Raw genomic sequence first — 570,041 nt, 5'->3', positions numbered from 1 at the left:
CTTATGACTGTTGCCTCCCATCAAGGGACGCATCTCCCTTCTGGTGGTCTGCACGTCTGTCTGTCTGCCCCCTCGCCAGGCAGAGGGTCTGCAGGTACGGCAGACCTGCTGATGGGGGATCTGGGTGGGGCCCCGTGGGTCACTGAGCCGCTCAGGCTCCCCTGCAGTTTCCCCTGCGGGTTCCTCTGTGGGGTCCCCTGTGGGGTTCCTTTGTGGGGTCCTCTGTGGGGTTCCTCTGGAGGGTTCCTCAGCAGGGTTCCTCTGCTGGTTTCTCTGCGGGTTCCTCTGTGGGGTTCCTTTGTGGGGTCCTCTGTGGGGTTCCTCTGGAGGGTTCCTCCGCTGGTTTCTCTGCGGGTTCCTCTGCGGGGTTGTTCTGCGGGGTTCCTCTGCAGGGTCCTCTTTGGTGTGCTCTGTGGGGTCCTCTGTGGGGTGTGGAGCCACTCAGACTGTTCTCTGCCCTCTTCCTCTGGTGGCCTCCTCCCTGGGACAGGCGGGCTGGCTCTCATCATAGGGGATGCCAGACACCCGATGGTCTGAACCGCTCTCCTTCCCTTCCAGGTGTCCCTTCCCTGGGAAGGGCGGACAGCTGCCTGACGGGTATGTGGTCTGTGTGCGGCCGGCAGATGCAGAAGCCGGGCCTGGGTCCCTGAGGGGAAGGAGAGCATGTGGCTCTGTAGTCCCCAGTCCTCAGGCCCGGCAGAAAGGTGAGGGCCGGAGCCTGGAGGGCGGTGCTCCACGTGGGGACCCGTGGGCCGTCCAGGCAGGTAGACATGATGGCAGGTGGCTGGGGCCTCCGAGGTGGCACAGGGACATTCTGTGACGGGCTTTCTGAAGGGACGTGCAGGCCTCCTCAGGGCCACTCCAGAGGAATTTTAGATGGTTAGAGGCTCTCGGAAGCCCCAAGTCCCTGACCGTATGTACCATTTACAAAATTAATTCCACAGAGTGAAAGACCTTAGCAGAGAAACCAGAGTTCCAAAGCAGCAGAAACGGGAGAATATTTTCATAATCGCGGGGTAGGGAGCCATTCTCAGGTGGGACAGAGAAGCCAGGGAGCATAGAGGGCACGCAGGGGATCCCGCGGCTTCGGTGGCACCAGAGCGACCGCGGCAGAACGAGGCGGCGTGGACAGGAGCTGGAACACGCCTCTGCCAAAAGCAGGAGAGAGATACTTCCTACACCTTAGAGACAAAACATGCGTGACCAACAGGAAATGGCCAAATAATTACAAGCAGTTTATAAAGCAGAAATGCAAAGGACTCGTGACTGTTTGAAAACAGCCCCCCCTCCCAGGAGGTCAGGAGACCGCCGTGGAAAACTCACATTTCCCTCTGGGCCGGGAGGACAGGACGCATGCGGTCTCCAGCCACAGTGGGGCTGCGTCTCACAAATTCTTTCAGAAGGTGGCACGTAGGACGGAACAGGCGTTTATTTAGCACCCCTGCCTGAATTTAAATTGCACATATTCTACGACCCATCTGTTCGTCTCACCGTGTGCCCCGCAGGACCGTGGGCAGAAGCCCAGGCGCGGGGGACAAACACCATCGGAGCAAACGGGGGAAGCGGTGTTTCAGCTGCACTCTGGGTGACAACGTGTGCTTGTCTGTGGGGCTTTAAGGGCCTCTACACTGACTCAGAAATTAATCGAAAAGAATAATTTCACCCAGATGTTTGCATACATCACGGATGTATAGTTCCAAGTCTTTAAAAAATACACATTATACATTTAATATATGTTAAAATAGTGTTTTTAACATTTAAAAGATTATATACAATCCATTTTCTTATCTAGGCTTCTCATCAAAAGCTTTCTTATATTGGGTGAAGAATTAACAGTAATTCCTAGTATTGCTTTAAGCAACTTAACTGATATTATGAGTTTGGTTGTAAGTGCAGAGATCTTGATATCCCCGGCACCAATTTCCGAGGCCTGGGCAGCCAGTGGGTTTGGGGACAGCCACACACGTTCGTCCGGCCCGCTAACCGACCGTCTTCCTGAGTCGTGTTCCGAAGGGCACAGAAGGGGGGCCTGTGACACACACACTGAGAAGGCACCGAGAGGCGCCCGTGACACGTCCCTGCCCGATGCAGCAGCCCACGGGGACGGTCACAGCACTCACAGCCGCGGCTGCCGTGACCCCAGAGCCAGGGACCGGCCACCCTACGGCCGAGTTCCGTGTGGGACGCGTGTGCGCCTCACGGCAGGGACGGAGAAACGGCCGGCCGTCGGTGAGCCCGGGCAGGGGCCGCGGAGGGCAGCACGGGGCCTGCAGGGGGAGGCTGGGGTCTGCCAGGCTGCGGGGAGAAGCAGGTCTGCCCCGCGTGGCTCCTGGGGCCCGGTCAGTGTTGACGTGGCCTCCCTGACAGGCTGCTGTCCTGCCTCCGGGCGTGGGGGACGCCGCACTGGGGCCCAGACTCCCCGTCCGTGCCGCTGTCCCCGCAGGTCCCTTGGCCATGGCCCCACCGCCCACACGTCCCAGGGGTGTTGCCGGCTGAGCTCTTGCGGAGCCTGCCCTCGCGGCCCCATGTCCAGGCCCGGCCGAGGCCTCAGCGCCCCGCGCCTCCTGGCCTAGAGCCCTTCCTGCGTGGCACCCACGTCCTCCTTAGCGTTCCTCTGTTTCTCCAGAGCCCCACGACCTTGCCTTTGTGGTGATGCCATGAGCCCCCACACCTCACCCTTGCAGCCGTGGGTGCGGCCCGCTGCTCTGTCAGGCCTCCCGTGGCTGCGCTCGACCCTTTCTTCTCCCTACCTGCCAGGCTCAGGCTGGACCCACACCCCTCCTCGGGCCCAGTGCAGGTGTCTTCAGCCTAGATCGTAAGCTTCCTGAGGGTAAGGAAACACACCCTGTGCCTCTGGTCTTCCTAGCGGCTCCTGGCAGAGCTCCAAACCTGACGGGATGCCCCATGCGGCTGCCTCAGTGCAGCGGGTGACGGCGGGGCCCGTGAAGGCCCTGTGTCCTGAAGCTAAGGCTCTGGACGGACGGGTGTGGAGCCAGGCTACGTGGCGGAGAGGAGGCCCCGCGCTCCAGCTGACGCGCCGTGCTTCCTGCCGCCATCGGGCCACACGGCCCAGCTCCTTCTGGTCGGCTGGTCTCTCGCTTCCCACGAGAACAAGTCACTCCCCGCCACCACCGTCCTTGGGCTGGGCAGACACCGTATTCTGTGTGGTTTTCTGTGTGAAACACACCCTCTATGATCTGCCGTAAACATAAGTAATTGGTATAAAGCCAGTTGGAAACACTTCACTGCAAATGCAAACGAGATTAACGACATTGTCCTGGTCACCAGCGACTTCTTAGACATTTCACTTCGGTTGTATTCTATTTTCAGCAAATGGAAAGATTAATTCATAGCCCTGTCTCTACAATAGGCTCTTGGTGTCTTAGGCCTGAGAAGGAAAAGTGGGTCATCCAAAATGTAGCACAATGATCTTGCGAGAGCCCAAGCATGGAAAAACTCAAGGAGCATTTTAATCCAAATGTCTTTTATTCTTGGGTAAAGACGTGGTTTCATAAAAAGACAAGGACGGGCTCTTGAGTCATCACGGGTCTTTTGTTCAACGCATATTCATTGATGTCCGAGCTGTGCCAGGCATATGTGCACGAAATAGGATCCTGGCTCTTGAGAAAATCACGCTGCGGTTGGGAGACAGAGCAGAAACAGAACAAAGACAATAAATATTGTGTTAAGCGGGAACTGCGGAAAAAATGGTGGGAGCAGATCGTGGAAGTGTGGAGTCTGAGGACTGAGGGAGGCCCGGCCCGGGGAGGTCCCGACGGCTGGGGAAGGGCAGGACCGGCTGGCGGGCTTGGGGTGCGTGCCAGGCGGGGTGCAGACCCGGGCTGTGGGAGCCAGGAAGGGCCCGAGCTTCCGGCCGTTTCCGCCGGCTCTCTGCCTTCCCTCCAGGTGGGCGCCACGACCTCGCGTGCCTCTGTGGCTGTGTGTGGTACACGCGTCTTTGCAAGCAGAAGGCGGGCACGTGGCTGCCTTCCCCAAAATAGCCTCTGTGTTCCCAGCTCTGGCTGACACGGCAGCCTATGATTTGGCCTGTGCTCCTGGAACGGCCCACACAAACACGCTTTCCTGTCAGATGTTCGTCGATGAGGAAAGCAGGGCCCTGGGGAGGGTCAGCTGCGAGGCCGCGGCTGGCCTCGGTGAGGGCCAAGGCGTTACCTTGGGCGACGGTGGGGCCCCGGCAGAGCGCTCACGACGCTCCAGTCTTGGCCCCAGTGAGGGGAAGGAGCGTTAACCCACACCCCGAGCGGATGGGTCCCACAGATTTCCGGTACTGCTGTTCCCGGAGCTCCTGGGAATATTGGACGTTCTGAACTCTTGCACAGAGTTATTTCAAGGCGTGTAATTAACTGAGAGTACTACATAACACACCTCAGCTTTGAAGTCTGAGGGCTTTCTCGAACACACAGGATTTTTGGATTACACACCGCAAAGTCAGCGTACTGCTCCTGAGACGATTTGTGTCCCTTTTCCTCCGCAGGGACACACGTGAGTCCTCAAGGTACGTTTACCTCGGGTCCAAACACTCTCGTTTCTACCCAGAGGCCTCCGGCTCATCCTGTTCATGTTCCCACACCCCCTGCCCGAGAAATGGAGAGGTGGCAGGCCACCTGGCAGGGCCGTGAGGACCGACAGTGCCGAAGCGTGGGAGGCGTGGGGCTACGCGTGGCTCCCGGGAAGCGGCAGCCAAGATGCTGAGTAAGCAAGAGCTTCCTTGTGATGAGCGTTTTCCATCCGCTGATGAATTCGGGAAAAAGTGGCTTGTCACTTTTGTGTGGAGCCACAGCGGTCGGCGCTGAGGACGTGAGACGCGATGTCTGCTCCTCTTCCGGCCGCTGGGGGTCCAGAGGTGCGAGGGCCCCGGCCAGTGCGCTGTTCCGAGCCTGGGGTCTCACGGGAGCGCCGGCCTCAACGGCACCTTTCCCGCTGTGATCAGTCCAAGGGGCTCGTCTGCGCCTTCTACCAGCCCCACTGCCGCCCACAAAGATGCGCTCTTTCCTCCGGAGTCGACCCCGAGAAGGCTCACACGTGGCCTCACACCGAGCCATCCAATTCTTGTCCTATTTAAGCCTGATTCTCCGGGAAGGGATCTCTCCCTTGAGCCAGCTCTTAGACAGGCAGCCGTAGGCGGCCAGCACACCAGCCCGACCTCCTCATTAACGCTCTGGGTCCCAGACGACCGACGCGTCCTAGGCACTCAGAGTAGGAAGACCCGTGAGTAAACGTGTGCCATCGAATGTCCCACCCAACCCGTTTCCAACAAATCCACAGAACGAGCCCTGCTGGTTGGATGGCAACAGGGCTCATGTCTGAGCCCTTTACAGGCGAGCTCCCCACACTTTCCAACGCGTCCCTGTCCTGGTGCGGGACAGGTGTCCACTGCCCACCTGCGCACGGGTTCCACCTGGGAACGAAGCTGCCATGGGGCTTCTGCAAATGACCCGAGCTTCTGCGGCCTGTGACGCACGCCGAAGGCACACCTCAGGGACACCTCCATAAACACCGACAGTAAGATGTAATTAAAGGAAAAGCAAACGGACCTATGATTAGGTAAAGACGTCGAAAGTCAGGCGCGAGTTGCATGTGGGGCGACGAGGCCCAGCTCCCCTGGCCACGTGGGTGACCGCGTCTGGCTCTGGCAGCCCCGAGCCTCCCTGGGTGAGCTACTCACCTCTCTGCCTCTTCCTAAGACAAACGAGAGAGAAAATAATGCCTACTTCATAGGGATGTGAGCAAGGTCAGTGCATCCTCTGTGCAGCCTTATCCACTCTGTCTGAGCTCAGTTAGCTCTGAGCCCTGTCTGAGCTCAGTTAGCTCATTTCCCCCAGAAGGTTTGTCAGTGTCAGTGTCAGCATTAGTGTGGGCATCGGCCGTTAGCTGTGCGCGCCTGCCTGCTCCGCTGTGGGCTTCTCCTCAGGGAAAGGGATGACCAGGGCTCTGTGCCTGTCACAGGGACAGCGTGTGAGGTGGGCCAGCCAGGCTGCACCCTTCTTCCCAACCTCAGGGGAGTTATTTTACTCCTCTGTGGTCTGAGAAACTGTGCGTGTCAAGCTTGTGCTCGTTGGGGAAGGGCAGAGCGGGCGCCGTGGCTTACCGTGGCCACCTGTGGGCGGGGCTGCAGATGTAAGCTTTTCAAGGTCTCAGCTCCCGGCCCTGGGACCGGGGCAGTTCTGGGCCACCTCTCGGGAGCAGGGGATAGTATGGGCCTGTAGCACAAAGATGCTGCCTGATTTAAGGGACTCACGCTACTTCTGGACAGTTAGTGGTCCCACAGCTGACGTGGGGCCGTGAGCTTTTGCATCCCCTAGCCTGGGGACGGGGGTGGGGTCCTAAAAAGTGCACCCTCTGCAGAGCCGTGGCCGCCTCACTGGTGACGTGGCCCCCGTGGGTCAGTTGGGACAACGCACACGGAGTGCTCCTAGCCAGCACTACTGGCTTGGGTTTCTGGAATGCTCCCCATGCTGGGTAGAGACTGGAACTTTCCTCACCTCACAAACCTGTTAAGAAACAGGGATGGCGCCAGCCCCAGTCCCCGTGGCCGCGGCCCTCTGACCTGGAGGGGGCTCCAGCTTTTTCTCGGTAAGTTCTGTCCCCACACACTCCTCCTCGTGTGACATTCTCTTCCTTAACAGGCGTGAGGGCTGCACCCGGGAAGCGAGAGCGTCCAGCCTAGTCCTCGAAGTGGGAGGGCCCGTGAGGCTACATGCAGCTGCTCCTCTTGCGGCTGCTGCTCCTCCTGCTGCTCTTCTTCCTGATGCTTCTCCTCCTGATGCTGTTTCTCCTCCTGCTTCTCCTCCTCCTGCTGCCCCTCCTCCTGCTGCTTCTCCTCTGCTGCTCCTCCTCCTGGTGCTGCTCCTCCTGCTGCTGCTTCTCTTCCTGCTTCTCCTCCTGCTGCTGCTTCTCCTCCTCCTGCTGCTCCTCCTCCTCCTCTTGGTGCTTCTCCTCCTGCTGCTGCTTCTCCTCCTCCTACTGCTCCTACAGCTGCTCCTCATGAGGCTGCTTCTCCTCCTCCTCCTGTTGCTCCTCCTCCTGCTGCTTCTCCTCCTGCTTCTCCTCCTCCTCCTGCTGCTCCTGCTGCTGTGCTGCTCCTCCTCCTCTCCCTCCCTTATTCCCCATCCTCTCCCTCCCTCCCCCTCCTCCCTCTCTCCCTCCCTCCCCCTCCACTTCCACCCTCCCCCTCCCCTCTCCCCTCGTCTCTCCCCCCTCCTCCTCCTCCTCCTGCTGCGCTGTCCGGGCACTGAGCCCCAGTGCTGAGGAGAGGCTGGGCCTCGGGGAACAGAGCATCCTCCGTGCTGAGCGAACAAACTCTGTGGACCTGTCTGGCCCAGGGGTCAGGAGGTCGCTGCAGGCGGGAGGGGCCCGGGCAGCAGATTGGGAGCCCCCTGCCCCTCCAGCATCATTTAGACAAACAAGCAGATGGCAGGTGTCAGCGGGGACAAAGAGCCATCTGTGCAGCGAGGCCGCCCCACCATTCTCTCACAGGCAACTTCATGAAAGCCGCGACTCGAGGCAGCGCTGCCCACGGCCAGCAGGCCCTCCTTGGACTTCTAAGGATCGGGCAGCGCGATGCGTGTCCTCCGCCCGGAGGCCACCAGGCCGGGCTCAGGCTGCAGGGCACTGGGTCGCCCGTGTTCACAACAGGACCCTTGTTTGCTCTGAGGGCGTGTCCACACAGGCGGGGCCACCCCAGATTAGGTTGATGGAATTTGTCCTCTGAGTGGCCCCCTCCCTCCTCCTCCCCCTCCCCTGCCGCCCCCCTCCCTCCCTCCCTCTGTCTCCTTCTCTCTCTGGAGCGCCTGGCGTGTCTCTCGGCACATCCCCGCGGGGCAGTGGAAGGCAGCCTGAGCAGGAGAAGCCCAGCTCTGCCCCTCTCGCCCCTGCCTCCGACTGTCCAAGGCTATTTCTGGAGCTCAGGCCTGGGGCGGTAGACATTTCCCGTCCTGGAATGAGGCTGTCTCCCAGCCAGGCAACACCTGAAGAGGCGGCAGAAACGACCGGGCACTAGGTCCTTGACCTTCCATCTGGGGCACGACGCCATCCAGTGAGGCCTCTGGACCCACCACAGATGAGGGAAGGCAGGGGCCCCACCGTGGCTCGGCTCGCAGAGGGAGGTGGGGGAGGGCTCGGCCTTCTGTGGAGACACAGTGGCACCTGGTGTCGCTTCCCAGGCGTCAGGTCCCAGAGCTGCGGCCGCGTGTCATGGGCCTCGACTCAGACACACAACCCCGTCCTGTGTCCTGGGGCCGGGCCCAGGTCCCCACTGCCGGAGCCACCTCGGCCACCTCTCTGCCTCTCGTGAGGAAAGACATCGAACATTTCAACTCCTGCCCATTGATGTTCATGTAAAATATGACGCAAGCCACGCAGAAACAAGAGACTCTTAAAAACCGAGAACAAACTGAGGGTTGATGGGGGTGGGAGGGAGGGGAGGGTGGGCGATGGGTATGGAGGAGGGCACCTTTTGGGATGAGCACTGGGTGTTGTATGGAAACCAATTTGACAATAAATTTCATATATTGAAAAAAAATAAATAAATAAAAGAAAATACAAAGACATGAAAAGTACAAGTCCCCAATTTATTTACTGTATTAAGCAGACAAGAAACGATGCTTCGAGTAGTAAAATGAGAATAAAAGTGAAACAGGAAAATTGAGAACTTAAGTACAGTCTGCCCTTGTTCACGCGGGAGTGCCCGTTCACAGAATTCTCATCACACCCACACCTTTGGCCATCCCACGAGCAGAGCTAACAAAATACTGGGAGTCGAACGCCAGCTTCCGGGTAAAGGCCCACGTATGCACACTTGCACGGTGCCGCGTTCACAGATTTTTGTGCGACAAACGAGCTTGGTCTTTGCTTCGCGCTCTGGGTGGGGTGGGAGCGATGGGGTGGCAGGGACGGTCTCTGCTGTGCTTGAGCACCGGCCAGGGTGGAGACGGCGTGCTCCTGTGTGTTGATGCAACGGAAGCAAAAGCTCAGGGAACCCACGTTTACTTCGTATCTAAACGCAGCAGACGACGCTCCGTTTCTAAGACCCATCTCAGTCCTTCCCCTGTGGCCATTTCCAGTAACTCACGCCGAGTGGGCGTCTGAACAACTGACCGTGCTGGGCTCCAGCCACAGGTGGACTCGGGTGCGCTCGGCTCGCTCCCGGGACGCCCCCCCAGGCCCCAGGTGCACGAAGGAGGGTGCGGATGGCGGTCAGCGCTGCTCCCACTGCACCTGCCTCCTTGGGGACAAGGCCATGCCGCTCCGGGACAGAAGGCAGAGACCGTCGTGTTTCACATGGGGCGCACCGGTCCTCCGGCACTGCCTTCGCCCAGCCTCTGGGACACAGTTTCCTCATCTCTAAAATGGGCTTGACCCCCCGGACCTGATAGGCTGTTTGAAGACGGAGTGGAACGAAGGGCCCACAGCAGCCACAGCTGCTCCACGAGGGGGGAGCGGCCGGCCGGCCTGACAAGCCATCCTGAGCCGCAAGGGGCCCTTTGCGGAGGTGCGCGGACCGCAGTTCGGACGGCACTTCTGCTGCCCTTCCCCATCTGCTCGGACCAGAATGCGGGGACAGAGCAGGGCGCTCCGTGGATGGCCGGTCTGCACACTTCCTCAAGACATCTCCATGGCGCTCAGTGTGTTTTCTGAGTGTCCTTGTCAAGTGTATGAAAGAATTTATTTCAAAACAGGAAACTGAAGTTTGTTTTCTCTTGAGAATAAACCAGATCAAACTCCAAAATATCCCTGATCAGTCCAGAACTCAAAACCCAAGAGGTTTTATCAAGTTCTAAAATAGTCCCAAAGTTCTTTCTCAAGGGCATCATGAGAAGCAGAGGCGGATGAAAGACCCTGACCTTTCACCTCTGAACCCTGGCCAGGAAACACAAAACGAGCAAAAGCCACTTCTGAGGTTGAAGGAACGTTTTGGTTTCTTCCTTCCAGAGGTTTGTCTGGCGGTCTTCCTAGCGCGGCAGAGTCTAACCGCAGGCAGTCCTGGCGAGGCGGTGGGGACTGCCCCCCTCCACCCGGCGTCTCCTGCTTCGGGGCCCTGTGCTCTGTCTCTGGAGGAACAGAAGTAACTAACACGGCCCTGGACGCCGGGACGGCCCGCGGGGCCCAGACATCAGACAGACGGCTCCACACAATCCCTAGGAACACAGTGGGGGATTCCCACAGGGCCACAGCCTGGCCACTTGTGTCCCCGAACCCTCTCCTGTCATGGTGACCCCTCCCGAGAGCTCCCAGGGCTGACCCCTTGCTGCCCGCCCGGCCCTGCCCAAGCCTGGGGCTCTGACGCCCACCAGTGTGGCCAGCGTGGAGCCCCCACGCCGGACCCCGGGAGGGAGGGGCCACGGTGCCCGGCCTCCAGGCTGCCTTTCTGCCCCACCCATCTCCTCTCCGTCCCCACAGCTGTGGCCTGGACTGAGTTCTGGGGTGACCAGAAGAGGCCCCAAAGGGCCACGGTGCCTCAGTGTCCTGGTAGTTGACTCGAGGCCTCGGTGCCTCTGCAGGTTCCGGTCCCGGGTTTTGCATCGCACCCTAACCGCCGCAGATTTCGATGCCAGGTTTTAAAAACCCAAGGTCTTTTCTCGTCTGTGGCCTGCACCATGCCTCTCCCCACCCCCAAGTCAGGTTTCTCCTAGTTCCTGAGGAACCGTAGGGGCGCTGGGGCTCATTCTTCAGGGCAGAGTAGCGGGGCCACCGCCGCGGTGCTCCTGGCTAGGACCGCACCTCAGCCCTGCCTCCGCCTTCCGTGCGCTCCCTGCCTCGTGCCTGAGCGTGGCCGTGGCGGAGCAGGGCCCCGCTGGCCGGCACACTCGTGTGGGTGGACAGGGCGGGCGCCCGTGTCTCTACCGGGAGTGGGTGGGGTCGCCATCACAGTCTGGTGACAGCCAGCACCCCAGTGCCCTCCCAGCCTGCTATTAATCTCAGGTGTTGAGGAAAATATAAGAACACACAGAGGCCTTTGGGATTACAAACCATTTTCTTTAAAACCGGGATGAGGACAGCCATTAAGTGAGTCTCGAGGATAGCCCTCCAGCGGGATTAGCCAGGGCAGCCACTCCTTCCATTCAGCAAATGCTGCTCAAGCGTCTATGACTTGCTGAATAGGGCTAGCTCCTTGGCCAAACATAAATGAACTGCAGACCCTGAGTTTGATGGGCTCACGTTCTGGAGGTGAAAACCGACAAGTAAATAATAATAACAATGACACAATAAGTATTGCGATGGGGCGTGGGCCAGATGTTGTGGGGACACTGAGGACCCATGTCTGGGAGCTGAGACAGGCTTCCTGGAAGAGGTACACTTGAGCTGAGTCGCCCTGGGGAGCCAGGGGCTCCTGGGTGGTGAGAGGCCCTGGCTGGACGCAGAGCTGAGCTCAGCTGGGTGCAGTGAGCACCCAGGCCCATAGGTGCCAGGACCACGGGAGTCCAGGAGGGCAGAGAGGTCACAAGGGGCTGCACGCTGCCTCACAGGTTCTGTTCCAGGCTGAGACGGCCCAGGCGAGGGGTCCTGACACAGGAGGGCAGATGGGATTGTGTCAAGGCTGAGTAAAGGTGACTGTGGTGGTCCAGGCGGGAGTCAGGATGCGGTGGTCTGGAAGGTCACATGGGAGGAAGGAGGGCAGTCTGGGGACATTCATGAAGCGCGTCGTCGTGCAGAATGTCATTCTCTCTTTGTCTTTGAAGTGTATGTGACGCCATCTTGGCAGCGGGATTTGCCTCACTCTGCGGACCTCTTTGGAAACGTTTAGAATGGTGTCCTATCCCCCGCGCACACTCACCAGCTCCCAGTGGTGATGGGGGGAAGCCCTCTGCCGAGAGCGGGTGACCTCACCGCAGACTCTCCTCTCGGCGAGGCAGGGAAGCTGTTGGTTTCCCTTTCCGACACACCCATACCCCGCTACGGGGAAAGTGTCGACCACAGAGGCGACGCAGCAGGGAAGCTTCTGGGGAGAAAGCAGGTGGGCTAGCTAAATGCCGTGAACCATCCCGAAACCAGAAAACCAGTAACCCGACAATCAAATTCTATTTGTGCCTCTCTCCCCTTGTGACACGATTTTCCCATTTGCAAAATCAGAGTCAGAAGAGTAAATGGGATGTTTCAGAGAAACTTCATTCACATTCACAACGGCAAGGTCGTTGTCGGAACCAAAAAATTCTCTAGATAATTCCGTGAGTTATACCAGCCGTCTGTCCTGAAAGGCGGGCTGTCCAGAGCCTGGAGCGTGGGTGCTTGTGTGCAGCAGGGCTAGCCGGAAGGCCACAGCACCAGCTCCCTCTTCCTAAAAGCCATTGAGACAAACGAAACGGAACAATGCGTATAAAATTATTAAAATAGTGTTTAACCCAAGGCAGGTGTTCAACAAAAGCTACTTTATCTGAGGACAGCACAGCATCCGCGTGACAGTTTTGGAGAGACAGTAAGGCGCAGCTCGGTCCCGAAGAGTTTAACACAAGGCTGAGAATGACAGTCTGTCCTCTGCCGGTCGTACAACCCAGACTTGTTACCAGCCCTAGGTCGTGGCCAGAAGGAAGAATTAATGTGTACACAGCAACCCGACTGATCACCAGGAGACATGAATACCCTTTTACATGCCTGGGGCTGCCCTGGGTCTTTGTTCGTGTGTGTGTCCATGAACGCATCTGTGTGTGTGTGGAACGTGGTGTGTATGCATGTGCGTGGCCTATGTCACGATGCACACGATGTGTATAAATGTGTATTTGTGTGGTCGGTGGCGTGTGTGGTGGGGGCACCAGCCTGCTGAAGCGAGCAGTCTGTGGCAGGAATCGGGAGGTGGAGGGAAGTCGTCTTGGGAACGACCTGAGTTATCCTTCCGAGATTCCAAAGCGCATCCCTTTTATGTCAAACACTTGATCTCCAGCAAGGATGGCCGATGGGACAGCATGGCCAAGGGACGTGTGTCCCCCTCGCTCAAGGTTGCCCCCCGACAGGGTCCTCACCTGAGTCCATGGCCAAAGGGCTGTGGGCCCCGAGCACGTCCACGCCGCCCCTCAGGAGCGGCTGGCGAGCCCCGGGGAGCGGGCATGCTGGGCTGGAAAGGCAGCAGAGGGACCTTACCACCGCTCCAGAGGGACACGCAAGTCCCCGATGCATGTGTTACATTTTAATTTAGTATGAGAGTTATTATTCTCTTCAGTTAATACTAATTGCTTATAAGAAACACATTTCCTGAGGTTTTTCTCTGCAAATGATATATGTCTAGTTACACAGTGGCCAGTCTTCAACAAATATGTTTTAAATAACCGACTGGTCTTCTGTGAACAATGCCCTAACAGGCCTTTTAAAACGAAATGAAAAGCACATTTAAGAGCAGCTGTGGAAATGGTACAAGGGTTAGCCTTTGGGGAGGCCGTTTCTCCCGCCCAGACAGTTCCTACAAGGCTGACCCGATGCCATATTGACCCCAAAGCCAGGAGAAGGGCCACCAGCCGCTATAGTGAGAGAGAGGCAGGGCCCAGGCCCACCATCACGGGACGGCTGGCACAGGGGCTCCCGGTGAGGGAGGAAAGCGGGTGCGCAGGCCCGCGGGGTGCCCTCCACTGCCCTCTCCATCCACTCATTTTTCTGTGCACATTTTAATGCTGCTGCACGCCTGGCACCCCTCTGGGCACTGAAGGAAAAGACCAACCGCTCTGCTTCCACAGAGATCTTATCTGAGCGAGGAACACGCAGTCGCATGTGCGAGGTTCGTGCAGTCGTGGTGGCGAAGCGCCACCGAGGGAAACAAAGTGGGCAGGGCCTGAGGGCAACGCGGACGGGGCCCTTGTCCTATGGGATTCTGCACAGGCCTCTCTACGAAAGGAAAGGTATATTTGGTCAAGACTCAAGTAAAGGACAAACCAGGGACCGTCTGATTAAGGAGGGCGTCGGGCAAGAACAGGGCGAGTGTCATGCCCCTAAAACAGGACACACGAGGGGCAGCCCCCAACTGGCCAGGTGAGGAGCTTGACAGGGAGGCAGAGGCCAAGCACACGGAGCCACGTCAGCTTGAGGAATAAAGCGAATTTATTTCATTCTAAGGGTAGAAATCTGTTACAAGGTCTGTGACAATTTTATTGAGGTTGGTTCACCTGTGCGCACCTGTTTGAAGTGCGCAAGTCAATGGTTTTCAGGGTGGCCCCAGAGCCGTGACCCCAGAGCCCCAATCTGATCTCAGAATACTTCCCTTGTCCTTGAAGGAGACCCTGTACTCGTTTCCTCCCCAAATTCTGGCCTGAGAGAGTGAATCGCCGATTTCTGGCCGTATGGCTTTTCATGTTCTGGACACTTCACGTAAATGGGGTCATGGTTGGTGGCCTTTGTGACTGATTTCCACTCAGCACGATGTTCTCAAGTTCACCTGTGCAGAGGCATGAATCGTCAACACTCCGTTCCTCCTTTCTGCCAAATAATATTCACCACGTGGACGTCCCGAATTGCACCTGTCTCTTCTTCACCCGAGGGCCACTTTGGTTGCGTCCACTTTTCAGCCATTGTCAGTTTTGCTGCAATCCTGTGACTGTGCTACATTTGTGCACGTGGTTCCGTGGTGGTGGATGTTTTCGTTCTTCTTGGGTGTACCCCTGCAGGCAAATTTCTGAGTCAGTTGGCCTTTGAGAAGCTGCCAGACTGTTGTGGTAGGGTCTGAAGTAGGCGTCAAATGTGATCTAATGTGCGATCTTTTTACAACTCCCAGCGTGGATTCTGCGTGTAGGAATCTGGACAGGGCATGGTGGGAGATGGTTTGTCTCTGTCCCATCACATCTGTGAACGTCCTCGTAGCTGAGAAGACTTAATGGTTGAGGTACGGAATGATCTGGAGGTTTCCTCATTCATAAGCCTGGGCCTGCCTGGGCTGTGGTCTGGGGAACCTGCTCATGTGATTCCTCACGGCACAGTGGCCTTGGACCAGTTGGACTTCCAACGCAGCGGCTCAGGGCTCTAAGGGCCAGTGTTCCCGATTTGTTTTAAAGTACGCTTGGGTGCTGTGCTGAGTGCACAGGGTAAGTAGGCAGACCAACGGCCAGGCAGCAACCGCGGGGAGCGGGGGGTGGGGGTGGTTTGTGAAAACGGTGAGCAGAGGCAGAGCTAACAGCTGCTTTGAAGGTGGAGCCAACAGGTCCCACATGGATTCCGTGTTTCCCAGGGGACAGAAAGGAATCTGGGTTGAATGTTAGGCTCGGGGCATTTCCCATGAACTGAGATGGATTGAAGGAAGGGACAGGAGTGAAGCAGATGCCACCTTAATGAACTCAAAGAAGAGAAAATTAAATCCACAGTAGACAGAATGAAGAAATCATAAAGATGAGAATAGAAATGAGTAAAATTGGAAAGATTAAAAATAATAGATAAAAAACAAAAAAAATTAAAAGCTATTTGAAAAGACTCTGCTCACTTCGAATAGACGGATGAGGAGCACAGGTCACCAATTTCAGATTCCACAGATAGAAAAAGAATAAGGGAATATTGTCAGCAATTCCGTGTTTGAAAAAACAGATTTCAAAGCAAAAAAAAAAAATAGTATCTGGGATAAAGACGCCAAAAAATTTATTAAGTCAATAAATTCAACAACCCGGTTGAATGGACAAATTCCTTGAAAGACACAAACTACAAAATCTCATTAAGAAGAAGTAGGTAACGCGAGTATCCAGTATGTATTAAGGGAATCAAATCTGTAATTAAAAATATCCCACAAAGAAAGCTCCAGGCCCAGATGGCTTCACTGGTGAATTCTTCTCAACATTTAAGGAGGAAACAAGTACCAATTCTACACAAACTCTTCCAGAAAATTAAGGAGGAGGAAGTACTTCCGGCTTCTTCTCTGACGGCAGCTTCGGCTGATGCCCAAAGTAGACAAGAGCATCAGAGGAAAACAAAACTGCAGGCAGGAGTCCTTCATCCACACAGATGCAGAATTCTTAGACAAATGTATAATCAAATCTACCAATATATAAACATACTAATATATCATGACCAAGGGAGGTTTATCTCAGAATGTAAGACCGATTTAATCAGGGTTGATTGCCACGACGCCCTGAATTTTAAAACTAGGAATGAAAAGCATGATCATCTCAACAGATGCAGGGCAAGCATTTGATAAAATCTATCTTTTCCTGATGAAAACAGCCAGCAAGATGACTAGGGCATCCGTGAAGACCCTGCAGGCACCATCATACCCGCCGTAGAGCTGGAGCGCTCTCCCTGGGGCGGGGGAGGCAAGGAGGCCGCTCCCACCGCGGCCACCGAGGTCGACCCGGGGCTCTGGCCCACGCGGGATGGCGAGCAGAAGGAAAAGGCATCCAAGCTGGATATGTACCAGGGACACAACGGTCGATGTGAAAAACCAGATGAAATCTTTAAAAAGTGGCTGGACCGGCTCAGGGGTCTGTCCAGTTTGCAGGATAAGAGACCGACATGTCAACATCAAGGCTTCTTCCAGGTACTTGCCAGACAGGGTCAGAAATTTAAGTTAAAAGCACAGCACCATTTACAGTAGCATAAAAAGGTTAAACACTTAAGGGTAAACCTGGCGAAAGCTGTGAAAACCCCACACTCCAAACGTGACAGTGTGGCTGAGGGAGGCGAGAGGCAGCGTGTTCGACTCACGCATTTGGCGCTGCCTGTGTCGAAATCTCCAAAGTCTTCCTTGTTTGAGGTGAAGGGCTGCTTCTAAAATTCATTAGGAAATGCAGAGGGCCCAGAGTGATCAAAACAACTTTGCGGAAACAGAAGGAAACCCTAGTATAAAGTGACCGTGTGAGAGTGGCCTCAGGTGTCTGCTTCCCCCGGGGAGTCCACAGGGCTGGTCTGCAGAGGAAGGCCTCAGGGACAGTGTCCCTGGACGGGGCAGGCCCCGGGCCACCGTCCTCAGCACAGGGACGGGCAGGCGTTCCTCACGGGGGACCCAGGGGCTGTGAGCAAGACAGAGGATCCAGAGACTCTCGAGTCCAGGGGCCTGGTTTCCCACAGCTGCGGCAGCACAGGCCACAGACGGGTGTGGGGCTTACCCGGCAGGGATTTACTCTCTCCCAGTTCTGTGGCAGGATCCCCTGTCAGGGTGTCTCTGTGGGCAGTCTAGTCTACACCTTTCTCCAGGCTGCTGATGGCTGCCAGTGGCCGTGGTGTCTTGGCTTGTGGATGCACCTGTCCGTCAGCCTCCACTGTCACCTGGCCCCTCCCTGTGCATCTCTGCCCCCTTCTTTTTAAAAAAAATTTTTTTTAATGTTTATTTATTTTTGAGAGAGACAGAGACAGAGCATGAGTGGGGGAGGGGGAGAGAGAGAGGGAGACAGAATCCAGAGTAGGCTCCGGGCTCCCAGCTGTCAGCACAGAGCCCGACGCGGGGCTCGAACCCACGAACCTGGAGATCATGACCTGAGCCGAAGTCAGACACTCAACGGACTGAGCCACCCAGGCGCCCCTCTGTCCCCTTCTTATAAGGACACAAGTCATGGGATTTAAGGCCCTCCCTACTCTAGTACGAGCTCATCTTGACTATATCTGCAATGTCTCCACTTCTAGGAAAGGTCTCGTGCTTGGGATCCAGAGGGGCCATGACTTTGGGGGACACCGTTCAACCTGGTGCTGAGGATCTGTGCAGCACTGTGGTGGCCCTGCCTTTCCCCAAGGTCCCTGGTCCTTTGCATCATGGTCCCTGTTGAAATGCACCATGATGAAGGCTTGAGCAAGCAAGCTCAGCTGGTGACGGCCAGGGCTTCCAGGCCTAGTGGGGCCCCTGCAGGGGTGGGGGCAGGAGAAGACAGTCACCCGGGCAGGGCAGCCTTGGCCTGTGTCCTTGGAGGATGGCCGGCAGGACCCGGAGCCGGACGTTGTGGGGGGTCCCAGCCACGTGTGGGGCCGTAAACCACAGCACGGGCTTTGCCTGGGTGGGTCAGGCTATGAGATGCGCTCCCCAGAGCCGGTCCCCAGAGCACTGTGTGCAAATGTACCAAGGCTGTGTCTCCCCACGGTGCCCCCAGACCCAGACCTGGGGGTCCCTCCGCTCTCAGGGCTGGAGATCCTGACCAGGCACATTTTTATTTGCAGTGATGATGCGTGAGATGTGTCCTTCGGGGAAAATAAATGCTGCTGTGCTGGCAAAGAGCTTTGGAGCTGTAAAAGAAAATGGATTAGCCAGCAGCCCAGCCTCTGCTGTTCTTCATGCTAATGAGTTTCTGCAAAGCCCTTTATAGAAATGACATCAGAAACAAGGCTTTCCCACTTCCAAATGGGCCTCTGCCCAGACACAAATCACTTCGGTGGAGGGGATGCCTTCAGCCGAGGTGAACCGAGGATCCCTGATGGAGGGTCTCCAAGGCCCGTTAATGAAGGGGGTGGCAGGTGGCCCCGGCGTGGGGCGTTTCGGTAGAACGAAGATCAAGGCTGCCCCTCGGCCTCGTCGGGCTGGCTGTGGCCTCACCAAGTCCTCCCCACACGGGCTCGGCGGCCAGTCGGTTCACAAGGCCCAAGCCCGACAGGGAGGCCGCTCGTGCCCTGAGCGTGTGACGAAAGTCTCTCCCACGCACTGCAGAGGGTTGGGGACCAAATGAAGGAGTCGCACGAGCTGTAAATCTCAGAGGGGCCAGAACCACTCCCTACGCCCGGCAGGAAGTCGTCCCAGCCGTGTGTGCCGTCCGTGTGTCCAGCATGGGAAGTGGCCGCCCCTCAGGGAAGTCGCTCACGTGCGGAGCCGCGCCATCCGCCTGGCGCGCCAGGAGCCGGGGGCGAGGGAATGCTCGCAGACCGCACCAGAGGCCGGGGCCTGGGGTCAGGGGCGGGTGGCCAGGCCCTTGCCCTGCGCTGTGGTGTGGGCGGGTGTGAGAACTCCGTGTTAGTGCCGTGATCTCCACGAGCCCTTCCTGTGCTGAGAAGCAGGCACAGAACCCCCTGCAACCCACCCTAACCCTCAGGGGGCCGCGGGCACCCGGAGGTCTCACCTGTGGTGTCCGAGCTCACTCCGGTGCCCTGGCGCCCTCCCGAGGCAGCACGACCAGTTGTGTGTCCGTCGCTCCTCACGGTTCTTCCTGGCTGTCCGGAGTGCAATGGGACCTTGGGCACCTGAGGGCCGGCTGGGCTCGCCTGGCGCAGGTGGGGCCCTCCTGCTTCTCTGTCGGCCAGTTTCCGGTCTGCTTAACAGGGTGTCGCTGCCGAAGGGTCACGAGAAACGCTTTCTCGTGCCGTAAATTCCAGCCAGGGCTGGGCCGGGGGAAGGAGCCACTGCTGAGGGCTCAGGACCAGATCACAGACACCCGGGCCTTGCCTGCACTCGAGCACCTGGCTCATCACAGTCCCAGACCTGTGGCTTGTTGTTCCTGAGCCCAGGGGGCCTGTTCCTCAACATCTGCCGACCTCCCCGCACTTGCTTGCGAAGTGGGGTAATTCAAACTCACCAAGAGCATGACTGACATCCTGCGGGAAGCGTGGGGCACACAGTAGGCGCTCAGCGCACAGGAGCCTCCCGAGCCCCCTCTGTCCAGGTGTTCCCAGCGGAGCTGCTCCCAGGACAGGCACCGTCCGACCCCAGGCAGGCCCAGGGCCCCGGGCTGCCTGGCTGAGGCCCCACGGGGCTGCGAGGCCTCAAGGGGTTAACAGCCCATGACTTGGAAAAACACAGGCGCACAAAGGCCGGGCAAGGGGCGGGAGGGAGGCCGACAAGCACATTAGCAGCTGCCGGAGAAGGGGGGCTCTTCCCATCAGTTAGAGGTGATGACACCCACATAATAGCTTCAATGGAAACGCAGCTGAGTGGACCGTGGGGCTGGGCCGGGGCCTCCGCCGCCCAGGACCCTCACCACCTACCTCCTTCACCGGCACTTGGAGCCCCGTGCAGGCTGCCCCCTGGGGGCTGGGAGGGTGTCTCAGAGGCTTCTTGAGGGTGGAGACGTGGCCCGGGTGCCCTGCTGGGTCCTCACCGAACGCTGCCCATCTTCAGTGCTGCGGGGCAGGCTGGGTCCCCGTGTCGCGGTCAGGACTCTTGGCCTGGTGCTCCCCTTGCCGTCAGCCTGGGTCTTGGTGCACCTGCCCTTGTGCTGAAGCCCAGACAGCTCCAGTGGCATCCAGAAAAAAGACCGGGACTCTTGGATGAGGGGTGACGACTTTGCATGGCCCCTGCTGGGTGGTCCGGGCTCATGTGGGCTCCATCCGGGCACATTCTGATGTTCATGAGCTATATCCCCAGGACCCGGAAAACAAGGCAGACACAAGTAGCTCAGCTGTAAACACACTCACACACAGGCTCACACATGCTTACACATGCACACGTGCACATTCATGCTTGCACACGGGTGCACGCACTCACGCATACTCTCACATACGCACATATGCACACTCACACACATGCTCACACATGCACATGTGCACACACACATACTCTCACACATGCACATGTGCACACACTCATGTACATACTCACACACGTGCACACACATACACACTCTCACACACACGTGTGCACACACATACGCTCACACACATATGCACACATTCACACACATGCTCACACGTACAAGTGCACACACTGATGCACATACTCTCACATATACACATGTGCACACACTCACACACATGCTCACATGCACATGTGCACACACTCACACACATGCACATGTGCGCACACACATACTCTCACAATGCACATATGCACACACTCATGTACATACTCTCACATATGTGCACACACATATATACTCTCACACATGCACATGTACACACACTCATGTACATACTCACACATGTGCACAACATAATACTCTCACACATGCACATGTGCACACACTCACACAAATGCTCACACACACGCACACACGTACATACTCTCACACATGCACATGTGCACACACTCATACACATGCTCACACGCACATGTGCACACACGTACATACTCTCATACATGCACATATGCACACACATGCCCTCACACACATGCATACACACATACTCTCACACACGCACAAGTGCACACACTCACTACACATATATGCTCACACATGCACGTGTGCACACAATACATACTCTCACACATGCGTGTACACACTCATGTGCATGTGCACACACACGTGCACACACATACATACACGCGCACCCGTGCACAAACACACACATGTGCACACATGCACATACATGCTCTCACAGACACACACGTGCACACATATTCATGCATATGCCCCACTCCGAGGACTGGAGGCAGACTAAGTCTAGACCGTCTGATACGTAAATCACATCCATGAATGTTTATTACGTGGATGAACGAATGCATGGACAGCTCTTGGACCTCTCACTTCCCGGAAGTGAACACCTGGAACAGATTTCAGGGCTTGAAGCCTCTGCACCTGTCTCCTCCGATGCCTTATTTTTGTAGGAAGCTGAGCTACAGGGGTGGAACAGGGTCTGCGGCGGGGCCTGGAGCCGGCACCACCCTCGTGGGGGCTGGGAGGCTGCTTCCGGCCGGCTCCCCGTCTGAGGCAGTTCCGTAGACCATCTGGATGGGATTGTGCTGTCTAAACCCAATTACGCCTTTTGGGTGAGCGATTCTTGTGCGGTCAAGTCTTTGCAAACTCATTCCGCCTTTCCCACGGAGTCGTGTCTGTTCCGCAGGATTTCATGGGCTCGGCCCACACGACCCCATCAGCCGGCCAGGCCGAGGTCTGCGACCCGCTCCCTCCCTCAGACCTTCTTCAGGAGCTGGCACGGGGCCCAGCGGATGGGCGAGAGTCAGGCTGGCCAGGAGCAGTGGGAAGGGCGCCGGGCTCTGGAGGCTGGCTGTCCCCATCCCACCCCCCAGCCCCGAAGGCCAGCATCCACACAGCCCCCTCCTCACTGTGGTCTGCTGAAGTGGGCAGAACCTCATGTGCCCAGAGGGACGAAGGCCAGGCGCGTATTCATCAGCCCGTGGGTCCATTCAGACGCCGGGGAGGAGGAGCCTGAGGCGGGTGCAGAGGACAGAGCAGACACGGCAGCTGGCCTTCTTCCCTTCACGGACGCCAGGACGGGTTTCACAGTGTTTCCCACTCCCCAGGAACAGGAGAAACCAGAGATCCTTCTGCTTGCACCAGGTAGCATTTTAGATCTCCAGAGCCAGAGGGGGCCTCACACTGGGGCTGAGGGGTGCCTCAGGGGCGCCTGCACCTGGGTCTTTCCTCTCGCCCTCCTCGTGTGCCCCCTGCCCTGCCCCTCCTCCAAGTGCAAACTCTGGGTCCCTTTCCCCAAGGACTTGACTCCAAGCAAACCCTGGGCTTGGTGTTCTCAAACGAGCGTGCGGTTGGGAACCCCATGCTTCCAGGCACCTGCTGGACCCCGCACTTGTGAACCCACGCGTGGCCCTCCTGCGTGTCTGCTGACCCCAGGCAGGAGCAGCCCCACACGGACGGGACCCGTCTGAGGTCAAGGAGGTCTGCACACAGTGGCATCACTAGGGAACGTGGCCCTTCGTGGAAGGTGGTGCTGGGGCCCGCAGAGCTTTGCTCCAGGAGGGCTGAGGCGTGGGGAGACCTTGCTCAGGAACTCGCCGCCTGGCCTTTCAGTCGTTGTGCCCACTGCCCCCCCAGACACACCCCTAGGGGTGCACCGAGGCCAACTGAGACTCCCTGTGGGGAGAGGGGCCACGGGGACGGCCCGGGGCAGGGCCCGTGGGGTTTAGTTTCGGTGTGAGCTCTGGGGGCCCCCCAGGGCCCAGCCGCCCCTCGGATTGTTTGCTCAGCTGCCGCAGCCATTAGCCAGCAGGCCGGGGAGGCTTCGGATCACAGGCCCACCTGTAAGCTGAGGACAGACAATAAAACATCATGTGGGCACCTAGTTCCTGCGCACCGGACCCTTTCCGTGGGCCCTTCACAGGGCCTCACAGTGGCTCCCTAGCTCCCCGGGACTGTCCAGCAGGGCCGGAAGAGCCGTCTGCAGTGAAGCGGGTCCGGCACCACTGTGCGGTCCCGTCGCCCTCCGGGGAGGGTCGCAAGCAGAAGGAAGATCACTCAGGTCCCTTGGCCCCCAGCCCACAGCCTGCTGTCATCAGCTTGGCAGATTTATGAGGGTGGCTGTGACCGGCTAGGAGGGGCAGCGAAGGTGGGAGGCCTCCCGGCCTGGGGGTAACCCCCTGCAGGAGGGGACGGGACTGACCGCACATCCAGGAGGGAGAGGGCCAGCCTGGGGGCCGCTCCGGTCTGTCCTCCCTGGCAGACCCCATGTTTCTTCTGGGCCTGCGTCCTGGGACGTGGCTTCGTCCTCCCCGTGGCTGCTTGCTGAGCCTCTCTGCCATCCCGCCTCCCAGGAGGGCTGTGCTCATCCTAGACCACCTGGCCACGCAGCCACGTGCCCCAGAACGGGACTGGCATTGGCCTTCTGTCGGCTGCCTCTGGGCTCTCTTCCCTCAGAGTCCCAGAGCCCAGCACCTCTCTTCTGTCCGCCAGCGACCCACACGCAGATGTCGCCGTGCACAGCTGGGAGCCGTGGTTCAGAGACACGCATGGGCACGCCATCCCAGCGTGGCTCTGAAGCCGGGTGGGCAGAGCATTTTTGACGTCTGCCGACATATCTCTGGGTCTTATATTCCGGCAGCATTCCGCACGTATGTGACTTGCAAACGAGATTTGGTATTGATCACCGAGGGTGGTCGGTCGGCCGAGGTCTGGATGTGCCAAGCAGCGGGCGCTGTCCGCCATTGCCAACCAGGCTGGCCCTGCGAGGCCTGGCTCCAGGGGTAGCCTCTCCCGGCCTCATGGCCCTGTCCTTTCTGCATGACACCGATGAGCGGAGTCACTGGGGAGAGGACGGGGAGGTGAAGGGAATACAGAGAAAATAGAAACTTAGGAAGTAGCCCAAGACAGTAACGGGAAGCCCGACAGCCAGGTCCCCCGGGCGGGCCGGTCGGGCTGGGCGTGAGGACACACACGCTGCCCAGTCCTGGGCTGGCGTGGGTGGGGCGGGCCAGAGGGCGGCGTGCAGCCTGCGCCCTGACTCTGGGCCGAGGAGGGGCCGCCCAGTCCCGCTCCGAGCCTGGGGGCGCTGAAAGTGTGCTGGCGATGGGCCCAAGAGCAGGTTGGGAACATTTAAACCAGTTTTGGCCATTTACAAATTTATCTTATTTTAGAATAATTTCATCTGTTTCTGTATCGTACAAGTAAATGAATTGGCTTGACAAAAGTGAAGTGACTCATAGCGGTTTAAAATGGAGAGTAGGCGCTCCCCACGTGGGGGGGGGCCGTTGTTGCCAAGCACCCCCTGGGGGGCACCCACCTGCTCCAGGAACCTCCTGGGGAGATTTTGGGCTCGAGGGCGTGGGAGGGCGGAATTGCAGCAGCCAGGGATCTGGAACGGCAGAGAGGCAGAGGGGGAAGGACTAACTGGACCCACACTGGCAGCAAAATCTCCTCAGCGCCTTGGAAACCCAGCTCTGAGAGAGTCGATGTGCAGCACGGAGCTGAGACCCTCGTGGTGCCGACTCCGGGTCTGCGGGGCTGGGAAAAGCGCAGCCGTCCCCCGAGTGCGCCTGCAGCCACGGCCGGGTCGCCAGAGGCTGACACAGCCCCGGGGCACCCCCTTGTTCCGCGGAGGGCTCAGTCCGGTAACCCCGCTCTGGCTCTGCTGCAAATGGAAAAGGTCAAGATGGAAAGGACGTAGGTCACGTGCACCACGGCGAGAGGCGGTGCCCACCTCCCTGGGGGCTTAGCCAGAGGCCTTCCACGAAGGGCTCTGAGGTCAGCACGCCCCTTTAGCTCCGGGGGGGAAGCAGTCTGGTCTGCCCCTGCTCTTCTGTCAACAGCGCAGCCGTAAGCGCAAAGGTGTGGGTCTGTGGTCCCTGTCGTGAGGCATTCAGACGTGCAAGCTGTGTTTCATGCATCCACGCTGCACATCGTGACCTACATCCGGCATCCTGGGGACGAGGAATTCAGGGGCGAGGTCTTTGCTGTAAAGACAGTTCACAGGTGACCCAGGGCAGCACCTTAGAGATGGGCAGGGCAGCAAGAAGGGAGCACTGAGCACACAGTGTGGGGCCACGAGGGACCAGGGCAGGACAGAGGGGAAATCCTGACATCACCCTCTGTCTTCAGCTGGGGATGAGGGAAAGGGTAGTCAGGCAGGGCTGTGGGGGTGGGGCAGGTGGAGCCAAGGACTACTGACCCCAGAGCTGGGTCCCGAGCCCACTGACCTGAGCTTTGCCCTGAAAGGGATCAGGAACCAGGGGAAATTTTTACCTAGGAGAGCCACATGATCCATTTTGACTTTTGAGGGACACTCCTGGGAGCGGAGAAGGCCCCCAGGGTTGGCTGTTGAGACTAGGGGTCTTGGCCCGGGCCCTGGGCTCCAGGGGGACGCAGAGTATGAAGGTTGTGTCCTTTGGCCTCCAGGCCTGGACCTCCAGCTGGGGGTCCCTCTCCACATTGGGGACACGGATGGAATCTGGACTCATGCGTCAAGGGGCTGCATCAGGGCTCTGGCACAGGCAGATGTTGGTGTGGATTTGGAAGGTAAGGGTTTGTGCTGGAGGCTGTTCGGGGACCCGGCCGTCAGGACCTGCAGACCGGTGTCACTGGGGAGAGGCTTGGGGAGGGCGGGTGCTGGTAGACTTGGGGTCTGGGACGAATCCTCTCGGGCCAGAGCAGCAGTGTGGTCAGGGCAAGGCCAAGTGGGCGGAGAGGAAGCCCCTCGGTCATCTTGGGGACCTTGGCAGTGAGGGACACAGGAGCAGACGGGACACAAGTGCGCCAGGCCAGGCTGTGTCTCGTTTGCAGAAAGAGTTCGTGAAAGGACACCTTCATACCTGGCCGCCTCTCACTGGGCCCCCCGATGGTGGGAACTACGACCGCAGCTGGAAAGAGGGTCCTCGTGCAGGATGGACTTGGCCAGTCTTGTGATACGAGGAGGGCCCTCCGGTCTCTCAGGAACAGGGCTCAGTAAGTAGTTAGCGAGGGAGTTCAGGTCTTCCCTTAGAATAAAGCCCCGTGACCCAAGACCACCCAGTTGATACACAGCCATGCTTAGGGACCGGAAGGCACTCCTCAGAGCCAGCAGCACTCCTGGCCAAATGAGTCTCTGGCTTCCTGCTAAGAAAAGAGGAAGATGTCGGGCAGGTCGGGCTCTGGGTGGCGACGCTGCTGCTGTGACAGTCATGGTACCTCTGACTTTGTCTGGTGGGCGTGTGCTGAGCCATCACGCTTTCTGCCGGCCCCGGGGAGGATGACCAGGTCAGAGCTGTCGCCCTCGCCCAGGGCTGCGCTCCGGCCTCTGTGGCACTGGGGACACAGTCACCGCTGCCCCGAGTGTCACCCGGAGGACAAGATGCCGGAGGGAGAAATCCGGTGGCGTGGAGGAGAGGCACGGCAGGGACGGCAGGAGAGGACAGGAAAAGGCAGCGGGCCAGCCGAGGGCGGGGCAGCCGCCTCCTCAAGACCCTGCACTTCCCGGACAAACAGCCCGCCCGCCATCGGCGTCTCTGCGAGCCGAGGCGCACCACCCCGGCCGGGTCTGTCTCTGTTAAGAGTGTCACACACGCCACCGGGGGGGTAGAAGGAAGGTCCGAGTCACCTGGCGGGTGGGTCATTCCCGTGTGCTCCGTACGGGATCGCCGAAGCCTCAGAGAGGAAGAGGGTAGAAATGAGGAGCTGCTCTCAGGTTTTACAAAACGTTTTCTGATTTGCTTCACGTGCTCTGAGGACGACGCCGGGGCTGAGGACTGTTCTCTTGTGTATCTTGCCCTTCGAAGATTGAAGGGGTGCTGTCTGAGGACATCTTCAATCCACGTGAATTTAATTCGTGTTTTCACACCATCGTTGAAAAATGAACGGCAGGGGTCTGGACAAATCTTGATTACTCAGATGGGGTTATCCAACCCCCACCGCTAACTTTTCTTCTGCTGTCTGACCTCACACACAGTTGCCCATTAACAGCTGCATCAGGGCAAAACGAGAAAGGAGAGAAGCTGATGTTTCAATGGGCCATTCTGACGGCTCATTTTCGGGACGCATGTTTGAGGCCAGGTTTGCGACGGCCACGGGTTTCTGCCCTCCTGGCTGCCCTGAGAGATGGTCCTGTGCTCCCTGTGTGGGAGCAGAGCTAGGTCCCGGAAAGCCCTCAGCCAGGACGTTTTGTTCTTGCCTCGTTTCCTGGGAAGATGCACGGGGCACCTTGAGGTCCCCTCCTCCCATAGAAAGGCGCAAGAAAAGACTGCTGTTGTTGGACGTGGTTGGTTTGGAGATAACTGAAGTGTGTTTTAGAGAAAGAGGCCTCATGTTGATCTTGAATGCAGCCAACTCTGATTATTTGGGTGAAATAATCTCCATAGCAAAATTTTAACCCTTCGTGACCTGAACATTCGTTTTCTTCCAGCGTCGCTGGGTGGGTCTGCTCCGGGGATGAAAACTCATTTGAATACAGTCCAGGGCGAGTATGGTTAGGGTTATAAACCTGTGGCCGAGGCCAAGCACAGCGCGTGCTCCCGAGCCAACAGAAACCGTGTTTGATGACCCGGCTCCTTGGGCTAGCCTCCCCACCTGTCAGCGCGGACGGTGGCTACGCCATGATTTGGGATGAGCCCTTCCCCCGTTCCCCTCCCTGCCCTGAACCACGCACAGGGGTGTCTGCCCCTGTGTTCCTGACCGCTTTGGAGAGGACGTGTGTGTGTGTGTGTGTGTGTGTGTGTGTGAGGCTGGGGGTGAGGGATCAGGAGGGGACCCAGGTACGGTGTTCCCAGGGCACTCTGCTCAGTCTTGGGTCGTGTGGTGTTAAGCCGCCGGCCCTGCCCTGTGACCCACACCACACTTGCTCTCCCCTGGCCCGGTGACTGGCTTGTGCACAGAGGGGACGGTGGCTCTTGAGTTCGGGCGCCTGTATGAGTGAGCAGACGTGCCAGATGTCCCCCTCCACACGAGGATCAGGGCACATCCCGGGGGCCGGGGACCCTGCGCTGGGACTTGTCAGGAGCCGTGTGCCGAAGGGGTGACCGCAGCTCTCGAGTGGTGACAGGCCCGGTGTTACTAGTTTTGCCACGAAGTGGAGAAGACAGACAAGGCGGTCTTTGTGACAGTGTCCTGAGGCCTGAGGGAGAAAGGCGCATTTTCATGCTATTTCTTGTCGAGCTTTATGAACCCTGTCAACACAGCTCCTGGCGGCCATTCGGGATGTGGCCCTTCAACCGCGGCCCGTGAATTACTCCAGGCTTCAGCACCGCTGGTAAGACGGGCTCGGTAGGGGTAGTGGACAAAGCAACACAGAGAGGGTATGTTGAGCGGGAGAATGGATGATTTCGTTAATTAATCAATTAATCTAATGGCCAGGAGACTGGATTTCCATATAGACCGGCTCTTCTCTGAACAGCAGTGGGACTCGCGGGGTTCAAGGAGAACGTCCAGGATTTAGAGTCGCCTTCTTGCGATGATCTGCTCGGAAAGACCAAGGGGCAGTGGGGAGAAAGTGCAGGCTGTTTGGGTACTTGGGAGGAACTGCTCCGAGGGACACAGACAGGAGGGGACCTGCTGGGCCCCGCTCAGGGGACAGCAGAAACAGGAAAGGAAAGAAGGGAAAGTTGGGAGAAAAACACCCAGCGGGATGGGGGGCAAAAGAGGAAAAAGAGCTACTTTTGTTTCCGGTCCTTGGGGGTTAGAAGTTCCTGGGGTCCAAGCCAATTCTCCTTGTTAAAGTGAAATCAGGTTTGTGAAACCGACAAGCACAAAGGGAACATGTTTAGTCACAGTCTTGGTTAAGAACCACGCATTCAGGGGCGCCTGGGCGGGCGGCTCAGTGGGTTCGCGAGATCAAGCCCTGCATCAGTCAGTCCCTGCACGGGACTCTCCCCCTCCCTCTCCCCGCCCCTCCCCTGCTTGCACTGTCTCTGTCTCTCTCAAAATAAATAAATAAAAGAACTTCAAAACCACTCATTCAGAGGTCTGGCTTCTGGCGCGTTAGGCGGGCGGAGGGGAGGGAAGGGCAAGGCAGGACGCTACCGAAGTGAGTGAGTTTCTGAGGCGGTGTCAGAGTTGGGGAGGCTGGAGAGGGCACAGGACACTTGGCAAACCAGAACGTTCCGGCTCGAAGCGTCAGTAATGCAGAGGCTGAGAAACCCTGCCCTAAATCAGTGTACATGTGCCACCCCGCGTGGACGACGTCCCTCAGCGTGCAGAGTCGCGGGCCGAGCCAGGGCACCCGAACGCCGTCCCGCCCGCCCGGACCAGCGTGCCCTCCTGGGTCGGGTCACGGGGTGCCACCGGCAGCCCCGCCTGCACTTCCCGCACCGTGCTCGGGGTCAGAGTTTAAACAGAAGTCAGTATCTTTCGTGAAACGCGTTCCCTGAGCAGCAGGCACTCTCGCGCCGAGGGAAAACCCAGCCGGGTCTGCTTCTCCTCACGTTCTGATGCTGGGATCTGTAGATATTTTAGGGAGTTTCCGAGGGTAATTTTGACTCCATGTGATTATCATCCGTGATTATCTGGTACCTCAACCCCTCATCATGCTGATTACAGAGGAGCCAGTCGACAGCGTTTATTAAGCACCCAGGGCATACCTGGATGCCTCCCTGAGCCGCACCCCTCCAGCAGCACGACACATCGGGGACGTGGAGTGGGAAGGGCTTCCGGACGCAGCCGGGCAGGGACAGGCACCCAGCAGCCACGGGGTGGGGGCACAGGCGGGGAGCGGTGCCAGGAGAGGCCCAGCCCCCCCGCCCCTCCTCAGGGCCGCTCCCTGCTCAACCACGTCTGCGTGCCAGGCGGGCCCGGGCTGCTCTGTGCCCTGGCTGTCCTCCCTCACGTGTCCTGCTTCGGGACCGAAGGAAAGGAGCTCCCAGCGTGAGTTCCACATCCCTGGGCACGTCCGCTCATCTGACGGGAGGAGGGCCCACCCTGTCGTGTCTGCTGCGGGACGACAGGCCTCCGGACTCCCAGCTGAGACCCAGGGGCAGGTGGGGACCTCACCGCCCAGCTGACCGAGGACCCACGTCTTCTCCTTCACACACCTTGAGGGGCTTCGGCACTCGCCTGGCCACTCCCGGGCCGCGGCGGCAGCCTGGCCGGTGGCCCGAGCACCCGGGGGGGCCCTTCTCCCCACAAGGCAGCTGACTGCCTGGCAGAGCGGTCGGGGTCTCCGCTGGTCACAAGCACAGACCACCGGCGGGGACGGGGCTATGCTCGCCTCCCCAGGCAGAGCAGCCACGAGAATTACGTGGACGGCGCTCTCTCTGCTCCCCCGTGTATTTACTTATTTACAGAGCCGTTCACTCGGGTCGGCACGGACCGTGTACGATCATCTTAGATGTCGGGTTGCAAGGCCGCCTGTGTGAGGCCCCCCGTCGCCCCAGCTCTCCGTGCCCGTGGTCATGCAGCAGGCCCCTCCGCCCCTCTGGTACCCAGGGGCTCGTCCTCCTCGTTCTCAGCCCCCCTCTTGTCGAGGGCAGGCCTGCCTGCTCACCCGTGGCCCGCAACACCTGGCGGCGGCTGGAGCAGGCTTGGGCCGCTGCGGGGGGTGGCGGTGAGGGGCGGAAGGCAGGCCTGCTTCGGGGACACCACGGTGGGCGTTGTGCCCACAGGCAGACAGGGACGGGCTGCAGTCATCATGATCTTGGGGCAGGTGGGGAAGCATCGGGGGCTGAACTCGCTAAGGGCCCCAACTCACAAAACGGGCTTCTGCACACGCTGAGCCGGCTCAGGGAAGCAGCGTTCAAACCTCCAGAACCAGCCACACGGAACTCCGTGAGGCCACTGGCGGGCCTGGGTACCTGTCAGAGGGCCACACCCCACGGATGCCGCCGACACCTGCCCAGGCAGCTTGGCGACCGAGCTCGAGGGCAAGAGAAAGGTGGGGGTCTCGGGGGGCCGGCGAGAGCCCGGTTTCTGGAGGCACGCGGTGTGTGTGTGGCAATGCCAGGTGGGGCTGGGAGGTGGTGCTGGCCCAGCCATCCTGCCGGAGTCCTGGACCCCAGGACATTCTTTTTTTTTTTTTTTTTTTTTTAAGCTTATTTTTTTATTTTTAAGAGAGAGAGAGAACAGCAGGGGAGGGGCAGAGAGAGAGGGAGAGAGAGTATCCCAAGTAGACTCCAGGCTCTGAGCCGTCAGCACAGAGCCCGACGAGGGGCTCGAACCCACGAACTGTGAGATCAACCTGAGCCGAAGTCGGACGCTCAACCGACTGAGCCCCCCAGGCGCCCCACTTTCTTTTTGACCACCTATCGTATGATTCTCTTTGTTTGAAGTGTCCAGAATAGCTAAGTCTGTAGAGAAAAAGCAGGTTGGTATTTGCACTGGGTCCGGAGTGTGAGTTGTGTTTCCGGAGGAGACGTTCCAAGGTTGATGATGCTGCCGGTTGCACGACTCTGTGGGGCCACGGATGCCAGCGGGCTGTATGCTTCAAGAGGGAGGTCGCGTGGTCTGCAGACTAAATCTCAATGAAGCCATTGGAGCTGAGACCTTTGCTCTTCGAGGGTGGACCCACAGCCAACCTATGAAAGCTGCACAAACATCCCACAAACTGCACAAACAGTTATGTCTGAGAAGCACCGAGAGGCTTCAGACTCAGGAAACAAAATCGAGTGACACAGGAGTTGACGGAAACGGAGAGGATGTACGTAACGTGTACTTAGCTTTTCTCTTTCTTTAAATACCACTTGACCTTTTTTATTTATTTTCTGAATCAAGAGTAGTGCTGTGAGATAAAGGTTTACATTTTCATGAGTATTTCCTTTTTTTTTAATTTTTAAATTTCATTTAAAGCCCCCTGGACATTCTGACTTGAGAGTGAGAATCCGTGAGCAAGCTCACTGCACAGCTGCTTCCGTTCCCAGGCACGCACAGACCCACAGCGCCAGAACCTCTAGGCAGGCCCAGGACACCGCTGTTTTAACCAGATGGGTCTGGCAACCTGGCAAGTTTGGGAAACACTGGCTTAGTAAGGAGCATCTGGGTCCAGTGAAACAAGGGGGCGGGTCAGTCCTGCCGCCCGAGGGCACGCACCAAGTCCCCGCTGACTGGACTGGAATCACGAGGTCAGACAAAATGCGTTTCTGTGTCCCAACGTGGAGTCTGGCCAAGCTAACTGCGATCCTAAGCCTTTCCAGATGCACGAGCCATCACTGCTGTGCAATCGAGAGGCTCGGTCTGGAACCACCAGTACCGCGTATGAATCACAGGCGTCACGGAATCCGGAACTTCCCTCCTCAAGTGGGATGGGAGGGCAGGAAGGTTCTGGGAACCCACCAGGGACTTTCTGCCCTCGGGATTCCAAGAACACGCAACGCGCGTCACCTATTCCTGGACAACCGAGCGTCTGCACCCCGACTTCCTTGGTGATTGCGAGGGCGCCTCTCCAGCAAATACGGAGCTGCTCACAGGGGAAAACAAGCGCGAGGGGAAGCCAACACACTGAGAGAATTCTCAGAAAGCCGGATCAGACCCAGGATGTGTGCACAGTCCCTGGAAACGGCCCGCCTTTTGATGACTGGCCACCTCTAGCAGCGTGCGGGCCGGAAACGAGCAGCAATTAAGTCGCACAGAGCAGAGACCCTGCTCGTGTAGGACAAGAGCTCTCTGCTCGGACGGGAGACAGACTGCATTCTAAGAACCCGCGTCTTCGCGGGCTGATTTTGCATTTGTTTTATGAAGAAATAGGCCATTTAAAACTGCCTTAAGCGGCGTCACTTATGAAGCAGTCCTAAGTACTGGGTCCCGGGTTAATCCCTCTGTGTACCACCCCCGCCGTCCTCCCGTGACCCGTGACCCCTGCGGCGGTGTCTCTCGTGCAGGGAAGGAAACACCCACGGGTGGGGGGTCGGCTCGGCCATCCTGACGCCGGAGCCCGACACTGCCGCCTCCAGAGCACTGTGTCCTGCGGCCGCTCAGCCCGGGGTCCCCCATGACCTGCTCGTCCTCCTTGCCGGGCTGTCCAGCCTGGGCCGAGCTGACCAACCGGGCCCACGAGGGACTCCCGGAGACGCCGTTTCCTCCCCGTGCAGTTTGCAGCCGGGTCAGAGGATGGGCATCGTGGACTCGGCTTCGGGGAGGGAGGGGAGGCCTGCGGGGGCTCTCAGGGTGGCTCCCGCTCTCCTCGGGTCCAGGTGGGCGAAGGAGCAGAGGGCCTTCGCGGCCCTCGGGGACCCGCTGCCCACGGTCCCCCCTGCAGGACTCCCGAGGCTCCCACAACCCAGGCTAGCGGGGGCCCTACCTCCGCTGCTCCTGAAGCTTCGGCCACAGCTCGTCCCTCATCTTAAGGGGGCCGGCGTGTCGTGCCGCTCGACCGGGCTGACGCGGTCCGTCGGCACCGGTGGCTTCAGCGTCCTCAGCGTGGCGGGAGGCCCTGACGTGCGTGCGGGATGTGCACTCGGTGCCCCGGGCTCGCCCGACCACACGCATGAAGTCATTTCACACTGTGCGTCTGAAGCGTCTTCACCCCTTCGCACGGGCTGAGTGTGGAGGCCGGCGCGTTAGGCTCCAGAGAGCCTGCCTCTGACCACTGCGCCACCCTGCCCTCCACGTGCACGTCCGGTTTGCAAAACCTTCCGAAATCCCAGGAGCGTGCGGTCCCTTCTGTCTCTCCCGTGTGAGCACAGGCTCCTCGGACCTTGGGACCCGGGCCCTTCATGGGAGTCCTGACGGAGCTCGGACCCTGAACGGCGGTTCCTCAAAAGCAGAGGATATTTCTAGATTTTGTCCCGAGTCTTCACCAGCTTCAGAATTCAGCTGAGCTCGGACACTTTGCGTGACGCGACGTTTTCGCATTACAGGACAACGTTGGCAGCAAGCACTCGGGGAAGCCGTGGAAATCACACCTGCCTTCGGACGGGCCTTGCGGACGGCCTGAGATCCGGAGCAGGAACAACACGGGGTCGTACCTCTCGAGCTGGCGGTCTTTTCCCTTTGAGAAGAAGGTGAATAGAGGTGTGGGGCACCTTCGCCTCACCCCACCTGACCGCACCTCAGTCGACCTCAGACCACCTCACCCCTCCCTCGCCTCACCTCGCCCCACCTCACCCCACCTCGCCCCTCCCTCACCCCAACTCACCCCACCTCGCCCCTCCCTCGCCTCACCTCACCCCACCTCGCCCCTCCCCCGCCCCTCCCTCGCCTCACCTCACCCCACCTCGCCCCTCCCTCGCCCCACCTCACCCCCTCACCCCTCCTCACCCCAACTCATCCCACCTCACCTCTCCCTCACTCCACCTCACCCCACCTCACCCCTCCCTCGCCCCACCTCACCCCACCTCACTTCTCCCTCGCCCCAACTCACCCCACCTCACCCCTCCCTTGCCCCACCTCACCCCGCCTCGCCCCTCCCTCACCCCAACTCACCCCGCCTCACCTCTCCCTCGCCCCACCTCACCCCACCTCGCCCCTCCCTCACCCCAACTCACCCTGCCTCACCTCTCCCTCGCCCCACCTCACCCCACCTCGCCCCTCCCTCACCCCAACTCACCTCACCGGATGGCACCTCAGTCCATTTAACTCTACCTCACCCCTCCCTCACCCCACTTCAGTCTGCTCTCACCTCAACTTGCCCTACCTCACCCCTCCCTCACCTCACCTCACCCCACCTCACCCCTCCCTCACCCCACCTCACCTCACCGGATGGCACCTCAGTCCATTTCACTCTATCTCACCCCTCCCTCACCCCACTTCAGTCTGCCCTCACCTCAACTCGCCCTACCTCACCCCTCCCTCACCTCACTTGACCCCACCTCCTTCCGCCTCACACCACCTCACCCCTTCCTCACCCCACTCTCCTTGCCCCACTTTACCTTACTTACCCTTTCCTTACCTCACCCCACCTCACCTCAACCCATCCCAAGCCCAGGAGAGAGGTCTCAGGAGAACCAACCTCGCCGACACCCTGATCTCAGACCTCCAGCCCCCGGGCCCGTGGGGGAAGCCACTTCTGCTGCCTAGTCGCCCATCTGTGGTATTTGCTATGGCAGCCCTGGCCGACTAATACAAGGGGCGCTGTGTGTCTTTGGGGAGAGGGAGGGCCTGGGGACACAGAGAACAGGGCCTTCTTGTTTAGATGTTTCGCCCCTTTGAAAAACAAAAAGGGTTTCCATTAACTTGTTTCTTACCTTCGACCCTCCTATCATCCAGGAAGACAGAGCAAGGAGAGGGAAGTGTGGACAGAGTTGTGTCTGTATCTGCCTTCACCCCATTTGGAGTGAGTCCAAGCCTCAGTCTCCTCAGCTGTAAAGCATTGACGACAGAGGGAGTTGATGAGAGATGTGTTCACAGCACCCGGAATGCCTTCCTCTCCTCTCAGCACTAACGCAAGCGCACCATGTTTTAATTGTTTATTTTATTTATTTTTTCATTTTATTATCATTTGTTTATTTGAGAGAGAGAGAGAGAGAGAGAGGCCGGGGAGAAGGGCAGAGAGAGACTCTTAAGCCGGCCCCACCCAAGCACGGAGCCCAGCTCGGGGCTCGATCCCACAACCCTGGTATCATGGCCTGAGCCAAATCAAGAGTCAGATGCTCGACGACTGAGCCCCCCAGGCGCCCCACAAGTGCACGATCCACAATCATAACGGAGAGGAACATTCCGACAGAAAGTGAAATAGGGCACAGACAGACCCGGTGGGCTCTCATTAGCTTAGTTCCGCCCAAAGCCAGAGTCCTCAAGGGTGTCCTGGGCCTCCACAGATCTCCCTTCTACTCTGTTCACTGCCGGAGGCGGAGACAAAAATCGCGCACCAGCGGCACACTCTTAGGCCTCCAGGTTCGCCAGGATGAGATTGAAGCCGCGCTGCGTCGGCCTCCCGTGAGCGGGGACGGCGAGCCATCTCACGCTCGCTCGCTCCAAATGTCCACGACCAGCCAGGGCCACGAGGACAGCCGGAGCCGACCGTGCCCGCCTATCAGGCACGTGTAGGAACCGAAACTCTGGGCACCGGGCCAGCAAAGCCAGGAGTGTGGACCTGGGACCGCTTTCTCTTTGTGCCATCCTCAGATTCGGGCTCCAGGGAGCACGGCATGACAGACCAGATACACTCGGCCAGACATTGACAGGCACGTGGCCAGCCTCGGCCACTCATGCCCATTGTGGTTTCTGCGTCACCGCGAGTTCCTGAGCCTGTTTGGTGCTGGAGTCCGTTGCTGCTGGCCGAGCGTCGCACGAATTCCTTGTATAGCTCTCGCTTCCCAGCTGTGCTCAGGGCTCCTTTCCACTAAACTCCCGGGAGGGGAAGGGTTTCCACCGAGGCAGGGGTACCAGGGGCCACAGGCCCAGCAGCCCCAACACCAAGGACAAGCAAGTCCAAAGGAAACACTCACGGCCCAGGAAGGGGAGACAGACGGAACACGGGATCCCCGGAGCGCCACCGGCCCTCCCCCTTGGCACTGGACGCCACATTTCAGTGGCGTTGACGCTGGTCTCCAGACGTGGCTGGAAGTAGGACCACAGCCTGCTGTGCCACCAGTTTTTTACTTGAATCCACCTGCAGAGAGGTTCCTGGGACCTTCCTCAGCTCTTCCCCAAGGCCTGGCCACAGGCCGCTGCCCCAGCTCGGAGGCTCTGGACGAGTAAGGGCCCCATGTAGCCTCAGGGTCCCCTCCTTCCCAGTATGGCCTGTGGCTGGCCTGGAGGCGGCTTCCTCACCCTGAAATGAGGGCAGCGAAAGGATTCTCACTGTTTCTCAGGAAATAATGGCTGCTGTTTCTTGAGCGTCTTGTACACCAGGTAGAGTGCCAGGAACTTCACAATTAATGTTCACACTGCCGTGTGGACACCAGCACCTGCGTTTTCCCTGAGAAGACACAGGTGCTGGAGTTGCTCTCAGAGGACCAGGCTTCCGTCTCGGGAGCCCACGCTCCTGTCCCTCCACTGCAAGTCTGCGCAGACCGGATTCTCTGCTCTGCAGCGTTCTTGGCAACGCGGAGGGTGGCCAACCTTGTCTGAAACGTGGTTCTCGGCACAAAGGAGGCTGACGAGGACAGGTCCACACGAGCTCACGACTGGGACGCTGCCAGGACCGGTCACTGTGAGGACCCTTCGCCTCTGTGGTTTTGCAGAGAGAGAGGCAGCACCTTCTCATGGAGGGTCACCCCCCCCGGTTTCTGCACTCACACCCAGCCAGGGCCCGACAAGTCTGGCCTGTGCCAGGCACGGGCGGTCATGCCGCCGGAGACGTTCTTTAGCATCGGGACTTCGGAGCGTGGGCAGATGTGGTTGGGGGGAAAGGTTAGCAGTGTAGGAATGAAAACAGGAGAGAACGGTTTCCACCTGCCATCCCAGCACCAAGGACAGACCGGGAGCGTCTGCGCAGATAGGGCGTCCTCGTCCGCTCAGGCCACTCTGACAAAATGCCCTAGACGGAGTGGCTCAGAAACCACGGGGATTTATGGCTCATTTATGGTTATAGAGGCTGGAGGTCTGAGATCTGAGGCTGGCTTCCTGGTACATAGACACTGTCCTCTCGTCATGTCCTCACACAGCAGAAGGGAGGAGGAGGAGGTGCTCAGGGGTCCCTTTGTAAAGGTCCTGATTCCATCAGGAGACTCCCCCCTCATGACCCAATTACCCCCAAGGACCCATCTCCAAATACCACCCCCTTAGGGGTCAGGCTGCAATGTATGAGTTCTGGGGGACCCACACCCCCCCGTCTAGGGCAGCATGGTTCTCTGAGGGTGGTCGAGGGGCTTCACCCATTACCATTCCCCCACCGAGATACCGCCTCGCACGCAGTGAATTATACAGAACTGAACCAAGCCTTTCGTAGAGTTCAAGTAAGTTTTCTTCTTTGGTAGAAACTCTAAGATTTTTAGTTGTACCAAGTGGAGTCTAAAATTCACACACGATGAAGAGGGTTTTGGTTTAAATCCCAGTTCCGCTTATTAAAACAAACGTGGATTTGAGTAAGTAATTAAACTTTTTCAAGCCCCACTTTTGTCTGAAGAAGAAAAGGAAACAATACGGCGCATCCCTGAGGTCGCGGCGAGGACCACGTGAGAGAAGGCGGGGCGGGGGCGGGGAGGAAGGGGCACCAACGTCGCAGACCCCCGCATGGCGGTGCTGGCTGCCGTCACCGGGTTCAGTTATACTCTAATCACATTTTTCCGTGCCATTCAACACTGCCCTCTGCCACACTTCCCTTTCCCTCCGCTCTGCAGGTGGAACGGAGCTGCTTCTGGACGGTGACCCATCGAGAGCAGGGCCGGCTACTCTGGCCGTGGCCGACCCCGAGGGCCACCTGTTGGCAAATACGGTTTTCCTGGAACATAGCCACACTCACTCCTCTACTTACTGTCCACGGTCGCTCCCACGTGGCAGGAGCAGAGCTGAGCCACGTGGCCCACAGAGCCTGAAAGGGTGGCCAACCCCAGGTGGAGAGCAGCCCCCCACTTCGCAGATCTCGTCGAAGGGCAGGTGTGGTTCGTACACGCGCGGCAGGGCCTGGGATCCCGGTGGCACGCTGCCCCGTGGCCGAGGACCCCAGTGTCTCTGCTAATAGGACCGCTGTTTCCCACATCTCATGTCGGTCCTACCGAATCTAAAGGCATCTCCATCTGTCCTACGTGTCACTGATGGTGAGCGAGCAGGGTCTAAGCTGGCTCCTCAGTTGAGGAAGGAACCCGGCCCGTAAGCAGCCTCCTCACGAAGGGCCTCACGCCGCTGGGCTGCACACCTGTGATGGACCGTCTGCAGGGGTGGTGAGCCCTTTCCTCCCGGCACCTGCCGCCTCGCTCTTGTCCCAGCACTGACACTGTGCCCTCGCGGTGCCCTGCCCCGGCCCCGTTCTCTGGAACCCTGTCCAAAGAGAGACCGATCTCTGTTTGAACTTAACCTATATGTTCACAGGAGCCTTGTCCGGTAAAGACCAGAAGCACGTCTGCGAGATGTGTGGCCACCACCCACCCGATCTCACTAAATCATAGTTTTCTGAGGAAACCATCTACCTGCAGGGTGACGGGGTGGGCCGTTTTCATTTGGGGGAAGATGTCCAACTCGAGCTGTCACATTCTGAGTAGGGATATGTGTGACGGGCAGCTAGCTAAGATCACTTTGCGGAGCCGGTCTGCAGCCACACGGTGGAGAAACGACCTCCACCGGGAAACCGAGGTCAGAATCACCAGTGACAAGCCACGTGGATGCTATGAGCCCGGGACGTGTGGGCAGGGACGACACGTTTCTGTGTCTTCTCCTTCCGACGGTGAGAAAGCATCAGACGGGCATATCAGGGGCAGGGGGACAAAATAAGTGATTTTCACTCTTCCAGAGGGTCAAGCTGGAGAAAGGCAAGGGAAGCAAAGAGGCTGTCACATCCCCGACTGCAGGAGGCCACACTCAGGGTGAATGCGGGTCTGCAGGGCAGGGCGGGATATGTCGTAAGTTCCTGACCCTGCGGGTTGCCGGGTAAGATGCAAACCCCATAAGGAGGCTGTGTGTGGGCTGCAGGGAAAACTGTGTCAGCACCAAGACCCTTCTGTAAGACTGAGCGAGTTCAAAATAAAAAGTAGGGGAGAAAAGGCATGTCTGACATCATTTGAAACAGTTTGCATGTCAGTTGGAAAGTGAAAGACGTACACGCAATCCCAGCGAAAAGGGAGCAATTGGAAGCAAAGTCTTGGTGCCTTTTAAATGTGAACCTGGTTCGTGAAAGACCAAATCCACAAAACACGAACTGACGTGTTTCTTCCTGGCCCAACTCTGAGTTCGTGTGAATGGCCTGCGGGGCTTTTCTGGACCTGAAGTTGCCTGAGCCTCCCTGGGCCTCCTCCCCGACCCTGAGCCTGGGTCCCCAGGGTGCTTCACGGGGGCAGAGCATCTGGCGTAGAGAATATGCCCTAAGTCTTTGAGAAAACTCACTGAAGAATTAAGATCTGGCTTAATTGGGGTGATCTGCACCCACGTTTCCAGAAATGTCCACTTCTGTGTAAACAATACCCAGTTGGATGTGGACAGGAGCCCCCAGCCCCAGCATAGAGCTGAAGAACCCGAGACCCCAGACCCCTCACGCTGAGTGGTGAGCTGGGTGTCCCGGGGTTCAGCACGAGCCCGGCCCCCGAGCCCGCCGTTACCACACGGCCCACACGCAAACCGCCCTCGGGTCCCGCATCCGGGCCAGTGGTCACCCACGGACGGCTGCCCTTCACAGCCGGCTCCTGGAGCCGTGACCGTCCAGGAGCCATTTGACGTTTGGTCCCTCTCCTGTGCCTGGCGTCTTCAGGGGGTGTGATCCCGACGGCCACTCCCCCACGGAGGGCCCCCTCTCCTGCTTTCTCTCCCCTCAGACTTTGGGGCTCCCTTTCTGTTACCCCCCACCCCCTGGGGTCCCGGCTCAAGACCCCCTCTCCTCCTTTTGGGTGTCTTTACCCTCATCAGCGCTGTGAGCCACATCCACCTCCCGGGGCTGCACCTGTTGGAAACTCAGGAACATTCCAGGGTGTCGGCCCAACCTGTCTGGAGCTCCGCGTCTGGCTCCCCGCCTCAGGGTCAGCACAGCCGTCCACCCGGTTGCCCACAACAGACCCTCAGGCCCCCGCTGGCACCTCTTTTCCCTCGCCCCTCATGTCTCTGCAGGACGCCAGCTGCCTGCCCCCTCCTTGATTGCCCCTCACGTGCCCTCTGCCCGACATCCTCCGCCACAAGCTAAGCCAAGGCCGCCCTCACCCCCGACAACCCCCAGGCCAGAGAGATTAGAAGTGCAGGATGCCTCCCTTTGTGCCTGAGACAAAGCCCAAGACCTTCCCCTCCTTGGCCACCTCACGGCTGCAGACCCCATATCACAGCGCTTGCCACGCTGTGGGCTCCCCTGGGGACAGCCGCCCCCTGGGGCAGGGACCCTGTCTTGTGTGTCCTCGTGCCTCTGGGGCATCTGACCCTAACTTTTACGTCCTCTGCAAGAGCTTCGAGACAGACGTGCGGAGTTTTTCTTCCACACGTTGCACAGGCACTGGCTGAGCTGCACATCTCCCCCTTTGGGGCCGTGACTCACAGGAAGGACACGCGCATGCCTGCCGCCCCAGGGACGGGGCCTTGGCGGCGTGAGCCCCTGGAGGGCCCCGGGGGGCCTGAGGCTCGTCCATCCAGAGCCCTGCTCGACCAGTTCCCGGAACACCTGACAGGCCGTGGCTGCTCCTCTAGGGGAGAGGCGCTGGCTTCCAGTGCATGTGGGGACAGCTTGGGTTCATTTGTCACCCCTCCCCCTGACAGTGACAAAGTGGCAGGAAGCCGCTTCTTGGTGGCTATTGAGGAGGGGACCAGCTGTTTCATGCAACCACGAAAGTGCCAAACCCCGGGTCATGTTTTTGGAATGGAATGTTTTAATTGAGATATTTAGCTAAGATAAACAAGCCTTTTCATAGTGTCTCATTTGCTGGAAAATTAGGATGTTGAAAAACTTTGGCAGATGGGGTAACAAGCGGACTCACCAAACCGACTGGGCTAAGAAGGGCATGGTGTGGGTGTGAAGAAGCAGCCTGCCGAGGCCCCCTTGGGACCTGGGGGAAGGCGTGGTGGCATCCTCGACTCTCACCCTCGGCTCCCTTGGCAGGTCCAAGGTCAAAGAGATTTGACCCTGGAGAGCTGAAAGGCGACATCAAGCTGGTGGGAGAGAAGGTGCTAGAGCTGCCTGAGATTCCAATGTCCTGGGGCAGGAGGGAGGGCCAGAGGGCGACAGCAGGGAACTCAAGAGCCCTGAGCAGCACCCCAGCTATGTCCCTCACCTTGCACGCACGCACGGTGCCCACATCTCAATGTTTGGTTTACGCTCTACTCGAAAGGAAAACTGTTCCGTGGAGGTGTTTGTAAATCCCCAGGAGTTCAGGAAGGGGAGGGACGTGCCTTACATGCGCTAAGGGGGTCAAGGTGCTTCAAAGAGAGAAAGAGGACTGTTGCAATCTCTACTTACACATAATTTTTTTAAAATACTGTTTTCCTTTTCAAAGGGGCCAGTTTGAGAACCCCTGAGTGCAGAGGTTCTTGGGGATCTGATAAGTGTATGTGGCTCCATCACTCCCGAGTTCTTTGTGCATGGGGCCACCATGGCCCCAGAGTTATCTTCGCCTTTTTTCAATTTCAAGGAATTTCTATGATAGTCATGTATTATTTAATGAAAATCAATGGTGCTTATTCAGGAAGCGTAAGGAAAACTGGCAAACATTTCTAAAAAGTGTAGCGATTCTGCAAATGAGCCAAAGGATGATCACAGGTGGCATTTGTTCACCAAAATCTCTGTACAAGAAACACAGCAGAGGCCCGTTTTCCCTCGAAAGCGATAAAAGAAAAGGAAAATACAGTAAGATTTGTTGTCAGCTTCGCTTTTCCTTTCTCATTCTCACACCGTCAGCACGTTGTTTGCAAAGAAGAGTAGTGTCTCCAGACCCCGTGTGTCACTTGCGGGGCCAAATATCCACAGAGAAGCAGGTCTGCTGGGCTTTTAAAAGCTTTAAGTGAAAAAAAGCCCTAACTTCGGATCATAACAGTAATTTGAGGGCATATTACATGAAAACGATTCCAGATTTTAATATACATCCAGCCCCTGAATTCAACACAGCACAATTCACTTAAAATTTATTGACGGCGCATGAGTTTCTGTCACATTAATTGAAAGCCATGGAAACTCTATGTCGCTTGCTAAACGAGGAACTCGTAGGAACACTCTTAAGGGTCATGTTTAAGTGAACTTAATGATACAATAGGTAATAAGTGTACAGAAATTACCTACTACTTAAGAGCACTGAGAATATATAGATTTTGTACTAAGTCCCAGGAGACAAGATACTGGAATGACGACTCCGCACGTGGAAACAAGGGATCAGCCAGCGGGGCCAGGAGCCTTCCTCAGTGAGGTGCTCCCGCAGAGGCCGCCCGGAACCCCGATGCCTCCCTGGTGGGGTAAAGGCGGAGCCCGCCTGACACACTGGGGTTGCTGGGGGCAGGCCAGGGTGTCCCTGTGCCGTCCTGTCCCCCCAGAGCAGGGTACCGCGTGGCCAACGAGCCTCTGGATGTCCCACAGCCGCCCTCTAGCCACACCGGCCACAGGGCTGGTGTGTGAGCAGGGCTGCGGCCGGGCCCCACTCGGTGTGCGTGTGTGTGCGTGTGTGCATGTGTGATTCACCCCCCGGGGAGCCAGAACTCTGCTGGGGTTTGTTTTCTGCCTTAGCCTTTGTCACTTTCGGGCTTGAGACCCTAGCGGGGCAGGGCCTTGGGGTCTCCCGTTTCCCCAGGGCGGCCTCACTCTCCCGTCAGTCTCTGGGTCGGGGCCCAGGCGAGCTCTCTAGGATGACAGAGGCTCTCTCTCCAGCCGCCTCCTCCCCCTACGTCCCCACCGGAACCACTGCCGATGTCTGTGGCCACCCCTGCCCATCACCCAAGTCCAAAGTGGCATCCCACGGTTGGACACGTGCACCAGCAGCCCGGTCGGCCACGGCCTGAGCCACGGAAACACCTCTTTCACAGGCTGCCAGCCACGAGCACCACGGGCAGGGGACAGGGTCACCTCCAGACTCGGCGTCTCCCCTCCTCCCTTCCCACCACCCAGAGAGGGGTGCGAACCTCCGCATGCAGTGCTGTCTGTGGGATCCAGGGCCCAGCACTAGGAGGGCACCATAGCTCTCTGGAACCTTCTGGAAGCCGGTCATCTCACCGGGGTGATGGGATCTTATCTCCACACCCCTAGCATTCTCTGTCGAGGAACCCACGTGTGCAGTCAGCAACACAGCTGGGCAAGCTTTGGGAACATCTCTCCCTGATCGGCTCGAAAGCCCAGCGAGTGCTTCTCTCCGATCACTGGGAAGGTGGTTGCCGGACGATTGGAGCGCACGCGTTGTCCTCCATCGTCCAGGGCTCGGGTCATGCCCCGCAATGGTCAAGTGCGTGCCATCGGTGCTCCCGACCCAAGTGCCCACGCTTTCCAGCGTGAAGTGCCTCTCAGGGCCTGGGAGGCTTTGAGCTTTGTGCCTCTGACCCCAGACCAGGGACGCTGGTGCAGAGCCGGCGGCATGGGCGACCACCAGGTGGGACCCAACAGCCACATCAGGCGGTGGACTGTCCTCTCTGCACGCTGCCAGGCTCCAGAGAGGACAGGGAGCCCCAGCGGGCCTGAAGAGCCAAGTGGAAGCAAGACCTTGGTAAGGGTTAGAGTTGCCTGAGATTAATACACTCACTCGTTCGATTACACGTTTAGGGGGTGACCATCCACTTAGACCAGTAAGTGCTGCTCCAGTCACATGGCCGCCACACGGCACAGCGCCAGACCATCTGGAAGGCCAGGAGCCATGCACGCGGGCCACACTGGCTCTTGGAAGGCAGATGTCCCCGATACCTGAGAAGAGGGGCTCCTTTCCACAGGTGCAGATCCAGGAGGAGGGACAACAGGGAAGAAGCGGGGGTTGGGCAGACCTGGAGGGCAGCCACTTCCAGAACATGGCAGCCAGAGCACAGGGCCAGACCCGAAAGGACAGGGCGTGAACTCTGCCTCCTCCCTCCCTCCCCTCCCTCCCCCTCCGTCCTCCTCCCTCTTCCTCCCTCCTCCTCCCTCCTCCTCCCTCCTCCCTCCTCACTCTTCCTTCCTCCTCCCTCCTCTTTCATCCCCCTCCTTCTCCCTCCTCCTCCCCCTCCTACCTCCTCCCCCTCTCTCTTCCCTTTCTCCTCCTCCTCCCTCCCCATCCTCCTCCTTCCTCCCTTCTTCCTCCCTCCCCCCTCTTCCTCCCTCCCCATCACCCTCCCTCACTCCCTTCTCCCTCCCCCTCCTTTCCTCCCTCCCCCTCCCTCCCTCCCTCCTCCTTCTTCCTCCTCCTCCCTCCTTCTCCCTCTCCTCCTCCCTCTCTCCCTCCCTCCCTCCTCTCCTCCCTCCTCCTACCTCCTCCCCTTCTTTCTTCCCTTTCTCCTCCTCCTTCCTCCCCCCCTTCCTCCCTCCCTCCTCCTCCTCCCTCCCTTTCTTTTTTTCCTGGGTACTTGTTCTGAGTTAGGAAGGCAAGGGGAGAGAAAAACTCACAACCTAACAGTCAGGGGCCCTGGAAACAGCTTGGCGAGGAGCTGCAGCCCCTCCTGGGCCCGGCCATACCCCTGTCCTACCTTATTTCTCCGAGTGGAAGTTAGTGCTTGTGGGGCCCTACCTGACTTACTGCAGGAGAAGGCCAGATCCCAAAATATTCTGGGTCCTTGCTGGCCACGTGGTCACGCCTGGGAGACAGGCTGTCCCTTCCCTCCGGCTTCTTCCTCCCTGACACTTGCACTCTCTGGGAGAGGTGGGTGGAGGCCTCAGCGATGGTGTCCCCTCGCCCACCTGGGTCCCCACGTTTCTGGTCCTGAGCCTGCTTCCTTCTGCACACAAGCAGCAGCTGTCAGCCTGATGGGCTTCTTCTGCTTTCCCCAAATACTTGCTCTCTTTCAAGCTCCGGACGCCATGAGCAATCCCCTTGGGTCTGGGTGGCCAGGCACACCTGGACGGAGAGCCACAGACCTGGGCCATTGGTCAACGTCCAGCCTGGGGGAGACTGTCCTCCTCCCTTGCCCGGTGGGGCCTCAGGTGGCCTCCAGTGTCCTCGAGGCCTTCCTCCAGATGTCCCAGTGACAGGGCGACCACCACCCTCACAGATGACAGTCACCGGCTTTCCACTCAATGCACGGGGCCCCGTGCACACGCCTGTCCCACATGCCCCGGTAAATGCGGGTTCACAGGCCGACGGCAGAGGGCCCTCCCTGGAGCTACCTCAGCACAACCCAGGGCCCAGAGGCCCCGCTCTGCAGCAGGGAGTAAAGCACTGGGCGGGGCAGGGAACAGCACACAGGCCCCTGGCAGACTAGAACGCGGGCCTTTCTGAGGTGTCTCCGAGTGCAGCTCCCGGGGAGAATGTGACATTACTAATGTGAGAACCAAAGAATGTTCCGAAGCGGGAATGACGATGGATGCGGGACAGCAAAGTGCTGGCAGGGGACGCTCAGGCCCACAGGGCCTCTCGGGGACCTCGGGGCTGCGGGGAGACAGGCCTTGGTGTTGTTCGGGGAAAAGCCTGCAGTCTAAGGGCCCTGTCTCGGGGGTAGCCGCAGACCCCCCCTCCCCTCCATCCCGCTCCGCCCCACCCCTGCCGCCTGGTCTTCCAAGCCCTGACTCTGCGGCCGCCCCAGCCGGGCCCGATTCCGCCGGAAGAGGGTCTACGCGGGGCTGGCTGCCGGCCTCCTCCCCGCCAGCTGCACAGAGGCGAGCGCCATCAGGCCAACTCATGTAAATATTTACCCGCTGTCCGGGCCGCCGGGCTGTTGCCACATCACAGAACAAGCAAGAAAACAAGGTGGCAAGTTCCAGAAAATTAAGCATCAAGAGGTGGCCTGGAGTGCAGGCATCTGAGGGAGGAGGCCTGCCTTGGGCCTCTGCCTCCTGGCCGCAGGGGGGTGACGGATGGGGCGGGGGCTGCCCTGGCAGGGATGGGCCCCGCGAGGGGGTGGAGGGGCCCAGCAGGTGCCGAGCAGATTGAGCCCCAGCTGCAGCCCCGGCGGCCTGGAGGCCTCACTGCTACCCGGTTTGTTTCCTGGCCAGCGTCCCCTTTAGAGAAGGAGTCATGGGAGGTCAGCTGCCCCCCCCACTGCGGTGCACAGGTCCCGGGGCACCATCCCCTGAGGGGAAAGGGAGCAGGCCCTGGAAGGGCAGCTCTGGTGGGAGAGGATACGGGAGAGGACACGGGCGCTTGGCTGGGAGGTCGTCCTCGTGGGGTCCAGGAGCTGCCCGTCCTTCAGGACCTGTAACGAGAGCCTGGTGGTGGTGGTGTGTGTGCACACGGGTGTGTGAGTGTGCACCTGTGTGTCTGCACACGTGTGTATGTGGGCAGGTGGGTGTACGAGTGTATGGGCAAGCATTGCGACAGTGTGTGCTCGCGTGTGCACGTGTGTGTGTGCACGTGAACATGCACGTGTGCCCAGCAGAACACCACGACCTGGGACCTTGGAGAGAGGACGGCGTGTGATGGGCCCTGAGCGGGCGGGAGAGCGGAGGGCAGCTGTCTGGCAGGAAGCGGCCGTTCCGAGCAGTCGAGCAGTCGCCAGGGTCGGGGAGGGCCTGGGCGGGGCTGGAGGAGCTGGGTCTCCCGCCCGCCCTGGAAACTGGGCTCAGCCCCTGGAGCCATCGAAGCCCCACCTCTGACAGCCTCCCTCATTTCGCAAGGGCACCCCAGGCCTTGTTTCCCCTAAGCTTAAAATAGTTCCTTTGAAAACATCACCCAATTCCCAGTCCTCGGGGCTGCTGACGATAGTGTCCTGAGAGGGCCTGATTCTCAGAAGAGCTGGGCGCTCCCTCTCCCTGACCTCAGCGTCTAGAAGCTTCCAGAGCCGGCAGAGCAGAGGAGGTCCCGCCAGGCGAGCGTGTCCGTGTGCCTGGCTGTCCGGTCTGCGTTGCGGGCTCCTCGGAGCCGGATGAGTCGACCTTGAGGACCTGACCCCGCGTGGCCCCCTCCTCTGTGGCCACCCCACCACCACCGCCCGCCCAGGCCTCTCCCTCCTGCAGGCAAGGAGAGCAGGGGGACTGCAGGGGGAGGCCTGACCTTCCTGTCGCTGTGACTGCTCTGCTCACCTCACCCCTGTTCTGTAAACGCACAGTGGCGTGTAACAACCAGCTGAAAAAGAAACGTGACAAAACCGTATTGATCTCAGTTTCTACGAGATCAGCTTTCTGTCTCAATCAGGCCTCCACAAAAGGTGCAGATTGAGGCAAACCTCTAGTGCAAAATATAAGTTTTGTGAAACTCAGTCTTTTTCATTCATTAAGCCCCATTAACAGCCTTACAGCATTTTTGTCCGAGTAATGAACTGTAATTGGCCTGGAATGTAAACAGATGTGTTTTCTTTTTAGAAAAATTCTTTCCTGTGAAAGACAGGGGTCGGCCCTGCTGGTTCCTGCGATGCTGGATGTGAGTGTCCTCGGTTACCTGGGAAATGCATCTCATCTAAGCTGTCTTTTCAGTGACGGATCTGTTTCGGAGGCCGAGGTCCTTCCCGGCTACACCTGCAGCATCGGCAGGACGCCGTGTGAGGGTCCTTGGGAGCCGGGGAATCTGACCCCTCCTGAAACATTCGTCCGGGCAGGTACGCTCTGCACACGGGCCTGGCCACCATGGGGCCGTATCTGCAGATGGCACTCGTTTCGCAACACGGCACAAGGACACGTCCGGTCACCCGGGGCCATCCGGGTTCCACCACGTCCCTCTGGGCACCACCGCCCCTGACGTGCGGCCGAGGGCTGTGCGCGCCCTCTGGGCCTCAGTTTCCCCAAGCGTCAAGAGAGAAAAGGCACTTACCTGTTGGGCAGGCTCGCAGTGAGTGTCACTGCTAACATCTGGGGCCCAGCGTGCCATGTGGCCGAGACGAAGTCCCGGAGGAAAAGATCAAGATGCTGGGATCGTGGCCCGGAAAGTGCTCTACAGACCTAGCGCTTTGTGTAAGCTCCAGGTAGCGTCCCGCATTAGCTTACGGTTACGAATGTCTACAGCACATATCACACGCATGTGCCGTGCACTCACACACACGCGGGGCACCGCCTCCGTCTCGGCTGCCTCCTCCCACACTCGAGTGTCTGCACACTCGGACACCCTCACCTGAACAGGCAGGTGTTTGGAGCCGGGCAGCGCGGCAGTGGAGTTGGGCTCTGCAGGGCGGACCCCGCGTCCGGGCGCTCAGGCAGGGAGGCTATCTGGGCAGGCACTGTTGTCCTGAGACTTTCACCCAGGCACGCTTCCTCCAGCTGCTGGAAGCTTCCAGACTAAGGAAGCAGGAACCTGGCCCCTCACTGTGATGCAGAGCCCCCCCCCTCAAGTAAACAGCCCCAGCACACCGCGTAGCCCATCCCATCCTTCAGCCCGACACCCCTGGCGGGAGATGATGTGAAGCCGGAGCGGGCATCGCCATCCAGGGTGGGTGGGATGCCGGCTACACTTGCCCCGCAGCTCCGCATGCCCGCACCCCCACAGCCCTGCACCCCCTCCCCACCACTGCCCGCTCCGTGGGTCTGGGATGCCAGCCTGACAGGATGAAGGACAGAGGAGTAAAAACAAAGCCCCAATATCTCACTATTTCTGAAGACGTGGATTAGAGAGTGAAGCACATCCACGCGGGGCCTGCCGTCACGAGCCCGTCTGGGCCTTGCAACCCGGCCCCGTGAGGTGCCATGGCGCCCTGGCTCAGAGAAGCGGCAGATCCAGGGACAGGCAGCTCCTGAGGGACGGGGACGACACGGTCGGGCCCGAGGGTGCCCCTCTGCGCAGCAGCTGCCCCTGGACAGGTTCAGAGGGACAAGCGCTGGGCCTTGCGCCTTGGCTTTGCAGCACGCCGGCTGACGTGCTGACGGGAGGACCGCCCCCCTTGGCGTGTGCTCGTGCAGTCTCGAGGAGCCTGCATGTGAGTACGTGGTAGAGATTGTTCGCCATTCCGAAGAGGAGAAAGCTAGGGCTCTCCACACCTCAGCAGCTTTGTGCCAGGTCCCGGGACCCGTCCTCACCCGCCAGGTTCCGCCGCCGCCTCTGTCTGGCCTCTCTCCGCATCCCTGCCCGGCTCTAGGCCCTGCCTCATCCTCCCGGGACCCCTCGGACCTTGGAGCCAAGGGCTGCCCAGAGTCTGCATTCAGGTCAGCCAGCCACCAAAGGAGAGCAAAGCGCAGAGGCTGCCAACCCCTTAAAGAGCAGAGTTCCGCGTCTGGAATCAGGACACCTCAGTCCATCTTACCACGTGTAAGCCAGGTGCCTCGAGTACCCGTTTCTTTGCAAGGTGGGAAGAAAAACACCGGCCAGGATTAGGCACGTGAGGCGTTCGAGGCTCCAAACCTCTGAAGCAAAGAGGCAGTGTTACCAGGAAGCTTCTTACCAAATCTAGAATTTTACGTTTAGACGAAACAACATGAACTATAAATTAAAACTGTCAATATTCAGCTGCTTTGCTCTATAAACTCCTTCAGGGCTCAGCTGAAAGCCATCAGCACTGCTGACTTTTGAGACACTGCCTTCCACACGGTTGCTCTGCAGCGAGTGAGCCGCACAGAGGGAGGCCGGTGCCAGCGGCACCACTGTGAGCGCCGGGCTGGGGTCTGTCTACGCTAGTCACGATCCCCACTGGGCTTGCTGCTGCAGAGATGGCCTTGTGTGTTCCTAGCTGACTGGCCAACCAGATTGGCGTGCCATCTATCGGTTTAGAAAGGTTTAGACACCAATAAGGCGGGATCTAGTGTGGATGATTACACATGTTTGCACACAGCAGTTGCTGGGAAAGTATTGGCATAGGGACCAGACCCGCAGCTTCCAGACAAGTACCTGCAATACTTCCCTGTGCTCAACCAACTTCATTCCTCCGCCAACCATGACCAATGCACAGAGCCTTTGCCTCCACTCTTCGAGAAGGTGGTGGGAGAGGAGGGGACCTGAGCAGAGTAGAGGGGAGGCAGGTGGGAGGGGCAGTGTCTGCAGCAGACGACAGGCTGTGTTCTCTTTCTTCTGACCATTTGTGTGACCTTCCGGGACCATCCACAGATCTGTTCCAATTGTCTTTCAAGTCACATCCTAGTTGACATCTGCAGTAGACAGCTCCTCAGGACTCTGTGGTTCCCTGCTCATCCTCCAACCAAGCAGACTGGCCTTCCTTGTCTCTCCCACTAGAATGTATGATCTGAGGGTAAGGAAGTTCTCCACTGGGTCTTAAGCAGCAAGCACCACTCATAATAAGTGCTCCATAGGTATGTGTTGGATGGAGAGGTGGTTGTATAGATGGATAAATGGACATGTGATGGGTAGCTGGTTGTATAGGTGGGTCAATGGACATAGGACTGGATAGATGGCCATACGGATAGGGAGATGGACAGATGATGGAGAGATGGCTGTGTGGTTGGGCAGCTGGACATACAATGGGTCAACGTGTGTATTGATGGGTAGGTGGATGTATGGTGGGTAGATGGATATATGGATGGGTAGATAGACATAGGGATGGATAGATGGATGGATGGGTGGGTAGATGGACATACAATGGGTCAACGTGTGTATTGATGGGTAGGTGGGTGTATGGATGGGTAGATGGATATATGGATGGGTAGATGGACATAGGGATGCATAGATGGATGTAAGAATGGGTAGGTGGACAGGTAATGGATAGATGGGTGGATAGGTGGACATAGGGATGCATAGATGGGGAGAAAGACAAGGTGTAGTAGTTTGTGGTGCTTGTTCGGGGACAGCACGGTCATGAGATCCGTACTGAAAACCACTGCAGGCGAGTTTGCTATCTTCTCAAGCAGTTGTGAAGTGAGGTACCCCAATGCCTATGGAGTCTGTCAGTGCCCCAGTCCTGCAGCACCCAGATGACGTATTATAGAATATGCAGAACCAGTCTCAGATTCTGGACCATTTGTACTCTTCGGACTCACTAGAGACACGTAATTATTTTTGTGTATCTTCCCCCAAAACCTGTGCAACATTCTTCTCTTGTTGAAGACTGAGCTCCAGAGAGACCAGAATGTCGTTCCCATGTCGAAGTAGTCTGCAGCGGACTCAAGGAAAGCTGCGTACTCAGCAGGCGTGTGCAGGGACCGCCGGCCCTCCACCCCCACAGCATTCGCGGGCAGAGGGACGGCGCTCGATGCGGCCGCTGCCCTCGCTACCTGCCACGCTTTCGGGCCCACCTCCCGAAATACACAGTTTCTGAGACTCGCTGCTGGGGGCAGCAGTGCGCCGGAGGCCCCAACCTCCCCACAGGACACTTGGCTGCACTCAGCAGGAGGGGCTGGAGCCTGTGGGACTCTGCTCTCCGGGGCAGAGATGGCCCCACGCCATCCCAGGGCCTCGGGGACTGGCGAGGGCGGCGTGCCCTCAGGGCAAGCTCCGATTTTCATTTTCGGTGTTATCCTCCAAATGTGGTTTTACTATCACAAAAATGCACGAACAGGATGGAAAGATTGGACGTCGTGGCCCTTCAGCAGTCTGGACCTCTCTCGTCTCTCGGTGCGTCTTCCCTCCAGACTTGTCCCCCACGTGCCAACGGCCTGGGCACCGTCAGCCGCCGGAACCTGGGCGCCAGCTCCTCCTCTCCCTCACCTGCCACCGCGCCTCCAGTGTTGCACAGAGGTCACCCAGCATCTGCGGGAAGTCGGCGCTGGGCGCCGGGCTCAGGGGTCCCGCCCCGTGCACATGGCAGTCTAGTAGGAAGCTAAATATAAAACAGATAACCACACACCCAAAGGCATAATTGCACATTGCCTTACGCGCCATGAAGGCCAAGTATAGGTTTCGTCACGGGGGACCCAATTTAGGTTTGGGGCAGGGCAAGGCCTTCGTGAAGAGAGATATTCACGAAGACCTGAAGTGTTAGCAAGCGTTTGGTGGGGAACCGAGGGCTGAATGTCCCGGGTGAGGGACGGTTGTACAAGGAACTTGAAGCAGGAATAGTTCTGAGAATTGTGCCTCAGGCCTAATGGGGGTCAGACGAGGTCTGCTGCAAGCCCGGTGGCCAAGAGGGTGGGGGCCCTGACCTCTTGGTTGGCCCCGGGGCGCGGCCTTGGTGAGGGAGCTGGGGACTGGCACCCAAGAGTCGGCCAGCACTGACAAGGGAGTGTCTTCGCCTGGGGAGGGGAGGGCAAGGTCAGAGGGCCTGACCCCCCTGCCCACTGAAAGGCTCCCTGTGGGCCCTGCCAGTCTCTCCTGCCCTTGGGGACCCTGGGCTTGGTGGCCTCAGTGCACCCCTGTCAGTACCTGGGGCCCCTGAGTCTGTCATCCCCACGACATCACTCAGCTCCGCCGGCAGCCTCACAGCCCTGCTGCCTCGGTCACATGTCTCTGCGTCACTGCCGGTCTCAGCTTCTGCCTTGTCACCTTGCACGGCATCTCACTGCAGTTGACCTAGACCCAGACATGCCTCTCCTCACCATAAATACCCTTCAGCAGCCCCCGCGGTCCTCAGGTATAAAGTGAAGGCTGTGAGGTCCTTCGTGTCTGGCTCTTTCCACGAGAAGTGGCTGTCAGCCCCCGGGACTCTCTCCAGTTCCCTGCGTGCCAGAGGAGCCCTTACCCTCACCCTCCGGCTCGCCCCTGATCCTGGCGGCTGGGTCTTTCGGGGGCCACCCTCCCTTGCCCTGGGCCCGGTGGCTGCAAACATGGCAAGGATCCAGGCACTTGCCGCGTCCTGCGAGCTCACTGCCTCTCCCGCTGCCTGTGGGTTTCCTGAGGAAGTGACCTACGCCTTCTCTCGGTCACCTGTACCCCACGCCACCTGTGCGATGGCAGGGATCGCAGAAAAGAAAAAAGAAAAGAAGAAGATGGCTGAGCGGCAGGCATGTAAGCTCTCGGCTCCTCTCGTCCCTGAAACGCAGCCAGATCAGCCTCAAGCCATCCCGCACGCTAGAAAACTGATCCGCGGACCAAGGACACAGCAATCTGCACAGCTTCAGCCCCGGAACTCGGCAGGTGCGCGGCGCGGAGAGGTGAGCTGGGGGAGAGAAGCCGCGGAGGGCGCGGAGCCACATTTGCAGAGGGAGGACGGAGACGGGGCTGGGGGGAGAGGACAGGAAGAGCCCTCCCCCCCAAAAGCAGTGGGAGAGAGAGGGAAAGCGTGGAAGCACCCGCGAGGGTCTGAACGAAAAAGGAGAAAGGAGAAGGGAGAGGGTTTCAACACCATTAGGGAAAAAAATCGACGGCAAAGTGACCCTTCCTCTCCGATTCTCTAGGCGCAGTGAGAGGCCTCCTCGTGAGTCACAACGTCGTGGACCCCGCGATGCCAGTGTGTATGGGGTACAGACCCGAGAGCTAAGTAGAGGCAACGGAGGAAAACGAGGCACCGGGTCTCTGAGGGAATTTCCTAAAAACCCCAAAGCAGTGGCCACATCGGTCTCTCAGACGTCCCAGATGCATCCAACTCTGCTGCAGGACAATGACGGAGCAGACCTCAACCGGAATCTGCCAGGGCGCTGGCTTCGCTAGAAGCCTCGGCCGGCCCTCCAACAGCACTCGCCACGGAGAGACGCCTTTGCCTTTCGGTTCGCCGTGATCTAACCAACCTTTGTTCCGTGGACGGAGTCTGTCTAACTAACGCTCCCTGCACGTGTGCTGTCGTGGTCTGCAGCACTCTGCATCGCCTCCACGATCTCCCTCGGGAGCCTGCGGCCAAGGACTCGCATCACGACGGTGTCGTCGATGAGAAGCCTGAAGCCAGGCAGGAGCGCACCGCCTTGCCCGTGGCCACAGAGTTGGGGGGTAGTAGAGCTACAATTCAAACTCAGGCTCATCCATAGTCACCGACGGAAGAGACTTCCTCGTATTGCACAGCCACCGAAGGAAGGGAATCCCTGTCCTCCCCAGCCACTCTGGGTGGAGAAACCCTCGGCCTCCAAAGTCACTGAGGGAGAAGAAATCCTCATCCTACACAGAGATGACGGGGGGGGGGGGGGGGGGGAGAATCCCACATCCTCCCCAGTCACTGAGGGGGGAGAATCCCACGTCCTCCCCAGTCACTGAGCGAGCAGAATCCCTGCCCTCCACAGTCACTCTGGGTGGAGAAACCCTCGGCCTCCACAGTCACCGAGGGAGGACAACCCTTACTTCATGGCCCGAGGTGGCTGACGCATGTGACTATGTAGATTCCTGTTACCATTTGCGGCCCAGGCAGTTCACGCTCTAGGACGTGTCACCGAGTCCTGTGCGTGCTCCTGGGATGTGCCGGTCCTGCCCCCGCGGACACGGGTGATGTCGCTGCCGGGGATGACAGTGGCTGCTGCTGGCTCAGCCCTTTTGTGGGCGGGTCTTCTCACGTCCTGGCTTATTGGTGGCCGTTTCGGTAGCAAGGCGCTGCTGTCACAGGCTGTGCTGTCACAGGCTGAGTCAGTTCTGTCCTTCGTGTTCCAGTTTTGGGTTACGAGAGCTGCCGCTGCGGCGCTCACATTCACGACCAAGCAAACAGGGTCCACTGTCACCTCAAGGTGTTGCCTCTTCTCCTCCCCGTTGGCAGGATCGATGTGTTGTTTGTCTCTCTGCCAGGAGCAAATTAGGAATGTTCTTTGGGGAGACGCGGTGGAAAGGAGCAGCTTCCTCCATCAGGGAAGCCTCCGGTGCAGCCAGAGGGCCTCACCCGTTGCCCTGTGACCTCTCCTGCCCACTGACAATGGCTTCCCGGTGTGCCTGTGCGTCCTTGAGAACAGGTCCCACGTCACTCTGGAGTGGGTGGGGAAGGCCACACCCTCAGAGGGGATGTGCAGTCCCCGGCCGTTGGATGGCTGTCCTGGTTGGCAGGGGTGCGTCCCAGAATGGACGGGACACTCCTTATTCCTTCTCTCAGACGCTCCTGTGGACAAAGTGACCCCTGGGCACAGCTCAGAGAGTGTGGGGGTCTCAGCTCAGTGCAGAAGCCCCTCCGGGCAGAGGCCCTCGCCACCCGGCCTCCCAGCCCTCTTCTCTGGGGCAGTTTCCACTGCGCTGTGAAGGAGCGATGGTGTGAATCATTGGTCAAAAGCTGCCGGTGCCTGCGGGCCGGGGCCGGGGCTTCTCACTCAGTGCTGCGTGCCCAGAGCCCGGCTCAGAGGACTCGCTGAGGGAAAGAATCCTGTTCAGTTTCCCGCCTCCCTCCTCCTTCTTCTGCGGCTCATTCCTCCTCCTCCTCTCTCCCCCTCCCCCTCCCTTGCCCTCCCCTCCCCCCACTTTTATTCCCTCTTCCTCCCTCCTCTGCCTGACCCAGGTCATTCAGCTCAGGGGAAGGCTGCCAAGTACCCTGCCGACAAGGAGGTGCCCACAGAGCAGAGGAAGCAGAGGGTGTGAGGCCCACAGCAGGTGTCCAATCCTTGGGGCGGGGGCTGGGGGGTCAGAAGAGACCCCGGGAAAGGGCAGCTGGAGCCATGTGCACAGGGAGAGGGGGGCTCCTCCTCGGGGCCTCGTGTGCCCGCTTAGCTTCTGTGAGCGCAGGGGCGAGGACCCAGCTGAATTCCTAGTCAGGGGAAGCTGAATCCCTGAAGAGAAAAGGTGGGACACTGGGGCAGGCAGCGCGGGGCTCAGAGCTGGGCCTGCGGACATCCGAGAGGGCACGGCTGCCGTCGACGCCCACACCCACCTCTGTGATCACACACGGTCGGCTTCCCAAGACAAAAGCGGCGCATTCGCGTGGATAAACAGTTAGAAAATGCCGACATGCAGAATCAGGGGAAGAAAAGTCTGTTAACACTGCCAGCACCTGGGTGTCTATTCTCCCAGTGGTTTTCCGGGCTGTGTGTGTGTTTGAACCAATGCGGGATTGTACCTTCTATCCTACGGTGTGGCCTAATGTTCTCCCTTGGTGGCATGTCATGAACGACTTTATAGCTACAGCTTTTGGGGAAGAAATTGTAGAAGGGAGCCAAATTGCCGCTTCTATTCCATAAAAGTCTACACAGGGGAGGACAGACAGGTTACGGTCACTCTCTGCTCCTCCCAGGCATCAAGAGACAAGTCTCACGGTGTGTGTGTTGGTAGGTGTGCCTCATTTATTACTCAGCAGTATTTACTGAGTAATTATTAGGTGTCAACCACAGTTTTAGGAACTAAGAATACATGTCTGAATGAGCACGACAAAGTTCTTGTTCTCATGAAGATGATGTCCTGTTAGCTAGGAATCCAGCCATTTCTGGACATAGAAATGACAAGGAAGAGAAATATATTTGGTGCCCAAACATGTTTGCTTTCAGATAACGTTAGACATATTGGTGACAGAACGGGCCCGTGTACAAGCAGCCGAACGTTCGTGCCCGACGATGTCGTGCTCCCATGTATCAGCTCTTCGGAGCATTCGTTCAAAATGTCCCTAAATCCCTGATTTTCGCCTGAAAGAAAGTGACCCATTAACCCCGTTTAAAACACGTTTTTCTTATGGTCTGAATCCGATGCATTCACACAAATTTAATTTTAAAAACTTCGATTCTGTACCTAATACAAGTTCAGAGATCCAAGTGATAACTAAGGTTGCCTGGAGGCCAGTTTTAACTGAAACCGGCCTCTGGGAGTGGGTTGGGATCCGGGCGGAGCTTCAGGAAGCTGAAGGTTCCCACCCCAGCCTGCATGGCCCATTCTGACTCCCAGGATTCCAGAAGCTTCTCTCACTTCATTAGAAACATACCAGATGTGGGAACAAACTGAACTGCACCTAGCCCCCATTCCGTCACCGGCTTCTCTTTCTCGGCGACCCTCTCTTCCCAGGAACGCTAATCCTCTCTACCCCAGGCTCAGTATCTTCCGGGACTTTCTCACGCAGGTCTCCCGGACTCGGCCCATGAAACCCTCAACATTCCACCAAGCTAAAAATGTGCACGGCCAAATCCTCCCCCAAGTGGGGCGTCTGACAAGCTCTTGGCTGCCCCTTGCGGTGGACACGTGCGGTGGTCTGATAATGCCGGGGGCGGGGTGTGTGTGTCGGGGTCCCGTACCTCCAGATAACGCCACACCTGTGAGTTTCCCTCAAGGGTTCCCAGGAAGGCGACACCAAGAACTCAAATCCCTTACACCCCTTGTACCACGCTCTTTAGATGAGCAAGCCGGCAGGCCCGAGAGAGAGACGTTTGGAGACAAATCCTCTAAGAAATGACTTGTCTGGCGTGTCCGTGGCATTGAGAGCAGGACACCTGCTGACCTGAAGCCATACGGAGAACAGAGTAACGCACATTATGCTCAGAGTAGACCTGAACGTCGCGGGCTGGCTCTCCTGTGTTTTATGCACCCCAGCCTCATTTCTAGAAATCCACCACTCAGTGGTCTCGACCCGTCCCAGACCCGTCTCCCGTCACGCTAGAGCTGCGGGCGCCCCAGTTGTGTGTCCACCACGGACCACGTTCTGCTTCTCCTGGTGTCTCCCTGACCCCTCCGTGCCTGCGTGGCCCGCCAGCCCCTTGTCCCCAGGCAGGTCTGAGCTGCTCTGGCCACTCGGCTGTGCCGTGCAAATCGGTATTTGCCTGTGGCCGTCTGCACGGCACACACCCGTTAGGAGATTAAAAGGCCGAGGGCAAACACAAGACCTGCTCCTGGCTGCAGCTTAATTAGCAGTAATCAGTGCGAGGGACGCGGGTGATCCTGGCCTTCTACCCTTCATGGAACAGGGCCTGTGGGCGGTGGGGATGGGGTCCGGCATCTGCTGGTATACAGAAACCGTTTGAGAGATTTCTAGGGTAACCGGGGTGCACGATTACAAACAACGTCTCTTTGGGGCATAAACTCTTGCTGCTTAGTCACAAGCCAGAGTGAAGACGCTTCTTGAAGCACAAGACAGAGCGGCCTCGGCGTCTGCCCAGTCAGTCCCCGGGGGGCTGACCCTTTGTCACGTGAACGTTCTCCCAGGCAGCCCTCCAGGGTTTCGCCCGGAGGTTCCCCTTCCTGTGGGGCCATTGTTCCACAGAAATGCCACCCTGGAGGATCCCAGGCGGCCAGGGACCCTGACTCGGGGACCGAGGTGCATTGACTTGCTTGTGACCATCTGCTTGTCGCACTTGTAAAATTTTTATCGCTAAAATTACAGCAGGCGTGCACGAGACCGGTGGTTTTCTTGCGGATCCCTGGTCCTGGCGGTGCACTGACGCTTCCTGCCGGCGTCCCCACCTCCGACCGTGCCCCTCCGGGGGCCACGCAGCGGCGTTGAGGAGGCCGTCCTGCCGGGGCAGACGGCGCCTCCTTCCCCGCCGTCTCTAAGACGTGGCGCTGGGCTTCCTCGCTGCACGGGCTCCTCGCACCTTGTGAAAACAGCACGGGCTGAAAAGGACACAACAGCCTTGCTGGGAGCCACCCAGTCGGAAGCATTTTTCTGCACAATGCTAGTTCTGCGTGTGCTACAGCCCGTCCTCTGCCCGAGGGAGAGCGGGTTGCAGGCGTTTGCTTGCCGAGAAACGTTTTTTTGCCAGGCTCTGGAGGAATTTCAGCCTCGCCTCCTGCGGGAAATCCTTCCGGGCGACCTTGCTTTGGTGGCTGTTCCCAGTTCACGAGGCTGTTCCTGCCCAGGGTCCTTGGCCTCAGCGCTACCGACAGGGGGACCAGGGGGCGCTCCTTCTGCGGGGCCGCCGTCCTCAGGGCTGTCGCTCCCCTGTTTGCACCCGTGTGCCACGCTGTTTTGATTACCGCAGCTTTATAGTAAGTTCTGAAACCAGGAAGTGTGAGTCCTCCGGCTGCCCTTTTCCAGGATCGTTTTAGTTCTTTGGGGTTCCTGGAGACTCTATACGGATTTGGGGGTGAATTTTTCTATTTACACAAAAAATTACCACTGAGATTTTGGTAGAGATTGCATTAAATCTGCAGGTTGCTTTGCGTAGTATTGACATCACGACAATGTTAATTTTTCAGATCCGTGAACACAGGTGGCTTTCCGTCCATGTAGATTATAGCTTCTCTTTCTTTGGGAGACGTTTGCGGTTTTCAGTGTCTAAGTCTTTGGCCTCCTTGGTTAAGTTTATGCCTAGGTAGTTTATTCCTTTGTGGTGATATTGTAAATGGATGTTTTGATTTATTTCCTTTTCAAATTGTTCGTTATTAGTATGGAAACACAAATGAGTTTTGCGTGTTGATTTCATATACCGCTGAATACATTACTAGTTCTGACTTTTCTGCGGGACCCACATTCAATAATTCTTAAACAAACATCATACTGCAGTGGTCTTACTGGAAGTAACAGGCGGCAACGTGTATTGAACACTTACGGGCCAAGCCCTTTTACACCATTTCTAGCCTGATACTACGTATACAAGCTTTCTCCCTTTTTAGATCGACATTATCTAAGTGTGCAAATAACCTTGCAAAAAGACCGTTTCCGCCATCTTATAAAGGAGAAGCGTGAGGTTCACAGGTTAAAGAGTGAGTAGGAACCAGATGGAGGGTGTTCACCGGATTCCTCCACAGGCAGAGCCAAGCTCTCTGCATTAATGAGTAAATGGATCCTGACACAAATTCATTCATGTGTTTCTTTTGTTGTTGTTGTTTTGTTTTTGCCGTTATTCCTTTTGATTTGTACAGAATACCCTCCACATCTTTAACCACCATCTGGAGCTTTAGTTAAAAGACATTTAAAAAGTCCTTTCAAAATATTTTCTATGTAACCCCAAAGGACACCCCACTGGGTCAATTGATGCTTCATCTGGTTTTAATGCTGTAACATAAATAAAAGTTAATATGCTGTAGCACACCACAGAAGACCGAGGCAAAGAAAAGTGACTCACAGGCTGTGTGAGCCCGCAGGGAGCGCGGAGCGGTGCTCTGCCCAACAGACTCTGTATCTGGGCCGAGGCCTGGTGGTCCCGTGGGGGCCGAGAGGAGGCCCTGGCCACCGGTGGAGGACCGTCAGAGCAAGGATGGGAGCCAGACGGGGAGGCTCTTGAGGGAACAATTCCCTCCTCAGGAAGCGTTAGCTCGTCCTCCCGAGCAGGGCCTGGGGCGCCCAGCCCAGGGGCCCCTCGCTCCTGCCCCTCACCTGCGAGTCTGCCCGTGCCAAGCCCACGCTCCAGTCTCGCCAGCTGCTGGACCTTCTGCCGAGGAGCAGGTGACAGCAGCTTTCTTGTCCTCGTTTCCAGCCCGGCGTTTGAAGGACACAGGCTGTTGTCTTGGAGGGATTGTAGCTCCACGTCCCGGGGCGTATGTTTTCCCACTGGCCCCTGGCGGGTTCCCGCCCCTCCGTGCAGCTGCGTTTGGCCTTGGCCAACCCCATGGAGCCTTCCTTCTCTCAGGGGAGCGGTAAGGGTAGTCAGGGGGCGGGATTCCTCTTGGAGCCTGATGCCCAATGGGCAACCCCGGCTCGGCCCCTGCCTGGGAGCCCAACAGAGCGAAAGGGTATGGGCAGAGGCTTTACCGGGTTCTCCGGTTGGGGACTCTGACTACTGTCACTGACAAAGCACCCACGTTGCTGAGGACAGAACCATTCTGTCCATTTTAATAGCCCCACAGGACACGGGGACCCAGCCTGGAAGCAGAAGAGAGGGAAAACTGGGGGCTGAGGTCCCCGAGGGTGGAGGCCAGCTCAGAGCAGCCCCCAGGGCCCGGGGCATCCGGAGGGGCAAGGTCACGGCCCAGATACCCACAGCCTCGCCCTTCCCACATGGCCGTCCTCGGGTTAGAAGGACCGATGTCTGCTCCGTTCACCTCAAGAAGAGGCCTTGATGAGGGTGGGGAGCCTGGGCCTCAGGATGCGAGCCTGGGGCCTGAGCAGGAACCACCCCTGGGCCCTGCCCGTGTCGGAGCCTCTCACTGCCGGCCCTCAGTGTCGGGAGAGGCAGGCAAATCTGGGACCACGACTGGGAGTGGGCAGAGGCCGTGGAGGACACAGAACTCTACAGTTTATATGAGCCCCAGTTCCACTGCTACTCCCAGCAGCTCACCCTGCGCCAGCAGGGGCCACCAGGCGAGTCCCGTTTCCACAGCGAAGCCATCAGTAGGTAAGCAGAGGGAAAAGAGGTCACTTCCCCCGCGCCGAGAGCGCCGGGCTTGGCCCAGAAAACACGCCTGACCTCTGCAAAGCAGGAAGTGCATGCAGGCAGCTCCGGAGGCCCAGCGCCGGGTCCCTGACATTTCGGTTCCTCCCGTCCAGGGCTCAGCGGACACAGGAGAGAGCTGCCTATGCAGGTGGAGTTTCTCCTGGTACAGGTTTCCGAGAGGGACGGTTGGAAGGGCAGGTCAGCCTTCCAGGGCCCGTGGGACTCCCGCGCACCGAGCACTTCAGGTTGAAGCCCGTGCCGGGTCCGCCCCACACGTCCCAGGTGGCGGTGACTCGTGCCAGGCCCTCTGCTCTTTAGCTTTTTAGAGGGGATTGTGGGACAGAGGGGACGGTCAGCAGGGAGAGGTCCTCACGGGCTCATGTCCCCAGGCATCGTCACACTTGCACCCGGGGCCGTGCGCTCCCCACACACACGTGGGTCTGCCTCCCGTCTCCAGGGGGCCGTGAGGTTTGCCCCAAATAGTATCTGCAACGTAACACCCAGGTCTCGAAATCACTAGTTGCGTGAACTTAAAGGCAGAAAGTAAAAACTGTCGAGAAGTGAGCCAGCCTAGGGAGGAAGGAGATGAGTAGGCTAGAAACGAGGGAGGGTCCCTGGTGCCTTCCTCTTCAGCGCTGGCGGAGGCGGCTGGTGGTCCAGGAGGAGCCTGGAGGAGCCCCGCGGCCGCCCGGGGAAAACACAGCCAGCAGAATAAGGGCCCCCCGGGACGCCCACGCCCGGGACCTGTGAATGTGTCACCTCAGGCGCCAAGAGACCCCGCAGTGCCTTCGAGGGGAGGATGTCGTGTTGGGACGTGATTCGGGTGTCCCCGACGTCACCACGGGGCCCACGTGTGGCAGAGGGATCGGGAGTGAGAACCGAGTGCAGGTGGTAGGAGGCGGCAGGCCAGCGTCTCAGGCTCCGAACACGGAGGCCGGAAGAGGGCGGAGCAGAGATGGGTTCTCCCCAGGAGCCTCCAGGGGAACCAGCCCTCGGACACCTGGACCGTGGCTCCTCAAGGCCCCGTCTGGACTCCTGAGGCCTCCGTGTGAGGAGGTACATTCGGGCTGTTGTCAGCGGCCAGGCTTACGGTAATTTGGTAGAGGGGCCGACACGTGAGGGGAGCAAATGCTGACGCTCGTCGTACTTGGAGACACGTTCTCGAAACGGGAGGCTGAGGGGAGGTGCGGGGGCTCTCCCGGTCGGGGCTCCACTTCTGTCCGTGGCCCCGTGGCACGGCCTGGGGGCCTCGTGGGCCCGGCGGTTCTGTGACAGCAGGAGCTGAAGTTTACTAAAGGCGCCAAGTGCCTTTGACGGTATTTGAGGATCTTTGTTATTATTATTCCCATTTTATAGAGAATAAAACCGAGGCTCAGGAAGGCCGACTGACCTTTCAAAGTTCACACTGCAAATAGCAAAACAGATTTGAGCCCAGGCATTTTGTAGCTACACGGTGATGCCTCCTGTTTCTGGAAAAAGTGGGCTTAGCCCAGCGTGACTTGAGGGTCCACGGGAGCACGTGGTGGTGGGTGGGGTGGCTCAGCGGGCAATCACCTCTGTCCAGGGCCTGAGAGAGGCCCACACGGGCTCCAGAGACCCATGTCGCCGAGGGGGGGATGCACCCTGGGGCCGCGTGCGTGAGGGCCAACGCCATCCCACTGAACTGGCCGGAGACGTAACCCCCACCGCACCACACAGACCGTGCCGTTGCATTGCTTTAGCCGGGCGTGCCCATCTCGCAGCTGCCCACACCGCTGCACGCTCCGTGGCGCTGCAGAAACTGGCCTCCTGGGAGCCCCGTCCTCCGTGAACCACTCTCCACAGCTCCTTCCGGCCTCCAGTCCTCTGCCCCATCTGAAGGCTCATCTGCCTGCAGGTGCCCCTCTTGGCTGTCTGCCCTTCACCCTCCCTGTCTCTCTCTGTCTCTCTGTCTCTGTCTGCCTTTGCCTGAGTCTGTCTCTGGCTCTCTCTCCTCCTGGACCCACCCTCACTGATGCTTCGCCCAACTCCGTTCCGACGGCAGCCAGGCCTCTCTTCTGGAGGCGGGTGCGCCCGTCCGGCTACATGCCTGGCGTCCTCTCTTTGGCATCCCTCAGGTGCCCCCCAGCCTTTTCCTTCTGTGCGTCCCGGTCTGCCTGTCACCCCAAATGCTCCCCCAGCCCCAGAGGATCCCAGCTAGGAACCTCTTGGATCTGGGCACCAGCTCAGCCTGGGGTATTGATGCCTCTCCCTGGGTCACCCACCCCACCACCTGGCCCCAGGATCCCCGCTCACGTGGCCCGGAGCCCCCAGACTCTTTGGGGGAGACTGCTCCCCCAGCTGGGTGCTCAGGGCCCGACGTGTGTCTGGCTCTCCCCCCAACCCCACGTCACTCCCCTTCTGGTGCCAGTGAGGCTGGGAGCCCACGGTGAGTCCAGCCCCCTCCCCACCACTGCTCAGCCCAGCCCTTGGCACACTCCCTCCAGGGCCTCTGACTCACAGGCCTTCTCACCCCGGAGCCTCCGCCCCACAGCCTCCCAGGGCACCTTCCTGGCCGCCCAGCCACGTCCCCACCAGCATGCGTCCTGGGTGGACACCCACCCCGCCGCCTCTGGGGGCTCTCCTTTTGCTCAGGGAGCCGTCACGGACAGCGCTTCATGGCTGTGTCCCGCCTCCCGGAGACACTGTGACAGGGCTCGCTGCCCACGGCTCCCAGGCTCCAGCACCTGTTCCCGCGGGGAAGCCCTCGTAGACAGAGAAGAGCCAGCAGCTTGTCTGTGCGGCGGGATCGAGGGAGCTGGGGAGGGAATCAGGGGCCCCGGGGTCCACGGTGCAGGACGTGCTGCCGGGGCTGAGCGGGGCGCCGGGGTGGAATCTGAGCCCGGGAACCGAGGGGCCGCCCTGGCCGAGAGGGGACACTGAGGGCTCACGAGGAGCACGCCGTGCCGGGAGGCGCCCACCGCCGGCCACCGGTTCCCCGTCTTGTCGGTAGGCACACCGGCCCTGCGGCGGAAGGACGGGCAGGGCCTCCACCGTGCGCCCGCTTGGAGCTAAATTGGCCTCTGTACGCAGCAGCTACGGGCCGAGCCAGCTGAGCCGGGCAGGTGACCCGGACAAAAGGCCTGGCTCACGGACAGAGTGCAGAGCCCCACGTGACCGGGCGGCAGGGCCTTCGGAGCCTCGGCAACAAAAGCTAACTCAGAGGCTAAACCAAGGGCCTCCATTCGGAGGTCGGGCGGCCTTTAGAAATGGGCTTCCTGGACCACGTCCCTCTGCACGGCCTCTGTATCAAAGATGCCTTTGTCACCACCTCTCTGCTGCGCGGCCCTCCTGCCAAATCCGCCCGCTGCCATGGAGACGCAGCGCCCGCCGGCTCCTTCCGCAGGAGTCCTCTGGCCTGGGCCGCAGGGAAATAATGAGACGGTCCGCGTCAATGCTACCTTGGAAGACTCGGACAAACAGCTAAATGTCGCCGGGGCAATTAGCGTCCTCGGCAACCGCGTCCTACGGTTTCCCGCTGCGTCTCTGAGCGGTGGGGCGCCGGCGTGTGTCAGTCGGGACGGGGGTTCTCCCGTCCCCTCCTGCTTCCGATGTCACAGGCTGAGCAAAACTGCACTCTCGGGGGCAGCCCCTCGATACCGAGCAGGTCCTGGGGCCGCGGGGGGGGCGGGGAGCAGGGGGCAGCTGACGGGCCAGCCCCTGGCCTTCCCACATCTGGAAGAGGGGCCAGGACTCCTGGATGGACTGGACAAGAAAGGGTGTGATCGGGGTGAGAACAAGCCCAAACCTTCTAGGCCTGCCTCACTTGTGGTGTCGGGTCCAGGAGACACGGGGACCCCATGCTGTTTGGAAGGGTCTGTGTCACGACCCGTGGGGTGGCCGTCCTGAGAATCTGTTTTTCCTGACTTGGGCGCTTGGTTTCAGTGAACGTGCGGTGGTGGCCGTCTGTCAGCCGTTACGTGTGGGCCATGCCGTGTCGTGCTGTGTGGTGTTACGGCCACGCTTCTGTCTGCAGGAGGCCACGTTATTTGGCTGACTGCAGAGAATCGCCGTGGACGTTTCTTTGTCCGTCCCGGGAGCCCGGCATGAAGAGCACGTGCAAGTCCCCCATTGCACACACGTGTGAACAGACACGCCCATCTGGTGTCTGGGTGACAGAAGCCTTGAGGAGCTTTTCGTGGAGGGGCGACAGGACCTGAACCCCGCCCAGGAGGCGGCACTGGCTGTGTCCTCAAGGTGGAGCCCGCAGGATGCTGGACGGTGGAGGGCGGGGTGGCCGGTCTCCGGCAGGAGCAGGGGGGCACCTGGGCAGTGCCCACGCGGACGCAGCGGGCGTGAGGCGCAGGGACGCGGTCTCGGCATGCAGCCGGTCTGCTGGCTGAGAGGCCGGTGGGCGAGGACAGGCCATCCGTGGCAACACCTGGCCTGGCTGTATCTGCTTCCTGCTGCGCATTCTTCAAAGGAGGCGTGAAGGAGGCGCCGAGCCGGCAGGTGGGAACGTGGCTGGCGCCCAGGGCCACCACGTGAGCCGGACAGCCGGGCCACAGGCTCCGGGCAAGCCTGCTTCCCACGGAGGTTTGGTGGGCCTGGGCCCCGCACCCTCCTGCTGCTTCGGAAGACAATGCGCCCTGAGCCGCAGGCATCAAGGGCAGTGGAGTGCGCCCAAGGCCCCGCGGCGGAGTCCCGGCCTGAGTCCAGGGCTTGGCCCTCTCCGTGGGGAAAGGGGACACCGGGGATGCGGCCGCTGGTGTGGTTTCCCACAGGTGTGGCTTTTGGAAACAAACGGGACGGGAGGGCTCAGTGTCCACAGCTGTGGTGCCAGGACCATGCGGCTGCCTGAGGTCCGGGGCGGCTTTCTGGGGCAAGATCACCTGAGGTCCCCGGTCTGTGTGGGCCGGCAACCCTGATGGTGGAGTTGAGTTAGGGCCCCGTTCGGACGGGGATGTGGGTCACGGGCCATCTGTGGCCCGCCAGCAAGAGCAGCGGCTCTCAGACTGACCCCCGCCCTGGTTCCCGGGACACCCTGCCACAGGACGACACCCGAGTGGGGTCAGTTACTCTGCACTGTGGTGGGTGGGCCACGGCCACGGCCACGGCCACTGGGGAGGGAAGACCGCAGGACTGTAATGGAAGCAGTGACACAGAGTTTGAAGACTCAAGTTTCAGATCTGCCAGGTGGGGGCTTCTGAGCCCCAGGTCCTCTGTCCCACCAGACACCCACGGAGGCAGGTCTAGAAAAAAGGTGGAAAGGAAGGCCAGGGCCAGAAGTGATGAGTCCCCATTCCAGTGGACACATGGCCCCCGCCCCCAGCTTCCTGGCCCAGCGAGGGGACAAACTGAGGTTCAGCCCAGGGCTCAGTGGACACAGCGGGGACCACAGGGAAGGGGTCTCTGCGCCCAGAAGGCTGAGCTTTGGTGGCTCCCTAGCGAGAACACACAGATGGTCTGCACCACAGGCCAGCTGTCCACCTGGACTGCGCACCCACGGGGCCACTGCGAAATCTCAGTTTTGTGGTGTCTGTCTTTGACGCTCTACCATGGTTTCCTGTTTCAGGGGACACAGGTGGGGAGACATTTGTTTTGGGGACTCCTTTGGGGTCAGATCAGCTCAGCAGTTACTGCCAAGAAAGCTGTCTGTCCTCAGGCGTGAGCTTGGAGACCAGTCCCAGTAAACAAGCAGAGATTCTCCCAGATGTCCGCCTCCAGACTGTCGGTCGGGCCTCGGGTGGGTGTGGAGGGGCCGCCGGGCCGCCGCCGTCTACCCAGAGACGTCCTGAGGTGCCGGGTGTGCCTGGTGCCCGCGATCCTGCTGCACGTGCATCCCCAGCCAGCTCGGCCCTCGTGGTGTCCGGGCACAGGCCTGGAAAGTACTCCCCGTCTCCCGCCCTACCATCCAGACAAGGCCCCAGGGGGTGTTCCTGGTTGCGTTCTATCACCTAATCCAACAGTGGAGGCTCCTAGGGGCCCTGGGAGAATGTGGCCCACCACACCGGCCCAGCCCCTCATCTGTGACAGAGGCTGAAGAGCCCCCAGGAGGCGGCTTTGTAGCAGCCTTGAGCCTCCAGACCCCTGGGGCCCAGACAGGAGTTCCCCATGGCCTCTGCCAGCACCCCCACGAGCTGCCCCCCCCCACTCCGAGTCCGGCCTTCCACCTTATCCCCCTAGATACCAGGTCCCCTGAACACAGACACAGAGGGACCCTTGCCCGGAGCCCCTCCCCTGAGCCCCGGCCTCCAATGGCCCCCGTCCCCCCACACGGCGTCCGTTGGTCACAGATCACCCTACGCACCGTGGCTCAGGGAGGCCACTGTCACCATGGCCTAGGTGTGGCCTCCAGCAGACCATCAGCCCTCCAAGGACGGAGCCCTCAGCCACTGCTTCCCTGTGCCCCTGAGACCTGAAGCCCCGCTCCAAGGTGTGTGGACACGTGACCTCACGTAATCCCTGCGAGGACCTCGGAGCTCCTCAGTAGAGACACAGGGTCTCCACCAGATCCACAGCCCTGTCTGAGATGGCTCCGAGGCGCCACCTCAGTTTGCGGGGGCCCTGCCCTGCGCCCCCTCACGTGGCCCCATGCCTGCTCTCTGCTCCCGGGAGGACACAGGCTGTCACTGGATACGTCCCGATTAGCTGATTTCACAGAGGCCGGAACCAAGTCTCAAAGGAAGTGACTTATGTCCTTCCTCCCTGACGCTCCTTCTCAGGCACTAGACGGAGTGCTCAGAGCCCCGTGCCCCATTCCACCCCGGTGTCTGAGGCCTGGAGGGACCCCGACCCCTACAGGGGGATTGGGGTTCCCTTTCCTCACAGGGGGTTCGCTTTCCACAAGGGGCGTGTCGCCTTTTTGAGCCCTGCTGCTGTCCCAGGAATACAAACGCCTCGCTGTGGGGCTGGCTGGGCGTCCAGGAGGCGCCTGGACGTGGGCCTAGCGGCTCGGGCTCCGGCACAGGGAACGAGCCCCACGTGCCGCACGCTAGGGACCCCCCAGCAGCAAGAGGCCGTGGGGCAGCTTCCCAGGCACACCCTGGCCGAGCCCAGCTCAGCTGCTACACACTTGCCCCGCCCCGGCGTCCAGCTGCAGGACTTTGATCTAAATCCCCCTGGACTCAGCCACCACTTGCGACAGCTTCCTGCGGGTTTCGTGTTCCCAGGCGGTCAGTCGCTGTGTCCCCCGCTGCCTCCAGGGGCCAGGGGCCTTTGAGTGACGAGGACACATGGGCATTTGCTGGCCTTCCTGGACGCACCGGCGTCTGACCTCAGGGATCCTGATTTACCTCCCTCCTCCGGGCTGATGGCTTCCACAGAGGTGGCCACAATTCACCAGCTGTCGCTCCTGCCCACCCTCCCCACCACCCCCCGCCCCTGCCCCCGCCAGCCACTCACTTCAAATGCCCACGTGTCCCCTGCGTCTCCTGGGACGGAGCAAGGTTCCACTACTCTGACTTCGAGACGCACGCCGGTGGCTCAGCCTCTGAGCGGCCCGGGGCTGCCCTCGTCCTGCAGGAGGCCCCCAGGCCTGGGAAGTGGGAGCAGCGCTGGTGCCCAGAGAAGAGGGAAGAAGCCACCCACTGGGGGCGCCCCTCCCCGTAGACCGTGAGGCGCAGGAGCCTCTGAAGCCCCAGGACGGAGCCCAGGGAACAGCGCCCGGAGGTCTCCGTCGTTCTGGGTCCCGCAGGAAACCCAGAGCCTTCAGCCCCCTTTGCCCTAATCCCAAAGGAGGCGCTGCCTTTGGCTCATCTGCCGGCCAGCGGGGCACCAGGAGGGCCGTGAGCGCAGACGTTTCCAGCCCAGCGCTGGTGTGTGAGCACACGGGGGTGCACGGCTAAACCCATCGCACAGAGAGGCCTGTCCTAGGGCAGTAGTGTGCCCTCACAGCTGCAACAGTTTCAACCAAGAAATCCAAACTTTCATCTGAAGTGGCCCAAAGTTTTAATGCTGGCCAGTAATTCAAATTTACAATATATGTGTCTCATGCTAAGCTGCAGGTGTACAAGCAAGATCACCTGTGATCTCCTGGTCCAGCCAGGGTCCACGAGATCGCGTGTAATCTGCTGGTCCAGCCAGGGTCCACGAGATCGTGTATGATCTCCTGGTCCAGCCAGGGTCCACGAGATCGCGTGTGATCTGCTGGTCCAGACAGGGTCCACGAGATCGTGTATGATCTCCTGGTCCAGTCAGGGTCCACGAGATCGCATGTGATCTGCTGGTCCAGCCAGGGTCCACGAGATCACGTGTGATCTGCTGGTCCAGCCAGGGTCCACAAGATCACCTGTGATCTCCTGGTCCAACCAGGGTCCACGAGATCGCGTGTAATCTGCTGGTCCAGCCAGGGTCCACGAGATCGCGTGTGATCTTCTGGTCCAACCAGGGTCCACATGTGCTCTTTAGGGACAGGCTCTGGGAAGGAGCACCCTGGACCCATTGGGGAGCAGCCACAAGGCGCGTGTGCACACGTTCCATGTGCAGAACCGAGCACGAAGACACGAATCTCAGGTTGTCCTGGTGGTTCTGTTAGGTCCAGTCCCCAGGGCTGTGGGACATTCCATAACCTGCCCCATAGTCTACCTCTCTACTCATGGATTTTGTGGGTTTCTGTCTTCTTCCCACTACAAACAACGCTGCAAAGAAAGTCTTCACCCACACACTGTGCAGAGAGGTAAAGGGAAGTCTCGGAAGGGACGAGGGGGCTCATCGGGGTGGGAGGCTGCACCCAGACCCAGCCTCGTGAGGACACGTGGCCCCTGGTCCCAGCAGAGGTAGAGCCTCTCCGGGGCCCCAAGTGTCCCCGCGTGCCGGGCAAGACCCTTCTGAGAACACGCCATCCAGGTCGAGACCCCTAGGAAGACCGGTCAGCAGCCTGGGCCTCCTGGGCAAGCGTCCAGGGCTGGTCCAGCAAGGGCCCCGCCCCACACGCCTGGCACGGGAGCAGTGAGTGTGGGGCCCATGCGGACTTCCTCTCCTCACTGACCCTTGCTCTGGTGTCCCAGCCTGTGTGTCAGCTAGACATCCCACATTATGTTCTGGAACTTGTTCCATGGCTGTACGTGGGGGCACTCGGACGGAGGGACTGGCTGTCGCCACTGGCTTGTGCAGAGGGCTCAGGAAGACCTGGGTGTGGCTGGAGGCCACGTGGAGGCGTTCGGAAGAAACGAGGCGGCAGGGAGAGTGAGGACAGACCAGAACAGCCCCCAGCTCGGCATCTCGGGGCCTCAGAAGGGGGTCTGGGGAGGCTGGATGCGGACCTGTGGGCCCTGAGGAACACCCACCTGGGAGGGGAGCCTCCCACAAGGCCCAGGCATCCAGGCCAGGATGAGGGGGAGCCTGTGTGTGGCAAGGCTGTCGGTCATGCCTCTGTGAGTCAAGGTAGCCAGAAGCCTTGTGACATGTGAGGGTGCGACAGGGCCAGGCCAGGGCTGGGGGTGACCTGGGCCCAAGCTTCCTCTGCTCACTGACTAAGGACTCCGGGGCAGCCCTAAGAGAGAGGCCGCACGACTCCTTTCAGTTTTTCCTGAAGATGCAACAGAGTTCAATGGAAACACAACTTCAGCGAGAATCTCCACTGCTTCTTTGCAAATTCAAATTTCTATTAATTCACCAAAGTGTCTGCTATTCCTCTTGTAATAAGTAGAAATTAGGGGGCACACCACAACGTGCAAGCCTCGGAAACACCTGGAGCCCAGGCCGCACGGCTCAGCGTGACCCCACTGGACCGAGCCTCACGCTGTTGGCAAGTTGGGGACCCTCGGTCACGGTCGGGGCTCAGGCGTGGGCGCAGGACATCGGGAGACTGCCCCTTCCCGCCCTGGCCACCTCATGTGCCCTCCCCAGTGCCCCCTGTTTCTCCCTCCCCCCCCGAGTCATCCAAGTGTGGACACAGACCAGAAGCCAGGGGCCTCCCGGAGGGCCCCGCAGTCGCAGGGTCTGCTCTGCCGTCAGCCGCTTCCCCCAAGAGCATTTTCGTGTCGGCTTCTTTTAGGTCAAGAGTAACTGCTTATGTCTGTGTCTGTGGCACTGAGTGCACACAACCGCCAGTGTGGGCGTCTTCAGACAGAACCCACGTTCTTCCAGGCCACGGCCTCGAATCTAGATGCCTGGGCCATCAGAGCCTCCACACGGGAGACTGATGGAAGGACTGTGCTCTCCGAGGATGTCCACACACTCGCGGGGACACCAAAGGAAACACTTCACGATCGCTGGTGGCCAGGACAGCAGCAGGTGGATGGGAGGGGCCGCACCCACACACCCCTGAGGCTGTCCCGGGACACTTTCTTGTCCTCACTGACCCCCCACCGGCACGTCCACGCCGTCATCCCCAACTGGTACATGTTCATCACTGCACATATGTTGCTTAAATCAAAGCATGCTAAGAATTGATCGTACATTATCACCACAAAAGTTCATCTTTCCACAAACAGAAAGCAACTATAAACATAAACCGGCTCCTAATTATGAGCAAGATCCAGCAGCCTACAGGACCTGCTGAAGCCACATAAGAGATTAAGATGACCCTATATCGTTAACGGTGACTTTCTTCCTCGCCAGCACGGAGAATGAGAAAAAGGAAACACATCCTCATGACGTGATTCAAACACGATCTACGCCAGGGCCACGAATCGGTGAGAGACACTTTGGGAACCAAAGCATTTCAGACTCCACCAGGGACCAGCATCCGATGCTCAGAAACATGCTGGAGGGACATGGGCACAGCCGTGAGGCAGGCAAGTCTGAAGGGACACGATTCAGTAATTTCAGGCCAGATTCCCACGTCCCTTTCTGACACTCCTAGATGTGGGTGCACCCCAAGAAGACTGGGACCTTGATGGGAGAACAGCAGGACACAGGTGACAAGCAGAAAGACCAATTGCAGATTCTCTACGAGCACAACGCGGTCCCAGCAGAGCACATGCACTACAGTCACACAGGACACGCCCGCCCTACACAATCACACAGGACACACCCTCTCTGCACAGTCACGGTGGATCTTGGGCGCAGCCTTCCCCAGTAGCCCTGGGAGTGAAGTAGGCATCCTGGCACCAGCTCCTTGTGTGTGGAATCAATGGCATGAACCTGTTAGGTGGGTGTGGCTCAGAGACATTTGGGTGCCCACATAGGGAGGACTCACATCTAGGTGGCTCTGGGCACTGGCGGTCCCCAGCAGTGTGCAGACACTGGGCCACTTGGCACGGGCATGCACTCACCAGTCCTAAGTCGGGCTTGTCCTGTGGGCCCGCCCATGGGTGGTGCCCCAGCGCCTGTGGCCTTTGTCTGGCCACCTGGTTGTGGCCTCCCACACAACCTGCCCTCCCACACAACCCACATCCAGGTACTGGTTGTCCTGGTCCACTGGAGGACCTGGACACCTGGGCCACCCCCCCAAGGCGTTGGCTCTACTCAGCCTGAGGGAGGGGCCGCCCTGCCATGCGGGCCAGGCTGGCTCACCTCTGTCACCCTCCTGGACCCCGTCCCTGAGACCAGCATGCAGGCAGCAGACTCATTTGCTCCCTGGGTTTTCCCCAGGGGGCATGAGTGTTTCGTGTCTGTCTCTTCTCCAAAGTGCATCCTCTCATTGTCTCACGCTTACGACCACCTATGAGTTTCCAGAAGACAAAGACACCATAGATTCATGTCTTTTCCTTCTTAAAATATCTTTTTCTTTGAAGGTAGAAAGCCAAGGCCCGGGTAGGGAGCCAGCCCTTGGCTGCTGGCGTCCACGTGAGCAGCTGGGCTGACCTCCGTGCGGGCGGCCACCGTCCAGTTGCCTCTCAGCCATAAAGGCGGTGACGTGGCAACGACAGCGGTGGAAGGGCCGCGGTGGCTTGTCGGCGACTCAGTCCGTGGGAGCTGGACAGGCAGCTCAGCAGCGCCACCCTGCGGGGGCAGGACGCCAGGCGCCACTGCCTGGATGCCCACGTGCAAACCAGGTCACGCCAGTCTCCCCGCGTGGGGACACTGAGGGCTGAATGAGATGAAGGGTCAGCTGCCTGGTAGAAAGCCTGGGACCTGGGACCTGGCCCTGAGTGGTGGGTGTCAGGGCAGGGAAGGTGACTTGGCCAACGACCCCACGGCCGAGAACTGAGCCCCGGAGACGCAGCTGAAGCCATGAGGCCCCGGGCTCCGTGCAGCAGGGGGAGGCCACCTGCAGGAACGCTGGGGACCCCGAGGGTGGCATCGACCTCACCGCCCTGGAACGAGATGGTACCTGCCCCCGGGCCCCAGGTGTATTGATTTAGTGTCTTATCCATTGTCCAGTCATCATACTCCAGGTGCTACACCATCATCATATTTGATGAAGAAAAAAATCAAACCTGAGAAAAGAAATGATGACCCAGTCAAGGAGTCTGGTAAAGCCTAACAACAGTGAGGGCAGGTCTGTGAGCGGCCACCCCCTCCCCAGGTGCTATTTTACCGTCATCAGCACAGAAAGTGCAGAGGAGCCCTCGGGTGGCAGCAGAGGCCTCTGCACCTGACAGGGCGGGGCTCACCCCGAGACACCCAGCGCCCCAGCAGCGCAGCGGCGTGGCCTTGGGCCCCCGAAGGAACCTGGCTCCTTCCTGGGAGCAGGCGTGCCGTGGGTGGGCAGGGGACGGGGGACACTGCCCTCGAGGTCAGTAGTTTGCCCCGGGAGCTCCTCTCTTGCCCTCCCTTCCTTGAATAATCTCCCCAGTTCTGTCACTCAGACAGACAGCGGCTTCCAGAAGGAGGTCAGGAACCCGAAGAGCCAGGAGGGGACGCAGGGGGTTGGTGACAGGGCTAGGGGAAGGGCTGGCTGAAGCAAGAGGCCTTGGCCTTGGGCAGGAGAGCGCAAGGAGCCCTCCTCTCCCAGAGAGGGCTGCAGACCACGATGGTGGCCCCTCTTCCCTGGCACAGCAGGCGGGGTGGCATCGCGGGCTCCAGACGCCCTCCCTGAGAGCTGGGCCAGCGCCGCACCCAGACCCGGCGCCAGGCTCCTGAGCAAGTTCCTGAGGAGACGCAGGCGGGTTGAGTGCTGCCACCTGTCACCTCCAGAGGCACAGACCTGCCCCCCAACCCCACCTGCTCCCCAGAGCCCCCTAGCACACAGCTCCCGGCAGAGTAAATGTGATGTGCTCCTTCCGAGGGCGCCGATCCCAGCCCCCGCCTGCTGCAGGCAGACCCCTGCTCTGCCCCTGAGCTCACGCCCTGGGATGTGCTGGCCGACCAGCCAGCAGGGGCACCACACGGTGGGGAGGTGGGGAGACTGCACAAGGCCAGCCACCTGGACGCCCGTCCCCGTGTCCTCCAGAGTCCAGCCTGCTCCTTGGACCCCACGTGTGCCTTTGCCCCAACCGCCCCCAGGCCGGGGGTGAACGCAAGTGTTTCCTGTTGGGAATCTCCAGGCTGGGGCCAGGCTCAGCCCAGCAGCTGGGGTCGTGGCCTCCGCGGCCCCTCCACACGTTTGTGCCAGTGGCACACGGACAGCCGTGTGCCCCCACCGAATCCAGGATCCAGGACGTCGCCGGTTGCCGCAGGTCCGTCTGTGGCCCCGTGCTTCCTCGGGCGGCCTTCTCACGTGGACGGGGCCCCGACACGCTCGGTCTTTGCACGAGGCCTCAGACTTTGCAAAGAGAGGCAGCTGCTCCGGGCAGCCGTCTGGGACTCGCTCGCGGCCCTCCTACCGGTGCTCACCGTAGACCTGCCACACTCCCCTCCAGGTCAAGTACAAATCAGACCGCGTGTCCCCGTGAGAACCGGGGAGAGGTAGGCTTCCCTCTGACAGAGCCCAGAGCCGCACTGTCCTGCCCCAACAGCAGAGGGAGGCCGCTCCAGGCCAAGCGCCGGTGCCCACGCTGGCCAGTGGGAGGAAGGGTCACCAAAGGGCAGCTCAGCACAGGGTGCAGGCCACTCACCAGCCTGCTCACGTCCGGCCGTCGGGTCAGCGAGCGGCGGGGGCGGCCCCACACTGAGGGTCATGGGGGCTCCGGCAGGTGCGGCGTGGATGTGGGTCTGGGGCCCGAGCTGTCCAACAATGATGCGCCATCGTTGCCCCCCAGGGGGCAGGGCCTCTGCCGCGACAGACAGGGAGTGGCAGCTTCAGCACGGACGGGGGCAGGGTGCTCGGTGAAGCAGGACGAGTCGGAAGTTCGGAGATAAAGCACAGAAATCGTAGTCCTCTGGAATCTCAAGATTTGTCCTCAGACTTGGACACAGGACGAAAGCGTCAAGAACAAGAGAAAACCGGGGGGCGCCTGGGTGGCCCAGTCGGTTAAGCCTCAGACTCGGTTTCAGCTCAGGTCGTGATCTTGTGGCCGAGTCCGAGCCCCAAGTCGGGCTCTGAGCTGACAGTGCAGAGCCTGCTTGGGATTCTCGCTCTCTCTGCCCCTCCTGTGCCCTCTTTCTCTCTCAAAATAAGCAAATAAACTTGAAAGAAGAACAACAGGAGAACAGCAGTCCTGTGGCGGCATCAGTAGAGGCCGTTCCGGGGTCCACAGCCCCACCCCCGTCGCGCCCAGCCCCCGGAGAAGGTGGCTTCGCCGTGTCCCCCCAGGACAGGGGTTCACACCAGTGTGTCAGGGCCACGGGCGGGTGTGCGGCGGCCGACGCCAGCCACAGCAGCAGAAAGTGGGCTGTCGGGGACCCTGGCACAGCCCCGTCCGATGTGCAGGCAGCAGGTTTCCACCTGTTTGCAGACAGCCCGACAGAAATGTCCCGAAACACCGCTGGAGTCGGGGGTGGGGGGAGGGTCCAGCTCCCGGTGAGACCCTTCTTCCCGCAGACACACGGTCACTGCCCCACCAAACAGCCGCTCACAGATCAGCCCTGGCCTGCCGTCCAGGCTGCGAAGCCAGCCTCGCCCTAACTTTGCCGGCTGAGGTTCGAGCGCAGTGGCTCCTTGGGGGCCGTGTAACGACACACACACAACAACCAGCCTGCACAGCAAGGTGGCTGGTGGCCCAGGGTGGCCACGGTCATGCCCCTGCTGTGCTCGCCTTCCCCTGTGGAAAGTGGGCGACTTGGGGCCGTCAGCCTCTCCCAAAGGGCACCCCTGAGGGTCCTTTCCAGATGCCCTCCCCAAAGGTGGGGGCCGTGCTGGGATGGCTGTGCCTGAGGGTCCCCTGCGTCCTGGACACAGACGCCCGCTCGACCCCTGCCTGCCTTCCTGGGGGCCTCAGCGCCCAGCACGTGGACACCACCAGCCCCACACAGCCTCCTTCGGGGCGCGTGGCACAAACCGGGGGCTGAAGGAGGAGAGATGGGGACACAAGCTCAGGAAGGCCTGTCGAGGCAGGATGGGTGCGCTATGCACGAGTGAGGGCGGCTGGCCCACCTCCGCGGCTCGAGGACCCCCGTCTGGGAGCGTGTCCTATGCCAGGGGTCCCCAGCAACGTGGCCAGGGCGTCTCGTTTTGTTAGCAGGATGACGGATTCGTGGAGAGAATCTCCCGGGTGTTGAGAATAAAGCATCTGTTGACGTGTCGGGAGCGCAGACAAGTGTCTCACTGACACTGAGCCCGTCCCACGGGCCCAACGAACGCCTCTTCTCCAGTCTCAGCAAAGACAGAGCAAAGTCACGGGCTCCAGGCGGCGTTGACGCCAGGGTGCACACAGCCCTCCCTCCCCAGCAAGCGCCTCCAGTGACCAGGTTCTGAGGCTCGCGGGTTCCCCGCGTCCCTTCCGCTCGCTGCCTCTTGATTGTCCAGAGACTTCCACGCAGCCTCACGCCTGCTCAGGCCTCCCAAAGTCAGCAGCTGCCTGTCGGCACCACTGACCCTCTCCCCTACGGCTTACGGCCCCGTGGGCATGCACAGCAAGAGGAAAGGAACGCGTGTGCGGGTGGGAGGTCAGAGGTTGCGGAATGAACGGCCGGGCCAGGGGGACGTGGGCCCGAAGGCCCCAGAGGGCAGGAGACCTCAGCGGGAGGCCGGACTGGATGGTGAGCTGGACCCAGAGAGCGGGAGTCAGGCCCGAACCTCCTTCTCCTCCACAACGTTCCCCTCCCAACAGGCAAGTAAAGTGTCTCCCGGAGACCAGCTTCCTTTCAAACAACCTGAGAAGCCACGGATTTTCAAAAACAGGCTTTTAGCCGTGACTAAACTTTTTCCGAAGCGAGTGGTGACTTTGGCTTTATTTCAGGAGCTGCGACACTTCTCTACATTTTTCACGCTTGTGTTCTGGTGCAACAGAGTTCAAACCTTCAACTGTGTGCAAGTGAGAAATCGTAGTGACGATAAACGCAATATTCCACGACCTGAACGGTAGCGGGACAGATTTCCAGGCGAAGAGATTATTCGTCCCCACAGACATCCTCAGTATTGGTACCAATGGCTCCTACACGCTCCTGTGCTGGGTCCTCTGGGGGGTGATTGATATGGGTCCCAAGGGGTCACAGACCAGCAGGAAGGCGAAAGTGAGCAGAGACCACAGGTCCGGCTACACGAAAGACTCGGGGACAGAGCCTTCGTGCACGGGGATCGGTGCAGAAGACGGACAGGTGGGTCTGCTCTCGGCTGCACGGCGGCCCCCTCTCTGGGAGGCTGCTGTCCCTGGTGAGGCTCCCTGGCCAAGCCCGAGGACAGACAGGCAGGTGCAGGGTGTGACCCGCGTTCCCCTGCTGGGTCTGCCGGCCATGACCCCGCCCACCCTGTCTGTGAGCTCTCAGCCCCGGGCCCCAGACACTGCCCCCAGCATGTTCTCTGCCCTCTGCCTCTCTGTCTCTTCTTGCCGCTCACGGCCAAGTGTCCCATCTGGGAATCTGGCTCCTTTCCATCCTCCAAAAGGCAAACCTCGCTGCTCCAGTCCAGCCGCTGACTCTGCATGCAGGCCGCATCCACAAGCGGGGTCCCCCGGCCCCACCCTGAGTCCCATGGGGGAGAGGACCGCCTCGTGCGCCCTGCTAAATTTAACTCCTGTGTGTCGCGTCACCTGGACCCCGCCCGTGGAGTCCCTGCGGTGGGGGTGGGGGAGGTGATCTTCTCCCCCTTGATCCCACCACCCCGGGCCGACAGCCTCCTTGGGGGTCACTGACCTGTGAGCCCAAGTGAAGCGATGGACCAGCTCGAGGAGCCATCACCCAAGAGTCTCTTCCGCCCCTCAAGTTTCACACGGGGCAGGAAATCCACTTCTGGGCTCACTCACGTGGCTCCAGTGGCCTTAGGTCCTCACCACGAGGGCCTGTCTAAGGCCACCCCGGTGTCCTTGTGACGTGGCAGCTGGGGACCTGATGACAGAACATCCTGATGGCTCACGCTGAGCAGAAACACCACTACACGCGGAGGAAAGACCCCACCAGGGCCCTTGAGGGCCAGCCCTCTGCACGCCCAGCCCCAGCCCCCGTCTCCCCTTGTGTCTGAGGACCAGGAACACCCTGTGTGGACTTTGAGCCCTGAGATGAGACTCCTCCCTGGGCCCTGCGTGTCCGGAAGGGCCTTATTTTCCAGGTCTGGGGGATTCCTCCTAAGCCCCGGCCTCCAGCCGGCCAGGCTCCTTCCACACCCCTTTGTCCCTGGGTTTCCCTGCCCAGTCCTGAAAAAGTTGGCGAGAGAGGAGGGGAGGTGGACGTGGCCTGAGAAGACGTGGTGTCTTCCAAGTTGGGAGGTCTCACAGCCGTCGGGGAGAGACGGCCTTTGAGTTCTGGTGCCTCGCCTCGACTCTGAGTCTTGGGCAGTCTCCCCATTCTTAGGCTGGCTCACCAGCCTGCCCTGCCTGCAGGCCCCCGGCGGCCCGGGCTGTGCCCCTGGCCCCGTGCCTGCAGCGACCTCCATCGGGCAAGTGAGTGGGTGTCTGACCGCCGTGCAGCCGGCTCTGCTCAAGCTCGTGCGTCCGTGTAGGGAGAAGCAGTTACGTTTCTCCTCCTACGACAGGCTTGTGTCCAGGGCTTGGGCTTTGGTGGAGCCTCTGGCCTCCGCGCTCTGTGGGCAGTGAGCCAAGGCCTCTCCAGAGAGCGGCAGGGCCCGGGACACAGACACCACCACAGCCCTGCGGGCCCGCACCCTGCCTGGCCTCCCCCTCCCCCAGGTCCTGCCGCCTGTGGGGCCTTCTGCCCCGGCTATGTTGGTGCTGATGCTCGGGGCACACGTTCCCAGTGCCTGCCCTCTTTCAGAGGGAGGGAGGCTGGCCCAGAAGGGCACCCCCGTCTCACTGACCCGCTTGTATGTTGAGGTGTCTGTGTTTCTGCACCTTGAAGCGGGCCAGTTTCTTCCACCCTGAGGGTTTAGCTTTCTGTGCTAGATTAGCTTATTGTTTTATAATTCCCAAAATAAAGTCCACAAAATGCCTTTCAGAAACAATCAGGCAAGATGAGCTGGGGCAGAGAGCCCTAGGGGAGCCGCGGACCCCGCCCCCTCTCCACTGCCACAACCGTCAGTGGGGTCGGGGCCCAGGCTGTGTCCCACCCTCCCCTTGGGGCCCCTCAGACACGCACCGAGCCCAGCGCACACGGAGGCCACACGGGAGGCCGTGGACAGGCCGAGGCATCATAGAAAGAGCACTGGTGCAAGGCAGCAAATGGGCCCCGGGGAGAACGGACGGAGGGCAGCTGGAGTCTGGGCAGGACGGGCATCCAGAGGACCGGGCTCCACGTGTGCCCTGGTGGCACAAGGCAACGCCCGCAGAGTCACCAGCCTTTGGTCACACGGCTGCTCCGTCAGCTTCCTGCTCGGCCCGATGCCTCACCCTGGCTAGGAATCCTACACGTGCGCACATGCTTGCACGTGCACATGCTCACGCACACTCGGGCACGTGTGCGCACACGTTTATGGGCACCCACACAGGCACACACGAGGTAGCCATCCTGGAGATGGCGGCTGAGCACGAATCTCAGACAGTTTGCAGAACTGAGGTCAGAAACGGGGCCTCCCGGAGGAAAACGCTGCTGCTGCAGAAACCACGGAGTGCGTATTTGGGGTGCAGGTGGGTGGAGGGGTGAGTGTGGAAGCAGAATGTGGCTCCGAGATGCGACAGACTCCACCGTGCACTAGGGACACCAAGGAGACGAGGGGATCGCGTGGGTGGGCTCCTCTAGGAAGGCCCAGGAACCCTGAGACAGGAGCCTGGGGTGCCCCGAGTCCATGCTCGAGTCCTGGGATGGCACCATCGGCCGGCCAGTGGCGAGGCGGTGCCCGAGCCCTGGCTGGACCATCCAAGGTGGGAGCCCAGGTGCCGCTGGGAAAATGGTCACGGATGCCGCCACCGAAGACCGCCCGTCTGTGCCCACGGGCCTCCTGCTCCTACAGCGACCTCGTCACTGCCCGTCTGGCCTCCCCTTCACCGGTCAACATAGCAGGTAAACCTTGAAGTTTCCCCACCTTCACCACCTCTAGGAGGAAAAATACCTGGTATTTAAAACTGAATGGACAAAGAAACGTTTTTTACTCAAGCTTATTTTTAAAAATGAATCTCAGACGAGCATGGGCGAGAGCAGCTGTGGATGACGTGCTCCGTCCCGCTTCCGCGTGGCCTTCCTCCAGAGGCGGGTCGTGGCCCCTTTGTCCCCCGTCAGTCACCAGGACGCCCTCTGCTCCCTTCTCGGGCACCGCCTGGCTTCCCTCTGGGGAAGGGGCTCGGGCACAACCATGCGGGTGGGGAGTGGCAGGAAGGCTCTTCAGGACCATGGGAAGGCACCGTTTTTGACTGACAATTTAGAATTACCGAGCCTTCCAGATAAAGCTTACTTCAAAAAAAAAAAACAAAAAAAAAAACACAAAAAAACAGCGCAAGTTAAATGTAACTGCATTTCTTGTCATGGTTAATTATTTCTCCCTGTTTCCTGCTTACCAATTGACTATTTGCCATCAAACCCTAAATTAGTTCTGATTATTTGGATGAGTGATAACAGAATTTCCATTGTTCCTAATACCAAACCAATCGTGGCCTTTTCAGAACCTCATTTGGAGTGGGCACTCGGTAAAGTTTTGCCAAATTGATTTAAATTGAATTCCCTTTAATTGCACTCAGCTAATAGTGTTTTAGGACACACACAAGACGCATGCAATTAAAGTGCTCTGAGACATCCCTCCATTTAGCAGATGTTCTCAGACGCTCCCGGAAAGTCTCCTGAGCGGGACACAGCCTCGCCCTAGCCCACCGTCGGGCAGCCTTCATCCCGACCCTCCATTTCTGAGGCCAGTCCCCTTCTTCTGTGTTTGGTGACGCTCCTCACAGAATCCAGCACAGAGCTTTGTCCCACAGGCTAGTGACTCCACCAGCCCCGGGTGATGAGCTCAGAATGGCCTAAAGATTCACGTCCGGACCCTGCATCTTGAATTCTCCCTCGAGGTCACAGAGGTTAGTCAATGATTGGGCTTGAAGATTGATTGTGTGTCCCTCCCTCCAAGTGACCGACTCACGTGACATTTGAGCCACCTTCAGTGCTGGATGGAGATGCGGCCTGGACTCGCCAGACCCCGAGGTCGTCTGGGTTCAGGGTGTCTGGGCCACCTCATGAGGCTACAAGGAGGCCCCAAGCCAGCTCCTCCCCTTTCTGCCTCTCGCCAGCCTGACTTGCCCAGCCTGGCCTTTGTACTCGATTTTCATAGAAATGTCTTTTTTGAGATTGGGCACAGCTGTTTTCCCTTCTCTCCCAGACCTCCCTAAATAGCTCTGTGGATCCAAGGGGCTTTGCAGCTTGGAGGGTGCCCGAGGGTTACCACGAACACAGGATCATCAGACATTGCCAAATAGTCCGCTCGATCCGGCATTAACCTCCAACTGTGCACCAGCATGGAGTAGGCTCTGAAGGGGAGGAGGGCTGCAGGGAGGCAGGGCAGTGGTGGGAGAGCTCAGGAAGGGGTGCAGGGAGGTGGAGCAGGGGCAGCAGTGGTGGGGGAGCTCAAGCAGGGGTGCAGGGAGGCAGGGCAGGGGCAGCAGTGGTGGGGGAGCTCGGGCAGGGTTGCAAGGAGGCAGGACAGGGGCAGCAGTGGTGGGGGGTGCTCAGGCAGGGGTGCAGGGAGGCGGGGCAGGGGCAGCAGTGATGGGGGAGCTCAGGCAGGGTTGCAAGGAGGCAGGACAGGGGCAGCAGTGGGGGGGGGCTCAGGAGGGGTGCAAGGAGGCAGCAGGGACAGCAGTGGAGGGGGAGCTCAGGCAGGGGTGCAGGGAGGCAGGGCAGGGGCAGCAGTGGTGGAGGGTGCTCAGGCAGGGGTGCAGGGAGGCAGGGCAGGGGCAGCAGTGGAGGGGGAGCTCAAGCAGGGGTGCAGGGAGGCAGGAAGAGATTGACCACGTGTAGGTGAGGTTTGCACTAAAACCCACTAATGGCTGCGAGATGATCTCCCCGCAAGGAGTCAGTGCTCCCAGACGCCTTGGATTTACAAAGGCGTATTTCTCCCTCTAGGTCTGACTTGAGAGACTGCCTTTGCTGTTGGTTGACCTGCTTGTCGGGATGTAGGTGTGCACAGCGTCTTCTTTCTGTAGGAAATAGCCAAGCCAGGGGTGAAACCGGGAACAGAGGGAACATTCTCGAAAGTCTTTTATGCGCAGGTGTTTTCACACTCTGCTCTAGTGTCCAGAGCATCCAGCTGCAGAGGGACCAGCACGGCCAGGTGTCGTAATGGCCAAAGATCATGGTCAGCGGACAGCAAATCCGGGATTTGCGGGATTTACGGACCCATGTATTAAAATTTTTTAAATAATTTTTTTGAGATGAAATTCATAAGCATACATCCACAATGCTGTGTAAACCACCACCTCTGTCTGATTCCAGAACATTCCCATCATCTTGGAGGAAACCCCATGACTTTTCTCCCGGTCAACTCCCCCAGCCCCAGAAACCATTAATCTATCTTTCTGAGGAGTTGCCTGGACATTTCTTGTAAATGGAATCACACCCCATGTGGTTTTTTGTGGCTGGCTTCCCTCCCTGAGCATCGTGTTTTCACGGTAGGACTCTGTCGTCATGTGTGACAGTGCTCTGCCCCCCCACGTGGACGAGTAGTGCTGCCTCGTGTGGACGAGCCACATTTCACTCATCCGCCCATCGTGGCGAGCCCTTGGGTTGTGTCTCCAACATCTCCGGCTGCCATCACAAATGTTTCAAACAACACACGTTCATTTCTCACAGTGTGGAGGCCGTCTGTGGTGGAGGTCCTGGCAGAATTGGTTGTTGGTGGCTCTCTTACTGTCCGGCAGGCAGAGGCCTTCTCTTCCTGGGCACGTGGAGAGAGAAGGAGACCTCTCTCCCCTCTTACAGGCACTGATGTCCTCACGAGGTCTTGCCGTCAGGGCCTCAGGTTCGCCCCATCACATCCCAAAGACCCTGCCTCCAAACAGTCACGCTGGGAGCGGAGGCTTCAGCGTCTGAATCCAGGGGGACGTAAATATCCAGTTCACAACATTCCACCGCTGCCCCCCAGATTCACGGCCTTTTTCCAAACATGTTCACTCCAGCCCAGCAGTCCAAAGCCTGAGCTCCTTCTAGCATCCAACTCCAAAGTCTTGTCTGAACACCATCCACGTCAGCCGTGGGTAACGCTGGGGGCAGGTTCATCCTGAGGCCAACTCCTCTCCAGCAGTGACCCTGTGAAGCCAGCATGTTACATGTGTCCAAATTACAGTGGCAGGACACACGTGGGGTACACGCTGCCATTCCAGAAGGGGGAAAGGGCCGCTGGGTCCCAAGCAAGTGCAAACCTGGGAAGGAAAACTCTGTTAGATCCGAAAGCCTGTGAGTGAGACTCTGTGGCTCCAGTGCTGCCCCCGCGGCTCGTCTGAGGGGTTGAGCCCCCAGGGCTGCAAGCGGCCACTGCCTAACCGGATGGAGACAACGCCCCACCCACTGAAACGGGGAGGGAGCCCTGTGATCTGGAATGCACCCTGGGAGGCTCTCTCCCCCATCTTAAAGAAGAGTGTGTGCTCACAGCCGAATGGTCTCACCCAGAGGCTCCAAGAAGTCCTTTGAGTCACCCCATCTCTGTCCGTCACTTCACGTTGCCAGTTCCTGCTGGTGAAGCTGATTCAGTCCATCTGGCATTTCCTTGACCTTGAGGCTACAGGGGTAATGGCCAGTCACTACACAGTACTCGAAGGGTTACAGGAACGGGTCCACACACAAGGTGACTCTCTGGTGACTGAAGATGGGCGGGCCTCAGTGCACCGGGCAGCCTGCAAGGAGAGGTTCGATGAGTAACTTGCACTAGGCATTCTATTTATTCAGCAGTTCTATGGAATATGTGCAATGTAGAGACACACATATAAATGTATATGCACACGTGTCTATCCACATATATCCACACATACACATGCAACACATACACACATGTATACTAGTGCATATACACACATGCATGCACGCATACACATACATATATATGCACATGTGTCTATCCACATATATCCACACATATATACAACATATACACATGTATACATGTGTACATTTGTGCATATACATGCAAGCATACATGTATACATGTGTGTATACACACACATGTATACACCTGTGTCCATACATACACACGTGTATGCACATGCATGCACACATGTGTGCGCGCATGTGTCTATCCCCATATATCCACACATACACATAAAACACATACACCAGTGTATACTCGTGCATATACATACACGTATACATGCGCACATACACATGCAACATACACACACATATACTAGTGCATATACACACATACGTGCACACATACACATACATATATGTATATGCACGTGTCTATCCACACATACACATGCGGCACATACACGTATGTGTACATTTGTGCATATGCATACAAGCACACATGTACACATATGTGTATATGCACACATGTATACACACGTGTCCACACATATGCACATGTATGCACACGTGCACACATGCATGTGCACACATGTGTCTATCCCCATATATCCACATATACACATACACACATGTATACACATGTATACTTGTGTGTACACATATACATATGCATGCACACATACATATATGAATGTGCATGCATTTACACACATATATGCATACGTGGATGTACACATGTGTGCACACCCACATGTCCATCCACATGTATACACGTGTGCACATACAACACCTACACACATGCATACACACATGCATACACATACATGCATACACATACACGTGCATGTACAAGCACATACATGCATACACATACACGTGCATGTACAAGCACATACATGCACACTGATATACACACACATACACTCACACACATGCATATGCATGTGCAAGCACACATATGTACACACACCCACATAACATGCATGCATGCATGCACACAGACATATACGTGGAGAAACAGGAAGACGTTTATGTATGTACTCTATCATGTCACTGCTAACTGCTGGGTGCCACCTCTCGGCCCTTCTGCCAGGTCTCTGGATGGGAGGGCCGAGATCCCACTGGAGCTCAGGCCTGATGGCTGTCTGTGGGTTTTCTCAGAAATTGTGGCAGGTCCTGAAGGAAGTGAGTAGTAAAAGAGCTGATGCAGAACCCAGAACTAAGCTAAACTCACACAAATGACTCACTGCTTAAACAACCCACTTTACTGAGTGTAACTCACATACAAAGAGATTCAGAAGTTTCACTGAAGCATTGGAAGAGTTTCAGGACATGCAACCACACAGCAAAGGAATCAGCTCCACAACCAATACACAGAACATTTCTGTCACCCCGTCTCCTTCCGCCCTCTCCAGTTAATTCCCTCCCTGACAGAGGGCACCTGCTTCTCCAGTAAATGTGACACAAATGGAGTCAAACAGGAAGGGGTCCTTTGTGTCTAGAATAATGTTTTCAGGATGTGTTAATAGTGTTGCATGTATCAGTTCATTCCTTCATTTCTTTCTTGTGTTTTTAAAAATTTTTTAATGTTTATTTTTGAGAGAGAGAAACACAGAGTGTGAGTGGAGGGAAGAGCAGAGAGAGAGACAGAGAATCCGAAGCAGGTTCCAGGCTCCGAGCTGTCAGCACAGAGCCCGACACGGGGCTCGAACTCACAAATCTTGAGATTATGACCTGAGCCAAAGTCAGACGCTTAACTGAGTGAGCCATCCAGGGGCCCTCATTTCTTTCCTGTTTTGTTCTGTGTTTTGCTGAGTAGTACTCCCTTCACTGAATATACCGCATGTGATGATCCATTCACTGTGAACATTTGAGTACAAGACACGTGTGAACATACGTTTTCACTTGCTTCCTGTAGATATGTGGGAGTGAGATTGCTGGATTGGGCATTAACTGCATGCCTAACGTTACAAAAAACTGCTAGTGTTTTCCAAAGTGTCTGCGTCTTGGTATAGATGCACCTTTTGCATTTTCATCAGCAATATATGAAAATTCTATTGTCATATCTCTTTTTAAATTGCCTTTTCCTAGTGAACATGGAATCTCATGGCTCGAATTTGAATTTTCCTAACCACTAATGATGTTAAGCATGTTTTCATATGCTTATGTCTATTGATCTACTTAGGTGAAGTTTCTATTAAAATCTTTCACTCATTTTTATAAAATCAGTAAAAAGGCTGTTTACCTTATTAGTAAGTAGTAAGAGCTCTTTACGTGTTATGGATAAAATTCTTATTCTTTGAGATACGTATCTTTCAAATATTTTCTACCAACTTACAGCTTCTTTTTCTCTTATTTTCTTGACGTTGTCTTTCAGAGAGCAGTAGTTTTGAATTTTGATGAACCCGAATTTATCCATCTTTTCTTTTACGGATCATGCTTTTGCTGGTGTATATGAGAAATCTGGGTCTAAGCCTGGGTCACAACGATTGTTTTCTGTTTTCTTCTAGAAGTTTTGTACATTTAGTTCCTGCGTTTAAGTTCTTCACATATTTTGAATTGACTTTTCTACACGGTGTGAGGTAAAGGTCTCAGTTTGTGTGCATGTGGCCACCCAGTTACCCCAGATCCGTTTGTCCCAAACACTATCCTTCCTCATTGGATTGGGTTGGCATCTTTGTCTAAATTCAATGAACCATAGACGTAAGGGTCATTTGTGGACTTTTTATTCTGCTCCGTTGGCTTATGCCGGTAAGTACCATGCCAGCACCATGCCGTCTTTTTTCAATAGCTTTACAGAACATTTTGAAACCAGGTAGTGTAAACCCTTTTTCAACAATCATTCTACTATCCTAGGCTTCCGTATAAATTTTGGCGTCTTGTTTTGGGTCTTATTTTTCTATGCAATCTGAAAAGGTTTGACTGTTGTCTGATGTGCCTGTGTCGCTCACCCTTAACATAACTATCACTACGGTTAGGTTTAAATCTGCCGTGTGTTCCAACTGTTTTTTGCCCTTTTTTCTTTCTGCCTCTTCTTTAGCTGAGACTTTATTAAAAATAATCATTCCTTTTTTATCCACTGTTTTCTTATTAGGTATACATCTTCGTTTTACTTGTTGGTGGTGGCTCTAAGGCTTATGACACGAATCTTTAATGTATCCCAGTCTGCTTTCCAAAGAGAACAAAACTCTTCATGTGAGGAGTTAGAAACTCACAAGAGCGTTCTTCCCTCTCACACCTCCTGCCCTTCGTGCTACTGTTTCCTTAGGCTATATCTCCATAAATTCTGTAAATGCCGCAATACAGTTATCATTGCTTTAAGCAGTCAATTATCTTTTAAATCTTATCTATAACTTATTTTCGTTGACTCTGTTAAAGGTAGAACCACCGCAATCATATTAATACCAATGACCTTTTTAAAAAGAGTAACACTGAGAGGGATACCTTTCCTATCTGCCCACATGTCTGCTATTTCTGGAATCCTTTGCAAAGACCCAAAACCCCAGCTGGCATCATGCTCCTTCTGACCAAAGCACTTCCATTAACACTCAGGGGGGCACGGGTCTGTGGAGTTTTCTCAGCTTTCATTTGTCTGAAAAAAATTCTTTATTTCACTTATTCTTCTGGAAGGCTTTCTGCTTTTTGTTTTCGGATAAAGATTTAGAGTTAAACGGCCTCTGCCTGCCCTGCCCTCATTCTTCAAGACGTGCCCGTGCTGCTCCCCAGCCGCCATTCCCAGCGATCCGATGGGGATGTGCTTTGCTGTGGTCTTCTTCTCTCGGAGTCTACCTGGAGTGTGTTGAATGATTTGGATCTGTAAGTTTTTGTTTGCATTGTATTTGGGAAATTTACGGCATTATTTCTTCAAATTCTCTGTCTCCCTTCGTCTTTACACACACCCCTCCTATTGGCTTCTCTGACCACAGGGTGCAATTTAGGTCCTTCCTACTTTTTCATTCCTTAAAGTTGAGTTAATATTGAACTAATTTTAAATTTAATTAAAAGTGTAAATTTAAAGTGTAAAGTAAATTACATTGTACACCTGAAACTAATATAATTTTATATGCTAATCCCACCTCAAAAATGTATATTGAGAAATTTAAGTTTTACTTTCAAACTGAAAAAGAGTTTTAAAAATTGTGTAGCATTTTAAGTAGCAAGATAGTATGTTTGCACTAGGGTTGATGGTCCTAAATTGATGTGTAGGACGTTTGTGACTATCCTTTGAGAAAAGTGGAGGGTCAGGACAGTTGAGCAAATTCTAGACCAAACCGGTTAGATCACCAGACAGTAAAGTACAGTAAAACCTTGGCTTGCAAACATCACTCGTTCTGAAAACATGCTTGTGACCCAAAGCACTTTTGCCTATCAAAGTGAATTTCCCCATAAGAAATAACAGAAACTCAGATGATTTGTTCCACAACCCAAAAATATTTGGATAAGAGTGATTATACTGTAATATAGAAGAATAATACAAGAATAAAAGAATAATACAAAAGAATAAGAAAATACAAAATATAAAGAAAAGCAAATTAACCTGCACTTCCCTTTGAAAACCTGTGTGGCTGGTGCGAGGGAGACAAGAGAGAGGAGGGTTACTGTGTGGGACGACTCTCACTATCACTCACGGAATCACTGCCGTCTGTTGGCTCAACGGAATCTTTTTTCTTTTCCCACAACTTTAACAAGGAACCTACCGGGTGACGTTTGCTTTTGCCTCCTTTTGAGGATTTCGCAGAAATGTGACATTGCATCGTCGTTAAACAGATCCATCACTGTCACTGCTACAGCCGTATTCGTCTGGTGCTTTTCTATAATATTTTGCACCGTTTCCCACATTTTACACATCTCCCTAACTTCATTTGAAGTGAGGGATTCCCTTGCCCTTTTCTCCTCCTCCTCTGCGGACGAGACGCAGACGTAGACGTCTTGTAAACTCTTGCAATTTCGGCCGCTCGCGTACCTCGTTCGTACTTCTCGGTGATTTCCGTCTCAACTTCCACAGTAAGCATCTCCTTCCTACCGCCTTTCTTTTCCACGTTTTTCTGCACGGGGGCCGCTGTATACACTCTCACGGATGTTGACTCAGTACAGTATGAATAAACTCTTGTCATCTACGGTATTTAATGTAAGCGGCAATAAGGCAGCAGAGGAAAGGGTCTGTGTCTGCGGGAAGCCTGACGCAGAATGAGGCAAAGTGCTCCTGAGCTCACTCTTGTCCGGAAAAGCAAAGGACTCTTCACAGGTGCCTCGAAGTGACAAAAAACACACTAGTGCCAGTTGCGGGCACCTTCCCACGTTCCGAAAATCACCGATTTCTGCCAGACCCGGTGGCCTGAGACCGAGCATCCGAGTGTGGGGGACGATCACCCACCATCCCGCAGCGAGAGAAGAGACAGAAGCACCATCGGCTCAGCTGTGATCATGTGATGTTTGGCGTCAGGTACGACTCATATTGCAAGACATCGCTCGTTTATCAGGTTAGATTCATCAGGAACGTTTGCTTGTCTTGTGGAACGCTCGCGGAAGTGTCACTCGCAAGCTGAGGTTTTACTGCACCTGGACCTCTAGCTGCTTTCTTCTCCCAGTTTAATGTCTTAATGCATTCAGAGCACAGCAGTTCCTGACCTCTGACACCTATTTTGGGGACCCTCAGTAGTCCAGCCAGGACACCGAGGTCCCATGGATCAGCACTTGGGAGGCACTTTCTAGAGACTGCAGTTGTGAGGTTATAACAGAAACACTCCCCAACACAGCTCAGGACCCCTGCTAGCTGAGCGTTTGTCTCCCACATGGTAGCAACCAGGAAGCCCAGACTTCCTGCCTTGAGTGTCCCTCCTCTGTGCTGTCCCCACAGTGTCCCCCGCTGCTCCGTCCCCGCAGCGTCCCTCCCTGTGCTGTCGGCGAGCCAAGGCCATTCCAGAGAAAGCTTTGCCGTGTGCACCCCAGTCGTAACTCACCTTCCCCCCGCCCCGTCCCAGCCCCTGCTCTGCCCTCTAGAGGCCCAGGGCGCCGACCTTTATGAGGCCCTTCTTGTCATCACACACTGTGATTTGCAGACTCACCGGCTTTCTTTTCCTGGTGCGATCGCCTTACAGGAGGCTGGCTGGCAAGGTCACACCCGATGGCCTCCACCCAGTGCCTGCATCTTCTGTGGTCTCAGCCCTGCCTCCCCCACTCTTTTTTCCCCTTTGGCTTTCTCTTGGGAAAACAAATCAGGTAGACGGGTCTGGAGAAGACATCCCCAGCTGGTTGACTGTCCCCCAGAGCCACCTCACGCCCTGTGGCCACCACCCTGAAAGCTGCCATGAGTGGAGTTAACCACGGCCAAACTCCACACAACAGTGAGTGGACCCCACGGGGAGGGCAGCGCTGGGGGGAGTGACCGCAAGCCAGCCTGGCCCAGACTTCTTCTGTGCGCCACTCAGGACCACTGTGCATGACCTTCCATGTGACCTCACACGACCGTCAAACGCAGTCTGGCTGCCTCAGCATCCGAAGACTTCCAGGGCCTCGGCAAAGGGATCGCACTGGTGTCTTAGAAGCCGCTGACAGACGTCTGTGTACGTCTTTATTATGGGGAAGAACAAAGGGATTCCCATTTCCTGGAAACTACACAAGAGAGAAAACATACAGGGCTCTCTGTGCAGCTGAGCATGAATAATTTAAAGATGTGTCATGAAGGCGATCTCACCCTTGCTCCAGAGGACCGCCATCCCGGGGATGGGCCGTTCGGCCACCTTCTCCGAGATGCCAGGATAAGCCCAGCGCCGTTAGTTAGTCTCATGTGTGAGAAGCAAGGCCACAAGAGAACCCTCGAACGGGTCTCGCTCATGACTCTTGTGTTCCTTCTACCCACACTGGCTATGGGAGACCCTGGAGGGAGACATAAATGCCAGCAGCCCAAGAATCAGCAAGTGCCCCCAGCAGCTCACATCCTGGGGAGACCGGGAGGGCAGAGCGCAGCGTGGTGGGGCATCCCCGCTCCCAGGCTCACGGCGGCCACGACCAAGGACCCCAGATTCCTTCCTCTGTGCTGGGAGCGCTACGGGGACAGCGGGCATCCAGGGGAGGTTCCCTCCTCAGACCCCCAGGTCGTCCCCCAGGGAGGGGGGGTGGGGGCGCCCCGCAGAGACACGTGCGCAGCCCAGGAGGGCATCCGTAGCGGTGATGCAGACAGGCCACTGCGGGTCCCGCCGAATCTGGGACACCCGCCGGACCACGACAGGTGCCGTAGCCACTGGGGCTCGGAGCAAAGAGCCACACCCGCCGGGACGGCCCAGAGCGGCTTGTGGGGCACGAGCAGGGGAGCCACCCAACACCCACGGGAGGGTCCCAGCCCACGGGATGGGGAGAATCAGGAGGCTCCCAGGCAGGGCTCCACCGGGTTAGCAGGTCAGTCACCCAGAGAGCAAGTGAAGTTGAGGGCAGCGAAGCCTGCACCTTCCCGATTTCCAGGGTGGGGAAGGTGGGGAGGGTCACCGTGCGGGGGACGACGATGCCATGCCCTCCGCCAGACCCTCCGGGCCCCCCGGCATTCCCCCCATTGTGTGCGTGCCCGTCCCCCCTGCTCCGTTCTTTCATCCCCATGTACCGGGCCCGACATCCTCCTTACGTTGTTTCTGTAATGTTTCTGTCCCCCATGAGGCTGTCCGCTTCCCACGGGGCCGGCTGACCGGCCCACTGCCCGAGTCCCTGGAGCTGCACCTACCATGAGAAAGCACTCGGTAACCTGTGGGGACTGAAAGGAAGGTGACCCCTTCCCTGGGGAGGCCAAAGCACAGCCACAGTCAGTGTGGCCAGAGCACTGAACGCGGACCAGGCTGCCTCCCACGTGCTAAAGACCCCTGCCCAGCACCCCCCAGCCGCTTTGCCTGCCTGCACCAGCCACCCGAACCTCAGACACACCTACCTGCTCTTGTACACACGTCTGCAGGGGCAGGGCTCCCGCGACGCCCCACCCATCAGCACCCACGTCGCGTCCTCCGAGAGGACATCTAGGCCACCGACTCCAACAGTGGCTGCCACCCACTAGTAAGTCGTGCAATGAATTGAGCAGTTGGGACCAGTGGACATTTGGTTTTATCCTGTGTTTTCATGAAATAAAACAGGAGAGAACACGCCAGAACGTGCCCCCCTGTTCGGGGCCAGTGTCGTTCCGTGAAGCCCTGGGTCCGTGTCATGCTTGTGTCCGTGGCCCCAGGCCTGCTTGCCGATCCCCGCCCACCCCTTCTGCCCCACAGTGCACACTTCTTGGGGCTCGCCTTTCTTTCCTCGTGCCCCCCCCCCCCAAGCTCCGAGAGCAGCCCGCTTCCACACGGGCTCCCGGGACCCGGGGCCCCGCCTGCAGGGTGGGTGCACCCAGCAGCACAGCCACCACGCACCCCTGTGCAGGGAGAGGCACCCGCACTGGGCGCTGCAGCAAGCCTGAGAGAGACGTCTCTCTGTGTCACCCATGAGGCCGGGTGGACATCCACACCCCCAGGGCACAGACTAGAAACACCAGCAAGCACCTGCCACAGCCACGCCCGGGGAACCGCCCACGAGGGAACTGTCCATGGGGAGCCGCCCACGGGGGAGCCGCCCACAGGGAACTGTCCACGGGGGCGGGTCCGGCCTGTCTCCCTATCTCCCCAAGAGCCTCACTTCTGCCAGGTTCCCGCTTGTTTGCCACATTTCCCTATTTTCTGCACCTGCACTTGGGACATGATGTTCTCTGGTTCTGGGAGGCTCTTCCACACCCTACAGATGTGACAAACATCCCCAGATCCCCTACAGTGGTCGGGACACAGTGCCATGAGATCGAAAAGCCAGATAGAATTGACCCCATGACCCTGCTGTCCCCTACTCTCTGGGCACCCACCCAGAGCCCTCAGCCTCCCAGATGCCTGCATCGGTGTCTCCCCGGAGGGCAGTGTTTGTGAGACAGAGCTGGGCGCTTCCTAGCTGCCCCCCCCCCACTCTGGGGCCCAGCGCTTGACAAGAGCGGGATAATGAGAATTCACTCACCGGAAGGCTGGAGGCCTACGTCTCCACAGCACACACATCGTCAGAGGAGCCGTCAGGAGATGGGGTCGGGGAGGCCAGGGGAGGCCAGAGCAGGTGCTCCCCGAGACCCCGGACCCACTTAAGACCCGGGGCTGGTGATGGGGCCAGAGCAGGGAAGGGGCTTCCTTGGCAAAGCCTTCGGTTCTGGAGGTGACGGTGACATAGTAGAGGGAGGAAGGCCCACTCTTGCTGGCCCCGAAGAACACTCGGAAAACGGCCCCGGGGCCGTGGCCGGCAAGGGAAGAGGCTGTACCTTCCTCATTACAGCCTCATTTCCTGCTTTCTTGAGGTGAGCCTGCTCCCCAGACGCCCCGGGGAGGAGCCGGGACCCAGAGCAGAAGCTCCCAGGGGAGAGCGCTTGGGGCCCAGAAGAGGGGCTGCTGGGGGCCAGCCAGGCCCGGGGTGCACGGCGCCCCCCTCACAAATGGGGTCGGACCCCACGGACTCCGTTGGACCAGGCACACGTCCTGCCTTCGTGGAGAGACACACGTGCATCAGGCCTCACAGGGCCACCCCCAGCGCTCACCCACTCAGTCCCAGAACTGCTGAAGATGGCCCCACCGCCCTCCTCCCTTTGCAGAGGAGACTGCGCTCAGAGAAGGCAGGGCACTTGCCCACCACGCCAGAAGCGGGGAGCTGAGGCCAGCCCAGAGCACATCTCTGCTGTCCGCTCCGGCCTCGAGCGCCGAGAGCACGTGGCTGGGGCGGCTGGCTCGGCCACCACCTCCCCATACCAGAGACCCGGCCGGGGTGGGGCTGTGTCAGCCAGGACGCTTGCCCGGACCGTGGACGAGCAAGTGACCAGATAAAAATAAATGTGTCTGATGCCCCCTGGATGTCACCCGCGTGCCCCTGAGTAACCCTGCACCCCGGATGGGACCCAGAGAAGATACGGGAAGGAAGGGTGCTGGAAGAGACCCCCGTGTGTGACGCCCAAAGGCCCTCTCAGGGTCGGCCCGGTGCGGTTTGGGAAGGTTTTTACTTCCATGTGACCGGGGGGTGCGGGGGGGCTGCCCTGCCTCCTTCGGCTGCTCCTCAGCAGCTCGTCCCTCCTCTGGAGGCCCCTTTTCCACCGCTCGCTGCCCCTCGGAGCCTGGGGATGGGGTTGGCGCTCAGGAAAGTGCCCGGCTCCATGTACCGCGAATGTGCACCCGGAGACCCTGGAGGAGAGGCCTCGGCTCCCGGCGCCCCCAGAAGGAAGCAGGGTCTGTGCTGCACGGAGCTCGGCCCCCTCGGTGGGCTGGCAGCCCCCCTCCCCGCCCCCAGCGGAGCCCACAGCCCAGAGCCCCTGCCAGGAAGAGTGGGGTCCGCACCGGCGTGTTGTGAGCGGGGCACGAGTGAGGACAGTTGCAGATGAGGAAACAAATCTGTGCCCAGAGCCACGGCACCTGCCCCGGGCCCCAGGCCTCCAAACCCGGCACGGCCTCACCGCCTGGCACCTCTCCTGTTCCCTCATGCCGGAGGCCCAGCTCCCTTCCTTGTCTCTGCTTCCTGCCCTCTGGGCACCGGCCTCGCTGGTCAGTGCCCGTTTGCCGTGCAGGTGGACACCTCCAGCTTCCTAGGCTCAGAACGCCCCATTTACTCGCGTTTTTCGGCTGTGGATTGTCTGCCCACGACCCTCCTGCACCCGTCCCCAAGTGTGCTACACAGCCCAGCTGCTGGAGACACGTCCCTGGACTTCCAGGGTGTTCCTGCAGGGTGTTCCTGCGATGCGGCCACCCTCAGCCTGCCCAGGCCCTGCGCCCGGTTCCGCCCCAGTCCCGCCCACTTTCCTCGCCACTAGGTAGTCGTCACACATCCACGGGCCGCGAGGTCAGGGAAGGGGCAGAATGAGCAGGGCCAGGACCCAGGCTTGGGGTCGAGGGGCGGCCCGAGAAACACGCTACACTCTCCGTAGATGCTTCCCAAAGTCACGATCAAGTCCACGGGGACACGATGCACAGTGTTGACAGCTCCTGCCAGACACTTCTTAACACTTCCTCCGCTCCGCCACTAACTCGTTAGACCAGTGCTCACACGGAAAGCAGGCCTGCAAACCAGAGTCAGGGTCAGCCGGTGCGGGCCGGCCTCCAGCCTGTGCCAGAGCCCCCCAGTCGCAGGTCTGCTCAGTCCCAGCTTCCTGGAGCCTGGGCCTGGCCGGTCACTGGCCGGCGGGAAGTCTCGCATCCTGCCCTCCCTCCCCGCCCTGGAAACTCATCTCCTCGGGGGGCCAGTCCGTGGAGATGCCAGCGGGGCCTCCCAGCCCGGCGGGGAGGCGGTGCAGAGGGTGGGACCCAGAGGCCGGGGGCTCTCGGCATCCAAGCCGCGGTGCACCTCCTCCCTTCCCGCTCGCACGGGGTCAGACAGCCCTGCTGGGCCCAGACCACGGCCTGCGTCTCAGCCTCGCGGACGCCGCGGAGCATTACTGTCAGCACCCAAACACCCACCTCGGCCAAGGAAGGCGGGCTGGGAAGCTCGATGGATGGCGTCCCCAGCTTGGAGCTGCCACAGTGACGCTGGAGCACCCTCCGCCCTCACGCTGTGCTGCCCTCAGGAGAACAACTGCATCTGGGTGATCCCTCCTGCGTGGTTCCGGCCGTGCCACCTCGTCGCCCCTGTTGGCTGTGGGCAGGGGTGCGTACAGCTAGCAGTGGGTACGTTTTCGCTCAGACCCACTGTGTTTCAGACACGAAGAAAAACCTGGGGCGCCTGGGGGGCTCAGTCAGTTAAGCCTCTGACTCTTGACTTCAGTTCGGGTCGTGATCTCGCAATTTGTGAGTTGGAGCCCCGCGTCGGGCTCTGTGCCGACAGCTCGCAGCCTGGAGCCTGCTTCGGATTCTGTGTCTCCCTCTCTCTCTGCCTCTCCCCTGCTTGCGCTCTGTCTCTCTCTCAAAAATAAATAAACATTTAAAAATTAAAAAAAAAAACAAGAAAAAACTGTCTTTACAGTATGGCTTTTGGTGTTCACACACTTCAGAAATTCATTGCCATGGTTTTTATGTTTTCAGGGGTTGTTGGTTCACACATAATGTATCAGAATTTACTTAACACTTTACTCCGTGCTGTTCTCATGTGTGGCACGAGAGCAGGACCTCCCTCCCAGTTGGCATTCGCGATGATGATGACCGTGACCGTCTCTGGAGGCCACTCCTGGGAGCCGGGGCGCCCGGACAACGGACTTCTTCCTAGAAGGAAAGGAGATTCCCGCACACCCCGCGACCGCCGTGTGTCTGCGCATCACAAAGACGCCGTGTGGCTATAGGCGGCTCTGTGCCGTGTGAATGGGATTTACCAGGACTGTGGACCCAGCAACAGCTATGGAAGTGCTTCCCGAGTCTGACCCTGTCAGGATTACCGGGCTTTTTGCTGGGGGGCGGAGCCTGACTCCCAGCCAGGTACGGGAGGAAGTCAACCCTTCCCCCCAGCCCTGGTCATGTCCTTCCCCTCAGCACAGAGAGCTCACCCTTGTCTTTATTCTTGAATGTCTGCACGGGTTTCTCAGCTGTCCTGAAGCAAGGTCTCTGCTGACCGGGGAAGAGGTCACACGCTCCGAGCAGAAGCACGCGCCTTAGGGCATCGTGGGCTCAGTGGGTTCTTGGCTTTCCGGCTTTTCTCCAGGCTGATGAGAACCGTGGTCTCCATGAGCTCAGCTGCCGTAACAGAATAGCACTGCTGGCAGAATAGAGCCAGCACGGGCTGGCTGCTTAAACAACAGGCATTCGTGGGGGCGCCTGGGGGGCTCAGTCAGTTAAACGTTTGACTCTTGACTTCGGCCCAGGTCATGATCTCACAGACGTGGCATCCAGCCACACGGTGGGACCCTCACTGTGCCCGGAGCCTGCTTGCGGTTCTCTCTCCCCCTCTTCCGGTCCCCTCCCCTGCATGCACCCCCCACCACCCCGTCCCCCTCCCACTCTTGCATTGTCTCTCTCAAAAACAAACAAACAAACAAACAAACAAACTTAAAAGAAGCCAGGCACCTGTTTCTCACAGTTTGGAAGCTGGAAGTGCAAGGTCAGGGGCTGGCATGGTGGGTTCTGGGGAGAACCTGCTTCTGGCTTGCAGACCCTGCTTTCTTGCTGGTCCTCCAGGGCAGAGGGACAGATGCAAGCTCTCCGGAAAATCTAACAGGGACCTGGGTCCCATCAGGGGCCGAGCCTCATGGCCTCATCTGAACTGCCGCAGACTGAAGGCCAGTGCCCCCACCTTCTCATGTGGAGGCCCTAACCCCGAGGTGATTGAGGCGGGGCACGGGGAAGCCATTAGGCCGTGAGGAGAAGCCCTCAGGAACGAGTCTGGTGTCCCTGCAAAGGTGCCCCAGAGAGACAACCTCCGCCCCTCCACCGTGTGAAGCCCCAGCGGGAAGATGACCAAGTATGACAGCGGAAGGGGGTCTCGGCAGGCCCCGGCCCGGCCGCCACCTCCATCTGGGACTTCCAGTCCCCGGAACTGAGAAGAGAAGTCACCAGTGTGTTCTGTACCGTGTTATCGCAGAAGGACTGGGACATACACCTGATCACCTCCCCAGAGCTCCAGACACTGTCCCGCCAGGGCCAAGAGCTGCTGCCCATGAATTCTGGGGGATGGGGAGGGGGGTCCAATTCAGTCTGTAGCAGCCGTGAACAGAGACTTCCTTTTGACGTCTTCTCTGCTCACACCAGGCTCTTCTGGCCGTTGCTGTGGCCCTGATGGGGCGCATGTCCCACGGACAGCCACGGTCATCAGTGTAAAGTTCCCCAAGACCAGTGGGTCTGCATTGCTACAGAGCTGGGCACTTGCTTCCTCCTGTCTTGCTGGCTTTTGCAGGTTCACACGGGAAATGCAGGGTCTGGGGGCAGGGACCCTGGTTTTGGTCACGGTAGAAGATCGGGACTTGAGGAGCTAAGCTCAGGCTGCTGGAACGGGACCAGGTTGTTGCTGCTGGACGTGGACCCCAGCAACGGGCGAGGAGTGACCCTGGATTCCGTGGCTCCCCCCCCGCCCCCTCCCTGCCTGGAGCCCCGCACACCAGGCTTGATTCCAGCAAGCACGTGCGCCCGTGCTCTGTGAATCCCAGACCTGCAGCAGAGGGGAGAGAGGCCGCCGTCACGAGGGGCCTGGGACAAGGCGGCCCTGGAGTGATGGTCAGTGACGGTCTAACTATGACAGAGAAGCCAGGTGACAGCGGAATCTACACTCGATGCCAACTGGAGTAAAAAGAACGTTGCAGGGAAGCTCACACTTCACAAGGGAGGGAATTGGCATAAAGTATCTTGCACTGGAACAGTGTTTTATGAAGAAAGGTGGTGCAGTTGGGGTCAAAGTAAAATATCAGAATAAACACATGATCTGAGAAGAAGGAACGTATCTGATTTGGTTTACACCGGAGATGCCTTGCATGAGTCCTCACTCAAGACAAGCCACGTGGGCCCGGATCTCAGACGTGAGCCTCTCCTCTGGCGTCCCCTAAAGCCACCAGGCTCCCGAGAGTGTGCCTAGAATAGCATGTTGTCCCAGAAGGGAAGAGGCCTCCAGGGGACTGGGGTGGAGAGCAGGCGTCCAGCTGGAGAGGGCTGCCTCCAGCAGGTGGCCAACGTGACACTACAGGGAAAACAGCCGGGCCACATGGAGCCATGCAGAGTCACCCACCCCCAATGGCACCAGAAGGAGCAAGGGGTCATGACGAGGGGTTTCGGGGACGTTCTCCTGGGATGTTGTGGACCCGGCAGCACAAATGTGGCTCAGAATGTTGCAAACCTGTCAGGTCAAATGGGTGGTGAGAGGACTAAGGAGGAAACAGGACTCTGGGTGGGGTCGGCCCAGGCGATAGGCACGCACAGCCCTGGGGGCGTCGGGGGCGTGGTTGTCCCCACAGGAGCCCAGGGCCGTCCTGTCTCGGCTTGATCTCTCACCTCTACCCTGAATTCCCATCAGACCCGAGACTGACCAGAAGCCCGCAAAGGTCCTCGGTTACAGGGGACGCCACCAGCCGCCGCTGGTCGGCAAGACCCCAGCCGGATGGAGCCCAGATACAGAGCATCACGACCTCAGTCTCCCCGCCTGGGGAGACTTTTGCAATCATAGGGGGTTGATATTTTAATTGTTAAAAGCATTTGAAGTAGTAAACTTGTGATTTTAAGAAAATACTTGGGGTTAGCTAATAGATTTTAATCGTGTTTAAATGTTTAAGGCAGAACTTTTGGTGATGTCTGGAGACATTTCCTATTGTTACAACCCGGAGTGTTACTGGCATCTAAGGGTGGAGGCTGGGGATGCTGCTGAACATCCCATGACAGACAAATGGCCCCCGATGGACAGACACCCCCCCCCCGCAGACTGTCACCCACCCAAAACTATAGTACTGTGTTTGAAAACCTCCAGTTTAAGGAATCAGCTTTACTAAACCAAGCAGATTACAAATATGGTTTAATTAGGAATATTGTGTGAGATTTCTAAGTTTTCCTTATAAGGTGTTTGAAGTACCCAAGAAAATCAGATATGTCAAACTTGTGATGGTCTGGAATGTAGCATCTGGAGAAATGTACTCAGTCAACTGCGATAGAACACTTATTTGAACTTTATCTTCAAAATGTAGAGCTAAGTGTTACCCAGAGAAAAAGAGCACTTTTAATCCTAATGTGAAATTACTATATTTATAAATAAAATGTGTAAGTCACACTTACAAGTTTAAGAAAATTGTTTTAAAAGTCACACTCTTGGGGCGCCTGACCGGCTCAGTGAGGACAGCACGGGACTCTTGATCTCAGGGTTGCGAGTTCAAGACCCACGTTGGGCCTGGAGATTACTTCAATAAATAAAACCTTTAAAAAAAATGGACACAAAAATGAATTAATTAAAAAATAGAAGTCACACCGTTGATGAGTTAAGTGTCTGCTAAATAAACAAGATGCCCTGTGAGAGAACCAAGGAGGCAGCTTCAGGTCACCAAAGCCCTCACAGAGCCTGTGACAGCTATCACCACTGAGCATACAGCAGGTGACCGATGGAGGTCACCCCTTGACTCTCAGTCCCTGTAGGGTGCCTGAGGGGGCAGCAGCCCCTACAAGGGCTGGGACAGTGACAGGCCCAGAGGCGCCAGGAAGATATCCTGGGACCACCCACCCCACTGAAGATGGGGACTCCAGCCTAGACGTGGCTTGAACCCCAAACCAGGTGTCACTGTCCTGATTTCAGGGTTAAGGGCAGTAAGGCCACTGACCTCATCTAAAGTCACCCAGCCAGTGGGAAGCAGCCAGCTCACAGAAGCACATCTGGCATCATTCCTGAATTCCTTCCTGGTACCAGTCTATGTAGGGTGGGGAATCAAAGGTCAACCGCTCTGGCTCTCTTGGACACAATCTCCTTGAATGTGACAGTCCCCTGTGACACCTGTAATGTCCTTCCTGCTAAGATATTCTCTTCTCTGTTGATTTTAACCACAGCAGCCGGGAGGGGAGGTCCAGATGGCCAAGCGCTGAAGGCAGCCTGTGGCCGACAACCGCGAGAGCGTGAGGCCCTTGTCTGCCATCTCTCAAGCATCTGAATCCTGCCAAGAGCCCGAGGAGCTGCCAGAGGAGAGCCCAGCCCTCGACGGCAGCCCCGCAGATGGCCCAGCTGAGCCGGGACCAGATTCCTGACCCACAGACCCTATAAGACAATGACACGGCTTTTTCAGCCTACGTTTGTGACTTGGTGAGGCAGCCATCGATAGCTAGCCCAGCACGTAGAGCAATCACGCCCTTCCTGAATTCCAAAAGCGTTTTGTCCATCACTGGGCCAAACAACTGACACTTCACAAAGACAGTATTTTGAAAGATACTCATGGGAACATCTAACTTTATAAATGTTTAATACAATCTCAGGACTTCAGCCATTTTGGCTAAACAATGACTTCCTAAGCACCTGTGATATGCCCGGGATTGAGTCTACCACTGGGGGATATGGCTAAGACGCACCGCTTTCCCTCTAGGGGTGTGTGCTCTAGAGAAGTGTGCGTACGCGTGTGCATGTATGTGCGTGGGCATCTGTGTGTTTGTGTGCATGAGCGTATGTGGTGAGTGGGTATGGTACGATTGCGTGTGTGTGAATGAGTGCCGTTGTGTGGACGTGTGAGTGGCCGTGTGTGAGAGGTGATACATGCACGTGAAAGTACGTGGGCGTGTGGGGGAGGAGGAAGCCAGGACAGGGCGGGATTGGCTCTGAGGGGTGTGTGTTAAGTGGCTCGCTGTCGCCAGGTCAGGCATGGTTCTGTCAGGCTGCAGGGAGAGTTTTGTGGAGACCACGGGCAGGCAATGGGAGAGGCGATTAGTGGGAAATAGTGTGTGTCTGGAGGGCAGTCACAGCAAAGCTCTGAGTGACCTGTTGTCTCCTTGCCAGACAACAGCAGCTATAAGGATCAGGGAACGGGGTCCAGATTTGGGGGAGGTGGTGGGGTATCAGTTCCCAGATAAGGATCGCAAAATCCGGGATGGACTCAGTCTTCGCTTCAAATCTCAGATTCTTGGTTGGACAAATAGGACTCAAAGGGTCCTCCTGCTGACTGAGACAATATGGCAGATATAAGAAATGCCCAATTCAGACGTCACAGGGCAACACGAGGTTGACCCCAAACACCTCACTGGGAAATTGACAGCAAGATGCAGTCCTGCTTCCCCCTTCCATGAGGATGTTTCCAAACAGGAGGCCTGGCCTCTAGAGGACCCAGTGGTGGTACTTACCAGAGGGTTAAAAATGCAGAACCGGAAGCTAAGAGCACAGGCATTGAAATCAGAAAGACCTGGGTTTGCATCCCAGCCCTGCTATAGGATGGCTTTTCTTTCACTTTCTCATACATAAAATTAAAAATCTACCTCAAAGGAATCGATGGTTTGGTGAGACATACGCATAACTACCCTTATGCAGAGCCAGACTCACAGTTAGCTCGGCGGCAGCTGTCACTAGCATGGTCCCTGTAGCCCCTTCCCAGAGCCCTGGTACCACCCCAGGCATCTCCACATCAGGCCGGTCAAGGCTTTGTTCCTCTTTGGGCCGGTGTGAGCCAGAGAGGAGTAGAGCTCATGAGAGCTCTAAGAGGAAAGACGGGTGCTTCAGGGAGTTCATGAGAGCTGCATGAGACAGGAGGTCAGGGAGAAAGACTGTGGGTGCTGTGGCCAGACCAAGCTGCCCTTCATCCCAGCTCCATCACCTCACAGCTGTGCAACCAGCCAGCAAGGTGCCTAACTTACCTGGGACTCAGTCCTCAAACGGTGAGATTGTGACAATAGCACTTTGAGAAAGATCACATAGGACAGTGTGGCATCAATCCCACTCCCCACCTACTACTGATACACTTGTGGGTAAGTCACATGGCCTATCTGAACTCAAGTGCCAGCATCTAAAATGGAAACAACATACAAAATCTTTGCCATGGAGTTGTGGGAGGATTGAATAACATTGTGCATGTGATGTTCTTAACACAGAACCTGACCTATAAAGTAGTTTTTTTAAGTTTATTTATTTATCCTGAGAGAGAGGGAGAGCTCACACAAGTGGGGGAGGGGCAGAGACAGAAAGGAAGAGAGAGAATCCAAAGCAGGCTCTGCACTGTCAGTGCAGAGCCCAATGTGGGGCTTGAACTCATGAACTGTGAAATCATGACCTGAGCTGAAATCAAGAGTCAGACGCTCAACTGACTGAGGCACCCAGGCGCTCCCCAAAGAACTTAATTTACATCCTCAAAACTCTTAGCCTTTATGATGATAATAATGTGATGATGGTGGTGGTGATGGTGATGATGGTGGTGATGATGGTAGTGATGATGAAGATGATGATGACAATGATTCATGGTCATGATCATGGTTATGGTGATGGTGATGGTGATGGTGATGATGGGGGTGATGGTGATGATGATGATGGTGGTGATGATGATGGTGTTGATGGTGATGATGGTGAGAATGGTGGCGATGATGATGGTGATGATGGTGGTGATGGTGGTGATGGTGGTGATGATGGTGATGATGGTGGTGATGATGACGGTGATGGTGATGATGGTGGTGATGGTGATGGTGATGATGGTGACGGTGATGATGATGATGGTGATGATGACACCTAAACCCTTCTTTTTTGTTGTTATTTTTTCAACTTAAACTCTTTTCGTTGGTCTCCCTTGCCAACTCCTTTCTTAAATCCTTCCTCTGTTATGCCCAGTACCAAGAGCTGGTGATACTCTGGAACCCTCACATCTTATGGGCAATCCTCTAGTGCCCCTGTGTGCCTGCCCCCCAAGTAAAGTCAGGTGTGTTTGTTTGTCCCAAACCACTCTATGCCTGTTGTAACTATGTAAGTTTCTTATTATGTGTGACGCACAGGAGGTACTAAATATTTTTTAATTAGCAATTTTCACAAAACATTGCTATATGACCATAAAAAGAAAAAAGAAATGTTCCTATGAGAGCTAATATGGATGCATTTAGAATACCTTTTAAAAGTGTGTAGGGGCGGGGCGCCTGGGTGGCTCAGTCGGCTGAGCCTCCAACTTCGGCTCAGGTCATGATTTCACAGTCTGTAAGTTCGAGCCCCACATCGGGCTCTGTGCTGACAGCTCGGAGCCTGGAGCGTGCTTCAGATTCTGTGTCTCCCTCTCTCTCTGACCCTCCCCCATTCATGCTCTGTCTCTCTCTCTGTCTCAAAAAACATTAAAAAATTAAAAAAAAAAAAAAAGTGTGTAGGGACACCTGGGTGGCTTAGTCAGTTGAGCGTCCGACTTCAGCTCAGGTCACGATTTCACAGCTCTTGGGTTTGAGCCCCGCATCGAATTCTGTGCTGACAGCTCAGAGCCTGGAGCCTGCTTCATATTCTGTGTCTCCCTCTCTTTCTGCCCCTCTCCCACTCACACTCTGTTTCTCTCTCTCTCAAAAATAAATAAACATTTAAAAAAATTTTAATTTTTTAATAAAAGCGAGTGTGTAAAAAACTGTCAGGTCAGGTGTAGAGGGGCATCCATAAGCAGTGGGATTCTGGCCCCAGGCTGTTCCACAAGCATCCTGTGTCCTCAGTCCGCTTTAATAACACAGAAGCTGGAGCCCTAGCCGAGGCGTGGCTGAAGTGGTCTGTGCGTGGAAAACCATGTGAGGCTCCAATAACAACAGAAGAAGTACTGCCCTGTCTTAAAGCTTTGCAAATAAGCTTTTATGTTTTCAGAGAAACGGCTAGACGATGTGTGTGGAGTTTCCTTAAAACTTAAACTGACCCGTTAAGCCAGAGACCACCTGGAGACCCCCTCATCGTGTTGGAGAAGTGGCTTTCCCCCCCTTCCCTCCTCACACCCCCGCCCCTGCAGAGAAGCGGCTCCCCACCTTCCCCGTGTTGACTGATGAGAATGGAATCCCAGCCGCTGCGGGTGACCGGGCCTCACTAGAGGCCACCCCGGGGTCTCTCTGGGGCTTCAGCCAGTGACGCGGACCCAAGGGCAAGAGCAATCTCCTGACCCCAACACCTTGCTGGGTGAATGCCCGCGTCCTGGGAGCGCTCTTAGGCCGCGTGTCCAGGGCACTTCCTCTTTGCTGAGTCTCTGGAAAGTGCTCTCTTCCTCCTTCCCAGGCAGCCTTTGCTGGGAACGGGCACTGCAGGAGAGGGGCGGCCGCCTGACCGATGACCCTTGGTAACAGATTAAACAACTGTGTAAAAACTAGCCGTAAAACAAACTTCCTGGGCTCGGGCTGAACCTCCCCTCCTTCGCCTCTCCCTCCCTCCCCCCGCCGCACCCCCACCACATGGCTGCCCACGATGGGCCCGCTCAGCCGGCCCGGCCGCCGCTTCCCTGCCACGGCCACTGGGCCGAGAGCACTTTCCGGCAGCAGTGTGTGGAGGCCCGTGGGGGCCCTGGGGTTCCATCACCTCCCCAGACCCGCGTGTCTGACCTCGCGGGCCGGACCCCCGCCCCTCCCTTGCAGGGCTCGTCTGAGAGATGCTGGGGCGTGTCCCGGCAGCGCTGGCATGCGACTGCGGGGCCGGGTGCCAGCTGTCACTGCCAGCCACCGTGCAGGGTTGTGCTTCGGGGTCCCTTTCGGCAGCTCCCACGGAGGCTTTTGGGTGCCCAGCTGGGAAGCCCGTGGTGCTGCTTCCTGCCCTATGCTCAAGGGCTGCCAGGGACCCTGCTAAGTACTTCACGCGGATTCCCCAGCTGGACTCCCAATCTGGGCCTCACAGGGAAACGTGTGCCTTGTTTTGCCGTGGTCCGAGCGAGGCCAGGAAATGTAAACGTGGGATCTGCCCAGCTTCAGTCACATCTGTCACCATGAAACAGGGATTTACAAAAGTCCCGTCTTTTGGATTTATTTGTGCTTTTATTGGCTCGTTTTCATTTGAGGTATAACTGACATATAACAGGTTAATGTCAGGGGTACAGCGTATGAGTCAACACTAGTACCTACTGAGAAACGGCCACCGCACCCGGTCTGGTTGGCATGAACGCCCACCTTTAAGCCGTGATGAATTCCCCTCTGGTCTTAGCTTCCCAGACTCACAGGCCCGGGTCTGCAGACTTGCAGTCCGACGGCACATCGGCATCCGTCAGCAACGAGCGGGCCTCCCGGCCTTCCAGGTGTTCCCCCTTCCCTTTGGTTTCGAGGGAGCATTCCCAGGAGAGGGAGTCTTTCACGGTTCCGTACACTCGACCCTGCAGGGGGAAGTCCTGGCTGGAGGACCCAGGATCCAGGAAATCAGATGCTCTCCTCCGAGAGCTCTGCCCCGACCTCGCGGTGGGAGCCTCTTCCCGGGGTCTGGAGGAAGTGCAGGCCGTTGGGGCCAACTTGTCCCTTCAGTTTCCCACCTGACAGTTCCCCTACTTGAAACTCGCACGACCACGGAGATCGCGCCCCACGTCGTGCTCTGTCTGTAGAGCACGTGTGCAAGTGCAGGCCGAGAGTGCCTTTCTTTGCACACTCATGCCCTGAACGCACGTTCACTAAATGCCCAAATGCATGTGACACACGGTGCTCCCATGATGAGAGCAGGTCCTCCCACACCAGGAGCCCCTGTGTTAATGAGTACACCTCCCGCGTGTGAGGCACGGAGCTGGGCCTTTGGGGATGAGGAAGAGAAGGTCCTGCCCGGCACCTGCTTGGGACACAAAGACCACGTGACCTGCAACCAGCCAGCCGCCACTTACCACAAGTCTGGTTCACAACGTTCACTGCTGGACACACCTGAGCACAGGTGCACACTCCCAAACACCACACGGAGGCCGGCTGGCTCAAAGTCACGAGTACGTGGCGGCAAACCCTCGCACGTGGCATTCACCGTCAGGGGTCATGAGGAACGCTCAGGTGATTGGTGGAGGTCTTCTGTGTCCGTCCGCACAGGTGGCCTCCCGTGGGCCAGAACGAGGGTTTTTGATGAAAGTTCTGGTAACAAAAGCTGGAAACAGAGTAACTGATAGGAAACGAGTAAAGAAGTTTCCTTCAATCCATGCTGGGCTAAGTTCTTACCGGAAGGATCCACTTCCAGGTCTGCCCACATGTTGTGACATTCTTCTTTGACCTCATGTCAAAGAGGTTCCTTTTCTGCATCTTATGCACCAAGAAAGATACAAATGATGTTTCGAAGTATTTTGCTGGCACTTAATCTCATCTTCATAACTGGGGAATTCCAACGGCAAGAACAAGAATGTTGGCCTGGTATTCAGTGTTTAATTCCCAAAGCCAAACTTACAATGAAAAAATCCCAAGGTCATTCTCCTCCTAACCCTGAAATGATGCAATTCAGTTCAAAACAGCCAACACTGGGCTTGCCTGCCTTCCAGAAGCCGTTGCTACAGGAGGAAGAGGGTGAGAACGGAGGTCTCGAGACGACAAGCCTAGAGTTTAGCAGGAGGAGAGAAAGGGGGTGCACCCCCACAGACACACCCCCACACTGGCAGGCTGTGATGGCCGAGGAAGCAGCCACGTGGGGTCGTGTGGAGAAACAGCAGCCACGGTTCTGTGTCCACGGACCTTTGCGCCCTTTGTGCCCTTCCAAAGGCAGAGCCAGTTGGCCAACAGGTGTTGAGGAAAACGTCTAGTGCTGTTACCAACATACCACTTGGGACTCCAGATTACACCTAGGTACACAATCCCTGAACACGTCCGTACATCGTACACCGGAAATACGTATTCTACACCTGTGATGCGCCAAGCATTACACAGAAGAAACGAAAATAGCCTGTGTCCCTTGGAGGTTTTTTCCTAAGGTGGAGGGGTGCTCCAGCCACGGAGGACGCTACTTATAGATCACAGCACCCCACACGCACGCGTGCACATGTGCACATACATGCACACACATGCACTTGACTGTGCAGGCACACGCACACACACCTGCACACACTTGCACCTGCGCATCCACCTACACGTGCACACATGCCTACGTGTGCACACACACGTCTGCACACACATGCACACGCACATACACCTGCACGTGCACACACATGCCTGCACACCCACACACACCTGCACTGACCTCTCGCTCTCCAGGCTTCACCCACACACCCGCTGGCATCCAGAACCTTCTCCAGCCCTCAACATTTCTCCAGCTGTCGAGGCCACTTTCTCTCCAGGTCTCAGAGTGAGCGTGATCTCTGAGATGCCAACGTGTTGCTAGACCCCCTTCTGCCTCCGACGGCTCCTGGTACAGTGCGTCATCACCATGACTCACAGCTGTAACTGCGTCTGCCTCCCTGTCCCTCCCTCTGGGCCACCTGTAAAGGACATGTCTGCGTCCACTGAGCCCACGGCTCATTTCTCAGTGCTTGTTCCGGTGGAATGTCCAGGAAACACAGGCATGAGTGTCTGGGCCATCACTCTGACACCTGCTGGTGGGGTGACAGGAGCTAGCGATCATCAAGGGTCAGACTCTGACCACAGAATCTTCCAGAACCCTCCCAACAGCCTGGTCAAGTAGACGCCGCCCCATGGGACCAGCGGGTTTAGTCACACAGAGGGCACACCGCAGTGGGTTTCCCGCAGAAGCCCACGGCATTTGCACCGTGACAGTCATGCCCTCCTGCCAAACAGCCGGGCCTCCTGCCCTCCTGCCTCGCACGCTGGAGGGGATGCAAGAGACGCGTGCGGAACCACCTCACACACGGCAGATTGCGAGCAGTTATCACCGGGCACCGGACGTCTATTCTGCAAAAATGTGTTCAGGCTCGCAGCTCCGCACTGCCTCGTATCAACCTGAGTCTGAGCCCCACATGGCAATGTGACCTCAGGATTTTACCTGTGGGAGTGCGTGGCAGGGTGCGCTCAGGCCTGCCAGCCACTGACACCTGTCTCTCCTGCCCTGACCCACAAGCCAGGACCACCTGCTGGCTCAGGAAGGAGAGGTTTGCATGTCATCCACATCTCAGGAGTGCACACACACATACGCATGCACACATGTGCACTCACGCATGAGCACACATGCACAAGTACGCACACGTGTACATGCACATACGCATGCATACATACACAGTGCACACACGAGCGCACATGCGCACATGCACACACGCACACATGTACTCACACACATACACACGTGCACGCGCATGCACACTGAACACACGTGTGCGCACACATGCACATGCATGCACATGTGTGTGCACATGCACATGTACACAGTGGGTGCACACGCATGCACACGAGCACACATGCGTACATGTCACGTGTGTACACATACGTGCCTTGCGCGCACACGTATATGCACACACGTCTGCGCACGTTCACAGGCGCTCACGTGCACACACACATATATATGCACACACGCGCACACATACACGCGCACACATGCACACGTGTACACATGCACACGTGCACGCGCACATATGCACATGCGCACCTGCACACATATGCACACGTTTACACACATGCACACGCATGTGCACGTGCACACTCACACACATGGGCATGGATGCACACATGCACACACATACTGTGCATGCACACACGCACATATGCAGACACATGTGTACACGTATGCGCACACGTGTACACGTGTGCACACATGCTCACTCACACAGATGCGCACACCTACAGCCCCCCTCCATCCCCTCTTGCTCGGTATCGGCTGTTGATCTTTCCCTTTTTATCTTGTTTCAAAGACTGATCTTGACCACAGCTTTCTAGATCTGGAGCCTCAAGGACACGACCCGGCTTGTTGAGACAAGCAGCGTGTGTTACGTGGGGCAGGGTGGCGATGACCCCGTGTGACCAGCCCGTGAAGCGCGAGCTATCTCAGGGGGAGCGGACACCGTTCATGTCATTCACTGCCATCTGTCGAGGGAGATGGGCTTTAACTCCAAGGTTTTATGCCTTTTCGTTTCATGTTTTTTGAAAATTTTTCTTTCCTGTTCATTCTGAAAAGTAGTCGAGAGGAGGTGGCTGTCATGAGTTAAGCACTGGTCCCTATTATAATTTCAAGAAGGCTACACCCTGAGCTTCTAAAAGGGATAATGGACAAGGGGGAAGTTGCCAATTCCTGGACTTCCTGCATCTTGTAAAGTCTTGTTATGACTCACAGGCCCAACAATGTCAGGCAAACCCATTATCTTTCAGCTTTTGCTTTTTATCTGCGGTCCCCGCTTTGTAGGGGGCACGCGGCTTTATCTTGACTTCACAGGGGCTGACCTTGCTGACTCCTGGGGAACAGACCGTGGCCGCGCTCCAAACTCGGCATAAATGCTCACATGCGCGGCGGGAGGAGAATACGGCAGTGCGGGGATTTCAGGACGGGCGCGACTTTGTCGGCCTCCGCGCCCAGCGCTAGGCTGCGGAAAGCTCATGACCACGTCTCACAGCGCTGCCACGTGGCTGGAGCCGTGGCTGCGAGGCTGTGTTCACGAGACCAGGCTGTCTGCAGCAGGCATCGGGGAGACAAGAGTTAGCTGGAGTTAACATCTGACCACAGAAGGAAAGAATGGAGGGGCCAGGAAGGAAGGGAGAGCTCTGGGTCCAAAATACACGTTGTCTATACCATCCGCAGCCACAGGTGCAGCCACAGGTGGACATGAGCTCAGACCAAAGCTTTTTGGTTAATTTCACCGAAAGGCAGTCTATTCCTGCTTAGATATTTGCTCAGAAGAGTTGCAGCCTGGTCCCTGCTCCTACCCGCCTGAGCTGTGCATCTTTAGACGTGCCCTCTGGCCTCTCTGAGCCAGTTCACTCAACGCACAAGCAGACACACACCACCCGCTCGCCAGCAAGGCAGAAGCCCGCTGCTCAGCCAGGAGACCCTTTGCCACGTGTGTCTGGAACATCGATCAGGACCAGACGCTGCGTGCCCTTGATGGTGGCAGCAATGTGCCTCAGGCCTACAAAGGACTATCCCGCAGTGTTGCCTCCAGAACATGGATGCATTTCCTTGTTCCGCTGAGCCCACTGGTAATTAATAAGTTAATAATATATAGAAAACAGGATTTTGAAAATTGACAGCACCCAGAAAGTCCCAATAAAATGTAGCAGCCTCTCCCCTGTCTTGTGATGTAAGAGTTCCTGGTAAAGTGCAGCAGTCATCTGAAAGTCTGCCGGCCCGCGGTCACACCAAGGGAAACACTCTCCCATTAAGAGCAGGTTTTCTCAAGGCCCAGGAGGGCGGGAAAGCCTCAGGGTCCCCTGCCTGTCCTAAACCGGGAGGGTAACATGCCACCAGATCAGAGGCATCACACGTAGGAACACGGTCCTGGGCTTGTCACATGTTGTTCTGGAGCGACTCAGGATAAGACTCCTGAGACGTGGTCTCGCCCCTGCTGACGGTGAGCCCCGCCGCGGACAGCACCTTCCGTGACTGTCCTCACGGCTGAGCCCGTGGTCACACACAGGTCACTGCCTTCCCACTGCGGGCGCGAGCCAGCCCCTTACAAACATCACCTGTGTGTGGCTGTTTTTCCTGACAGTAAAATGGCCATATTGCTCTTTTCCTGGGTAAATAATCTCAAACAATTTTTTATGTAAAAATTCTAACAGAGTTTTAAGGCACAAAAAAGAAGGAAAATCACCAGAAGCCCATAATCCTATGGCAAGTACAATTACTACACTGACGATCATCACTTATGCATCTGTACACACACACACACACACACACACACACACACGTTTATGGAAACAGGATAGTATCACATGTGGAGGCTTTATCATGGCCACAGTCCTTTCTCAGAAAGCCTGTGTTTGACTTCCGGTGGCTCTCCCCGAACCTCACCTGCACCCCAGATCGTCAGCACAGGCTTTTGCTTGTTCCCGTGAGTCACAAACAATTCCATGCATACGTGCACATGCACACGTGTGTGTAGGCAATGGCACGTAGAGGGTGCATCATTGTCTAGAAGAGAGAACCACACTGTGGAATCTTGCTGTGTCTTCATGTTCCCAAGTCAACGGGCATTTCTGCAGTGGGCTCACAGCCCCAGAAACCACACCCTTCAACCGGCAAGCCTGCCTTCCACGTCACCGAGGCAGACGCACCCCGAAGAGAGATGTGTTCTCCGCTCGTCAGTCTGCCGCACCCTTTCATACTCGCCGCTGAGACCCTCTGAGGTCTGTGCGGGCCCCTGGCAGTGGTTCCAACCAATATATGTGGGCTGACATCTCACGTTGCTTTAATTAGTGCGTTCTGAGTCTTAGCGGTATCATCTGGATCCGCCTTTGCCATCAATCGCGGTTCTGTCCTGCATCCTTTGCTTCTGTTGGGTGGTTTGTCTTTAGCTAGCCAGTTTGTTAAATCTCTTCATAGGTTATGGATATCAACCTTTCTCTCACAACTTCAAATATATTTATCAGTTGACTTCAGTTATGGCTCCTTTTTACTGGGAGATATTTTGTCTCCTAACAACTCTGTTTTCCAGCCCCTGGCTTGCTGTCTGCACCAAAACCCCCCCATCCCTGGGTGTGCAGACCCTCTCGTGTGCTCTCCTAGGATGTTGGCCGTGTGCTCACGCTCACCACCACCGCAGGGCGTCTATTAGGCAAACCATTCTCTCGCTGCCATGTTGAAGTTTGTCATGGACAAAATTTCCACCCATCTGGGCTCTTTCCGCGACCTTCGCTTTGTCTCACTGATCGCTGGACGGGACCATGCAGTGCGATGCCAGCTTTCAGCGGCTGCACGACGTTCAGACGTACACACGCAGGGGATGAGACATCTTAAAGCGATGAGAGCACGGCACCAGGCTCAGGGAGGGGTCCCGGGTAAGAGGGACGAGGCAGAACCACCCGGGGGTGGTTACGTTCTGGCTCAGGGCAGCGAGGCCATCAGGTTCACTGTTGTCATCACGATGGCCGACCGCAAGGTACGTTCCTTTGTGTCAAACATGTTATTTTTTAATAATCAGAAAAAATAATGTTTGATAATGCACAAAATCCTAGAATCTTTCTTAAATTTAAACCAGGTAGAAATTTCTTAGAAACAGATCAATTATATTTGTGAATAAGTTCCAGAGATCTGTTGTCCAACAAAGTGCCTATGGTAACAACATGGTATTGTGCATTTCTTCACAGGGTGGATCTCACGTCAAGAGTTTTTACCACAAAAAAATAAATAAATAAAAATGAGCAACGGAAGTGACACAAAAGTCCCTGGGAGGTGTCAGGGACATTTGCTCCCCTGGCCGGGGGTGGTGTCACGGGAGCCATAATCCACTCATCATTCCGCAGAGAAATATATACAGCTCTTGGTAAAACATTCTACCTCAGGGCACCTGGGTGGTCAATCAGTTGAGTGTCTGACTCTTGATTTCAGCTGAGGTCATGGTCCCAGGGTTGTGGGTTGGAGCCCCACATTGGACTCCAAGCTGGGTATGCAGCCTGCTGGGGATTTTCTCTGTCCCTCTCTCTCTCTCTGCCCCTTCCCTGCTCTTGTGCATGTGTTCTCTCTCTGTCTCTCTCTCGCTCTCTCTCAATAAATAAATAAAATAATCCAGTGAAGAAATGGGCAGAAGACATGAATAGACACTTCTCCAAAGAAGACATCCAGATGGCCAACCGACACATGAAAAAATGCTCAACACCACTCATCATCGGGAGAATGCAAATCAAAACCACCATGAGATACCACCTTACCTCTGTCAGAACGGCAAACATTAACAACTCAGGCACCAACAAATGTTGGCGAGGATGCAAAGAAAGAGGATCTCTTGCACTGCTGGTGGGAATGCAAGCTGGTGCAGCCATTCTGGAAAACAGTATGGAGGTTCCTCAAAAAACTAAAAATAGAACTACCCTATGACCCAGCAATGGCACTACTAGGCATTTATCCACGGGGTACAGGTGTGCTGTTTCGAAGGGACACATGCACCCCCATGTTTATAGCAGCACTATCAACAACACCCAAAGTATGGAAAGAGCCTAAATGTCCATCGATGGATGAATGGATAAAGAAGATGTGGTCTATATATACAATTACTCGGCGATGAGAAAGAATGAAATCTTGCCATTTGCAACTACGTGGATGGAACTGGAGGGTATTATGCTAAGTGAAACTAGTCAGTCAGAGAAAGACAAAAATCATATGACTTCACTCATATGAGGACTTTCAGATACAAAACAGATGAACATAAGGGAAGGGGAGGGAAGGAAAGATAAGATAAAGAGAGAAGGAGGCAAACCATAAGAGACTCTTAAATACAGAGAACATACTGAGGGCTGCTGGAGGGGAGGTGGGTGGGGGAGGGATTCGATGGGTGAGGGGCATTAAGGAGGGCACCTGTTGGGATGAACACTGAGTGCCGTATGTAAGTGACGAGTCACTGGGCTTTGATCCTGAAGCCGATACCGCACTGTATGTCAGCTAACTTGGATTTAAATTTAAAAAATAAAATAGGGGTGCCTGGGTGGTTCAGTCTGTTGGGCGTCCGACTTCAGCTCGGGTCACAATCCAGCGATCTGTGAGTTCGAGCCCTGCGTCGGGCTCTGGGCTGATGGCTCGGAGCCTGGAGCCTGTTTCCGATTCTGTGTCTCCCTCTCTCTCTGCCCCTCCCCCGTTCATGCTCTGTCTCTCTCTGTCTCAAAAATAAATAAACGTTAAAAAAAAATTAAAAAAAATAAAATAAAATAAAAGGCAAAAAACAGAAGACATTCTAGTCCTCCTGTGGAAACGAAGGGAAAAGTGCAGCTGTCGTGGAAAGGTGTCCACATCCCCAGGGTGAACCGTGTTCCGAGGAGTTCGAGTCAAGGTGTTTGGGAAATGTGGGAGCGGCCGAGGGCAGATGCGCTTCCACAAACTGGTGTGGCTGAAACGTGGTGTTGGGTGAGCGTGCTGAATGTCCTCCTTGTCGGTCAGCCACCCCGGAGGCCCAAGTGGCTCCGGGCACCCCGCCGGGGACACAGAACCTTCTCTCAGGCACCCAAGGCCTGGTGGGTCTCAGAAGACTGCCCCGTCGGGGCCACAGAGTCGCACACGGTTTTCCTTTGCTGCCACTAGAGCACGTGACTGGTATACCTCCCTGCAGCCTCAAGGGTGCAGTTGGGGAGCGGACGACCCCCTGCTCTTCCGGGGGCTTCTCCCTGGCTGGTTTGTCAGATGCCCGACAGAAGCCTCCGTGGAACGGGAGCCGTATGGCTTAGGAGCCACCACGTCGGCAAGATGGTTCTGAATTCCGCAGAGAAGCTTTTCACAAGTCTAACTTCATGCCCACAAGACCCTCGACAGGCAGGTGCACCGAGCTCACACAGACTAACAAATGCTTATAACGGGCAAGTACGTGTGGAGTTTAACTGCCCACATTTTCGGAGAAGAAAACCAAGTTTTAGTGAAACACAGTCAGCTGATCTCTGCACTCGTGCCTCCAAGCCCCATCCGGGGCTTGCCGCCCCTGCCCCCCTCCCCCTGCTCCGGGTACGAAAGGCCCCACCCCTCTCCTCACGGCCCCTTCGAGGAGGAGACAAGGTCACCCTGGGACTGGCTTTGCTGGACACTCTGTCAAGGCAGTCACCGTCCTCACAGCCAGGCGAGCCCTTCCTCCCAGGGACCAGCCGGGGACTCAGCCCAGAATCCAGACACCAGGCCCCCTCCTGACACCAGCTTTATCCCCACTGCGTCCGGCAGACCCGAAGGCCCCCTCAGCCCAGGGGCGGGGTCCGTTCGGCTTAACTTAGCCTCCCAGAGCCCCCAGGTGCCACCCAGCCCACCCCCGCGTGGGGCTCACCGCCCTCCAAACAGACGCCTGCCCCACATCTCCCTTCCACGCGGCCTCCAAATGCACCAGAGCACACGGGCATCGTTGAGGACGAAATAGGAAAAGTCTCCTTTGGTTTGATGGTGTGTGTGCACGTGCCCTGTGTGTGCATGTGTGATGTATATGTGCATTGCAGGGTGTGCGTGTGTGTGCCCAGGTGTGAGTGTGTGTGTGCACGTGGTATGAGCGTGTGTGTGTGTGATATATGTGGTACACATGTGTGTATGTGTGACCTGTGGTGTGTGCCATGTGTGTGAGCACACGTGTGTGCGTACATGTGTGTATATGCGTGATCATGTGTGTGCGTTGTGTGCATGTGTGGGCACATGTGAGCTTGTGTGTGCATGTGTGAGTACGTGTGCGCATATGTGTGATCATGTGTGTACGTGTGCACGCATGTGTGCGAGCATGTGTGTGCGTGTGTGAGCACATGTGAGCGTGTGTGCATGTGTGAGCACGTGTGCACGTGTGTGAACACATCTGTGCATGTGTGTGATCATATGTGTACGTGTGTGCATGTGTGCGAGCGTGTGTGCGTACATGTGTGTGCGCGTGTGTGCATGTGTGAGCACATGCGAGCGTGTGTGAGAGCGTGTGTGCGCACGTGTGCACGTGTGTGCGCATGTGCGCGCATGTGTGATCATGTGTGTACGTGTGCACGCATGTGTGCGAGTGTGTGTGCATGTGTGTGAGCACATGTGAGCACGTGTGCACAGTGTGAACACGTCTGTGCATGTGTGTGATCATATGTGTGCATGTGTGCACATGTGTGCAAGCGTGTGTGCGCGTGCATGTGCATGTGTGAGCACATGTGAGCGTGTGTGTGAGCATGTGTGTGTGAGCACGTGTGTGCGTGTGTGTGTACACGTGGGTCTGTTTCTCTTAAGAACTGATCCATGACCACCTCCCCAGGTTCACCTGTCCTCTCCGAGTGGGAGAAGGGGACTTTCCAGGGGAAGCAAACACACTCAGTTCACACAGCTGGCAAGCCACAGGGTCCTTGCTCTGGCCATCACATCTGCTCACCTTGCAAGATGGTCCTTGGCCCCACATGAACAGCACTTTCCTGAGGACATGGTGACACTCTTGTCAAAGCCTGAACTTGCTCCTCGGACCAAGGGCTTAAGGGCTCACAGCCACCGGCCTCATTCTGCGGCAGAAACCTGGTCGTGGGGTCCCCAGCAGCAGCGTGGTGGGAAAACGTTCTGCTCTGCAGGTGCCCGGCCAGGGGCGCTGGTGAGTCCAGCAGCTGGGCAGACCCCGAGGACAAGGGCGAGGGCTCCTTCCCGGGCCCATTTCCCGGCGCCCGAGTGAGGCGGCCTGGGGGGATGGCAGCGCCTCCTGCGGCCCGGGGCCTGGGGACAGCAGCTCACGTGTCGCTGCCTTGCTGGCTCGAGGTTCTGGGAGTTGGAAAGAGCCTGTCCTGCAGGCGGCCGCTCCAAGGAGCCCCCGGAGCCCGCCTCAGACCGCGAGTGTGCACGCTGTGGTGTCCGGGCCCACCCCGGACCGCTGACCCACCAACTCCAGCCGGCCGGGGGACCGCATTTGGGATCCCCCTCGCCAGGTGACTTCCCACGGGCCAGCGCTCCCGGGTGCAGATGGGAGGGCGTGGGGGGGGGGGTGGGGGGGCAGGGGCGGGTCACAGCCTGGATCACGGGAGGGTCTGTGTACCACCTGGCGTCTGCAGTGCTGGGGAGGCTGTCCCGGGGCAAACGAGGCTGCCAGTGTCCACTGAGGCACGTGGCCTGCAGCCACCCGCTGCTCAGGGGCTATGGGTCCAAGCTGTGGGTCTCAGGAGGCCTGTTCTTACTGTAATTTCTGGAAGGCAAGGCACAGTCATTGCTGAGGCAGTCTTCGCTTCCTCTAGGTGGTGCCAAGCCTTCCTTCCTCTCACACAGTGCAAGTGGGGGCCGCTCACCCTCTCCACACAACGCGGGCCCGTCCGTGAGCCCCGGGCCTCCCTTGCTCACTGCTCACCTGGCACTTCGTGGTGGGGAGGCTGAGGGCTCCGGCGTCCGAAGAAGCGTTGGGCCGGTTCCCACCCGGGCCCCCAGAGCCTCTCCATTGCCTTCCACCTTCTGCCGACCCTGCAGGGCAGGGTGGTGTCTGAGTCCACACGGAGGTGGCCCTGTTCCTTCCGGTGAGGCCCAGGGCTCTGCATTTGTAGGGGCCTCAGAGACTCATGTCAGAGCAGGGCTTGTGGGAGCCACTGGGGCCTCGCTGTGACGGGACCCCAATAGACCGGGCCCCACATCGGGTCCTGGCAGATTCCCAAGAACGTCAGGTCCCGGTTGTGGGCAAGGACACTGTCTCCTTGGGTGCAGTTTCCACCAAGAAAGGCGTCTCATAACACAGGCCACGGCCGGAGCATCCCCTGCCTTCCTCCCGGCCATGGGTGGGGACCGGTGCGGTGGTGGATGCCCAGCACTCAGGGTCATCGCTGTCAGGTTGGGGCAGGATGACAGTACTCTTGGTACAGGGGGTGGGCAAACCCATTTCTTAGGCACAAAACTTTCCATGAAGTAGTTGACCTAGATTCTTCCAACGGTTCAAGCTCAGGCAAGTTCTTCTGTCTGGAAACCTCACTTTGCCTGTCAGATACTTACGAGCAGCACACAGCCTTGTGGGGTGTCTTCTCTGCTGAGAAGAAGGACTTTCGGCCCTGGGGTCCGAGCCTGTGACACATGCTTTCAGGGCTTCCACTCCTCGCGGCCTCCCAGGCTGCCAAGGTGCAGGCGAGGTGCGTTTTCTGCAGCAAATTTCCCTCTTTGTCACAGAGACAAGCACCAATCCAGGGTCCAAGCCGCCCACCTGCGCCTGTCCTGGCCGACACTTAGATGACCCTGCACGTCCCCTGGCTTCACATCTGTCTCTCCAACTGGACCCTTTGCTCAGGGGAGAAAGGGGCTGCTCATCAACCAGGACGTGTCTAACACCTTGGAAAGTTGCCGGCACTCGGAAAGGGCTGGAAGGCAGGCCTGAATCCACAGCCGAGGGAGAATCAAGCAGCGGCTGGTGGTGGCCCCAGGACTGTCACGCCAGCGTCTTCCCAGGCTGGCCTTCCTTCCAGTGGCTCTGAGCTGGGCTGGACGGGGTGTGCTGGGAGCACATCCTCTCCCCACACACGGATCCCATCGGCCGTGCAGCACAACGACCCGGAGGGCAGCCCGCACACACGCAGCTCCAGGAGAAGTCCTCCCAAGGTCTCAGTGCCTCGAGCCGCAGGGTCCTCACTGGAGGAGCCGCGACCCAGGCCGAGTCCGGGGCTCTGCTCCCCACAGACTCAGGGCACCGCACATCTTTGGGGTTTTCAAATTGCTCAGCCTGTGCAGGAAAGAAAGAAATGTCCTTTCACTAGAAGAAAAGAGCCCATCAGAATGGTTTCAGGATGTGCTTGGGGACGGAGGAACCTGAGCCACGGGGACGCTGCTGTGTGTGAGGGCAGGACACCTGGGAGGCTCTGACCTCACATATGAAGGGGCTCTCACCCGGTTCCAACCTGCCTCATGTTGCCCTGAATGCGTGAGCTCCAGGCAATGTGGGTGCAGACCACCTCCTGACAACAGTGACCGACAAAGACATGCTTCCTGCAGCCCGAGGCATGTAGACAGACGTCCACACCAGAGCTGCCCAGGATGAGCACGGACCTCCACACCGCGGGCTGCCCAGGAGGACACAGACGTCCATACCACGGGCTGCCCCGGGGGGACACGGACATCCATACCACAGGCTGCCCGGAGGGACACAGACCTCCACACCGCGGGCTGCCCTGGGGGGACACAGACCTCCACACCGCGGGCTGCCCCGGGGGGACACGGACGTCCACACCGCGGGCTGCCCCGGGGGGACATGGATGTCCACACCGCGGGCTGCCCCGGGGGGACGCGGACATCCACACCGCGGGCTGCCCGGAGCAGGGTGTGGAGACCTTCGGTTGTGACACACGCTTTTCCACTGGCAACTTTTCAAGGCCTTTTTTTTGTTTCCTCAGCACAGGAACCGTCCTGCAAAGGGCCTGAGTCATACGTTGATTACATCAAAGACTGTTTGTCTTGGTCTGCAGCCTGTTTGGGTTCAAACCAAGATAAATTGCAAACTGGCTCAAGCTGCTAACAAACACGCACGTTTTCAGCCGTGCCTGGTGAGGAGAGCACCGTGTGCTCAGGGTGTGCGGCCCGGCACCCCGTCCTGTCCTTATGCAGCAAGTCGCTGGTGGAACACAGCAAAGGGCACGTGTGCGGGCCGCCCGGCGCCCCTGCTACCTGCTGGCACCCAGCGTGCTCTGGGCAGTGGCAAAATTGCCCTCTCGCCCCCAGAAGCGGGGGTGGGGGCGACACAGAGGGAGGCCCCGCCCTCTGCCCCAGCTTCCCACAGCGGAAGCCGGGACCCGTGGGGCGGGATTCCCACCAGGGTCTCCCGGGGCTGAAGCCACACTGCTCCCTGCGGGTTCCCCTCCCTGGGTCATGGAACCGGGGCTCCCACCACCGTCCCCCGTCTCCATGGGGACGGCCCTCAGCTCCCAGGGGCCGCGACTCACGGCTCCTTGCCGGGCCGTCCATAGCATGGGCATTTGTGGGAAGATTACGGCGCGTCCTGCAGCCACGGGCCGGGGAAGACGTTGCTGCCAGAGGGCCTGGCTGCCCGGGCACCTCCCTGCTGCAGGTCAGCAGCTGGGGCCCTAAGCACACCCGCCCTTCAGGCCGCACACGCACGGGGTGCCAGGAAGGGGCTGGGACCGCCGGGCACCAGAGCTCTGTCCTCATGCCCCTCGAGGAGCACTTTTGTGACCTTCTGGGATGCAGGAACCCCCTCTCCCAGAGCCAGACTGGAAGGAGGAAGAATGAGCTGGATGTGGCTGGGACACGCTTGTCCTACCAGCGCCACTGTGACGTCTGCCGTGATGTGAGATGCTTTGTGGGTCTGCCTGGTTGCTCTTCACTCAGCAACTGCTCCCGGGTCACCCGGAGCTGCATGGGAGCTCTCCTTGCCCTGGAGGAGGTCACACGGCCCTGGCATTCACTGGGGACTCGAGGAGTGTGCCGTGACAGGAGCTGAGGAGCCCAGAGCCATCGAGGCATGGCCAGCGTGCTCCCAGCTCCGGAGCCCAAGTGCTCTGTGTCCTGACCCAGGGGCCGCTGCACCCAGACTGCACAGTGACAGTGCAGAACTATGTCTTCCCGCTGCAGAGGGAGGTCAGGGGTCCTCCTGTCCACCCTCCCCCTCCCCCACACCGGCCCCCAAACTCGAGACCCGCGAGTACTCCCGAATCGCTGGCTCACTTCCGAATACCTCCTGTGCCATGCACTCCGCGCCTGGGGTCTGGGGGCGGGGACAGAGCAGGGCACGGGACCTCAGGGACTCCTCCTTCTCGAGGAGCCTGGCTCTGGTCGAGCAGACAGGCGAGAAGCAAACAAGGTCGCTCAGATCACAGGAAGTGGTTGTTGGGGGAAATAAATACAGGACACACCAGACTTGTCACGGACAGCGGGGCCTGCTGAGGCCAATGAGGTGACGCGAGGGCCAGGACCCAGTGAGCATAGAGCCGCTGTGCGGACCGCGCCGTGCAGAGCAGCCGCTCAGGGCGGCTCCCGCCAAGACCCGGGATGGGACGAGCTCCGGTGTCCCGGCCGCAGACAAGGCTGAGGGCCGTCGCCTCGGCTGGAAGGGAACGGGGCTGCCCTTGGGACTTTGCGGGCCCGGGAGGAGCCCGATTTTACCCTAAACACGGTGAAACCAAGCCGCCCATGTTGCCCGGGAGACAGAGAAACCCCTGAGCCGGGCCAGTGAAGCAAGCGGCTGGCACGGCCCGTCCGGCCCCCTCGCCTCATCACCGTCACCTGCACACACACTGGAGGACCCTCCACGGCCCTCCCTGCGCATCCACGTTGGCACACGGTGAGCGCAGAGCCCCTGGAAGCCCGGCGCCGGGCAGACCCGGGCCCCAGGCTGGGTGGCGTGCCAGTGCCCAGGCAGCACCAGGGAGAGCGACCGGCTGGTCGGCCCGGAGCTGGAGGCCAGGCTCTGGCTGTGCCACGTGAACTGCCCCGGGCCCAGGGAGTGCTGCACCTGCGGAGCCTCGTGGGACAACACACGGTGGCCGGAGGAAGGGGGGCCGGGTGTCCATCAGGTGCCTGAGAAAGGGCAGGGCCACCAAGTCCCCAGGGCCTGTGGGCACATTAAGTGGGGCTCTAGGAAGCTGTCTGGATGGGAGAACAGAAACGTGGCCTTCCCGGAGATGAGCCAAGCGTTTGCACGGTCCCGGAGATGAAACCCGCGTGCTCCAGTGACTTCGAGCCCAACTCTCCCGCACAGCCGCCTCCCGTCCGGGCCCGTCTGGACGGCTCCCAGCGCAGAGCAGGCTCGGTGCCTGAGGCCGGCCGGTGACCCGGCCCGGGGCGGAGCGGGCGTCCCCGGCCCGCCTCCCTGCGGCGGCCTCCCCGGGCATTCCCCGCGGTGTCGGAGAGTATTTTCTCAGCGATAACTAAGAAAGAAAGCAGGTCACCGGGCACTTCCCCCCATTGTTTCCCCTTTTTATCGCCGGCTGAACAACCACAGCTGCCCCCCGGGGCCAAGCCCGGCGGTCTGAACACAGGAAGCCCGGGCTCCCAGAAGCCGGCCTCTCGGCGAGGGCACTGAACACGGCCAGAACCTGTGAACACCTGACCTGACGGATGTCGGATCCTCCCGTTCCGGAAAGGGCAGGCCCGGGCGCGAGGCTGGGGAGGAGGGCACAGGTGCTGCCCCAAGTGCTGCCGGAGAGCCGTCCGGGGGCCCCCCGAGGCCGGGGCCCCACCGGCGACTCACGCCTTCCTGAGCTTGTTGCCTCAGCGGGAAATCCAGCCAAGTGTCCCGTGCGCCCTCCCTCACGGGCCAACAGAGAGGGCCAGACAAACCGTAAAGTGCTGTGTCAGCTACCGCGGTGTCAGTGGGCGCTCCTCTGGCCCCGCGCTCCGCCCCCGGCAGGGCGGTGTCCTGAGAGCGGCTCACCCGGCAGGCCTAGGGGTGCGAGGCCGGGAGGACTGGCAGGAGCGCACGTGGCCGTGGCCAGCCCCGGCGTGGCAGGAGACACCCCTTCTCCCGCCAGCGAGGGGCTCCTCCTCGGTTTTGGAGGACATTTTCAAGGTCACCTGGGTCATCCTTCCGTCACATTCTGGACTGTTCCCAGCAGGCCCCATGGTCCTGGTGGGCCGCGCTCCCTGAGGAACGTTCCGGTTCTGGAGACTGCTGAGAGCCACACAGTTCCCGGATTTCACCTGCAGGTCTTGGCCACACCCCTTCAGAGGATGCGCGTCACATACAAGTCCTCTCCGCCACGGCAGCCCCTAAACGATGTGAGGAGCAGGAGTGCGTTTGTCGAGCGGCACCCGGCAAACAAACGGTGAGTATCTGCTTTTGTGAGACACTGCGGGTTCAGAACGAGCAAAGCACCATCGCTTTTTTGCTAGGGCTCTCAGAGAGGAAGAGGCTTTAAATAGATGATGGATTGTCACAGCGGTAACAAGAATGACGACAACAGACAGATGGAGAGACAGAGATGGATGGGTAGATGCAGATAAGTAAGAGATGATATAGACAAATAAATGGCACACAGACAGACAGACAGACACGGACAGATGACAGACGTTTGTTTTCGAGACGACTTGGGACACATCACGGTGGGCTCGAGCAAGGTGCCCTATGAAGCCTGAGCGGGGAGCTCGGTCCGGGAGTTCAAGAAAACCTGATGAGGAGGCAGAGCCTGCGGCGGGCGCCTTAGCGTGCTCTCACAAAACAAAACGCTTTTATTCCTCCGAGTAACGTGGATTAAATTCTCCTCGATGTCCTGGTCTTTTTCCTTTTCACATTCATCTATCTGTTTCATCTGCCACATGCAAGCGCTGGGTGCAGGTGCGGGGCCTAAGAGACGCCCAGAGGCCGCCCGCGGTGCCGTGGGTCTGGCGGGGTACACGGGGCACAGCAGCTCAGCGATGAGGGTCACTCAGGGCTGTGCATTCACGGAAGGTGCGCCCAGAGCTGGGGGCCGAGAAGGTTCTTGCAGGAAGTGTTTTCGGGCCATGGATAGATGACGAGGATTAGTTAGCAGGACCAGGGACCCCGGGTGTGGCTGGAGTGTAGATGTAGGGGGCCCTCAGGCATGGGGACATTGCAGAGGCAGCAGGACCACCGTATTTACCCTGAGGACTGTGATGTGACCCAAGGAGGCCTTCCGAGCGGAGGGGTGACATGATGGCATTGGGGGCATGGCCAGGAGGGTGGGAGCCAGCCCTCAAAGTAACCCAGGTGGGGAGAGAGGCCTGGCCAGGTGGGGGTGCAGGTAGGGAGGCGAGCCGGGAAGCAAGATGCAGGGGTGAGGCCCCAGTTCCTGACAGGCAACAGGGCCCAGGACGCTCAGAGAAGGCACAGTCCTGGAGGACAGGTCTGTTCCTGACACCTGACACGTCGCATGTGACGATCCTTGGACTCCATCGACCTGACAGCTGTGGGGACCTGGCCGGGGAATCGGACGCAAAGCTGTAAACATGTGCCTGTCACGGAAGGGGCTCTAGGACCGCAGGACCCCTGTCGGCAGGTTTGCTCGCGCGGGATGGACTGCGCAGGGGAAGGGGAAGTGGAGGAAAGAGGCCACCCAAACCTCAGTGTCAGGCCTTGTCTGTTGTTGCCACGTTCACACACCCTCTGCTCCAGGAGCAGATCACAGGTTGCCGACCTGAAAGTGACTTTCCTTAGGCCCCCTCCCGGCAGCATGCCAGGGCAACTCTGCCAGTGTAGACACCACACAAGGTCAGAAAGTGGACAGCATGCAAGCCCATTTCGGTGGCATCAATGAGGGTGGGTCCCTGGGAGTGGGTTCCCCGGGGGGCGGGCTCCCAAGGATGGGCCCCAGGGGTGGGTCCCTGGCCCTGGGAGACCCACCAAGGACAACAGGGTTCCCAGTGTGTGCGGTCCCTGGGCCTAGTGCCTTCTGCACTGGCTCCCAGCTCTACTAAGATTCTGTAAGTAATTCCCTACAGAAGGAATCTCCAAATATCCAATGTGGCTTCTGCTGTCCTGAGGGCCACACAGAGAACTGTGTGAGAACAGCATTAATGGGGGGGGGGGGGCGGTGAGAAAGGGGCCAGGAGGGTGGCAACAAGAAGCTGTGGGTGGTATAACCAGCGCGGTTTTGGCAGCCGGCACAGAAGCACACCGCAGACTGGCGTGGAGAAGAGACCCGGGGAAGCAGAGGCCGCTGCTCGGACATACCATTGTGTTTTCTGTGGAGAAGAAAGAGGTGGGACACCTCTGTTTGGCCCTGGGCACAGGTAGCAGGCGGGGCACAGGGGCGGGCAGAGGTGGGACCGCTGGGGGAGGGTCTGCTGGGGGCGGGGGCGGGCTGGGTGTGCACAGGAGGAAGGGGCCGGGAAGGTGCCCAGCAACACGGGTGTGGGGGTCACGGGACGGAGTGGGGCCGCGGCAAGGGGCCTGGGGTTGAGGTCACCGCACTGACTACTCCGGGCACCACGCACATTGCTGGCAGGGGGCGCCGCTGGCCGGCCGTGGGGTCTTTCATCTCTCCCTTCTCGTCCACGTGGAGCCCCTGCAGGTGACCGAGTGACCCTGGTGCCCCTGCGGGTGACAGAGTGACCCCAGGCTCCAGGAAGGAACGGAGTTCAGAGCTGGACAGGCATCTGGGCTGGGGTGGCCCAGCATAGGAGGTGTGGCCACACCCCGGGTCCTGCTGGAGGAGCTGTGGCCCCAGATCCCTGATGCTCAGGGTGAAGTTGCTTCATGGGCCCCCAAGCTCCAGCTCACGCTGGGAGGCTCCCAGAGCCCGGCCTGCTCAGTCAGGGCCCCACAGCCTGGGGGGCCCCGGCGGATGTTCAGGCTAAACGGCCCTGCTCTTGGAGGGCCCACCCACCGCAGACTCCCTTCCCTCCACGGGCTCCTCGGGGAGGAGGTATCCAACAGGTAGGCTGAGAGCCTCTGACGGGTCCAGACCCCTGTTCGGGCAGCGCTGCCCCCACCTCAGAGTGAAGGACCGCGGGATCAGCGCAGCCCTGCGTCAGCACAGCCTGCTGAGCGGTGTTGAAAGTGGCCCGCGGCCCACAGCGACATCTGGCTGTGCCGCGCAGGGGAGAGGGCGGACAGGCGGGAGATGGTGGAGGTGGGGCCCGCGGCCCTGTGGCTGATGCCGCCCCACGTTTCCCTGGGGGCCTTTCCTGCTGAGTCACCTGCAGAAGATAAGGCCGGAGAGTTCCGCAGGAAATCGAGGCGTCTCGGGGCATGTGTCTGGACCTGCGGGGTCATCACGTGAGACAGGGTATTTGGGAGGGAAAGTAGGGGCCCCCACCCCCTACCGCAGAGGAGGGCACCCACGGCCCATCCCTCCCTCCTCCTCCTCTGGGCCTGGGCCGTGCCAAGTTCGGTCCACCTTGGTTCTCACTCACTGAGAGGCCTCTGGAGGTGAGAGTGTGCCTGTGCGGCCCTTGCCTGAAAGCCCATTGGAGCTTTTCACAAATGATATGAAAAGACCCCCAGACCCTGCAGGTCCCGCCTCAGCTGCTCTCAGTCAACCCACACGGTTTCCACTCCTGGTCCCAGTTTAACTTCTGGGATCCAGTGGGGTGCCCCGGTTCCCTCACCCCTGGGATCCTGTGGGATCCTGTGGGACACCCCTGGTTCCCCCTGGGATCGCGTGGGATGCCCCATTCTCTTCCCATGTAAGCTGACTATTGTAAACTCACCAACAGCTATCACACCCCTGGATGGTTAGCTCATGTGTCTGCCTGGCTGGGCCACAGCACCAGCATTTGGCCAAATACCTGTCCAGATGTCACTGTGAGCATATTTTCAGGTGAGATCAACACTTAAATCAGCCAACTTTGAGTAAAGCAGATGATCCGCCACAGCGGGGGCCACATCCCAGCAGGGGGAGACACCGGGACACTGGGAGAAACTGAAGTCCGTGGAGGAAGGAGGAATCCCCCTCCAGAAGGCCTTACTCTTCCTGGCCCACCCTGTAAATCTCAGACTTGCCAGAATCCACAATTTTATGAGCCAGTCCCTTAAAATAGATGTCCTTCTCTCTCTGTCTGTTTCTGAACATGCAATTAATGTTCATTCAGCCAATCATTGTAAATTTTTTATCTACGATTGTATCTCAGGACCTGTAACATTGCCCCACACACAGCCAGTGATCAAAAACGTATTTTCATCAATAGATGAATATTTTGGATAGATGAATAGAGAACAGTGAGTTAATGAGTACCTCTTTGCCAACTCTACCCTGGGTATGCGAGACACTTTGATGTACAAGAACAACATAGTGTGGTCTCCAGGAAACTGACAGTGCCCTCCTTATGTGTGGACCACAGCTGAGCACAATGCTCTAGTGGTTGCCTGAGTGCAGAGTAAAATGGGTCTATCACCTTCTTTCTTCAGGACCCTATGCATTTGTTAATATGGCCTAAATATTCCCCAGGTTGGAGGCTGTTGTAGACTGAACCTACTGCTCCTCTAGGTTTCATTTCCAGCCGCACCCAGGGAAGGGAGTGGTAGAGGGAGCAGGGTGCACTGGGGAAGGACATGGGGAAGGAACGATGGCAGGGCTGAGCAGGCCTCTTAAGTCCCTGACCACGTTCTCCCCACAGCACTATGTATCTGATTCTCTGGCAAGCATTTTGGCCTCTTCGTCCATCATGGCACAATTTTCACGCTGTGAGGGTCTGGAGGGAAGCGACCGTCTGGAGTGACTGTGCTGCTCCTTCTGAAGATAGTGCTAGAAGCCTGGGGAGACCCAGCAGGAGGGGGACCGTGGGGTTGTCTGAGGAGAGCTGGCCCCACAAGTCCGCGTAAATCAGAGTCAAGTTAATCCTGTGACACGCGGGAAGGGGCCAGGGGAGCATGGACTCCGAGAGCAGAGCATAAAACAGCCACAGCCGGGGCACCGGGGACTGCGTTGGGAAAGAGACGGCCAGCCCCTGCAGGGCCACTCACCACTCGATGGCTCGTCCCTGAACGCAGCGCCTCACGTATTCTAGGCAGGGTGTTCTCCCGTCCATACGCGTGTGACTTCAAAGTACAGCAGCATGAAGGTGTGTTAGCAGCTGATCATTTAAATAACAAGAAATCATACACTGAAAAGAAACCCTGTATCTTTTTCTACCCAAATATAATTTCATGATATGACAAAAAAGTAGAACTAGAAGCTTCTATTGCCATGAGACATCATGAAACCACTTCCCACAAACCCACAAGGGCAGCGCCGGCTCAGGCTGCCGGAGGCGACCCACGGCGAGCAGGGAGGCCACCCGCCAAGGGGCATCCCTCCCGCCCACACCCTCCCGCAGGGCGACTGGAGGGTCCATGTCAGGCCAGAGGGCCCCTCCGCGCCCAGCTCCTGCCACAGCACAAGGACACGCTGGCCAGCACAGGGCCGTGTTCGAGGAGGGGCAGGAGACAAGGAAAGGAGGGACTCTCCAGCTCCAGCATCCCCCACACTCTTCTGTTCTGCCCCCTGCCCCCACCCCCTCAATCTTGGCCTTCGTGCTGGGCCACAGGCAGGGACCTGCCCTCTTTTCCTTTGGTTCTAAGACATTAGCACCTTATGTGATGAAGCCAGTTCCCCTGTGTGAGGCCCCCTGTGCTCCCTCCCAGCTCCTCTGCTCTCTCCCGACCCCTCTGTGCTCCCTCCCAGCTCCTCTGTGCTCCCTACCGGCCCCTCTCCGCTCCCACCTGGCCCCCTCTGTGCTCCCACCTGGCCCCCTCTCTGCTCCCTCCCAGCTCCTCTGTGCTCCACCTGGCCCCCTCTGTGCTCCCTCCCGGCCCCTTTGTGATCCCACCTGGCCCCCTCTCTGCTCCCTGTCAGCTCCCCTATGCTCCCTCCTGGCCCCCTCTCGGCTCCCTCTCAGCTCCCCTATGCTCCCACCTGGCCCCTTCTGTGCTCCCACCTGGCCCCCTCTGTGCTCCCTCCCAGCCCTTTGTGCTCTCACCTGGCCCCCTCTGTTCTCCCTCCGGCCCCCTCTCTGCTCCCTCCCGGCCCCCTCTCTGCTCCCTCCTGGCCCCTCTCTGCTCCCTACCGGCCCCTCTGTGTTCCCACCTGGCCCCCCCTCTGCTCCCTCCCAGCTCCCCTGTGCTCCCACCTGGCCCCCTCTGTGCTCCCTCCCAGCTCCCCTGTGCTCCCACCTGGCCCCCTCTCTGCTCCCTCCCAGCTCCCCTGTGCTCCCACCTGGCCCCCTCTCTGCTCCCTCCCGGCCCCCTCTCTGCTCCCTCCTGGCCCCTCTCTGCTCCCTCTCTCTGCTCCCTCCTGGCCCCTCTCTGCTCCCTACCGGCCCCTCTGTGTTCCCACCTGACCCCCTCTGTGCTCCCTCCCAGCTCCACTGTGCTCCCACCTGGCCTCCTCTGTGCTCCCACCGCCCCCTGGAAGCCAGTGATTGGCAGGTCCAGCTGCAGCGGCTGCCGCGGGCCCCTCCAGGCTCCCCTGACAGATGTTTTAATCTACTGTTTGAAGAATGACTTCTGCGCAGCTCTGGGGCTCACACATCTGTTTCTGTTTAGAATGCAGAGGCGTTTCAAACAGCCAGGCTCTGCCACCCCGGGAACTGTTTAACCGGCGGCCACGTTGCTTACATTATCCATTACAGCCAGGGAAGGATTTACGGCAGGCGGGCTGGACATACTTTTAAGCTCTGTAAAATAGATCACTCATTTCAAAAAAGAGAACAGTTTAGCTTCCTAAACACATCCTTTTTTTGAAAGGAGATATTTACTTTATTAACCCATAAAAACATCAGGGAGCATAAAGCTTCCAGAACCGTTCATGTTTCAGCCGCTAGAGCTCCCGTAAGGAGGCAGCTTCTGGCCTCGCCCCTTGGCTGTTACCCCTGATCTCACCGCTCACGGTTCCCGCGCTCCGGGCAGCACAGCCACTCGGCAGGGCCCTGCGAGAGGACAGGTCCCGCAGGAGAGACGCCAGGGGCGGAGTGACCTGGCGTGCAATAGTCGTTTATTAAAATAATTTAAGAATCACTTTCTGGGGCGCCTGAGTGGCTCAGTCGGTTGAGCGTCCGACTTCGGCTCAGGTCACGATCTCCTGGTCTGTGAGCTCGAGCCCCGTGTCGGGTTCTGTGCCGACCGCTCGGAGCCTGGAGGCTGCTTCGGATTCTGTGTCTCCCCATCTCTCTGCCCCTCCCATGCTCATGCTCTGTCTCTGTCTCAAAAATAAATAAACATTAAAAAAAATGACTTTCCACGTAAACTTGAATGCAGGAAAATCAAGAGGTATCTGTAGGTTATAAATATCAGAGGTCACTTTTGAGAGCATCAGGGCCTGTAAACCAGGTGTTTAACCAAGTTGGAGAGAAAGGAAAAGAATTTATTGAGTGAATGCTGTGTGCTTGTTGCTTCCCCATCACCATAAAGGGACTAATGGCCCCTGATGATGGGTGGGGGTCACATTCCACACGCGTCTCTGTATAGAACCCTCCCAAACACTCTGTGGTGGGACCACCCCACGCCGCAGAGGCAAACCCGCAGGAAGTGGCCCACCTACGGTCACTGAGCTCACCCGCGGGGCCGAGACCCACCGCCCCAACCGCTGCGCGGCGGCCTGGGCCAAGGACTCGAGACGAGCGGTCCCCTAAGAACACGGCACCGGCTCTGAAAAGCTGTAGGGTTCCAGCCAGGTCTGCCTGGCACCAAATCTCAAGCTTTATTTCCAGGAAATATACCAGGAAGCAGGCTTAAAGCATGTGATAGGTGCTGGCGCGTCTGGGCAATGTCATTTGGGGATTTTTTTTTCCCAGTTCTGAGAAGAAATGCTTCTTTTATTTTCCATAAATCTCCATTTTTCTACTAGCAAATACGAAAAGAGGAAGAAGCAGAGACACCATCTCTCTGTTCTTTACGGCCACCTCTTGTAGGGCTGAGGGGCAAGGACGCCCCGTCACACCCTGGCTGGCTGCCGCAAGGGCCCGAGGGGGGACTGGAGCATCATGTGCAGAAGGAAGCCCGTGGCTGGTGCTCAGGTGGCCTCGTACTCAGAGATGGAGGGACCGCGTGCTGGAATCGTACGGTCCCCTCCTCACCACCTCTGCCCCTGCTGCCCAGCCAGAGGAGACGAATGCACGTGCAGAAACCCTTCCTGGCCAGCACCCTGCCGCCGGGGTTCTCACGGCCCCAGCCAGCTGCTGAGTGCACAGCACACCATCTTCAGTTCCACACCACGTGGAAACCGTCACCTCCACGAGACTCCAGACACCACGCCAAGCAAAGAGGAAGCCTGCGTTTTCCATGCAGGGCCGTGGACGTCCTACTCTCCAAACCCATCAGCGGCACGGGCCACTCCCGATATTTTCGTGCAAACGCAGCCTGCGCAGCCCATGTCCTGAAAACAAGAGTGCCCACTCCCCAAAAGGCACAGGTAAATTTGTATACACTCTTTTTTTTTTTTTTAATGTTTATTTCTTTCTGAGAGAGCATGAGCGGGGAAGGGGCAGAGAGAGAGGCAGGCACAGAATCCGAAGCAGGCTCCAGGCTCCGAGCTGTCAGCACACAGCCCGACGCGGGGCTCAAACCCACAAACCTCGAGATCGCTACCTGAGCTGAAGTCGGACGCTTAACCAGCTGAGCCACCCGGGCGCCCCCACTCTTTTAGATGAAAAAAGTGTTTTACAAAAAGTAACTGCGAATATTGGCTTTTTCACTTTGAACTATTGTGCAGGCAACAAGCCGCCTTTCTCAAGGAGATTCGTCAACGGAGATGACATGAAAACATCAGCTTGGAATGATCTGCCCTGGGAAGGGACACGGGCCTCACTTCCCAGGAGGGGGACAGACAACCAGAGAAGTCAGCTCAGAGAGGACACCCCTCCTGCCTTGAGAAGCACCAACAGGCAGCACAGAAAGGCCACGGGGATCTCTCCAGGAGGCCAGCCTCGCACAGGGCTGCCCCGCCGAGAACAAGCATATGACCCCGGCACCCAGTATTGGGCCCATTTTGGGTGCGATTCCGTGTGCCAGAGCAGAGCTCTTCGACAGAAAGTGAGCTTCTGAGAACACAGGGAAGCCGGTGGCCAAGGACTAGAAACGGGAAGGGAGACCCCACAGATACCCGGGGTGCCGGCACGTCAGGAACCCGGGATGACGCGTACCTGCGTGGAATAAACGTGGCCACCTGTGCCACCGAGGGTCAAGTCCGGCCCAACCTAAGCCCTAGGTGCCTGCTCCCCTCACAGACAAGCTTGAGGCCCCATGGCCAGCACGAAGGCAGCTGTGTCCCGCCACAGGGTGGACGCTTCCCACTGGACCCTGACAGAGAAGCACAGAAACGGAGGGAGGGCAGGCCCCTGGGAACAGCTAAGGACGTTTGAAAAGGCAATTTTATGTCTGTCGAAGCCGACAAAAGACAGGAGCTTGTGTTTTCCGTCTTGTTTCATTTCATTTTTAGAGGAACTCGTTTTTACTGCACTTTTCAAAAGGGGATAACAAATAGAAAATAAAATTTTGAAAACTTTGGTTTTCATCGCAGGTAGTTGGGGAAGTGCTGATTGAAGCAGCAGAGAAACTCGGTAAGAGAAAAGAAAAATGAACACGTTAGGTCTGTTCTCTCGGTCTCCCAAATACAGGAGAGCCTCGCAGGGCACAGTGTTATTTGTCTGCAGCACCAAGAATCCAGCTCCACGTTCTTTTGGATTCTCCGCCTGGAACTCGGGAATTGGTTCAGTGTTGGCTACAGTGGCCCAGGCAGCAAGGAACGGGATACAGTATAAACAATTCGGTAAATTGGAAGTTCTCGGTCAACACACGGCTGAAGCGTGATACCAACTCTCTGGCCGCTAGATGACAGTTCTAGGTGGCTAAGTATGAAGTTTGATTTTACAAAATGTTTGGTAAGATCTCATTGAAATTTTTAAAAATTAAATTTAGATGTGGCTTTAGTTAAATTTGAATCAAAATTTTGATATTAATTAAATATGATTAATTTGCATTTTTCTATTCTTACAATAGAATCCTGAATATTTAAAAGAAATACATATTTTAAGACAAATTTTTTTAATTTATTGTTTCTTTATATTTAATTTATTTTGTGATGTAAATTAGACCTTTAAGGGCAATAGAACATAAATAACAGGAAAATCGTGATTTTTTAACAACATAGCTTTTGCAGACTATGTAAAACTTTATGAATTCTGTACTCCTCTAGTTTCATTTAATGTAAACGTTAACAACCCACCAAGAGGATACCCAAACAGGCACAATAATAATTGAATTAAGCTGTCTCTGTTATTTTTACAATTTTTAGCAAATAAACATAATTTTATACATTTTTTAAATTTTCCTTGCAAATCTCTAGTTTTCAATGTAGAAAGACAGACATATTTTATTTACCAGCTTGTTAACTCAGTTTATAAGTTTCCAGGATTTCAGCCTTGTGGCCCGGGCGCCCCCCCCCCCCCGTACTTGCTCTGAGCCCACACTGAGGGGGCCTTGACATTAGAGTAAATCCACTCGAGACTTTATTCTTCTTTCCTGGTATCATTCAGCTTTAGAGTCCAAGGCCAGAAGAGCCTTTCCAACCGGCCCAACGCGGGTCCCTTGTCCCTTCCCAAGGGGCAAACGGGGCTCCTCAGTCAGCGGAAACTCTTTCTGAAATTGGGGCGTGCAGGCAGGCGCTCTCGGCCGCTCCAGGGCTGCGGCCTCGGCCTCACACTCACACACCTCCCTCCCGTCAACCTGCGAGCTTTGGAGAAAAGCGTGAGGCTTGGTAGGCTGAGGCTCAGGGGAGTGGGGTTCTCCCCAACCTAAGAAAAGGTTCCAAGAGACCCCAGGGAGGCGGCGGAGAGCCCGGAGGCAGGTGGCAGGCACTGAACGCAACAGAGGCTTTCTCGCCCGTGTCCCGGAGTCCGGCAGGCCTTCCGCTCCTGAGGGGACACGCGCTCTGCCCCCACCGGCCCAGCTCTGCGCACACGAGAGCACAGACACTTGTTCGTCAGACTCCCTAGTGTTAACTGCATGATTTAATTAGGTGAGCCTCATCCTGATCCAATCCGTGCATGAAAATAGAGTCATCGTGTCCACGAAACCTAAGCCGAGTGCTTTGAAAAGAGTGCAGGGAAAAGTCACAGAAAAAGACCTAGGTGTGGATGAGACAGCTGTGAATAAATGGAGAAGGAGAAGTCACAAAAATCCGGTCAGATTCTGCTCTCGGAGCCCTCCGCCCGCGTCCCCGTCAGTCGGTTCTTGCTCGGCCTAATTCCCCGCCTCTCCTGATCGTTTTCGAGTGGATCCATCTCACCGTCAGGGCTGGATTAAGTGGAGGGTTGGCCGAGAAAGTGGCTCCATGGTTGGGAAGATAGACGGTCAGATGCAGTGACGGGCTAGTAAATGTTCACAGTCTGCTGTCTGGAAAGAAGACAGGGCCCTGATTTAGACCGGTGCCCAGTTTCCCAGGTGGAAAAGATGCCTCACAGACCGCTTAAGGCCACGCTCGGCGTGGAGCTGGGAGACACGCGCACAGGGTGGCCAGGGAGGCGTGGGCCAGCGGCAGAGCGCGCGGGTCAGATGGTGGCCGGCGAGGCGTGGGCCAGCCCTTCACCCTCCGGGCCTCACCGAGCCCCGCCGGACGGGACCGAAGGGCACCGAGGATGCAGAGGTGCGGTCATGAACGATGTCCCCCGCACACACTTCTGTCCCAGCCGGAATGTCAAAGTTGGCGTGTTCGGTGAGCAAGGTCAGAGAGGGGCCGGCTGGCGCCGACGGTTCTGACCGGGCTGCTCCTGTGTCCACGTGTGCTGATTCCCTCCTGCCCCTCTGCTGTTCACTGAGACGTTTTACCCCCGTCGGTTCACGTTTCTCCAGAACCTACTGTACAAGGGCTCTGTCTGACCTTCCTTGGAAACTGAACCCAAACAGCATGAAAACTCGGTCACCCAGAATCTAAGAAGCTGGAGGAGGCCTGAGGAAGACCGTTTTAGAAGCTGGACTAGAGAGTGGGAGGAATTTGGTCTTTGTGTTTTCTCTTGGCTTATTGGATATACTCTTTATTCCCAGAGATAAATAATAATAAAATGAAACATGTTCCTCTGAAATGTCTACACTCTTTTGTGGAAAAAAGCCACGCTGTGTTTGCTTTCCTATTATTCTCAACGACAGCATTTGGAAGGGAAATGGCGCTGAGGGGCCAGAGCTGGCCAGGGCGGGGTGCAGAGCAGAAAAGAGGGGTAAGAACCATCCCTCCCGATTCTTCTTTCTGTGACGAATCCAGAAAGTCACCGACAGAGGACACGCGGGAGGTGCTTCAGGACCCCGGGCGTCCCCGGGTGCTCGGGGTGGGTCCCGCCGCCGTGTTAGCGGAACAGGATGCTCCCCCCGCCCCCACACGAGCGAGGCTGGGCTGTTCCACCTCCAGCCACACAAGGAGGCCCAGGCTCCCCGGGTCTGCACATCTGTGGCCTCGGAGATTAGCAGTGCGGCGCGTCAGCCTCCCAGCTTATCGTGGTCGCCAAACCCAACTGCATGTTGTATATAAAAATCTTGATCTTGCGATCTTGGCCTTCAGATTTCACTCCACTGTAATCAATAACTTGTCACGTATAAATGAGACAAACGCTACCTAATGGCCCCGTGTTTATCGAGTCAATATATGGCGTGGAGGGAATTCCTTGGCATTGTTTGTACGCGGTATAAATATTTAAGATCTCACCAGTAACAGGAGTTTCTGTGTATATTATACAGAGTTCTCTTCTATCCGGTTTGAAGAAGGAGTATGAAGGAGCGGATGCAAATTGTCCAAACAAACATTTGTTTCTTCCTCCAGCTGGGCAGGTTGCCATCACTCCTCCGGGGGAACCGCGGTGGTCCCAGCTTGTACACTCAGGCGGGGCACCGCTGGGCTGGGGTTGGGAGAGGTACGGGGCGGGGGCTGACGTGTCGTGCGGCGTGCTGTGCCGTGCCGTTGTGAGTGTAGCGAGGTCTCGGATGGCGTCATCTTACAGGTGTGGTATGATGCGCCGTGAGATGTCGTGCAGTATGTGGTGTGTTGTGAAGTGGGGTACGTTGTTTGAGGTTTGGTGAGGTGCTGTGTGGTGTGGTGTTGTGTTGAGGTGTGGTGAAGTGTAGTATGTTGTTTTAGGTGTGGTGAGGTATTACGTGGTGATGCGTGGTAAGGTGTTGTGCGGTATTGTGTGTTGAGATGTGGTGAAGTGTAGTAAATTGTTTGAGGTGCGGTGAGGTGTGGCGAGGTGGGTGGTGTTGTGAGGTGTCATGCGGTAAGGTGTGGCGAGGTACACTATGTTGTTTGAGGTGTGGTCGGATGTTGTGTGTTGAGCTGTGGTATTGTGAGGTGTGGTAAGATGTTGCATGGTGTTGTGAGGTGTGGTGTTGAGATGTGGTGGAGTATGTTGCGTGAGGTGTGGTGAGGTGGGTGAGGTGCTATGTGGTGAGGTGTTGTGTGGTGAGGCGTAGTGATGTATGGTGAGGTGTGGTGAAATGCTGTGAGATGCGGTAAGGTGTGTGTGTTGAGGTGTGGTGAGGTGTGGTAAGGTGTTGCGTGGTGTTGTGAGATATCGTGTTGAGGTGTGAAGCGGAGTGTGTTGTGTGAGGTGTGGTGAGGTACTGTGTGTTGAGGTGCTGTGCGGTGTGGTGAGACGTGTGAGGCGTGGTGAGGCGCTGTGTGGTGTCGTGAGGTGTCGTGTTGAGCTGTGGTGAGGTGGAGTGGAGCATGTTGTATGAGATGCGGTGAGGTGTGGTAAGGTGTGGTGTGTTGTTGTGTGTTGGGTTGCTGCCTGCTGCCCCTGCGGTTGGCCAACTGGAGGAATGTATCAGGTCCGGCTGGCACCTTGGAAACATCAAACCTTGCAGGGAGGGGAAGCGCTGACGTGTGGGAAGAGGCCGGTGACAAAGCGTCCGGTCCTCAGGCCCCTGAGAACCCTGAGCTGCCGCTGTGAAGAGTGAGTTCTGTCTACAGAGCGACCAGTCCTAATGTCAGTCCTCCGGGCTTCCTCATCTTTATGTCCCAGTAATCCAGAGGATGCCAAATTCTTACCTGAGCCAACTCACAGTCACGGACTTTTCTAGAACAGAAAGCGGCCAGGATGCCGGTGGGCCGAGGGTCTCGCGTCGGAACTCAGCACAACAGGCATCTTCGGGAAGCCGTTTCTCCACCTTGGGTCCTCGCTCTGTACAGGATCCCTCCTTCACGCGTTCGCTAGCGTGTGCTTGCGGGAAACATGACACACAGGGAAGGAGACGGTGTCCAAAGCGGAGGCCCCGCTGCGGCATCCGGCAGGTCCTCTCCCGGGACGCCGCGGATCGCCGGGACCACGTGGGAAGTCTGCAGAAAGGTAGTATCGTTGCCCATTTCTGCCTGGCGGACCTCTACCGGCGACGCGGAAGTGGACAGGAGATGTCGCAAGCCCAGCTCGGATGCGGCAGCAGCGGCACACTCACTTAAGGGGGAGCGGAGAGGGTCAGCCGGCTTTTCCCGCCAGCTACCGGGAAATAAGATGCCTGGTTAGGAATCACGTCGGGGGCAGGATTGCGGGGCCGCTCGGGGCCTCTCGCGGAGTGGCTGGGGTGGTGGGGGGGACAGTGGCCTCGGGGGGCAGGTGAGTTCCTGAGACCTCATCCGGCCAGTGATGCCAACTCTTGGTGAACGTCATCATCTAAACGGTTTCAGTCTTGTCGTCTCTCTCTTGTTCTCTAAGGAAAAAGGAGAAAGAGACAAGTTACCAAATGCAGGACCTTGAGGGTCCCCTGCAGGGGGACCGGCCACAGCTGGGCAGGATCCCCACCTCCCTTCACAGGAAGTATTTCCTGAACCCCACGGCTCGGCTCTAGACCAGAACGGAGTGTCTCCTCCTCGGTCCCGCCCGCCGTGAGCACAGCGGTCTCTCACCGCTGCACGCAGCCCATCCTTCCAAGGTGCTCCATACAACGTATGAAACAGTAAGATCCCACACACTCTCCCGCGCGTGCTCCCTGGTGACCAGCAGACAACAGCCCCGGCGCTTCGTCCGTCTCATCCCAGTACGTTGTCCTGTTCTGGGCCCGGCGTGGCTCTGCAGGATTTGGTTCACACACTGCCTTTCATCGTCTGTTTCTCAAGCTCGAAAAGGCAAGACCGTCTCAAAAGTCGCTCTCTGACCCCCAACCAGCTCGGATTCTACCAGAAGAGTAAATCTGTGTTACCTTCTCGAATGGTTTAGGAGCAGAGCTAGCAAATTGGATGACAGGCTTCTAATACTATCAGGAAGCCCTGCACCTGTGAAACAACCCGTTTCCAAGTGTGGGGAGAACATGGGTGAGGAGGGGACAGGGGGTGAGGGCACCGAGGAGGAAAGGAGAAACGCGTGGGGTGAGGCAGAGGGCTTTGCACGCGGTGGGAGACAGGGCTCACACGTGGTAGGCTCACAACCACGCAGGCCTGGGAGGGACTTGGCCTCTCTGTGCCTCGGTTTCCTCATTGCCTCAAATTGTTCCAAGCCACTTTAAGCCCCTTGGGAAGGTATCTGCAACGCCGTGCGCACCGTCCCCACACAGGGCACGCACCGTCCACAGACCAAGCAGCCCTGAGTGAAGTAGGCCGTGTGTGTGTGTGTGTGTGTGTGTGTGTGTAAGAGAAACAGAGGAAAGAGGGCAGGAACATCACTGAGTGGACTTTCAATGCACAGCAACAAGCATTTAAACAAGCACGGCCCTCGGGCGCCGTGTGCAGAAGGAGTCACATGAACGTCCTTCCCTTGCGAGGTGCCGCCTCATCTGCTAAAAGGGAAACGTGAGAGTGAGGCGAAGCCTTCCCAATACGAGAAAAGAGATTTTCTGATCCACCAGGGAATGCCGAGCCGGCCCCCGAGCGGCACCCCACGTGTCCGGCCATGCCGCCGACCAAGCTCCAGGACCGCGGGGCCAGACGAGTGGACAGACGCCTGCCCGGGAGGGGCTCCTTCCAGAAGTGCCAGCGAAGCAGGCTGCTGGCTCTGGGGGCAAGCCCACCCCCTGCCGCCCCCTTTCAATGAACCGAAATCGGCTTCCAAAGAAAGGCCCGGTCCCGAGCCGGTGGCTCCGGCCGGGGTTCAAAAGCAGCCGGAGGCTCCCCTCCGTCCTTCCCGTGGACCCGCTCGGAGCAGCGGGAGCACCGGATGGGCGAGCCGCACGCAAGGTGCCTGTTCACGCCCAGACCAAGGCCCCCGGGGTGGCGGGCTCCACGCGCGGGAGCCCTGACGGGGCCGAGGGTGCACGCCGTGGCAGGGGCGGGCAACGTCCAGGGAGCAGCAACTTCGTTTTGGAAGAGTCGGGTCTGCACCTCAGGGACGGAGGGCCAACAAGGACCCAGAGCTCACGGCACAGGGTCTCAGAGGGGACCAGCACACATGCCAGCGTGGCCACCAGGCTCCCGTGCGTTTGGTGCCCAATGCTGAGGAGAGGAACACCGGCAACCACGTGGAAACGACCGCAGAGGGGTCCAGTGGCCGGCACGTGGCCTCCGGGTATTATCGGTGAAGCGAGGGCCACGCACCTGCCCTGCGTCGGGCTCTGTGGCGCCGGTTCGAAGCCACACTAGGGCGTCTCAACCCACACGCGCGTGACTCGGCGGCCTGACGGAGCCCTCCTCGCGAGCGCTGCCTGGGAACGTGTTTTCTTTTCTGAGGACACTGCCTTTGTCGGAGGGAAGCTGGCCATTTCCCTTCCCACCGGGCCCGCAGAGTCCGCCAGCCCCCTCGACACCTTCAGAGGGGGCATCTTCAGACCTTCGGGGTCCACCCGGCCAGAATGCCCCCACCGCCGAGCCGAGGGGAATAGCGACACCGAGCGAGGGCACCAGGGTGACCACGAGGTGCCACACGAAGGGCTGGAACGAGGCCCTCCGTGGCCCGTCGGCAGGTGCTTCTGACCGGCTCGCCTCCGTGCCTGCAGACCTCCCACGCAGCTTGTTCAGAGGGGCCATGCGCGTGTAGTCCTCCCTGGTTCAGACTCGTCTCTCGAAATCCAGCCTCGTTGTCTCCGTTTGTCTGAAACGATGTCTTTCCCTACCCTTGGGCAGCGTTTAGTTGGACGGAAAACAGTCGTGTATCCCCAGCCGTTGGGCCCCAACGGCCACTGCTCGGCCCCGACCCTCTCACCAGCGGCGTGGCGGTCGGGACGACACAGGGATGGAGGGCCCCGAAGGAGAACCTGCAGGACAAGAGGCAGACGGGACACACCCCGAAGCTCTGCCTCACAGCCGGCCCATCGTCGTGGGGGGATGTCCCTGCCGGCGAAGCCAGAGGCGCAAAGTGGTTTGCTCCCTCCGTGGGGCCGGCCCGGAGCACACAGCCAGGTGGGCCCCCCAGGCGGAGGTCTGCGGGGGCCGATCCCGTCTGTGCACTGGCCGTGGCCGTGTCCCCAGGCTGTGCCGCAGCCCCCGGTGCCCGTGACAGAGACCGTGGTTCGGCAGAGCCTGACAGTTACCGCCTGGATGTCCACAGCACTTCCATCCGTGGCTGTCTCCCGTTCTGACGGCATAGGGAGAGGACCCCATGCACTCGCACGCAGAGAGCTCACCAGGCCAGAGCCAAGTTGGGGTGCATGCTGAGACCCCTGGCAACCCAAAGAAGGAGGCCATGAGGGACTCAGGCCACGAGGGACCCAGGGAGGGAGACCACGAGGGACCCAGGGAGGAAGAATACAAGGGACCCAGGGGAGGAGGCCACAAGGGACTCAGGGAGGGAGGCCAGAGGGACCCAGGGAGGGAGACCACGAGGGACCCAGGGAAGGAGGCCACAAGGGACCCAGGGAGGGAAGCCAAAGGGACCCAGGGAGGGAGGCTACGAGGGACCCAGGGAGGGAGGCCACGAGGGACCCAGGGAGGGAGGCCACGAGGCACCCAAGGAAGGAGGCCACAGGGGACCCAGGGAGGGAGGCCATGAGGCACCCAGGGAGGGAGGCCACGAGGCACCAAGGGAGGGAGGCCACAAGGGACCCAGGGAGGGAGGCCACGAGGCACCCAGGCCACGAGGTACCCAGGGAGGGAGGCCACAAGGCACCCAGGCCACGAGGTACCCAAGGAGGGAGGCCACGAGGCACCCAGGGAGGAGGCCACAAGGCACCCAGGGAGGGAGGCCACGAGGCACCCAGGGAGGGAGGCCACGAGGCACCCAGGCCACAAGGCACCCAGGGAGGGAGGCCACGAGGCACCCAGGGAGGGAGGCCACGAGGCACCAAGGGAGGGAGGCCACGAGGGACCCAGGCCACGAGGTACCCAGGGAGGGAGGCCACAAGGCACCCAGGGAGGGAGGCCACGAGGCACCAAGGGAGGGAGGCCACGAGGGACCCAGGCCACGAGGTACCCAGGGAGGGAGGCCACTAGGCACCCAGGGAGGGAGGCCAGAGGGACCCAGGCCACAAGGCACCCAGGGAAGGAGGCCACGAGGCACCCAGGCCACGAGGTACCCAGGGAGGGAGGCCACGAGGCACCCAGGGAGGAGGCCACAAGGCACCCAGGGAGGGAGGCCACGAGGCACCCAGGGAGGGAGGCCACGAGGCACCCAGGCCTCCTGGGCGCTGCTGACTGCTGCCTGGTCTCAAGGGACTTGTGTTCTGTTGATGTCGCCAGACTTCTCAAGCTGATACCACAGGATGGGAGACCCCAGGGTGCATTGTGCTGAGACTCGCGTGGGGATGAGAGCTGAACAATTGGTCTGTCCGTGTCTTTCTCTCGCGACCTAGGCCCCACGTGTCATCTGTGCACAGGGAGGCGTCCACAGCTCGGATGAGGGTGGGGACCGGGGGAGCCAGAACTGCCTGGGGCTCCGACCCCACGACTCTGAGAGATCAGGATTCCTGTGGTTAGAGACACCTTCCTGCCCATTGGTACACAGTCAGCACTTAACAGATGACCACTGCTCCAAAGAGCCCCTCAAGAGAACCCTGCTTTGGGGCAGGTCCCCTGCCTGGCAGGCAGAGGCTGTCACCCAGCTCACCCAGCCAGGGGACAGGTCCCAGCAGGCAGGGGACAGGGCCCAGCGGCCAGGGGACAGGGCCCAGCAGGCAAGGGACAGGACCCAGCGGCCAGGGGACAGGGCCCAGCAGGCAGGGGACAGGGCCCAGCGGCCAGGGGACAGGGCCCAGCAGGCAGGGGACAGGGCTCAGCAGGCAGGGGACAGGGCCCAGCGGCCAGGGGACAGGGCCCATCAGGCAAGGGACAGGGCCCAGTGGCCAGGGGACAGGGCCCAGCAGGCAGGGGACAGGGCCCAGCGGCCAGGGTACAGGTCCCATCAGGCAAGGGACAGGGCCCAGTGGCCAGGGGACAGGGCCCAGTGGCCAGGGGACAGGGCCCAGCAGGCAGGGGACAGGGCCCAGCGGCCAGGGGACAGGGCCCAGCGGCCAGGGGACAGAGCCCAGCAGGCAGGGGACAGGCCCAGAGCCCAGGGGACAGAGCCCAGTGGCCAGGGCCCAGCAGGCAGGGGACAGGGCCCAGTGGCCAGGGGACAGGGCCCAACAGGCAAGGGACAGGACCCAGCGGCCAGGGGACAGGGCCCAGCAGGCAGGGGACAGGGCCCAGTGGCCAGGGGACAGAGCCCAGCAGGCAGGGGACAGGGCCCAGCGGCCAGGGGACAGAGCCCAGTGGCCAAGGGACAGGGCCCAGCAGGCAAGGGACAGGGCCCAGCGACCAGGGGACAGGGTCCAGCAGCCAGGGAACAGGGCCCAGTGGCCAGGGGACAGAGCCCAGTGGACAGGGACAGGGCCTAGCAGGCAAGGGACAGGGCCTAGTGGCCAGGGGACAGGACCCAGCGGCAAGGGGACAGGGCCCAGCAGGCAGGGGACAGGGCCCAGCAGGCAGGGGACAGGGCCCAGCGGCCAGGGGACAGGGCCCAGCAGGCAGGGGACAGGGCTCAGCAGGCAGGGGACAGGGCCCAGCGGCCAGGGGACAGGGCCCATCAGGCAAGGGACAGGGCCCAGTGGCCAGGGGACAGGGCCCAGCGGCCAAGGGACAGGGCCCAGCAGTCCATGCAAAGGCAGGAGGGCGGCCAGCCTGAAGGAGGCTCGGGAATGGGTGGGAGGCCCCAGTCAGCCCAGCCTGCTTACAGCACGTCCGCGTCCCTGTGCAGGGCGCCCACCCCTCGTGTCAGGGCCACCCGGTGCAGGTGGCAGGACACACACGACACTTGGCAGAAGGGCCGAGGCCGGGGCTGGGTCCTCCCACCTCCCGGCTGCGGTGAGCCCGTGTCACCGGTGCGGGACCCATGCTCAGGACCGGCTCCCGTGGCTTCTGTAGGCTGTTCCCACTTCTGGACCACATGTGTGGGCCGGCACAGCCTTCCTCGGCACAGTCCCACCATGCACATGCTCACACACACACACACACACGCCAGACACAGTCACACACACGCACGCACACTCGGCGACACGCATTCACACACGCACACAGACTTTACGTCACACGTGCACACTTACTAATGAGCGTTCAGACATGCACAGCGTTCAGACACATAGATTCACATGCACATGATTGTGACATGTGTTCACACACGCACGGTATTGTGACATGTGTTCACACACGCACACAAGCACACGGACACGCACACGTGTGCACGTGCATGCACGCTCACACCCACGATGACATGCATTTGCTCACACGCATTCACGGGGGCGTGCTCACACACACATTCACACGCACACACGTGCGCACTCACTGACACGTGTTTGCTCGATCACGCACACTCTCAGACACACAGTCCACAAACGAGCAGTGGATTTCGCCTCCTCTCTGAGGAGCTGGAACGCGACACACACACACACAGCCGAAGGGACGGCCATGACACCGGGTCACGCAGAGAAGGGGTTTGCAGAGCTGTTTCTGTGCGTGTGTGTTTCCATCTTTGCTAAAAATAAGTGAAGTTAAACATAAACAGACAAAATTGTTTCTTCGGGCCAAAGTGTCTGGGTTTTAAGCCGCTCTTCCCATAACATTGTATTCTTTGTGTCAAGTATTTAAGGCACGGAAGTGAGACAGATGGAGAGGAGTGTCCGTGTGCCCACGTAGACACATCTGCCCGACACGGGGCAGTCCCGTGGTGGCGTGTGGAGTGACACTAGATTGGCATTTATCCCCGGGGACATGAAGTGCCTGAGGGAAGCATCAACAGTATATCGCTGGTTACACGACGCAGCCCGTCTAAACCAGAAGGGCCCCCGAGCCACGCGGAGAAGGCAAAACACCACTGGCCGTCCGGGTGCCCTTTCCGTAAACGAGGAGCCACCGCCTGGCCACTCCTCCACCTCCCCACCTCGGGAGCAAGTAGGCGAGCCCCGCAGTTGGCACCCAGTGGAGTCCCCACTCAGATTACCCTTGTCCCGTGCGGCTGGCACGCGGTGGTTACGCAGTGAAGAGACGCGCACCGCCGGCCGACGCGCTGCCCCCGTTTGAGCGGCGGGCTGCCAACTGGGGTGTTTGGTTTACGGCAACGCCGGGCTCAGGAGCTCTGTGAACCCACGGGCGGCAACCACGGGACGCTCTGCTAGGTGTGACCCGGTGGCCGCCCCTAGCCACACCTGCTGACCGGCCCCGGGTGGATGGACGGCCCGTCTGGCCGCTCACACGCAGCGCACGACCCGCCCACGCCCGCAAACGGGACGCCGGGGATTCGGGACACTCGGGAACCGCCTGCCACCTTCCTCGGGCTCCGCGACTCCGAGCCGCCCGGGACGGTGCCGGGCAGCGCGCGTTCTCCCCGCAGGCGCCCCGCGGGGCGCCCTGCACCGCTGTCGCCTGCACGCCACTCAAACGCACGCGACCCGTGTCCACGCTGGTCTGATCGCCGGGAGCCCGGGCAGACCCACCTTCAAGGACACACGTCCCAAGCCAAGCTCTGCAGGATCCCACGGCTCCTTCTTAGATGCCGGCGAAGCCAGACTGTGTCCCTGGAATCGTTCCTTCACCCAGATACTCAATCTATAGTTTACAATACCCCAATTATTGTGGATTATTATATAATTATGCGTATCTTGATATACAACATTAATTTTTAAGATGCAGTTTTAGGTCCCCCTCCCCGGCAACCAAAGTTAGAGTCCGGCCTGAGGAAAACCAGGCTCACAGACCGGCGCTCCGCGTCAGTGGAGAGAGATCGTCTTTAACTTTGTCTCTGGGGTCGCCCTTCACGGAATCCAGAGGAAGCTGCTGCTAAAGGGTTGGGTTTGGGAAAACCAGCCTTCCTCTCTCTGGGGTGGGGCAGCACAGCACGTGACCCTGGGAGGTCCGCGTCCGGGTGCCCCGGACAGGGCTGCGGCCGCGGGGGCATGAGCCACGCTCCCCTCCTGCCTGGGGCGGCAGCCGGCACGCTCTCGCTGAGGGCGTTCAGCCCCGAAGTCTCGTCCGAGGCGTGGTCAAGGTCACAGGGACGGCCGTCCGGTGCCCCGGCCCGGCCTCCGCAGCCTGGCACGAGGGGAGCTTCTGGACCATCCCACCCCGAAGGAGCGCCTGCCTCCCCCGGGATCTCCCATCCGTGGCTCCTGCGCTCCAGGCCACCGTAGCAGGAGCGAGCGGGGCAGACGCACTAGCTTCCCGACGCCGGCTCTTGATGTGGCCCCGCTGCTTTTGGTGACAATCCATCGTTGGCCGTCACGTGGCCTCACCGCCTGCCCTGGAGGGGTGTGGCCAACGTGGTGACAGCCAGATGGCATCTGTCAGCACAGACGATCACCGTGACCGTCACCGGCCCCGCCGGGCCCTGTGCTCACACGCGCACCTGGCTACACCCGCCACGTTTGTCCACGCAGGCCTCGCCCGGGCCGCACAGCTCGCTCCACACGGCCACCGTTTCTCTCTGCCCGTGGAGGGGCCGGGTCACTCCACCTCGGAGTTCCAGAACCGAGTCGGGAACTCAGTCTGCTGGGATTCGAGCGTGAGACGTGAAGAAAACGACACCGTGCGGGTCGAGGATGCAGGGACAAGCGCCACGGCCACGGGGGTTCCAGGCCCTTCGTGGCCAGAAGGGAGTGGGCCGTGGCTGGACCTGGGGCCACGGGACCGGGGGGCAGGCGGGGACCACGGGCTCTCCCCTGCAGCCCAGCCTGTGCGAGACGTGCGGTGGGGGCAGGGAACCCGGGAACCAGGGACAGGGCATCCGGAGCCCAAGTCTGGGTGCGCACGGCCAGCGGGTCCACCCTGCGGCAGCCACCCCCCACTGGCCCAAGAGGTGCGGCCCGTGCTCTGGGGACACTGTGGGCTCGGGACAGGAAGCCTGTGACCCCTGGGCCTGCACGGGGAGGTGGGAAGAACTCATCGGCCACAGGGGCGCCGGGGAAGGCGGCACCTCTAGACTGTCCCCTTAGACCAGGGGGCACGCACGATAAACGCACACAGCAGGCGGACAGGTGAACCGAAGTCGCGTCCCGGGAGCGTGTGCACCTGTGCTCAGGGCAGTGAGGAGCGGGCTCCGGGCCTCCGGAAGCACGCGTCGCCCGCCTTCTCCCACTGCCCTGGGCCTAGGGACGGAGGGGAAGCAGGGGCCCCACCTTAGGTCCAGACACCGCTTGCCACAGGCAGGCCCCGTCTCCAGCCCTGGACAGAGAGAGACAAATGGTTCGTGCCCCGGGCCGCCAGACCTAGACCAGGCTTGGCGGGCACTCTGCACACAGATGTCACCCGGGGGAGCTGCTGGCCGCCTGGGGACACATTTACCGCCTTACCTCTGCTGTCTCACCTGTAACATGACGGCCCCAGTGCCTGCCTGCCGGGTGCTGGGAGGCACGAGTGAGGAGCCTGCGAGCAGCGTGAGGGCAGCTCCACCCTCACGGGGGCCGGTGGGTTGGGGGTGAACGTGCGCCCCGCTCTCAGGGTCTTCCAGAAAGACACAGCAAGGGTGTGTGTGCTGTGTGTGCGTGTGCGCGTGCACACGTGTGTGCGTCTTTAGGGAGAGAGGCGGAGAGGTCTAGGCGAGCCGCCGCTGGGAGAATCCCCAGCCCCGGGCGCCTCAGACTTCCCGCCCTGTGGCCTTCGGCTGATTCGACGAGGCCCACCGCGTGCAGAGGATGATCTGTGTGACCCCTTCTGCTGGTTTACGTGGTAGTCTCATCCTAAAATCCCCTTCTAAGCGACATCCACAGTAACGTTTAACCACATATCTCGGTGCTGCGGCCCCACCAAGTGGGCACATAAAGTCGGCCACCCCGGCCAGCCTCCACAGCGGCCACACGGCATACGTGCCTGACGGTGAGGTCGGCCCCTGGCGGGCGCTTCCTTCCCGGGAAATGTGGACGCGTGGCGCTCGTCAGACCCCATGCTCCTCGTGCCAGCCGTTAAAAGACACTCCCTGAGTGACCATCACGGTTAGACTCGTGTGTCCGCCTGGCCGGGTCATGGCGCCCAGTTGTCTGGCCAACACCGGCCCAGGTGTCGCTGCAAAGGTGTCCACGGATGTGGTGTCTGAGCACAGCCGACGTCCTCGGTGGCTGGGGGTCCCATCCAACAGCTGCAGGCTTTAGGAGTAAAACCTGAGGTTTCCTGGGAACAAGGAATCCTGTCACGAATGTGTCCCACGGAGACCCTCCGGAGCCTCCGGCCAGCTGTGGAATCTGCACACCCGCCAGCCTTCAGGCTCTTCTGTTCCTCACAGGACCCCCTGCACCACGTGGCCCGTCGGTCTGTTTCTCTGACTGATGTGGGGCTTCCAAAAGGCCACTCGGCCCAAGACCCTGAGGGAGGGGACGGGGCGAAGCCACAGCTGATCCCGTTCTTGCCTGCAAGACCCCCAGAGCGGGTTCCAGAGCCCGATTCCCCGCACTGACAGACACACCCTGGACGGCCAGGCACGCTGACCTCCTGTCACCGCTTAGCACCGAACAACTACCCGCTTCCAAAGGCAGTGATTCCAGTTTTGTTACGATGTGTTGTGCTATTTTCCCAGGAGAGACCAAGGAAACCACTTCTAGAGACGACGCCCTGACAGTGACGTGTGCCACGGACAGAAGAGACCGGACGGCCCTGCGGGCCGCCAGCCTGGACTCCACGCGGGCCACGCGGGCCTTGTGGGCCACGCCAGGTCCTAAATTAACAGGTATTTCTAGCCTCACCTCCCATCCCTTTGGTAAGGAGAGAGAACAGACACGTCTATTCTAAAAGCAGTGTTGTTGGGGGGCGGGGGGGGCACCTGGGGGCTCAGAAGTTACAGCAGGGGCACCGGCAGGGCTCAGTCAGTTGAGCACCCGACTTCGGCTCAGGACGTGATCTCATGGTTCGTGGGTTCGAGCCCCGTGTCGGGCTCTGTGCTGACAGCTCGGAGCCTGGAGCCGGCTTCGGATTCTGTGTCTCCCTCTCTCTCTGCCCCTGCCCCACTTGTGCTCTGTCTCTCTGTGTCTCTCAAAAATAAGTAAACATAAATAAGCAAATAAATACATAAATACATAAATAAAAGCAGTGTCAGTGAATGATTCGGTTTTTGTTCAGGGCATTTGTTCACTTGCTTTTAGCTCACCAGAGCAGGTGTGGGGCTGACCTGATTTTGTAATTAGGAGGGCCCAGAACGGCACGTGGGGTCACCCCAGCACGGATCACACTGACAAACGGTCCTGGGGCTGCAGGGAACGTGCACTTGGACGGGTTTAAGCGAGGACTCCCCCGACGCCCCTCCAGTTATCTGCTTACAGACCCTGATTTCCATGGGAACAGAGGGGGTCCCCAGGGAAGCGGCCTGCCGTCCATAGTTAGTGTACAGACACGCGATCCGGGAGAATGATGAGAACAGAATTCAAAATGGGATGAAGGAACCTGGAGGCAGAAAGGACGCTGCCTGCGGGGTCAGACGGGGGCGTCAGGAGGTCTGGGGCATCATATGACTGTCCCAAGCCTATCCCTGTGAGACAGGCACACCCCAGAGCAGCACGTGTGCGCACGCAGGAGCACACACGTGTGTGTATGTGTATCCATGCAGACTCTCGTGTGCACATGCACACAGGTTCCTACATGTGCACACGTACACATGTGCCTGGACATGTGTGTGCACCATATACACACATACATGTGAACACACGCAGACTTGTGTGCGTGCATGTACGTGTGCATGCACAAACATGTACACACGTCCACGAGCACACACGTGCATGCATGTCCACAGGTACGCACATGACTGTGCGTGCACCGCAGAGGGGGCCGTGGTCTCAAGTCGCAGGCTCCTCTGGCAGCTGGAAAGGCAAGGAAGCAGATCTCCCCTCGGGCTTCCGGAAGGAATGAGCCCTGGAAACACCCTGACGCTGACCCTCTGAGACCGAGTGTGGACTTCCAACCTCCAGAAGCATAAGAATAAATCTGTGCTCTTCTATCCCAGTGGTTATTTTTTGCAGCATCAATGAGATACTGATACAGACACCGCTGTGATTTATTTCACTGAACTGTAAGGACAAAAAGATTAAAAAAAAAAAAAAACTATAAGGACTTCCATAGGCCACATTTAACCTTAGACCCTAACTCTATTTTCTCTGTAAGATTTTATGATTTTCAACTACAGATTTTCCTGTGATGAAGGTTTACAGAAACGTAGCTCGTAGTCTCAGGAAAGTGTTAGTTCACCGAGCATCTTTCAGTCTCTAGTATTTCATCAAATCTCTATTTTCACAGGGACTCAGGTTTTCACCACAAAAAGGAGACAGTATTGGTCAAAGCTTTAGCAGCATTGCTAGGCCAAACTCCAGGTGAGACACGGGCAAAACAGAGTCCCAAAGTCGGGTCCCAAAGCCCCTGGAGGAGTTTTGCACACACCTCCCAGTCTCAGTCCATGGCACGCCCCCCTTTGCACATGGGGAGAGCACTTAGGCGTGCCACACGCTGTCCTCTTCTGACATTTCCTCCTCTACGCTGCGCCCCGGCCAGGGGTGGAGCTGGGGCGTCCCCGAGCCCAGGTGATCTGCACACTCTGGCCAGCCTGTACACAGTCTCCCGTGGGCACACGTCCTGGAGGATAGGCCCAGGGGCCAGGCTTTCTGCTACTGGGCAGCTCTGTGTTTGCTCGTTTGCAAGGGTTGCGAGGCCAGCCATGACCGAAATACTGATGCACGCTCATTCAAGGTGAGCAGGGCCAGGCGGGGAAGTCGGTGAGTCCAGAAAAGGGCATTTTAAGTTCGAGACATCTTGTGTTATCTGAGCAGCAATACCCAGCACTCTTTTTTTTTTAATGTTTATTTATTTTTGGGACAGAGAGAGACAGAGCATGAACGGGGGAGGGGCAGAGAGAAGGGGAGACATAGAATCTGAAGCAGGCTCCAGGCTCAGAGCTATCAGCACAGAGCCCGACACGGGGCTCGAACTCACAGAGTGTGAGATCATGACCCGAGCCGAAGTCAGACGCCTAATCGACTGAGCCACCCAGGCGCCCCAATACCCAGCACTCTTGAAGACACCCACACCTGGAGAGGGAGACCTGGGGCAGAAATATGAAGTCGGGAACCACCGGCTTGTACTTCTCAGTTAGCAGTACAGGACTGAACGGGACAGCCCAGGACGAATGTGTAGCTATAAGGGGAGGCGATCAAGGACGGAATTGGGGAAACGCCAACATTAAGACCCATGCGGAGAAAGAGCATTTAGAACAATCACGGAGAGGATGTCACGGAAACTCTCCGAGAAAGGAGAGTTTCAAAAGAGAGAAAATGGACCAAAACCAATGGCAGCTGAGACTCTGTTGGATTTGGCCACTACGGCTCCTCGTGGCCCTGGTGGTGGCAGCCACGGGGGTGAGAGCCAGACAGAGAGAGGGGAGGTGGGAGAACAGGACACATCGACACGACTGCTCAACACAGAGGAGGCTTCAAGCACCGTGTTGTGCCCTGAAGAGAGCACAATACTGCACGTCAGCCGTACCCAGTGAAAATAGGTACAAATAAACAAATAACTGTGTCTTTAGAATGATAAACTAAGACAGAGAGAGACTCCCGCCTCTCTCTACAGCGGGAAGAAAAGCCAGCGGCCGGGCCGCGGGGAAGGGGTCGTGTACAAAGAGGGAAATCTTTCGGAGATGGAAACAGGGAGGATGTTTGTGGATCTCGGGCCACGGCTGACGGGCCTCCCACATCAGAAAACGTCGGCCTAGCGTGGTAGTTGCGTCGAACTTGTGTCTTCTTCAGAAACCCCCCCTTGTGGATTTTCCTGAGCTTGGAAGTCGAGGACCCTCAGCCTAACGTCCTGGCCTAGAGCAAGAGGGAGCGGAGGGCTCCCCCTGGAAGGGCTCCTGCCACACAGATAGAGAGCCCGGATCTTGCCACCTGAGCATGCATCTAAACGCCAATCTACAGAGGAAGCAGAGAAGACAAGGAAACGCCACAAAGATGCAGCAGCGACGTCCAGAATGGAGAAAAATAACCAGGAAAAATAACCAAGTTTCTTCAACAGAAATGTTGTTTCTGAAAGGGGTAGGAAGCATCCCAGACGAAGGGACACGTCGCCCACATGCTCCGTGTGGGGTGAGTTCAGAGTCATCCAGCACGAGGACCCTTGCCGAACACCGGGGGAAAGCAGGCCTTGGACAAAATCAGGAAATTATTCTTAAGTGTGGTCGCTGAGGTAACGGTACGTGGTGGCGTCAGAGGCACGGAACAGGCGGATGAAATTATACGTAGGGACCAGTCGTAAAACCTGCCCATCAAATCCTTGTGGGGACACAGCTGAGCACGAGGACCAGGACGCGGCCAATTCCTGGCTCTGCTGACAGAGTTCACCACGCTTCTGTCTTTGCTTTGGGACACGTTTGAAAAGCTTTCGCGTAAAGGGTTCGGAAAGAAACGGGCTTATTGTTGCCGCTTCCACTGACCTCCGTGCATTTTTGCCACCCGGTGTCCACGTGTTCTGAGCTCCCTGTCCATGCACACGACACCCCGGGGTCCCCTGGCGGCCAGACACCAGGAAGGAAGGACGTCGGCCCGGCAGACATCGGCCCCTCCGCACAGCCTCCCCCCCCCCGCCCCCCAACGCGCGGCGACAGAACCTCAAGGCTGCCAACGTGGGGGCACCGCCGACACCCAGATCGAGGACAGGACCGTTTCTCGGCCGGGCGCCCGCCAGCCCGACGGCCCCCCGGACGTGCCGGCCCACAGAACCCGGCAAGTGAGAGGGCTCGAGGGAACGGAGGGCGGGGACCAGAGGAGGAGGGTCAAGATGGAAACCGCGGCTCCGTGACAAATATATTTTAATGAGTTCAGCTGTGCCTTTTTGTGCCCGGGATCAATAGGCAGCGTGTGAATGGCCATTGACGAGCAGAGGTCACAGCTGTTGAATGCGGTGCGCAAGCCGGCCTGCGGGTTTGGGGTGCGGCTCGCGGCTGCTCACTGATTTGTTACACTTGGTGGAGCGGCATCGCAGCCCCGTCGGGGGCGCGGGACAGGCCGTCCTGCCGGCAGCGGCCGCCTGTCCTCAGAGCAGCCGAGGGGCTCCCGGCACCGACCCACCGGAGCGTCGGGAGCTCCGCTCTCGCGGCCGGGGCGGCCCAGGAGGGGCAGTTGCAGGAGAAGGGAGCCTCCCGCATCCAGGGAGGAACCGTCTGTAGAATCCAAGGATTCTCTGTGACCTCGGTGTGCACGCTCTCCGATAAAACACACACCCTTTATTATTTTTCTTTTCACCTGAAGCTGGCATGTGCACTCGGTGGGTCTCGGGGCCGGCGTCCCTGAGACGGTCCCCATGTCCCCGTGGAGCCCCTGACCCGGCACCATGGCCACGACCACGAGGACGGGGCGCGGGCGGACGAAGGAACGACAGACCACACTGGCCTCTCCTGACACGCGCCCAGGGGACGGCACGCAGGGGCCCGAGGGGGACGTGGGCCCAGGACCCCGGGAGCAGCGGCTTCTCCTGCCTGGGACTTGGGCACCCCCGCCACCGCTCACCGTGTCTGTGCATCCGTGCGTGGCCGCAGGGAGCTGTCCCGCCCTCCTGGGCCTGTCCCGGGGTCCTGGGGTTCCGAGAAAGTCACTGCTCACGCTGCTCCCGAAGGAGTGCGGGGACGCGGCCCGGACGAGGCGGGAGACGCTGTCCCGAGAGAAGAGGAAACATGACGCGCATGCCCTCGGGACCGGCCTTCAGATTACGTCACCACACGGTGTCGGGGCCACGCCAGCCACCACACTGACCTCCGGAGGGACTGGGGCTGCTTTTGACAAGCCTGGGGCCCGGCGGGGGACACCGCAAATCAGGATGGCCTTGTCGGCCCGGCCGGACCCTCCCTCAGCCTGTGACGCCTCAGAAGGAAAGAGGGCAAAGCCACCTGGAAGGGACGGGAGCCGTGTTGTTCGTCCGGCCAGAAGAATGCACAGAAGGACTGTTCGTTGGCTCGTGTCATCTGGCCAGAAAAGGAGAAGAACGTGCTACAAATCGTGTGAGGCAAACCCATGTGGCATCCGTGCTCGTTAAGAAGGCCTGGCGGGCAGCTGCGCGGCCCCCAAGCCTGCCCGAGCCCCGTCCTCTTTCCCGTACGGGCTCACGGCGCCCGGCTCAGATCGGATTCCACACGGACCACTCACCTCCTGCTTTATTTCCCTCTGAGTTTATCCGTTGTTTTCACCCAGATTATACTTGTTGGGCCCATACTACGTGCCGCGCACACACAGGGGCGAGGGGGTGATCCCTGCAGCTGCGCAGGAGGGAGCAGACGGCGTCGTGTAGGCCCAGCGGCTGGGCGGAGACGCGTCGCACCGCGTTGACTGCTCAGAGCAATTATTCCACCCAAGTCTGTACCCGGTCTTGGACGGTGGAGCCGGGAAGGTGTGAGGGACGACAGAGTGAGTTGCTCCTTGCACAGGCCTTAAAAGTTACCATGGGGCTCTCTGAACGTCCCTGAGGCATCATAAACACCTGCCATCTTCTGTGGCCACAAATTCCTAAATCTACGTTAGTACCAAATCGTGCACCGTTCCCACGCCATCGTGTTTGGGCCGTTTCTTGGTGTTCGTGTTGCTCTCTTCTGGCGATACAGCTTCCTGGCTCTTCACTCATTCATTTCCACGTGTGTCCACTACCTACAGATAGTATGCAAGCCATCTGCGAACACACACCTGAGAACGACCCGTGGGTCCTACCGTGTCCACCACGGGCACCCCCCGGGAACTGGGGGTAAATACAGAAAGTCGGGCCTCACTCCAGACACACTGCAGCCGTCTCTATTTAGTAAGATCCCCACCCAAGCTTGAGAAGTGCTGGGCCAGGGGAGAGATCGCACACGCTAGTGCAAAGACGATTGGTGTCTGTGCCCCCACAGAACACCGGGGGAACAAGCGAGCCCCGGTTACGATGGCCTCTCACACGGTCACTATCTTAACTGAGCTCTACTAAAGCCTCAGAAGGACATTGTGACTGTGGAGGTCTGCTGTCCGCATTGATGGAAGACAAAAACCGAGGCTTCAGAAGTAAGCAGAGTGGTTTGCTCCAGTCCACTCAGCGAGTAAGTGGGATGATGCGGACCCAAACCCGGGTTTTTGTCTGAACCTGACGTGTCGTGAACCGCCATCTGGTGATCACATCACAGCTGTGGTTGCCGTGGTTTACAGGAGGCTCCGTCCACGTGGCTAGGTGACCCCCCCCCCCTTAATACCTGCACCTGTCTGACTCGTTGGGACCTCTGGGGACCTACCCCTAAGGCACCACCTTCAGTGTCAGGCCTGACCAATGCGACCTCTCTCCGCTCATGTCCTCCCAGACCCTTCCAGCCCCCAGGAACCATTGGGGCGGGGGTTGTGCTAGGGTCACAGCAATGGGTGCGACTTCACGTCCCAGCAAAGGTGAGGCTTGGGAGGGCCGAAGAGACAGAGAAAGGGAGGAGGTGTTTCAAACAGGCTTTCGTCCTCTGCAGAAAATGCGACATCGCCTGCATCGTATGTGACCTTGCAAAGCCAGTCTGGGCGCTCTGGCTCCCCTCTGCACTGAGTTACCCCAGGGGAAGTGGTTCAGCTCTCTGCCTACTTGGTGAAGAAAAGAATGGTCAGCATAGTGACAGTGGGGCCCTAAGTAGACAGAACTGTTTCTCAGGGAGAAGGTCCTATGGGAGACGAGAGAGAGAGAGAGAGAGAGAGAGAGAGAGAGAGAGAGAAAGACGCAGCTTGCCCCCAGAGTGGTGTCCCAACGCCAGGCGTCCCCTCCTGGATGGGCAGGAGCGACTCTGCAGCTCCAGGGCCCCGCCAGGCCAGCGGCCAGAGAAGGGTGTTCGCTCAAGAGAAACAGGAGCCTGCCACACCCCGAGGGGACCCGACACCGACTGCCCCCCGGGAAGTCCGCTGCCCTAGGGAGTGAGCCTCTGTCTGTCGGCACAGCTGGTCTCTCGAGGGCTCACATCTGCCACGATGTCTTAGTGCCGCTGAACAAAGGAAGAGCCATACAGAGAGAGTCCTAAGTGATAGTAAATGTGCCAGGGGACTGCCCCCCCCCCCCCGTTCAGCTATTTAGCTGCGGGAAACCCACCAGTAGGTGGGGGTCTGTGGGACACGACCAAGTTTATTGGGTCCCTTACCGCACCCTAAGGGTGTGGGCTTTTGCATATATGTGCAAATGTTTTCTATAAAATTCATTTTTATGTGCAAGTTCAAATTTCTTTACACTGTGTCTCCAATAAGGTCCCAAATTCATAACTGCACAATGTGATATAGCTCGTTGCCTCTTGCTAACTGGTACCATAAAACATGTGATTCCGTGCACATGTGTCTTCTCCTGCTGGCTCCTCAGCAGCCAAACACAGAGGCCATTTTAATCCTGCTTGATATCACCCTCAGAGAACAAAATGGTCACTCCTCCTGGTGGAAAACACCAGCCCAAAGGGAAAGCCAAACCACCACATATTTGCCTTGCACGACGGCCACAGCTGCAGCTGAATGGCGGTCACTGCGAGCGGTCTCGTGCGGGGAAGGTGAGCGTGATGCGGGTGCGACCCGAGTCGGAATTCCTCCCGTCGACCAGACGTCTCTTCAAAGAGTACGCTTCCCTCCATATTTTCAGCAATTAGACTTTTCTTTTAGAGTATTTATTTACTTTGAAAGGGGGGGAGGCTGGTGGGCGGAGAGAATCCCAAGCAGGCTCCCAGCTGTCGGCACAGATCCCGATGCGGGTCCGTCCTGTGAACTGAGAGCTGAAATCAAGAGCCAGACGCCCAACCGACTGAGCCACCCAGGTGCTCCAAGTAATTCGAATTTTTAAGAATTCACATGCACTGAGTAAAATGAGAGGCATCTGAGAAAGTATGTACTGGCTTCTCGGAGGAAAAGAATCAGGATACTTGGGTGTCCCCACGATCCAGTCACACAACTCGAACCTCTCACTAGCAAAGTCAAGACAATATTAATGGCAAAAAGCATTACTATGGTGTTGCGATCATTCCTCTGGAATTAAACCTTTTACTAAATGCCAGCTCTCCATCCAGAAATTGAAACCACATACAACGGGCTCAAGGACATAATTTCTATTTTCATAGCTGTTGATCATCTGCTACAGGTGAGACAACTCACTGGGCTAAAAGCTAGACGTCGTCCACATCAGTCTTCTTGACTTGGAAAAAACATTCTCAGAAGTCAGAAACTAGGTAGTCGTTACTGTTCATTTATAGTTATTGAAATAATCACTTTATTGTGTATAAATTACATACAGAGGCCAATCACAGGCTCCACATGTCTTGAGAGAAAATAACCTAGTTGGGCAGCTCTCCATCCCACGGACAAACTGCCCAAATACACACAACCCAAACCAAAATGGCACCCTGGTTGAGATGCTCCCATTTTCCAGAAAGGAGATGGGAAGATCCCAGATGTCTCATGTTCCTGGTTTGCCCAAGGACTGAGGCGTGGAAGCTTCAAAATGGCCCTTGGCATTTGCACATGGACCCGTGCGCCCTTTCTGTTCCCCAGGGGCACAAACACAGCTGTGGGTGCGGTGCCCTCTGGTGGGAGGGATGTGCAATTGCAGGGTGGCGGTTGAAGCCACCCCTGCTGCTCTGGAAAGACTTAGCCTCCTGGTCAAGCTACCTGACGTTGGGCAGGCCAAGCCCCAGGATGCGGGTATAGTTAGAACTGGTGGTGATTAAATACCAGCACAGTGTAAGATTCCTCCACCCTTCCCTGGCAATTCCCCATTAGCGTCTCAAAATCTCATGAGGAAGGGTCAGAAAGTAGCAGACGCAGATAAATTAAAAAGGTAGAATGGGGTGCCTGGGGGGCTCAGTCAGTTAAGCGTCCGACTTCAGCTCAGGTCATGATCTCACGGTTCGCGGGTTCGAGCCCCACATCGGGCTCTGTGCCGACAGCTCAGAGCCTGGAGCTGCTTCGGATTCTATGTCTCCCTCTCTCTCTGCCCCTCCCCCATTCATGCTCTGTCTCTCTCTCAAAAATAAACATTAAAAAAAAATTTTAATAAATAAATAAATAAAAGATCCTTCAGCAAAATGAAATATCCCAAAATGACTCACGGGCCGACTCCAGGCTTGAGCATAACACCGTCACTCCAGCAAGGAGGCCGTGAGCTACATCGGGCCTCCCAGGCTGAGACAGCATCACCTGCACCAGACCGAAGAAAGAACAGGTGTCCTGGCTCAGAGAGGGGACTGCCCCCAGGGGTCACAGGCAGGCAGAATATCCCACAAGGGGGCTGGGCTGGCCAGTGCTCCCAGGCCACGGTGCCCATTTATCATTTCCTGCACGTGGGTGACGGGGGGCTCTTGACCCAGCGTGAGGAGGTAGGGTCTCATTCCATGGCAGGCTTCTCACGCAGCCACGTTCACCATAATCAGGAAACATTCCCGAGCCGAGGTCTGCGGTCAGTGGACTGCTTCCACTGAGGCAGGTCAGTCCCACCCGTGCCACGTGGGTAGCAGTGAGGATGGGCACGTCCCAAAGGGGAGTCCTCGTGTGGTTAGGGAGGAGAGGACAGGAAGGCATGCCGGGCGGGCAGCCAGGGGCCCTGTGCGTGGACTGGTGTTATTTTGTCCAAAAAGAAAAATAAGGGACCACCCGGGTGGCTCAGTCGGTTAAGTGTCCGACTTCGGCTCGGGTCATGATCTCACAGTTTGTGAGTTCGAACCCCGTGTCAGTCCCTGTGTTGACGGCTCAGACCCAGGAGCCTGCTTCAGATTCTGTGTCTCCCTCTCTTTCTGCCCGTCTCCCTCTCGTGCTCTCTCTCTCAAGAATAAATAAACATTAAAAAAAAATTAAAGAATAAGGTAAAATACCCAGGCAAGATTAGTGGCAGGTATATTTTTAAGGAGTCTGTTATATTTTCTGCAGCTTCAAAATCATGCCCAACCACAGATCCTCAGAGCCTGGAACCCTAAAATGAGTTCCAGAGTGCCCCTAGTGTTTGAGTCATGAGAAAACAACATTCCAGAAGGAGGCAGGGCAGTGGCTGCCTCGCCGACCGTGTCGCACTTCACGCTGAGGCCATCACGTGCTGGCGGTAAACGTCAGAGGTCTGAGAGGACCAGGTGGCAGGTGTGTGGCGGGAGAAGCACATCGCGATGAAAACACCAGACTGGGATGATGAAACGGGCTGCCTGCCTTTCCTCGGAAGCAGGAACCACCCAGGAAACCTCGTGCCTGGTCGACACGGGGGCCACGCCAGGCGAATGAAACAGAATCGGATCGAGCCCCGGTTAAGACAGAATAAATTGCCTAAAAGAAGTCAGGCATCCGCACAGACAAGAGAAAGAAATGATATACAAAAACTAGAAAGAAGCGAGGAAGGCTGTTTGCAGATGACGGGACGAGATTGGTCTGAAACCCTGTCCTAGCGGAAAATGCAGGCAAGGGGCTCCACGCGAAGGGGCACAGGCGGGCCTGCCAGGCCCGCGAGGGGCCCCGGGGTCTTCCGGAGCCAGTGATGGGAGCCCCGTGGGCGGGCGCCCAGCAGGTGCCGGCGAGCAGGGAGGCCAGAGGGGTCCGGGCGGCAGGAGGAGGGGCGCTGGGCCCTCGTAGACGGCTCGAGCAGGAGCGCAGAGTGAGCTGACAGGGATTTCACAGATCCCGAGGACAGAAAGGCGTCCGCACTGGATCCGATTCTTAAGCTCCTTTGTGAGACAGTGAGACGCGGGGTGTGAACTCTACACAGAGGGGACACCCGCTGGGTGGAACCGGGCCGGGGAGGTGCAGGCACGATGGGGTAACCGTGGAGGTCGGGTGGGGGGCGCACGGGCCTCCGACCCCGCTTCCTTCTCTGGGGCTGCTGTGGGTCGACCCCCGGCCCAGTCCTGCAGGGAGCCCGCTCGGCGTGCCAGCCACCTCGAGGCCCTGAATGGGCTGCAAGGCCCGGTACTCGATCTCAGGGCACCAAGTCAGCTTCCTGGCCCCCCGGCCCTCCCCCGCTCATCCCGTTCTTGCCACGTGACCCCAGCCTGGTTCTTATCCGCCCCGTCCCTGCCCACACCTGTCACGGCCGTGTCTGCAGATGTCTGGCTACCACACCTGTCTCCCTTTTCATTTCAGTGAATTGAGACACTGAGTGCCCCCCCAGGGACTCCCCCCAGGCCTCCAGTGACCTTTCCAGAAAAAAGTGGCCCCTTCAGTGGGAAGCCTTAACTGCTTCCCTGCCCGGATTCCAGGAGGTTCCCTGCTCAGGTTTCAGGAGCTGCCTGCCTTGCCTCCCCACCGACCCCCCCCCCCCCGGGGCCATTCTGTCAGCCCAGGCATTTAATTAACTAATTACAACCTGCTCACATGAGTCCCCAGAACATGGTGTTCAGAGTGCAATTTTTTCCTTCCAATGCATTTATTATGAGCCCAGAATACATCTGATAGGCTCTCCCCGAGGGGATGCAGTGATAATTGGTCCCCCCATCTGCCGAGTGGCTCTGAACCGTCGGTCGCGCACGCTGCGTCTGGGGCGCACAAGAGGGAGGGCAGGGGGGCGTCTGGGACGTGGCTGGCACTCAGTCGCGTGAGCGGCCACAGGGGACCCACCCAGGCTGTGACTGCGGGGTGGGGCAGACAAGCTCCCGTGACCTGGCTACGCTGTCTCTCCCGCCCAAGAGCAAGCCTGCAGGCCGCTGAGGGGTGGAGAGTCGGGCCCCAGCCCGAGACTGGTTCCTAATCGTCTCGCAGCAAACAAAAACTGCCTTGGGTTGTGGGTCCCAGATCCGCTGGCCCGGAAAGCCCCCGGGTTTTGCCGGGGTCCCAGGGCAGCGCCCCTCCTCCTGGGTGGGGTGGAAAGCTGGGGGGAGCCGCACTGCCCCCCCTGCGTCTCTGGGTCCTGGGCTTCGAGATGACCCAGCAAGTGTGCGGGGGGGGGGGGGAAGGCGGGGGGTTCTCAGCACAGCGACGCCAAGGAGGGGCTCCAGGGCCCGGCCTGGAGGGGCCAGGAGCCAGGGAGACACGAGTCAGCATCCCCTTGCTGTTGTGACGAACGACTGTCCCGCAGCCCCTCCCATCCGGCCTCACTGGGCTGACCTCAGGTGCCAGCAGCTCCGGGCCCCTCGGGAAACTCAGGACAGGACCTCTCTCAGTTCATCTTCCGGCTTCTGGAGGCTGCCCGGGGCCCTTGGCTTGGGCCCTTCCCCACCTCCAAAGCCAGCGAAGCCCTTCCCACGCCCCACCCCTCGGACCACCCTTTCTGCCCCCACATCCACCTGTGAGGACCCTGGCGATGGCATCGGACCCACCCGGCTGTGCCAGGATATTCTCCCTGTTTTAAGGCCAGCTGCTTGGCAACACGAATTCCATCTGCCTCAATTCTCCTCTGTTATGTAAACTAACGTATCTGCAGGATTGGGGATCAAAACATGAACGTCTCTGGGGAGCACGTCTTCCCCCACCACACACCCTAAGAAAATTTTAAGGTGGAAGCTTTTAAAATTGCAAAGGAAAAACTCTACCAGCGCCTGGCAAGAACGATGGAATTTCTCTCTCCGGCTGGTCCGAGAAATCTGTGCCTCTCCCGTCGTAGGACATGATCCACATAGGTCTATTGTGCTGGCAAATAGAATTTGCCGATGAAGCCACCTGGACTGGAGTCCATGCTTTGGAAGATTTTTAACTAAAAAAAACTAGTTTCTTTAATAAATGCAGACTATTCCGTTTATTTCTTCTTGAGTGTGTTTTAATAGTTTGTGGCTTTCAAAAAAAATTTTAAGTTTATTTATTGAGAGAGAGAGTGTGCACACACGAGTGGGGGAGGGGCAGAGAGAGAGGAGAGAGAGAGAATCCCAAGCAGGCTTCACGCTGTCAGAGCAGACCCCCAACTCAGGGCTCGATCCCACAACCCTGGGATCATGACCTGAAGTGAAACCAACAGTCTGATGCTTAACCAACTGAGCCACCCAGGCGCCCCTCAAAATTCTGTTTTGAATTCATTCCTTTCCTCTATTGTTTGCCTGTTTCCGACTTTCACATAGTTCAAAATATATCCTAAGTTCCTCGCATGTCTTCTTTGCCTTATGGCTTATTTAAGCGTGTCACACAATTTTCAAGTAGTTGGAGGGTCTCTGAATATCTTTTTGCTATCAATTTCCACATCAATTTTATTGTGGTCAGAAAACATGTTTTGTATGATTTCAGTTCCTTTATCACAGCTTTTTGTAGCCCAGGAGGGTTTATTGGGTGGATTTTGTGTCCAGCCAAGAATACACGTGTGTCCCTGTCATGGAGGCTGCGGGGGGTGCTGTGCTGGTCTCGGCCCTCGCCCTGGTGGGTCTTCCACCCGCGGGTGCCGCCGATTACCGATAAAGGGGTATTGAAGTCTGCGACTACAGTCATTGATTCCTTATTGCTTTTTTCAGATATATCAGTTTGTATTTCGTGTATTTTGAAGTTCTTCTATTAAGTGGGTGCTCACTTAGGATTGTAAATTGGTAAATTGACCATTTATCATTACGTCGTCTCCCTCTTCCTCGCTCTGAAGTCTCCTTGTCTGATATCGATGTAGTGCCTGCAACGTTTCTTTATGGTCATTCGCGTGGTACAGGAGGCTCCTGTAAACAGCACAGCTGGCTTTTTTTTCTTTTTTTTTTTTTCTTTTTTTTTTTTTTAACGTTTATTTCTTTTTGAGACAGAGAGAGACAGAGCATGAACGGGGGAGGGTCACAGAGAGAGGGAGACACAGAATCTGAAACAGGCTCCAGTCTCTGAGCTGTCAGCACAGAGCCCGATGCGGGGCTCGAACCCACGGACCATGAGATCATGACCTGAGCCGAAGTCAGACGCTTAACCGACGGAGCCACCCAGGCACCCCCTGGCTTTTTTTTTCAAAATCCAATCTGATAATCTCTCTTTTTTAATGTTTATTTTTGACACAGAGAGAGAGAGAGAGACAGAGCGTGAGTGGGGGAGGGGCAGAGAGAGAGGGAGACACAGAATCCCAAGCAGCTCCAGGCGCTGAGCTGTCAGCACAGAGCCGGACACGGGGCTCAAACCTGCGAACCATGAGATCATGACCTGAGCCAAAGTCAACGCTCACCCAATTGAGCCACCCAGGAGCCCCAGATAATCTCTCTTTTTTAATATGTTTAAGCCATTTGTATTTAATTCAGTTACTAATATGTTTGGATACAAGTTTACTATTTTATTGTTTTGTTTGTCCCCTATATTTTTCATTGTTTTCTTTCTCCCTTTCTGTCTTTCTTAGAATTCTTAGAATATTTTTTACTCTTCCATGTTAACCTCTCTGTTGGGTCTGGTCTATGTCACTCTGTACAGCTGTGTGACTATGTAGTCGCTGGAGTTAATAAATCAATTTAGAAGTTTAACTTTTCACTGTCTACTTAGAGTTGAAGTTCTTCTGCAGAACAAAGAGGCTGGGCTCAGGGGGTCCATGCTCAAGGGGCCACAATCTGGGAGGCCTCATGCATGGATCATGCTCTTCGATTACTGTCTTGAAATCGTTCACGACTGTGGACGGGGGCCTCACGTTTTCATCTTGCTCTGGGTCCCGCAGTTAGTGTAACCAGTACTGAGTGTGATGAGAGGTCCAGACATTTTGGTTCTCTTCTTACAGATCTGCATAAAACATGTAATACATAGTTTTTGAGTTGGGGGGTGATGGGTTTTTTTAAGTCTTTTTTTTTTAAGTTTATTTATTTATTTATTTTGAGAGAGAGGGAGTGGGGAGGGGCAGAGAGAAAAAGGGAGAGAGAGAATCCCAAGCAGGCTCCATGCTGTCACTGCAGAGGGCAACTAGGGGCTTGAACCGTGAGATCATGACCTGAGCCAAAGTCAAGAGTCAGACCTCAACCGACTGAGCCATCTTGGTGCCCCAGTACGTAGTTTTTAATATAACACACTGTCTATTGTTAATCTAGGGGCAAAAAGAAACATCACGTCTGGGACTGGTTTGCTGTAAAAACATGCTGCTCTGTATATTTGTTTCTGACCCTTGGGGTCCTGCCCTCGATCTGACCTCAGAAGCCGAGGTTTGTATAGCTCCCTGTCCCCTTAAGTGGACGACACACAGCCTTGCCTTTGAGGAGCACACAGGCTAATAAGAAAAACAGTCTAAAGAGGAAACAAGTGCAGGCCATGGAGGAAAACTGACGTGCACAAATCCCAGTATTTACGGGGTGCTGTCCTGGGACTTAGGAGACCCTGGAAATGTCTAGATTTTGCATAGTCAGGTTTGGTGTCACCAGCGAGATCAAGGTCAGGACCTGTGACCCACCCTGTGGCCTCCTGGCATTTCCACCAAATGTGTTTAAACTCCAGGGATCTTGCAAGAAAACCCACAGCACATAAAAGAAAATGTTGACGTTTTTATGTGTATTTACTTTGTATCTTATCCCACGTAAAATTCTACATTTTTCTATATAATGTAGATATATTAGAACATTGCTTATGGATGTGATTTATAAATACATACGCATAGGTTAGCCATGCTCAGAGCACTAACTCTGGGCGCAATCGAAGGCAGGGGCAGACAGTGCCTCTGAGCAAGTCCCAGAGACACGAGATTGGGGTGGGCTAGAGTCTCTCAGCACATCCTTAACAAACATGAAAGATTCATGGCCAGGAGCGTCTGGGGGCTCAGTCAGTGGAGCACCCGACTCTTGATTTCAGCTCAGGTCATGATCTCAGGGTCATGGGATCAAGCCCCCTGTTGGGCTCCGTGCTGACAGCCTGCTTGGGATTCCCTCTCTCTCTCTCTCTCTCTCTTTCTCTCTCATTCTCTCCCTCTGCCCCTCCCCTGCTGGCGCTCTCTCTCTCTCTCAAAATAAATAAATAAAACTTTTTAAAAAGATGCATAGTTAATAAATAGGTATATTTCTTTTAAAAAAGATCCCACAAGACCATACCCATATAGAGCACAGACGCCCATAGGCACACAAGGAGGCAGAGATCACAGCTTTGCTGGGATGAAGGAAGGCACTTCTATACTGGAGGGGGAAGCACTGTCCTGGCTGGAGTCGACTGGCCCTCTGAGCTGGGGTGGCCGAGGGATCCCTGGGACTTCATGGCCTTGATGGAAGCAGCTGGTAGGTTCCCTGAGTTGTTTGAGGGAGGGGCAGAGTGGGGGGGTGGAGGGAGGGGGTTATACCTGTTCTAACAGGCCTTTCCAGTAGTGCTGTGGGCCCCTGGAGAGGCTCAGCCCAGCGGGGGGGGGGGGGGGGGGGGGATGCGGGGAGGGGGGAGACCCCTAGCAGTGCTGAAACCAGCGGAGCCCAGCAGCCCAGCAAGCATACCAGTGTGTGCTCAGACACCAGCAGAGCAGGTATATCAAAAAACCAATATCATGAAAAGATGAAGAAAAGTTCGGCTTAGACAAACTTACCAAGAATTTTGTCATCAGAAGACCTAGGAGGACTTTTTTTAACTTTTTTCATAGCTAAAGGTATGTCTTGTTCCAAAACACAGTTTGCACTTGAATTACATGTGGGAGAGAACCATGGGGGCTGTGAATGGGGGCCTAAGTGCTCACCCCCGCCCCGCAGGCGAGGCCGAGGTCACTGCCCTGCGCCCCTTGTGCGGGCCCCTTCGAGACAGCCTCCCCTCCTGTCCCATTGGATGCTCTCCCTGCGAGGGCCTTCCTCGAGGTCGTTGCCCCCACCAGGCATCTTGGCCGGTTCTGGCAGGGAGGCTTCAGCCAGCGGCCAGGGGGCCCCACCGCCTGCTGCCTGCCCCCCACCCCCACCCCGTGCTCCTGTGTAAACAGCCCCACCAACGGGGTTTAACCCTTGGTCCTAGTCTCCCCAATCCCCAGGCAGATTCCACCAGCTCCAGGGTGCACCCGGGATCTGCCTGGGCCACAGGGTCAATCAATCCATCGATCAAGCACGCCCACCTTTGTTAGCAGAGCCTTGTCCCCCCTTTCGCCCCCCTGCACTGCACCCCACCCCCACCCCCCTTCCCGAGCCCCCCAGGGCCTGGAAGGCGGGACTAACTGGGCCACTCCCAGGGGCACCTGGTCCCCGAAGGCAGCCTCCCTGCCCCCACCGACTGCAGCAGGCTGGCCCGGCATTGCCTCCCTTCCTGTCTCCTCTCTTTGAGGGCCACCCGCCCCCACCTCAGGCTCCCCTCCCCTTGTACTCACAGCACTTACAGGGGCTGAGGTTGCCCTTTACCGTTTGGGAGGCCCGAGGGAGCAGAGCCCCTTGCCACCTGTCCCCAGACTTATTCCAACAGTGTCTGGTGCACAGTGAATGCTGAATTCATAAAGAGGACAGAGGGAGGCAGGTAAGGGCAGTTGCAAATTTGGGCCAATGACCCTAATCTGGCCTGTAGATGTGTTTTATTTGGTCTCCATTTCTCTTAAAAAACAAAAAAAAAAAACAAAAAAAAAAAACACGTTTATGTTAAAATCAGGAGATTTCACACTGAAACCCAGATTTCCAGATCCTTGAGGAAAGGCTGCTGGCGGCCTGGCCTGCTCCCCCAGCCTGGCGGTAGCTCCCTGCACCCCTCTGGGTGGCCCTCTCCTGCCCACGCAAGTCTCTGCCCACGTCTGATGTGGGATGGAATGTGCGGAGGCCACGGGAGGCCCGACAGAACCGGTAGAGGCCCCCCCCCATCTTTTCTAAGAGCGAAGGCCCTGAGGAAACGCCGGGCACCTGTCTGCCCGGCTCAGGCCGCTCTCTGCCCTCGCTGGACCTCAGCCCTGCTTCCAGAGCCTCATGGCCGGGCACGCACCTTCACCTGCACTGTTCAGACAGGGTGGAGACTGAGCCTGGGACTCAGCCTGGACCTGAAACTTTCTCCAGCTACGTATTTTCCACCTGGGCCCCAGCGCAGGGCCCCCATCGGGGGCCACCCCCCCACACACACACGTCCCGCAAGCAGGTGGACGATTCACCTGACTGTGTGTGTTAACTGAACCTTGGAGGCTGAGCTGGGTGGCTCCTGGGACCGGGTGGGTACAGCCTGGGAAGTGCCAGGATCCAGGGCCACGCTCCAGGGGCCCCGCAGCGGCCCCCAGGCACACATGCTGAGCCCTCAGCCCACATGGCCTCCAGTGCCCCCCACCACCCCCCGCTGCCCCCACTGACCAGCCCCTCCTGTCCGGCGCAGACCCCGATGTGCTCCCTCGAGATGCTTCCTCTCAGGGCAAGTCTTTCCTGCGATTTGAAGTCGCATGTGAGGGGACTGGTCTGCAGACAGGGGGCCTTGCTGAGCAGCGCCAGGTGAGCAGTCTTCTCCCAAGGGGAACCTGTTTGAATTCAGACCGGAGCAACAGCTCTCACCTCAGTTCCTGGTGAGACACGGTTGAGGGTCCTTCTTGGGGGGCACCTGTCACTTGGGGGTTACGGGCTGGCCCTTACGCATGCTGATGCCTACTGGAAGGAGCAGTAGATTTTTTACCAAAGGGGGCACCCGGTGGCTACAAGACCTCAGATCCGATGGGCAGAGTGCCCGCACCCCAGCTGGGAGAGACGGCCCCTCTCCCTGTCAGCAGGCGCCGGTCCTGGAGCTCGGCCTGGGCACACGGCTTCCACAGAACTCATGGACAGAAACCGGGGAAACGCCGCATCGTCTGCCCCCTCTGCTGCTCTCCCTGTGTGTTACCGGCCATCATCCACCTGCTGACGGGCTCCACGAAAAATGGTTTGAGGATTCCAAGGTGTCATTGAGGGTGACACTCTTCATACTTGTCATTCAGGCTGCATTAGGCAAAGATAAATACAGGAAAAAGACAACTCAGAAGACGGCAACTTCTCAAAGAAGGTGCGTTCAAACAGGATCCAGGAGACACCTCTGCCACACACAGCGGCTGCAGGGGCCGTGGCCGGAGGGAGGCAGGAGGCAGTGGGAGCAGCGGGGAGCAGGGCCTGAACTCAACACCGCAGCACCGCCACCTTCTCGTAGTTATTTGGGGATTTGCAAAACACCTTTCTTCCAAAAAGCTTAAAACATTTTAAGCCTGTTAACTCTGTGGTCATAATGGACAAACCAAGAGGTAACTTTTGTCTCCTTCCGGGTGAAAACGGAAGCTCTGTGGTGAGGGAAGAGCACGCGGCCACGGCTCAAACCACGGCTCGGACCGTGGCTCGGACCACAGCTCGAACCACCCACTTCCCACTGAGGTGAGGACAGAAATTCCAGTAAATGGGATCTTTCCCGTTGATGCTCCCTCTCCTGGGTGCCGCAGCGGACCTGCCCTCACCATTTAATTCTTGCAGCAGAAACAGGGCCGAACAGAGGCGGCCACGTCTTCTCAAACAGGTGCAGGTTCAAGGAAAAGCCTGCATCTTCAACTAAGAACATGCGTGCCAGCCCAGCTCACCCAGTGAATAAACAATACATGATGTCTGGGCACTGAGAGGCCAGCGTAAAATTAGTTCGTTGATTCTCCGTGGAAAACTGGCTGTGATTTACAGCGTGTCCAAACCTCTCACTGACGCTTTTGTACAAAACACTTGCCCCACACCCTCAGACATTCTTCAGTTGCTAGGATCTTACTGGGGTGCCTGGGGGGCTCAGTCGGTTAAGCATCTGACTTCGGCTCAGGTCATGATCTCGCGATCGGTGAGTTCGAGCCCCACATCGGGCTCTGCTGACAGCTCGGAGCCTGGAGCCTGCTTCGGATTCTGTGTCTCCCTGTCTCTCTGCCCCATTCCTGCTCACACTCTCGAAAATAAGTAAACGTTAAAAAAAAGAAAAAGCTATAGGATCTTACCATTTGATTATGTCCCCGAAGGCAATGTGCCCTTTCATGTGACTCATGTTCCTTACGAAGAGTCACACAAACGGCTCACTTGAGGTAACAACTTCCAGCAGCAGGTGCAGAAAAGGCTCTACAGCCCGTGGAAGATCTGCTTGGCTGCGCGTGCGTGAACGTACTTCCAACCCGCCACACAGCGGCCAGCGGCTCCCACAGTTCCAGGTCTTGCAGAACTCACAAGAGCTTTATTTGATCTGAGTAGTTTCTGCTAATGCACAATTCAGATTCCTCCAAGGAGGAAACTCAGCGTTTAAAGTCCCTCCCTTGGAGAAACAAAGTCTAAAAACGCCCACACGTTTGTAGCGCATAGTGTGCCAGCCTCTGAGGAAGAGGGCGAGGGACACGTGTGTGCACACACACTCGCATTCTCCAGCTCGGTGGGGGGAGGGGTGCTCTGCGGCTGGCACAGCCAGGTTCTGGAAACCACCCCACATTCCTGACAGGCCCGGAGCTGCCCGTGGAGCCTGCCAGGACACGGAGCCCCTAACGACCATTTTCAAGACCTAAATCCCCAAATAAAGCTCATGTTGGAGAACAGGACTCCGTGTTTAATTCACGCATGATGCCGACAAAGTCAAAGTCACGGCCTTGCTCTGTTCTGCAGGTGCAGTCTGTAATTCTGTCCCGGATAATCGCCTTACAAACACACGTCCCTGGGGACAAGTCTGTCTGAGGGAAATCACTTAATTGGAGAGATGCACGCTCTTCCCAATTAGCGACAAAAATTAAAATTCACGCCCAATCCTCATGTTTAGCCATAATTGTGGTCAGTGACATCATCACCAGACGGTCAGCAGACGGTATCTGTGCGCCTTCGTCCGCCCGTGTCCCGCACCACCGCACGCCCAGGCTGGCTCCGGGGAAGGGCCTGAGCAGGCTCGGCTCACGGGGAGGAGACAGAGGCCCAGGACCGAAGCCTGGGGAGCACCGGTGGGGATGAGCCACGGGGCCCGGATTCAGAATGTGGTGTCCAAACCCCAGAGCTGGGACGCCCAGAATGGAGGCCGAGCTCTGTAATCAGGGAGTGGCCTCTAGGCCGGCAGGCAGAGCACCAGCCTCCCCAGTGCCTCAGGGCGCACCTGTGCAGGGGTGAGGTTGGCGGGCAGGAGAAGGCAGGGGAGGCAGGCCGGTAGGGTGCAGGGTCCACTGTCAGTGGTGAGGGGAGATGCGGGCGGCACGCGGGACAGGAAGCTCACCCGTGACAATGGCACCCGGGGCAGGAGGCGTGCCCCTCAAACCTAGGCTTGGAGGTGAAGGAAGGCTGTGGGGACCGCCGTGGCCTCCTGCGTCCACAGGGACCATCGCCTGCAGAGGGCTCCACAGACGGTGCGGGCAGGACGCGGGGCGAGGCGGCTGCTTCGGAGAGAGTGCTGGACGCAGCCACCCCTGGTCCCTCAGACCCGTCCCACCTGGAATGCCGCCTCTCCGACGGCAAGCCGGCCGCCCTCAGCGGCCTCGGGAGCAGCCCCGGAGGCCCCACTGCACAGAGAAGGGGGTCGAGGCCCCGCGGGCAGAGTGATCTGCCCCAGGTCGCGTGGGCTTGGGAAACCAGCTCCAGTCCCCGCAGTGGGCTTCCCTTCCTTCCCACCACCCGGCTAAGCAGACAGCGGGGTGGCTGTGGACGCGGGAGGCCAGCGGGGACACCAGACGGCATCTAGGCTTCGAGGGTCTTTGTGCTCAACCCCCCTCGCTCCCACGGGGATGCCAGAGCCGGGTGCCCACCCGGGCTGAGCCCGAGTTTTCACTTATTTCCCTCTTGACAAACCCCATTGTCCAGCTAAATCAGCTGGCAAAGCCCTGGGAGAACGCCCCCAAGGCCGTCAAAGGGCCCGGGTCCAGAGGCACAAAGCCCACCCTCAGCCCCCAGCCGCATGCCAGGGGCAGCCCAAGACAATGCTACCCACCGTCCCCAGACCCCAACCGCAGGCCTCTGCTGCTAGATTAAGACGCTAATCCACACTTCATCTCCGGTCCTTTGAGGCCGTTTTTAAAGGTAATTCAGCGCTACCATCTGGGGACTTGAGACAAAACCTTGGGCAAGAGTGACCTTTGATTGCCTTGGAGGCGCTAACGAAGGCTTCCACAGGTGAAGCCTTTCTGTTCCCTCCCTGACGATGCTGATTGATAACACGGAGCTAATCTCTCGCCTTTGTTCCCAGGGGGCAAAGGTTCGAGCTCGCCTTTCAGTCCAGGCCTTTCAACTATCCAGCGAGTAAATCATAACAGGACCGGAGGCCCCGGGATTAATTCCCTGCGGGAAATGCTCTCCTGGGTCCCTAATGAGCACGGCCTCTCCGGGACAGAAGGGGCTTCTCCCTTCCCTTGGAAACGGGAGAGATCCCGCACCTCGTGGCCAATGTGCCATGAACGAGAAGGGCAAAATCAGAGGGTTTAACCACGTGCAGTGTTCACGCAGCTGATGTAGACGGGCGTCAGCGACAGGAAGAGGGAGATGGCCCGGCGTGCCTGACCGGCCGCTCCGCTCCTGACAAACCCCCGCTCGGGTGCCGCGTTTTCCCAGGAGCCCCTGACTCGGCGACACCTTGTGTCCGGGGGTGTCTCCGCACCTGTTCCAGCCGTGTGTCTTCACAGGGCTTCACGCCCTAGACCAGCACCCCCAAGAGAGACACAGCGAGGGCCACGGCAACGGTCTCTTTTCACATATGTCTTCAGAATCTGGAGTGCGTTTTATGCATACAGCACGTCTCGGTTCAGAAGAGCCTTGCGTGGCGGTGGCCACCGAATCGGCGAGCCTGGTGCTCTCCGGCACTGTGGCTGGGCTCCTGACCGCAGCGCAGCGCTCACAGGACCCATGTGTGCGAGACGGGCACTCACACCGCAAAGAGCAATCTTTCAGAGCTTACAGGCATTTGAAGAGTGACCTCAGATACGTAATGTGCAAGTCACAGGAATGAATGTGTAGCGGTAGAATGTTGTCGGTGGATGAGGATATTAGAAGGAAAGGGGGTGATTTTCAGAATCCCTGTAACCCGCCACGTGGCTGCCTTCACAGAATGGCATGTATTTAGGTTCAGCCCGCCATTCCAATGGGGGGACGTTCCCAGACACCAGCCGGGTGGGGGTGTCCGTCTAGTCAACTCAGTTCTGACACCATGTCCCTGGAGATAGACTCAGACCCCACAGGTCAGGGGCTCGGTCCCGGAAGGCCGTCCCCCACTTCGGATGCCAGTCTCCGGTCCAGACTGTCACCTGTGCTCCTGACCCCACCGGCTGTAGATCAGAAGTGCCCAAGACCTTCTTGGGTTCAATTCATTTGCTCGAGCGGCTCACAGAACTCAGAGGAGCTGCGGTTTATTATGAAAGAACGGGACTCAGGAACGGCCAGATGGGAGAGGCGGGCGCAGGGCAGGTGTGGGGACGGGGTGGCGACCTTCCACGCCCTCTCCACGTGCATCACTCCCCCCAAATCCCCACGTGTCCACCGACCCAGAAGCCCTCCAAACCATCCACGGGGGTGGCGGTGGTGGCTCCTTTACACCTGCGTGATTGACGAAACCCTCGGCCACTGGTGGTTGAACCCAACCTCCGGCCCCCCCCCCATGGAGGTCAGGGGGTGGGAGGGAAAATTTCAACCTGTAATCCTGTGATTATTTCCCTGGCCAGCTGCCCCCACCCTTAGGGCTTTCCAAAGGTCACCTCGTTAACACAACAAAGGACACCTTGGTCACTCTCTTGGCGGAGACCAAATACATACTCATTTTAAACCACAACCTGGCACTATGGAATCGCTTCTCGAGAACAAATGCGATGAGCTGAGAAGACTAACGATCCACCAAGGAGAGACGCAAGTGGACAGGGACAGGTCAGGAAATCCCTCCTTCCAGAAATTTCCACCTTTGAGAGACAACAGAGGGAATGAGATCTCATGGGGACGGGAGGCAGCGATGGGCTCCAGACCTGCTGCCGAGGCCCTTGGGGGCGGAAGACCTTTGCCCCGGGTTGGCTTAGCCACAAAAAACCTCTCTGGGTCCCGGGGCACGGGTGACAAACGTCCTTAGTTCAGCAATTGAGGACACACGCGCACGGAGTGGCTGTGAGGCCACGGAACTGAAACAGCTATGGTGCACAATGCCTGGGCCCGGCCGAATCTTCGGGAAGGGGCAGCCACGGCCCCAGAACCACGGCCGCCAGGGCTCGGTCAGGAAAGGAGAAATTCCATTTCCAGTAACCTTTCCCTCAAAGTTCCCCGGGAAGTGGAGAAACCTAACCTCAGGAAGACAGCTGGGGCGGGGGGGGGGAGTGGGGGGCAGCCAACACGGGTTCCCTCAGGTGAGTTCATCATAGGGCAGGTCTGACAGAGACCATAATGTTGGGGTCTCCTGGGGGGCTCACTCTGTTAAGGCCCCACTCTCGGTTTAGGCTCAGGTCATGGTCTCACCATCTGTGAGTTCCAGCCCCGAGTCTGGCTCTGCCCTGACAGCATGGAACCTGCTTGGGATTCTCCCTCTCTCTGTCTCTCTCTCTCTTTCTCTCTCAAAAATAAACAAACAAACAAACAAACAAACAAACAAAACAAACAAACGTTAAAAAAAGATATAGGCACACCTGGGTGGCTCAGTAGGTTAAGCATCCGACTTCGGCTCAGGTCATGCATGATCTCATGGTTCGTGAGTTCGAGCCCCGCGTTGGGCTCTGTGCTGATGGCTCAGAGCCTGGAGCCTGCTTCGGATTCTGTGTCTCCCTCTCTCTCTGCTCCTCCCCTGCTCACACTCTGTGTCTCTCACTGAGCCCCCAGGGCTCACATATATGTGAGTATGTATGTCAAAATTATGTGTGTCTATATTCAGATTATATGTGTATTATATATTTAGATTACATATGTATATCAGGGTGCCTGGGTGGCTCAGTCGGTTGAGTGTTTGATTCGGCCTAGGTCATGATCTCACGGTTCATGGGTTTGGGCCCCGTGTTGGTCTCTGTGCTGATAGCTCGGAGCCTGGAGCCTGCTGCCGATTCTGTGTCTCCCTCTCTCTCTGCCCCTCCCCCGCTCATGCTTTGTCTCTTTTTCTCTCTCTCTCTAAAATAAAAGTAAACATCTTTTTAAAGACAGAAATGAAGAAAAAGCATCCATTTTTAAAACACAGCATTATTGAATGAAAACAGATGGAATTTTTAAAAAGCAGGTGGCTATGAAGAAGCAGTTAGAAATCTCAGAACTAAAACTGTAGCCACTGACATTTTTAAAAACTCAACAGAGGGAATAAGCATCAGCCGGGACACAAGAGAGCTTCCGTGGCTCAAAAGACAGGGCTCTGGGCTCCGGGCTCCGGGACAGCTTTCGTCCCAGCCTCAAACCATTAGAGGCACGGCTCACAGGCCAAGAGGAACAAGTGAGAGCTCCAATGCGCATCTTAATGGTGACAAAGTGTCCTCTGAAAAACAGAGAGCTGAGGACTTTCACGAATTAGAAAGGCAACTTCAGGCCGGTGGGACATTCGTGTCCAGAAGGAAGCAAGGCTGCAGAACTGCCCCGCGGAGGGGAGATCGCCGCGGCCGGAGGGCGGGAAGTCGGGCTTAGAGCCTTGGCTCACGCCCCACCTGCCACGGGGGTTCCGGGGACACAGGAGTGACGTCCCCACGGTGGCAAGGGGAGCGACGTGAGCCATGGTGTGTGCTCGCCCAGTGTCATTTAAGAGTGAGAGAAAACAAAGATTTCCACAAATAGCTAAGGGTGTTTTCTACTTCCAAACCTCCCAAAAAGGATTGTTAAATGAGTATTTTGGCGAGAAGAAAAGCAAAAGCTAATAGATGTAGTTGATATTAGGACAATGGTGAGCACGGACACGGTGTGTCTGTAACTTTAATTAAATATTAAATGTAAATAAAATGGATAAGTAGGGGCGCCTGGGTGGCTCAGTCGGCTAAGCGGTGACTTTGACCCAGGTCATGATCTCACGGTTCGTGAGTTTGAGCCCCATGTCGGGCCCTGTGCTGACAGCTCAGAGCCTGGAGCCTGCTTTGGATTCTGTGTCTCCCTCTCTCTCTGCTCCTCCCCCGTTCATGCTCTGTCTGTCTCACTCTGTCTCTCTCTCTCAAAAATACATAAACATTAAAAAAAAATTTTAAATCAATAAGTAATATCATGTTGAAATGTAGGTAGTTAAAAACATTAAAATATTTTTCCTGTTTGGAAGGATAGTAATACCAAGCAGACTCTGAATTGTTAAAAATAAAATTATAGTAAGATACGCATGTTAAGATGTTAGGGTAGATTTTAAAAGAAGAGAAATTAAAAACAAAAAAGAGGGGAGACGTGTGGGGTCTTTGGGGAGGTGACATTCAGACACTGAGAGCACGAAGACATCTGCACAAATGGAACGTATGCGGGTCACGTGGAACTCATGGACGAGAGGACTGGTTTTGCAAATACAGCAATTCTCCCCCTTACGGGCCTATGAGTTAAATGATGTTCCAATCAGAATTCCTGAAAGATTATTCTGGAATTTGACCACCTGACCCTAAATGTCGTTAGAGCAAAACTTAGGAATAGCAGAGAATAGCTGAAACGCAGAGGGGATGGGACGACGGTGGTGTCGTGACGGGCGGGGACACGGACAGAACAGAGGGTCCAGAAACAGGCACACAGATTTCCAGAATGTTGACCTGTGGCAGAGGCCTGCAAATGAGTGAAGAAAGAAAGCACTACTAAAAAGTCACGTTGAGGGGCGCCTGGGTGGCTCAGTCGGTTGAGCGTCCGATTTCGGCCCCGGTCGTGATCTTGCGGTCTGTGAGTTCGAGCCCCTGCATCAGGCTCTGCGCTGTCACCTCGGAGCCCTCTTTGGATTCTCCATCCTCCTTTGTCTCTGCCCCTCCCCCACTTGTGCTCTTTCAAAAATAAATAAACATTAAAAAAATAAAAAGTAACGTTGATATGACATCAAAAGCACAGACAATAAAAGGAAAAACAAAAAAATCACATCAAAGTAATCACTTCTGTGCACCAAAGGACACTACCAAGAAAGCAAAGGGCCTACACGATGGGAGAAAATATTTACAAATCACATATCTGATGAGGGATTAATATCCAGAATATATAAAGAACTCTTACAACTCAACAAAAAACAAGCAAATTTTTAAACGGGTAGAGGACTTGAATAGGCGTTTCTCCGAAGAAGACACACACAATAAACACATGAGAAATGCTCACCACCATTAGTCATCAGGGAAACGCAAATCAAAACCACAATGAGATACTGCTCCGCACCTGTCAGAATGGCACCCTTGTGCATCGTGGGCGGGAACACACAACGGTGCAGCTGCTACGGAAAACAGCCTATTGTTCCTCAAAAAGTTAAACACAGAATTCCTGCGTGGACACTGTTCAATACATGCCCAGAATAACTGAAGGCAAGAACTCGCAGAGATGATTGTCCAAGCGTGTTCCCATCAGCATTATTCACATCAACAGGTGAACAAAACATGGCCACTATGTACTGGGAATACTCTCCAGCCGCAAAAGGGAATGAAAACTGTCCACGTAGGTGGACATGGAAAGCGTGACGCTCACCAAAATAAACAAAGGACAGGTGCTGCGTGCCTGCCATGTATACAAGGCACCAGGACAGCAAAGTCACAGGGACAAAAGGTAGATGAGAGGTGGGGGGTCAGTGATCACCAGGGACACAGTTTTGGGTAAAGACAGCGGTGACGGTCACACAATGTCGTCAATGTATTTAAGGTCTCTGCAAGGCATGCTTACGCAAATACTTCCATGACAGATGTACTGTGTCTGTTTTACATTGAAAAATAACCTGCAAAGTTGTTTATGATAAAATAATATTCCTCCCTCAAACTTTACTCATACATAAAGTTCCTGGTGGACTAAAGCCATCAAAGTAAGAAGCAAAACATTAAGGTTTTGGAAGTAAATATAGGAAAATATCTTTATGACCACCGGAGGGGAACTTATTTTAAAATACATACAAACATGACCCCTCCCAAAAAAGGTGAATAAATCTGACTCCCTTAAAATGAACAGTTTCTGTGCCCGTGTTGGTGTCTTAGTTTTGACCAACGTAAGAGGGCGACACAAGATGAAGACGGGGAAGCCGGTGAGGGGTCAACAGCTCGTTAAAGATAATCATTTCTGTGAATCAGAATAGGAAAAGATACTTAACACACACACACCCAGCGAATATTAATTTGCAAAATTTGAAAGCGTTCCTACAAAGCGGTTTAAAAACTGAGCTCGATAGGAAAAAGGGCTACGGCGAGCAGGCAGGCACAGAAACATAGACGCTTATGTGTCACACGTCTCAGCCTCACTATTGACCAGGAAGCGCAAGTGTAAAAAGGAAACAGGTATCATTCCACATCCTTTAGGAACGTGAACTGTACAGCATGAAACACGGTGGTGTGTTCGACAGGGGTGCCGATCCGGCGTGTCAGCCTCACGCTGAATGTGGGCGCGCCCTGGGACCCAGAGCTCCCACAAGAGCACCTGCCTGAATGATCCAGAAGATCAACGGAAGCGCCTGAACAGCCTGCACAGATCGACAGCTCAGTGAACTGTGGATCATAGACGCCACGTGGATGCCACGTGGAAACTGAGATGAGTAGATTAGAGCACACACACCAACTAAATAAACCCAGAGGTGATTTTTCAAAACAGTCAAGGACCAGTAAGTAACAGGCTCTGAGCAAACAGGCCGGCGCCCACCGTGAGCCCCCATACCTGTGCGGACGGGTAACCGCCAGCCCCGGGGAGGCTCACAATCGTCTGCTGGAACTTTTTTGTTTTCGAACTTTTCACGACATTTCCCATCGGCCGCCTCTTTCTCCGCCACTCGGGAGCAGAGCTTGCACAACCGGCCCCCACGTGGCCGCTAAATGCCCAGACCCCTGGCCCTGTCGCAGGCTGGGTGAGGTCCATTGCAGCCTTGAAGGAAGGTCCTCAGCTGGCCCTGGGCGCTTGGGCCACGGGATGAAAGCCCCAGGTGGTTGTTGTGAGCTGCCTGACCACCCTGCTTCGTCCCACAACCTGCAGGCCCCTCTCTCTGGCCGTGGCCACAGACACCTTGCACCTCCAGCTCCCAGGTCCCCCTGGCTCCGCTCCTGCCCCCACTGCACCTCACCTGCTGGTGGTTACAGGTCCAGATTCCCAGGCCACACGCTCCATTGGCCCGAGTCATTTCTGGGCCCCGCCACGGAGACCACCAGGCTGATGGCTGCTCAGGCACCACCCAGGTCCCACGCTGTGATTGGTTGCAGGGGCTGGTATCTGGTACAGGAGGGCAAGGTTTGCAGGCCAGGAGAGGATACACACAGGCAAAGGAGGAGGCGGGACCCATGGGGCAGCTGGGTGTCTGGATGGGGACAGACGGGCAGATAGAATGCCAGCTAGAGAGTCTGGGCTCAGACCACGGACTGCGATAGTCATTGCTGTGTTTTGAGGACAAGAATGACATAAAGGGCCATATACCATTTTTGTCCCATTTCATAGGTAAGGAACCTGCAGCTTGGGGACCAGGGAGCTTGTCTGGGGACACAGCTCATCCCTGGGGCCAGAGGACTCACCCCCCGAGATCCCTGGTTCCACTGCCCCGCCTGACGGCACGAAGTCAAGGGCAGCTCTCTGCTGCCAGTGTTGGGGTGCCCTCAGGGGGGCCCAGAGGATAGATGGGCGCCCCATCCACATTCCCGCCAGGCACCTGATGGTTTTCTTCTACACGGGGATGGCTGCTCCCACGCAGGGCCTTCCTCTGGGGCCGATTGCTCTCCGAAGCATAAATGCCCACCGCGGGACATGACACCGGCTGGTGCAGCCCCTGCCTCTTCCCTGTTCCTGCCTCTGAGCCACATCCTTCACGGGCCCCTTGGGAGGGTGCCTGTGATGGTGTGTCGGTGGTGACGGGTGCAGTGACGGGCACTGGCCTCAGGGGCCTGTGCAACGTTCACTCAAATGCACCTGCCAGCTCCAGCTGCCCGGGGCGGTGGGGGCAGGAGCAGACAGGTGGCCTCGGCCGCACTCATCTGAGAAAACTTGCGGCGGGGGGAGACATAAGCAGCGGGACATCAGGGAGGAGGGACCCGGGTGCCCCAGGACGACGTCCGGGAGCATTGGACGGCAGGGCCAGCTGACAGGGGAGGCGCATGCTCCGGTCCTCAGAGATGGGGTGGAGCGTGAACAAAGGTGGTAACCTAGAGACGACTGGAGTGACCATTCTGTTGATGGAAAGGTTGGCCTCAGAGCACATCTTCGACCTCCTGCCTCCTGGCGTGTGTTTCTGGGGACACGTCTCAATCCCATGTGCCCGGGCCCTGGGGTCGGTTGGGCCAAGGGGTCGGGGGCTCGTGTCTCATGGGCCTCCTTCTGGCTGGGCAGCCAGCTTCTGGAAGCTGGTGTCTTGAGTGGGGACAGTGACCCTGGTCTGCGGCAGGGTTGCTGGGATGCTGTCAGAAAGGGGAGAGCCCCTTCCCGGCCTCTGAGAATACAGCCACACACGATCTGTCTGGGGCATGAGCGGACAGGCTGAGGGCCCATGGGAGTCCCCGAAGTGCTGAAATCCATCCTGAGGGTTCCCAAATCAGCGCCCGGGTCCCCTCCCTTCGGGCTAGGGTGATGGCCTTTCCATGGGAGGCCGGTCCACTCGGTCCCGGGAAAGCTGCAGACAGACACAGGAGCAGCCTCAGCTCCTTGCAGATGGACAGCCGGACCCCGTGCTCTTTGTGGAAATGAACGTGCCCGTCCCAGGACAACCTCCCGCCCCCGGCCACCCCAGCTCCGCTCCCCACTGCCCAGTGTGCCTTCCGTCCACGCGGTTCGCCTGCCATGCCCGCTGCCCAGAGAGACCCTCCACGGGCCGGCCTCCGCCTTTCCGTCTGGCAGAGACGCCCGTGACCAGAACAGGCTCAGGACGGGCCGGTGGGGGCTCAGGAAGCGCTGACCTCCCTCCACTCCCCTGCCCCGACCCACTCCGGGGGCCCTGCCCGCTGGCGCACCCCGCAGGGCCCGAGCAGCCGGCGGCGGCGTGGACGGAGCAGCCGGTGTAGATGAACCGCGTCCTGCGGTCACAGCAGCCCAGGCCAAGCCCGGAGCCGCCACCAGCTGGAGGACAAAGCAGGCTGCTGGCAGGAGCTTCCCCTTGGAGGGAAAAGCGGATTAAGGGCTCCGTCCGGGCTGCCAAAGCCCGAGCCTGAGACCGAGCGGGAGCCGTGGGGGCAGGGCGGGCGCCTGGCTGCGGGACGCGGGGACAGATTGTGTTTTGGCAGCTGAGGGAACGGCTGGCAGGGAGGGAGGTGTGCGCGTGGCAGCACAGACTAATGATGTGTGATGGTTGCAGGCGCTTGGCTGGGACACCAGGTGAGAGAGGGGACGCGCGGGCACGTGCTCCCTGCCGCCCGGCCGAGGGCGCCGTGTGCGGGGGCCAAGGACAGAAGCGTTCCCGAAGTCGCAGGAGCGGGTCCCTTGCGTCCTGGCTTCGGGCACAGTTCACCGTCAGGCAGGCCCGCCCGCCCCCCCCCCCCCCCCGTGGGGCTTTTGCTGGGCCGACGGGGAGCCGGTCTGTGGATCAGACGCCCTGCGGCGGCCAGGCCACAGGGAGGGGCGGGTGCCCACCGTCCCAGCGTGGGGGCCTCCCGTCCCCCCGCATGAGGAGCGGGGCTCCACACACGGCCCTCTGGCACCTCCCGCAGGAGCCTGGCTGCGTCCCTGTGTTGGGCACATATCTGTCAAGAAGATTAGTTTCAATTTGCCATGAATGTTTTCAAACTCCTTCCTTATACATGAAAGTGTCACCACCTCATCTCAGCCTCTGCCAAGTTGAATGGCAAGTGTGTAAGAGTGAGTTTTCTGTTTTCTGGGAAGATAAATAAATAACACTCACTTTACATAATCCCTTGGCCCACGCCAGCGAGCTGGTTCCTTGCAGGGAGATCCCCTGGTGCACACGGGTCCTCCTGGCTGCGGTGTGTGCGTTCTAGTCTGAATCGTCCTTCAAGAAATCCAGGCCGAAGCAAAGACCTAACGTTATGACTGAAATTTTATATTACATTCACAGAAGCTGGGCTCACAGGACAGGCTTGGACCAACGCTTCGTCACTTTATAAAAAGTAAATCCCATCAAAACCTGTCCTTCCAGAGGGCAGAGAATAAAGGGACAAGAGCCCGCAAGTCCTACCCACCAAGCACACGGGCTGCGTGCGTCGCAGGGCGCCTAGGGTCTCACGTGTGTGCCGCACGCCTTCCCGACGGAATGGGAGACTTTCGAGAGCCGGGGACACCGCCACGCTTCCCAGATTCGCTCTGGGACACAGCTGAGCGTGGCCATGCTTCTCCGGTGCGCTCAGGCCCGGCCCTGACTCTACAGCTGCTTCTTTAGCAAGCAACCTTTAAACCATCGAAGAAGCTCTCTCCTTCGCCGCCCTGCTCCTGTGCCCAGCCATCCTCACCCCTGGAACATGCTGGAACCGGGCTTGAGCGGTTCTTGCCTGGTTTACTCACTCCCCAAACTTCCTCTGGATGCACGGCCTCCAAACTGGATCTGCTGGCTTGCGGCCACCGTGGCCTCCCCATCCACTCACGGTACCCTGCTTTCTGGCCTCCCGCTGCACGGCACTCGGCCCCATGTACACGTGAAGCCCTTTTAAGATGCATCCAGGAGTGACAGCCGTGGAGAATCAGCCTTCAGACAAGCCCTGGAAGACCAGAAAACAGGGTTTGATTCCACATTGTTGCTGGACTGACGAGTTTTGTTACTATTGTTAGTGATGGCTTGTGCTTTTTGGGACGTGGCCGCGTCAAAGCTTTAAAACTCCTGCATCATAAGAAATCACTGACGGGGCGCCTGGGTGGCTCTGTGGGTTGAGCGTCCGACTTCGGCTCAGGTCATGATCTCATGGTCCGTGAGCTCGAGCCCCGCGTTGGCTTCTGTGCTGACAGCTGAGAGCCCGGAGCCTGCTTCGGATTCTGTCTCCCTCACTCTCTGCCCCTCCCCTGCTCACACGGTCTCTCTCTTTCTCTCTCTCTCAAAAATAAATAAATAAATCAACATTAACAAAATTCTAGAATATTGTTTAAATTTCCTTTGGAAGACAACAGAGAGAGCCATACCCTATGCTGAAATATGCTTCTAGGGGCACCTGCGTGGCTCAGTCCAACTTCGGCTCAGGTCATGATCTCGCGGTCGGTGAGTTCAAGTCCTGCGTCAGGCTCTGTGCCGACGGCTCAGAGCCCGGAGCCTGCTTCCGATTCTGTGTCTCCCTCGTTCTCTGCCCCTCCCCTGCTCACGCTCTGTCTCTGTCTTTTGAAAATAAGTAAACATTAAACAACAACAAAAAAAAAAACTAAAAAAAAAAAAAAACCACGGATTAGTTTAAACAACCACGAATCTGGAGTGTGAGCAGACCCCATGCTGGAAGACCCTGCGTTATGCAGTCACCCTGTGGAACCCCTCACCCACCCGGAGTCACCACTGACCAGGGAGGCAATCCCTATGGCAGGCGGCTCAGGGGAAAGAAAGCAAGCCCCAAGTTAATAGCTCTCGATTCCACAGTTCTTGATCGCCTCCCCCAGCTTCAAGGTGATATACTTATTTCCAGCTTCACTGCAGAGGAGACAAATAAATAACCCACGTGTCTGTGTTGTAGACCATTTAAAGACACCTCCGTGACACACATACCATCAAACACTGGATACTGGGTGTGATGCTAGAGATTTATGAGTCCAGACACAGCGCTCGGTCTCCCCGTGTCCTTACTCAATTCCCAGGAGGTCGACATCATTTAAAAGCCTGAAGATTGCTTCCTTTTAATGGCACATGCCCACTCTACGTTGGAGGCAGAAATGTCTTTCCACTCTTGATTCCCAGTCAGCACAAAGCCATAATGTGATCCTGCAGAATTGAGAGGTTGACAAACAAGGTCAGGACACAAAGGTGTTTCAGAGACTGCGGCATCCCCTTGGCCCCCCGCCCCTCCCTCCACGGTTACCAAGGAGACCAGGGCTCAGGCCCGTCCATCTTACCAGCAGGCATCTGTGGACTCAAATTTCCTTGTTCTCTTGCTTATTTTTTAGTTGATTCTTAAAAAGGGCTTAAAAAGTGTGCATCATGTCAACTTAAAATTACCGACTTGATTTTTACGTCGCCTACTTACCAACATACCAACCTCTGCCTACCCGCCCATACGTGCCTGCTTTGTTCAAGAAAGAATTTAAGATGCCATACTGAACATCACTTTATTCATCTAAATAAATATGTATATGTTATATGCATAGATTCTGTTTCAAACTCAGAGGAAAAATGTAAACTTTCAATACTGGCACAATTGCACTAGCTCTGAGTTTTTTCTGCTACAGCATTTTCTTAAATTAACCCGACGCCGATGAACTCCAGGTGTGCAAGAAAACGGCATGTCTTTATGGAGAACGGGGTTTGGATGATACGTGCCACAGGCTGCAGCCGTACATAATTACATGTCAATATAAGATTCAAACACTTGGTTTCAAAAGCTGCTTATGGGAACTTTATCTTGCAATAGATCCAAGGTATTTTAAAAATGGGATCATCTTCACTGAAGCTGAAAAAGTATTTAATAAAATTCGGCAGTAAAAGCTTTAATAAAATAGAATTAGATGTTTTCTTAACATGTTAAGATACATCTATCTAAACCCAAAAGACAATAGCAAGTGAAAACCAAATAATAAGAAAATTTAGTAAGATATCAGAGTATAGAATTAATATCAAGAAACCAACAACTTTATAAGATACAATGGAAAAAATACCCCTATTTAATAAGCCAACGAAGATAAAGTATCAGGAATAAATTTAACAAAGTTAAGATCTACATGAGGAACATTTTATTTGAACAAGTGGAGAGGAAGACTCGATATCACAGAATGTCACTCTTCCCCCACTAATTTTGTAAATCAGCATATTAATAAACACGCAATTAATGAAAAAATAAAGATGGAACAAGGTTTTTCTGGATCTTTGTGGGTTTTTTTTTTTTTTTTGGTTTTGGTTTGTTTTTTTGCAGAGAGAAGAGTGGACAATCTTATCCTAATGTTTAGATAGAAAAAAAAAACCAACAAGAATAAGCGGGAAAATCCTAAAAGAAAGGGTTAAGAAAAATACATAGCCCTACTAGCTCTTAAATCATATAATAGTCTTAATAATTAAAACATTGCTGTGCTGGCTCACAACAGACATACAGAACAACATAAAACCATAGAAAGTATAGGTAAATGCAAAACTACGTGAGAAATTAGCATAAAGCACACATGACATTTCAGATTAGTGTTGAAAAACATGACTGGTGAATGGCATTAGGGATGACTGAGTCGCTATCCAGCAAAAAAATAAAAGATAAAAGCCACCCCCATATCTCATATTACACATCAAATTCCAAAAACATCAAATACTTAAATGTTAAAAAATAAAATTGTAAAATAATTGAAATTGTGGCAAATATCTGTATCACTTTGCAGTCGAGGGAAGACTCTGCTAATTTAAGCCAAAAAGCCAAATGCAGTAAAAGAAGGATTTATAAATTCAACCACATAAAAACAAAACTTCTGCATGAAAAACTTGCCATTGGAAGTCCAGATGGACAAAAATATATACATGTCATCTCCTATCACAATCTATATCCTTAATATATAAAGAGCTCCTAGAAACCAATATGAAAGACAAAGATTAGCAACCTAACAGGTAAATGGGAAATTACTTTAACAGTCCAGTGAAAACACAGGAAGATGCTCAACCTTATGAATAATAGAAAACCTACTCAGTTACTTAGACTGTGGAAGTAGAGGTGCTTTCATACATTAAGAGGGTAAATTTTATAAACCATATAGACAATAGTTTGGAAACAGCTATAAAATTTCAAAGAAGTCCTATATCCTTTGAGTTATTTTTCTAGTAGGAACTGATTCTAACGATATGTGCAAAATGACATATATCCAAGGCTTTTAGTCCAGCATTATTTAACAAAAGATTTGCAACAACTTAAGTATACACCAACAGGAAACATCCACACAATGGAATACCATGCAGCTTTTAAAAATGGAGACATGGGGCGCCTGGGTGGCGCAGTCGGTTAAGCGTCCGACTTCAGCCAGGTCACGATCTCGCGGTCCATGAGTTCGAGCCCCGCGTCGGGCTCTGGGCTGATGGCTCGGAGCCTGGAGCCTGTTTCCGATTCTGCGTCTCCCTCTCTCTCTGCCCCTCCCCTATTCATGCTCTGTCTCTCTCTGTCCCAAAAATAAATAAAAACGTTGAAAAAAAATTTTTTTTAATGGAGACGTTCTCCATGTACTAATATGGCAGATGCTCCAACATATACTGTTAAGCAAAAAAGCAAAGTGTAGAACAGTAAGTATGCTACTGCTTGTATAAAAAAGCACAGGGAGAGTGGAAGTGAGCATACATATTCATCCCTGTTTGTACCTGCATTAGGAAACTAGGTGTACATAATAATCACAACTCATATCCTCAACATATAAAGAGCTGCAATCCAAGAAATCAATAAGAAAGATTTTTTTAAGTTTTTGTTTATGTTGAGACAGAGAGAGCAGGGGAGGGGCAGAGAGAGAGGGAGAAAGAGATTCCCAAGCAAGCTCTGAGCAGTCAGTGCAGAGCCCAACGCAGGGCTCAATCTAACAAACTGAGACCATGACCTGGGGTGAAATCAAGACGGACACTTAACCGACTGAGCGACCCAGGCGCCCCAATAAGAAAGAATTTTTTACACAGGAGAATGTAGAGAAACTGGGCAGAGGGGGACAGAGATGAAAAGCAATTACACTGAATACGTTTTCATGTTTTTTATTTCTAAACCATGTGAATTATTACCCATTCAAAAATTTAAATTTAACAAATAGATTTTAGGGGGTAAACTTATCTTTCTTATTTAAAGAACACTTTTATGTTTGAGCTTCACATAATGTATATTACTATTTCCCAACTGGACAGACTGCCACTGACCTCATGGACCAATTATTTTAGCATGATAGACAACAAAAAATTTAACTTAAATAGTATATGGTTTGTGTTCACTCACAAGTTCAGTCAACACTAGTATCTTTTCTTACAATATGATTTTCTGTTTTCTCTTTTTGTCTCTACGAAATATGGACTCTGCAAAACCCCTTGATCAGCTAGCTCCCTGGAACTGTGTTTGGTCACATCCTGCAGAACTAGAACAACTCTGCCACCAGTCCCCACGGCACCACAGGCCAGCTTCTGCGTGGGACAGGTGGAGTCAGGCATTTCCGGTTACTGGAATCACAGCCACGTGGTTCGCTGGGATGTATAGTCAGAGAGGAGACCCCTGGGCGTGTCGAAACCCGGCGTCTGAGGAAATCGACCCTCCAGCCCCGGGAAGGGTTGGGACTCTGCAGACTTCGGTGGGGGGCACCGTCTCTCTCCTGCCACTGTTCCTCTCTGTCCTGTGTCCCAGCGGTGCTGTTTCACCCCAGACATCTGCAGTCTGCCAGTCCTTTCCCGGAACTAGTCAGTGGCCAGCCAGGGAAAAGACGGGAACCATCGATCAGATGCAGGGGAGTCTGGAAATTTGTGATGTTCCCGTGGAGGCTGAGGCTCCAAGTCCCGCGTTGCTGACAAGGCCACAGCCCAGTGGCCTGCCCACGCACAGCCTGTGTCCCCCTGGCATTCGAGTTCCTCTACCCTCTTGTTGACCTGCAGGCCTCGGCTCAGTTCAGGGGCCCTGCTGACCACCCGGCCTGCCCACCTTGTCTCTTGGCCCGGGCTCAGCCCCTGGCCCGCTCGGTCGCTCTGTGACTTGGGTAGGTGCCGATCCCCGTGAAGAGCGGCCGCCGCCTCGCTGGGTGATCTCGAGGTTGATGATGACCGTGGATATAAAGGCAGGTGGGGTCTAGAGGGGTCAGTGTCCCCACAGTCACACCCTTTGGGCTCTGTTTCTGTCTCACCCACCTCTACCCTGGGCAGGCCCCGCGGACCCCTGTCCTTTCTTGTGAGGTGTGCTCGGCCGGGCCCTGGGCTGACGGCCACCGGCCCTGTCTCTGCTCCTGCGCCCGCTGGCTCTGCCACGTGGGGTTCTGGAGGCCACAGCAAAGGAGTCCCGCGGCCGAGCCACCGCGTGTTCTGGAAGAGGTGATGGGGGCGGGGGGGATCTGGGCGACGTAGCAGAAACCATGAGATCGGGCAGGAGCGCCCCAGGACTAGCTGAGCCGCTGGAGGACAGCATTTCTCCGAGGTGCTGGGCTCGCGGTCTGGGGCTCTCAGCCGCGGGGTGTCTCGGGATTGCTCATTAGGCACAGGCAGAAGGCAGGGGGAATGCCATCGGGATTCGTGCCAAGCAGAACCTGGCACACGGGGGCCCTCGGCAGCAAGATGTGTGTGCAGAACCACAGGCGGGGGAGGGACGCAGGGGCGCGGCTGGACGTTCCGACGCCATCTGGACGCGTCCCCACCATTTGTCTGCCGGCTGGATGTCGCACCTCCTGGGTCCCTGTGGGGCATCTGCAGCCATCACACCTTCTTGTTGTGTGTTCCTGATCTGCGCAAACACAAGGCAAATGGGCCCCCTGCTGACTCATCAGGTGCCTGACCATTCCCAGGCCACACTCGGCGGGCGTTACAAGGTACTCAGGGCTGACCCGCTACCCGCCTCCCCGGGAGAGAACAGGAGCCTGGAGCTGCCCGCTCCTCCCTCCTCCCAGAGGTGTGAACGCAGGGCTGGGCCGGACCTGGTGTGCCTCCCTAACCGTACCCCTCCCCTCACCCCAGCTGCCAGCCCCACTCAGACCCCTTCTCCGCCTCGGAAGCCACTCTCTGGTTCTGTAATTTAACGGTCTCACGGATCGATCCTCAAATCCCTGCTTCCTGCTGCGCTCAGCCACATCCCCCCCACTGTTGTCCTCCGCCGTGCCCGCCCGTGCCCGCTCAGGGCAGGCTGACACTTTCCCGAGGCCCCGACCCGCCCTCCTCAGCGCCCGGCCTCCGGGCCGAGCCCCACGGGGCCACGCGTGCTCCCTCCGCTCACCCTCCACCACCGCCGGGTCCTCCAGGCTGCTCACACGGCCACCCAGGCGCCAAAGTCACGAGGCTTCCCGGGCCTCACCCCCGGTCACATCTCCGGGGCATCGCTCTCTTCCCCCCACTCCCTCCCGCCCCAGCTAGGTCCTTCTCCTGCTTTCGGTCCGCTTTTCTGGTCTCGCCAGCGTCCTGCCCTCCTCTCCCTCCTCACACCACAGACCCCACGTCCAAGCAGATGAGGCTACGACCCCGAGACCCACTCACAGTTGGCTCCACGAACAGAGAGAAGAGGAAGCCAAGAGGGCCCTGGTGGCCCCGATCTCCGCCCGCGCCTCCCTGCTGCCCGGACAGACTGAGGACGACGAGCTGAGCCTCCGGGCGCCCACGGCACGGCACCGCTCTCCGTCCCCGGCCCTCCGCCACCGCGACCTCTCTCCTGCTGCCCTCGGCCCCCCTCTGCGCTAGGCCGGGGGTCACATCTCAAATGCCGGAGAGTCTTTGAGCCTCCCGGCAGCACGTCTCCCCCACAGTGACTGACTCGGTCTATTTTTATGTAACTTGCATCCAAGCCACAGAATCTGAATAATCGGCTGCCAAAGGGAAGGGAAAGAAAGAACCCGGAATCCAATCCAACCCAGTCCCCAGAAAGAACCGAGAAGCAGGAACCCAGGCCCTCGAGGCACTGAAACCAAGGGGAGGCTGAGATTTCTCAGCCACCTTAGGTCTCCCAAGGTGGGTAGTGAGGGCGGGAGGACAGCTCCGGGCCTGGGGCTGGCGGGCTGGAGCAGAGTCGGCCTTCTGCCTGCAGGGCCTCACCTCTCAGACCCTCCCCTCCTCACCTCTGAGACCCTCCTCGTCTCTCAGACCCTCCCCTCCTCACCTCTGACCCTCCTCACCTCTCAGACCCTCCCCTCCTCACCCCTCAGACCTTCCTCCCTCTCAGACACTCCCCTCCTCACCTCTGACCCTCCTCACCTCTCAGACCCTCCCCTCCTCACTTCTCAGACCCTCCTCCCTCTCAGACCCTCCCCTCCTGACCTCTCAGACCCTGCTCTCACCTCTCAGACCCTCCCCTCCTCACCCCCTCGGGGTTGCCGTGGGGATCTGTTTCTGGACGATGTGCATCAGGATGACCATCTGCAAAGGTCCCACGGAGGGATCCAGAGGCCGTCTGCAGGGAGCCACAGGAGGGGCACACGGCCACCCGCTGGGATGTGCTGTGGGGGGGGGGCGGGGGGGGGTGGAACGTGGCCCAGGGCGGCCTCCCTGACAGGAGAGGCCGCCTGGAAAGGGCCAGCTACCGTTCTCCTTTCCCTCACACGCTCTCTGAGCCTTAGTTGCCTCGCTCTGAACTGGAGTTAATAACAACATCTGGCTCGGGGCTCCGCACAGACGTGAGCCGTTAATGATGGCCACGCACTGTGTGTGGAAGCGAACGGCTCGCTCGGCTGGGCGGTATTTAACATCTATGGTGATGGGCTGTGCCTGTGGGCTTCACAAACTGAGTTTATGACTGGATTTTGAAGCTAACGTTAAATGCTGTTCCTTTAAGGCAACTAAATGATGTGTCAGAAGAGCTTCCTGCCTTCGCACAGGGACTTGCGCGGATGAACTTAAGATCTGATCTTAGATCCTCCCTAAATCCTCCCGAAGTCATTCGTGTTGCCCCTTCCCACGACCCCAGGGCACCCGGTGGGAGGAGGCTGGTCCGGGTCTTCCAGAAAGCAGCCCGCAGCCCACAGCCGCTCAGACGGCCGGAGCCCCGGCAGCCGCGTGGGCAGCTTGCGGTAACAGCCAGGTGGGAACTGGTGTCTACACTGACAATAACCAGTTGTCAGAAGACACTCCCCACGGCACACCCACACCCGCACGCCCTCCCCCGCGGGAAATCCAGCCCGCCCTCAGACAAAGAGCTCCCCCTGCCCCAGACGGCGCCCGCAGTCCCTCTGGACCACCGCCCTGCTCTCCCACGCGGGAAGGGCCGCGCTCCCGTCCTCGCCCCTCGTAAGTGGACGAGTCAGTCAGTGAACCCATGGTGAGCCCCGCACTGACCAGGCGTGGGTCCTGCGGGCCCTGTCCTCCATTCCGGCCCGGTGGCTGGCATGACGCCTTCCCCCGTGTGTGAGCAGCACTGGGGACAGAGGCACATGTCCCCCATGTGTGAGCAGTGACGGGGGGACACGTCCCCACGTGTGTGAGCAGTGATAGAGGGATGTGCCCCCCCATGTGTGAGCAGTGACAGAGGGACACATCCGATGTGTGAGCAGTGACGGGGGGACACGTCCCCCTGGGTGTGAGCAGTGACAGAGGCACACGTCCCCCCGTGTGTGAGCAGTGACAGAGGGACACATCCGATGTGTGAGCAGTGACGGGGGGACACGTCCCCCTGGATGTGAGCAGTGAAAGAGGCACACGTCCCCCGTGTGTGAGCAGTGACAGAGGGACACGTTCCCCCATGTGTGAGCAGTGACGGGGGACACACCCCCCCCCGTGTGTGAGCAGTGACAGAGGCACACATCCCCTGTGTGTGAGCAGTGACAGAGGGACACATCCGATGTGTGAGCAGTGATGGGGGGACACGTCCCCCCGTGTGTGAGCAGTGACAGAGGCACACGTCCCCTATGTGTGAGCAGTGACAGGGGGATACATCCCCCCGCGTGTGAGCAGTGACAGAGGGATGTGTCCCCCTGTGTGTGAGCAGTGACAGAGGACACTTTCCCCCATGTGTGAGCAGTGACGGGGGACACGTCCCCCCGTGTGTGAGCAGTGACAGAGGCACACGTCCCCTATGTGTGAGCAGTGACAGGGGATACATCCCCCCGCGTGTGAGCAGTGACAGAGGGATGTGTCCCCGTGTGTGAGCAGTGACAGAGGACACTTTCCCCCATGTGTGAGCAGTGACGGGGGACACGTCCCCCTGGGTGTGAGCAGTGACAGGCACACGTCCCCCTGCGTGTGAGCAGTGACAGAGGGACAGACACATCCGATGTGTGAGCAGTGATGGGGGGACGTGTCCCCCCGTGTGTGAGCAGTGACAGAGGGACACATTCCCCCGTGTGTGAGCAGTGACGGGGACACGTCCCCCCGTGTGTGAGCAGTGACAGAGGCACACGTCCCCCATATGTGAGCAGTGACAGAGGCACACGTCCCCCCGTGTGTGAGCAGTGACAGAGGCACACGTCCGATGTGTGAGCAGTGTTGGGGGGACGTGTCCCCCCGTGTGTGAGCAGTGACAGAGGCACACGTCCCCCATGTGTGAGCAGTGACAGAGGCACACGTCCCCCTGTGTGTGAGCAGTGATGGGGGGACACGTCCCCCCGTGTGTGAGCAGTGACAGAGGCACACATCCCCCCGCCACCCCCATGTGTGAGCAGTCCTGGGGGCGGGGGGCACGTGTCACCTGACCCAAGGTCACAGAGGCTCACCTCCAGGGTGGCCATCATCAGCTACAGCAAGGAGGTGTCAGTGCGAAGTTCCTTTGCTAAACGGCGCCACCACGCGTGTCCTGGAGAAAATGCACACGCCCTGTGTCACTATGGCCTCCTCACGCAGCTCTGGGAAACCCCAAGTCTGTTCCCAGGAGCGGCTTCCCAATCAAATCTCTAAAACGCAAAACAAATGTCACCAAGACATGACCAACCATGTTTGCGCAGACAGCCCCCTCTGGATAGGATCTTGGGCACCAGGGCCCCTGCCCTGAGCCTGGAGCGGGGAGCACACTGTGAGCAGTTGGGGGAGGGAGCCGCCTGCTCTGAGCTGGTGGGGAGGGGGAGGGCATGCCCCTGCCCTGAAGCAGTGGCGGGCCGGTTGGGGCAGGGGTGGGGTGGGGGGCTGCCTGTCCTGAACTGTGCAGGCATCCCATGAGCAGTGGTGGGGAGACACCCCTGCCGTGATACGGGGGGGATGGGGTGCCTCTGCCCTGAGCCAGGGGGGCTGTCTTGAACGGTGGGGACATCCCCATGCGGGGGGGGGGGGGGGAGACGATGAGCCGAGGTGGGGGCACCCCGTGAGGGGGGGCGGAGGGAGGGGAGAGGACGCTCCTGCCGTGAGCCAAGGTGGGGAAGGAGAGGATGCCCCTGCGGTTAGCACGTGGTGGCGGGTGGGGGGCGGGCCCTGCCGTCAGCCCAGGGGACAGACAGGCCTCTCTGTGCACAGGCCACGAGCCACTCCAAGTCACAGCCCAAAGGGTATTCCTCGGGTCGACCCCAAGTCACTGCTCACCTCTAACCTGAGGCAGAGGACCCGTTGACCTGACACAGCAGCTGGGGAAGGTGAGCCATGCTGAGGGTATTGGGTACGTGCCGTGGGTCAAGTCCCCCGCTGCAGGGCAGAAGTCCACGTGAGGACGGGGACTCTGGCTGGCAAGCTGGCTGCGTGGCAGCATCCTTCAGCAAGTCAAAGCAAGAGGGCGTCTGGCCCTTGCTGGTGAGCTCTATGTGACTTCGGCTGGGATGGGACCAGCACAGAGACAGGTGACATCCGTGGCTGAGTCTGCAGGAAGGCAGTGGCGCCTCGGTGTAGCTGAGTGTGCACCGGGGGGTCAGCAGGGCCTCCCGGAGGCAGGAAGACAGCCCCGGCCACTGCGCCCATCACCTGCCCCCAAAGTCCCCACACTACTCTGTACAGGAGGCACGCACTGGGTCTCAGGGCTCCCAGGACCTTGTGGAGGACATCCTCACGGAGGCTGGCTTTTTGCTGCATATTCCCAAGGGGAGACACTTGTCCCACCGCTGAGCTCAGACCATGCAAGCTGAGTGTCGGGGCTGGCTGCGCCACTCTTGAGGCCCGGCACAAAATGAAACTCCAGGTGCTCCGCCGGAAAGCTGTTCTTTCCTCCACGGTTTCCGTTAGGGGCTGGGTCGCGTCCCCAAAGTGCGTATGTTGAAGTCTGAACTCCCAGACCTCGGAACGTGCCTGTATGTGGAAGTAGGGCTTTTAACAAGGTGATTAGGTTAAGACGAGGTCTTCATGTTGAAGACGAGATCGACACCTACAGCCAGTGGCTCTCGGTAAGCAGATGGCCCTCCACAGTGTGTGGGCACCCGGGCCACCAGCTAAAGGCCTGAACAGCTGCAACAGAGCTTCCGCACAGGGGAAAGCCTTCTCCCCGTGGCTGGAACACGAGGTCTTGCCCCAGTGTCCAGCCTGCCCTGCAGACTCCAGCCTTGCCAGCCTCCAAACCCAGTGAGCCCATCTCCAATTTCTCACCAGAGGCCAGACATGGGTTCTGTTGGTCCCGTTTCTCTGGAGAACCCTGCCTGATGCTCCCCGTGCCAAGGCCTGGGGCTCAATCACGTCCACACGCTCCCTCTCACCACAGAAGGTGCCCTGCTTGTGGGTTCTGGGGATGAAGACACGGAGGTCTTGGTGAGGGTGGTGGCGGCCCCCGGCCTCCTGCAGCGGCAGGAATGAAGAAGGCCTATTCTAGCTTCCTCGTTTGTGTCTCTACAAACACTCGGTTTTTTTCCTTTCTCTCTCTTCGTATTTGAAGCAAATGCTGGTTCAGACTGCAAGCGTGGCTCCCCAGAGCCGTCAGCGCCCTCCCCTGCCCAGCCCGTCACAGGAAACGTGCCTGCCTTGATCCGCTTACGCAGGCTGTGCCTTTCCAGGAGCCCTTCCGTTTCTTCAAGGTCGTCCAATTTGTTCACAGCAGTCTCCTACGACCCCCTGCAGTTCAGTGGTGGCAGCTGTAATGTCTCCTCTTCCATTCAGGATTTATTTGGGTCCTCCCTCCTTCCTTGGTAAGTCTAGCTAAAGCTTTGTCAATTTGGTTTAGATTTTCAAAAAAAAAAAAAAAAACCCACTTTTGTTTCTATGTCATCTCAGTCTCCATTTATCTGATTTATCCTTCATTCTGCTAAGTTTAGATTTAGTCTGTTCTTGTTCTTATCTGGTTCCTTGGGATGTAAAGTGAGGTTGTTTCTGGGAGATCTTGTTTCATAATGTAGGCATTTATCACTATAAACTTCCCTTCGGAACTGCTTTTGCAAGTTGGGGTATGATGTGTTTCTGTGTTAGTTTGTCTCAAGATTTTGAGACAACTTTTTGATTCCCTTTTTGAGGCCTTTATCGACGGTTCAGGAGTATATCAATTTCCACAGATTTTTTTAGTTTTCCAGTTTCCCTCCTGTTGTTGATCTTTAGTTCCACAACATTACGATTGGAAAAGGTACTTGATGTGATCTCACTCTTCTTAAATGTGTTGACACTTGCTCTGATGCCCGTATGTGCTCTGCTGGAGAGAGCCACATGGACACTCGACAAGGATGTGCGTTCTGCTGTTGTTGGACGAAATGTTCCCCGTTAGGTCGATTTGGTCTGTTACTCAGTTTCCTTATTGATTTTGTCTGGATGATGTACCCACTGTTGAAGTGGCACTAAAGTCTCCTGACACCATTGTATTGCTTTTCTTCCTTTCGTTCTCTAAATATTTGCTTTATGTATTTAGACGTTCCAGTGTTGGGTGCGTATGTATTCACAGTGATCAAACCCTCTTGATGAATCGCCCCCTTTATCCCTATGTGATAACCTTCTCTGACCCCTGTGACAGATTTTATCTGAAAGCCTATCTTGTCGGATGAGTCCAGCCACCCCGGCCCTGCTCTGGTTCCACGTGCAGGAAAACCTCACTCCATTCCCTCACTTTCAGCCTGTGCGTATCCTTAAAGCTAACGCGAGTCTCTTGTAGGCAACATATTGTTGGATCTTGGTGTCTGCTTTTTTTTTTATCCAGTCGGCCATTCTGTGTCTTTGGTTAGAAAATTTAACCCACTTCCGTTAAAAGTAACTAATGGTAGGTAAGGACTCGCTATTGCCATTTTGTTCATTGTTTTCTGATGGTTCTGCACTACTTTCACTCCTTTCTTCCTTTCTGTCTTCCTTTGTGACTTGTTGGGCTTTTTTGTGGTAGCCTATTTTGATTCCTTTTTCTGTAACGTTTGTGTGTCTACTAGAGAGGATTTCTTTGTGGTAACCCTAAGACTTACCTAAAGTGGCTGATAGTTACAACAGTCTTTCAAGCTGATAATAACCTCATTCATTCATACACAAGCTCTACGCTTTCATCCCCATCGGATGCTACTGATGTCACATTTGACATCTTGTAAATCGTGTGTCCATTAACAAATTATTGTAGCTAGTTATTTTTATTATTTTGCCTTTTAACTTCTATACCAAAGCTACGTGATTTATGCCCCAACGTTACCTATTACAGGAATCTGAATTCACTACGTATTTACCACTACCACTGAGTTTTAGAAGTTGTGGCTTTACCAGTTTCCAGTCGAAGAACTCCCTTCAGTATTTCTTGTAAGGTAGGGCCAGTGATAATGGACCCCTTCAGCTTTCGTCTGTCTGGGTAGATCCTTATTTATTCTTCATTTCCAAGCAGAGCATTCTTGGTTCGCGGTTTTTACTTTCAGCACTTTAGGACAAGGACCTACTTCAGAATCTGCGGTTGGGTCTGCTGATGGCGGCCTGTTACCAGGTGTGCAGACCAGTGTGGTTCCCACGCAGTCCCTGGGCCAGCAGGACTGGCCCCAGATAGCAGCTAAGACGGGCTGGCGCCAAGCGGCAGGGCTAATCCGGGCCCAAGGCCAGGACTGAGGTCTGCGGGATCGCCTCTAGGGGCACACACAGGTATGCTTCCTGTTGGGTCCCTGGGCAGGTGGGTCCACTCCCAGACCACAGCTGAGAGGGGCTTCAGGCTCCACAGTCCGATGGAGCTCAGTGGGCCTGCCTCCGGGGACACAGAGGAGCAGTGACACACCCACCTTGTGCCCACTCTGAGTCTCGCCGAACCCCCGCACATCATGGGTCCACTGGCATATTTTGTTCACGCGGCATCACGAACACTGTTACATGGACAAGGCAGCAAGGGATGCCAGACAGGTACCTCCTCTGTTCACACAGAGCCCACGGTCCGCCAGACTTCACTTACAAAATTCAAGTTCAAAGATAAAGAAGTGTCAGAAGATGACACCACAGAGCAGCAAGCCCAGTCAGTCCTCTTGAGCACAGGGTCCCTCCCATGTGACCATGCGGTCTCACTGCCATGAGGCCAGCCCCGTGTGTCCTTTGTCACACAGCCTTATCAGAGGCCACCCACGAAGGAACTAAGGACACAGCTCCCCAGAGGTCCCGTCTCCCCACCAGGGGTGGCCTGAAACCTCCTCTCCGATCCCCCAGACAGCCTTCCACACACAAGCCTCTTAGCGAGATCAGCAACACTCTCTTAGGGCTCTGGATTCTCGCTCTCTCCATTTTGTCCCACACGGACTCTTTGGCCCCTCAGCTTTGCCATGCAGAGTATGTGCCCAGGGGTTTTCAGCTGGAACTGTTTTCCAAAATAGTTCCTTTCCCTCAATGCCAGAAGCAGATATCCAAAGAAAACTTCCTTAACTAACAGAATATATCTACAAGAAATCACTAAGGGACACATGGCTCAGTGATGGAACATTAGAAGGAACAAGGAGTTGTTCCTTACTTTCCATGGTGCCAACTCCTGTTCTCACTCGCAGAAATGCCCGTGCACAAGGAAGTGACCTGGGAGATACGTTCCCACCTGTGGTGGCAACGTGGAGAGCCTGGGACATCATGCAAAGGAACCAAGATATTTTGCACAGAAGGTGTTTATTTAGAGGAAGAACGTGACCTGACTGGTGGCTGGGGAACATAGTTCTCTGGCCCAGAGAATGGGCTGGAGAAGTGAGAGAAGCCAGGGTCTCGAGCAAGCCGTCAGACGGTAAGGACAGGCATGGGCAGTACCAGAGGTGGTGGGATGGAGGGGAAACTGTGAGGTGAATGCAGGCACATGCTCCTGAAGTTTCTAGCACTGATGTCTGGGATCCTGCTGGTGTCTTTGGTCAAGATGGAGCACACTCAGGAAGGACTCAGGGAGGAGGAGGCTACATGAAGGAACACGGTCGTGGGTGCTGGTGCTAAGTGGTCCAGGAGGCAGAAGATTGCCTTAAGGTCAGGGCTTGAGATAGTTGGGAGTCATCGGTATAAAAGTGGGAAAAATAACTTGCAATTTAGAGCAAAATCCTATCACACCTTTTTGTGCCTCCTGAGTGCTGGGCCATTCATCTGGGTAGAGAACTCTTGGGTTTAGAAAAGCAATCTGGTTGGACATCTTGTTTGAGAAAAGTAAGACTCCCCCTTGTAACAGCTTAATGGGAGGTAAGAGCAGAGAAGAATTAATTTCTTGGTGATATGAAGTGAGAGAGACTGAATCCCCTTGGACAGCTCTAGACAGAGGAGGTGAGAACCCAAACAAGTGGGAGAAAATGGGGATGTAAGGAGCACTAGGGAAATAGGGGGTCGGGGTCCCCAGGACAGACACGGTCAATGAGGAACCCCAATGACGGGCTGTTTTGGGGGAGACTGAGGACTGATACTCAAGTGGAAGCGGCTTCCTTTTCTGTATGACTGCGGGGACTTCCGCAGAAGGTGGCCCCACAGCCAGCCCTGTGCTGGGGTGCTTGGTGGGCACAGGGGGGGCAGACCTGGGGTGGCCACGAGCACACGTGACCCCTCCTTGACCCAGTGTCAGCGTCTTCTTTCTTTCACACTTTTTTTTTTTCAACGTTTATTTATTTTTGGGACAGAGAGAGACAGAGCATGAACAGGGGAGGGGCAGAGAGAGAGGGAGACACAGAATCGGAAACAGGCTCCAGGCTCCGAGCCATCAGCCCAGAGCCTGACGCGGGGCTCGAACTCACGGACCGCGAGATCGTGACCTGGCTGAAGTCGGACGCTTAACCGACTGCGCCACCCAGGCGCCCCTCTTTCACACTTTTTATTTCCAGTCCGCGTGAATCTGCTGAAAGCCTCAGTTTTCCCACACCAACCCAAGTGCCACCTCGTGGAGCACCCCAAGTCTGCCCCGGGGGGAATGCACGCTTCATCCACGCACAGCATCTATTTCAACAAACGCTCACTCCACTTGCTCTCGCTCTGACATCACTTCCGCCACTGACTCACCCGGAGAGGAACGTGCTCGTTTACAGCCTTTGGTGCCGCTAGCCCCTCACAACAGGGACAGAATCTGTGTTCATGCAAACTTGAGCCATCTGGTTTTGTGAACAACATTTCTAACTGCAAACCCACAAATCGGCATTGTTGGTATTAGTGTTGTGAACTCGAACTTGGTTAACGGGAAGGATGACTCTGCCTTGGGTGTGCTGACAACAACCAAATTTCTGTGGCTGCACAACAAAGGCCATACACTTGGCAAAACCCAAAGAGCGGGACGAACCTGATGTGCAGGGGCTCATTCTGCTGCTAAGAAACTGACCTCTTCCTGCTGCTTTCCAGAAAACATCCAGGAACGTGTCCTCCGAGTGGTCTGCCCAGGTCCTCACACCTGAGCAGTGGACAGGCACACGGCCAGGGTCGAGGTACCAGTCTGGGAGGAAGAGAGGTCGTGTGGGCGTCCAGGACACTTCCGGTTGGAGAGGGGGGTGCCCCCACACGTGTGGGCAGAGCACAAGGCTGGGGAAGCTCACAGGGGCCGTGGGAGCAGGCGCCCGGACGGATCACACACAGAGCCGCTGTAGTGGGTGCACAAGGTAGGGTCTGGTGGCCTCCAACCCCAAGTTCCAGAGAGCCCCCGGCCGCAGGAACATCCTCCCACAGTGCCTGAGGCTGGCCACTCCTGAGGCTGCTGCCAGGAACCCTCACAGATCGTCACCTCTGCCTCTTCCTGCTCCCACACAGGTAAGTGCGTCAACCCCAGCAGGCACAGTGAAAAGTACAAAGTTCCACCAAAAAAAAAAAACTGTTGAATTTTTCCAGATTGTATCGGCAGAGTACTGGGGAGTACACGCGGGGATCAGTAACGCCTAGGTGCTGGGTGATAAAGAGACAATACTGACCCAGGCACAAGGCCCTGAGTTCTAGACTTCACGACGGCCGCACCAAACACACGCACTTGGCCTAGCTTCCCTGACGCACTTCAGAGGAAGAGGCCCCAAAGCTCAGGGAGGCAGGAATATTTGAGTTTTGTTGGTTGTTAATGAGGGGACTACATTGCCAAGAGCATCTACAAGCAGCATCCAGACACTGAGAAAACGCACTGGCAAGGGGACCCTGGCATCCCGGGCAGGTCCGCAGCGCTGTCCCCTTCAGGCGAGGACGACAGAAGAACTGCCACAATCTGCATTACTCAGTTTTATCGGGAAGGACCTAGAGCGCCAGGTCCTGGAAGGACTGAAAAATAAGAGTGTGCATGGGCGCGGTTCTGGCCACGGCGGTTCCGGCCATGGCCGCGGGGTCCCAGCACTAAGCTGGCGATCAGACCCGCAGAGACCCGTGGTGGCAGCCAGCTCACCACGGGGCTCCACGGGCAGGAACATGTGGGCAGTCCTGACGTCACCCTCGGTCTGGTGGACGGAGATGCCACTAAGGTCATGCAACAGAGAACCCCCCCCACACACACACACCCAGCAAATTCCCAGGACTGAGCCAGTTCGCAGGCCCAGAACCTCTTTCTCAGAGGGATGGCTGGGTCCCCTGGCCCTCAAGGTCTAGTGGAAAAGGGAAGCTTACAGCATGGCCTCTTACCTCCAAGATGGTGAAACCAAAAGCCATATTGCTTCGATGGGAATTTCTGAGGTGAGTCCCCATGTGACCTGTGCCCGTCTGGCCTACGAGAAGGCAGCCAGATGTCGGTGAGCGGGCACGGGTTGAGCGGCCAGCTCGGCTGCAGACGCTGCCCCGGATGTGGCTTCTTCAGATCAATACGGCCCGGCCTCTGGCCTGCAGCCTGCCGTGGCCCCTCCCTGTCCGCCTGCTACCAAACCTACCGGCAGCAGGCCAGACAGCGCACCTCCACAGGCTTGTGTATGGGCTAGGCCACCTCCCCGGTTCTTCGGCACATGCCGGAGCCCAAGGCCGTCCCGCAGGCCAGTCCACCCGTGGATAATGTGTGCACCCAGGAAATGAGAGATACCCCAGATGTCTGGATGAAAGACGTGAAGGCCAAAGGGTGGGGCACAAACCCACAAGAACGCAGGGGGTCGCAGTCCGGAAGGTTCCAGGGACCCAGGGATCAGGGAATGTTCCAGTATATCCTGCAAGGGGAAGAGCTGTTTCTGTGTCTTACGCCCACTGCCACTGGAATGAAGCAAGTTAGCAGGGAGCCTCTTTTGGGTTCTGGGAGTAACACTTGGCCTTGCTGTCCTGACATTAAATGAACCCATAAAACCGCCAGCTTCGCAGGAGGTCCAGAATAAGAAAATGTTCCACAACAGGTTGATGTGAAAGCTGCTGTCCCCCTCAGACCGTGGTGCCGACAGGATCCCGCAGCAGGACGGACCACGGTGATCATTCTGCAGTTCTTCTGGAGCCCAAGACAAAGACTGCACTTGGCCATGGAGCCGGTCAGAGCGTATCTGACCCTTTGTATCATTAGGCCGGGCAGCTGCTGGGGCACTTCACCACTAGACAGAAGTCACACACACACACACACACACACACACACACGGGCTCGAGCGTGTCCCGAGGGCACAGGCTGCACACGCAAATGGTTCAGATCCCAAAGCACCTACCCTGCTACACCGGCCCTTCGTCGGGTACCCACGGTCTCCCGGAGTTTCCACTGATCAGACGCCCGATGTGAGAAGGTCCTACTTGATTTCTGTACAAGACCACTGACACCAACTAAAGACGAAAGTTGTAGCATCACAGCCTCAAGGGTGACCCTAAGGGAGGATCGCCAGGTGTCCCGTGGCAAAGCGCGGCCTTAGGCGTTATCTGCAGAACAACTACCACGGTTCTGTCCCAGAATGCTAGGGGCGCGTGCCTGGGAGGGGGCCCTACCAGGGCAGGCACCACACGCAGTTGTCCACGTTCCCCGGACACAGCGGAGCCAGGAGGACGGAGCTACAGGAAAACAGGCAACGAGAAAGCGCTTGGCTAGACGGTCAGTGACGGAGCAAGACTGGAAAATCGGTGGCAAGTGGTGTCTAAGCTCTGGACAGGGACCGCGGAAGAGGGAAGTGCTTAGGCCTCCTGAGAAGAGCCGCGGGCAGAGGCCGTACCCCACACGGGTGCCCGCCGCCGGCACCCGGGGACGCAGTGGCCTGCCCCTGGACGTGACTGCTCTCGGTCAGCGGGCTCACAAAGCCTCCCTCACTGCCGTCGTTCTGACAGCACTGCTTCCGAGAAGCCCAGCAGGGAGGCCCGTGGACCACACCCGCCGCGCACTCCGAAGCGGCCGGCTGGAGGACGTGGCGGGGGACAGACGCATCTACGCTGGCTGGCAGCCGTGCCTCGTGGGGCTGCTGTCCCCCCAGATGGGCCTCATGCCCCGAACTGCCACTCAGCTTACAGCGCGTCTCACTGCCAGCACACAGGTGTCGGAAGCACGAGCGATGGGAACGGTTCCTCTCCTTACAGTCCCGGAGCCACTAGCCTGTCTCGTAATTCTGGACTGTGCTGCTGGAAGGTTCCTGAGAAGCTTCCACAGAGGGACACGGGTGCCCCGCTGGCCTGCAGGCTGAGAGGCCGCCCGTCTCCCCGGATGCCTCGTGTCAATAAACAAAAAGGCCAAGAGGGGTTGACCGTGACGGTGTGGGCGACTGCTCCTCACTCGCTTAGGGACGGGCGTGCTGCCAGACAGGGGAGCAGGGACGAGCGTGTCTGGAATCGAGGGGTCATCTGGGGAACCTCCGAGTATTCCCACATCCAGGGATCAGAGCCGGTGGGAAACTAGTTGGCAAAACCAGAAAGACTTGAGAGAAACCCTTCGGGAAAGCAGCCTGGGCCACCGTACCAGGTAAGTGGCTAAGGGCAGAGGAACACGGAATGTGCTGGAGAAAAGGGGATTTTTAATACCAACTTCTGCAGATCACCAGGTGCACAGGCCCCACCTATTCCTTCGCAGGTTTGGTAAGTATATGGGTTCTCTTGTCTGCCCTTTTCCGGTCCAGCTCCAACATCAGCAGGGTTAAGAGTGGTTACTCCTACAAATGGTCACTTAGAATCTGGCCAAGGGAGGTTGTGACCACCTGCCAAAGAACACGTCCCAGGAGCAGAAACGGGGACTTGTGGGATTCGGGGTCTACACTTGCAAACAGCAAGGATGCTTCACAGGGGCAGAAGCTCGGTGCTCTGCCTTCACCCAGGAGTTTAGTTTATTATTTTTTTTTTTTAATTTTTTTTTTCAACGTTTATTTATTTTTGGGACAGAGAGACAGAGCATGAACGGGGGAGGGGCAGAGAGAGAGGGAGACACAGAATCGGAAACAGGCTCCAGGCTCTGAGCCATCAGCCCAGAGCCTGACGCGGGGCTCAAACTCACGGACTGCAAGATCGTGACCTGGCTGAAGACGGACGCTTAACCGACTGCGCCACCCAGGCGCCCCCACCCAGGAGTTTAGTTTAAAAAAGGTGTGGCGGGTACGGAGTTGGCAAAGGGATGGACGGAATGTGCCAGAATGTCTGTCATCCCACAGCACCATCCCTCGACGCTGTTCTCCGACAGCAAAGAAGCCAGAAACGCACGTGCTGGATGTCCTTCCTTGGAGGGCTGTGGGTTAGAACCTGCCGGCCAGGTTTGCAAAGCAGAGAGGAGGCCACAGTTCGCTGTACGTGGCCTAGCGCACATGCAGACCTGGGGTCCGGACAGCCTCACGGGGGCCCTGACGGCTGCTGGCTTTGCGGCTGCCACCTGAGACAGACGGTCAGACAGCTGCAGCGGCACAGGGAGCCCTGGAGAAGCGCAGACCTTGGCTCTCTGGGCTGGACTGAGGTGGCTGCACCCGTCCCTCACCCCTCCGGCTCTCCCTGCTCCTGCACGGGACTCTCCTTACCCTGACACGTGCCCGGGCTCCTGCTCTCCCAGCCACGTGCTGCCCGGCGCCCACGTCTGCCTGGCGTACCTCCCGGGAGCTGTTCCTCCTGACCCTTCCCATGGGACCTGGATCGTCCAACCTCACTCCCAGCTCCGGGGATGAGGCCAGACTGGCCCAAGCTCGCTCTCTGTGTCCCGGTGGTTGCTCAGGACTGGACACCTACACAGCTTGGCCAGTGAGTACAGACGGTGGCAGGGTCCCGGCCACAGTGACAGTTCTCAAGAGTTCTCTGGGTGACATGGGGTGAAAAGCACCCCCCACCCCTGGACACTGTGTCATGGCGGGGGGGGGGAGGGGCACCAAACTGCCATGGCCACTTGGTTTCGGGATGGGACCCAGCCTGAGTTTCACACTGACTCAGGAACAGCAAATCAGAAAACCGCAGAGAAACGGAACTGGATCCCTGATCAAACAGACCCTGGAAACCACCCTACCTTTGGATTTTCAATTTCCATGCAGGTAAATAAAGCCTGTGTGGACCGGGTTTCTGGATGTAGCCCAAAGCATCTTGACCTGTAAGTGCTTTCACGGAACCCCTTTACTTGCGGATTTCCCGGCTAAATGTATTAACATCTGTTTCTTCTCACTGAAAGTCCAAATTTTCAACAGAGCTGTACGCGTAAGAACGATCGCTTCATTCCACTTGTTCCTCTCTTGGCTGGTGTAAACCACCAGGTTCTCCGTGTACTGCAAGATCGACTTTAAGAACCTGTTTTAATAAAAAGAAATGAACTCCTTTATTCTAACATAGAATGCCCCAGTGATTTAAATGCACTCTCCTCCTTTTGGGATCCAAACTATTGGACTTAATTTCTGTCTGCAAACTCGAGAGAGAGAAGTACACGCAGAACGGGAACGGGAGCACAGGAGTCAGAGGGAGATGCCGAGACGCCTCCCGATTGGAGAGGGGGCTGCACTCCCGCGACTTTTACACACCCGGGGGCTTTTCAAACTTACTCTCCGCTCCGGTGAAATGGTTTTAGGAGACAGAACAGAGTTCCAGAAAGGGTGTTAAAGTCCACATGGATTAAATGCCACGTGATAAACACACACGCACGTAACGGGGAACAGGCGAGCCCCGGGGCCCCGCGTGCGGGCTGCTCTCAGTCCTGGGCTCCTGCGCACCAGGCGCCTGCCCTCGCGACGAGCCCTATAGCTGCACCGCCTCGTGGGACACCTTCCGCTGTGGCAGCACTGCTGACATGCGTTCACCAAACTGTCCACATCCCTCCTCCTGACTGAGAGGAATCAGTCACGCTTGTATTTTCCAAGTTCTCTCCAGTCTGCCAAGTAGTCTAAGATGTTCTCCAGAGTCTAACTCCAAGTATTTTCAAACTTAGAAGTTAAAAGAATAATGCAATAAAAATCCACAGATGCTTCGTCTAGGGAGTGGTTCTCAGTTGGGGAGGACACTGTATCTGGGGATGTCTACACCACTTATGGCTACCCCGGGGCGCCGCTCCCGCCCTGCGTATCCACACAGCCACCGCAGAGGACCCCCCAGCCCAGAGCATCAGCAGTGCTAAAGCCACCAGTGATTAACATTCTGCAAGTTCGCTGCCCTTGTTCGCACTTGGGTTCCATGATTCTTTAAGAAAACGTCAGTCATGTTTTCGTGATTTTTTTTTTTTAATTTTTAAGTTTAGTTATTTATTCTGAAAGAGACAGAGAGGCAGAACAAGCAGAGGAGAGGCAGACAGAGAGGAGAACAGAAGGTCCGAAGCAGGCTCCACGCTGGCAGCAGAGCGCCCAACGTGGGGCTCGAACTCACGAACCGTGAGATCATGACCTGGGCCGCGGTCGCACGCTCAACCGAGCCACCCAGGCACCCCTCATATCCGTCGTAAACACGAGGTACGTGTTACCTCCAAACTAGCAGCAATACCCGTCCCTGGGTGGTGTCGCTACACAGAGTGAGGAATTCTGAAAGCACTCACAAGTGCGTCACATAAATTTTCTGAAGTGAGCCTACGCGGTGTTAGTTTGAAAGGTTCACAAACTTGCCCCAAAGTCCACAGAGAAAAACAGCGAAGAGCCAACCAAGACTGGGGGGTTTCAAAAAAAATGTATCAAGGAAAATAACCAATAGAAGTGAAAACTGCTGACAATTACCAAGACATAGTTTCATTTCTCATAGGCAGGACATACTTACTTTAGATACTGTTGATATTCGCAAGTATTTTTTCCATGAACCACATGAATGTTGACCAATTCCAGCGCAATCAGCAGTAAAATCAGGTAAAGCACAGGAGACAGAAGCTTAATACTAAAAACAGACAACAAACAGTTAAAATTTGACAAACGAAAGTATTTTTCACTTTCATGAATGCAAACCCTTTTTCAATACTTTTTTCTTTTCAAGGGAACTGAAATGCAAACTTCTCAAGAGGAGGCTGCCTCTGTGGCGGTTTCCCCGTGTGCCCCCCCCACCCCTTTGCTGCCGCCACCTGCCCGCCCCGCCCCCCCTCAGGAGCAGCCTCTCAGGAGGCTGGTCCCCAGCAGGACGGTGCCCAGCTGCCCAGGAGCAGGACTTGCTGGCAGGCTCCACACCCCTTGCTTCCACCGGCCCCGGGTCTCTGTGCCACCGGCCAGCATCTTACTTCTAGTCTGATGTTTGGCAAAGGACTCTCACAAGAATAAATACGCCTATGGCTGTAACGTGAAGACGTGTGCAACGTCTCCAGGACTCAAAGATACTACAATCAAAGTAAGATACTATCTCGCCCGTGAGACTGGAAGAGCATTTTTCTCAAATACACCATTTGGGGAAGGATGTACACATAACAGCCACCTTACGGACTGCTGCTAAGAGTGTAACTGCGTGTTACCTTTCAGAAGCAGCCAGGGAACACCTGTTAAAAGTGTTCGAGACACAGATGCCACTCAACCCAAAGCTCTAGTAATCTGTCCAAAATTGTAATTTCCTAAGGATGGAACACGTCCTGAAATACACACAGGTGAAGACACCAGAAGGCAGACGCACCCAGGTTGACCTGCTGTTAATATTTAAAATCCGAATATTCTTTCGGGTTGGTAACACCCATATTCTCATATGCCCAAATTGCAATAGTGTTTAAAATCACATGTGCCGGAACTTTCTGAAAAAGCATCAGAGAACCCCGAGAGAACTCCTGCCCAACAGGGACCCGGGACGGCGAGCCACACACCTACTCAGCATGTGCAGATACGTCTGTCTCTGCCGGGAGCGCAGCCTCCGTTCCACCCACTGCCGCTGTCTGAGCTCCGCGGAGGCAGCGACTTGGCTGGACACGCGGGCACAGTGTGCGGTGATGTTTCGGAGGACAGTGAGCACTTCCAGAACGGTTCTGGGACAGAACAGAGTTGGCACGGGGGTGCTGCAGAGTTCACGGATCACCTGGGGCCACCTGGGGATCAGAGCGCGAGTTCTCATGGGGCACGTGCGCCGCCCGGGCTCCCTGGAAGGTCAGCTTCCGGAGAGCGTGGCCAGTCGTGCACTGTGCCTAGGCCAACATGACACACGGCAGACGACACACATGCTGGACCGGGGGGGACGGGGCACAGGGCCGGCTCGTCAGGCACAGCACTCGCGCACAAGCCCGTCGAGGCTCATCTCCCCGCTCCCCTGGCGGCACGACCACCGTGGGATCTGACGCCGCCACAAGCTCGCCCAGTTGGAGACACACACAACGGCGGAGTCTGGGACCACGATTCAACAACTCCCAGACGCTTACTTCTCAGCAGGAAGGCTGTCCAAGCCCCTAGCGACACGGTGATCCTCAGGCAGGTGGTGACACAGCTCAGACATGATTTCTGTAAGTAAAGAGTTGCAGGCATCGGTCTCAGAATGACCTTCTAATCTGAAAGACAGAATATTTAAAGATACAGGACGACGATTAAATGCCAATCGGTGCCCGTGCGCGATGATTATTTCAGTGGTTCACTGAGCAAAGCACTTCATCTGCAACTTAGTTTCCCCAGACATCAAAGAAAACAGGCTCCGTCGAGGCAGTGGTACGAGCACAGTACGACTGCTCACAAAAGGGACAGGTCACCCGTGCGTCCTCCAGGAGAACCTGGGACCTGCTACATCCTGACTCCAAGCGACCTCTCCACCCCCGGCTCTCTCCTCAGCTTCAGACCCCGCTTCTCACCACCAAGTCTCGCTAGTGGACACCACCCTCCTCCCTCACCGCCCGGCCCGGCCCCCTCCCCCCACCCCCGTGCAGAGACCGAGGCTCCCTCTGACCCGCCCCGCACTCGGTCGTTCCCCCTCCCCCCACATCACCCCCCCCCCCCCCAGCACTCGGTCATCGTCCCTTCCACCCACCCCCGCACTCGGTGATCCCCCGAGCACACACACCCCACCTCCCCACCCCCTCCCCGCACTCGGCCAGCACACCTCTCCAGGCTGGCGTTCGCCGGGGCCCCAGGATGGAACTCACCTGGCAGCCTCCTCGGCTTCTGTGGGCAAAGACAGGAGGGGCCAAGCCCCGAGGCTCTTCTCACAGCTCAGCACCTGCAAGGAAAATACCCTATTGCCCTTAAAGCTTTTATAGAACGGCCTGAAAAACACGTTTGCAAACTGCTACGCAGCAACCAACAGCGTTCCGGAAGATGCATGTTGGTAAAATTGTTACAGATCTTACATTTTAAAACTAGATGGCAGGGCTTGGCTATTCAATAGAATCAGATAAGGGAAGGCCGGTGAAGTCAACAGGGGATTGGAAGGTAGTTAACGCCTGGACTAGCTGTAAAACTTATCCCCAACTCTTTTGGCGCCTCTCGTTTGAGACCCGAGGTCGACCACTCTCCTCCATCGCCGAGTCAGGACTCGCTGTAGTGAGTGGTCTTCACCCAGACGACACAGCAGAAGTTAGGCTGTGTGACTCTGGACGACAGGTCACAGAGGGCTGGGCCTCTCCTGGGGAAGCCAGCAATCGGGAAGCCCTGCACCAACTTCTCATCCCCTCACACGGAGCACCGAGCCAGCGGAGCCCAGACTTCTGATGCATGAAAGTGGGAGCATGTTAAACAGTGCTGTTGACGCCACTGAATGTGGGTAATTTATGCGGCAATAATAAGCAAGCAATGACCCTACAAGGGACAGGATACAAGACTGCCTAATGAAAAACGGATAAACAACGGACAGCAGGAATAAGAGGCTGCAGGCAAGGGTGATCATCTGAAACGCCCACTGTGGGGCACGGAGGGGCCACGGAAGCAGCAGCCAAGGAGCAAGGGGGCCTCGTGGGGCTGGAGATTCAGCCGAGGAGGTCCACGGACAAAGCCTGCCTTCCTGAGGCCTCTCCTCCTTCCGGGACCTCCCTCCGTCCTGTCTGCGTGTGGAGTCCTGCGGGCAGCTTCCGGTGGCCTCCCTGCCAGCGACTCTTGTTGTTGGGAAGCTCAGAGCCACGACGGGCAGGCTAAGTGGGCGGTGCGGCTATGTCGGCCGGATGTCTCGCTGCCAAACTAGAACCCACCAGACCCAGCTATTCGGGCTGAATTCTCTCACATGGCCCCAGCATGGTAGAACACCCCTCGCGTCGACTGCGGACAACCCCTCGGAAGTGACACTATTTTTCTTGGGACGTCATAAATCGGTGGACAGAGTTCCCTCCAGCTGCCACTGCAAATCTCTCTCTAAACCCCTTACGTGCGGATTTTATAGCTTCCGTTGAGAGGCCAATCTCACCGATGAATTTCTAAGTTAGCGACTGTCACGATCATGATGTTCTCGGAGGCGACCCCGTTCTTGCCCCTCGTGCCACACTCCTATCCACCTACGTGTGCCTGAGGTAAAGTGCCGAAGCCAGTTTCCACACTGGAACTTCCTGGCGGAACCGCTCCCAGGTTTGTGCTTTGCTTGCTTTAATTTAGGAGCGGACAAAAGCTGGTCTTATGTGGTTAAAGGAACATGGCCATTCTTCGCCACCGACGGACAAAGAGCGTCAGTGGTCCTGAGTCAATGGCAATAATAATGACAAGAGCCCACCAGGGCCCCACGATGGTCCAACCACCACGCATCAGGTACTAAAAACACCTGAAGAAACAAACGCTCCAATGACTTAAACTGCCGGAAGCGGAACAGGAGGTTCAGAGGACGGAGCCACCTGGGGCCCACAGAAGCTCCGCTGCAGGGGCCCGCGCGTGCGCCCCTCCCGGAGGCCTGCGCGCGACTCACCTGTTTTCTCAGCTGAGACACCGGGTGGAGGTGAGCACGGTAGCTTTCGGCGAGACCGACCAGTGACCTTATCGCCGCCTTTTCCTGGTTCAGAGAAAACAGACCGCGGTTAGGATGACGTCTGGTCAGGCCTGTACTTTCCTTCTACCGAATGCTAATCACACGGGAGTCCCAATTTCCCATTACCTTCCTTCACAGAATCCCACTCAGCTGTAACAGAGCAAGGCTCTTCATTAAAACAGGTTGGAGGCAGCAAACCATAACCAACACGATTTTTTTAAATGAAGCCAATTAACAATGATAAATAACAAAGGCCATGTCTGCTCTTTGTTCACGATCAAGGATGCTAGAAATAAGTGAGAAAGAAGAAAACGATTCCAAACAAACAACTGGGAACGTAAGAACTTCTCGTAAGAAACCAGAATGGGAATCTAGACATTAAAAATCAGTACAACCGAAAGTTATATCACTATGAATACTTAATTACTAAACACATAAACATTGAAGAAAATAGTAAAATGACATTATTTACAGCTGACGTAACCGTGTAACCCGAAACTCCAAGCTGGCTGGCTAAAAACCATCAGAAACAAAAAAGTCAGTGAGTCGCCTGCTGACTAATTTAACACACCAATAATCAATGAACAGCTTCCCCGCACAGAAGCTCTAACTACCCAGAATTCTCAACGGCACAAAGCAAGTCGCCAAGTAGCCAGACGTAAGTTACGTGAAGAAATACGCTGACCCTGTCATTCGCTCGAAGACCCAAGTCCTACACGCAGCTGGAGTTCTGGGCCACGTGCACAAGACCCACGGACAGCCACGATTCCCACGTGGAAAGATCAGTGATGAGCCACAGAGGACCTGGGGCCCGGCAGTCGCCAGAGCACACGGCTTCTCCTCAGAGGGGACGCGGCAGCGGGAGGGCGGTGGACGCGAGGAGGGGGCGTGTGGAGGATCGCTCTGGCAGCCGTGCAGACAAGAGAACAGAGGGGCCATCGCGAGGAGGGCAGGTGGAGGGTAGGCGGGGGGCGGGGGAGCAGCTCGGCCCAGCAGGTGCACACGGTGCAGGGAGAAACGCGTCGGGACATACGCTCGGGTGGAGGACGGAATACGGCGTGCGGTCAAAGACAGGACTCTGGCCTTGGGATGGCACTGCCACTCGGGGGAGGCTCGGGGAGGGGAGGCTGAGGACGTGGTGACACCGCGTTGGGGAATAATGTTCACTATTATAAAAAAAACATCAAATATCCCTACATTAACCCATCATCTCATTCCTGTTTGTTGCCTGGTTAGTCTTAGGCTTTGTGTTTATTGTGTAATTACACAAGTTTGGCTGCGATACTAAGTAGAGAGGAGGCAGGGAAACTCTACAAGGTAAGACAGATGGGAAGTAACCCTACAGATGCTCAGCTCCATCACGAAGGTCAGTACAGATACACCCCGAGCACCCAAGACCAAGGCCACTGCACACAGCACAGAGATGCTGTCTCCTAAATGCTGCTGGGCCCTTGGAAGTGACTTGTCAAAGAAAAAGGGCCAAGAAAACAAAAAACAAAAACAAGTAAATCTAGATTCTCTCACTCCCAGATGAAGTAAGTTCCAGCTGGATCAAAAGACCTACATGGGGGGGGGGGGGCTGTAAAGTTACTAGGGAAATGTGTACATATGTTTGTAATTTTGGAAAGCAAAGGATTTTTTAAGAATAATTCCAAATGCATAAGCCAAAATGAAAAAAACCTCAAAACTGAAGTAGGCAGCAACAGGCACACTGGAGAAGGCGCACACGGCTAATAAACCAGTGGGGAGAAGCACAAAATGGAAAAAAACATGAACAGTTCACAAAAGAACTACACACTTCCAACAGCCACAAGAAAAGAGAGCCAAGTCACCCCCAAAATACAAGAAGATAAAAACAAAGTCTCGCCGGTACCTTCTGCTTCAGAACTTCCCTTTCATAAAGTCACTTACACAAGTGTCCAAATGAACAGTCTCCTTCAGACATTATAATTAGGAGCGTTCCCCACGAGGGAAAATTAGAATTCAGCCGTCAGTGAAGGACGACTTACGTAAATAAGGGCATACTGATACAAATGGAATGTCAAGTCGCAGATAAAAATAAGGTAACACACTGTTCGTGAAAATGCTAGCTACGGAACAGAATGTGTCTGCACAGCGAGCCACGCTGCTGTGCTTGTGGAAAGACACAGACAGCACGTGCTAACAGTGGTCCCCTCAGGAGAAGGCCTGCCTCAGTGCCTTCTCACGTCAGTCTTTCCATCTTGGTGGAACTTTTCAGACAATTTTTACAGTAACTGTTACATGTATGATTTGAAAAAGGATTAAAATAAGAATAACCCAAATTGTTTTAAAATAAGAATTATAGTTTATTGATAGATGCAAATATTCTGCCCCATCGATTTGAGTCGTTTGTAAAATTTTCTGATTTAGTTAATCCCATTTACACCTGTCTGGTTTGTAGTATCTATGAAGCATACATTTTTTTTTAACGTGCATCCAAGTTAGCATACAGTGCAATAATGATTTCGGGAGTAAATCCCAGCGATTCATCCCCTATGTGTAACACCCCGTGCTCATCCCAAGTGCCCTCCTTAATGCCCATCCCCCCCACCCACTCCCAGCAATCCTTTGTTCCCTATATTTAAGAGTCTCTTCTGTTTTGTCCCCCTTCCTGTTTTTATATTATTTTTGTTTCCCTTTCCTCGTGTTCGTCTGTTCTGTGTCTTAAAGCCCTCATGAGTGAAGTTGTATGATATTTGTCTTTCTCTGACTAATTTTGCTTAGCATAATACCCTCCAGTTCCATCCATGTAGTTGCAAATGGCTAGACTTCATTCTTTTTGATGGCTGAGTAATTTTCCATTGTACATACACACTCCACATTTATCCGTTGAAAATACGTTTTTAAGAACTAGGTTAAATTATTTTAGATTACACGATGCTCACCTACTTGTTGCGGCAAACGCATGCGCAACTGTAATCAGGTCACAAGTGTCGGTTCTGCTGGAGGCATACTGTACCTCAGATGCGTTTCCACAAAAGATGATTAAGGCCGAATGACACGTGAGAACAAACTACTCTTTCACAGCCGAGTAACCGCGAATCGCCCGGTTTTCTCCCTGTACGTTACCTTAAGCACTGACAACGGGCCTTCGTCGACGAATCGGAGTAACAGCACGGTGGAAAATGCAAGCAATTGGTTCGCCGCCTCTTTTGGAAATTCCGGGAAGCTGATCTCCCCGTGGCTCAGATGGTCTCTTACACGAGGACCCTCCTGATGGTTCAGGAAATCCCAAAGAAACTCCTTCGGGAAAATGAACAGAAGAGACTTTGTCGGCTTTCTCAACCAAGGGAAGGAAAGCGCCGAGGCCCCGGACGGACCATCCTGATGGTCACGGAGCAGCAGCGCTGGCTTGCAGAGACGAGAAAACCGAGCTTCCAGACCGGAGTCCTCGCTAGTGGCGCCCAGGTACGTGCGGGCCTCCGGCTGGGGGCCCCCGGGCCTCTAACTCTGCCCGCGGCCCGGCTGCCTGGCCACAGCGACACGAGGCCAGCTCCAGCGCCGTAGGGCCCCCCCCCCACCCCCGCGTCTCACTCCTGTCAGCTCTGAGCCAAGGGGCTGAGGCGTCCACACCTGGAAGCGAATTTGCCTTCCACAGAGCAAGCACCGCTGTCCCCCCGTGAACACAGCCCCCACTTCCCCCCCGCCTGGGGCCGCTCCCTCCCAGCGCCCTCTCTCCCATCATGGCCTCCTCCTCCATGAAGCCTGATTAAGACAGCAGCTTCTTTCTCAATAGCACCGGCGGGGGCGGGGGGGAGGGGGACACAGAAAGACAAAAAACTGCCAGTGGACGGAAGAGTCACAAAGATTGAGGATGGAAACAAATGGCGGATAAACTAGCTCAATCATTCTAATGTCCTGACGGCAGAAATGACGCCCCAAGAGCACACAGTCTCACTAATGTCCCACAGGGACTAGAATCCAGGCTGCAAAACTCTCAGTTAAAGGAACAAATACAGGGGCGCCCAGTGGCTCAGTCGGTTAAGCATCCGACTTCAGCTCAGATCAGGATCTCACAGTTCATGGGTTCGAGCCCCACGCTAGGCTTTGCGCTGGCAGCAGAGTGGGTCCTCTGTCTCCCACTCTCTCTGCCTCTCCCTTGCTTGCACTCTCTCTTTCTCAAACATAAACATTTTTTAAGTTAAAAAAAGGAATAAAAAATTTTACTTACAGTCCAAAGTAGCTACTATAGTATCTTCATAAAGTAAAAAAAAAAAAAAAAAAAAAATTGGTAACAGGAAATGGCTCTACATAATTCTCTGTCCTCTTCCAACATGCACACTCGCACACTCACTAGTCACACCTGACTTCTGCCGCTGTTCACAAGGCAAACCTGGCTCCCCCAGCAGCCCACACCACACAACAGACCCAAATATACTTTGGAAAGCGGGTCTTAGATAACCAGCCAGAAGCCAGGCCCCGGAGCTGCAGTCACAGCCTAGCAAGTGTCTGTGACACGTGTCAAGTTGATACAGCACGGGAGTGGCTCAGAAGCACTTTGGGGAGCACGTCACAGGTCAAAATTAACTTCACTTTGGAGAAGTGCTAATCACACCCATTAATATAAGAATATTGGATCAGAAAAGGCCTAGAATTTTACCATTGCAGGCTCTCCAAGGAAAAGAGGAAGTTGATTGAGTTTACCATCACTCAAGTGCTTTGCCAATATCTAAAAGACCAAAAATAAATATATGGATTAATTAGTACACACACACACACACACACACACACACACACACACACACACAGTACCTTCAGCATCCAAGGAGATAGATGTATCTTTGGTATGACATGCTATGTAAGCACAAAGCAAGTTAAATGTAACAAGGACAGTCTTAAAAACATGGCAGCCACCCGTTAAAGAAAGCTTTTCTTAACCAGTATAATGACTTTAGGAATAAATATGAATGTATATATATCTTAACTGTGTGAGTACATGCGTGTTTACGTGTATTTATATGCATATGTGTGATAACATATGTATGTGATGCATGTATTTATACATGTGTGTACATCTATGTGTATTTATACGTGTATTTGTATGTATGGGTACGTGTGTATGTGTTTTGTACGTACATGTGTTGATATGTATTTACACGTATATGTGTATGTCTACATGTGTGTTTATGTATTTGTGTATATATGAGCACATATATTTGCATTTATCTGTGTATGTTTATACAGATCTATGTACACACGTATATGCACGTGTGTACCTGTGTTTATAAATGTGTCTGTGTGTATGTGCATACTTCTATGTGTGTGTGTGTTTATGTATGTTTATGTGTGTGTTCACGTTGCATTCATATGCATAAGTGTGCGTACATGTGGATGTGTACAGAAGCATCCATCAGAGTTACTTCAAAGGCCACTTCTTAATTCACCACTTTGGAACCCAGCCACCCAACCCACTCCTACACACCTAATCCTCCACAGATAGGACTACACTATCTATTCCAATCTTCACAGTATCAAATGCATCATATATTTAAACCACAGCAAATTATTTACCTAATGGAATAAAGTTTGCAGGTAAACTGGCACAGAGTTTAATCCCACCCACCCATTCACTAAGGGATCTAAGAGTTCTCTTAAAGGCGAAGTAATCTGAACACTCAAATCTCTCCACACTCTCCCTTTGTTTCCTCCTGTAGGCTAACTCTGAATCATACTTCAAGCTAGATAAGAATCATTAGCTACCCACACAAAACCCTCTACACTATAAAGTGATAAAAGGTATTTTCAACGGTAATTTTTACTATTCCAGATTTTCACATTCAGAATCACACATCCAAGTCACAGAATAAATGCCTAAGTGTATATTGTACACACACAGAGGTAGTTCACTTATATTTCATTTGCAAAATAAGCAAGTGTCAATCTTAAATCTGAAGTGTCACCTCCAGCAGCACCTGGGTGGCTCAGTCGGTTGAGCGACTGACTTGGCTCAGGTCATGATCTCGTGGTTTGTGCTTTCAAGCTCCGCGTCGGGCTCCGTGCTTACAACAGCTCGGAGTCTGAAGCCTGCTTTGCATTCTGGGTCTCCCTCTCTATCTCTCTCTCTGCCCCTCCCCTGCTCACGTTCTCTCTTTCAAAAATAAACATCATAAATAAATAAATAAATCAATAAATGAATAAATAAATAAATAAGTAAATAAATAAAACCTCCAAATAATTACAGAATATAATATTAATATCTCTTGACATTTTCCAATATGTGTCTTTCTATAACTCGAGAAACAAGGTTAATGATACTGGATCTCAAAATCAGTCTGGAAGCCTATACTTAACTCTAAATAAGGGTGATGTGGCTTTTTTTTGGCATATATGACTACCAACATTTTCCTGTGTAACAGACAATAATGTTTTGTTTGTTTCAAGATATCCTGTAAGTTTACTTACTTCATCGAAGGTGGTATAAAGAGCTGTTGACTTGAGAAAAGGAAAGAAAAGAAATAATTAAAGCAAAATGTGAGTACAGTGACGTTATTCAAAGCAGGAAAAAAATTCTAGTACATGGCCACAAACACGAAAACTTCTTCCAAAAATTATCTGGCAACGCTTTGGGTAGAATGTCCTATACAACGTAACAGCACGAAAGGCTGTCCTGTACGATGTAACAGCTTGAGAGGCACGGGGCCACGTGAAGACACCACTCCCACAGCACTCTGGGTCAGAAACCTCCCGTCGCCTCACAAAGCACGACTCACACACACGATCTCGGCCGGTGGCTCGTCTTCGCGGGCAGGAGAGCACAACTCAACGTGCCCTCCAACGAGCAGCCGTGTTTTGCGTGCTTCCTGGTGTAACCACTACTGTTTACACGCACAGGCTCCGGAGCCGCTGCCCCAACACATAAGCCCAGCTTCCACCCTCCCCGGAAGGGAAGCCCAGGGCACCTCCACACGTGGGCTTCTCTGCAAATCGGGACATGAGCAACTCCTGTCTCAAAAGGCTGCTGGGGGGGCGCCTGGGTGGCGCAGTCAGTTAAGCGTCCGACTTCAGCCAGGTCACGATCTTGCGGTCCGTGAGTTCAAGCCCCGCGTCGGGCTCTGGGCTGATGGCTCAGAGCCTGGAGCCTGTTTCCGATTCTGTGTCTCCCTCTCTCTCTGCCCCTCCCCCGTTCATGCTCTGTCTCTCTCTGTCCCAAAAATAAATAAATTTAAAAAAAAAAAAAAAGGCTGCTGGGGAATTCAGGAAGATTTTACACATGCTGTGATGCAGTCGGTATCTTGTGGGAGCCAGCTCTCAAGAAAAGTGTCTCATCTCTTAACGCTTATTAATGTATTTCCAATCTAACATTATGAAATTACCTCCGACGTTTATGATATAGAGGATTACGAAGTCTGTATCCCTCACTCCCAAACCTATACCACTGACCCTAAAATTTCTCTAAGCGCTCCTCTAAACATCCGACTGCCTACTCAAGACCCCCCCGACCACTTCCTCATAAAAGCTGAACTGCTCATTTATCCCCATAAACTGCACACATTAACTTCTACCTTGTTTTATAGAATTGGTACAAATGGCTTACCTGTCACCCCTAAACACGTAAGCTTTTTAGAAGACACAAAGTCTCACTCATTTTCTTCCTATCTGCCACCACTCTCAGAGACCTTATGCTGTAAGTATTCAGTAAATAACAGCGTGTGCACAGCACTTTATGGCTTTATAGAGTATTTTCGCGTGTGCATTGCCTTATAAACAAACTGATGCTATGTTTATTCTGAACAAGAGCCTGGGCGACAATTTAAGAAATTCTTTGATCAATTACTTCCTCTGTAGAAACAGTCTTCTTTTTATTTGTGTGGTCAAATAACAATAACCGGACGTGTTTAAACCACATAGCGGTGAGCACGCTGCCATGAAGAAAGCCCAGCGGTGCTCGAGTGAAAGCTCTGACAAACAGGGGTTCTAGCTCTTTCTTCCAGAAGACAGATGCCCCACAACAGTGCCCGGCACTGCCCTGGGCAGAGCCAACATGAAAGGCACCGGGCGTGGGCACCAGGGGTACAAATGTGAACCTTCCGCTCCTGAGGAACCTGCACCAGAAACTGTACACAAATGCACAGAAGGCGAAGCAGAACAGCCTCGAGATAAAACAGAAACAGGACGCAGAGGAGCGAAGCTGGAGAGTCTGTGTGGATGAGGCTCTGGGGGTCACTGATGCGGCCTGAAGTGGTCAGGCAGGGGACGGTGGGCACAGCCCTAGGAGAGACACACATGTTCCAGAACCGGGGAGAGGCCTCAATTAAGCCGGAGGAACTGGGACAGGAGACAAGCCACGGGAACGCTGGGCCGCACGGAGGCCCCAGCACGCCACACGGGAGGACGACACTCGCTGCAGGCACCGGGGTGCCGCTAACAAGTTTTATGCAGATGAGACCATAAAAGACAGAAGAATACTCATCAGTGTGCAAAACAACTTGCGGTAGGGTGAGAGAAGGATCAGAGTCATAAAGAGCACTGGGAGGGGAGCCAGACGAGGCCTCAGCACTGGAAAGGAGGGACCCAGGAGGAATCAGGGGCAGGACAGACGGGCAGAGCCGGGAACTGAGTGGCCGGGGTGGTGCGGAAGGCCACTGCGAAGTGACCAAGCGAAGGAGGACAACAGGGAATACCAGAGAACAAATCTGTGGGAGAGAAAACAAGTTTTTCAGAAGTACGGTAGTTTGAGACGCTGGGGAAAACCCCTACGAAAGCGTTCGGCAAACACGTGTACACCTGACCCGGGAAGTAGGGGAGAGCGCTTCCTTGGGGAGCACTGCGGCCCATGCTAGAAACTTCCATCCTGGCACTGCTCTGACTACATCCACAATGCTGTGTATGCTGGCTTTCACTTTCATCAGATCCAAAGTATTCTCTAATCGTTCTTCCCGCAGAGGTAAGGCAGCTGAAGACGTGGCAGTAAGATCTCCCAGGGGGCAAATGCGGGAGCACTACGCTGAGAACAGAATTTTGACAGATGTTTCTAGAAAGGGGCAAAATGGAGGAAGCTGAGCTGGTCAAAGAAAGAACGAGGCCAGGTCCAGCGGCCCCTGCCGCTGGCCCCCAATACAGGCCCCTCCTTTCCTCTACCCTCCGCATCCTCTGACGGTCAACGGGGCATGTGGCCACCCAGAAACCTCTTCAAGCCACCACCCAGAGGAAGCGGTGTCCTTGAACGGCCACGCTGTAGGCCACGGACCACCTCATGGGGTTACAATGGTACATCAATAATAACGGCTATGGGGACAAGATAAGTGGTTTCTACTTCTCTGACACGAGTTTAACATACTTGGTAATACTACTATCAAAAACTATCACAGGTAATTGTAAGCCCTCTAAAATCGTTTTAACAGGAAGCCACAAAAAATGGCACTCAAGCCTTCCAAAGAGAATTCTTAGCTAAAAAATTCGTTTCATGGTGAACAAAAAGAAGAGATTCAAAACGTCAGCGGGTCCAGAAAACGGGCAATACAGCAGCAACCACCCCCATGGATCACTGAAGCACGGGTACCTCAGCCGTCAGAAGTCTCCGTGGACACTTGTTAACGACGGCAAACACTCTCCTGAGTCCCGTCTCCAGCTGCGGCAGTAACAACACGGCACAGTCAGCAAACCTGCGGACGGAAGCAACCAAGCAAATCCCGGAGCTTTAAAAGCAAACACGAGCGCCAACCCAAGTGACGCCGCTTTATTCCAGAGGTCACCCTCGTGTGCTCAAAGCCTGGAGGGCAGAGGACACGCTAACGCGAGCAATAAAACCGAAACGCAGTCTCATTTGCCTGGTGATTTTAAACTCATTTCCGCTGTTTTTGTGTATCAGAGGAAACACGTTTAGAAGCTTCAGGAGAATGACATGTCATCACGGGTCGGCCTGATTCTTCCCATCACTGGTAAGAAACACTCAAGTACCAGGATTTCAGGGGTTCTCGGGGTACAAGTACCAGGATTTTGGGGGGTTCTCGGGGTACAAATGAACACACAATGACAGAACCGGAGGGAAGCAGAGGTCATGCCTCCGGAGCGCTTCTGCCCCGCCTTCAGGAAACAGCCTGGCTTCTCCCCTCCCTTGTCTCCAGCAGGGGACACACAAGAGGCCCTCCCAGAGTGAGAACTCCGTTGACTCTGAACAAGAACCGTCTTTGTCGACTGTTCCAAAAGGACAACACGAGGCGTTTAACACCCAATTACAGCTACCATTTCGCTCACTGTGAGAGGATATCTTGTGCTCGACCCTCCTGGAGGAAGCCCACCTCTCTTCCATTCCAGCAGCAGAAAACATGGACAGTAAAGGGTTTTAAGAGGGACCAGCCTCCTGACTATCAAGAACCTCTGAGTCCGCACCCTCAGTTAGTTACCTGTGTGCCTTGAACCTGATTAATGCCTCTTCCCAGTACGGCAACATGATTTTTAATATAAAAGTGGATTTCTTCATCACTTCTTCTAACACTGGAAGTACCTCAGAAGTCATATCTGCAAAATAACAAACATGTATTTTTACATGTTTATTTAGAGAGACCTGGAAAGAGAACATGCACACAGGAGGGGCAGAAGGAGAGACGGAGGGAGAGAGGGAAAGAGGCAGAGAGGGGGAGTGGGGGAGTGGGGCAGTGGGGGAGAGGGGGAGAGGGGGAGGGGGGAGAGGGGGAGAGGGGGAGAGGGAACCCCCAGCAGGCTCCACACTGTCAGCACAGAGCCCAACAGGAGGCCCAATCCCAAGACCATGAGATCCCGACTTAAGCCAAGATAGAGCCAGTCGTTTGACCGACTGAGCCACCCAGGCCCTAAGAGAAAAGTATTTTTAATTACCGTCACACTCATCAACTGAAGAGACACAGAACCAGACCACGGAGGGATGCCCATGACCGACCTGTCCAGGCTGATGAAGCAGGCCTGGGGCAGCGGCACACGCCGTCCAAGAGTGAGACCGGCAGACTGGAGCCCGGGCTGTGGGTGGCCGCAGACACCCTGGGGCAAGGGCACAGGGACAAGGGTCCCCTTGGCGTTTTAGGCTACGACAACTTTTGAGCAGAAGAGTTCAGGGTGGACCAGCTGACCACGCTTGACCGAGAAAAGTGAAATACATTTTCGGAAGACAGAAGAACAGGAGTGGACTATGCATGACGAGGACACGTAGGCTTGTCCTTGGGAACAAATGTGCCCTCTGGTGGGGATGCTGATGGGGGGAGAGGGTGTCTGCACCTCCCCATCTATTTTGTTCTAAACTCAAAACTGTTCCACAACTAAAGTCTCAAGAAGTATACGCGATCGGCAGTCAGCAGAGGACCCAGCAGTCCGCGGCACCAAAGGCGCGGACCGGACCCCCGGACCCAGGACTGCAGAGATCTGGGCTGCGCCCCATGACGCGCGTCAGAGACCCCGCTGCCACACCCCTACAGCCCCAGGGAGCAGGAAGGAACGGGCTTGGAGCAAACACGTTTAACTGCGCTTTCCCGGTTTTGTGTCCCCCGACCCCATTAATTTGGTAAACGGCTCTGCCATAGAAAAAAGAAGACGGAGGAGGCCACCTATGCTGTTGGCCTTTTTGGCATAATGAGCACGCGCACACAGGCACAAGAGCTAAAAGGAGAAGGGAATGCACGTTTCAAAACGGTCCTGAGGGGCGCCTGGGTGGCGCAGTCGGTTAAGCGTCCGACTTCAGCCAGGTCACGATCTCGCGGTCCATGGGTTCGAGCCCCGCGTCGGGCTCTGGGCTGATGGCTCAGAGCCTGGAGCCTGTTTCCGATTCTGTGTCTCCCTCTCTCTCTGCCCCTCCCCCGTTCATGCTCTGTCTCTCTCTGTCCCAAAAATAAATAAACGTTGAAAAAAAAAATTAAAAAAAAAAAAAAAAAAAACGGTCCTGAGCCACCTGTGCATCAACACGCCTGGAGGATAAACTCATAATTGACTCACGCAGCCACGACTCTCACAGCCTCCCCACCACAACCCATGGAAAGAGGGAAGGTTTCTTGTTTGTTTTTGAATTAGACATCCATTTCATGGTTCCATTGGCACATTTCTTTTTTTTTTTTTTTTAGTGTTTATTTATTCATTTACTTATTTTGAGAGAGACAGAGAACGAGCAGGGGAGGGGCAGAGAGAGAAGGGAGAGAATCCCAAGCAGGTTCCGCACCATCAGCGCACAGCTAATGCAGGGCTCCGTCCCTAACTGTGATTCATGACCTGAGCTGAAATCAAGAGTCGGATCCCGACTGAGTCCCCAGGTACCCAGGGAAGGTTTTACGTAGCAAATTTAAGAGGTTCTTCATGCAACTTTTGAAGGCATCTCGCCTCTGGAGAATAACAGTCCGCCTACAGGGTTCAAGTCCCTATGCTACTTAATGACTTTATACGTATCTGTACGAAGACACATCCAGGACAAATGGGGAGCGTAGTACTTGCCTGGGAAAACGGCCAAATCCTCAAGGTCTGGAAGAGCTCTGAAAGGTCGGTGCACCAAGGCGAATTTAGTTTGTCGCAAGTAACTCTTTAGCAGCTGACCCAAGCCCGCTGTCAACAGCGTCATCATCGAACAGTATCTAGTGCGCAACACCGCAGCATGTTAGAAAATGAACCGTCATCCACATAAAGAGCTTTACTGTCAAAGAACAAGCTTAAAATTAAGAAAGCAAATCATCATTAAATCGCAGGGAGGTCCCCCTTGCGGCAGGGATTAAGCTAATGCAATGGCGGGAGGCGGGGTGGGGGGGAGCCACCCTCCAGGAGGCCGAGCACCCCACCGCTTCCGTCAGGCCCACCCTCAGAACTGCCCTTGGGGTGGATGGCAGCGGAGTCCCAACCCCGTCACCACCCCAGGTGTTCATCCGCCCCGTTTTATCTTCAAATTCCCGCTTCAAAACTCTCATCTTTTCCAAAATACACTCACGGGAAATTCAAGACAAACAAAACTCTTAGTGCACTAAAGGAGCGAGAAAATGACCTCATCAGCAACGTACTTCAGAGGGACTTCGTGAGGGGACGCAAACCCATGCCACAGGATGTTACGCAGATTGAGCCCGCGTGGAGATCCAAGGAAGACTTTCAGTACGTCCATCTGACCAGGTTAGGAACAGCAGATTACCGAATGGTTGCATAACTACTGGACAAACCAATATAACATACAGTGGGAAGAGGTTTGCTTTCTTCTTGAGAACAGACCCAGGGCTTTGGCTAAACAGGAGCAGCAGTAACAGTAGTAACACGCAAACAACATTTACTGGGCATGTAAGACATCAGACACATTTTGTGCGTATTTATTGCTCATTCACACTCCCAACAACCTCTGGGAAGGCACGACTATTATTCCCACTCTGCAAATGAGAAGTACAGCATAGAGAGGTGAAACCAAGGCCTCGGGGAACCCAGAACTATAAAGGGGGATGGGATCTGTCCCAGGCTCCGCAGCTTTCCTACTGGACATCAAGCCTGCCTCCTATCTAGACCAAATAAAACCACCCGGTGAACAGAAACCTCACAGAAAGCAGCGTGTGTTCGCGCGGTAAACTCCAGGAAGCAGACCCCGTGAGGGGGCCAGACCACTGAGGCTCCCATCCCAGGCCTCCCGACCTCACTGTCTGACCTGAAGCCTCACCTGCCTCTGTCCCTCCACGCATATGGTCAAGATGCCCCTGACGGGGTTCCTGCTCATCAGAATGCAAGAGCCACACACGTCTGTGGGCTGCCTCTGGGCTTGGAACGCCATGCTTGGGAACAGAGTCAGAAAAAAGGGAAGATATGCAGACACTCAACTCAAAAGCGGGCCACGCGAGAAAGAAGAGTGAGCATCCAGAAGACTCGGGAAAGGACTGAAAGCCTCCTGGCGGAGGAGGAAACAGACCCACCGTCACGTTCTCTCAAAGGCAGGGTGAGCCGGAGAGTTATAAAGAGGGGTTCGCCCGGAAACTGGCTCTTCCGTGCAACTCCAGACACCGCCTGCTCACATCGGTCCTTACTCCTTTAATATTCGTATCTAATATTGGTAATCACGATGATATTCATTTCACTACATTCGTTTTTAACTTAATACTAACTTTAATGAATCGTTCACACCACCTGGGCCATCAGAAACACAGAAGCCAACGAGCCGGTGGACCTGCAAGGCGCTGGGCGTGGCTGCAGGCAGGAAAGGCCACCGGCACCCAGGCAGACAAGGACACAGCCCCAGACCACGGGATCTGTTTCAGAACTCAGTGTAACAACGAGAATTTTGTACTTTTCTTTACCTCACATTCTCCACTAAAGAAAACGATCTTTCAGCGACAAGGAACCACTGTAAAGTGGGAGAGCTTTACTGAAAACAGATTTCTTACCCCCAAAATAACGTATTAGAGCTTGTAACATGTTACAGGATCATTTTAAACACCTTCCAGGCTTGGCGGGCTCCACTTTCTGCGGGACGCTACCCTGGCTCTCCCCTTCACCCTGACCCTGCCTCATCAGTTGCCTAAAGGTTACTCATTAGTCTTAAACAACTTGGGTCATGTGGCCTGCAGAAGATTTTGAAATAGTAAATAGCTCTGCATGTTTTTCAGTTGGCACCTAATTTTTTTTCACCCTAAAGTCTGAGCAGTTGCAAAGGGTATAAGTTCCCACACATTAAAAACACTGAGATTTTAGGATAAAAGTATATCACTCTTCAAATGGTTAAAATTGTATTCTAGAATAAGTTACTGTAATTCTTAATATAAAATTAATGAAAGCGATAGAGTTCAAACTGTCCACCTGGTGGCCCTACGGCTCATGACACCAGAGGCACCACACTGCAGGTTGTCAGCCCGAGGACAATACCGCCCAGCTCAGCAACTACGGCTCATCAACCAGAGGCTATTCTACCGCACTGAGACTCAGGCTGAGAGAGAGGTGGAAAAGTGGCAATTTTGAAAGGGGCGGTGGGAAAGGAACGTATGATTTAATTATTGACATAATTTTTTCCTAATTCAGCATCAACTTTTAAGGCACAGAAGTATAGCTAACACAAACTGTTTTGTGTTGTGCCTACTCTCCCAGTTTTAGAAGAACAAACTTACCACAGACTGCCCAAAGACCTGAGCAAGCTCCTCAGATGCAAGCAGGTCTCTTAAAAGAAAAGGACATTCCTTCCCATTCAGTAAAAATACCTAAAAATCAAACAAGAATTGTATTACAGTCCCATTATGAGACAAAAAATGTGAAGAAAAATCTCACCCATAAAGTCACTGATTGTGCAAATGAGGGGAGAAAAGCACTAAAGACATCAATGTTTGATTCCATAATCATTCAAAAAGAAAAATATTAAAAATCTGTGTCATGGGGCGCCTGGGGCTCAGTCGGTTAGGCATCCGACTTCAGCTCAGGTCATGGTCTCAAGGTTTGTGAGTTCGAGCCCCGCATGGGGCCCTGTGTTGACAGCCTGGAGCCTAGAGCCTGCTTTGGATTCTGTGTCTCCCTCTGTCTGCCCCTCCCCCAGTCATGTTCGTTCTCTCTCTCTCTCTCTCTCTCTCTCTCTCTCAAAATAAATAAATAAACAAACATCTGTGTTAAATGATTACATTTAATAGAAAACCAGTAATTAAAGTCAAGAAATCTAAATACAGCTGTAAAAGTTTTATGTTCATTCAGATACTTTACTAAACCAACAAAGAAAGAGTTCTCACACTTACATCACCCAAAGCCCGTTCTAGACATGCTGTCAGTTTCATTAAGCTAAGAGAAATAGCGGGAGATTGAAGGCTTTCCAAAGCATCAAGTATTTCAGGAAATAACTGTTGAGAGTAGGACATACATTAGAATTAGTGCTCAACAAGAAATATTACTCAAAGTAACAATAGTATTAATGAAATTCAAACTTCTAAAAGTTTCAACTGGTATATTTTTATGACTTCTTTGGTATAGGTAAACATTTTCTACATAAATATACAGGTGAACCCTGAACACAGGGTTTGAACTCCACAGGTCCACTTAGATGTGGATTTTTTTTTTCCATAAATATAGTACAGTATTGTAAGTGTGTTTTTTTCTTCATGATTTTCTTAGTAACTTTTCTCTAACTTACTTTGTTGTAAGAATACAGTATATAAATCATAAAACATACAAAACATTTGGTAATCGACTGCTTATGCTAACAGTAAGGCTTCTGGTCAAGAATAGGCTGTTAGTGGTTAAGTTTTGAGGGAGTCAAAAGTTACATGCAGATTGGGGCGCCTGGGTGGCGCAGTCGGTTAAGCATCCGACTTCAGCCAGGTCACGATTTCGCGGTCTGTGGGTTCGAGCCCCGCGTCAGGCTCTGGGCGGATGGCTCGGAGCCTGGAGCCTGTTTCTGATTCTGTGTCTCCCTCTCTCTCTGCCCCTCCCCCGTTCATGCTCTGTCTCTCTCTGTCCCAAAAATAAATAAAAACGTTAAAAAAAAAAAAAATTAAAAAAAAAAAAAAAGTTACATGCAGATTTTCAACTGGACAGGGGGTGACCACCCCTACGCCCGTGCTGTTCAAGACTCAACTACAATAATATCTAAAAGATCAAAAAAATGTTTAATACGTTAGAAGGTTTTCAAAAGCTTTTTCTTCACTTAAATGTTTATCGAAAGCAATAAATCTGTCATAAAAAGTCAAATATCTTGACCTAAACCTTATTTCCTATTTTGATTAGCTCTTAAAAAAAACAAAAACAAAACCTGTCCCTTAAGAGCCAAGAAAAGGGGAGAAGCAGTGACCCATCTACTCCACATCAGAAAACTCTAAGTATTTTAGAACTAGACCTTGTAGAGCTACTGCTCTGTTGTGGACGTTTAATGTGCCAGCTGGAATGGCTGGTTTGAACCAACCAAGAAACCAACCCAAACTGTGTGGCCCCAAACTACCCCTCCCCCCTTTGATTCAGCCTCAACAAACCAAGCATCCCCACCCCATTTCCTTGTCCCAGTCTCAACAACACCTGTCTGTCCACAAGGTCTTTTGTTCTGGAGCGGTCCATTCTCGTCTGTCCCAGGACCAGCACCCATGTGCCTAACTACCTCCCCAGCCCCCAATACGGATAATGCATCCAAAAACTTTCTTTGTTCACAGGATGTGCTTCTCAGCTCAGGCCAAGTTTTCCCTTTTCACAGGTGGAGGCTAGAGGATGAGGGGACCCCTTTAAAGTTAGCAGGTAATGAGGGCCTCTAAGTAGACTCTGTGAAGTCTTCTATTTCTAAAGACTGTTTGTAAGCCAAACCTCTGGAAAAGCTGTCCACTGCAGCCACGGTGTATAACAGATTTCAAACTGCTCCTTGGTCAGAGATAACAAATGTGAGTGGACGGCCTCACACACAGGGCCCAGCAGCCTCACACTTCCTGGGTAATCCAGACTCTGGGCTTCAAGGAGAAGAAAACAAGTGTTAGTATCACAGCTTCACGTTCTGTGATGAAAATGCCTAAATCATCGGGGCGCCTGGGTGGCTCCGTTGGTTAAGTGTCCGACTCCTGATTTCAGCTCAGGCCACGCTCTCACAATACAGGCGTTCGAGCCCCACCTCGGGCTGAACGCTCATGGCGTGGAACCTACTTGGGATTCTCTCTCCCCCCTCTCTCTGCCCCTACTCTTTTCTCTCTCAAAATAAATAAATAACCTTAAAAAATTAAAAAAGAAAATGCCTAAATCATCAAAGAAAAAACGTTTTTATTATGAAGTTTCCACAAAATCAACAACCAGTTTATAATTAAACTTACAATAAAGATACTCAGTTGTTGCTGGAAATAAGTTACATAGCACTTATCTGATAATAAAAGAAAAATACACTGTCAGTAGGGTTTAGGGAAATTTTACAGGCAAGACACATTCAATGGAACAGTACGGACAGATGCCTGGGGCACAGAGAACATACAGACCTGATTGTGTATAAATCACGCAGTCTGTGATTGTCTTCCAGCATACTTCACCCCTCTGAGTTACAATGCTATTGATATCACAAGTTTCTCTGACTTCAAACCCAAATTTGCAGATCATATCATAGACTGAGGGAGAAAGACAAGTGGCAATAGGATCTTCTAATAGCATCTGAAATACAAAGAAGACATTATTTAACAAGTAAAAATGGAATAATATCAATTATATATTCAAGTCACGAGGAAATCCTATTCTATATCCAGGTATAGCTACTGTTAACATACTTTCTGGCTATGGTGAGAGCTGTATCATTAAACATGATTAAATATTTTTTTAATGTTTATTCTTTCAGAGAGAGAGAGAGAGAGAGAGAGAGCGAGCACACGCACGTGAGCAAGGGAGGGGCAGAAAGAGAGGGAGACAGAGAATCCGAAGCAGGCTCCAGGCTCGGAGCTGTCAGCGCAGAGCCCGACGCGTGGTTCGAAGTCACAGACCATGCCATCATGACCTGAGCCTGAGCCGAAGCCAAAGCTGAAGCCGGACACTTAACCAACTGAGCCACCCAAGCACCCCAAAATGTGATTAAATACTAATTAAAGATAGTTTACATACATGTTTTCAAATAAATGTTGAAGGTTTGAAATTATTAATAATATTTAAGACATGAGTTTACAAAGCTCAGCACATCTGCCTTCCTATACTATCTCACAGCTATCAAAATGAGCAATTTTTTTCAATGGGGAATGGAAAGGCAGAAAATCAAGCATAATGAACTAAATCACAAGTAAAAAGCTTGCCTCTGACTCTTTATATGGTGTAAAAAGCAGCAAACCATACTGGTTTTCCATGAGGGATCAAATAAAACCAAAATCCTCAGCATTATCCCCACATTACACTAACATCATTCTATAAACCTGCAAAGGAGTCACACTCTGAGGCTAAAATTATCCTGGGGTCTTTATTTGATGCATCAAGTTAAGGGGTGTCTGTCCTAACATCAGGGATTAAGCCCTGGCATGCCCTACACTGGACGCCGGCCCCTATCCAGTGTCGCCCGTTCACCCCTCCTGCTCCCCAGTTTCACCTCCCACTCTCAGCCCCACCTGTCAACCCATCTTCCACAGGCCCTAGCAATTCGGGTATCGCCCAAGAAACGTGCACCAAATAACCAGTGATGCCATGACCCTACACACCACACTCTACTCAGTCAATGAGGGATGACAGGCGCCGCAAGACAGGACCAAGAGGGGACCTGCTCCCACAGCCTGGGTCTTCCTGTCCACTTTCTGTTCCTTTGAGCTTCTCCGAGGCAGTGGCAGCGCCTCCTGCTCCAGCAGCTGGGTCCGGTCTGAGGTTCTCCCGTCGCTGCGGGCCCAGCTGCATCACCGTTCCCCCAGCAGACCACCACCACCTGTCCAGTATCTGCTCGTCAAAGGTCCGCTTCCCAGAATTGCCAGACCCTCCAAGTAGCTGAGAGGCACCCCCTCTTCCTTAGAGATCCAAGCTTCACTAGGTGGGACCTTCCTCCCAGCTCCCAAGTTTTAAAATTCCAACACTTCCCTTAGTTCTCAGAGTGCAACAGGTAGTGACTGCTTCCCGTGGTTACCACCTCCACAATTCTTTTAGAGATCTCTCTTTATTCTTTTTATAACAATTCTATACCTTGTTAACTCTTTATTAAATACTCTTAGTTCAAAAACTAGTGTGGTTTGTCACCTAAATGATACGGAAATAAAACCCTAAAGAATTACTTTCGTATGAAAAAGGACTCCTTGCATTTTTAAAAAGCATTTGAAATATAAAGGAATGAGCTATAAAGTTCTGGAGTGACAAGTAGCAGACAAATATTTTTGCACAAGAGCCCATCTACTCCACCGCTGCAGGCCCTGGATGGCAACAGAAGTCTTAAGAAATATCTTCTCTTCTGGCTGTAGTCACCCGATCAACGTACCTGCCCCAGACTGTCGTATCCTACAGCACCAAGGTCAGGTCTTCTACGAGTCGTACCCCCAGGACACAGCATGGCCCCTGAGCACCGCAAACGTACACAAACAGTTAACTGAACGAGGGCTCATCCTACGTGGAGTCTACCTGGGCTTTCATCTTCAAGTTCCTACAACCTTCAGCTTTTGGGAATAACAATATCCTACCCCCTACCAAGACACAATTATAGAAGTTGGCTTTTATGTTAACTTTCAAGCACATACTCTCTTGTACAGTTAAGGACCTCACGTTAATTAAGAAACAAAAATCCCACTTCAAATCAAGAAATATTACATGCTGCCATATTTTGTCACTTGTGACAATTAAATACATTTTCCTGTATATTACAGTTACAAACAAGCCTGTCCTCCCATTAGAAGCCAGAAACCCTGCATGTGTGCGTGTGCATGCACCCATACCATTACTCTTGGAAACATCAGTGTCTTGTCCAGAGCAAGTATGGGGTAGCGCAAATGGCCTATGCTCAGGGGCTAGAAAGACTTAAATTTGGATTCTTCCTTACTCGTTGTCCCTCTTGCCTTGAAAACGTTAGTATTCTGGGCCTCCGTTGTAACTGTAAATGGTGCAGGGTATTATCATCTTCTGCGCTGCAGTAATTAGAGATAATACTCGAAAAGCGTCTAGCACATTGTACTCAAAAAGTAGCTATCGCTAAAAGTGATGATAGATGTTTTATATTTCACTGCAGGAGGGCAGAAAACAAAACCCTGTGGAGCAACCCCATACAATCCGTGCTACAGCCATTGTGACCTTTGTGATTTATTTAATGTCACCAAACGGCCTAAAAACGTGGAATTTCAATTTCAAGTATCCACTGCAAGGGTAATTACTACACAGCGCTTCCCATATTACTTCGTGCACTACACAAACCTCCTTTAGGGCATGGAGACCAGTCTGAACACACACAAGTTATGGGCGTGTGCTGCCTGCACGACCCTGGCTCCGGGCATCCATAAAAACGTGGCTGTTGCTGACTCGGAGCCTGTGAGTCCCCGCGCGCGAGCAGAATACAACATTATTTCTTACACTATCTACTCGCGAATTTCAGCCTGGGACCTGCAAGGTGCGGGGAACTGCGCCCCTGAAACAACTGGGGGTCAAGGCGGCGCTCAGAAGAACGAGGGCAAGGGGTGCGTCTTCGGGGTCAGAGTCGGGTGCCCGTCTTCTGTCTGGTCGCGGACGAGGGCCGGGCAAGGCCGACCTGCTTCCGCGGCGGCGCGCGCGCAGACCCGCCGGAACCCCGGGGACGCCGGCCGAGGGCGCGCCCCGCCACGGCCCACTCAGCCAGATGGGTACCGCCGACGCTGGACCTCCTCCTGCCCGCACCGCGGCGGGCACCGGGCACGCCCACAGCGCGCTCGGGGGCGCACCTGCACCGCACCTCCCCCCGCCCCGCTCCTCCTCCAGGACTTCCGGCTCCTGTCGGCCGGCGCCGCCAGATGACGCTCGCCTCTCCACGCCCCTCCCTCCCGGCCGCACTTCCGGCTGGCGCGAAGCAGGCGCGCGACTTGAGCTCTCGCGGGACGCGGCCTAGGCGCTTGGGAAGGGCGGAGGCGGGTCGCTGGGCGTGGTGGCGAGCGGGCGGCATGGAGAAGGGCGGTCACGGCGGGAAGTCGGCGGCCGTCCCGGCCCCTCACTTGCAGCCGCCGCAGCCTCGGAAGGAGAGGAGGCCCAGCATGTTCGAGAAGGAGGCAGTGAGTGCGGGGACGGCGGGGCTGCGCCGACCCCCGCTGGGGCTCTGAGTGCGGTGGCCGGCGGCGCGGGTGTCGGGAGCGGCCGTCTCCCTCCACGCTCCGCTGGACGCCTGATGGCGGGGTGGTTAGTGCCACGCTCAGACCAGGGCCGTTGTCCGGCCGGGCACGTGTGTGTGCGCGCTGCCTGGAAGGAAGGAAACGTGGCGCGTGTGCCAAGCACACGACTACATGTTTTGAGTTTTAAGAAAAAGCAGCAGGCTCAGTATTTGAGGGACATACGGGAGGAAAAAAAGTTAAATTGAAAATATTCTGCCCATTAATTTCTAGTCTGGAATTAATGGAAGATGCCATTCGAGTGTATTGGTGGAATAACACCGGGATTTCTGGAAGACCGTAGTCCGAGTACCATCACTGTAATCGAGACTCCCATCTTGTATTGAGACCCAAAGTGAAAAGAACATTTACAGTACAAAACTGTAATGACCGAGCCGAGACTGGAACCTATGTCCTGGGACTGCTGGTCTACTTGTGTAACGGTTTCTTCTACTTCGTCGGAGCCGAAATGGACAGGAGGCAGGAGAGACGTGATTGCAAAGATTCTTCCTTAGTGAAGGGATAAGATGATAGAAGGAAAACCGAATCAGAAGACCCATATTATATATAAGGAAGAAATGGTAGAGGTGTGAGTTTTCAGCACGTTAGAATCTGTCATTTTCAAACCACACACGCATGCTGTATCCCCAAGGGGATCGTTGCAGTTGGAAGTCACTGTGAAGGATACAGTGTAGTTGTACCCCTTGAGTATATTGTGGGGGGAAAGATGGCAGTTACTCTAGAGAAGCATTCTCTTAATAGAAAAGAACAAAATGCAGATTTTGTTTTGGGGAGGTGTAGGGAGCTAATAATACCTCTTTTTTTCCAACTGACACGTAACACAGGCTGCAAATAAAACAGATTTCTGATGAAGGACTTCTACTTGCAGCCAACATGGAATTACTCCTACCAGAAACTACTGATAATAGCACAAGATGTATGAAACAGTGGTTTTACCATTGATGGGATGTAAAACAAGACAGGATCCTGATCTCTGGGGGGGGGGGGGAGAAACAGGAACAGTGAACCCCAAGATTACCCCTGACTGCTTGATGAGGGATTGCAGCCCACACCTGTGGAGAGGTCTTGCTTAGCTGAGAAGGATTTGGGAGCCAGGGTAGATAAAGCTGGTATGAGTGCAGAGCAGAGTATTGAAGAGGAATGAGCTGTACAAACAGCCCCAAGGATCTGCAAAGGATTTTCCTCAAGTCTTCAGCTTAGTGCATCAGTGCATCTGGTAAGGAAGCCACCTGTGGCCAGAGAAAGCCACCAAAGGGAGCAGAAAAAAAATCCTTGCACTCCCACAAAATCATTTGTTTTCCCCCCAGTAAGCGTGGAAAACCATAGGGCATTGGTTAGAGTGCCGAGAAGTGTATTGTCTCAGTACTGGGGGAAGAAATAGCACTAGACTCCGAGATTTTTCTAGGCTGGTCTATCAGAGCTCAAAAGCAAACCTCCAGAGAATTAAACTGTTTCTGTTACTACATGCTAGAAAAAAGCTCAGAGAACTCAAAGGAATGCAGAAGTACACACCAAAAATGAGGGTGAAATTTACAGGATCTTGTGTCCAATAAAATATTTGCAGACTCTCAAAGAAACAGGAAAATACAACCTAAAGTGAGAGGAAACAGTAAGAACACTCAGAAATGACAAACGGCAAAGACAGAATTAATATAAAAGATCTCTAAAGTAGTTACTGTGAAAAAATTACTGTATTAGTTTTTGTCAAATTGAAACAGTTATATAATATTCATATTATAAAACAGTTAATGCATTCTGTATGTACAAAAATGTACAGAAAAAATTGAGTATGTGAAATCCAAATGAAACCCTACAGTTGAAAAATAACAATGTCAGAGATGTAGAATACACTGAATGGAAATAGATTGGACACTGCAGAAGAGAGGATTGGTGAACCTAAAGACAGCAATAGAAAGAAGGCCTGAAGAAAATATATTAGGAGACAGAATGAGATGTGGGGAAATTTCTGATACAAAATATATATATATATATAATCAGAAATTGACAAACTTAATGAAAACTATAAACCCACAAATCCAAGAAACTCAGTGAACTTCAAGCACAAGAAACATAGAAGAAAATTATGCTGAGACATGTAGTAGTCAAACTGCTTAAAATCAATGATTTTAAGCAATGGAGAAAATCAGAAAACTCTAAGTACTGAAGAATGATGAAATGAAAATAGGTTTTTCACCAGAAACAATGCAAGCCAGAACACTGAAGCATCTTTCATTACTTTAAAGTGTCTTTAAAGTTGAAAGAACCATCAACCTTGAATTCTATACCCAGTGAAAATATTTTTCAAAAACAGAGGCAAAATAATGGTTTTTTCAGGTATATGAAAATGAAAAATTCACCAACAGACCTATGCGATCTGATATGTGAAAGGAAATCCTTCAGGCAAAAGGAATATGATAAGAGATGTAAATATCTAGATGAAAGAATAGAAAACACTGAGAGTGGTAAATATGTAGGTAAATATATTTTTTTCAGTATTACTGTGGGGAGCCTGGGTGGCTCAGTTGGCCAAGAGTCAGACTTTGGCTCAGGCTGTGATCTCACAGTTCGTGAATCTGAGCCCCATGTCAGACTCTGCTGTCAGCGCAGAGCCCACTTCAGATCCTCTGTCCTCCTCTCTGCCGCTCCCCTGCTTGCATGTGCTCATGCACTCTCCCTCTCTCCAAAAATAAGCAGTTTTTTTTAAAAAAGATTACTGGCTGATTAAATCCAGAATAACATATTTTGGGGCTTGTGCCCCCAAAACTTTTTTTATAGAAGTAAAATACATGACAATTCTAGCACAAAGACCAGAGAGTTGGCAGGAGGGGGCATATTCCATTGTAGGACTCTTGCTGTATGTGAAGTGGCATAATATGACTTGAAAGTAGACTGATAGGGGTGCCTGGGTGGCTCAGTCGGTTGGGCGTCTGACTTCGGCTCAGGTCATGATCTCACGGTCCGTGAGTTTGAGCCCTGCGTCGGGCTCTGTGCTGACAGCTCAGAGCCTGGAGCCTGCTTCAGATTCTGTGTCTCCCTCTCTCTCTGACCCTCCCCCGTTCATGCTCTGTCTCTCTCTGTCTCAAAAATAAATAAACATTAAAAAAAATTTAAAAAAAAAGAAAGTAGACTGATAAAGATACATACTATCAAGCCTAAAACTACCACTGGGAAACAATAAAGTTACTAGGCCAACAGATAACAGGTGAATCATGAAAGATACTTAAAGGAAAGCCTAAAAAATAAAAAGAACAGGGGCACCTGGCTAGCTCAGTTGGTAGAGTATGTGACTCTTGATCTTGAGGTTGTAAGTTTGAGCCCCATGTTGGGTGTAGAGATTACTTAAAATCTTTACAAAAATAAAAGCAAAGCAAGGATTAAACATAACCATGATAATTACATTAAGTGTAAATGTTATAAATACCCCAATTAAAATTCAGATTACTTATGAAAGCAAGATGAAACTATATATTGTCTACATGAAACACTAAAGAAAGGATGGGAAAAGATATACCATGTGAAGACTAATAGAATACTGGAGTACATATATTAGTATCAAACAAAATACATATCTAACAATATTATAAGAGATAAAGGGAATCATTTCATAATGTTGAAAAGTCAATTCATCAGAAAGGCCTAACAGTCTTAAGGTTTTTTTGCACCTAAAGTCAAAGCTTTGAAATACAGGAAACAAGAATTTCATGTATCCTTACAGAAATTGACATCCATAATTACGGATGGAAATTTCAATATAAGTATCTCTATCAATAATTGATGGAACAAATAGACAAAAACTAATAAAGATATAAAAGAATATAAAGGAACAATAATAACTTGTATTAGTGCACTTTAATCACATACTCCATGCAACCTCAGCTGAGTAAATGTTTTTTAGAAGTGCACATGAGGGGCACCTGGTTAGCTCAGTGAGCTCAGCAACCGACTTCAGCTCAGGTCATGACCTCATGGTTCCTGAATTTGAACCCCACATGGGGCTCCACACCGGGAGTGTGGAGTCTGCTTGGGGTTCTTCCTCTCTCCTCTCTCTGCCCCTTTTCCACTCAAACTTTCTCTCAAAATAAAGAGTGTGCATGAAACATCACTAAGAATATCTCCTGGGACAGGAAACAATTCCCAATAACTTTAAAAGGATTCAGGTAACACAAAGTATTTTGACCAAGATAACAAAGTATCTTTGACCATAATGGAATAAATCAGAAATCGTTAACAGAAAGGTATATTGAAAAATGTAAATTGTCTGAAAATTAAATGACACACTTCTGAATAACCCAGGGTAAAAGAAAACGAAAGAAAATATTTTCAACTGAATGAAAATACAACATTTCAAAAACTGTAGGGTGTACCTATAGCAGTACTTGGGGAAATTTGTAGCCCTAAATACCTATATTAGAAAAATTTCAAGTCTAAACTCAAAGTAAACAAAAGTAAGGAGGTAATAAAAAGTGAAAGTTGGGGGCGCCTGGGTGGCGCAGTCGGTTAAGCGTCCGACTTCAGCCAGGTCACCATCTTGCGGTCCGGGAGTTCAAGCCCCGCGTCAGGCTCTGGGCTGATGGCTCAGAGCCTGGAGCCTGTTTCCAATTCTGTGTCTCCCTCTCTTTCTGCCCCTCCCCCGTTCATGCTCTGTCTCTCTCTGTCCCAAAAATAAATAAACGTTGAAAAAAAAAATTTTTTTTTAAAGTGAAAGTTGATGAAATAGCAAACTGAAAACAAGAAGATTAGTGAAACCAAAAATATTTTGGAAAGATCAATAAACTTGATAAACCTCCAGCCTAAAAGTTGACAAACAACAGCCTATAGGACAAATCTAGCTTGCTACCTAATTTTGTACAGCCTATGAGCTAAGAATGGCTTGTATATTTTTAAAAGGTAATTTTAAAAGGATAGATGGAGATGGGGGATGCAGAGGAGGAAAGGGGACAGTTGGAAGAAGAGAAACAGTGGCAACTACCACAGCTGGCCCACAATGCATAAATATTTACTAGCTGGCGAGAGAGAGAAAGTTTGCCAACCCTTGCTGAAGCCAGACTAATCAGGAAAAGAAAATAAAAAGACCAATTCTCAATACCAGGAATGAAAAAGAAGAATCACTACAGACCCGATAAACATTTTAAAAAGATCATAAATACCAAAAACATCTATGATCCTAATTTCAACAACTTGGATAAAATGCACAAATTCCTTGGAAGACACAAATATGAGTTGAACTGTGTTCCCCTAGGATTCATATGTTAAAGCCCTAATCCCCAGTACCTCAGGATGTGAGGGTATATGGAGATGGGGCCTTTAAAGAGCTAACTAAGTTAAATTGAGACTGTTAGGGTATGCCCTAATCCAGTCTCACTTGTGTCCTTTTGAGAAAAGGAGATTAGGGCACAGATACATAGGGCAAAGCGTGCACAGCAGAATAACTGTGTGGGGAGGCAGCAAGACAGCAGCCATCTGCAAGAGAGAGGCCATAGGAGAAACCAATCCTGCTGGCAATTTGATCTTGCATTTCCAGCCTCCAGAATTGTGCGCCAATAAATTTCTGTTGTTTAAGCTACCTGGTCTGTGGTATTTTGTTATGGCAGGTCTAGCAAACTGATATATAGACAAACTACTGTAGCTCACTCTAGAAATAATAGATACCCTGAATAGTCCCTATATCTATTAAAGAAAGTGACTATGTTGTTTAAAACCTTTCCATAAAGAAAACTCCAGGCCCACATGGCTTTTATGGTGAGTTTTTGCCAAATATTCTAGTGTTCTGGAAAAATGAAGAGAAGGGAATTCTTCCCAATTCATCCTATGAGGCCAGCATTTACCTTGCTGTCAAAACCAGAATAATAACAAGAAAACAAACCAATATTCCTCATGAACATAGATGCAAAAATTCTTAACAAAACCCTGGCAAATTAAATACAACAACATAGAAGAAAGACAAAATATATATATTGTACCTAATACAGGAGCCCCTAAGTACATAAAGCAAATACTAACAGACATAAAGGGAGAAATAGCAATACAATAGCGTTAGGAGACTTTAGCACCCCACTTACATCAATGGGTAGATTATTCAGACAAAAAGTAAGAAAACATCAGCCTTAAATGATGTATTAGACCAGATGGACTTAACAGATATGTACAGAACATTCCATCCAGAAGCAGAATACACATTCTTCTCAAGTACATGTGGAACATTCTCCAGGACCTATCACATGTTAGGCCACAAAATAAATCTTCATAAATTTAAGGAGACTAAAATATGAAGCATTGTTACCGACCACAATGGTATGGAACTAGAAGTCAATTATAAGAAGAAAACAAAAACTCACAATACATGAGGATTAAAAATATTCTAGGGAACAACGAATGTGTCAATGTAAAAATCAAAAGAGAAGTTTAAAAATTCCATGTGACAAATGAAAATGGAAATACAACATACTAAAATTTATAGACTGCAACAAACACATTTCCAAGAGGGAGTTTCATAACAAATGCCTATATCAAAAAACAAAGATCTCAAATAAGCAATCCAGCTGTATACTTCAAGGACTGGAAAAAGACCCAAAGTTAGTAGAAATGAGGAAATATTTGAGCAGAAGTAAATGGAGACTAAAAGGACAACAGAAAAGATCAGTGAAATTAAGAAGTTGTTCTTTGAAAAGATAAAATTGAGAAACCTTTATCTAGATTCACCAAGAAATAAAGGGAGAGGGCTCAAAATCAGAATGAAAGAGGAGACATTTCAACTGTTACCACAGAAATACAAAGGATCATAAGAGATTACTACCAGTATTACTACCAGATGCCAACAACTTGACAACCCAGGAAAAAATGGATAAATTCCTAAAATTTAAAAATCCAAACAGAGCAATTACTAGTAAGGAGATTGAATCAGTAAACCAAACAAACAAAAGTCCAGGGCCAGTCCCAACAAACAAACAAAAGTCCAGGGCCAGATGGCTTCACTAATGAATTCTAAACATTCAAAGAAGAATGAATAGCAATATCCTCAAATGCTTCAAAAGAATAAAAGAGGAGGAACACATCCAAACTAATTTCATGAGACCACATTACCCTGATACCAAAACTACACAAGGATACCACAGAAGACTACAGGCCAATAAACATGATGAATGTTAGATGCAAAAATCCTCAACAAAATACTAGCAAACTAAATTTTACAATATATTAAAAGGATCATACACCATGATCAAGTGGGATTTGTTCCAGAGATGCAAAGGTGGTTCAAAACCCCCAACAGTACAAGTTAGTGCATTAGCAAAATGAAGGATAAAAATCTTAACATCTCAATAGATAACAGTAAAAGCAGTGAGTAAAACTCAATCTCCACTTATCATAAAAACACTCAACAAAGTGGTTATGGAGGGAACATACCTCATCATAACAAAGGTCATATCTGACAAGCTCACAGTGAACATGATGCTCAATGGTGAAAACCTAAAAGCTTTTCCTCTAAGTCCAAGAATAAAATAAGGACACCCACTCTCACCACTTTTCTTCAACATTGTATTGGAAATCCTAGCCCGAGAAATTAGGAGAAAGAAGGAAAAGGCAACCAAATTAGGAAAGGAAAAAGTAAAACTGTCACTATTTGTGTATGACATGATATTATAAACCCTAAGGACTCCTTCAAACAACTGTTAGAACTAATAAACAAATTTAGTAAAATTGCAGGATACAAAATCAATGTACAAAAAATTGATTGCATTTCTATACACAAACTATCAGAAAGAAATTAAGAACACAATCCCATTTACAACTGCATAAAAGACAATAAAATATCTAGGGCTAGATTTAACCAAGGAGGTGAAAGTCCTCTACAGTGAAAACTATAGGACACTGATGAAAGGAATTGAAGAAGACACAAATAAATGGAAAGATATTCAATGTTCATGAATTGAAAGAATTAATATTAAATTGTACATACTACAGAAAGCAATCTACAGATTCAGTGCAATCCCTAATAAAATTCCAATGGCATTTTTCATAGAATAAGTAATCCCAAATTTTATATGGAATCACAAAAAACCTTAAATATCCAAAGCAATATGGAGAAAGAAGAACAAAGCTGGAAGCATCTCACTTTCTGATTTCAAACTGTGTTATGAAGCTATAACAAAACAGTATGGCACTGGCGTAAACAGACACATAAGCCAATAGAACGGAATAGAGTCCAGAAATAAACACACACATTTATGGTGAATTAATTTATAACAAAGGAGGGGCACCTGGGTGGCTCAGTCAGTTAAGTGTCTGACTTCGGCTCAGGCCATGATCTCACAGTTTGTGAGTTCGAGCCCCGCATCAAGCTCTGTGCTGACAGCTAAGAGGCCTGCTTCAGATTCTGTGTCTCCCTCTCTCTCTGCCCCTCCCCCATTCACACTCTGTCTCTCAAAAATAAATAAACATTAAAAAAATAATAATTATAACAAAGGAGCCAAGAATATATAATGGGGAAAGGACAGTCTTTTCAATAGTTGGTGTTGGGAAAACTGGACCACTATCCTACATGTACACAAAAATAAACTCAAAATAGATTAAGACCTGAAACCATAAAACTACAAAAAGAAAACATAGGCAGTAAACTCCTTGACATCAGTCTTGGTGATGATTTTTTGATCTAACTCCAAAAGCAAAGGCAACAAAGCAAAAATAAAAAGGTGGGGCTACAGCAAACTAAAAAGTTTATGCACAGCAAAGGAAATCAAGAAAATGAAAAAGCAACCTACTGAATGGGAGAGATTATTTGCAAATCATATATCTGATAAGGTTTAGTGTCCAAAATATATAAAGAACTCATTAAACTGAACAGCAAATAAATCTAGCAATTGAATTAAAAAATGGCCAGAAGATCTGCATAGGTATTGTCCAAAGAAGACATATAGATGGCCAATAAGTACATGAAACAATGCTCAAAATCCCTAGTTATCAGGAAAATGCACATCAAAAGCACAGTGAGATGTTACCTCACCCCTTAGATTGACTATTGTCAAAAAGACAAGAGATAACAAGTGTTGGCAAGGATGTGGAGAAAAGGGTTCCAACAAGTGTTGGCAAGGATGTGGAGAAAAGAAGAGGGTTCTCTTGCACTGTTGGTAAGAATGTAAATTGGTACTGCCACTATGCAAAACAGTGTTGAGTTTCCTCAAAAAATTAAAAGTAGAACTACCATACAATTCAGCAATTCCATTTCTGGGTATTTGTCCAAAGAAAATGAAAACACTAATTTTAAAAGATATATGCATTCCTATATTTATTGCAGCATTATTTACAATAGTCAACATATAAAAACAACCTAAATATATATATCAGCCATAAAAAAAGAATGAGACCTTGCCATTTGCAATAATACGTGTGGACCTTGAGAGCATTAGGCTAAGTGAAATAAGTCGGACAAATACTGAATGATCTCACTATATGTGAAATCTAAAAATAAAAATGGGTGAAGAGCGTCAAAGGTACAAATATCCTATAAAAGATGATGATGATGATGATGATGATGATGATGATGATAATGATGATGGTATATTAAGTTTAAGCGAGGTTTTTTCCAGGAATTCAAGGTTGGTTAAATATTCAAAAATCATATAACCATATTAACAAACTATTAATGATGAAAAATAGGCCGGCAAATGGTAACCTTTCTACTCAAATTAAATCAGCTGACCCAAGTAGTCACGGCACAGCTGGACAATGACATATGTCTAAGATGATGGCCTGTCTCTACGAAATATATGCGGTGGTGAGACAGGTGATGTGTACTTGTTATAATCAGATGTGAAGAGAAGAGCTGGAAGACTACACTAAACTAAAAAAGAAAAGGTTCTTTCTCTCGCCAACTGCCCAGTCAGATAAACCCCCTCAAAGGGGCGCAGAAAGGGAAGTGTTGCTCCAGTGCCAGTTTCAGCCACATATAGAAGCATCAGTGGTAGAGAATAAATACTCTCTCACAATACTCGTAGGATTGTGATTTTTAATATATACATTTTTTTTCTAATTTTTTTTCAACGTTTATTTATTTTTGGGACAGAGAGAGACAGAGCATGAACGGGGGAGGGGCAGAGAGAGAGGGAGACACAGAATCGGAAACAGGCTCCAGGCTCTGAGCCATCAGCCCAGAGCCCGACGCGGGGCTCGAACTCCCGGACCGCGAGATTATGACCTGGCTGAAGTCGGTCGCTTAACTGACTGCGCCACCCAGGCGCCCCTAATATATACATTTTAAACTATTGGCCTCTGCGGTAAGATATGAAAAGGAGGAGGGAGGATAGAAATATGTAGACCTGTATTATATATTTAGAAAAATCTAGAAGTAATAAACATTAAAATAAATAAAAGGTTAATAGCTGGGTGCAGCAGTAATTCTACATTAAAACAATTCCTAAAACCATAAAATGTGTTTTTAAGTCACCTTAAAGGCTCATCAAAAGAACACCAAAATAATAAATGCTTCAGAATAAATTGAAAGATTTGTGTTAACATAAAAAAATTCCGGGAAGTAAAAATTCTTTTTTAAAAAAAGTTTATTTTGAGAGACAGGAAGAGAGAGAGCAAGATCAGGGGAGGGGCAGAAAGAGAGGGAGAAAGAGAGAACCCCAGGCAGGTTCCATGCTGTCAGCACAGGGCCCCACGTTGGGCTTAATCTCACGAACTGTGAGATCATGACTTGAGCAGAAACCAAGTCAGGAGCTTAACCGACTGAGCCCCTCGGGTGCCCAGGAAATACAGATTCTTACAGAAATGTCAAAGCAAACCATGTGCCTGGTTAGAAAAGTGATTATAAATCTATGGAGTTGTTTAGTTAACATTATTTGTTAAAAACATTGTAAAGTGTAAAGTTATTACCTTCATCCAGGCCCTGATCTCCCTGTAATCCACTCACCACACCACCAGAATGACCTTTTAAAACTGTGATTTAGAACATATCACTTGCTCGCTTAAATTTTTCCAGCGGCTTCTCACTGTTCTGAGAATAAAATCCAAAGCCCTTACCACATTCTATTCAGTGCTGCACAACTTACTCCTTGGTTGCCTTCCTAGCTTCGTTGTGTCACCACTCTGCCTCGTTCAGAACACTTGAGATACACCGAGCACAAACCTGCTCTTAGAGCACACTAAGTTTTTGCCTTGAAGCCTCTGTCCTGTCTATTTCCTGTTCTCTTGGGGCTGAGGGGCCTTCTCTGATCATTCAGTCTAAATAGACTTTCACAGGAGTTTCTGCCAAGTCATGTGATTTTATAGCAATTGCCACTATTTAAGTTAGCTTGTTTTCCTAAATACTTTTTTTTATTATTTTTTATTTATTATTATTATTTTTTTAATGTTTATTTATTTTTGAGACAGAGACAGAGCATTAATGGGGGATCAGAGGATCAGAGAGAGAGGGAGACACAGAATCCAAAGCAGCTCCAGGCTCTGAGCTGTCAGCACAGAGCCTGACGCGGGGCTTGAACTCACAGACCATGAGATCTTGACCTGAGCTGAAGTCGGAAGCTCAACCGACTGAGCCACCCAGGCGCCCCTCCTAAATACTTCTTAGTTGTCAATCAGCCCTCCTCTCCACTAGACGGATAACTCCATAAATGCAGATGCCTTGACTATGAATTAACACAAGCAGAACAATTAATTCCTAGCTATTTCAATAAGGCTCACCCCTGTAACTTCAGAGCCTCGGACATTTCTCTGGACCATATTAGGCACCAAATAAATATTTCTTTAAGGAGTGTTGAATGTCACAGAATGAATGTTGGAAAAGCATAGAATAACGTATGTACCAAATCAATACATTCTTTTCAGCTTAAGATTTATGTAATGTTATGTTATGTAAATATGCAAATGATTTATGTAAATAATAGTATCAATTAGTCAAAGACGACTAAATAAAATTAAAATAATTAAAATTATAAGGAGACAGGGCGCCTGGGTGGCGCAGTCGGTTAAGCGTCCGACTTCAGCCAGGTTACGATCTCACGGTCCGTGAGTTCGAGCCCCGCCTCAGGCTCTGGGCTGATGGTTCGGAGCCTGGAGCCTGTTTCCGATTCTGTGTCTCCCTCTCTCTCTGGCCCTCCCCCGTTCATGCTCTGTCTCTCTCTGTCCCAAAAATAAATAAAAAACGTTGAAAAAAAAAATTTAAAAAAAAAAAAAAAAATAAAATAAAATTATAAGGAGACAATAAAGGATAATATTTTCATAACTTCGGGGTAGAAAACTTGAGTTTTCTTTACATGACTGTCTCCTAGCCACCCAGTTGCCCTCTCTGCAGCCTGTCTTCTTTCCAGGTCTTTGTATCTTCCATGGATATTTTAAATATATGTATGCAAATTTGTGTTCGTATGTGTTTGTGTTTATAGATAAATAGAGGGATGACAGCTAGCTAGCTAGATTCTTTTTTCTCTCTCCCTTTTACCAAATCGATAGCCAGGAGCGAATTAGTAAATGTACGATTTAACAACCTCTTAATCACGGAAGTCAGAATGGATTTCCAAAGTCTGTGTCAGCTTTGTCCCATTGCACTAGGGTTCTTAAATCTAAAATTTCATTTTACAATTTAAGAAATAATCTTTCTCTCTTCTTCTCCCCCCCTCTTTTCAGTATGCGCAAATTTTGAGAGAAAGACTGAGAGAATCATTTCATGATGTTCAGTATGTAGAGCCTCCATTTGATGATTCAATTGCTGATTTAGGTAAAGAATGGAAGAGTGCCCTGGCAAAATTAAAGTTTGCTAATTCATATAGAATGGAGCCATTGAAAAAATTCCAAGCTCATTCCGTGGAAACTAAAGTCCAGCAGATATTAAAGGTAGGTTGATGAGTACATATGATAGCAATATCTAAGCTTCGGAGGTTTGATAAACTGTGTTAAGCTTTATGACCGTTTATTTACCCTCACTGACTTTTTGTAGCATTTATCTCTGAAAATATGAAAGTACTTTTATTCATACTCAAGAATCTTCACATCGATGCTATGAGCTAGATTTAAAGGAAATATTCTTTTGTTATTTCATTCAACTCCTAATTATCCATAAATTATTTATCCCTTACATTCCACGTTTGCCCGTATTTGGAGGAATGAGTTAAATAAAACACACTGTGTATGTGTGGAAAGTTGGTTCCTGTGTACTAACACGTCTAAGGACAGGCAGCCGCCAATGATGCATAGGTTTTCTTCTTTAAACTTGCTGGAATCTAAAGTTCTTTTAAGACAGTTGTTTGAAACTCAGGCACTTGTTCCCAGACTAGTCCAAAATAGCTGCTTCAATGTAACGAACTGAATACTGTATTACTAACATGAAGACCAATGTTATTTATACTAGTATTGGTATCTGAAGGCTGCATGGTTCAGATGAAGATAATTCCTTCATCGCTTTTCATAACAAAGGACAAAATTATTTTTTTTTTACTTACAGAAAGTTTGAGGGACCAGTTTTTCTGAATCCCGTTTTGATCTGTGATATCTAGTTCTGGGCACCAGGCCCCCAGGCATCTTCTGATGGCCGGATTCCCCCGTGGGATTCCACCAAGCCTGATTCTACCCCAGATCCATTACTTGTTTCATTACTTCCCTCCAGTTTACAAGGTACATTCCTTCAGTAACAACTGATGTGAGCTAGCTGTTGGGAAGAAAGCATCTAATTTATTTTGTATAAATATTTAGTACTCCTTTAATCATAGCAAAATTAATTCTTTAAGTGAATTAACTTTTATTGATACAGAAGAATATTTAGGAGGCCTACTCTAACCTCCCTCCACTACTATAGTCAGGTACATTTCTAACCTAAACTAATAACTGTCGGATGATATTTGGCAATGATATTATGGCTCATGGCTTCGGGAAATAGAGAAATTCAACTCAATTTGATACATTAAAATAAGTATTGATTACCTTCTTCTCCTGTCTAATTAACAGCAAGTATTTGTGACATGAAAGTATACGTTATCACGTGTCCCTTGGTTGGCCTTACTACATAGACTAAGTTCAGACTTACTGATTTCAAATTGTATTTACATAGGATAATTTGCAGAATTGCACTGAGCATCATGGGGCCTAAAACAGCTGATTGGATATGTAGGTGGACGACTAGGGGTCATAAAGAGGCCAGGGATTTTCCCTTGGGTTCATGGAAAATTCAACATAGTTCTACATGCAGAAATAATAGTGTTTCCTGATGGAGCTTGCGGGCATCTTCCTATAGCAAGCACTCATTACAGTCATTACTTGTTAAATAACAGCATCTGGGGAGGCGAAGCCCGAGGTCTGTTGGGCAGATTCAGAAGAGAGAATGGACGTTGCGAAGCGTTTGAAGGATGGAGCCACAGCCAAATGCCTGAGGGAAATGAATGCTTCTACACCCAGTTTTAGGTCCAGCAGCATTCTAGAAGGGACTCAAAACTCTTTGTTTTTACTTGCCTATACGATTAGCTGGTAGGAGCTCATCTGTTATGGCGGGACCCAGAACTGTGGTTAATTCATTGGTCTGAATCAGTCGGTCAAAGTCAGTCAAAGACGCCTGCAGTCTGCTCACTAGGTGGTCCAGTCTGCTTCCGGTTTGTAGGAACGCCTCATGCTTCATGGCGCACATCTGTCTCCCCAGCTGTGATGAATCCACAGCAGACATGGCCAGAAGCTTTCCATCTCCTCAGTGCTCGCCGGGAGTCCACAGAGAAGCCATGGGGAAAGGGTTGGAGAGGCGGCTTCGATTCAGGAAGACTGCGAAGGACAGGATCACAGAGAACAGGCCGTGGGGGATGGAGATCACAGCCAATGGGCCACGGAGGATGGGATCACAGGGTACAGGCTCTGGTCCAGGACACCCACGCCTTAGGAAAACTAAAGTCTGGATTTTCACAAACATGTAAATTATAGAAAGATTTCCTTTGTCTACCCTAAGAATTCCCAGAAGCATTCTTTTAAAATTCCCCTGTGTCTCCCTGCTGTCTGATGGGGTGATCCAGTGAAGGAAAACTTACAGCCCGAGGGTTGGTGATGGAGAGCAATTGAATGTAATTAAAAACCAAAATAAATTTTATTCAACATTGTTATTGAAATAAACTGGTAAGCACAACATTCATTTCATATCATTTGGTTAGGAATGCATGTATTTTTTTAAAGGTATATGTATTTTTTAGATACATGTTTTCTTGAATTTTTATGTAGAAGATACTTGGCTTGAAGATTAAAATATTTCTTCTATTTTTTTGAAGGAAAGTCTTAAAGATGTCAAATATGATGATAAAGTCTTCTCTCATTTGTCACTTGAATTAGCAGACCGCATATTGTCAGCAGTGAAAGAATTTGGGTACCACCGTTACAAGTTCATTATAAAAGTATTATTTATTCAAAAGACCGGTCAGGCCATAAATGTAAGTACTATAGTGATCCAGCATCTATCAGTTAGAGCTCTAAGGTCTCCTCTGTGGTGATGCCTGTCTCCAAGGCACTTTAAGACTCCGAGGTGCCTCTCTAAGAAGGATAATTGTGTTAACTATCTCTTCCTTCACTGCATATTATTTGAAAAGTACTAACCCAGCAATGGCAATTTTCTACTGATAATTTACAAAATTGTATGGCTATCCTGTTCCTTGATCATACCCAATTTGACCATTTAATGTCATTTGATAATTAGCCAGTAAGTTTATTTTGAGCACTAATGGGTGTGAGGTACTGAGAAAAAGACAGAGAATGAGACATGGTCCATGATTATGATTCTCAGGGAGTTTTCACTGCACTCAAGGAAAGAAAGCAATGCAGATGGGAGTTTAAGAATGGAATAGTGTACGAGGTGCCTGGGGGGCTCAGTCGGTTGAGCATCCGACTTCGGCTCAGGTCATGATCTCTTGGTTCGTGGGTTCAAGCTCCAGGTCGGGCTCTGTGCCGACGCCTCAGAGCCCGGAGCCCGCTTTGGATTCTGTGTCTCCTTCTCTCTCTGCCCCTCCCCCGCTTGTGCTCTGTCTCTCTCTGTCTCTCAAAAATAAATAAATGTAAAAAAATTGTTAAAAAAATTTAAAAAAGGAAATGAAAGAGTGTGGACGGGGGAGCATATAGGTGCCAGAGTCCAGTTGGCCTAGGTATGAACCCTGGCGGTGACAATCACAGCCCGTGGCCTGGGCTCTTCATCTATGAAATGGGGGTGATACACCTGCTGGCTGGAGCTGCTCTGAGGATTACACGAGACGGGCCATGTTACCGTCCTCAACCCGGTCTCCAGTGCAGAGCCCTCGGTAATCAGCAAGGCCGTTGTGCTCAGTTACGAATGCAAACGCACACCTCTAGGCCACGTGAGAGTGAATGTGTGGCAGCTGGGCACCTGACGTGCACCGCGGGCGGGGGAAGTGTATCCGGAAGCAGGGCAGGGGGGTTTTGGCCACACAAGAGTCAGCAAGACAGACGTGGTCCTGGCTCCCGGCCAGAAGAGAACAACACCACACACTCCTAGAGGGTGATAGGTGCTCCCGAGAGAAAATTAAGGTAGGACACTTTGATAGAATGGCAGAGCGGCCGCTGGGGTTGTCTGGAGACGGGGAAGTCCCCCTAAAATCTGAATGACAAGAGAAAACCGGCTGTGCCAGAGACCCGGAAGAAGAACTTGCAAGCGGAGAAAACGTGAGTGTGAAGACGCTAAGGCAGGGGGACCTCCGTGTGCTTGGTTAATAACCTGTGTGCTCGCGGTACGTTTCGGTGGTGGGGTCCAGCGTGACGTGTATCAGCACCACACAACACACCGCCCCGGGTTTAGCCTAACACGGCAGCTGTTTGTTTGCTCGTCATTCTGCGGAGCAGCCCCGCCGCCGTACCGGGTTTTCCTGCTGGTCTCCCCGACGCCCTGGCAGCTCCCTGGCGACTCTGCTGGTCTCCCGACACCCTGCCCCCGGTCCCTTTGCTGGGCCGTGGGTACAAGCTCATCCTCGCGTCTGCCGGCCGGCGCTGGCTATTGGTTGGGGCACCTGGGATCTCCGGCACGGGAGCCACCGCCGTCCAGTGGACTGAGCGGGTTTCCTTACGTGGACGTCGCCTCACAGGGCTCTGAGAAGGCTGGAGCAGAAGACCTCTGGAGACTGGGCTGCCAAGTCACCCATCACATTCTTTTGCTCAGGGCAGGTCCCAAGGCGCACTCGTACTCAAGGGGTGGGGAAATAGACTCACCCTCTGGGAGAAGACACAAAAGGTTTGTGGCCGTTTAGAGCCGCCATGGAAAAGCAGGCTGTAGTCAAATTGTGTGTGGCTTTGTAAGCGAAGCAAAGGATTTAGAATTTTCTCCAGCAGCCAGCTGGTATAAGCAGCGCCATTTCTTTATTTCAAAACAAGGTTCTGACAGACTTTCACTGGAAGATATTGTAAGGATGGAAAGGAACGTTCTGTATCACGGGCTATGACACAGCAGAGAAGTAGTGTATGCAGAAGGCTTAGACCCGGTTTTCAGGGGCTCCCGCTCTTGCCCCGGACACTCAGACGCTCGCTGCTGAGGTCGAGTCTCTGTGTCAGATAGGACTGGCTCCAGGAAGAAGAGGGGGCCCAGGAAGCATCACTATGAAGTCTTCAGGAAAGGGGAGATTGGACACACTACTTTTTAAATATCACTTTCTAAGATACTTACGCATCTTAAAAAAATATATCAAACTTGTATAGACTTAAAAAACGTTTCTTAACGTGTTCAGTCTAAGGTTGATCTTTTGCAATCGGTCTGTCCCAGGTTGCCAGCAGATGGATCTGGGATGTGGCATGGGACAGCTGGGTTGCTGCGAAACATGAAACGGAAACGTACGTGGCCTTGGCCCTGGTGTTTGCTCTTTATTGTGAGTAGGGAGTGTTTACTCCTCAACTTTGCAGAGACACAGGACATCTGTAGATCTGTGAACCTCACAGTAGACGTTGATTCCCTGCACTTTGGCCTCCGGTTGAAGCTTCATTGTATCATTTTAACAGCAAACAAGTAAAAGCTGGATTGTTTTTACCTTTATAATTTACTAGTTATCATATTTATTAACGCTCTGTTACCCCCAAAGTACGAAAGTATGAGTGAGTGACACATAGAGATAGATAGATATGAATATATAAGTGCTTAGAGTGGATTCTAAGATAGGGAAATTATCATTCTTGTTAGATTTAAGACAATCAGAATTTGCTAGAGGAAATTATGACACAACTTAGTAAAGCGTCAATTAAATGTTAAAATCGATTTTGGAAAACTTCTAAAGGCAGATGTACTTTTGAATGGTATTTTAATATGTTGTATGCCTTCTTTTGAAAGGAATTACCAAGTTTGAAAGAAAGACACTTTCTATAATGTAATTATACACTTTCTAATAATGTAGTTAGCACATCCCTAGCCAATCAAAATGCTTAAAATGTGTGGGTGTTCTATTTGTTAGTCTGTTAATTAAGCGCTTTTTAGATGCGGGAAGTGAAACACGTAACCCAATTGTTTATTTTAAAAAGAGAGAGAGAGGCACCAGGTGGCTCAGTTGGTTGAGCGCTTGACTCTCAATTTTGGCTCAGGTCATGATCTCACAGTCAGGAGACTGAGCCCCATGTCGGGCTCCGCACTGAGCGTGGAGCCTGCTTGGGATTCTCCCTCTCTCCCCCTCTGCCCCTCCTCTGGTTCTCTCTCTCTCTCTAAAAGATGAAAATTTTCTTTTCCAGGCACTGGACCAGGGATCCAGTTTCTTCTGTGTTTCTCCTCTCCCCCTAGACTTTTCTGTACATTTGTTTAACTGGGTATAATTTAATCATGTTCTTATCTGTGACCAGATGGGTCAAATTCACTCCTCGGGACAGGGGCTGTATCCCCCTTTGCTGAAGCACCCAGCTACATGAAAAGAGTGGATACAACTATAAATCAGGGCTCGTCCGGCAGGAAGCAGGGGTGGGCTTGGAGCAGGCAACCGAAAATGTCTGTGATCATACGAGTTTACGAGTGATAATCAGAACATGAAAAACGGTGTCAAACTTAACGGATGGTGAAAATACCCAGTAGTTAGTTTGAATAATCCAAAGGCTGGAAGATAGAAAGGTAGAGGAGAGTTTTCTTTTCACTTATGATGACCCGGGACTAAGAGTTCCATGCTACGCAGCATAAACGTGATAGTTGTCACCCAAAGAATCTTCAGGACAGGAGTTCTGAGTTGTGAACCTTGGACACAGAAGAAGTTAGTAATGAGAAGCCTATGTAACCGCTCGTGTTGTGCAACGTACCTTCCTGATGAACTTGCAGGATAAATTCATTGTAAAATATGCCGCCTCATCACACTGTTTGTAAAACGACGATTACACCTTCCTCCTAAGGTCAGTGTGTGGATTAAGTGAGGTAATAAATAACCAAGAGCCTACGCCCAGCGCTTGACAGCTCTGGAGACCATTACCTGCTTTCGCCATCTGGTTGGACATCTCAGAATCACCCGCAGCTTTTCTCGTTCTCTTCCCTTCTCCCGACCCCCGTACGTATTCAGTCGTTAAATTCCACCGACTCTAATTTTTTGAAGTGACTCAGACTCAGCGCCGTGGCTCGTCCGGGCCCCCAGTTCTCCCGCATCTATCCCAGCGCCCCTTTCTTCCACGCACTCATTTGTCAGAGGCTCTGTTCCACCGCACCCCGCGTCCACCGTGTCCCGGCACCGTGTGAGGTGCGGGGTGTGGAGCAGGGCCCTCACCAGACCCCAGGGCACGGGCGGCCTGTGAGAAACGAGTGTGCCTCCGGGAAGGCAGCAGGCGTCCCCCAGGGCGGACCCGGGAGCACACGCTTCGCCTCACGCACAAGACTGGTGATGTCGCCATCTGGATGTCACCCCCTGGGCCGGGTCCCCTCAGTCTCCTGAGGTTTAATGGAGTCCGGGTGCCTGTAAACCTCTCTGACCCCGGAGTGCTCCTCACTGCTGCCCCCACTTGACCTCCCCTGTCATCAGGCTGCCTTACACGCCCTCCTGTCTCTCGCCCTCCTGTCTTTTCCGTTAGAGCCTCCCTCCCACCACAAAGACCCCTTCCCATCTCTCCTCCCCCAAGCCGGATGGAGGCCTCTACCCCACTGGCAGCCACCTCTGCGTGAGCCGGCAGAAGGGGGCAGTCACCCTGGGGCCGCTGGACCGTCCCGCCACATAGTCAGGACCGTAACTTCTGAACCAGTTTCCCACTGTCCTTAGCGAGCCCTAAGGATGCGTCGCACGAGATGTGACGCGGATGTTTGCTTCAGCCACGAGAGAGATCTGCACCTCACTGATCTGACTTCCTGCCTCTCCAAGCTTCTCATGGCGGGCTAGCGACCTCCCTTTGCGCCTTCACAGAACATCATCCTCTCCTCCAGATGTATTTTGAGCTCCTTTTGCTTAACAAGGCCTGGCTTGTCCCCACGGAAGAGGCCCTGTGCTGTGGAAGGGAGGTATGTGCAGAGCAACCTCCAAGACTGAAGGAGCCATCAGACCCAAAGGAAAAGGCCATGCCCGGCTTGACAAGAAATGGTTTGTGGTTCCGTACAGATGGAAACCTGTCTCTGGGGGGCAGGGGACAAGGAGATCTCCACGACCCTACCTTCCTTGAGACCTGCTTTTCTAGCCCTGGGGGCTGTGTGGAAGTGGGGGACCAGCCAGGGGAGATGGTTGAGAATCTGTGTGTCTCCTAGTCCCCCCCACCCCCAACCCCACCCCAGGCCCGAGCAGGCAGGGGGGCCCGAGAGTGTGTCCAAGAGTGTGCCAAAGGGTGTGGTTGAACAGGGGGAAGAGCCTGGTCGGGCAGGGAGGGGGGCTGCGTTCCAGAAGGCCGCAGGTGGCAAAGCGGTCCTCATGGCTGGTGGGGCTCGTCCAAGATGACGTCAGTCTGACTCACACTCCCCACCCCAGTCCCTCAACGAAAGCTGCCGGGAGGTACCGAGAGCGGCCCCTCTGACCTTGAACCATTCCAGCTCCTGGCAAAGTGTGCCTTGTGGGTTCACAACTCTTCACGTGTGTGCACCGCTACTGCCCACGGCCCCTGGCTTGCTCCTTCTTGTTAGCTACTTGGAGACGTGAGCCAAGGGACCCCAATCCCCATCTCCACTCGACTCCTGCTGCCCGTTCTTTGTGACTTCGATATCACGCGGATAACTGTCCACTAAGGCAGTCCTCACTGGGCATGTTCTAGTATGCACAAATTTTAATCGCCACAGTTCAGTTAAACAGCACCGGTCCCCCAATAACGGGGGTCAGATTTCAGTTACCACGCTATGTTGCTATGTTAACTGCGTGACTGCATCGGCTACAAACTTCACAGCCAGTTGTCAGGTCACAGGTCGCTGTGTTAATGACTGACCTGCATCATCAACCTCCCTGCAAAGCCTGTCGGTGACTCGTCACCGCACTTCAGTTATCCAGCGGCTCAGGTCACAACACAGCAAAGCAGGTTCTCGCATTGCCTCCTTGTCTCCCGGTGACAGACCCACATGATGTTTTGCAACAATGAGCTGTCAAAGGAAAACTGTTTTACGTTAAAATTTCATTTTATACAATCTACCAAAAAAGTTGAAAGTGTTAAAGAAATAAGAAATGAGGATGTTGAAAACAAAATTGGATGTGATTAGGAAATTTGAAATTGACAAGAGCAAAGTGAGCTACGATGAGATCTAAGCCCGCACGAGGTCCCTTAGGAACCACAGGGAGAAAGCCCGGTGAGTGAAGAAACATGGTAACGTTGGAACCACATCCTTTAGTTTAAATTGCTCGAGGAACAGAAAGACTTTCTTTTACTCTGGATGGAGGACCAATAACAACAATGATAATGATAATGATAGTAATAAATCCTAATCAGTTTGGCCAGCATTCAGGTCAAGTGTTGATGGTAGTTGCCATGTTGAAAGAAAACTGTGACTACACAGAGAGACTGGTAGACAAGCTCTTACCGCAGTAAAGTCCGGTTTCATCATCTTGGAAGTGCACAAGACTTGATTAGCGCTGAGCTCTCTGGTTAAGCTTCGGGCCCAGGCCAGGGCACTGCTGGGAAGCCTGCACCCAGATTCCACGGGTCAGGTAGAGCAGGTGGTCCAGACAAAGGATGCAAATATCTCCAGAAGGTGACATTGGTAAATGACTTCACATTAAAGACACTTAGAGATACTATACAACACTGAAAATGCAAAACAGAACGTTGGGAGGAGCAGGGAAACTTATCAAGGCCCAGAAAAGGGAAGTGATATTATGAGAAGGCAAGCACCATTCAAACCAGTCTTGGTAAAGTCTTTACACAGAAATTAATGACTAATTCCCAGTGTTTCTCATTTTAAAATACAGGGTACTAAATAAATATTAGTTTTACAATTAATAAAATTCTCTATACGTTTACAGGTGGCAGTAAGGGAGTTTTAAATGTTTCACCAAAAGTTTTTTTAAGTCATCAGACAATTGTGATTTTTCTCTTTGATTATTACAATCACTTTGCACGGTTTCAGTTTCTGTGCTCATTTTTATGGTCCTGTGCTCTCATGAAAACTAGGATGTCTGTTTTCTGGCTTCTTAATTCCTTGACCCACTCACCGAGTGGCCTTTTCCTGTCGCCCACCTTGGTCACCTACTCCTTGGTTCATCCTGTAGACTTTGCCATCATCAATGATGTGGGAAACAAAGGCAGAAAGAAATGTAGACAAAATTAAATTTCCTCTTAACCTGCAGCCCATTGACAAATTCTTGAGGCAGGTGGAGTAAAACCTCCCTCCAGGAACAACCTAAGTCTTAATGCTTTGCTAGAGGGAAAAACAACCTTAGCCGGACGACAGCTAGGCCTCTGGTATCTCAGGAGTCCTCTTTAGCATATGAAAGTCCTTCTGGAGGCCTCCCTTTGATTTACCTCCCCCAACTCCAAGGTGTGTAACCAGTCACTCCTCAGGACCCCCGCGCAGCTCTTTCGGCCCACAAGTCCTGTCCCTGTGCTTTAATAAAATCACCCTGTTGCACCAAAAAACATCCCAAGAGTTCTTTCTTGGTCATTGGCTCCGAACCCCCGCCGTCCCTCCAAACCTCACCAATCAATATCAGTCTGACCTCTGAAACCTCACGTTCTAGCTGGCTATTCTCGCAGTCATTTCCTGTCCTTAGAGCTCAGCACCTATAGACCCTTCCTGAAATCTGTACACCGTTTACTAGCCCATCGTTACAATCACTCGCTCACAAACACAAGTTCCTTTGCCCCTCTTACTCATCTGGTAAAACCCTTGTGAACGAAAAGCTTTGGACTAGCCTGAATTCAAGCAGCCACATTTGCCAGAGAACATGGAAAAACCAGTCCGACTGGTTTCACTCCTGAGTTCTCCACCACAAAATTCCGGGGGGCGAATCACTTGGCCTCCTAGGAACTTGGCCTCCTTGCTCTCCGCACCTTTCCCCCTACTTCCTATATTCCTCTCCTCTCCTCACTCTCAGGTGACGGCTTCACCTCGTATTTCATTCGGGAAAGGAAAAGTATCAGAGGTTCTTTACCACCCAGTCTCAGAAACCATGTGCGTCTGCAGCCACATTCCGTTTTCTAAGTCGTCACAAGGTATGCATTGAGCGTCGTGCTGCCAGGGACTTACCCGCACCTGTACTGGCTTCTGGCCTTCCCAGAGCTGCCTCCCAGCCTCCCTCCTTCCCTTGCTCTCTGGCCCCGTGACTCCTCCTCTGCTCCTCCTCCTCAGTGTGCGCTCAGGTCCCACCTTGAAGACAACACCCCAGCTCCCCAGCTGCCTACTTTCTGCAGTACTTGTTACGGCCCAACTTCTCATACTAGTCACCTGCTCCCTCCTCAAGGGGCTTCCCACTAGTTTCTGAAGCTGCCGCTCCTTTGAGACACCTCAAAATAATTAAGTGTGCTAACTCCCCCCAGATTGCTAAACGCACTGGACATTTTTCTCTCATCTTATTTAACCTCTCATTTGACATAGTTGACCAGTCCTTCTTTTCGAAACACGCTATCCTCTCAATTTATAATACCTGTCACTTAGTTTCCTGCTCCTTTTTTTTAAAAAATTTTTTTTTTTTTACATTTATTTTTGAGAAACAGAGTGAGACAAAGCGTGAACGGGGGAGGGGCAGAGAGAGTAGGAGACACAGAATCTGAAGCAGGCTTCAGGCTCTGAGCAAGCGGTCAGCACAGAGCCTGATGCGGGCCTCGAACCCACGAACTGTGAGATCATGACCTGAGCCGAAGTCGGACGCTCAACCGACTGAGCCACCCAGGCACCCCTCCTGCTCCTTTTTTTTTTGTTAATGTTTATTTATTTATTTTGAGAGAGAGAGAGAGAGAGAGAGAGAGAGAGAGAGTGTGTGTGTGTGTGTGTGGAGCAAGTCGGGGAGGGGCAGAGAGAGGGAGAGAGTCCCAGGGCTGGGTTGCACGACCGGAGATCGTGACCTGAGCCGAAATCAAGAGTCAAGGGCTTAACCCACTGAGCCACCCAGGCGCCCCTCTGCTCCTTTTCTGCCTTTTTTCAGCCTAGTACATATTAAGATAGTATTTGGTGAGCAAATGAATAATTCTTTATATTTCTATCACCTAACGTAATTCTTAGTTCATAGTTGCTTTCTGTAAAATATTTGTGAAATAATTGAGTGGACATTATTGTTTTAATCCTACAAATGAGGAAACGGAGGGTCGGAGAGATTCAAAATTTACCCATTATTGATGGCCGTGTGGCCATTAAGTGACACAGTTGGTATTGAAACCAAAACCCTCACTTGTACCCCAATGTCTATAGTGGCACTCTCAACAATAGCCAAATTGTGGAAAGAGCCTAAATGTCCATCAACTGACGAATGCATAAAGAAATTGTGGTTTATATACACAATGGAATACTACGTGGCAATGAGAAAGAATGAAATATGGCCCTTTGTAGCAACATGGATGCAACTGTAGAGTGTTATGCTAAGTGAAATAAGCCATACAGAGAAAGACAGATACCATATGTTTTCACTCTTATGTGGAGCCTGAGAAACTTAACAGAAACCCATGGGGGAGGGGAAGGAAAAAAAAAAAGGGAGGTTAGAGTGGGAGAGAGCCAAAGCCTAAGAGACTCTTAAAAACTGAGAACTGGGGCGCCTGGGTGGCTCAGTCGGTTGAGTGTCCGACTTCAGCTCAGGTCATGATCTCACGGTGCGTGAGTTCGAGCCCTGCGTCGGGCTCTGTGCTGACAGCTCAGAGCCTGGAGCCCGTTTCAGATTCTGTGTCTCCCTCTCTCTCTGCCCCTCCCCTGGTCATGCTCTGTCTCTCTCTGTCTCAAAAATAAATAAACATTAAAAAAAAATTAAAAACAAAACAAAACTGAGAACTGAGGGTTAATGGGGGGGTGGGAAGGAGGGGAGGGTGGGTGATGGGTATGGAGGAGGGCACCTTTTGGGATGAGCACTGGGTATTGTATGGAAACCAATTTGACAATAAATTTCATATATTGGAAAAAAAACCCAAAATCCTAATCCTAACTCCTAATCTTTGTTTTTACCATGGCATCATACCGGCGCCCTGTGTATTTCACTCCTGGAATTTGCCTTTACATACCCCATTCTCAAGCCACATTGGAATGGTTGATGTTCCTAAATATGCTTCCTATTTTTCCCCGTCAGTCTTTTTCAGGCTTGAAACCCTGTTTCCATTTCCAATTGTGTATTTCCCTGTAATTGCCCTACCAGTTTCTTAAGATACTCTTCAAATTCTGTGTCAACCTTAAAATCTTAACTTTTGTACTTGCAAGTAAATTATCTGCTGCCTAAACTGCCTTTAATATTTATATATTTGTATAATATTTGGCGTTGAAACTGCCCACGGACAGGGACTGTAATCCACGGAGTGCACCTTAATACTCTGCCTTACCTTTCATGCTGAAAGGCTGAATCCGTATTTAAAAACATTTTTTTTAACATTTATTCATTTTTGAGAATGAGAGAGACAGAACATGAGTGGGAGAGGGGCAGAGAGAGAGGGAGGCACAGAATTTGAAGCAGGCTCCAGGCCCCTTCGGAGCTGTCGGCACAGGGCCCGAACTCATGGACTGCGAGATCATGACCTGAGCTGAAGTTGGATGCTTAACTGACTGAGCCACCCAGGCGCCCCTGAATCAGTATTTTTTGGCTTGGAATGAAGAGTTTTAAATTTGTGTCTGGTCTAGAGACAGAATACCCAAGGGAAAAGAGCAGACCTGAATAACTGAATGTATAGATATATACATTCTGTTATATTCTGAATATATATATATATGTATATATGTGGCTAAATATATTTATTGTTGAATTCTATCAGGAGAATCTGAGTGAGGGCCTTGATCAGTTAAGAGAATTTGGGAGAAGTTGATTGTCTTTCCCAGTGGACTCAGGCAGGCTGTTTCCCTCAGGGGGGTAAGGAAATAGGGAGCTCGTCTGACTGAGGTTGTGAGTGAAAGCAAGGTTTAGCTTAGGAGCCATTTGTGAATCTTCGGCTATTGGTGCCATGTCTTTTCTGATGGGAATGGAAATCAGGAGTGGGTGGGCTGGAGGAGCCATGGGCTAGAAGGAGTGCAAACTTTTGCAAACATAATGAATGAAAGGGAAGCCACATGGTACTCTAAATCCTAGAACCTTTGTCCATTACCTTGAAAAATCATCCACACTCTCAGCTAATACCGTCTGCTAAGAGGTCAACTTTTCACAAATTTCCGGAACTCTTGTGGTCACAGCTGCCTGCCATGTTCTTTTAAGGTTCAGTCCCAAACGTGTGTGAGAAATCCTCGAGGTGACGAGATGAAGTCTAACAACTAGAATTAATAATAAATTCAGTTCCCATCATGTCGGTGCCTTCTGCGGACGGGCCTCCCACTGCACCCTGCATGCCCTTTGCAAAAACGCTGAAGACCCAGGCCTTCTCCTCACTGTACACAGGAGACAGGGGGACATGATCGGCCATGTGCAGCGAGCAAGGCTGGGCTGGGAAAGGTCGGGAGGGTCCACAGCCTTTTGGGGGCAGCTGACCAGCCTTAGGGAGCCCCCAAGGCAGCCTTCCAGGCACAGCTTTCCGTGCGTGCCCGGCCCACCTGCCTGTCTGCCCGCCTGCCTAGGGTCTCAGCTGCAGGCTGCTGCACAGAGCACATTCCAACCCAAAATTACACGCACGCAAGATGAATTTCAGGCACTCTTACACTGTAGGATTTCGACAGGCCCTCGGTGGCTGCGCGTAAACTTTTCAAAGGAGAGCCGCCCAGGGTGTCATTGGAACGCACGCGCTCCAGGGCAGGTGGCTCAGGAGCTGCGGAGAGCGCGAGGCCGCCGGCAGAGAACAAAGGCAGAGGCGGGCAGGGGCGGTGGCGGAGGACGCAGAGCCAGGAAATGGGCGAGGGCTCCCACAGCCCCCCGAGACACAGCCCACCGGGGCGGTGCCGGGACGAGGGGAGCCCGGGGAGAAGGGGGCGGGGCGCTCGGGATTGAGGGGGAGGGGCGGCCCCCCTGGAGAGACGGTCCCTCGGGAGAGAGGAGTAGGAGGACGGGGACCCCCGCGCGGGGAAGGGCGCGGAGGCCGCGGAGGATCCCTTGGGGTGAGGGGAGGGGAGGGGCCCCGGAGGGTCCTTCGGGCGAGGGGGGGGGGGCGGCGGGGACCCCTGTGGGGAGGGGGCGGAGGCCGCGGCGGGTCACTTGGGGTGGCCGGGGTGGGGGTGGGGGTGGGGAGAAGGGGAAGTGGAGGCGGAGACCCCTGAGGGAGGGGGCGGAGGCAGCGTTGGGACCCCGGGGTGAGCCTTGGGGGAGCGGCGGCGAAGACCCCTGGGGTTGGGGGCGGAGGGAGGGACCCTCGGGCGAGGAGGGGGAGGGGCGGCGGGGACCCCTCCTCCAGGGGGAGGGGGCGAAGGATCCCCCCGCCCCTCCCTCCCCCCACCCCGGGAGAGGCGGGGCGGCGGCCGCGGCGGGGACCCCCGGGCGGGGCGGCGCGGGCGCGGTGGGAGGAGAGGGGCTGACGTGTGGCGGGGCCGGGCCGGGCCGGGGGCCGCGGGGAGGGGGCGGCGGCGAGCGCGCCAAGCGGCGGCGGGCCGGGGCGGGGCTGGGGGCTGAGGGGACGGCGGGAGGTGGGGCCGCGGAGCGCGCCGGGCTGCGGCGGGCCGGGCGGTGGGGTGGCGGCGGCGCGGCGGCGGCGGCCGGAGGATCGCGCGGGGCCGCGGCGAGCGGCGGGGCGGGCGCGGCGGAGGGCCGGGGGCCGAGGGGGGCCGCGGCGGGCGGCGGGCGGGGAGCCGGCGGCGGAAGGGCGCGGCGCGCGGGGCCCGGGAGCGCCGGCGCGGCGGGGACGGCCGAGGCCGGCGGCCGGGGCGCCGCGGCGGAGCGGGCCGGCGCGGCGAGCGGCCGGCGGGGCTGAGGCGCGCGGGCCGCCGGCGGCCTCCTTCCGCCCCCTCGGCCGCGGCGGCCCGGCGGCGCGCTGGCGGCGGCCATGGCGGTGGCGGCGGCGCTGGCGGGCCGCGGGGCGCGCGGCGGCAGGGGCCGGCCCCCGGGCGGCGGCGGGCGGGCGGAGGGGGCGGGGCCCGGGCGGCGGGCGGCCCGCGCGGCGGCAGCGGCGGCGGCGGCGGCGGCGGCGGCGGCCGGGACGAGGCGGCGGCGGCGGCGGAGGCGGCGGCGCGGGGCGCTAGGGCTGATGGCGGCGGCGGCCGGCCCCGGGACGGCGCTGTCCCCGCGGCCGTGCGACAGCGACCCGGCCACCCCCGGAGCGCCGTCCCCGAAGGTGAGGAGCGGCGCTGGGCGGGGCGGGGCGGGGACGGGCCGGGGGCGGGGGGGGGGGAGCCGAGGCGGGCGGCGGGGCCGGGCCGCGCGTTTCCCGCCCGGACGAGCCGCAGGCCGTGGCGCACTCCCCCACCGCCCACCCCCGAGGCCGCCCGGCTGCCCGGTCGGTCCCCGAGGCGGCGGGGGGAGGCCTGGCCCGCGGGTGCCGGGTTCGGAGAGCGCCTCGCGGAAGCGGCCCCGGGGCTGCGGCCGGTCCGGCCTCGTGCGGGGACTCGGGCCCGATGGAGCCCCCGGGCGCCCCCGCCAGCACCCCCTGGAGTCCGCTAAGTCGCAGGAACTGAGTAGCGGCCGGCGCGCCGCTCCGCCGGCGAACTTAGTTTTTACCGCCCTTGGGGACGCAGCCCCGCCGATGGCTTGTGCGGAACCGCCGGGGTGGGGGTGGGGGGGGGCGGCGGCTGCGGCCCGGGGGCGGTCGGGGGCGCCGGGGGTCACCCCGGTCCTTCGTGCACCTGCGCGGGCGGGGGCCGCGGCGTCAGAGCACCGCCCGGGAAGCCGTGCCTTCAGCTCTGCGTTTTTAACTTTTCTGGACTGTTTCAACTTTTTAAGCAAGAGGAGTATACTTAAACCGACATACAAGTGCTCAAAATGCCCAGAAGCGAGTAAAACGGCCAAAGAAAACAAAACAACCAAAAATCAAAAAACGGCAACAAAATCCCCCTTGAATCAATTTGCCTAGAGGGAGTTATGCCTGAAATGTTGACTCTGAACTGTCTTAATCGTGATGCTTACTGTTAAATGTTATTTTTTTGGAGAATACATTTATTTTCTGCTCTCCATCTTTTACCTGGTTGCCTTTCTTAATAGGGATGTACCAGGGCTCTGTAATTGAATGGTGCTTATACGGAAACCCAAACGGACAATGTAGCGTATGTTTATCTGTTTGGGAAAGAATCTGAGTAAATTCCTAATGGCTGGAGCCGTCTGAGGCTAAGGATCATCACGGTGATATGAACTAACTTTATAGGGCACTCAGTATCTGCTAGGCCTTGATCTGAGTGCTGCCCAGTGTTCAGCTCATTTAACCCTTTCCTTAGGCAAGCCCTGCAGGCTCAGTGATGGTCTCAGAACTGGAGCGGCTGGCAGACAGCCCCTGGGCTGGTGAAGGGTAGTGCCCTGTGAGCACCCCCCCCCCCCCCCCCCCCCCCCCCCCCGTCCAGCTGTGGCATGGCCAGCGACTTTTATAGTTGTCTTCTACTTTTTACAGTTGTCTTTTATACAGCAAGAGGACCATGGTATCGAACAGAATTTTATTTGTCTTACAAATCTATGTTTCGTTGATTACTTTTTTTAAAAGGTATTTTTGTAAGGGTGACAATCATCAAGCTTTAGCTAATATGTGAGTAAGTCAGTTTCCTGACATTTGACGCATCACTCCTTTCTGAGTGGATGGTGCAACTTGGTCTTGATGTTACTGTCTCCTCACGGACAATGTCGCCTAAACATGTTGAAGCCTCCCGTTGGCTGGGGTGTGTACTGTGTGCTGCTGTATAGACGAATGACTCTTATTAGGGCACGTTTTTGCCAAATGTTTGCAATGTAAGAAAAAAATGAACAGGATCGGTAACTTGTCCTTAGTCCTCGTATGCCCTTTTCCCATGGGAATAGAAATATGGAAGAGAGCCCGTTAGCATAGGCCGATCAGCCAGCCATACGTTGAGTTAAACACTAAGTGATCCACACGTTTGTTTTTTTTTCCCCCTAGCTGGGATAGGAGGCTTTGCTTTAATTTAAGTGTTGCAGCAATTGTACACGTTTGTTTAAACCACAGGGCGTTGTAAAAGGTCGGTTTAGATTTACAGGTTAATTGAGAATTTTCTTATTTTGATGATTGCAGATCACTTTTTAGTTTTTTTTTTTTTCCCCAGGTCTCGCCAAGCCAGAATCTTGGCCCCTTTTAATTGCAGTAGAAAGTTAACATTTGTGTAGTAGGTTGTCCTTAAAAAGCCTTTAAGTTGAGCCTTTTAGCAGGTCTGGGATGAGACGTAATCCTGTGTTCCTTATTTTTTATTCTTTCTTATGTTTTGAATGTTTTCAATGTATAGGATGATAATGAAGATAATTCAAACGATGGGACCCAACCATCCAAGAGGAGGCGAATGGGCTCCGGAGATAGCTCTAGGAGCTGTGAGACTCCAAGTCAGGATCTCGGGTACTGTCATTTCATTGCTCAGTAGCAGTCCTGTGGTGTTTCTCTCTCTGCACCGTCTCCCCCCTCCCCCCTCCCCCCTCCCCCCTCCCCCCTCCCCCCTCCCCAGCCCAGGGCAGACACTATGGATGCTTTTGCTACTCCGTGCAATTAAATGTTTTTATTGTGATAAAATACACATAAAATTCACCATCTTAACTATTTTGATGACATTCACAAGGTCGTAGAGCTGTCACCACCAGCTTTGTCTAAAATGTTTTCACTGCTGCCAACGGAAACTTCGTAATCATCAAGGAATAAAAGTTGCCATTTTCCTCTTTCCCCAGCCCCTGGTAACCGTCGTTCGACTCACTGTCTTAATGAATTTGCCTGTTAGGGGTACCTCGTATAATATTTAGGGAATTCCTACAGTGTTTGTCCTGCTGTGTCTGGCTTATTTCAGTTAGCATCGTTTCTTGAAAGTTCCTCCGTGTTGTGTGTGTGTTAGGACTTCCTTTCTCTCTAAGCCTGTGTCGTACTCCACTGTGTGGACCGTGCATTTCGTTCGCACTTTCCTCTACTGATGAGGTAGGGTTGTTTTCCTCTTTTGGCTGTTGTGAATAACGCTGCTGTGAATGTGGGGGTATGAGTACCTGTCCAGAGTCCCTGTTTTAAAGTAATTTTTTTGTAATGTTTATTTATTTTTGAGAGTGAGAAAGGGTGTGAGCGTGAGTGGGGGAGGGGCAGAGAGAGAGAGGGAGACACAACCCAAAACAAGCTCCAGGCTCTGAGGTGTCAGCACAGAGCCCAACGCGGGGCTCGAACCCATGAACCGTGAGATCGTGACTTGAGCCGAAGTCGGACGCTCAACCGACTGAGCCATCCAGGCTCTCACGGTCCCTATGTTCAGTTCCTTTGGGTATATCCCGTGGAGAAAAATAGCTGGTTCATGCTGTAATTCTGTTTTTAGCTTTTGAGGACCCCCCCAAACTGATTTCCGCAGCAGACTCCCCATTCTCTGTTCCTACTAGCAGTGCACACAGTTGCAGTTTGCTCACGTCCTTCCCGATTTGTTTTTCCCAGTTCTTGTGATTGTGGCCGTCCTAAGAGATACGAGCTGGCACCTCACTGTGGTTTTGGTTTGAATTTCCATAAGGACTAGTGATGTTGACCATCTTGTCATGTGCTTTTTTGTAAATCTTTTGGGGAAATGTCTTCTTAAGTGTTTTCACCCTTTTTAAGTTGGGTTGTTTGTTTTTTTGTTGTTGAGTTGCAGTGTTTTAGGCATTCTGGACGTTCATCCCTTGTGAGGTACGGGACTCGCAGATACTTTCTTCTATTCCATAATTGCCTTTTCAGTCCATTGGTAGTGTCCTTTGATGCGCACAATTTTTAATTCTGCTGAAGTCCAAATGATTACTTTTCTTTTGTCGCTCATGACTTTGGTGTCAGATCTACGATCCATCGCCAGATCTGAGATCATGAAGAGCGACTCCTGTGTTTTCTTCTAAGAGTTTTCTAGTTTTGGTTCTTGTACTGAGGTCGTTGACCTATTTTTGAATGTGGTAGGAGGTAAGGGTCCAATCTCATGCTTTTGCATTTGGATGTCCAGTTTCCCAGCACTAGTTTTGAAGAAACCTCTTCTTTTTGTTTGTCACTCTTAATCGGGTTCATAAAACCGTCCCATTCTTGCCTCTGTTGTCCGTTGATGAGATTTAGAGGTTGCGTTGGCCAGGTCCAGAAACCTGTAGTCAGCTCTTCAGGATTGGGGTCGATGGGCAAAACACTGGCACCATCAGACTAGGTCTGTTCTCTTTCTGTTCTCTTCTGGATTTGTGGAGTCTTTGAGAACAAACGACTGGTCTGTAGTTCACTTCATTGAGTAACGGGTTTTGGAGTGTTGCTTTCTTCGCTGTTTGTGACTCACTGAATAGCAGATGGGAAAAAGGTTGATAACTTAGTACCTTGGGTGGACGAAAGAGTGGGCATTGGGTGTGAAGCCTGAGAGTGAGAATTCAGAATGGGTATCACCACCGTGTTGTGGCCGTGTAGATCTCTTACGCTACAAAATTCCTTTACTCCTCCCGGTTGTGAGTGGCGTACGAAGTGTCTGGTGTTCCGTGTTTAGTGGCGCACGTGGTTGCTTCCTTTCCCTCTGCCTGTTGTGTATTCTTGGGACACACGTGAGACCTGGGAGCTGGTTTGTATCGCAGAGTCAGAAGACGGAGTGAGCACTTAAATAATTAAAGTAGTTGTACAAAGTTCTTAAAAATAAACATTCTCAAAAATAGATCCCCCCAAAATAAAAATGATTAAAATTTAATAAAAGCCACATTTAAGGCATAATGCATATTTCTGTGCTTAGCTTTAGCTACTATCCAGCAGAAAATTTGATAGAGTACAAATGGCCACCTGATGAAACAGGAGAATACTATATGCTTCAAGAGCAAGTCAGTGAATATTTGGGTGTGACCTCCTTTAAGCGGAAATATCCAGGTATTAAGTCTTAGTTTATGTAACAGATTAAGTCTAACTTTTAACTAATCGGGATTCTTTCGGATAGGTTGTCAATTTCCGAATACTTGAGTATGGATCATTTGTAACGCACTTTATGTTCTGCTGGCTGCTTTTCATTTGCTGCTGTCACCCAACATCTCTCTCTACTCCCAGTTGACTCTCCTGCCTTATAAACTGACTTAAAAGCGAAATGAGGAAGGTGAATTTCCTGGGGAATGTTGTAGAAAAAGTCATTTTATAGCCATAAGCACCAGGGCTCTGGTCCTTGACCGTTGCTCCCTGACCTTCGCCACGGAGGCAGCTGCATGGGCTGGGTCTGCATTTGAGAAAGGCTATCTGTGTCAACTAAGTTAGTCTTGCTGTGGGTTAACTTTTACTTCTTAAATTCGTAAGATTGCATGGTCTCTAATAATCTTCGGAAAAGATAACACGCAGTACTTTTAAATCTGTGAAGAGTTTAACTTTTGAAACTTTTTAAGAAGTTTTTTAAGTTTTTAAAGTTTTACGTATGCATAATGTCACAAATGTAAAAGACTTTTTAATAGTCTTCTTTTTTTTTTTTTTTTTTTTGGAGATTTAGAGCGACGAGATCTGTCTCACAAAGAGAAGCTCTACCTGAGAGAGCTGAATGTCATCACAGAAACTCAGTGCACTCTAGGTAACGCTCTGCATGCGAAGGTTGAGAGCGTGCGTTCACGACGTGGTACTGGATGGGCATCGATCCCCTTTCTTAAAGGATTTTACAAAATTAATAAAATAGATTGAAGTATTTAAGTGCTAGATTGTTTACTTTTAGTTTTTGTGAAAATAAAGGAAAATGACATTTTAAAGCAATATCATTTTCTATTAGCTTTCACGGAAGCGTCAGAGCATGTGTTATGTGGAAAGTTTTACAGTAGTTTTTAAAAGTGTTGGTCTTTATCTCTTGAAAGGCACATTTTGCTCAGTTTTTAGTTCTGTATCATCTCCATGCTTGCTTTGCAGTTTTTCTTACATAAACATAGTAGTGCAATGTGGATACTTTTTAACACAAAACTGTGGGTGTTTGTCACAGGGATTGGTTTAATCTGATACTATGAGTCTTGAAAATTACGTGTATGGCTTGTGTGTGTGCTGATGCTTCTGTTGAAATTGTAATGGACTTGTATAGTGTTTCTAGTGTATTGATTTGAAGACCAAGAATTGGGATACATTGAATAACGTTTTTTTGGGGCGCCTGGGTGGCACAGTCGGTTAAGCGTCCGACTTCAGCCAGGTCACGATCTCGCGGTCTGTGAGTTCGAGCCCCGCGTCGGGCTCTGGGCTGATGGCTCGGAGCCTGGAGCCTGTTTCCGATTCTGTGTCTCCCTCTCTCTCTGCCCCTCCCCCGTTCATGCTCTGTCTCTCTCTGTCTCAAAAATAAATAAATGTTAAAAAAAAAATAAAGAAAAACGTTTTTTTTTTCTTCTAATATCATTACTTAGTTAAGGATATTGGATTAGGAATAATCCTTGGGGCGCCTGGGTGGCTCAGTTGGTTAATAAGCGTCCATGACTTCGGCTCAGGTCATGATCTCATGGCTTGTGGGTTCGAGTCCTTTGTCAGGCTCTTTGCTGACAGCTCAGAGCCTGGAGCCCGCTTCAGATTCTGTGTCTGTCTGTCTGTCTGTCTGTCTCTCTCTCTTCTCTCTGCCTCTCCCCTGCTCACTCTCTCTCTCAAAAATAAACATTAAAAAAAAAAAATCCTTAATCTTGAATTGTCTATGGTTAGTGTGCATCATTATTTAGCAATTGTTTTTATTTTTTTATTTAAAAAAATTTTTTTTTAATGTTTTATTTATTTTTGAGACAGGGAGAGACAGAGCATGAACAGGGGAGGGTCAGAGAGAGGGAGACACAGAATCTGAAACAGGCTCCAGGCTCTGAGCAGTCAGCCCAGAGCCCGACGCGGGGCTCAAACTCACAGACTGAGGTCATGACCTGAGCCGAAGTTGGCCGCTTAACCGACTGAGCCACCCAGGCGCCCCTTAGCAATTGTTTTTAATAAAGAGATACATGTTTTTAGTACTTTGATCTTAAAAAAATTTTTGGTTGAAAAATTGATACATTTTCCTTGGACTCTTTAAAAAAATTTTTTTTTAATGTTTATTTTTGAGAGAGAGACAGAGCGTGAGCAGGGCAGGGGCAGAGAGAGAGGGAGGCACAGAATACGAAGCAGTTCCAGGCTCTGAGCTGTCAGCACACAACCCAACGTGGGGCTTGAACTCATGAACTGCAAGATCGTGACCTGACCCGAAGTCAGACGCTTAACTGACTGAGCCACCCAGGCGCCCCTCCTTTGCATCTTTGATGAGCTTTTATTTATTTTATTTTTTTCGATTTTATTTATTTATTTTTGAGAGAAAGAGAGTAAGCAGAGGAGGGGGCAGACAGAGAGGGGGAGAGAGAGAGAATTCCAAGCAGGCTCCACACTGTCAGCACAGAGCCTGAGGTGGGGCTCGAACTCACAAACCTTGAGATGATGAACTGAAATCAAGAGTTGGACACTTAACTGACTGAGCCACCCGGGCACCCCCATGAGCTTTTTAAAAATTGTTTGACTTTATATTATGAATATTGTTTTACTATTTTTGAATATATTACAGTATTTTCCTTGGACTCTTGGAAAACCTTTAAAGAGTAGTTTGAAGGAAAAGCAAATTTTGAAAGATGGTTTTGTTCACTTAACCTTCAAAGAGCTTTTCTACTATCCTTTTTTTGTCTACGATAGGTTTAACAGCATTGCGCAGTGATGAAGTGATTGATTTAATGATAAAAGAGTATCCAGCCAAACATGCTGAGTATTCTGTTATTTTACAAGAAAAAGAACGTCAGCGAATTACAGATCATTATAAAGAGTATTCTGTAAGTATTGAGTGACTGCCATCTTTTAGTCGGTTTAGGGAGAACGACATTTTGTAAGGTCATATGTGATTTCCGAATGTGATATTTTTATTTCAGCAAATGCAACAACAGAATACTCAGAAAGTTGAAGCCAGCAAAGTGCCCGAGTACATTAAGAAAGCTGCCAAAAAAGCAGCCGAATTTAACAGCAACTTGAACCGGGAGCGCATGGAAGAGAGAAGAGCGTATTTTGACTTGCAGACACACGTAGGGTTGCTTACATTTATTAGCTCCTGAACCTGACTTATTGCTTCTTATGGTAGAGTGCTTAGTACCTCCTTTATTATTGTTATTTTTTGTACCGGCAGTTGTGTCCTTTTCTGCCCCAGAACTTAAGATAGAATTTTTAACGATGTGCTAGTAACGCTCTGTTCGCACGCGCGCGTGTATGTTGGGGGGAGGGACCTTTTGCTTTGTGGCTGACCTGCCGAACGAGACTAATAGGTATATATCGTACTTGTTTGTCCCAAGGGTCATCGTAAGGCACTTCTGCGTTTATTGACTTAACTCTCACAGTGGCCCTGTGAGGTTGAAACTAGTCGTTTTCTCATTTCATGGACGAGGACGTTGAGCTGCAGGGGTTTTAGAAGTTGCCCGGGCCCCCCTGTTCTTTGGGGGTGAGAAACACACCGCCTTTCCCCAGACACGATGGCCATGGTGAAGAGCCAGATAAAACTCACCTGTACGGCTAGTAACACCACCTGCCCTTGGCTTCTAGTTCTGAGTGTCTCCGATATTTTAGCTTTTGGGGGGAGGAGCGCAGTGGAGCACAAGAGGGATTGTTTTCCTAAAGCCTTGTTTCCTGGCGTGGAATCAGTTTTGGATTTCTCTTCACGTTACCCTAGGTTATCCAGGTGCCTCAAGGGAAGTACAAAGTGTTACCGATAGAGCGAACCAAGGTCAGTTCTTACCCAGTGGCCCTCATCCCGGGACAGTTCCAGGAATATTACAAAAGGTATTCGTTGGTTTTATCAGCATTTCTATTGGGTGTTGGTGAGGGACTTCAGAGTCCTGTGTACTTGCCTCCAGAAAGTTTCTGCTCTGTAAGTCCCGCCCTAACATGCTGTGTGAGGTCTGTCCCTGCTGTCTCCTGTGGCTCTGCGGTGAAGGACACCCTTCGACTGGAATTTGAACGTCTGCTCCTGAAGCCGCCACTGCCCGTCTCCTGCCCACCTCCTGTGTCTCCGTGGACAGGCGCCGGAGCGTCCACAGTGCGCTTCGTGGCCCCGTGGCACCCGTGTCACTGAAAGCTTGCTGGGAATACAGACTCCCAGGCCTGCCGACTGTTGGCCCCGTTTTTACGGCCGCCCGCTGGACAGCACCGGCTCAGTCTGCAGAGCGTGTGGAGCGGGGAGCGCGGCCGCCCTGGCCTGGCCGCTGCTTCCACTCCGCAGAGCAAGAACGTCGCTTCTCGCTTTCCCAGGCTGGGGGGGCACTGAGAGCGAGGCTAACACAGGACCATCTTGTTTGAGAATCTCAGCTTTTACTTCAGCTTTAAACCTTATGCTGTTTAGGATAGAGACCGTTCTTTGTAGGGTTTAAAATGGACGATAGGATCATACTATTTGAAAGTCCAATTTAAATCATAGGTTAGCGGATTTTAGTTTTTTTATTTTGGGGTCAGCAAATTATTTATTATCTTTTGTTTACTTAAAAAATTTTTTTTAATGTTTATTTTTGAGAGACAGCATGAGTGGGGGAGGGGCAGAGAGAGAGGGAGACACAGAATTCCAAGCAGACTCCAGGCTCTGAGCTGTTGTCACAGAGCCTGACGCGGGGCTCGAACTCACAAAGTACGAGATCATGACCTGAGCTGAAGTCGGACGCTTAACCGACTGAGCCCCCGGACACCACTGTGCCTGCTTCTTTTTTTTAAATTTTTTTTTTTTCAACGTTTTATTTTTATCTTTGGGACAGAGAGAGACAGAGCATGAACGGGGGAGGGGCAGAGAGGGAGACACAGAATCGGAAACAGGCTCCAGGCTCTGAGCCATCAGCCCAGAGCCCGACGCGGGGCTCGAACTCACGGACCGCGAGATGGTGACCTGGCTGAAGTCGGTCGCTTAAACGACGGCACCACCCAGGCGCCCCTGTGCCTGCTTCTTAACGCAGGTTTCCAGTGCGGACAGGGTGCGAAGCGGTGGAGGGCGGGCCGTGGATGGGAACGGCGACAATAAGTCAGCTGCTGCGGGCGCCACCCGACTCTGGGCGAGGGGTTGTGATGTCTAGTTTTGGACAGGATAGATGATGACACTTGTTAGAATACATGCTTCATAAGTTTTTAAGTAACTTGCTGCTCAAAATTTTGTTCCTTAAATCCAAGTGTTTTGTCTGCCTGTGGCGGCCCCCCAGATCGCGAGGACTTAGGGAGCTGGGAAGGAGGGGGCGTCAGGCGGCCTGGGGTCTGTGCGGGGTTCCGCCTTCCTCTGCTGATATTTTAATTTTTCTCCTTTTTGGGGTTGAGGATAAAGGACGGAGACATTCTCTTTTGACAGAAAGAATCAAAGAATCAAAGGCATATTTTATGCTCTTAGCCTGATGAAAAAATGTTTGGGCTTTTTATGTATTACTCTCCAAAATGAAAACTCATTTATTACATGTGGAATCATTTTCCAGAAGTATTTGCGGTTAACTGAGAAAATTAGGGCCATCGTTGTGGCTCGCAGATTCGTTCGTTCACGTTCCTGATAAAAGGGAACTGAAACCCGTCCCTCTGAACCTCAGGTACTCAGCAGACGAGCTGCGGTATCTGCCGTTAAACACGGCCCTCTACGAGCCCCCGCTGGACCCGGAGCTGCCGGCCCTGGATAGCGATGGCGACTCGGACGACGCCGAGGACGGTCGAGGCGACGAGAAGCGGAAACATAAAGGCACTTCGGTAGGAACATCTCTCTGTACGAGGAGGCGTCTCCTTTAAGCGCGTGCTGACCGCTCTCCCGGAGCACGTCACCCTCTGTTTCAAGGTCGGCGGCGTGTGATTCCCCGAAAGCTGCCATTAGGGACATGACTCTGTGCCCGGACACAGACTGTGTGCCTTTGTAAGTGTTGTTAAAGGCGCCCCTTTGTGGTTCTCACAGGCAGGTCAGGGAAGGGTACAGACCTCACTGTGCAATTCTGTATTCGGCTGTCTTGGTTTGGGGAGCACGTTCGCTTGTGTGCCTGTTGCGTAGTTAATCATCGTAGGCTTCCTACGGGAAGTGTTCAGAGCACCGATCCGTTACCGGGCAAGGTGGCGGTGTCCGTGGGAGCGAAGGAAGGAGAGCAGACGCTGTGACGGCAGAGGATTCTGGTTTGACTCGGCCCGTGTGTCAGGCGGCTCGCCACTCTCAGCCTTCACGGTGTCCCACCTGAGTCCGGGAGCGGGCCACCTTCTGGGGGCGGGCGTGTTTGTCACCAGCAACTTCTGAAACATTTAATGATGCGTGTCGCATAAAATCAGATGCCGTTCGAGTATTAAAGTGACGATACCGCTTCTGTCCTGTCATTTTGGGAAAAGGGGCGCTGTGGTGTGGCCAGGACATGTTGGAGGTGACTTTCCTTCATTCTGCTTGTAGGAGTATAAATGAGTCCAACATTTCAGGAGAGCGTTTCATGGTATCTACCAAGATTTTTAATTTCCTCAGAATTTGACCTAGCAAATACACTAACAGTTTATCTGAAGGACAAAATTTAAGTAGGAAAAAAATGTCCATTGGAGTGTTAACGGTAGTTTTATAATGAAAATTAAGAATAAACCTCACGTCGGGGTGCCTGGGTGGCTGAGTCGGTTAAGCGTCCAACTTCAGCCCAGGTCACGATCTCACGGTCCGTGAGTTCGAGCCCCGCGTCGGGCTCCGGGCTGATGGCTCAGAGCCTGGAGCCTGCTTCCGATTCTGTGTCTCTCTCTCTCTCTGACCCTCCCCCGTTCATGCTCTGTCTCTGTCTCAAAAGTAAAATAAACGTTTAAAAAAAAAAATTAAAAAAAAAAAGAATAAACCTCATGTCAACAGTGGGTGATATATTTACACGATAGTAATGAAGTTCAGAGAAGATTTAGTGATGTAATAAAATGCACACAATACTTATTTGAAAAACGTGTATACACAGTGTAATCCAGTTTTGTGTTTTATTTTTATTTTTTTAAATGTTTATTTTAGAGAGAGTGCTTGTGTGTGCATGCACAGGCGGGGGAGGGGCAGACGGAGGGGGACAGAGGATCCAAAGCAGTCTCTGCGCCGACAGCAGAGCCCCATATGGGGCTTAAACTTGCAACCCTTGAGATCGTGACCTGAGCTGAAGTCAGTCGCTTAACCGACTGAGGCCCCCAGGCGCCCCTCAAGTTTTGTGTTTTTTGTGTTTTTTTTAAATGAGGGGATATGTGTAGGTGGGGTGTGTGTGTGAGTGTGTGAATCTGGTATCTGTGTGTGTGCAGACACACCTAGAAAAATTAAAAGGAGATGCAGTCATGTTCCCAGGAGTGGTCTCAGAATGCTTACCGGAGTGGTTATGGATAACCCAATTTTTTCATTTATAATTTTCATAATTTATATGAACGTAACATTTTTATTTTAACTAGAAAATTTTAAGTCAACAAATGAAGCATTAGATGGTCATATACCAAGCTTTTAAACTTTGAACACCTAAAACGTATCCGATGCTGTCGTGAAGGCTCAGTGATCGCTGCACTGGCCTACGAGCGCGTACTTGAAGAACTTCTTTAGTGACATTTATTACTCGGTAAAAATATCCTCGCTTATTTAAGACAGTTTATTCCTTAAATAGTTTTTTCTACGAAACAAGTAGGCTCCCTTGTGATATGGCAAAATGGTGTAGCGCCGGCTGGAGTAGATCACTCTGCTGGTGTTGATTAAGGCGGGACACAAAGTTGGTTAAGGTACAGTCAGCTTTCTGCTGTCATGTGTAAGACAGATAAGTGATTTTTAACATGACCTGTTTAGTCTCTACTGGGAAAAGTTTTCTTATAATTATCTTTTTATTTTTAAATTGACGGAACTTTGAAACCTTTTTTTTCTTTTTGAATGTTTGCTGTAGTTTTCAGAATTCGCACTCAAATCTGTGTGAATTCCAAGGAATCTTTGTCTTTGCCTTTGACCTCCAGGACAGTTCCTCCGGCAACGTGTCTGAAGGAGAAGGCCTTCCCGACGGCCAGGAGGAGCCTCTCCCGGGAAGACAGAGATCCAAGGACAAAGCTGCTACTCCAAGAAAAGATGCTTCCAAACGTTCTGTACTGTCCAAGTCAGTCCCTGGGTACAAGGTAGAAGAAAAAAGCCCCTGACTCCGCTTCCTTCCTGAGCAGCCTCTCTCCCCGAGATAGTTTAACTCTGACTCCGAGTGGTGGAGGCCTGCCTGCTGCGTCCACTGCTGTCCTGTGCTGTGTGCCCTCTGTCAGCTTCCTCCTGTTGTGCTTTATTTTCCTGGTGGCTTTTCTGTCACTTCTGCCTATGGTTTAGCTTCTGTTTTCTGTATATGTACAATTTATAAGAAAATCTTTTTTTTGTCTTTTAAACAATAACCAGGCAAGTATGGATTTAAAAAAAATTACTTCCTAGCAGAACTTTATACTTTGTTTCATTGGGGTAAAGATCATAATTATCTGGCATTTGAAATATCCTAGTATTTCGTATAGCTGAGCATGCTAAGCTGTAAAGTCTGGGTGGATAGACTCTTAGAATAAGCTGCCTCTCCTGGAGAAAGATCTGGGTTTAATTTAAGATTACTTGATCCATTTGCCAAATTCAACGAACTCTGTGATAGAAAACAGGAAAACCTGTTATTTACATTGTGGTGATTTTTAGCCTGACCCTGGCAAATAGCTCTATGCTTCTATGACAAGGATTGAAATGTTATTTAGTGACGTGATCTGGCTTCTGTCTATATATACTTGTTAACTTCCGGTCTGGCTGTTCTCAGAGGAAGGTATTATGCTATCAGCAATATTATTTTTGTGGTTCCTCCTGCTGTCTGTCCCTTCCCCTCCAGAGGCTTAGGTGAGAGGTGAGTGGCCTTATCCCTAGATGGGGGGTTAGGAATGTCCTAAAAAGACTGGAATTAGCCGCACAGTTTTATGTTCTGGGTGGTAATAGTAAAATTGACCATTCGTAGGGTCTGGAATGTGTCAGAATATGCTTTCCATCGTGGTTACGAAAGTGTTTTGAGGGAACGTTTTCCAGTAAGGTGATTGGGTAGTTTTACCGAGTGGGATTGTTAAACAATTGTCGTGTGTCAGATTGGGGTCGCGGTGGATGATCTGGAAGGACAGGGGCGAGCGAGCTGCCAGCCAGCTTCCCTTCCTCAGCCAGAACCTTCTCATGGTTCACTTCCCTTTCTTTTCCTGAAGTGAAAAAAGCAAGTTAACAAATGAGTGTATTCAATCCACATTTAATTAGAAAATGCCTTTATGTGACGATCAATTTTGAAACACACACGTTTTTCCGGCCGATGGCGAGCAAATCCCAAGCTTCATTCGCATCAGATGGCTTGGGGGGGCTGTGGCCGTGTGGTTTTTATACTTGTTTTTACGTCTACGGCTTACCTAATTTTTTAAACTAAAGACGTAAATTAATGCTTAATAATCAAAAGCAAATGAACTCCAAAGATTAAATCTTGGAAAGTTAGCCTGGTGTGTGCGTGCTGGTCTGCAAATGGGAGCGGCCGCGCAGAGCACCCTGTCTGCGTTTCGGAGCCCTTTCAGAGTGAGCCTGAATTCATCATGGGTTCGGAGTGCAGAGTGTCGAAGCAGATGTTTAATAGGGGCTGAAAATGAAGAATTATTCCACAGTATCATTGATTTAATATGCAAGAAATCATATAGATTAACATACATTGCTATGACTCAAGGGAGTGTAATCTGCAAAATACACATTTTATGACTTCTGTGAACATTTTTAGTAGCTTAAAGTGTTTCAGGTATTTCAGAGTTTAGGACAACCAGTGTCTAGACTTCATACATTAATATGAACATGTTTATTAAAAGTAACCTCTCTATGAAAAATATATTAATAAGCCAAGATGTGCCTAAACATTAGGGTACTTCAAGCTGAAGCTCATATATGCGAATGTGCTGGAGTTAAGGAAAATGATGGCGCAGCTGATGTCGTGCTTAAGAAGATTCACTAGTGCTTGCCCTTAATTTGTAGGACAGTATTATTTGGGTTACATTAACCTGAAATTAAAGCATATTGTTAGGAGTCAGGCCTGGGTTGCGAGTATATAATTAAAATCTATACTATGTTTCTGCTGCCGTGAAAGTCTCGCTTATCTTTGGTTATTTTTCAAGCAGGAAAGTAAGGGTATCGTGAGCCTTGTATTTGAGATGCTGAGAGCTGTTCGGATGAGTATTTTAATTTTCTTATCGGCAGTGACACTTTGATGTTGCAGTTTCTAGAACTGTCTCTGTCAGACACGGGGTTCTGTTCCACCCGTCTTCGCAGGAGTTCTGCACACTGTTCCCTTCCTACTCCATCACAGGAGTCTCCTTCAGACACTGGCTTCCCAGCTGGTGGAACTGGGTGTGAACAGTGTGGCTGGCTTCTCAGAGAGCTGAGTGCTTGAGCGAACGGAGAATTGCCATAGAAAATGCTGCCGGGCTAGCTAGCTCGCTCTCGCTCTCGCTCGCTCGCTCTCTCTCTCTCTCTCTCTCTCTTTCTCTTTCTCTGTCTGTCTCCTCCCCTGTCACTCCCTCTTTTCATCAAGATGAAGACTATTGGGTAAGAAAAATTCTAAGTGACTTAACGAAATACTATGATTTCAAGCTTAGAAGTAAACTTAGAATTTTCTTGGTGTCCCTTTTTATCATAGGTGTTTAATGTATGTTTTAATGGCTGTAGAACTTGAATTGCTCTAGAATGTGAATGACTAGCCTTGTGTTTTCCTCATTTTTGACTTTTGTAAGGGATCTCCCATGAGGAGTTCTCCTTTTAGAGTTTGATACTGTGTAGTTACTTCCCTGACGTCAGTGAAAGATAATCCAGTACGTGGTACGCCAGTGTCTAACTTCAACTACACGTATTAAAGAAGTAGATCTTTCACATTCAGTGCAGGCGGCATAACCAAAGGAGGTGGTTATTTGGCTGTGCTGAGAGGTAGCTTTCTGCTGTATATTACGGCAGTTCCAGATTTGGTCGTCACTGAATCGGAACTTGGGTCCTAGAAGTGCACTTGTAGCTATTTTTTATTTACTGTAGGAAACACAGTGAGAACCTTATTCTTAGAATGTAGCAGCGACAACGGAAGGGGACTGCTTTGTAAGACGCGCACGGTTGAGCACGTGACACTGCCCTTGTGTTGGGGAGCAGGGTATAGAGATACACACACAGGAGATGTAGAATAGTTAACGGTAAAGTTTTATATGTATGTTTTAACTCCCATGATATTTATTATTTTGTAGAGACGTTTGTGATTGTTTAGAGTTATTGTTTTTATTATATTTATGTATAAGGTTGACTTTTTTTTAAATAAATAAGCCAAAAATTATTTTTGAACGCCTCTGTCATCTTTTGCAAAAGAAAGACAATTAAAAAAAAATAAACTTAAAGAATTAAGAACAAACTGTTTAGGCCTTACAGGTTTTGAAGGTGGCAGTGAGACATTTCAAAGCTGGAATACTATATACAGAGTTAGAGTTTCCTTTAGGCTCCTCTTTGGTTTAATAACTTAGGAGAAGGAAATAGAAGATGCATTTGGCTGGGTTGGGGTAAAACAGAAATACGGCAATTTGGTGACTTCCCCCAGTTCCTGTAGACACATGGTCCCAGCCCATCCATCTTGGCCCGCGCTCGCTCTCCTTTTTCTGCCACAGTTACTTACGTGTTCATGTGGCATGAGTGAACGTCATTTTATGACGGTCAAAACGGGGATGTCTGAATGTTCTCCCTCCCCCGGTAATTGTAGGTGCTGTGAATCTTTTCTTCTTTGTCCTTTTCCGTGTGTCGCTAAGTGTGTTTTAAAACCCCAATATACCTTCGTTGGATGGAGCAAATTTTTAATCTGAAAAAAAGAATGGTACTCAAAATATGAGGGTGTCTGTAATTTTTTAAGTTACTATTTTTTTTGCTTGCTTGAAAACTTTTCTCTTTTGTTTTGTATCTCATACGAATGCTTTCCCCTAAGTATAAACTCTTTTATTATTAGATATGCAAAGGGAATAATCACAGCTATTTCCCCGAAACATTTGTGCACGTGACAATGTATGGATGAGACATCTTCCAATTAAAAATATTAAAACATTGATTTTATAACTTAGGTTTTATAGATCTATTTTTACAATTTGGGAAATAATCAGTTTTTAAACAAAATCAGTATATAAGCTGCTTAAGACTGAGTCTTCTGTTTTATAAGAAGCCTTACTTACGTGTCAAGGTCATTCGGTACCTGAATTTCTTCTTCCAGTTAATAGTGCAGTTTGACATTGCATTTAGTTTTTTCCCCTTCCAGCTCATTATGCAGATCTTACTGGGCATGTAGGGAATGTAGAATGCTACACTTAATCCAGACGTAGATCGTGCTGTTGACAAAATTTTAAAACGAAACCTAAGGCTTTAGTCAGTAGGCCGTTGTATTTTGAAAGCCGACTCTCTCAAGTCAGGTCTTTCTAAAAGATTGTTAACAAGTTACTAAAAGTAAAGATAAGGCAGTGACAATTCCTTATGAACCCATAGTGAGTACTTCTGGCATGAATTTATAGCCCTCTTCTACCCTTCCAGCCAAAGGTCATTCCAAATGCTCTATGTGGAATTTGTCTGAAGGGTAAGGAGTCCAACAAGAAAGGGAAGGCTGAATCACTTATACACTGCTCCCAGTGTGATAATAGTGGTAAGTATTGACATGTCTTCTTAACATTTTAACCATCCTATTTGTTGCTTCAGAAACCAGGATTTTTAGTTGTCAGCTAGACCTGAATCAAATCTCCAAGTATGGAGGGTAACTTGTAACGCATAGAAAAGAAGCCCATGGGTTTTCATCCCTTTGGTGATTGGACACTGTAGCCGTTCTTGAGAAATCCCGATGCAAACTAGCATTTTATTGTGCCATGTTAAGTTCAAAACTCTTTTGTGAAATACTAATACTGGTTTTGGTTTAGGCCACCCTTCTTGCCTGGATATGACCATGGAGCTTGTTTCTATGATTAAGACCTACCCTTGGCAGTGTATGGAGTGTAAAACTTGCATTGTATGTGGACAACCCCACCATGAAGAAGAAATGATGTTCTGTGATGTGTGTGACAGAGGTTATCATACTTTTTGTGTGGGCCTTGGTGCTATTCCATCAGGTAAAGATTACAAAAAGGAGTGAAGGGACTGCCCGTCATTTTTTTAAAGGCTGCATAAACACCGTAAAGATCCTTCTATTGCCAAGAAGTTACCAAAGCTGTGATTCTCCACATAGTGTCCACGTGCCTTTCATCCCTAGGTACCCCGGCTAAAGGACAAATGGGTGTCAGGGGGCCTCGTCCAAGTTTTGGAATAGGGCTCAATGTATAGAATGAACTCAAGTCTTTCTAGTGAGAGCTAAAGCAAGAGCATCCGTTTGTTTCAAAACCTTGATTTTATTTTTATGTCCTCTATTCAGAAACTTAACAAAAATGACTGCTATGCCTTTATAAATAGTAAACCAGATTTCTAGAAAATGAGGCAGCATGACAATTCCAGATAACTTTGGAACAGAGCTGAAGAATAAATCACAGTAATTGGACTAAAATGTTACATACGATTGTGTAAATTTAGAACTGACTTGCATAGTTAACACTGTATAATACTTTATGAAACACACGCCTAGAACGGTTTCCTGGGAGTCGTTAAGAAGCGGGTGACTTAAAGTTTGGTAGTAAATCAGATGGAGTAAGCGCCTAGGTGGGGTTCACCGCTGTGCGGTCAGATGCTTGAGAAGTTTAAAGTGCTGTGTCTGGTGCACCAGGACTTGAGAGGATGTTTGCACGTGCGGCTGCCACTGAGCAGCAGAGAAAAAGGCTGAAGATAAGCCCAAGTCAGTAACGGGGTTTATACAGGATATGTACTTTTGAACTTCTAAAGGATGACAGTGTTTGCGTTTCAGAAAGGATTGTGGTAGTTTTTTAAAGGTCCAGATCATTGCATGGTATTGATCTCCGCCCCTGCCCCACCCCAACTTGCACTGAATTTTACGTGGCATTGATTACACTGGTTGTCGTAAGGGAAGTTTCCATTTTTCTCCTTAAGTTAAGTAACTTACAGGTGCCTTTCACGTCACACATCCACAAAAAAATATCACTAGTGATAGCTGAGGAAGGAGAGCCAAATAGGTTTACAATTCAATCCTAAAAAATTAAATTTCATACTAAACTAACAATTTTTCTCCTAGGTCGCTGGATTTGTGACTGTTGTCAGCGAGCCCCCCCAACACCCAGGAAAGTGGGCAGAAGGGGGAAAAACAGCAAAGAGGGATAAAATAGTTTTTGACCCCAATATTGTAATACGGATTTAAATGAACTACTTGGTGCCAATTTATTTACATTCTTGATTTTATGCCAATAAAAGATTTCTGAAATTCATGACGTGCTTAAAATGTTAAGTTGATTTATTTGTTATAAGCTACTCTTCCTCTTAAAACCAATTTCAGGTAGAGAAATAGTTCGTTTTTCTTTCTTTTTTTTTTTTTTTTAAGTCTCTTAGGGCTTTGGCTCTCTCCAGAAATTCAGTGGAAATATATGCAACTTAATTGAAGTACTTAACTTTATTTCTCTTTGGCCTGAAACTTTATTTGCATGAAGTTTTCCTAATCTGTATTGTTTCTGGCCAGTCATGGGTAGCATAACAAAATTACTTAATAATGGACGAATTTGAATTGCTAAGATAGCTGCAGGTGATCAATGCAAATGACCTTAACCGGCAGGGGGCAGGGGGGCAGGGGCACACCTGGGAAGGGCTCCAGGTGGATGGATCCTCTTGGGGCGCAGGCGTGGAGCTTTAGGCCACACCCCGGCGAAGAGACAGGAAGGGGTACATTTCGGACCTGTTCAAGGTTTGCACCTCACCTAGAACCGCTAACTGGAGTGAAGGTGCAGCTGCCAACCTGTCCATCTGAGCCGCGCGGTGGCAGGAAAGGTGCTGCATTTTGCCTAAACCTCCTAGTCCCCTGACAAACCGATCAAACCGGAGTTTAAACATTTTATTGTGCGTATTCCTCTTACAGGAACTTTGAGGACTGAAAAAGCAACATCGTTCTTGCCGCTTTCCCTACTTTCGGGGTAAATGAGGTAACGAAATCCTATGGCTTTATGTTTGGAACGTGACCTCCCGGCGGATAAACGAAGCCGGGTTCGGAGGCCCGCAGTCCCCGGCACGTCTTATCAGGGTGTCTTCCGAGCACGTCCGAGGGATCAGAAGAGAATCTCAAGTACCAGTTTCAAAACACTAATTAAAACGGTCCAGAGCACGGACTCCTCCTCCGGGGGCGCGTCCTCGGGCGCGGACGCCGGCCGCTGGCTTGGGCCCGTCCCGTCGGCGTAGGCCGCCTCCCCGAACGGGGACCGCTCCACCGCCCGGTCGTAATACACTTTCATCTCGAACTCGCTCTCGTGGTGGGACGGGTGCCCGTACACCCCGATGCCCACGGGCCGCCGGAAGTGCGCGGGGATGGACACCGCGTCCGGGCCGCACGTCACCGACTGCAGGTCGTAGTCGTCGAAGCTCGGGTGCAGCGTGCTGTCGGACACGTACAGGTCCGCGTCCCCCCTCACGCTCCGCATCTGGAGGACGATCTTCCCCTCGTGGTTCAACCTCAGGTAGCTGTAGTTCCCCGCGCCTATGTGCCCCTGCACCACGTGCAGGAGGAGCCACTCCTCGGGAACCTCCTCCTCGTCCGGGGGGCTCCCCGACCACGCGAGCTGCGAGGCCAGCAGGAGCAGCAGAGCGCGCCGCCAGGCGGCTGCCATGCCCGACGCCGGGGGCCGTCACCTGCTAGTCCGCGGACGTCCTGCAGGACCAGAAGGGACACTCAGCGCGCCCGCGCCGCCCGGCGCCAGGCCGCTGCTGGGGGCCCGGGGAGGGGGAAGAAGGGGGGAGGGAGGCCGTGCGGGGAGGCGGGGTGGAGGAGAGGGAGAGGAGGTGAGAAGGGAGGCGCGCGGGAGGGTGGAGGAGGGGAGGGACACGAGGCGCGGGGCCGAGCGGAGGGGCGGATCGGGGGGAGACGACTCCGCCAGGGGCGGGAAGGGGGGGGCCCGCGGGCGGCGGGGTGGCGGGCCGGCCTCCGGGCCCTGGACTCACCGCCGCTCCCCGCCGGGTGCCGCGTCCGGAGCATCGGGCCCAGCGCCGGGCCGCCGCGCCGGAGCAGCCGGAAGTGGGGCGGCACCCGGAAGTGGGGCGTGCCCGGAAGCGAAGGTCCTTTGGGCTCTCGCGGGAATGACGAGAGTCTCGTGGCCTCTGAGCCGCGGCGGCTGGTAACCAGGGCGACGGCGGGTGGGGAGGGCCGCCGGCTCCCAGCTCTCTAGGTGCTCGCCGTGCCGGAGCGTCCGCCTCGCGGGCCGTGCGGGGTCCGAGCCGCCCCCAGGTGAGAGCCCGGTGCGCCCGAAGAGACCCTTGTCGGGGCACCTGTTACCCGTCCTGTGCTCGCCGCGACCGAGCGTCCGCCTCGCGGGCTGTGCGCGGGGTCCGGGCGCGCCCCAGGCGAGAGACCCTTGCGCAGCGCTTGCTCTCTGTTCTCCGTTCCTCGTAAGAACATGGTACTTTTTCACATTCTCCTAAAAGAGGCTTCACAATGTAGTTGTGTTTATTTTCAGGATACTTTGTTAATTTGGAACCTGGGATTAAGGGCAACCTATTGGTCATTTTCGGCTCAGGTCATGTCCTGGTTCATGGGTTCGAGCTCCGTGTCGGCTCTGTGCTGACAGCTCGGAGCCTGGAGCCTGCCTCAGCTTCTGTGTTTCCCTCTCCCTCTCTCTACGCCTCCCCCACTCATGCTCTGTCTGTCTCTGTCTCTCTCAAAAATAAACATGACAAACAATTTAAATAACAAAAGGAAAGGAGTTTTATCATTTTAAAAAATTTATTCACTTAGAGAAAGCCTGCGTGCGCACGCATGCAGAAGTGGGAGAGGGACGGGGGGGGGGTGGGGTGGGGTGGGGGGGGGTGGGATAGAGAATCCCAAGCAGGCTCCATGCTGTCAGCACAGAGCCTGATGCCAGGCTGGAAATCAAGAACCCTGAGATCATGACCTGAGTTGAGGTCAAGAGTCTGATGCTTAACAAAGTGAGCCACCCGGGCGCCCTGGAAATGAAAACCAGTGTGGTAGCGACAGTCAGGAGTCAGCGATTTGTGCTCACCTAACAAGTGATGGAGGCACAAAAGTGCGCACTGCGCGGTTTGAGAATTGACAGTCTACAGAATCAGCTTCTCCAGTCTGGCTAACAGAAAGAGGGCATAGTCTTTTTTTCTTTTCTTTTTTTTTTTTTTTTTTTTTGATTTTTTAATGTTTATTTTTGAGAGAGAGAGGAGACAGAGAGAGAGAACATGAGCAGGGGAGGGGCAGAGAGAGAAGGAGACCCAGAATCCGAAGCAGACTCCGTGCTCCAAGCTGTCAGCCCAGAGCCCGACGTGGGGCTCGAACTCACCAGTCGTGAGATATGACCTGAGCTGAAGTCGGCCACTCAACCGACTGAGCCACTGGACGCCCCCATTTTTGTTTTTAATTAAAGCAGCTGTATAGAAAGAGTACTATTATCTTTAAATCGTATTTTAGGGCCTCGTGGCCGGCCCGGTTGAGCGGCTGACTCTTGGTTTGGGCTGGGGCGGTGATCTCCCGGTTTGTGAGTGTGAGCCCTGAGCTGGGCTCTGCACTGGCGCCCAGAGTCTGCTTGTGATTCTCTCTCTCCCCGCCCCCCCCTGCCCCTCCCCCCACTCGCACCCACTCTCTCTGGATAAAGAAACTTAAAAACATTTAGGGAAGGACTGATGGACGCAGAAAAGAGTGTGCATGATCTGGCGCCCTTCCCACACCTTTGTCATCAGCCGCTGCTCCGTATTTCAGTAGTTGTAGCCTCAGGCTAGCTGGAGGTCGAACCCCCCTCCCGTTCTGGCTCGGTTGCAGAGCCGTCAAGGATACTTTGTCATTTTCTCCGACCAGCCTACCATGAGTCTTTCTGAGGTGGCGAGCACTTTAACGGCCTTTAAGTGCTTGACCTGTGCCCACCGATGTCCCCAGCTTTTTTGGCTTTCAAGACTCCCATTAGTTATTAGCCTTTACTTACTACAAAATGTTACTCGCCTGAGGTCTGGTGCTGGACCCAGGCCGGCTTAAACTGGGCCCAGGTTTTTAGGTTGGACCCAGTCTGGTACCACCAGCAGTTCCCAGTGTGGGATCCAGGCAGAGTCGGGAGAGAATTTGGGGAGGGATTCCGACCAAGTGGGGACCGTGGAAATGGAATTAGGTGAGGAGCTCAGCACGGAGAGAGCAGAGCTCAGAACCCGCAGGAGCGCACCCACGGCCCTCGGGAGCCGGGACAGGCACTCACTGTGGCCGCAGGGTACCACGCCTGTGCGTGTCCTCGTCCCGCCGCGGTCAGAGAGCGCTCCAGACCCCGGCACGGCTGCCACGTCCGGCACCTAACAGACTCGGCTGAGTAGACTGAAAGACCAGACTGGCTGTTTCATGGTGCTTGAGTCGGGCAGCATCCCATCTCGCAATGGAGAGGAGCTCTGCTGAGCTGGGGGGAAGGGAGGGTGGAAAAGGAAATTATTAGAGAATGTGTTGTTTCCGGCAAGGTCGCCTTCCTCAGGGGAGCGGACGGGGTCTGTGGGGCACATCAAATCTGGTCACTAGAGCTGACCAGGTAATTCCGAGCTGAGTGGTAAGCAGTTACGTTCCTGGGGATGGAGACTGCAGTTAGATTAGGTGTTAAGTCTTGGTCTGCTGATGGGGTTTGGCACACTGACTACATTTAGGTCCTGCTGTCTCCTTTTTAACAATTCAAATATTTATTGAATACCTAACACGTACGAGGTACTAGGGCACGTTTTTTCCCTTTCCCAGAGCTAGACGTTAATCGGTTATATACTCTTACGTGTGTGTATGTATATACACTTGACCTTTGAACAGCGTGGGGGTTAGGGATGCCCACCCCCCATGCAGTTGAAAATCTGTGTATAACTTCTGACTCCCTGAGAGCTTTACCAATAGCCTGCTGTTGAGTAGAAGCCTTACCCACAACATAAACAGTTGACACACATTTTGTATGTAATCTGAGCTACGTACCATATTCTTACAACGAAGTCATTAGAGAAAAGAAAATGTTATTAAGGAAATGATAAGGAAAATACGTTTACAGTGCTGTACTGTGTTTACTGAAAAAAAATCTGTGTATAAGTGGACCCGTGCAGTTCACACCCGTGTTGTTGAGGGAGGAGCAAGTCCGAGGAATGAACGGAGTCACGGGGGGACGGTGAACGGCGCTGGGGCTGTGGTGTCGGATGAGCTCCGGGCCCAGGAGTTTGCTCTCCCTCTTCAGAAAGAGGGGCAGCTGTGGGCAGCGGCTGAGCTGCCGTTGTCATCACACCCCTGGTTTGGTCATCCCTTGATTGTGGCCCAGAGGGAGCTCCTTAGGGAACTAAATTCCCCTCAGGCTGCCTAGGGACGAGGCATGGGAACAGGTAAGGATGCCTGGCCTGGGAACGGGTGAGTCTCAAGGAGAGCGCGCTGGCTTCCCGTAACCCAGCAGCCGGCACCCTACGGGTAATCGAGCCCAAACAGGGAAGGCGGTGCCCCACATGCAATGCATGTTTATTGCAGGAAATTGCAGGAAAATGCCAGGCTGCCCACGTGGCAGCGGTGCAGCTAGAGACCTCCGTCCGGGGTGGGAATTGGTGTTGAGTGAGTGCAGGCGGTCACCCCGCGGGTGTGGGCCGCGTGCTGTCAGCATCGCAGAGCCCTGTGGCCCTGTCGTCATCGCTACCTGCCTGTTTCCCACAGGCCGCCACTCTCCTCCCTAACGTGCGCCTTGAGCTCTTCCAGCCGACGAGCTAAGACCGACCGGTCGCTCTCGCGTCGCGGGACGCTGTGCGGTCACCTAGGGTGCGCATGGGTGCCATCGGGGTGGAGCGGACCGCTGCCGCGAGCGCGCCCCCTTGATCAGGCGCTCTCCGGCGTGGAGGCCCGAGTGCCACCCCGAGGACTCTGCTCTGTGGCCCCCGTTTCTCAGTGCGCGCGCCCAGCAGAGAGAGACCCGGCCCCGGGTCCGTTTTTCTGCGTGGTTCTTCAGCCGACACTCCTCCTCCTGAGGGTTTGGAAATTCGTCAATACCGTGTCCCTCTCGTAGTCTTTTTGATTTTAGCCATTCTGACGGGTGTACGGTTTTCATTTTTTATTTCGACTGGCATTTCTCTGGTGATTAGCGAGGATGAGCATCTTTTCGGTTAATTGGCCATTTGGAGATCTTTCATCCAGTGGCTGTTGCACGTTTTTCTACTGGCTTGTCTGGCTGAAGATCTGTACCAGTTCTTTGTAGGTTCTGGATACGCTTAGCTTGAAGAGTTGCTCATCGTTCCTACTTTGCGGCCTGTCTTTTCGCTCACTGGTGTCTTCTGAAGAATATAAGTTTTGTATTTGTGGATTTTATTATTACATTTATTATCGTGGATATATCGTATAGAAGTTCATCCTTCTTGAACATCTGAATGTTAATAGGGCCTTAAATGCACGTGGCTTTTTTTTTCTCAGTGTCTATTCCTCTTCCGGCAGGGGTACTTGAGCCTGCTTCGGTGGCCGCTCTTCCCTGTCCTGGCCGCAGGGGTCACGGTCCGTGCCACCTCAGGCCGACCGGTCAGCATAGTTTCATCCCTCTGATCACATGATAAAGTCAAGGCCAAGAAGTGGCCCAGACTGGCCCAGACTCACACAGCGTGTACGGGGTTGGATGGGAGAGATGGCCGCTCTTCCCAGTGCACCAGAGCGTGGCAGGGCGGCCGTGGGGGCCGCTGGCCACCGTGTTGCCGGCAAGTGGCAGCAGAAAGTGGAAACTGGAGCCCACACACAGACGCGCACAGCTGCAGGCTGAGAGGCCAGGCCGGGCTGGCTCGGGCTGTTGCGTGGAGTCCTGCACAGACCTTCCAGTTAAAGGTCTGTCCCTCCAGAGAGTTCCTCTTTCTTCAGGTTGGATGAGGCTGAGCTTTCTGCGGTTTACGCTGAAAAGGCTCTCGCCGATGTGCAGAGTGAACTGTCTTGATGTCATCTTTTTAAATGTCAACACTGTGTTCCGCTGAATGTAAGGACTGTCATTGCATTTTATATTATAATCAATGCTGCTTTGGGAAATGTACGATGATTTACTTGTTCTAAATTTATGGAATGGAAATTTTTGAATCAAAGAATATGTACCTTTTAAAACATTTTGATACACGTTGCCAAATAGCCAAAGCTTATGTCCATTTATTGTCTTACCAGCAGTGAATGAGAAAAAAGTCTGCATTGATGATATTTTATATTGGGCACTGGTATGAATCCTTTTGCGAACTTATTGTTAATGTTTATTTTTTTAATTACAAAAATACTTTTATTTATTTATTTATTTTTCCATCGTGATACATGTACTCTTTAATCTCCATCCCCTGTCTCCCCCATCCCACCATCCACCTGCCCTCTGGTAACCACCCATTCGTTCTCTATAGTTAAAAGTCTGTTTCTTGCTTTGTCTCTCTTTCTCTCTTTTTTTCCTTTGCTTGTTTGTTTTGTTTCTTAAATTTCACACATGAGTGAAATCATGGTATTTGTCTTTCTCTGACTTATTTTGCTTGGCATAATACACTCTGGTTCCATCCACATCATTGCAAATGGCAAGATTTTATTCTTTTATGGCGGAGTAATACTCCATTGTGTATATATACACCACATCTTTATCAGTTTATCAATTGATGGAGACTTGGGCTCCTTCCATAATTTGGCTATCCCTTTGAATTAGTGTTTTTATATTCTTTGGGTAAATACCTAGTACCCAGTTTGCATTCCCACCAACAGCGCAAGAGGGTCCCTCTTTCTCTGCATCCTCATCAACACCTGTTGTTTATTGTGCTGTTGATTTTAGCTATTTTGACAGGTGTGAGGTGGTATCTCATTGTGGTTTTGACTTGTGTTTCCCTGGTAATGAGTGATGTTGAGCATCTTTTCATGACACTGTTAGCCATCTGGATGTCTTCTTTGGAGAGATACCTCTTCATGTCTTCTGCCCATTTTTTAAAGTGAATTGTTTGTTGTTTTGGGTATTGAGTTTATCAATTCTTTATATGTTTTGGATAGATACTAACCCTTTATCAGATATGCCGTTTACAAATATCTTCTCCTATTCCGTAGGCTGTCTTGCAGTTTTGTGATTGTTTTCTTCACTGGGCAGAAGCCTTTTATTTTTATATAGTCCCAGTAGCCTATTGTTGCTTTATTTCCCTTGCCTCCAGAGATGTGTCTAGAAAGAAGTTGCTACAGTTGATGTCAAGGAGGTTATTGCCTGTGTTCTCTAGAATTTTTATGCTCTCAGGTCTCATATTTAGGTATTTAATCCACTTTCAGTATAGTGTAAGAAGGTGGTCCAGTTTCATTATTTTTCACGTGGCTGTCCAGTTTTCCCGATACCATTTGTTAAAGAGGTTGTCCTTTTTCCATTGGATAGTCTTTCCTGCTCTATCAAAGATGAGTTGACCATATAGTTTTGGTCCATTTCTGGGTTTTCTATTCTGTTCTGTTGATCTATGTATCTGTTTTTGTGCCAGTACCATACTGTCCCGATTACTACGGCTTTGTGATGTAACTTGGAAGTCCAGAATGGTGATGCCTCCAGTTTTGTTTTTCTTTTTCAAGATTGTTTTGGCTATTTGGAGTCTTTTGTGTTTACATACAAATTTTAGGATTGTTTGTTCTAGTTCTGTGAAAAATGCTGTTTGATATTTTGATAGGGATTGCATAAATGTATAGATTACTTGGGTAGTATAGACATTTTAACAACATTTGCTCTTTCAGTCCGTGAGCATGGAATGTCTTTCCATTTCTTTGTGTCATCTTGAATTTATTTCTTCAGTGTTTTGTTTATAGTTTTCAGAGTACAGGTCTTTCACCTCTTCAGTTAAGTTTATTCCTAGATATCCTAATTGTTTTTGGTGCAATTATAAGTGGAATTGTTTCCTTAATTTCTCTTTCTCCTGCTTTCATGTAGAGGAATGCAACAGATCTTGTACATTAGTTTTGTGTCCTGTGACTTTAATGAATTCATTTATCTGTCCTACTAGTTTCTTGGGGGAGACTTTAGGGTTTTCTGTATATAGTATCATGTCCTCTGCCAATAGTAAGAGTTTTACTTCTTCCTTACCAGTTTGGATGCCTTTTATTTCTTTTTCTTGTCTGATTGCTGTGGACACAACTTCTAGCACTATGTTGAATAACAGTGATGAGTGGGCATCCTTATCTTATTCCTGACCTTAGGGGAACAGCTGTCAGCTTTCCCCCGCTGAGTATAATGTTTGCTGTAAGGTTTTCATATGATGCCTTTTATTGCTCCTCTGTAGTTTGTATTCTTTTTCTATTGAGATTTTATTTCTTTATAATAGCTCTCAAATATTAAGGGTGTTAATTCTTTCCTTTTATTTTTACAGATTTATCACTAGTTTTTTGTTTTTGAATTTTCGATAGTATTTTATAATGGGCAATCTGTCTGAAATTTGTTTTTGTTATTATTTCCCAAATGGTTATGTAGTTGTCCCCGAACAAATAAAATGATTTGTTTCATGTAGCTGAAGGTAACATTCATCCTTTATTCCAGTTAAGCTCCAGTTCCGTCCAGGGGTTCCTGCCTCAGCAGGGATTTCCAGCAGCCTGTGGGTGGAAAGTTAGGATGGCCGGCAGCCCAAGGCCAAGGGGACTGCAGCTCTGTCCAAGGAAAGGCCAGCAGGAGCACACGCATCGTCTAGTGACTCTCAAGGCAGCACAGATAGAATGAGTGGGTTCCGGGATGGCCGAGCCCTTCTGAGAGGCTGTCCGGGGGCTGCTCCAAGCCCGGTCACCAGCAGGTGGAGTGGGCGTCGTTACAGACGCCAAGCCATTTAGAGCAGCAGTGAGTGGCTGAGCCGGTATCTCCCCCGCAAATCTGTTTGACCGTGAACCCACGCTGCTCCCTGCACAGATTGCCGCTGCTGCCTTCTTAGGTCAGTGGAGCTGTGAAGTCACCTGTGGCCCCTGCTCTGTGTGTGCCATGGCTCTGTGTGTGACCAATGAGGAGTCAGAAATGTGAGTTCCCACTGTGGCAATGCCACTAATGAGTTTCATCTAACCCTTACTAACCCTCTGATTTTTTCACCTGTAAGATGGGAAAAAACATTTAACAACTTTAAACCTCTATTGTAAGTATCAAATGATATCACATATTTATTGATATACCCAAATCTGCATGTAAATATGTAGAAAAATGATTTTTAAACTGTACATTGGTGTACAGATGCTATGATTTGCTATAATGGTGCTGAATGTTATAGGAATTACAGAAGAGATCAAGACAGTTCTTGGTTTATAAAAGTTTATGTTGAAGAAATAAGACGGGATTTAATCACAGTCTTATTTGGTAGACTCTTTGGTAGAATGGGTCGATTCTTTTCTGTTAAAAAAAATGTTTTTTTTTAATGTTTATTTTTGAGAGAGACAGAGACAGAATGTGAGTGGGTTAGGAGCAGAGAGAGAGAGAGAGAGAGAGAGAGAGAGAGAGAGACACAGAATCCCAAGCAGGCCCCAGGCTCCGAGCCGTCAGCACAGAGCCTGACGTGGGGCTCGAACCCACAGACCGCGAGATCATGACCTGAGCCGAAGTTGGACGCACAACCAACTGAGCCCCCCAGGGGCCCCTCTTTTTTGTTTTTTAAAAAAATTTATGTCTTTAATTCTCATGAAAACGTAAATATTTTACTCGAAGTAGTGCTTCTTTCTCTTAAAAGTTTTTTTTTATTCAAGTGTAACTGACATACGTTGCCAAATTAGTTTCGGGTGTGCAATAGAGTGATTCGGCACTTCTGTACTTTTCTCAGTGCTCGTCCCAAGTCTGCCTGTCACACGTCGGCCACCCACCTCCCCTCTGGTGACCAGTGGTTTGTTCTCTGTATTTAGGAGTCTGTTTTTTTGGTCTGTTTTTTCCTTTGTTTTATTTCTCAAATTCCGCGTATGAGTGAGATCATACGGTATTTGTCTTTCCCACACTGACTTATCTTACTTAGTATTGTGCTCTCTGGGTCCACCCCTGTCATTGCACATGGCAAGATCTCATTCTTTTTTTAATGGCTGAGTAATATTCCTGTGTGTGTGTGTGTGTGTGTGTGTGTGTGTGTGTGTGTGTCTCTCCCACATCTTCTTTATCCAGTCAGTGGGTGAATTCTTAAGATTTTGAAACATTTGTAATGTTTCATATATTCTTTCATCTGTTTCTTAAGATTTCTTTATGCTTTGGGGAAGCAGTGGAAGGAGCTACATGGTAATTTCACTTCATCCACTTGGGACACTTTCTTTCATCACCAACTATATGCCGGCCACTGTGCTAGGGACTGGTTACTTCAAACTGATAAAACCCAAAAAGCAAATTGTGGTAACTTTGAAACATTTTGCTATTTTTTTTATATGAAACTGCCTGCTGTGTCTTGGCAATTGCAAGAATAATAAATAAAGTTTATGAATTGGGGAAGAATGTGCATTAATATATTCAAAATGTTTTTATTTTTTCCAAATACTGCACAATTTTCACGCCTTTAAAAATCACCTCTTATTTGTTATAAGAAAGAACGTTCGTTATATGGGAGATCGTGGAGTGTGAGTCCTCTGACTGTACTTTGAGAACTTTATCACTTATACTTCCCCCCTAGCCTGATATCTTGGCCTTATACATGATAGAATAAGGGTTTCTAGTCAGGTCCTGGAAACACCCGTGCATCTGAGCCAGCGTCACACAGCAGGAGGATTGCCGCCCAGGGGCCTGACCCCAGCCCTGCATTCTGCCTCTGCAGGGGTGACCTGGGTCAGGGTTGTGAAACGGTTAAATAGATCCAAGGTGGGCAGTAGGAGATATAGATTCATATTGCACTTTACCACCAATTTGCTTGGAAAATTTGGAAAATGATTTAGTATCTCAGTTATCGATAACAGTAATCAGTCTCAGTGGTAACCTTCTGAATACTCCTCAGTGCTAGCGCTGGGCTCACGTGTTGCAGACCATGCCATCCCAGACCGTCTCTGTGAGGCGTGGTTCTGTCCATCTCCGGCGGTGGAAGCAGATTCCGCAAGGCTGAGCGAGGTCTGTCGAGTAGCAAGAGGGGGACTTGCATCAAGGTCTGTTTAATCTGGAAGTCCCTGGGAGGAGGGAGCTGTTGTGTGTACAGAACCTTCAGGACTTTAGTAATCCCTTCTTTTTCCTGGGGGTGTGGTGTGGGAGGTGAGTAAGCGGGTGTGGCATACTGTGTGTGTGATCACACTCATCATGGTGAGTAAACAGACTGTCATCTGTGTAACACGTCAACCCCTCAGTTGTCTTCTGCGTCCCTGTGTTTTCAGATTGAGGATGGAAGAGCCACAGGGGTTTTTCTCCCCTGGTGACGGCTGCGTCGGTGACATGGTCACAGAAAGGTGCCTGGTCGAATCTAAGGAGCCCGTGTCCCATGTTCAGCTTGCTTGTGGCCTGTGGTTCTGCGCTTTCCCTTTAGATGGGAATGAACTTTGCGTGTGGAGCACCAAGGACCCTTCTTACCAGGTACCTAAAAAGTTTTGTGTGTTGTTTGATGAGTCCAGGGACTTGAAGAGCCTCGCGGTCACCTGTCCGTCCCTCTGATGCTGTTTGGGTGATGCTACCTTCCGCGGACTCAGCCACCAGCCAGGGGAGGAGAATGTCAACAAAACAAAACCGCTGTGTTCGTTTTTCAGTTTTGGAAAACACACTGCCTGGAATCACTTTATTAAAGACGTTTTTTCTTTAATAAGAATATAAGCAAGAAAAGGTTCATCTTAATCAAGATAAGGTGAATTTTTCTAGATTTTAGATATAGCATATTTAAGGAAGTTTGTTACGTTTACTGCAGAATATTTCACATCCAACTGACAGCTTTAAAGACATGAGTTTTCATTCAAAGATTACTCCGTGACTAGTGTAATTATCTCAATGCTCTTAAAAGCAAGTTTCATTGTACAAAATGCAAAAGTAAATTCTGTCAGCATTTTTGGCATTGGGGTAACCCTTATCTTCATTTGGGCTTCCGGAGTTGGAGGCCGATGATTACCGCACGTGCCTCAGTGCTGTGTCTGCCTGAGAAGCCCCTCTAACTCGCCATCTTACTGACACTCACTTTACTACGAGGAGAGGTCGTTCATCATCGTTGAAGAGAAATCTATAGTTTGCTTTTTTCCTATTGAGTTATGAGAGGTTTTTCTGTGTTTCTTCACCACAACTTATGCTGATGAATTGGGCCTACATTCTGATGTCCAGCTTGATGTTGCTCACTTTTTCAGTGGGGTGTGGAAGACTCAGAAAACGTGTCCCGGATATTACGTGCCATCGTTGCGATTATGACAAGGTGAACACCACTGGGTAGCTACCATCCAGGCCTCCTCTCAGCCTGTGCTCCCTTCTCTCCTCCCTCAACTCCTGGGGCCACATGCTGGTTTTGCTCCTGTTGGAACTCTGTGTGAGTGGGGTCGTGCATCATGCTGGACTCCTTGATTCACTGTTAGGTTCGTGGGACCCGTCCACGTTTTCATCACTGCGTAGTATTCCACTGCATGGATAGACCACACTTAATCCTTTCCCTTTTTGGTGGAGATCTGTTTCGTTTCCATGTTTCAACTGCTACAAGCATGTTTGTGTATGTTTTTTGGTACACTCGTGTGTACATTTGCTGAGGCGCATTGAATGTGTATATTTAGTTTAGTAGATAATGCCGAGATTCCCAGAGTGTTGTACCAACCTGCACTCCGTCAAAGGGTGTGTAGGAGTTCTAGTGGATTCACATCCTCGCCTGTACTTGGTCTTTTTACTTTTAGGCCTTTTGGTGAGGGTCAGGGTACTTATTTGTAATTTGCAATTCTTTGATGATTAAAGTATTGGCCATTTGGACTTTCTCTCTTGTGACGTGTGTTCAGTTTCATGCTATTTTTCTGGTGGATTATCTGTCATTTTCCTATTGACCTGAAGGAGTTCTTTATGTATTCTAAATAAAAACTTCACATTAGCTTGCATTTTGTGGAGTTCTATGCCAGTGGAATCAGACAGTGCATCCTCTTTGTGTCTGGCATCTTTCACTTAGAGTGACTATTTTGGAAGTTACCTGCTTCGTTGCATGTATCAGTGGTTCACCCGTTTTCAGTATTGAGAACATTTCCCTTGTGTGAATGTACTATAATTTATTATTCATTCTCCTGGTGGTGGGCATTTAGGATATTGTCAGTTTTGAGTATTACAGATAAAATGCTGTGAATATTTGCCCATCTCTGTTTGTAAATGTCAGGTCACATTGCTTGATCGTGTTCTTTGCATCTTCTACTCATGACCTCTGGTTCTGTCACTTATTAAGAGAGGCGTATTGGAGTCTGTGGCTAGACGTAGCTTGTCTGTTTTCCTTCCGTCAATTTTGCTCCGTGTATTTTGGAGCTCTGTCATTAAGCGCATGTATGTTTAGTATCTTTATAGTCTCTTGGTGAATTGACACTCTTAATGTTATGAAGTGACATTTCTTTATCCCTGGTAATATTTCTTGTTCTGAAAATTTGGCTACACTTTTTCTTTTTAGGGGCTACTTTTTACCTTTTTTTTTTTTTTAAGGACTTTATTATTTTTTCAAAAGCAGTTTTAGATTGACAGCAAAATTGAGGGGATGGTACAGAGATTTCCTATATACGCCCTGTGTCAACCCCACCAAACACACAACCTCCCCCACTATCAGCACCCTGCACCAGAGTCATGCATTTGTTGCAACTGATGAACCTACATTGACACATCATCATCACCCAGAGTCCACCATTTACCTTAGGGGTCAGTCTTGGTGTTGTACATTCTATAGATTTGGGCAGATATATAATGATGTCTGTCCACCGTTTAACATCTGTCTTCTTATTCTCTTGGTGTTGTCTTTGATGGAGCAGAAATTTTTAATTTTAATGAAGTCCAGCCTGTCAGTTCTTTCTTTCATGGATCATGCCTTTGGTGGCTTATCTGAAAAGTCATCACCAAATTTAAGTCATCTAGATTTTCTCCCGTGTTATTTTTTAGGAGTTTACAGTTTTCTCTATTGTATTGCCTTTGTTCCTTAGTCAGAATTCAGTTGACTGTATTTCTTGCTCTCTCTTCTCTGCCACTGATCTATTTTTCCTTTCTTGTGCCAATACCACTGCTCTTGATTAGAGTTAGCTTCATAGTAAGTCTCACAGTCAGATAGTGTCAGTCCTCCAATTCTGTTGTTCTTCTTCATTATCATGAGACTATCCCGGTTCTTTGCCTCTATGTAAACTTGAAAATCAGTTTGTTGATTTTGATTGGGTTGCATTAAATCTGTAGATCAAGTTGGGAAGAACTGACATGTTGATAATATTGAGTCTTTCTATCCATGAACATGGAATATCTCTCCATTCATTTACTTTTTTGATTTCTTTCAACAGAGTTTTATTTTTTCTCATAGAGAACTTACACAGTTTTGCTAGATTTGTCCCTCAGCATTTCGTTTGTTTGGGTGCTAATGTAAATGGTATTGTGTTTTTAATTTCAAATTCTACTTATTTATTGCTGGTATATAGGAAACCAGTGGAATTTTGTGTATTAACTTTGTATCCTACAAGCTTGCTATAATTCTTAGTTTCAGATTTTTTTTTTTTTTTTTGCCAGTTCTTTGGATTTTCTACATAGGTGAGCATATTATCCATGAACAAAGTTTTATTTCTTTTTTCTCGGTCACTATACCTTTAAACTTCCTTTTATGTTGTTATTGCATTAGCTAAGACCCCCAGTATAATGTTGAAAAGGAGTGGTGAAGGGGACCTACTTGTCTTGTTTCTAATCTTGGTGGGGAAGCTTATAGTTTCTCACCATTTAATACATTAGCTTTTGTTATGTTGTGGATACTCTGTATCAAGTTGAGGAAGTTCCCGTCTATTCCTACTATACTGATAGTTTTTATGATGAATTGCTATTGGATTTTGTCAAATGCTTTTTCTACGTTTTTGATATTTTCATGTGATTTTTTTTCTTTAGCCTGTTGATGTGATGGATTAATTATTTTCAAATGTTGAACCAGCCTTGCATATTTGGAATAAATTTCCAAATCTCACTTGGTCATGGTATATATTTTTTTATACATTATTTGGTTTGATTTGCTAATATTTTGAATATTTGTTGAGTTTTGGATCTATGTTCATGAAATATATTGATTTTTAATTTTCTTTTCTTGTGATGTCTTTGTCTGGTTTTGGAATTAGGGTAATGCTGGCCTGATAGAATGAGTGAGGAAGTATTTACTCTGTTTCCTCTGAAAATAGTGTTTTCTGTTTTCTTTCTTCAGTCTCCTGAAAGAGATTTTGGAGAATTCGTAAAATTTCTTCCTTAAATATTGGGTAGAATTCACCAGTGGATCCATCTTGGTCTGGTGCTTTCTGTTTTGGAAGGTTATTACTACTGATTGTTTATATCTCTATTTAACCTTTTGAACATATGGAATAGAATTAGGACTGTTTTGATGTCCTTATCTCGTAATTCTGCAGTCTGGATTGGTTCTGGTTTTGTTTCAAGGCCATCTGGATGATTTGTCAGTAGGCGTTTTCCATGGGGATGTATTTCTCTTGGTTTTTGACTGAATAATCTTGACTCCTTGAGTACCTGATTATTTTTGATTGACTGCTAGACAGTCTGTATTAAAAAAAATGCACAGCTGGTTTGAGGCTCTGGATGACCTTAACTTCTTGCAGAGATGATTTATGTTTGCTTCCGATAGCTGGCTGGGTGAGGAGGGTGCACTGGCAATTTCCGGTCACTCTAAGCCAGTCAGGGATTATGAGAACTTGGAGGTGGGCTTGTGAGCACTCTTCTATGGCCCGTTCACCTCTCCTCCTTGGACCTGGTCCTTTGGGTCACTACTCTAGCCCTGGGCGTTTGGCAACATGCCCTTCCCTCCCACTGCAGTGGGCTGTATTCTTTTTTTAAAGCAGTGTTTTAAAATGTGGTGTTTTAAGGAAAAAAATGCATGGAGTCCTCACCTTAAGGCTGTCAACTCTATTCTCAGAGGTACTTTGCAGGCAGTGGAATTCTTTGCCCTTCTCCCAATAAGATAATTCTGTTTGTACCTGAAAATGATGCATTTAATTCCGCTACGTTTGTGCTTCTAGTCCCGTGAGTATCTTTCAATGATCTCTCTCTCCCGTGAGAGCTTTCAATGGCTCTACCGGAATTGTCAGAAGGCTGTGTTTTGGTAGAAGTCTTCACGGGTGAATGGCCTCCCGTGCTGGATCCCTTCTCTCAGTTTCCTTCTTCTCTGGTCTTAATTCTTTGTTGCTTTCATTGCTCTCTGGTGCCTTATCTTGCTCATCTAGATTTTTTTTTTTTTGCAAATTTTGCCAGTTTTTCTTGTCGTTCTCATCAGGAGGTTGGTACAGATGAACTGGCCTGCCGTGAGCAGGTCCTCCTGTTTGCGCGATGGCCCTCACGTCAAAGCGCCTACTGTGTGCCGGCTGTCAGCTCGAAAGGAGCTCCCTTAGCACAGCCCAGACAACCTCTGATCTTTCCCGATTCCATGCCATCTTCCTCATGCCCCCATTCCCCTAGGGATGCAGCCCAAACACTGATTACCTTTGCTCTTGTCCCTTTTCTATCTCGCGATGCCCGTCGGTCACAGAGTCTTTGGTTCATTGTCTGCCCCCGTCTCCATCCCTGTCACCCTAGTTCAGGCCTTTCCTGTGCTGTCTTTGGAGTGTTTGGTCTCACTGTGTCCCCAGTGTCGTCCCTCTTCCATCCTTGCAGCAGTGTTACAAGTCTGGTCACAGATTCCTCTGCTTGCACGTTTCTGCCGGCTTCCGGTTTCCTCATGCTTGGTCAGAGCTGTGAACACGCTCGTCACAGTGTCGCACTTGCCCAGGCTTTCTGTGGCCCCATCGCCTTCCTCGCTTGTACCAGCAGCCTCGTAAATGTGCCTCGTCTCCCAGCGACCGGAACGCTCCCCTCCCCTTGCGGATCCTTCTCATTTCCTCAGCGTCCAGCACAGCAGGACCTCTGTGCACACTGCAGGGACGCGACACACATTTGCTTAATTCATGACTGATGAGGAAATGCAAGAGTGAGGTGACCTGTATCATTTTACTAGTGCGCGTGATCCACGATGTTGAGTAACGGTAAGATGGTTCACCTGACCGTAATTTAATAGTGCATTAACAGGAATTTTAATAAGTGAATATATGAAAGAAACATATTTGAAAAATTCAAGCCATTTGGTTTCTTAGGTTTGAGGTTATGCCATTATGTTCCTTTATTCTTTAAGTGTTCTCTATAGTTGATGATATTTCTCTTCTTGTTAACTTTGTTAGCCTCTAATCCTAAGAGGACACCGTCAGCCGATCACTGCTGTGACATTTGGAAATACAGTGAGTCCACTTCTCATCTGTTCCGCATCACAGGATTATGTTATGTTGTGGAGTCTGGATGAGTGCAGACAGAAAGTGCTTCTAGGTAAATGAACCCTTAAAATACATTTAAAAAAGTATAAAAGGGAATGACTCACCCTTAAATAGACTTGGTAACATACAGGGGCTTGGGAGCATTTTTGACTCCTTTAACCTTGAAACTGAGTGTCCAAGCTGGATGTTCTGTGTGGGAAGCTTACCAGGCATTCACACGTGCTGACTTTTGCCGTGTGTGGATCTGACATGATAGGCTCATTAGTTTTAATCTTATGTATTTCCTTATTTTGATATCTGTGATTTTTTTGGACCTCTGAAAACAGGTAGGCAACTGAAGTGTTCTTTCCTTACAGAGACCGTGAGGGGAGGGAAACACATTTCAAATAGGCAAGTAACTGGTTGTCGGTTGTGGGGAGCGCAGCAGAGAAAGGCAAGGTGTCGACAGAGGACGTGGGCAGGACACGTCCACGTGGTGTCATCTCTGGGGAGGTGGCTTTTGAGCTGGGGGATGAGGAGGAGCTGGACGCAAGCGAGGGCCAGTGCCGGACAGTGGCCCCGTGCCACGTGGGAGCGGCGTTGCCGGCAGAGCCGGCCGTGTGCGCGGGGGCCCTCTGTGCGCGGAACCTGACCTGTCTGAAGAGCTGAGAGGGAGCCCGCGGGGTGGGAGCATGGGGACATTAGAGCTTGAGCAAATGAAGTTGAGAAGTTAGGTGAGGACCACGGTAAGGAGTGTGAACGTTATGTGATTAGTGACACTGAGAATCCATAGGACTACTCCGAACAGGTGTCAGAGGACTTTAGGCGACCGTGTACATTATAGTAGTATATGTCCGTGTGTATAAAACGCAGGTAATAGAATGGAAGACCTCACTTCATTTAACTTGTAGCGTGAGCACAGTATCAGTGTATCACCACAGCACACACACACGTAATTCTGTGATACACACGCATGTGGTACAGACGTAGCCACACACACATACACATAAATAGTATATACACATGCTCATACATATGCAGTACACGAACATACATAGTGCACGCAAGCACAGTGCATGCATGAATGTACATACACATGGCACACCCACATAGAGCACGCACACGTGTATAAACGTGGCATGCACATGCACGATACACATCGTACACAAAGCACATACACGTATAGCATACACACATGCACATGTAACACACATGCACGTGCAAATAGTACATACACACCTGCACGTATACACACACAGTATTTGTACGCACATATAGCACGTATATACACACCCACACATACGTGCACATATTCGATATTTATGTAGTACCCACACATGTACATACATACATGGCAACGCACATGTAAACCTACACACATACACCTACACAGGTAGTGCACATATACATATGCATGCACACACATAGTACATAATGCATGCATATGTGTAGATACAATAGTACATAAATGCAGAGATGTGCATACAGGCATGCATGTATACGTATAGTGCACATATATACACTTATACGTATATATGCACACAGTGTATATGCAGACATACACAGATACACACATAGTGCATATACATTCATGCACGCAGTGCATGCTACACACTACGTGCATACGTGAGCACATATGCATATGTGCACACACACGCATATATGCAGTACATAGACCTGCATACACATACGTAGATGGACACATGTGCATATAGTACACACATAGAGCACACGCACACACATGTACATATGTATACAGCACACACAGGTATACACGTACACAGAACATGTACACGTGTGCACAGCACACACATAAGTATATAACCCATGTACATTTGTGTATATGCATACACGTATATGCGTGCATACCACATATGTGAATATAGTAATAGCAACACACATGTGCCCACGTGTATAGCACATGCACACACACGTGTGTCAGCATACAACACGCACACATGTACCTGTGTGTATAGCACACACATGTGTAGTAAGCACACACCACACAGGTACCTGTGTGCAGCACATGCTCACACATGCATGTAAGCATACAGCACACACATGTACCTGTGTATGTAAGCACACAGCACGCACACACATGTACATGTGTATCTACCATGTGCATACATGTACGTAAGTATACACATGTGTACCTGTGTGTATAGCACATGCACGCATGTACATAAACACAGAGCACTCACGTACATGTACATGTTGTATAGCATGGGCACACACACGAACGTGTGTACACAGGGCACACACACACATCTGTACAGTGAACCCCATGTTAGTGATTTGTTCCTCGTATGGGTCTTTGTCAATAAGTAGCCTTCCGTGTTGGAAGGGCTCTGTCCCAAGGTTTATTTTTAAGTCGCCCTTCAGAACTCCTGTACGTTTTGACACACGTGGTCCACTGCATGGACAGGGGGTCGAAGCCGGGCCCTGAGGCACAGCATTCACGCTCACACGGAGCTCAGTCTGGTGGGCGTGCCAGGGCTGCTCTTGTGTCTTCAGCTGTGGCAGTGGGACCGGAATGCGCTCGTTCTGCCCTCACTGCAGGGATGGGGGTGCGGTTCTCAGAAGCCGCAGGCCGCTGCCTGTGCCCCCGTGGCCTGGGCCGGGTGCAACGCAGCCAGGCTTGGTTTCTGCGCCCGTGGAGAAGGCAGGCTCACTTACAGTACCTTCGCGTCCAAGAGCGATTTGTGTTTGCACTTGGACCTAGGAAACGGCACGTGGCCTGGGACCTTGGAGTGCTCCATCATTGGTCACTTGTCCTCAGTCTCCTTTGCTGGCTCGTTGTCACTCTCCCACCTCTTAACGTTGGCACAGGGGCTTTTCCTGTTGCCCCTCAAAAATCACTCCCTTGATGACAGCCAGGCTCTGACAGCTGCCACCTGTGCTCTCGCCGAGGCCTCGGTCCCGACTGCGGCCTCGGGTGTGAACTGCCTTGGACGCGCCCGCGTGCACAGCTGATAGCTCTGAAGCTTACCTGTCCTGACCACCTTTCCCGCACCTGCCTCCCATAGCCTTCCCTGCGGCCGCTCCGGTCAGAAGTCATGGCATTGTGTCCCGTCTTCCTTCCTCGCCTCCACGTCCTCCCAACCCACGGCTTCCGTCTGCTCTCCCTTCAGAACACATGCAAAGCGTGGACGCTTCTCACACCTGCCTTCACCGTGCCCCGCAGGTTCACTCACTGGAGCATTGTGCTGGCGCTTCCCGCTCCCCCCGTTCTGTCCCAGTCCCGTCCCAGGGCTCTGCTCTCAACTCCACAGCCAGGGCTCCCTGCGAAATTGGAGTCTGAGTGCATCACACCGCTGCCCAAAGCTCTCCAGGGCCTTCCCGACAAAGCTACAGGACCCCTACCTCTACCCCCAGCTTCAGGGAACAGTCCAGGCATAGTGGCCTGCCCCCGGGGCCATCTCAGGATCCCTGCTGATTCTGCCACGTCCGATTCTCCGGTGCCGTGGGCCCTTCTGACCACCACCCTGGACCCCAGTCCCCTTTTGTGCTTTGCTTTTTCTTACGGTGTTCACTTCCTTCTAGCACTGTATGTAATTCGTTGTCATATTTTGGTTATTGGTGTCTAAGTGCCCCCACCTCCTACCCCAGAGTAAGCTTTCCACGAAGGCGGGACTTGGTTTTGTTTGTTGGTCTATCCCAAGTGCCTGTAGAGATGCCGGGGGTAGCATCGGTGCCTGCTAAATACTCGTGGAGCGGACCCATGGGATTAGCCTGGCCAGACTAGAACTCCCACGTGGTGTGTGCACGGCTCCCTTTCTGTAGGCTCGGGGTCTTGCTGTCGACATGACCTTGCTGGACAGCAAGCAGCCTCAGTCCCACGGCCCAGCCCTGGTGGTGCTGAGTCCTCACTGCCCGGTGCTGGCTTGGTCGAGGGGCCCTGCTTGAAGCTGAGGGCTGGCTTGTGTCGTTGCCTTGGCCCCACAGGCCTGCCCGGAGACGTCCTCGTGGCGTGGGCAGGTCTCGGAGGCTCGGATGGGCGTCCTGTGCCTTTGCCTGTCTGGAGCGAGCCCGGGCAGCTCGCGCGGCCAGGCCTGGAGCAAGTGTGGTCACGGGGGGAGGGACGAACCGGGACCGTGGGCCATTCTGTGTGACCCCCGCACGTTCGCACGTGCAGCCGTCGCAGAGACCTGTTATCTGCAAAGGCACAGAGTCATCTTCCGATAGACGGTTCCTGCGTTCCGCATACTTCCAGAAGAACTGTTTGCACTTGATGGTTTTAGTACCGTCGAGGAGCTAACGTCGCGTCAGAGTCCTTGTTACTCCGCATCACGTAGAGAGAGAGGGCTGCGTGGTCGGTGATTCCCTGTGGCTCGTGGGCCACCCTGACGGCCTGACACTAACAGTGAAACTCCCTCTAGGGCTGACTCCTCGAGGGCTCGTCCTGAGCACCCTTCTGGGCAAGGCGCTGTATTTGAGGCTGAGCCCGGACGACCGAGCAGCTGCGGTGTGTGCCGGGAATAAAATCTTTATGCTGGATACCGAGGTGGGTGCCGCGTCTGCCGGCGGGGCCTCCCTGGGGCCCTGCCCGCCTCTCATCGACAGTATTTTCACGTGGGCGTATTTTCATCAGGGCGTTAGGGAAAGCGAGGGAAAACACGTCTTTGTCCTGCGCTGGGAAAAAGCCCCCTGAACCAGCTACTGCTGTTTCAGGCCAGTTAGGAAACCTGTGCACGGAATCCGGCTATCAGGGTGCTGAGTGAGGGCGCTCAGTCCGACCTTGTTTTTTCTCATTTCCTCCTCCTCTGCGGACCTCTCAAAGCCCTCACAGAGTGCCACTTTCGTTGATCTCTTTTACAAAACTTGCTTTCTTCGGGAGCTGGATGTTTCTCACTTATCTCTTCACTGGGATGGGTGTAAGGGACTGTCTCCCCTTCCTCTTGGTGACTTCAAGTCTCGCATCTGATTCTGAAATGGGAGCCCTGGAGGGTCAGCCAGGTGTAAGAGAGCAGGGGTGGGGCGGGGGGGGGGGGTGGTTGAAGGAGGCCTCTTGTTTCCTCAGCGTTATGTCTGCCAGAGACTTTGGGGACAGATCATCCAAGGCCTGGTGTTGTGTCTTGGCTGCTATTTGCCAAATGAGTGCAGTTAACAAAGCTCTTAGCCTACAAAGAATGTTTTGCCACACCCACTTAAAAAACGCTAGGTTATGGAGAACGTTAGGCATGAAATCTTACTCGAGGATCAGCTGATGGCGGGCTTTCTGTGTGCTAGGCAGTTTGGGGCCCAGAGTGTCCATTTCTGCGTTCAAGTGATTTTTGGCCAAATTGTAAAATTGAGGCTCACACAAAGGGCTAGTGTTGTCGGTGAAGTCACAGGTGATGGGACGTGTCCTAGGGTTCAGAATGGCTTTGGGGGTTGTTCGGGGACGTAGGGCTCACCGCCCTTGTGGGACGAGCCAGGAGGGCAGAGAGCCCTGTCCGTCCCGGAAGCAGAGATGCCGGACCGGAGTCAGGTGTCAACCCCGCGGGCGAGCAGGGAGGTGGCGCCTGTTGGCTCCACCGGCCGGCCCACGCTGCCCTCTCCCTTCCTTAGCGGCCCGTACGAGGTGAGTGCGGGCTGCCCACGAACCTGGGGTGTGGTAGCACCGTTCCCCGAGCACTAGGGGGGCCCGGTTTGTGAGACTTGCTCTGAGAGACTTTAAACGAGTGTGAACACTTTAACGTAAGCCACGACCATAAGTACTGAGAGGAAATGGGGTATTCTTTAGGACAGTGTCGTGTTACGGAAGTTGGAGGCAGCAGAAATGTGTATGTCCTCACGTCCAATCTGGAAGTGAGCCTGTTCTTGTGCACATCGCCACCTCGCCTTTTGTTTTGGCCCGTCTGGTGACGAGAGGCAGAAGTGGCCGTGCCGCACAGGGGTCTCTGGTCGCTCTGGGAACGTCTTCTCGGTGTAAGTGCTTACTTGTTGGTCAAGTCGCTGTGTGGATACGGCTGCGTACGTATTCCCCGCATGTATGTGCGGGGACATGATCTTGTCTGACCGGATGCTGTAGGTCCTGCAGTCCTGACCCCAGGTGCCCGGAGTCCCAGGTGAACAGCACCAGCACCTCTCGGCCGTGCTATGTGATTCCGGCTTGTGACGCTGTCTTCTGGGGCTGCCTGGTTGTAACAGGCTTCAGGGGCTTAGGAGGAAGGCTCGCTTGGTAGTAGATGAACACGCTGTCCTGTGTTATCTCAAGACGCCGTCCCTACCCCTGCAGGGCTGTTCTGGGAAGTCCTGGCACTGGAGGGTCGCTTCAGGGCAGCACACGGTGTAGATGGGAAGGTGGGAGAGCCCGGCCTTCCTGCTGCCTGGCTCTGTTCTGGATCAGCCTCAGTTAGCCTTGTCTCTAAACTTGCCGTGCACATGGCCCCGGGAGGCCTCTGCTTCCTTCCCTCTCAGCTCAGCCATCTGAGTTTGAACTTGTAGGTTTATATACAAGTACTTTTCACATTTGGAAAAGGGAATTGTGTAGACTTTAACAGAAACCGTTTTCTGTGAGATGTATGTAACTTCTTAACAAGAGTTGCCAGAACATTCAGTTACTGATCTTCCTTCACAAACTCTCCCAGAGCCGGTCTACACTAGCTGTGCTGGAGGGTCACCGGGGCCCCGTGACTGCAGCTGAGTTCTGTCCATGGCAAACACATATCATCATTTCAGTGTCTGAAGACAGAAGCTTTAAGGTAAGGGCATGGGCACCGGGATACTTCAGATGCTTCCTAGAAGGACTTTCTGGTTTGTGGTCCCTGCACATACACTCTTGTGTCGGCCAGGAGTGTCCCAACGTCCCCAGCTGGGCTTGGGTTACCTGCGGGCCCCTCCTCCTCAAATCCAGGGCCTTCGGGAGCTAGAACATCAAATTTACTTCCATGTTACTTCCTAAGGGCCCAGAGCAGAAGAAGCATCTTCCTGTAGCAGAGGATTCAGTCAGAACTAAACTGAGGTTGAGAAGGAAAGAACTTAAAAAAAATTTTTTTAACGTTTTATTTATTTTTGAGACAGAGACAGAGCATGGACAGGGGAGGGGCAGAGAGAGAGGGAGACACGGAATCCAAAACAAACTCCAGGCTGTCAGCACAGAGCCTGATGCGGGGCTCGAACTCACAGACCATGAGATCATGACCTGAGCTGAAGTCGGACGCCCAACCGACTGAGCCACCCAGGCACCCCGAGAAGGAAAGAACTTAAAATGCCAGCTAAGCTCCCATCAGGCTCCGAGCCGGCCGGTATTAGGTCTGTTATCTTATTGACCAAGTGAGGACTTCTCCATGGTGACTGGAAGAAAAGTTGAGGGTAATTTAGGCACATCTGCAGAGTGACAGAGGAGAGAGACGGAAAATACTTCTGTTGTCTTCTGGAAGTTTCTGCCCCGTAGAATTGGCCTCATGGGTGCTGTTTCCCGTGCTGTGAGCAGGCCGCCTGGGCTCAGCCCCAGTCCTTCCAGCTGCTGGTGATGGATGAGCGGTGCTGTGCCTCACTTTTCCTGTCTTTAAGATGGACATGAGGGTGCCCATTGTCTCACGGGGGCTCGGAGAATGGGAGCTGATGTTTGGAGAGCATTGGAGGGTGCCCGAAAAAATAAACATGTACTTTTAGTCAGGGTATCAATTACTGTGGCCTTCACACCTCTTCTTGGCAACGTCTCCAGCCTCGTCTTGGGTCTTCCCAAACCCACAGATTGTTATTTCTGGAAATGCTAGCTTTCCCCCCTGTGATTCTGACACCTTTTATGGTGTTGCTACAGTTTTATTGTTTATGTGCCTGTTTTATTACTATTTTCTCCTTTAGGTAACCGTTCACGTGAATTAATTTGTAATTGAGCAGAAGCATTAGTCCACGCTGTGTCAAATGGCAGAATTGTACCTCCTCTAAAAACCAAGTGTCTTTCCAAAGGTCTGGGACCATCACGCTGGATCACCACTGTACAGCTCAGCAGTGCTAACAGGTGACTGGACCCGCGGACGGATGTTCTGTCGGTGGGCCGCGGGCCGCTCTGTAGGCGGGACGCGCCCCATCCAGGGTCTCCGTGCCCCTCACGAGCAGCTGTGTCGCACCCGTCTGCACAGCGTAAGGATTCACTTCACAGGCACATTTCCCGAAGTTTTTAACTTAAAATTGAGCATGTGTGTGCTTTCCGGAAGCGCCATCCAGCGAGGCCTCTGCAGGAGGCATCTGCCCCACGGGCCGAGCGTGTGGTCGGGCAGAGTTTGCACGGTCCTGCGCTGCAGGCCATCCTGTGCCCTCCTCACACTGTCTGTGCACCGGTGAGTCCCCGGCACGTGTCGGCAGGTCCCTGCAGAGCGTGCCGTCCTGGCCTGCGGTGCCCTCTGCCTCCCTCCGCCTCCAGGGCTGCTGTCCCAGCACCCTGAGCGTCTGCTACTTCACATGGGGGAGGGGGGCAGAGAACTAACAGAAGACGGTCCCTTTCTTGGGATGAGTCCCGTGAAAACACAGCTTAACCAACGTGCAGGTTCCTTGTGATCTGGTGCAGTTTCTGCTATATTTCCCAAAGGATTCAGCATTCTTCCCGGTGCCACTCATCCGTGTGTGGAACAGAATGTTTTAACAACTTGAATACGTTTGTCAATCACAGGGACAAAGCACATCTCTTAGAATTATGTTGGAGTTCTTTTCCTGAAATTAATTATGTGGAATTATTTGACTGTCAAGAAAATAATTACAAACTTGATTTTGCATATCATTTATAGTTTATGTAGGGCATACAATGGTTAAAAATTTTTTTTTAACATTTATTTATTTTTGAGAGACAGAGAGACAGAGCACGAGTGGGGGAGGGGCAGAGAGAGAGGGAGACACAGAATCCGAAGCAGCTCCAGGCTCCGAGCTGTCAGCACAGAGCCCGACGTGGGGCTTGAACTCACGGACCACGAGATCATGACCTGAGCCGAAGTCGGACGCTTAACCGACTGAGCCATCCAGGGGCTCCGGGCATACAATGTTTTTAAATGTCCCGTTTATTTTAATTCTCCTTCTGAATTCTTGACAATTTAGATTCAGAATAAGTTTTAAATTAAATGACACATGCTAGGCAACAATTTAAAAAGTAGGCGTCATTTAATTGCCGTTTTCCTGACTAGACCCACGATTTTATTCCTGTTGCAAGTTTAATGCCTATTGGGCACTAGTGCTGTTGATGGTGTGGGTGTGGGGCTGCCTGGCATCGGTCGTGCGGGAGAGCTTTGAACGGACCGGTCCGTTGGCTCCGACGTGGACTGGAAGCTTCCCCCCCCCCCCCCCCCACCACCACATCCCCCCCCCCCCCCCCCCCCCCCCGCCGGCCTTTTTCTGGTGGGCGGTGTCGCTACTTCCCTCACACACGTTCTCAGAACGTGTCTGCACTTGAGGTTTTTATTTGCCGGTGAAGAAGTTATTTCAGGATAGTTCAGACTTGACTAAAAATATGTGTAAGTAAAACCTGGATAGCTTTCGGTTTAAATATTTACAGCTCAATTTTTACGTATTCCCACTGTAGCCTCCCCGCTCCTGAGTCTCCTCGTGGATGAAAAGAGCCAGCAGTTGGTGGCGGGATGTGCAGACGGGCAGGTGAGGGGACCGCAGGCTGGAATCTCAGTTCCAAACGTGACGGTGACTGCACGAGCGTCTGCAGAGAGGTCTCTGCTCCGACGCTCGCGTGTGTTCTTTCTGGTTTGAAGACACCGTTGACCCCAGCAGCTGAGCTGTTCCTTCTGGGGCCGCGGCATCCGTGTGGGGCTCACTCGCACGCACCCACAGCCTGTGAAGAGCCAGCTTTATGGAGCTTGAAAAATTGGAAGATACTTGATTTTTTTCAGAATTTAGTTTCTCAGGTGAGCCGTTCAGGTGTGCTTCCCCAAGTATGGATTCTGTTCTCTTCTTACACAGTTGCTGTGGAGAAAATTTGGGCAGGATACTGTATTAGGAAATAACCAAACACCCCCATTCAGGCACTTCCGGTCAGCACACGTGTGGGGCTCCCCTCGCCAGGCAGTCCTCCACCACGCTGGCTGGACGGCCCGCAGTTTAACTCCGTTCTGACACTGTCTAGGTGGAGACCCACAGGTTAAGGGCTCAGGCCGTGAGACTCCACCGCCCTTCAGATGCCAGTCACAGGTGGTAGGTCCCCGGCTACTCGAAGTTTCTGCCCAAACTGCCTACAAATTGGAGGTTCCCACGCCCCCGCTTGGGGTTCGACTAATTTGCTAGAGAGCCTTGCGGAACTCGGGAAGCGTTTATTTACGGGTTCACCCGTCTATTAAAGGGTGTAATGGAGAACACAGACAGCAGCCAGATGGGGGGGTGTAGATGGCGGGGGGGGAGGGTCCCGCGTGTAGAGCTGGGAGGTCCCCCCACTGGGGGTGGGGTCAGCCTCCCAGTGTGGACGCGGTCACCAGCCTGGAAGCTGGGTGTAACGGAGGCCTCGTCAAGTAGGTGCGATTGATTAACTCGTTGCCCGCTGGTGATTGAACCCAACCCAACCTCCAGGTCAGGGGCGGGACCGAAAGCTGCCAGCCTCTCATCCCCTGTGGCTCCCCTGGCCACCTGCCCCCACCCTTGGGGCTTTCCAACAGGCATTTCGTTCACACAACAAAAGACACCTCTGTCCTTCTCTTCACTTGGGAAATTCCGAGGGTTTTAAAGGAGCTGTGTGTCAGGAACAGGAAGTCCACATACATGGATTTCTTAGTTATAACTCACAGTATCACGGGTGTATTTTTGGAAACAAGGAAATTTTATCTTTCTTTTTTTTTAAATTTTTTTTTTTTTTAATGTTTGTTTATTTTTGAGACAGAGAGAGACAGAGCATGAACAGGGGAGGGTCAGAGAGAGAGGGAGACACAGAATCTGAAACAGGCTCCGGGCTCCGAGCTGTCAGCACAGAGACCGATGCGGGGCACGAACCCACGGACCGCGAGATCATGACCTGGGCCGAAGTCGGAAGCTCAACCGACTGAGCCACCCAGGCACCCCTATCTTTCTTTTTGACAAAGGTGACTGCTGTCACCCGTGTCTTTTGGCCGGGTGACACGTGGATGTATTCGCACCTGTGTGTCCGTGCCCTTGGGCTCCGAGAGACTGGCGTGGACGGTGGGGGTCAGAGCACATCGCCCTCCTGGGCGGAGTGTTGTGAGTCAGAGGGGGCGTCTGCACTCAAGTCGGGGGGCCGAAGAAGCGCCCGGAGGCTCCGCTGTGGAGGGAAGGGAGGGGTCCAAGCTGCCTCTGAGGCCACGTGCAGTGTGTCTCCCTCTCCTGACCCGTCTTTCTCCTTGGGCTCGAGCCACGCCCACCTGTGATGACGGGCTTCCGTGTGTGTGCGTGTGTGTGTGTGTGTGTGTGTGCGCGCGCGCGTGTGCGCCTGCTCTGCTTTCTCAGCTTTGGGTCTTCAGTTTGGTTGAAAGACATCATTATCGTTGTGTGACCCGAGTTGACCTAAAGAAGAAGAGAGAGACTTTCTCCAGGAGGGTCGAGTCCAGGTTGTGCAGCCTGCCAGGTAATGCCACTCAGAACCCCCCCCCGCCCCCCCCTCCCTGCCCCTTGGGGTTCCCGCCCTGGTGCTCTCCAAGCTGATCAGCCTGCGAGGGTCCTGGGTTAGGGGAGGGGGCCGGAGAGGGGGCGGGGACAAATGGAGCGTCTGACCTCAGAGCTCCACCAGCACCAGGCGGATCTTGTGAGGGAGGATGGGGTGGGCCAGTCACCCCATCCTGTGTGCAGGGCGCTGCGGTCCGGTGACCAGGAGAGCGTGTGTTCCCCGGCCCAAGGCAGCGGCTTCCTGGCTGCTGTGGGTTGTCATGGTGCTGAGGGTCCAGGGTGGACAGACCTACCTTCCAGAGCTGTTCCATGCCGAGCTGACTGAGCAGACTGGTGCCCTGCGTGTCCCCATCCCCCACCCTCACCCGGCCTCCCCTGCGCGCCCACACCCCTCTCCCCCCCTCCCCCGCTGCGTGACCCCATCACCTCCTGGGCCTCCCCTGTACTCCCCTGTCCCTCATCCCCTCCCCCCCCAGGACGCCCCTGTGCGTCCCCATCCCCTTGGGCTGGCGCAGTCCCTTTGCTCTGCACTATTCTCCCTCTGCCCACAGTTGGTTCTGATGGGGGAAACAAAGGCAGAAAGATGTGATAAAGTTGAATTTCCTTATACCCTGAAGCCCACTGACAAGATACTTGAGGCCGGCAGAGGAAAACGTGTCTCCGGGAACTCCCTTTGTCTTCACGTTAGTGCTTTGCTAGAGGGAAGAACCACCTTAGCCTGGCAATAGCCAGGCCTCCAGGATCTTAAGTGGCTACTTCAGCAGACGAAAGTCCTTCCGGGGACTCCCCTAGTCTTTACCTCCCCCAGCTCCCGAGTGCATAACCTGTCACTCCTCGGGACCCCAGTGCAGCCCTTCCTGCCCTCGGGTCCCGTCCCCGTGCGTGCTTTAATAAAACCGTCCTGTTGCACGGAAGACGTCTCAAGAATCCTTTCTTGGCTGTTGGCCCGGGACCCCCACCCCCACCCCAAACCTCATCAGCCCCTACCTGGCCACACCTCCCTTCCTCACCCTCTGCGCTCGTACCTAACACAGTGTCACAACGGGAGTGGATGGTCTGTTGGGAGAGCTGTGGGCTTTCCTCCTCAGTCCAGCCTGGGACTCCTGTGGGGCGCGGGCAGTGCACCGACTCTCCTGTCACAGCGAGTTCGGCTTTTCCCTGCTGCCCCCGAGTCTCTCACCATTCTTCCTGCTCTTTGGTGTAGCTTGTGTCTCCCCTCCCCTCCCCTGGCCTTCCCGAAGGTCGGAAATTACCTTTATTCAGTGTACCTGCTTTCTTCCTAATGCTTTGGATCTTGGTTTTCGTGACCTCTTGTGTGAAGGCCCATTTATTAGCAGGTAAACCTGATCCTGCGTTAAGAACAGGGTTAAACTCTAGGTGTGCCTGACACTCCACGTTCCTTCTTTCCAGGCCTCACGTATGGGGTCTGCTCTGTGTTTATCACCTTGTTCTTTACCTCGTGTAAGTCTGAGGGCTTTCCTTGACTCGTGACCTGATGACTCTAGCCCACGTGTGTTTCCATCAACATCCCGTGGTGCCAACTGTTTGCCTTTACCTCGACTGATCATTTTGATCTCATAGCTCAGATTATCGATAGTTCTGTTCCTAGAGAAGAATCGGCGTCCCTGTGCACACGGCCTGGAGAAAGGAGAGGACGTGGAAGGAAGCCTGCCTGTCCTGGGCCTGGCTCCCTGTGACCTTTCGCTCCTGCCCAGTTCTGAGTGTGGATGGTGAGTATGATGAGCTTGGCCAGTGCCATGTGAAGAAAACTTTACCAAATTAGGTTCATTTTTGAAGAATGATTAAACTAAAACCAAATTATTTTTGTCTGTTAGAATAAGAATAACTGTGAAGTGTTTTTAGGACTGCATACTTCGGGTCTTAAAGTTGGTAAACTTGGTCAATTATTTCTAAGTCTATTTAATAAAAGAAATATTAATTTTAATTTCACTCACCAAAATCTAGGCAGATCTTAAAAAAATATTTTTAATGTTTATTCATTTCGGGGAGACAGAGTGGGGGAGGGCAGCGAGAGAGGGAGACACAGAATCTGAAGCAGGCTCCAGGCTCTGAGCTGTCAGCACAGAGCCCGACGCAGGGCTCAAACCTACGAAGCGTGGGATCATGACCTGGGCCAAAGTCAGACGCCCAACCGACTAAGCCCCCTAGGCGTCCCTAGGTAGATCTTGATTGCATAATAAGGTAAAGGAGGATATAATCGTGACTCCCCCTAAACTTTCCTATCTGTCTGTATATCAGACACTTAAGAATGTATCATGATGGCTTTTACTGAGTGTGGAAAGGTCTAGGGACGACGGGGCCTCTGGTCTCCCTGGACAAGGGGGGTGCTCCCCTGGACGGGGAGCTGGCCGTGCTGTGGGGCCAAGTGTCCGCACAGGTGCCAGGCTGGGTGGGAACACACATCTGGCCTGTGCTTTGGTCAGGGCCAGGCCTTCCGCCCCTGGGGTGCACATGGGGTGGCAGGGACCCACCTGCCTGGCCACCTTCTGGACGGCCGCGGGTGTGTGCGGGCCTGAGAATGAGCCCAGAGTGAGAAAGAGACAGTCCTAGAGCCGTGTGAGGCTCCAGGGGACCGAGTGGCAGGCGGGAGAGAGGGCGTGGAGAGTCCTTCAGAGTCCAAGTCTGGCATAGCCAGAGGAGGCCTATTGGCCCTTTGTTAACATTGACCCTGTTTGCACATCGATGGAAGAGGAGGCAGAGCTGTGGTCGGTATCTCCTGAGCTCTGCCACGGTGGTCTGTTCCCTGTTAGCGGGGCTCCTCATCTCCAGACGCCACCCGGCAGGACGCAGGTGCCACGTGGCTGCCTCGAAGGGATGGACGTGGCACCGGCTGCCACCTTGAGCTCGGAAGAAGTGATAGCCTTGCAGATGACAGTCGAGTTGCGGTCAGGTCGTGGCCGTCTCGTCTGCACTGGACAGTGGGTTTCCAGGAAACCCGAGACCGTTGAACACCAGCCTGATCGAGTGCGGTTCTGGGTCATAAATGCCGAGAGCTGGCTGCCTGCTCAGTGGCAGCTGTGGGACGGAAGCCTGAGGGGTGAGACCGCCACGTCGTTCGGGTGAGACCGCCACGTCGTTCTCTCTTTTTCTTTGAAAATTAGCCTGCCTTCTGAGAGTGCCCCGTGCCTGTGGGTTGGAAGCTCCTCTGGCTTACTCATACTTAACTTGGCGAACTTCGAATTGGAAGGCGTTTTACGTTACAAGGGTAAGGTGAAAGTTCAGGTCACCCTTGATCTAAATTTCATGTAACTTCTATTAATGTCTTCCTCTGCCACGGGAGGGTGACACCTTCAGCGTAGAAAGTCTGGTCACCAGAGCGTGCAGACGAGGCGTGTTCACCGTGCGTCAGGCCACGGGCAGCCTCTGGGTCCCAAGGCCATGCTGTTAGCTCACTCCGGCCTCTGGGTGGGTCTCCCTTCACTCGGTCCTCGGTGCCCCTGTCTTCTGTGCACAGGGCTCCGAGGGACACTTCTCCTCAGGGCTGCCGCGCCTGTCCCGAGCTTATACTGAGGGCTTTTGAGTCCACACTGTCCATATTTCCTGCTGACGACTTGACACCCGTGACTGGACAGCCCCCCAGGTTGTCCGACTCCACGGTCTGGACTGACCTGGGGCGGCTCCCGTCTGTTCTCAGATTCTGCGACCTCCACGCCGGGAGTTGCCCTGCCAGTAATGTGGGCGTGATTCCTGACTCCGTCCCTCCTCCCTCCCCGAGCTTGCCCCCCTCAGGAGCCTCCTGCAGGCACAGCCCATGTCACCTGTAAGAGCAGTCTCCCTACTTTCTCCTTTAAGGCCCCTGTGTTTTGGGGACAGAGTCCGAGTTCTTAGCCTGGCCCAGCCCAGCCTCTCTCCTCGTTGGAGGTCACTGCCCGTTTCGACCGTCACTTACTTGCAGACTTTGCTTGAACCCTCCAAACCTCTGCTGACCCGAGTGCCTTCTTCTCCTCCCCCTGCTTGCCCTTGAAGGTTCACCGGAGCTCCTCTTAGATCTGGGTGTGTGTGTGTGTGTGTGTGCCCCTGGAATTGTGTTACCGGGGCTCGCCCCAGCTGCCCTATGCCTTCTCCGCCGGATTGAGCTGCCCCAGGGCAAGGGCTCTCGGGAGCGCACAGGCCCACGTGCGGTGGGCGTGCAGGCACGTGGGGTTCGTTCCCTCCACTTGCCCCGTAAACGTTGCTTGTTTGTCTCTCTTTGCTGGAAATTAAGATTTCAGGAGCCTCAGCATTCAGGTTGCCGGATCGTGCGCGATGATGAGCAAGGCCGGCGAGCAAAAGGTGAGACCTGAAACGTGCCGTCCTCAGACCCTGCCAAGTGCATCGGTACGTGTCCTTTCCTCCACGTGGTGGAGTGTGACCTCGCGTGTGACATTTGGCACGCGGTAACTGCCCACATGACAGGAGCAGCCTTACCCTGTGTGGTTGGGGTCACGGGTGTGTGCTCACTGTTGACCGTGTGACAACTGTCCCGTGCAGGCCATCTGCTTGCTGACGTCCATGTTTGGCGGTCAGATCGCCGTGTTGGAAATCCGTCTCGCGGCTCTGGTGCGGTCTCGGCAAGGTCTCGGCGCCGGAAGGAGCCTGTCGGTGCTGCCTCGGTAGGGTCTTCTCCGGTAGGATTTCCGCATGCGGCTTTCCCCTCTCAGGAGCTTACGTTCCTGTCGATTCTAAGAATTAAAAGTAAAGTTTAGTGAACTCCCAACTCTCCTGACCTGCTTGAAAGAAATTCTTGCTCATGGCATTGCTTCTGTCTTGTTTAAAAGTAGGGGTGCCTGGGTGGCGCAGTCGGTTAAGCGTCCGACTTCAGCCAGGTCACGATCTCGCGGTCCGTGAGTTCGAGCCCCGCGTCGGGCTCTGGGCTGATGGCTCAGAGCCTGGAGACTGTTTCCGATTCTGTGTCTCCCTCTCTCTCTGCCCCTCCCCCGTTCATGCTCTGTCTCTCTCTGTCCCAAAAATAAATAAACGTTGAAAAAAAAAATTTTTTAAAGTAAATGATTCATACTTAATTTCCAGTGTAAAAATATTTTATTTCAGGATAGAATGTAAATTATAAAAGAGCCATTTTGTTAAAAATAGTAAAGATTATTTCCTAGAAGAGGAATAAGCTTGATCGTTTCCAAATATCGCACATCCGTATCTACATGAGTTAATCCCTTGTGATGTCCTGACAACGTGCGTTTTGTGAGTTTGTTCTCCTGGCGATTTGTCTGCCTAGTGGCTGTGTCCTGTCCACGTCTCCGCTGCACTTCAGAATTGCTGAGGAGCACAGGACCCCACCGGCGCCTCAGCGACGGTCCGGTTAGTACCCCCTGCTCTGGGACGTGGCGCAACGACCTGGTCTGTGGATTCATGTTTGTGCGCGTGAAAATTCGGCCTTTCCTCTGTCCATCGCTGCTTCGTTTCTCTGCCTCTCATTTATTTTTTACATGCTCTTTGTGGTAGGGAATGTGCTAGATGTTTTGTTTTCCTGAATCGGGTATCATTCATAGGAATTCAAAAACAAGTGCTCTAGGGGCGCCTGGGGGGCTCAGTCGGTTAAGCGTCTGACTTGGGCTCGGGTCATGATCTCACGGTCCGTGAGTTCGAGCCCCACGTTGGGCTCTGTGCTGACAGCTCGGAGCCTGGAGCCTGCTTCGGATTCTGTCTCCCTCTCTCTCTGCCCCTCCCCTGCTCATGCTCTGTCTCTCTCTCTCTTTCTGTCAAAAATAAATAAAAACACTAAAAAAAAAAAAAAAATTAAAAAAACCAAATGCTCTACCGGCCAGAACATACATGTGGATGCCCAGTTATTGATCACGGGACTGATTTTTTCTTGTCTCTCTTTGCCGAAGATTGTAAAGCCATTGCCAAGCATCACATCGTTTTACCCCTGCAGACTTGAGTATGCGTTTCTAAAACACAGACGTGTGCTTAGTGGCCGTGATGCCATTATCAAAACCAGCAGCGATTCTTTCGTGTCCTTTATTAATTAGCCAGCCCAGATAAGTTATTCCTGATTGTCTCAAAAATCTTTCTCATCGTATTATTATAAGCAGAAAACAAATCCGCATGTTGCTTTTTACAAAGAAATAATTTTAAAGTTCTGTTTTAAGATGCCAGACTTCATTACATTTTCCATTTATTTTCATTGTTGAGAATCACTGACAGCGATTCTTTTTTCCCTTTCGTTGACCAACCCGGAGTCCTAACCAGTATGGTTAAGCCTCTTGTTGACCTAATTACAAAACAACAGAGGTGCTCAGTCTGCTTGTATCTCCATCTTTGATGAGGGACCCCAGCTCCTGGAGGGGGCACGACTGCAGGTGCGGGTGCCCTCCTGCCAGGTCGTCCAGGCTCTGGCTCTGGAAGGGCGGGGGGCTGTGCTGTCATCACACCCGTGTCCCGCCGCCCCCTCCCTTGTCCACGAGACCTTCTGAAGGCCTCCACTGTTCTTAACTGTGTTACTCTGTGGCTCCCCCAGCCCCACCCAGCCGAGTCCCTCTGGGGAAGGCGTGCACGGACTGTCGCCCTCATACCTCCCCTCCCGCGTGGTCACTGCAGGCCGGGTCCCCTCCTTCGGGATCTGGGATCCCCTCTGCTGGGTTTCTGAGCCGCGGCCTCCTGTTCTTCTGGCTCTGTCCCTCCCTCAGTCCGAATACCCAGCCCTGTGTCGCTTCGGGAGTAGAAGTCCGTCCATCCTTCAATGGCGGCCTCCTCAGAGAAGTTTAAATTCCTATGTAGTTATGTTAGTGAAAACCGAAAGTCTTTACTAGGCATGTGTTACGGCTTTATACTTAATTGGTGTGGTAAAAGTTGTTTTTCATATTCTTTTTAAAAACCTGTTCTGTTCATTTATTTCTTCTTTCTTATATTTTTTATTGTGGTAGAATATCTATAATGTAAAATTTAACATTTTAACCATTAAAAATTTTTTTAAAATATTTTATTTATTTTTTTGAGAGAGACAGAGCGTGAGCAGGGGAGGGACAGAGAGAGAGGGAGACAGAATCTGAAGCAGGCTCCAGGCTCTGAGCTGTCAGCATAGAGCCTGACATGGGGCTCGAACTCCTGAACCGTGAGATCTTGACCTGAGCTGAAGTCTCACAATTAACCGACTGAGCCACCCAGGCGCCCCACATTTTAACCATTTTTAAGTGTACAGCTCATTGGCATTAAGTGCCTTCATATTGTTGCATGATGTAAAGTCTTTTAAAATAATTTTATTAATACCGAAAATTATGTATATGTTTTTATTAAAATTGCTTGGAAAAAAGTTGTGACAGATATTAATTAAATTGCCAATTAGTTGGAATATTAGGTTGCTTAGATAATATTCTGAAATTCTAAATACATTTTTACTCAAAGAAAATTACTTAGACTGGATGAACTCTGTTAAGTGGCCACTGATGCTCTGTTTTTTACCTCTAAGTGTGGTCACTTATTTTCATCACCACACACGTGACTTGGCACGTCAAAGGCATAATCTTATGGCTCCTCTGGATGGAACTCTGTTACGAAATGAGACACATAAATTCCTCTTTCTTTTATTACCTCATTTCTTTAGATTTTATTCTCGTTTTATTTAGATGTACCCTTAAAAATGTTTTCTTTTTTTCATTTTTTGCTAGTATGGATCATCTTGTTCGGATGAGTCTATATGATATACCATGCTTCACAGCTAAGTGATGCATAGAACAAAACCTTTGATAAGAACAGTCGTATAGACAGTAAGGCTTATTACGGAGATTATAATTTCTCTGTAACCAGGGACAGGTGCAATTTCAGACAGTTGATTTTTATGACCGTTTTATGTCTTGTTTAAAAAGTATTCATATGGAGAGTTAATGCAGATGACCGATTTATAGTTGTGCTAGAATCTAAAAATTTGCATCCCTCTAGTTGCAAGAAGCATAATAGAAATAAACACATGCGATGAACTGATCTATTTTAATACTTAAAGCATTTATTAAAATAATATGCCCTTCCATAAATATGAACTTTATTCTAGTACTTTCAAGACTTTTTCATAACCAAGTACCCAAATGCATCTGTTATTTTATTATCTGATTCGGAAAATATTTTCCGTTTGCTTTGTTTTTCTCGGAGATTTTTTTCTCCTTCACTTGACACTGAGGTGGAGAGAGGTTTTCTGGGGCCCCCCTGGGAGCAGTTGTATTTCCAGGCCTTCCCCGAGGTGCCTCGTCCCCCGGGTGGGGCTCTGCCTTCGGCGAGCCGGATGCTTTTTGGGTTCCTGGTCACGTGGGTGTCATTTTAGTGATTTGCTCACTCGCTTCACTTGGTTTTTGATGGGAATATGGTCCAGGTTGTCAGGCTTGAAATAGTGCCAGATACAGAACTGAGTTTCTTTGTTAAAAAACAAAACAAAACAAAACTATTTTCAAAATAATGCAATACTGTGCAAGTAGCCGTTTTTTCCAAAGCTACTTTATACTGTTGTACAGAGTATTCATATTGGATACCAAGTACTAAATGTTTGTAAAAATCAGTAATTCTGGCAGAATTTTATTTTGCCTGAAAGGATTTGAGATTTGTAAATATTTGTGTTAAGTTCATGCAGTGTCAGAGTTTTTATCAGTTGGCCGTGCTGTGGAAAACTTAGTAGGATAAGAAATTTCGTTGCCACTGAGGTGCACAGGTGTAGTCATGGTTAAGTGCTTTATCTTCCTTACTGCTCTATCATGTGGTAAACGAGTACGTGAGAGAAATGTGAGCTGATTTAAGATCATTGCTGTTCTTGTTTGTTGAAAAGATCTATTTGTCACAGATTTATAGAGCGAGTTACTCCACGATGGCTGGTTTCTAGTGTGCCACGGACGGAATTTCACATAGACGGGTTCTGTGTGTGGCCTGTTTTATTACGACGTGAGCTGATGTGTTAGTCTACATGGTGTTTGAAACATGTGCTATTGAGCACATACTGCAATTCAGTATCGTTTGAGGAATGAGAAAACGTTTTTTGTTGTTTTCTTATACTTGTAATACCCTTGATTTAACCTTCTTTGCTGGTATCGGTTGGTTTGGCATTGGGTGTGAAACCTCTTCGGTTTATAGTGAATGGCCTCCTTCCATGCATGTGAACTTTTGTGTTCTCAAGGAACTTTTTTCTTGGCATGTTAAACATTTGCTACTTTTTTTCTATAATTTATTTATTTTTTATAATTTAAGTCCAAATTAGCACATGGTGCAACAGTGATTTCAGGAGTAGATTCCTTAAGCCCCTTCCCCATTTAGCCCACCCCTCCATCACACAACCCCTCCAGCACCCCTCTGTTCTCCATATTTTAGAGTCTCTTATGTTTTGCCTCCCTCTCTGTGTTTATCTTATTTTTGCTTCCCTTCTCTTATGTTCGTTCATCTGTTTTGTATCTTAAAGTCCTCATATGAGTGAAGTCATACGATATTTGTCTTTCTGTGATTAATTTCGCTTAGCATAATACCCTCTAGTTCCATCCACGTTGCTGCAAATGGCAAGATTTCATCCTCTCTCATCGCCGAGTAATACTCCATCGTATATATAAACTACATCTTCCTTATCCATTCATCCATTGATGGACATTTGGGCTCTTTCCATACTTTGGCTATTGTTGGTAGTGCTCCTGTAAACACGGGGGTGCATGTGTCCCTTCGAAACATCACACCTGTATCCCTTGGATAAATGCCTAGTAGTGCAATAGCTGGGTTGTAGGGTTACTCTACTGTTAGTTTTTTGAGGAACCTCCACACTGTTTTCCAGAGCGGCTGCACCAGCTGGCATTCCCACCAACGATGCAAAAGAGATCCTCTTTCTCTGCATCCTCGCCAGCATCTGTTGTCGCCTGAGTTGCTAATGTTAGCCATTCTGACAGGTGGTATCTCCTGGTGGTTTTGATTTGTGTTTCCCTGATGATGAGTGACGTTGAGCATTTTTTCATGTGTCGTTTGGCCATCCGGATGTCTTCTTTGGAGAAGCGTCTCTTCATGTCTTTTGCCCATTTCTTCACTGGATTATTTGTTTTCTGGGTGTGGAGTTTGATAAGTTGTTTATAGATTTTAGATACTAACCCTTTATCTGATTGGTCATTTGCAAATATCTTCTCCCATTCTGTCGGTTGCCTTTTAGTTTTGCTGATGGTTTCCTTCGCTGTGCAGAAGCATTTAATTTTGATGAGGTCCCAATAGTTCATTTCTGCTTTTGTTTCCCTGGCCTCTGGAGACGTGTTGAGTGAGAAGTTCCTGCAGCCAAGATCAGAGAGGTTTTTGCCTGCTTTCTCCTCTAGGATTTTGATGGCTTCCTGTCTTACATTTAGGTCTTTCATCCATTTTGAGTTTATTTTTGTGTCTGGTATAAGAAAATGGTCCGGGTTCATTTTTCTGCGTGTTGCTGTCCAGTTTTCCCAACCCCGTTTGTTGAAGAGACTGTCTTTATTCCATTGGATATTCTTTCCTGCTTTGTCAAAGATTAGTTGGCCTTACGTTTGTGGGTCCATTTCTGGTCTATTCTGTGCCGTTGATCTGAGTGTCTGTTTTTGTGCCAGTAACATCTACTTTTTAAACTCGTTTCACACAGCGGTACGGAGCACCGTTCAGGACCAGCCTCTGGTTTTCCACGGCAAAGTGAGGTCATCTGGGTATGCGACCGCCCCGCAGTGAGTAACTAAGCCTGGAGAGGCGGGAAAGATGTGTGTGGAGGGCCACCCCCGGGTGCAGGGCAGGGACACGTGGACAGCAGTCAACACGAGGCCGCAGCAAGCCCCTCCTGTGTGCTCGCCATGTGCTCGCCTCTCGGGCGCCCTTTGGTCCTGATTGACGGCAGTGATGGTGCCTGGTGACCTTGTCAGGTGCCAGGACAGGGGCGGACCTGCCTGGGAGAGGGGGACGCAGGGACGGAGACCTGGCCGCCCGGGCTTTCTGGGAGCATTAGATGCAGTGTATTCAGACCTGGTTTGGTGGGTTGGGGAGGGAGGGAGTCAATGATGACGAAATTGGGAACAACGTGGTATCTGGGGAGTTTCAAGTACAGCAGAGCCTTGAAATCCCCTTGTCCTTCCGGAATGCCGCATTTCTTGGAAGCGGACTTTGCTTTTCTGTGTGAAATGCACATCGGCCTCTGACGTCTTCTCACCCCAAATCTTGATCTGTTCCGTGCTCTTCACATACTGAGTGGAACAGCCCTGGGGGCCCCACTCGGAACGCAGGTCAGGACTTTGGGAGGCTCTCTGGGGTCACCCGTCCCCTGACCCGCTTATGCCATGCTCTCCCTCCCCCTCCCCCCTGGCCTCCGCGTCCATCCCTCTGCCTCAGGGCTCTCCATCGGCCCTTTCTTCCCCCTCATGCGCTTCCCTGAGGCTCACATGGGTGCTGCTTATGGGGCAGCCAGTCTTGCTTCTATCCAGGCTGCCTGGACAACATGCCCACCTCTGCCGTGATTCCCTCTCAGCACTTGCCTGCTTTATTCTCTGTGGCACGACTGGCTAGCATGACTTCGTGCTTTACTTATTATTTATTCTTTAAACCTCTGGTCCTGGTACAGCACTTGGCACTCAGACCCTCTCGCAAAGTACTGACGGATGACGGACGGATGGATGGATGGATGGATGGATGGATGGATGACAGATAGATGGATGATAGATGGGTGGGTGGATGATGGATGGATGGGTAGGTGGATGGATGGATGGATTCTGGATCCTTGCCTCAACAAAACTGCACACTAGTTCATACAGCATGCCTGTGGGCACCAGCTGTAGTGTGATCTGCTGTGTTCAGTGTGGACTTCTGGGGTCCCTTATATTAAGGCACGTCTTGAGTTTTCTTTCCTGTGTGGGTGCCCAGGGGGAGGAAGAGGCCAGTCCATGAACAGCCCTGAGCACCAACCTGGGAGTTTGAACTTTACGGGAAAAGTACAGCATGATGTTACAGTATTTTAAATGTCAAGGATCACCTTGTCAGGATATGCGGCACGGTGACCTGTCAGAGGCAGTGGGAGGGGCAGATGGAAGGAGGCGAGCCCAGCCCTGACCGTGTCCGTCTCCCTCCGGGCGTGCTTCCTGTGCTCCGGCAGCATTCTGGCTCCTTCTCACATGTTCCCTGCTGGTCCCCGCTCAGTGACCTCTTACCCTTTGTTCTCTTTTCTCCCATCCTCAAGTGACTGGCATCCTCCCTCCTCCGGGCCCCAGGGGACTTTGAGATCCTGCGGCAGTGCAGAGCCTCTGGCGGTGGCCCGGGGCCAGGCCACCCCCTCCTGCCCCTTGGTCTGATGGCTCCGGGCACGGCCCGAAGCCGAGCCTGCTACTGACACTGCGAGGCTTGGATGCAGGTGCGGGATGGGGGTGTGGCTGTCCCTCGTCTGTCCCCGGAGCTCAGCACCATGTGCCCCAGCATCTCTGGGAGCTTGTTTCTTCATCTTAAAAACCATCTTAAAAACAGGTGCCTGTTCAGCCACCGCCAGCATTTAATCTAATTCTGTTCAAGAGAGAATTCAGTGTGACTTGCCAGGAATTTCTCTTCTGTCTCTGAGTAGGTTTGCAAAATAATGTTCACAAGTGAAGTTTCGTTTCTGTTATGATTATATCAATTTATTCTCCAAAAGGAAACAATATCATAAGAATCATGTTCTGTATTCACTTTAAGGGGATTCTGACTTTGGGAGCAGTTTTTTGATTTATACATCTTTCACACACACCTCACAAAATGGGACCAATAGATAATTTGCGGTGTGATCTTTACACAGAAATGGTTATCTTAGTGTTTTTCTAGTAGTCAAAATTTATAAGTGAGTAGCTCAGTATTATCCAGAATTTTTATGTCCAGATATATTTTCAGCAGTGCAATAGCCAGTGTAGATATATAATTGAAACAATAGCTGTTACAATTAGAGTAAGTGAGTGTTTGCTTTATCACTAGTTGGGACACTGAAAGCGTTTATATGTTTATATGTTCTGTATGTTTTGCTGCAAAATACAGGTCTCTTAAGAAGCTTGGAGCTGTCATCTTTGAGATGACCTAAGAGTTTTCTTTCCACAGCGTCACTATGTTTTCACCCAAGACCAACACCAGGAATAACGGTGACAGCCCTTCACGCCGCAGGGGCAGTCACAGGTGGTACGTCACGAACTTGCCTTTCAAAGTAGACGTAGCGTAATTTGGGGAGGCCCTTTAAATACTGTCAATGGATTTGTTCCAAACAGGTGTCCAACCTTGGGAGTACCAGATGTGTACATGGCCCACGTATACACAGCGTGTGCACGTTATTCGTATATGTATGTCCTTTTAGTCAGATTCAGTTCTTCCGTATTCATTTTTCAGACAGGCTGCTATTTTTACCGTCTTGACAACTTGGCAATATTTTTTTCTTCTTTCTTTAAATCCAAGTTAGTTAACATATAGTGTGATAATGGTTTCAGGGGTAGAACCCAGTGATTCACCACCTACACACGACACCCAGTGCGCATCCCGGCAAGTGGCCCCCTCAATGCCCCATCACCCACCTACACCATCTCCCCCCACCTCCCCTCCAGCAACCCTCAGTCTTCAGAGTCTCTCTTGCGGTTTGCCTCCCTCTCTGTATTTATCTTATTTTTCCTTCCCTTCCCCTATGTTCATCTGTTTTGTTTCTTAAATTCCACACGTGAGTGAAATCATATGGTATTTGTCTCTTTCTGACGGACTCATTTTGCTGAACACGATACCCTCTAGTTCCATTCCTGTTTGCTGCAAATGGCAACCCTTACTTCTTTTTGATCGCTGAGTCATAACCCATCGTGTGTATACAAACCGCTTCTTTATCCATTTGTCAGTCAGTGGACATTTGGGCTCTTTCCATACTTAGGCTATTGTTGATAGAGCTGCTGTAAACATTGGGGTGCCTGCACCCCTCAAAACAGCATCCCTGTATTCCTTGGATAAATACCTAGTAGTGCCATTGCTGGGTCGTAGGGTAGTTCTATTTTTAGTTTTTTGAGGAACCTCCATCCTGTTTTCCAGAGTGGCTGCACCAGCTTGCATTCCCACCAGCACTGCAAGAGATCCTCTTTCTCCACATCCTCACCAACCTCTGTTGTTGCCCGAGTTGCTAATGTTAGCCACTCTGACAGGTGTCAGGTGGTATCTCCTGGTGGTTATGATTTGTATTTCCCTGATGATGAGTGATGTGGAGCATCTTTTCATGTGTCGCTTGGCCATCTGGATGTCTTCTTTGGAGAAGTGTCTATTCATGTCTCTTGCCCATTTCTTCACTGGATTATTTGTTTTTTGGGTGTTGAGTTTGATTTGTTTATCGTCTTGTGGATACTAACCCTTTACCAAATATGTCATTTGCAAATATCTCCTCCCATTCCATCAGTTGCCTTTTAGTTTTGTTGAGAGATTCCTTCCCTGTGCAGAAGCTTTTTATCTCGATGAGGCCCCAATAGTTCATTTTTGCTTTTGTTTCCCTGGCCTCTAGAGGCAATAGTTAATTTTTGTTAAAATACTGTTTTAAGAAAGTGTTGTAGCCAGCGATGGATCATTCTTGATAAGTTTCTTGCTTAATAATTGGACAGAAAAATTTGATCAGTTTATGGGCTCCAGGCGAATATTGAATGGCCGGCGATGAGCTCACTGACATGGATGCGCTTCTTGTGGGACGCACTGCTGCCCACGATGTGCGGACCGTGGCCAACCTGCCGATCCCCAGGCCCCACGTGCCTAGATGGGAAGGTGTTTGGGGGACCTCTAGGACCTAGATTCCCTCATTTGGATGGAGACTATGGCTGGTGGTATCAAATTATCACCCACTCCAGTCTACAGCCCGTCTACACCCACACGGGGATGGAGACGATGGACGACGGGAGTGAAGTGTCACTGACTCCAGTCTGCAGCCCGTCTGTACTTGAGCAGTCACTTGCCAGATGCTGGTTTTGCCCACGTGTTGTGACGTTTTTCTTAAGCCCCATTGCTCTTCCTGCCCGTCTGTGCTGCTCCTGTATCAGTGGGTCAGCGACGGTGGGGATGTGCCCGCAGCAGGTGCCCTCGGACCCTGGGACAGCTGTCTGTGGTTGAGTATAGAATGCAGCAGGAAAGAGCCCTGCTCAACTCTGATCTTTCTGGTGGCTTTTTCCTATGAGAGCCCAGCTCTCCAGACAGAGTCTGCTGTCTCTGCTGCAATTCCAGCCCCAGGGGGCATTGCATTGAGGGGTTTCCGGAGACCCCAAACAACGTCCGGGGCACAGGCAAGTGTTTCTCAGGGAGAGGCTCCTCTGAACACCCACCAAATTTCCCTTTGAAGGGACGGTGCTGCCTGGCTGGGGGCGGGCCTGCAAGCCCGTCTTCCCAGCTTTTAGTGCATTAGAGACATGAGTAAATGTGTCTAACTTGTCTTCCGTAACTTTCAGCTTTTACAACAACCTGTCTTCAGATCATAGCTACTTTCCTTTCTGCCCTGTGCAGTGTGCCTGGAACTTTGCACGTCCCCCTAACCTGTGGCAATTCTGCCTGACAGGTGGTTTTGTGCTCTGTTCACACTGGATTCTGGGACTGCGGTGGGAAGGACGTGGAGGCCACGTGGGTGCCAGTGAGGGGCCTGGGCTCCTGTGCCCTGGCCAGTCCCCAGGCCGCTGGGCCAGCTACTGCTCAGAGGCTACCAGGCCAGCTGCTGAAAATGAACAACGGGGGGACTTTGCCTAAAGACCTGAATGCCTTCCGTGGGCCATGCTGCCTTGCCCCCAGGCCCTGCGGGTTCCACGCCACCCAGCCTGCCCCTGCACAGGGCCCTGGCCGTCGGTCCTTCTCCCCAAGTCCATGGTCTCTCACAGACTTCAGGTGTGATTATTTTCTGGGCAGATAGAAGCCATTTGCAGATTATCTGAGTAATTAGTGGATAGTCACCCACACGGAATCTGAAACTGGGAAGTGAAGTGTGTTTTTTCTTGCTAAGATGCTCTCATCTGGCCATCCCAGGGTCCCCTTCAGTTATGTGAAACAGGAGAAATCCTTGACATTTTGTACTTAAAATATGTGCATTATTTCATGGCTTTGAATGTGTTTCTGTACGGTCAAAGTCGATAGAATAAAATCGCACATCTGGATAGGCGAACCCTTTCTAGTTTATTTTTTTATTTCTAACCTCACTTTGAACTCTCTTGATTTTCATTTTCCCTCATGTTCCTTCAAGTAAGGAGTACCCTCTGGAGAGTTCTCCGCCAACCAGACTCCACAAGCAGCGTGTCCTTGCCCACGGGCCAGCCGCCGCGCTCTGTGTCCAGTTCTCGGGTACGCCGAGTCCGGGGGCCGCCTTCACCGCGTGTGCGAGGGTCTCTTCCCTGCCGCTGCTTCACTGGAAACGGAGTTCAAAGTCTTGGTTACTTGAAGTTGTCTGGCGTGCCGGGGTCTGGACGAAAGCCAGCGGCACCTGGAATGGGGGCGGTGGCCCTTGTGCCGGCCGCTGATGGGGTGCAGGGGCCTTGGGTAGGGGCTCCCCCCGCTCCCTCCGCCGGCTCCTCTCGGGGGGCAGGGGCGGATGACCTCGGGGTCCCACGTCAGCTCCCTCCCTCCCTCCCTCCCTCCCTGATAGAGCCTCTCCGACCCCGCGGGTGCTTGTCTCTCAGGCACAGGCACAGGCACAGGCAGCGCCCCTTCCAGACTGATCCTCCAGACCCTCAGCGTTTTTCCTGAGAAGGTTTGCAGAAGTGGGGAGCCGCTCTCGCCCAGGCGGCTCTCCTCTTCGAGGCCTTTTCTCAGAAGCACACGTCGTTTCCGAATTTACGTGGAGTCAGTCAGGGTGGGGAGAAGGCTTGTGTCTGGGGGTCAGGACCCGCCCCACCCGCCTCCACGACTGTTCCACCAGCCGTGCCCCTCAGGACTTTAAGCGCATTCATTCCCACAGCTTGTCGTTACTTACAGCTGTTTTTATATAATTCCAGCCAAAGCATATTTTGAATAATTTTGGGAAATTGGGTAACGTACTCTCAGTGGTCAAGTATCTTTGTGATATTCAGCGGGCTTGCTTGTGATTATGTGATTCTATGAGACGATTAGAAATAAGGTAGGAGCCTCGGGTTTGAAAATTACAGGTGGGGGGGGTTCTGTAGTTCAGTTCTGTACCGTTTTAGGGATCTGTCTAAATAAGACTGCTTAGCTGAATAACGTGTGTCTGAAAAAATCCGTTGATGGGAGGCAGGGCGCCCTGGGGATTAGGGTACTTTGGGTTCAGGTCCCAGCGCTGACTCTTGACTAGCCCTGCAGCCTGGGTGTGCCGCCTCAGCTCCTGCCTCTCGGGCTCTCTCTGAAGGAAGCCGGGCGGACGTCACCTGGTGGGCCCTCAAAGGGTGCTGGTGGCTGTTGAGCAGATGCTGTTTGCTGTAGATTCTCTCACTACCTGGGAAACCCAGCCTCAAGCCAGCTACCAGTTCTGTTCCCCTGTTGTGAGTGCGCCTCCGGTGAGCTGTGACTTTATAGGCATTTCTCTTACTCTTTTTATGCAGGAGATGGGCGGTGGCTGGCCTGTGGCTTAGCCAACCACTTGTCGCTGGTCTTCCGTGCTGATCTTACTGGGACACCTGTTGTCTTCTCAGGTACAGTGTGTGGGCTCCTTTGGTCCTGGGTGTCGGTTGCCACGTGCCCTTCCAATCCCTTCAAGATCAGAACAGAATAGAGCTGAGGCCTTCGTGGAGGTTTAGCAAACTAGATCGGCCCCACCACGCTGGGGGGAGGGTGTGGCCGGGGCGGCCGGGGCAGCGGGCGCTTCTGGCACAGGTGCCCCGAGGTCAGGGAACAAAGCTTTTGCAAAGGTCCAGGGGAGGGGGTACAGTCAGATCTCGCAGACGTGTGACCAAAGCACATTCGGAAGGTCAGGAGGGCTTATATACAGACATTTTTATAAACATAATGAGGCGAGTAGACTCGAAGTGAGGGCAGTGGTGTGGGAAGTCTCACTGTTTTAGTTTCCTGACAGGTTCCTGGTCCTGGAGCCCTGAGTGACCCCCCACGCTTGCTTGGGCTCCTGGAGCCGCTCGCTTTAAGACTCACACTCAGTACGTGTTTCAGCAACAACAAAACCCCAAAAAGCAAATGCTGTCAGTCCAGGTGTTTCTGTGATATAGGTGGATGGGGTGCAGGCGTGGGGGGGGGCACAGGTGTGGTGGTGGGGACGGGGGGGCAGGCAAGGGTATGGGGGGGCACAGGTATGGTGCAGGTGTGGTGGCGGGGGTGGGGGCAAGGCGCAGGGGTGTGTGGGGGGGGGCAGGCGCATGCTCCCCAGCATCCTGCGGACTCAGGCTACCTCATCCTGGCAGCAAGGAGGAGGGGCCCCTGTGGAAGGTGCTCATCATCTCCCGCGCGTCCTGCGGCTCCTTCCTGGCTCAAAACCGTCATCCAGAATGTTCTCGTTAAGGCACCTTCCGTGTTCTGGTCTTTCTGTTGCTCAACAATTGTTATAAGTAGCAATTATGTTGGACGTGGACATTTCTCTGTATTTTATTGCAGGAATAGGGCTTGTGGCTGAACTAAGATAATGCAGTAGATATTTGAACTCGCCTATTTGTGTTTTGGGGAAGAGTCATTCTTACCCAACTGTTCTTACCCTACCTGTTCTAGGACGTCGTTCCGCCTGATGCAGCTGGTTTAATAGTCCTGAAATTCAGCTTTGAAAGTATGAGTGCTTTTTCAACACTTACTGGGGGAAGCAGGAAAATGGGCGCTTTTCCCACCACCATCATCTAAGACAGAGATATAAATCTGGGTACTTTGTTGTGGGTAGAATCGGACGCTGAATTAGAATTCCCTTTGCAGCACTTGGAGTGGATTCTCAGAGGGCACAGCTGGGTGTGCCTCCTGGTCTGAAAACCAGTGTTCATGATGGCGTTCATTTAATAAGGGTGCCCACGTTTGTGCTGTAGAATTTAGGACACTCTCTGTCCCACCTTGTGCAGCACCAGCCTTGGAACTTCTGCCCCTCGTCAGCAAGTGCTGGGCACAGAGCAGACGGGGGGGACGTGCCTGAGGCTGAGGGGTGTTACCAGTGAGAGTCTGGGGCCAGCCACTTCAGGAGATTAGATTTAATTAAGACTTTATTAAATGTTACAGAATTGCATAAAAACGTGTTCTTAAAAAAGGTGGAATGAGGTTTAGAACCTCTCGCCTCCTGGTGTGAAGTTCTCTGTCCACTGGAGCTCAAGCCACGCCATTGGCGTCCACGTTCCTTTTCTGTGGTGTGGGGGTCACACACCCCGGGTGTGGCCGTGGCCCCAGGAAAGGAGAGGACTCAAATGTGTTTTGTGCCCTGTTCATTCGATTTCTGAGGCTTATGTCCCCAGCACGCACAACACAGGGGCATCCGCCATCCAGGTCCGCGTGGTCCAGCGAGAGGGCCGTGTGTGCAGCACAGAACTGAGCACAGGTCAGCCTGGGTCCTTCACGGGCACACTGAGCAGCTGGAGCTGGGGTCCCAGCGCCAGGCCTTGAGGTCACAGCTGCTTGTGTGCAGGGTGGAAGAGAAGGTGCCATGGGGGTTCTGGTTGTTCTCATTCGGAGTCAGAGAGGTCTGTCCCTCCCCTCTGAGCTGATGCCCTGGGTGGGCTCCTAAGGGCCGCAGCGACACTGGGGGACCAGCGGAGGGCGTCCCTTTAGTGTCTGCATCGGGAGTGCTTCTGCCTTCTCTGGTGACTCAGTTGGCCTTGTCTGGGTGCCCAGGCTTGGAACAGCAGTTAGCGGTGGGAGGGGTGGGAGGGACGCAAGGGCAGGAGGAGGATGTCCCCATGCTGCAGTGGGTTATCACTTAATTGGGAAGAATGACACCCAGCGAGATGCAACCTGCGGCTTTGGCCTCATTCCCTGGGGGAGGCGGTGGGGGAGGGGCCCTGAGACACTTCAGTGAACCCTCCCGGGCGCCCTCTCCGGTGGCGGTTATAAGCCTCCTTCCCCTGGAGGCCCCAGCCTTGCTCCGCGGCCCAGCAGCGGTGATGACGCCCCTTACGGGGCCTCAGTCCTTCTGCTGGAACTCCCACAAGCCCCCACCAGGGGGCAGCAGCGCCACTGCAGGTGAAATTCTGGTTGGAAGGGCCGGTTTCAGAACTGCAGTCCCTGCTCTTTATAAACCTTTCCTGCTTCCCCGTCTTTCTCCTGTTGCTTTTCCGGTGAGTGTGATGTGATCCTGCAGTTCATGGTCTCATCTTTGGTGGTCTGGCCGCAGCAGGAACGTGGGCACGGTGCCGGGGGCTCCCTCCGCGTTCAGGCAGGTGGGCACCGCGGCAGAGCCAGGTCCCGGATGCGGTGCTCGCCTGGGGTCCCTGCCCACAGTCCTGGCTGGATGTGGGGATGTGGTGCCTGCGCAGGAAGGCAGCCTTGTGCGGCGCGGGGGCCGCTGGGCCTGCCACGTGGGTCCAGCCTCCCCGGTACTGCCCACCCTCTCCGTTCCCACTTCTGAAAGCCCACGGTTTTCATTTCTGAAACCGCACACGCCCCATGACTGCCTCGTCCCTGCCTTTCCTTGGGTTCCTCCCCCTGTCAGAGCAGCAGGAGGCCGCAGGGTCAGACTGGCTTTAAGATACCTCCCCGGGGTGACGACCTTTCTAAGTGGTCACCCATGGCCTTGCTCTGTGGCCCAGCATCGGTGGTGACTCCCCCTTACAGGGCCTTAGTCCTTCTGCTGAAACTCCCACAAGCCCCCACTAGGGGGCAGCAGGTGAGCAGCAGCCCGAAGGGAGGAGCAGGGCCGGCGGCCGGGGTGGGGTCCAGGGACCGAGTCCATCCTCTGTGGTCAGCTCAGAGCTGGGGCCCACGGTCGGCCTATCCCACTGACCACGTGTGTGATTGGGGGAGACGCCCCGTGGGTGCACCAGCCCTGCACCGGGGTGCATGTCTGTCAAGGGGAAGGTGCCGCAGAGACCGCCCGATGCATGTAAGCGCAGAGGTCCGGCCTTCCCATTGCCCGACGTGAGGATGGGGCCACCAGAGCGCGTGTCTTGGCTGTTTGCCACCTCCGCGGCGGCGGTGGTGACACAAGTCAAGGGGTCACAGTGGCCCAAAGAACAGACTGCACTTATCATTTTAGAACTTGTCTCTAGGGGTTTTGGTAAGAAGTGGGAAGCAGGTAACTGCTGTTTCTTGACCACTTTTCTTTCTTTTCAACTGTGTGTGGCTCCTCTCTGTGCAGCACATTCGACAAACTGTTGGGGGACGGCCTGTCTACCGACCGGCGGCTAGCAAGGGCCTAACAAATACTCACACGGTTCCTGACTGTGGGCAGTAAATCCTCATAACCGTTCCCTTCAGTATTGAAAGACCAACAGTTCCTTGAGATGTGTTATCATGAAGTCCATGGATTTTTTTTCTTTCTTTTAATATTTTTTTAACGTTTATTTATTTTTGAGAGAGAGAGACAGAGTGCGAGTAGGGGAGGGGCAGAGAGAGGGGGAGACACAGAATGGGAAGCAGGCTCCAGGCTCTGAGCTGTCAGCACAGAGCCAGACACGGGGCTCGAACTCACGAGCTGTGAGATCATGACCTGAGCCGAAGTTGGACGCTTAACTGACTGAGCCTCCCAGGCACCCCTGGAGTCCACAGATTTCTATACATTTTATAAGTTTCTGCGTTTTGTTTCTTCTTTAAAGACACAAATGCACACATAATTTGGGGCTTTATGTTTCAAATATGATTTCTGAAATCGCTCCATCAATAACCATGTCAAGTCATTAAACGAGGCAGAAGTCACCTTCTCCGTCTTTGGTTTCACTGGTGTCACCGTGGCTTGGGAAGGCCTCTGGCCTGGCTGGTGGTTCCTAGAAGCTGCACTCGGCTGTGCCGCATGAAGGTTCCAGGCGCCCCCTCTGTCTCCCTCCCATTAGGTCACGACGGGGCAGTGAGCACCGTGTGCTGGAGTCATGACGGCCGGTGGCTGCTGTCCACTTCCCTGGACGGGACGCCGAGGGTGTGGTCGCTGCGTAGGGCGGAGCTCGTGTTGTGTGTGGTAAGGGACTTCACAGTGACCACGCAGTGTCACAGGCTCACAGCGCCTTCTCGGGGCCCCAGGCTCTTGCCCTAACTGGGAGGCTGAGGCCAGGGTAAGCCGGAGATGCATCAGAACCGCCAGCGGCTGATGATGAAGTGTCTTCTTAAATGTGTGCGTATGTGTATTGACCCACACACCTGACGTGCACACACACAGCTGCGTGTGAGCATTTTAATGTGCTTGGAGGTGACCGTCTGGAGACAGTGGGTGAGGCACGAAGGGAAGGTGGGATCATCTCACGGCCAGGATGGGAAAGGGGGGTAGTCAGAAGAGGAGCCCACAAACTGCAAATTGTCAGAGATGTGGCTCTCTTATTCCCGTGAGTCTTGTTGTCAAGGGGGGTCGAGCCCTGGGAGAATGAGCCGGGAGGGGAGGCGCGTCAGACCTGGGGCCCTGAGTCGAGAAGTTCGGCAGCAGGTTCAGGGGGACACACTTGCTTGAGGGCCGTGACACTGCTGTCTCGGACGTTCTGAGATACAGGCTGAGAGCAGAGCCCTCAGACTCCTCGTGGTGAGAATTTTGTCTCTACTAAAATCCTTGCTACTCCACGTGTTCACTGCCAAGTGTCAGTCTTCCTTTAAAGTCTAAGTGGCCAGAATCCCAAATACGTACTACTTGGAACATCTTTTAGGAGTAGTCAGGGAGAGGGAACAAAATCGTAAACCGGTTCTAACACAATCTGTCTGTACATTTAAGGTAGATGTTTGGGGTTGACACGAAGACTGTCCTGTTTCGAGCAGCGGAGTTTCTTGCTAACGTCTGTTGTGTTGGTAGTAACTACCGATCTGCGTTATAGGGCAGAGACCTGTTCCCGAAGCCCATCCGGTCCGCCCAGTTTTACTACCTGGACGCTTTTATATTGTGTTCTTCTGGCCCTGAACTTCAGCTCCTGAAGTGTCACATTGACACGAGCAAGGATGAGATAAGAAGGTACGTAGCCTCCTCTTTTATATTTTCTCTCTATAGTGGGGGGCGCTGTGTGTCAGGGCTGACATTATGAAACGAGAGTGTTTCCATTTGAATGTTATGTACAGGGTAGTCACAGCCTGGCCAGCTGCTGCCAGGAGCCGGGTGAGCGGTCTCTCCCTGCCCGGGGCCGCGGTGCGGGGCTTCGGAAGGTGGCGTTCCCGCCTCGATGGACGTTGTGTGGGACGATTACTACTGTGTTTATGGTGAAGTTAAAGATGAAACGTTTCCTACACACGCACACACACACGTGCTGAATATACTAAATGCCTGTTTAGCTACGCCTCCCTTTGGCAAATATTAACACTTTTTTTGTTTGTTTCCAAAGTTTTTAAAGAAATGAAAAATTACAGGGATAAATAGAGGGCTGCCTTTCCAGGCCTTTCCTGCCCCTCTTTCCTCTGCCCCCCCCCCCCTTTTTTTTTTCTTACCAGGGTGAGGGTAGCTGCCATCAGCCCAGTACAAAACTACCAGTACCATTGACCGTATTTCCTTGTGCTGCACTTCCGTCCCTGACCTTGACCTCCCCTCTGCCAGCCCCCAGTTCTGTACGTATGGATCTGTTTGTGTTTCGTCGTTGCTTGTTTTTAGATTCCACTTGTAAGTGCGGTCATACGGTGTCTGTTTTTCTCGGACTTACTTCACTGAGCACAGCACCCTCTGGGTCCACCCTTGCTGCAGATTCAAGACCTTAATCTTTCTTGTGTCTGAGTAATATCCCATTTGTGTGTGTGTGTCTCTGTAGGTCTCTCCCTGTGTGTGTGTGTGTGTGTGTGTGTGTGTGTGTGTGTGTTTGTGGTGTGTGTGCGCACGCACCGCGTCCTCTCCGTCCATCAGTCAGTGGACACTGGGGCTGCTCCCGTGCTGTGGCTGTTGTGACTTCCCTCTTGCTGAGACCCTGGTGTGTTTGCTTCCCATCCGTGGTTCTAGGTTTGCTGTATCTCTAGGTTTCCACGCGGTTTTATTGAGTCTTTAAACGCAGCACGCCTTTCATAATAATCCAAATTACGCCTGTGAGACTCAGCCGCTGTCACGAACGGAACTTTGGTCTGTTTGCGCGCCGTCGTGAGATTTTATACGGTAGGAACGTGCCGCACGTCCTCCCCCATCCTCTGGTTGACCGATACCTGCTTCTTCCGACTTGTCATTCTCACCGGTGCCTTAGGGCCGGATTGCGGGGTGCCTGCCTGGAAGTGGGGCCGTGGGGGCGCGTAGGGTGTCTTCAGACCCGCCTTCTGGGTGCCCGGCAGCAAGCTGTGTGCGGCACACACGGTGAGGGCAGGCCGTGTTGTCCTCCGGAGGCTGTCCGTCCTGCCCTCCTTCCTGTAACTCAATGCCTGATGATGGCTTTCCCGGCACGTCCCGAGCCACCCGGAGGCAGGAGGTCCACGGGGTGGAGGACCCCCCCGAGAACCACCCAGTGCCCTCAGTGTGTGCTGGTTCCCTTCTGTTGCTTCTCGCTTTATGCGGTGAAGGCGGCTGCCGTAGCTCCAGGCATCATGTTCATATTTCTTATGTGGCAAGATGAAGGCGGAGACTTTGCTGAAGCCTGCAGGCCGCAGGCTCCTGGGCGCGTGGCAGGGACTGTCAGAATCTGTAGACGAGGTTCCCTTACACAGCACATGTGGGAAGTTGCCCCTGCATCGGCTCACCTGTGCTCTTGCTTTGGAGCATGTGGGTTTGAATGAGCTAGTGTGAGCTCGGGGTCTGGCTTGCGAGTCACTGTGGGATCTGTTTCATCCCCGTTGTGCCCATTGGGAGACCCATGGGTAAGTTTTCAGCTTAGCGGCCTTACTGGATAGCTTTTTAATTGTGAATGGAGGGATCCACATAGCACACGTCCCCAGATCTCAGCCGGAAGATCAGCCTACTTCTAGGTCAGGCTGGGACACGGGTGCCGAGGCCAGGATGGGTGTGGGTCAGGTGCGATGGATCCATGAGGCCGCTCCTGCGGCTGGACAGACGGCACAGAGTGCCCTGGGCTTCCAGTAGCGTTACCCCTGCGGCCTTCCCCACGCACACTCTGCCTGGCACACATGCTCACCCTCAGCCCGTCCCCGGAGACCCCCTGCGGGCCACCTGGCCTCACTGCCCAGGGGCCCCAGCCTGCGGTGCTGGGTTGACGACAGGGCGGGCTGCCGGCCCCTCCCCCAGTGTTGCAAGGAGGAAGCCGCGGCACAGGGAAGTCCCCGTCGGAAGTAGGAAGGCGGGGGACGGGTGAGTCGCGTGTCCAGTGACGTCCGTCGGGACCCAGCAGAGGTCCTGCCTGCCCCGGGTGGATTCCCCGGGAGGACCCCCCTCGTCTGTACGTCCGGCTTCGGGCCCCCCGTCCGTCGCGGGTGCTCATGCTCCATGTGTCCTCTGGGCTGCGGTGCGGCACCGCGCGCCGGCTGGTCTGAGTGACGTGCTCTCCGCCGGTGAGAGTCTGGAGCGAGCTACGAGGATCCGGAGGCTTGCTGGCTGTCGCGAGCCCAGCGTTTCCGTGTCGTCTTGGTTTTGATGATACAGGTCCCGGGAAAGAGGTACTGGGCCGGCTTCCAGTCCAGCGGCCAGAGCCAGGGCGTGCAGGCGATTCCTCCTTGCACACCCTGGCCTGGCACGCGCTTATGTGGCCCGAGCCTCCGGTGGGTGGTGGTGTGCAGCCAGGGGAAGCCTCCCCCTGCTCTGTCTGGGGAGGGGCCCCGTGGCAGCTGCTGGAGAAGCGCCTGTCCCCAGGCCTGTCGCTCAGGCTGCAGCGTCTTCCCCACGTGTCCCAGCGTCAGCTGGAGGTGGTGACTCTGAAACGGCCGGGGCTTTGCATGATGGGACTCTGAACCTTGCACAGGCTGCAGGCGTGAGCGCCTCTCAGCAGGACTGTCTGTTGTTCTGGAAGGCTGCGGGCCGGCCCCTCGGTGCACACTTGTTCTTGTCTGGGAGCAGAGACGGAAATGCCGTGCGCCCAGCGGCACGTCCCCCCGCCCCCTGCCCTTCCTCTCCCTCTGAGCCTGAGGGGGTGCGTGGCCCGCGATGCCACGGGAACGCGGTACCCAAACGGGGAGTCCCCATGCACCCCCACTCCCCGTGATTTCAGCCATGCGTGTCCTCTCTTTGCTTGCACCCTCTGTTCTTTCTGAACAGCGTCGCCTGGCCTGTGCTGTCCACAGACGGAGCAGCCTCTCTCTGTCCCGTTAACCACCTGCTGTGTGGTCCAGCGCCGGTTTTCAGTGGGGATGCACAGTAATTTATGGGGTCTGTGCGCTGGCACTGAGCCTTACTGCCGACCTCCTGTGACTCCACTCCATTTGTCCCTCGAGCCCCACAACCCTGTCCCCAGGACCTGTTCTCTGGGTGCCCGTCTCTGTGCCCACCCTGATGTCGTGGCCCCAGGCCCCCCGCCCAGCCTTTACTGACCCGTGGAAGGAGCAGGCCGACGGCCTGTGTCACCCTCCACCTCAGCCGCCACCCCATTATCTCCCTCCACCCTCCCCACCCCTTTGCCCATCACCCACCTGAACCTGCTTGTGGCAGTTCTTACCCAACTGGGCCGACCCGCCGTCTCCCCTGGGCCCTCCTGGGCCATCCCGCTGGCTCCCCAGGGCCAGCCATGCCCTCCCTGGGTTAGGGCCACATCCTGAGATTGCCAGCAGGTTCCTTTCCTGTACAGAATTATTGTTAGGAATTGTCGAGGCTGTGTGTGTGTGTGTGTGTGTGTGTGTGTGTGTGTGTGTGTGTGTTTTAATGTTTATTTTTGAGACAGAGAGAGACAGAGCATGAATGGGGGGGGGGTCAGAGAGAGAGGGAGACACAGAATCCGAAGCAGGCTCCAGGCTCCGAGCTGTCAGCACCGAGCCCGACACGGGGCTTGAACTCACGGTCATGTGAGATTGTGACCTGAGCCTAAGTCAGACACTCAACCGACTGAGCCACCCAGGCGCCCCGAGGTTGTGTGTTTATTAAGCCACTGTTAGCTGCTTATGTTACCCTTTAGAAGATATTAAGAACCTATGTGTAAATGGAAATACAGATAATTCATAACTGGCTGGATGTCTCCTTAAGTATATGTAATTATTTTAGAATTAGGAGAAAAGTTTGCTTTTTTGTAGACAGGAATGAATTATTTGGGACTTTATATAATGATATTTTTTCATGAAGTTTTCCTAAATGAAAAGTTAGGGTTTCCTAAAGGAAAATTAAGGTAGCTGATTTATTCCTTTGATGTTATGAAATATAATTATTAAGTGGTATGAAAACTTTCTTCATTTTCAATTTTTTAAAAAGTTTATATATTTATTTTGAGAGGGAAAGAGAGGGCACAAGCAGGGGAGGGGCAGAGAGAGAATCCCAAGCAGGCTCCACACTGTCAGCACGGAGCCCGATGCGGGGCTCGAACCCACAAACGTGAGATCATGACCTGACTGAAATGAAGAGTCGGACGCTTGACCGACTGAGCCCCCCAGGCGCCCCGGATTCGGTTTTTAAAGGTGGGATGCTTCACGGTAGTGGAGGGGAACCTAGAGATCGACTGCGTTTATTTTCTTTCAGGTACAAACAAAGGAGCAGGTGCAGGCCCGTTTTCAGGCTCCCCACAGCTGGCCCAACAGAGATCACCAGCCTGTCCGCCGCGAACGACTTTTATTCCTGTATCCTGCCTCCGCTCTTGGCGTGTTCACATCCTGAGCGCCATCCTCCCGACAGGCGGCTGCCGAGGGTCCCGGCTCCAGCCCGAGGCTCCGGGGGCCCATGGCTTATGCACTGACTGTGTGTGTAGTGGTTCGTCGGCGTGGCGAAAGGGGCTTCAGAGGAAAATTAGCAGCGGAATAATACGCAGTAGTTTGGCACTTTTTTTTTTTTAATTTTTTTGTTCAATGTTTATTTATTTTTGGGACAGAGAGAGACAGAGCATGAACGGGGGAGGGGCAGAGACAGAGGGAGACACAGAATCGGAAACAGGCTCCAGGCTCTGAGCCATCAGCCCAGAGCCCGACGCGGGGCTCGAACTCCCGGACCGCGAGATTGTGACCTGGCTGAAGTTGGACGCCCAACCGACTGTGCCACCCAGGCGCCCCAGTTTGGCACTTTTTAAAAATGAACCAGTACGCCTGCTGTAGACACCCTTTGATTACTTGGGGTTTGCCCCATCTCTGCGGAGGCAGGCGAGAGTTACAGCATTAACTGTCGAATGTGAAATTGAGGCCGAAAGTTTATTTTTTATTGTTTATTCACTTTTGAGAGACAGAGTATGAGTGGGGGAGGGGCAGAGAGAGAGGGAGACACAGAATCCAAAGCAGCTCCAGGCTCTGAGCCGTCAGCACAGAGCCCCACGCGGGGCTCGAACTCACGAACCGCGAGATCGTGACCTGAGCTGAAGTAGATGCTTAACCGACTGAGCCACCCAGGAACTCCTGTTTTTTGAGTTTTTATAGCTGGCATCATCCCTTTTAATTAAAAAGCATTGATTTTGATTTATTTAGAAGGAGAGCTCTGACCTTTAGGAATTCTTAGAAAATTTTCATTTATTCAAAGGTCTAAGTTACATTCTTCTGAATGTAATGGGTGGTGGGGGGGGGAGATGGGGGAGGGGAGGCAGGGCTGTGACCACGTCTCTGTGGAGCTTCCGAAAGTCACAGCCAGTCACCCGCTGTGTCTCCTGGTGTCTCCAGAGGTGGTACCAGAACGAATAGGCCTGTTCACTCCCCGAGGTGGGTTATTGAGAGGAGTTCCCTAACTGTCACACAGACCTGGTGCTCGCCGCGGGCCGGGACAAGACCGTGGAGGTGTTCGACCTCAATGCAGGCCGCAGTGCAGCCGTGATAGCGGAAGCCCATTCACGGCCTGTGCACCAAATCTGTCAGAATAAGGTGAGTGTTGACGGTATGCGTCGTGTGCCGAGTGTTGCGTTCACAGTATTTAACGGGTACAAAGTTTGGTGCAGTTTTGTACCAGTTGGCTGCGAAACTCAATGCTCGTTTTTAATCATTACATTTTCTGAGCCTTGACGTTTGACCTTAGAAGATATTTTACCATCATGTTGAACGTGAATTTTTGTACTTCTGTCTTTATTTTATGGGCCCATTTTTCAACTTTACTGTAATACATTACCTCTTAAAACTTGATGGAGAGTTTGGGTGTTTCAGGCACTCACAGGGTTGAGTGATGGTCACATAGGTCCTGCAGCGACGTGAAGCAGCCTTCAGGGGCCAGTAGTTTCTCTTTTTAGGACGCAGCTACTCTGTGTTAGAGACATAGCTTAGAACTACCTACAGCTGAGGGCTGCAGACCTGAGATTGGAGGAGGTGCCGTGTTGATGAATTCATTGTCTCATAGTTTAGTTTAAATTTTTTTTTTTAACGTTTTTATTTATTTTTGGGACAGAGAGAGACAGAGCATGAACGGGGGAGGGGCAGAGAGAGAGGGAGACACAGAATCGGAAACAGGCTCCAGGCTCCGAGCCATCAGCCCAGAGCCTGACGCGGGGCTCGAACTCATGGACTGCGAGATCATGACCTGGCTGAAGTCGGACGCTTAACCGACTGCGCCACCCAGGCGCCCCTCATAGTTTAGTTTAAAAGACACTTTGCTATCCAAAAGTACATCTAAGAGATTTATGAGAAAAACTTTTGTTTTTAAAGCTCATCTACAGTTTTGATTTTTGATATATTTTGAATGACGTTCCAAATGAAGGGTTTAATTTATAATGCCTTCTGAAATATGCATTATGATTTCAAGAGTATTATTGCTTAAAAAATTTTTTTTTTTAGTGTTAGCATTTATTTTTGAGAAAGAGAGAGAGAGAGCAAGTGCACAAGCCGGGGAGGGGCAGAGAGAGAAGGAGACATAGAATCCGAAGCAGGCACCAGGCTCTGGGCTGTCAGCACAGAACCTGACACGGGGCTTGAACCCACAAACCGTGAGATCACGACCTGAGCCAAAGTCGGATGCTTAACTGACTGAACCACCCAGGCGTCTTAAGAGTGTTATTGTCTTTAAGTGAAGTCTTACTGGATTGGTTAAAAAGTCTCTGTTATCTATAATTTCAACACACTATTCCAGGTTTCCTTTAAATTTCTGTTTAATGGGGCAGGTGTGGTCTGATACTCTGCAAAGTTTTGTAGCTGGTTTGCCTGGGAAAGGGCACCAATTCTGGAGTGCGGACTTGCACCCTCCTGAGGCAGACGCTGTCCTTCTGGATAAACGGGTGCGGGAGCTGTTGGGTCCAGAGTCAGACTTTGTCCACATGTAGGCAGACCTGTGGCTCCTGGGGGTGGTCCCCGAGAGCTGTCAGTCTTCATGGCTCCGTAGGTGTGGCCGAGGGGTGTCAGTGAGCCTGGGTCAAAGTCAGAGCGTTGGGATGGGGACAGGGAGATGCCAGGGGAGGGCGGCAGACCTGAGAGATGTGACATTGTCACTTGCTCCCATTTTGTGGGCATCCTTGGTCTTGCGGGGAGGCCCTTTGAAGGCTCAGACGGGCATCTCATCTCCAAGGTCTTCGCAACACTGCGCCCTTGGAGGTTAATCATTTTGTACATTTCGCATTTTGGCAGGAGAAGGTTTTTCCCATTTGCAGACACCATGGGTAGAAAACACCAGCCTGAAGAAAGGTGTTGAGGAGAGGAGTAGTATTTATGTACTTCTTCCTGTATTTGTACAGACTCTTATGTAAAAACAGAACAAAGACATTTTAAACCCTGGGCGGTAGGTCTCCCAGACAAATGAAGCAATTCTTTTGAAGAATTTTGTAACATTTTATGAGGTTACTAAAATAGCAGACTTTAAAAACATATGGCATGTGAGTCATAGCAGCTCTGTGTGGGACGATATCCCGTGTCTTTTGGGAAGGCTGTGAGGGAAGGGGGTCAGCTCGTTAATGGCAGGAGTGGGCAGGACCACCTTGTCATCATGGATCTTCTGTTGCTAATTTCACAGTAAGATCTGTCAAGACTGGGTTTAAGATTGATTATTAAACCTTACGAATTTCTGGACCTTTAAATGAATTTGATAATTGAGCCACATTTAAAATGATTGTTGACCTAATATCTGTCTTATTTTTAAGGCATTATGATATATTTATTTTTATTTTATTTTTTTTAATGTTTATTTTTGAGAGAGAGAGAGACAGAGTACGAGTGGGAGAGGGGCAGAGAGAGAGAGAGAGAGAGAGAGAGAGAGAGAGGGAGACAGATAATCGGAAGCAGGATCCAGGCTCTGAGCTGTCAGCACAGAGCCCGACGTGGGGCTCAAACCCACGAATTGTGAGATCATGACCTGAGCCGAAGTCAGATGCTTATCCAACTGAGCCACTCAGGCGCCCCAATGATTTCTTTTAAATTCGGGTGCAACTCAGGTGTTGATAGGCGACGTTTTGATGTCAAATTTTGGAGGATAATTGTGACTTGTTGAAGTTGTTGAGTGGAACTTTCCGGCAAAGGCCTTGGACTTTCAGTGTAGACGGTCACCTTTGTGGCACCCAAAACAATCCTCTTGCTTAGAATCTGCTCACTCAGGACTTGCCAATTTGAATCACAGCTCACTGTTAAGCAGCAGAAGCAGTTCCTTATTTAGGAAATGCCGCACAAATGCAGGGGGCAGTGGGCTGCTTAAACAGACCCACCAGCACATAGGTTTGGGGGTTAAGTTTTGGCAAATAGCCTTGAAAAATGTGTAAGGTATTTTTCTCTAAATGCAATCTATAAAATTTATCTAGATATAAAAATTTCCAACATTCATGTCTCTCTCTTGAAATGTTATAAAGTTAGATACGTGGTCAGTTTTTCTAGAATTTCTGTGGGTCTTTAGTTAATACAATAGGTGAGAATTGACTAATTTTACCCAATATTTCCATTCTTGAGTTAGAATGTTTCAGTAAGATAAATGGGAATTTCATGTGTGATGTTCTTTTATGTTGTAATTGTTGCATTTCAAATATTTCTCACCATTTCTCACACTTGTTACTTTTTGTCTCTGATATGAATTAATAGAAAAAGATTTTTTCACTTAATTTTTGAGCTTATTCCACATGATTCTTATTAGAGGAAGTCGTTTCAGAGCCAGTCACCCCACCACCAGCACCGTCACCGCCGTCGTCACTGATGGCGTTTGGGGGTGATGGGGGGTTCGTAGCTGATGGCCAGGAAAGAGAGACAGGCCCCGCTGTCACCACTGTCATCATCACTATCACAGTATCATTTTTTGCTGATGGAAAGTGGTTTGTGAACATTTCCCTTGTGAGGCTCTATTTTCTTTTTCTTTTACTTGTTCTGTTCTTTATTTCTTTCTGGGGTTGATCACAGAGCCATGAAGACTTCACCTACATGAAACTTGTGTATCAGAGCTCAGTCTGATATTTTTTTTTCCAGTCTGGCTCCAAATTTGTTTTTAAATGGTTTCAGCTGATTAAATTGGAAGTGCAAGATACAATTTTGGGCTTTTAAATACTTTTGGCTTATAAAAAATAAAGCCCTAGCTTTAAAATAACGGTAAAGACAGTTTTTTTTAAGCTTAACCGATTTTTCTCATAGGAGATGAGAGATGTGACTGCAGTGATGGGGGCAGGTTTTGTGTCCCTGGAGACTAGAGAAGGCTGCGTTTGCCTGGGACTGTGTGGTGTCTCATGTTGTCAGGTAGAAGTCGATTCTATGAGGGGTTTGAGGCTACAGAGAATAGAGAGGTTGCCCGCGTCCATGCAGTTGTGAGTCTGGGCTGAAAGCCGGGCTCCTGTAGACGGACTCCTGCACGTGAGCCGTGGACGTGGGCCGATGTGCAGTGTCCCTGCGAGTGTGCCTCGTGCTGTGTGTCGCGGAGGCCGCGCGTGAGGGAGTGACTTCCGAGAGAATCTGCACGCAGACTCCGCTGCTCTCCTGCGTCATCCCATCTGGTGGCCTCAGGTGTTGGCGTGGACCTCCGGTCTCAGGCTGGGCCCAGGCCCTTTCGTTGTTCCGTAGGCGGCTTCTGTGGGACGCCTTGAGGCCCGGTGACTTTTGGCTCTGTAGGGGGCACTCGCCAGGACAGGAGGCAAATCCCAGACGTTTCCCTGTTGCGCACGTAGAGGTGCACATGCCGTAGCTGGTGTGTGCTGAGCTGCCCCACGTCCGCACGTCACGTTCTTAGCAGGCGTGAACTCAGCCCTTCCGGGACCCTGACTCCTAGGCGTGGAAACGGAGACCCGCAGCCCGGTTCCAGAGACGCACCGGCACCGAGTGTGCCCCCGGCAGGCCGTCTGGCCGCAGAGCTCGTGGCGCAAAGCCCCGCGGGAGGCCGTTGTCTGGGAGCCTCCCTGCTGGCTTCTCTGCATCCAGGCTCGGGGCTCCCCCCACCCCGATGAGGAGCCTCATGAGCACAGTGGTGATGCTGTCACTCCACACGTGCAGCACTTACCACTGCGGGGTCTTGGGGGGTGGCCGAGACCAGACGCCCCGGCACCTGCCCCTTTGTCCTCAGCACACCTGTGGCCTGGACTGTATGAGGGCTTGCATGCACGCACGTGTATGTGTAGGTGTGTGAGCACCTGTGTGTCCGTGTCCATGTGTCTGTATGTGTGCGTGTGTGTACGTGTCTGTCTTAACCTATTAACTCATTCATTTAATGTTTATTTGTTAATTTTTGAGGGGGGGAGGGAGGGGCAGAGAGAGAGGGAGACAGAATCCCAAGCGGACTCCACACTGCCAGCACAGAGCCTGATGCGGAGCTTGATCTCGCGAACCCTGGGATCGCCACCTGAGCCCAAATCAAGAGTCAGATGCTCAACTGACGGAGCCACCCAGGCGCCCTCAACTAATTCACGTAAACGCGTCTCTGAGCAAGTCTGCACCTGGCCTGTGCTGAGCGCTGGGACATGTGCGTGAAGGGGAGAGCGGTGGCCTCACACTTGAGGACTTCGTATCCTTACAAAAGAAGTGGGTTCACACGACGTCGGATACCCTGTGCCAAGCCTCCTCTGGGGCTCCTCTCCGAGGAGGTGATGTGGGCAGCGGGCATGTGAGGTGGGTGAGGGGCCAGGTATGCATCGGGAGGGCAGCGTTCAGGAAACGGGCACCACTCATGCTCCAGCCCATGTGGTGGTGAAGCCAAGAGTGGGCGTCGGGCTGCAGAACCTCTGACTGGGGGCAGGCTTGTTGGCCCTGGTAAGAATCTGGGTTTATTTATTTTATGTATTTTAATTTTTTTTAACTTTCTATAATTTATTTATTTTTTATAATTTACATCCAAGTTGCACATTGTGCAACATGATTTCAGCAGTAGATTCCTTAAGCCCCTTACCCGTTTAGCCCATACCCCCTCCTCAACCCCTCCAGCAACCCTATGTTCTCTGTATTTAAGAGTCTCTTGTGTTTTGTCCCCCTCACTGTTTTTATATTATTTTTGCTTCCCTTCCCTTATGTTCATCTGTTTGGATCTTAAAGTCCTCATGTGAGCGAAGTCGTATGACATTTGTCTTTCTCTGACTAATTTCACTTAGCATAATACCCTCCAGTTCCATCCATGTAGTTGCAAATGGCAAGATTTCATTTTTTTTTTTTTTTGATTGCTGAGTAATACTCCACTGTATATATGAACCACATCTTCTTTATCCATTCATCCATCAATGGACATTTGGGTTCTCTCCATACTTTGGCTATCGTTGATAGTGCTGCTATAAACACTGGGGTGCATATGCCCCTTCAAAATGGCACACCTGTATCCTGTGGATAAATGCCTAGTAGTGCCATTGCTGGGTCGTAGGGTAGTTCTATTTTTAATTTTTTGAGGAACCTCCACACTGTTTTCCAGAGTGGCTGCACCAGCTTGCATTCCCACCAGCACTGCAAGAGATCCTCTTTCTCCGCATCCTCACCAACATTTGTTGTTGCCTGAATTGTTAATGTTAGCCATTCTGACAGGGGTAAGGTGGTATCTCATGGTGGTTTTGATTTGTATTTTCCTAATGATGAGTGATGTTGAGCATTTTTTGTGTTGGTTAGCCATCTGGATATCTTCTTTGGGGAAGTGTCTATTCATGTCTGTTGCCCATTTCTTCACCGGATTATTTGTTTTTTGGGCGTTGAGTTTGGTTAAGTTCTCTATAGATTTTGGGTACTAACCTTTATCTGATATGTTGTTTGCAAGTATCTTCTCCCCTTCTGTTGGTTGCCTTTTAGTTTTGTTGATTGTTCCCTTCAGCATGCAGAAGCTTCTTATCTTGATGAGGTCCCAATAGTTCATTTTTGCTTTTGTTTCCCTTGCCTCCAGATATGTGTTGAGTAAGAAGTTGCTATGGCTGAGGTGAAAGAGGTTTTTGCCTGCTTTCTTCTCTAGGATTTTGATGGCTTCCTGTCTTACGTTTAGGTCTTTCATCCACGTTGAGTTTATTTTTGTGTCTGGTGTAAGAAAGTGGTCCAGGTTCATTCTTCTGCATGTCGCTGTCCAGTTTTCCCAGTACCATTTGCTGAAGAGACTGTCTTTATTCCGTTGGATACTCTTTCCTGCTTTGTCAAAGATTAGTTGGCCATATGTGTGTGGGTCCATTTCTGGGTTCTCTATTCTGTTTCACTGCTCTGAGGGTCTGTTCTTGTGCCAGTACCATACTGTCTCGATGATTACAGCTTTGTAATACAGCTTGAAGTCTGGAATTGTGATGCCTCCAGCTTTGGTTTTCTTTTTCAAGATTGCTTTGGCTATTTGGGGTCTTTTCTGGTTCCATAGACATTTTAGGATTGTTTGTTCTAGCTCTGTGAAGAATGCCAGTGTTATTTTGATAGGTATTGCCTTGAATATGTAGATTGCTTTGGGGAGTATCGACATTTTAACAGTATTTGTTCTTCCTATCTAGGAGCATGGAATCTTTTTCCGTTTTTTTGTGTCTTCTTCAATTTCATTCATAAGCTTTCTGTAGTTTTCAGTGTACAGGTTTTTCACCTCTTTGGTTAGATTTATTCCTAGATATTTTATGGTTTTGGGTGCAGTTGTAAATGGGATCGATTCCTTGATTTCTCTTTCTGTTGCCTCATTGATGGTGTATGGGAGTGCAACCGATTTCTGTACGTTGATTTTATATCCTGCACCTTTGCTGAATTCGTGGATCAGTTCTGGCAGTTTTTTGGTGGAATCCTGGGTTTTCCATAGAGAGTGTCATGTCATCTATGAAGAGTGAAAGTTTGACCTCCTCCTGGCTGATTTGGATGCCTTTTATTTCTTTGTGTTGTCTGATTGTTGAGGCACAGACTTCCAATACCATGCTGAACAATAGTGGCGAGAGTGGACATCCCTGTTGTGTTCCTGACCTTAGGGGGAAAGCTCTCAGTTTTTCCCCATTGAGGATGATGTTAGCAGTGGGTCGTTCATATACGGTTTCTATGATCTTGATGTATGATCCTTCTATCCCTACTTTGAGTGTTTTTATTAAGAAAGGATGCTGTATTTTGTCAAATGCTTTGTCTGCATCTATTGAGAAGGTCATGTGGTTCTTGTCCTTTCTTTTATTGATGTGATGTATCACAATGATTGTTTTGTGGATATTGAACCAGCCCAGTATCCCAGGTATAAATCCCACTTGGTCGTGGTGAATAGTTTTTTTTTTTTTTTTTAATGTACTGTGGGATCTGGTTGGCTAGTATCTTGTTGAGGATTTTTGCATCCATGTTCATCAGGGAAATTGGCCTATAGTTCTCCTTTTTAGTGGGGTCTTTGTCTGGTTTTGGTATCAAGGTAATGCTAGCTTCACAGAAAGAGTTTGGAAGTTTTCCTTCCATTTCTATTTTTTGGAACAGCTTCAAGAGAACAGGTGTTAACTTTTCTTTAAATGTTTGGTAGAATTCCCCTGGAAAGCCATCTGGCCCCGGACTCTTGCTTTTTGGGAGATTTTTGATTACTAATTTGATTTCTTTACTGGTTATGGGTCTGTTCACGTTTCTATAACTTCCTGTTTCAGTTTTGGTCATTTATGTGTTCCTAGGAATTTGTCCATTCCTTCCAGATTGCCCATTTTATTGGAGTATAATTGCTTGTAATATTCTCTTATTATTGTTTATATTTCTGCTGTGTTGGTTGTGATCTCTCCTGTTTCATTCTTGATTTTATTTATTTGGGTCCTTTCCTTTTTCTTTTTGATCAAACTGGCTAGGGGTTTATCAATTTTGTGAATTCTTTCAAAGAAACAGCTTCTGGTTTCATTGATCTGTTCTGTTTATTTTGGTTTCGATAGCATTGATTTCTGTTCTGATCTTTATTATTTCCTGTCTTCTGCTGTGTTTGGGTTTTATTTGTTGTTCTTTTTCCAGTTCTTTAAGGTGTAAGGTTAAGTTGTGTATCTGTGACCTTTCTTCTTCTTTAGTAAGGCCTGGATTGCTATATACTTCCCTTTTATGGCCACCTTTGCTGCGTCCCAGAGGTTTTGGGCTGCGGTGTTATCATTTTCATTGGCTTCCATGTACTTTTTAATTTCCTCTTTAACTTCTTGGTTAGCCCATTCATTCTTTAGCAGGATGGTCTTTAATCTCTTAAGTATTTGTTATCTTTCCACATTTTTTCTTGTGGTTGATTTTGAGTTTCATAGCCTTGTGGTCTGAAAATATGCACGGTGTGATCTCAAGCTTTTTGTACTTATTGAGGGCTGATTTGTGTCCCAGTATGTGATGTATTCTGGAGAATGTTCTATGTGCACTGGAGAAGAGTGTATATTTCACTGCTTTAGGATGAAATGTTCTGAATATATCTGTTAAGTACATCTGGTCCAGTGTGTCATTCAAAACCATTGTTTCCTTGTTGATTTTATGTTTAGATGATCTGTCCATTGTTGTAATTGGGGTGTTGAAGTCTCCTACTATTATGGTATTATTATCAGTGAGTTTCTTTATGTTTTTGACTAATTGATTTATATATTTGGGTGCTCCACATTTGGAGGCTAAATGTTTACAATTGTTAGGTCTTCTTGGTGGATAGACCCCTTAATTATGATATAATGCCCTTCTTCATCTCTTGTTAGAGTCTCTATTTTAAAGTCTAGATTGTCTGATACGAGTATGGATACTCCGGCTTTCTTTTGGCAATCATTACCATGATAGATGGTTCTTCATCCCCTTGCTTTCATGTTGAAGGTGTCTTTAGGTCTAAAGTGGGTCCCTTGTAAACAGTATATAGATGGATCCTGTTTTCTTATCCATTCTGTTACCCTATGTCTTTTGATTGGAACATTTAGTCCATTGACATTTAGAGTGAGTACTGAAAGATATGAATTTATTGCCATTATGTTACTTGTAGAGTTGGAGTTTCTGGTGGTGTTCTCTGGTCCTTTCTAGTCTTTGCTGATTTTGGTCTGTTTTTGTTTTTGTTTTTGTTTTTTTTTAACGTCTTTTCTCCCCTCAGAGAGTCCCCCTTAAAATTTCTTTCAGGGCTGGTTTAGTGGTCATGAACTCCTTTAATTTTTGTTTGGGAAACTTCTATTTTGAATGACAGCCTTGCTGAATAAGTAATTTTTGGCTGCATGTATTTCTGCTCCTGGGGATTCGCCCTTCCCACCAGAGCACTGCCAGGTATGGAGCTGTGGAATTTAAGACTCTGCACTGCCCCTGTTGATAGAGTCTTAGTGGAATTTAAACCCTCTCCTTTCTCCCTTCTCCCATTTTAGTTCAGTCCCTTGCGTACTCTTTGTTTCTCTCCAGCTGATTTCGGGAGGGTGGACGCTATCCCATACCCTCCCCGTCTCCGTCCTGTCTCCACAAGCAAAAACAGCTCCTTGCCCCCCTCCCGCGGCTTCTCTCTCCCGCAGCTGGCCTCCCCGAGCCGCGTACCTGGTGAGTTCTGTGGTTCAGGTTGCGCACATCGTTTTCTAGGCGTGCAGGATGGTTTAGTGTTGACCTGGCTGTATTTCAGGGATGAGAGAGAGATGCAAAAAAACCTTCCGTGCTGCTCCGCCCCCTCGGCCCCGCCCCCAGAATCTGGGTTTATGGCAGGTACCTGGCAACCGTGGTGAAGGTGGGGCAAGAAGGGGAGCGGCCTCACTGATTCTTGCGCCCGCGTGCGTGAGCCGCGCGCGCAGACGCGTGATGCGGCCGTAAGGCCCAGCTGCGCTCCGTGCGCCGCTCGGCAGGGGTGACTGGCACCCCGCAGACACGGTTCTGCTCTGTCAGCTCCCGCCGGCCAGGAGGCAGGCTGGACAGGGAAGGGGGGACGTGCTCGCGGGCAGCAGCACCGGCCAGTCGGGGCCCCCTTCGGGCCTCGCTCGGCTCAGGGGTGACGGCGCCGGCTTCTGAGGTCCCCTTCGCCGCCGGTGTTCCTGGCCTCGCAGGTGCGGCCGTGTCCCCGTGTGCCGCCTGCTCCTCCGGCCGCGAGCGGCTTCGTGGCGGGGCCTCCGGCTGCGCTCTTTGGCTGGCTCAGCGCTCCCACGTGCGGCCGCCGCTCCCACGGTGGGCTCGGGGGTGGGACCCGGAGAGGCCGGCTACGGCGGTCCAGGTGGGACACGGTGGCCTCCCGCTGGCAGCGCTCCGTGGCTCAGCCTGGCTTCAGGGAGTGGGCTCAGGCTGGCGGCCGTGTCCTGATGGACTCCCGGGTCTCCGTGACAGTGTCTGCGTTTAGGTGGCACCCAGACGGAGGGCTAGGAGTCTTCGCCCCAGAGACATCCGGGAAGACCGTGTGAACGCCGCAGCCGGCGCGGAACCTTGTGAAGATCCGGCTTCCCTGCCCCTTGGGTGACAGCGTGACCATTCCGTGTGTTCCTCTCTCATCAAGGCCTCTTTTTGTTACGAGTTACGGTGCACGTGCTTTAGGAAACTGCGTCAAGTTTCTTCCCCGTTGAGTAGCAGCGTGTGCAGTGACCGAGTGTTCCCCAAACTGACATGGTCTTTCAGTGACTGTGATATTTTGGGGACCATTGTGGTGTGCTCTTGGATGAGAGGTGGGAGGGAAAATAGTCCTGAGGTTTCCAGTGGGAACACAACTGGTTTTACTTCCTGAGAATAACCTTCTGAATGGTATATGATGGGAAGGGAGTGGGATGTAAGGCTCCAGAGGCTCCCAGTGTTTTAGTAGCTTGTTTTCTTAAACTTCTGTCGAATTTTTGTTCAGTTACACCACATACATCAAAGTGTTCCAACTAGCTGCAGCCATATGGGCGCTGCTACCCAGGAATTGTCACGGAACAAGTCCCAATTTAGGAGAAGCACAAATGCTCAGTGGCCCAAATGTCGTATTTCCAGGAAAGTGTAAAATAGATCTTTGCTAATTTCTTTTAAGCTTAGGACCCGCAGAGCTACATGCGTCACAGATCAGTAATGCCCTTTTGCAAGCATCCCAGTGCACGGTCCCAAGAATTGCCCCTGCGGTCGCTGGACAAGTTTATCACATTAACAAGAGTACCATATGCATCAAAAAGCGAGGGCCACAGTTTCCTCTCTTTAAATTGTGTTATATCATTGAGTAGCTTATTTTTACAATGAAAACACATAAATCTTTTATGGCTTATTGATCACTTTAAAAATCATAGCTAGTGCTTTTTTTTCATATGTATATCAAACACTTGACTATTACTCTTGTTTCTGTGCCTGCATTAGATATATGCATTTTTGTGATGTAAATACATGACGCTAGACAGCTAACTTGAATTGGAAAATTAAATATGTAAAGCTTTAACTAGTTTTCTAACGAAAACATATTATCACACAGAAAACTTTAGCTTCTCAGAAATAATGGTCACTAGGGGTGCCTGGGTGGCTCAGTCGGTTAAGTAGCTGACTTCAGCTCAGGTCATGATCTTGTGGCCCTTGAGTTCGAGCCCCGTGTCAGGTTCTGTGCTGTCGTGACAGCTCAGAGCCTGGAGCCTGCTTTGGATTCTGTGTCTCCCTCTTTCTCTGCCCCTCTTCTGTTCACGCTCTCTCTCTCTGTCTCTCTCTCAAAAAATAAATAAACGCTGAAAAAAATTAAGAAGTAATGGTCACTAAAATCATATAATTGCTTTAAAATATATTGCTTTATCTTTAGATCTTGTAGTTTTATTTTTTTTAAAGAAATGAAATGCTTATGGATAGACAGTTCTGCTCTTTCTGTCTCCTCCTTTGATAACCACAACTGAATTTGGTGTGGATCTTTCGCAAGTATGTGTTCAGAAATATGTCCTGTATTGGGGCGCCTGGGTGGCGCAGTCGGTTAAGCGTCCGACTTCAGCCAGGTCACGATCTCGCGGTCCGTGAGTTCGAGCCCCGCGTCGGGCTCTGGGCTGATGGCTCAGAGCCTGGAGCCTGTTTCCGATTCTGTGTCTCCCTCTCTCTCTGCCCCTCCCCCGTTCATGCTCTGTCTCTCTCTGTCCCAAAATAAATAAAAACGTTGAAAAAAAAATTAAAAAAAAAAAAAAAAGAAATATGTCCTGTATTGTGTGGTACATTGTTGTCTTACATACTAGCAGCAAAGTACCTATTTCTGCTGCCTGATTTTAATTCCCATTATAGGTATGAATTTCATCTGTTTCTGTGAATTTATGGTGTACACATTTAAGCCTACAAATTTCCCCTCGATACTGCGTAAGCTGCAGTTTCCAGGTTTTAGCATGTGGTATTATTTAGCAATAAATATTTTCTAATGTCCGTTATGATTTTTTTAACCTAGGCTTTATTTAGATGTGCTTTTAGATTTCCACATATATAAGCTTGTTTTCAGGAATCTTCTCGTTACTGATTTCTAATTTTATGGCGTTGTATTCAGAGCACGCGCTCTATGTAACAGAGTCTCTTCTGTCTGGTAAGATTTTTGTACTTACTGAGAATCTGACTCTCTGGTTGGTTTTTATAGGTGTGTGTGTGTGTGTGTGTGTGTGGAACGAATAAGCCCTTGGAACATGTTTGCATAGATATCTATTGGCCCAACATTATTAATTATATTCAAATTATTCAAGATTTACTAATTTTTTTGTACTCTTGGTTTTTTTTTTGGTAGAGAAATGTAGTTAAGATCTTGGTCTCTCTGACTGTAATCGTGTCACTTTCTTCTTATAATTCTATTAATTTTAGCCTTATGTATTTACAGGCTATATTATTGGGTATACTTACATCAGACTTCTTATATTTTGTAGTATTTATAAACTGTTTTTAATTAGGTCTTATTTGCCTTACATCTATTTCTTCTAGCACTTACGCAATCCATCTTGCCTTCTTTTATTTAATACATGCTGTTTTTCTCCTACCTTTCACATTCAGCCTTTAAAAATAATGTGTTTTAAGTGTTTTTCTTGAAGTCCAACTAAGAATTTTTTGTTTACTTGTTTCGTCTGTTTGCGATTACTGTGATTGCTCATACATTTGATCTTATTTTGTGCATTGTCTTCTACGTTAAAGAAAAAAAACCTTCTGCACTATTTATCATGAATTTTCTTTGCTTCTTCATTTCTTCTTCCTTAGCCTCTATTGGATTGATTGAAAACATTTTTAACTCTCCTTTTATCCCTGTGAAAGCTTTCAGTTTTTTACTGGTTGGCTTCGGGAAACTAGCAATGTTGTAAGGTACTTTAAATACATAATCATCTGCCCGTCTGCCTTTCTGTGAAACTACATCTGTGTTTTATTCTTCTCATACTCAGTGCCTTGCAAAGTGCCCACTGTTTAGTAGATGATCCCTGAATGTTGCTGGATGTCTGTTGAATTGTCGGGATGTTATGAGTGACCTTGTGCCGGCTCGTGGACCGCTAATCCACACTGAGATTAGGAGCTGGATGGCCGTGAGTGGATTCCTGATTCCTCTGTCTCGTGTTTGTCATCTGAAGTGGTATAAAATAGTTTACGTCTCACAAGTTTGTTAAGAGGATGAAATGTTCAGTGTTTAGAACGCTGTCTGGTACAGAGTTAAGACTCTCTCTCTCTGTGTATTAGTTTACTATTCTTATGGATTTATGTAAACCTTCACTTCCTGTTTGTAACTGAAGAATAACTTCTACATATGTCAAGATAAAAGCTTTCAGGTATACTTCATTAATTTTTTCTTAATCGTTTGGATACTCTTGACATGGAAGGGAGAGGGGAATTGTTATGAACCGTAATATATTTAATGTTTGAGGCCAAAAATTGTTCTGTGGATGGGGTGCGCTCCATTCCATGAGACATTTTAAGTCGCTAGAGTGTGAGGAGGGGTGACGATCAGATCAGAGGTGGGTCCTCAGAGGGACCCCGCCCAGTGACCTGGGCTGGATTTCATACACATCAGTGCACAGACAGCTGCGTGGGGGTCTTAGGATTTTATGGTCGGCAGATTAACAACTGACTCCAAAGCTCGAATTCCTTAGTAAGGGCATCTTTTGGATGATTTACCAAAGATGGATTATGATCTGCACTTTAAAAATAAGTTTTGGTGTCTTAATGTGAGAGTCTTTGGATCTCTTATCGTACTTTTATAACTTTCAGGGGCGTTTCGCATTTGGAAATCATACACCAATAATTCCCAAGGTCAAAATGTACCATTAGTAATTATCCACAAGGAAGTTCTTGGAGCCCAATTCTGAAATTGTTATAAATAAGAAAAGAAGCTTTGTGTTAATTTCTTACTGTGGATTAGCGTAATGTTTATTAATTCAGGCTTTAAAGAACGCATCTTGTTTCTTCCCCTTACGATCACAGGGATCGTCATTCACGACCCAACAATATCAGGTTTATAACCTTTTTGCCACCGCAGCCATTGGCGATGGGATAAAGCTGTGGGACTTGAGAACCCTGAGGTGAGGCCTTGCGGCTGCGGTATGTGAAAGACGCTTCTCTTAAAGCTCCCGAGGCCCTTTGCCTCAGTATCTGTAAACTCAGTTTGATCTCTTTTTCCCAAATGCGACAAGGTTGTGGTGAATCTGTTCACACTGACCAGTCTAAGAAAAGTCTGATTTCTACACGGAACAGGCCACCTAAATTTGGAATGTTAAAATAAGAGGTGTGGTATTTGCTGCGCGTGTGACATGTGGCCTCTGAGGGTCAGAGATGCACGGGGAGGTCATCAGATGCTCATAAACCACAACATATACATGCATGTTCCTGTTCTCTAAAAATATACGTATTTGACCATTGTATTATGGGGCATAATCACTAAATATATAGTGTGTATAACAAAACGTGGCAAGTATCTGTGTGTGTATATGCACACCTGTGGATTCACAAGGACAGAATTAACAGTCTTCGCTCTCCTCTGTAATTGCTAAAAACAATGCAAAAGCCCCTCCGACACGAGGAGGGGACATTCTGTGAGGCCATCTTGGGCAGGCACTGAAGTTCTGGACCAGGGGCTCCGTGTGACACCAGAGTGCAGCCTGGAGCCCAGCCCCGTGCAGGTGACAAAGGCTTTCTCAGGGCTGCCTGGCGACCCCAGAAAGTGCTGGGCATTTTCTCAGTAAAACCAGCATTAGTTCCCTGACCCACGTTACAGTAAACAGTTGTGCGTCACACTTCGTGAACAGTTGGTGTGGCCCTTAATCAGCCTTGATAGAATGTTGCACCTCCCAGAAGTCTTTGAATCACTGATGCAAATGATTTATGACTTTAAAACGTTTTTATATTTTAAAGACCTAGAATAACCTGCTTGTCACACAAGAATTCTCACGCATAAGCGTGCTCTCTCACTGCTGATTTGTGCATTGTTGTGTAGACGAGCCACAAGTCAGTGTCTTTTTCCTCATTTGTGTTAAATTTAAAAAATCATTTTTTTTCCTGTAGATGTGAGCGCCGTTTTGAAGGACATCCGAACCACGGATACCCGTGTGGAATTGCTTTTAGCCCTTGTGGACGCTACGTGGCTTCTGGTGCCGAGGACAGACACGTATGTACTGCTGTGGTGTGTTGGTTGGTCTTCGGTCGTGAGATCCACTCATTCTTGTGGAAACTTGTTGTTGCACATTAGGATAAAAATTGATTTTAAAAAGCTTAATGATCGGCCAGTGTTTGAGACTTTAATAGTATTTTTTTTAAGTTTATTTATTTATTTTGAGAGAGGGAAGAAAGAGCACAAGGGAGGGGCAGAGAGAGAGAGGGAGAGAGAGAATCCCAAGCAGGCTCTGTGCTTGAACTCACGTCCCGTGAGATCGTGACCTGAATCGAGATCAAGTTGGATGCTTAACCGATTGAGCCACCTGGGTGCCCCATAAGTGATAGTATTTTAATAACAATAATGTAGGAGGTTTGAAAGGCCCTCGTGTGGTATTTTTGGTGAAGCATGATTATTTTACACCCCATTCATTCATTCATTTATTTCTTTATTCATTTATCAATCATTGTACAAATTGCCTTCCACGTGAAAGGCATCTTCATGTGTGTATTTTCTGTGACTCACCAGATAACAACGCTAATAAATAAAATACCGGATCAAAGTATTTAACCGGGAGTACTCCTTCTGCTATCTTAGGGAACGAGGTGCTTATTTCATTTTTATTTTCTCTCACCTCCCGAAGAAGTGTCTCTGCTTGCAGGGCTTAGGAGGGAAACAGCCTCCAGGGAAGGGGAATTCCGGAACGGGCCCCGGTGTAGTTAGCATTTGGCAGCGTCCAGGCTGCCGTCTTCTGTGCTTATTGGCCCCCGCCCCCAGGTTGTGAGGACGGTTCCCCCGGTCTCTCCGTCGCCCCCGTTGGGCCCCAGCGACTGGCCCTGAACTACTGAGCTCTAGGTCCGCCTCACCGCCTTACCCAGCTCTTCATCAACACGAATTTCCTAACTGTCGGCGACTTCCTTTGGGCGTGGCTTGTTCCGTGTGTAGTCTGGAATGTGGCATTAGGGACGCAGTATTGAGGGTGTCGTCTGTCAGGTTGTACTTAAGGATTTGGTCGTCGGTGGTACTGGATGTGAGAGACGGACGTGTTCCCCTCGGTCAGCCAGGGTGTCAGCCTGTCGTCTGCGGTGGTGTCGCACCCGTGGGACTCACCGTGCCGTGTCGTCTGCGGCCAGTGGCTGCACGGTGACCCAGGGGATCTCCCTGAGCAGCTCGCGGGTCGCCCTCGCCTCGGGTGCCCTCCAGGTAGAGCCGCAGGTCACTCGTGGTCCACATTCCCCCGCGGATGTGGCTGTAGTCCTCCCCACGTCCCCAGAGGGCAGCGTTGGGGAGATGAACACCCGTGTTCTCCAACTCACCTGGCGTGTGTTTTACTGCGCAAAAGCGGCAAAGTCCAAGTTTACATGTGGAACAGCTCAGCAGGACACACACCTCCTCCCGCTGATTAGTAATGGGTCATTGATGGACAGAGAGGTCATGTAGCTTCTTCAGCGGACAGGGTCACGGCTGTTCGGGACCACTGTTCGATCTGCGAGAGGATGTGGATCAGAAAGATGCCCTTTCCCTGGGCTTTGCCGCCGGGTTTGCCGATCAGGAGCGGGAGGGGCTCTGAACTCCTGAGCGAACTGCTGTAGCCAGTGGGCAGCTGCAGGTGCCGAAACAAAGTTCCGATGGAGGTATTTTCTGCTTTCAGCTTTTTCTGCCGGAGAACCCTCTTTTTTCTCAAGCTCTTCCTGTAGCTTTTAATATTCTTCACAGTCACATCTTTCCAGTCACTTCTCAGTGGCTCAGAAAGTGGTAGAACACTGACTGTCTGAGAACTGATAGCCAGTTGTGACACTCAGAATGTTTCTGTTGGTTGTCACACTCATCCGGTAAAAATTGTGATCCTCATTTGTCACGTGGACCCACTGACTCCTTTCAAAGTTACTTATCAGCACTGACTTCTCAGGATCAGTGACCCGTTTCACTTTTCCTGCCACAATCCATAGGTACTTATGGACCCAACAGGAATGTGCGATTTCTCTCCACTTCGGTTAATCCTGCCCCAGGTTCTTACCTGGTGTCAGATTGTTTCCTGTCACCTCCCTCTGTGGGTACACAGTGTGGAGGAGCACTGAGCAATGTGGAGCAGAGTGCCTGGGCCGCACCCTAGCTGGCCCCCAGCCCCAGCCCGCCCCCCAGCCCGCAGATGCCTTTTCAATATACAGATTTAAGTAATTTGTGAGAAAGCTACAATTTTAATGTTCTGTTCAATTATTGTCTGAAAAATTTTCTTCAGGGACTCCAATTATATGTAGGTTGAATCTCTTTTGCCCGATGTCTGTATCTTTCATTTTGAATGTTTTAATGATTTTCTTTACTCAGTTATGGATGTATTTATTTTTCTCCCTTATATCCTCTTTTTCCCTTATTGTGCTTTCTGGAGTATCTACTTTCTACTACATTCATTCAAATTTGACCTTCATTTCTGAAAATTTTTTTCTAATGCTTTCCTAACACTTATCAGTTTTCATGTAACATAGTCCTGTGTCTAGTAATTTTACTTCTGAGCTCTTCTGTTTCTACTTTAGCAGTTCTGTTACTATTTATGTGTTTTCTTTTCTTTTCTTTTTTTTTTAAATGTTTATTTAGAGGGCGGGAGAACTTAAGTGGGGGAGGAGGAGAGAGAGAGGAGAAAGAATTCCAAGTAGGCTCTATGCTATCAACTTGACACGGGGCACGAACCCACGAACCATGAGATCGTGACCTGAGCTGAAATCAGGAGTCAGTTTTTTGACTGAGCCACCCAGGTATCCCAAATTTATGTGTTTTCTTGATTTCTGTCAGTTTATTTGCAAATACATTGTTAGTTTTCATCTGCATAGAAAACACATTTTTCTGTGTAGTCTCTTGTCTGTGAGAATTTCTTTGGTTCGTGCTCATCTTTTGTAGAAAGGACTGTCATATCCAGAGTTTGTATCGTACATGCAATAGAAAACGGGACATCTGGGAGAAATGGAGACAGAGTTTCAACAGGCAATTTGGAGCATATTTTGAAGATTCTTGTATGCCACTAAAGATACTTGGTCTGTATTCTCCATGACATTGGAGCACTAGTAGAATATTTTAATCAGAAAAGCATCATGATCAGCAATAATTTGTAGCCATTATAATAAGTTTTTTAAAGTCTTCCATTATAATTGAGGATTTTTTTTCCTTCTTAAGGTTATATTACCTTTGCTTTTTCTATTTTGAAAGTACGTTATCAGGTGCATACAGATTTAGAATTGTGATATTTTCTATATAATTGGCGTTGTTATCATTATTAAAGTCCCTCATCTCTAGTAATGCTTTAAGCCTTAATGTCTACTTGAGACTTACATATTCTCATATCACCTTCATTTCCCATCTTTCTATTTTCAGTGTTTCTGTGACTTTATAGTCTTAATTTCAATTATTATATTTTCTAGCTGCACTCAGAAATATGGTGAATAAAAGAAAATGGTGGTCAAAAATTTCAAGAAAATTCAATGTGTATCTTGAAATCTGGGATGGTTATGCTTCCAGTGTTGTTTTTGGTTTTCAGAATTGCTTTGAGCAATCTACACATTCAATACAATTCCTTTACAGAATTAGAACAAATAATCCTAAAATTTATACGGAACCACAGAAGACCTTGAATAGCTGTTTTTTTTAGTGGCAGGGGAAACATCCAAACATGAAATAAAATCATAAAATGAAAGCTCTCTTTGTTTATAAGTACAGCTGACCATTTGAAAACATGGGGGTTAGGGGTACTGACCTCCTGCACAGTTAAAAATTCATATATAACTCTTTTTTTAATGTTCATTTGTTTTTGAGAGAGCGTGCAAGAGGGAGGGGCAGAGAGAGAGAGAGGTAGAAGATCTAAAGCCGGCTCTGCCCTGACAGCAGAGAGCCTGATGTGGGGCTTGAACTCTTGAACCATGAGATCATGACGTGAGCTGAAGTCGACCCTTAACTGACTGAGCCACCCAGGCGCCCCCAAAAATTCACATACAACTTTTGCTTCTCCCCAAACTTAATTATCAGTAACCTACTGTTGAGCAGAAGACTTAACATGACACGAACAGTTGCTTAACACATGTTTTCTGTGTTATATGTGTTGTGTAATGTATTTTTTTAATGTGTTTTTATAATAAAGTCAGCTAGAGAAAAGTCACTAAGAAGATCATAAGAGAAAATAGGTTTGCAATGTTGTAGTTATCAAACCAGTCTGTGTATAAGTGGACCCGCACAGTTTAAACCTATGTTCAAGGATCAACTGTATAATTAAAAATAAAACAATTGGACAGAACTGAGATCAATATATTGATTATATTAGTGAGTTCAAGTAAAATAAACTCAAGTTTTAAAAGAAAGACACTCAGGGGCGCCTGGGTGGCTCAGTCGGTTGAGCGCCAGACTTTGGCCCAGGTCATGATCTCACGGTTCGTGGGTTTGAGCCCCGCATCAGGCTCTGTGCTGACAGCTCAGCGCCTGGAACCTCCTTCAGATTCTGTGTCTCCCTCTCTCTCTGTCCCTTCTCAGCTCACACTCTCTCTCAAAAATAAATAAATGTTAAAAAAAAAATTAAAAAAAAATAAAGACACTTAGATTGGATCTTATAGATAAGAAGAAAAATCTGAGTTTATGCTGAATACAGGAAATGTTCTAAGCCAAGTGATTCAGAAAGTATATATATATAAAAAAAGACGAGCAAATGTGTATCAGGCAAGAGAAAATAAAAGTAAAGAAGATTATATGGTCTTGATATTACATATGTCATAATTTAACCCCCCAAAATTAATGAGGCAAAGATACTTTATAATGCCAAAGGATAAAACTCCCAATGAAAATATAACACAATGTCTGTTCATCAATGAAAATAAGCAGAAGAGCAAATTCATAAAGCAGACATATAAGAAATGAAACAATAAATAGCCAGACACCAATAATGAGGACTTTATCATATCCATCTTAGTCCTCAACAGATCGAAGCACTTCCACAAGCACTGCAATGTTACAGAAAACCTATACCACGTAATCAATAACGCATCATCTTATAGACATGCGTGGACGTAGTCGCACGCCAACAAGGAATGGTACTTTCTTTCCACATGCACATCAAATGTAGGAACATTAACCATACATGAAACCATAGAGAAAAGCACAACAAATTAAAATGAGAACAAAAATGTCATTCTCTCACCACAGTGCAGTCAACCCATAAATTGGTAATGGGATACAAAAAAAAGTTCCTTCTGTATGGATACAGAATTTCTATTAATGAACTTGTGGTTTAATAACGTAAAGAAAAATGGAATTGTAGGATTTCTTAAAAATAATGATATCTACAACATGATGTGTCAGTGTCTCTGGGATGCAACTAAACAAATGCGTGGAGCAGGTTTTAAGAAAGGGAACAATAATGAACTAAATATCCATCCAGAAAGCAAGAAAAGGAACCACAAAATAAATGAGCAAGGAATTGATAGAGATAAAAGCAGACAGAAGAGCGAAAAAATGAAAGTGTTTATTTTTTAAAAACATGAACTACAAAATAAACTTTAACCCAAATTTCTGAGAAAGAGACAAAGCTTAATATATAATTAATAAGAAATGATGAAGAGGAAAAAGGAAAAGAAACATGGAATAGGGGAACTTTTCAAAACCAAGAAACTGCTTTTCATAGTTTATGCAAATAAATATGAAAGCCATATAGAAATGGATAAGTTGCAGGAAATATATCAAAAATTTCCCCAAAAGACAAGTAAATTAATGGGTTAGTTTTTATAGAAGAAATTTTTAAAAAATTCCAAGAGCTTTTCTACAAAAAATACTAGACCCAGATGATTTCTTAAGGGACTTTACCAAACTTTTTAAAATCCAGTGGTCTCAGATAACTCTAAGATATAAGGAAAGCATCCAGATTATTTTTTTGAAATGAATACAACTTAATGATAACTCAATAAAATTTCAGAAAACTACGTTTTACTTGTAAATATAAATTAAAAGAATCTTGAGTAAGAATAAGCAGAATCTGACCGCAAAATCACAATAACTTATCTATGCTCCTGGAAATCAAGGATGGCCCAATAATCAAGGAAGCCATTAATTAATGTGATGAGATTGTGTTGTCCTCTCCATATAAACAGAAAAGCCATTTTAACACAGTTCCCCATTCATTTCATGTAAAACACCCCTTACAAGATAAATGTATAAATACTTCTTTCAAATGATAAAATACTCATCCCTGCCCAAATGAGAAAACAGTAGAAGCAGCCTCTGATCAGGAACAAAGTAAGAACGCCCATTGATTCCATTACTATTTTATAATGTTGGGAGTATTAACCTATAAAATTAGGCAAGATAATGAGAGACATTATAGTTGAAAAGGAACAGTTAAAACTGTCTAGATTCATAGATGATAAGATTGTGTATCTGAAAAACCCAAGAGAATTTATTTAAAAAAATTTTTAATGTTGATTCATTTTTTTTAATATGAAATTTATTGTCAAATTGGTTTCCATACAACACCCAGTGCTCATCCCAACAGGTGCCCTCCTTAGTGCCCATCACCCCCCGCCCCCCGCCCTTACCCCTCAGTTTATTCTCAGTTTTTAAGAGTCTCTTATGGTTTGCCTCCCTCCCTCTCTGTAACTTTTTCCCCCCATCCCCTCCCCCATGGTCTTCTGTTAAGTTTCTCAAGATCCACATAGGAGTGAAAACATATGGAATCTGTCCTTCTCTGTATGACTTATTTCACTTAGCATAACACTCTCCAGTTCCATCCACGTTGCTACAAAAGGCCATATTTCATTCTTTCTCATTGCCACGTAGTACTCCATTGTGTATATAAACCACAATTTCTTTATCTATTCGTCAGTTGATGGACATTTAGGCTCTTTTCATAATTTGGCTATTGTTGAAAATGCTGCTATAAACATTGGGGTACAAGTGCCCCTATACATCAGCACTCCTGTATCCCTTGGGTGAATTCCTAGTAGTGCTCTTTCTGGGTCATAGGGTAGGTCCATTTTTAATTTTTTGAGGAAACTCCACACTCTTTTCCAGAGCGGCTGTACCAGTTTGCATTCCCACTAATAGTGCAAGAGGGTTCTGTTTCTCCACATCCTCTCCAGCATCTATAGTCTTCTGATTTGTTCATTTTGGCCACTCTGACTGGCGTGAGGTGATATCTTAGTGTGGTTCTGATTTGTATTTCCCTGATGAGGAGTGATGTTGAGCATCTTTTCATGTGCCTGTTGGCCATCTGGATGTCTTCTTTAGAGAAGTGTCTATTCATGTTTTCTGTCCATTTCTTCACTGGATTATTTGTTTTTCAGGTGTGGAGTTTGGTGAGCTCTTTATAGATTTTGGATACTAGTCCTTTGTCCGATATGTCATTTGCAAATATCTTTTCCCATTCCGTTAGTTGCCTTTTAGTTAGTTTTGTTGATTGTTTCCTTTGCAGTGCAGAAGCTTTTTATTTTTATGAGGTCCCAGAAGTTCATTTTTGCTTTTAATTCCCTTACCTTTGGGATGTGTCAAGTAAGAAATTGCTGTGGCTGAGGTCAGAGAGGTTTTTCATTTTTGAAAGAGAGAGAGAGACAGAGACAGAGAGAGAGAGAGAGAGAGAGAGAGACAGAGAGGAGGGGCGGAGAGAGAGGGAGACACAGAATCCAAAGTAGGCTCCAGGCTCTGAGCTGACAGCACAGAGCCCAACATGGGGCTCGAAGTCACAAACCACAAGATCATGACCTGAGCTAAAGTTGGATACTTAACCGACTGAGGCATCCAGGTGCCCCTGGAAAACCCAAGGGAATTAATGGTCGTTATAAACAATAAAATAATTCAAGAAATAGTGGGACTTAAATTAATATATGGAATTTAATGTTTTTTACATATAAAAACAAAAACCTGTGAGATGATAGGTAAGAAAGAGAATGCATTTAGAAGAGCCTTAAGAAGGATAAAATGTTCAGGCATAAACTTAACAAGAACCCTGCAAAACCTCTATGAAGAAAACTTTATTTTTTTCCAGAAATGTAATCTTGAAAAATGCAATGTCTTAACTTTTCTTGAATGGGAAGATTCTGTCTCATAAAGAAGTCAGTTCTTTGTAGGTAATTTGCAAGCTTAACACTTCCGCAACAAAAATTTCAATAGGTTTTAGGGGCACCTGGGTGGCTCAGTCGGTTGAGCGTCTGACTTCAGCTCAGGTCATGATCTCACAGTCTGTGAGTTTGAGCCCCGCATCGGGCTCTGTGCTGACAGCTCGGAGCCTGGAGCCTGCTGTCGATTCTGTGTCTCCCTCTATCCCTGCCTCTCCCTCGCTCAGTCTGCCTCTCTCTCTCTCAAAAATAAATAAAAACATTAACAAAATTTAAAAAATTCAACAGGTGTTTCTGTAGGTAGACAATCACATTGTAAAATTTCAAAGAACGAACAAGTAACAATGGTCAAGGCACCCTGGGAAAAAAGAGCATTATAATGGGGCGGGGGGAAACCTTGCTTTAGCAGTTATTCAAACATGTTAGAAAGTCTCTAATTAAAGCAGTGTGGGATTGGTGCACAAATATGAAAACAGGCACATGTTAACTAGCATCAGCCACTGAAAATGTTCAGAAGCACTGACATTCCAGCATTGCCCTTCATGACCTGTGGCCCCCTCTACCTGCTGTCCCCACTGATGGGAACCAGAGTTCTCTGATGACTAGCTCCTTTCAGGTCTGTGGCAAAAAGTTCACAGATGAGCCAGGGACACCTTGTGCTGAAAATGAAGGAAGGAATTGAGGAGCTATAGGGTCATATAATGTGGCTGCAGGAAGCAACATTAAAAGCTATTGACCAAAGAAGGCATAATGGAGCATCGAAAGAATAATGACTGTAATTGGTTTGAAAACATTATATATCTAAAAATCTCACGATTTTTAAATAACAATCCAAAAATGAGATAACTAAAAGCAAGACAAAAACAAACATAAACAAAGCCTTATTTTTCCCCATTTGGAGGTACCTAGGGTACCTTACAGAATCATGTCTTTTTAAGGGAAATAATTCAGCTTTTGTCTTGCCTTTCCTGTTTGGACTATATTTCAAGTTAACCCGATACCCTGTTTGAAGAAGAAAAGTTATTTTTGAGAGAATTCCAGACAAGTGGGATGAATGGTAGAATTAGAAAATCACCCTCTTGTGGTCTCAAACAATTGATTTTGGCGAATGTCATCATTAGTGAAACTATCACGTAGAGATTGGTGGTCCCCAGGCAGCGTGACTAGACATTTCTCCAAAGAAGACGCACTGGTGGCCGGCAGGTATAGGAAGTGGTTCTCAGTATCACTCATCACCGGGAAAATGCAGATCAAAACCAGTGAGATACCATCTCACACCTGTCAGGATGGCCGTCATCAAAAGACCAGAGGGAAGGACCAGCGAGCGTGTGGAGAAATTGGAACCCTCGTGCACTGGTGGTGGAATATCAGCCAGTGCAGCCGCCATGAGAACAGTGTGGAGGTTCCTTGGAAAATTAAGAATAGAATTTCCATAGGATAAGGTAATTCCACTCCTGGGAATTTGTCCAACAGAATTGAAATCATGACCTCAAAGAGAGATTTGCTCTCCCACGTCACTGCAACATTAGTCACTGTAGCTAAGATGGTTCAAGCCACCTAAATGTTTATGGATGGATGAATAAATCTACACAATGGGATGTCATTCAGCCTTAAAAAAAGAAGGAAGTCCTGTCATTTGCAATGACATAGATGAGCCAGAGGACGTTATAGTAGGTGAGATAAGCCGATCACAGAAAGAAGGACAAATACTGCCTAACTGCACTTAGATGAAGAATCTGAAACAGTCATACTCATGGAAGCAGCGGGTAGGGTGGCGGTTGCCAGCAGGGAGGGCAGCTGGGAGACGTTGGGCATAGGGCACAGAATTTTCAGTTGTGCAGGACGAAGTGGTCTAGAGCCCTGCTGGAGAACATTGTGCTTGTGTAAGTGTGCCGTATTGTGTGCTTACACATGTGTTAGGTGGACCTCATTACAGTCTCCAAGGGACATCATGTCACAAGCCAAACCTCCCGACCAACATTAGCGTCACTCACTGTGCAACAGTTTAGATACTGTACATTCCTCCTGCCATTTTGAAGTGCACACCCATTAATATCCACCGTAAAGTATTCTTGTGGAAAAAAGGTAGAGCCTGAACCGAATTGAGTCTTTATGCATAATTTCTGGCTCAGGGCCCATCCACAGGATGCTGGAGCAAGTCGAAAGATGTCACACACAGGCAGGCCGACGAGTTCTGGCTGGAATGTTCTTCTGGACTCGGACCCCATTTCGTCAACAAGTCTATGGCATGGAAGACAGCCAGGGAGAGAAAGCGTTGCTCCAAGCAGCGGTGCTGGAAAGACGTGACAGCAACGCACAGATCTGCTCTGGGTCCTGCTTACCCAAAACAACTGTGACCAGTGTGACCGGCCAGAACTTCCTTTATTTTAGGTCAGCGTAAAGTGGCAGTGGAGGTGTGTGTGCAATGTCCGTATTTTTAGAGATACTTTCAAAGTACGTGGGACGTTATGTTAGCAGTTGGCTAAAAATACTTCCTACTTATTCAGCCACAAAAACTGAAAGGGAAAAAGTAAAGAAAAAGGTATGGCAGTTGAAGCAAGTAGAGCAAAGTCTTAACGATGCTGTGTTTGGTTCTGTACGAATGGGCTGGTTGTGCAATCCACCGTACTTTGGTATATATTTGAAACTTTTTGCAATAAAAAGCCAAGCACGGACTTTGGAGATAGGACTAGACACAGAGGACCGGGGTTTTCCATTGTGCGAGCCCCCCTGCTGGAAGGAGGCTGTCAGGTTCTAGAGAGGTGGGCTCTGAGGCCCCGTCTCTGACCCTCGGAGTCTCCCCTGCAGCAGTGCACCGTGGTGTCCGCCGTGCGGGTAAACAGACGAGCCTCCTAGCTGCACTCCTGGACGCCTGCTTGAATCTTACGACGTGGACAGCTGTGGCTGGACTGCGACGGCTCCCTTCACATGCTGCCGACGCTGAGGGTTGACGTAAGCGGCTCTTTTGCCAGATCCCCCCGCCCCGATGTTTCACATTTTCAAAGAATGAACTACCAGATACTAAGATGACTGGCCATGTAATTGGTCATAGGGCCAAGGACGCTGAGAGAGACCGGCTTGTTATTAGAGACGAAGTCGATGAAGGTTTGCTCAGGATTGTTGAAGCGGCTGCGGCCGCCAGCCAAAGTGTATGAGTCTGTCAGGTGACCAGCGGTCCATCCGTGGCGGCCAGGGACCCCTCGCGGGGCTCCTCGAGGGGAAGGGGCAGGGCCAGGGCGGAGCTCATCACGGCGTCTGCCGGACCTTGACGGAGGTTGCCGAGAGAAGGGGGTCGTGCTTCTACCTCCAAACCTGAGGGACAGCCCCGCCATCAACATCCAGGGTTCACCTGGTGGTGGCCACAGAGCTCCACGTGCCCAAATCAGGGGCTTTTGGACAGAGTCTTGGCTTCTGCAGGAGGTGGGCGATGTTTCTGTCTTGATGGGATTTTAAGTAGGGCTCTGTATTAAATCTTGAACACTTTGGCCTTGTTAGAAAACTTCACAAGTTTTTTGTGAACTAAAAATTCAGTGATCTAAGACAATATGCACAGTCCTGAGAAACATCCTTTCTGGAAATACTTTAAAAAACAAAGTGAATGTCTGTGATGTGATCGTTGATTCCCCCGGGGACGATATCAACACCATTGAGCTTCAGACACAGAGTGAACTTCTGTGTGCGATCCTTTTGTCCGTTTCTTCTGTGGAGAAAATCCAGGCAAAGGGAAATGAAGGACACGTGGTAGGAATAGCGTGAGACAGAGAAACGAAAGCAGCTTCACCTTCAAGGATGCGGTTCAGCAGAATTACAAAACATTCATAATGAACTGGTCTAGTTGTGTTTGCAAAACATCATCTTTTTCACTGGTACATTCAGTCCCGGACGGTTTTTGTGAAACATCTTGAACAGCGAAGCGTCTTCCCTGCTCCCGGGTGGGCTGGGCCACACCCTCATCCTTTGTGAGAAGACGCTGCCCGTTCTCAGGGCTCATTAGTTTCAGAGTAAGACTGACTTTGTAGGGTTTTATTTTACGTTTCGTCTTTTTTTTTTTTAATTTTTTTTTCCAACGTTTTTATTTATTTTTGGGACAGAGAGAGACAGAGCATGAACGGGGGAGGGGCAGAGAGAGAGGGAGACACAGAATCGGAAACAGGCTCCAGGCTCTGAGCCATCAGCCCAGAGCCCGACACGGGGCTCGAACTCCCCGACCGCGAGATCGTGACCTGGCTGAAGTCGGACGCTTAACCGACTGCGCCACCCAGGCGCCCCACGTTTCGTCTTTCTGAGTACGTTTTAGCCACGGCTTATTTCCCTTTCATGGGGACAGGTGGCTTCATGAATCGAGTAACTAGTATTACATCTAATCAAAACGTTGTGTTCTGCACACGGGTTGCAGGCCATTCCTGTGTTTTCAGCATCAGACAAGGTGCATCTTGTCCGTTTGGGCCGATTGTTGCTGCCGTTTGAAAGGGCAGGTTGTGACGAATGTGCACCTAATAAAATATGTCTGATATTTGTGGCTGCAGACTGTCTTCTCATGGTTCCGGTTTGCCATGACCAGAAAGATTCATTTCATTCAAGAATCTTCTGGTTCTTCTGGGAGAAAAGGTAGGTTTCATTTAAAAGCATTTGCATACAGGAAAAGGAGAGGCAGTTTCTTAAATAACCGTTACTGATTCTTCTCTCGCAGCCTCGCGGCGTCATTTATGGGTGTTAGATGTCACGCAGATGCCAGGCAGCATGCAAGGCGGTGTCCCGTATGTGGCGACAAACCTCAGTGTTACGGTCCCCAGAGTGGGGTCCCTGGGCCCGCAGCAGCAGCCTCCTTTGGGAACTGTTGGGAGCACACACGTCAGTGGCTGCTTTTCAAATAAGCACGTTTCCAATAAGAACAGCAGAAAAAAAACCAACAAAAACATGCTTTAAATATTTCTGCTTCAAGGTGTATACAATATCTGTTTGTAGACTTTATTTCAGGAGCTGCTGTTCAGCCCATGACAGAATCATTGGGAAGTTGTAAATTTGAAGGGCTCGTCTGTCCATTGAAATAGACTTTTTGTGGAAGAAGGAATCACGTAGATGTCTTGCTTTTTCTGTGACGTGGCATTTCTTTTTTATTACCAGTAGAGTCCACAAACCACTTGTTTGCACATTTTGTTACCTAAAAATTAGAATGGGTCTCTCCTCTCTTATATCACATCGGGATGGTGTCCCGATACCAGATTTGTGTCCCTAAAATGAAGTATTTGATGGCCTCTCTCTCTCTCTCTCTCTCTAAATATGCATGCATCTGTCCAGCTCTCTCTATACATATCTTTTATATGCGTATGGTAATACCATCAGACAGTATTGTATGTTTTTATTTAAAATTTTAAGAACAGCTGTACTATAGAAAAAATTCCAAGTATTTGAATTGCTCGATTCCAAGCTAATTTAGTAGGAAGCAAGGTGTGTACATGTTTTTGTCTCAAATTTATGGAAAAGGACATAAACATCACTTTTTCACTCCGCTTGGGACTTGCAGGCAGGGCTGAACCGTGGAGGCATCAGGGGCTGTGGGTCCACTGAGACAATAAAGGTCCGAGAGGCAAGGAGGAGAGAGGCTGAGTCACCGAGTCGGGTCTCCGGCTCAGGCGGCGCTGGCCTGTCAGGTGACCGGCTGCTGCGGAGTCACTCGGCCGTGGGGTGCGCTTCTGTGCGCGACTCACGGGGACCGTTGGCCCTTTAATCATGGAGCCCCATCTGTCTGTCTGTCTTGCAGGCGTACGTGTATGAAATGGGCTCGAGCACGTTTTCTCACAGACTGGCCGGACACACGGACACCGTCGCTGGCGTGGCCTTCAGCCCGTCAGCCCCCCAGGTACGGCCTGCTCGTGTGGGCGGGCGCGTCTACTCCTGACGCGGCTTCCGGCGTGTCTCCTGTGTTGGCCTGTGTTTGGTGAGACCCTGGAACGCTGCAGGTGACACGACAGTGTTCGTCACGTGCAGGGAGACAGACGTGGGAACCAGACCTTTGCTGGGGGAGAAAGGGAAGCGCAGGGCGTGTTCTTCCGCGTGGCGGCCTGTGTCATCCCGTTCGCCTGCTGGGAGCCGAGCTGCGGGGAACGCGGGCGGGCCGAGTCCCAGGGCAGGTGAGAAAACGGTTTTGGAATTTCTCATAAAAAGAATTGGGAGCAGGAGGAGGACCACAGCATTTAAAGAGATCGGCCTAACTAGGAGGAGAGGTGAAAACAAAATTACATCAGCCTCACGTCAATCACACGGAAAGAGTGTGTGGTCTTGTATTAAATTGTGGAGGGGTTTGTATGTGAAGACTGGTAACGCTTGGTAACGTGAGCGTACGGGGATGTGGATTCAGAGAATCGCATCGGCGTGCGATTTCGTGGATCCGGCTGGTGTGTGCGTGTGTGTGTGAACGAAGGTGGACCGCCCCCGCCCCCCCGCGGCACACTGCTGCCGTCAGGGGCACCCTAGACTCTCGGGCACGTCTGGCTCCTGGTGACACTGAATGTCGAGGACCGGATGCGCGAGGCCGGTCACGGCCCTGACCACAGAGCCCCCACCCCGTGCCGCTGGGGTCCTCGCGCGCCTCGTCCCAGCGGTAACCCTGATGCGGCCGGCGGCCCCCTGCTGCAGGCGCTCCGGTTGGAACGTTTTCTGCTCGTGTGGTCACGATTCGCTCACCCCCTACGTAATCAGGCCACGCTGCAGATACCGTGGGTCCTGGCCTTTCTGGTGGGTAATCCGTGCTGTCATTACCCATTCTGAATCTCTCTGGCGTGTTTTTCGAAGTCGTTGCATTCCTTTCTGAATCCTTTGACGTTGCGCTGGTGAGACGGCCGGGCGGCCGGGAGGGAAGAGAGCAGAAGATAGAAGCAGGGTTAGAGGCGCGCGGGGCGGGGCGGGCTGGCGTGGGCACCTGTCCACGGGGGGATGCCGGCTGCTTTGCGAATTCGGTATTGGCCTGGAAATGCCTTTTGGCATAAGTGAGTGAGGAGCTGCTCCGAGTACCTGCAGAGTTTCAGTTGGACGACGTTGCGTGGGGCTGTATCGTCGCGGGGATGGTTCCGGTGCGCAGAAGCGGCAGATGTGACCTAGGAGAACGGGATTGCAAAATGCTCCCCGCTGTTTGCGTCCTTACCGGTCCGAATACGAGCACTTTCATTACCTTTGTTAAGTTCGTTACGAAGACACAGTAGCTCATCATTTTAACTCGCCTTCCTTTGGACACTGTGAGGGTTGTGCGTTGTTCCATATGCTGTTAATGAGTTGAGGGTTTTCTTTCATTTCTAAGTGGCTTGTTTATATCCTTCACGTCTTGATCTGTGGGCCCAACGTTTTGCTTCTTGACTGATCCAGCTTTTAATTTAAAATTGACATATTGCCCTCTGTATTTACAGTGTGTTTTGTAGATTCGGTTTTGCTTTTTACTTTGTTGTTTTCTCTTTCAGGTACGGAACCTGGATTTGTTCTAATTATTCTAGGCCAGAAAATTTTTTCTCTTCAAAGATTTATCTTTCTGATGGAATTACAGTAGGATCTTTAACTTATTATTGTAAGATTTAAGTTCCTGCCTGACTGTGCCAATATCTGGGTCATTTCTGAGTCTAGTTCTGTTGGTCGCTGTGTCTCCTGACAGTTGGTTTGCTTACCTTTCTGTCCGATGTGTTGCCATTTTTTAAGGAATTCTGACTGTTGACTGTGGAAGGACGCCTGGATGAACAGGTCTCTTTTTCTGCCAGGTTGTTAGTTTGGTAGTGTTAGGAGCTGAGCAAGTGCCATTCGCTTTAATTATTAAAACTATGATTAGAGTGAGGTCAGTAGAATTAATCAGTGTGGATCATTACACAAATCAAAGTACACAGAAAATACTGTTACTTTTAGGAACTTTAAAATACCTGGTATTCCTCCCAAGTCACCTTTTGTCAAACCTTTCAGAAAATTTTATTTCCTAAGCATATGAGGAAGAAATTTAAATCTGCATGTTTCAAATAGGTCACCTAACTTTAAGTTCTGCTGAGGAAAAATAACCTAAGTGTATCTGGGAAGGGGTTATTTTCCTTGGTTTTTAAATTGACTAAAAGTTTGCGATTGTTTTATCAGTTTGGATACCTAAGTTCAGAAGTAAGATTACGCTACATCCCTGTAAATCCCCATCTGCGAATAACCTGCCCCTGCGGTTGGCGTGAAGTGACCTTTGCTGAGGGAGGTGAGGGGCGAGCCGTGGGGACCCTGCTCCTGGTGAAAGTATTCTATCTCATGAAGAGCGGTTTCCCAACTTTTTTTTTGTGAACAGCATAGTTTTAATGACTTTAATGTAAATCTATTTCTACTGGCCTCTGCACATAAATTTACAATACTTGTATCTCGGTGGACGAAGATGCTACTGGAAAGACACACCGGATACAGTGCCATTTCAGGGCCTTGAGCACAGCTGCTCATGTATGCTGCCACGGTGATGTTTATGGTCACTTCCATCTAAAAGAAGGGAGACGTTACATGGAAGACGTTACTTTTTATACACAGCGTCGTTTCAGTGAGTTAAGCGTTGGCTAATCCCGTATGTGTCTGCACATAACTTTAACACTTGTGTCTTTTTTGTTGATTTCATAACTTTAAAATGAACAAAAGGGATTAGTTGAGAATGAGTCAAAATACGTTCCATAAGGACAATTTTAGGATTTACTAAACATATTTCTGGACAAGGAAGTATCAAATATGCACCATGGGCCTTCTTGTATCCTCACTCAAGACACCACAAAGTGGTTGAGAGGTCGCACTGTCTCTGACCTATGCTTTCTCTCTGCATGTGAAGTGGTCTAGAGCCCTCATCTGGGGTGAAATCTCTGCTCTCCTCTTCCGTTTTAGTTCCTGTGTTTGCCCTTGTTCAGTTTTTGACTATCCGGTCAGACTCCTGGAGAAGGCTTTGCTCCTCCCCAGATTCTCTATGAATGGTGCCTATGGCTTCTTTGTGGTCTTGACTTTGATCACGAAGCCAGAAGGAACCTCAAGAGATACACTGGATCCGTGCGGGTGTGTCATGGCCCCAACAGACTGGAAAAGTGGATGCGGAGGAAATAGCACTTAATCAGGTGGTGGAGCTGAAGGAGACCACAAGCAATCAGGTGTGAGCGAAAGATACCCAACGGAATGACATCACACGTTTTCTCAGAGACCTGGGAAGACGGTGACCTGTCCGCGGAGGGCTGAGTGCAAGCAAAGTCCAACCGAGATGAGGAAGAGATGAGCTGCTGGCAAACGAGGCAGAAGAAGTAGGAAAAGATATTATTACCTGGACCTCAGAGTCACAAACCCCTGTCAAAGGGACTCCCGGCTCCCCTGGACCGGTAACCCCACCGGTGTCTCCAGTGGTTGGAATTCGTATGGAGATGAGGTGTTTCAAGCTCACGGCGTTAATAGTTTTCCGTGAACTTAGGAATATCTGAGAATAATTAATATTTTAGGTGTTTGTAGTGTTTTAAGGATTTTGATATATTAAAATATCTGATTCCAATTTGAAATATGAATCGATTTAGATTTGTAACTTTTTAGTGGAGAAAAATGAGAAAATTTTTCTCTTTGTCAGCAGCATTTGAACTTTTTATTTATTACTTCTTTGTTTTTAAAGTTCATTTATTTTATTTTGAGAGAGAGAGAAAGAGCACAAGAGGGGGAGGGGCAGAGAGGGAGGGAGACGGAATCCCAAGCGGGCTCCGTCTGGTCAGCACAGAGCCTGATGCGGGGCTTGATCTCGTGAACCGTGAGATCATGATCTGAGCTGAAATCAAGAGTTGGATGCTTAACTGACAGCCACCCAGCCCGGTGTCCTGATGATTCTAAACCATGAGGCTGAGCAGGGTTGGGGGGGTCTCCTCCCACTGCTCCGCCCCTGCGTGCGGCCCGGCTCCAAGGGGAGCTCGTGAGGACCCAGACTCGCTTCTCAATCTGACTGCTTTAGTCGGTGGTTATTGGGAAATGGGTCTCAGCCCCACTCAGGGCTCCTCCCACGGTTCTGATTCAACCCGGAAAACTCCATAAGGAGACACATTTAGAGAGAACCCGAGGACATCTCCGGTGATGGTTAATTGAATGGCACACACTTGTGCAGCTGTTCCCGCAGGCACAGACATGGGTGGTGGTGTTACCAAATTCAGCTCCCGTATGTTCTGAATTCTCCAAACGGAAACCCAACTGTCCTTTTTAGAAACCGTTTCTCCAATTTGGCTTCTTGGATAGGACTTTATAGAGAGGAAAGATAAGTGAGGAAGGTTTTAGGGTCAGGACCAGATGGTACACCTAAAATAGTGATGTTCACCAACTTGCTTATGTGGGAGGAACCTGCTTATTAGGTTGATCTGATAGTCACAGTGAAAGTGAGCGGTTGGTTATTATTGTCTCTGCTTCCCGTGGGGGAAAGTCCGCTCGGAGACATTGCCCGGGATGTGCACTGCAACACCTTGTGCTAAGTTACGTGCCGCGTCTAGTAAAGTCAGGGCCGGGCGCTGGACTCCAGGGATCATGCTGTTTTCTTGACTCACGTTTATCTGAGCAGAGGCTCGAGGCTGAGACGCACAGGTTCCTCTCGGCCTCACGGTTGGTGCGGTGGCTGATGGAGGAGTGCTACCGCCGCCTGCCGTCCGCTCACCGCCAGATGCTCAGGAACCTCCCTTTTCCCCCGCAGACCTGACCCGTTACCAGCACTCAGCCGCGGGAGGGACGGTCTCTTCCATTTTGCTTTCAAGATGCTTTTGCAGATTGACACGAAGAGGTCTAATTTCGATTTAACTTGAGAGAATATTGAATTTCAGGTGAGTTCAATAATCAGAAAGCCTGGGTTTTTTTTGCGCAGTTTAGAAATGCTCATTTTTCCTATTGGTTTTGATGTGGAGAAGAATGAGAACCTGGGTGCCGAGTTATTCCTTCCCGTGGCCTTTAAGGAAAGTCTGCAGTGGTAGGAGGTTTGCTGTGACCAACGGAAGTGACAAGTTTAACTTAATCTTTCTCACAGGACGTGTCCTAGGCCTGCCTGTACCTCACAGGTGACAGTGGAGGGTGGGGTGCCATGTGCTCCCCTCCAGCCCCACTCTGGGCGCACCCCCACGCCCCCATTTAGCTCAGTACATATTCCAGCTTCTCCTTTGACTTCCTTGCTGGTCTGCGGGTTCTCTGCGTGTGCTTCTCTGTTTCCAGGTATGTGGGGACTTGCCCCCATCTTTCTTTATTGGTTTCCACTTTAACAACATGTGGTCAGAGAACATACGTGGTGTGGCCTGAAGCCACCGAACTTGGTTTCACGGTCTGTGTCTGCTGTTGGGGGAAGATTGTGCTGCGGACATCCGCCTGGCCAGTGGACTGCTGTGTGTGTCTCACGTCCTGTGTCCTTGCCGACTGTGTCTTCATCAGCTGGTAAGACTGGTGTGCATGCCTCTGTCTAGAACTTCTTACTCCCTCTGATGCCCACAGATGTTGTTTAGGGTGTTTTGAAGCTCCTTTGTTAGGTTAGGATTATGTTCTCTTGGTGAACGGACCCCTTCACTCTCAGGAAATGGTCTCTATCTTTACTTGCTTTGAAATACACTTTGGAGTGAAGATAGCCACTCCAGCTCTCTTTTGATTAGTGTTAGGATAGTATTTTCTCTATTCTTTTTTTCTAACCTGTGTGGGTCTCTTATTTGAAGTGCAATTTTTTCTTTTTTTTTTTTTTTATAATTTATTTTTTAATTTACATCCACGTTAGTTAGTTGTTAGTTAGCAACAATGATTTCAGGAGTAGATTCCTTAATGCCCCTCCCCCATTTAGCCCATCCCCCCTCCCACAATCCCTCTGGCACCCTCTGTTCTCTATAGTTAAGAGCTCTCTTATGTTTTGTCCCCTTCCCTGTTTTTATATTATTTTTGCTTCCCTTCTCTTATGTTCATCTATTTTGTATCTTAAAGTCCTCATGTGAGTGAAGTCATATGATATTTGTCTCTCTCTTACTAATTTCACTTAGCAAAATACCCTCCAGTTCCATCCATGTAGCTGCAAATGGCAACATTTCATTCTTTTTGATTGCCGAGTAATACTCCACTGTATACAGATACCACATCTTCTTTATCCATTCATCAGCCAATGGACATTTGGGTTCTTTACATACTTTGGCTATTGTTGATAGTGCTGCTATAAACATTGGGGTGCATGTGTCCCTTCGAGTCAGCACTCCTGTATCTTTTGGATAAATACCTAGTAGTGCAGTTGCTTGGTCATAGCATAGTTCTATTTTTAATTTTTTGAGGACCCTCCACATTGTTTTCCAGAGTGGCTGTACCAGCTTGCATTGCCACCAACAATGCAAAAGAGAACCTCTTTCTCCGCGTCCTTGCCAACATCTGTTGTTGCCTGAATTGTTGTTAGCCATTCTGACAGGTGTGAGGTGGTATCTCATTGTGGGTTTGATTTGTATTTCCCTGATGATGAGTGATGTTGAGTGTTTTTTCATGTGTCGTTTGGCCATCTAGATGTCTTCTTTGGAGAAGTGTCTATTCATGTCTGTTGCCCATTTCTTCACTGGATTATTTGTTTTTTGGGTGTTGAGTTTGGTTAAGTTCTCTATAGATTTTGGGTACTAACCCTTTATCTGACATGTTGTTGGCAAATATCTTCTCCCATTCCATCGGTTGCCTTTTAGTTTTGTTGATTGTTCCCTTCAGTGTGCAGAAGCTTTTTATCTTGATGAGGTCCCAATAGTTCATGTTTGCTTTTGTTTCCCTTGCCTCCAGACATGTGTTGAGTAAGAAGTTGCTATGGCCAGGAGAAAGAGGTTTTTGCCTGCTTTCTCCTTGAGGATTTTGATGGCTTCCTGTCTTACATTTACGTCTTTCATCCATTTTGAGTTTATTTTTGTGTCTGGTGTAAGAAGATGGTCCAGGTTCATTCTTCTGCATGTTGCTGTCCAGTTTTCCCAGCACCACTTGCTGAAGAGACTGTCTTTATTCCATTGGATACTCTTTCCTGCTTTGTGAAAGATTAGTTGCCCATACGTTTGTGGATCCATTTCTGGGTTCTCTATTCTATTCCATTGACCTGAGTGTCTGTTCTTGGGCCAGTACCATACTGTCTTGATGATTACAGCTTTGTAATACAGCTTGGAGTCCAGGATTGTGATGTCTCCACCCTTGGTTTTCTTTTTCAAGATTGCTTTGGCTATTTGGGGTCTTTTCTGATTCCATAGACATTTTAGGATTGCTTGTTCTAGCTCTGCAAAGAATGCCGGTGTTATTTTGATAGGGATTGCTGAGGTGCATTTCTTATAGGTGGTATTTAGATTTGTTTTACTCTCTTAACCAATTTGACTCTCTCTGCCTTTTAATCAGTGTTTAGACTGGTCCATTTGATAAGATTATTGATAAGATCATGTTTAAGCCTCTCATCTTGCTTTACCTTTTTTACATTTGCCCATTTGATACTCAGTTTCTTTTCCCTGCCTCCTTTTGGTTCAGTTAGATACTTTTGTACCGCTACTTCTTCACTTTTTCTGGCTTTTGTAACTCCTTGTTTTATTCATTTGAGATTGCTGTGCCACTTATATACAGTAAAACTGTGGTTTGCGAGCTTAATTCTTTCCAGAAACATGCTTGTGATGCAAAGCAATTGCATATCAAAGCGAATTTCCCCATAAGAAATGATGGAAACTCAGATGATTTGTTCCACAACCCAAAAATATTTGGATAAAAATGATTATACTGTAATATAATACAAAAGAATAAGAAAATACAAAATATAAAGAAAAGCAAATTAACCTGCACTTCCCTTTGAAAACCTGTGTGGCTGGTGCGAGGGAGACAAGAGAGAGGAGGGTTACTGTGTGGGACGACTCTCACTATCACTCACGGAATCACTGCCGTCTGTTGGCTCAACGGAATCTTTTTTCTTTTCCCACAACTTTAACAAGGAACCTACCGGGTGACGTTTGCTTTTGCCTCCTTTTGAGGATTTCGCAGAAATGTGACATTGCATCGTCGTTAAACAGATCCATCACTCTCACTGCTACAGCCGTATTCGTCTAGTGCTTTTCTATAATATTTTGCACCGTTTCCCACATTTTACACATCTCCCTAACCTCATTTGAAGTGAGGGATTCCCCCGCCCTTTTCTCCTCCTCCTCTGCAGACGAGACGCAGACGTAGATGTCTTGTAAACTCTTGCAATTTCGGCCGCTCGCATACCTCGTTCGTACTTCTCGGTGATTTCCGTCTCAACTTCCACAGTAAGCATCTCCTTCCTACCGCCTTTCTTTTCCACGTTTTTCTGCACGGGGGCCGCTGTATACACTCACACGGATGTTGACTCAGTACAGTATGAATAAACTCTTGTCATCTACGGTATTTAATGTAAGCGGCAATAAGGCAGCAGAGGAAAGGGTCCGTGTCTGCGGGAAGCCTGACGCAGAATGAGGCAAAGTGCTCCTGAGCTCACTCTTGTCCGGAAAAGCAAAGGACTCTTCACAGGTGCCTCGAAGTGACAAAAAACACACTAGTGCCAGTTGCGGGCACCTTCCCACGTTCCGAAAATCACCGATTTCTGCCAGACCCGGTGGCCTGAGACCGAGCATCCGAGTGTGGGGGACGATCACCCACCGTCCCGCAGCGAGAGAAGAGACAGAAGCACCATCGGCTCAGCTGTGATCATGTGATGTTTGGCGTCAGGTACGACTCATATTGCAAGACATCGCTCGTTTATCAGGTTAGATTCATCAGGAACGTTTGCTTGTCTTGTGGAACGCTCGCGGAAGTGTCACTCGCAAGCTGAGGTTTTAACACGTATCTTTCATTGGGACCGTGGGCCTCCACTGTCACCTGCTGCCACCACAGTGTGGGAACCTTATGACAGACAGTAAGCGTCTGTTTCTCCTGTCTAGGTCTTCACGCTATCCGTGTGGCACATTTTACTTTCCAACATCAGAGACTCCACGTGTGACTATTAATTTTGTTTCCGCAGTTATCTCCTGAAGAGATTTAAATGATAACGATGAATCCTGTATATTTGCCACGTGATTCCACAGGAAACGTTTTGAGCCTTGATTTTATCTGTAAAATTAGGTTGTTGAATTTTACGATCTCTGTGATTGTCAAATCGCTGTCTTCTCCACTGAGAGGATTGGGACGATGTGGGGTCTGTGTGCGCGTGTGGTGGTTTTTGGATCTTGGTAGACATGGTCTGTATTTTGTGTTGTACAAAGCGTGCGTTTGTGGAACATGCATGCAGATGCGACACAGTACAGCGTGAAGCAGGCTTCGTGACCCTTTGTGCACCGGACGGGCGCCGGAGGGCCCAGGGTGCGCTGGCCAAGGCCGTGTGCGCAGCCAGGGTCCAGCCCGCCTTTTTCTGGATTCAAACCGGGTGTCAAGTCCAGATTTCCTTTTGTCTCTGAAGCCAGCGCGCTTGGCCGCCAGGTTGCGTGCCAGCCTCCGTGCAGATGGCTGGAGTGGATTTTACTTAGAATTTTCTTTCTTGGCCACGCACCCAAGTCTAATTTCTACCAGGAGCCAAAAAAAAAAAAAAAAAAAAGGTTTGAGTTCAGTGTAAGCATTTACTTGTACTTGACAGGTATTTACTGTGTGACAGTCAGCATTCCACGTGCTTTATTTAATCACATCCTTAGGAAGCGGACACTTAATCATTCATGGAGCAGGCGGGTAAGGAAACCGCAGCACAAAGAAGCTGGCCTGCGTGAGCTCAGTGGTGAGCGGTAGGATTTGGGCTCCAACAAACGGACTTTAGCTCCTCGGTGCGCCCGGCACGGCGCCCCCACGGCACTGTGTGAGCACAGGCACGGGAGCCACGGTGCCACCAAGGGAGGGCCGGGAAGGGGCCCCGGAGGGAGGCGGGACCAGAGTGCGCGGTACCTTCGTGGGCAGAAGTGAGAGCGGAGCCTGTGTCCTCCTCTGCAGGGAGGCCCCAGGCACGAGGAATGTTTTTCACTCTGGATTTGTGCACCAGAAGTGACTTCTAAATCAAGATTTCAAAACAGTTGCTTATTTTTATTCTATGGAAGGCAATATGTATTCTAGTTTTATTAATGTGGGAATAACACTGTTTTTTTTTTGCCATTGAGTGCTTTCAAATTTGTTTTCATATACAACGTTCTAGTTCTGAAACATATATCATTCTCAGATGTTTCCTGACCATCTCATCAAGCCCACATCCTGAAAGCTAATTTCATTCCGAAGAACCTAACAGTCCAAGTACCTTCCTTTCGGAAGACATTCTGCAGATTCTAGCAAAGTCAACAGCCAAACCATAAATTTAAATGTAACACAGCCTAGAGGAATAGGAAGTCTGCTTTTGTCACATTGCTTATTTTCATATTCAAGTAATTTTCTAGAAAAGCCAAAATATTGTACCAGAAACCGATCCTTCGCGGCAATGCAGGCTTAACCTATGGGAGGAATAAATCAAGAAGAGGAAGCACAAATGTATAGAAGGCATTGGTTTCAAGTTCTGGCTGCTCCCCGGAGTTGTTGGGGGGAAGGGAAGGAGGCAGAGCCACGAGACGGTCGGCCTGTCAGGGCTCCCCCGGCACAGGGAGGGCGCCTTGGAGTCCGCGTGCGACACAAATGATGGGCAGCATTGACTCCAGGACTCGAGTCGAGGGAGGGCGACTTCCCTCTCGCCAGCAGTGGTCCGGAGGAACAGCCTGCGCGGCTGTAGATTTATGGCTCACATGCTCTGGACGAATACCGCATCTATTTCCACTTGTGCTGGGAAATTGTGGTAAGCAAAATGAGTTTACCTAAAGGTCTAGTAAGTGTTTCTGGAAATCAAGACGTTTTGGCCCCTGTCCTAGACCTTCTGTTTCCGCAGATGCGTGGAAGATGCTAGAAGTGTGAACTTCCACAAGATCATCTGAGGTTTGGAGTTTTGGGACAGGCGGGCCTCAGATCACGCCGGGAGAGATTCTGCATTAAGTTACTGGGAGCTGGTGTCCTGGCCACCCTTCTGAGACCGCTCAGCCTGCAGACGTTCGTCTCCTGGGTTGTAACCTCTGGCTTCCACCCATTTTCCCCAGAAAACCCACGTGTGTCGTTCAGTAGCAAGGATTCGGCTGGGACCCAAGGCTTATTTCTGAGTACAGCGGTGCACCTGCCTGCCTCCTGCCCAGCCAGGGACAGACAGCACCCGCGTCCCAGGGTGAACAGCAGTGAGAAAATTCCAAATTCAGATGTGCTCAAAAATCGCTAGTTACCCTGCCTTAAGCACAGGACTGTTCAGTGAGTCCTACTCATTTCTAGGAGATGGTAAAGCCAAGAGGAAAATGGAATTTAGAGCACTTTCTAATGAAATGAAGGTCACACTTGCTTGAACCCAGAATGTCTCAAATTATGTGGGGAATATAATGGCGTGATTTACACAACACCCTCTTACTTTTTACAAATTGTAAGAATATCTTGAAGTGAACAGGGTCTTACAGACATCAGGGCTCCTGGGAACAGTGAAAGAGGCATCTGTCAGATTTTACACGGTCAGTGCATATTCAAGTCTAAAATATCGTGCAGTATAGAAAATGGCAATGAAAACAATCTCCGTTTTATTACTAATCCTCATCCTGACCATTTTTTTTTAAGTATGTGAAGGGGAAAGCAAGATAGAGAAAGCAATTTTCTATACTTTGGTATTTTTTTATAAATAATTTTTTGTTGGGTGCCTGGGGGGCTCAGCCAGTTGAGCATCCGGCTTCGGCTCAGGTCATGATCTCAGGTTCGTGAGTTCGAGCCCCGTGTCTGGCTCTGTGCTGACAGCTGGAAGCCTGGAGCCTGCTTCAGATTCTGTGTCTCCCTCTCTCTGCCCATCCCCTGCTTGCATTCTGTCTCTCTCAAAAATAAAGAAGTATTTAAAAAAATTAAAAAAAATAATTTATTCTCAAGTTAGTTAACATACGGTGTATACAGTGTAGTCTTGGCTTCGGGAGTAGATTCCCATGATTCATCACTTACATACAACACCCAGTGCTCATCCTAACAAGTGCCTTCCTCAATGTCCATCACCCATTTCCGTGCCACCCAACCCCTGCTCCCTTATCGACCCTCAGATTGTTCCCTTTATTTAAGAGTCTCTTATGGTTTGCCTCCTTCTTTGTTTGTAACTATTTTTTCCCCTTCCCATCCCCCATGGTCTTCTGTTAAGTTTCTCAAATTCCACATATGAGTGAAAACATATGATATCTGTCTTTCTCTGACTGACTGATTTCACTCAGCCTAATACCCTCCAGTTCCATCCACGCTGCTGCAAATGGCCAGATTGCATTCTTTCTCATTGCCAAGTAGTGTTCCATCGTATATATAAACCACATCTTCTTTATCTATTCATCCATCGATGGACATTTGGGCTCTTTCCATGCTTAGGCTATTGTTGAAAGTGCTGCTATAAACATTGGGGTGCATGTGCCCCTTTGAGACAGCACACCTGTATCGCTTGGGTGAATTCCTAGTAGCACTGTTGCTGGGTCGTAGAGTAGATCTATTTTTAATTTTTGAGAAACCTCTGCACTGTTTCCCAGAGCGGCTGCACCAGTGTGCATTCCCCCTGGCAGTGCAAGAGGGTTCCCGTTTCTCCACATCCTCGCCAGCATCTATAGCCCCCTGATTTGTTCACTTCAGCCACTCTGACCCGTGCGTGGTGGTATCTCAGTGTGGCTTTGAGTTGTATTTCCCTGATGAGGGGTGGCGTTGAGCATCTTTTCATGTGTCGGTTGGTCATCTGGATGTCTTCTTTGGGAGACATTACTTTGATATTTTTAATCAAAACTAAAATATTTTTTGAATAAGAATTAAAAAGGAAAGATTGAAGGTGAACGCAGTCAGTGTTGACAGTTTATCTACAATTGTGTTAAATAAGCATGTGCTCTGAGTCATGTTGGACGGCTGACTCTGTTCCTCCCACAGAGGTACTGTGGTCACACTCACTGAGACCCAGACTGCGGGTCTGTGAGTGTGGACAGGTGCACGCTTGTGTGACCCACGCTGCCTGCAGACGCAGGACTTCCCTTCACTGGGACCTTCCACATGCCTTTCCCAGTCAGTGCCCACATCCACACCCGTGAGCAAAGAGCGTCCCAGTGTCAGTCGTTTCCAGAACTCCATGGCCACGGGACCTTTGTCTGTGCCGTTACGTGTCACAGCAGCCACTCCTTTATGTGATGGAGCGCTTTTCTGTTGTGTCAGCCAAGGAGACTCTGGTGTATCAGTTTGGCGATCGTGAATAAAGCCACTTCTGGAAAGGTCTGTGTGGTGATGCGTTCCTGGTTCTCCTGAGCAAGCAGATGGGGGCGGGGCTGCTGGACCGGTGGGGGGATGGGGGGTGGGGGTGGGGCAGCCACGTGCTCAGCCTCAGTACCCGCTCGTGAGCTTTCCGGAGTGGGCGCCGTTCACATTCTCGCCTGCTCTGCGGCAGCCTTGTTTTGTGAGTCTATTTAATTTTAGCTATTGTGGTATTTTTTTTTAATTAAAATTTTTTGAAACGTTTATTTTCAAGAGACAGAGCACAAGCAGGTGAAGGGCAGAGAAAGAGAGAGAGAGAGGGAGAGGGAGACACAGAATCTGAGGCAGGCTCCAGGCTCCGAGCTGTCAGCACAGAGCTTGACGCGAGGCTCGAAGTCACGAGCCGTGAGATCATGACCTGAGCCGAAGTCGGATGCTTAACCGACTGAGCCACCCAGGCGCCCCTATTGTGGCATTTTTATTGTGGTTTTAATTTGTATTTTTTTAATAATGAGTGATATTGAACACTACATCATGTGATTATGCCCTTATTTTTAATTGTTTGTTATTAATATTAACAAGTTGTAGAACTTGTAACTTCCAGTTACCATCATAGATCAGGTGTACGTGTTGCAAATATTTCCCCAAGTCTGTGGCATGTCTATTTGTGTTATAATATCCTTTAATGACATAAATGCTGAATTTTTACGAAGTGTAACTTTTATTTTATGGTTGGTGCTTTCTGGCCTGTCTGAAAAATCTTGCCAACTCAAAGCCCGCAGTGATTTTCTGTGTGTTTTCTTCCGGGAAGTTTTTGTTTGTGTTTAGACCTCTGGCCCATTGTGTTTGCTCCCTTTTGTCCCCTAACGGTAGGCGGACCGTCGAACAACGTGGGGTGGGCTGTGCGGCTCTACCTGGACGCGGTCCCCTGGAGCTAGAGCACAGCCCCGTGCTCGTGCTGCCTCTTGGCCACCTGACCTCACTGTGAATACTTAATATGCAGCACACGTGGCACACAGAATGTGTGTTAACTGACTAGCGGTCAGGCTTCTGGTCCGTGGCGGGCTATTAGCGGTTATGTTTTCGAGGAGCCAAAATTACGTGTGGACTTTGGACAAGCAGGGGCCGGCGCCCCGAACCCCCATGCCGTTCACGGGTCCGCTGTATCAGCAAAGATGACTGTGCTGAAGCACCATATGTCTGTTCTCACGGTTTCTGTGGGTCAGGAGTCTGGGTGTGGCTCACCGGGTTCTCAGCTCAGGGTCTCCCGGCCGTGACCGAGGTGTTGCCCAGGGCCCTTGCTCAGCCAAGGGTCTCCTGGGACGGATCTCCTTCCGTGCTCGTCGCGTCGTTGGCAGGTTGGGATCCGTGTGGTTGTAGGACCGAGAGCCTCAGCTTCTTGCTGGCTACAGACCGGAAGTGGCCATCGGCCGTTAACGGGCCCCTGTTGGCGACCCTTCCTCACGGCTCCCCCCGCGACGGTGCCGCAGTCTCGGGTGTAACTGTGCACAGGCTCCGTGCGCAGGGCCCCCCCCCCTCGGGGAGGGGTCACGCGGGGCAAGAACACCACGTGTCTGGCCTGCACAGCCACCGTGCATTGACGTAGTTTGGGGCACGGAGAAAAGTCTAGTCAAGGTTCTTTTTTTCCCGTGAATATCTGTTTGCTCCAGTAATACGTGCTAAAAATACTTTTTGCACTGAATTTCATTAGTGCCTTCGTTGAAAATCAGTTGACTCTCAGAGTGTGGGTGAAGTCTCCTGTTGAATACTTAATCTTTTACAATTTGAAGAGATGGTTTAGCTTCATTAACTGGGTTTATTCTCCCGAAGGTATGCGTGTCACTGTAATCGTCTGGTGAAGAACATTATTCTCTCTCCAAGCACCACCCCCGAAGTGTTTTACAGTCTTCCTGTGATCCCATTGTGAAATTGAAGGCTCATTGATTTGTTCTGGAAAATCACCCTGTCTAATCACCGGATTATATTGGAATCAACCTCACGCATCTAGTATGGTCACAGTTTTCTTCTTCTACGTTACAGTTTATATTTTTTCCTCTAGGTTTCTAGGTTTTAGGAAAATGTAAGTGATAATTGTTTTCCTCCTCCCCACTGCCCAGTGGATTTGGTCCAAACGCCTCAGCTCGGACAGTCAGGTCCATCCGGCTTCGCCGAGCCTGCTCCCACCCCGCCATCCAGGCCTGTGCCCCGGGGCTCCGTGCCCAGCCCAGTGGGGTCCCCGCTCTTCTGTGGACACCATCTCCGGAATGCGTTCTCACTGCCGCTGTCGGCCTTCGGACCCCGTTCAAATGCCGTCCCCTGTGACTTTCCGTGAAGTCGAGCCGGTGTCTGACCCTCAGGTGTGAACCTCCAGCTACGGACCTGTGTGCAGCGTGCAGGGCACTGTGCCCTCAGCCTTCCGGTTCAGATGTCGGCTTCTCCACTAGAATTTGAGTCCCTCAGGGAGGGTGGCGTTGTCTTCAGTCTGATCGCCGGAACAGAACAGACGGACGGATGCTCGCTGAATTCGGGTAAAGTAAGTCCATCTGTGTTCTGGTGTCTCATGGCAGCACAGTTATTTCTAACATCTTTACTCATTTCCATGTTGCCTAGAAATTACAGTATTGTTCATCTGAGGGCATTTATCTCATGGATGCAAAAACGCACATCACACAGAATTCTAGAAAATCAACCTCTGAAGCAGTCTGCTTTGCAAGCCTTCAAAATAGTAAATCATTAGAAACACAGTGTTTTATGTTTAAAACTTAGGCTATAATACAACCTGGGAGGGTTTCATCACGTACCCACTTGGGAAGTATGACTGACCCTCCTTCGCGACTCTGCGTCACATCTGCTGACAGAGCAGAGGCTGGCCGTGTGGCCACCACTGTGGCGGAAACAGGGACCGGTGACAAAGGAGCTGTGCACGAACGGCATTCATTTTGCGGCTCCAAGAACTTGAGATGTGGGATCCTCTGACATTGGCGTTTTCCAAGGACCCACGCTGCTCCGATACTTCCCGTTGGTTGTACCCCCACTGCATCCCACACTGTTTTCGTGTTTAAAATGGCACGTTCCCAGTAATGATTTGAACCAAGATGCTTGAGCCGCAAGTAGGGCCGTCAAGGAAAGCACGCTGCCGGCAGGTTACGCCTCTTTTTCGCGTTTCCTTGGTCAGAGGAATTGCTGGTGTTCGCGGCACACCTCTTATCCTCGCACAGACCGTCAGGTTTCCTTGAGCCACACACGTCCACGTCCGTCTGCCCGTCTGTCCTGCCGAGCCGCAGAGCTCTTCCAGACCTTGGGGCTGAAGCCGTAAGCCTCAGATGCGTGGACTTCGCTGTCCAGCTTCCATGGTCACCTCAAGTGGGAAGAGCGTTCCTCTCAGCGACGCCTTCCCTCCTCAGATAATCACGGCCCGTTTGTTCCTCTCTTTGTTGATGTTTGGTCTGAGCTGAACTAGAACGGCAGCGTCTTGGAAGGGACGTGAGGGGCTGGTTTTTCTGTTCCTGGACCCGAAGCGCGGCGTGGCTCATGGCACTTTCCTGCTCTGTGTCCCCTAACCCGCCCCTGTGCTTGCGACCCAGGCACCCCTCCCAGCTCCGTCCCACGTGGCTTCCGGGTTTGCCGGAAGACGAGATGCCAGGACCGTGTGCCTCCGGGGCCCACAGGCTGCCACACCGGCCATGGGGAGCCGTGATGCCAGTGCAGGTGCTGAGGCTCCAGTTGTGGCCGTGGCTACGGAGAGCTCAGTATGGACAGAGGCTTGGATCACTCAGTGTCTCAGGAGCCTGACTGCCTTCGGTTCAAGCGGGCAAACCATTCAGCTGGAGGGGCGCCAGTTACCTGCCATCAAAGATATTTGTGTGTTGAATATTGACGATTCTTTACCATAAGTGGGAGCACAGTAAAGTCTAAAGAACTTAAAATTCTACTCAAGTTAGAACAACAGGAGAACTTGAGGCGCTCCGCGATATCTGTCACCACAAAATCTCCGCCTGCCAGTTGTTTTAAAACGTGCTCAGATGACGCGGGCGTGCTTCCTTGGAGTTTCCAGGACGAGCACGTCAGACACAGAAGGGGGCCGTGTGCACGCTCAGTGATGGTTAGTCACGCGCGTTCATTCGGCAGTGTCTTTGCACAGACGCACATCTGCGTGGAGGAGCTGGCGGGCTGTTGGCATTGAATCTGTTAAATGGTGAAGCTCTAAAGAGTCCATGGTGCTTTAAGTTTAAATCCATTTTCACATTCAGAAAACGAAATAAACACAGGATAAATTATAGGAAATTAAAGCAGAATCACAAAGTAATTTCATTAAAACATAAGAATTGGAGACATCTGGACAAGCTATGCAGAGTGGTCCCCAACTCTCCTTTCTCCCAACACCTGACCACAGAGTCACAGAGTTGTTACTGGGGCTGTGGTGAGTATTCAGACCAGCAAGGCTGTCTGCCCCCAGGACTCAGACACAGTTAGATCTCGTCAGAGGGGGTCTTCTAGTCAGCTCTTGTCCATATGCCTTAGTATCGCTGTTAAGGAAAGAGCCATGAAATGAAAAATAAAGTCCCTCCTCCCAATGGAAGGAAAGACAGAAAAGGAAGGAAGTAGGGAGGGAGGGAGGAAGGAAGGAAGGGAGAGAGGGAAGGAGGGAGGGGGGAGAGAGGAAGGAGGGAGAAAGGGAAGGAAGGAGGGAGGGAGGAAGGAAGGAGGGAGGGAAGGAAGGTAGGAGGGAGGGAGGGAAAAAGGGAAAGAGGGAGGGAGGGAAGGAAGGTGGGAGGGAGGGAGGGAGGAAAGGAGGGTGGGAAGGAAGGTAAGGAAGGAAGGTAGAAGGGAAGGAGGGAGAAAGGGAAGGAAGGAGGGAGGGAAGGAAGGTGGGAGGGAGGGAGGGAGGAAGGAGGGAGAAAGGGAAGGAGGGAGGGAGGGAAGGAAGGTAGGGAAGGAAGGAGGGAGAAAGGGAAGGAAGGAAGGAAGAAAAAAGAAGGAAAAAAATGCAGCCACTGCAGTGAACCCAGACACCCAACTTTAGACTACTTTTCCTAAAACCGGGATGGGAAAAGTGAACAAAAGCGGGGCCTCTGCATTTAGATGTCACTTCAACCGGGGGACACTTCTGGCCTCTGTTCACGTGTTACCAGAGGGAATCACATTTGCCAGGTGCATTCTTCTCTGGCCACTCGGACGCTGACTGGAGCCTGTGTCCATAGGTCGCTAGGGGTGGTTCGCGCCGCGGTGGGAGGGGGGTGTCAAGGACACGTCCTCTGTGGCACGCACCCCGTCACGCTCTGGGTGCTTCTGTGGCCCTGTGGGGCTTCCACTGCCTGCTGCGCTCTTGCCAACCCACAGTTTGGGTTGAGGCAACTCCAGAGCAGGGAGATGTGCAGACCTAGAGCAGCTACCCCGCAGAGGCAGTGGGTCCACATGAAGGCGGGACTGTTGCCGGAAACGTCACTCGTGGTTGTGGCCAGATGCTCATCTGCAAGTGATCGTTCACATTCAAGAGTCTCTCTTCAATTTCTTCTCGAGGATTGCTCTGAAATTAACTCCCGGTGCACAGACTGGACTTGCGGAACGAGGCGGCTGTAAGCTGAAGCTCGGACTGGGCTCGCCGTCCTGTGACGGGTCCCCCGTGGGACCCGCCTGAGGTCAGTGCACCGAGGTCATCAGGCCGCCTCAGTCCTGGGCGCCATTTTGGATCATGGTGCACTGGAAGTGGTTTCTTGCGGTTTTTAAGCAGTCACCACGACAACAGTGTTTATTCCTGACCGAAACATAGGCTTCTGCTTGCCTCTGGAGCTCAGGTCTCCACTGAGGTGACAGGTTGAGTTTGCAAAACTGCCTCGTAGGCTGGAAATGGCGCTCGGATTACACCTGGAAAGGTGGTCCTTGTGCCTCGGGTGTGCCACGTGACTCCACGGTGCTGTGTGTGCCCACGGTTCACCTCAAGCTAGAGCCAAGCTTGGTTCACCTCAGGCTAGAGCCAAGCCACAGCCAGCGACAGGCCACAAGACTTGATGTTCTAAATAACATCTAAGTACCGATTTTAGCCTGACAGTTGTACGTTACAAACGGCTACTTCAGCCACTTCTGCAACAGATTAACAATTCTGTGTATTTTTTGAAAGTTTATTTTGAGAGAGAGAGTGCGAGAGCGAGTGAGAGCACATTCATGAGCGAGAAAGGGGCTCACGAGAGAGCCCCTTTGAGAGAGAGGGAGGGAGCAAATCCCAAGCAGGATCCACGCTGTCAGGGCAGAGCCTGATGCAGAGGGCTCGCTCTCGAGGACCATGAGATCATGAGCTGAGCCGAAATCCCGAGGTGGACACTTAGGCCACTGAGCCACCCAGGTGCCCCTGTCCTGTGTATTTTAGATTCCAATAACTGGTTGGTAGTTGCACGGAAAGTAGCAGTTAACACAAATAGAGTGATGAGCGTTTTCTTTACTGCCTGTCAAACCGAACGACTCTTCTGCCCCGGCTGCCTAGAGGTTGGTCACACGATCTGTCTGCTGTGTACCCTGGGCTAACCCTTAGGGTGTCAGCACTGATGGAAAGCCGTGCTGCCTCACACGGAAAAGACCCTGACCTCGCGTCACAAGAGTCTGTTCGGCATTCGTGGTCTTACGTCACCTTCCAGTTTGGATGGGACACTGTGCACGTGCTGATTCAGGGTGAAGAATTCAGAAATTTTAGGGAAAGGACTCAGTGCCAACTCTGACCGCTTTGGAGCTCAAGAGAAACAGCTGTCGACAGTCACTCAGGGCTACTCATCTGCTCCCCTTGACCTGGAAGAAACAGCCCGGACCTGGGGCGTCACCCTACCCGTCCCGGGACAGACCAAAGGGACGCCCCAAAGTCTCTGCGGTGAAGACCACGCGGAGTGTGGGGCGAGCGAGGTGGGGGTTTTCCCACGAGATTTCTTTCCAAATATCGTCCTCGGGTCCAGGCCGCTCGTGCCCCCTGGACCCACAGAAGCTCTGCTCCAGGGCTCACACGGGGGTACAAGGGCAGTGCCCTAACCCACATGTGCAAGTTGCACGGTGCTGTGTGTGTGGGGGGGGGGAGGGGGAGCTGTGGCCCAGAGAAGGGGCAGCAGCAGGTGCAAGCGGGGGAGGGGCGGCACTGCCCGCCCCCGCCCCTGCAGGTGTCTCCCGCCGAAGCCGAAGCCGGGTGGCTGGCCCTGCCTCCCAGTGAGGGCTCCTGGATGGCGAGGAGGGAGAAGCCTGGGAGAGCTGTCCTGTCGGCTCCCGCCAGGTGGGTGACACCGCAGCGCTGTCGCTGGTCCCTCCGGGGATGGGGCCGCGGACACCGCTGGCAGGGGTCCAGAGCGCCGCCAACGTGAGCCTCGCCCCGCCCCAGGTGTCCGCCCAGCACGGGAGGCCGAGTCGCAGGCCAGGCTGCCAGGAACAAATGGCAGGTATTTGTTGAGAAGAGAGCGCTTTAAGCTGGGCTGATGGAGGGCGCTGGCTGCCGTCACAGTCCCTCTGCAGAGGGAGGTGGGTCCTTTCCTCACTCTACCCTAGACGTGTGTCACCTGTGACTGTCGGGAATGCGTGCACGCACCACAGACCCTCCCCATTAGGGACACCCTCCATGGGAGCCTTGTTGCGGTCCCCGAACCATGTGCATGGACACGTCTCCTAGAGCCCGCCCTCAGTGTTGGACGTGCTGGGTTGGGACAAATGTGCTGTGACATGTGCCACCATTACAGGATCAGACAGTGTCACCGGTGTCACCACCAGGTGGGTCTGGGGACCCCGCCTCCTCATCCCACCCTCGCCCTCTCTTTCCAGGGCCCGGTGGCTCTTTCCTGTCGGCGTGGAGTGACACTGTAGCGTCTGTGTAGGAGCTTTGCTTCACCCGTGTCTGCACTTTAGATCTGCCTTCCTGGTCGCCCTGTCCGAGAGCCTGAGCAGAAGTGCGGGAAGAAGCCTGGCCTGGAAGGAAGTTTCCAGTGCCTGCCTGTTGAGGATGGCTTTTTTTTTTTAATTTTTAATTTTTTTTATGTTTATTCATTTTTGGAAGACAGAGACAGAGCACAGGCAGGGGTGGGGCGGAGAGAGAGGGGGACACAGTATCCGAAGCAGGCTCCAGGCTCCAAGCTGTCAGCACAGAGCCCGAGGCAGGGCTCGAACTCATGAACCGTGAGACCATGACCCCAGCCGAAGCTGGATGCTGAACCTACTGAGCCACCCAAGTGCCCTGAGGATGGCTTTTGACAGACAGTTGCTGTCGGACTCAACATGTCTTAAGCATGAATCGTGTTGAGTTTTATCAAATGTTTTTTATGTTTATTGAGAACATAATTTTTTTCTTTTTTTCACGTTTGTTTATTTTTGAGAGAGAGAGAGCGTGCGTGTGTGCAAGGGAGGGGCAGAGAGACGGGGACAGGATCTGGAGCAGGCTCTGTGTTGTCAGTGTCCCCATGGGGGGGCTCGAATCCACAAACCGTGAGATCATGACCTGAGCTGGAGTTGGACGCCCAACCGATTGAGCCACCCAGGTGCCCCTTCTTTTTAGAATTTGTAACTTGATGAACAGCATTTAGTGATTTTTCTGTGTAGAACCCCCTCTTATTCTTCCAGAAAACTCAGATTGGACACGATGTATCGTCCTTCAACAGTAGCTAGGTTACCAGCTGCAGTGACTCCTGTCACTTTACTGTCTTTGTCAAAATTGTCTTCCTTGTCATAGAGCATACGCCCTTCCATATAAATTTTAGAATAAGCTGTGTCTGCACAAGTCCTTGTTGAGGTTTTCACAGGGATTGTATTCAACCCGTACGCACATAAAGTTGGGGATAATCGACATTTTTACTCTGATGAGTCTAACAATCCATGAACATGGTTTGTCCTTCCACTTACGTTGATCTCCCCTGTCAGTATACTGTAACGTTCAGCTTACAGACACTGCAGATGCTTCTAAAAGTTATACTGGGTGTATCATTTCTAGAGTAACTGTAAACGATACTGCTTTTAACGTTGTTTTCCACATGGCCATTATCAGTATATGAGGTGAGATTGAATTTTGTGTGACGTGACTTCGGTGGGTTCACTTATGAGCTCTGGGAGTTACTTCTGGCTGTTGTTTGTTTTTTGTAGAGTCGTTGGATTGTCTGTGTAGACGATCATGGCATCTGCAAATAGGGACAGTGTCGCTTCCTCCCTGCAAGTGCGTGTGTTTTCTGTCTCACTCTTGCCTGACTGCAATTGCCAGAGCTTCCAACGCTGTGCTGAGCAGGAGCAGACATCCCTCACCGCCCCAGTCGGGGGAGCATTCAGTCCTTCACATTAACGTGGTGTCAGCTCGGTGTTTGGTAGACGCTCTTTACCAGGCTCTCCTAAACTGCGAGAGCTTTTATCATCAATGCATGTCGGCTTTTGCCAAATGCTTTTCCAGTATCAACTGGCATCGTGCGATTTTTTTTAGCTTGTTGATATGGTGAATTGTGGTATTTTGACATCGCATAATACAATGTATCAAGATGTGAAGATCTGCATAACCAAGTGAACTGTATTTTTCACACGATTAATGCATGATGTTAACAAAAGCATGCGGTGGTAAAGACCCTTTCACTCACAGTGGAAGATAGACCAGTAGATTTTAATGGGTCAGAATACATTCACCGATACAGTTTCAGATTCCACAATTCACATGGCCTTTAAGAAACATGCACTCATCATATTTTGGAGATTATCTGCAATTATCTGAAAGGACTGTTAAGAGTAGTTCTTCCTTTCCGAATAGTCTTTAACCAAAATGACATATCGCAACAAACTGAGTGCAGTGGCAGGCCTGAGAATCCAGAGATCATGCCATGCATCTTGCTAAGTTTATTTTTGTTTTGGAAAACGTAGTTATTTTTCATAAAAGAGGTTACTTGTGTAAAAATATAATGGAGTAATCATTGCTGGGAGAATTAAAGTATAAATGTATTTTTAAATTCTCAGTTTTAATTTATTGGTAGATACAACCTATATAAACAAGAGGTCCTTGTGGTTCTCAATAATAAATGTTAAGAGTAGGAAGGGGTATTAAGACCAAAACGTTTAGGGACTGATGTTTTATGATAGGATTGTGCTGGCTTTAAATAATTTCTTAGATTGATTTTGGTAAGAAGTCTTTCGGGCATTTGTGCATTTGCTAAGATTTGAAATGTATTGGCATGAATTTGCTTATTGTATTCTCTTACCACTTTTTGTTACTTGATTTTTATTGTTATTTTAAAATTCTGATATTGTTTGAAACTTACATGAAAATTGCAAGAATGGGGGGGGTGCGCCCAGGTGGCTCAGTCAGTTAAGCATCTGACTCTTGGTTTCAGCCCAGGTCACGATCTCAAGGTTCTAGTTCGTGAGTTTGAGCCCTGCGTTGGGCTCTGTGTGGACAGTTCAGAGCCTGCTTGGGATCCTCTCTCTCTGCTCCTCTCTGCTCTCTCTAAATAACTATATAAAACTTCAAAAAAATTGCAAGATTAACACATGAATGTTCTATGTAGTTTTACCCAGGTTAAAGAATAATTTTATTTTATACCATTTTTGATTGACTTGTTATTTGTCTATCCTTCCTCATTGTACCTGTTAAGCGCTTGAGGTTTGGCTAGATGATCTATAAATCTAAAATACACATCAGATTTTAAAGACTTGGTACAAATGATACAAATTTTCTCATTAATTTTATATTATGTGCTGAAATAACATTTTGTATGAGTTAGATATCAAAATTAAAACATTTGTTTTATTTTTTAATGTGGCTTCAACATTTTAAATCCTACGTATGGCTTGCATAGTATTTCTTTCGGATTGCATATATACAAACTTGTTTTTCAAAACCATCAGAGTACGTTGGAGAAATCTTCCCCCTTTAAGCCTGAACACGGTAGAATGCCCTTCCTAAGAGCTGTGACACCCTCTTACGTACGCAGAACATGTTATAAAAGTCAGGGAATGTAACACTGACGTGATGCTGTTCTCCGCTTATCTAGTCCACAGCTCACTTCTAGGTCACGTTTACAAATCCTTTATAACGTGTCCCATCCCAGGATGATGCATTTCGTGGAGTTACTATGCCTTCCCAGCCTCTTCCAACTTGGAACAGTTTCTCAGGCTTTGTCTTTCTTGACCTTGATTGTTTTGAAAACCAGAGGTCGGTTTCTTCTCTACGATTGGTTGCTACCTTTGTCACACACAAGTGGTGTGTCCTTGTATCAGTAGCATCTTGATACTGTTTTGTCCCAGTTACCTCGTGGACTTTCGTAAGTCCGCTGAGATACTGTAAATCAGGCTTCTCTTTTGTAAAGTCAGTATTTCCCCTTTCGTGATAACTAAGCAGTTTGGGGGTGGATATTTAAAAACGATATAAATATCCTCTTTATTATTAAACTTTTGCCCACTGATTTCATGAGCTTTGGCATTTTTGTGTGATTGATCTTTAAAGAAGATGACAGACTGAGGATTGCCACTGCACGCAGGGTTTTCAGTGTGTGGAGCTGGACTGTGTTCACAGGCATGTGTGCATGAGCCAGAAACGGGGGAGCCCTTGATGGAATGGCAGGGTCCTGTAGGGGAGCTAAGCCAACCGGATTTGGGGACAGAGGAGAGAAAGGGGTGGGAAGTTCTTTCTAAGGATGATATCCCCGTTTGGTTCTAAGAGTGGTGCAAAGGGTCAGAACCTTGGCTTCTAGAGGCAGGATAGCTGTCCTCAGGTCTTCAAAGAATTCTTTGGTGGACGAGCCCACTGCCTCCTTGACCCACGGCCTCTGCCTCACTGAGTCGGGTCCTGTGTTGGAAGTCTCAGAAAGACTGATTTTAGCTCAATGTAACAAGGAGCTTTATACCAGTTTCAGTGGTTTAGAGGAGTATATTCTGTTGTCAAGGAGTTTCCACCCCAGGCAGGACTGGAGGGTGACCTGTGTGTGGATTCACTGTCCCCCCCGGGACCTGCGTGGCCACCAGAGTCTGGCCACCCTGCCTCACAACCTCAAGTATTTTGTTATGGAAAAGTTTAAGCACACACTCCACATGTCACGGGTCCCATGTGCCCATCAGCAGCCGAGGCTCATGTCTTCTCTCGTTCCCTTCCCCCCACCCCCAACACGCACCGAAGTATTCGGAAGGAAATCCTGGTACCGTGTACTTCTGGCTGTAAGTATTTCCGTACATAGTGTGTCTTCAAAGTAAGGACTCCTGGCCACGTGCTCCACATGCTCCTCAACGTAGTTTTGCCGGTACCTCCTTCTGGCTTCCCCCAAGCTCCCACCCTCTTCCTTCCCGCCCTCGCTCCCCCTCCTCCCACTCCCCTGCCTCGGCCTCCTTGCCGCTTCCCTCCCTCCTACCTCCTCCCTGCCACCTCCAACCACCTCTCCTCCAGGCCTCCCCAGCTCTCTCCTCCCCCACCCCCACCTGCTCTCCGGCCCCCTCTCCGCCTCCTGGGTGTCAGATAGGCTCTATCCACATTCCCTCTCTCCCCAGGCTCCCACCTCCCCCCCTCTGGCCCCCTCCCCGCCTCCACCAGCTTCTCCTTCCCCCCCTCTCCAGCCCCTGCCCCCTCCGGTCCCCTCCCCATCCCTGCCAGCCATTCAGTCCCTCCCCTCCCTCCCTCCCCCTCCAGCCCCTCCTCCCTCCCCCCTGTCCCACAGGCTCCATCCACAGGGGTCTCTATTTCACACCAGGCTTTCCAATTCTGGGACTTTAGCACTTGCCATTCTCCCTGACTAGAATGATCTTTCAGAAACTTCCTTATGAACGGCTTCTTGTCTTTCAGATCGTGGTTCATAGATCGTAACTTCACAGAGAACTCCAGCCCCCCATCCCTATCTCTGTAGTGTCCCCGTATTCTATCTGTCATGGCACAGAGTTCTCTAAATGTGCCCTGTGTGGTGCCCCTTGGTTGTGCTCCTCACTGCTCCTCCGGTGGAGTAGACGTGAGGGCAGGGGCTGTGCCCCAATGCTGGGCGGAAGGTGACCTGTTTCTGTCCCAACTACTGGGACACCAGGGGCGCTTCAGGGGAAGGGAAGAAGGCAGGTGATGACCAGCCTCCCGGGAAACAGATCCGGGATTTCCTGGACCACGTGATGCTATTAGCAGGATGTCTTCCGGTTTGCATGTGACACACGTCTGCGACCTATGGGCCCAGGAGTCGTGGCTTCGTCCGGAGTGCCACCCTCACTAGGTGACCGCTGGCCACGGTGCGACCGAAGCCCATGTCTGACCCCGAGACCCCGGGGAGGCACCTGCAGGGCTGCCGGGGCGTGTCTGGCCTCCGCCTGTTCTCCGGGGCCTCTGCGTGGCCCTGGTCTCAGCAGGGCTGGTACCCCCAGGGCCTGGGAAGAGCTCCCGTTCCCACGGGCCCGATTTACTTACTGTGCGATCAGTCTGTGAGCTGAGCTGCCTCAGCCCCAGAGCCTGCGGCCACGCTCGGCCCAGACACTCGATGGCGCTGGTTGCGGAGATGAACGCTGTCATGCATTTTGGGGCGGGTTAGCCGGAATGAAAGAGCCTGCTTTTTATGCCACTTTGTCTTCATGCCGAAGCAATGCAGGTCAGACTAGGCCAGTTTCATCACTTCCGTACTTTGGTGGGATACTCAGAAAGCTAGAAGGACACCGAGACTTAGAGTGACAATGACTAGAACCACGTTCGTAACGATAATGACACAATTTGCAAATCCGCAGTGGCTGTGCATGCCAGCAGCCGGCCCACGTGGGGTCGGGGAGGAGGACAGAGAGCGTGTGCGCTGACACTCCCAGCAGAGGTGGCTGATGTAAGGCTTGCGACTATGTTTCCGGAAGCTTCCTCCAAAGAGAATCGCGAAAGGAGAAAGCATTCCAGTCAGAAACAAGCGCAGCGTCCACTGTTGTTGGGACCGAGCACAGCACCTCCCCTCCGCCGGGACTGTGAGTAAGGCGCCTCCCCTCTGCCATCATCTGACCCCTTTGGGGCCTGTTTGAGCTACTGGCACAGAAGGATGCTTTCGTATTTTCCAGAGATGGTGTCTCGCGGGCACACCGTGGCCTCTGTGACGTGAGCCCGACTCTTGGGTGTGCTTATGTGTCCTGATCTCCATTAAGTGGAAGGGGGTGGGGGGCTCAGGGCTTGCCGGAGACAGTCTGGGCCGCGGGCCAGCACGGCCGGTGGGAGTACACTGGGCGCAGACTCGTGTATTCATCAACGGTGTAGACGCAAATGTGCGGGAGGCCGTGGGACCCTCCGAACCTTCCTTTTGAACTCCCTTCTTGTCCCTTCCTCCCTTGCCCAGTTGTGCCTCGCGCCAGGTGTGGGTGGTCTTCGATCAGGCAGGCAGCCCGCCCTCCGCTCATCCACCGCGTCTTAAAGCCAGAGCGCGGTTGTCTAAGCTGTTTAAATACATCTGGGCCACACTTACCACGCCTCATTTCCTGGGATAAGTGAACTACTGGAAAATGTCTCATTGCTTTTTAATTTTGCCTTTGCTTTTCCATGATTTATGTCTGACTATAAAAGAAAGAAAGGGAAAGAAATTTCTAAATATGAGTCTTTTTTTTCTCCCTTTTGCTAACTTTAAGAAATGGAGATACTTCAAGGAATTCTTGCATGGCTCCGATGCCTTTCAGTTGTCGGACCCAAGAGAAGCTAAGAACAAGTCTCTGAGTTTCATAATTTTTTTTATGTTTATTTATATTAGAGAGAGGGAGGGGCAGAGAAAGAGGGAGACAGGATCCAAAGCAGGCTCCAGGCTCTGAGCGCTCAGCACAGGGCCCGACGTGGGGCTCGAACCCACGGGCCGCGAGATCATGACCTGAGCTGAAGTCGGACGCTTCACCGATTGAGCCACGCAGGCGCCCCAGTAAGTCTTTGAGTTTGAAACTAAATGGTGAAGGAGGAAGATGGCCACCAGGCAGCGTTACCTTACGGCTGGCGTGCCAGGAGACCTGTGTTCGCTCTTCCCTTCTGAACGGTTTTATCCGCTGGCCCTCATTGCCCTTTGGCACCGATGGGAATGTAGGAGCGCGCCGTACTGCCGGGTGACAAATCAATGACTAAGTATCAGTCACAGGTGGGGCCCTGAAATCACTTGATTCTATCTGTAGCCTAAAGAAAATGGGACTTGCTGAACATTAGAGAGTCAGTTCTTAGCAGGACAAGTATCAGGAAGTCCCCAGGGTCCTGTCAGTCCTGTTCGCCCACCAAACTATGGTGGTCTTTCTGGACGATTTAGAATCTTACCTCTGAATGGTTACATAAGGCATCTTATAAAATTATACTTTAAATGGTTCACAGAAAAATTCAAAAGACATTTATGGAAATCTTTCATACGAAAGTAGCCTTATAGGTGAGTAGAAACTGCAAATATAGGCGACCCACGAACCACACAGGTTTGAACCGTGCCAGTCCACTTGTATGTGGATTCTTTCAATAAGTACAGTACATACCGTAAAGGTATTTCTCGTATGATTTTCTCGGTAACGTTTTCTTTTCTCTAGCATATTTTATTGTAAGAATACAGTATGTAATGCATATACAAAATATGTTTTTATGGACCATTTATGTTACTGGTAAGGCTTGCGGTCAACATTAGATTGTTGTGCTTAGGTTTTTGGGGGGGGTCAAAAGTTATATGTGTATATTTGACTGTGCAGAGGTCATCACCCCTAACCTCCCATATTACAAGGTCTGCTGTAATTTCAAGTTTTACCTGGCTGAGAAATGTGTGTACCCAGATGTTGGAATCGGTGAAGTTACCAAGTAGGGAGCTGACCAAGGAAAAAGAGAGGAGGCTCCAGGTACTGAAATCAGAAGTAGGGACACGCTGCTGACCTCACTGACGAGCTGTGGGCAGGGGTAGGTGAGGAGGGTAGGCAGCTTGAGTCAATGGAAGAATTCATAGAAAGGTGCAAATTATTGACAGTGACTTAAGAATAAATAGGAAAATTTAAGAGATTTATAACAACTAAAGAGCTTAAATTAGAAGAATAATTAAACAACTTCCCACAAAGGAAATACTGGGACGAGATGGGTTCACCAGTGACTCCTACCAAACATTTAAGGAAGAATTAATGCCACTTCACAAACTTTTCCAAGAGATTAGAGGGGACACCAGAACTTCCTCAATGAGGCCAGTATCACCCTGATTACAGATTTAACAAAATCAGAAGAGAAAACTAGCACCAGTGTTTCTCATGAATGTAGCTGCAAAAATCCTCAATAACTAGCGAATCAAATGCCTCCATATTGTAGAAGTGAGCTTTATCCCAGGAACGCAAGGTCGGGTTAACAAATGAGAACAAATTAACACAATACATCCCATCAACAAATAAAACAAAGCATGCGGTCGTCTCACAGACACAGAAAAATCATTCGACAAAATTATGGCCCGTTTATGAATGATTCAAACAGCAGTGACCACACAACTTCCCCAGCCTGATAAAGTCCGTCTACAAAGACCCACAGCTAAATCTTTCTTAATTGATGGACAGAGGAAGAAGGGCAGGATGTCCACTCTTCACTATCATCTGTGGTCGTGCCGGCCGCTGTGGGTGGGACCGCGGGCAGGAAATGTATGCACGTGGGTGCTGACGTCTTGGGGATCACACCCTGTCGGGGGTCCACAGGTGCTCCCCGAGGCCGTCATCCCCCCAAGCACTGGGGGGTGGGAGCCTGGGCCTGGCGTGTGGCGGCTCTCTGAGAAGGGGGGACTGTTTCCTGTCCCTGTAGTGCCACTGCGTGCGGTGCCCAGACGTGGAGTCTCACCGTGTGCCACTGCCTCTGAGTTTCCTGTGTGGGCACGGGGACGTGTTTCCTTTTAAAGGCAGGCCTTGGCTCCAGTCGGCCACGTCTCTCAGGGCTCTTGCTCAGGAGAGGGAAGGAGTCCCGCTGGTCTCTGTTTCGTCCCCTCTGTCCCGTCCACGCAGGCACATCTCCGTAGTTGGCTCGTGGGCGTGGGAGACAAGACTCCTCTCGTGTCTGCCACTGGCCCCTCGGCCTCACCTCCTCTCCTCCGGTCACTCGCTGGCCCCGCCGTGCTGTGACCTTCCCACAAGCCACGTCCTCGCACACAGCTGGCCCGTTTCTTCCTTCTGGAAGACATGCTGTCCCCTGTCCCCCCGGCTAATCTGCCCCTCCATACCCCGCCTGCCCAGGCTTGCGCCCCTCAGGCCGCGCTCCCTCCCGGGCGCTGAGCCTCCCCCAGCCCCTCTGTAAACCTTACTTTACTTCCCTGCTCCCACTCTGCGCTGTCCTGCCCCACGAACCCTACCCCCACCCCGTCTAGCGCGTTGCCCTGCGGGGGCTCAGAGGTACCCGTCGGAGCGATGTCGGCAGCTCGATGGCTGCATCGTGACGCAGGTCCAGCGATAACCCCTCTTGGGCGTAACCTCATCCTGAGCGTTTACTTCTCCGTCCGTGTGACTGTCCCGGGGGCCCCGGTGAGGCATTGCGGGCGGGGAGCCCGAGCCTGACATTCTCATTTCAGGTAACGCACGGTGAAAAGGACGTATGTTACCCGCCCACCCTGACAGATGCGCGTTTGTCATATGAGAATTGGAAAATGCACGTAAAGCTGTTGAGTTTCGTGTGACCCAAGCTGACTCAAGCTGACGAACTTTCGAAGGTAGGCTCCGCGGCAGAGTGAGCGGGGAGCGAACGGCCCTCTTCTGCCCTTTGACGCCGAAGTGCCCTGTGGGCGCCTGTGTGGACCCCATGACCCGAGGGCAGAAGTACGGCCCGCGTGCGGGGCGCCCGGCCGACGGCCCCCCGCCTCTGCCCGCAGATGCACGGCCCGCGCGGTGGGCGGCCGTCTGACCGTCCAGAGGTGCTCGATGGCACGCCGGCGTGACAGATGGCCACGGTGGGAGCCAGGCGGGATTGGCTGCCGCGGGAACAGGCCACGAGCGTGCCGCCACGGGAGCGCGGTGATGGCAGAGAAACGCTAAGCACAAAGCCGCAGAGCTCACCTTGTGTTTCTGCCGTGGTGTGATGGCGGCAGGAAGGTCCGATTCTGTTCGCGTCCACGCGGGGAGAGAGCGCGTGTGGAGACAACCGCTGTGGAATCCAGGACTGCGAATGCGGCGAGGTGGCGTGGCTGACGCGAGTCAGGGCTGAGTGTTCACACTGACGTCCTTTACTGGTCGGAGGCGAAGATCCGCACAGACGAGCTCCGCGAGTAGACGGGCTGAAGGTCGAATATTGCTTTTGAGTCCAGAAAACACAGACGTCGCTGTTACTTTGGCAACCGTGGTACGTGGTGTTACGTTTGCACGTGTTTTACAGAAAAGCAGTTCCCTAGCGGTGGAATTCAGACGTGCGGCTCAGGACAACTTTAGAACTCAACCTCTTGGTACTTGCTGTCCTGTTCTCGTTTAAGTCACAGCGTGGCGCGGTCGTGTGCATTGTCCGCGAGGGGCGGCGGGGAGGCAGGGCCCCGGGAGCTCCGACCTGCTGCCAGGACCGGCCCGTGACCCGGCCGCAAACACCCTCAGCCCGGCACCCACCGCCCGTGAGTGCGCGCACAAAACCCCAGGAGCAGAGCCGAGCGTGTGCCGTGGTTTTGCACAGTGGAGGCCGTGCGCTCCCGTCCTGCGGCTGCACGTGTGGGACGGCGGAGGGGCTGGCGGTAGCAGTCAGGGGTAGACGTGTCTGTGAATTTGCACGTGGGTGGAGTGGGAAGACAGAGGCAGTGTCTGACTTTGGCCCCGCGGGCTCGCCGCGGCCTCCCATACGGCAGGCTGTGCGTGAGGTTTCTGGGGCGGGAGCCGTGGCGCGGGACCCGTCGGTATGACAGACGCAGCTGCTCGTAGCTTTGGCCGCGGGGGACGGCGCCTGTCGTGACTGGCGGGTGTGGGTCTCCTCTCTGGCTGCTGCGGGCATCTGTTCCCGGTGGTCTGGCAAGGCTCTCGGCTCTGCAAACACTCACGGCCGCGGCCTCCAGCCTCGAGCACGGTGCGGTCACAGTGCAGGAATGTGACAGTTGGGCTGTAATTTGAGTCCTGCTCAGTTTCTTTGAAAACGACTTAGAAGCCCAACTTGAAAAACTTATCTTTAAATAAGTTGCAGCATTTCAGTGTCCTCAGCACATAGGATTCCCGTGACACATGGCTCTGTTCTGACGGGTGACTGCGCAGTGCTCGTGAGGTTCGTGAGTTATGAAAACGTGGCAACTGTGGCTTTCCACACACACAAGTAGCATTTGAGGGAACAGCTGTGTCATAGCAGGGAGCAGACCTCGTGGGAGGCGGCTGTCTAACGGCACCCCGGCCGGGGCCCCCCTCTCTCAGGGGTTCACGGAAGGACAGCCGGGGCTGGGGCACAGGCCACCTCGTGGCTCTGGGTCCCTCAGTCTTTTTACCGCCAGGGGGGAAAAAAGTCTGTTTTGGGCAGGATCCTGAGAATATGCAGTCATTTTATGGGAAATTTGAGGTGCAGATACACAAACAATACATTGGTGTAATTTTTAATTTTTTTAGCTTCATAGATGGTTTTATGTATTTGTTTATTATTTTAGAGAGAAAGAGATCGCACGTGTGAGCAGGGGAGGGGCAGAGAGAGAGAATCCCAAGCAGCCTCCGCACTCAGCACGGAGCTCGACGCCGGGCTCCGTCCCGCGACCCTGGGATCGTGACCTGAGCCGAGATCAAGAGTTGGATGCTCAACTGACAGAGTCCCCCGGGCGCCCCTATTTCTAATGCTTTCTGTACTTTCTCACATTTAAAAAGCATATCGTTCTGGAAAATGGAAAATACACATGAACAAGGGGAAGCAAAAACAACCACAGCAACTCTTATTAACTGTCCCAAACTCAGCTGCAACTGCTGTTACCGTGGTAACACGTAAACTTTCGGGTTGTCTTCTCCCGGATCTGTGTGGATGTGTCGATGCCTATACACTGACACAAGACGAGATCCTATGCAAACACAGTACTGGTTTTCACCAAATTAGCCTGGAGAGTTGCATCTCGCTCTACCTTATGGGCGTGCCACAGTTTAACTAATCCTGTGTTGTTGCGTTCAGGTAGCTCCTAACTTGTTTGGATGTACGCGCATTGCTGTGATGAACATCCTGGTAAATGAGTTTCTCGTGATTGTGTGATTACTTCCCCGTAATAACTTTTGTAAGAGTAACTGCCGAGTCAGCGTCCTCACTTTTTAACAGCTTTTGCCGAGTTTTCTCCAAAAACTTGGGGCCAACTTGTGTATCTTCTAATAGAGTGTGAGGAAAGGAAATGGTTTACGTCAAACAATAACAATTATTATTTAGACGGCATTTGTCAGCACAGGTCACAGACCTGGGCCCACACAGTCAAGGGCAGGAAGGGAATTAGCACGGGGCTTCAGGGCTTGTGGAAAGCACCCCTCACTTCCTGCGTCCACACTCACGAGGGGGCTTCTCGGAGCAGAAACTGTTTGGCTGTTAGCGCAGAAAGGAGCCCTGCGTGGTCGGGCAGTTATATTTCTTTTTTTGTGCATTATCTAGTGATGTTTTAAATGTTTTTCATTGAAATACCCCCTCTTTCCCCTTGGGATACTAACCCCTTACCATATGTTAGCACTCATTTTTCTCAGTTTGTGGTATTAAAAATTCTAAGATCTGTTTTTGTTTCAATTTTTTAATGTTTTTATTTGTTTTTGAGAGAGAGAGAAACAGAGCACGAGCAGGGGAAGGGCAGAGAGAGAGGGAGACACAGAATCCGAAGCGGGCTCCAGGCTCCGAGCTGTCAGTACAGAGCCCGACGCGGGGCTCAAACTCACGAACCATGAGGTCATGACCTGAGCCGAAGTCAGACGCTCAACCGACTGAGCCACCCAGGCACCCCCTGTCTTTGTTTTTAGACTTAGGAGAATTTTCCCCTCAGATGACATATTCATTGATATTTCCTAATTTTTTTCTTGTTTGTTTACATGTATGGTACTAGGTAAGTCTATTACCGATTTATTTTTCTCCCAAAGGATTAGCCAGGCACCCAAATTACTTTTTTCCTCACTAATTTGAAATGCCAAACCTTTCATATGATATTCTCGTCTCTGTTACTTCACGTTATTTTCTGTTCCAACACCGTCCCGACACAGTTCACCACCTTTGATAATGTAGCCTTATAATAACTACTCCTCAATATCCCTTTTAAAAAGCTTTGCTTAGTTCTTTTAAAAATAATTTCATAGGGGCGGGCCCCTGGGTGGCTCAGTCCGTTAAGTGACTGACTCTTGAATTTGGCTCAGGTTGTGACCTCACGGTTTGTGACTTCAAGTCCCACATCTGGCTCCATGCTGTCTGCTTGGTACACTCTTTGTCTCTCTTTCTCTTTCTCTCTCTCTCTCTCTCTCTCTCTCTCTCTCTCTCTCTCTCTCTCTGTGTGTCTCCCCCGCTCATACACACACATTCTCTCTCTCAAAATAAACTTAGAATAATAAATTTATAATGCAAAATGTCAAGTGCATCTAAGAGTGGGAAGAATACCTTGATGACCCTGGTGTTTCCATCCCCACCTCACACAGTTAGCAGCCCCCAGCCAGTCTGTTCACCTCTTCCGGCCTTTCCTCACAATTTTTTTTGAGGCAAATCCCAGATGGCATTTCATCTGTAAATATTTCAGTGTGTATCTTCATTGGCTGTTTTTATTGATACATAATTTACATGACTTAAAATTTACCACTTTTCTCTGTGCGGTTCAGCTGGCCTGAGCGTATGTATATATTGTGTAACCACTACCAGCGTCCATCCGTTCCAGCATAGCTCCATCACCCCGGAAAGAAACCTGTACGTATTAGCAGCTGGTCCCAATTCCCACAGCCCCAGATCCCTGGCCACCACCGGCCTTCCTCCCGTCTCCTGGGTTTGCCTTTCCTGACTGTGTCACGTGAGTGGAGTCCTACAACATGTGTCCTTTTGTGTCTGCTGTATCCGTGCAGTAGACGTCTCTACACCTCATTCCTTCTCATGGCTGAAAACGATTCACGGTTTGGATAGCCCACATCTGGCTTATGGACCTTTGGGGTGTTTCCACTTTGCGGCTGTAGTGGATAACGCGGCTGTGAAGATTCAGGCACATGTTTTTGTGTAAACGTATCTTGTCCGTCCTCTTGTGTATGGACCTGGGAGTGGAGTTTCTGGGTCGTGTGGTAATTCTGTTTTTAACCATTGGAACAGATGCCAAACTTTTATATATGGTGGCTGCATTATTATTATTTTTAAATGTGTATTTATTTTGAGAGAAAGAGAATAAGTGGGAGAAGGGCAGAGAGAGGGAGAGAGAGCGGGGGAGGGGCAGAGATAGAGGGAGAGAGAGAGCGGGGGAGGGGCGGAGATAGAGGGAGAGAGAGAGCGGGGGAGGGGCAGAGAGAGAGGGAGAGGGAGAGGGAGAATCCCAGGCAGAGCCTGACACAGAGCTTGATCTCACCAACTGTGAGACCACGACCTGAACCGAAATCAAGAGTCGGACACTTAAGGGGTGCCTGGGTGGCGCAGTCGGTTAAGCGTCCGACTTCAGCCAGGTCACGATCTCGCGGTCCGTGAGTTCGAGCCCCGCGTCGGGCTCTGGGCTGATGGCTCAGAGCCTGGAGCCTGTTTCCGATTCTGTGTCTCCCTCTCTCTCTGCCCCTCCCCCGTTCATGCTCTGTCTCTCTCTGTCCCAAAAATAAATAAAAAACGTTGAAAAAAAAAATTAAAAAAAAAAAAAAAAAGTCGGACACTTAAGTGACTGAGCCACCCAGGCACCCCGGCTACATTATTTTAGATTCCCGCTAGCAATGTGTAAGGGTCTTGATTTCTCCACCTCTTTGCCAGCACTTATTTTTGATTTTTTTATTATAGCGTTTCTAGTGAGTGTGAAATGGTATCTTGTGGTTTTGATGTGCGTTTCTCCTGATGATTCATTAATGTTGAATGTCTTTACATGTACTTATTTGCCATCTCTGTCTGTACATCTTCTTTGGAGCAAACCTTTTCTTTGGGGAAGTTCTACTCAAATCTTTTTGAGAAATTCTGTTGAAATCTTTTGTCCATTTTTAATTGGGTGGTTTGACATTTACTATTTAGTTTTCATAGTTCTTTATATTTCCTGGTTATCAGATCCTCATCAGATGTAAACCTGGAAACTATTTTCTCTCATCCTGTGGACTGCCTTTTCACTTTTCTTTATAACATCCTCCCAACATGTGAAGTTATTAAATTTTCTGCGTCACGTGAAGTAAGGGTCCAAATCTACCCCCCCTTCTTTTGGGGGCTTGTACATAGGTGGTTATTTCATACCATTGGTTGAAAGGTTCTTCTCCTTTATTGAATAGTCTTGGAACCCTTGTTAGAAATCAATTGACCGTGGATTATAGGTGTATTTCTGGGCTCTCAACTCTATCCTGTGCCTCTTTATGTCCGTCCCTAGGCCACTGCCAATGCTCTCTTGTTTACTGTAGCTTTGTAGTCAGTGTGGAAAGTGGGAAGTGTGAGTCTTCCAACTTTGTTTTTTTTTTTCCAATGTTGTTTTGGCTATTCAGAGTCTCTTGCAGTTCCATATGAGTTTTAGGATCAGATTGCCGTTTTGAACATACAAAAAATTTTGATAGGGATTACATTGAATTCTCTAACTGAATTTGGGGAGTATTGCCATTATAACAATATTGTTTCCCATTTATGATTATGGGATGCCTTTCTGTTTATGGAGATCTTATTTAATTTCTTACAACAACGTTTCATAGTTTTCACTGTAATGGCCACGCATATATTTTGTTATATTAACTCCTGGGTATTTTATTCTTTTTGATGCTGATATAAATTGGTTCCTTGATTTGAGAATGTTCACTGGTAATATATAGACCTGTAACTAATTTTTGTATACTGATCTTGTATTCCACAACCTAGTTGAAGTAGTTTATTAGCTGTAGTAATTATTTTTAATCAATTTTTTTAACTTTTATTGTATAAGATCACGTCATACGCAAATAGAGATAGTTTTACTTCTTCCTTTCCATTCTAGATGGCTTTTATTTCCTTTTATTGTCTCATTGCTCTGGCTGGAACCTCTAGTACAATGTTGTATGGAAGTTCTGAAAGCAGACGTCCTTGTCGTGTTCCAGATCTTAGGGGGAAAGTTGTCAGTCTTTCACCATTCAGTCTGTCCTTCATATTTACCTATTTAGTTACTCTTGCTGGTGTCCCTGTGGGCTTGTTGTTACCTGGTGTCTGTCCATTCAGCCTGAAGGGCTCCCTCCAGCATTGGTTGTAGGGAAGGTATGCTAGCGACACACTCTCTTAATGTTTATCTGGGGATAGCTTACTTTCTCCTGTATTTTCAAAGGATAGATATGCTGGGTATAGGATGATTGACTGAAAGATTTTTTGTTTCTTTCAGCACTTTGCATATGGCACCCTGATGCCTTTTGGACTCCATGATTTCCAGTGAGAAATCAAATGTTAATCTTATTTATGATCAGGTGTACACGATGAATTGCTTCTGTCTTGCAGCTCTCAAGACTTTTTGTCTTTGAAAATGTTCTTTATAATGTATCCAGGTATTCTGTGAGTTTATTTTATTTGGAGTCTGTTGAGTTCCTGGATGTGTCGATTAATGGTTCTCATCAAATTTGGAAAATATTCAGGTATTATTTCTTCAAATGTTCTTACTACTCCTTTCTCTTCATGCTTTCTTTCTGGGACCATCATTGTGTTGTGTTGTACATTTGTGTGTTTTGGTACATTAGATGGTGTCCCACAAGCTCTGCTCCTTTTTCTTCATTCTTTTTCCTTCTAGTCTTCAGATTGGATGCTCAGCTGACCTGTGTTAAAGTTCTCTGGTTCTTCCTTCTGTTCATCTGAGTCTGCTGGTGAGCCCCTTTACTGAATTTTTCATTTCAGTTATTGTGCTTTCCAATTTTGGAATTTCTATTTGGTTCCTCTTTCCAATTCCTAACTCTGTTGATATATTTGAAAACATTTTTTAATGTTTATTTATTTTTGAGAGAGAAAGACAAACAGAGAGAGAGAGGGAGAGCGTGAGCGGGGTAGGGGTAGAGAGAGAGGGAGACTCAGAATCTGGAGCAGGCCCCAGGCTCTGAGCTGTCAGCACAGAGCCCGACACGGGGCTCAAACTCATGAGCAGTGAGATCCTGACTTGAGCTGAAGTTGGACACTTAACTGACTGAGCCACCCAGACGCCCTTAACTCTGTTGATATTTTAAATTTGGTGAGACATCATTCTCAAACTTTCTGTTAGTTCTTTAGGCATGGTTTCCTTTTTGCCTCTTGAACATATTTGAAGTAGCTGATCAGAGTCTGTCTGGAAAACCCAATGTCTGGGCCATAGTTTCCTGTTTGCTTGCATGCCTTATACTTTTTTGTCGTTGTTGAAAACTTATTATTTGAACATTATAAAGCAATCCCTCTGTAGAAATCAGATTCTCTCCCATTCCCAGAGTGCTTTGTAATTACTGCTTATAGTTGTTTTCATTCACTTTTTTTTACTGACTTTTCTGAACTAATTCTGTACATTCTGTATGTATTACTTGTCATTTGTGGCCATTTAAGTCTATATCCAGTCAACTTAGCTGTGAACCAACGAGAAGACAGATTTTGATTTCCTTATATGCCAAAGACCAAGTAATTTCCCTCTTTGAATAGGAGTTGTGTGTGTGTGTGTGTGTGTGTGTGTGTGTGTGTGTGTGTGTTGAACACTCAGCCAAGCAGTATACGATACTTTCTCATCAGTTATTCCTAGAGCCTCAGGGTCATCCAGAAGCGAGCACTTAGTGCCTTCCCAGGTCTTTCCTGAGCATGTGGATGGCCCTAAGCATGCATGTGGACTTTTAGATCTCCAGGAACACAGCGGAACTTTTCACGCTCTTATGGCTGCCTTCCCTTCCGAGGTTTCTGCTTTGACTGTTGTTTCCCCAAATGTTATCTATCACCCGGCCAGCAGCAGACTAAAGCATTAGCCTGTGACTGGTGTAGACAAATGCTTTAGCCCTGACCGGGCCTGAGTTGCATAAGACAGGACGAGCCTTCTGGGAGACATCATCAGACAAGTCAAAGTAAACGATCAAAATTCTTGCGAATGAGATCCATTCTGCTCCAGCCCGTGTAGGCAGCACAGGTAGTTATTTTCATGGCTGCTGCTGAGCCAGGGAGCCGGAGTGGACAGGAGTGTGGCAGCACCCAGAGCCTTGGGATTCCTGCCGGGAATGGACCAGTGGCCGGAGCTCTTGTGTTGAGTAAACGCTCTAACGGTTGCTGCGAACCTTTGACCGGCTCTCAGATGTGTGAAGAAAAGCTAATCCTGAGAGTTATGCCAGTGTCTTACTGCTTTCGTGGAAGCACACAAAGCGGAGTTTCTTATTTTTCTGCTGTTTTGCCTTTAGCTATTCTTACAATTTCCTTCTCCAGCTGAATATTAGAGTTACTTACTTATACTTAGATTTTGATTAGGATCATATTCAATCTTGGGATCAATTTTCAGTGAATTGAGATCTTTATAACTTGAATATTTCATCCAGGACCATGATATGCTTTTCTGCTTATTGCGGTTATGTGTTTCTTTATGAGCTATTTCAAGAATATAGAGTCCCTTCGCGATTTTAAGTTTTTGCCTCCTTATTTTGCTTCTATTTTTCTAAAAAATTTATAATAGGTGAGTACATAATAAATACGTATACTCGTTTGTACTTACAATACTAACATCTTTTTTCTGTTGTCCTAAGAATGTATTGTCTGTATGAAAGAAAGCTGTTCATTTGCAAATAATTCTTTTCTTGAATATTTTTATTCACATGACATCCTTAAGTTTTTTCTTAAGTAAACAGTCATACAAATAGGGATAATTTTGACACCTAATTTTCAAATTTATGCTTCTTATTTTCTTTTGTTCCAGAATTTCATCAGATAGCATTTCCAAACTTTGCTCTATCCGTGTGGTCACGGCAGGCATCCCTGTTTAATTCTGGTCTGTTTTGGATGTAGTTTTTAAAAGTATAAAACAATAAAATTTCTAGCAATGGAGAAATTTCATTAACTGTAGATATGGTATATATGAGTTTACTAGAAATGACTATAGGATGCAAACATTAAGCATGCTTCTTGCTGTTGGCTTGAACTTTTCTTCATCATTTACAAGAAGAATCGTGTTTTGCTAAGAGCTTTATGTATCCTTACCATTATTCTTTCTGCATTTTCTTTTGTTATTGTGAGATGAAACACAGGAAGGACATGTATATCAAACGAGTGCATACAACTCCGTGATTTGTCATTGAATCTTGTACTAACATCGTTTGTATCCGTTTCCCCCAAAGCTACTTGTATTCTAGCCCTGATGATCATCATCTCCTTGGTTTTATTTTAACTTTGAAAACCTACATCCCTGTAACGTATTCCTCCCTGTTGAACTTTTTATACATGGCACACAGTGTATTTTCCCTTGTTTTGATCTTTATGATTAATGCTATCTCGCACATTCTCACATGTCAACACACTTCAGTCGTTTATATAGCTACGACAGGAACGATGGGTCGTAGGTGTGGGTGTGGTCAACCGTAGCAAATAAAGCCAGGGTTCCAGAAAGGCTGTACCAAGTTAAAGACCCGTCATCCACGGACGAGTTTCAGGAGCTGCTTATACCCAACACTTGGCGTTTTAATTTCATTCTTTCTGATGTGCATGCAGTGGGATTGCTTGTGGCTTAAATGAACATTTTCTGGTTAATATGGTTGAGTGCTTTTGAAGATGTGTATTTTTTATTAGGGTATGATCTCTTACTTATTTACTTTTTTTGAAGATCAGCTTTTTGTTGAACAGGTCACAGGAGAGGCTTAGTTCATTTACAAATAACATCGTCGGAGTCCTCTGTTTCTTTCTTTGCTTTCACCTCGTTTTCCTCCTCTGGGGCAGCCATGGTGGAGGGCCAGGGCCTCCCTCTGGGGCAGCACCAGCTGCCGGGGCCCCTGTCCAGCGGCCCCTACACCGTGGGTGAGGCTCCCTACGCTGACGGTGGTCAGGGTCTTTGCAAGCAAGCCCGGCCGGAAAGACTGGACGTTTATACCCGCTGCTCTAAGGGGGGCATTGTTTTTAACCTGGCGCAGGGTGAGGGCCAGGTCGACCAGGTGAGCTCTGAGAGGGAGGCTGAGGGTGGACGAGGGTCGCGTGGGTGCCGCCGGGTGCAGGAAGGGCCTGCTCCGGCGCGGCCTTGGCATCCTCGGAAGGACTGAGCACTTCAGCGGCAGCTGAGGAAAAGTAGGGTGTGATCACGTATGAAGTGTCTGTGGTGTGCCACCCATTTTATTTTGTCTGTTTATCTTTATGTTGTTGATTTGTAAGAAGTTTTTACAAATTCTGTTAGTTTTACGCGTTGACCGCGTCCTCCCCAAATTGTTGACTTGGCTCACTACTCTAGTTTTGGCGTGAATTGATAAGATGTATGTATATATGGACGGATGGACACAGTCCAGTTGATTAATTCATTTTATGCCTGTGTCTTCGGGTCCTGTTTAAGAAGTGGTTTGTCTTGGGACACCTGGGTGGCTCAGCCGGTTGAGTGTCTGACTTCGGCTCGGGTCATGATTTTACGGTTCCTGAGTTCGAGCCCCGTGTCGGGCTCTGTGCTGACAGCTCAGAGCCTGGGGCCTGCTTCAGAGTCTGTGTCTCCCTCTCTCTCTCTGCCCCTCCTCAGCTCGTGCTCTCTCTCTCTCTCTCTCTCTCTCTCTCTCAAAAGTAAATAAACATTAAAAAAAAGTTGTTTGTCTTGCAAAGCATGGGGACTGTCTCCTTGATTACCTGCAGAACCCTTATTGTGGTGCCTTTCACATGGGGCTTTCAGTCGGAAGTTATCTGGTGAAGGGGGTGAAGGAGGTGCCGAGGTCACAGTTGTTTTTCTCATCTGGCTGAGTCCTCCCGGCGCATCGGCGCATCCAGGGAGACCACCTGCCCTCCCCGCCCCTCAGCGCCTGTACCTCTCGGCCCCTCTGGCGGGCAGCGGGGCTGCTGGGACCTGTTGCTTTTCACAGGAATTCTAAATAATATTGTTTCCGTGAAAGATACCTTACGGGGATTGGACTGGAATGAAATGGAATCCATAGATCGGTGGGACGATGTCTCCACAATCTTGATTCTTCTGGTCTGTGAACCGGCGTTCTTTTCTGTTTATTTCGGTTTTGTCTTGCTGCTTTACGATTTTCTGTGTAGGATGTCTTGTGACACCTTTCGGTAACTTGCTTTTGGCTACCTGAAATTTCAGATGCTATTTAAAATGGTGCCTTTTAAAAAATTGTCAATGTTTTTGTTCATATATAGAAATAGAATTTTTAATATTCCACATTCAGCAATCTTGCTAAACTCTGTTGTTAGGAAAATATTTTAGTATAGTCTCTTCTACATAATCATATAACCTATGACTAATGAGAATTTTATTTCTCATACATATAATTTGTAAATGATGATGGCTTTTGGCTTACTTTAAAATCCTTTCACTTTTTGTCTTTCTTTTCTTCTTTCCTGGGGTGGCTAAGTCTTCCAGCACCGTGTTAAATGGAGGTGGTGGGATCTCGTTCCCAATCTCATGGGGAATGTTTTCAATATCTCACCATTAGGTTTTTATGTTTGTTGTAGATTCTTTTTAGTATCATCACTTTTTATAATTACTCTTTGTCACATAAAGAAATTGCCTTTATTTCTTCTAGTTTTCTAAGCTTAACACTATCTCTGCAGCTATCGAAATGATATTTTTTCCCCTGTTAATTTGGTAGGTTAGAATGATGTTTTTAAAAATGTTAAACCAACTTTATTTTTAGGATAAATCCAAATTGGTCTTAATATATTACCCTTGTAATATATGGAGGGATTTATTTTGCATGTAAAAAATTTATCTTCATGATTGAGTGGGCTTATGTGTGTATATATATTATCTTTAATCATTATATATATTTTTTTACATTCTTGAAAAATAACTTCACTTACAAAGTATGGACGAGCCAGAGGAAAATTTCTTTTGGTTAAAATTAACATTTATTTATGTATTGTTTTTTACATTTGATCCTCAAACTTTATTCATCTTATTTTTTATTCTAAGTTTTTAAAATTTTAAGATACTGTGTTAGTTTCGGGTCTACAATACAGTGATCCAACACTTCTCTACATTTCTCAGTGCCTTTCACAAGTGTGCCCTTAATCCCCATCACCTATTTCACACATCCCTCCCCCACCCACAAACACCAGTTTGTCCTCTGTGTTTAAGAGTCTGCTTTCTTGTCTCTTGTCTTTGTTTTTTCGCTTGTTTTGTTTCTTAAATTCCACATGTGAGTGGAATCATACAGTATTTGTCTTTCTCTGACTGACTTATTTCCCTTAGCGTAATAGTCTCTAGCTCCTTCCATATTGTTGCAAATGGCAGGATCTGACTTTTTTCATGGCTGAGTAATATTCATTGTGTACGTACACCACATCGTCTTTATCCATTCACCAGTCAATGGACACTTAGGCTGTTTCCATATCTTGGCATGTTGGCTATTGTAAATAATGTTGCGACAAACGTAGAAGTGCATATATTTTTTTGAATTAGTGTTTTCATTTTCTTTGGTAGTGAAATTCCTGGATCATATGGTCATTCTATTTTTAATTTGTTGAACAACCTCCATATTGTTTTCCACAGTGGCCGTACCAATTTACATTCCCACCAATGGTTTATGAGGGTTGCTTTTTCTCCACGTCCTCACCAACACCTGTTACTTCTTGTGTTTTTCTGTCAGCCATTCTAGCAGGTGTGAGGTGGTGTCTCATTGTGGTTTTGATTTGTATTTCCCCGATGACTGGTGATGTTGAACATCTTTTCATGTGTCTGTTGGCTGTCTGTATGTCTTCTTTGGGGAAATGTCTATTCAGGTCCTTTGCCCATTTTTAAATTGGATTATTGTTATTATTTTTTTAATGTTGAGTTGTATAAGTTCTTTATATATTTTGGATACTAACCCCCTATCAGATATATCATTTACAAATGTCTTCTCCTCCATGGGTTATCTTTTTGTTTTGTTGATGGTTTTCTTCACTGTGCAAAAGCTTTTTGTTTTGGTGTAATCCCAATAGATTATTTTTGCTTTTGTTTCCTTTGCCTCGGGGCACTTATCTAGAAGAATGTTGCTACAGACGATGTCAAATAAATTACTGCCTGTGTTTTCTTCTAGGAGTTTTATGGTTTCTGGTCCCACATTTAGGTCTTTAATCCATTTTGAGTTTATTTTTGTGTGTGGTGTAAGAAAGTTATCCGGTTCCATTCTTTTGCACATAGCTGTTCAGTTTTCCCGATACCATTTGTTGAAGACAGTCTTTTTCCCATTGCATAGTCTTTCCTCCTTTGTCGAAGATTAAATGACCATAAATTGTGGGTTTATTTCTGAATTTTTTTATTATGGTCCATTGATTTATGTGTCTCTTTTTGTGCCAGTATCATACTGTTTTGATTACTCTAGCCTTGTACCATATCTTGAAATCTGGGATTGTGGTACCTCCAGATTTTTTTCTTTTGCGGGATTGCTTTGGCTATTTGAGGTCCCTGTGGTTCCATACGAATTTCAGGATTGTTTTTTCTAGTTCTATAAAAATGCTGTTGGTATTTTGATGGGGATTGCATTGAATCTGTAGACTGATTTGTGCCATATGGACATTTTAACACTATTAATTCTTCCAACCCATGAGCATGGTGTATCTTTTCATTTGCTTACATATTCTTCAGTTTCTTTCATCAATGTTTTATTGTTTTTGGAGTATAAGTCTTTCACCTCCTTGGTTAAGTTCATTTCTGAGTTTTTGATTATTTATATGCAATCATCAATAAGATCATTTTCTTAATTTCTCTTTCTGCTACTTCATTGTCAGTATGTACAAATACAACAGATTTATGTATATTAATTTTGCATCCTGTGACTTTACTGAATTCATTTATCAGTTCTAGTAGTTTTCTGGTGGAATCTTTATAGTTTTCTACATATAGTACCATGTCATCTGCAAATAGTTCCAGTTTTATTTCTTCCTTACCAATTTGAATGCATTTTATTTCTCTTCCTTTTTTTAAAAAAGTTTATTTATTTATTTTGAGAGAGAGAGCAAGTGGGAGAAGGGTCGATCAGAGAGGGAGAGAGAGAGAATCCCAAGCAGGCTCTGCACTGACATTGACAGTGCAGAGCCTGCTATGGGGCTCGAATTCATTAACCAGGAGGTCATGACCTAAGCTGAAATCAAGAATTGGACACTTAACCAACTGGGCCACCCAGGCGCCCCTGCATTTTCTTTCTTTTTCTTGTCTGATTGCTGTGGCTGGGACTTCCAGTGCTCTGTTGGATAAAAGTGGGGAGAACAGGCATCCTTGTCTTGTTCCTTATCTTAGAGGAAAAGCTCTTAGTCTTTCACCTTTGAGTGTATTGTTAGCAGTGGGTTTTTATATATGACCTTTATTATGTCGAGTTTCCCTCTAAACCTTTGTTGAGGGTTTTTATCATGAGTGGATGTCGTAGTTTGTCAAATGCTTTTTCTGCATCTATTGAGATGATCATTTGGTTTTATCCTTTTTTTCCCTTACAAAAGTCTTGTTAGGTTTTTATTATCAAGATGTTGATTTTATTATTTTCTGTCTTTATTCATCCTGAAATAAAGTGAGTCTTATCAAGACCTTGAATTTTCGACAAACTGTGGAGATTGTCGACTGACATTCACTTTTCCATTTAATATATGTCAGGGAGCTCTGGGGTAACAGGAGCCACTGTGAAATGCAGTGTCTGATAGGGGCTTCACTCTATAAGCTTACTTTTTCCTGCCTGCACTCTCTGCCACTTCAATTCTGAGAAGTGAGGACGAAGATCACATGCAGCTTCTTTGTTGCCGTGTCTGTATCTACTGGCCTAGGACTTGGCAAATAGCAGGCCCTCGAGATGTAGTAAGTAGTTCCATGGGTGAACGACTGACTACAATATCTAGCATATTTGCTGTTAGACATTATTCTTCAGAACCTTGTTTATAAGTAATATACTGCTTAAAGTGTTCTAGTCCTAGATTATCCTACTTAGGCCTGGTTGTGCTTTGGAAGTTGTTGTCTCTGAATGTATGCAAATATATCAAAGTGGATAAATTCTGAGTCAGGGGACAAGCACTGGGGTTGTGAATGTAAAATCTTAAAATATGGCTACAGATTCTTTGATGCTGCTTTTATTGTGAGGCGAGTGTGTGTCCTCCCCTCTTGAATCTGGGTATTCTTAGGACTGTTTTGTCGGTTGAGTATGACAGAAAGGCTACCGTATGACTTCCAAGGACAAGTCATAGAAGCCCATGCAGCTTCTACTTGGTGTCCTAGATTGCTCACTCCTGGACCCTGAGCCACCCCATAAGAAGCCCTACTGTGTTGAGGCCACCATGGTGGAGAGGTCATGCAGGGACTCCTGGAGCAGTCCCAGGTAAGCCCAGTAGGTGACAGTCATGAGTACAACACAGAGCAGAAAAGTTACCCAGCCGGACCTGCCAGTAACTGACCCACACATGGTGAAATATAAGAAAATGGTTATTATTTTAAACAACTAAGCTTTGGGATAGCTTGTAAGCACTAGTAAATAATTGTTACATCTTTTTGTCATTTTTAAAAATGTTTATTTATTTTGAGAGAGAAGAGAGCAGAGTGGGGGAAGGGCAGAGAGAGAGGGAGACAGAGACTCCCAAGCAGGCTCCATGCTGTCAGCGCACAGCCCAACGCAGGGCTTGAACCTATGAACCGCAAGATCATGACCTGAGCCGAAACCAAGAGTTGGTCACTTAACCGACTGAGTCACCCAGGTGTCCTGTAATTTTTCATGTTTTTATTTTATGAAGTATATTTTCTTAATCTACCTCCATTTCTTGTAGAGTCAGTAGTGATTTCACCCACACTTTGGCATCACTGTTTCTTGGTTTTTACATCATCTCTTTTCTGTCTCTTTATAGATTTTGCCTTAAAAGGAAGAGACTGTATCGGGCCTACCAGACAGGCACTATTTTTTCATATTCTTTCTTGAAACACTTAACATGACCTTCTATTAAGGTGGCTGAAGCCATTATCTCTAATATCTAAAGAAGCAAAATTAGACAAATGGTTTTATTCCAGTGTTGAAACGCTCATGTTGGCAGCCTTGAAAGAAGCTTCAGATAACATCATTAAAACATAACTTGCATGTAGTCTAGAAAGCCAGTGTGATTGCATGATAGTCTCTTACTGGCTGTTATTAAACGTTTCCTTGCTTTATTAATTTTAGCTCCCTCTAGAATAAAGTCGCTAAATGGAAGAACATAATGTGATGTTACTTTTGGGCTCTGTGATTATACTTCATTTTGTAGACTTGATTTCAAATTTTAATTTAATTTTTTGGTCATTTTGGTATCAAATTATGGGTGTGTTTTGAAATGTTTGACTTTTTGACTTTCTGCCCTTCATGCGTTAAAATAACCTGGACAGTATAGTTAAGGAAAAAGAAAGCTGTCACTACAGTGCAGACTAGTCACTTCCAACCGCAGGTGGGGTGGGAGCCCCTCAGATGAAGCCGGTGAGTCCCGCCCTCGCCCTGAGGTCTCCTGGGACTGGATCTGCAGTTCGAGCCCGGGGTTATTTCTGCTCAGATGTGTGTGGGAGCACAGCTGTCACTCCTGGGTGACTTCGGACAGCATGGCACGTGTGTACAATTGTCATTTGGGCGCCGGTTGTCGTCAGAGGTTACTTGACTGCGGGGTAAGTTCTGCGTGAGTGTTGTTTGGCCTTGTAATTTTAGGTTGGATTCACTGGCGCAGAGTGTCAAGCTGAGTCTACGATCGTTCCGGGTTTAGTGCAAATGGTGGAAGGCAGTTCTCACCTGGAAAACTTGAGTGTCCACCTTGACCTGCGCAGTTGTGGTAAAACTTCATCGTGGCCGCACGGTCAGCTTCAGACAAAGCCTCACAGACCTCTTCCGCCTCCTGGTGCCTGCTGAGAGCACAGTAGGTGACCCTGAGCTTACAAAATCTTTTTTTTTTAATGTTTATTTGTTTTTGAGAGAGAGAGAGGAGAGAAAGAGCACGAGCAGGGGAGGGGCAGAGAGAGAGGGAGACACAGAATCGGAAGCAGCTCCAGGCTCCCAGCTGTCAGCACAGAGCTGGATGTGGGGCCTGTACCCATGTACTGTGAGATCATAACCTGAGCCAAAGTCAAACGCTTAACCAGCGGAGCCACCCAGGTGCCCGTAGGTAACCCTAAGCTTTAAACACGTCACAGCTTCGCAAGAGCTGTAAATGGCACACCTCAGCCTTCTCCTCCTCTGCCTGTACTTACTTTCACACCGCCAGGTACACCACGTCTTAGAAGATTCCACTTCAGGTTAGGCCAAATCCATGTTTTCTCAGCTTTTCAAATATTTCTGGCTGCAGTTCTGCTCAGGCTGGTCACAGAGACTGTGTCTTCAGTCCCTTTAGACCACTGTACTGACTTCTTTCTTTTTCTTTTTTGAAAGAGCGAGTGAGTGGGGGAGGGACAGAGAGAGAGGGAGGGAGAATCTTAAGCAGGTTCCACACTCAGCACGGAGCCCAGCGTGGGGCTCGATCCCACGACCCTGGGATCGTGACCTGAGCTGAAATCAAGAGTCGGAGACTCCACTGGCTGAGCCCCCCAGGCGCTCCCAGACTCCTGACGTCTTAAATCAGCAACACTGAGCAATGTTCTCAGTGACGTTTATTGACGCATGAACGCTCAAGGAAACGCTCTCGAGATAACTTGCCTTGTTTCTAACGAACAGTGGAGGTTGCTGTCATTGCCCTCAATCCCGAACGCGTCTCCCAGTGGGAAAGCTGCCAGGGCCACCTACCCGTCTCAGACGAGCCACCTGGGAGTCCGTTTCTCTGGCTGCTGCAGTGAACTGTGGTTCAACCAGGTCACGGTTTGTCAGTGGCTTTCCTTATTTGGCTAACAAATGAAATCACTTATAAATCACTTATAAAATCACTTTGCAGCCTGGCTGTTGTTTTTAAAAGAAATCATGCCGTGTTCAGACATTCTGTTTTAAAGTTCTTGCTCTTCCGACCAAGCCGTCTGTGAGTCGCGACGGAGGCTCCGTCTGGTGTGTGCGTGGTTGTGGCGTCCTTCAGGCTCGGCCGTGTGTCGGCGTAATCCACACACCGTGCACCGCAGAGCACCTATCAGAGGCCACTTTTCTCCCACTTCGATGTGATGTATGCTCTGGAAACAAATGTCACGGCGCCGCAGTGCGTGGGGCGCTTGTGACGCTGCCCTCTTGTGACTGCGGTGCCCTGAGCACCGGCATGAAGCTACCAGAGGCCACATCTGGTCCCCGTCACGGCCAGCAGCCGGTGACCACACTCAGCAGGTGGGTGTGACTGTGCCAGTGTGCCTTTGTTCATGGACGTGGGAACTTGAACTTCATACCGTGTTCATGTGTCACAAACTCTTCCTGAACAGGTTTTCAACCGTTTAGACACGTAGAAGCCGTTCTTAGCTCACTGGACGTAGAGAAGCAGGCAGTGAGCCGGTCTGTGCTGACTCGTGGAGGAGAGTCACAGGGAAGGTGGATGGGGTTTGCTCGCCACAGAGGGGAGGGTACAGTTGGGGGAGGCTGGGCGGGCTTAGGGTGGAGCACGCGCCCCCACCCCCGGCAGCTTGCACGATGACCCCGTCCACGCCCCGAGCTGCCCTGCTGTCCCCCAAACGCACCTACACACCTTCAGCCTCCTTGCTCCTCCCCTTCTATCTCGTAACAACTCCGGTCACAGAAGGACAGGAAGGGAAAAAATGCTGCTTTGCGAAGTCACATGTCTGCTTTTGTGCTCGTCTTAATCCTAACCGAGTCTGCTGTGGAAAAAAGGTCAGAGACCCAAAGTACGATTTGGAAAATCAAATCTAAAGCAGAAAGCATAGTGTTTCAGAACTAAAACAGTTTTAAGTTTTTACAAACCCTAAATTGTTTAAAGTAGTGTTCAGTCAGTTGTTCTTGTCTATCGTCAGGACATCTGCGGTGTCGTTTGAAATCGCTCTGATCTGTACGGAGATGCACTGAATTCAGGGTTAAGACAGGAAGATATTTTAAAGTCCATGTGCCTCAGTCAGTAATAAAGACACACACTTTCAGTTTAGCAAAGTCACGGGTGGACTGCTGATCAGACCTGATGAACAATACGGAAATGGTGCGGGGGCCGCCCGCGCGTGGTGTGGTCTGCGTGGCCCGGCTTGCGTGGCGCACGACACGACACCTGCTCTGTGCTATTCACCTTCGTCCCGCGAAACCTGTTAACACAGGCGGTGGGGGTTTGGTGCAGAAGCACCGGTTTCGAAGCTGGTGACGGTAGCCATGCAGCTGACGCGTGACAACTGCATCCTGCCTGTTCTGTCTGTAACGGCTGTAGTTCTGCCCCATTACTGTGCTTCTGTAAATTTACCGGATTCTCCTGCTTCTTCCATTCTTGGAATCACTGCATTTCCCTCGTCATTCAGCCGGACTTGTTCTTCAACTTGGCACAACGTGTTGCTTTCTTTGGACTTCCAGATAGTGTCGCGGGAGAGGCAGGATTTAGATTATAAACCCAGACACTCGGGAGAGTTCTTCACCAGGGTCGGCTCCACCAGGACGCTTGATTTGTTTGGATCGCTTCGAGTTCTGTTAGCAAACGGATTAGAACTAATGGTTGCTCAGTACTTGTTACGTGAAGCAGAGTATTAACGGCAGACGAGTCTTACATGTGTCCTGATTACCGTCTCCCTGGAACCCTCAGATGACTGCGATGTGTGCCATCTGCCTTCAGAGGGAAGACACGACTGAAATGGAGAGTGGGGAGAAATTGGTGCTTGGAATCCCTCCAGCTGGAGCTTGTACAGTTGCAGCCGTCCAGTTCTTAGACGAAATGCTGCACGTTTGCAGAGAAATCCCAATTCCACTGGAAACAGGAAAAGGTTGCAGAAATTCAGATGTGCCCTGTAGAGGTCGTTTTTGGAAGTTTGTGAGTTTACCAGCTTGGAAGATGTTAGCAGATAGGTTCTGATAAGCACAGCAGCTCACGGGGTGTTTGGAAGCGGTGTGGAAAAGTGGAGTGCTCCTGAGTGCGCCCCCTCGACCAGCAGCATCAGCGTCACTTGGGAGCTTGTTAGAGATGCAGGTTCTCGGGCCCCCCACCCTGTCCTACTGTCTAGAGAAGTCTGGGGGGCAAGGCACAGCGACCCACGCATGTGTATTTGTTTAAGTAGGCTTCATGCCTAGCACGGAGCCCCGTGTGGGGCTTGAACTCCCAGCTCTGAGATCGAGACCTGGGCTGAGGTCAAGAGACGGACGCTTAACCAACTGAGTCACCCAGGTGCCCCCGCCGGCAGTCCGTATTTCAATCAGTCTTCCAGAGGATTCTGATCACAAGAAAATCTGAGGACCTCTGGCAAAATGGTTAAGGGAGTTGGAAGCCTCTCCCACGTCAGTGTCCTTTGAAACTCCGGGGAGCCTTTAAGACACAGGCTCCAACTGGGTCAGTCGGGTGGTCCAGAAACTGCATTTCCGATAAACACACAAGTGCCGGGGCTGCACCCGGGTTAACGACTCAACCCACCTGCGAACAGAAAGGGTCACCGCTGCACCTGTACCAACGGGGAGACTGGGGGGCGTGCCCTCCTGTGGGAGAGCTCGACGGACACAGGCTCCTACCGTCATTTTTGCGGAGGGTCGAGACTGGTGGTTTAGCACGGGTGGGAACGGGCGAGGCAGGAGACACTCACGACGGCAGCTTTTCCTGTCTGTCTCTGTCTCTCTCCCTGAATTGATGTCGGCGCTGCTGATGAGCAGGTGATTTTTAACTGGCTGCACTTACAGAGCCTCAGGAATACTCTACAGGGACTTAACCGGTGATAGTAGGCTGGTCCACGTTTGCACGGTCTGCGGGGGCAGGCTGCTGTCGTGTGGAATGCCGTGTGACGCTTAGGAATCCACAGGCGGAATGATGACCATGTGAGGCTGTGGTCCGTGGCGGGTCTCGCGAATGGGTCTTTGGCAGATCACACAGGAAGATGAGGTTTCACTTCTTCCGTAGAAACAGCTCTGCTGCCTGCAGTGATTGATTTTCGTCAAAGCCCTCAAATAACGCAGCCCGTGTGACCAGACCGTGTCATTTCAGAAAGAGGGCTGCTGTGTTTCCCAACATTATCATGGGTGTTCTGCTCCACGGCAGAGTTTAAGAGTCTTGTGGTAAACAGGTGAATTCCGTTATTTAGATTTCTACCGTTAACGTTGTACCGCCCCTGCTTTACCACATGACTGTCCGCCCGCCCACCCCGGTCCCCTCGGTAAGCCGTCTGATTTCAGATGCATTTCACCTCAGGACACTTCCCCTAAAACCTCCGCAGTTAGCATACTTTTAACCTGGTACCACTTGGTGGCCCAGAATTTGGTGGCCCAGAATTTTGTCCCCACTGTTAGCAAACCTTCCTTTTAGTGCAGAGGAGCTCGGTGCTGTGCCAGGGACAGAATTAACAATAGGCTGTTTGGTCTTTAATATGGTGGATTTTTGGCTGCAGTCTCGTGCAGGTGCCCAGCTAGATCGACAGAGGTGTAGACGAACGGGGAAAAGGTGTGTCAGTGACCACACTTTGATTGAAAATTAGTTCTCCCACTTCATGTGGCTGTGGGAATGCGGGCAGGCCCAGGAAGTCACAGCACAGATGGAAAATGTGACAAGCCACATGCACTGAAAAGTCCCCCAGACATGCAGCTAACACAGGTATGCTCGCGTAGTGTTTTCCAGTCCCTTCCAAAGAAGGGAGCCTGTGATGAAGGAGTAGATGACAGGCTGTGACGTCTGGGGACGCTCTTGGAAGCCAGAAGGTGTCCTGTTCCCTGGCCTCGCAGAAACGTTTATGCAGGGCACGGGTGCGGGGCCTTCTGGTGACCTGGGTGTCAGCACACGTAAACGGCGGTAACTCTGGGCCCTTGGAAGGTCCCGGCAGGGACCTCCGCTCCCGCAGCACCAGGTGGCTGTGACCCCGCGGTTGCCAAGCCCACACCCTTGCCGAATTGCGGGAGCAGGCGCTGTGCCTGTCCCACACCCGTGCCTCCTCTGGCGGATTCGAGGCCGGAGCCTTGCTGTCCCAGGATGCGAGCTGCAGGGGTGCGGCCCGGTGTCTGTGAAGGCACAGCACCTGGCATGGCCTCGGGCCGGGGGCCTTGACTGGATGGAGCAGTGGGGGGACTTTCCTCCGCACTCGCCCACGAGGAGGACCTCAGCAAGCGAGGGGGGTCCTGTCCCCAGCTGCCCGCCTCTGCCCTCCAGCCTTCTGGTGCGGGGACGGCAGGGCGTAGCTCATTTCGCTCGGAGGAGAGAGGCTTCCGTGGGAGTCGTGGACAATGAGAGGCATGGGGGGGCTGCCCCCCGGGCCTTGGTGGGGTTTTCTCCTCCACCCCCAGCTCGCGAGGGCCACCCCCAGAGGACCCGCCGTTCGTCCAAAGAGGCTGCCTGGCAGGAGTGTGCTGACGAGTGGGGCTGCTGTGACCCCAGGTCAGACGAGGCCGGCCCCGGTGGCCCTGAGGCGGGAGCTCAAGCCGGGACGTGGCGTCCCCGTGGCCGCGCTGGGCGGGACCCACCTGCAGCAGCATGCACTCCTCGGGTGCCGTCCTGCCGAGCACACACCGCGCACCACAGTTTGCCGAGAACTGCGTATGACACGCAGGCCACGTGGGGATTACAGGAAACAAAACTCCCCGTTTTCCAGGTCTGGCAGGGGTGGTGTCCGCTTCCCCCACGGATGCGACGCTGCTCTTGGCTTAGAGTTTTGCGCTGAGGAGAACTCCAGCCTCCTCCCCGACAGAGGCCCCGTCTGTCGGGCAGGGAGCCGGGGCTCGCGGGGGACGGGGCCTGGGGACCGAACGGGGCCAGTGCGCGTGCTGGGACCGGAGCCTCTGGGGTCGTGCAGCTGCCTGCGGTCGGGGCCGTGTCCCCTGAGCCCCCGGGATCAAAGCAGCCTTGTGAGCCGGGCTCCAGCATCTCCGGGGGAACAGGGGGCCTGACCGGGCTGGCGTCTTCCTCGGGCACCCCGGCCCCAAAAGCTCAGTGCTCACGGCTTTCTCAGACGTGTCCTTGTCTCATTGCGGTTTCCTGATCCTGCGGGAACGGGCTGTCATAGGTGGGGAGTGTCATGGCCTGGGTGTGGTGTGTGTTACACAGGAGTCCACGATCCAACAGCCGTCTTTGGATTTCTTCCTGGACATCATTCCAAGACGTTTCTGGCATATCCACCCCATTCAGCACAGGCCACCATCGGGCACCCGGGAAGCAGCTGGGACCACGTGTGGCTGACTCTGCCCTGGGCGCCTTCTCCCACTCCTGCCTGGGCCCCCACGCTGCGCCCTACGGGCTCCCTGCCTTGTGCCGACGCGGACTGGCTCCCTTCCCCGGCCCCTGGTGCGTACTGAAACTTGGCTCCAGGTGTCACGGTAAAGGGACACGCTGGGCAGACCATGCAGGGGGTGTCGTCATGGTGTCTCTGAGGGCTGCATGGAGGAAGGGGCACACTGCCCCTCACCATGAGGCTTAGTGGGATTCGAGTGTAAGTTACTCGGCAACCCAAGGTGTTCACGTTCCCATGTGACTTGCACGTGTGTGTGTGTGTGTGTGTGTGTGTGTGTGTGTGTGTGTGTAGCACTCAGGCATATGCAGTATTATCACACGTGTATCCACAGCATAGTCAAGATCCAGAACATTCCGTCACCACGAGGATCCCTCCTGAGTCCGTTTTGTATCCACACCCATCCCCCCACCCGTTCCCTTACTCCTGGAAGCCGGCAATCTCTTCTTTCTACCATATTGTCAAGAATGTTACTCTGTGACCTTTCACGATCGGCCGCTTCCCGTGGGACAGTCCTCTGAAGGGTCGCTGTGTTACCCCTGGCAGGACGTGGGCGGGCCCCAGCCTGGAGCTGTTACAGGTGCCATGGGGCTCCAGGGCACACGGATTCCCATTTCTCCGGGAACAGTGCCCCCGCAGCAGCTGCTGGGCACTGCGGGCTACGTGCGTGCCCACGAGGAGCTGCCAGCCTGTTTCCCAGGATGCGTCACTTGGTGTTCCCGCCAGCCAGGGATGAGCGACCTCTGTCCTTCACCATTGGCTGCTGGGGCTGCCTTTGCTGCACGGAACGGGCTGCCAGGCGCATTCATGTACCTCCGTTTCAGGGTCTGTACTGTCCCCGCGGGCCGTGTGCCGGCTGTGTGCCCCACCGCGGCGTCCTGGGTACCGTGTGTGGGGGGCCTTCTGCCCACGGCGTTTCTCCGTCCCTCGGTGTTTCAACTATCCGGCTATTCTGTGGACTTGTCTGTCAAGTTTCTTCCAAAAACGCTGAAGATCGGAGCATTGTCAGAATTGTATTCAACTTGCAATGTTTTTCTATCACTTTTCATTTCACTATTTATACCATTACATCGTTTGTAGTTCTTACCACAGTCATGATTTGTAGAGCGAGCGAGCATCTAATGTTTGTACAACTTCTGCCTCCACGTGATGCACAGCGTGAATACTTACAGGCACAGAGCGCTGTGTCACTGGAGCGTTTTAATAAACGCTCCTGTGCCTGTTTCAGGGTGCACGGATACCCGAGCTTCGGTACCCAGAGGGAAACTGGTCTCCGGTCAACAGGCCGCCAGATGCCGGGAGTCCCCTAGCTGCCGGCTCTCCAGGTTTGCGCTGGGCAAACTGCCTGGCCTGAATCCGGGAGCCCCGCGAGCGGCCACTGCACCACCAGGCACCCCTTTCTGCTCAGAGAGGTGTCTCCGTGGAGGGAACACCTGTGTTGCAGCAGATAGAAGGATCCAGGGAATAGGGCGCCTGGGTGGCTCGGTCCGTTGAACATCTGACTCTTGATTTCAGCTCAGGTCGTGGTCCCACAGTTCAGGGGTTCGAGCCCTGCGTTGGGCTCTGCACTGACAGTGGGGAGCCTGCTTGCGATTCTCTCTCTCCCTCTCTCTTCCCCTCCCCTGCTCATTCTCTCTCTCTCTCTCTCTCTCAAAAAACTCAAATGGAAAAAAGATTATAAGAAAAAAAGGATCCCGGGAAGCACATGTTTGATGATTTATGTGCGTGTCATCAGTTTGGCTTACTCTCCAGGCTGGAATTTTAGTCCCTGTGACTAAACCCTGTCATTCTTCACTTTATTACAACTGACATTTCCTGAGAACTCACACTTGATGGCACTTTTGCACACTCTCCCGGTTAACTCCGTGACGGCACAACGGGAAAGGCACTATTTTCACCGTCCGTCAAGAGGGGAGCCTGAGATCCCTGAAGGTGAAATGTCTTGCCCAAGATACCGCATGGAGCCACGACTCAGCTACAGCTCAGTTTTCTGTTTCACATTCCAAGTACGATACGGCAAGTCCCTGGTGGCAACATGCCTCGCCGTGTGGACTAACCTAGTGCCGGTCCTCTCCGGGCGCGATTTGGGACGCGTAGTGAGAATAAAATTTAGCAGATCATTTCTGTATTTGGATTAGCGGATTAAAAATGAAAAAGAAAAGTAAGTGCCACGGTTCCTTTCCCCATTTATACAATACACAAGAAAGGTTGGCACGTTTATTTGCACCTAAGGGTAACTAACAGTTGAAAGTAGCGGGATCCCAGGAGGTGAGAGCCTCTCCCCTGCAGCTCGCTATCGCTATCGCTGGAGGGTGTTTGTTTCAGGAGGGAACTTCCTCTTCTGTATCAAGTGGGGAAAGACTGAGCCATCTTTCCCTACTTTAGCAGCATTGCTGTATGTGCTCATTATTTCTCAAAAACTCTGCGGGGCTCACATACGTAGACGTACACACATCATGTATGACATACTACATATAGTATTTTAAAAACCATATGAAACGTATGGCCTTTGGGTTAACAGCCTAATATATGAAAAAATGTCACTGTAATAGTATCTCTTCTCTGTGTGCAGAAAAATGTAGGATTTTAGCATACTACAACCAGCAATATTGTTAGCTGTGTGGTACCTTTGAGAGAATTTATTTTTTTATTAAAAATTTTTTTAATGCGGTGCGCCTGGGTATTTCAGTTGGTTGAGCGTCCGACTTCGGCTCAGGTCATGATGTCACAGCTCGTGGGTTCGGGCCCCGCGTCGGGCTCTGTGCTGACAGCTCAGAGCCTGGAGCCTGCTTTGGCTTCTGTGTCTCCCTCTTTCTGCCCCTCCCCTGCTCGTGCTCTGTCTCTTAAAAGTAAACATTAAAACAATTTTTTTTAATTTAACATTTATTTATTTATGAGAGATAGAGACAGAGCACGAGCAGGGGAGGGGCAGAAAGAGAGGGAGACACAGAAGCCAAAGCAGGCTGCAGGCTCTGAGCTGTCAGCACAGAGCCCGACACGGGGCTCAAGCTCACAGACCATGAGATCATGACCTGAGCCGAAGTTGGACGCTCAACCGACTGAACCACCCAGGCGCCCCTCTTTAGGATATTTGAGTAATATTGGTCTTTAGTTTGATTACCTACTGTTGTACAACAAGTCAAAGGCAGGAGGCAAAGAGGTTACTTGGTGACGTAGGACACGGTAAGCGGTGGTTTGCAGGAAAACGGTTTGCGGGGGGAGAGTCCTGTGAGGGACCGCAGGACACGGGCTTCTGGAGCCTTCTCTCCCTTTGCCGTGGCTGGCGGTCCGTTCTCTGTGCCTGCGCCGCTAGCCTGTGCGTGCCCTCCTTCACCCCGCGGACTTGGCTGGAGAGGGCGGGTGTCGTCAGTGGTTTCAGACACAGCCCGCGTCTCGTTGGTCCTCGCTGGAGTTTCTCTCCCACGTCAGCTCTTGCTCTCATCCTGTTTCTTGGAGCCACACCCACTTCTCCGGCTTGTTGCCCTGACTGTGTGACCTATTTGTTTTCAGGCTTCTGTTTTCTCTTCATATTTACATTTACAGCTAAAACTTCCTCTCAGAGTACCCACTTAGTTTCAGCCCACGGGTTTGACACGAAGCACTTTGGTTTTAATTTAACTCTTTGAGATTTCCATTATGGTTTCCTTTTTACTCAGCCTTTCCCCCCCAAAAACACGTGACTTCTAATCAATTATTTCCAAAGATTATTTTGCCTACGATCCGGGCCCCGGGGCTAGTGACCTACTTCCTGGCTAATTTTCATGAAATTTCCCGTGTGTCTGAAAGATACATAATTGTAGCTTTGTTGTTACAGGATTCTTCTACTTAATATCTGTTCTATCTCAGCTGTTGGGTCAAACTTGTCCATGTTGTTTATGACCTCACTATTGTATTTCTGCTTTGATCTGTACATTTATAATCGAGATGAGGGAAAGTCTGCCCCCGATTCATGCTTTCGTCCATTTTCCTCCTAATGCTTCTTGCTCTAGGCATCTCGATACCATGTGATAGGAACTTTGTGTTTGTTGATCGCCCGGGATTTGGTTTGTGCTATTTTGCATTTATATTCTTTCCTACTTACGGTTTTGGAGTTAATTTTCTTCTGTCTTATGTTACTAACAGTGCCAAGCCTACTTTACTTAACATTTACGTGGTCCACCTTTCCCCAACTATTTACTTTCAGTCTTTCCAGCTGAATTTCATAATTCATTGTATAGTTTGCTGTCTTTCAACTGGAAAATCTAGCGCATTTACCATTTTTGACTCCTGATATATTTAGACTTACTTTTACAAGTGAATTTTGCTGGTTACTGTCCTCGTACTTTGATTCTTTGATTCAACCTCTGCAAGGTTGACTTTTAGCATTTTTACCGGTGTTGGCTGCAAACTAAAGATTATACTTCTATTTTATTTTAACTATTACTCTTAGTATCGTTACTTCTATACTTAGCTATAAAATTTAATTTTAAAAAATCTGAAGTTGGGGCGCCTGGGTGGCGCAGTCGGTTAAGCGTCCGACTTCAGCCAGGTCACGATCTCGCGGTCCGTGAGTTCGAGCCCCGCGTCGGGCTCTGCGCTGATGGCTCAGAGCCTGGAGCCTGTTTCCGATTCTGTGTCTCCCTCTCTCTCTGCCCCTCCCCCGTTCATGCTCTGTCTCTCTCTGTCCCAAAAATAAATAAACGTTGAAAAAAAAAAAAAAATCTGAAGTTAATTCTGTATCTGTTTCTTTCTGGACAAGAATAAGACCTTAACAGGCGTATGTAGCGCGGGAAGCATTGTTGTCCACAGCTTGTTGTGATTGTTGGAGGTCTGGGTCAATTTCTGTGTCACTGTGTTTCTCTTGGTTTCCGGTAGGTTCTTTCCTCTCGCCAAAATATATTTTTTCCTGGTATCTTTTTCCATTAAGGTATTGAAAGTAAGTGATAACATCTCTTGGTCTTTGTATATCTGAAAATATCTCCTCTTGCCCTCACACCTAAATGAGATTTAGCTTCGAATAAATGTCTAGACTGACATGTTATTAATACTCTGAAAATATTATTTTATTGCCTTCTGATACCTAACATTGCTGATGAGAAATTTGGTATCTGTTTCCTCTTCAAACATCGTTTCTCCAGAATTGCTTTTATTATTGTGTGTCGGATTCTATTCAATGTATTTTTTAAACTCTCAAAGTATCAATCATGGATCTTAACTGATCTTTCACATTTTTATTTTATTTTATTTTATTTTATTTTATTTTATTTTATTTATTTATTTTTTTTTAATTTATTTTTGGGACAGAGAGAGACAGAGCATGAACGGGGGAGGGGCAGAGAGAGAGGGAGACACAGAATCAGAAACAGGCTCCAGGCTCTGAGCCATCAGCCCAGAGCCTGACGCGGGGCTCGAACTCACGGACCGCGAGATCGTGACCTGGCTGAAGTCGGACGCTTAACCGACTGCGCCACCCAGGCGCCCCGATCTTTCACATTTTTAAACCAGTTTATCTCTCAGCGGAATTTTCTGTTTCTGTGAACCAGGCTTCCTTCAAGCGATTTTTATCCGAGCTGACATTGTTCTGCCATTTTTACAATTCCCAGTATGTCCTTTCACATTTACTGCAATTTGTAAAATAATTTCTTATTTTTTTGTGGTTGTCCATTCGTCTCCTGGGGACTATAAACATAATTATTTTACATTATTTCTCGGGCCCTGTTATTTGGTCTACCTTCTTCACATTCAATGTAAATATGCGTTTTACAGTTTTAATTTACAGATTTATTTTTAGTGGAGAAAAATGTCCAGCTTTCTCTTTCTCCACTTCCCTCTCCCCGGACTTGGATTTTGCTACTGCTTCTTTCCAGATTCGCTGGGGCCTCAGCGCAGGTCCCGGGAGCAGCGTCTCTCTCCTGCCTGTGATGGAAGGAAGGAGTGGTTCCTGTGACCCCAGGTCCCAGGGCAGCCGCCGTTCAGATGCGGGGCCTGTGGGGGGCGCTCTCGTCCTGCCGCGAGCCAGGAGGCCCAAGGCAGAGCCTGAGCTTCTGTCTCATTTCTGCTCACGGAGAAATGGTCTTGTTTTGAGCCTGGCTAGGCCAGTTTTTTTTTTTTCCTCTTGTTATATTTTATATATAATTTCTATATGCTTGAAGTAAAGGGGATGCCTTGAAGCATGAATTAAAAACTTGATCTTAACTAGAAGTTGCATTTTGGAAACTGAATAATGTAACTGTAAAGGGGTTAGGAATTTCGATTTCACATTTCGAGTATAGTTCGTAAACTTGAAACATAATTTTAAAGTCACCCCACTTTCCACCCTACCCCGCAATAGGCACCCGCTAGAGTCATTGCCGTGAATTTCATTTCACTTAGTCTAAGAAAGCCTGTTAAAAAGTTTTGGTGCCTTCCCTTTCTGGAAATGATCGGGTTCTCCCATCGGTCAGCCCCGCCTCAGGTGTGGCCACTTGCCGACTGCTCACTTCCCAGGAGGCTCTGAAGTTTTCTTATCCTGCCCAGTGATCTTCTTCTCCTTTTACAGAAATCCTTGGGTCCTGTAGCAGCGGGAAGATTTTCTACTTGATACAGTACGTGTGATTATCTCTGCACAATATTTTCTGTGCAGTGCTGACCTGTGTGTGCACGCACCTGGGCGGTGACAGGTGGGTAGTTTAAAACAGCCCATAACGTGCATCCGCTGTTTGGCGGGTCAGGTCCTAAACTTGAGCCTGCCATCGGCTCAGATGGGGTTTCTGGGGGTTCAGGGTCACCACGCTTCCTTGTCTGGAGAGTTCCGGTCACGACAGCACTGCTCAGTTCTTCGCAAGTGCAGGAGAGCAGAGATGCTGTGCTGCTCATGTGTGCAGTCATTCGAGGCTCACACAGGCCATCCAGACTGGAGCTGAGAATGCCAAGGAAACCCCCCACCAGCCTCTTGTCTGGTTTTCCGCCTGCGTCCCTGAGGCATACAAGGCATCGCTTCGCATGCAGAGAGCAGGCAGGGGGAGGGAAGTTGGCCAGCGGTGGCCTCCTTCTGTGGTAGGTGAGGACTGACCAGCAAAGTGTCACCTTCTGGCCCAGGGACAGACTTTACCAGGTTGGCAGATTGTTTCCTTCCAAACACAGAAGCGGGCGTCCTGGGAGTCCGGACGGCACCCCAGGTCCCCACGACCCGACCCTTGGAGCGGTTATTTGAGAGAGAATCTGCGTGGTTAGGAGTGGAGCTCATCTTGCAGGGTCCCCAGGCTTCCCGGAGGCAAAGCCCCGCGTTCTGTAAGCCTCACCTGGGGCCTGTCTGCGCGGAGAGTGGCCAGGTCCGGGGCTGGCCACAGTGCCAGCTCCCCCTGCTTCCACGGGAGCCCCAGAACAGGGCTTCAATCCATTCTAGTCAGAACACGGGAGTCTCCGCGTCAGGAACGACACAATTGCTTCGATTCCGTTCTTGCCAGGACACCCGGGCGTCGGCCGTCGGGTGAGGCACTAAATCTGCCGGGTCCGTCTGCAGTTCACGCCCCGCGCCTCTGCCCTCAGCGTGTCCTGAAAGCGGTGCGGTTGGGCTGTTCCAGGATTAACACCTCCTTGGGCTACTGGTTCCCACGGACTCACCTGGGAGGCCCAGCCAGGACGGAGCTGTGTGTTCGGTCAGCTCTGACCCGGGCCCGCCTCCCCGCCTGCACACGGGGGCAGAAACACCGCAAGGTAGAATTACTTGGATAAGTCCAAGGAGAGGCCGGAAGGCTACGCAAAACCCTGCGACATGCCGGACCTCGGCGAGTTTCAACAAAGTGGAGATGTTTATCCTGGATTAGAGACGTTTGAGAAGTAAGGAAATTATGGAACTCGAGTGTTTGGACAGCTCCGTCTCGGCTGCACAGTGGGCCTGTCTGCCCATCCCGGAAACTCTGAGTTATCGATCAGGAGGGTCTGCCTGGCTGCCAGCGGCCGGTCCTTCACGGAGCCTGAGGTGTCGCGACGGCGGGCTCGGGCCGAGGCGCCGTGTTCCCATCAGAGAGGCCGGGCAAGAACTGAGGCGGCGTGTGACGCGGCGTTTTCTCTTCTGAAATCCGTCAGATGGATGAAGTGGGGCAACGGGCTGTGTTCTCCAGTGGTTTCTGCCCCGAAGGCTCATGGAACTCACACTTTCAGATGCCGCCTGGTTTGAGGCTTTTAATCCAAAGTAAATCTTTGCGCTTACTGCCTCTGTCAAGGCCGATACCTGCGTGAGGTACGGTCCCGGTTTCCACGCGGAGGACGTGCCGCGTGTTCGGCAAAGGACTTCAACACGGGGCCTGCCGTGAGCAGGACGTCGGTGCCCACCCACGTCTGCTCCTTTCGGCTCTGTGACTTTTCACGCACCAGATTAGCAACGTAAAAGACAGACACTAGATTTTCCTCTAAGATTGCCTTCACCTCTGAAAGCGTATGGCTCACCTGGAAGCGGGTACGGGGACTATAGGAAGGGTTTAGTCAGGGGGTGCGGCCAGCGACATGGGCGTGAAAATGCTTCATACCCGGGGTCTTCAAGTGTCACGACATTAGTCTTCCTTAGGCTTCAGGACCAGATCGCGCTGCGAACAATGAGCTCAGGGAGGGAAATCAAGGGCGGATGGAAAGTGACTCCATATCGACCGCGTGGCTTGTACGCGATGCGTCGTTTGCGCCACGAAGTGGCCGTGTTGTTGTATGTGTCACGCGTGTGCGCACGTCAGTCCGTGTGCCGAAGCACGATCGTGTTGTTGTCCCCACTTGGCAGATGGTCAAACCGAGGTGCAGACAGAGCAGATGATTCAGCTGAGGTTACGTGACTAGTAACCGGTCCGCCAGCGTGGGCCTCCGCCTCATCTGCGCTGCGATCACAGCGGGACTGTTGGTCTTACCACTTTGACTTCCTCCTGGCTTCCGAGTCTCGTTTACGAGGTTAAGGGGAAGAGGGGGCTGGAGAGCTCGCCTTTCCATTATTTGCCGACCACCAAACAGACGAAATTCGGAAATGTCCCAGGACGAGGGGGTTAGTCCCGGGTTGAGCGAGATCTACACCAGCACGCTGTGCCGCGCACGTCAAGAAAGGCAGTTTGAGCCGGCCGCGCACCAGTGGTTCCCACGTTGCCGTGGGCTGACCTTGCTGCCTGGTCGCATTCGAGGAAGTTGGGGAAGAATGGCAGTGTGGGTTATCCTCTTCAAATCTCGCTTCAGGAGACACTGGAGAGTCTCATTTCTACATTCCTTCATCTGCTGGAGGATGCTGAACAGTAGTTTCTTTGTGAAGGAATTTCAGACCTTTCCCCCTACCACAGAGATCTCCCCAAGCACACAAAAAGGTAAATCCTGGCACCTTTCACGCATAGAGAAAAACAGTGGCTGTGCCAGAGTCTGGTGTGGCTTTTCCATGCACAAGCACGTGTTCTCAGGGGCGGGAATCCAAGTCTGTCACGAGTAAATGATGAATTCCTCTCTTCATTCCAGTGGCACGTCTGGGTTTTGTCTCCCTCCACGACTGTTCTGTTAGGTGAAGTGTCCGTGAAGATGGACGGTTGTCTCTGGTCATGGGAGTTACGAAAGTGGATTCCCCACAGTCCGTGGTTCCTCTCTTGGCGTTCCTGTGGCGTCCTCGTTGCCTCCGGTGGCAGGGACGGAGACTGGGCCCCTCTCATGGGTGCGCCTCCCTCTGCTCCCCGGGGGCCGGCCAGCCTCCCACCGGGAAGCCCGGAGGAACGGGTCAGACCACAGGCGGGCTTCAGGGCTGATGTCCAGCAGAGCCACGTTTGGTGGCCTCACCTTGCATTTCAACCTGGAGCTCCTCCTCTCTAAGAAGTGCTTCTTTCTCCTCTCCTTCAGCTGTACGTGGAGCTCACGTGCAGAATCTGGAGTTATACGTGGCTCTTCCCATGTTCTCCCCACCGTGGAGGGACGTATGCCGGCTTGTCCTAGAGGAGGGTGGTATTTACACTATAGAAACGATAGCGCTTCCCATGTGCCGGCAGAGTTCTAGACTCGTTCTCAGGCCCTTGAAGTGGACGCTGTGATTATTCCCATCTTAGGATGAAGACACCAAGGCACCTGAGGTTGCACGAGGTGGTGTGAGTGCAGCCTGGCTCAAGCCGTTCTGAGCTCTCTGTCTTCTATTACTGATGGGGAAAGTAAGAAGGTTCCAGAGAGGCTTGAGTTTGGGGAAAAGTGGCTACTTTCAAACCTGTTGTTTAGACAACAAAATCTTGTAGGCAGAGCTGTGTGATCTGCCCCGCCTGCTGCACGCTCGGGAGGTGGTCCTTGGTGAGCAAGAAAAGGTCCCAGTGCTTGGGGAAACGTGGAGAAAAAGGAGTCTAGACATTTGGAAACATGCCTCCGAGTGGAGGAAGTCAGGACACGTGGAGCCTGCGTGAGGTTTGAGGATGACGAGCAAACATGAAGCGATTTAGCAACATGTGTTGTTAGAGCTGGATTTCACTTAGGTGTGCACCAAGCACGAGCGCCCAGGTGTGCACCAAGCACGAGCGCCTAGGTGTTTACCAAGCACGAGCGCCCAGGTGTGCACCAAGCACGAGTACTTAGGTGTTCACCGAGCACGAGCGCCCAGGTGTGCACCGAGCACGAGCGCCCAAGATGTTCACTGAGCCTGAGTGCTTAGGTGTTCACCAAGCATGAGCACCCAGGTGTGCACCGAGCACGAGCACCCAGGTGTGCACCGAGCACGAGTGCCCAGGTGTGCACCGAGCACGAGCGGGAGTCTGGAGTTACGACCCAGAATCTTGTCTGCTTCCTCCTGCATTATTCAGTTACGGAAACCAAATTTTTCTCACCTCTGGCCATTAATCATTTGTCAGGATTTCTCTATTGTATGAACATAAGATGTGTGATGTTAAAAAGTAGTCTTTTATGTGTTGCGTGCAAACACCCAGAGCTTTATAAAATCTAGCTGATGACGTAGCACTCTTAGTTCTTCAGGTGAAGTATTTCTGTAGAGGCGAATCTCGCCTGAGATACAAACATGGTTACTTTTACCTTTCATATGGCCGACGACACAAAGGCTTATTGTTTTATACCCATAGATATTTTGGATGTCATTTATTTTCAACAATCTTTGGCAGCTCCTGTTATCTACTTCACTTAGTCCTATACGGTGGCATTTATTATATTTTTACATTAAGGTTTGATGATAAATCGTTTATACAGAGTAGAGTTCATCTGATGGGGTTTGAAATTAAATAAGAGGTGACAGATGGATATACGGCCATACGACCTGCACCACAGTCAAGCTGGAGATGTTTCCCCGCCTGGGTCCCTCCAGGGTCAGGACGGAGACCCTCCCCCCACCCAGGTACTGTGAGTCCCTTCGTACTCAACTTTTTCTTCCGACCCCAGCCACTGATTTGATTTCTGTTCCTTATGTCTTTTCAGGAAGTCACACACAGTACTTTGAATAATAAATACACCACGTGTTTGGCGTGTTTATCCTCTCATGCAGGGTGGTGGGCGTGAGACTTTTTATATGGCTGCATGTCTGACTGGTGTGTCCCATCGTACATTTCACACTGGTTTATACCAGTTTGGAAGGTTTGGGTTTTCCAGCTTTTGTGTGGATTATGAGTAAATCTACAGAAACGTTTGTGAACAGTTCTTTGTGCCAACGTATGTTTTTAGTTTTCTGGATAAATAACTTACATATGGACTTTCTGGGTTGTATGTGAAGTGTATGCTTTATTTTATAAGAAACTGCCAAGATGTTTTCCACGTGGCCATCTAATTTTGCCTTCCATCAGCACTGAATGTGTAAGAATCCCCCTGGTTTCGCAGTGAGAGTAGGGTATTTTTTTGTTCTAACACCCGCTAAACACAATGCAATGTGATTATATGCCAGCTCGGTTATAGACAAATCTATGTGGATCCAAAATAGAACCTGGCCAACTGGATTTAACTGTGCACTTAAAAATGCATCTTGACTAAGTAGGATTTATCTCCAAATACAAGATTGGTTCGACATTGGAAAATCTAGTGACTTAATCACCACTTTGATACAGAGGAAATATTTTGTATTCTCTCAGTAGATGCCGAAAAAGCATTTAAATTCATTATTGTTTAGGATTAAAAGAAAGTCTACCAAAGTAGGAATAGAAAGGAGATTCTTAATCTGGTAAAGGTTATATGCTAATATTTATAGAAAACATTATACCTAGTACAGAGATTTTACATTCATTCTCTTTAAAACCAGGCATATGACAAGGAGAACTACTTTCACAACTCTTTTAACATAATATTGGATATTCTGAATGATAAAACAAAGAAAGAGAAACAAATGAGAGTAAAAAGCCTTGGAGGAGGAGAGACAAAACTCTCATTGTTTACAGATGATTTGATTCATTTAACTGGAAAATCTAATAGGAATCATTAAACTCTTAGAACTGGTGTAATTCACCAAGGTTGCCACATGTAATATCTAGTTACAACAATCAAATTATCAGTAATAACTAACTGAAATTAAAATAAAAATAAGATTTCCTTTATAATAACAACAAATAACACTTTAGGAGCTTAACTGAGAAAAACAAGGGAGAAAACTATGGAGAAAACTTTAAAATGCTAATAAACTGTGTAGAAGTTCTGAATACTATTCCATATCCTTTCATAGTTTAAGTTATAACTTGATATAAGAATGCCAGTTCTTTACTAATTTATAAATTTATTGCAAATCTTTTTTAAAAAAATTTTTAATGTTTATTTTTATTTTTGAGACAGAGAGAGAGCATGAATGGGGGTGAGGCAGAGAGAGAGGGAGACACAGAATCTGAAGCAGGCTCCAGGCTCCGAGCTGTCAGCACAGAGCCTGACGTGGGGCTCGAACTCACGAACCGTGAGATCACGCCCTGAGCCGAAGTTGGACTCTCACCTGACCGAGCCACCCCGGCGGCCCCCCTTCCGCAATTTTTACATTTATTTATTTTTGACAGACAGAGAGAGACAGAGCACAAGTGGGGGAGGGGCAGAGAGAGAGGGAGACACAGAATCCGAAGCAGGTTCCAGGCTCCGAGCCGTCAGCACAGAGCCCGATGCGGGGCTCGAACCCACAGACCGTGAGATCATGACCTGATCCGAAGCCGGACGCCCAACCGACTGAGCCACCTAGGCGCCCCTTTATTGCAAGTCTTAATCAAAATTCCAGCAGGATTCAATAAACTTATCCCAAAAAACATTTATTGGAGAAAAAAAGATCCATAAAAGGCTAAGTCAACTTTATATTTTCTTTATCAGATAATAAGCAATATGAGACCATAGAAATAATGTATCATTGATTCAAGAGCTGAAATAAAGCCAAAAGAACATAATAGAGGATTCAGAGATAGACCCATGTATATTTGGGGACTTAACACATAGTAATATGGCACCATGAAACAATGGAGGGAAGATGGATTATTTGGTACAGTGTTTAGGGAAAATAGGTCTTTATAGTGAAAAAAACCTATTTTTATTTAAACGTGCATACACCTAATGATTTCAATATCCAGATGTGAAAGGTAAAACTATAACTAAATAGAGGAAACTGTAGAATAGCTTTGTGATGTATGCTTGGGAAAGATTTCACAAAACTTAAAAAACTTGGAAGTATAAAACATGAGACAAAAAATTTGATGACTTCTGTCTTCCTGAAAATTAAAAATTTATTTTTAATGAAGGACACCTGAGAAAGTTAATGGCCAATAACTGGCAATAATATTTAAAATTGAAAAATGAGTAATATGTATAAAACGGACCTTAATTCCTGACACGCCTCAGAGTCACTGGGAGCCTGTGTTTCGGTGTCACCTTTGTGCCTCACCTGCCTTCTCTGTGAGTGGGGATGGCTGCCCGTATTTACGTAAGCCCACTCTGTGTGATAGAGATTCAGGATGAGGCCACCAGTTGAGAAAGATCGTTGTGGGTATTGTCCTGGAGACTTAATATAAACGTAGTTGTGGGTTTATTATTTTTTATCTTTCCTAGAACTCATTTTGTTCCCTCAATGACTATTTGATTTTTCCTTAATTCTGGATAATTCTGGCCATTATCCCTTCAAATATTTTCTCTTGTCCAGTCTCATTGTTCTTGCCTTTCAGAACTCATTTTATTTTATTTTTATTCTTATTTTCTTACTCTTATTTTTTGAGAGAGAGGTGGGGGCGGGGGGAGAGAGAACCTTAAGCAGGCTCCATACCCAGCGTGGAGCCTGATGCAGGGCTCCGTTTCATGACCCTGAGATCATGACCTGAGCCAAAATCAAGAGTCGATAAGCCACCCGGGCGTCCTTGGAACTTCTTTTAAGTGAATATTTGGACTTAGTCTGCCATCTGAAGTCTCCTTCGTGTTTCCCATCCTCTCGACTCTATGAGCTGCATTCTGTGTGGTTTCTGCACACCTGTCTTCCAGTTCACAAGCCCACTGTTCAGCTATTTCTAATCAGGTCTTAACCCACCAACCGGAAGTTTATGTTCTGTTGCCCTACTCTTATTTCCAGCTTCACTTGGGTTGTCTTCAGTCATCCAGTTCTTTATTATAACAGCTTATTCTTTGATTGTGTTCCTAGCCATTTTAAACATACTGATTTGAAGACACATGTGATGGCTCTGTCGTCTACAGTGTTGAGTACTCCTTCCTGCTGGCATTGTGTCCACTAACTCTCATTCATGGGAAAACATCCAGAGATCCCCTTTAGCAGAGCTTACCTTGAGGGTCCTGCAAGGCTTTAGTGGAGGAGTGGTCTGGGGGTTCTTAGGTTTGCTCTGCTGGGTGCTCCAGGAATATTAGGAGCTGAGACCACTTTTTTTTTTTTTTGGTTAGTTTCTTGATATGGATTTCCTTTTATCACATAGCACAAGCTAAAACTGCAAACTCCCTGTTAGGCGGCCCTCTGTTATGGATTTTGGAGGTGATTTCCTCACCTCAGGCTGAGACATCTCATGTCCCTGCTGTCTGGATGCCCTCTCTTGTCCATGCTTCACTCAGGTCTAAACGTGTGAATCTTCTGGCTTCGTGCGGGGTTTTTGGCCCAACTCCCTTTATCATGAGACCCCGAGTCCTCACCTTCTGTGTCCATATGGTGATTAAAGCCTGAGATCCCCCTCCAGCACACACACGCACTTTGCTGTAACAGAGACTGATTTCCTTGGGCAGAAAGTGATGTCATAAACTTGTCCCTCTGGCTGTCATTTCCTTTTCCAGGCTTGTCGCTATTTTCCTGCAGCTCAGCCAAGAGCCAATTCTCAGGCTCTCCAAGCCTCAGAATGCTGGTCCCTTCAGTAGTCACCACCCTCGACTTTGCAAGAGCTATGGTGAGGTCAGTGCCCCTGCAGCAGTGGGATGCATGCATTCACTCTCATGGGACGTCCCGATTTTATTGAAGGAAAGGACTCGTCCCTGTCCCTCATAGTTTATCTTTCTGTCTCACTGCCTTTCTCAGACTTTCCACCCACGTGGTTGTCACGGGAGCAGCAAAGACTCAACACCTGACCCTGCGTAGGCCACATTTTGAAGCTGGAACTCAGAGAAAGCAGTGGCCGAAGCTGAAGGCCAGTAGCATAAGTGGGATAAGACTTCTGTTGCCATCTGTCCACAGCTGTGGCTTTTCCTGACTCCAAAATCCATTTCTGTTGTTGAGCACCTTTAGACATTCCAATAACCATATAATAAAATGCCTTTCTACTCAACTCGTCCAAGCTGGCTTTCTGTCCCTCACCACCAAGAAAGTGCGTCACACGTCTCTCCAGGCAGAGCAGTGGGGAGAATCTCCCTGTCCCCCTTCTCGGTCCAGCATGGCCACGTGGCTCCAGAGGGACTCGTCTCGCATCCCGTGTGTTTAGACAAACCTCTCTCACTCGCGTGCCATCTTCCTGCCGTAGTGCTTCCCGTGCAGCCCCGGCCCCACAGGGCACCCAGACCGCAGGGACCCACTGATGCAGACAGCCGGGGACACACTGCTTGTGTTCCGTTTACACGGATGAAGGCCTGACCTTCAGAGGTGGAATTCCTCGCCAAATTCAAACGAAACTCACAGGACTCAGAGCTACTGTGTTTATCCCCCGGACACGGTTGCTTTTCGTAATGGTTCAAAAGTTTGGATATAGAAGTGACTCAGCCATCTGAAAGTTATTTTTCTGTTGTTTGAAGATCTGTTCTAAGAAAGGGTTATTAATGTTGTGAGATGTCATTAGTATGAGATTTGTAGCAGTGTTTTGCAGACTGAGGTATTTAGAACAGATAAACCTCATTTTTTTGTTTTTGGTCCCAGATGTGTGTGGTTCATCATCGTCTCTGATACAGTTCAAGGAAAGAGAAATTTTAAAATAAATTTAATACATGTCCGTGAGTGTAAGATTATTTGGGGACTTGTGAGTAAGTGAAGTTTTGCTCCAGTGTGAAATCTGACTTTCTTTTAACCGTTTCTTTGAAATAAGAACTAAGTTCTCCTTCCAAAACAATAAACATTCTCAGGCCACAGTCTGAACTGTAAGCATCAGTCTGTTTCTCTTGGGTCATGTAAGTTGTATACTCGGTCTGAACACTGCAGAGTTTTGTATCTGTCCTTTCTCTATTTGGTCCTACACCGGTGCCAATGTGGTGACCTCCGAGTGCGCCCAGGTGTCTGGTTCTGGCAGGTGCTCTACGTGCAAGAACCGATACGGCCCTTCTGACGCCTGGGTCGGTCGTGTCACCTGGTGTTCATCCCAAACAGAGGTCGAGAGAGGGCGCTTGCCCCATACTGGATGACAAAGGTATGGTAGGACCAAGGTCTGACTTCATAGCACACGTATGTCCGGGTTCATAGCACACGGAAACTCCGGAGAGGATTTAACGTTTTAACCAAGTAATGAAAGTCTGGACGCCTCCGCACTACCTCCGATGGCCCCACCAGTGTCCTTTCGGGCAGGATATCTCGACTGATTCCAGTCTTCTAATCGGTGTCAGTGGAGACCTCCACCACACGGGGCACTGCCTGTGGGCTGCGAGCGCCCAGAAATCGTGCTTACTGTTATTTCTGCGTTTCTGACGTTTGATTCACTTGATCATTCATGGAAGCGAACGTCGGTCAGTGGCAACGAAGAGAAAACGTCCTCCCAGGGAGCTGTTGCCACGCTGATGGCTCATCGCCTAGGAGATTACCGGGACGTCTTGAACCCAACAATTCTAAGAAGAAAACTGATGGTTTTAGTGAAGCTGAGGTGATCTGGGGATGCGTTTCCTAAGGGGGATGAGGTGCCGACCTTCGGGGCGCCTGCAGGCGCATCACAGTGTGTGCGAGCCAAGCCCTCGGGTCGTGAAGGGGGTGGAGGAGACACAGGACCGGAGCCAGAGTGGGTCACGGAGACCACCGAGCAGACATGGTGTCTGTGACGGGCGTCAGTCTCGGCAGACGCACTCGGATGTGTGTCTGTGCCCTGCGCCCCTGCTTGTGGACTGAGCAAGTGTGACTCCCCACTATCCCAAACCCTCACCGGGGTTCTTGTCCCCCTCCACCCCCAGAGGTAGAAGGCCAAGCCCCAGTGCGTCTTGTTGGGAGGGGGGGGACTGTCGTGAGGTGCGTCGTGTTAGGATGGGGGACTGTCGTGAGGTGCGTCGTGTTAGGAGGGGGGACTGTCGTGAGGTGCGTCGTGTTAGGAGGGGGGGACTGTCGTGAGGTGTGTCGTGTTAAGAGGGGGAGACTGTCGTGAGGTGCGTCATGTTTGGAGGGGGGACTGTCGTGAGGTGCATCGTGTTAGGAGGAGGGGACTGTCGTGAGGTGCGTTGTGTTGGGGGACTGCCCTGAAGTGCGTCGTGTTTGGCAGGGGGAGACTGTCGTGAGGTGTGTTGTGTTAAGAGGGGGAGACTGTCGTGAGGTGCGTCATGTTAGAAGGGGGGGACTGTCGTGAGGTGTGTCGTGTTGGGGGGGGAGACTGTCGTGAGGTGGAGCCCTCAGGAACCAGCTCAGTGCCCCCACAACAGCCCCAGAGTGGGCCGTGGCCCCTTCCCCCAGATGAGGGCCGCACCGGAAGTCTGCGACCCGGAGCCCCTAGAACCCGCCGTGCCTGCTGACCTGGGTCTCCTGGGCTCCAGACCGTGGTCGTTTGTCCCCTGGCCCGAGCTAAGACAGGCTCCCGGGTGTCGGGGCATTTCTGGAGCACACCCGATGAGCCGGAAGACAGGCCCTCATCGGTGGCCCCCCCGGGCCATGTCTGCGCAGACCTCGGTGGGCTGGGCCCGCTGTGCAGCGTCTCGGGTCCAGGGCCAGGGCCCGGGGCGGCGGGAGCTCTATGGCCCATCTGCCCCCCGCGCCGCACGGGGTCTGCTGCCTCATGGCTTGTGCTCCGGGCGGGGCCCCCGTGGCCGTCTGGGTGCCTGGCACCTGCTTCTGCAGGGAAGGATTCTGGGCAAAGGTGGGTTCCTGGACCTCTGTGAGGACCCATGGAGTTGGAGGGCTTGCACCTGTTCCCCTCTCTTCCTCCCAGCCCGGGAGTTTCTAGATCTGCGGGGACAGAAGCAGCAAAGTCTCCTATTGACTCTATTAATGGATGTTTTACCTATTCTGAGGCAGAGGCTTTTAAAAACCAAAGGTCACAAAAGTACACGCTGCTCCCCTGCACATCATCTTGTTCTTGGCGTGGCCGGTGGGCTCAGCCCGGCTGTGGCCCGGCCGAGGGCGCTGTCCCAAAATATCAGCAAAGATACCGAAAGTACAGGTTCAAGTATTCAAGTTGTGTCGAATTCCCGTACTGTAACAGCAGTAACAACCCAGCGTGGGAAGGTAGGAAAGATCAGTTGTGGAAGGCTCTGGGAGCACACCCGAGAGACGGGGAAGGAGAGAGACAGGCTCGAGGACGTTTCCACACCCCCAGAGAGGCACAGATCCGCACCCGAGACCGAAGCGCCCGACCCCGCGGACGTGGTTTAGATTCTGGACCGTAACACCGAAGGGGTCGCGCAGCGACTTGGTGGGGCTGAATTGGCAGACGTTTGCAAGGTGGGCTCGGGGGCGAGTCCACGCAGCTCCAGGAGGAGCCCAGGACCTCAGCTAGTGTGGTGGGCGGCGGGAAGGCGGCGCTGAGGTACCGCGGGGCGAGGGCTCTGGTGCCGATTGTGTCGTTTGAAGGAAGAGAAGATTCGTAGGTGGGGGTTGCGTGCCTTCTCTGGGCAAGAGGGTGAGTTGATTGGAGTTGAAGTCCCACCCGATGGCCACACGGCGATTTGTGCAATGCGTCGAAATGCAGAATTTCCGCGCTGCCGCTTACAAATATCACACGGCACACCTGCGTTGGGTCCATGTGGAAATGACAGGTGAGGTCGTGGTGCACCTGGCCAGGTCCTGCTGTTTAAATGACCCTGCGTGGAGCCGTTCACGAGCCAAGAAGCCTATGTGTCGGCCGCTCTGGGTCCTGCCTCTGGAGCCCGGTTCTAAGGACAGTCTTCAAACCGTGGGTTTGTAACCACTTCCTTGGCCTTAGAATGAAAGTCTCTGTTTTTGTTTGTTAATCAGCCCCCACCCCATCATGTATCTCTAATGATAAGATCCACTGCCGTTTGGTGGGAAAGAGACCACTGGGGGTCTGTGAGGTAAGCCGAGCCAGTGCTGGTGGACCCAGGACGCTAAGAGCCACCGGGAGCTTGCAGGGGTGACCGTTGGCTGTGGACAGCCACATGCACCCCACGTAGCCCCTCACGGCCCAGAATGAAGAGCGGGACTTGGGGCAACAGACCCAGCTCCGTGCCTTAGACCAGACTCTGTAGTGAGCCAAGTTCAGACTTCGCCAGAACCCCAGGGAAGATGAGGTCCATGGCCGGGGGGGCCCGAGCCCCATGTGGGAGCTGCCGTGTGCTCACCACCTGGTCTCAGGCCACTCGCGGGGTCGGTGCCCGGCACCCCTTTCCCCACTCGAGCCCAGAGGCAGGCGGAGGTGGACGGAGAGTGGCCATGGGGGGCGGAGTGTCTGTATCGCTGAGAGCAGAGTGGGAAGGCGCGGCTTGTGTCTGTGCCGTGGACGGCAGGGCCGCCCCCCTCGCCCGGGCACACGGTCGGGCCCTGACCCCCAGTGTGGCTCCAGTTGCAGGGAGGGCTCTCAGGAGGCAAAGTTGGGGGCGGCCTAGGGGCGGGTTCCTCGTCCAATAGGACCGGCGGCCTGACACAGCGGGAGAGAAACCAGCACCTGCAAGGAGGAAAGGCCGCGTGAGGACGGGGGAGGGTGGCCGCCCACAGCCGGGCGAGGGGCTCCCGCTCACACCGGGTCGCACGCTTCCGGCCTCCGGGGCTGTGAGCCAACAGGCGTCTGCGGAGTCGTGTCCCGACAGCAGGAGACCTGGCGGGAGGGCACTGCCTGGATTTGCTCCCCAGGACGCGGACCCCACCTCACTGCATTAACGGGGCAGAAGGAGGGCATCTGCCCCTCCCCCCCACCATCTGTCCCCGCCACCGAGCCAGCCGCCCTCCGCCCCCGCCCTGGGCTGTGGCTCGCCGCCTGGCCCGCTGGAGTGGCCGAGAGCTGGCGGGCACGTCTGGAGGCCGCCCTGTCCTCTCCTGATGCTCCTCTCGAGCATCAGAGCAGCAGTGACATGCGGTTCGCACCCTCGAGTAGAATACAGCACCTGCCGCACGTGGAGATTTTACTGTTTTTGACGTACTCGGTTCTGTGGTCTAGAAAATGGAAAATGAGGCAAACGCCTGCAGAAAGTGCCCTTGCTTCCTACCTTACAGGACCCTCAGCTAATGAAAGTGACTGAACCACATTTCGTCTTCAATTGCAGCTTGCCACCACCACCCTGGACGGCAAACTGCAGCTGTTTGTGGCCGAATAACTCACCGTGGGCCGGTGCGCCGCGGGCGCGAGGGGGACGTGGCCAAGGCTGCTGGATCCCGAGCCGCTGCCGCCCTGTGCCCCTCATGCTGGCAAGGTCTCCCGCCCCGCGGGACGGTCCCCCTTCCCGGAGACGGAGTTGGCCTCCAGCACTCGTGTGCAGAACGTGGTGAAGTTTTACAACAGAACGTTCTTCAATAAAAAGTAACCCAGTGTTTGTTTCCTCCCGGACTTTGTGGGGTGGGGGCGGGGGGTCCACGCTGGCACGGTGGGCTCACAGCCTCCTGACGGCCTGCCCTGCTGCTGCCTGGGGAACGGGGCCTCTGCACACAGCCTGGCTTCTTGGCCCTTCCTCCCAGTTGAGCCAGGGCCCCGTTGGCATACGAGGACCTGCTCAAGACCTTGCCTTCAGTTCTGTCGGATGAATTCCCAGAGGTGCACTTGCTGGGTAACACGGCAGTGCTGTTGTTGATGTCTGAGGAAGCTCCACATTGAGGAAACCACAGCACCTGTGCCGTTGACCGTCCCTCCAGCGGGCACAGGAGCGTTTGCTTGTCGTTAACACCCCACTGCTTTGTATAACTTTTGTAGCAACCATTATTTGTCTTACATATTGTTTGCATTTTTATATGAATTTTCTCCAAATTAAGTCCTGATTCCAGTTTTCTATGACTTGGAGAAAAAGAAACTTAAAATTATTGGATGTCAGTAATAAGAGCCAAACAATATTTTAGAGAAAAACTAGTATGTTAAAAAAAAACCCAAATGTTACCAAGCTTTACTAGGGAAAATGCAGGACAGAATCAGCTTGTAAAAGCCATTGCTGAGGTGAGAGCCGTCCCGAGTGGCTGGCCCGGTGGCCGCCAGAGGCAGGGACGAGAGGGAGAGTGGACAACAGAGACCTGGGGCCGCCTCTGCCCCGGCCCGGCCTGCGACGGGCGGCGGGTGTTGGTGCCATGGGAGCTGACTTGCTGAAGGGATGTGTTGTGTTGTGTTCTTTATCAGCGTTAATAGCAGTTGTGTCTTAAGCAGCAAGCAGGTGCACTAACGTGAGATTGTTTGGTCCTTCCTCCTTCATCGGAGAGCACTGGTAAAATAACATAGTATGTAGAGCTTCTCACTGAGGGGCGCCTGGGGGGCTGTCAGGTGAGCGTCCCACTTCGGCTCAGGTCGTGACCTCACATTTGTGGATTCAAGCCCCACGTTGGGCTCTGTGCTGACAGTTTGGAGCCTGGAGCCCGCTTCGGATTCTGAGTCTCCCTCTCTCTCTCCCCCTCCCCCACTCGCGCTCTCTCGCTTTCAAAAATAAATAAACATTAAAAAATTTTTAAAAATAAATAAAATAACTCACTTTTAACTTGATTTCACTTCATTACCCAATTTTTATGAGAACGCTGAGTTTGGTAGGAATTGTCACTAGATTCATTTTCTTAACATTGGACAAAAGCTACATCAGAAGGAGGTAGTCGTGGAATTTCATCTTGGAAAACCCATTTGAAGGCATTCTGTTCACACACAAAGTTCATAGACTGAATTAGGCCAACGGGAACTGGCCAACCCCAGGGCGTGCGGGAGAACAGTTTCGCCGACTCTCTGAGGTGTCGCCAGGACAGAGGTTCTGACGGTTTTACACCTGAGCCCACAGGTGGATGCAGGCGATGGAGGGCGTCCTTGCCCGGAGAGAGGGGGCCCCGTGATGCTTCTGAGGACACCTGGCTGGGAGAAGGGCCAGGGCGGAGGCGGAGGTGGGGTCCGGAAGCATTTTATAGTTTGTGAAGGTAGGTTAACCTGTCCATCTCCCCCGCTGCTGCCGGGCTGTTTTGAGGTGGCACCCGTCATTTTACAGGAAGGAAGACTGAGACCCTCGGCACGGCTGCTGGGGTGGCCTGTTGGGTGTGCCGTCTGTGGGGGGTGCAGGAGTGAGCGGAGGCAGAGTGGCGGTGGGCGGGAGCCGGTGGGCCAGCTCGGGGGGGCAGGGGAGGGGCGCTGGCCTCTGGGGGGGGGGCGGCGTCCTGACCTCCGATGGGAAAGCGTCCCGCCTGCTCTGGTTTCAGTAAGTAGGCCGCTGTGAAGATTCCCTTGTGGGATTTGGATGACAGAGTGATTCCTATTATGTGGTGTGTGTCATGGGGTTTACACGCTCTTGGCACACCCATGTTTTTGTAGACAAGAAAGCAGGAATGTGATCGCGGGCTGCCCAAGCCGGGTGCAGAGGGGTGGTCTAAACAAATTCTGGAATAAACAGATTCTGCTCATTTTTGACATTCTCTGAGGTGTTCTTTTCAGATGGGGACTTTGCTTTTCATTAGCTGAAGCGGCACTGACTTCGTGTTTCAGACCTTGGGGGAAGGCGCCGGGTGCTTTGCAGCAGAGGTGCTGTTCCTTGTGTTTTATCAGCTTCTCCATCTGATAGCCAATCATTTGCAAAATCTGGGATTGGACCTGGAGACCCATCAGCCTGGAAGAAGGGCTTCAAGCGGGGAATGGGCGACTCAGCGTTTGGAAGGATGTCTTTTCCAGGTACCTAGTAGCTCCGTGGTGTTGACCTTATTAGGTTAAGCTGTGTAAAATTACCAGCACGCAGCTGGTTTTGATCTGTGAGAAGGGCAACTTCATATGGTCCAGCCAAATATGTGTTTCAAAGGAAGGATTGAACACACACGCCAACCCTACCTCCCGCCCCCTTCCTCCCTGCCTTCTTCCTGTCTTCTTTCCGACAACAGTTTGGTTAGTGCTGATTTTGTTTCAGGCCCTAATTCAAAATGACCTGTCAACTTGTTTCTTCCCTATGTTCCCAGCCCAGCATAATTTTGGCTGCTGTTAGTAGCTTCACGGGGACTTCTGAGCACCTGGGGCCGCTGACCCAGGGCGTCTGGGGTCCGGGTTTGTTGGGACACTCCCTGGGTGAGTGACTGACTGCTCTGCCACTGGGCCCTGGGTGTGGCCCTCGGGCCAGGAGAACCTCTCCTGCTCGCTGGGAGCCTGTTGGCGTCACATGCACACTTCACCTGAGGGTTTCAACAGAGGATTAATTGATGGAGCTTAGGCATAGGATAGGAGGACCAAGGTCCCAGAGGAACAAGAATTGAATGGAAGTAAAGCAAGCAGCACTAGAGAGAAGTAATGAGTTTGAGTAGGAACCAAGGTGGCTGTGCAACTGTGAGGTTGACGGCGAGAAAATCGAGGCCACAGAGGGAAGGTGGCCCTCACAGGCTTCCCAAGGAAGATGGGGACAGGCAGGGCAGGGTGGTGGGATGGCGGCGTGCCCTGGCATGGGCGGACGTGAGGGTGGGCCCTCCACAGGGCATGTGCCGGGAGTCAGGGCAGGGAGCCCGGTGCCCATGGACCTAGGTGCACAGCATGCGGGACCCTTCTGTCTAGATCAGCATCAGTGCAGGCTATGGGGTTCTGCAGGAAGACATTTCATTCCACTGTTGGCACTGACATTGACATGGTCTCTGACAACAGCTCTTCTGTTCACTTTCTGGTCGGGTGTGGTGGGTGGAGTCCGTGCTGACCCACGTGGAATCCGGGAGCCTGCTGGCTTCGTGGCTCTGGCACGTCCTCCGCTGACACCCTTGATGTCAACACGCGGCTCTCTACCTGCAGACGTTAAGGGCCGTTGTCACCTCTCATTTGAATAGCAGTGGCACCTGCTTACAGAAGCTCCGAGTTGAAGCGTTGGGTATGAAGATTACAGTGACGTGGCTGGATGAGGAGGGGAGGATGCAAATTGTCTTTTCCTTCCACAACGCAAGATTCCACCAAGACAGTCTCCACGTTTAGGCCTCGGCCCTCCTGGGCGGTAATGCCACCCTTATCTGACACCGTGCTTGTCCGTGGCCTCTGCTGTTCAGCCCTGGTTGCCATGTGTTCTCGAGTGGGCCTCTCGGTGCCCTCCTGAAAATGCCTCCTTTGACCCAGACCTCAAGGCACCTTCTGGTCCTGCATCCTGTTCCCATCCCCCACAGCAGCCTTTCCAGATGTGACCCTCTTCACAGAATGCCCAGCAGCCGCCTGCCCCCCAGAAAGCACCGTGTGTCCATGGCTCAAGTATTTACCAGGCATCGAGAAAACGGTAAACTTTCCTCCAAAACCCTGAAACTGTGCTTTCAGACCTGCGCCGGAAGTGCCCTGGCACGCCGAGTCACATTCCAGTGGTAGCGGATCAGCCCGGGGTGGCTCAGATGCATTACAAGTAGATGAGAAAATATGAAAACAAAAGGCTTCCTAAGTGAAACCATACTGGTTTTTCTTCCACTGTGAAATAAATAAAATAATGTTTTTCTTTCATAGATATGGAATGAATCCATGCTGTTTGCTGTGGTTGTTTTTTTTTTTTTTCAATTTTTTAAATGTTTTATTTATTTTTGAGAGACACACACGAGCGTGAGCATGAGAGAGACAGAGAGAGAGAAAGAGAGAGAGAGAGGGAGGGAGGGAGGGAGACACAGAATCTAAAGCAGGCTTCAGACTCCGAACTGTCAGCACAGAGCCCGACGCAGGGCTTGAACCCACAAACTGTGAGATCATGACCTGAGCCAAAGTCAGATGCCCAAATGACTGCGTCACCCAGAGACAGCATTAGGAAAGTTAGCAAGCCCCAGGACAGTAGGAACACTGATAATACAATCTGTTCACTATGTCAGGCAGAGGCTTGTGTCTACATAACACCAGAACCACTATAGTTGGTAATAAAAAGACAAACAACCAAAAATGGGCAAGACTCATGAACAGGCACTTTGTGAAAGAAGATGCATGACGGCAATTTGAAAGGAAACTCGCTCAAGAGCATTCATCCCTGGGAGGCTCAAAGTAGACTAACAGTGGGGCCCTTCTGCACACTCACGAGACTGCCAGAGACTTGAAGGGACTGACTGGGTGTTGGCAGGGGCTCTATTCCCCTGGAGTGCGCAGGTTCTGCCAATGGAACACCAGATGGTTCAGTTTGGAAACATGTTTGGCAGTTTCTCAAAAAGCTGTATATACATCGACCCTGGGTCTCAAATTCCACTTCAAGATGGAGGTGGAGTTGTGTGAGAATGTGTTAGAACGTTCACAGAGGCTTTATTCTTGGTGCTCAGACACAAACTAGCCCAAAGTCCCCCATCATGGGAGCGGACAGACTGGTACATGCACGCAGCAGACTTCTGATAAATGCAGGGGCAGGATGGGTCTCAAGCAGTGATGCAGAGTAAAGGAAGCCACATAGAATACAATGCACAGTCTCTGACTCAGGTTATAGGATGTTCTGGAACAACTGAACCCTGCAGCAGTAAAGATCAGATTGTGGTAGGGGCCAGTCTGGACAGCATCACAGGCCGGTTTCTGGGGAGGTGGGCATGTCTGTCATCACATGTGGGTTTCCTGAGTGTATGAGTTTGCAAACTAAATACGTATGTAAAGGACACCTCAAGAAAACATTCTTTAAAATACACAGAGAAGGTTGTATGCATATTTTCAGTAATGGTTGGGTGATGGCATGTGACAGAGCAATGTTTTAGCTTTAGAGATGGGGATCTAAAGTCCACACTACTTTGTTCCAGCACCTCTTCAACCACGTGTGCCCAGCACCTGCTGTGTTCCAGGCCCGCTCTGGGCCCATGGGAAACAGATGGCCTTCCTGTAAGCAATGGTGGGCTTTCTTCCCCAGGCTAGCCTCCCTCTGCTAGGCTCATTCATACAGAGCAACTTCTATGGCTTTGTCCCTATGGGGTCTTTGTAATGATTTTTTTTAAGTTTAGAGAGACAGTGAGAGAGCACACGAGCACGAGCTGGGGCGAGGGGCAGAGAGAATCCCAAGCAGGTTCTGCACTGTCAGTACAGAGCCCGACTTGGAGCTTGATCCAAAGACCCTGGGATCATGACCTGAGCCCAAATCAAGACTGAACCACCCAGGTGCCCTTATAATGATGTTTTAATTACCTGAAGGTCCACCACTCAAACTCCAAAAAGGGTCAGAGGCCAAGGCTTTAATTCCACCAGGTATACATGGAAAATAATATATCTTGATGAGTGAGAATTCTGGACGAGAGGTAAGAGAAGTAAATGCAATAAAACATTTCTGCAAAGCGGAAATTTTAAATATTGAGTGATGAGAGAGCATAGGGCAAGCTGACAGGCTTCAAACACCGACCCCCCCCAACCCCAGGTAGGATATTTATGACACCCCTCAGGCCCTCCCGGCTGCCCAAGAACAAAGGAAAGGGGAAAAACAAATGGTTAACTGATAAAGATCACAGTCCTGCGGGACCTGAGTCTCCCATCAGTTCACAAATATCTTAGTAAATTACAAGAAAAAGGCAATCTTATCAATAGTCTAACCTCCAGAAGCCTATGGACCCAGTTTCCTGGAGCCCCAACATCACCCTTCCCCCCTCAGTGAGAAGGGGCACAAAGGCAGAAGGAAATGGCAGAACTGCTTCCTTCTAACCACAGCCCACTGACACATACTTGAGGCCCGCAGACAGTAACCTTCCTCCAGGAACTCCCCGTGTCTTCGCTAATGCGTCGCTAGGGGGAAACACAACCGTAGTTGGACAATAGCCAGGCCTCCAGCATCCTGTGTCTTCTTCAGCATGAAATTCCCACTGGAAACTTCCCCTTGGATTTACCTCCCCCCAAGCCCATAAGCAGTCTCTCCTCGTGGTCCCGGGGCAGCTCTTCCTGCCCACGGGTCCCGTCCCTGTGCTTTGATAAAATCACCTTTTTGTGCCAAAGGCGTCTTCAAGCATTCTTTCTTGGCCGTGGGCTTCAGACCCCCCGTCATCACCCCAAGACTTCATCCCTGAGTACTTCTCCATCCCGTGTTCGAACACCGTTTCCGCTTCTAAGTGACGGTGCTGCCTTCCCTTCCTTCTTCCCGTTCCCAGACACTACTGCAGACACGGCACACGGGCTCTCGTCCTTGAGCTTAGTGTGTTCACAAAGCCGTGCTGCACAGACACGTCCACACGTCTCCCCTCCGCCCCAGGAGCGCCTGTCGGGTGGAGTGTGTGCCTTTCTGCCGCCTTGTTCTCGGAGACCCTGCTCTTCCGCCCGCACGTGAAACCTTACTTCCCTCCCCGTGCTGTCCTGCCGTGCGACGTCTTCGGCCCTGACACTGAGGGGCTGGTCGAGTGTCGTCCCGGCACGAGGCAGTGGGCACGGGTCACGTGGGGCTGTCTTGCACCCACGGGCGGCGCCACAGCATCGCGGTGCGTGTGTGGAGTCAGGTGGCTCGGAGGCCCTCGGTTCCCATCTCGCCTACCTGTTCATCTTCTCCCTCATGCGACGTCCTACCTGCTGCGCGTGTCAGGGAAAAAACCATCATTGCTGCGTATTTTTCCTTTGCAACTGATTCAAATGCTGTGAGGTTTCTCAGGATTTTCCTGGGGTTTGAGCCAAATCCTTGTATCTATTTTCCCTCATCTGTGCAGAACAGTGAGGCTGGACGCCTAACCTGTGTCACATAGCCTACGTTGCACAGGACACGCCTCGCCCGGACCGCGTGAAACCAGAGCGTGAGGGAAGCCGTGTCGGCCTCCCAAACGGTTCGAGCTGCAGGCAAATTATGTGACTGTCCCAGAACATACTGCTCATGTTTTAATCCTCATCATCTCAAGCTGGTGATAGTTTCCGTGTTGGTTGTGAACCATAAGGAAACAGAAGAGGTAAAGAAATCTTGGAAAAGAGGTGTGCACTCGCTGGGATTTTTCTGCAAAACAAACTGCCCACACCTGCTGGCTTCAGGCTCACGGGCAGGGCAGAGCCTGTGACCCTCACGGTGGACGTGCGGCCCCCCGCGTCAGCGTTTCCCGAGGCGGAGGGTGAACGTGCACGTGGCCAGGGGCACCTCCGCCTCTGCCACCACCGAGTCTGTTCGTGTTCCAAAGTAAACCCATGACCACACTCAGATCACGAACAGGGTGGAGTGGGGTGGTCGCCTCTTCGAGGGGGCAGCAGAGTCGCGTGGCAGAGGGCCCGGGATCCGTTAGAGCCCGGGAGCGTGGCACGGGAGCCGGGGCACATCCCCGCGTCCTAGAGCGCTGTCTCGGGCTGCGCGGCTCCAGCGCCTTCCTTGTCCGCCACCCGCTTCCGAGCCTGGTTCCGGGCCTGGTGGCGAGCCTTCCCTTCAGCGCCTGCTCCGCCCCGGGTCGCTGGGGGCCGCATCCCAGAACGGACGCTCGTCCGTAGGGTTCCCACTGCCCGGGTGTGTCGCGGCAGGTCCAGGGCCGGCCCCACGGACCCCCCTCCTGCAGCAGACCCCGATCTCGGCGGGCGGTTTCCATGGCCGGTGTTGCCTCGAGCTGTCGCACTCTGGCTTCTCCGCAGTCGGTGGCCGCCTGTCGGCTCCTGCAGGACGCTTCCGAAATCCCAATGTCTGCGGCCAGGTTTCTCACAGCCTCGTGGGAGTTGTGAAGTGGCCTTTTTTGGGGTCCTTATGTTAAAATATATGCCTCAGAAGCCTGACTTAGGAGGAAGAATTTTTGAGCAAAAGCGCCCAGCAGGTGTGGTGGTGCCTCACAGTGGTTGCATCTTCTGGATGGTTCCTCTCGCACTTTTGCAGGCAGGACGATGCCGCCACCCAGGGCGTGAGGCCCGCGGACTCCCTCCCTCCAGCGGGTGCCTCTGCGCTCTCAGTGAGGCCTGTGCTCTGCTCCTGCCCCCTGAGCCGGTTTGGGGAAATATTCCTGTTGCGTCTGTGCAGTAAGAACCTTCCCCCTTGACACCTGGTACGTCCCCTGCACTTGTCCCCTGGCTGTGCTCGTCGGAGGGGATCATGATGATGGCGAGTATTCGAATGCTACACGTTTGATATCTGTTCCTAAAAAACCACTGCAGAATTCTCGGCGGTTAGAGTGGTAGCTGGTCCCATCTGTGTGGCTCTGTCTGCTCTGAGTCACAGAGATGATGATGAGTCGGGTGGCTAGACGCTGCTCACACCTTCCTCCTGCACCTGGTGCCTCCTCGTCCTCCTGTGGGGACACCTCGGGCCGCGGTTTTCTTCTCTGCAGCAAAATTGACTTTAAATGTGCACGTAAAATACTCAGCTTTGCCTTTGATTTAACTTTCTCTTGCTTCCTTACTATAATGGAGTAGTAACACACTTATTAATTGCATTATTTTCTGCTGTTAGATGTTCCCTCCCTCTCCATCATCCATTTCCATAAACTGGCCGCCTAGTTATTCTTGACACAATTTCATAATGAGTGATTGTTTTATTAAGAGGTTTTTAAATACTGTTTATGTCTGATAACAAAAGAGTAAATTGGTTTATTAAAGGGATGGTAAGCTTTTAAACGATTAGAAAATCAATTTAGCAACAGATTTTGATTACGTGATTATAAATAATATATATTTTGTGACTTTTCAGGTTTTAAATACCAATCAAGTGACAGCTAATATTTTTGTAGTTACTAATTTGCTTACAGTGTGGTGAATTTTACAAATTTTAATGTATTTTGTTTCCGACTACAGGATGCAAATGACTTTTTTTTAAATTATTTTTTTTAACGTTTATTTTGAGAGAGAGACTGTGCGAGCGGGGGGAGGGGCAGAGAGAGAGGGAGACACAGAACCCGAAGCAGCTCTGGCAGCTCAGAACCCGACGCGGGGCTCGAACTCACGAACCTTGAGATCACGACCTGAGCTGAAGTGAGATGCTCAACCGAGGGAGCCCCCCAGGCGCCCCAAAATCTGGCAAGATTTTTATCCGCAGTGTTGTTCAAACTCGGTATCTGGTGGCGTCCCTAACGCTGTTTTCCTTTCCTCTCTCGGTTACCCAGGACGAAGGCGGAGGGGTGGGCCTTCTTTCCCCTTCCCCCGTGGATGCCCCCACGTGCTCTCGTCTGCCGCAGAGCCCACGCAGGTGCTTCCCCGCGGGCAATGGCGCGCACCTTGGGGGGTCCTGGTGCGGCACAAGCCAGACCGTCTCTCGGCCCCCGCGGCACACAGGGCCCTCCTCCGCCAGGGGCCCCACCACCGTCCCTGAGGGGTGTGCTCTCCTCCCACGTGGGAGCCCCCTCTGCCTCTGGTGCCGAGGCCCCGGCCCCAGGCCTGCACCGGCTCAGGCGTCCCCGCCGCCCCCCGCCCCAGCTCCCCGGAAAGCCAGGCTGCGGCCCCGACCGGCTGTGCCCTCGGCTCCTGCCGCGAGGCCGCCCCCCGGCTCGCCTCACACGGGAGGGGCGTCCGTCTTCAGACTGTGGCCCGCGGACGGACCCCGTCTCAGGTGGGGCCCTGCCCCGCGGCCTCCCCTCCCTCCCGCCGCGACCCCGCCGCGCAAGGCCTCTGGGGCTCATGGGCTCACGGAAGTGAAACTGTCCGTTGGCCGCCACCTGCTACTGGCGGCTCTCGCGGGGCCCCGGGGGCGGGAGTGCCCGCGGCTGCTGCGAGTGCGGCTGGGGGTGGGCCGGCGGCCGCCAGGCCTCCACCGGGGGCGGGTGCAGGCTCCGGCGCGGGCGGGGCGGCGAGAGCCACTGGTCGCTACTCACTGCGTCCGCCCGTGGCTGCGCTGGAGCCGGTGGGAAGGCTCCGTGGTGGCGATGAGTCTCGTTTTTACACTTCCACTCGCAGCGACGGCAGCGCCTCGTGTTTGCGCAGCGCTTCTGGGGGACGGGCACCATCTACGACCTGTCCACGTGCCAACTCCGTCTGTGCTCCCAGCAGTGTCACAGCCCGGGGGCCTCACCGGGCCCGTCTTACGGCCACGGACGCTGAGGCTGAGGAGGGGGCTTGCGGCCCGGCTGGCCGCACCACCCGGCTGCGGGGGGTCTCCCGTGGGCCTCCGTGGGCGTTTCCGGCAGGAGACGGGGAGCCCACGGGCCCACCTCGGTCCCTGAGCTCTTCCACGTGTTGGGGGAGGCGCACACCTGCAGGCCGTGTGAGCGAGAGCCCAGAGCAGCTCCTCGGGGTGGCCTGCTTTTCCGTGGTGATTCGGTGCTTCTAGTCACCGCGGCTCTCCCGCCGCCTGACGGGAAGGTGGGCTGAGCCCCTTCACCTGCACCTGCGACCGCGTCCTCCCCTCCCCGGAGCCCCGAGGCAGAGACGGCCTGTCTCCACCCTGCTGCGGGCTCCTCCCTGGAAGACAGGACAGGAGGACAGCTGAGGAAGGCCGGGCCCCCTGGGCAGCCCTGGGGTGGCCTGAACCCAGGACAAGAGGGACGCCGGCTGTGTGCGCCTGGCCCGGCCCTCACGGTCCCGCTGCCTGGGAAGCTGCAGGTCTGCACCGGGAGCTCCAGGCAGCAGCACGGCTCCGGCCTGTGCGCCCTGCATGGGCTGCCTCGGCTGCCACTGGGTGGGGGGGTCCGAGATTTGCCCAGAAGCCTGTTTACTAAAGTAGAGGAATAGAACCACGCTTAGCACCGAGACGGGCCGTTGCTATCAACGCTGGTGTTCCGAGGAGTGACGAGAAGGTGGACAATCTCCCAGGCGGCCACCAGCCTGTGAGGGGGGACCCCGCAGAGCAGGGGTGCGGGCACACGTGCCCTCGCGTCCATTCTGCGGCTGACGGGCGGGGTTCCGGGGTGTGGGGCCTGCACGAAAACACTTTACTGAAAATAGAAGATCCTGAGGAAATAAGAGAGAAACACACGTTTCACCCACAAAACAGACGGAAAACAAAGGCCAGGAGGAAGTTTCCCGTCGTCCGCGGTCCCGGGGTCCCGGGGCCGTGCGTGTTTGCAGGAGTCCTTTGGGCAGAAAACGGGGGCACGCGTGGGTGGGTTGCTTCCATGATCTCGGCGGCTGCTGGGGGCCCCACCACCTCCCGGGGAGCACGTCGTGGACAGGAGGAGGGGAGCCGTGTGTACCGTGGACGCGGGTGTGACTGACAGGTGAGGGCTCCTCAGGGGCACAGCCGAGCTTCTGGGTTCCAGCCTGACTTTCCTGGAACTCGGCAGTGATGGTGACGGTCAGGTGGAGTGTTGGTCCTGTTCCTCTGTTGCGACCACGAGTGAGCCCGGCCGGAGAGGCGCGTGGGGACGGAGCCTCCCTGGTGGCGTGTCCGCGGCTGTGTGCTGCACAGCCGCTGTGCGTCCGAGTCGCGGTCCAGGGGACGTTCCGGGGGGCCCACGTGCCAGGTGGGAGCGGCATTCACAAGTCTGTTGAACAGCAGTCGCTGCGGGCACAGCTCTGTGCTCCAGGGCCCTGCTGGGGCGTCAGTGGGGTCCTCGGGCCGACTGAACCTGCCTCCTCCCCCTCTTGTGGGGTCACAGGCCCCCGATCGCCTTCCAGCTGGCATTCAACAGCCCGTGGGGCTCCAGGCACCGGCAGTGGACACACGGGTGGGAACAGGAAGCCACCGTGGCCGCCCTCGCGGGGCAGGTGCCTCTGGCTGTGAGTCCCCAGAACGCTGATCCATAGTAGACTCCCTCCGTCACACCACACGGCGGATTCCCGGCAGCCCTGTCCCCAGGCGTGTCCGACCCAGCCACGCGGCCCTGCCCCTCGCCCCCCGGGCAGGGACATCTCATGAGCCCCTCACAGCGCTCGCTGGCCCCACCGCCCCTACAGCAGCGCCGGGCAAGGTGCTTACTCCCCTCCTCTCCCACAGGGGTGCTGAGCTCCCCGCTGAGCCTCCACGAAGCAGCTGTGGCCCCGTGGCTGCACGTGGGCCACGGTCGTGTTAGAAGAAATGAACGCTCCTGGGCTGGCTTCAGGGCCCCACACACAACTCCATGTTCTTCCCTTCTGCAGCTGGGGTCATGGGACCCGGGAGACAGGAGGGACCCTGGTCCCTGACACTTGGCTGGGAGGAAGGCCCTCATCCAGAGAACTGGTGTGACCATAGCGTGCAGGGCAAGCGTCTGGGAGAGCTGCTCTGAAGCTACTTGGAGGCAGACCCCTGCCAAGTAGCCCGACTCCAGGGCGGTGTCTCTGGAGCCGCGGTGTCCCCACGGGCAGCTAGTCAGTGCCATCTCCGGACTGGCGAGAAGTATGGATGTCTGAGCTTGGAAATGGGGGGGCGGGGCGGGGGGTTGGGTTGCAGTATCTGTGTTTCAGCAAGCCCTCTGGTGATCCTGCTGGAGCCGATGTTCCAGAACTCCTGCTCAGGAGGTTAGCGGGTCGGTATACTTGAGTTTTGTGCTTTCACAGAGCATGAGAGAGAGGATCCCAGGAAGGAATTTGCCAAATAGAAACGACAGAAAATAGAAACAGCCCAGTCACGTGAGCCTTGAAATGTGAGGAAAACCCACTGCTTCTAGATTCCAATCAGAAACAAAACTCAAAATGGCTTCGAATGACCCAGAAAGACTTCTCAGTGGGGGGAAAGACTCAGGTTTGCTGTGGAGATAAGGCCACCACATGCGGTGTGCCACCTTTGCACAGATGTGGGGTGGGGGGCCACGCACGACAAGGCAGGGCACGTCCTCATGCTGGAGGAGACCCCGGGCGGTGACCCGGAGCAGCCACCGGCCACGTCGGCCGGAGGCAAGACCGGAGGCCCCGCAGTCTTCGAGGCAGCCTGTTGCCAAACGATCCAGAAGCCGGGACCGCCTTTGGCCACTGAAGCCCGGAAGCCACCCCTGGTGCCACAGATTCGCGCCAGCGGGCAGAGGGCTGAGGAGGGCCCTCGGGAGAGAGGCCCCTGGGGCGGGGAGCGGTGGGCGGGAGGTCTCTGTCGGATGGGGCACCAGGGGCCGGTCAAGGCGCTTGGCCCACGCCCCCTGTGGGCAGGATTTCATCATCTGGGCGAGTGGCACTGTGTGTGGTCTTCCCTCCCGGGCGAGAGTTCCGTGGCGGGAAGCGCGTGCCTGCTCTGTTCCCCTCGGATGGCGCACGTGTCCCTCCCCGCCCGGCCGGTTCGGAAGCCCAAGGGTGATGAGTGCCCGTCCTCTGCTGGGAAGGGACGGAAGCCTGGCTGGGCGCCTAGAGGCAGATGGGATGGGGCTTGTCTGCCAGGCGACGGGACCCGGAAGGGGCTGAGCAAGAGGAAGCCCAGGAGACGCCCCAGATCAGCTCTGGGCTCCTGGTCCCGAGGGATCCACACAGCGGCTTCTCCGCCCACCCTGTCCCTGGAAGTGCCGGGCTGAGGAAGCCTGAGCAAGGAGGCGTCCAGCCAGGGGATCTTCGTGGGGCCTCACGGAGTCCGGCCCTCCCTCGTGGGTGCTGGCGGGGGACCGGTGAGCCCACAGGCGCCGTGGGGGGACCAGGTGGGCTCGGCGTTCGGGACCCAGGGCAACGGTGGTGACGCCGCAGCGGAGGGCAGGTGCACCTGTCGGAGGAGGAAAGCGGGGAGCGCGGCTGGCCAGATCTCCTCCCGGGGACTCACTAGACCAGGACAAGGATTGCCCTGAACCGGCGAGCGCAGGTGGGGGCGGGGGCCCAAGAGCCCAGCTGACTTAGATGGACGCGGTTTCCGTGTCCACAGCTGCTTCCACTGCGTGGGGCGGTCGCTTTCCCCAGCGCGCAAGGTGGGCCTGCTGGTGTCGGTTTTCAGGTGAACCCGGGCCCCAGGTGCTGAGAGATGCGATCCGAGTCAGGCTCAGGTCGCAGGCGGTCCTCGCGGCAATATGCTCCTCGCTTCTTTGGGGAAGTCAAGGCCCTGGACGCGGAACCCTTCCCGCTCGCTCCATCGTGCAGCCGAGGGTCCTGGGAAAGGGACGTGGCGAGGACCCGGGGAGCAGACTCGGGTGCGGCGAAGACTGGTCTGGGGATGATGCCCGGGGGGGGGGACGTGTAGGTGTGCGAGCCCACACGGTGTGTGAATGTGCACGGGTGCGTGAACCACACGGGTGTGTGAGCCCGCAAGGGTGTGTGAGCCGCACGGGTGGGCAAGCTGCGTGGCTGTGGGAGACCGGGGTTGACTCTCCTTCTGAGGAACGAAGGGACTCACTTCCTCTGCTTTGCTGTCCACGCGCTTTCCTGTGACAGCTGGGTGCCAAGCGGAGCCCACGCGCTTGCCCGACGCCCGCGGGGGACGAACGAACCTGGCGCCGTGCTGGAGGACCCGCCCCCCCCCCCCCCCCCCGTTCCCTCCCCCGTCAGAGGAATTTCATTCTTGGCTCAAGACCTTGGCCCCGAAGGCCCACAGGCCTCCGCCCCTCCGTGTTGCTGCCCCCCATGCGCCCCCTGGGTGAACGCGGCGGGACTCTGGTTTCTGGGCCTGGCCCAGGGTGGGTGACTGCCCAGCCCGGGCCTGCGGTGCAGGAGGGAGGGGGCGGGGAGAGTCCAGACCCCGTCCCCACCCCCCAGGGCCGCTCACATCCTGTCCCTACCTGCTTGTCGGGCTCCAACCAACCAGCGTGGCTTTCTAAGCTTGTTCAGATCCCAAAGCCTCCCCTGTCCCGGGAAACCCTTTACCCGTCGGGCCGTCTGTCACCTTCTCTGTCCCTGCACGTGGCCAGCTGTGCTCCAGGCGGCGTCCCGCGCTCCGTGGGACCCCAGCCGGACGGCCCCCCGGCTGCTCGGAGCTCCTTCCTGCTGCCAGAACCCTGGCTCCCTTGGGGGGGGGGGCGTGTGCACGCGACTGCGAGGTTCGTGTCACCGTGCGGGGCCCCGCGGTGGAGCAGCTGGGCGGACGGCGCGCAGTGGGCGCTCTGGCTGCCGCACGCAGTGTGTGTCCTGGGGCTCGGGAGGGCGCCCTGCCCCCCGGTGGTGCCACTGTGTCAGGGGTTCGGTAGCTGTCGATCTTCTCTCTCGCCTGGGCCCTCCGTGCCCGCCGACCGTTCAGACGCGTAGGTTCCGCAGCTTCAGGACTCAGCTCAACTCGCCAAACTCGCCACGGACGGATGCGCCTCTGCCGTCCGAGGCCGCGGGTGCGGTGGGTCCGGCAGAAGCAGGCTGGTGTCGGCCCCGCACCGCGCTCACCTCCCACGCCAGCTGCACTCCAGCCCCGCGAGCCTGCGAGACGCCTTCCCGACACCCCCTCAGTCTCTTGGGCGAGCACCTCGGGCCTCCTTCCCGCCTCGCACACCCGCAGCCGCGTGAATGCAGGATTGTGGAGGATCGCCACACGGGTGCCCCCTGCCACGGGGGCCTCATCTGGTGCCAACAACCCACCGCACCGACTAGGGAGGACAAGTCTGCGCGGCTCAGCGAGGACTCCCGACGTGTGTCCCCCACGGCCCGGAGAAGGGACCCCCGGCTGAGTGTCTGGGAGACGCCTCACGCTCCCACCTCGCGGCTCGGTGACGCGTGCCGGCCTGTCAAGAACACGTCACACAGCACGGAGGCTGTTGTGTTTTCTATACGGTTCCCTGACATTTAGGCCACTAATTACCCTTTCCCTCGAAACCGCTGTTAGTCTCTTCACGGGGAGTTCTGGCTTGGGCTTTGGAAAGCACGCGTATGTTAAGGAAAGGTGATGGGAAGGAAGGATTCAGACCTGGGTTAAGGTTCCAGATCCCAAACACACCTGTAAACCTTCTCAAGCGGCTGGACCTTTGTTTCCTGGCTGGTTAGCGTTTGGTCCAGCCCTTAGAGCCCACTCAGAAGACATCAGCGGGGACGAAGGCTGGCGCGGGAGGGAGGCCTTGTCTGCCAGCTCTCTGTCGGAGGGGCTGGGCTTTCCACTCTAGAGGTTAATAAAAACATAAAATAAAAATAAAAATTGCTACGCTTTCTGAATGACTTTATGTTTTTCCCCTGAGACTTTCCTGAGAAGATGATTCAGTCTCCTGTTTTGTAGCTGCAGAGATTTAAAGCAGGAGTTAGACCTTCGGTGTTTGAGAAAACGTCTAGGTCACTTCCCTTGGGTGCTCGCACCGGGCTGGGTCCTCAGCACCCCGAAGCCCGCAAGCCGACCGTAAGCGGGTGGCAGTGAGCTCTTGGCTCCGTGCCCCTGGCCCCAGTTTATCAGAAGATGTGGGCTTTGCTGGAGCCTTCGGGCCCATTTGCCTGGAAATGGGCTTTTGTTTCTCTGCCTTGGTCCAGAGGAAGGAGACCAAGTTGGCCAGGTGCCTCCTGACCTTTCCTTGGCCGAGGTCCTCCTGACCTTTCCTGACCTTTCCTCGGCCACCCTCCGGGGGAGGGGGTGGTGGGAGGCAGACGGAGTGAGCTCAGCTCTGTGGGATTCCGAGTCCGCAGATGCCGGGACACCGGACATAACTCTGGTTTGTCAGAACACGCTAATGGGCCTCTGGATTTAGGAGAAGAACCCAAAACCTTTTCTTAGGAGACAGCTTCCAGAACAGCCGAAGGGATCTTCAAAGCAAGCCGGAAGACACAGGGTCTTTGGAGCAGGGCGGCTGAAGGATGTGGGATGGACAACATTCCGTGGCCCAGACTTCCAGAAATCGGCCCCACACCCAGCGGTCCTGTGTTTTCTGAGTGACCTTGGAGTGTGGAACTCGGAGGAATCGTGTCCACTGCCTGGGTTGACGTTGAGCAGAGACAGCATGCGCGAGATGACCAGGAAGGAAATACACAGGCCGCCTCTGAAGCCAGTCGGCACCCAGACATGGGGAGACCCCGTGGGACCCCATCCAGAGTGAGGAAGGACTGAGCCACGACCCTGGGCTGGTGCTGGCCGTGCGCGATAAGGACCGAGGAGAGTTCACGGTCAGAAACAGGAGAATGAAATGGCTGGAAATGCGCAGGGTGGCGTGCGGAGGGAGGGCCAGCCGGTGCAGGTGTGGTGGCGGACAGGAGGTGGCGGGAGTGTGGCTCCATCGTGGGCACGGCGAGCCGGCCCTGGCCGCGCCTGGCTGTCTATGCAGGAAGCGGCCGTGGGGCTGTGGAGGGCACAGAGTTTTTCGAGCACGCCGGCTCCGCGCACGGATGGGGACACACAGACCCGCGAAGGGAGAATGGGATGTACTTCCAGGGGCGCCCATGAGGGGTGCGTATTCCGCCCCGCAAGACGTGAAGCTTTGGGAGGGTGTAACACACCGGGCGCCAAGAGATGAGGACAAAAGCCCGGAGCAGACGCGGGCCCCGCTGGCCGGCCTCTGAGCACCTGCTCGTCCGCGGTGCACCTGTCTGCTGGAGCCCCGGGGGGGGGAGGGGGAGGCCAGGGAGCTCTCAGCGTGTTCTGTCACCGAGGTGGCGCATGGCGAGGGCGAGTAGGGTACAGGGTGAGGTCACGTGCCTACGAGCACGAGACGAGCGCCCATTCCCACGCCCCCCTGCGTTGCCATCCCCCCCGAGACCCTCAGAGAGGATTCCTCATGATGAGCGAAGTGGACGCTCCGACCCAGTCCCGTTCTGTGCCAGGGTCACCGCGGCCCCTTTGAGCCAAACCTACCCCACGGGGCTCCTGCGGGGGCTCCGCCCTCCAGCCCTCAGGTGTCACGGCCAGCTTCCCGGCTGCGTGCGCCCCTGCCGCCTGCTCCTGGAGCACCCGCACGACGCTCCTTTCCCTGGAAGGTCGTCGTCGACATTCCCTCCCAGCTTCAGGGAACGTCCTGGCCCCGGAGAAATGCCGCCGTTCTTCCATCAGAGAAGGGACAGTGTGGCCCTTGGACCCTGTCCCCTGGGCGTTGAGCACAGTCGTGCAACAGGCCGGGGGAATGGGGCAGACACGCGCACTGCTCACAGCCGGCCGTGTGCCCGTCACCTGCGCGCAGACTTCCTGGGCTCCTGTGTCACGGGGACAGACGCAGACTCAGTCGCCCGGGGCCTCACGCCCGCAGGGCAGGGTGGATTCTGGGGTCAGGAGCAGCGTTTCTTCCCTGGATTTCGCCCGAAAGATCGCCCTCGCTGCCGGGACGCGTCTTTGAGCTCTGAGCCAGGTCTCCCAAGACAAAGTCAGTGATCAGAGTGGCTGATTTGCATACTGACAGAAAGTAAGACTAGAGCCAAAATGGTTTCATTGGGTTCGCTCGGCAGCTTCTCAAAAAAGTCCACTCGAAGGAGCCCAACCTGGTCTGTGTGAGTCGAGAGCGTCGCTGGGATTGAGGAGACCCTGCCATTCGCCTTGACGCCAGATTTCGACGCACGAATTGTCCCTTCAAGACACCCTCTCTCCCTCGGCAGCCCTTCCGCCCCTGCCCACGTCCCCCTCCGCCTCTGCCCACGTCCCCCTCCGCCTCTGCCCACGTCCCCCTCCGCCCCTGCCCTCTTCCCCTCCGCCCCTGTCCATGGCAGCCCCTCTGCCCCGGCCCTCAACCCCCTCCACCCCTGCCCACGTCCCCCACGGCAGCCCCTCTGCCCCTGCCCTCGTCCCCCTCTACCCTTGCCCTCGTCCCCCTCCACCCCCACCTTCAGGTTTCAAGTCAGTCAATCGCTTTGTTCTCCTACGTTCAGAAGACGGCCTGTGTGAGTTTGCTGAGCGCCTGAGACACCCCCACCCCCACCAAGGTCCCGGCGCACGTGGCTCCCACCCCACGTCCTTCCCGCCTCCCAGGTCCGTCTGCCTGTCTGTTCCTCCGGGCCGGCCTGAGTTTTATCACAGAGACCTCTCCTCACCTGTTACTTCTCTCTCTGTCTGCACACTCTGGGGAGGGCAGGCCCCGTCCTTTGGTCCTCACAGACGCCCCTGGCGTGTCCGGTGCCCGCCTGTCTGTCTGGGAGCTGGCAGTCCACGTGAACAGAGCTCGCAGGGCTGCGTCCTCGCCGCGAGACGCATGTCACTTGTACTTCGCGGTGTTTGGAGAAAAACAAACAGGACACGGAGGTGGGGGTCCGGGGCGGTGTCTGTTCAGGGCGATGCGAGTGGCTTCACCGACAGGATGGAGGTTTGGGGACAGCGGAGAAATGACGGCTGCGCGCATGGGTGGCTGCGGGCTCCCCCGACGGGAAGCAGGATGCGGCGACCCTGAGGCAGCTTCACGAGGAGACGGCAGGGAAGCTCCCGCCTGAGCGGAGTGCGGAGGGTGGAGGGGGCTGACCCCAGAGGCCACCTGTCTGCAGGGGTGGGGCGTCCTCGCGACGAGGCCCCAGGAGGCTGCTGCGCGGACTTGAAGGCCGCTGGCGCACGGAGGGTGGTGGACGTGGTGGAGTGACTGGGCTTCCAAAGCCTTGCCCTGGTGCCAGGGGGTCAGTCGGTGAGAAGTGAGAAGGCGCACGCTCTGAGGCCGCCCTTGCTCTGGACTCCGGCCCAAGGTCTGGCCTCAGGTTCAGAAATCCGCTGAAGAGCCACGGGCCACGTGGAAACTGATCTAGAGACGGCCACAGCTAATCGCAGGGGGAAACAGAGGAAACCCAGTCAAGGGTCGGGGTCGGGGGGGAGCCGGGGGGAGTCCAGGAGCAGGACCGCGGTGGGGCCTCCAGTGCCCTCTCCTGAGGCCCCTGGGCTCTGCCAGCCAGCATCCTTCCGCCCCTGGTGGTCAACCAGTCAGCCGCGCTCAGTTTTTCCTGGGGCTCCGTTACGTGGGCGTGATTGACCATCCGTGCGGCTGAGGCGCACAGGCCCGCGGCCCCACCACCCTGTTACCGCCTGGCCAGCCCAAGGCCCAAACACAGACCATGTCCTCGGACCCGAGGACCCAGGCCGGACCTCTCCCGGCAGGTTACGTTCTTTTCTGCGCGTCTGGCCACTGTGTGGACGGGAGACCATTAACCCTCAGGGAAGGCTGTCCGCTCTGACCTGAAGAGATCTCAGCCAGAGCAGGGGTTATGCAGCGTAAATACTGGCCGGGCTTCCTCGGGGAAAGATGAATTCTTCCAGGCTGATAACACGTCCGTGTTCTCTGACTGGAGAACCGTGGTAACGAGGGAACGGCCAGCGGGAGGAGTGGTGGCTTGTCTTCCCCATCCCGCAGGTAGGACGGCTCACAGCCCGGCGATTCTGGCGACTGAAGCACACTGTGACCCGGACGTAATGCAGGACAGACTAAATATTTCCGGTTGGGATTCCGCAGGAGACGGAAGAATCAGGAGAGACCCCGCACTTCGGAGGAAACACACACACCGTCTGTGGATCCCGTCACCCGAGCGCCAACCGCTCTGGGCTTCCTGGTCCCGCCAAAGCCTTGCCCACTCGCTGTGCAGGGACAGCGGCTCAGGGCCCAGCCTGGCCCTGACTCCTGTGTGACCGTCGAGGTTATTAAGCCTTTGGGACCTCGGTCACGTCCCTGTTTGGAGGCTTCGGAACAGGGCCGTCTTGCCAGGGGTGACTCCTCTCCGGGCTGATGAATCCCCGCCCCAGTGGACGCCCTGTGCCTTTACGACTGCTCTGTTTCTTGGACTTCCAAGTTTTGCAAATTGCAAGTATGCTTGGGAAGTGGTGCAATTTGTTTCTTAACTGCTGATTGTCAGCGCCAGAGCAATTCAAAAATGCGCATAAACTTTTGAAACCCAGGGTCAGTACAGTGGACATTTCTTGGTGTTGTTCTCCTAACACGTGAAGATTTAGCATATCCGGGACTTTCTTCTGTCATTTCTGATGATCACGTTCTTACATATTCTGAGCATGAAACTGTCCCACACTATTTGGTACTTCCTACACAGCTGCCACATTTTCTCTAGTAAATTATTTCACAGGCATCGTCACGTGGAGTAATGGGCCGTGTTCTCTTCCAACAACCTGGACCTCAGGCCTGGGACAGTGTTCTGTGTTAAGAGAACAAAAGTGTTAGTCCTATTAATCCTTGGAATAATAACAAGAACGATGCCTAATATTTATTTTTATTTTCCCTGGATCTTTTACAGATGGCGGCAAGAAAAATACATGTGGTCCTCGGAAGCAGAGCCCAAAGTCCGTGTGATCGTATTTGAGCCGGTAACAGGAAACGAGAAAATCATTTCCTGCATACAACACCGTTCAGTATTTCTCAAGCAAAAATCACTTGAATTGCCTGCTTTGTGTCCTACTTCATCACAGTCGGAATTATATAATACACAGTTATACTCCGCTACAGGATTTGGGGGTTCTCTTTCAGGACCTTTCATCAAAGTTACATCTGCATCTAATAATGTATTTCTACGTGTACATGCAATTTTTATTACCCTTTCCAGGGAGGAGAAATTTTGAGGCTTAAGTTACATCTGTAATGCTTTTCTCAAAAATAAAACCCCAAAGCAATATTACAAAATGACATGCAGTAGAGGTGTGTGGAGTGGTGGGTACATGGGTGTTTGTTGTATTTAATCTTGGTGGATTTATAGTTATTAGATTATTTCAAGGGCGGCTGCTGGTTTAAGTCTGTTTGTGGGTCGGGGGGTTTTCTGTATCTTCTTATCTTTGATCGTGAACAATAAAACGATCTTTGTGTCACCCTAACTAGCGGGCGTGCTTTTGGATACAGAAGATTCACCTGAAAATGACTGAAGAAAACATAAAGGCTGTTCCTTCACGTGATGAGAACCAGAAGTAGTGGCTCGTGCGGGTCGTGGAGGGGCCACGCTGGAAAGAGGGCGCTGGGGAAATGCCTGGGCCTCTCAAGACTTAGAAGAGGGTCAAGGAGAAAATGAAATCTTTTTCAGACGAAGATAACATATGTCAGAGCTTCTACTATTTTCTCACCGGTGTCAAGCATTCGAGAAAAAGCACCAGGCCAGAGCAACCAAGGAGGCACAATGACTGAAAGTCAAATAAGGGAAACAGACCTCTAGGTGACCTCAGCTGGGGACAGTGGAATACATCAAAACAGTGTGTTCAAGGAAGCAGAAGAAAATGTAGCCAATTCAATCCGGTCCCTGCGATCTATAAAGAATCAAAAGGACATTCTAGAATTAAAAACCAGGTTGGCTGACATTTAACACTCAGCAGGTGGATGTAACAGCAGGTCACGTGTAAAACGAAGAGAAGAGAGCAGAAATCTCAAAGGACAGGTGGGCGTCTGTGACGCTGTGATGTGGGAGACAAACTGAGTTCTAGAACCAGAGGAGACAGAATGAGGTAGTAGCCAAGCTAGAAGCAAGAAACACTGGCTGAGATTTTTCCTAAATCAAAATGAATGGCATCAAGCCATAGATTGAGCCTACAACCCTCGAGCAGGGTGGGCAGAAGGGAAGGTCACTAGTCACTTCACAGGAAGACCACCGAAAACCAAAGATGGAGAGAAAAATCTTAAAAGCAGAGAAGAAAATGACTCGGATCATCCTCAAAGGAACTATGACAAGAATGACCAGAAACCACGACAAACACAAGAACTGGGAGGTGTCTTCAAGGTACACGGAGGAGACAAGTGCCCATGTAGAATTCTACAGCTGATAAAGATGTCCTTCAGGGACAGAGACGCTTTAGAAGAGTAAAAACTGGTAGGATTTGTCACCAGCAGATCTGCGTGAAGGAATCACAAAAGGAGTTTCTCAGGAAGAGGAAAAGAGAGGGGAAAGTGGCCCGTAGAAGAAATAACACACCAGAAAGGTTACACATGTTGGTAAATCGGAAGGAGTATCCAAAATGAAAGGGGCATCATTCAGAGTTTAAAATATGTGCGGAGCTAAAGTGTTGGAGACAGGTGCATGCAGGGTACAGGGGGTGGAGGTGGGAGACAGGGGGTGAGGTGCCGGAAGGTCTGTGGAACCTGAGACGCACGAGGAGGCAGTGCCCGGGGCCTGCGGAACCACTGAAAAGAAGCCATGTCTGTGGCCATGTGACCTATAACTGTAACCTAATGGATGGAATACAGGACTAAAAAATCTGAGTCATTCGAAAGAGGAAATGAAGGAAATGAAGAAGAAAGTATCCTATATACTCTGAGTTCGTACTCAGATTAAAAGTTGGAAATTCTCAGATTCATAAGAAGGCAAAATCTGTTTGCTCTTCCAAGAGACGCATCCTAAAAATAAGGATGCAGAGCGTTTGAAAGTGAAGAGGTGGAAGGAGGTTGTGTCATTTCACTTGGTACAGTGTCCTCAGGGTCCATCCGTGTTGCGAACGACAGCAGTCCCTTATTTTTAAGGCTGAATAATATTCTGTTGTGCGTATTTACCACGTCGTCTCCATCCACGGGTCTTGTGAATAATGCTGCCGCGAACCAAGAGTGTGGATGTCTTTTCAAGACCCGGATTTCAGTACCTCTGGGTAAATAAATATGAAGTGGGGTTTGGGGATCATACGGTAGTTGTATCTTTAACTTTTTGAGGAGCCACCGTACTGTCTTCTACAGCGACTGCACCAGTTTGCCTTCCCACCAGCAGTGTAAGAGGGTCCCTCTTCCCCACATCCTCGCTGACACTTGTCGCTTATTTTTTAAAATAACAACCATCTTAATTGGTGTGAAGTTATATTTCACTGTGGGTTGATTTCCATCTCCCTGAAGATTAGTGACGTTGGACCCCTTTTCATATACCTGTTGGCATTCTGTATGTCTTTTTTAGGAGAAATATCCGTTCAATCTTTTGCTCATTTTGTAAGGTTTGTTTTTTTGTTTTGTTTTGTTTTTGCTATTGCATTGTGGGAATTTCCCATGTAGTTTAGATATTAAACCTTACCAGGTACATGGTTTGCGAATATTTTCTCCATGAAAAGGTTGCCTTTTCATTTGCTTGATGTTTTCCTCTGCCCTGCAGCTTTCTGGTGTGATGTGGTCCATTTGTTTACTTTTGCTTCTGTTGCCTGTGCCTTTGGCTCGTATCCAAGAAATCATCGCCAAGACCCGTCAAGAAGTCTTTCCCTCATGTTGTCTCTTAGGCATTTTATGGTTTCAGGTCTTACATTCAAGTATTTCATGTATTTTGAGTCAATTTTTTGTATGGTAATAAAAGGTCTGTTTTCTTCCTTCTGGGTTTGGATGTCCAGTTTTCATAGCGCTGTAGACTGACAAGGTGTCTGCTTCCCATGATGTGTTGCTGGTGCCTTTGCTGGACATTAGCCGACCGCATAGGCACAAGTTTTTTTGGTGTTTCTGTTCTGATCTGTCAGCCTGTGTGCCTGTTTACAAAACACCACACTATTTTGGTTACTGTAGTTTTGTACAAGTTTTGAAGTTGGGAATTTTAATTTTCAAAGTTGCTTTGGCTTTTTGTTTTTTTTTTTCGGTGTTTTTTTTTTTTTTTTTTTGGTGGTTTCACTTGAATTTTAAGATTGTTCTATCTTTGCAAGTCTTCTTTTCTTGGCTAGTCAAGCTGAGCGCTTACCAGTTTTGTTTATCTTTTCAAAAAAACTATTTTTTCTTTTGCTTTTCTATCATGTATTTCATTTATTTCTGCTTTAGTCTTCATTATTCCCTTCCTTCTGCTGACTTAAGTCTTAGTTCTTCTGTTTCTAGTTCATTGAGGTATAAAGGGAGGTTATTTATTCAAGAATTTTCTTTTTTTTACATTTATTCATTTTTCAGAGAGAGAGAGAGAGAGAGAGAGAGAGAGAGAACACAATTGAGGGAGGGGCAGAGAGAGAGGGAGACACAGAATCCAAAGCAGGCTCCAGGCTCTGAGCTGTCAGCACAGAGCCCAGTGCGGGGCTCAAACTCATGAGCTGTGAAATCATGACCTGAGCTGAAGTCTGATGCTCAACCAACTGAACCACGCAGGCGCCCTGATTTTTCTTTTTTTTTGATGAGCATTTATCATTATAAACTCTGCTGTTAGCATTGCTTTTGCTGCACCCTGTAAGTTTGGTGTGTTGTGAGTTCATTTTTGCTTGTTTCAAGATATTTTCTAATTTTCCTTTCAATTTCTTCTTTGATTCTTCAGGAATCTTCATGTTCTTCAGGAACATGTTGTTTAATTTCAATGTGTTTGTGAGTTTCCCAACTTCCCTTGAGTGTTATCCCTTGTGTTTAGACAAAATACTTGGGATGATTTAACCTTGTTTGGTTTAGTAGGACTTGTTTTGTGAGCTAGCGTGGGATGCATCCTGGAAAATATTCCAGGTGCACTTGAGAAGGGCATGGGAGCTGCTGCAGGGTGGATTTTCTGCGTCTGTCTGTGGCTGGTCTGCGTCCATCTGTGTCCATTTGTGTCCATCTATAGCTGGTCTGTGTCCATCTGTGTCCATTTGTGTCTGTCTGTGGTTGGTCTGCATCCAACTGCATCCATTTGTGGCCATCTGCAGCTGGTCTGCATCCATCTGCGTCTGTCTGCGTCCATTTGTGGTCGTCTGCAGCTGGTCTGCATCCATCTGTGTCCATTTGTGTCCATCTGCAGCTGTTCTGCGTCTGTCTGCATCCATCTGCGTCCACTTGTGGCCATCTGTGGCTGGTCTGCATCCATCTGTGCCCATTTGTGGCCATCTGCGGCTGGTCTGCGTCCGTCTGCGTCCATTTGTGGACATCTGCGGCTGGTCTGCGTCCGTCTGCGTCCATTTGTGGCCATCTGCGGCTGGTCTGCGTCCGTCTGCGTCCATTTGTGGCCATCTGTGGCTGGTCTTCGTCTGCGTCCATTTGTGGCCATCTGCGGCTGGTCTGCGTCCGTCTGCGTCCACTTGTGGCCATCTGTGGCTGGTCTGCATCCATCTGTGTCCATTTGTGGCCATCTGCGGCTGGTCTGCGTCTGTCTGCGTCCATTTGTGGCCATCTGCGGCTGGTCTGCGTCTGTCTGCGTCCATTTGTGGACATCTGCGGCTGGTCTGCATCTGTCTGCGTCCATTTGTGGCCATCTGCATCTGGTCTGCATCTGTCTGCGTCCATTTGTGGCCATCTGCGGCTGGTCTGCGTCCGTCTGCGTCCACTTGTGGCCATCTGTGGCTGGTCTGCATCCGTCTGCGTCCACTTGTGGCCATCTGTGGCTGGTCTTCGTCTGTGTCCATTTGTGGCCATCTGCAGCTGGTCTGCGTCCGTCTGCGTCCACTTGTGGCCATCTGCGGCTGGTCTGCGTCTGTCTGCGTCCACTTGTGGCCATCTGTGGCTGGTCTGCATCCGTCTGTGTCCATTTGTGGCCATCTGCGGCTGGTCTGCGTCTGTCTGCGTCCATTTGTGGCCATCTGCGGCTGGTCTGCGTCCGTCTGCGTCCATTTGTGGCCATCTGCGGCTGGTCTGCATCCTTCTGCGTCCATTTGTGGCCATCTGCGGCTGGTCTGCGTCTGTCTGCGTCCATTTGTGGCCATCTGCGGCTGGTCTGCGTCCGTCTGCGTCCACTTGTGGCCATCTGTGGCTGGTCTTCGTCTGCGTCCATTTGTGGCCATCTGCGGCTGGTCTGCGTCCGTCTGCGTCCACTTGTGGCCATCTGTGGCTGGTCTGCATCCGTCTGCGTCCACTTGTGGCCATCTGTGGCTGGTCTTCGTCTGCGTCCATTTGTGGCCATCTGCGGCTGGTCTGCGTCTGTCTGCGTCCATTTGTGGCCATCTGCGGCTGGTCTGCGTCCGTCTGCGTCCATTTGTGGCCATCTGCGGCTGGTCTGCATCCGTCTGCGTCCATTTGTGGCCATCTGTGGCTGGTCTGCGTCTGTCTGCATCCATTTGTGGCCATCTGCGGTTGGTCTGCGTCCGTCTCTGTCCATTTGTGGCCATCTGTGGCTGGTCTGCGACCGTCTGCATCCATTTGTTTCCGTCTGTGGCTGGACTGCGTCCATCTGTGTCCATTTGTGGCCGTCTGTGGCTGACCTGCAGGGTTGCTCACTGTGCTGCTTCGGGGGTAGAACTGAGGAAGAGCCGGCATGCCTCTCTGGCTGCATCCACCAAGACTGCAAGGTGCACAATCTTGGAAAACCATGGCTCTCAGCGTGTTTCCCTTAGGCACACAATGAGCTGACATGCTTTGTGCAGGAATCCGCCGGGTGGTGCTGGAAAGTCTGAGTGCAGATACCTCAGATGTACTTCATGAGAGAACCCCCCCCCCCCCCCGCAATTTATATAGAAAGGTTATGTTTGATGAAGCGAAGAGAATAAACACCAAGAATGTATTTTATATCTTTGTTAATAATTAATAATTAGACTATATTTACTGAAATGTGAGTTTGATGTTCCTCATACCACTGATAAACAACTAAGTTAAGACACTTTCTAGAAGTTCTGAGTGGTATGTATTTGTTTTAAAAATATTAAAATCAACTTATAGAAGTTTGGGACACTTATTTATTTATATATTTTGGCCTCCCTGAAGCAGGGCTATATGAGATGGAACTTTATTGGCTGAATTATTTCAGTGTTCTGTGCTCACCTTCCCTAGCAAATTGCTTGTGGTTCATTTACATTGGACATACGGACCTGGACAAAATGCCTCTTACTAAAAATTATTTGGGGATATAAACGTAAGTATTACTTGAACAAAATGTTGTAAAATTGGATGGAAATATACATATACATTTCCAAGTTCTTTGCTGTTCATTATTTAACCAGGCTCCAAAGTTTCCCAGAAAATACATTCTAGTTTTGAAGCTTGTCTCCTGCAAAATTGTTTTCAGTACAGTTTTCCTTCCCACCTACCTCGATCCGTCCCGCTCTGCATCAGCCTGCTGTCGCCTAGCAAAGCAATTGCAGATACCCACGTGTCACAGCCAACCTTCCTCCACAGGATGTGCTCCTCAAAGTAAAATAATATTAATAAAAACCGAGTCAAAACCTGAGTGAATATGCCATTGTTCCTATTATCTCTGATCTGCTGTCACCACTGCACACTGTCAAGTTCGGGGAGTGACCTTCGGGAAAATTTATCCTTTTGGGGCCAAAAGGTAAATTAAACAAGATAAACCTCGGTGTGCTGAAAGGAAGGCAGTTGCTCAGGACAGTTTTCATAACCCTGGCAAGTTTTCGTTTGGTTGGAAAACAATCAGACATGATGAAAATCGCATTTCTGCCTAGAGTCCCAGCGCATCATCAGTCGGGACCACCTCATCCTCGGGGTGCGCACAGCTCTCCCGTGAGCCACTGAGCCGTGTGGGGCAGAGAGAGAAGACATCAGTACCCACGAGCTGTGGTGGGGAGAGTTGTTGATGTGTCCCTGTGTTTGGTGCTGGTGGGGACGCGTGCAGGTGGCCCGGCTTTCTATCCTCAGCTGCTTTCGGTCCTCAGTTTCTCGGCAGCAGGAAACTCTGAATTGTTTCTCTGCTTCTTACTTCTGTGAAAAAAACCGCCACATTTTGGAGAAGATGATGAAATGCAGAGAAATAGGTATCATGATAACAACGGTGAGAAGATATTTTACTCGAAGTATTAATAAAGCAATGCACGCGCATTTCTATTTTTACATGGTCAAAATGCAAATCATAACCTCCCTAAATTCACTCTGATTTCACAGGTTACCATATGCAGGGAAATAAATGCAGCACCCAAAGATAACAGCAGCGTCTTTCCTTCTTGCTGCTTAGTCCAAGGGAGCAAAATATTTTCCACTTTATAAAACTTTTAAAGCCGCCAGGGGAGATGTGCTGGCCTGAGTGTTGGAGCGGAGTGAGCTTCAGCTAACCACATGGAAAAAGCATAAGGAGACCAGATTTTTCCAGACCGTAACTCAGAAGAGCCGGGGCCTCCCTCCCAGCACCAGAAGTCTTAGGAGGTGGTGCCTGGTAGCCTCGTGCACTGCCGGGTTCACAAAGTGGGATAAAGGAGAGTGAAGAAGGATACTTGTTGTACACGTGAAGCTCCTTTTTAAAATCATTTTACGTCATCTTATTTATTTATTATTATTTTTTTTTGTGATAAAATCCACCGACCCTATCCATTCATCAGTCGATGGACGTTTGACCCTTTCCATAATTTGGCCGTTGCAGATAACGCTGCTACAAACATCAAGGTACACGCTTCTTTTTGAATTAGCGCTTTTGTATTTTTTGGGTAAATACTCAGTAGTCACTAACAGCTACCCTTGTTGCTGAAATTCATGGCTTTGTTAAAACATGTACAGGGCAAAGGCCCTAATCCAATGAAGTTACCACTATTTCTGACAGGTTTCTCTCCCTCGTCCCATGATATTATTGTAATTTATTTTATCCATATCAACTGTGGTGTATAGTGTGGCTAAATAAAAACTTTAAACACACTGCCTTCTGTTTTTAATCCAGCAGAACGTCTGAGAACACCTAACTTGTGTTTGCCACCATACCTAAGTCAAATGTGCCTTCAGCATATTTGGGATTTTTCTACATATGTGATCACATATGAATAAATGAAAATAACTCACCTCTAAAATTATGTGAATGCTTTTTTTTTACTATTGCTTGGAGTTCTTCCTAGAATAAAAACACATACAATTTACATGTGTAATCCCAATCCTATTTGTTCCTCAGAAAGCTGATTTCTTTCAAAAGTGCATTCGAAATAGAGGTACAAGTGTCTGAAGTGAAGGCTGTTCCTGAGCAACCATATCCGACGTCACAACAAATACAAGTGAAGACGGAGATTCTCGAAATTAAACGTTCTGACAAATAGAAAACGTAGTGTCGGGACGCTGCAGTGACAGGGCCCAGGAACGCCAAAGGGGGTGGGCACAACCGATCCACAGCCCGCTCTCCAGCTTCCCAGGTGACATCCGACGGGGGCCCCACACGCGAGTGCAGGGGCAAGTGAAGAGGGACACAGCCCCTCCCCCACGGCAGGTGGCGAGTTTGAGAAGCAAGGGGAACTTACACACAAGGCTTGGGTGACATCGAGAAGAGTAGACCCCTGCGCCTGCCCACGGATCTGAAATGTTTATGAAGAGGCTGTGACTGGGCTCCGTCACCTGCATCGTGAGGCTGTGTCCTTGGGGCGGCTTCTGGGGGCAGCACGCGGACCCATATCCACAGACAGGGGATGGGGTGATGGCTGGGGTCCAGCTCACAGGCCAGCCAGTGGTCATGGCCTCTCAACGATCTCCTCCAGCACTCCGCCCCTCCTGATCTCTAATAATCTCCCTCACCCCCTCTTTTGACACAGGTCCCCAGGGCTCAGCAAGGGGTGTCACCAGCATGGGGGTGGCTCTTTGGGTGGCTGGCTGGCTGCCTGGAAGGCAGAGGTCACAGCAACAACATAGGTGCTTGCAAGAGAAAACAGATTTAGACTGTGATTCCCCAAATCGCTGACAGCGTTTTCACCAGGAACCCCATGGTCTGACCTATCGATTTATGTATCGAGTCCCCTAGGTTGGGGGTCAGATCGCTCGGGGCACTCCCTTGCGTCCTACGTGTTTTAGTAAAGAGGATACATCAGTAGACTCATCAGGTGTGAAAACACGCGCTCTGTTTGGATAAATGCACAGGTGCCTTCTTGCGAGGTGGTGACTGTGTCCAAGGCCACCCTCTTCCGAGGACAGCTCTTCTCATCGGAGACATTTCGGTGTTCAGTGAGGACGGGCTCTGCCGGCTGCTGTTCAGGGCTTCTGTGTGCACTGTAACTTCCTCCAGGGCAGTGGAGGGACAAGGATCCTGTCAGTGGAAGACAGAGGTGCCCACCTGGCCTTGGGGAGGATGGCAATTGTTGTTACCTAGGCCAGATTCTCCCCTGTGCCCCGGGGGCACCAGCCCAACCGTCTAGGGGGAAGCCACGGCCAGGGATTTGTGCCACAACCACTGGGTCTCATTGGGGGCCACCCAAGACACACCTGGGCAGGGAGACCAGTCAGTGCTGGGCCAGTCACTGTCCCTAAAGTGCCCGGATGACTGCACATCCCTGTGGTTTCCATCCCCTGTTGCTGGCACAATTGGGCATTGTTCCAAGTGCTCAAATGTCTGTAACCTTGGATAAGCCACACAAACCCTTCCCAGATCTCAGTGTAGTCACCGATGGCTCTGGTGACATTTCCAGGATGCTTCTGGTCAGCAGTTTGATGGGCTGCGTGTGGAGCATGATTGACAGAGAAAAAAAAACACCCACGCCTAGTGTCACCGGTAGCGTGCACAGTTTTCTGGGTCAACACCGGTGATATCAGGCGAGCTAAGAGTGCTAACCCAGCTTGTTCATCCCTAATGTACTGCTTTCGGGCCTCCAATCCCTTCCCCGGTGGGGTGAGACCCGCATGGCAATCCTGACGAGCCAGAGAGGGGGGCTGCCCACACGCTGGCAGCTGGAACGATTTCTTTGTCGGACATATGAGTGGGCCTTTCCATCAGGTGCCCATCCCATGACCAGACACCATGAGGGCAGCAGGAGTCTAAGTCAAAATGATGGATACTTAGGAGGAACTTGTGTGTGTGAGTGTAGAGTGTGTACATGTGTGAGCCTTGGGCACGTGTGTGAGCATGTACACACGTGCATGTGAGCATGTGCACGTGTGTGAGCATGTGCACGTGTGAGCATGTGCACATGTGTGAAAGCATGTGTGCACATGTGCATGTGTGAGCATGTATGCACATGTATGTGTGTGAGCATGTGCAGACATGGACGTGTGAGCGTGTGTGCACTGTGTGAGCATGTGTCCACACATTTGTGTGTATGTGTGCACATGTGCGTTCGTGAGCATATGTGTACATGTGCATGGGTGTGAGCATGTGTGTGCAGGTGCGTGCGTGTGTGCACATGTGCATGTGAGCATGTACACGTGTGAGCGTGTGGATATGTGTGTGAGAGCGTGTGTGCACATGTGCATGTGTGAGCGCGTGCACATATATGTGTGAGCGTGTGCACACATGTACATGTGAGCGCGTGCACACGTTTGTGTGTACATGTGCACATGTGCGTTCGTGAGCATGCGTGCACATGTGCGTGTGTGTGAGCATGTGTGTGCAGGTGCGTGCATGTGTACACATTTGTCCATGCCTGTTCCTGGATGGAGAAAGCACTTCTCTGAGATGAATGAAAGAATCCCTACAGCAAAACATATTCTGGCAAAACATTTTAAAAAGAAGAAAAAAATGTTTGCGACGTTCTGATGGAAAACACACTAATTAAAAACAGATTACAAAAATCTGGCTGGCCCGTGTGACGGTGAAGTCCAGAAAACCAGGTGGTGACATGGTGGGGTCTTGGGAGCGTGTGCCGCCCCGTGGGGCTCCGGGGTGGGGGCCGCAGCAGATCCCGTAACTCGTGTTGGCTCAGGAAACCTAGATGTTCTTGAGTAAAAATTCCCTAAAGAGATAATTTTACACTGTCGGTGACCTAATGGGAAGTGAAGGTATTTGAGCAGGTAAATTGCCTTAAAAACCTGGCTGACGGAACCTACTGAGGCCGCACGAACGCCTGGGGCCTAACACACACCCGAGAGCCGTGCATCGCTTGTTTGCCTAAAAACACGAATGAGAGGTTCTTCTTCTCGCCATGATGGGTAGCCACCTGTTTCACCTTTCTGTTTTCAACAACTCTCATGCTAGATAAGTATTCGAATCATTAACGTGGGATATTAAAACCCTCTATGAGTTTGAAAAAGCTGAAGAAAATAAAACAGAATAACAACCACAAGAAACACAGTTAGCGTAATAAAATCACTCACAAGAATGACATTCGGCTCAAATGGTTTTATGAGTATATTCTATGACGCTTTTTGGAAATGGTAAATATTCACACTATTTGAGCACTCCTAGCATCTAGAAAATGTAAAAAAATTAAACTATCCATTTTATGATGTGAGCGTTGCCCAGTTACCAAAACCTGACGGCAGCAGTCACATTGGAGGCTAAGACAGGAACGTGACGGGAGATGTTAATAAATAAACCCAGATTATTTAAAAGCATCAATACATTATGACAACACTGGCTTCATTGCAGGAAGAAAAGGTGTTCGGTGTTATGCCCAGAATTCGTGATCCCCAAAGACCACCAGGGAGCCGAGTCCGATGCAAAAGCAAAGAGCCTTTACTCGAGCTAGCTCGAGCTCGATCCCCTACCTGCACCGACGCAGCGGTGAGATACCGGGGAGAGAGAGCGAGTTTCAAAAGCACAAAGGTTTTATAGGGATCATGGCCTTAGCCGATTGGCTGGGGAAGGGTCGTGGCCTCAGCCGATTGGCTGCCAAAGTGTGGTCCCAGATCAGCAATTATCAGCATCACCTGGAACTTGTTAAAAATGCAAATGTTGGGCCTGGTGGTCACAGACCCACTGAATCAGAAACTCTGGGGGTGGGGCTCAGCAATCTGTGTTTGAACAAGTCTTCCAGGAGATTCTGATGCACCCGAAGTGTAAGAACCACCGTGTCTGAGGGTCTCTAACATGTTTGGCCTCAGTGTATACAGAACGTTTCTCACTGGTCACCTATGAACCATTGGCTGTCAGCCTTGCTGTGCTATGTAAATACTTAGCACCAAACACCATCCCCAGAGACTCTGATTAATTGGTTTGGGGAGGGGAAAATGCTCCCGGGTCATTCTAAGCCTGGACAGGGTTGAGGGCTCCTGCCTCAGGCCCCTACCTGAGAGAAGCCCTCCCTCTTCTACCCACACGTTCCACACCTCTCACACTCCCCTTCCTCCCTCCTCAGACTTCGGAAGAATGCATCAATCGGTAGCCTGCTTTCTTAGAAAACGTAAGTTACTCAAGGGGAGGAGGCGTGGTCTGAGGTTTGAGCGGGAACCTCTTTCTGCGGCCATGTCGGGGACATAGTCACTAGTCAGCCGGCCTAGGTCTGCTCTTTCGTTCGGTATTGGAAAATGTGTTAGCATAATTCACAGCCAGTCGTGGTCTCGACAGCAGCCAGTTGAGATCATAACTCATTAAAATTCTAAAGGTAATATTCCACCTTGACGGAAACCCAGCAGATGACCCGGCCGCTGCCACGGAGGCCACAGAGCTCAGCAGGGTAGGCCCGGGTCAGGGAGCGCGTCCACATGCTCGAAGGAGACCAGAGAGACGGGGCCGTCGACATCTGGAACGACAGGATCGGCTCCTCGCAAACCTGGCCAGAGTCACGGAAGCGTAAAACACACTGGGGACTGTCGTATCCACAGTGATGATGGGAAACCCTCGGGAATAACCGGACGAGAGACGTAAGGCCCTTCCTGGGGAGAATATAAACACTTTCCCCAGGGAGTGTGGATAAAGGGTGAAGACACTACAAAGTATTTCAGGAGTTACGTTGTTTGACAGGAAACTGTCACTTTTGTATTTGGTTCAAGTAAGAGCCCAGGCGGAACTTCAGGAGACGATGAAAACACTGATCTGTGTTTCTACGTTCTATAGTGTTCAGAAACAACCCGAAGTGGAAAGGTCTGAGGCCATGCCATACATTCAGAGGTTGAAAAAAAAGTGCTTACCAAAACCAGTGAGGTTCTCAAAACGTGCCTGGGGGAACAGAATAATGTGTCCAGAAATCCGCTCAAAAATATGCAGGAGTTTGTAGACCTGAAGTGATACCTCCAACCAGCGAGTAAAGAAGGGCTTATTTTCACAAGTCGCATTTGACGAGTATCAGAAAACAGCTCGGGAGTCGATGAAATAAAGTTAGGGCTCTTCCTTACACCTTCCGCTGGGACTGAATTTCACAGGATTTAAAGTGTGAGTGTTAGAAAAATAGAACAGGGGTGGCGGGAAACACGGGCTAACCGCTGCTCTTCTAGGCCCGACACCACGGGTTGCGCGACAGGAGGGAGGCGGGCTGGAAGACACACGAACCCCAAGTTCTCCTGTGAAGAGACGTGAGCCGTCAAGGACAAGGTCGCCGCCTGGATAGACCCAGGTGATGCGCCAGGACACGTGTGCTTGAGGACATGGCCAGGCTTCATTCCTGCGGGTGGGGCGCAGGCCGGATGGCTCAGGTCTCCGGGTGCCACCCGCCCAGCGGGGTTGGGGCCCCGGGGGAGGCGGGAACGCGGTCCTAGGCCCCCGGAGGGAGCCTTGCAGCGGCGTCACCTACCCCCGCCCGTGGACACGGGACCCTGACGACCACAGACACGGCTGAGAATAGAGCCAGGTTTTGTCTGCGCCCCAAACCTTTGATCTCGACACCTCTGAGCAATTCAGTTTGTAAGCGCGAAAGGGACGCGCGGTGAAACTCACGCTCCTTACTCGCTGCCCCGATGTCACAGACGGGGAACCGCCCTCGAGTGGGTGGGGGGGTCAGCTGGCCAGTGAACTGGCACGTGTGCCACGGACACGGGGCCGTGTTCACCAACCGTCGCTGGTGCAAGAACGTTGGAGACGAGACGAGACATCTCGAATCATCCTCGGGATCAGGAAAAGCTGATCTACGCTGGCACAGCCCAGGCGGCGCTTACCTGCGAGGAGGAGCGCCTTCCTGGCCGGTCGTCTGGGCCCCCTTCTGTAATCGTCCCCCGGGTGTGAGGCTGAGCAGCTGCCCTCTGCTCTGGGTGCAGCAGAAACCCAGGGGCTCCCTGACCCCAGGGGTTATGGTTGCCGCCCTCCTGACAGACCGTCCCGTCCCGTCCCAGCTGTTTGAGGACATGGTGTGCTGAGCAGGCCAGGGTCCCCTCCCAGGATGACTCTGGGTGGGAGTCACGTGTGGGGGAAACTTGCATGAGGGCAACTCCTCCCTTCCTTCCTCTTTCTTTTCCCCTTCCTCCTTCCTCTCTCCTCCTTCCTTCCCTTTCTCCTTCCTTCCTTCCTTCCTTCTTTCCTTCCTTCCTTCCTTATGCCCTCCTCCCTTCCTCTGTCCTCCCTCCTTCTATCCTCCTCCCTCCTCTCTTCCTCCTTCTTCCCTCCCTCCTCCCTCCTTCCTTCCTTCCTCCCTCTTTCCTTCCTCCCTCCTTCTTTCCTCCCTCCTTCCTCCTCCTCCCTCCTCCCTCCTTCCTTCCTTCCTCCCTTCTTCTTTCCTCCCTTCCCCCTCCTTTTCCCTCCCTCCTCCTCCCTCCTCTCTCTGTCTGGGACCCCAGGCTGGGAAGGGCCTACCCGTGCATCCTGTCACCCTGTGCCTCCCGTCTTCTCTTCCCTGGCTCGCCCAGGAAACCCCTTCCCACTGACATTTTACAAAAATTAGATTATTTTCTAGTGGGTTTTTTTTTTGGTCCTTTTACACCCGGTTTGAAAACATTCAGCCACTCTTGCCAAGCGCTGCGTGAGTTTGCTGTTGCTGCTGTAACAAATCGGCCATGGGGTGGCGTCCGTGTGGGGGAGCCGCCCGCGACTGCGTGCCTCCCGAGGCGCTAGGTGCGCGCTTCCTCCTGTCCAGGCACACAGGACCCGCCGCTGCCCATCCCGCCCCCGGAGGCCCGTAGGGAACCCCGTGACTGTCTGGCTTCCACCCAGACCATCCGGGTGGGCTCATTTCCAGCCCGAGTTCCCGCTGCAGCCCCACCCTCCCTCTTGCCACATAACCTCACACGTTCTCTGGTTCCAGGACTTAGGCGGTGACATCCCCGGGCCACCACAACCGCCCACCCTGTGGATGCCGACCTCACCTCGTCTGACGGCCGACCTCCGAGAGCGAGCTCGTCTTGCGGAGGCGCAGTGTGGTTTGGGGTGACATCCGCGAGGGTGGCAGGGGGCTCTTCCTCCAACACGAAAGGGAGCCTGGCTGTTTGCGGGGGGCCCCGTGCACACCTGTGGGGAGGTGAGAGCAAACTCCCCGAGGCCTTGTGTGAGGAGAGTGGGGTGTGTTTACGCTGCGGTCTGGGGAGAGTGGTCCACACAGCTGAGCCGCTGGCTTCCCGGGGGGGTGGGGGGGGGGCTCCAGAGGGACGTGGGGGAGGAAGCAGAGAGGTTCACCAGCCCAGGCACGGGAGGAATCTGGGGGAAGGTTAGATTTTAGGTGGAGAGTCGGTTAAGCACCTGCAGATTCCTTCCCTCAGTTTCCCCACTAAACCTGCAGCTCCCGTTATGAGGTCTTCCCGATGTCTTGTGAAGTTGGGCCTTTCTGTAAGGGAGTAACGAGGTACTAAATGCGGCCCTGACATCCGCGTGAGTCGAAGACGTGGGCGATTCAACTACCGGCTCACTGCACTCATTGAATAAATTGTTTATTTTCTCGGAGCGCTTGACCAAAGTAAAGGGCCGGGTTTTCACGTTTCCTTCACTGGTGAGTGTGGTGCTTCTGGGTGGAAAGGGCGGGAAAAAGTGGACTCAGACTGTGGCGGACGCTAAGGCTGCCACGTGCTTGGTGAGACCAGACCACAGCGGACGGGGGTAACTGATTTTATTTGTTCATCCTGACGTTCATGAGATTAACACCACAGGTCTGGACGTACCGGACATATCAGGAAAGCGTCCAGGCCCCGACAAGGCCACGGGCTAGTGAGCACAGGGGCAGAGGAGCCACAGCACAGCGTGGAAAAGGCCTTGTTGCAAAGAAGTACTGGGGGGCTGGGGGCCTGGAGGCGCCCACGCCGTCTGGGGCGCCTTCTGCACCACCGTGAGGACCACGTGGGAGCCTTTGCAGGAGGAGAGGACAGCAAAGGTCAGGAGAGGAAGCGCACCAGTGTATTCTGGAATGTTCCAGGGCTAACAGTCCTCTAAGCTGCGTGCATGAGAAAGGAGAGACGTTTGTCCCCATATCCATGGTCCTGCTTTTTAGCTCCCGGGACTCCTGCCGGCGTGAGCACTTCTGCTGCTTTTCCCTGCTTGGCCCTGACCCCCCACCCCACGCCCTCCCACGCACATGCCCCGCGGCCTGCTGGCAGACTTGGCCCCTCCACACCCCCCCCCCCGACTTTTCACACAACATCCTGGGACCTCTGGCTCACCGCTGCCTGACACCCAAGGGAAGGCATCTATTCTCGTCCAATTTCTGCTCGTTTTCAGCTCGCCGACCCCAGCGGCACCTGCCTGCAGGTTCTGGAATCCAGGCTGCTCGGGGACGTCGCTGCTACGGTTCAGCCCCGAAAACGTGGCTCGAAGCCCAGCCAGAAACCTGGGCTCAGCCTGCCCCAAGGTCACGTGTGTCACCTTTCTCCAAGCGGGGCAACATCTTTTTTTGTTTTTATTTATTTTGAGAGAGAGCAAGGGCGAGCGGTAAAGGGACGCAGAGAGAGACAACATGCTTGCACATGAGCAGGAGAGGAGCAGAGAGAGAAAGAGAGAGAGAGGGAGGGAGAGAGAGAATCCCACACAGGCCCTGCACTGTCAGCACAGAGCCCGACACGGGGCTCGATCTCGTGAACCGTGAGATCATGACCTGAGCCGAGACCAAGAGTTGGACACTCAACTGACTGAGCCCCCAGATGCCCTGAGCAGTGTGGCATCTAATCATTCACTACAGGCTGGACCTGAAAGTGAAAATGCAAAATATGTTTTCCAAACAGATAACACATTTTTGGAATGGTTACTTTCAACATCTTGGATAAAGATTCACATACAGGACTATTTTTAGATGTATTGTTTCTGCCACTTACCACTCTGATTTCCTGGGGGAGAGAAAAATACCTTTTAAAGAAGAAATGTTTTTCGGAAAAGAACAATTCTAAATCTCCCCCTTAAGAGTGAAATACTGTCTGTTCCTCACGCCCTGAGGGGGCCGCCTACAGGAGGACTCTCCTGGGCCCGTGTGAGCGAAGACGTTTGTGAACGTCCGTCTTGAGTGCAGGATGGTCCCTGGCTGATGAGGCCGGGCTCTCCTGCCCCCCGGGCTGTAAGCGTGTGACCTAGAAGGACTCCCATCAGATCGTGTGTCCTGGAGGCTGGGAACTGGAGTCCGAGCTGAAAAGTGGGCGTGGGAGCTGCGGTGTGGCCCTGTCCACGTGGCTCCAGCCACACGGTACCAGGAGAGAAGAGTGGTCACGTGTGTGAGGCCAGCTGCCCTCGCCCTCCCCCTCCCCGGCGTCGCCAGCTGCCCTACGGCCTTGCGATCGATGCCCCATTTCTTTTATACCAGTACGAGTGGGTTACTATGTACTGCAACCAAATGGCCCTACTGAGGCCCGCTACATCTTGTGGTCAGTACTGGATGTTAGACACTCGCGGACGGGTTCCCGTGGATGGGACTTCGTGTCCCAGCTGCAGAGGGGGCCAGCCGACTGAGAAGGTCTCCTGACCTCATGTGCAGGCACCGTGAGAGCTCACACTTGGATCCCGCATTTGGGGACGGGGTGGGGACACGGTAGGTGGCCATCATGGTGCTTCTCCAGCGTTCTTCCTTCCAAAAATTAAGAAATGTGAGGCTGGACCCCTTGTCTTCAATTTCAGAAGATCTCGGGGGTGTGAAGGAGCCTGTGTGGGGACTTTGCGAGCAGCACGCCTGCCCCACGGTGCCACGTTTCCCTACGCGGTGACTTCAACCCGGGGCCTCCGTGTTTTCAGTTGACGGTTTGCGAAGCACTGGCTGGAATCTTCACAAGGGGATTTTGGAGCCAGGAGAGGCTCTGGGGAGTATGCACACTAGCCTCTGCATTTTAGACGCAGAAGCCAAGGCTTTGGAAGGATGAGTTAATCCCCGAAGTTACAGAACTAATTAGAAGCAGATTCTGGGACTAAAACTCAATTTTCCCCAGATTTCGGTCCAAACACCCTTCACGGTCTTAACTATTTTAAATTACTTTTTAATCACTCGTATTCGCCTCACCGAAGTGCCTCTTTCAACTCGTCCCGAATCGCTGCCTTGAGCTGGATGGTAACCGCCTCGCTGTGCGTCCCTAGGACGGCTGAGAATCAAAAGCCCTGTCTGGGCAGAAATCCACGGTTTTCACTAGCTTCCTGCCAGCTTAGCTACAGACACTTTCTTTCTCCTGGACTGTGTGAAATAATTAAAATTTCCCGTTCCTCCTGTCTTGTGTTTTCTTCTCTCTGACCGAAGGAAAACCACAAAGGATCCTCTATCTGATCATGACTGGAAGCGAAACGTGTCTACACATCTAGCAATGTGAATTCGCAGGTCTGCCTCATCTGAAGATCTGAAGAAACCGTCTTAACCTCACTTCTCACGTGCGTGTGTACGTATTCATCTTCGGTCTGTTCAGCAAAGCTGCTGCTTCAACATTGAGAAAGTACTGAGTTTGCTCAAATATGCTACGCTGTTTCAAATGCCTTCCATGTCGGAAATGCTAGGAGAATTTCCACAAACGTTTGAGCCAAATTATGGGCTAACGTGAGAACAACTAATCCACAGTCCACTTCCACAGAGCTTCCCGAAGCACAGAGATGTGCACGCTTGAAGGAAGCCGACTTTGCTATCAGAACCCAGAACAGCACTCTGCCTGCCGCGTGCTGCTGCCTTCCGATGCCTTTCCCTGGTCCCCCATCCTTCACACAGAGGTGTCAGGAAGAGTGTGCCCGTGCATGTCCACAGGTGTGGGCATGTGTGTGCACGTCCACAAGTGCGTGCATGCGTGTGCCTGTGTGCATGTCCACAGGTGCATGCATGCATGTGCATGCGTGTGCCTGTGTGCATGGCCACAGGTGTGTGCAAGCGTGTGTATATGTGTGTGCGCATGTCCACAGGTGTGTGCATGTGTGTGCATGTCCGTAGGCATGCATGTGTGCATGTATGTGCATTTCCACAGGTGTGTGCACGTGTGTACGTGTGTGCTATGCACAGGTGTGCATATGTGTGCATGTGCTTGCATGCATGTGCACGTGTGTGAGTGCATGCACACGTGTCCGCAGGCATGTGCATGTGTGCAGGTATGTGCATGAGTGTGCCTGCGTGCATGGTCACAGGTGTGTGCATGCGTGTGCATGTCTGTAGGTGTGCATATGTGTGCATGTGTGTGCATTTCCACAGGTGTGTGCATGTGTGTACGTGTGTGCTATGTGCAGGTGTGCATATGTGTGCATGCGCGTGCACGTGTGTGAGTGCATGCACGCGTGTCCGCAGGCGTGTGCATGTGTGCAGGTGTGTGCATGCGTGTGCACGTGTGTCTGTGCGTGCGTGTCTGCAGGTGTCTGCAGGTGTGTGCGTATGCTAGAGCATCCATGAGCATGTGCATGTGTGCATGTGCACACGTGTGCACAATGCATCTGTGGGTGCATGCATGTGTGCAAGTGTGCGAGGAAGCACACGTATGGGTGGGCAAGTGCCTGCTTGTGAGTGTGTGTGCGTGTTTGAGGTCACCCGTGTAAGACCGTCCTACAGGCAACGAAGGGATCGCGGATCCTGACTGACCTGAAGAGATCTGAGAACCTACCTGTAACAATGGCAGCCTATGCTCAAGTGTAAGGGAGGGTGAGCGTTTCAAGAAATGGTCAAGACAGTCAAGCTTTTCTGGACAATGTGAGAATATGATCTCTACCTGAACCAGAGTCAGCTCCAGATGTGTTGGGTTGTATGCAAAACTCTAAGTTGGAAAGGAGTGTCTCAGTCTATGGAGCGGAGAGAATTGGTTGAAAACATGATCTCATCTCTCATTCCCTCGTGGAAATGCACAGATACCAGAAAAGGGAATCTTGTTAAAATAAATAAATCCGGAAGGATCTGATGTCCAGGAGGGGATAAAATGGCGATACAATTTGGGGAGATGGAGAGAAGTCGGATTAAGGGGGGTGGGTTTGGCGGACATCATGGGATCCTGAGGCAGCCACGGGCCGAGCTGGGACCCCCCTGAGAGCTGTGTCGGCGGGAGGGGGGGCTCTTCCAGATCCCCAGGCACAACAGCACCAGCCACCTCCCAGCTGGGGACCTAGGGAGCTAAAATCAGGCTCGAGATCCCCTCCTGGTTCCTGCCTGGGGCACAGCCCTGACCTTGCCTTGCAGGTGCCCTGATGGTTAAGGGGCCAGGTTCTAGAGAGGGCGTGGCAGCTGTTCCAGAATGCAGGGCTCCTGGCACAGCCCCCTCCCCATTTGGGTCTGTAGGTACAAGCAGGAAGTTAGAGCACTTCGTGTCCACCAGCTTCTGGAGAACTGAAGACGGACACCAGGTGCTTCCTGCCAGTGGCCCAAGCAGACAACCCCCAGCCAAGTCCACCCCCGAGCTTCCCAGCAGCTTCTTGCCCCCTGTCATAACTGTGACCAGATAGCCAGGATGGAATGGTACTTAAGGGGGCCTCAGGCATGAAAGACAAAATTGAAAAGTACAAGCAGAAAAATACAACTTGGAAGGGTCAGAAATTATGCTCACAGAAGAAAAGTCAGTCTGTCATTAGCATCCCTAGAGATGGAAAGAGACATTGCATCCATGAACCAAGAACAGGACAATGTAGAAAAGGAACATTTAGAAAAAAGAACAACTCAGGGAGAAAATGTGGTTTTTACTGCTGGCAGAAATTAAAAACTCATCAGAAGATTTGAAAAATAAAAAAAAATCATAAAAAGATGGAACATGGGAGAGAAAATCATAGAATATTACAAGATCAGCCCAGAAGTTTCAATATCCAGATAAGAGGTGATACAGAAGGGGGAAGAAAGTATGGAAAAACTAACGATCGCAAAAAATGTCCCCAGGCCAGTGAGACCTGCGTTGCCAGATGGAACCAGGTACCCAGGGTGACAGGTGCAAAGGGGACCACCGTGGTGAGCCGTCGGAGCACAGGGCCAGCAGCCGGTGCCTGGTGTCTCAGCAGAATGACGGGCACATACGGACCTTGGGCTTCCCAAAAGAAAGGCCTGGTAGCGGGAAGGCCGTGGAGAAACACCTTCCTGATTCTGAAAGAGACTGATTTCTAACGCGGACCTCAATGCCGAGTGTCGGGATAGAGGGAGAGCATTTTTCAGACACGAGGTCTGAACACTTGTGTTGCCCGAGCACCATTTCTCATGCAGCTGGTGGGTGATACGTTCCAAGAAAATGCAAGGGTCACCAGAAGCTAAGAGGCTGGGAGGACAAGGGGCTGCCCTGCGGAGGAGAGGTGGGCACCGGGCCGGACCCTGCACCCTTCCACCCCTGGTGGGGCGCCTGAACCCCGAATTGCTCGCCTGGCCTAGGTGATGAGCTCCCCGCCCGCTCCCACATGCCAGCCCCGGATGGCTGAGTCTCTGGCTGCACCTGCAGTTGAAGCACGGCCAGCTCGGGGCGAGGACCGGCTCTGCCCAGCTTCCCGTGGGGCGTCCCCGGCCTGGTCGCAAACAGCCAGCGAAGGGGCCCTGGCCGCGGTGGTGCTCGCGGGGGTCCTTGCGTGTCTCGGGAAAGCCGCCACCGTCACAGCCCAGAGACCCCGGCCTTCCTTGGGAGCTCCTGGTGCGGGGTGCCCTCACCTGCATGAGGTGGACTGATGGACCGGTCCTTACCTACGTGCATGCAGAACTGGTACATTTTTGAAGATGGCCAAGGCACATGTCCAAATAGTGGCTGCCTCTGGGCACAAGGTGGGAGATTTGATGGCGGAAGGACTTTTTCCCTATGAATTTGGGTAAGTGTAAATGTATAATTAATTACGGATAATACTGAAATATCCTCCTTAAAAAGTCAGCACTTGACCAAAAATTTCCAGTAACAGATTCCTCCTCCCCCCAATTTGGTTGTTTTGTTTTTTTTTTTTTCATTTCAGTTCAAAAGCATAAATAGGTAGATGGATGCTGTATGTATCTCTCTCTCTCTGTATCTGAGCATTATTATTTTTCGGATCCAAAATAAAAGGTGACTAGGAACCACACCACTGATTTGTTTGTTGTGAATTATCCTCCAGATTCAGCACAAGAATTCGTCTCTTAGGACAGCCCTCGGAGTGGGCGCAGTGGCAGTGACCGCGTACGCTCACCCGGGTACTCTGTGCTATGATTAAAATTCGGTATTATGCTTAGACGTTAATAGTAGTGTTATTGTTTTGATAGTTACGCCCACAACGAAGCCTTCATCCCTTTCTGGTCTTTAAACATGTAATAAAGCAGACAGAAACCAATAGAAGTCAATACTGGCTTTTGAACGTGCTCTCTCTGGACTTAATTACAGAAGAAAACGTGAGAGGAAAGGCGGAGGTCTGGCGAAGCTGTCCCTTGGAATCTTCGGATCCGCCGCCGTGATGCTCCCGGGCCGGGAGCCGCCGTGCTCAGCTTTGTCTTGCGTGACTTCGGTCACCCCGCCGCAGAGGGGGCCCCGGAGGTCCTCCGGATTCGGCCAACATTTCTAATTAAACACGAAACCTTGGCAAACACGGTGTCAGTAACGCTGCTGGGCGCTTCCCTGTTGACTTTTCCAAGCGTGATAATCCGGAGGAAAATCCCATCCGTGCGTTCGAACAGAGTAAGTTGGTAGCACTGAATGACTGGTTTAAAACCGTGAGTGCGTCAGAGGCTTGATTCCCTAAGACGAGGGGCCACCCCGTGCCATCCGCACATCTGCCGAATGAGTGTGCGCCCCGCATCCTGGGTTCCGCTGGCCTTGGAGGGGCGCATGTGGCTTCTGGGGGCGCCCCCAGCTCGGCCTGCCCTGGCCGGTGACTGGGCGTGTGGGATTTCACCTTCAGTGCCCCCAAGGCTGCCCCCACCCCATCCCCCTATGGCGCCCGATGCCCCTCCGCTCCGGTGTCCCCATAATGCGCAAAGCCCCGCGGCTCACGGGCGCCCTGCTCGTTGAACCTCAGTTCGGATGGAGGTCTGCGTGCAAAGGTGCTTCAATCCCACCCCCTCCTCTCTTCTCAGGTGGGGGTCTCGGAGCCCCATTGTCGCCAGAGTCCGTCTCGGGGCCTGGGTGGGAGGCCAGGGGCAGTCACTGCAGACCTGCCTGGGACGTCCCGCCTCGTGGCTGGCAGAGCAGCCCGGCGTGGCCTCACGTGGCAGGGCAGCCTCTGGGCCTCCCCCTGGGTGCACACGGGCCCTCGGGGGCTGCGGGCCTCCCTACTCACCTGCAGCCCCCTTAAGCTGACGGTCTAGGTCCTGTGCGGAGGCGGCCTCTCCTGGTGGGCGGTCCCTGGCGTGAGCTGTTGCCTGGGCTGCGTCTGGTGACCTTGACCGAGAACCCGGGTGCTCGTGGGTTCTTCCGGCACAAAGCAGAGCTCACACTGCTGTCTGCTGCCTCTGCCCCGGGCCGCGATTCCCGTGTCCCTGTTCGGATGGACACAGAGGGACGTCCCAGCGGACACGGCGTGGCGGGGCGTGAGCTCGCCGTCCCCCGGGTGGGGGCACGTGGCTTCAGCGGTCACGGCCGCCAGGTTCGTGGGCTCTTCTCTGGGGGCTGCTGGTCCTGCTCCCACAGCCACAGGTGCTTCAGCCCGGGGCGGGTGGGCACCAGGTCTCATATGGCCCGAAGCCACCAACCTCCCTCCCCGACATCTGGTGGTGACACAGGGTCGCGGCTGAGACCAGGCACTCCGCCTGGCCCGAGGGAGACCGCGTCCTCTTAGCGGGGAATGCGCGTGGGCAGCAGACTTTCCCCACGGCTGAAACTGCTTCTTTCTTCGTGGATGGATGTGCAGTGGGACCTGGCGTTCTGTGAGCCGACAGTGAGATTTAACTACTATTCCGTCGCCCCCCGGAAGATCTGATGCACGTGTTTATGAAGTTCAGGACCCCCAATACACATCACTTCCCACTAGCGTGTCACTAACAGTCCTGCCTTGGGAGCCTGTCTGTGCAGAGCGAGAATGAAGGCCGGCTTGTCAGGCCGCGGGGGCAGGGCCGCCGGTCCCCCTGCTCCGAGGCCCTGAGGGGCTCCCGGGGTTCCCGCTGTGCGCTGGGAGCGTGGGGGCACTTCCCGCGCCCCCTCTCCCTTCCCTGACGAGAACAGGTCTGCTCCGCCACAGGACCCGCAGCTCAGGGCCGCGCCTGCCCGTGTGAGCCCGTGTTCTCGTCAGTTCCTGCCTGCTGCAGGGGTGACGGGGCGAGCCAGGCTCCCCCACCACGGTGCCCACGTCCACGAGCAACACCCTGCCGCTTCCTGGAGGTGTGGCGGTCAGCGGGCCGCCTGTCACCTTTTCTCCACCCCCCACCTCACTGCCGTTGATTCCGGAGCCGCGTGTGGAAGCAGCCGCAGAGGATCCCCGAAACGCATGCAATTATGGTAGGGACAGCGTGTAAACAGTCAAACCTTCTTACGCAGGATGCTTCTGTTGCTTTATGTTTTCCTGGGCCTGATTTTGACGTTGGGCACTAACAGACCTAACCGTGTTGAAGACTGTCAACTACGTCAGCAACCGCGCGTGCTGGGCGCCGACGAGGTCTCCTCTGGCCCAGCGCCGCGTCTCAGCAGCGAGGGGCTGCTCACGTCCAACCGCGAAGTGTGGAAGACCAGCACCCTTGCCCCGAGGGCGGCACTGTGGCGTGAAGGATGCTGTGTCCCGGTCCCTTCGCGGGGGGTCCCGGGCTTGCAGGGACTGAGGGGCGCGGCCCAGGGCCCAGGCCCCGTGTGGGGATGAGCCCCACGTGGGTGCCCTGAGGTCCCTCCCTCGGGAAATGACTCTGTTCCTCCTGCAGTCCTAGGACCCCGTCCCTGCGCCGTCCCACGTCATCACTCCGGCAGCACAAAGCCGCTGCTTGGTGCCGAGTTCGAGGTTGTCTGCTGTGCCCTGTTGAGTCGAGGTCTCTCTGTGCTGGCCCCACGGCTAACTATGCAGGATACTTTTGTATCTTTGCCAAAAGCTGGCTTCTGTTTGGAAGAAAATCCAGTCAGTTTTCACGCTCCAGACAGATCTGGGCGTCGGCGTGCTCACTCATCAACACGCCAGCCCTGCGTGGACTGTGGGCCGGACGAGGCCACCGGAGGGGTTAGTGACACACGGGAGGTCCCCGAGGTCCGGCAGGAAGGGACACGTGCTTTAATGCCACAAGCTGGAAAATTAGAGAAACCTGGGGAAACAGGTGGAACAGCCCATAGGGAAGTGGAGGAAAGCTGCACGGGCCCACTGTCACCTGTGCCAGGGACAGGGAGTGTTCCGGAGGGACCCAGAGGGGTCAACCGAGTGGACAGCTGCTGCGGTGGGACTGAAACATGTCACAGGTGCCAGGGACAGGAGTTGTTGGTAGTTCACTGGCTGTGGGGCCAGGGCCGGTCTGGGGAGAGGGTGGAGGCAGGAGGCAGGGCTGACCATGGAGATTTGAGAAGGTGCCTGCAGGCACCAGGGGGGCTCGGCCGGTCATCAGAGGGCTCGTGGGGGCCGCAGGGAAGTCTGAGGTGACGGCCTGAGCACGTGGACGTGTCACTGGATGGACGTGGGGCGCCCCCGAGGGGCGGGAAACCGGGGTCCCGGCTGGGAGAGCAGAAATCCCTGCCTGTCCTGGGAGCCCCATGACAGGAGGAAGCCTGCTGGGCTCGAGGGGACAGGATGGCAAGGGAGCGTGGGGTCCGGGGGTGTGTGACGGATGCTCGGGGAGATGTGCAGCTGAGGCCAGCGGTGGTCATCCACAGTGGCCTCCTGGGCAGGCACCGTGCGTGGCTGGCATCACCTTGGGGAGGCTTCTCCGAGTGGATGAGATGAAAAGGCGTTGGAAAGCAGGATAGGACCTCAGTTTTAGGCGGAGGAACGCCTGGCGAGGACGAGCACAGGGTGGCTCTGATGGCTAATTTTATGGGTCCCCTCGGCCGGGCCATGGTGGTCAAACACTTGTCTGGATGTTGCCGTGGAGGTACTTTTAGATGATATCAAACATTTAAATGAGCGGACTTTGATGACAGCCGATGAACCCCCCTCCATAATATGGTGTCCCACATCCAAGCAGTTGAAGTCCCACAGAGAAAAGTCTGAGGTCCCCGAGGAGGCAGGGTCCTCCAGACTGTAATGTGGAAATCCTGTCTGAGTTTCTAGTCCTCAGACTCAAGACGATGCTCCCCTGGGGTCCGGCCTGCGGGTGTGCCCTGTAGAATTTGAACTTCCCACTTCTCTCAACCCTTGAAATAAATCTTGACAGACAGACAGACAGACAGACAGACAGGTCTCCTTCAGGTCCTGCTTCTCTGGAGAACCCTGACGGTGCACCTGGCTGATGCCGAGCCCTCTGGGGACCCTGTGGGATGGGAGTTGTCAGATGTAGGGAGGGAGTGGAGGGGGGGTGGTGACCACGGAGCTCTGTGGGTGGCGCCGGGACCAGGGTGAGCCGAGAGGGCAGGGCTGGGGGGGTGTGTCCCTGTGAACGCGGGTTATCCAGGAAGGGGGTGGAGGGTGTGGCTGAGGGGGTGGGTGGCAGAGTAGCTGGTGACGGGAGGACGAGAGAAGGCGGCAGTGAGGGGGGTCCGGCTGCCTGATTTTTATTGGCACATCGGGGGGGAGGGTGTCTCTGGGGGAGGGGGGAAGAGCAGGCATTTTCGATAGGAAGGGAGAATATTTTGGAAGCAGAGGCCACACAGGACTTGTGGTCAGGCCCGTGATGTGTGGTCACCATGGAGAACCAGGGCCTCGAGGTCCAGGATCACATGAAGTACCCTCAGAGTTGGAGAGAGGACTCCAGAATGTTCTACGTCAGAGATCTCGGATCAGGGCTACGGGAGCGAATGCTTTTGAAACAAGATGGCGGTATGCACGGAACCGTTGGAACCGAAGCCAGCTTCCTTCGGTGGAAAGAACGACAAGGAAATTCTAACCCTAAGAAATGGTGACGTCCCTGAGGAGTGAGGTCTGGAAGACACAGATGAAAACGTCTTTGAGGTAATTTTAATGTGATGACAAATATCTACATGGAATTTGAAAAGGTGGAGATGAACCGACTGTGTGTATTTTTAATATTTGAAAAGATGCTTTAATATCACCATGAGACTTCTTTTCCCAAAATGTTTTTCTGATAAATGTCATTAGTGAAAAATAAGAAAAATGAAAACAAGCAATTTTGACTTCAAGTGCCTTCATAATTCCCCAAAAGATGACACTAAAACACTCCAAGATGTCTTCCTGCATTTATCTCTAGTTTCTTCTGTGCAGAGGACCCGATGGTGGGGACCGTGGGGACGGTCTGATTTTGATTTAATAAACGGGGCAGTCCCCTGCTCGATCTGGAACGTGTGCTGGGATCAGCGCAGGGGCTTTGTAGTAAAATTAACTGTCTGTTCAGATTTTCCTCACCAGAGATCCAGACCATCCTGTTCACAACAGAGCGATCACGGAGAGCGCGCTCCCGGAGAATCAAGTCTGGAGGCCCAGTTTGGGATAAATTCAGGAGCGGGGCGATGGAGATGATGCGTCGAAGCCAGAATGTCACAGACGTCCGTGGTCACGCGCTCTTGGCGGGACGCAGGGCTGTTTACGCCAGGCGGGACAGGTCGCTTGAACTTGTGTCCTTAATCGGACATTTTTTTATGAGACCTGAGGAAATGACTGGTAACAGCGGTGTCCTGGGCAGGGAGACGGTGCGTCTCCGCGGGGATTTTGTAAGAGAGGTTCTGCCTTTCATACTCTGGCCCTCAGCCCCCTCGCTCTCTGCCTCTCAAACGCTCTGCTTTTCAACCCGACTCGATGTTATCTTTTAGACCAATATTTGCCCCTCTCCCCGGCCAACAGGAGTGAGAAACACATCTTCGTCGTCGGCCCGTTTACCCAGCGTCTCCTGGCGGGTCTGTTTGCACCTCCTGACCCTCAGGAGGCGGGGATTTCCTAGGGACACACAGAAAGCACTAAAATAGCTCCAAAAAGAGACGAGCTGGGCCTCCTCAAAATTACAAACTTCGTCACAGGTCAGCGTCAAGGGCGCGAAGAGGTAGGACACGCTCCCCTGCGTCCACGGTAAAGACCCTCCACAGATCGGTCAGAAAACCCGCCAACCCAGCCTAGCGGGGTACCGACAAGCCGCAGGCTGTGTGAGGGGCTGATGGGGCCCGTCACCTGCCGAGAGGAGGCAGCGTGCGTCCGCGGGAGGGGAGCCGCACCGTCCCCAGGAGGGTCGGTGACTGGAGACACGGAAATAGCGCCCTGTGAAGATGTGCGCCGAGGACCCTCATCGTCGCGGTGCGTGGGTTCAACCTGTCTGGGTCAGCCGCCGCCCCACTTGCTGAATTCAGATACCCGACCCTGTACGCCTAGCGTAACCGCGAGCAAGCCATGAGCAAGGCCATCAGAGGACACGCCCGAGAGCGCTCACGACCCCTTCGTTCACGATGGGCCGAGAACGGCCCGAGCGCCCGTCGCCGGGCGGTGGCACCAGGTGGTGGACTGGCGTGGAGTGGGAACACCGAGCCAGCGGCACACGCGGCACAGGGGTGAACCCGGCGGGCGGCACGTGGTGCAAAGAAGACAGACGCAGTGCTCACCGTGCGTGGGTCCGTTTCTGTGAAAGCAGAACAGAGTGACAGAAATCAGAGGAGCGCTTATTTCCGGAAGGGCGTACGGCCCGGGAAGGGCAAAGGGAGAGCACGTGTCCAAGTGTTGAGACGCATACTGGACCCGGTGGACACTCGAACCCTGTTAGCGGTGGATGCGTAAGTGGTTTCTGGTGTGTGTGCAATGTGTCTGGGAGTGGCATTCTAAGAGTTGCACGCGGGTGATTTCCCCGAACTCCTACAGAAACCCTGGGTCAGTCCTCAGGCCTCCTGTGCCTCAGTTTCCTCATCCATTGGAGGTAATGACGGCGTCCACACACAGCGCCCCCACCAGAGTGGCTTTTGCATTTTGCGGTCGGTATCCCGCTCACGAGTTCGATCTTTTATTTTTCCTCCGTTTCGCCTTTGGAGGGTTTACCTTTCCTTTTTATTGGTGAGAGGGCGTTAGTCCTCTGACATGCAGTGCAAGGGTTTTGGCGTGTGCGCTAACGCTCATGAGCCTGGACGCTGCTTCGCTGCTGTTCTGAGACCGAGCTGGCAAAGTTCACTGGGGACGTCCTAAGTGCCACATCCCACGGGTCCCTCTCAGACTTCACCTGCTCCCTATGATGTCGGCCCGTTCTTCTCACCCATCTCCGCCATTTCCCTGTCTTGTCCTGCACAACAGCACTCCCGCCAGGTTCCCCTGCCGCCTTTCTGCCCCTTCTCAGTCTCGGTTATAGGCTCCTTCTCCTTAAAATACCCCAATGTCCCGGGGTGCTTCAAACCGACCGTCTTTTCTGTTGTCAAAATCTCCAGGCATGACCGTCCCATGGTGCAAACGCATCGAGGAAGGCACGCGCTGGCCCCCAGATGTCGTGGCCGTGCCCCCAGAGACACACATGGGGAAGAACGGGCAGGGAGGTTGAAGCTCTGGGTTACACAGGCATGACGACCCAAGAGGTCATAACGGAGCGTCCTCAAGTCACAGCCGCGACTGTCCCAGTGCTTGGGGGAGCCTTCAGTCTGGGGAGGACACCCCACTGACGGGTGGGCTGATCTCGTCCTCTCCTAGATGCGGCTCCCAAAGGGGGCAGGGTGGACAGCCCACCCCAACCCACACGCTTGCGTTTGCAGACCGTGGTCTTGAGTGTCGAGGTCCAGGAGAGCTTTGCAAACAGCTGGAGCTTCTCCCGGCGTCTGTCTTATGCACCTGCTCTCCCCACATCTGTTCCCTGAACCTGCTCTCCCAGCATCTGTCCTGTGCACCTGCTCTCCCCATGTCTGTTCCCTGCACCTGCCCTCCCGGCATCGTCCCGTGCACTTGTTTTCCTGCAACAGGAAGTGGTGTCCCTTGCCCTGACCTTCCCCTCTTGGGCTGCTGTCCACGTGCCTCCGACAACATCCTCTGTCCGCGTTTGCGTCTCTTCCACACAAGAGCTTTGGGCAGATCTGTGCTTGCCCACCAGACGCTCTGCTCGCTGTCCTGCCCAGGCGTCCACACCCACACGCCCGAAAGGAGCCGTTTTCCCAGCGGGTGCCTCTGCGCCGTCCGTGCACCGAAGGCGCAGCCGTGCAGACTGTCCCTCCCCTCGCGAGCGGCGCACTCTTGGCTCCCCGCCTCGGTCTCTCTTCCCACGCCCCCGCGCCCCGTTCCCACACGGGTGGCCCAGAGGCTCTCGTTGCCCCTCGCGGCCCACGGTCAGCCAGAGCCGACGCCACTCCACCCGGCCGTTGTCGGGTCTCCAAGGTCAAGCAGCCTCCTGGAGGCCCCTGTTCCCGAGGGCAGGACAAAAGCCAGGTGTGCACCAAGCACTCCCCTCCGAGGTGCACACACACGCCCCGGGGTCTGCATGCAGTAAGAGCTCTGAGACAGAGACAGAGAGACAGAGACATCGGGGAGACATAGAGACAGAGAAACAGAAACAGAGTCAGAGAGAGAGAGAGACAGAGACATCAGGGAGACATAGAGACAGAGACAGAAACAGAGAGACAGAGACAGAGAAACAGAAACAGAATCAGAGAGAGAGACAGAAACATACAGAGAGACAGAGACATCAGGGAGACATAGAGACAGAGACAGAAACGGAGACAGAGACAGAGAGAGAGACAGAAACAGAGATACAGAGACATCAGGGAGACATAGAGACAGAGAAACAGAAACAGAGTCAGAGAGAGAGACAGAAACATACAGAGAGAAAGAGACATCAGGGAGACATAGAGACAGAGAAACAGAAACAGAGTCAGAGAGAGAGAGACAGAGACATCAGGGAGGCATAGAGACAGAGACAGAAACGGAGACAGAGACAGAGAAACAGAAACAGAGTCAGAGAGAGAGAGAGAGACAGAAACATACAGAGAGAAAGAGACATCAGGGTGACAGAGAGACAGAGACAGAGAAAAAGAAACAGAGTCAGAGAGACAGAGATAGACAAGAGACAGAGAGAGACAGGGAGACATAGAGACAGAGACAGAGACACAAAGATAGAGAGACAGAGATAGGTAGGGAGACATAGAGACAGAGACAGAGATCGACAGAGACAGACGACAGAGAAACAGAGACAAAGACACAGAGATAGAGAGACAGATCGACAGAGACAGAAAGACAGAGAGACAGAGCTAGACAGAGAGACAGAGACAGAGAGACAGAAAGACAGAGACAAAGTCAGAGACACAGAGATTGAGAGAGACAGAGATAGAGACAGAAAGAGACACGAGACACAGACGGAGACGGAGACAGAGAGAGGGACGTAGCTGTCTTTGCTGCTGGACAGATTACCCGGTCTGCCGAGTGCAGGCGGTCTCCAGGGTGGTCCCTGGGTCAGTGCTGTCAGCAGGGACGCTGGCCCTGTGCCGGTCCTAGCCAGACCTGCTGCTTCGGAGGCGGGGCTCTGGGGTCTCACGGTCTCCTTCGGGAGCCCTCCCGACCCTCGGGCGTTCCCTGGGGCCTCCGAACCACGGGCCAGGCGGCTTCCAAGTCCTCGGGCACAGGGGGCTGACGGACGTGGTCTGGGGCTCAGCCGAGCCCGTCGCTCCCGGCGGCCGAGACGCAGCCGGAGGGGCTGAGCGCTGTCCCCTGGAGCCTCGAGGAGTGACGTTGCGAGCCGATAGGACGGCTCGTGGCCTGGCGCTTTACTGAGCGGGGGCGGCCCCGTGGTCTCGAGTGTCGTGGGGGCGCTGGCGTCCTGGGTCGCGTGCCGGGGGGGCCCCGCGGTCCTCGGCGCCCTGCAAACCTGGGCGGCGCTGGCGTGACCGCGGCTCCGTGTGGGGCCCCTGCTGTCAGCTTGCCTGACCCGTTTCTGAACGACTTGTTTTCTTGGTGACGAGTTTCAGGTTTGTCTGTGGAGATGTGGTAACCGGGACGTCTCCCTTAGGAATGCCGAGGAGTCATCAATTTCCTACAAAACGTTTCCTGAGTGTCTCGTTAGCCTTGGCCGCAGGACGGCCGACCAGGACGGTTTTCCGTGGGCGCCACAGTTGTTAAGAGCAGCGGTGGGATGGGGGTGCGTAGTCGGGAGGCGACTCAGCGTCACCGCCACACAGCAGGGGCGGCTGGACGCAGCTGCCCTCGAGGAGTCGCGTCCCGGTGTCCTCCTCGGCGTCCAGGGGCCAGCGTCGCGGCCAAGCGCGGGGGCGGGCGTCTGCCACGCTGGGGGCGCAGCTCCGCCTCGTGGCCACAGCGATGCTGGGCCCTGTGGCTCCTGCGTAAGTCATTTCCCCGGTGGCTTATTTCCTCGAAGCAAACCGACAAATGACGTCGGTGGGGAAACTCAACCTTATTAACTGCTGAAGTCTACTGCAGACAGAAGAGCCGGAGTGAGGACAGTGGTGACCTGCTGTGGCATGACGTGGTGGGACGTGGGTGATGTTGGTAGCACCCGCCATTTCAAACAGCTGGATTCAAACATTGGTTCCTGCCCACTGGAATGTCGGGTTTCCAGAAGCCAGTTTTGAAAGCACACGTGGGGCTCCTCGTACCGTCGGGCACAGAATCGCGGGCACCCACACAGCGAGACATCTGCTCTGTGCAAAGCGCCCTCTGCCCCTGCTGGCCCCGCCCCCAGTCCTCCTGGGGCTCGTCCTGCTGGTCGCTAGGTTCTCCCCCCAGAAGAAAAAATAGCCAAGTGAACGTAGCACTTTGAAAACCCTGCAAAGGAATCAAACCAGAGGTGAGATGTCCGGACATGAGGTGAGCTTTTGTGTTTCCCTCTCTGTTTCATTTCGAGGCCAGAACTCTGTCCAAGCACCGTGGAAAGTTTAATAATTTGGAAAGAAAATTTTCCTACAGCAAATGGCTTTTTATTTTAGAAGGATCCATTTACACCGGAGCTAGCATTTATGTGGATTCTAGTCTTGCTCTCTACCTATGATGTCTTTGGCCACGCTGGTATTTATTGAAGCAGAGAGAAGCGAGCCCACGTCGCCGAAGGGAAACATCCGTGTGTGACTTTGGGTGCAGACGGGTCTGGCTGTAAGAAGCTCGGTCAGACCTCCACCATGGGCTTGATTGATTCCGTCCCGTGTGCTGTCTAAAGCTCTTCTGATTTGCCAATAGCGTGGCTCTCTGATCGCGTTCTCGGTGGTGAAAGCGTACTGCTTGCGTCACCCGCGGTCAGCCGTGGCCATTGTCAGCCTGTCCTTGAGAAACTGCCTTCAGTTGTTTGCCCCTACCCTAACCGGCCCTCTTACTTCCTCCCACTGGGTGCGCGAGACTATATATTGGCCCAAATTTTTATTTTTTACAGACTGCGATGACTCGAGTTGACATTTGCTCACTCAGCTGCAGCCGTGTTTACTGCAATCCTGGGAACAGAATTCCAGCCTTCAAATCCCTTGTCAGAGAACCGAGTAACCAGGTCTGGTGTGGTTTCACTATGTCAGGACCAAGGACCCAGTTTCTCCCTCCACTGGGCAACGTCTGTGGACAGAACACCTTGCAGGCACATCCTCAACCGAGCTTTATGTGTTTGCTAAGGCGGTCATGGCAGTAAGAATAACCTTCTCTTACTGTTACCCTAAAACCGATTTTTGAGATCGCATTTACTGTTTTACAACCCGTCATGGGGAAATTTCCAGGGCACCTCTCTGATGAGCCCTGTGTTCGCAGCGAACACTTATCGTTGTAACATTTTCTCCGGATTTCATTTCCGTTTTGGCTCTAATGTTGCCTGATGGTACTTGGTTGAAAATAGCTTTCGAGGCGCAAGTACTTTGCCAAAGAAAGTCCCTAATCTGCTCCTTCCCTCTCCTTCCCCTAGTCAGAATCAGAGGGCAGGTGGGTTAGTTATTTTTAAGTAACGTGAAATAAATAGTCATTCAACAACTCTGCCACCAGCAGTCATGACTTATTCTTCAGGGTTTCCAAAGATGACACTGCTTCTATGACTCATGTTAAATTATATATACATTTAATAGAACATTAGTGTAGACGTTCCCCCTCCTGTCCCCAGGGAGCCTCTGGGGAGGAGGTGAGTGAAAACAGGTTCAAGGTTGGTCGGGTCTCTGTGGGTCTCGTGGGACCCTGCGCGACCAAACAGGACGGGCTCCCCACTTCTCCAAGGCTACACCGTTTCCTGTTCCTGTTGTGAGTGAAATATGCCAAGCTCCATGCCTCTGATCCAGATACTGAACTGTAACCGACAATATTTCCGTCATGGGTTCTCTGTGCAAACACCAGTCCCATAGTGTGTGGGAGAGGTAGGGGAGTGTGAGGAGAGCTCGGGGCCGGATGAGGGCCTGTCATCAGCTCTGTCCGCACAGCATCCACATCCTTGGACACCTGCTACGTGACAAGAACCACACCAGGCACTGTTTTCACTTTTTAAATTTATTTTAAAACTTTTATTTTATTTTATTTTACTTTATTTTTTCATCATGATATGTGTACCCTTCAATCCCCACCCCCTATTTCAGCTGTCCCCCCACATCCCCTCTGGTGACCATCAGTGTGTTCCCTGTAGTTGAGAGTCTGTTTCATGGTTTCTCTCTCTCTCTCTCTCTCTTTTTCTTTGCTTGTTTGCCTTATTTTTATTTTAAACTTCACACACGAGTGAGATCATATGGTATTTGTCTTTCTCTGACTTATTTCATTTAGTACTATATTCTTTAGATCCATCCATGTCATCGCAAAGGGCATGATTTCATTCTTTTTTATGGGTGAGTAATAGTCCATTGTGTGTATATAAACCACTTCTTCTTTATCCATTTGTCTGTTGGATGGGCATTTGGGCTTTTCCATAGTTTGGGTATTGTCGATAATGCAGCTGTACACATTGGGGTTACATGTATCCCTTTGAATCAGTGTTTTTATATTCTTTGGGCAAATACCTAGTAGTGCCATTGCTGGGTTGTAGGGTAGTTCTATTTTTAGTTTTTTGAGGAACCTCCATACTGTTTTCCAGAATGGCTGCACCAGCTTGCATTCCCACCAACAGTGCAAAAGGGATCCTCTCTCTCCGCATCCTCGCCAACATTTGTTGTTGCCGGAGTTGTTAATGTTAGCCATTCTGACAGGTGTGAGGTGGTATCTCACGGTGGTTTTGATTTGTATTTTCCTGATGGTGAGTGATGTGGAGCATCTTTTCATGTGTCGCTTGGCCATCCGGATGTCTTCTTTGGAGAAATGTCCATTCATGTCTTCTGCTGGTTTTTAAACTAACTTTCTGTTTTTTGGATGTAGAGTTTTCTAAAGCCCTTATAGATTTTGGATACTAACCCTTCATCAGATATGTCGTTTGCAAATATCTTCTCCCATTCCATTGGTTGCCTTTTAGTTTTGTTGATTATTTCCTTCATTGTGCAAAAGCTTTTTATTTAGATAGAATCCCAGTAGTTCATTTTTGCTTTTGTTTCCCTTGCCTTAGGGGACATGTCGATGGCCAATGTCAAAGACATTTCTGCCCATGTTCTCCTCTAGGATTTTGATGGTTTCTAATCTCGCATTTGGGTCTTTCATCCATTTTGAGCTTATTTTTGTGTCTGGTGTAAGAAGGTGGTCCGGGTTCATTCTTCCGCGTGTCGCCGTTCAGTTTTCCCAGCACCACTTGCCGAAGAGTCTGTCATTTTTCCATTGGATATTCCTTCCTGCTTTGCGAAGATAAATTCATCATATAGTTGTAGGTCCGTTTCTGGGTTCTCTATTCTGTTCCATTGAACTGTGTGTCTGTGTTTGTGTCCGTGCCACACCGTCTTGACGATGACAGCTTTGGAGTACAGCCCGAAGTCCAGAATTGTGATGACTCCAGCTTTGCTTTTCTTTTTCAGGATTGCTTTGGCTATTTGGGGTCTTTTAGGATTGTTTGTTCTAGTTTTGTGAAAAATGCTGTTGGTGTTTTGAGAGGGGTCGCATAAATGTGTAGATTGTTTTAGGTGGTGCAGACATTTTAGCAATATGGTTCCTCCAATCCATGGGCATAGAATGTCTTTCCAGTTCTTTGTGTCATCTTGAATTTCTTACATGAGTGTTTTATGGTTTTCAGAGTACACGTCTTTCACCTCTCTGGTTAAGTTTATTCCTAGATATTTTGTTGGTTTTGGTGAAATTATAAATGGGATTGTTTCCTTATCTTCTCTTTCTGCTTCATCAGTCATGTACATAAATGTGATGGATTTCTGATTTTGTATCCTGTGACTTTACTGAATTCATTTATCTGTCCTAGTGGTTTTTTGGTGAAATCTTTAGGGTTTTCTATGTATAGTATCACGTCACCTGCAAATAATGAAGATTTTACTTCTTCCTTATTGATTTGGATGACTTTTATTTCTTTTTTTTTTTAATTTAAAGATTAAAAAAAATTTTTTTAAGTTTGTTTATTTATTTTGAGAGAGAGAGAGAGAGAGAGCAAGTGGGGGAAGGCCAGAGAGAGGCAGAGAGAGAATCCCAAACAGACTCCACACTGTCAGCATGGAGCCCAACGTGGGGCTTGAACTCATGAACCGTGAGGTCATGACCTGAATGAACCCAAGTCAGACACTAATAAACTGAGCCACCCATGCCTTTTATTTCTTTGTGTTGTCTGATTGCTGTGGCTACTGTTTCCGTTTAAAAAAGTCATTTATTCATGTATTATGTTTGTATTTGAAACGATGGCTATGATTATCATGCTCTTTGAAGGCAGGAACCGTCCCGGCCTTGGGATTATATCCCTAGAGTGTAATTCAGAACAGCACAGGCAGGTCCTCAGACAGGATCTGTGGACTGGAATGTCAGACTCGGAGACTTTGCTTGGCCTGAAAGACAGACAGATGCGCTCTGGTGTGATTGGGGAGGAGGTTTGCAGGAGAGAGGACGGCAGAGGATGAGTGGGCGACCACCTGCCTGCTGCTGCTCGAGGTCACCACTGCCCACCGTGGCAGCGGTCGAGGGGTGCCTGGCCTCCACGGCTGCCCTGGGCGGCAGGACGGGGGAGCAGCAGGCTGCGGGGCCTCACAAACCCAAGGACACCAGCTGAGTCACGGAAAGGCATTCACCGTAAGTGGTGTTCCCGTGCCGGCAGGCTGCAGAGTGACGTGCGAAGGATGGTCTTCTTCCTAGGTGTGCACGTGTGCAAACGTGCAGTGCGCGTGAATTCATCCATCCGCGCATCCAGCTCCACACCCAGCAGGTGTCAGCCTTCGTTGGAGGGGCTGGAGGCACAGCAACAGACGGAGAAAGTTCCTTTATATTTTATAGGAAAAAAGTGGAAGATACAAATGTGTAACCATGTTAACGGTTGATCGTTGTTTTTTAGACTTTGGATTACGGGTTATTGTTTCCTACGAATTTTGGTCTGTTGATATGATGCGGCTGTGAAACAAAATTTGTGACAACGTGGATGGCCCTTGAGGGCGTTGTGCTGAATGAAGCGAGTCAGACAGGGGAAGGCAAACGCCGCACGGCCTGTTACAGGCGGAATCTACAATGAGGCAGGGAGCTCCGCTGGTTGCCAGGGAAACGGGGGCCGCGTGGGAAGGAAAAAGGAAAAAAAGAGAAAAGGGTTGAGGACCAAATACTCAGGACACACGAAGTCCGCGGGAGGCACAGCGGGAGCCAGCTGGGAGCCGCAGCTGTGCTGGGGCCCCTGCCCACAAGTGTGCACCCTGGGTCCGGTGACGCAGCCTCGTACAGCCTCACCCCTCCTCGTCGCCTCGCACCTTGTCGGGCGGTGGGGTGAGGCTGAGGAGGACCAGCCCCCGATGAGGTCTGTGCTCTGTGCGCCTCTCAAGGTCGCTTTCCTTCTGCTTCCTGCTGTGTGTCCTAAACTGAGCAATAAACTTGGTATTTGGAGCTTAATTTGGCACAAGGGTGTTCAGACCATTTCCTCACGACCCTTTTCATGTCCGAGAAAATTAGACTTGCCAAGACCCGTGGACCCTGGCGGGTGAGCCTGCTGCCCCTCGCACAACCCCGGGGAAGGGGGTCCAGGGGCGCCGAGCCGGGCTCAACACCACCCTCTGTGTTACGGGGATTATTTCATTGCAAGGAAAAGAAACAGAATAAAATAGCTGTAGCTATTTTAAGAAAAATGAGATTTTGAAAATAAAGATTCAGAGGGGTGCTGTGTGCCCGCAGAACAGGAACCCTGCAGAAGCCACACAGGAACCCGGCTGCTCGCAGTGAAGGCTTTCCATCCAGGGACGGAGAAGCTGCTGGAAGGAGGTGACCCCTCCTCTCTTCCAGCCCACAGGGTCTCCCTCTTCTGCCTGAGAGACTCAAAGACTTACCCTGTCGGGGCTCCTGGGGGCTCAGTCCATAAGGTGTCCGACTTCGGCCAGGGTCATGATCTCACGGTCCGTGGGTTCGAGCCCCGCGTCGGGCTCTGTGCTGACAGCTCGGAGCCTGGAGCTGCTTCGGATTCCGTGTCTCCCTCTCCCTCTCTGCCCCTCCCCCGCTCGGGCTCTGTCTCTCCCTGTCTCTCTCAAAAAATAAAGCAAGAATGACCCTGCGTTCTCAGGACCGCACAGTAGCCGTGGCACAACCATGGTTTTGCGTCTGTCATCTGGTTCGGTCTCTGTGCCCTGATTTGCTCCATCTGGGCCAGTGGTGAGTCGGGGGTGGCCAGTGGTGTGGCCTCTGTGCCTGGCCCCTCAGCAGGGCGCTGGGGGCCTCTGGGGCCAGACCTCCAAGTGTGCCTGATGTCCCCTGGCATTTCCTCTCTTTGTCTTTGGGGAGGGGGATATTTACTCGCCGATTCTTATATTCTCTCAAATAGATGGAGTGATTCAGAGTTCTCGGTGAAATTCATTCCTATGTTCATTTGACTTTTCAGCACCGTTTACTGAGCACCTACTATTTTTCGGGGCGCCATGCTAGGTACTGGAGAACACCGGTGGGTAGAAAATGGTGTTTCTTCCCCATTTCATGAGTGTATATGTGAACAAGGAAGCAGTGATAACCTACAACTTAAAACAAAACCCACAGACATTCACTGAGCACCAGTGGCCTTCTCTGGCACTTTCCTACATGTTGGAACAGAAGCTGCTCTGGAAAGAAGAGAACTGCTTCAGATCTTTACGTCCTGAGGCATCTCGAGGGACCAGACGCACGTTAAATTAAAACCCCAGACTTTCCGCGGCAGAGAAATACCGTCCTCTTCCGCCAGCGTGGCTTGCGTTTCCAGGAGTTTCAGGTTTTGCCGATCCTTCCAAGTGCGTGCCTGAGGGCGTCCCGCTCGTCCAAAATGAGATGGAGGGGGGACCGGAGGACCCCGTGTGTCCCCTCAGCCAACGGCTGTGAAATGGCCCAGGTGGGTGTCGGTAGCACCGTGCTCTGCAGCACGTTGGCTCACACGGGAACGAAGGCTGAGGGCAGGTTTCTCGGGAAGCCGCTTCTGGGACTTGTCCCCACAGGAAGCTCCGTGTGCTCGGGCAAACGCACGGCGGACGACAGGTGCCTCCGTGCCTCCTGCGTGGTTCCCTGCTCTGCCTGGAAGATGCTTCCCCCTGGAAGATCTCCCCTTTTCCTGGGTGGACCCTCTTTATTCTCTGCGCCTCCCTCAGAGGCTCAGCGCCACGTCTCCCCGGTGGTCCTTCTGTCTGCTGGGCGCCTGCCACTTGCCCCCACCACCTCCGCCCTCCTGAGGGATGCACTGGGTTTCCTCCCTCCCCTCCCCCTCCCCGTCTTCCCCTCCCTCCCTCCTCCCCCTCCTTCCCTTGCTCCTCCCTCCCCCTCCCATCTTTCCCTCCCTCCCCCTCCTCCCCCTGCTCCACCCTCCCCCTCCCCCTCCCGTCTTCCCCTCCCTCCCCTCCTCTTCCCTTCCTCCCCCTCCCCCTCCGGATACTGTCTTCGCCTCCCTCCCCTCCTCCCCCTGCTCCTTCCTCCCTGCCCCTCCCCATTCTCCCTTCCCCTGCCCCTTCCTTCCCATCCTTCCCCTTCCCCCTCCCATCTTCCCCTCCCTCCTCTCCTCCCCCTGCTCCTTCCTCCCTGCCCCTCCCCATTCTCCCTTCCCCTGCCCCTTCCTTCCCATCCTTCCCCTTCCCCCTCCCGTCTTCCCCTCCCTCCCCTCCTCTTCCCTTCCTCCGCCTCCCGATCCTGTCTTCCTTCCCTCCCCTCCTCCTCCTGCTCCTTCCTCCCTCCCCCTCCCTATCCTCTCTTCCCCTCCCCTCTTCCTCCCCACCCCTCCCCCTCCTCCCTCCCCTCCTCCCTCCCTCCCTCCCTTCCCCTTCCCCATGCTCCTTCCCCACCCCCTTCCTCCCCATCCCTCCTTTCCTCCCCCTCTATCCCTCCACTGGTCTCCAGCCCTCCTTCCTTCAACAGATACCTGTGCTGGGCTCTTGGGCCACTTCTTGCACAGCGGTCAGAACGGCTGTCCCGCCACCAAGGAGCTCAGGATCTCCTGAGGGAGCAAGCGGGCCGGGGTGAGAGCTGGCCTGCAGCCCGTCCTTCCCGGCAGCACACGGGTCACCAGCCCACTTCGGGGGGTGGGAGAAGCCCTCTGGGAGCCCTGAAGGCTGGCAGGAGCTCGGGGTCTCAGGCGGGGCTCCAGGACCACCAAGACCGGGGTGGTAGTAAAGAGACCCTGCTGACCCAGGGCCTGGGGTGACGGGAAAAGGGCTGTGTGTTCTGAGAAGCTGTGTGCCTCACTTCTCAGACCAAGACACGGGGCAGAGCGATCGGAGTGGCCAGGACGTCTGTGCAGAAGGTGTCGCTGGCATCCTGTGAGCGCGCGGAACGCGTCGCCCGGGGCCTGGGGCCCAGCCCCTATCGGCCGCAGCCTCGGTGTGTTTGGTGCACAGAGGGGCACCTGCTCCGGGCACTCTGTCTCCCCCGGGGCCCTCCCCTCCTCGCCGGCACCTGCCCGGCTCTCTCTGCCACCTCCGGGCCACCTGCAGGGACTCTAACTTGTCCTCCCCTCCTCCTTCTCCTGTAAGAGGCTGAAACGCCGGCGGACCCCCCAGAGCCTCCCGTCTCCGTCCCCTCTCCGTCAGCTCTCAGCTCCTCTGGGTCATTCTTCCCGCCGGGGCACGCGCGGCCCGCACTCCCCACGGGGACGGGTCTCAAGGGCAGCTTTATCTGGGAGGAGGTTCGTTCTGATAAAACACGCCGTTAAGGAGACAGCTTGGACCCGAGCCTCACCCGCCTTACTCGCCCTCCTTGGATCGGTCTGTCCAGCAGGACAGTAGGTGAGGTCAGCATCCCGACCTACGTCATTCAGCGTCACCGCGGTTTCTCAGATGGAGCCGTTATCGGTGAGGCCACCGCTTACAGAGGCAGGCAGTTGACAAAACGAACTTCAGTTAGCTTACCTCAGTGAACTCTGAGTCAGGAATCGTACGTGTGACGTGACTCTCAGACAAACGTGAGAAGCAGCATTTACGGAATTGATGCGTGGAGGTTATTTGCTCTGTAAAAGGCTACTCTGCCTTACTAAATGATGTATCATGGTGTTAGTTTAATGAGTAAAACCCTTAAAATGCTCTTGAAAGACTAATTAGTACTTTCAGACCAAGGTTGCATCTTGCTAATGTTTCCTATACGTCTGCTACACATCAGGGAAACAGAAAAGGAAACACAAAAAACTAAAAAATGTGCTGTACAACAAAAGAACCGTCAGAATTTTATGATTCATGCAGCTGGGCATAATGGGGCAGATGAGTCTGAATTATAATTTTTAAAACGCTTAAAATCTTCCTCTCACGCAGCCTCTGAGACTAGGGAGTCTGGACCCCCCTTGTGTGCACCCGCCCAGATGCTCAGAGGTGGGGTCCCCTTGTCAGCAGCCGGGTGCCTGTCTGCTTGTCCCCACCACCACCAGGAGCCACCCTGTGCATGGACAGGAGACCACGGCCCGAGGCACTGAGACAGACACCCCTCGAAGTCTGTGAACTGCTAGGCTCCTGTGTTGCAGGTCTCCTATACTTGAAGCGTTTTTTTTTTTTTTTTTTTTTCTGGTTTAAGTTTGAAAATTGGACGTGGAAAATGGTAGAGACCTTGCAGGAGTCTGGCAGAGAGAGACTCAAAGTCTGCTGGACTCGGAACGGGACAGTTTCTCCAGCTGTCAGTGCACCAGGGAGATCTCTCCAGCGCCAGACTGAATAGAAAGCAGGATTCGTACCTTCCGTCGGCATAGACTTGAATTTTCCAGAGTTTGTCTCATTTGTGTTAGAAATGAGTTTCTATGGTATATCCGATTATTTTACCGTAAATTACACATCATAAAGTGTAACATGGCCGGTCCTCTGTCTCTTCCCTTGCATGATCTGGTGCTTTTTAAAAATGCTGGTCTTTAGGAGTCACCTTGCCTCAGGTATATCTGTTGGCAACAGAACATTAGTTGAGCATTGCCTTGACAGTTTTGGATTCATATTTGAATAATCACGTCATCTACAATAACGATCGCTCGCGTGATACGCTGTTTAAGCGGCCATTTAAAATATCTGCTACCAGTGCTGAAGTTATGTCGGCATGGCGATTTACGTATCTCGTCTAAAGCCAGAACCAGCTCCGTAAGGTAGGTTTTGATGCCCGTAGTTGACAGATTAAGGAGTGAGACTGAGATCCTAAACGCTCCATCTGAGCACATGCTCTCTGACACTCTTATCATTCTTCCAGTCATCAGGTGGGTCCCAGTTAGATGTCTCCAGTGTCTTGCGGAACTCTTGAAGATTTCAGGAAGGGCTTTATGGGTTGAATTGATCTCAGTTTGGTGCCGACTAGAGAATGTCTTTCTATGACTGTTGCGTTCAAACAATAATCTCTTGTCCCCCAGCCCTGTCAATCCCATGAGGGCAAGGAATCTGGTTCATTCATGGCTGTGTCTCTAGGAACTGGGGTAGAGTCTGGAGGACAGTGGGGATCATTGCATGTTGGTTGCATGAATGAATACGTGAAGGGAGGATTTCTATTTAAACAACCTTTCTTCAAACTGTGAATGTCACCCCATTGTTCTCTGGCACCTGACGTTGCTTGGGAACGGGAAGCCAGGGAGAGACCCCAAGATGTGGCAGAATCCTGGTGACGCCAGAGAAAAGCACACTTGGTCGGTGCTGGTTGTCTTTATGTCATTTGTCAGGAGGAGCGGAGCTTCCGCGAGGCTGACAGTGACCTGCCAGGTCCCCAGTGGTATGTTCCTGCTGCCGTGTGTTGTGAGATTGTAACAGGCATTTACGACTGCCTCTTTCCAGCTCCTGTTTCCGCTGTGGGAGGGCTCTAAGACCGCTGCAGTGCCTTTCTGTGTGGGCTAAGGGGAAGTGAAATCGGGGTGCGTTTGGTTAGCTGTAGTAGGATGTGTGACGGCGCTGTCACCCTGACACTGGTGTGGCTTACAGAAATCCTCCAGCCGCCAAGTCCGCTGCCCCTCTCAGAGTGCTGATACGAATACTTAGGGAGAGAAGATAATGCGGTGTGCAGAAAGTGCAGTTAGAGAGGACATGCTGTGCGGCTAAATGATTAAACCATCATGCTGTTTCCTGGACTGTGTGATGCTTGTGGCAACTGTCATCTTAAACAATTTTAATTTATGTTATTCTTATATTTTACATAAATATTATCATGTGTTTGTAGTTTTATGAGCCTAATTGTCTTAAGGAGAAAATTATACAACATTCAAACCTCATAAAACCTGAAGTCCCATGCCTATTAAAGTCATAAAAATTAAGAGGACTTTTAACAACTCTAGATTTTTATGCACCAAGTAACATGAAATAAATTTTTATGGAACAAAAATTTGTAGAGGTTACAAGAAGAGATTGCCAAAAAACACATTAGTTGTTGTAAGAAATAATATTTGTCTCTCTTGCCCAGCATTCCACAGATCAAGACGATAAAAGATATAGAAGATGATCTTATGAAAGATGCATTTATGAAAAATGTGTGTGTGTGTGTGTGTAAAACAAAAAACAAAAATCTGAGAGGAAAAACAGAAATGAATAATAAAATGCTACACTGTTTTAAATCTTATCAGTAATTACATTAAAAGTTAATGGTCTACACACTCCAAATAAAAGGCAGAGATTTTCAGGTGGATAAAAAGTGAGTAGAAGCTATATGCTGCCTACAAGAGACCAGTTTTCCATAAGCAGACACAGATAGGTTGAACATAAAGTGTTGGAAAAGGTCAACCATGCGGATGTTGAGAGGAAGTCATTACGTCAGAGAAAAGAAACTTCTGTGTGGTGGGCACGGCTGGGGATGAAGGGGGAAAAGAGGGAGCTTGCGGTGGTAAATGCTCTCCCTTCCATTAGGGAGTCAACACAATTACAAAGGTGCAGGTGCCCGATGAGAGGCCCCCAGTACATCAAGCCAAACTGAGCAAATCAAAAGTAGGATTGGTCATTGCACAACCGGAGCCAGATTTTCACCTCCCCTCTGGGCAACTAATAGAACAACTAGACAAATAAAGTCTAAAAAACCCTCGTCAGGCCAAAGCCTGACCCACAGCCCAGCATCGCTCTGAAGAAATTCCTGGCGTGAGCTGGTCCGAACGCAGGCTCGGCGCAGTGGGGACCTGGCTTGTGGTTGCAGGCCTTTTGTGGGAGAGGCTCCCCCTCTTGCACGGTGTTGGGCAGCCCTCCTCAGCTTCCATCTCAGGCGAGGCCCCCTGACCTCGCAGCACCTAGAGGAACCCGCTGTGCCCTTGGGGCGCCTCAGACTCCCCTGGGCGCCCCAGCTTCTCACCCTTCCATGTGCCCTTTGGGGTCGGGCCACCGAGGCTCCCGACTTAACTGGCCAGCTGTGGCAGTTAGCAAGATGATTTTCAAATTGCATTCAGCACCTTGTTTCCAGCAAGAGAGCAGTTTGTCCCGAGGGAGAGACGGAAGCTATTTTCTGGAAAACATGGTAATATCGGCAAATATTTGTACGCCATTGCCCATTACCCTGCTGTTTCCAGCAACAGAGAGAGAGACCACGTGGCTAGCAAACGGAGGGTTAACTGGGACGCCCGCTGAGTGCGGTTTTCAGCTAAGGCGAGCGGGGAGCTCACAGCCGTGGATGTGACCAGCAGCTTCCGAGAAGGAGCTCTGTGTCTCCTTGTTTGTTTCCAGCAACTATTTGAAGTGCTTGCCATTTGTAGGAGTCACCCCGGGTTCCCAGGGACCACAGGCCAAACACATTCCTCTGGAGCCGCCAAGCAGCCTTCCTGACTCGCTGCGGGTACGAAAGCGCAGCCTTTCATTCTCATGGCTTTGTGGAGTTTCAACCTGATGGATGGAGGGATCCGGGCTTGACTCCCCGCCGGACCCGGGCCTGGCCGTCAGGGACGAGCTCCAGCCCCCAGCTGGCGGCCCTCCTCTCTGCGATTCGTCAGTAGCTCCTATGAACCCACGTCCTCTATTTCTTCTGCGTCGTGAAAATGAATCGGGAAAGCAAGTATCACCTCTGAGAGTCACCGATGTCACTTTAATTAAATACACATCCCCTGTGGCTTTGTGAACAGTTCGGTCTGCCTTGAAATGCAGTTGTGAAGTCCTAGAACGGCGAGCATCGTGGAAACCACCCCCCTCCCGCTCTCCTCACCCCCTTCTGGACGTGGCAGATTGAATGCTCGCCTCCGTGTCAGAACGAGAGACTTGGCCGCGGCTGATCTCTCGCTGCTACTGCAAAGACACTAATAACAACCAGCTGAGTGAGGAACAGAGTCCAGATTTGGAAACAGACAGAGAGAGCCTCCCTGGACGAGGGCCGCTGCCGCGGCAGAACCCTGTGCTGCGTGGGCCCCGCGTGGTGGGGGGACCCGGGGTCGGAGGGCCGTTCTGTTCTGCCCCGAGCGGGTGACCAGGCCTCTGCTGGTTTGCTAGGGTGCGTCTGAAATAAATGAGCACAGTGGAGGGATTTTAGAAAGGAAAGTCTAGGGCACAGTCGCACGATTGCTTCCTCAGAGGAAAAGTAGCAAACGGATCAAGTCAAAGTTTGATGCTTTAAAGCCAATGTATTTCTTAATATGAGTATGAGTGGAAAACAAAACAACTTAGCCAATATTCCCCCAAGCTGCCATCATCCCTCACCTCGGGAAGAGATTCCATCCCAAAAATAACAATAAGGAAAATCAAAATAAATATGAAGCAAAACTAACCTTCGCCCACAAGTGAGTACTTCAGCGAGTGGCCCGATTTGGATAAAGCAGGAGTTGGCGGCTGGCGATGGGCAGAGGGCCCCGCGGCCGTAGGGACTCGGGGGGGGGGAAGGTGTGTCCGTCCTGCACCAGCGCCCCCTGGCTCCTGCACGCCAGGACGTGGGGCAAAGCCAGCTCCCGACTCAAGCTTTGGCACCTTGATCCCTCAAGCAAGGGGGGCTTTCTCTCTAGAAAATACACGTACAATAAATACGATCTATTCCTTTAATGAGAGACCGAGGGAAAGAGAGGAGGGACAGCGACAGAGAAAAACAGCATTGATTGCAGGAACATTTCAGAACGTACTTCAAAATTCTTTAATTAATTGAGTTCTGGATGTACAAATTTCAGTCTGCGTTAGCTTTCCACAGCGGTTACTCTGATGATATTCTTTTTTAAAAATTTTTATTATTTTTTCATGTTTTATTTTATTTTTGAGAGAGAGAGAGAGAGGCAGAGTGTGCATCAGGGAGGGGCAGAGAGAGAGGGAGACACAGAATGTAACACAGGTTCCAGGCTCCAAGCCGCCAGCACAGAGCCCGACGCGGGGCTTGAACTCACAACTGTGAGATCATGACCTGAGCCGAAGTTGGATGCTTAGCCAACTGAGCCACCCAGGCGGCCCAACCCTGATGATATTCTTGGCTGTGATGTCTCTCGCAGTGTCCCCACCTGATCCAAGCATAGAGCGTGAACCAGCCCTGTGGAGCTGTGCATGGTGGGAGACCCCGAGACCTCGAGTAATTGTCTTCTCCAGCAAAGACTCGATGTGTGTAATTTCTATGTTTTAATGAGATAAGAAAAGACTTAGAACTGTAAGTCGATGTATTTTGTTAACACAACACTTCAAACCAGGATGAGCGTCTTCTCAGGATGGCCTGCTTTCTTCTCCCATCTCCAAGGGTGGGAAGCAGAGGAAGAGGGCCTGAGCTCCGGGTCCCTGGCTGCCCTCTCGATGCCCACGTCTGAGGCACTTTGGGCCTCTGTGACACGGGGAGTGTCACGTCAAACATGTTTGAGTAGTGCAGGGTTTTAGCTTTTAGCCAGCTGGATATCATCTCTTAAAATAATTTGAGAAGCATCTATAACTGATTTTGATGTGTAGGACCCCGGGGTTATTGATAGTTTTATCTCTTCTCTTGCAATCAGCTTCAGAACAAATGTCTCTGCTTTGATCATATGCTCATTCTAAACCTTCGCGTAGCTTTGCATTTATCGTGGGATGAAACTCACACCTGTTCGGGTTCCAGAGCCTGCAGCGGGTGGTTTTATCGGAACGATAAAGGGCCTCCCTCCTGCACGGGGCCGTGGGCTGCATGTGGGAGAGGGTGCCAGCTCCAACGGGAGGCCCTGGAAGGTGTGGGCGCTCCGGGCCGAGGCTGGTCCTCCAGGGTTCCCGGCGTGTGGAGGCCCGTGGGGCAGCCCCGAGCAGGCCCTCAGCCCACCTGCCCCTCACCTCGCGGCTACACGACCACGCAGGTGGGAAATGGAAGGTAGCCCACCGTCCTCGGAGTCCGCGGCTGTCTGTTTAGCTGAGCAGGGCCGACTGGTGCGGGAGCCACCTCCTGCCAGAGCGTCCGTCCCGGGTCCTTGCTGTGCGTGCGTCCCTGGGTCCTTGCCAGAGTTGTTGATTTGAGTCACAGCCCGATTCCAGAAGCGACTTTTAACAGAGGCTGATAGAAGACAGTGCCCCACATATAGTGAGGAAATCTAACACCTACACCACCAACACACACGCACGTTGAGCGTCGTATCTCTCCGGGAGCATAAGAACCTGTCCCGTCCACCACCTGTTTCCTTGAGCTCATGCCTAACTTCTCCTGGGGCCCCACAGCTGGGATGAGTCAAGTTTATTTCACTGTGGAATCACTGAGAAGATAATAAAGGAAAAAAGTGCTCAGGGGCCAGAGCTTCACGTTTGACCCTGGCCGGCCTGGGAGGCCGACCCAACGTGAGACATTACCCACCTTTCACATTTTTGCCAACCTGATGGCCAAAAATAGGTATCTCGTTTTCACCGTATTTTCCTATTTAATAGTGAAACCGCAGATTTCCCACTCATCTGCCATTTTTGTGTCTTTCTCTAGATTGTCTCTTGGCATCTTTCAGGTTTCTTTTGGGCTATTTGTCTTTTTCATAATCTTAAAACATTTAAGATTAGGGGCGCCTGGGTGGCTCAGTCGGTTGCGTGTCTGAGTTCGGCTCGGGTCATGATCTCACAGACCGTGAGTTCGAGCCCCACATCGGGCTCTGTGCTGACAGCTCGGAGCCTGGACCCTGCTTCGGATTCTGTCTCCCTCTCTCTCTGCCCCTCCCCTGCTCATGCTCTGTCTCTGTCTGTCTCTCAAAGATAAATAAACATTAAAAAAAAGAAATGCCACTTTGAAGGGTGTTTCAGTTTTCTTGAAGGTATTTATACTGTGGTTTGTGGTACGATAAATTATGTACTGGCTTAATTTTATCCAATTAGATGCTAGGATCTCGGAGAGTAGGAGCGGTGCGTGTTTCACCTTCTATTGCTCGCGGCACGCGGCACACACTCTCAGCCGCGTCTGGAACAGTAAGCCCTCCTTACTCCCCGCGCGTTTCAGGAAGTGCAGCCTTGAGCAGCGCCCACAGGCTGCCGACGCCGCCACGCCTCTTGCATTGAGGGAAGTCCCAGGACCTCGTGGGGTCCTCTCTGCACGGACGGACCTATGTACATCTCTAGTCTGTCCTTCCTTCCTCAGAGTTTATCCACTTTCACGGCAGAATTGGAGTACTGAGGTGAAAAATTCTTTGAATTTTGGTAAAGACAGACATTTGACAAGAATGTGATTGCGTGTGTGTGTCGGGGACTTGCTTGTCATCTTCGGAGAAGTTCGGGGAAAGTCACCCAGGGCTGTGGGCGGGAGGCAGAAAGAGCCAGTGGCCAGCAGGGTGGGCTCACGTGGGCAGTGGTCAGGCCAGATGACGAGTCCTCAAAAGACAAAAGGACCGATTTTGTCACGTAAGGTACAGCTCCTGTTGGTAGACCGACGCACGTTTATAATTGAGACATTTACCGTGAACCAGCCTACACTGCCTGGTGGTCATTCGTGATTACGATGTCTTGTGCTGTCCCCGATTTCCCCAAAAGTGTAGAGAACACTTTGACTTCTTAGTTGGAGGGAAAATGCAGAAAAAAATGGCATAGTTTTCCTCAGTGTCACAGTTACAGTTTTGGCTCTTTGTTCTATAATTAAAGGACTTATAATTGTGGTCTCTTATGGGATGGTCCGAACGTGTCCTGTGCTCATGGGTTTTAATGCTTCCTGCCAGGGAGCCAAAATTACTGCATTTCTCATTTTCACCGCATCTTATTTCTTCAACGTTCTTGTACTGCTGTGGTTTATTAAAGTGTATTTTACGTAAGATTGAGTTATTTTAAACGGTGTTCATACTCAGAATACCAACACTAGTAATGCTGATGGTCAAATGGTCGACGCGTCTCTCTTTTCATGAGTTAGCGGTGCACGTGTCCTCGTGGGGTGTAAGCGGGGTCCACATAGTTTATCACCTGGATGGGGACACCGCTCAGCCTGTTGAGACCCCTGCACCACCGCCAGAGACCAGGACAGGCCCTGGGAGAAGCCGCACAATGGTCACGCTATGAATAAGCCCAAATATAAATCTAAGATCTGCCTCCCGGGGCTCCTCCCTGGGCACCGTTCAGACCCTCGTGCCTCGTCAGCTCCCTTGCCTGGCTCTCTCGCCCGCTGCTCTTTCTGAGCGAGGGCAGGAGGGATGTGCCAAGAACAGCCCACTCGGAGAAGTGGGGAGTGACGTTCATTTAACAAACGGACCCTGAGCTCGACCCTCCGGAAGGCCAACCTAAAGAGCACCACCCGGACCACGGTATCATCTCGCCTTCAAGACTGGAGCCGTGTCCCCTGTGGGGTCACCTGGGTTGAGGAGGACGTGACACAGGACAGAGGCAGAAGCCACATCCCGAAGGAATTCGTATGCCACGTCAAGGAGTCTGGACAGGGACCAAATCGGGGAGTTTGAGGGTGGAGAAGCCTGGCCAGTCGGGGACACCAGGCGGGGGCTACGGCGATGGTGCTGGCCATACAGGCCCGGGATTTGGGGAACCTAAAACTTACGTAGCCTAAAGGGCTTTCTTTACAAGAAATAAGGAATTAAAACTGTGAGCACAAAATTCGTCAGGACGGTATTTATTCCCACGTCAATACAGTTGGATGCAGGCAGATTCCTGAGGCCGTTCCTGCTTCAGGACCGCCAGCAGCGAATCACCCACACAGAAGCACTCGGGGCTGTGCGGTACGTCTCACGGAACCAGAACCGAACACTCCCCAGTGCAAAGCCTCAAGTGAGGCCCCGGGTCACTCTGATGTCACCTAACACAGAGACGGACGCAGTGGCCTTCACCATTTGCTGTGACCGTCTCCAACTTTTGCAAGTAGAACAAGCATGCACGCACCCACCCAGGTGAGAAGTCTTACCATTCAAACTTCTTGAGCCTCATGGCAAGTGGGCCAGGGGTTTTCAGGATCGGAACACTCCAGTGGCAATAACAGAAAACTAATGGGATATTTGGGGAAACGGATCCTCAGGACGGAGGTAGTTGGTGGGTGTGGCCAGCAGGGGAGCCCCCGGTTCTGACGAAGGCACAGATCACGCGCTCAGAAAGTTTATTTTTTGGGAGGAAAGACTTCTTCTTTTTTTCTTTAACGTTTATTCATTTTTGAGAGACAGAGAGAGACAGAGCACGAGCAGGGGAGGGGCAGAGAGACAGGGAGACACAGAATCCGAAGCAGCTCCGGGCTCCGAACTGTCAGCGCAGATGGGGCTCGACCGGAACCGAAGTCAGACGCTTAACCGACTGAGCCCCCCCGGGCGCCCCGGGGTCTTAAAAGTCAGAACGTGTCTGTGAGGCCAGCAGAGAAGAAAGGCACGGCGGCCTTGCGGAAGGAACGAGGACCACGCCAGCTTGTGATTTTTGTCCCGCGGCTGTGGCCCTGGCTTTCCCCTTCCTCCACGAATCGCTGCCTCAGCACAGACGGGGCTGGAGAGATCTGGTGCCAAGTGAGGCCATTCTGCGGGGGGCGGGATGAAACAGTGGGTGGAAATTTCAGACGGTGAGATGGTTTTCGTGCCCTGACTCCATGAGCGGATTGTCCACGTTTGGACCCGATGTCAGTGATGCGTGACGCAGGATGTGACGTGACAGGCCTTGCCTTGCCAGTAGTTAACGGTCCGCGCTCTCCTACAAAGAGACCGTGATGTGCACCTGCCGTGGCGAAGCCCTACCGACCCTGGTGTGCGAGGGAGCGGGGCTGGGCAGGGCGATGTGAAGAGGCCCCGCAAACGTCTCAGTCCGGGGACCACGCACGCGCGTGTGGCTGTCTGCACACAGACCGTGCCGCGGGGGACGCGTGGGAACGGCACCCAGGGTGGCCACACAGCAGGGTCCCCCGGGGAGCAGTTCAAGGGTTGCGGGAACATCTGAGTGCCTTGCCTTTCTTACGCTCTCTGAGTCCACGCTTGAGTGTAATGGCTTACGTTTGGAGTGAGCCCTGGTTGTCACCAACAAGAAGCGCTCACTGACGGACGCATCTTGCCGAAGCCTCAGCCGGCCCCTCACTGTGCCGCTCACGGCCTGACCTGCCAGGGGTCAGGGGCTCCCCGGGGCTGCCCTCTCCGGGGAGCAGGCACGGACGGGCGCCTTCCACCTGTTCGTGGACCCAGCCTTCTGGGAGGATCGGTGGCGTCCTCTCCGGAAGAGTCTGGTGTGGGAGGATTGTGCAGCTCCCGGGGAGAACTTTCCGGAGCAAGCTCACCTACTGAACGCCCGGCCCATCTGCTGTGGGAGGAGGGGGTGCGCCCCACCGGCTCTCCTCGGGCTCCCGCAAGGACGCAGAGAAGCCTCACCGGGGGCGGGCACGTCGTTGGCGCTCTGGGCCGCGAGCCCCCACGTGTGTGGGGGGCACCGTGCTCACCGAGCGCATGGAAGACCCTGCCCGGGCGGGGGCGCGGCGGCCCGGCAGGTGAGACCACCCCAGAGCCGGCAGGGGGAGGGGAAGCGCTCGAGCCAGAGACGCTGGGGACGCTGTGCTGGGCGCGGGGGTCCTGCGCCGGCAGGTGAGGGCGGGGGCCCGGACACCCTTCCCTTGTGGGCTCCTTCTCGGCAGCCACATCCACTCACCGATTCTGTCGCGTGGTTGAGGCTCCAAGTGGCTGTCCGCTCACAAGAATTCCAGTTTCAGGACAGCCGTGCCACGCTCCGTGGTAGCCACGAACGGTGGGGTCGGCAGGTGGGAAAGGAGCATCTGGTGATGTCTGTGCACAGGGACGGGGGCTTTGTGACAGTGCCTGGCGGAGATAAGGCCGCTCCTCGGGGACGCTGGTGACGGGCAGCCCCCCAGAGCCGGGGCCCATCGCCGGGTCCATCCATCGTGTCGGGAAGGGCCGAACAGGGTACCCCGTGCTCCCCTGGCAGGGGGCTCGCCACCCCCTGAGAGGGTCGCACGACTTAGAGTGTCTTAAACGCTCGGAAGGGAGACGAAGACGGCAAGAGGCCGTCCGTTGTGAGGCCTCTGCTTTGGGTCAGTTAACATGCTCTTGGCATTCTGTTCATCTGCGTGCGTGCTGTCCTCTCGGGTTCCACCTCGACGAGCGTGAAGTCGCCAGGCCTGCCATTTGGGACGCGGCTCTCAGGATGCCACCCTTGTCACGGAAACCGCCGGCGCCTCCGCTCCCCTCACAGCGAGCCAGGGCCCGCAGTAGCATCTTCCCTGCGTGCACCTCCCGCCCCACCCCTTCCCACGGCCTCCCGGACATTCGCCTGCGTTCCTCTGTTCACACCCTTCACAGACGCACAACCCGCCTGACAAAGAAAAAGAGGCACATCCGATACCCTCTTACTTGGACTTCCCTGATTTTGTCCAGAAAGAAGTTCTAGTGAACTCCGGGCATTTCCGGGGAGGGAGGTCCCCACGGCCACCCTTGCGGTCGTTCCCCGTGAGGCATGGAGTCCGTGGCGTCACTGGCATTGCTAGCGCTTGAACTCCACACCCGAAAACCCGTGGTGGGGAGGGGTCCCTGGGGGCACTGGTGCGGGCGCAGCAGGGACTGTGAAGGACGGGATGAACCTGCATGAACGGGGGACGTTGGGGGACGTTGGGGGACATTGGGATCCAACTGTAACAGGGCTGGTGAATTTCTTTCTTTTTTTTTTTTTTGGTAATCCAGCAATTTCTTTTTTTATATTAAATATGATTTATTGTCAAATTGGTTTCCATACAACACCCAGTGCTCCTCCCAACAGATGCCCTCCTCCCTGCCTATCCCCCACCCCCCATCCCCTCTCAGTTTGTTCTCTGGATTTAAGAGTCTCTGAACGTTTGCCTCCTCCCTCTCTTGTCCCCCTTCCCCTCCCCCACGGTCTTCTGTTAAGTTTCTCAGGATCCACATATGAGTGAAAACGTATGACACCTGTCTTTCTCTGCCTGACTTATTTCACTTAGCATAACACCCTCCAGTTTCATCCACGCTGCTGCAAATGGCCAGATTGCATTCTTTCTCTTTGCCACATAGTATTCCATTGTGTACATAACCCACATCTTCTTTATCCATTTGTCACTTGATGGACATTTGGGCTCTTTCCATAACTTGGCTATTGAAAGTGCTGCTATAAACATTGGGGTGCAAGTGCGCCTGTGCATCGGCACCCCTGTATCCCTTGGGGAACTTCCTAGCAGTGCTAGTGCTGGGTCATAGTTTCTTCGGAGCTGTTGAAAGTCCCAGAGAAGTAGTTTTCACCGCGTAGACGTGGCTCGTAGCGTGCATCCAGGTTTGCTTGTGTGGATAAGGTGGCGCCTGTTTCTGACCCAGATGGCATCTCCCGCTCTAGGGGGTACGGCCGTCCCCTTCTGCTGGCACACGGAAGGCAGATGATGTTGCCCTCGAGGGCTGTGCCCGTCCTGGAGGAAGGTGGGCACGTTCAGGGGCAGGGATGGGGGACCGAGGTCACCGGCAGGCCTGCCTTCGGATGGAGGGGTTAGCGAGCTGTCGTAGGCGCACGTGGGTAGTCTCGGGTGACGGGGCGCGGGGCCAGGAGCCCACGGGGGCTGCGCGTGGCCCTGGCGGCCGTGTTGGAAGTGAACAGCTGCTCCGGACTGCGAGCAGCCCGTGCACGGGCTTCCTGTGCCTGAGACACCGCGAGTGATGGGGAGGGACAGGAGGGGAGGGTCCGTGGGGGCACGCACACCCGCCTTGCAGGGACCAGGGCCGTACCCCAGAGCTGCCTGAAGCTCCTGCGGCCTCCAGCAGCAGGCCGGCGCACAGGGGCCGGCCCCGTCACCTCAGTGGCTTGCAGAAGTGTCCTTGTCTCCCCGCACCCTTAGACTGGGTGGATCCTCTCAGTGTGGCCGGTGCTGGTGTGCTCGGAGTTCTGCCTGCACGCTGACCCGCCGCGACAGAGGGACAGCTGCTGCCCCATGCCACCCTGCCGTCCTGATGCCCCTGACGAGTGGCCAACAGCCCCGTGTGAAGTGCCCGTGGCAGGGGCGAAGTGAGTTAGGTCTGGGGACGTTCTCTGGCTTGCCGACCCCACTTCTGACAGAGGTGAGCTGGGAGCCCTGCAGAGTCCCCTGGACGGGGATGCAGGTGCTCGAGGGACGTGTCACTGCACTTCTCCCTGACAGGCGCCTGCTACCTTGGACCCTGCAAGCTCCCAGGAGTGTCTGTGAGTCATTGTATCCATGTGCCGAGAATTATGTGTTTTCCTGTCCCACCTCCCGATTTTCCCAGGGAAACTGAGGCAGGACAGTAGAACTGATGACTGATACATCTCGCATCACCCACGACAAGGTCAGGGCAGGTGATCCCGAGCTCACGTCTGAAGAATGAGCAGAGGCGCTCTGTGCTGCCCTCCCATGATTTCATATCCCCAGCTCAAGGCAAAAGGGCGCTGAAAACTTCCTCAGTTTGGAGCCTGGGTTAGGGGCTGAGATGGGGAAGGGAGGAGCCCCGAGACCGTGGGTTCCGGTCAAACATCCGAGTGCCGCCCTCTCTCCCTCCCGGAGACGGGACCTCACGCTAGCAAGACACGGGTGGACGGTGACGGGCGCGGCTCCTACGGGCCGGAGCGCAGCGTCTCCAGGAGCTCGGGAGAACCCCGGGGGGCAAGATGACAACAAATCATGAGACGAGTTCAGACACCAAGGGTAAGGGATACGGTCGTGAAATCTGCAGGGCCAAGAGCAGACTCAAAATGTTTCCAAAACCAATTGTCCGGAGACCGCTGTTGATGGAACCGGAGGAAGGCGTGGTTGAGAAAAGGCAGCAGATGCTCCAGGAGAGCCCTCTGGATGCTGTGTCTTCTCTCTGAGCCGGTGGCCGTATAGACCGAGAGCGGACGCGTGCTTCAGAGCCAGAGGCTGGTGGGGACACCACGGAGGTGGCCTTTCTCCTTCAATAACCGTTACTCCTTCATGAGTCTCTAGACAGACTTCTCTTAATGAAATATGTTTCTATTTGATGGTATCCCCCTCGTATTACTCCATATTAAACGATTAAATAGTTGGCATATCCAATTTTTGAGAAGACTCCAAATACATTTTGAGATTGATTCCACATGATGTGCGTCTTCGAATCCAACATCACGTGGTCCAATTGAAGAAATATTCAAATAAGATTGGAAGCACATGCTGGTTTCTCTTTTATCATGATTTATGCAACACGTGTTTTTTTTTTTTTTAAATATTTGGAGATTTAGAGAACATTCAGTAGAATTTTGTTATTCTAGTAGTAAATTTAGAGTAATTCTATTGTGTCATTTAAGAATTTTGGGTGCGTACGATTCGTGTGTTCCTATGAGGCAAATGTCCTTGTATTAGAGGAATTGTGCATTTCTCAAATCCCTTGATTAAAGCCACCGATTTTATTTGTTCATAATTCTCTCAGTATCATCAAATAAATTTACCTTTAAAAGCTTGTGCCACAAACCACGAGTTGGGTCCAGGCGCTCAAGGGTCATCACAGGATTCTTGTTGTCCTTCTTCCCAAGAGATCCTTCCAGGAGCCACTGGGATAAAGCTGGGAGCCAGGAGTCCAGGCCTTGCTGTGGCTGAGGGTGAATACAGGTCTTTCCAGCCGATTCGAGATTCACTGACCCCTCCAGAAACACAGCCCCATGACTGGTGTCTCGCTGGCAGCCTGCTCTCAAATGCCACCGGACCTCAGATACACGCACTGTGGGTCTGCAGGGGCCAAAGGCAGAAGGGTGTCTTCCCACCTCAGTCTACACCCGGATTATTCAGAAAACAATTAAAATACCTTCATCGTTCTGTTTTTACTCATCTTTCATTACCTTGTTTCCATAGGTTCTTCTGAGGCGATTCCTGAATGAGCCCACATGCCACCAAGCATCGTCTGGGCAGGTCCCCCTGGTGCCACCAGGAAGTCACCATCAGTTCCCCTGTGACGTCTCTCCTGAGAGCTCAGTGTGCCGTCAGACACTGCCGAGCAGGGGACCAAAGGAAGGTGAGGCTAGGTGGCATTTACGGTCTGTTTTTCTTTCTCCACTCACGGGGCTTCTATTCGAGAGGGCAGCAGCGGGCTCCGGTATTGTCTGCAGCCTTCTATGTCTCTCGAAGCAAATTATACTTTGCTTTGGCCTCAGGTACCTTGAGTTTTGTGATTTAACTAGATGGCCAAAGCTACATATGCCCTTTATAAAATAAAAATCAAATAAAACCAGATATAAGGACAAGAATTCAAGATATTCATGGGTAGCTTTAAACAGACACCAGTAAATACGGTATTTGTGTGCATTCAAAAACACAACCTCGAGTAACCATGTGCATGAGAGGAGCTAATCAAATCTGTTGCTAATATTTTAGCTTTTTGCCTATATAGCTCTGTGTGTGCATGTCTGTGTCCTCGCCAATGACAGAAATTAAGGACACCACCCAGTTTTGGCATCCTTCTCTCGTTCCAAGTAGATTTGGGATAAATTATAATAAAAACCATCATTGGTGAATAATTTAATCTCAAAGTGAATTATATATACACACAAATATATTTTATATGTATCTATAAATTATTTGTGTGCATATATATATATATATATATATAAAATTTCTCCTATACATGATGGAAATTTCTCCTATACATCATCCCCTATACGTGATGATGGAAGATAGTATGGAGCCTAGAGCCTAACTGCCAGGGTTCAGATCTCAGCTTCATTCTTACTTGCTGTGTGACCTTGGACAATTCGGTTCACTTATCTTCCTTAATTTCCTTACCTGTAAAATAAAGATAATGATAGCACCTCCCCACCTGTTGTTAAGATCTTTGAATGAGTTACTATTTGTAAAACATCTAGACGGTGCTACAGAAATGTTTGCTAATGCATGCACACTGTCACATTTAGTTTGCTTCACGGCGCTGTGAGGTGATTGTACTCCCCCTTTTATAGAGAATGAAGATTCTGAACTCCGAGAAGGGAAGGGACTTGCCCCAAACTATACAATGTCTTTATTCTCTCAGCCCCGGATTTTTTCTGCTTTATTTAAACAGAGGCATGTTGTGAAGCAGTATGTTCTCAGACATTTTTCAGTGTAGATGGAGAGCTTTTTAGACCACCATCACCATCACCACCATCGTGGCCACGATCACCATCACCACCATCATTATCATCACCATCGTGACCACCATCATCACGGCCATGATCACCATCACCATCATCACCATTACCACCATAACCATTACCACCACCATCACCATCCTCACACTCATCATCACCACCACCATCATCACCACCGTCATCGTGAGCACTATCACCATCACCATCATCACCATCACCACTACCACCGTCATCACCATCACCATCATCATCGTCATCACTGTTACCATCATCACCACCACCATCATCATCACCATCACCACCCTCACTAGCATCATCATCACATCACCATTATCACCATCACCTCATCATCACCACCGTTATCACCATCATCACCATCATCTTCATCATCACTGTTGTCATTAAAAGACCTTCATTCATTGCTTTGCTATTGCACTGGTCTTCTAGAAGCTTTGAAATGAATCCAGTACATGTTTTCCTTATTCTCTCCAGTGTGTCTATCAAGCACTAAATAGAGGCACTCTCCTATGGAAAATGTCAGGTTTAGTGTTTTTCTTACTTTTCAGCCTCGTCCTTCTTGTGGCTAGAGCCTGATTCTTTAAACTATTACTGATTTTACATAATCCATTTCACCTGCTCCCCAGGACTCCCAGGACTCCAGAGCAGCTCCTGACTCCAACCTGGTCTCAGTCCCGTTCTCATAGTAAGAAGAAAAATCCATTGAGCCAATTAATATCAAGCTGCAAATGTTTGCTATTACATATGTAAATGGTTAGAAACCAAAACCAAATGTTTCAAATGTTTTTCAGTCCTCAGATTTTGAGTTTATTCCATCTGATGACCATGACCATGGAACAATTCTCAAACTATTGGAAGATGACACACTTATGAGTCAACAGTGTTGTCCTCAAACAGTCATAAACAGTGATCCATTGGCCATGGAAAATACATTAAAGGTATTTTGTGTTCATAGAAAAGCTTTGGGTGGAGAAATTATTTCAGAATTGTCTATAAGTTACAACCCCACAAACACCTGCTTTCCTGACTACCAGTATTACCCAGTGCATAAGTGAGAGGAAAATATTCTGAACGGTGTATATTTTTTCCCATAAAATGATGACCCTCACAGCGCCATGTTGGATGTATGCATGTTTGCAGCTCACCTTGTACGTTTATAACATTAAAAAGTGCGTGTGTCTGTGTGCACTTTTATTATGTCTACTCACAGCCATGCGAAGGGTGTGAGGGCTCATGTGTCAGTCTCATCTCACGGATGAGAAAGCTGTGGTGCGGCGAGGTATTGCGGGGACCGGAGCATCCTGTACGGGGACCGGAGCATCCTGTATGGGGACCGGAGCATCCTAGCTCTCGGTCTGGGAGACTCTCCACCTTGCTTCGTGACCTCCACCTTTGGAATAACCCTGTGACCTTTCCAACCAAGGCCTCTATTTTTTCCTTTTTTTTTTTAATTGAGGTGAAATTCACAAAATGTAAAATTAAGCGTTTTAAAGTGAATAAAATAGTGGCTTTCGGTGCGTTCACAACAACAGTGTTGAACGCCCACCACCTCTATCTGATTCCTAAACATTTTCACCACCAGCAAGGAAACCCACACCCTGTAAGAGGACCCCCCTTCCTGGCACCTGGCATCGGTCACTTAAGCATCCGACTTTGGCTCAGGTCACGAACTCGCGGTTCATGAGTTCCAGCCCCACATCGGGCTCTCTGCTGACAGCATGGAGCCTGCTGGGGACCCTCTGTCCCCCTGTCTCTCTCCCGCTCCCCTGCTTGCTCTCTCACTTTCAAAAATAAAAATAAAAAACATTAAAAAAAAAGAGGATCCCCTTTCCTGCCATCCCAGCCCCTGCCGATCAGAAGTCCCCGGGGATTTCCTATTTGGGGCATCTCGTGTGAATGGAATACTCTGTGACCTTCTGTGCCCGGCTTCTTGCACTTAGCGTCGTGTGGTCTGTGTCAGAACCTCATTCCTTTTATGGCCGGGTAACGTCCCGTTACACGGTTATGCCCCATTTTATCTGTTTGTGGATGGACACTTGTTTTTTTTCGGGTTTCAGCCGTCGTGAATAGTGTTGCCACGAACGCACGTGTACATCTGCATGTCTGACCTCTAACATTTAAAAAAAAAATTTTTTTTAATGTTTTATTTATTTTTGAGACAGAGAGAGACAGAGCATGAACGGGGGAGGGGCAGAGAGAGAGGGAGACACAGAATCAGAAGCAGGCTCCAGGCTCTGAGCCGTCAGCCCAGAGCCTGACGCGGGGCTCGAACTCCCGGACCGCGAGATCGTGACCTGGCTGAAGTCGGACGCTTAACCGACTGAGCCACCCAGGCGCCCCTGACCTCTAACATTTTTGAAGCCTTACTAAAAGGAAATTTCGCCTTTGGAAACAACGTGAATTCATCAACAAAACATCATTAGACATTTAATGTGAAAAATAGAAGATAATTAGTTGTATCAAGATACTTTGTGCTTTGATGCTCCTTATTAAAGCATCAGTGGTTATTTAGAACCCCGCGGGACTTTTAAACTGCACTTGCTGTCCTAAATTGTATGATTATTGTGGGGAATGGTATTTATGGTTGAACATTTTACAAGCATTAAACATGTAAACTCTCCACCGTGACTACTTCATCTGATGCCAGAAGAATCGCCCTGGGTCCTCACCGTCTGCAGAGGGCCAGGGTTCAAACTAGTTAGAAACCAGCAAATTGAAAAACGCTGCACTTTTATGGACATAACCTGAGGTTCACAGACTGGAAGGTCGTTATTAGCAAATATGTAAACAGCTTTATCTAGGCTACCACAGGAGATTTCTGAAAATACCAGGATGCATAAACATATTGAAAAGCATAGAAAAGAGCTTCACGCTGTTGAGAGAAAAGATTAGGGGTGCTATTTCCCTTACTTTCTGTTCCTAAGCAGAGACAATACACAACATATGGTCTTACAAGGCTCACGCTACACAACTTGCCTCTCTTTGTCTCAGGTTTGTGACTTACCTCTCCAAATAGAAACTTGGAATTATTAACGTACTTTCTTTGGACTCGTGGGTTCAGAATCTGGGGCTGTGAATTCAAATTGTTACAGGTACTTTGAGTGAATTAGAAGGGGGTGCCTGGTAATTATAATTAATTCACTCAGTAATTTATTATCTATTTAACAAATACGATTTTGACGTGATTTCCTGCCCACCGCATTGCCTGGTGGGGAACAGAGGGTAGGTTCTGTCGTGGCCCAGGTAGATGTTGAGGGAATACTTTCTCAGCATTAATTGTCTACCCCTCCTTAGAGGTGAGTAGGGGTAGCTGTATAAAATATTATAATGTTACAGAGTGAAATATTTACCTAGTGAGGAAACTTACACCGTCCTATGGGATCAGGAAAAGAGGCAAGTGTCTTCAATGACAAATGATGTCTTTATCTTGTTAAAAGGGAGACAGGATACCTTTAGCAGACGGAGTCGCTGCCCTAAAATAGGAACACAGCTCAGGAGGCAACTTGAAGTTGAATACTCAGAATCCACACGCTGGGCCCACGCACTACGGACACACCCTCAGGCACCAAGATGCTCGGCTGAAGGCGGGTCACACGCATCCTCAGAGACACACGTTCAGGGGCACCTGGGTGGCTCGGTCGGTTAAGCGGCCACCTTCGGCTCGGGTCATGATCTCGTGGCTCGGGGTTTGAGCCCCGTGTCTGTGCCCACAGCTCGGAGCCTGGAGCCTGCTTCGGATTCCGTGTGTCTCTGTCTGCCCCTCCCCTGCTCACAGTGTCTCTCTGTTTCTCAACAATAAATAAACATTAAAAGATAATCGAAAAGCAGACACACGTTTGTTCCTCTTCCTCAGAGAGCAGTACGTGGGGGCTCCCGATGCTGCGTGGCCCCTACATTTCTGGTAATATCTGGTGCAGGTAAGTCGCTGTCGCGTGAAAATAGGTGTGCGTGCCCTGAGACGGGCCTGGAGGTTCTGGTGACTTGTGGTGTGGTTACCGTGGACGCCTCTGGCGGTACCGGGTATTTGCCTTGTTGGAAACCTGCACACCCGACCTCACACCGAAGACGGGCTGAGGGGGCAGTTAGGTAATTCTCTATGGCATGCAGGGATGGGGACAGGCGGGGCAAATGCCAGGCGGGGCTGGGGGGCCGGCGGGGAAAATGCCAGGTGCTCGCACAGGAAGCTGTTACTGTCTCAGCTGCTGCAACGGGTCATTGAATTCAAGGTGAGCGGAACCCCAGCTGGCGGCCTGAGGTCGGACTTCGAAGGGCGCAGATTCCAGTCGAGGCGAACTGCAGCTCTTTGTGGGGGAAAGGCGCCCGGTGCACCAACCTGCCACCAGGCGGCTGCTGGGTTTTCTCAGAGGACACTGACAGGCTCAGCCCAAGTTTCTGTGACGAGGGATTAAAGCTCTGGCAGCAGATGCAACAGCTGTGGTCAGTGGAGCCCGTGCTGCCGGGCCCCTTCCCTCCCGAGTCCGCGCGGCCCCTGTGCCCGCACTGGGCTGGCTAGGGCACAGGCAGTGAGTCATTTTGTCCCTGTGACTTGTGCGTGTGTGGGCCGCGTTGTGGATCTTCTCGGCACAGGAATGACACATGTGTCCTAACAGGAATGTCACTCCACAGGTGACCTCCACTTCCAAAGGGTGTGTGCCCAAAGCACAGGCCATGATGCCTACGTCACTCAGGAGGTGCCCTCTCCGCAGGTGACGAGGACAGTCCACAGGTGATGGTGCCCACTCCTCCACGGGGGACGGTGACACTGAACAGGTGACGACACTCCGCAGGTGCACCCACAAGTCCCTTCTTCTCCAGTTCCCCCACGTCTATCACCTCTCTCCCTCCAAGGCCCTGAGGGAGACGTGGGACCCCCCCCCCCCCCCCGCCCCATCTCTCCACAGACGTGGGGCAGCTTGTGTCCGTGTGTCTATACGTTCTCACTCCAGGTGCTGAGATGACCAGGCGTGTGGCTGAGCTCCAGGGCCACCCCGACCAGCTGTCATGCAGGGACAGCCCTCTGTTTTCGGCTGGTCCCCACATGCTGCCGTGTCCCAGCCGTGACTGAGCCTGGCCCTGCCCTCCTCCATCGTCGGGTTCAGGGCCTGATGGAGTGGCCCTGCCCTCCTCCATCGTCGGGTTCAGGGCCTGATGGAGGCCGCAGGTGTGAAGAGGGGCAGGCGCTGGGTGGACGGTGGGGGGCGGCATGGCTCGCTGCACACGCTCCGTCACGGGGGGCCATCTCCAGCTCTGGAGCCCGCCTCACCACCTGGGTCGCCTGTGGATGCAGGTCCCTGGACGTCTCCAGACTAGTGACTCTCCAGGACCCGCCTTTACGAACGGCAGATCACCTGTCTCCCGTGAGATAGACTTATCCTAGCAATTCAGGGGGAACTCTGGGATCCTCCTACTGGGGTCTGGTGTGAAGGCTGTGCAGGCGCCCCCCCCCCCCCCCCCCCGGCACAGATCCGTCTAAGCCCACGGAGCCTTCCGGGCCGGACTTCTGCTGGAGAGATCACCAGCAGCTGCGGGCCCCTAGCTTTGTGGCTAAGGACCGAGCCCCCAGCCCTGATCCCACAGACACCTCTCCCTTTTACAATATAGGGGAAGCAGTTTTGGGTGTTGGCAGCGTAAGGGTTAAATTGTAGTGTAAGGCTAACACCTTAGCTAGAAAAATAACAGCTTCCTTCTGACCCTGAAGGTCAAGAGGTAACAGCCTTGCTCTACTCTTGTAAATTACGCGCCATTCTCTTGTAAATCAGGCTTCACCAACGAAGGAAACAAAAGCTCAAAAAAAGAGCATCAGAGACAAGGTCAAGGAGATCCACTGGTTGCCACTTAGCCGCAGAAAGTCTAAAATCATCACCTCATCCGGCAACTGTTTCTAACTCGTCTGGGAACTCTCTGTTCTGTTCCCAGGTGATGATAAAACGATGTGATCGGCTGTGAAAACTCTGTACCCCGGCTGTTCGAGGCCACGCTCTGATCAAGAGTGTTGGTCCCGATCGGTCGGCCTTGCCTCTCATTGCGATAAACTTTGTTGTGACTGTCGCTGGTGCCCGTAACATTCTGTTTCAGGAGTCGTGTGGATGCAGCAGCAGTGTATTTTCTGTAACTCACTCTAACGGCGGTCTCGTTGAGGAAATACTTATGAGTAGTAGGAAATGTGAGCGTTTCTCCTTTGACCCGGCTTGACCTCCCGGCACCTCCAACTTTCCAGTTTTTAAACCGCACATTAGGAATCATTTAAGTGGACGGCAGAGCAGGGTTAGGCTCCGCAAAGTGTTTTCCTGCAGGCTGGAATTCGAAAATCGCGGACGACCGTGACACCGTTCCTACTCATCAAAACAAGGGTAAATATTGTATTCCCGGGGGATAAGAAGTCACCGGAAATGAGACCAATAAAAAAAGATTGTATAACCCGGATCACTTACGACTTTTTCATCTGCTGCCGACCCAAATGACTCCTTGTGATAAAATGGGCAGCATTTTCTCGCTGAGTGTTCAAAGCGCAAAGCCCGGAGACGCACCCCTCCCTGCCATAGCGCCAAAGCCCTCTGGTCAAAGCTGCGGGAGGTCTGTCACTCGCCTAATAGTGTCGCCTGAAGGAAGAAAATGTGAAAGTATTTACGTAACACTTTAGTAATAATTGCCAATTCCAGGAAGTGTTTCTACCCAGGAGCTGAGTGACCCATCAGCAACCTTGCCAGGTTCTTGGATTAAGTTTCTGGATCTTTCTTTGTTTTCTTTCTCTTCCTTCCCCCTCCCTCCCTCCCTCCCTGTCTCTCCCTCTCTTTCTTCCTCCCTCCCTCCCTCCCTCTTTTCTTTCTTTCTTCCTTCCTTCCTCCCTCCCTGTCTCTCTCCCTCTCTTTCTTTCTTTCTTTCTTTCTTTCTTTCTTTCTTTCTTTCTTTCTTTCTTCCTGTCTCTCTCTCTTCCTTTCTTTTCTCTTTCTTTCTTTCTTTCTTTCTCTCTCTCTCTCCCTCTCTCTCTCCCTTTCTTTCTTTTTCTTCTTTCTTTCTTTCTTTCTTTCTTTCTTCCTGTCTCTCTCTCTCTTTCTTTCTTTCTTCCTCTCTCTCCCTCTCTCTCTCCCTCTTTCTCTCTCTCTCTTCCTTTCTTCCTTTCTTTTCTCTTTCTTTCTTCTTTCTTTCTTTCTTTCTTTCTTTCTTTCTTTCTCTCTCTCCCTCTCTCTCTCCCTTTCTCTTTCTTTCTTTCTTCCTTTCTTTTCTCTTTCTTTCTTTCTTTCTTTCTCTCCCTCTCTCTCCCTTTTTCTTTCTTTCTTTCTTTCTTTCTTTCTTTCTTTCTTTCTTCCTGTCTCTCTCTCTTCCTTTCTTTTCTCTTTCTTTCTTTCTTTCTCTCTCTCTCTCTCCCTCTCTCTCTCCCTTTCTTTCTCTTTCTTTCTTCTTTCTTTCTTTCTTTCTTTCTTTCTTTCTTTCTTTCTTCCTCTCTCTCTCTTTCTTTCTTTCTTTCTTCCTCTCTCTCCCTCTCTCTCTCCCTTTCTTTCTCTCTCTTCCTTTCTTCCTTTCTTTTCTCTTTCTTTCTTTCTTTCTCTCCCTCCCTCTCTCCCTTTCTCTTTCTTTCTTTCTTTCTTTCTTTCTTCCTCTCTCTCCCTCTCTCTCTCCTTTTCTTTCTCTCTCTCTTCCTTTCTTCCTTTCTCCTTCCTTCCTTCCTTCCTTCCTCCCTCCCTGTCTCTTTCTTTCTTTCTTTCTTTCTTTCTTTCTTTCTTTCTTTCTCTCTCTTTCTTTCTTTCTTCCTCTCTCTCCCTTTCTCTTTCTTTCTTTCTTTCTTTCTTTCTTTCTTTCTTTCTTTCCTCCCATAAAATAGGTTGTAGATGACAGAGCCGACAAGTACATTTGGATTGTTTTTAAAAATTTCCTTTGATTTTCCTCATGATAATTTTTGCACACAACTAGAAAAACACTGAAATCTGCTTCTGTCTCAGTCTTCTGCGGGACGCCTGCTCTGGGCATCGGGTCTGTACCCTCCTGCCTCTTGCAGTTGGCTTTGTCCAGGGACCAGCTTTACCTTCATGAACGCTGTTTTTAGCAGCATGCATTCCCTCCAAGAGGAAGGAACCCGCTTTTCCAGAAGGAGAGTTTTGATCCCGGCCATGAGGAGATTTAATGCAAGGCAGCTGGGACACGCGGACTTGAGGACACATGCTCCTTTTAGGCGCTTTGGTTTTTCATGGAAATGACTGTCAGTAATCTGGTATCCACATTACTCTGTGTTAATAAAAATGGGGTAAGCAAGGAAGAGGTTGTTTCTTCACATGTGTGCAGTTGGAGGGAAATGGCTCTTTGGAAAGATGGTAACATATTTTTACAGTGTGCTGAAATCAGAAGCTGCAAACACTGGATGCCTCAGAGTTCCCAGCTGCCGGCCTCGGCGTGGGTGCCCCTCTGCTTCCCCAGCCGCGGGGTCCTTCCTGACGAGGGGGCCGGGCTGGGGCGGGAATTCTCGAGAGGCGAGGCTGCCTTCTTGCTCCCGGAGCACTTAGCTCTTTTGGGGTGCCTCCCTGTCGCCGCCCGCATGAACGGCAGTGGGGCTCACCACTACCTGTGTCTCCCTCGGTCCAGGGCACGTCAAGGTGACCGAACATTCCACTCTCGCTAGCTGTCATGCCGTGAAAAGTTGTCAGGCCTTACGGCCACCGCAGCAAGACTGGCTTAAAAAAACAGATTTAGTTGAATTAACTAACCCTGGGGCAAATACCTCTTTGACGTGGAGGCGGAACGTGTCTGGCCACAGATACCCAAGAGGGAGGAAAGACGAACATATGCAATCCGGCAAAGGGGGTCGTGTCCATAAATTATCTGACAGTTTGGAGCGTTCCCGCCCAGTCACTCTGAGCTCCATGGAAACGATCAGGCTTTTGTCACCCCGTGGATGCTGTGGTCGCCCCGGCGGGACACGCTCCCTGACGTGGGGAAGTGATTTGGCCTCTTTCCCGGTCCTCCACCTTCTGAAGCTCGGAGAGGAAAGAGGTCTCACCCCTGCCTGGACTCCGCTCCGGTGGCGGAGGCTCTCGGGAAGGCCCGGAAGATGCCGAGGCCCGGAGGGAGCCAGGCCGGCCAGGCTGCCTCAGAGCTGCAGCGTCCTGGGGAGCCCATCTGGTTACGAGGATTTATTTCTGTCCCCTGTTGAGTCAGGAGCTTATAGAGGAATGCATTTCTGTCTGGTGTCTCTTTGAATTTCCCAGAATCGCGGCTGGTTACCCTGCCTGACCTCAGCCCACTACAGTCTCTCCTGATTCCTGTGAGCCTCTGGATGCCGGGCCTTCCCTGAGGATACCAGGCGCCCGAGCTGCCAGAACAGAGGCCCCCGATCCCTTGGTCCACGGCGCCCTTAGTGCCGCAATAGTTTTCCTTCATGATGCCCCTAGGCTCAAGGAAACACCCGACAGTTCCATTTGTGAAGTAGTTAGTTTCAAAGGCTAATGAACCTGTGTCCCCTTGAGCGTAGCGTGCGTGGTTTCTCGAACTTTGAGATTTTCTTGTACTGTTTGTTTGAGAGAGAGAGAGACAGTATGAGCTGAGGAGGGGCAGAGAGAAAGAGGGAGAAAGAATCCCAAGGAGGATCCATGCTGTCAGCACAGAGCCCGACGTGGGGCTCGATGCCACAACCCTGAGATCGTAATCGGAGCCGCGCTAAACCAAATGAGCCACCCAGGTGCCCCATGGTTTCTTGAACTTTGAAAGTAGACTGGACGCGGCCACCCTCGCGTCTTCACTTCCACAGTAATTTTCGAAGGGTACTTGCTTTCAGTCACGACGACCGGAGAAAACCCAGCCAAGATGTGCCACGTGGAAAGGGAGGTGGGCGTCGATGGAGGTGAACTTTCCCAGCTGGCGGTTCCACAGACAGACGTCACCGCATCTCCCAAGTAGCAACAATCACGCTCCAGAGAAACCTCATTGGCTACGATACTGCCACTGGGCAAAGCTCATATTTCTCAATTTAAAATACCCTGTGGCGACCCCGTGAGTTCACTGTGACACACAAGGAGCCGCGGGACAGCGCTGGGGACCTTGGACCAGCATTTTCATTTAATGACCCTCCGGTGCCCTCTGGGTGGAGCGCCCAACTGCCCATGGGTCACCATGCGACAGCCTGTGGTCCTGTCCTTGTGCGGTGCTGTCCGGTCTTCTGAAAGCAGGGCCTCCGGCCGGCTCTCGGGTGGCACTGGCTGGGCTGAACAACCTGGGAGATGGTCAGAGGCAGCGGGACGGAAGGAGGAAGCAGTCCGACCAGGAGGGAGGAGAGGGCCGTACGGCTGCATCTGCCCAGGTAGCTGCCTGGACAGGGAGGCTCGATCTGTGAGGCGGCCCCTCCGAGGGACGGTGGCTGGGGCGCTTGTCCGTGGGCCCGCTGCGCCAGCCGTGGGGCTGCCCTGAGGTCTCTCGCTTGCCTCGGATCAGAGGAGCAGGGTGAGGCAGGTGGGGAGCACGCAGGACCGCCCAGCACGGCTGTGGCCGTGAGCAGAGGCCACTCAGGGAGGCGACACGGGCACACGTTCTCTGCTGCGCCACTGACTCGCAAGGAGCCCGGGGTTGTGGTTGTGATCCCATCAGGGGGATGACGAGACTGAGCCCCGGAATGGCTGCTGAGCACCCCCAGGTCCCGGTGGGTGCCGCTAGGGGGTGTGGAGCCTCCGGCCTTGCCGCGGCGCTTCCTTCACCGCTCGGGCCTTCACTGCCCACTCCTTTCTCTGCTTCTGTGCCACGCGCAAGCCGGGGGTCCCCCGAGATTGCCCGCGAAGCAGGCCCTGAATCCCGGGCGGAGGCGCTGCGGGCCTTTCTCTTCCTGACTCAGCTCCGCAAACCACCAAGGGCAAACTTTCTGTGTCCTAAGTAGTGGTGAGCTGTCCTCCTCGTCATTTAATGGAGGCGAGCGGGCTCCCGGGCCCTGCTGATGAGCCCGACTTTGGGGAGGGACTGGATCGCTCGTGTCCAGAGCCCCCAGGCCTTCCGTGGAAGGCAGGACGGTCGGTCCTGCAGATCTGGGCGAGTCCCGCGCGGAGGCCCAGTGTGAGGAAGAGAGGCCACCGGCTTCAAGGCACGACTGCGGGTGAGGGAAGGGGGTCTGGGCCGAGGTCCCGGATGCTTCCACAGACACGGGCCTGAGGACGGGGACCCCCGTTTCCTGTTGCCGTCGTCACGAATTACCAGACACCCAGTGGCTTCTAGACTCTTCTGCGTTTATTATCTTGTAGCTCTGAGGGTCACGAGTCTGAAACAGTTCTCAGAGGATAAAATGGAGGGGTGAGCAGGGCTGTGTTTCTCTCTGGAGGCTCCAGGGGGAGAAGCGACTTTTCTTTTCTGTTTTTGTTTTTGCCTTTTCCAGACACTGGAGGCCACCTGAATGCCTTGGCTCGTGGCCCTTGGATTTTCAAAGCCAGCGAAGGCTGGCTGAGTGTTTCTCAAGATGCTGTCCCTGGGTGTGTCCCTCCCATGTTAGGACCCTGGTGATTGCATTGGGCCTGTCTGGATAATTAGCCTCCCCATCTAAGGCCAACCGGTGAGCGACCCTAACCACCCACAACCCTAATTCCTGTTTCCCGGGTAACACAGCACACTCACTGAGGGGATCAGGGTGTGGGGATCTTTTGGGGGACGGGGGCCACGCTGGTCCCACAGGGCTCGTCCTAGCAGAGAACAGGACTACAGCTGGAAGCCCCCTCTGAACCCCCCAGCAGTGCCCAGCACCTCACGGAACAGCAGCTCGTTCGTGTGCGTCCGGGAACGGGGCGCCAGGGTCTGCATGAGCAAGGCTGTGCCTGGACCTGGGACCACAAGTGGAATCAGCTATGCAGGGTGAAGGCTGACAACTCCCTTGCTGTGCTGTCAGTCCTGCTGATGTCTAGGCCTTCCTCCTGATAGATGAGCTCATTTTCTTGCCCCTCCTTTTCCGTAGGAATGCTGAATGCCCCATCCCCTATCAGTGTAGCCCTGTGCATCCACTTTTAAGTGCCTTCACGCTGTATTTTATATCTACTTTTAAGCTCATGTGCCCTTATGCTTAATATGTGCATTATTTTTACAGCATATAGGTGTTTCAAATCCAGCCTGACAACCTCAGTCTTTTTGTTAGAGTATTTAGTCGATTTATAGTTAATGTAATCGCTGTTATATTCAGGCTTATAGCTACCGTCTTCCTATTTATGTTTGGCTTGAGCTATGCAAGAACGTGTGTTGAGCGGAAACACTGTTGGAGAGAGGGGTGTGAGCAAGGTCATCCCGTTCTCCAGGACTGTGTTGGCGGGACGTGTCTGCTGTGTGGAATTACAAAAGGCTCCCTTTGGGCCTGGACTCTCCCGGGGGTCCGGGAGTACGTCTTCTGCAGGTGCTTGTGTTGGGTAAATTATGTGTGGCTCACATGGGAGTCACATGACTTCCTCTATTAGTGATGGCTGACTTGGTTTGTCCCTGAGCTGGTGACACTGGCCATGGCCCTATTAGTTACGAGCCTGTCCCGGGTTGTTCCTTAGTTTCCCACGTACCTTGGTTTCCCACAGCTGATGCTGTAGGGGCCATGACTTCACAGAAACGTGGTGGCACCCTGCATCTCTGAGACACAACCACATTGTTCTGGACTCATGACACTCACATTCAGCCAGTCTTGTTTGTTTGATTCCAACAACTTTAATATAATTTCATCATTTTCCTAGATGTTTTAGTAACCGGCAGATGTGATGTCCCTATCAGACAGAGGGTACTTGGGAGTACGATAAGCATCCACATGTTATCCTGGTCAGTGGTCCCTTCTCCACAGGATTGATACTTCTTTCACAAGTAGGGTGTTTACTGAAAGAAGGTGCTTTACGTCTGGTGTGTTAAGGCTTCAGAGGTTTCAAGGGTGAAGCTTGGGTGTGAAGGCGGCATGATAGGTCACCACGTGGCTTGTGTGGTCAGGCTGTGGGCTTTTAGTCGGTTCACCTAGAGTTGGTCAGGCTCTGGGGAAGGGTCCCTGCCACCAGACTCCATTGACAGTCTCCTGTGAATGTCACAGCCAGTAGGAAGCTTGCACCAGTCACACGCACTGGGCCACCTTGTGCCAGGGAGGTCTTCCCCGATGGAGCATCTTGGTCCACGTGGAAGTCTCAGAAGATCCTGTGTCCTCCTCTGCGGCGAAATGGGGCGGAGGGGGCTCCGTCTGCTTGCTCTTTGGTGTTCTCGTGAGGGAAACGAGTGGCCATTCTTACCTCCTAGATTTTTCGTGAAGACTGCGGCGTGCTTGGTGCACGGTCATCACCCCTCTGCCTTCTCATCCCTCCCACCTTCAGAACGCCAGCTCATTGTCACGGAGATGAAAGGTACAGCCTGGAGAAGACAGCCAGTGACACGGTAAGGGCACCGTATGGTGAGGGGAGGTGGCCGCACTTGGCCAGGAGAACACGAGTAAAGCACAGACCTGTCCAATCACCAAGCTGTCCACCCGAGACCAATGTAACCCGTGTGCCAGCTACACTCAGTGATGATACGACATCTCAGCTCTTTGGAGATCGAAGTCACATGTCCACATTAACTTGCTCACAGACGGCTTCTGCTGAAATAGTCAATAATTGGCTCTAGACATGAGAATCGAGCACGTCCTTTTCTCAACAGCATTGCAGACGTATACATTAAAAAAAAAAAGGCATTACCTCCTAACTTTGCTTTTTTTCATGTCTCCCTGTTGCCCATGTGACAGATGTGTCCATACTTCCTCAGGGCACAGGGTCTCATTCCTGACTCTCATGATCATTCCTTTTGACCCACAATGTGTGCAGATATTATCAGTACCACCCTTACGACTCATTATGTCACCCTGTGTTTGTTCCTTCTTCAACGTTCTGTTCATAGTCCTATAGGTGATTCCTAACCACCGAACCCTGGGTGTCCTGCTCGCGCAGGCACCTGGGCACAACCTGCCTCGCAGACACTCTCCAATACTTATGTGCACTTGGAGTTTTACTAGAAGCTCTTGAATTCATTAGATAGTGTTCATCTCAAGATCACTTACTGAAATAGGGACCCAAGTGTGAAATATGCTACACATGGCTTCTTAGAATTTTTTTAATTATGAAAAATAAGGCAGATTGGAAAGCGGCTGCTTGGGAGTGTGAGGAAAGCTGAACCCCGGATCTATGATAACACATCTGTGGAAATACTTTAGTCCTCACATACCGAAGGACGTCATGTCCCTGGCTCCCCGTAGGAGCGGTGGGGCCCGCTGCTCGGCAGCTGGACAGCAGGCTGGGATGATGTCTAAGGTCTTGGTCAGATTTTCTTGAGAATCAGAGGGGAAGCCACAAACCTGGCAGGTTCCAGAGAGCGGGAGGGCCAGCCGGAACTGCCTCCCCTAGAAAGGCAGTGCCACGACGTATAGCCCAGAGCCCTGCCCAGGGGCAGCAGCGGGCACTCCTGAGAAGTCTTCTCCACAGGTGCGCTGGTGGACATCGCATGGGACTCCCAGCCTGTGACGAACCCCCACTGGGCGATCCCTAGGAAGCACGTGTTTTCTGCCATCTGAGGTTGGGAGGCCGTCCCTCTGGGACATCACGGTGTCGCTCCGCTGCACAGGCCCGGGTCCGGGGCCGCTTTTCCTCTCGCTCCTGGCACATGGGAGCCCCCGGGACAAACCCCGTAAGCTCCTGGGTGGACATCCACGGGAAACCCTGGGCTCTGTGTCGGAGGGCCCTCCCCTGGGCGTCTCCCTCTGAGGAGGGAACGGACACGGAGGCCGAGTGAGCCAAGGTGCTCCCGTGTTATTTCTTGCCCTCACCCTCTCCACGTGCAGCAGGCTCTACCTGGAGCCCAGTGCCATGCTTGTATAATGTCAACACCAGGAACCGAATGGAGAGGGGCCATTCATGGCAGATAGACAAGAAAAGGGGCTGGCTGTGGAGCTCTTCCCTGACGACCACCTCGCTCTCACAGGGACGGCCGCTCAAGTGTAAAGAGCCCCTAGGGAAGGTAGAGGGCACGGGCGGGTGCCATTGAGCCCCAGTGAACCCCGAGTGGGGAGGCGGAGCTGGAATCGGAGGAGAGTGTGACTTCCGATGTTACCTCGGGCGGGTGGGACTCCCAAGTTGGACTGGCTGCTCGGGACCCCGGCAGGGGAGCCAGGTTGGGAGTGACAGATGGTCTGCTCTGTCGGTGACCGTCTTCCCGTCCAGCTATAACTCCATGGTGGCAGTGAACAACCCAGAGGACCCACTCTTCCTGCAGGGCTTCAGGGCTGTGGAGTGAATGACCTCGCTGTGAGGTCTCAGAGGACTGGTCTCGTGTGCACCACACTTCTGGCTCTGGCCTCCGTGGCGGCCCCCGATTCTCTGAGAAGTCCTCTACTGCTTTCTTCCAGCCTCCTTTCTTGTCTGAGTCTGGGACGCCCTGGCACCCACTCATCTGTGCCGATGTGGCCAGGGCGCGCCAAGTTGAGTGGAATGCGGACTGGTGGAAAATACCGAAAATCCAGCAGGCCATTAACCAAAGCCAACCGACCCCAAAGAATTTCCACAGGATTCAGTTTCAAGCTTTGACCAAGACTTTGAATACTTTATTCCCGAGCCACTCTGGGGCAAAACTGAAATTGAGTAAAACGTGGTTTGGGGATGGAAAAGCCTCGTCGTTTCCTGCCGGTGGAACCTCTAGTGTCTGAGCCCCGTCCGTGAACGTTCCCACACGCCCCGCAAGCAAACTCGGGGCTCTGTGTGTCTGGGTTACGAGGTTGGACCTTTGGCCTCAGGGAAGTTTCCATCTCCTTGAGGATATGATACACAAAAAAATAAAATATTTAATAACAATGAGACAAAAATAGGCCATTGTCCCAAAGTAGCACATGCTATAAAGGCAACAATGGTCGCAGGTGTTTAATTGAGAGAATTGTTTCAATCTAGGTTACTGCAAGGAAGCTGTGCCCTCCTGCAGACGATTAGAGCCATACCTGCCCATGTTGCAATGTGGGGAGAAACCCACAGGTTGGTGCTTTAAACACAATTCTATTGAAAGTTGGTCAATAAGGGAAGCAAGATACAGTCGGAGAGGGACAGGGCAGTGACTGTGATTAACTTCTCTCTAACTTCAGCATCTCCAGAGGCATCACGTCTGCACAATTCCCAGTTGACCCCATGAGTCAGAGCCTATGTTGGTGTCACAAGGCCTGAAGGCTTTAGATCCTGGGAGACCAGGACAGGCCCTGAGGTCAAGGGTAGTTGGGTGGTCACTTTCTGACCTGACCTTGCAAGCATGTGGATGATCACAGCAGTGTGGGGGAGGGAGCGGGAGGTGGGGTGGGGTCAGAGGGCATTCCAGGTGGGCCGGATGGTGGGAACGTATCAGGGACATGGGAGAGCGAAAGGTTTCCCAGTGTTACGTTTAAAAACTTCATGGAGTGTATTCCTTATGTTGAACCTATTTGGAAAGCGGATCCACCGGCACTAAGTTTCAAAGCGTGGGCTTCGGACGGAGAGCGTCATCTGTGGATTCCACCTCCTTCTCGGCCCATTTCTCCTCTAAAGCTGTTTCTTTTGTGTCTGTGACTCATTCTTAGAAAACTGCGTGGAACACGTGTGTGAGGACCGCCCGTGGGGGTGTAGTGTGGGTCACGGGGGTTCATTGACGTTGGTTGTCCAGTTGCCACACTGGTGATATTAATTCAATAGTATGTATCATTTAACACAATATATCCCAAACGTTACCATTTCAATGTGTAATGAACATGAAGGTCATATCCTATTGTTCTCGTGTACCGCGTGTACAAACTGCTGTGCGTTAAGCACTTCCCGCACATCAGCTTGGATCCCGCGTGGCCCCCGAATTCCTCCCTGGAAGGAAGAGGGTTCACGTGGTTAAACTGGTGTTTACAGTGAGCAGAGCTGATGTTCGATAAACACCCAATGCACCAGGTTCTCCTAGCCTGTATTTTTTCCTGTCTGGCTGTATTTCACATACACTTTTCATTAGGCATTTTACGATCCTCACTTCGGTCACTGTGCTTTTGAGAACAGTCTGTATCTTTCCTCGTAGGTGAGCCAGCTCTACTGGGGCGTACAGCCACACATCAACCCCACATCCCAGCTGGCTGAGAAACGTACACCACTGGTCAGAAGAACTGGGCCGTGGGTGCGGCTGGGTCAGCGGGAGTCCGCCTGTGCTTGTGGAAAGGAAGTTAGAGACCTCGAGGCTGAGAATAAGGGCCAGCCTGGCCAGGCACAGGGATGAGGCCACATGGGAACCCGCAGGAACCTGCCACGTGGCAGGCAAGTTTGGGTCTCTGGTGACTCAGTGTCTGGTCATTGGAGCAGATCAGTAAATGTCTGGGGAGTGTGTAGACAGGTGAATGAAGTAGTGAATGAAGATATGATAATTTAAAAACATCTTTTAGGTCTGCCTGCCCATGCCGATTAGGTGTGCCTATTCAGAACCAGCTATCAGAGTTTCCATCAGAATTATTAAGTTTTAGGGAGAACTCTTATTTATTTTTCATTTTTTTGAAGCATTCATCCCAGTACATTTACTTATGTTTTATACATACATACTCCTGCCAATCTATATATTCAAGAACACTAAAGCTTAACTTCTTATGTTGAGTTAAAAATAAGCATAAATGAAGTTCTTCTTTAAAAATAATTTATTGTCAAGTTAGCTAACATACAGTGTATACAGTGTAGTCTTGGCTTTGGGAGTAGATTTCTGTGATTCATAACTTACATGTAACACCCAGTGCTCATCCCAACAAGTACCCTCTACAATGCCCATGTCCCATTTCTGTGCCCCCAAGCCCCCACCCCTATCAACCCTCGGTTTGTTCTCTGCATTTAAGAGTCTCTTATGGTTTGCCTCCCTCTCTGTTTGTAACTTATTTTTCCTTCCCTTCCCCTATGGTCTTCTGTTAAATTTTTCAAATTTCACATATGAGTGAAAACATGATATCTGTCTTTTCCTGGTTGACTTTTTTCACTTGGCCTAATACCCTCTAGTTCCATCCACATCTTTGCAAAAGGCAAGATTTCATTCTCTTTTCTTTTCTTTTCTTTTCTTTATCACCAAGCAGTATTCCATTATATATATATACCACATCTTCTTTATCCATTTATCAGTTGATGGACATTTGGGCTCTTTCCATACTTTGGCGATTGTTGAAAGCACTGCTATAAACATTGGGGTGCATGTGCCCTTTCGAACCAGCACTCCTGTATCCTTTGGATAAATTCATACTAGTGCTATTGCTGGGTCATAGGGTAGCTCTATTTTTCATTTTTTGAGAAACCTCCACACTGTTTTCCAGAGCAGCTGCACCAGTGTGCATTCCCACCAACAGTGCAAGAGGGTTCCCTTTCTCTGCGTCCTCACCAGCATCTGTTGTTTCCTGAATTGTTAATATTAGCCACTCTGACCGGTGCGAGGTGGTATCTCAGTGTGGCTTTGAGTTTTATTTCCCTGATGATGAGTGACGTTGAGCATCTTTTCATGTGTCGGTTGGCCATCTGGAAGTCTTCTTTGGAAAAGTGTCTGTTCATGACTTCTGCCCATTTCTTCACTGGACTATTTGTTTTTCAGGTGTTGAGTTTGGTTTTTGATACTAGTCCTTTATCTGATATGTCATTTGCAAATATCTTCTCCCATTCTGTTGGTTGCCTTTTAGTTTTGCTGACTGTTTCCTTTGCTGTGCAGAAACTTTGTATCTTGATGAGGTCCCAATAATTCATTTTTGCTTCTATTTTAGGGAAAACTTTTCATAAAGGGTCAAACCCCAGAAGCGGTTCCCTTGATTCTTTTCTGACACTTCTCCAAAGAAGGTTCCTCCCGGGAAAACAAACACATTTAACTGGGATTGCTCGAGAGTCCTCATGTGCATCAGAAAGCCTGAGGGGCGCCTGGGTGGCTCAGTCAGTTAAGCGTCTGACTTCTGATCTCACCTCAGGTCATGATCTCACAGTTTGTGAGTTCAAGCCCCACATTGGGCTCTGTGCTGACAGCCCAGATTCTCTCTCTCCCTCTCTGTCTTTGCCTCTCCCTGCCTCTCTCTCTCTCTCTCTGTCTCTCTCAAAATAAATAAATAAAAGTGAAAAAAATTCAAAAATATAAAACAAAGCAAAAGTAAGGCTGAAAGCACACCCAGGTAGGAGGTGTCTGGACTGTTGACGGAGCCGCTCCACGGCGGGTGTAGCAGACATGCAGCGGCTTCGGATACAGGCAAGGGGGTGTCTGGCAGGCCCACCGTTAAGGCGATGCCTGGACTTGAAAATTGTCTGGACGTCACATCACAGTCCCTGGTGGCTGTGTGCTTCATTATTTTCAACCTTCTTCTCTTCTGTTACAGAAAAAGACAAAGGCCAAAACTCAGCTTGAAAAAACGTAAATCTCTACTAGAAGAGTCACCTGATAGTCATTTCTTTCATCGTCTGCTTAGATAAACATCTTTGTCGGAGCATCACGGGGCACGGAGCATCTTGCCGAGCACACGGGGAAGTGTGCACGGGGCCAAGGGACGATCTTTACCTCTTGCTTGAGAAATAGGTGCCCACGGGAGCTCAGCCGTGGCCAGAGCGGTGGCCAGTGCCGCCCGCCAGCCCACACTCCCCTGTGAGGTGCCCCTTGCTGGCTTCCAAGGATATTGTGGACACGGGACATTCTGTTTCAGCTTCTTTCTCACCCTGTTGTGCAGCGAGGCTCACTGTTATAGTGAGTAGCAGCCCACCGAATAAACATACTACGATTTATGTCCCCGCAGTAGGATGGTTTCCAGGTGGGACGATGAATGAGATGGCTCCGTACATGTCTCCCGACCCAGGCGGGCACGGGGAGCCTTGGGCGTCACGTGGAGGCAGGGACCTTGGGCACCGCACACCCACGCCCCGGGCTGGAGCAGGTGCGGCCGGAGGTCCTCACCAGCTTCGGGTCAGACTTTCAGCCGCCCCACTTCTTATTATCAGTCGCTAATGTTACCCATTCCGGCCGGTATACAGCGGTACCTCCTTCTGGATTTACTCACACAGATTTCCTCCCACTACTCCTCTGGTGCGTGTGATTCCCCTGTTCTCACGTTTAGTGTCCGGCTTTCTTTATTTCTCTTATTTTAATTTTGTCTGTAATCCTGTTTTCATTCTGTGTAATATCTTCAGAAGTGTCTTCTGGCCTACAAAATCTTTTTAAAATTATATCTATAACGTCGTTTAAAGTAACGGATTTTTCATGTGAAATATTCATATTACGTGTGCATGTGCGTGTGCGTTTTGGAAGTTCTGTTTGCTTCTTTCCCAAGTCTACCTGTTGATTTTTATTGTCTCCAGTTTCTTCCTTATATTTTTAATTTTTCATCTTTTAGGTTGTTTATGCATACTTGTTGTATATGCTCCATCTGATAATTCTAATGTCTCAAGTCCTCCGGGGTCTAATTTCCCTCTTGCTTTTTCTTGTAGAATCTTGCCTATGGCAGCTATTTTCCTGTGTGTTGTAATTAAAGACTTCAAACTCGTAATCAGCTGATTCTGTGGAACTCTAAGGGGGCGGCAATATGTATGTGCTCCCTCAGAGAGAATTACTGGCCTCAAGGGATCCCTTCAGGTTCATTTCTTTGCTAGGGGTTTACAGCATCTGTGGTAGCCGCCAGCCAAACGTGGTCACTTAAATAAAAGTCAATTGAAAGTAAGTAAAGTAAAAGCAGTTGCTCATTCCCACAAGCCACATTTCAAGTACTCAACAATCACACGTGGCAACTGTAGCCTGTTCCCGTCACTGCAGAGAGCGGGAGATGAAAGTTCTGTCTCGGATCATGACATTGATACAAATTTGAACCCCAAATCAACATGCAGGACTATAATGATAACTTCTGAAATGAACGGTGTGTCTTCCACATGGAAAGGGAACTATTCAGTCCTCCAAGGAACTTATATTTATACAGGGGCTTTGTTCCAAATCCTTACTTTCTTGGGCTGAAGACTTGTCGCCATTCCACGGCGTGGTGAGCGAAACCCGAGGCCTTAGATTTCTCGTAGAGTCAGAATCATCCCCAGGGGAGCTGAGACTTCAGTTCTTTCTACTCCGTAGGAGTGTCTGGCCTCTGGGATTTCCCTTAAAATATCTTTGAGCTTAACTAAGCATTAAAAAAAAATTGGTTGTCATTCATACAGTTTTCTGAAGTATTTGGTAGGACGGTACTTTCTTCCCCCCCCCCCCCCAAAAACCAAATTCCCCACTTATCCTCAGCTCAGCATATGTCAGGAATGAAATGTTTCCCCCTTGGAAGCATTTCCTGACCTCAGGACAGGAGGCGCACATCTCCGCATTCCTTCTTGGTCCCTCTCTATACCCTGTTCACGCTGTCGCTGTGTCCTGACTTTTATGGCTGCTTTCCCGCCAAGTCTGTGATCTTCATCAGAGCAGCAACTGTGCCTTCCTCACCGGTGCAGCACCTCCACCCGGCGATGCCCAGCTCCAGAAGCCACTGATCCACATTCTTTATTTTGGCATTTGAAGCATTATCTGCTCAAGTCATCTTATTTGGGAGGTCTTTTGCATGAATAAAAGGTATCTGCACAGAGTTGAGAATACCACAGACTTGGTGACCCCGCTGTCACTGCTGTGTGTTTTCCAAGGCGAGAGCTCTCTGCCCTTACGAGTTCACAACTGAGGACTTCACTCCTGGATTTTAACGAGCATAAGTCTGGAGGAGGTTTCATCTGAAGAACTTTGGGCTGAAGACGAAGAGTTGGTCAGTAGTCACAAGGGAGCTGATGCTGGCCACCTCCCGCTCTGTTTCTTGAGCAGTCATTACTCACCCACACCTGAGTTATGCCACCAGGAGACCACAGTAGCGTGTTTTCCTTCAAGGTCTGCTAGACAACAATTCCTTAGCAGAGAAGTCACAGAAAGTCTTTTTAGTTCCATTTTTAATATTTTCCTTGTTTGTTTGTTTGTTTTTTTAACAAAAAATCTGTAACACAAAGCAAATATCTAGGGCTGGTCACTCAGTGTGGTTCTTCGATGAAGCTCCACTCACCGGTCCTCAGTTACCCACTCGAGGGCTCCTGTAGTGGGATTGAGTTTGTACAGAACGTTCCTGTTGATGTTTTTAAAACACTCTCCCATAACCCCCGCAGCCAAGTTGTAGACCTTGTTTTCAAATGTGATGCTTATAGGAAAGTCAGACCTTTAGATAAGTACCACCTGAACGTTCCCCCCAACACAGAAACACATTTATTGGACTTAAAAAAAACCTTTATTTTCTTTTTTGGGAATTGCCAAGCATGAGGCATTGTCTAGTGTGAGCCATTCCTTTACATGATCAAAAATGGAATGTGTTTGGTTAAAATAATGAAAATTGTTAAAGTAGCAAAGCAGTCTTACAGCAGTAAATGGCCAGCTCTGTGCTGGGAAGAAAGTGCCTTGGTCTTCGGTCATAAACCCGCAATCTTAGAGACATTGAAGGCACACATGCCTTACAGAGGACACGGGTGTTGAGTAAGACAAACTGAGGTTTGCGTCTGAACACGTGGCTTTCTAGGTGTATGACCTGGAGAAAGTTACTTCTGAGAGTCAGTTTGTCATCTTTAAGTCAGAGACAATAATTCCTGCTGGATGAGATCATTTGGAGGACTAAATGAGATCAAGTGTGTAAAATCCCTGTTGTAACAATATCATCGGATAATTCCGTTAGAGCTCCCCTTCTTCCATGCAGGTGTGCTTCCGCGAATGGAGCTAAGTGAAATGTTTTGGGTTATGATCGTGTGCTGTATGGTTTTTTGCATTAAAATCAAGGGTCAGTATGGAAAACACTATATAATATACCATTTCTTGTAAAAAAGAAGGATGCCAATGCATATAATAAACCAGAGAAATTGTGCAGTTCTCTAGTTTAGGGTAGTGCATGTATCATAATACTTTATCGTAAAACAGTACAGACTTCTCTGAATATAACTTGCACATTTGACTTTGGTGTCATACAAATTCTTTACATAAGCATAAAATGCAAATAGATTTTTAAATTTCAATTGCTCGAATGCCAAGTATATAAAGAAACAAATGAATGTTAGTGTGTATATAGTTGGTAAAATAACAACACATAGACAAAATATTAAAATGACTCTAAAACACGGTAGATTGTATGTTCTTTGTAAAGTACATATTAAGGATAAAAAGAACTGTAAAAAGCTAATACTTTTTTGTTGTAATCATATTGTTGGATGAGCATGTTGACGTTGTTATTCTAAGACTTTTGGGCGTGGTATTGTGGGATAAGGAAAATTAGTAATTATATATTATTTCATTCTGCCATTTACAGTATTATTTAGAGCCAAATTTCTTGGCATGGGATAAGGAAAGCACAGATGTAAGATATAAGAGGTTTAGAACAACCCCGAATTATGAATGTAATTTGCTGCATCAAGATGAACTCATGACGTATTTTATATTTAAAAAAGAACCCCTTAATTTTGTTCAGTGGTAATGAGCACCTCTAGTGCCCAAACTGAAGTCCTGCGATACCATTTCCCACTAGAAGGAGTCAGACTCCTTGAAGAATTGCTATGTCTAGACCCACAGTCAGAAATGTGTAAGACGACCCTGGACCGTCTGGACGTACTGCCAGCAAAGACACAACCAGAGACAATTGGATGGTGCCGGAAGGTTGCGGGAATAAACTGAGCTAGTTCCAGCTGACCAACTAATGGGTCCCAACTCCAGGACGTTAATGGACTAACTCATTATTTTGAAAATGGTAAACTAATATAGAAAATCCAACAGTTATCTGTCCTTTCCTGTGCTGACTGTAAGTTAACCAATCGCAGATCATGGGGGTTTCTTTCACGGAAGTATGATAGCTAGAGGGTGCAGAAGGGACAGGAGGGTAAGATTCTTCCGTAAACCCTAACGAGTCAGTCAAGCTAGACGGTAACCATCAGTGGCTGCTCATCACACAAAAAGAGGCAGCGGGACATTTTGTTCCTTCTTTGGATGAAAATAATCCATCTTTTATAATGTAAGAGAAGTCAGAACAGAACCTCATCAAGCCTCTATAGCCAATTGCCAATCCACAGGAGAGAGGACAGAGGAGCCTGTGAAGGTGCCATAGGGCACAGTCACAAAATGCAGGCTGTAGACAATGGTTAACACAAGAAATCCAGTCTCCAACAACTGGAAACAAACGAGAGACATGGATGCAAGATCTGTCGATATAAGAGATTTAAGAGATGTACGAACCAGTCACGGTATGCGGATCAGAGTCAGTCATTACTATCAGAAACAAGTGGCACGAGATAAGTGAAAATTTGAACACTGAGAGGATGTTGGAAAATAAGGATTGACAATTAATGTTTAAGGTACGATAATGATATTTTGGTTAATTTAAAAATAGACCTTGTATTTTAGGAGTACATACTATATTATTCACAGGCGAAACTTTGTGGTGAGTAGATTTTGGGAAAGATAAATATCGTCGGGGCCAGGTCGGGGGAGCAGGTATGGCAGTAGATAAAATATAATTAATACGACATGATTAGAAACAAGCAGTGTTTCCATCTCTAATCTATAGGAGTTAAGATAACAATGCACAATCTCTAGTTTCACTTTCTAAATATTATATGGACAAATATAAACTATACCTTGAAAAGTCAAAATACATCTCATTTTACATAAAATAATAAAATTACCACATCTGGGAAGTAGCGTAACCCAATATGAAGACTTTTTGGGATTTGAATAAAGATGAATACACATGATGTAAGTGGACAGACCTCACTGACACCCTTGGAAGGTGGTGGGGACCCGGAAATGTCACTTTTGGTTGGAGCTACTGTAGACCAGCACTGGTAAAGCCCCAAATGAAGCTACAGCTGCTGCACGTTGATCGACCAGTTTACCAACTACTTGTGGAAACACAACACTCTTTTTTGTGGTAAAAATTTTTATATTTAGAATTAGCTAGCTAGACTCGGTTTCGGCAATCCCCATTTTGTTGGCACCATCCCAAGCATCATAATCAGGAGAGGTTGAACATGTGCCTTCTTCTCTCCATCACACTCGACCAGGGCATTGGCCTTGGCCCCTTCAATGTCCTAGGCTTCCCCACAGCCGTGGACCACGTGCTTGCTGACCTTGATACGCACAGTGAACACAGTGTTGTGTTTCCATCTCCCATCTTCTTCATGGCCAACTCACTGCTTAGAGCGACCTCCATGGCCACACAGCGGTCACGCTTGCTTCTCTAGGGGTTGCACTTCCAAAACTACGTGTGCTGTCGTCTTAGGCCACAGGAAGGGGGGTGGTACCTCCCAGCATTGCTTCCTTGGCCTTCAAGGCCTTTGCCTTAGCTTTGGCTTTGGGAGGGGAAGGCCCTGGGAAAGCAGACATGTGAGGGTGAGGGATGTAGAACTCCATAACTTCTGGCATCAGACAGTGAGTGCCCCATGTCACATGTGCCCCACTGTTCCCTTGAAAAACTCAACATTCTTAAAGGAAGGAAAAACCACCCAGGCTTTTTATGGAGAAACATTTACCATGTCATTAATCAAATCAAAGTGGATAAACCATTAGAAAAAATCACTAGTTAGGCATAGAAGCAGGAAAATGTGGTCTGTGAAATGGATAGGAAGGCAGCAAATAGAAACCTACTCCCAAACGGCACAGATTTAGGTAGGCAAAAAAGGGACTTTAAAACAGCTTTGCAAACATGCTTGTGGATTTAGAGTTAAAGGTGTAGACATTGAGTAAACAGAAGAGAGCTAAGTGGAGAAATGGAAAAAAAAGAGAGCAAATGAAAACTCTAGAACTATATAAATATAATGCCTGAAACTAAAACAAAACAAAACAAAACAAAACAAAACAAAACAAACGAACATTAAAAGTCTCAAGAAAAGATTGAACCCATAGAATAAAAGATCAGTGAAGTTTAACAAGTCAATAGAAAGCCGTCTGGCAGCTAAGCCTCCAGTGGAATCCCTGCTGACTTCCTGGTGGAGGAAGCATGGATAGAAGCCATGGACGTTGCAGGGTGAGGCAGGAATCCAGGAGAGGAATCTCCTTATTCTGTGTGTAAACCCACACCCATCTCAGCCTGAACCCTGACTTAAGGATGCATGGAATGACCCAAATTAGCATAGCCAGGATTCAGAGAATTAAATGTTGATTTGAACTAGTGCTCATAACAGGTGAGAGAGAACTTATGGACTGAATTTAACCAGGTGGTTAGCTTGCTAAAACAAAACTAACCATGGTTTCAAGAAGAGCAACACATAACCAAGAGACTATACAAGATAACATTCATGATGTCCAGCATACAATAAAAATTTATGTAATATACAAAGAACAAGAAAATGTGACACAGTGTCAAGAGAAAAGACCATGAAAAGAAGCCAAACTTGAGATGATTCAAATGATGGAGCCAATGATGAGTTTAAAACAATTGCTGCAACTGTGTTCTTTGAGATAAAAGGGGAAAAAAACCCACTTGAAATGAATGCAAATATAGGAATTATCAACAGATAAATGGAATAATAATATCAAATGGAAGTTTTAGAAGTAAAGAATACAATCTGGAAAAAGTCTTGAGATGACCTTAATGGCAGAATGGAGGTAGGGGCGCCTGGGTGGCGCAGTCGGTTAAGCGTCCGACTTCAGCCAGGTCACGATCTCGCGGTCCGTGAGTTCGAGCCCCGCGTCAGGCTCTGGGCTGATGGCTCGGAGCCTGGAGCCTGTTTCCGATTCTGTGTCCCCCTCTCTCTCTGCCCCTCCCCCGTTCATGCTCTGTCTCTCTCTGTCCTAAAAATAAATAAACGTTGAAAAAAAAGAATGGAGGTGACAGAAGAGGGAACTTGGACAAGGCCAACTGAAATTATCCATCTGAGGTTGAGAGAAGGAAGAGATTTAAGAAGATGAGCGGAACCCAAGATGTGTGGACTGGTATCAGATAAGGCAACATTTGGAATTGGAATCCCAGAAGAAGAGGAGAGATTGGGGGAAGTGTCAGTCCCCTAGGGCTGCTCTGACAGAGCACCATGGCTGCTCCACATCGGCCTTGACTTAGCAGCCAGCAGCACACCTGAAAGCAGCTGTACTGGGATGCAGACCCATCCTTGGGCACACGCTCCTGCCGGCACACCAGCAGCAGGGACTGTGGCACAGGTGCAACACGTAATGCTATCTAACCGATGCCACAGACTGTCCCGCCATTGACCCCCACTCCTGGTACACAGCAACATGAAGACGTGCGCAGGAGCATGAAGGGGTGCGAAGGGGTGCACAGGAGTGGAAGAAGCTCACAGGTGCACGGAGACAGCGCACAGGAGCAGGAGGACACGCACAGGAGCATGAAGACAGTGCACAAGAGCATGAAGGGGTGTGAAGGTGTGCACAGGAGCAGAAGAGGCTCACAGGAGCATGGAGACAGTGCACAGGAGCATGAAGACGGTGCACAGGAGTGGGAGGACGAGCACAGGAGTGCGGTGATGTGCACAGCACTGTTACTGACTGGAGGGTGGAGGCTCTGTACAACAGATCCGTGTAAATTTAACCCCCAAAACCCTAACAGTCTGTGACTCTTTCTTCAGCTTCCCAGGAACACAGATGTACAGAAGAGCTTAGCGGCACTGACTGTAGCAAATGCAGACTGTGTCTGTGGATCAGGTTTCTGTGGAAGCCTTCCTCAGCAGCCTCGGCTACTTTTCACCGTCCACTTAGTGGATCCGGTAATTTACTCTCTACGTGTGTAGGGCTGATGCAAGCAGGATCCTAAAAAAGCTCTGAACCCTGATGAACCCTCCTTCAAAAAATGAAAACACACTAATTAAAAATTTTTTTAAATTAAAAAAAAAGAAAACACACACAAACTGTATATTGGGAATAAGCTTTGTATCCTAACTTACACACATTAAGGGAATTTTCATTATTTAAAAAATTTTTTTAACGTTTATTTTCAAGAAAGACAGAGACAGTGTGTGTGAGCGGGGGAAGGATAGAGAGAGAGGGAGACGCAGAATCCGAAGCAGGTTCCAGGCTCTGAGCTGTCAGCACAGAGCCCGACGTGGGGCTTGAACCCACAAATCATGAGATCATGAGCTGAGCTGAAGTCAGATGCCTAACTAACTGAGCCACCTGGGCACCCCCATTAAGGGAATTTTTAAAAATCTATGATGTTTGGATGAACCGACCACTGTTCAATTTTGTTTTTTGGGTGCAAACGTGGTGTATTTTGGGTGATGCTCCATGTGAGCTTGCTGGATAGTTCTCTCTGAGCGCTAACTAGATCGAGTTGATGAGTAGTTCTGGGCAGGTCAGCTCTGACCTTGCCGATGCTTCTGTAACGGATTGGCGTGTAAGAGGCACTGACGCCCCAGCTGTAACGGGCGTCTGCTTCTCCCTTGTACCTGTGTCGGATTTGCCTCACGCATCTGGAAGCCTTCTTGCTGTCTGTACGCATGTTAAGCATTCTCACGTCTTCTTGGAGATGAGTCCTTTATCATGATTTCACGTTCTTTGTTATTGCTCTATATTTTTCTCGTGACGTTTGTTTTCTCTAAAATCCGCGTAGCCAATCCGACGGTCCTTTGGTTAGTGTTTCTGTGGCACAGCTTTCTCCATTCCCTCATTTTTAATCGTTGAAAAGTTCTTACTTTGAAAGTAGATCTCTTGTAGACAACTGGTCGTGACATCTTGTTTTCTTATCCACTCTTAAAATTCCTCTTTCAACTGGTGTTCTGAGGCCATTCACACTTCAGGTGATCGATTACTGGCCCAGCTGCATTAGTATCACCACGTCTCTAGCTATTTTCTAGTCTCTCTGCTTGTTCTTTGTTTCCATTTTTTTCATCTTTTCTTCCTTCTCTGGCTTCAGTGAAACATTTTATGATTTGATTTCAGCTCCTATCTTAGTGTATTATTCATACTTCTTTCTCAAAAAATCTTATGTGTTGTCTTACAGTTTGCAATATGGGTTTTCATCGAATATGAATCTACGTGTGAATAACACCGCACCGCGTCACGGGTGATGTAGACGTCTGACCTCACGGTGTTCCCAGTACTTCCTCCGGCCTCGATGGTACCTGTGCCACTTCCTTCATTGTCTATACGCTACGGATGCCCAACACATTGTTGTTATTAGTGCTACGACATAGACACCTTCTCTCTTAGATCACTTAAAAATTAGAAAAATAAAAGATCTTACGTTACCTTCATTTATTCCTCCTCTGGCACTCGTTCCTCTCCTCAGGCATGTTCGCATGTCTGGCACGAGTCAATCCAAGGGTTTCTCGTGTGCTCTGCGTGCGTCAGCTGGCGATGAATTCCTTCAGTTTTTGTTTCTTTGAGACGTTTTTTCGCGCTACTTTACTTTTGAAGGATACTTTTTCTGAATACAGAATCCTAGTTTGATGGAGTCTTTATCTCTTCACTTTTAACATTCATTCCACTCTCATCTGGCTTGTGTGGTTCCTTAGGAAAATTTAGTTATAGTTTATATTCTTGCTCCTTATTCCTGTTTAGGTAAGTTGGGTATTTCCCCCCCTCTGATTTATTAAAAGATTTCCTCTTTGTCTTTGTCTTTCTGTAGATTTTATTTTTTTAAAGATTTTTTACATGTTTACTTATTTTTGAGGGGGAGGGAGGGGCAGCGAGAGGGGGAGAGAGAATTCTAAGCAGTTCCTTGCTGTCAGCACAGAGCCTGATGTGGGGCTCAAAGCCACAGACCCTGAGATCGCGACCTGAACTGAAATCAAGAGTCAGATACTTAACCGACTGAGCCACCCAGGTGCCCCTGGCTTTCTGCAGTTTAAATATGACTTCCTTTACGCCAAAGTGTGCATGTGTGTGTATGTGTGTATCTATGTATTCAATATTTATTCTGCTTGGTGTTCTGAGTTTCCTGGGTCTGTGCTTTTTGCCATTAAATTTCAAAAGCTCTTTTTCTTCGGGCAAATACCCGGTATCTCAAATACTGGATGGTAGGGTAATACTATTTTTAACTTTTCAGAAGCCTCCACACTGTTCTCCAGAGCGGCCACACCAGTGTGCATGCCCACCAGCAGTGCAAGAGGGTTCCCGTTTCTCCGTGTCCTCGCCAGCATCTGTTGTTGCCTGGGTTGCTGATGTTAGCCACTCTGACAGGTGTGAGGTGGTGTCTCAGTGTGGTTTTGATTTGCATTTCCCTGATGATCAGAGATTCTTGGCTGCTGTTACTTCAAATATTTTTTGAGCTCCATTATTTCTCCTTCTGGTATTATAATAATGCGTTTGTTAAACATCTTAAAGTTGTCCTTCAATTCTTTTATACTCTGTCCTCTTTTTTTTCAATTATTTTTTCTGTTTGTATTTTAGTTGGAAAATTTCTGCTGACGTACCTTCCGGTCACTGACCTGTTCCTCAGCTGTGTCCAGTCGACCAGTGGACCCTTCGGAAATTTTCCTGATTTCTGTTACAGTCAGTGTTTTTTATTTATGGCAATACCTCTTGATGCGTTCTTAGAGTCTCCACCCTAACCTCACAGGAGCCATTTTTCTTGCATTTTGCACACTTACTTAAATTAGAGCCTTACTGTACCGATGACCATCACTTTAACGCTGGTCTGATAATCCCTACACTTGTGGCGTATCTGAGTCCGGTCAGTGCGCGAATTCTCATCACCCTGCGCCATTTCTGGCCTCTTGTTGCTGGCTGGGTTACAGCGGACGTAGTGAGCTGCACAGGGGGCCTTCCATGGACAGTCGGGTGGGACGTGGGCTCGGCTGTGTCCTGTGGCTGTGGTGTGAGCTGCCCCCTACCCCTCGGTGACCCTGTGATCGTTTCCCTAAGATGTTCTCCTTAGACAGAGTCTTTAGGCCGAAAGCAACTGTTGTAATACAGGCGCCCACCTGCCCAGCGCGGTGTGGGAGAGGAAGCGTTTCATTTATTTACTTTTTCATTGACTTTCCGTGTGTACCGGGCTTACGCCCCCAGGCTGTCCCCTTCACCTGTGTCTTAGCTGTCTCCCCCTTAACTGACCCAAGGTCCCATCTTCAGGTCTGTCCACACTCAGCTCCCGCGATGCAATTCGTCCAAACTGCCACCGTGTGTGGCCCGTGTCCCCGTGAGTCTGGGTGCACCGGGGTGGAGGCTTTCCCTGTGACCCCAGCTCTCCCATGGATCGAAGCAAAGTCGCTGAGTTTCAGTTTGTTCCGAATTTCACTGTTGTGGGGATGATACCAGCGTCCAGGCTCTGTGTGTCAGTCGGAACCTGGAATTCTGTTATCATGTGCTTCATTTTGGGGGCTCTGCACGTGCTCTGACATTTCCTGCTTTCCTGAGGCCCATGCTTGTTTCATGGACGCAGTGTCTTCTCTGAAAATATGAATTATAGTTTCTAATTACTTTGAAGCCATCTGCTGCTTTTCTAAGGTAAAAAGAATAAAAACAAAAGCCACACACCGGGAGAACGTGTTTGCAAGCCATACATCTGATCAAAGACTTGTATCCAAATATAAATAGTTCTGTCAAAACTCACAGTAAGACAACAGCCTGTTTAAAAGCGGATAAAAGGGATGCCTGGGTGGCTCAGTTGGTTAAGTGTCCAACTTTGGCTCAGGTCATGAGCTCTGGTCCGTGAGTTTGAGCCCCCCGTTGGGCTCTGGGCGGACAGCTCGGAGCCTGGAACCTGCTTCGGATTCTGTGTCTCCCTCTCTCTCTGACCCTCCCCAACTCTCTCTCTCTCTCTCAAAAATGAATACATGTTTAAAAAATGTAAAAAATAATACAAATGAATAAAGTATTTAACTGACACCTCATCGAACAAGATATGTGGGTGACAAAAAAAATGCATGAAAAAGTGCTCCCTATCACTGGACGTCAGGAATACACAAATTGAAGCCCCTGAGGGAGCACCGTAAGCCTGTTGGAATGGTCATGATCGGAAGGTCTGGCCCCGGCGAGTGCCGGGGGGGGTCTGTCGGAGCCAGCGGTCTCTTGTCTTGCTGTTGGGAACGTACAGGCTGACTGAACACAGACTCTCGCGTGCTCCCGCTCGCACTCCTTCTCACCTAGGAGAAACCCAAGCCTGCGCCTTCACCAAGATTTGCACGTGGATGGTCACAGCAGCTTTATTCTCAGGAGTCAAAAACTGGAAACAACTCAAAATTTCCTCAGAAGGTGAAAGGGCAAACACTTGTAACATCCCAACAGCGGAGCCCTGCTCAGCGTCCAGGTACACGCGGCAACTCGGAGGACTTGGGACTGGGACGCCGACTGGGGGAGGCCAGGCAGAAAATCACGTGTCCTGCTGGTTCCAGGTACAGAGAGTGTAGAAAACTCAAGCCGGTCTATAGGGGCGATGGCCTGAGGACCTTGTGGGGGCAGGGAGGTGCCAGGGACAAAGATCCAAAGGGCCTGTGGGGTCTTGTGGGGAGTGAAGCACAGACTCATTACATTGGTCCTGGGGACGGTCTCACTGGTAGCACACGTCAGAACGTGCAGATTGTACGCTTCAAATATGTGCACTGATCTCACTCTCCTTATCCGTCGATAAAGGTCCTCGAGAAAAACCACCAAGGGTCACACACTGTGCAATTCCGTTTATGGGAATCGTGGAGAAGAAAAAGCCAACCCTTGGTGACAAGGAGGAAGTCAGCATTTGCCTAAGGCCCAGATGGTGGGGAAGTGTCACTGCAGAGGGGCACGTGGGAATCTGGGGTCACGGGAATGTCCCGTATGGTGAAGTTTCGCCTGTCAAAACCTGTCGGACTGCACACTTGAACTGTATGCGTTACCATGTGTAGATTACATCTCAGCGTATTCTGTCTGGTTCCTGTGCATGGTGCCCTGGGGCTCGGCTGGGGACAATCGCAGGCCTGCACGGCCGCCGTGGCGGCCGTGGACACACAGGTACCGCACCGACCGGTGCCATCTCTTCAGGGACCGAGCGGCTCATACGCTGCTGTGTTTTTGAGTGACTGGGCCTCATGTCTGCGTCAGACAAATATTTGTAAGATATTTGAGACAGTGAGACTGTTCATTTTGTTTTCGTGCAAGGAAACCCCACCTTAGAATTAGTGTTGGCATGAATACAGAAACTATTTGAACTATAAGGAATTCATGGGGGCAGAGGATACACTCTGTTCTGAGATTCTGATTCAGTCCACCTAATTTTAATTATTATTCTGCAATGGGTGAATGAAAACCATCTGATTCAGTCATGTTTGCAAAATGCTCTGATTAGTAACTACTTTGAATTTTTTAATTGTCTCCTTTTATAGGAGTTTGGTAAAAAGACCCCTCCCCCCACCCCTGTTTTAGTTCATATGTACAGCTTGGGTGTCACGTGAGGAACGTCCACGACTTTCAGTGCCTGGGACAGTCACGTGTGATGTCCAGGAACATCCTGTTAGCCTTTCCTCAGTGGGCTCCCGCCCCGAGAGGCTATGGATGGTTTCAATTATTTGTTGAGAGCACAAGTCTATAAAATGCTAAACGATGATGCAACGGAAAGAATATTTTGAGGCAGCTACAGACGAAACCCTGCCTGTCAAGATGAAAGGCGGAGTGTGACTCACGAGCAGAGGCCGATTTGGTCCCGTTTCCTCTGCGAGGGGTCACGGCTGCGGGCCGATTGCACAACCGGGTCGGCCTTCTCAGCACGGTCCCGCCGGGCCTGGGTGGGAGGCCGGGTCAAGCCCTCGGGGCAGAGTGGCGCCACGGAGGTCCCCACACCGTGCCGAGGGGCACCTTGGGGATCCCCGGTGCGGCTCCGTCTGCTTCAGAGGAGAAGACCCGGGTCTGAAAGTGTGTGCTCGTGGACGAGCTCGTGGGCGCCCTCCCCAGTCCTGGCAGACGTCGCTTCAACGGCATGGAGGGTTCACTGGAGGTCCAGGCACGGACAGTGTGGCTTTCATTCAGGTTTTGGGGGCGAAATGGTTTAAATGAGGGAGTGACAGATTATGGAAAGGCTAAGGAGACTTTTAACCAGGATGGTGCCATGAATTCACGGTTTCAATACCCAACCCTACGGCGAACACGGCAGGGACGTGAGAGCGATGAATAACAAGCTGAAATGTCCGTGAGAGAGAGTGGAAGGAAGCACCATTAGAAGCAGGCTTGGAACTTCCGGCAAAAATCTTCCACTTGGGGAGGCTCAGGCTGGTGACGGGGGCCTGCTTCCTGCACCCCGACACGAGGCTGGGTCACAGGTAGAAATCCTGAGCGCGGAAGACGAGGGCGCCAGTGTGAGTCACAGGCAGGGGGACGTCAGTCGCATTTTGATTATGACCGAAAACCTTTTCTACTGTTTCCATGGTTTTTCACTACCTCATCCAAACATTTGCCCCTCATCTGACTGAGCGGCTCAGCACTGTCATTGCCACCCTTGGTGTGAGTGGCCTCTAATGTGTGAAGGGCTAGCAGCTCCTGGGACTTCATTCCTGCCACTGTCAGAGGCCACAGGCCCTGATTTTATTACCCTTTACGGCGGCCACACTCTAAAGGGGGTGATCACAGCACTGAACCGTGATGTGATGGGGGCTCCGAGAGAGGCTGGCGAATACCGGTGTCACCTGAGAACCAGGTAAGTGTTTCTCCAAGAGGGCCCAGCCGTAAGGGTGCCCGCGGCACTGGAAGGGGAGCTGGCCGCTGTGGGACGGACCGGGAGGAAGGGACTGCAGGACGCAGGGCAGCACGTAGGAAGTCAGTAGACCGACAACCCTGTCCTCGAGTCAGCCACGTAGATGGGCAGCGTGTTTGCTGTGGCGCACGTCACAGGGTGTCACAGGAGCGTTGGCGGGGACGGCACCTACCCTCGTTGCTGGGAATAAGGAGAAGTTTCCAGAGGAATTCCTTCGGGCTGAGTGTTGAAGGAGAAGAAAGTGGTGCCCAGGTGGAGAACCAGGATGGGGCGGGAAGGCCGTGCAAGACAGCAAGGGCACCGAAGGGCCGGAGAGAAAGGACCGGGCGGATCTACAACCTGGGCGTCTTCGGAGGATAAGGGCAGGTGTGCAGGCTGTGAAGGTTCCACAATGTTTCCTGAGAAACCTAGGGTTTGTCTGTTGTCAACAGAGCGCCGCTGGTGGCACCAAGAACCGGAGGAGACCAGACCTCCTCTGAACGGGACCTGGTTCGGAATGACGCGGGTGGACTCGAAGGACGGCCCGGCAGTCAGAGATGGTGGGGGGTCACATCGGCAGCTCTGAGCCTCCGCTCTTCCGTGGGAACACGCCCCGAGCCGTGGCCACCTCGTGCTGGGACCCCAACGAGTTGCTCCGTCTGCCTGGAGTGTTGGCTGCACGGAGTGTGGTGCTTTGACTCAGAGAATGGGTTTGCAGCTAGACAGACCTCACTCCAACGACGGTTTCCTGCGTCGCCAGCTGTGCGCAGCAGTTGGTGGGGTTAATTTCTCGGAACTTCAGTTTTCTTATCTATAAAATCCAAGGAATAACAGTCAGCCCTTCTGACGGTGGCGGGGGCTAAGTGTGCAATAGCTGGGAACTATTAACAGTGCTAATTACTCAGCTGGCGTTTCTCCCCTGCGGGCGGCTCGCTGAGGGTATAACGACATGTCCGGGTGACCTCAGGGGACGAGGTCACAGGATCAGGTTGGGAGACACTCTGGAGGCAGGTCTGTTGAAGGAGCAGAGAAATCCTTGCTGCCGCGACCTGTCCCCGGAGATCCGGGGGGAGGCTCAGGACAAGATAGTCAAGGTGCTCTGTGTTGGAGGCGAACCCGAGACACCAGGAAACATCTGGGTCAGAACATCAGCCTGTGACCGGAAACGCGGACCTCAGAGCACGTGTGGGTCCGGGTTGTGGATTTCGAAGTACATAAGTGAACGCCGTGGTCACGGGACTGGATGAGGTTCTGCAGAACGTGCGGGAAAGGGACCCCCACGAGGGACCCCGCGAGGGGCTCGGGGGGAGGGGCCCAAGCGCGGGCACACCGCCGGTGTCCCCTCGCCTCCACACCAAACACGCGGTGGAGACTTGTGATTGTTTCGGAGTTCAGCAGAGTCTACTTGTTAACGCACATCCTTACTTGCCCCGAAAAATCCACTGATGGTGTAGTTAGGCTTGTGCTTCCTGCTTGAGGTATTGGAGCAAAGTGCTGTGATCACGGGACTCAAAATCCCAGCTTCCAACCTGATAAAATACGTAGCCTGTATTTGCTAACCAGCGCACTCTTTTCCCGCTCTTTTTTCCCTCTCCAGCATCGCAACTCGAGAACCCCGCGCAGAAGCTGTTCTCGCGGTGGAGGAATGTGGGGGCCGACCGGAGGGAAGCACGTCTGGGCTTGTCCAGGAGCAACGGGGGGGGGGGGGCTGCTGGTTCTGGAGCGTGTGCACTGCCCACGTGAGGGGCCGCGAGGGGGTCTCTTCTCACGGGGGTGGGAGGGGGCTGTCCGTCTGCCCCCGGAACCATCCCTGGGGCGTCTCCACAGGAACCGGCAGAGGAGCAGAAGCTCGGCGTCTGCGTTCACCACAGATCACACGTGCCGTGAAGACGCGTGTGTGCACACACACAAACACGTCGTACACACCCTACACACCCCACCGTCTTGCCTCTGGCATCACCCGAGCTTCCTGCCGGGGGGTGAGTGACTGGGCCGCTCCTCCGTCAGGGGCTCGCTTCCTTTGGAAGATAAACAGGTTCAAATGGTGTTGAAGAGTCTCCAAAAATCAAATATTTAATTAACAACAGCTCTGTTCTATGCTTCATCCCTGCAAAGCCTTGAGTCATAGATGTGTCAGCACACGGGTGAGTTAGAATTTAATGCACTGCGTTGTGGGGACGAGCTTTACAAATGGAGTGTGTGTCCCCCCTACTTCCTCTCCCAAGGCCGCCTACGTGTTATCTGTTCTGTGTGTCAGCTTTGAAGAGCGTGCAGTGTGGACTGGGACTGAGTGCCGTGGAGCCTCGCCCGGGTGCACCGGGGCTCTGAGTGTGAGGGGAGGAGGGCACGGCAGAATGGATGTCTGCAAGGCCTGGCTCGTGTGTCTGAGAAGGAGGCCAGTGACTTTTGTCATAGCGTCGGGTTGTAGCAGTGATCGGCAATGAAAACTCATTTTACAGAATAAAATTATCATATATCTGGTGTCATGTACACGAGTATCAACTTACTAAATATCTTGCAACATTACCTGTCAATTACACCTGAGTAAAGCTGGAACAAAACAAGCCTATCTTTTTTTTTTAATATTTTTAATTTTTCTTTATTTTTGAGAGGAAGAGAGAGACAGAGCACATGTGGGGGAAGGGCAGAGAGAGGGAGACACAGAATCGGAATCAGGCTCCAGGCTCCGAGCTATCAGCACAGAGCCCGATGCGGGGCTCGATCTCACGAGCTATCAGCACAGAGCCCGATGCGGGGCTCGAACTCACGAACCGTGAGATCATGACCTGAGCCGAAGTCGGACGCTCAACCGACTGAGCCCCCCAGGGGCCTCGTTATAATCAAAACAAGCCCATCTTGTGGCAAAGCTTCCACAGGAGCTTGTGGCAAAGCTTCCTTGATGAATGCGTGCTTTTATTTCTTTCTCACTAACACTTTTACCATAATATTGATCATAAACTAGTAAATAGGGGAAATCAATTTAATCAGATTGATATATAATAAGCTGTGTTGACTGAGAGCTTTTCCATGGTTTATGCTCGAAAAGTAATGCTCATTAGCTGTCCCTCCTAAAACTAGAAGACACAGAGTTGGGGCAGCGTGTGAGGTGACGGATGGCAGCCACGCTTGTGCACAGGCAAACACGCTTGTCGAATCCCCGTGCTGTACACGCATCGCTCAAGCAATGTCTGTCGTGTGTCAGCTACACTCAAATAAAGAAATTTAAAAAATCTCCCCCCCCCAGGTTGTACATCTTGGGCTTCAGGATGAGAAAGGGAGAGGCACCAGCCTGCTTCAGGGGCGAGTGCTTCCGTGTCCCAAGTGTCACCGGCGGTCGAGCAGCTCTGTGTCGTGGAGTCCCTCCTCCTCGTTTGCACATGTAGGGTTGTGATCGTCACTTAACTTGGGTTCACTCGTGTTGCTTCGCTGTAACTCGGAAAGACTGGGGTTTCCCATGGAGGTGCGCGTCTGAACACCCTGATTTTGTTCTCAGCACAATATTTTGGGGAAGTGGATGGTGCGTATCGACTGGCCTTCACTCGGGGTCTTAATGATAGAACTAACAGGACTCACAGGTGAAGCACCATCGAGTCGTGTTTGTGAACAAAGCCTTCAACTGCTTTTGTAGGTTGGCATCCAAATACTCTTCCCCTGAAAAGCTGATGGAAGTGAAGCAACCAGTGGTGAAGCCACCAGCGTCTGGCTGCTGACCCAGGACACGTGCCCCCAGCCCGGGGAGACAGGGCATCGCGGTTGGCCCTTGCACATCGGTGCCCAGGTCCAGGGGCCCGAGAAGTGCACTGACCGTAAAATCCGTGTCTGATCACGTGCAGCTTATCGTCGTATGTTGAGCGAAGCACGGTATTCGTGGGAACACACGCTTTATGGCCTGGTTTTGTACCTGTCTGCCTCCACCCCAGGCCAGGAAAGGACATGTCTTTTTCTGCTTTTTCAGCATCTTGGCGACATCAGATCCAGTTCCAGCCCAAATATACTCGGCAGAGAGAGGTGGCTGAGAGGAGCCGTGAACAGAAAAGTCCAATGCGTTTCATACCACACATGGGTTGGCTCGAACTTGGCAATGAATATTCAACTTGACTCTTTTGTCGGAGCGGTTTCAGAGGGCTGTCTGGCTGCCTGGAGGAGGATGGCCGTGCCTGCCTCTCCTCAAGTGCTGGGTGGCATCCACGGGACTACCTTTCCAAGTTGACTGAGTCACGCCAAGTGAGTATGGCCTTTTCAGAAGTGTGCTGGAGAGGGCCCGTGTTGGTCAGTCAAACATGATATTTGAATTTTCAATGGATTGAAGCTGTTTAGATTTAAAAGTGAAGACTCTTCCTGGGAGATTTTGCAACTTTGAACTTCTGAATGTGTGTTTAAACACCGTGTAAGGTTTGCTGTCAGGAGTATGTCACATGAACCTTCATGCGAACATATGAACCGAAATCCAGAGGTGCATGGGAAACTGGATATTTGTAACAAGAGCGATTGGGGTTTCGGAAGCAGAGGGCTGAATAAGGGTCTCTCACTGCAAATATCAAAAGGGCGGAGAACGCACAGCTGTCAGAAGCTTAAAACGGTGGGTCTGTGAAATCGACGGTGAGTCTGGCCTCCATCCGACCGCCATGCTGCCTTCTCATCGGGTTGGGCTCGGGGAGCGGTGGGTGTCACTGCCTGAGACTCCAGTAGACTCTGGGCCACTGTCCTTTCTCGGAACCTCAGGACGCCCTGCCCGTCCCCTGGCCTTCATGCATTGTCTGGTCAGGCCGACCCACCTCGTGGGAGCCCTCTGGACACTTCTGGGCCGGCGATGGAGAGAGCCCACCGCTGGGGGAGTGTGACTCACGGGTCAGTGGTCGTGCAGGTGTGGGCAAGTGTACTCATTCCAGCTCAGGTGGTGCCGTGGCCCCAGACGCAGGGGGTGTGTCATTCTCTGGGGGCCCGTGGGGGCTGAGGGCGCACAGAGTCTGTCTGAAGGACCCTAATGCTCCTAAGTGGCTCATTAGTGTGTACAGAGGCCTGGACAGGAAACCGCGGTGGTGTGCCCTTAGGGTCCTTAAACGTCTCCCACGCCGAAGCCTTTGATGGTGGACCCAGGGGCATGATGGGAAACTCCCTGGTCTCGAATCGTACCCGAGAGGCTTCCACGGTGTGGCTTTGTGTCATTTCAAAGGACACTTGGTTTATAACGTTAAAGGTGGCTTCTCCCTTGAGGTAACACCAAACACACGTGTTTATTTGCAATGGTTCTGAGGCTTCCTTCTTCATTTTGAAAAGAGAAAAGTGTCTGTGTTGGCACGGCAGCTCTGTCTGCAGAACAAGGGTTACGCTCCCTTGTTAAAGTGTCAGGAAAGTAACGGTTTCTTCCACCTGGGATGTCGACCCGTGACTTCGGAATGTAGAACATACTCACTTTCTGTTCGTGTGAATAAATGAATGACTGAACTGTTCTCACTTAGGTGGGACGTAGATGTACAAAGGTGAGAATCCAAAGGAGGGTCCATTTCAGTGGAGACACTCACAGTGCTCGCTGAGAAAGGCCCCTCTGAACTGGTGGGCAGGGGGCAGGGGGCAGGTTGGCCGGGGGGCAGGAGGCAGGTGGGCAGGGGGGCAGGGGGTCAGGCAGACTGGTGAGCGGGGGCAGGGGGAAGGGGGCAGGAGGGGCAGGGGCGAAGAAGCACTGGGGCAGGTGGGCAGGTGGGCAGGGGGGCTGGTGGGCAGGGGGCAGGGGATACGGGGCAGACCAGCACTCAAGCAGCGCCTCGTCAATTTGGAGCCTCAAGTCCTGTGTCATTAATTCCCCCTCCTGCTCTGAAGGATGAAGAGGGGACAGAGGACAGAGGACAATGAGGGACACGGTGTCAGTCGAGTGCTATCATCCAGTGCGGGGCCGTCTGGAGGACATGGTGGGGTTTACTACCTCCTGCTGGCCACGTTGTGCAGGAGACCGGAGCGTGAAAACCACACCTGATCGTGCCAGGGAGAGAGAAAACACGGTGACTGGTCGTCCCCAACGAAAGGAACGTCACGGAAGTGTTCTGGGGATGCAGTGGGTCACGGGCTTCTCCAGTGTGGAGCCCCTGCTCCACAGGCAGCAGAGATGACAAAGCTGGGCATCCAGCCCGCCCCGGGGGACCAGGGGAGTCACGGATGGGGCCGTGTCTCTCCCCACTAGAGGGGCTGATAGGTGAGTTGGTTCTGACCATCTGCACACTTTTTGCTTCTGTCACTTGGCTCAAAGCTGCTTTGTTCTAGACCTTTCTGGGTCCCACAAGATCAAAGGTGGTGTTGGCCGTGTTCCAGATGTCAAGGATTGGTGACCAAGTGAAGGGAACGTATTGATCCCAGCGACCGGCATTTGCTGTGAACTTCATATGACCGATTATTCCCTGCTGTTCAAAGTCCCACCCCCCACAGTCACTAACATCAGGATGCATACAATACTGCTCTTCTCGTGCTATCAACACGTGCTCAGCCAGCCCACGGGGCACACGATGTGGTTAAATGTAATAATACAGCAATGCCATTATCTTTATTTTTTAAAATTTTTTTAAGGTTTATTTCTGAGACAGAGAGAGACAGAGCACGAGCGGGGGAGGGGCAGAGAGAGAGGGAGACACAGAACGCGAAGCAGGCTCCGAGCCGTCAGCACAGAGCCCGACACGGGGCTCGAACCCACAAACTGTGAGATCATGACCTGAGTCGAAGTCAGATGCTCAACCGACTGAACCACCCAGGCGCCCCGCAATGCCATTATCTCGACGTATCCCTGGGGTCTTAAGTTTTATGTAAATTACTGCATATCAATTTATTTAAATACATCTGAGATGCGGTGCAACCCGCCCACCGTGACACGGCTGCTAGGTCCCCGATCCCAGCTTGCACAAATCGGCAGTACCAGTCCTCACTGCCTATTAACCCAGAAATCAAGAAATAGAAGAGAATAGCACTTTTCCGATTATCTGGCACGGGAAACAACAGAAGCAATGTCAGGGCAGAGCTTCGTGGAAATAATTGTGCATGGTAAGTGATGTCATCACAGGATATTTAACATTTGGTGTAGACTTATTTCCAAATATCTGGTTCTCGAGAATCGGTAAAAACAGTGAGTCATGTCACTATGTTTTGATTGAGTAGTTTGGGGCCATTCGGGAAGTTGCAAAATTAATAAACTTGGATTAAAAAAATCACTCCATAATTATTTATAGCCTCTTGACTGAGTAGAAGCCAGCAAGGTGTCACGTTGAACTGGCCGGAGAAGCCGGCACTCAGACCAGTGTGGAAGGCAGGATGGAGGCCGGGCCCCGCGAGGCGGCACCCTGCTCTTTGCTGTGGACATGGGCGGCCCCGGCCACACACCCTCTCAGGACCGGTTGCGTTCCGGGGTTGCTGCTGGAGTCGATGTCCAGCCGGCCGGCGATGCTCCCTAAACATGGGACGGATGTCCTCGCTCCCTAGGCGGTGGATGATGCCGGGAGAACAGAGACAGGCTGGCTTTGGCAGCATTTCGGGTGATGTCGTCACAGGTTCATAGCTGCAGCTCCCGGGAATCTCAGCGGAGGGAGGAAGGGACTCCTGGAAGTCAGCACACGTGTGCGGGGTCCTCACGTGAAGGCGTCAGCCCCTCTGAAGGCCGTCTCCGGGGTGCTTTCTCCTCCAACAAGCCAGCAGAGGTGGTCCTTTCATCCAGAACGGGAAGGATTCTGCGTCAGTCCGCGTTTATTTGGCTGAGGGGTCTCGAGGTGTTGCCGGTGTGCCGGGCTCTTCTCCACGGCCCCTGCCTCCCTTCCCGCTCTCCCAAGTGCTCTCTGTGGGCCTCCCAAACCCAGGTCCACCTCCAGTCCCCCGCTGACCCTCTTCTCAAGTCCTGCACCCAAACCAACGTGTACCTGGTAGGTCCTCAACTAGCACCCCCCTTTGTACCCTGACCTGCCTGAATCCTTCCCCTTCCACGTGTGGCCCACGGTCAAAGTCTCAGCCCCCGTCAGTCATGGGACAGACAGGCAGTTCTACCTTCCCTGCACCCGCGACCCAGTGCCCCTCGGCCACGCTCCCTTGTGGCGGAGGAGGTCTGCGTGGCCCTTGCACGGACGAGGACAGAGCTGGGGCCTTTCCCTGTGTCTCACGCTGTGGCCAGGACGGTCCTAGACGTGGACCCGGCCAAGGGATACGTCTGGTTAAAAACCATCACCTGCCCTGATACTTGGCTGGATGCAGGGTAATGGGGCACATTCTGCAGAGGGGAATTTGGCCATAGTTTTCAAAATTAAAAATTCACTGTTGTAGGCCACGTAGGGCACACCAGTGGCATAAACGCTGGAGCAACGTGTACATCCGCAAAGCCTGGAGGGGTCGTGACCGCGCCTCAGCAGGGACACTGGCTGAACCTCCAAACAGTGGGGTGGCATTCATTGCCACCAGAGCTGCGGCTCATCCTGTGCCCCACAGGGAGGCCTCCGGGATGTGCTGCAGCCCCGCCCAGACCCCAGAGCCCCCGGCCCCTGCCCCCCATTTCTGTGCGCACTTTCACCAGCTCTGAGGTCCGTTCTGGCCTGCTTCTCCAGGGAGCCCCGTCTCAGCTCTCTCCCATGACCCCTTTTTAACACCTGCTTCTGGGAAACCTAAGTGGGGACAGTTGTTCAGCGGAGAAAGTGAGCTGCAGAGCAGTACCTAGCCTATGCCGCCCACGCGAATGACGTTTGCCCGTGCGTGGCACGGGCTGGTGATCACAGGTTTGTCTTCTAGCAGACGCGAGAAACTGGGAGCCCTGGCGGGTGGGGCAGGAGTGCACGCGGACAGAGAGGCTGGCTTTTCACAAAATACCCTTTTGGATTTGTTTTTAATTTCATACCATAGGCATTTATTATGCATTTGAAAAAAATGAAAGAATATTGAAACAGACAAGCAAAATCCCGAGCCCCAGTGTTGACAGAGTGGAGGCTAAGCTCCTGTGGGTCCAGACCTTCGGTGCGTGGGCCACCCGGCTTCTGCGGCCTCCCCGCCTCTCGCTCCCTCCAGGAGCCGGGGCGCGGCTTCCGTCCAGATAGGCCTCGCACACCCGTGTCCTCCCCTTGCTCAGGTAGCCTCCTCCTCCCAGGGCCTCCGCTGCGCCCTCTCGCACTCGATCCTTCTGGCGTCCCTGCAGCCGTCCTGGCCACCTCCCCGGAGCGCTGGTCTTTCCTCCTACCCGACTCCGCTGCAACATGTTTTCAGCAATATATTTAAAAATGTAAATAGAACATTTCACACTTTAAATTTCTAACAGAGCGTACCATGCACATAATAGAGGCCCACGAAACAGTAAATGACTCCAGTCAGGTTTTTACCTCTAGGAGCTGAACGTGTAAAGTCGAGACACAACCTCTGGGTCTGTCTGGAGACACAGACATGCTCCTTCACGTGATCTGTAGCAGGAAACGTTCGGTGCACGGCATGTGAGTGCGGTAGGTGGAATCCTGCCTCGTGCGTCCCCCCCGGAGGGAGGCCGCCGTGGGCGTCACCTTGACAGAGCTGTGCACATTTCACGACAAGCATTCCCATCAGCAAATGCTACTGAGGCACCTCACCTAGTAGCTTTGTGTATTGGCACCTAGCTGTTGACTTTTCCTTTAGAAAAATGACACACTGTCTCCCCGCGGGGCCTGACTATGTCCGGAAATTAACTTTGATTTGGGGCCAATTAGTTCAGAGTAAATAAATGCTAATAGAAAAAACTTACAGCCGATGTTGACTCCTAAAATTCTGTTTGAAATGTGGTCAGAATCATATACAAAAATATGCACAGCGAAGCAAATGAGGAGATATTCCAAAATCTCTGGGATATTGAGAGATGTCAAAGATGACTTTGGAATGGTGGGGGCGACCAATTACTTACTTATTTCTAAATTCTTCCTTTGATTGTCTTGATTTTCTGTAGTGCCCTTATATAATAATGGAAAACCAAGTTTCGAAAACTGGCTAATGGACGTGCCAACTTTATACGCAGCAGCTCTGACCTTCGAAAAGCGATCAGGTGGCCTAGCAGGTTTTGAATGTCGAGGTGTCTTGTAATATTTCTTCAGTTGTCCTCGTAATCCTTCTAAAGACTGAACGCCTGGCAGGTGATTCGGATCAATACCCTTTACCCCACTTGACAGAGAACAATCATCGTTTACCCAGTTCTGTCCTTCTTAAAAGACAGTTTCGGGACCCCCTGTGACCTTCGAGGAGATCCTTAGGGGCTCACGGCTTACGGTATTCTGTTTATCAAATCTTCGCGGTGTTTAGCCTTCTGTGTCCCTTGACGGCTGTGGGGATACTTGGCCGTTTCTTGCCGATAAAGCGCCAAGGTTAGCGCCTGGCTTGCTCGTGTGCACTCATCTGTGGGGAGGGTTCAGTTCACAAACACGCTCAGGTAACGGCGCTCAGCCTCCGCCGCGTGTTCCTGCGTCAGGTGCTCTTGTAGAACTCTTCAGAGTTTGAAAGGCAGAGTGTCGTGCCATGATAGGAACAGCTGTAAACGCGTCTGCCACGGTCAAGGACATTTGGCAACATTTTAGAAGGAAAATTCACTAGCATCATCTTTCTCTGCAGAATGTGTACCAACGTCTCAGAAACATATTCCTGGATGTGGACCGCGGTCACGTTGCCGCAGGTTACAGGACATCACAGTGACGACCCCGCCTCACGGTAAGGACTTCTGGAGTAAATGGAAACGGACACGTCAGGACCCGGCAGCGAGCTCTTTGACGGGACTTGTGTGGTTCGTGTTTCCTCAGGACGACTCGGCCGAGTGGGCCCGGCGGCTCTCAGGCCCTTGTGGAAAACGGGACCGCAGACCGTGACACGGGCTCAGTGGCCGTGTTGGCTCACATGCCAGCAGGACCACGTAGAGGGTGTAATTACACTGAAAACTCTGTGAGTCCGTATGAGCTCTGGGCTTCGTGCTGGTGTTAATCGTGTCTTGTACTTTCTAAGTGCTGCGTGCTCACCAAGCCTGTGTGCCGATGACACCAGAGGGAGGCGGACGCACGCTGTCGCTTGGAGGAAGGTGCTGATTACAGAACGACTTTCTCCAGTGGAAAGCTGGGCGGTGTGATGCAGCGGACGAAACATGCAGACCTCTCTTCCTGTCACTCCCTGTCTTATCTGATTGAAAAGTTCTGGGTAAGTGTCCAGACTTCGGTTTAAAATCTGTAACGCTTAACAGTGCAGCTCAGCCCTCAAGGACATCGGGGCCTGGACGGGGCCTGGAGGCAGCGGCCGTTGGCTTTGTTTTGGTGACAAGAGTCCTGAGTGAGAGACTGCCCAGGTTCGTACAGCTGTCTTGTGACATGACCGGTCCCCCCAGCCCAACAGATTTCTCCTGTGTGGGACGTGCCTTCCCATGTGCAGGTGGGTCTATGCCAGCTCGACCCCTCGGCTGGGTCTCCGAGGGGATGCTGTGTGCCGTGTGCTCGTAGGCCTGGCTCGGGGACCCTGACCCTGTTACAGGGTGATTAAACTATGGGCCAGTGACGACACTGCTACTTTCTGGAAGCCGTGACCACGTTCTAGATCTGTGTGCCGGTTCAGCCCCCGGGTGGGAGCCCGCAAATGTGGGCAAGTCCCTCCTCGCGGCTCGTCACCTCACTGCTGCCTGGCGTTTGTCCTTCCTTCCAGGATTTTCACAACAAGTTGTGTAAAAACCCCTACAAAATGGGGACGTCCTTGCAAAGGAGTTTGTATATCTAACAGTTGTTAACACACAGCTAGCATTCTGGATCAACCAGACCTCAGAGAGGTGCTGAATTCCAAAGCAGCTCGCGGCGCTGTTTCCCCCGCCCTGGAGGACCGCGAGAGTGATGGTGTGGAGTCCAGGATTTCGTGCGTCAGTTAGATGCTCTGGCCTCACCCCCATCCTCAGAAGGGGCCGACGAGCCCAAAGCTGTACTCACGGCCGCCGCACAGATGAGGAAGGCCACGCTTTGAGAGGTGAGGATTGCACCCCAAAACAGCGAGCGGAACTCACACCTGGGTCTCCCAGGCTTCTCCCCTGAGCTGAACCTCCTCACCAGATGCAGATTCAAGGCAAATACCATGATTGTATTTTTCCCTCAGTTCGCTAAATGCCTTCAGGCTCAGCTTTATGCACATTGGGATACTTGTGCTCTGTTTAAAGTTATGAAAATACTTGTGGACATTTAAAATTCTCCTACAAATTAGGCACACATAGTTACTCTTTTGCAATGTACCCAGTGCATTTTATGGTTGGAAACTAAGTGTCTTGGACAGATTTTTCATCATATGAAAATGATCATGAGCCTACTTACGATTACATTGAAACAGATGTTTGAAGGTACTATATTATAATCTGAGGGCAAGATGTGCTATATAATGACCTTGAAGGCATTATGCTCGGGGAAATAAGTCTGACAGGGAGACAAACACTGTACGATCTCACTTACATGTGGCATCCAGAACCAAACAAACCAAAGCCTAGGAAAAGAGATCAGACTTGCGGTCACCAGAGGTGGGGGTGGAGGAGGGGTGGAGGGTGCGTGTGGAGAAGGGCGTCAACAGGTGCCAACTTCCAGGTGTGAGAGAAGTGAGTCCTGGGAATGTCCTGTGCAGCGAGGCGACTACAGTGGACGTGGCTGTGGGGTGCACAGGACAGCTGCAGAGAGAGTGGATCTGAGAGTTCCCATCACAAGGAAAAACCTCTTGTTTGTACCACACGAGACAATAAATTTACTGCGGCGATCGCTTCACGATGTACACAAGTCGAATCAATATCTTGTCCACCTTAAATTCATATGGTGCGGTGTATCAATTACATCTCAATAAAGCTGAAAAGAAAAAAGTTATTGGAAGCTTGAAATACACATAAGTGTCGAATGAGGATCGACTACAATAAAAAGAGACAAAAACGCGAACTAGAATGTTAAAGATACATCTACAGAGGACAAGCTCCCTCAAAAGGGGGGCAGAAATGCCACGGAAACGGGGAAGCGGTAAGGGCCGCTTACACTTACATACGGTCTTTTCTGCTCTTCCACGAAAAGGGTTCGTTCGTAGCCACAGAAAATGTGCTTGCTTTTACAAACGCCACCTGGCATTTTTAATTATTAATCTGCCACCTGCTTTGGGAGACAGAGAACCAACCACTACCGTGATTTAACGAGCATGCCACTGATACTAAAGCAAAGAAATAATTTTAAACATCGAAAATTTAAAACGCTCCTTTTAAGTCCATCACAAATGCTGCACACACAAATAGTTATTTACTGATCTTCTTGTTCTGCTTGGATAAAACAAAACCAGAGACTACACTGTCGTTGGAACTTCAAGTTTCATCATAAAGTAAGGAAGCAGCGTAGGTGGACAAAAGCTAAGAATCTTCCGGGGTCTTTCTATGTAGAAAAACGCATTGATATAGCTAGCACCCAAGTAATTTCTATCCTTTACAACTAAAAATTAGAAGTAGTTAGATCATCTCTTCCTATAGAGCTTAACAGACTTTCACCCATGTTTTATTTTAAGCCAAGTGCACTCCAGGGTGAGTATTAAATCATTCATTCATTGATGTATCCATAAAAGATGAACTCACCACAGCAAGTTGGTACCCGGCCAGACACTGAACCTCTGCTGGGGAAGAAATGTGATTTCTGCCCTCCTAGAACCAGGCGTGGAGTCAGATGAGCAGAGGGATGGGGAGATGGGGGGAGAGTTTTCCAGGCAGAGAGAACACTGTGCTCAAAAGAGCACCGTGTTACCTATATGTAATCAGATAGTTTATATGTTACCTACGTGTAACTAGAAATCAAAAGGAAAAATATTGTCCACAAGTGACTCCATATCCTCTGACCCTATCTTTATGCTCTCAGTCCAGCGTTGTCCTGGCAAATGTCTGTCAACCAGCCTTTGAGGAAAACAGGCGTATGAACAAACGAGCTTCTTTCCGTCACGTAGGTGGTCCCAACACAGGGAATCACAATCCACCGATGTGATGCTGACTGGCTCACAAAATCATGAACATGTAACAACTGGATTTTGCAAAGCAGAACAATGTTCTAGCACGTTGTTATTGTTTTCGGCTTCAATGAGTTCTGATTATGTGTGATAAATTTCCTGTATCTAAACTTTAAGAGCATATGTTTTAACATATTTATATGCTCAAGAAGCCATTACCACACACAGACAATATCCCCAGGATGTCTGTCGCCACAGAAATTTTCTCCTGCCTTTTGTGAGTCCTTCCTCCTTGCCCCCCAAGCCACCCCTGCACTTGAAGCAGACCTTGATCTTCTGTCTGTCACTATTGATTAATTTGCACTTTCTAGAGTTTACATAAATAGACTCATACATTACATATAGATTTCTTCACTTGGAATGACTATATTCTGTTGCATGGACCACTGGCTCATTTGTTGTTATGGATGAATAGTGTCCGTTGACTGGATATGCCACATTGTAGTTAACCACTTACTTATTGACGGACATTGGGTTGTTTCCGGTTTCGGGCTACCACCTAGAAATAATAGGAACATTCTTGTACAGGCTGAGTGGAAACATGTTTTTATTTCTCGGGAGTAAATGCCTGGGCATGGAATGGTCAGATCTTAGGAGAGGCGTGTGCTTACCATTTGAACAAATGGACAGACTGTTTTCAAAAGCAGCTGTGTTACTTTCCCTTCCCAACACTGGTGTATGAAATTTCTAGTTCAGTTTTCCCACGTCCTTGCTAATACTGGGTAAGAGCAATCTTTTTAATTTTAAACATTCTCGCAGGTATGTAGTAGAATCTCACTGGGATTTTAATTTTCATTGACTTGGTGACTGGTATACTGAGCATCATATATTCTTCGATGAAGTGCCTGCTCAAATCTTGTAAAAGATTTCTCTCCCTCTCAAATAAGGATCTTGCTGTATTCTGGATATAAGCTCTTCATCTGATATAGGATTTGCAAATGTTTCTTACCAGTCTGAGGCTTATCTGTTCATTCTTTTAACATTTTTTCTTTGAAAAGCAGTACTACTTAATTTTGATAATGTCCAATTATCAATGCTTTCTTTTTGGATTATGCTTCTGATGTTGTAGCAAATAAGCCTTTGCCTTAAGTACGGTT

The 570,041-nt window shown here is 52.3% G+C and overlaps 5 protein-coding genes and 3 long non-coding RNA genes across 55 annotated transcripts; 3 read left to right on the top strand and 5 right to left on the bottom strand.

Moving 5' to 3' along the window:
- Nucleotides 1–161,938: 161,938 nt before the first annotated feature.
- On the bottom strand, nt 161,939–168,719 carry LOC109500061. Its single transcript, XR_002157722.3, has 3 exons — nt 167,625–168,719; nt 165,997–166,608; nt 161,939–162,520 (listed from the first exon to the last, which is right to left on the bottom strand). It is a non-coding gene; the product is annotated as an uncharacterized LOC109500061 (long non-coding RNA).
- Nucleotides 168,720–184,440: 15,721 nt separating this feature from the next.
- ERMARD (ER membrane associated RNA degradation) lies at nt 184,441–228,977 on the bottom strand. 11 transcript variants are annotated; one of them, XR_006598518.1, is made up of 23 exons: nt 228,605–228,970; nt 227,526–227,602; nt 225,577–225,745; nt 224,924–225,063; nt 223,375–223,476; nt 222,763–222,852; nt 220,693–220,790; nt 220,139–220,275; nt 218,095–218,209; nt 217,251–217,353; nt 214,154–214,183; nt 212,352–212,420; nt 210,821–210,994; nt 207,671–207,754; nt 205,932–206,005; nt 205,221–205,346; nt 204,675–204,893; nt 203,660–203,773; nt 201,942–202,216; nt 190,871–191,563; nt 190,075–190,154; nt 187,731–187,866; nt 184,441–186,170 (listed from the first exon to the last, which is right to left on the bottom strand). XR_006598518.1 is itself a non-coding variant. In XM_019831529.3 (19 exons), exons 2-19 carry the CDS (start codon nt 227,595–227,597, stop codon nt 186,143–186,145), a joined length of 1,944 nt encoding a protein of 647 aa, XP_019687088.3. In that variant the 5' UTR covers nt 227,598–227,602; nt 228,605–228,970; the 3' UTR covers nt 184,441–186,142. The 11 variants fall into 11 exon arrangements, 7 of the variants coding, with proteins under 7 accessions (XP_019687088.3, XP_019687086.3, XP_019687084.3 ...); XR_006598519.1 differs by lacking the exon at nt 190,871–191,563; XR_006598520.1 differs by lacking the exons at nt 190,075–190,154; nt 190,871–191,563.
- A 25-nt stretch (nt 228,978–229,002) lies between these two features.
- DYNLT2 (dynein light chain Tctex-type 2) lies at nt 229,003–247,366 on the top strand. Its single transcript, XM_023254623.2, has 4 exons — nt 229,003–229,272; nt 242,005–242,211; nt 244,614–244,772; nt 247,100–247,366. Exons 1-4 carry the CDS (start codon nt 229,018–229,020, stop codon nt 247,208–247,210), a joined length of 732 nt encoding a protein of 243 aa, XP_023110391.2. The 5' UTR covers nt 229,003–229,017; the 3' UTR covers nt 247,211–247,366.
- Nucleotides 247,367–250,512: 3,146 nt separating this feature from the next.
- LOC111560559 lies at nt 250,513–256,924 on the bottom strand. 3 transcript variants are annotated; one of them, XR_006598522.1, is made up of 5 exons: nt 256,499–256,924; nt 255,955–256,117; nt 251,901–251,958; nt 251,270–251,493; nt 250,513–250,834 (listed from the first exon to the last, which is right to left on the bottom strand). It is a non-coding gene; the product is annotated as an uncharacterized LOC111560559 (long non-coding RNA). The 3 variants fall into 3 exon arrangements; XR_002742566.2 differs by having other exon boundaries at nt 251,270–251,958; XR_006598521.1 differs by lacking the exons at nt 255,955–256,117; nt 256,499–256,924 and having other exon boundaries at nt 251,270–253,387.
- Nucleotides 256,925–257,907: 983 nt separating this feature from the next.
- On the top strand, nt 257,908–277,203 carry PHF10 (PHD finger protein 10). Of its 3 annotated transcripts, none has more exons than XM_023254619.2 (12): nt 257,908–258,057; nt 260,159–260,265; nt 262,607–262,737; nt 263,339–263,416; nt 265,507–265,640; nt 265,737–265,886; nt 266,525–266,634; nt 268,404–268,557; nt 270,778–270,933; nt 275,381–275,489; nt 275,758–275,946; nt 277,014–277,203. In XM_023254619.2, exons 1-12 carry the CDS (start codon nt 257,971–257,973, stop codon nt 277,097–277,099), a joined length of 1,491 nt encoding a protein of 496 aa, XP_023110387.1. In that variant the 5' UTR covers nt 257,908–257,970; the 3' UTR covers nt 277,100–277,203. The 3 variants fall into 3 exon arrangements, with proteins under 3 accessions (XP_023110387.1, XP_023110386.1, XP_044914343.1); XM_023254618.2 differs by having other exon boundaries at nt 263,333–263,416; XM_045058408.1 differs by lacking the exon at nt 275,758–275,946 and having other exon boundaries at nt 263,333–263,416.
- A 603-nt stretch (nt 277,204–277,806) lies between these two features.
- On the bottom strand, nt 277,807–279,027 carry CB2H6orf120 (chromosome B2 C6orf120 homolog). Its single transcript, XM_023254624.2, has 2 exons — nt 278,918–279,027; nt 277,807–278,627 (listed from the first exon to the last, which is right to left on the bottom strand). Exon 2 carries the CDS (start codon nt 278,584–278,586, stop codon nt 278,032–278,034), a length of 555 nt encoding a protein of 184 aa, XP_023110392.1. The 5' UTR covers nt 278,587–278,627; nt 278,918–279,027; the 3' UTR covers nt 277,807–278,031.
- Nucleotides 279,028–279,060: 33 nt separating this feature from the next.
- WDR27 (WD repeat domain 27) lies at nt 279,061–465,072 on the top strand. 34 transcript variants are annotated; one of them, XM_045058394.1, is made up of 28 exons: nt 280,562–283,905; nt 286,444–286,907; nt 288,839–288,983; nt 289,206–289,401; nt 295,203–295,344; nt 299,651–299,775; nt 301,844–301,957; nt 303,168–303,219; nt 304,768–304,838; nt 306,645–306,762; nt 308,398–308,530; nt 309,923–310,026; nt 311,026–311,093; nt 311,292–311,413; nt 312,031–312,113; nt 317,362–317,440; nt 319,815–319,892; nt 322,942–323,039; nt 324,251–324,340; nt 328,610–328,731; nt 329,570–329,703; nt 334,261–334,358; nt 335,455–335,576; nt 350,280–350,377; nt 351,357–351,459; nt 365,281–365,379; nt 365,508–365,650; nt 440,759–441,022. In XM_045058394.1, the coding sequence occupies exons 2-28, from the start codon at nt 286,892–286,894 to the stop codon at nt 440,979–440,981; spliced, it is 2,976 nt and encodes a 991-aa protein (XP_044914329.1). In that variant the 5' UTR covers nt 280,562–283,905; nt 286,444–286,891; the 3' UTR covers nt 440,982–441,022. The 34 variants fall into 34 exon arrangements, 22 of the variants coding, with proteins under 22 accessions (XP_019687069.3, XP_044914335.1, XP_044914334.1 ...); XR_006598510.1 differs by lacking the exons at nt 280,562–283,905; nt 365,508–365,650; nt 440,759–441,022 and adding exons at nt 426,567–426,687; nt 435,212–435,326; nt 435,450–436,350 and having other exon boundaries at nt 285,734–286,907; XR_002742562.2 differs by lacking the exons at nt 280,562–283,905; nt 365,508–365,650 and adding exons at nt 380,586–380,762; nt 380,873–381,288 and having other exon boundaries at nt 285,735–286,907; nt 440,759–440,879.
- LOC109500058 lies at nt 322,793–346,529 on the bottom strand. The gene is made up of 3 exons (XR_002157720.3): nt 345,477–346,529; nt 324,238–324,398; nt 322,793–323,103 (listed from the first exon to the last, which is right to left on the bottom strand). It is a non-coding gene; the product is annotated as an uncharacterized LOC109500058 (long non-coding RNA).
- Nucleotides 465,073–570,041: the final 104,969 nt, after the last annotated feature.

Source organism: Felis catus, chromosome B2 (genome assembly GCF_018350175.1).
Source record: "Felis catus isolate Fca126 chromosome B2, F.catus_Fca126_mat1.0, whole genome shotgun sequence".
Classification (NCBI taxonomy): domain Eukaryota; kingdom Metazoa; phylum Chordata; class Mammalia; order Carnivora; family Felidae; genus Felis; species Felis catus.
This window is presented reverse-complemented; position numbering and strand designations above follow the sequence as displayed.

What these genes read in the sequence shown, in the direction of transcription:
- ERMARD (XM_019831525.3), bottom strand. Translation starts at nt 227,597, where the DNA reads ATGCTGTGTCCTGGGGGTACGACTCGTAGAAGACCTGACCTTGGTGCT. An exon ending in GATACGACAGTCTGGGGCAG is followed by an intron (nt 225,746 to 227,525) that starts GTACGTTGATCG and finishes TTTGTATTTCAG; the next exon opens with ATGCTATTAGAAGATCCTAT. An exon ending in AGTGGACAGCTTTTCCAGAG is followed by an intron (nt 223,477 to 224,923) that starts GTTTGGCTTACA and finishes TACTCTCAACAG; the next exon opens with TTATTTCCTGAAATACTTGA.
- DYNLT2 (XM_023254623.2), top strand. Translation starts at nt 229,018, where the DNA reads ATGACGCTCGCCTCTCCACGCCCCTCCCTCCCGGCCGCACTTCCGGCT. An exon ending in GCATGTTCGAGAAGGAGGCA is followed by an intron (nt 229,273 to 242,004) that starts GTGAGTGCGGGG and finishes CCCTCTTTTCAG; the next exon opens with TATGCGCAAATTTTGAGAGA. An exon ending in AAGTCCAGCAGATATTAAAG is followed by an intron (nt 242,212 to 244,613) that starts GTAGGTTGATGA and finishes ATTTTTTTGAAG; the next exon opens with GAAAGTCTTAAAGATGTCAA.
- PHF10 (XM_023254618.2), top strand. Translation starts at nt 257,971, where the DNA reads ATGGCGGCGGCGGCCGGCCCCGGGACGGCGCTGTCCCCGCGGCCGTGC. An exon ending in CTTTAAGCGGAAATATCCAG is followed by an intron (nt 262,738 to 263,332) that starts GTATTAAGTCTT and finishes TTTTTTTTGGAG; the next exon opens with ATTTAGAGCGACGAGATCTG. An exon ending in CTCCCAGTGTGATAATAGTG is followed by an intron (nt 275,490 to 275,757) that starts GTAAGTATTGAC and finishes GTTTTGGTTTAG; the next exon opens with GCCACCCTTCTTGCCTGGAT.
- CB2H6orf120 (XM_023254624.2), bottom strand. Translation starts at nt 278,586, where the DNA reads ATGGCAGCCGCCTGGCGGCGCGCTCTGCTGCTCCTGCTGGCCTCGCAG.
- WDR27 (XM_045058394.1), top strand. An exon ending in GGGTATGCGACCGCCCCGCA is followed by an intron (nt 317,441 to 319,814) that starts GTGAGTAACTAA and finishes TTCTTTCCACAG; the next exon opens with CGTCACTATGTTTTCACCCA. An exon ending in CGGGCCGAGTCCCAGGGCAG is followed by an intron (nt 365,651 to 440,758) that starts GTGAGAAAACGG and finishes CTTCAATTGCAG; the next exon opens with CTTGCCACCACCACCCTGGA.